Source organism: Phallusia mammillata, chromosome 6 (assembly GCF_965637545.1).
Source record: "Phallusia mammillata chromosome 6, kaPhaMamm4.hap1.1, whole genome shotgun sequence".
Classification (NCBI taxonomy): domain Eukaryota; kingdom Metazoa; phylum Chordata; class Ascidiacea; order Phlebobranchia; family Ascidiidae; genus Phallusia; species Phallusia mammillata.
The window spans coordinates 19,684,417-20,230,457 of NC_137257.1; the positions used below are offsets into that span (position 1 = coordinate 19,684,417).

The window sequence follows — 546,041 nt, forward strand, 5'->3', positions numbered from 1 at the left end:
GCCTTTAAACCCGTTCGCGAAGTATTTTTTTTCCTATGTAAGTTTTGTCTAATATATTTTTTTAGGCTATATTGTTGATATATTTTGTCTTTTTATTACTGTATACCATTGATATTGTAAATCTATACATCTACGCTTTGCTGTTACAATCAATTAATTATCAAAACCAAACCATCGGCTGGTGATCATACCTGACTGACGAACTGATAGCTATAGTTGTCTGCCAATTTTCTCCGGCGTTTAACGAATAGATTTGATTGTGAATTGGCGAAGGACTGACGAAGCTTGGTTTTTCATAGCAATAAAGGTAGTTGACTAAAACATGTAGAATATAACAAAGTTGGATCAAAAATAATTTTAAACAGACTGAAACTGTTGTTACAATTGTTATTTTTATCACTATTGTAACTTTTTTTCAAATTAGCATCTTGTTATGGACATACATTATAACTAAAGTTACTTTACTTTTACCGCTTCTACGATGGAAAAAAATATACGTCATATAATCATGTTTATACGTTTCTGTGCGAAACATAGCTTTGAATAATACTTTCTGCTATTCATAAAAATCAATACGTCATCATTTCATGTTTTCGTTTATGCGACACGAAATTGATAACCTGGACTCATGCTTAGATTTTAAAGAAACCGACCTCTAATAGTAAACTGTAGGGAACTATAGCTGAGAACTTCATTTGATGTTGAACTTGGATGATCTTCGATAATTAGAGCAAGTTCAACTTGCGTTGAACCTCCCCCACCGTTGTATGAAATTCGACATTCACCCTTGCAAATTGTAGATTAAAACGTGTTAATTCTGTAGCGAATTGGCTTAATTTTAATTCCTTCACTGCACAGACTTCCTGAGAAGTAATTAGGAATTTAATGCAGCCGATTCCGTTACGCAAAAACGTAGAACACGGCCTAGTGACAAGGCTAAAAATGTGGACAACGTTTTGGGAAGTGGCGAGTGCCATGTCACAAACTAAAAAAGCTTTGTGCAGCTTTGAATTTAGCTGGAGATGTTGCGGAAACAAAACTTATATTTTACCTCCAACGGATAAGAAATCAGACTGAAGTATGGGTACGTGGTGATTACATCACCTCCTTCGTCATAATTGCTTGCATAGCGACACGTCACATAGTCGCCGTCTTTGTCCACCATTGGAATTACGATAGTATCAGGGCAACCCACAAAAAACCTGATGGGTTGAGGTAAAGTTATTTCGCTTGGTGAAAAAACACATACCACAATTTTACTGAACAACCACCATGCCAAAAAAAGCTGTGGAAATTTCATGAGGCGATAAATGGTGAAGGGCACAAATTAGTGGATCATGACTGAATGTACTGCAGCTATGCCGTTTTATAGCAGTGTTGAAATTAGTTACACATAAAAAAAATAACCACACCTGTAATTTACTTGGAAAAAATGCAACCAACTACCTGGTAACTGGCGGTTGGAGGGCGATGGGAGATGAGTTAATTTTGCCATTTCGTCGTTCCAAATTAATGTAGACAGGTAGACTCCAGCCGCCGGCACCATTCCAGGCCGATCCGGTAAAGCTTAAATATATATTAAGTTCGAAAACACACAATATACCCTCAGCTATTTGTTCTAATTCATAACTTTTTCTAATCTTATTACGTTGACTATAGGCAAACCATTTTCAGTTGTGTCTGTTCTGGTTTAAGGGGAATACACTACACATCTTCAGCCAATCAGCATTTTCAGCTTCTTGTTCAAATAGAATCATACTATCTTTGTATCAGTTTTACTTTAAATTAGAAAAATAAAAACAAACTGCAGAACATATTTTCCCTTCAATGAAGAAATTACCTGGTCTTTTGAGAAATTGTAGATTACTGTTTTAAAAATAAAGACGCAAATTAAACCTCAGCTTGCACCAAGCGCCTTCTGCAGCATTGATGATGGCGGATCCTTGCAAAACGGACCAGTTATCATCATAATCGTTGACCTGATTAATTGGATTAGTATAAAAGTATCCAATCTCGTCTGTGGGGTCCACGGGGCCATCAAAACAGTAGAAACCCGAGGTATAACCGTTGTATCCGGAATAATAATTTACTTGGCTCGTGACTTTTACCTTAAAAACAAAAATATCAAAATGCATTAAGATGTTCGCCAAATTACGTCAATATACTTACAGTGATTAATCCGCCGTCGTCTTCAAATACTTTCCAATAAATAGCACCTCCATACATATGATTGCCTTCGGTCAAAGAAAACACGCCCAAAAGCAATAACCAGCCGGTTAGAACGTGCATCTTTCTTAGTTTAGAAAAACAGGTATAGAAAGAAATGACTATCACGCAGCAACAAAAACAGAAATAAGGGCCAAGGTACGATTATTTTTTTCCCTGTCACTGAAGTTTATGCTTGGCAAACAGTATGGCGTAATGGTGTCTATAGCGTGACAATATGATTAACATCAAAATAAACCTATGTTTTCAGCAAAATTATTTTCAAACAAAATTAATTATCAGTCAAAAAACAATATAAAAAGATGGAGAAAAATCACAGTAATTTGTAATACAAAAAACATACGCATAATATTAACCCAATGAAATAACTGACTACGTGATAACAGCAAGAGGTTTTCTTGAGTAAACCTTGATTATCTGAGCAACTTACCACCGTTTGGTTACAAAATTTTGGGGATCACGTTCGCACTGTTGAATTTACTCTTAAATCTCCGATAAGGGTCGCTGTTCAAGTAAACCTTAAGTATTTTCTTTACGCCGACTCTGTAGGCACAAATTTTCAGCAAATTCTGAAAATTACCTTCTGCAAGTTAGGCTTTCTCACAACTAAGTTTACTTCGTCAACAAAAATGTTTTTTTTTGAGTGAATTGTTATCTTTTGACACAAACCGGTTGTGTATTGTTTTTTTTTTATAAATGTTAAACTACAAGACAAGGCGGCAATTGTAATGTTGGTCTTTGCCACATAATACAAGATAATTGAGCAAAGCGATTAAAGATACCAATATTGGTTACCAGTATAAAATGGTTATATTCCGGTATGTAAGTTAGGTGTAATGTATATTGTGGTCATAGTTACTTAAGGTGTACCATATGCAAAAATCATGCCATCAACTAACGTAATTTTCCAGATTTGAAAGGCCCTGACCGATGCGCTCTACGTTGACTAGAAAATTCTATTCTCGGAAGTATTTTGTACAAAAGTGAATTTGTGATTTTTTTTTTAAAAACTGTAACCGATATGTCTGTTTTTTGTGCCTATATTTGACTTCTGTTTCAAGTATGCCCATACCTAGACATCTATTTTTGATTACAAGCGACCCCACTACTCTTGCAGACAGACTTTCAAAACCAGCATTTGAAGGTTGATTAAAAACTTTATTTCATTCGTATATACGTGATATTTAAGACAATATATCAACACTTTAGACCAGGGGTACGTGTACCCAGTGTTTTTTTAAGGTGTTTTGGGGGACCGAAACGGTCAGGTGGGTTCAGTCTTTGGTGGGTTGGTTGGTTCAGTATCTTAACAAGTAAATTTGATTCACTTAAATATCGGATTGCTTCGTGAGAAAGTTTTACGCCAGGATCAATTTAAACGGTAATAACCTTAATGAGGAAAATAACGGCCCAAATAGACGTAAAAGGGGACAAAAAGTGTAAATCGACACTAAAGATAAAGCTATGATTTGTGTTACAAATACTAGATATCTAATTTAGTCCCCAATTCTGGTTTTGGCTTTAAAAGTCGCAGTATTTTTAAAATCGGTTTTAGTATCAAACCTGCATAATTTCCCGTTACTTTCAGTCGACCAGATTGAAGTAAAGGTATTATGTTTGTTTGAGCGTGTTCTGTGTCACGATCTGGAGTTGTGACATCATCGTGATCTCCGCCAATAGCCATCGATTGCTTCTTACTAATTCTGAACAAAACAAGAAGCAACAAATCAAGTGTGTATTTGCGATTTTTTTTGCGATAAAAGCAAATACAATAAACTGAATTGCTGCCGAATTAAAATAATTTCATTTGAAGATAAGATGTACATAAATTTATAACTGGGATCAGCCCTGAAGCGTCTATGCAGACTGTGATTTATTTCATGCTATCACAGGAGGGTATAAATTGCATTGGGTAATATTATCAAAATGGAGTTCTAGCATTTACATCCGTATTTAGTTATTTAGTCAAGCTTGTCATGGTAAACCAATGGACGATTTTTTGCTGCATTCTGTTCCTGCCATTAGAGGAATGAAAAAGTTAATTGTATTACCGATAGATAATGTTGTTTCTTGCAACTCGAGCAGCACTGACCAGACATCCCTGAGAACAACGTGTCCCACCAAATAGCGATAAACAAACAACCACATCACACTGAAACAAAACATAAGTTATAAGTAACTTGTAAATGGTATGAGTGCGAGTTCTAAAACATGTTTTTAGCACGTGTGGTAAAATTAAAATTACTTGATGTTTTTTTTTTATGTTGTGTAATTAATTAAAAAAAAAATTGATAAACATATATATTAGAGATGTACCGAATATTCGGTTTGCCGAATTTATTCGGCCGAATCGGCCACTTTTGCAAAGATTCGGTTTCGGCCGAATAATTTGTTGCGATTCGGCCGAAACCGAATCTTTTACGAACACACATTTAAAGCGTTAAGCGTGTCTCTTCTCCTTTGCACCAACGAAAATCCCGTAAATAATTGTATTTTTTGACACATTATCGTTTTTCCCACTGCAGACAACTAATCAGTAATTCATTGTCGGGCTGCAAATTATGCTTAAGGCTATGTTAAACCCCACAGAACCAAAATGAGGACGAAACACAACCATTCTGCACTAATTGCCTGATAGATAAACTTATGTTTTTATGTCAAAAGCGTGGCCTACTACTTCGCGTGACGTCATAAATGATTCGGTTGATTCGGCCGAATTTATTCGGCAAAACCGCCGAATATTCGGTTTCGGCCGAATCGAAATTTAGCCGATTCGGTACATTACTAATATATATAAGCTATTGCTGCCAGGCATAATATCAAGTTTATAGAGCTCTCCTGGTAAATGTAATTTTATTCCGACGTTTCGACGTCCTATACAGCAGGGGTCGGCAACCTTGTTTGCACTGCGGACGGTTTTTTGAAAGTGCAATTTTTTCGCGGACCGGCCTTCAAAAAACTACAAATATTTAGCTATGAAAATGCTTAAATTGGTTTATCTTCCCCGGGATACATAGGCAAAATGTTTTATAGCATTTAACCTGAAAATTTATACGGACCGGTAACGAAATCCTCTCGGACTGGCTGTTGCCGACCACTGCTATACAGGTCGCCTTCATCAGGGTAATAAACACCGAATGCGACTAGTACAGTGCACGACAAACAAAGGAAAAAAGAATGAAACGCAAGCACGTCACAACGCAACGCAAAAATACTGCGCGATAACGCAGTTTGTTTATTTTCCTTTGTTTATCGTGCACTGTCCTCACGGGCGCAAATCCCGGGGGGAACGGGGGGGGACGGGGGGGACATGTCCCCCCAAAAAATTTGGTTGGGGGGGACTTACATTCATCTGTCCCCCCCAATATTTTTAATACCCTTGAGCTAAAAATAAGATATAAGTCTATTGCTCAATATCACACAAATCTGACGACATAATACTACTTCATAATTCATATTGTTGTCAACAATGGAACTCAATCGAATTGTTTCATGTCTGTGCAAAAAGCTTGACGGTGCATTCAGTTGATGGAATATTTGCGGCCCTACAAAAATAATGTCTCAAAACGTTAAACGGCTTAAAGTTAGTAAGATAGAACAGTATTTCGTTTCCAACGCAGCGAGTGGAAAACATACTTGAGGAAAGTAGATGAAGTCAATTCTGCAGTGCCTGAAAGTGCTTTACTAGAGAAGGAAATAGAAATACCCAAAGGCAAAACCAGTTCCACAACAACAGATGGGGGAAGCAACTCCTGTGAACAGAAATAAATTCTGCGGATCTTTTGTCACAATCCTGCCCGAACCAACCAGAAGATGTAAGTCATTTGCCAGCAAAGAACTGCGGCGGTAGATTTTTAAAATTTCAAACCAAGTGGTATGTTTTATTCCCGTGGATCCATTGCGTACCAGGTGTTAATGGGGTGGTCTGTTTTATTTGTTCAAAAGCAGACAAACTGGGTTTGTTGCACGCAGTTCAAAAAAAAGAACCTGCGTTTATATCAGACGGTTTTCGAAACTGGAAAAAGGGAAAGAGTTCATTTAATTTGCACCAACTAACAGAAACACATACCTTTGCCACCATGCAACTAGATGTCATAAAACGGAAGCCTGTTGCACTTCAAATAAACACAGACTTTAACGAACAACAAGCTGCCGCCAGGCGATCGCTGATAAAATTGTTCACGTCTTTACGATATTTATTGCAACAAGGCCTTGCTATCCGAGGCCATGACGAGGGAGAAGGAAATTACCACCAACTCCTAAAACTTCGTGCTGAAGATAGTGCCGAGTTTAAGTTCCTCCAGCGAAAAACCAACTTCACCTCATTTCGTGGTCAGCAAGAAATTACACAAATGTTCAGTCACTTTATTTTACGAATTTTAGCGTCAAAAATTAAAGCCAATGGAATGTTCGGAGTGATGGTCGACGGCACACAAGATATTTGTGGAAGTGAGCAAATGTAAATGGAAGTAATGGGTGTCAAGCCGTTATTAGCAGTCAGTATCCACTCGCTACATATTTCCATTGCCAGTCACACTTGGCAAACTTGGTTATGCACGAATCAATTGCAAGTTGTCAGTTTTTCAGGGACGCCGTCCAATAGGTCCATGACCTCGAATGCAGGTTCAATAGAGGCTGTAGCGACAACAGCGAAGCAGGTACAAGTATTTCGTGACCCTATAATGTACACGAACCTTTTTGACGAAGCAACAAAGATATCAGCGAATTTGGGGCTTGATGAAATTTCAGTGCCACGCCGTCGGCAGCCGACACCGCGTTTCGCTGGATCCTCACCGCACTTCCACGCCGAATGTGCCAAATATCATTACAGATTGTTGTACATGGAGTTAATCATGGAGTTAATTATTGATTGTTTTCTTGGGTGTTTGTGTTTGCAGAAACGGTATGGTGTCCGCAACTCAAGCACCCAAACATATTTGGAAATCGAAAATATGTTAATGAAGGGCACCGCAACAAATTTAGATATAATTTCAAACAATCCCGAATTGAAAGTAACTCAACTATCTGTAGGCTACAGTTACCGATGTTTTAGCAGCACACGGGGACAAGTTCTGTAAATGAAGCCAAGTTAGCTTATCGCGCTATGAGTTCCGAACTACGCCAGTTATTCACGCAGGTGTTTATTTTGCTCAAACTGCTTTTGGTTTATGTGCCCTGTCAGCTCTTGTGAATGCGAGCGAAGTTTTTCAACACTTCGGCGTCTAAAAACATGGCTGAGAAGCACGACTACCCAGGTTCGCTTTGTTGTTTGTTTACAATACACAAAAAATGCTAAAACTTAAAATCTGTTTTCTTTTTTACTCCTTGAGTTTGCTGCAAAGGTTTCGAGGCAACGTATTATCTGTTGTCAAATAAAATCTGTTTGGTGACGTCATGGCTTCCCCAATCGAGGTGACGTCATCTACTCAGATCAGTCATAGGTCCCCCCCAATAATTTTAATGGATTTTCGCCCCTGACTGTACTAGTCGCATTCGGTGTTTTTTTTAGCCTGATGAAGGCGACCTGTATAGGACAGGGCTACTCAAATGGCGGACTGCGGTCCATATCCGGACCTTTGAGGCGTTGGATGTGGACCTCGACAGTTTTTTGATGGCGGCAACATATTATAGACCATCATTTGTGCGTTAATTACATAAACATTGCTATGTAGAGGCAGTTTTTAACTGGGGTCCGCATAGCGATTGATCTGCAAGACTCGAGTCTTGCCAAAATCCTATGTGATTTCAGATTGTCCAACTGTTCGGGTATTTGTGAGAAAACGGGCTTAAACGGGCCTGACTTTCTTGCCAAAATCTTATGTGATTTCAGATTGTCCAACTGTTACGAAAAAAATGGTCGATTATTCAACTTTACAATTAAAAGTGTCCGGACCTTTGGTAATTTTTACCTTTTCTATCTGGACCAGAGTTGCAAGTCGGGCCGGGCTTTTCGGGCCGGGTTCGGGTTCGGGTTCGGGTTCGGGTTCGGGTTCGGGTTCGGGTTCGGGTTCGGGTTCGGGTTCGGGTTCGGGTTCGGGTTCGGGTTCGGGTTCGGGTTCGGGTTCGGGTTCGGGTTCGGGTTCGGGTTCGGGTTCGGGTTCGGGTTCGGGTTCGGGTTCGGGTTCGGGTTCGGGTTCGGGTTCGGGTTCGGGTTCGGGTTCGGGTTCGGGTTCGGGTTCGGGTTCGGGTTCGGGTTCGGGTTCGGGTTCGGGTATTTGTGAGAAAACGGGCTTAAACGGGCCTGACTTTGCGTTACGTGTCCGCCATTTTCAAAAAAAAATCAGCTAAGTAATAAGTCTCTGGCTTTGACCTAAAGCCCACCCTACTTTAAAACGTATTGTTTACGCCATTGTCTACTATTGTTCATTTGCCAGAAGAGCTCTATAAACTTGAAGATTGATAAACGTTTGTTAGTTTGTAAACGTTTTACTCAAGACATATTGTTGGATAATAAGTAATTTATATTAATATACCTGTATCACCACATTTGTATTCTCATCTATACCAGGTCGATCGTACGCGAATCGAAACGCCTCGGTACTAAACAGGTTTATCAACGAATTGTTGGATGAATGTTGCTTTGTTTTTGTGTCAATGATGCAACTAAAAATAAGTTTTACACAATTAGGTGTTACCAAAAATCGGCATAAATCGTTCGAAAACTCGTTTGCTTTTAATAAACACTCACAGGAAAATAGTTTGCATTGACAAACGCATTTATAGTCGCTCTTATCACGACTGGGAACAGTTTTGCAAAAGTCATAAAAAGAAACAAAGAGAAAATAAAATTCGAATAAACAAAATAAAACGTGTAAAACTAAGTGCCCGTTTCTTGCTACGAGAAATTCCTGACCCATCATTAATCAATGTGTGTGTGCCGATGTTATAGGGATCTGGGTCAGGTTTTGCAACACAACTAGTTGTAAACAACTCCAAGTCAGTGTCAGTCGTTTCAGCGCGAATTTCAAAATACAGGTCATCGCTGACGTTAACTTGCAGCGGGTACTCGTATGGAGAATATGTTTGCTGTAATAAAAGAGAATCCCTTAAAATAGTATCTAGTTGTCGCTGTGCCAATGCTCGGAAGGTACAAAATCAACAAAAATGAACATCTATCCAGTTCATAATTTGCAACATATATAATGACAATAATGCTTGTGATCGGACATTTGCTTATACCTCAGTAGGCCAGTCTCAGTAGGCCCCAGTACAGGATTTTAAAACGCCGCTAATATGCCTGTAGTGCGAAGATTAAAGCAATCGAATAATGTTTAACATAATGAACAATACAGAAATACATCACATACTACACATATTCAATCATAAACAACTGAATTTCATTCTTACCAAACATGAGGAGTCGGTGTAAAAATCAAAAGTGATTTCAATTTTAGCGAATCCCACTTCGTCAGCCACTATCGTCGTGTGCGTATCTTGTGGATCAAAACTTCCAGAAACGTTGAAGTATTTCTCCGTTGCGCAAGTTATTTTAACTAAATACCAACCACCGCGTGAAATTATTGAGCTCGGGTCAGGATCAACGTACATTTTGATTATGTTCTTGTGTGTAAGTTGATTCATGTTGGTCTAAGGAAGAAAAAAAAGAACATAGATTTATTTTTTACATCGTACGTGCCGTGACTTTTCATCAGCAAATTTATTAGTCTATTCAAAGCAAGTCGGGATGAGTTTTAAATTCTGGTCGGCTGGTTGCTGGACTGTAACTAATCGCCAAAGCCCTAAAATTTCTTGTTTAGGCCATTGTTTATTATCGTTAACTATATTACTTTTTTGTACCTTGCTAGAGTTTGGTTAGGCCTGTCAATCAAACTTTCGAAACTTAACGGGCTTCTAAAAAACAGTTTATGTCCAAAACGGACTTAGACCCTTTGCTTTTGGGCTTTAATTTTGTGCCCGCTTACAACTCTGGGGTAAACCATAGCAAAGTAATAAAGAGAAAAAAATGCTTTTGACAATACTTACAAAGGTGACTGTTTCACACTCTTTCAAACCAAAGTCAAACTCGACATACTAAAAGTATTGATTCCCCCTGCACTCAACGGGATTTGTTTCTGGGTGATAGTCCGGGTAATTTCCCAAACCGATTTATCGATCGTAAGCACAATTTTCCACCTGAATGTTCATTCGCGAACCGGAACACGAAATTGCCATTTTTGCTTTGAGAAACAATAAATAAAAATTAATAGGGCAGTTAACTTTTCGTGTCTTTGGTATTCTTTAGGTGTTAAGATAAGAAGGATAGCAATGCAAACACCACTATTATCTTACGCAAGCATCTTTTTCCGTCCAAAGCCAGCTCCCAACACGCGTAAGTACACGAACATGTGACCACACCTCCCGAAGATGAGCAAATATCGCTGCAATCTCCGTTATTTACTTTACAAGGATCGTCGTCTTCTGTACCGGAAGTAAAATTTAAACGTGTCAAAAAAGAGGGAAATGGAAATATACGATAAATGCATTGGCAAAGTTAAGCCCTGGAAACCACATTTAACAAATTTACCCATTAGTATCCTTAGCATTGTAGCACAAGTAGTTAAATCCTTCGTCGTGTGCCGAGGGTGTCCAAGAAAGTGATACTTCATACAGATTCGATCCAACATAAGTTGGACTTTCTGTCTGGGTTCCATTTACTCCAAAAACGTAAAAATCGGTGACTCTAAAGTAGATATAAAGCATTAAAAAATATTTAGCGAATATTTAGCTGAAAAAAATGAAACTGAAAACAAATACAAATTTGAATGAAGCAAGGCTAATTAACTTTTGGCGTTTTCATTATAAATTGTGTTTTGGAAATGTTGCAATCGTTTTACGTCATATTTTGGTGAAAAACACCCGCTCTATAGGTTGTTTAAATCTTTTTTTCTCCGGATTTTAAAGAATAGATTTGATTGTGGACTGGAGTTGGAAAGACGAAGCTCGGTTTGTCGGAGCAAGAATGGAAGAACAAGTAATCAACTAAAAAATGCAACAAATCATTAAAAATATAAAAACAAGTGCATGTTTCCTAAAAAATTTAAAATCCGACCCAGCGTGTTTGCAACACTGAACTCGATAACCTAATTGTCATTGATACCGATTGTCATTGTTGCTGTCATTGGTAATGTCATTGTCATTGTTATTGCCATTGCTATTGTTATTGTTTTGTTATTGTTGTCCGACCCGGTTTGCAACTCTGATCTCGATAACCTAATTGTTATTTTGGAATGTTACCTACATTCAATAACAAACTGCAATGAACTGTAGCTGAGAACTTCAGTGGAAGTTGAACTTGGATGATCTTCAATAATAAGAGCAATTCCCACACGATGCGTACTTCATCCACCGTTGTACGAAATTCGACATTCACCCTAGCAAATTATATTTATTTTGTTGCGTAATTTTGTGTTTAAACATTATGTTCATTTTATGAAACTTTGAGAAAATTACTGATGTTGTACTAAATCTTTCTGCCGAAGGCAAATCTTCACAAAAATTATTAATTTGGCTGAGTGAATTTGGCATACAGAGGCTTCGTTACAATTAACACAAGCGTTTAAAATGACATTGTAGCGACCCCAATACCCTGTTCGCTTATGTGCATCGAAGCCTGCTTTTTTCTTTTTTCTTTTAATCCCCATCGCTTCTTTATAAACGCTGGTTTCGCGTAGCTCTATACGTTACTAACGTGACTCGGACATTGCGCGGCTGCTCAGTAAAGCTTCGACCGCTTCAACATGTTTATTACGTATGTGCACCGCAGCTGCTAAAATGCAATTGTTCTGTACAAATTTGTCTACCTAGACATTACATAGGTTCTTTTTTTTTCAGATAACCTATATACTTTATCGAACCTCAAACTTCATATTTACCTGCACAGAATATGGATCCACACTGAAGTAGGGATAGGTCGCATACATGTCACCACCTTCGTCAAAATTGTTGGCAAAGCGGCAGGTTACATAATCGCCGTCTTTATCCAAAATTGGACTAACAATGGCATCAGGGCACCCGGCTACAAACCTGTTAAAAGTAACAGTGTAGGCTAAATTAGAACATGCCTTCCAAAAGTCTTTGAAAAAATGTTGGAAAAACATGTATTGTGTTCTAGCTGACCGTCATTGCTATATATTTTACTACTTTTTACGTATTTCCTAATGTTTAGGTTCTTGTAAAAATTGCTCCGTTTTAAGAGTTTTAAATCTGACCTTTAACTCCTACGCTGCATATTTGCATTGTTTGGCAAGATTTTTTAGCAAGTTTGCAACAAACGACAAAACGTTTTCATGAAACTTCGGAATACTGACGAGTTGTCTGTAATTCCTTTTTCCAGTGGCAATCTGTGTTAACATTTTAAAAAGTTGGACTATTACCTTCATACTGATTACTATATAAGCGTATAGACACGGGCAGCTTTAAGGCTCAATCTCCAATCCCAACTCCCGTTGAAAATATATTTGCGAGTAAGGAAACCCTGTTTCGGCGTTATCTTGTGCAACGCTGTGTTGTCTAAGTCAGTGTGAATTTTTACTATCCTTTGTGTTTCTTAGGGGTTCAGCGATTTATTTATCCTATGTTAATCACTTTTCTGATCATCGATAAGACCATATTTACCAACGATTAGTCCAATTTGTGTAATGAAACTATTCGAGTATGCAAGTTGTTCGAATGTGATATTCTATATGCAACTTCTGCTAACTAATTCGCACGAAATTGTAATCTTTGAGATAATTTTGTTTTCCTCAAAATGTCTCACAGAGATCCAAATTCTTTTTTTTCTTTTTCAATTACCCCAATACATACAAAACAAGATCCTGAAGGTTTTATTTCAAAGTTCAATTGATTTGTTTTTTATAGACATTTCAAATATGACTTTTTTTCTATGTAGCGAATGCCAAAACAGCCTTATTTTTTACCAAACCAAGCTTGTTGCATCAATTCTAAAATAAACAAAAACCATACATCAAACAAAAAACATGGAGTTTATTGTTCCGTAAATGATAATACAAACGTAAATGATAATATTGCATATAAAAGTTACAGTTTGTAATATTAAAGCGTATGGTACCGCTCAAAACAATACCAAGATTGCTGTTGGCCTGTTGCATAGAAATCAGCAACATTTACCCCTTTGCAACGCTTGAGTTGCTCCGTTGCTCCGTTGCTCCGTTGCTCCGTTGCTCCGTTGCTCCGTTGCTCCGTTGCTCCGTTGCTCTGTTGCTCCGCTCCTCGCCGTTGCTGCTCTCCGTTGCTCCGCTATAGCAACGCTACCGCAAACCGAGGAAACAGAGTACTTGGATCTTACTTATTGCAAAACATTTGGACCTCCCAGGAAGGTCCTTGGGCTTGTAAGTTAAAGACAACCTAATAAACCAGTGTTTTGGGTGTTTAGGTTTTTTGTATGTAATTACTCTCTATTGTTAGCTGTTTCATTTATGCTTTTCTTAAAATATTTGAATTTGATTTTTAGAAAACCAAGGTATATTTAAAGCAGCCACTAATTGATAAAATACTCTGCAGACAGACTGCCAAAACCAGTCATATTAATTAAAATCTTTATTTCGTTAATACATAGATTTCAAATCAACAAATACATATCAAGAACAAATCAACACTTCGTTTGTCATTAACAATCCTCTGTATCAGTTATATAGGGATTTACTTATTTTATTTAATACAACAATTATTAAGATAAAGGATTATAAACTCAACTAAATAGACGAATTATGTGACTACAATATTGAAGCAAATAATTTGGGGATTAGACTTGCACTATACTACGGTTGACTAAGGAACTGTTCGTAGCATTTCAGAAAACTCCAGCTGCCAACTTGAAAAATGCCATCCACCAGCTCACAACCCACAACAGGTTGGGAGACTTCCCTGGGGCGTTACTAGTTGTGGAAATCACATTAGGCGGGTTGGTGGATTCGGTCACTTAAAAAATAAAATGTTGAATAGATTCACCCAAACACGGGACTGCTTTATGGCAAAAAAACACTAATTTGTGCAAAGATATCTTGTTGCAAACAGTCGCAGTATTATTCAGAACAATGTTTATCAACAAACCTGCAATATTTTTAATTTGCAGGGGTCCAGATTGAACAAGAGGTATAATGTTTGTTTGAGCGTGTTCTGTGTCACGGTCTGGAGTTATGACGTCATCGTCATCTCCGTCATCAGCCATCACTTGCCTCTTTCCGATTACAGGAAGTCTAACAAAGAGATAAAAGCAATAAACAATGGTTTATTTGTGAGACTCTTCTTCATTGATCTCATTCAAAATGTTGATATAAAGCAGGTTATTGTGCAATGAATTGACGAAATTGAGTTGCAGCACCACACTTAAGCATCCATTACTGCCTGTTGACACAAACATACGGTTTACAAAACTGTTCTTTTTATGTAGCAATGCCCTACACTGGTGTTTTCTAACCATTTCCCGTAACAGTACTAGAAATTTAAGTTGCAGTTGTAATAGGATGGGATAGATTGCTTTCGGTTACAAATAATGTGAAAATGGAGTTTCAGCTTTTGTTATTTCGTCATCTGGATAAAGCAAGAGATGGAACAACAAGTCGGGGGAATAAAAGGGGTTAATTATATTAGAAAATACTGCATATCAAACAAATTAACTCTTTTACCGATAGATAATGTTGTGTCTTGCAACCCGAGCAGCACTGGACTGACATCCCTGAGAACAACGTGTCCCACCAAATAGCGATGAACAAACAACCACTTCACACTGAAACATAGCGTATGTAACTCATAAAATGTATTAGTGCGAGTTCTAAAACATGTTTTTAGCAGTCAAGCTAGGCAAAGGGAATAAAAATTCCTTTTCAAATGTGCAAATAATTTCAAGCAAGATTTGTAAATTTTTGTAAGTTTTTAACATTATTTACCTAAAACATGTTACAAGCAAATAGTTAATTAAGAAGCAAATGCTTCTGACTCAAAATCAGTAGACACTATAGGTTGGTATATTCGAGATTATATTTCACCTATTCAGACATCGTCAGTCTCTAAAAACTGCAAACAACGAAGGTAAATTAAAAGAGAACAGATGTAAAAGCATACAAAATAAAACAGTAAAAAACTTAAATTTATGTATAAGCAAATAGCTAATTAAAATCGTTATACCTGTATGGCCACATTAGTGTTTTCATTTATACCAGGAAGACCGTACTGGAATCGAAACGCTTTGACACTGAACTGGTTTATTAATGGATTGGTGGATTGATATTTAACCATGGTTTCGTCGTTGAGACAACTGAAATCAATTACAACACTCATCAGATAAAACCGCATCAGCTGTTCGTAAACTTAAACACGCATCGGAAATAACCGCATCAGATGTTTGATTAGTTTGCATTGGAAAACACATTTAGACAAAACTTCCTAAAGTTGGGAACAGTTTTGCTGAAGTTATTTCTTACCCATCATTAATCAATGTATATGTTCCTATGTTAAACGGATCAGGGTCAGGTTTTGCAACACAACTAATCGTAAACAACTCCAAATCAGTGTCGGTCGTCTGAGCGAGAATTCCAAAATACAAGTCATCGTTGATGTCAACTTCAAGCGGGTAGTTGTATGGAGAATAGGCGCTCTGTAAAAGGAAAATGCCTTTAACGAGTAACTACTCAAACAGAAGGCACAAAATTAGCATCGGTACAAAATGGCAATCTGTTGAATTGATATTTTGGAGCATTCCACGCGAGCAACGGTATTGGTGATTCGACTTTCGGCAGCCGATCTATCACTGTGCCTGTGTAGCTCAGTCGGTAATGCATCTGACCTGATAGGCATGTTTAGTTTAGCTTATGTTTTGTCGCTTGCCAGTGCTTAGGGGGGCGGTTTTTCCACGAACTTCGCCTCTAATAGACGTGGCGTGCGGTGATAGATGGTGCCGTTTAACGTTTGACATAATAAACAATATTATCAGAAAACCACACATATGCAAACAACTTAAACCATCCTGGTCCATTGCTCTTACCGAAAATGTGGAGTCGGTGTAAAAATCAAAAGTAATTTCAATTTCAGCGAATCCCACTTCGTCAGCCACTATCGTCGTGTGCGTATCTTGTGGATCGAAGCTTCCAGAAACATTGAAGTATTTCTCCGTTGCGCAAGTTATTTCAACTAAATACCAGCTACCGCGTGATATTATTAAACCCGGATCAGTTAAATCAACATACATTTTAACTGTATTCTTGTGTGTAAGTTGATTCATGTTGATCTAAGAAAAAAATAAAATGCATTGATTAATTTTTTGCATCGTTTCTTCGCCGTAGCCACTCACTAATAAAGAATGTGCCGAGCTTTTTGAGCTGATTCAGTTATGCGTCTAATGTTGCACATAATGCATATAACAGGGCCAACCTCCTGGTAAATTTAAGCAAAGAGTAAAGGTGCATATCTTCTGCCAGTTCTATGCATCGAATACAAGCGTCAATTCATTTCCCGAGGATGCTTATAGCTATCAAATTAGCACACTAATACAAACGTGAACTATTGTATAATGACAGATAACAGTGGACGGTAAGTAAATTAATAGCACTGAACAAGTAACAAAAACGTAAGGTAAAATAGGATTAACGATATCATATGTTACAATTTTATATGTTAACAATTAGAGTACACTTAGGCCTTTTAGAACATTTATCTTTTGGGAAGACTTAATCTTGCAATACTTACGACAGAAAATGTTCCACACTCTGTTAAGTCAAAGTCAAACTCATAATACGAAGAAAACCGATTTCCCCGACATTCAATGGGGTTTGTCTCTGGGCGGTAGTCCGGGTAATCCCCCAAACCGATATATTCATCGTAAGCACAATTGTCCACCTGAATGTTCATCCGCGAACCGGAACACGAAATTGCCATTTGCGCTTAATTAAAAAACAAAGAATAATTAGTAATAACAATGACGGTTAATTCTGTGTCTTTGGAGTTTAGATATAAACAGGATAGCAACCAAACAGTACTATTATCTTACGTAAACATCTTTTTCCGTCCGATGCCAGCTCCCAACACGAGTATGTGCATGAACACGTGACCACACCTCCCAAAGATGAGCAAATGTCGCTGCAACCTCCATTGTTCACATCACAACGATCGACGTTTTCTGTACCGGAAGTAAATGGAGAGTAAAAAAGGGTAATGGAAGTACGAAAAATGTGTAGGTAAAGTTTATTTCTGGAAGAAACCGGGTGGTCTATTACAAAGATTAAAAGTATAAACGCTTGGCCGGCAACCAGGATTGGTTGCACAGGTCTTGGAGCATATGTGCGGTTTTGCTTTATGTCGAGATTTTGGAATAACAAAATTTGTTGTTGTCACATTTTAAAATACTGTCGGTTAACCCGGACACGATTGGGCCACAAAATTTGTCCGGGTTAGGAGAAGACACGGTTAATCTGATGAAATCCGGATTGGGCAAATTGCAGATAAAATAATTCGGATAAACCGAAGCGTTAAAAAATGACATTACAAATCATTTGCACTTTAAGTTTGATCCGAATTAGGCGAAGATCAGAGTCGGGTTGTAGCGATTTACTTTAGTCCGAAAAAAACTTTATCGAGATGAAACTAAGATCAAGTGTAATCAAATGTAAAGTTATGAAAACAAGCAAAGTTATTAAAAAACAGTCAAGCCCGTCCTAATACATGGTTCGGCGTCAAACCTGACACCAGACATAGTTTTTGAAATTAGATTTTTCTTACCATCGACATAAATTTGGAGACATCGTTGTTCTGTGGACAATCTGAAACAACGTACGTCACATAAAAAAAAATGTTTTTTTTGTTGTTTTTTATTCCTGTATAAGTTTGAGATACCTTTTTATTACAGCACACTTTCTGAGACCAAAAAAAATGCAAATACATGTAACAACCTTACCCATTTTCGTCCTTAGCACTGTAGCATAAGTAGTTAAATCCTGCGTTGCTTGCTAAGGGTGACCAAGTTAGAATTACGAGATACTGATTGTTCCCAATATTTGAGGGTTCTTGAGACAAAGTTCCATTTACACCAGCCACGTAGAATTCGGAAACGCTGAAATGGAAATATTATATTTTTTAAATCTAGATATTGTATTACGTTTCACAAAGAGGTACAACGGGAAAATCTTGATCAGTTATTTTGAGTTGGTTACACACGGGTGAACATATATTTCAATGTATGATCTTCCAGTTATAGCACAAGCTTAACTCCGCTTAACCCAACCAAAACAAACCAAACAAGCACTAAAAAAGTTAATGTTCCTTTCTTGCAAATTCTGATTTTACAACCAATGTAATTCGGCACTATATATTGTATACCTGTGTGCGGACAATATAGTTATCTGCATTTGCAAAGGTTCTCCGGATTTCAACGAATGTATTTGGTTGTGAATTGGAGTTGGGTCGACGAAGTGTGGTTTGTCGGAGCAAGAGTAGGAAAACAAGTAATCCACTAAAAATGGAAAAAAATTATGAATTAAATATAAATGTGCTTCAAGTTTCTAGAGCTGAATACATTTGCCAGAAGAGCTCTATAAACTTGATAAATTCACTGGCAGCACTAGCTTATATATAAATGTGTTTATTAAAATGAATTGTGGTTGCAGTGGTTGGGATATTCGCGTTACCGACCTTCTATAACAAATTGCAATGAACTGTAGCTGAGAACTTCAGTGGAAGTTGAACTTGGATGATCTTCAATAATAAGAGCAATTCCTACACGATGCGTACTTCCTCCACCGTTGTACGAAATTCGACATTCTCCCTAGCAAATTAAGGTATACCGAAAACGCTACTTCGCTGCATAAATCAATAACCCTTATGTTTAAACCCGACCTTTTTGAACAAGATACGTGTTCTAAGTTTTCTGTTTTTTTTCCAAGAATTTAATTCGATTACAGCATGTAAAATAGATATGGGCCGTAGCCGTCAGGTCTTTTTGTAAAAAAAACATTACTCAAGTTGTTTTAAATATATGCTAAAGGCACATTGCATAAAAATATCAAATGTAATTTTTTCAAATTGTTACCTGCACTGAATAAGGATCCACACTGAAGTAGGGATAAGTCATGATCAAACCACCCCCTTCATTTGAATCGTTGGCATAGCGACATGTAATATAATCTCCGTCTTTGTCCACCATTGGAATCACAATAGCATCAGGGCAGCCTGCTATAAACCTGTTGAAAATAATAGTGTAAAAATACGATGCAAATAGTTTTTCGAAATATTTTTCTTGATAACTACGTACATCTGCAAAGGCGTTTGCTCAACAAATAAAATCACCGTTAAATAGATTAATAGATTAACACTTATGTTAGTCCCAATTTATAACAGTTGAGGGGGGAGGTACAATTTTTTTGCAATCTATATGTACTTCAGAAGGGTTCTAAATGGTCACACAAAATGATTACTGGTACTAACAACACACAATGAACATTCGATTTCGCATCGAACTTTGTTATGTTGTTTCGGTTTACCACTGGTATCAAATACCTTGCCAATGGGGGCTGAAGAGCGATAGGAGATGAGTTGATTTTGCCATTACGCTTGTTGAGATTAATGTAGACGGGGAGACTCCAGGAACTGCTGCTCTGAAACAGACTATCGACCCAGCAACATGACGAATATCTAAAATACTTGATTTTTTAAATCCCCCAAAAACTAAAAATACTGCATGGTGGTAACATTTTAACTCAAAATATGTAATTTAATATTTATTTATTTTTTAATTTTTTTTACTTTTGGTTATGTTAGATCTGTAAGTTAGGTTTAAATCAGCACGTGGTTTAGGTTTACGTAGTCAATTTCAAACCCAAAAGGGTCAAATTCAGAACTGATTTTAAAACTAACTATGACATGTAGGAGTTGTATACTTTTTAAACGGGCCTTTGCTTGGGTTTGAGTGCATGGGGGTTCGGTTTCGGAATGTACTTTATGGTTTTGTTCGCCCACTCTCTGGTTGTTACAATCGTGGTTTCAAACCTTAATTTGCACCAAGATCCTTCTGTTGCTGTCAAGTAGGTGGATCCTTGTACCATAGACCAATCATCATTGGAATCGCTATCCACAGAGGTAGCATCAACACTAAAAGATCCAATTTGTGTTGTCGGACTTGAAAGAGCTTCGAAGCAAATAAAGGATGCAGAGCCAAGCGTAGTGGAGCTTGGATAATTGAGTTGGCCTGTCACTTTAATCTTGGAAACAAAGATTTGAATACTACAAAGATCAATAAAAACACAACAGCATACTAACATTGACGTTGCCGTTGCTTTCTTCAATTACTTCATAGTAAACCGCACCTCCTTGCATATGACTGCAATTGGTCAAAGCAAAAACTTTTAAAAGCACAAACAGCAAAGTTAGAACGTGCATGATCAAACCACCACCTCTAGGCTAAAACCTTAAATGCCATCAGAGAAACGATTTCAAGACTTTTGACGAACCATCACCATGGAAACTGCTCAGTGTTGGAAACAACAGCCTAGTGTATGTTGCAACGACCCATTATAAAAGTATATGACTCTCAAAAAAGTTTGAACGCCTTTGATACTTTATAATTTGGCATGTTACGACTGGTTATCTTTCAAAGTTTATTGTGTTTAACGTGTCCAAAGAATTATATGCTGTAAGCAAACATTAATTTGGGCATTGACTTAACCGAATTTTTATGACCAATTGTGTAAGGTGGGGATTGTGAATTCCCCAGCTAGACTTAATTGATAATCTTTCACCTACAATCTTCAATGTTTGTGATCTCGCAAAATCTTGCTTTGCCGACTCCGGCATCAGATAATGGCATTTAAAGTTTGAACTTTCCTTTACAGCGCGTCAGCTTTGTATGCCATACGTTTAACAAGTTTGTAATACAACTTCCAAAAATTTAAAATAGTATCGTTTAAATGTTTAAATGTTTCAAAATGCTTTACTAAGACTATTACTTTTAAGATCCTAATGATTTTAGCATTAAGATAATGTCCACCCACATTTACTCCTTTAATGTATTTTTTTCTAGACTTTCCTACTGCTTAAAGTCATACGTAGGACATTTAGCTGTTCGCTAAATTCGCTAAATCCTGAATACATGTTTCGAAAAATGCATTTGAACTTTCGGACAAATTGCCGGGCACACCGTTAATGACCCCTTTCCGTTTTGTTGTAAACACAAAGTTTACAGCATAGAACTACGTGGGTTGAAATTATTCTAATTTGGGCAGAAAAAATAGGCATTTTTGAAAAAAACTAGTTGCACTGATTTCGGTCGTTTGATCAACAGCAATGCAAAGTTATTAGACATGATTTTTTTGTTGGATGCATCAGTCTTATGAGCGGGGGCTTTAAAAACACGTCCTAATTTTATCACTTAAAAACCCGACCTACCCTTTTCGTGACATAATACCTTGCCCCTAACACTCACCATTGCATAGGCCGTTTTTAAATTACATTAGTGCGTACAGAGCTTTACTTTGTCTTTCAGTACGGTCATGACCAATGACAACTGTGAAACTCCGCCAGTGCCGGTGACAATCAAAATCTTTAAGTTTTTTAGCAAACATACACAAGTACATACCAGTAGCAAAATATTTGTATGGCGTTGTGAATCTCTTTTTATATCTAAAGGAAACCTTAACCGTCATGCGTTACGTATATGTGTGTGTAATGTGATTATGTCATGTTAAAACTTAGAATTAAATAAATTGTGTAACTAAGGCACAAAATTAATGACTCTCGTATAAAAGTTAACAATAGAATTCTTTGAGCACACGTCAGTTTCTTACCATTTTTTATGATTAATTAAGAAAGTTATTTAGAATTTAGTTCCTTTTTATGTGTGATCGTAATAAAACTTGCCGGCACTTGCCTTACAGTAGATAAATTACAGTAAACCTTAAAACTTTATATTTACAACTGATGGCTTTGTATCCAGACATTTTGAGATGACTTATGTGACCTCTAGGTATTTTACGAGCACGTCCATGCTTTTGTTAAAACGCCTAAAGGCTAATTAAATTTGTCTGTAATGTCACTTCTCTTCGGCCAACCAAAGTGTATTTGCTATTTCAGCGGTTCTCAACCGGGGTCGATGCCCCCAAGGGGAGAGGGCACGAGCTGTATTCTGGGGAGCCACGGGTGTAGGCTAACTGCAAACATACGCAAAACACATCAGGTGATTTTTCCGTTGTGGCGTAATACTTTTTATTTGTAATGGAAAGAATTAGGGGCGTGTTGCAAACATCTTTGAAATTTAGACTGATCACTAGTAATGTGCATTCGTATTCTTGATTTATTAGACTATATTCCACTCTATATTTGTGTTCACATTGAGGCCAACGCGAGTGCTTTAACTTTCGTTTAAAAAGTTTAATTCGTTACCAAACTTTCTTGAACTATAGTTGATTGCCGTTACTTGTTCTCGTGCTTCGACATTCCACTTAAATTTCCTAATCATAACGTATCGTTTGAAGTGAGCGTTATCCGTGTTGGGGAACTCGTGGTCCATTTCAATGCTCGAAAATGTATATCGTTCGTCTGTTTTGTAGAAAAATTAATTTGCCTCTATTATAAGCGTTGTTTAATAAGTTTAAATTTCGGTCAAAGAATTTACTTAAGGCATCCAGAAAAAAACTATTTCTGACATATTGACATTGTACAAGAGAAAAAGTGATATTTTGCCCCATAGGAAAACTTTTTTGCGAATACGAACAGGACAAAGATAGCCCATCAACCTCTCATAAACATCCTTTTTGCGGAACAGTCTGGAAGTCCTGCTATGAGCCACAAATGGATTGTTTTGCTAGATCATGCCTAAGATTTTTCCATTTTATCCTCACAGTAAAAAAATAAAAAAACGCTTTGACAGCGAATTTGAGGAACTTTTGGACAAATTGACACGTTCTGACCTTTACGCGGTAAACAGTAAACATGCTAAATATTTTAAAGTCCACTTTTCGTTTCCCCATAAACACCAAGAACAACGTTGTCTTGTTAGGCCTACAAAAGTTTTCAATAAAAATGTACTTTACAATTTAGGCGAGAAAATACTTTGCACTGATTTTGGTCATTTATTTAACAGGAAATTGATGCAGTTATTATAGGTAAAAATTGACAAAATGCTCTGTCGGACTTTGTGTATGTTGATTGCTGCAACAGTGTATTTGTCGGAATGTAGTCACATGCATGGTGGCTTTGCCACCTGGAAAGTTTTGGAAAACAACGTCAACGGCACTGTGACGGTATTTTATGTCTATTTGTAACGTTTTCAGACGTTTGTTTCTTTTTAAATGACATCGGATAATCCGTTCTGATGACTGTTTTCTGATTTAATTATTGATAATTATCTATGATCTTTATGTGTCTACACAAATTTGATATAAAGCTTGGAGCCATTACATGATAAATAAGCCGCGGACAGTCCACAATATTTCGACCCATAAGGTCTTATCAGTGAAGTTAGTCACAAGACGTTGATCGTAAGCTAGTGCAGCCACATTACAGCATTCCAGTTTGTTAGGAATAAATGGTAAACGGTCACGTCTCACTCTCACCAAATGTGTTTGATGCATGTGGTTAAATACATTACTTGCGTAATTACATTTATTTGTCAAACATTTCAACATATATATGATCTTTCTTATAATGCGAAGAGTTGGGACTAAATGCCAAAACTTAGTACATGATAAAACTGCCAAGCCGTAACCTATAATAATACTTCAAGCCGTAACCTACTATAACAATACATAATATGATACAGATCAAAGTGAGCTTAGCAATGAACGTGTATGGAGAATTTTCTGAACTTCGTGCTGCATTTTATTGCTTTGAAACCCCATCTTACCCCACACCGTCTATTGGGCCAATTTCGATAGATATCGCATCAACACAAAAAGACAAATCTAACAACTTGACGACCCTACAGGGAAGCCGAATTCTTGTCAGCTCTGAGGGTGCATCTTGCAAACTGAGGTAGTCTACTTTACTTTTTTCATTTGAATAAGTTTTGAACGCTCAAAAACATGGATACTATAAATCTTACTACTTGTAGTAAAATGATGAGGATAGCAGAAAAGTTATGATGCGATTATGTACACATAAGTAAAAGATGTTTATGGTTTGGTGGTTTCGAAAAGTGGTACAGCCATGATTCGTCGGTTGGTGATTGCTATGACAATGCAAAAGAAACGTCAACCTTACAGTTGAAGATATCGTGAAATAAAAAAGATAATCCAGAGCAATTTCGCTAAAGTTATTTTGGTTGCTTTTGTTACCGAATTATTTCAGCAGGCCTGAAAAATCGGTCTTGTACGGCGCCCAGAGAAAAAGCCATATCGTCGACTAGCGACGCCCTATTTAAGGCATGCGGAAAAGGAAGGCACATTCCGGTGCAATCAACGCTTTACAAACCAATCACTCCTCAGGGGAAGCAGTGAGGGTGGCATAACACAAACGTAATTAAGGTGCTTCAACGAAAAAGAACAAAAATAAATAAAGTGACGGTGACAGAAACCAACAAGTTACCAAACTGTCGCTACACTTTCAAGAACAGACAGTTTATAGTTGTCGTGTTGTAAGCATTGCCTATCTATATTTGATGTTTTAGTTTCTCGAACTGTTGCTGGGTAGAAGGTCTTTTCAGCGCCGTAGAATGGAGTTTACCTGTTTACATTAACCTACAACGACGCGACGGAAAGATCAACACTTCGCCTGTTGCGCTGCAACAACCAGTGATCAAGTAAGACTATGTTCCATGCATTATTTACTTTTCTGATTCTTATCTAATTTTTGTCGGGTTTCGCAAGCTAGATTTGTGCGAAACTAAGTCAAATTAGACCTTCATGAAATCATTTGAATCGAGTGAAATTAAAAAGAAACTGGCTGCAATTTAGTTGCGTTATATTTAATCATTTTTTGTAGATTCGTTGAGATTTATTTTTCGTTTGACAATCCTAAATAAACCCAATGTGGTAAAGCCATTATGAAAATTAGAAACCCACGTCAAAATCAATTTTATATACCTACCCTAAAGCGTTCCATTTCTTATTCTAACACGATGTTTATTGACAAAGGCAACTCACGAACAGCCTAAGAGATTTGTTCATTCGTTTGTGAATCAGGCGACGGTTTTGGTTATCATTCCGCGGTAATCTGTCGCCTTGTCGTCCTCTTTTTTTTCTTTGGTCAGTTTATGTCATGCGCGTTGTGAAGGCTTCTTACAATTTAATTTGCTGACGACGTAATAAGAATGTGTTCTACAGTTTCTGTTGATCGATACTTTGTTTGTTCTTTGTAAGCGTAACAGTTAACGCAAGAAAGCACTTATAGATCAGCCTAATGGTTAGATCAGGGGTGGGCAAACTTTTCAGTGCAAGGGCCGCATTCTAAGGTTCACAATCTTATGGGGCCGCATAGTATTTCATCAACGGCCGCCAATTGCTTGCTTGTTTTTGTTTTAAAATAACTGGTGAAAAGCATTTGGTTTATGTCATACGTATAGCATTTAAAGCCACCTAAAATGGTCAGATTAACAATTTCTGACTTGGTGCATAAGTTTAGCTAAACGAAGCGAACTGTATATGACGTCATAATCTGTATTGTGATGATTGCGGTACCTTTTTTTCGCATTGTTTGCACACAATAAGCGGGTAAAAAGCCTGACGCATATAGTTACTAGGCTTGTAATCTATTTCCCAGTCTAACGAAATCTGTTTTTAGCAGTTTAAGAGTATAAATATTTGTCAAAATAGTGGCCATACGGCCGCAGGTTGTGCACGCCTGATCTAGCCCAAAATATTAACATAGTATATTTTCAGCTATGTGCAAATACGTTTGTTGTCACTTGATTGGACAAACATTGGTTGAAACGCTACAAATGTAATAGTTTCAAAATAAACAAGCACGTAGTTTTGTTAATAAATTCCTTGCGCCAACATTAAACAATGCGAGCCCCTTTAGTATCCATCTTTACGTGTTGTGCGGGTCTATATTAACGATTCTGAAGCAGTTTTTTTGTCCGTTTGCAAAGTACTACAACGACCTAAACTTGATCCAAAGTGACAAAAGTTTTGGCGTCAACAGTGCAAAGTGGGCTGTATTTGAAAACGTGAATCGCTTTTACTTTTATCGATCGAAGAAATTGTGTCAAGTGACGATTTGCATAATAACGTGACAGAAACAACAGGCTAAAGCACGTAAAAAGTATCTGTGTTTAGTTCCTAAGTATGGTACGGGTACAGATACTGCACTTTTTTATTGTTTTTTAAATACTTTTTTATTGTTTTTTAAAACTGTACATGATTGTATTTAGCGTTGCTCGGTAAGTTTCTCATAAAGATTGACTAGCATTTGGCGGGCCGCACAAACTCCTTTGGCGGGCCGCATGCGGCCCGCGGGCCGTAGTTTGCCCACCCCTGGGTTAGATGATAAGGGAACATAATTGCTGTGGGTAGGTGTGCGTTGGTCAAGGCACTAGTGGCCGATGGCAATACGCCAGTGGTTGCATCAGTCTTTCCTGAGGCACACAGCGTGTGTGCATCCAGGTGTCAAGTCGCCTTGTTTTATGGTGTAGCTTTATTTCATTCTGGAGATGGTACTGCGCACGAATGTAGTTCTAGTTCATATCTCGTTTAGCAAAAACACTTGTTTCGAAAATCTCCACTGAAAAAGGCCAAGATGTTTATCGTGAAACTACTGTGTAGGATATTACAATAAGCGATAATGGTAAATTGAGTCCAATGCGGCAAGTTATCAAAGGTTCAATGCAGGTTTGTGGCGGGCTGCCCGGATTCAATTATAATTCCAATGGTTGACCCAGACGGCGATAACGTGACTTGTCGCTACGGAAACAGTTTAAAAGAGAAAGGAGGCGTTTCCCACACCTACCCTTACTTCAGTTCGGATCCATATTTTGCTGCAACCGTAATTTGTTTGTTTGTTTTTTTCTTAATGTTTCAATAGTTTAATTATGCTTAGTTTGGGACTTGAATGCTTTATGTTTATTAGGCAATTTGTGTTGGAACCGAAATGCTTTTTAATGCAAACTTGTTTTCCATGTACAACACTTGACGATTCCTATAGTCACCGGGAAATTTAGTGTCAAGGAATTAGCCGGTATTGCTAAAGGTACCAGTGCAATAGGAAACGTGTGTTTAGTCCAAACACAAAAACTAGCGCCCGATTGTATCTGGAAAATATTCGACCCTCTGCATACAAAATACCGCACAAATTGTGGAAATCTTTATTATCTGTTTGGACTATGCGATAAGCACTAAAAACAGGTTTGTCAGTAAACAGGGTTCTAAAATATAGACACTTTCTGCATAGCCGTCATTGTCACCACTACTTAATTTTAACGGTTGTATCTTCAAACACTTTAGAATTTTTCTTGAGCCGATAAAAGAGAGAGCTAATATAGGTATAGGCAATACCCGGCAGTGTTTCGCTTATTTTGTCCAATTCACTATGTTATCAATTTGTAGAGCGAGTGTAAAATATCTTACAACGGCGGAGGTTACAAATCGAAAGTTGCTATTGCTCTTATTATCGAAGACCATCCTAGCCGTGATTCCCAGTATGTCCTCAGCTACAGTTCACTACAGTTTGTTATAGAAGGTAAGCGGCTTAAACCAAGCTGTGTAAGTGGTCCGAGTTTGAGACTTGAACCCGTTTTAAAGGCAAGTCTCGAATTAGGTTCGAATGTTAGTTCAAACTATACGTAAAATTGTTACACAATTGGATAGGCAAGCCCAAATCAAGCACATTTCATTTAATCTGAAGCCCAAACCAGGACCGACGTAAAACTATGGGGAAAACCATAATATCAGTTGCAGATTTTTTAAGCTCACGGTAACATTAAAATACATTAGAACCAGTTAGCCTATCTATATAATTTAAGGCCAGTCATGGATGAACGTGTAGCCTATGTAACGTAACAATTACAGGCGTTCCCGCATGGAAAAGTTATTCGCTCCTTTAGCGGATATTTTGCGAAACCCGGGAACACATACATTTTACTAACAGCCGTCTCGTCCAAAACTTTACATAAAAATAAATATTACATTTTAAAATAGTTGTACTAAGTTAAATCTTCTTTATATGTTAAGTGTCAATCACAAGAGTGGTGTACTTGCTTATATAGTTTAATATATATTGGATAATTGACACGGTGACCGAAAGGGCTTTTCGTTACCCCGCTTGTTTTTATTTTCTGAATTTTCGTTAATGAAATAAATAAATATGCAAATAAACTTAGACGGCTTATTTGAATGTCTGTTCGCTTGCCAAAGTTTGTATCCACTGTTTTTACACAATACTTATAACCTGAAAATATTAACAACACTATATTAAGTGGTCTATGGTGTCCTTTATACGCTGTTCGTAAACAGCAGCGGGTGACAGCTTCGCTGAAATTGAAGCCAAAACCGTCACTCGATTTAAAAAAAAATTGTATTTTTTTACAGTTATAGCTTTACCGAATTACTTTTGTTCCGACAAACCGCGATTTGTCATTCCAACTCCAATCCACAATCAGATATATTCATTGCGTGTCGGAATCCAATGGAAGTCCACAATCACAATCAGTTCTAGATTCAGGTAACAAACCATTTAACAACACGGTAACTCCCGTTTTAACATTTTATTTCAATAACATCACTTTCATGCAAGACCGTTTGGTCAATACATAAGTCAGAAAAAAACACAGACTTAAAACTAAACGTTGCGATGTACTTTTATTGAAAAAAGTAAATTACAGGAGGAGAATGTACGCCTAATTGTCAAGGTTTTGAAAGATTTTCCCTTGTGTTGTTTTTCTAATCATATTTAAATGTCGGGGTAAACTTGGGGTTTGATTGTGGAAAATGCTGTTTGTTAAAACACTATATGAAACTGGCTTATATGTCAGTCACTAACAACAATACCTCAGGTTGTATATAGACGTTTCGAGTTTGAAATAAATGTTTAAATATACTATTTTTGAAGTGTATTCATGAAGAAACTTTTACAACAGACAATTTCTTATTTATTTAGAATTGTTGAGTTTGGCGTTGTTGGTGTGAGTAACGTTCGATGGAAGACCCCAACTTATAGAGGAAACAATCAATACCAAGTTGTTGTTAATTGGACACCGTTTCAGAACAACACAGGATTCAACTATATGTGTTACTCTGCAGCGGATTCAAGAGGGTCAGTGCTTGCTGTTTTGTTTGAGCAAAAAGTAGTAACGTCTAATTTTGTATCCCTTTAGGTTGTTCGCAGCACAGAGATGTTTAGCATTCTACGTTGATGGTGAGAAAGATTCGTTCTACTTTTCACCTAAATTAGGTTCAAACACATACACAAACATAGCTATTTCTGATTTTCTTGACAAATTACCCAAAATTTATTTAATAATCTAATTTTCCAACTAGTACGAATACTAAGCTTACACAATTTTAAAAATACTTTAGGAACGAAGGTCAGCATTTCAAATGCTGTGTTTTGTAAAATATTTTGCTTCTGAAGGTTAATATTGGGCCGCTGCAATACTTTTAGTTATTCTTTGTTACCAAACGTTTTACACTTCACAAACTAATTTTTTTTAACAAAAACTCATTTTTGAAAAATATTTTTCTTGAACTTATTCTTTGTCAATCCAACTCTGTCAATAAACTTGTGGCATAAACAAAAACATATTAAAGTCCACAAATACTTCTAGGAATTGATCCTTGCGAAGTAAACAATGGAGGTTGTAGCGATATTTGTTCATCGTCAGGAGGTTTAGTCACGTGTTCATGTTTCTACTCTTGCTGGGAATTGGCATCGGACGGACTGAGATGTTTACGTAAGATAAATTATTTAATGTTGAGTGCCCGCGATACGACACTAGTTTACCGTGAATTGCTGTATGTTGCAAAGAAATTCGTTGAAAAATTTTTCATTTGGAATCTAAAAAAAAGAAAAACGTTTTTAACTTTATCTGTTTTATGTATGCTATCGATTTGCTTTTACTTGTAAACGATATAAAGACGTTTGTTTCACATAAATCTTTGTCAAAATTTGGAAGGTTTATATAAACATGCGTATTTGCAACAAACCACATGACAAACCAATACTCTATATTAGTGGTGACATTAGATCGCTAAACAATACCACCTCAGTTATCTACAACGCACTTATATACACATTATAAATATTTAAGCACCTTATTTTTAACCGCTCGAACTATGTAGTTCGTTCCTGTTCCTATAAGCATAGAAAGATGTAAGATTGCGACAAAATACAAGGATATAAAATTGCGATAAAATGACATTGCGATAATAAAATAAAAAAAAGTCATGAAGTTACGTGATAAAAAATTATACTTCGATGTAAATACAGTAAAATAACATTGCAATGAAGTTATAATGCGATGTAATTATTTTGCGTAAAAGTTAATCGTGACGAAATTAAATTGCAAAGAAAATGTAAGAAACAATTTGGAAACTTTGGAGAACTACTGTAGATTAAAGCTTGTCATAGTGAACTTATACATGTAACTTTATTTATTCGACCTCTTAATCCGTCTTTTCAATTGTTTCCTTAACAGCCAAGATGGAAACTCTCTGTGTTGGTTCACGGAAGACAATTCGAGTTGACAATTGTGCTTTCGATTATTTTGTCGGTTTGGGCGATTATCCGAAAGCAAATTCGGTTGAATGTTGGGGAAAAAAGTTGTCGCAGTATTACGAGTTCGAAATTTCATTGGACCAGTGCGGAATGGTTACATACGTAAGTTGTCTAGCAAAACTAATGAACTGTTAGACATTTGCACTGGTTTTGACCACTTTTTTTCAGACAATACTATACGCCAACAAGAAGCTTTTATCCGAATAAAATATGTTTGATATTTTTTTATTACTTGTTTTCTCTACAGAAACTGGTCGTATTGATTTTCATACTTCTCCCCACAATTTTTAGAATCAGTTAACCGAAAGGTTGTAGAATCAGTTAACCGAAAGGTGACTTTTCAGTCAGTTGCTCCCAGCAAACCAGACTTCCGTTAGATGGCTTCACTACGGCCTATACCTTATTGGTCGAAACCATGTGCACTTTCTATAGCTTCTGTACAAACTAATTTTTTAGTCTCAAAACCAAGCTTGATGCAACATAAGACAACGATCTGCTCAGTGTGCTTTCCACACCTTGAGAAAAGTCAGCTTCCGTTTTGTTTATAGGTTTCATGCAGACAACTCTTGGTTTATCTAATTAATATCAAAATTCCCAAACCAGTGACATAAACGTCGGTTTCCTCTATTACAGAACGACATGAACGAAAGAAAACACAAGACCAGAGTTACAATGTGGGTGAAATCTGAAAATGCCGAATCTCAGACTCCTAATGGTCAATGGTATACAGTTGAAACGATTTGCACAACAGAAAAATATTTCAACACCTCCGCAAGTTTTGTTCCAGAAGATACACGAACCACTATCATCGCCGACCAACAAGGTTTTGCCGACATAGAAATCACATTCGACTTTTATACCGACAAAACCTATCAGGCAAGTTGTTGACATGTGAAAGTAATAGCTACTCTTCGTTAAAAATGTAGCAATTAGAATTAATTTCAGGTTCTAATTACTTGTAACACAAAACATCTAACATTGTGTATATAATTAAGGCCATGGCCGTGCACATACTACAAAGCTGCAGCTGTAAATATACCTTGACTATTTTACAAAATACAAAATTCACTTTACACAGTTGAACTTCTAACCGCTTTTCTGGCAAATGCATTTCGCTTACCAACATTCCAACATCATATACTCACCGCTTTGAAATAAATAAAACATTGTGTGTTACTTAGAATAATAGCAACCTGATTAACAATGTTTCACATCGGAACAAAATGGCATTATACCGGAACGAAATAAATAACATTTGGTGTGAAACACTTCTGAATATAAACGTCAAAAGAGCCACTTTGGCGGTTTATAAAATAGCAGTCACTGTTTGCATATAGCAGTAATTCTCAACTCAACTTGAAGCGTTTTTCCTGCTGAATTTTCAAAGAATAATATGTCAGGTACATTTTCAATTTATCACCAAATATACACTTTTTGTAGACCTCTCACAAAGTCATCATGGACCACAAGTTGAGAAGTACTGGCTTATAGCTTAAACAACTGATTTCATTCTATACCTAATGGTAACTTATTAATAATCTCCACATAATGATTGCCAGTTTTTGTTGACAGAACACTTACTCTCCGTACGACTACCCGCTTGTCGTTGACGTCAACGATGACGTATATTTCGGAATACTTGCCCAGACGACCGACAATGACGTGGAGTTGTTCACAACTAGTTGTGTTGCAAAACCTGAGAAGAAAAATGTTGAAACATACTCAATTGTGGACGACGGGTAAAAGTTAAATATGACTGTAGAACTCAAGCCTTCTTACTAATTCTGCTTTACAGTCTCTTGCCTGGCAGAATAAGAGCGTTCGGTTTCTGATGCACTTTATTGAAATAAAAAGTGAAAACTGATTTTCGATCACATAAACCAAATAGAACAAAGAACGTTAGGGTCTAGACCCGAACGTTATAACTACAAAACAGTCCGAACAATCTTACTTACAGCCCATAAAATTATGCACCATTATACAACTTAATACACTCACAACTAACTCAGATAATGCTGTAACACTAACTAGACTGCACGTGCAGTAACACAAAGGAAACCGTGAAAGTGAGACGCATACAAGGTTGGCAGTTGTGTCGTAACAATGCATGTATGGCGCAATAGTGGCAACGGCGGAAAAAGTTTTTGTTATTGGGGAGCGTTACCGTCCGTTACAACCATACAACAGCATGTTTGACTTGTTTAAAATCGTTTTAAGTGCAGTCTAAAATTACGTGAACTGATTTTTGACACTAAAATGAACTGATAATGAAGTGGTAACTTAAATCCAATAGCAAATAAATTATTGTGATATAGAGAGAAAAGATTACTACCCAAAATCCATTGAAAAAAGTTTTTGCATTCTTACTGCTAAACTTTAGTTTTTACTATTGTCCTAAAATACTTCAAACTTTATACAGTTGCCTAAGAGATAAAACCACTAAACGGTATCAAACGACCAATCCACTTCTAAACCATTTCAGCGTAAAAGCTTCTCAATTTCAGAGCGGCCTCTCTGGTATAACTGACAACACAAATGTGGTGATACAGGTAATTTATATTTTAATTCAAAGTATAACAAAAAGCATATAAACCAAGTTGTCGTTTTACAGTGTGAGGCTATAATTTGTTCTTCCCTTTTCGGTGGAACTCGTTGTTCACAAGGCTGCACATCCGGGACTGTACAAAGAAGGACCCATATGAATGTAATTTTTAGGTACCGTATAATCGTTTTAATTTTGTATTCTAAACAGTAAAACACACAATACATCCTATTAGTGTTAAAAGCGGGCCCTATAATTTAGGCAAATTCAAAGTCTCGAAACCCGGTCCTATAACGTTTTTCAAAAAGTTTGGATCTGAAGGTAAAGCTGAATTTGATTCTAAAGGTTTTTTAACAACAAAAAACATATGACAGATAGATCAATAAAGATGTGTGAAATGTCCGACTGTATAGGCAACCAATCAATACACGCCATGTTAGCATACACATTTGTCATGGAAATTCCCATGAAAATTTCACTTAAGTGAAATCACAGCACAGTTTGAACTTAGACTCATTCCTGACCTAATGTTTTCCTTTCAAAACCAAAACCCGCTACGAAATAAGAGTCCACCCAACTTATACAACTCATATAACCCTCTTTGACAGTACTACAATTTGTTTGTTTAGACTTCCATCGATTTCTGCAAAACTAGTTGCCAATGATGACAATGGTAACGATGTTAGTAGAAACAACCGCAACGAGGAAACGGCAGAAACAAACCCAATATTTTTGCTTGAATCTGGTCCATTTCGTATTGCAGGTATAGGTAAACAAAAAATACTAGAAAAGCAAATTCTGCAATGCTTATTTTTGTAAATTTATTTGGGCAACTATATCCTTGTGTGTTAGAACAGGGGTCGGAAACCTTTTTTGCACTGCGGACCGTTTTTGAAAGGGAAATTTGATCTCGGACCGGCCTTCTAAAAACAACAAATATTTAGCAATAAAAACGCTTTTATTAGTTTATCATCCCTGGGATGCACAATAATTTTTTTAGCATTTAACCTGAAAATCATACGGCCCGGTAACGATTTGCCGACCACTGTGTTAGAAGACAAGTTTCCATTCACGACTGGAAATTTGAAAGCGGCTTTCTTATAAGAAAGATATATCTTATTAATTTGTCTTCCTTTGTGTAATGCCTTTCGACAGCCACTTCCTCATATCGCGACTTCCTGATACCATAACGTGGCAAAATCAAAAGAGTTCGATTAAGTAAAAACGCCCCCTTAGCAAAAAATCAGAACCAGTATTTATGTATAGAACATGACTACATTTCGACAATTACACAAAAACTGGCTCTGATTTTTTTACACACATTTTTCAACACCGTGCAAAGTGTACCTAACGCCCCCTTACTTTTAAATACTAGTTTGTATTTAACTATTTCCACGGTAGTAACACATACCTGACTAAACCGCTTTAATTTCGTTACAGCTTTCGATCTTTACAAACAAGGGTTTCCCAACCTTAATCCATCGGCTTTCACGCCATGTTTAAAAACAAAACAAGATCCTTTTAGAATCGGTTTAGAATCGAATTCTGAGGCATTGTAAGACTAAGTTTGTAGATCGTACCGCTTACACAATTTCACAAAAGGCCAGAAGTAGGGAAATACCCCCTAGATTAAGTCGACATGCCTAAATAGTAATATATTGTAGCCATAACGTGTGTGTTTTTAAGCTGCCGAACCTACAATGTCACCAGAACTTCATCCTAATGCTCCGACAACCAGCAATGGCTCATCAAGAGTTTTATCAATTTTACTGCTGTTACGTTTTGAAGGCGTTATTTATCTGTGGTTAAGTATTGGAAAATAGAACGGGAATTTAACCTGGTTTATCATATCATGCATATGAAACACAAACAAGTCTCTGTAAGCTTTAGCAAACATGATTTTTTGTTTTGATTATACTAAAAAGTTGCTGTAGTTAGTAGTGCACCGAACATGCTTTAAAATGTTTGCAGCCGTTACCAAACATCTGATTTTACTTGACCGAATACGATATAATTGGGTAAACTCAATATTTTTTGGGAAAACCACGTCAGGTAAAGTAAGCCATGACCATCCAACACCCCTTTAAATGTCACCAAACATGCTGTATTGTTCCAAAATGTCTAACCTTGGGTGCAGGACAAGTAATATTTGTTCTAACCATATGGGGGAAAACAAACCTTTGGTGGCATTTGTCTACTGCAGAGTAATTGTTTAGTAATATGCATTTTGTAAAGAAACTGATGTTCAATTTGGAAAATTGTAAAAGCTTTAATGCGCACTTTTCACTAACCTCATATATTTTGTTAGCGTTTTGTCTCTTTGGATATAAGATTTTTGCAACAAATAGAGACTTCATAAAGTGTAATGACAGAATTAAATGCACTTATTTGCAGTGGTCCAATTATTTGCATGAGGCTCTTTTTTTGACCCATACTTTCAGACCAGAACTGAATTTAATATGAACGACTTGCAAGTAGGGCTCGAAAACACAAAGGTACATATGTCCGTATATTTGTATTTTTTTGTCGTTTGTAAAAAAAGCGTTTGAAAGCATTAAATGACACACAACAAAGGTATAAACATAAAAACACTTAAAACAAAGCTATATCCTTTACCAAATGCAATTTGAACAAAATAATTTACAAGCTTTACACATGTGTTCAATGTTACAGATCAAAGCAACAGTGTTACACTATATATTTTCGTGTTTTCCTATTTTCAGTTCTAATTATAATCATGACGCTTTTAAAAAGTCAATTTATCAGGATCTTTAAAACTAACGGGAAAGCTGGAGTGCTTGAACAAAAATGTTAGAAGACCATAATCGTTTTGAAATTGTGTTGCCATGTAGTAGCAGACGGAACAGCAGATTAGTAAGAATGTGCCAAAGGCACAATTTGTCAAACAAATTATGTAGGTTACAAAGTATTGAGTACAAAAGCATACGTAATCGCATTGTTCATCAATTGTACAAAAATGATTTGCCTTGGCAAGCAAAATGGAAAAAAGGCAAAATGTTATCACGATGAAGCTTGCACCAGTGGAAATATAGAAGTGAAAACGAAACGATTTTAGAAAAACTCGGCTGGATTTTAGAGACTCAAATATTTGGTTGGAGATTTCGTTCGGTCCTTCGGCACATTGCATTTCACAGGCTCGGCGAAACTTTGTCAAAACAATTGTAACCCTTGGTAACAATGGCCAATACATGTAAGAAGCAACCAAAACAGAGAGAGTTAAACCTAAGTTAACTGGCAGTAAGGCGATTATTTCCAACACAAGGTCGTTTTCGGTGCATTTCATGACAACCTGCTGCTGAGCAATTAAACAAACGGTCGAATTTGTGACGTTTGCAAGTCCACAGGTCATGTATTCCTGGTCGTACGTGTTCAATAAAACCAGTACTGAACCGACCATAAGTGAAATCCCCCGTGACAAAATCTGTTCCCATTCTGTGTCGACATCGTATTTCTGCAGCAAGGTGTTGGAGAAGAGCATGATGTTGTTTATGGATTAGTACAGATCAATCCAAATCCAAAAACCTTTGTATTACCTAAAATAGGGTAATACATTGGTTTATTTTGCGTGAAATTACGTGTGTAAACAAAAAATAATTTAATAAAACCACTGCCTGTTCTCATTCAACACATTGCTATATTTTTTTTTCGAAAGTTTATGGGGTATTTTTTCAAGAATTATTACTTCACCATCTTTTCTAATTAAATAAACTTTTTGGTTACCAACCTGGTGTAGCGGAGCCTAAAATCAATAAAAGAAAACTCAAACTTAATTGTGGTTTCCTCAAGCCTTATACAAATGCTTCCAACAATCTAGCGTTCGTCTATATAGTTCTCACCTGAATGAATAAGGTTACCGAAAACTAATTAAAGAAGTTGACTGATGCTAAAAAACGACATTGTGTTATAGTTTATTAATTGCTTTTATGGCCATCGATAAAAGCCCCAGGTTCCTGGACCGTTTTTCGTGTAGAACTTAGGCTAAACAGTCAACAGGAAACGAAAGTTCAAGCATTACAAAACTGATTTCATATACACAATTTTTGGCACAAACCTACCATACCTGTAACAATTCAAGTGCGTCTTACTGCCTTGATTCGCATTTCGGTTTATTTGCTTTTGGCTAAAAATCACGAATACAATTTTACAGTTCACAAAATGGTAATAATTGTTTCTGATACACTTAATTAACTTGTTTGATAAAGGACTTAAAAAGAAAGACTGGTACGACCGAAACCCCTGTTTTAGGATTGCTTTTTTTAGGATTTAAATTTGCGACGTCAATTTCGAATTGTGCTTCTTTTTTGCCATGATAACCAAAAGCCCCATTAATAGCAAACATATTGTCATTTCATAGGTAAAGGTTGGTTATACCAGATTTGACAAAGAAACAGCAGAAAAAAACACATTAAGGTCTAGGCTTTTTCCAATTTAGCTTTAGCCTATTTCGTGTCACAAGATTTGTAATAATTACCGTTGTGTAAAAATGCCGTCAATACTGCAATAAAAATTTTGGGATTTTTTTTGTAATCTGTGTGTTTTTAGTTTCCATCTATAGTTTGTATAGTGCTTTTTGGTACCAACTTCCAAGTGTTTTCCCAGACCTCCTAGCTTTCTTTGGTGAAACTGATTACTAACTTATAACCTTTCAATGCCTTTTTTACCGTTTGCAAGCAACGCTCGGGTCGTTTGTCAAAAGGTGAGAATGCCCATGCGAAAGTTCATTGTTTACAATTCTGGATACCAGAAACTATGTGCCTTAAGGTTTGACCCTACCAGGCCCAACAAAACAGTTTAACTGTGATAACCTACACATAACCTGATCTAAACTATTTTATGTTTGTTGATAAAAAATACAGACAAAAGCAAAAGTTTATGGCAAAGAGCCAAAAACTAACCCAAGATACGCCCAAATCTAAGACGAAGCCAACTTGTACATGTTTTGCTAAAGGTAGGACTGATTATGGAATTACCAATAAGGGTTGCATTGTAATCGTTTCTTTTTGTTTTCTGCCACTTGAGCAAAATGGACACTTTGCCCTTTTTTGCATAATGTCCGCTTGTTTAGTCTTTCAACTTTAAAATATTGTTTTTTAATAATTTTTGCAACAGAATTCGTTTCGTTTACAGTTCAAATTTGAAGCCGATTGAGATTGCTTATGAGTAGGGCGATTATATTTTGACTTGTCAAAAAAAGTCAAAAATTTGTTAAAATTTATAGCATAGGTCAAAAAATGACAAAATTGTTTACAAACTGCATTGGCGTGGTGCCGTAGAGCAGTGCTCTTCAACCTTTTTCCCCGTTGTATACCTTTCACAATTTTTGAGCAACTTTGTATACCCTACACATAGCAATTTATAAATGTGCACAGAGAGTAACAGTCTACCAATAGGTACTTGCATGGTCGCGTGAAATATTGTTAGGCTATACAAGGCCAGGAGTACAAAACCTGTGGCCGTGAACATGTAAACTAAAATTTTTGGATTTGCAAAACTAGTTTGAGGGGCTGGAAAAAATATTAACAGCCCAGAAGCCGCATGTTTGAGACTTTTTGTAAGCCTATTATGGGTAAACAATGCGAAAACAGGCATCATTAGCGTCACAATTTAGATGGTGACGTTATAAACAGTAAAGTCTGATCCCTAGACTGTTCTACGTAACAAGCTAGAAATTAAATTGGCTATCAGGCACTGTTAATAAAGATTTACGATGCGGCCGTCACAGCGGAAAGGTCGTGCACCCCCTGTGCTACGTCCAGGAAATTTAGTATACAAAAGTGTGTAAACGTAAGAAGTTGATTTAATGGCTGGCTTGTTGCTGCATTCTTTCAGCGATTTGGACATGTGGTGTGGTGTTGACTTGTTCTCATGTGGTGTGGTGTTGACGTGTTCTCAATTTTTTGTATTCGCAATCCTTTACTTCAGGAATATTAAAAGTAAAATTTCAGAAAGTACATTGTTCAACCTTAACAGATACTCCAGGTATGTGCTTATTTGCTTCACAATTCACATTATTGACGCAACAATCCCAACCTGACGCAATAATATTTACAACAAGCAGGTCAGTCTCACATAGGTCAACATGCTATGTCTTCCTGCATTTTATAAAAATAGCGACGTTTAGTAACACTGACCTCAGCTGTATTCCCTTCGTATACCTTTCTTCAGTCGTATACCCTAATTTTAATGTGGTATATACTTGGGTATACAGTATACCCGGTTGAAGAGCACTGCCGTAGAGGTTGCTCTGTCAGTAAACTTCTCATTTTACACCTTGTAGATAAGTACGGGGAAATCAAGGCATGTTTGGTAAAAACATTTTGTCTTTCGCGCCCACAGAGGGACATGCGGTTACTTCACATGCCTCCTTTGGGCGATAGAATACCATCAGCTTTAATGGATGACATGCTTGCATTACTTGGCGATACAACGAAATTTTTGTTTTCCAACAACTGTTTTTGGAGCGATTGCCAGAGTATATCCGCGCACGCCTGAGCGGAGAGGAAATTAGCGATCCGCGGCTCTTGGCCCGCAAAGCTGATGCGATATGGTCAGGGAATCCTACGGAACTCGCACTTTCCAACGTACGGTGTCACACGCTTTCTTCCAACCAGCATAAAAAAACGAGGTAGAAAGTCTCGATCAGCTTCACCACGGGCAGTGCCTGACTCAAAGTCCCTTTGCTTTTATTATCGTCGTTTCGACAACGATGCGATAAAGTGTCAACCTTGTGCACTGGCACAGCAGGAAAACGAGGAAGCCGGACTGCTACGATCGCCGGCGCAATTCGTAACCTTTTCTGTGTCTGGGATTGCTCAGTAGGTCGAAATTTCTTGTTGATACTGGCGCCGAGATAAGCGTCATACCTCCCACGGAATTAGAACGCCGCACAAATCCTCCCGGAAAAACCCTCGTTGCTGCGAGTGGCACCGAAATCCGGACGTACAGTTCACGTCTGGTAACCATGCATTCACCTTCCGGGAAATTTTAATGGCAATTGGTCCTTGCCGAGGTTGCTCGACCGTTGCTCGGCGCCGATTTTCTGAGGGCACATTCCCTTTTAGTTGACCTCAAGCACCACCAACGGGGACAAGGTGCCATGCCCCCCCCCCCCTCAAGAAATTTTGACCGACTGTTTTAGTATTAAATCTTGTAATTTCAGACAAAACTGTGAATAGCAATGTGCGCTATTTTGTTTGATGTGCGTAACGCATTGATGCTCGTCACACATCTCAATAAACAATGAATGCCAATCCAGGCCACTTGGCGTCCAACTGCGCCTATGACGTTACAATGGATTTTATAATAACTTTGTTACGTCACACTCATACAAGTGAAGATAATTCACAATATGATTAACAGGCAACCACTGTTAGAAACAACTGTGCCGAGTGTTAAAAAGTGTTACATCAACACGATCGAATCGTGACTATAACGTTCGTTACTTACAGCAAGAGTAAGGGCTTCACAGGGCCTTAGGCTAACCAGCATTTAGTTGATATTGCGAGTTTAATAGGCACAACAGGTGCTAACAGAGAGGTCTACACAGTCTACCGCAAGGTGGCGCACTTGTCATCGCAAGGTGGCACAATATATTTTATGCTGTTGCCCCTTTTTGCTGATATTCTACTAGTACTCGTGCGATGACAAAGTGGGCAAAGTACGGTAAAATATACAATGCAAAGTGGGAAGAAGACGAGGATTTAAAAAATTGGATACGGCCTGCTGTTGGAGACAAGACAAGGGCGTTCTGCCGATTCTGCAAATGTGAAATTCGTGCACACCGAAGTGATTTGAACAGCCATGCTGCAACAAGTAAACATAAAAGAAACTCTGATCGCCATTCCTCTTGCCAAACCATAGCACTAAATGATGTGGGTGCAAAACGCACGAGAAAAAGCAAAGACAATGTAATGGAGACAGAGCTACAAGAACCTGGTGAATATGCTGTACAAATTGATTGTAATTCAAGTGCACTTACAGTGGACCAACTGCAAGAACTGCAGTTGGAGATGTTTCATGATTTGCGCGATGCTCTGCCACCTCAAGCAGTCAGCAATTTGGTAAAATTATGGTTAAATGAAGATATTCCCAGTTTTGACTTTGGAGGAATGGTCGTTGGCAATGAAACAAAGTGTGCTCATCTTTTTATGAAATCCACCGGCTTTTTGTCAGGCGTGCCATTTTTTGAAGCTGTATTTAAGGAGCTAGGTTGTAAGGTTTCATGGTGCATTGATGAAGGGGATTATATCAATCTTAATCGTAAAAGTAAAATCAAAATTGGAGCAGTTGAAGGTCCATGTCGGCGAATTTTGCTTGGAGAACGAACGGCGTTGAACTGTTTGGCACGAACAAGTGGAATCACAACTCTTGCCCAAACATACCAAGAAATTGTTAAAGGAAAAGGTAGTTTTAAAAGTTGCTTGATTTTCAACATAAATTTTATGGTTCCATGTTTAGTTGTGAACACTATGCCTTTAAATTTTTGACAGAATGGAAAGGTTGTGTAGCAGGCACCAGAAAAACTACACCTGGTTTTCGTTTGGTTGAAAAATATGCACTACTTGTTGCTGGAATTGATACTCACAGATACAACTTATCCACTATGGTCATGCTCAAAGATAATCATATAAATGCTGCTGGAAGCATACAACAGGTAGATTTTACAGTAAGAAACTCATTTTTTTACTTGTGTGTTGTGAACATGGATACCTAATTAACATTAGCTAAGGTAAACCCGATTTTAAAAATTACAGGATCGCTTGGTGCACCTTATTAACTGATAAGTTAATATCACTGTCATATTGCTTGGTGTACCTTTATATCACTTTAATATCGCTTGGTTCACCCTTAAATCACTTAGTGTACCTTTATTACGCTGGATGCATATTTAAATCATTGAATGCAAGTTTATATTGCTTGGTGCACCTTTACCTTGCAAAATAAGGGTGTACCAAGTGATATAAAGTTGTGATACAAACAATAATGCACCAAACGAGCAAAGTGATCCCAAACATTTCTTTATATTTTAGATGCAAGGTGAACATGTAACTAACATTAGGTGTATAGTGACTTTTTACCCCTGATTTGTTTTTGACCATACTATGGTGCCTCTTTTATTGCACACTACCTTAAAAATAGCTAACTTGATCCACCCTGGACAATTATCATTGTCCTTTATTTACAAACTTTTACTCTTAAAGTACCCCCCCCCCCCCCCCCCCCAATTTTAATGGTTTAGCTAAAGACATATAGATATTTGATCATTTTAAAATATGCATACATTACAATCATAATCAATATATTTTCTTAATTTGTTTTTAGGCAGTGCAAAAAGCAAAGGCTGCAGCAGGCTTCAGTGTAAAAATCGAAGTTGAATGCTCATCCTTATTTGATGGTTTAGAGGCAGCAAGGGCTGGAGCTGACATTGTAATGTTCGATAACTTTACTAGTCAGGTAAGCTCAATTATCTCAAATCTCTCTTGCAAACAGAGATTCTGGAGTCAAACTCTAAACAATTTAAGTGTTTTATCCTACCTTTGAAAGTGCAAATGTTTTAAGGACATAAATTTTTGGTTGCTTGTAGCTAGTTTAACTATTTCTGGACCTTGTTTCTGCTGACTCTGCAACCATGCCTAAAAGTTAATCTTGCAAAAATGGGTAATTGAACTACCTTTGCACTTTTTGTCAGCACATAGTTTTGGCGCTAAGCACATTAAAAATAATTTTTAGGTCACTGAACGCACACTGACTGCATAATACTGGCTAAAGTTAATACATACAACCACGTGTATCTGTCAGTAAAGATAATAAGTATATCCATTTATTGGTAGCTGCATAAATATGCTTGGAATGTTCTTTGTGAAGTACTACAATTCATGTCAGTTTTTTTTAAATGTGGGCATAAGCTGCAGACAGTGCACACTGTTTCGACCTATAAGGTCTCATCAGTGCAGCTGGTGATGAGAGATCGGCCATATTGGCTAGTGTAGCCATTCCAAGACATTCCAGTTTGTTAGAAGTAACAGGGTAAAAACCCATGTCTTACCTAGTTGGCTCAAAGCTTTTACATGGTGCATTGTATTTTGTTTCCCATGGTAAAAAAATAATCAAAAAACAGTTACTGGTAAAGATAAAACTTAAGAATTTTTTTTAAGTATTAGCCAAGCCTTTTCTGGTAATGGACCAAAGAAATTTCTTAAATATATTTTTGGTTTGACTATGCAATAATGCAAAATTTTTAATGAAGTGGTGTTGTCTGTAAAATTATAATGCAATAAATAATTGGACTAATTTGCAATGTGCAAACTAATAGATGATTGTAAAATCTGTCAATATTTTAAACTGCAAAAAATGTTGATTTTACAGTTTAAGAAATTATGAAACAATTTCTTTTTTTGTGTTATTTTCTTCAATCATTGCAAAATGTTTTTGAATAAATGCGAGATAACAGTTTAATTTGTAAACAAGATTTAATAAGGCATAGAAATAAAATATCACACACATGTGCAATCAGTCACAGGTTTCAAAATGTACAAAAAATAGTCACAGTTGCACAATAAAATAGGACAGTAGAAAATTGCTGCGCTGTACAGATGGCAGAATCTAGGTCAAAAGGAATAGAGGCAGAATTGCTTACAAACAGAAGTTACTGCTCAGAAAAACAAACAAACTTAAGCACATGTCCCACGCACAAATTTGCCTGTACAATACCACAACAGTTTTACTGTAAAGTGAAATAACTTTCTTTTATTTTCTGGCCTTGGAAGCAAATTTTAAAAGTAACCATCTGGATGAATGAAGATTTAATTTAAACCATGCCTTAAGTTTACAGTACAAGGCTTGGCACTTATATAATTTAACTACATTTGTTACAAAAGTGTGGATATTAATGAAAGCACTATAGTACTTACTTTAGTAAAAGAATCCTATTTAAAATCTGTCATCACAATTGAAAGCCGTTTATTCCATTTGGGCCATTATATTTGTCATTAAACTTATCAACAGATCCATGTATAGTGTTCCAAAGTTTGAAAATGTGAAATATGAAATTTTTCAAAAATGTAAAATAGGAAAATGTAGTTCTGTTGGAAGATGTGCGTGAGAACATGGGATCTACCGTTTTCCTTTACATGAGCGCTGATGGACAATCAAGCGATCAGGCAAAAACGTTCTTTGACATAAAGTACAAGGGACAAGTTGTTGTTGTGATGCTTGCCATGCTGCTTCGTTGGCTGCCTCAAAGTCATAACTTCCGCTTGCTACAGAAAAAAAAAAGATTTGGAAAAAATACCAGTAAAAAAAGTTACTGTTGAAGTTGGCATGTGACCTTCGAAAACTGAAACAGAACCCAACATATACACATGTATACAATGATATATATACTATTGTGTTGAAGCTTAATAGTCAGCGTATAATGCCACCAATCAGATCTTATCGACTGTTGCTCACATAAAATTTTCAAATTTTAAACTCAAAGGATGTACGGGTGCTGTTACCTGATATAGGTTGTATTTCAGGCTTTTTTGGTTCAGGGCGACGCAGCCGTTTCGGCAACTGCCTGTTTTCTGATTTCCATTTTTCAAGGCACTGGGGCTCATGAATTGAAATTGATTGCGTTCCATATTTTCTTCCACAAATATAACAAATCACAAATGGAGGAGGTTTTGGTTGACCTTTTGGTTCCGGAGGATGAGGCTAAAATATTGTACAGGATATTTAAAGGGACAATTTGAAAGAATGGGTTTAATTGGCATTAATTTGCAAAACCTAAAATTACAATTTTGTCTACCATAATGTTGACATAGACATCTTTCTTAACTAATGTTATAACCAGCATGAAATTAACATAATTAGTGATTAACTGAAATCACACGTAATAGATCATTGATATGGGACTACCATTTATGAATTTCAGTTAAAGGTATGTAGTTAATTATGCAATTAGGCCAGTCACTTTAGACTGAGCATAAGTGTTCATTTAACATTTGTTTTGTACAATTAAATGTTGTCTACATGTGCAACTAACAATCTTATACCAATGTTCAAAATTACTGTGGCGACAAATATATTTGGGGCATAGAGACACAGACCTTTGGCTGTTTTCTTTCAAACATTTTCATGCTTGGAGTAACCGATTTCATTGGAAGTTTTTCTCTCATGATTGGTTTAGCCGTTAGTCTAGTTTTGCTCATTTGCATACTGGATCGTATTTTGGGGGTGTGTGTCTAAAATACAAAGCATATCTTAAACATTAATGACATGTGATTAAGAAAACTATTACTATGTAGAAAATTAAACTATCAATTTTAGCAAAAATATTAATAACTGTTTCACTATTGTTCCATCCCACATGTTTTTATTGACAAATCTATTTTACCTACACCATACATTTTTTGCCTTATATTAACCTACTATCTAGCATGTCTTTTTATTTCATAAAAACACATTATTACATAAAAATTATATGCAAACAAAATCTATTGTATTTTGCATATGCTTATACCTACCATGGACCGCAAAGACATGCTACTTCTAGTTCCATCTACTGTATTTTGAGATTCTGAATCACTGTAAATTGGCTGCAATGAACTTTCCATTTCCTCAACACTGGACATAAAAAGTGTCTAGTTAAACCAATGCTGCATTCACAAAACAAAATTAAAATCACAAAATTAAAACCTTAATCTCTAAAAAGAAATCAAAGTAACCAGTTTGTTTTATCATGGTCTAATCTAAGTCAAGGTGGTCCAAAAAATGTCTAAATTTGTTTAATTTTTTTAAAACGTGAATTACAAAATTATTATGTTTATATTGTAACAAAGTGCAAAAAGTCTTGTCACCTCAAAATAGGCCCAAATTGACCTGCAATTTGATGATTAACACCTTGTTTGGAGTTACACCTACTGCAATACACTCTATGACTGTATGTAGAAAGTGTTCATGAGCGACGCAAAAGCTACTGGCGGGCCACTAAATTTATTTTCACTATAGCCACGTTTGGAATACTGGTTTAATTTCACTGAGTGGTCAAACTGGCGATTCCTACTACGAAGCTGACATGTGCAGCATACAAGACAGGCAACAGTACTTGCGATTCAACTTTTGGCGGATTCTCCACTGAGCCTGCGTAGCTCAGTTGGTAGAGCATCCCAGAGTCCCAGAAAGACTCCTGTCATAATTTCGAATCCCACCTCAGGCTAGATTTTTCTAGCATCTGCCTTCCCATATGGGAATGCTTGGGAGACCGGCTAATTCGGTATGGTGCCTTCAGTGGGCCAGGCATACTGTGGTTTAACTTAAGGTGATTTTTAAAGCAGTTCTTAGGCTGACCAGAATGTTTCTAGTTTGCAACAAATTATTCAAGTTTGGAGTAAATAACTTTGGTTTGAGAACAAAAAAAACAAACATGCTCACTTGTATGTTCCCCTTCTTCTCAATGTCATTCTAGAACATTCTAAAGGGGATGATGTTCTACTTTCTGACGCTGTGTCCTGAGGTGTTGAAGGAACAGTTTGATTGGTTCCTCTTTCTTGGGAATTTGTTCTTGGGTAATTTTCTTTGCTCCGACTAAGTGAAGATGTAACTGTAAATAGATGAAGTTAGGTTACTAGGTAGTAAACCTAAACAATATCTTTAAGCATTCATTTTACAAGTTCTGTTCTTTAGACAAAATCCATGTAATGAAGTTCTTCAGCAAAACCATGTTAATTATTGCATATAGTGCTTTCTTGATTATCCTGTCTAGTAGGAAACCAAATTCAAGCAAACATAGATAAGGACAAACTGAATATCAGATTTGGAAAAACTGAATAAATGAATTTACAATACATTTGGCACAGAATAGATACAGAAAAAGAATATGCATAGACTTTAAAGTTACAGTGCTAACTGCTACACTAAACAATTTTGTAGAGTCACTTTTGTCTTTAAACAGAAAGGTTGTACCATATATCAATAGACAGCTCTAAAAAGTATTATAATACATGTTATTTTCCTTATTCAATGCATGTTCTTTGTGGCCATTGTGAGTACTTTCAACCCGAAATGTTAAAATCTTTTCAAATCATCACAAACCTGTATTGCTTGGTAAAGTATTTCTACTGGAACTGCGAAAAGGTAATGATTGTCTTTTTTTGTCTGGAGGATGTGGAGTCAATCTTCTTCCTGGCAGAGACTGTGCTGCAGCTTGTGTTCGTCTTGCTTGAGCTATAGAAGGTTCAAATTTGGAAGTCTGTGGAGCCATAACTTGTGATCCAACTTTCATCTGCGCAAATTTTGAACTCCCAGGAACTCGATTTACAGATGTCTTGTTAATTTCTTTGAGAGGAGCTAGATAGAAATAAAATTGTGTTGGTTTAACCATGGTTATTTTTATGTGGGAAATGGGTTGCAGAATTTAAACAAGTTATCTTAAGTTTTTGGAACTGTCTATCAGATTTTTAGTAGTCTTTAAATGATCAGTAAAATTGCACTACAATGATTTCAAAAACTAAGCAAGATTTCTTATTTAAAATCATTAGTTTTAAACCTGATATTTATGAACTTCAAATGTGTCCATACATGCAAAAAAATGCTCTAAAATAAATGTTATTGTACATCCCAAGATTTTAACATATAAAAATGGTCATTTACTACAAAAGTCTTTGATAACTACCTATTAACACAAAAGCACATATTCGACCCATTTTCATTTGTATTTTTGTAGACAAATAAAACAATCAAGAAGTATTTTTTTGCATAATTACCACTTTCGCGCTTCATGGATCTACTAGACAAAGGTCTCAAAGTGGGAATTTGATTGGCTTTTCTTTTATAAGTCCCTGGTTCTCTTGTTGACTTAACTCCAACTGTACCACTCCGAAATGCATCCATGGAAGCAAAGGTGTTTTCTGTGGTTATCACAGGATGCAACTGAACCAAAAAAACTTTTTTTCAAGACATTTCTATACAGATATACAACAAGTTGGCTGAGTGATCAGCCACTGTGTATCTTTGAGCAAAAAAATTGAACAGAAAAAACAAAAAATTATTCAACAGACTTGCAATGAAGAAAAAAAAACAGCTTGGTGGTGGACTCATCGCGAGCATAACACATTCATGCATTACTTGCTTAATGCAAAAAATATATAACGAACTAACATAAAACAGTAACAGTATGCCTCATTCAATCATTTGGACTCTTCTTTACAGCAAAGTTGTTGTTTAAACAACACACATAAAACAGTGAAATAATGTAATAGCATATGGTAACGGATTTGTCTGAGTTAGCTGGTAATCAAAGTGACTGGAATTGAGCTAACCTGATCTGCCACTTGGGGTGGTCTCTTTCGCAAAGTAACAGTTCTTGGTCGTTTTACACCTTTGCAACTTCGCAGATGAACTTCCAAGCGGTCGGGCAAAAATGTTCTTCCACACCTTAAATTGAAATGTAAAGTAAAATGTTGGACTGGTTAATTGGAGAAAAGGAACAAGATGACTTAAAACCTTTTGAAGGTCCATAAATTATAGAAGTGTTGCTACAAAGAGAAACTACCAACACTTTACATTTAAAATAATCAAACCATTACTTGCAAACTCTAACTGTAAAAAACATGAATGATCATTATACTATTTGCCAGGCTGTTCTAAAACAGGCCTCAATGACCAATTGTTGTTGGCATTAATAGCACTTCTGTCTGCAATTCCAGACATATTCTTGGTCAGCATACAAGTTTAATAGGTAATTCCTTTGTTACAAATTCTCTGCGATGTCATTTTTCGACTACAGTTGATTGTATATTCTTAAGTAATGGAATAGTGACTGTCTTAGTACTTTGATGATTAACAGCCATATATAACATCACCATACCTGGAGCAGGGCAGAAGCTGGGCCTGGGCTGCCTTCCATGCATTTTCATTGTATGCATTAACAAACTGCGCATCTGATTGGTATTTATTATTTCCCACCAGAGTTGGCAAAATTTGAGGTTTCTGGTAAAACGCAACAAAGGCTTTAAAAACCTGTTTTTTCACAATAAAAGTTGTAAAAGGTTTTTGTGCAAAAAAAAACAAGTTTTGCTAGTAAATAAGTTGCATAATCATTTACATTTTGGCTGACCTTTTGTTGCGGCTTTCAACGTTGTACTTTATAAACCAAAAACAAGCACAAAACGAAACACAGTAAACCTTGGTTAAACCAGATTCGGTTAATCCAGATCTTGCCTAATTTAGACAAAACTTGAGGTACAAATGATTTGTAATGTGGTAAGGCTTTAACTAATCAATATCGGTTAATCTGGATCTGCGCCCAATCAGGACAAAGTTTTGGGTCAAATTGGGACCAGGTAAACCAAGATTCGCTGTATTGACACCCTTCACCAAAACATATTGGCGTTAAATCTATTTTAATCCAAAACCTCAGTTTTTCAATTTTACCTTTGTACTAGACTAGAGACACCAAATCTCTGATTAGTTTTGGCACATTTTATAAATTACACACACAATCGTAGACAATTAACCTCAGGGATAGGCCGGCGCATTTTTCTGGGTAGTTTCTGATTTTCTAACTTCCATTTTTCAAGACATTTTGGCTCATGGATGTCAATTGATTTGGAGCCGAATTCACGGCCACATATGTAGCATACTCGAAACCCTGGAGGAGCCATTACTTTTCCATCATATGAGGTTTCAGCAACACATCTGCAGAAACATGTCAGTTAACCATTATCAAACCTTAAACGTATATGAACATATATGTATTAAACATACATTTAATTTTTTGTTGTTGTTTTAGGCAAAGAGAAAATTTGCATAAAATTTAAAGTGCTTAACGGTTCCCTTATATGGTAAACAGCCCCCTTTTGAACTGCTTAACAGTCCCATTTTAAAGTTAATTTAAAGGGCTGTGTAATGTGTTAATGCAAAAGAGCCTTATGTAATCTTTTTAATTTTAAGAAACCACAAAAGCGGGTGACACTAAAACGCTGAATGGGCGGGACGTCGCGGAACCGCTAAATATCGGGTAAATTGCTGACGGTTAGTGCTATTAAGGTTGGGTTGGGGTTTTATAATAGTACATAAATCAAAAAATGTCCCTGCCTAAAACTTATTCAGCTGTTTCTTGACAATCAGCAAAAATGCTTGGGCGGAAAGTCTCCCTCGGCCGCTGAATGTTTCCCTCGATCGCGGAAGGTATCCGGGGGAATTATTTTTAATGATTTTATATTATAAAACCTTATCCCAACCCTAATAGCACTAACCGTCAATTTAACCAGATATTCAGCGGTTTTCACGTCGCCCCGCCATCTCCCGCCCGTCCCGTCCATTCAGCGTTTTAGTGTCACCCACAAAAGCTTAATTAAATTTTAATGGAAGGTAAATAAACATTACCTTTTATGCAATTATAAAAACATAACTTCACACGGTATGCATTTTCTGTGTCTTGGCCAGCTGCTGGTAGGACGGCGTTTTTACACAATACACAAATTGTTAAAAGAGATTGCACAGGAACAGCGTTTATAGCAACCAGGCACATAATATTAACTACCTTAACGCCTCAATGATTTTCTTTTTTAGTTTTTTCTTGCGGAATAAATGCACTTCGCAGGCTTATGTGCACGTTATAGTTAGTATAACAAATAGAAATATTTTTAATAAGGCGGTTATTACAATTAATTGGTTTTATAATTGTAAGTTTTTCCACAAGTAAAAATAGTAAAATTTAAATAACTTAACAGCTACAAATAACTTTATTTTCTCCACTAGGTGTCTCAACATGCTGTTGCACTTCAAAATGCTGTGTGTGTTACGAATTACATATTACATTACTGTTCACTGAAATATTTGCTTAGGTTTCTTACTGTCTGAATTAACATCAATAGAATAGCTGCAGTGTGCTTTATCAATTAGCGCAGTTTTACTTTATTATTAGGCAGGTAAAAGTTAAACTGTACCATATCTGAGTGCTGAGTTTATTGTTCTCTGATTTGAGAATGTGAGATGATATGCACACTTTTGTTGGATAATTAAAGTAAATTGTTAGCCTTTGAGTTGTTGTTTGAACTGCTTATTTTGCAAGAGTTTAGTCAGATTTTTGGTAAATACTAATTTTGGATGAAACTGTTGAAATTTTGGTGTCATACTATAGTCTTTAGAGTTCCTTCTCGAGAAATTTTTGTCGAGAAATCTCGAAAAAATCGAGTCTCAATTCTCGAGAAATACATAAAAATTTCTCGAGAAAAATTAAGCCCTGTATTTTAATCAAAAAGTAAATGCGACACCTCTTATTATGTGTATTTTTCATTTCAACTCGCCTCTAGAGCGGACTGGGCACATAACTTTCTTATTTTGCTTCCGAAACAGCGATTTTTAATGTGCGTTGCTGCTAAACTTTCACCTTTCCCTGGCTGTAGTCACGCCTAGTTGTGTAAGATCTATAACAGTCGCTTCGTTTTTTGCTGGTTTGCTAGCGAAAAAACGTACAAGTTTGCTTTTGTTACAAAATCGGCTTAAATAAAAATTTCGAGACTCTCAAGATTCTCAAGAAATGGATTTTTAATTTCTCGTTTCTCGAGAAACGAAAAAGTTGAGAAATAGAGGAACCCTATGTCATACTAACATATGTTATGATTTGATTTTAAAGTTCTTTCTAGAACCATTATGTCTGAAACTCAGGAGAACTGTGATGAACGAGAATTACTCGTGGCCAGACATCGTAAAGAAAAGAAAGCCCTACAAGCTGAAATTCAATCCATCAAAAAAAGTGTCCCAAAAGGTGATAAAAAACAAGCAAAACAATCCAAGATAAAGATTGCAGAATTGGAGCAAGACCTGGAACTACGACATGAAAAAGAAATTGAATCTTTTGAGCAACAAAATTCTAACACAAGCTCAAGTAAAGTAGCAGAGAATCTGGACAATTTGGTGATTACTGAAGCAGTGGAAAGCGATAAGAAAACACCAAAAGTTAGTAAAGCTCAAAGAAAGAGAGAGAAAAAAGCTGCCAAAGCTAAAGATCATGCTGAGATGTGTGCAGAAGCTGAATTGGATTATAAAAACTCGGCCAGATACAAAGAAGAAGAGGAAATTAAAAACATTTTAAACAGCATGAGTTACAAAATAAAGCCCATCAGATCTGACGGCGATTGTTTGTACTCAGCTGTAACAGATCAATTAGATTCAAATTTGAGTGTGTTGGAGTTACGTCATAAGGTGGCTGACTACATGATGGATAACAAAGACGATTTTATGCCATTTTTAACCAATGATGATGGAAATCAATTTTCGCATGAAGAATTTTCCAAATATTGTGATGATATAAAAACACCTGGTATTTGGGGTGGCCAATTAGAACTACGAGCTTTGTCACACATTTTAAAAACGCCAATACATGTTATTCAGTCCACAGGCCCTGTAATAATTTTGGGTGAGGAATTTAAGGAAAAATCAATTATTCTTACGTACCACCGCCATGAACTAGGTCTTGGTGAGCATTACAACTCAGTGAAACTTTTTGATCAAAATCAAGATTTAAGCTGATGTTTGTAAAACAAGAAAGTTCAAAATATGTCAGTGTGATATTTATGTACTATCTGTTTCAAACTGCTTATTCTAATAATTTGAAAGTCTGTATTGTTAGAGCCTTACAAAATATGTTTGTCGAATTGTGAACTATAGAATCTTATCTGAAAATGTGTAAATGTATTTGAGACAAAAAAGTGAATGTTAAAAACATTGTGCCAAAGTTATTTTCTTTAATCTTTGCAACAATGCTACAAAACAATCTAACAATAACTAAATTTGGCTCCTGTACCTAAAAAATATATATTATATGTGTCTTGTGGACTCAGTGAACTGTCGTAAAAAATGATTTTACTGTATTTATATATAAACTACACATAGATAAAAAATATGTCTAGGTTAGATAAATTAGTAGTAATTTTAGTCTAAAGCCAAATTATTGTACACCATTCTATTCTCTATTCCTATAAAGTACTTAGGCAGGGGTCAGCAACTCCTGGCCCGCATGCCAAGGTTGACAAGGTGGTTTTTCATAGCACACCAACCAATTTGCATGTTTATACTGAAGTCTGAATTTAACCTGTTACACTGCTTGTTTATACTTTTTATCATGTCATTGTCTTTAAATTCAGCCTTACATTCACAAAACACTTTGCTTTCTCTTTGTTATTGATATCTGCTGGCACAAACCACTATTATTTAGAAAAAGCTTTGACACGCGAGGTCATTAACACATGGAAACAACAAGTGAATTGGCATGTGTCGCCTAAAAGGTTGCCGACCCCTGTACTAAAGTATTACAACCTATACTGACTTGTTTTAAGGTTCTAGTAGTACAGTAGTTCTATCGCATTATTTCCTGTAAAAAATTCACTTGTTTGATTTTAAACTGAAGACGTTCATGTGCAATTTAAAAAAATTCAGTCATAAACTTTTCAGAGGTAAAATTAGGTTGGGTCCAAAATGGCTGAACCCCTGTTAAAGGAAAAGCTCCGGGCCCGTCGAAGGGCTATGAACATTACTGCCCAATCAGACATAAACAATGAAACAGTCTCGCCAGTGGACGACACCCTCACACAAAATCTCGCCGAGCATTTGGAGGAAGTTGAAAGTGAAGAAGATGGGAATAGACTCCGCTCTCTCATGGAGTCAAGACGAGAAGCTTCGAAGAGAAAATTGGATGCTGAGGAACAGGAAGAATCTCAAGCCAATGTTGGTGATTCTGAGGTAAATTAATGATTCATTTAACAACATAACGGTTAAAAAATGAACTTGACATCTTCTACAATAAATGGTCATTGTCAGCTTACCACTTAAGGTCAACTTGTAGGTATTGCAAACACAGTTAAGAACATTTTTTTGTCACAACGTAAAAAAATAAGTGATAAGTGACTGAGATGTGGAACAGTAAAACATTACTTTCCTCTGGTAAAAGATTTTTAAGTGAAACACAAACTTTTCAGTTCTGTATGATTAAATTAACCAAACAATTTACTCAACCAGTAGCTATAGTCAGGGTTGCCATCGACTTGAAAGCAAAAATAAGGACAACCGAAAAATTAAATTTTTATGCAAGACGAAACAAACGTTTTTAAACAAATCTTTCCATTTATACGAGCCATGACATAATATTTGCAATATTTTGGCCAGAAACAATCTGTTCCAGCAACTCGTTGTTCGTAGAAAATACTTCGTGCATCTCACAACAGGCCGGGTCTAGGTTTACTTCTACTTGTAGCATGGATTTGACTGTAGTAATTGTTGAAAATAAGACAAAAGAAGGACTACAGTCAAAAATAAGGACATTTCTTAGAAATAAGGTCAATGAACTTTTTTTAAGACATAGCCTTTCAAAATAAAGACAAATCTTAGAAATAAGGACGGTATGGCAACCCTGGCTATAGTAGAGATTTATGACACAGGTTCAATTAAGAGGCCAAATTGATTTCCATATTTTCAATGTAATTTAAAATATTTTTAAATTGAATTAGGAATATGTTGATGATATCCTGTCTACGCCACGAACTCCGCTTCCGTCTAGAGGACCCTCTCGTGGACCAGCCAGGTATGTATTAGCATGAATTGCTAGATCTTAAATATATATGCACAGGTTATGTTAGCAAACCCATGGTGGATCTAACTGCCAAAGCCATTTTTGAAGCCTTTTACTTAACAAATCTCCCCTCAAAAATAAAAAATGTATTTGGATTAACACGTTGACTGCCAAGGGATATTCCTATGTTTTGCTCAAACTTGCCAAATATGTTTTAGTGGCGTTCTGAAATCAGGTCGAAATATTTTGTGTGCCATGCTACGAGTGAACTCGTAGGTAACATGCCGGTGTAGGGTGTCTCGGTGTTGCCACAACGCATCCACGACGTTAGTTCGAGACGCCAGCTCATTTTAAGCGCGTTACAATCAAATAAGTCTACTACGAGTATACTCATATCTGGCAAGCCTGGCTAGATCGGCAACTATGAGATAACTCGTAGTTGGCAGTCAACGTGTTAAATATAAAAATGTATAAAATAAAAATATATATATATTTATTTGAATTGGGCAACTATTTGAATTAATAAAAATCATTTTGTAGCAATAAACTTGAAATTATGTAATATAAGACCATAACATGTCCTAGACCTCCAAAATATACACTTGTGTTTGGACATTTTGGAGGATTTTTATTTCTCTTTCACACTGTTTAGCTGTTGTTCACATATCTTAAAAAAGGGTTGCAACAAACCTACACTGTTTTACAATGTAAAGCATGCGTAATCACCCAATTTTCGTAGCCCGAGAACAGACACTGAAAGTCGGAGTAGCACTCCGTTTGGCAAAGCAACACCAAGATCAACATTACGGAGTCGTCTGCAGGCTAAAATACAGAAAAACAAGATGACAGGAACCTCAACGAGTGAAGAATTTAAGCCACGGACGAGAAGACTTCGTGACAGAATGCAGTTGTCCACTAGGTTAACTTTTTTGTTTTTTAATATTCTCAGTAGGAAGCAGTACTGGTGAGGGGATTATATATGCTCACAATAAAAGTAGTTTCAACTGCAAATTGCCTTATGCTTAAACCAGAATTTGAATTAAATTTTATGCCCAAATGATCCAATTACTTGCCAATATCACACTGGTAAAATTGTTAACAATACATTTTTCAGTCAAAAGAGTCCAATAATATATATTTTACGTTTTGGAAAAAAAGAAAATTTGTTTTTGGAGCAGTCATTTATTGTTGAATTGTTTGTCCTTTTGGACATTTATATATTTGTTTGCTTTTTTGTTTGTGTAGAAGTATACACATGTGTCCTGTTTTTCACATGCAGTTTGGATGTCTTTTCAACCAACTGTGTAAAGTAGTGCATGTAAACACAAAAAGTTTAAATACCCATATGTGGTAGTTTCAATTGTGCGTTGGTTCAAAAATTGGCCATTACTTTGTAAATTAGATTTGATGAAACAGTCAAGACTGAGAGCTTGATCAAAGAAACACAACTTCTTGAGCGGATTGAGTCCAAACTAAAATGGAAACAAGCTGCTGAAAAAGCAAGGTGAAAAATCAGTTTTTTTTGTGGCCCCATAGGCCTTGTAAGCAGCTTGTTGATTAGTTTCACATGTGTGAACACGTTATACTCACAACAAGTCCACCGTTTGGTTCTTGTTTTATTTGAATTCAATTAAATCATACATTTATTGGGTTTTTTACTTGGACTGAAAATGGCTGTAGTTTAGTTCAACCCAATTAATTCATTTCAAGTTTGAGCAATGTCGCTAAAGTGGATGATAGGCTGTTGGGACCTACACTCTTGAACAGACAGATTTTGGGCTAACTGTTTTGTCCTTCAGTTTAAACCATTGCTTTAGTTATGTTTTAATTGTACAACTAAATCTGTTTAATTGCATAGGGATTGTGAAACCATTGTCTATTTATAAGAAAAGAAAACCATCTGTCTTTTCACATAGTCTGGGTTATTGCATTAAAAGGCAGATTGATTGTGATTACCCATATTTTACTGTACATTAGTAACTTTCCTACCATATATATGCACCTTGAAGCGAGCTGTTATCTTGCGTGTGTCAGACATGGTGCCACTCGAAAACAAGCTTTGACTGCTTCAGTCTATTAATTGTTCTGTTTGTTAATTGCACAATTCGAACTTAACTTTTTGTAGGCAAGAAACAGGGCAACCTACAGAAACTGACTGTTTTGATTTCTTCACGAAACAATATGAAGATGTGGAAATAGTTGAACCAAAACCAGCAGAACCAGTTGAACCACCACAACCACCAGAAGAACCAGATGCAGTTGCGGAGGAACCACAAGAACCATCCTCTGATACTGAGCAACCAGATACCATAGAACAACAGGGTAAGGGCTTGTTACCTGAATCATATTAATTGACATAGATAGCCAAAAAATGGTCGATTTTTTTGAAAATATGTCGTTTGTAAAGATAGGGTGTGTGTTGATTTTTTTTGAAAAACATTTTGTTTCACAACAATTTTTTCAGTATAAAATAACCTGTGCACATTTTTTTTCATTATACATTTAAATTTAGGGTTTGATGTTTTGATTTTATCATACAAAACTAAAATACAAAAGCATCAATCAAAAACTGATTAGCTGCAGATTAGTGCACATTGTTTCAACCTACAATGTCTCATCATTGCAGCTGGTGACGAGAAATAGGCCATATTACCTAGTGTGTCATCCAACAGCACACAGTTTCTTGGGCCAACAAGTAAAAAAGCCATGGCTCACTTATTCTGTTTGATACCACAACTGGGCCACATAGTAAACTGGCTTGCAATGGCCATTTTTAAAACCCAAAACAGATTGAAGGACTAAAATTATACTTTTGAATTTATATTTGGTCTAAATGAGCAACTGATAAACCTAGTTTCAAAGTTAAAAAACGCATGTTTTAAACACGATATAGCTTCAAACAAAACCTTTTTTACCTCATATAATAATTAACAACAGCATGTTTTCATATGTAGCCACTGAGACCCCCCCACCAACTGCTACAGAGGGTGGTCAAGCTGTTCCTGAACAACAAAAACTGTTAATCGAAGATCTTGTGCCAAAAGAGCTGGACTACAGGTTGTATGATGTTTATGCTGCTGAATACGGAGGATATCAAAATCAAGTGGACAAAGAAAATCTCAACTATTTCATACCTAGTATGCTTCCTAGTGATATAAGCAAGAAAGTGGAGGACAGTGCTAGACCAAGGTGGGTTCAAAGATGTTTGTTTGATGAGGACTATGTTTTAGCATGCTTTGTTTGTGAAAACCTGAGTAGTAGTTTTTAAAACCTCAGTTTTAATATGTATTATTTATGTTAAAAATGGTGTAAAGCATGTGAAATTTCGTGATATGTTAAACACTACGCCAGGCCCATTGAAGGCGCTATACCGAATCAGCCGGTCACCAAGCATTCACCACCATATGGCAAGGCGTAGGCTAGAAAAATCTAGCCTGCGGTGGGATTCGAACCCACGACAGGAGTCTTTCCGGGACTCGCGCTCTACCAACTGAGCTACGCAGGCTCAGTGGAGAATCCGCCGAAAGTCGAATCACAAGCACCGTTGCCTGCCTCGTATGCTGCACATGTCAGCTTCGTAGTAGGGGATCGCCAGATTGACCAGTATCAGTTAAGATGAACATAAATTCATAACTGGGATCAGCCCTGAAGCGTCTATGCAGACCAGCGATCACGGCACACTCATATATAAATCACAGTACGCCAGGCCCATTGAATGCGCTATACCGAATCAGCCGGTCACCAAGCATTCACCACCATATGGCAAGGCGTAGGCTAGAAAAATCTAGCCTGCGGTGGGATTCGAACCCACGACAGGAGTCTTTCCGGGACTCGCGCTCTACCAACTGAGCTACACAGGCCCAGTGGAAATCCGCTCGTCATACGAGGCAGGCAACGGTGCTTGTGATTCGACTTTCGGCGGATTCTCCACTGGGTTTATGTTCATGTTAAACACTAGTCATTAAATCATTGTTTTAATCTGCAAAAAGGAGCAAAAAATGTCTCCTTGTTGTATTTAAGCCCCATTTTTATTTTTAGTCAAAAAGAGAAGTGTAACTTAGCACCTACGTTAACATTGCTTGTTTATGCAGTTATTAGACAGCCAAAAATTGATTAATTGTAAGAAGAAAAAAAATGCGCAAATTTGAGATACCTTCATTTTACATTTTTTCTAAAAAGTTTCATCAAATGTAGTTGGAAAAACGCTTTCTCAGTCTAACAACGTTTGACTTTTTTGTGGTTAATTTGCGTATAAACATAAAAAAAGTATTATATATATGTAAAAATATACATATGTCACATAATATTTTTTGCTAACAGATACCTTGAAGATGAAGGATTTTATGTCGGTCGAAAACCCGAAATCGGTCTTCAGAACAAGAACATTCTGGAAAACCGGTTGCTTCGCCAACCTGACAATGGTCGTGGTTGGTTTGGGGCAGATGGTGAGATAGAAATCTTACCAGACCCGATCAAACAAGTTGCCACTAAACCATGGGTTGAGGCTGTCGAAGAAGTCGATCCCAGTATTGAAACCGTCTACGTGAAGGCTTATGAATATTTAGTCGAGGAAAAATACTTGCAGGTATGTGTTTATAAACAGTTTTAGACCCTTATCAAAGACTTGTTTGACCTACTTAACGTACGAAATCGTATTCCTAGGCTTTTGTAAGTGTAAGCGTTAATTTATGTTTGCAAAGGCTCTGGGAAATTTTGAGATAACCTTTTATGTCGAAATAACCTTTCCAAGGTCAATGTGCGTCTTAAAGAATTACTATTTCTGGATTGCTTTGAGACCAAACAATGCGTTTTGTTTTACAAAATAATCTAACCTCTAACGATATTCAGGAAATATTTTTTGCATAGGTGTAGGTGCAGGTAAATAAACGCCCTGATGTATTGTATTGAGTTTCAAGCATGTATCAAAATCAAATAAAATTGCATTTAAACGGGTTATTTGGGTTTTGTAATATTGCAGGGATTTTACTTATTATCAGGCGTTCCTAAACTTTTTTGTTAGCATTTTCACTTTTGCCCATTTATTTTGGTGAAATTTCTGCGAAACACTACCGTCTGAGGCACTTGACCCTAATGCGGACTTAAAATTGATGTTCAAATTCGTAATCCAGAGCTCTTTGGTTCGAACCCCATCGCTAAACCAGATGCAAATGTGAAAACTACATAAAAATACCTTATTAACAGGGTTCTGAAGAAAATGAGTTACAAGTGGATATCGGCACCGTCATCTACCATCATCACGCTCTGATGAGCAGGGAACACGTGATGGCATCCAACCTGAGCCAATGTTATGACGAGTATATCCAGAAACGTCACAAAAACTACGTCAACTTTTACATTGACAAGCTAGCTGCCTTGCGCCGAGCGGTTGCGACTATTTTAAGCAGCCATGATGAATCGTTGTCAACTGAAGGTTAGTACTTACGTGTTTTGGGTTTGTGTGTTTTATACGGACCACTTATGCTTATAGTGATAATACATGTGTTATTTGATATTTACGTTATTTGTTTGTCCTGATGTATTTCGAGAATCTACTAACGCAAGAACTTACACCAGACTGTTAGGTCGCGCAAAGAACATTACCGAAGATTTCAAATACATTTTGTGTAAAAATGCTAACGGTTAGAACTATTAGGGTTGGAGTGAGATCTCATATTGTAAGCGGGTTCGAAATTGGGACCTGAACCCTAAGCTCGACCTTCTGTAAAACAAAGCACGAATTATCCCCGAAAGTTAACGAAACTGTGGCACAAATGATGCCTAGTGTAAAGTCAGGACCGAATCAAGACCATTTTATTTGAATTTGAAAACTCCGTCCCAATTGCACATACACTTCTGTTATGTATGTAGAAACATTTATTTCGCCACAATAACGAATGAATCCACTGCAGAAGACCAGGATATGTGTTTTTTTCGTCTAAGCGTTTAGTCAAAAAGAGTACTTTACACTTACTCAAATTTACACTCATGTTAGTTGGTTTTTCAAAGTTGATCCTCCCAAAGTTTGACCCCGGTTGACCGAGCAGTTAACCCACAAGCCCCCAAAACGTGAATTTCAATTTATTACACTCCGTACCAAGCAGTACACGAAAAACACTTTTTAACCATCTCTGTAAGTCTTTTATTGTGATTTTTACATTTCCAGTTGCAGCGTCTGTTCGTGAAACGAGAGTTCACGATTTCATGTCAGAAATCCGTCGAACATCTCGTCAGCTTAACGAGGCGGAGAGTTCCGAACGAGATCTTATGCGTCGGATCATCGAAGAATGGAGAGAGATCAAGGCAGTGCGAGATGTCCAGGGTTTCACCAACACAAGTCTAAAACTTACTGTAAAACGGGAAGAGGTATGAATTGTTAAGAACTGAATATTAGACAAAGAAACTTTAATGCTTGTAGTATTGGTCTTTTGAATGCCACAATTCATATATAAATCACATATGCCATTAAACTTCGCCAAGGACGGTCCCAAGCCCGGCTGAAAAAGAAGGAGGGTTGGGCGTCGGGCCAGCAACCCGACCCCGTAAAACAATTTACCGCTACAGAAACAGCAAGAAGAGTTACTACTTTAAGCAGTGGCAGGAATGTGTGTTCGACCCAATCATTCATGACGGGCCAGGGTGAAAGCCCCAGGGAAGCTCTGGTCCCGATGAAGAGCAACATATTCTCTGCTACAACAATTACAAAACTAGCAACCTGGAATGTAAGAACTTTGTTCCAATGTGGAAAATTGGCGCAAGTATTGCGCGAGTTTCACACCTACGGATTAAATATTCTCGGTGTTAGTGAAATGAGATGGATTGGAAGTGGCAAACTGACTAGCGAGGGAAAGACAGTTGTCTTTTCGGGACACAACAAACAGCATATACATGGTGTTGGGTTCGTGCTGGACCATGAAGCAAATCAGGCATTGGTTGGATGGAAACCAATCAGTGATCGAATAATTACTGCACGTTTTCACTCGCGCCATGGGAAAACATCTATTGTTCAGGTGTATGCCCCTACAGAAGAGGCAGAAGAGTCAGAAAAGGATTTGTTTTATGACCAGCTCCAGGATACATTAAATGGTATCCCTAAACATGATCTACAATTATTAATGGGCGATTTTAACGCACAGATTGATGGAAACAGAGCTGGTTGGAGTGACATCTTAGGACCATTCGGTGTAGCAAGCAAAACTAACAACAACGGGCACAGACTTCTTACCATCTGCAGTACAAACGAGTTATGTATAGGGAACACTTTTTTTAATCACAAACGAATACACAAGCAAACCTGGAAATCCCCAAACGGCAAAACAACAAGTGAAATTGACTACATTTGCATATGCAGAAGATGGCGCAGCGCACTGCAGGATGTACGTAGCTGCAGAGGTGCAGACGTAGCCTCCGATCACTACCTCGTCAAAGGGTCACTGAAACTAAAACTGAAAAAAATTATCAAACACAGTGGAACAAAACCATACGACCTTATAAAACTAAAAGATCAAAAAATAGTAAAAATATTTCACAAAAATTTGAGCACAAGATTCCAGGCTGTACAAGTAAAAGATAATATTGAAGAGCAATGGAAACAATTTCAAAAAATAGTGACAACAGCTGCAGATCAAACCCTCGGCAGAAGGCGCGGGACGAGAAGGGAAAGCTGGATTCGACCACAAACATGGGCACTGATTGATCAGAGAAGAAAGATTAAACATGAAAGGGAAAGCGCCAAATCTTCTGATGAATACTGGAAGATAGAAAAACAGTACGAACAAGCACACAAAGTTGTTAAAAAGAGTTGTAGAGACGACAAAAAGTTTTGGACTGAAACGCTATGTGCGGACGCACAGAAAGCAATGAACAGAAATGACACTAGAGCGCTATTTGGAATAATTAGGCATCTGACAAAGACAGGAAAAAGCTCCGGTGTACCAATTAAGGACAAAACTGGAAAAACTCTTCTAACCGAGGAAGAACAAAACATGCGATGGTACGAACACTTTAAGGAAATTCTGAACCAACCAGAACCTTACGAACTGCCTACTTTTGAAGATGAAGATGGACCAACGATGGAAGTAGATATGGGTGACATCACAACAGAAGAAATTTCCAGTGCACTGAAAAAACTCAAAAACAACAAAGCTGCAGGTCTCGACCAAATTTCTGCTGAGATGCTAAAAAATGGAGGGAATGCACTGATTGCACAGTTGACAAAGCTATGCAACTTATGTTGGAAAATGCAGACTGTACCATCTGATTGGAAAAAAGGAGTAATTGTGAAACTTCCAAAAAAGGGAAATCTAGGCATTTGTGGTAATTGGCGAGGAATCACACTGCTATCTGTTCCAGGGAAAGTGTTCTGCTGCGTGCTTCTGCACAGATTAAAGACATCCTTAGATGAGAAGTTGAGAGAAGAACAGGCAGGCTTTCGATACAACAGGTCGTGCTGTGACCAGATCTTTGTTCTCAGAAACATTGTGGAGCAGTGCCTTGCATTTCAGAAACCCCTGTTTGTCAACTTCATTGACTTCAGGAAGGCATTTGATAGTGTGCATCGCAACACTGTATGGCAGGTGTTACAAAAATACGGTGTTCCACTCAGGTTTATAGATACCTTCAAAAACATCTACGAAGGATCAAGCTGCTGCGTAAAAGTTCAGTCAGGAAACACAGAGTTCTTTAGAATCAACACAGGTGTGCGCCAAGGCTGTGTCTTATCACCCCTACTATTCATTACCACTATCGACTATGTGATGAGAAAGGCAATGAATTATCCAAAGTTCGGCATCTCATGGACAAACCACAAGCGTCTTACGGATCTCGACTTTGCAGATGACATCGCCTTGCTCGCAGAGTCGATGACAGATCTTCAAGAAATGACCAACTCATTGGCCAAAAATGCAGCAACAGCCGGTCTGACGATCAACAGCGACAAGACTAAGTTACTTCGAGTTGGAGGGGAAACTCAGTCCAACGTACATTTAACCATCAATGGAATTGAGCCTATTAACAACATCACAAGCTTTACCTATCTTGGCAGTGTGTTCACAACAGATGCTGATGTGGAGGCCGACATAAATGCCCGCATCGGAAAAGCTGCTTCGGCCTTCAGAAGGCTCAAAACAGTTTGGTCAAGCTCGAAGGTTTCGAAACTGGTAAAGATCAAACTGTACCAGTCAATTGTAATGCCCACCGTTCTATATGCCAGTGAAACCTGGAAAATGACAGTCAAGCTGAAAAAGCACATAAACGCTTTCCATCAGCATTGTCTTCGAAGGATCCTAAATATCACATACAAGGACCACATTACAAATGATGAGGTGTACCAAATTAGTGGTACCAAGCCTTTATGCACCATCATGTCGATGCGGAGATTTAGACTTGCAGGGCATGTGTTACGCATGTCAGACGAACGGGCTCCAAAAATCGCTATGAGCTGGACACCGCAAGGGAAAAGAAAAAGAGGTAGACCAAAGCTTACCTGGAGGGAGACTTTCCGCAAAGATCTAGAAATGAGAGGGTTAAACATAAAGGAGATAGAGGAAATTGCAAAAGACAGAAAAAAGTGGAACAATCTTGCTGCCCAATGCGCCCAAGAGCGTGGGAAACTATAATAAAAATAAATGCCATTAAAGTCGTTTTACCCAATCAGCCGGTCACCAAGCATTCACCACCAAATGGCAAGGCGTGGGTTAGGAAAATCCAGCTTGCGGTGGGATTCGAACCCACGAAAGGAGTCTTTTCGGGACTGAGCTACGCAGACCGTTGGGTGCCTCGTATGCTGCACATGTCAGCTTCAATGGACCTGTTGGCGTACTGTGATTTATATATGAGTGTGCGGTGATCGCTGGTCTGCGTGAATGCTTCAGTGCTGATCCCAGTTATGAATTTATGTTCATATTAATTAATATGTTAAGTGCATGAAGGCATTAAGGCCCACCTACATACCGTTTCTAAAAAAATATTTTACCGCTTCGCCAACTTTGTAATCCGTTGTGCGTTTGTAACAATTGAAAGTCGGATGAGACCAGAGTTAGTTTACTTTTCATACATTAAAAAATAGTTTGTTCTGGGGCTAAATTCCCCCCTTACATCACTTAATTTATAACGTTATTACAATGAATCATGTAAGACAAAGTTTCTAAGCTTAGTGGTCAGCAGGACTTTAATTATATTTGGTAATAAACTGCAAGTAGTTGCATGTAATTTATTAAATATTCAGTACGAAAAAAAACTTATCCAAGTTTATTGGCCATTTATTATTAACTGTCAGTTGTTTGATATCACTCCTCGAAATTCTGTGTTGAAGGAACATATTTAAAGCTAATATATGTGTTGTGAATGCTTTCTTTATTCTTAGTTAACAATAAACTGGTCCACAATATTCATTTAACTGAACTGGTGGTCCATGGTCTAAAACGAGCTGAGAACCAGAGACATCTTACTCCAGTTAAATTGTGGTCGATTTGACCTTTTTCCAAAATCTTGCTGCAAGTCTGGTCTCATTTTTTTCGTGATAATTCCACTCATCTTTCTTTTTGCTGATTTTAGGTGAACCAGCAGCAAGACATGCAGAGATGGGAGGATGAGGTGGAAAATCAAGTAGAAGAGAAAAGAGATGAATATGAAATTTCTGTGATAAAACCTTATCAGGAATCTCTCAGGAAATACCAATCCCAATTACAGGTTCGTGTATGTTCAAATCATGAGGGCGGGATTCAATTAAATTCTGGGCTTACAATCCCTTCCATATATTTTTAATGCACTATACTTTGTACCTCATCTTTTACTCAGCGATTTGTAATTCAACTTTAGTATTTTGTTGTCTTATTCAGCACTTTTACGTTGTCCATCATTATTCCATATTTTTTATCACTCTTTTTAACAGCGCTATTCGACAAGGCATTGGGTTAAGGCACTGGTTCCCAACCTTTTTTTGTCGCGACCCAAATATTTACCAAAATTTCGTTTTGTGGCTTCTCGCGACCCATGGACTTACTATTTGGGTTGTATTTTTGTTTGTAAATCAGGAAAGCTTTTCGAAAATTACTACGCCAGTTTAAAAAATAAAAAATAGCCAACAAAAATTATTCGTTTTTCCGCCAACTTTAGAGCTGGTTCAACAACGTTCTGCAGTGATCGCACACAAACAGAATAATTCAATATCACGCCAAATAGTCATGAAATTGTTATTGGGAAACAATTCATAGCCTTGGGAAATAACAAAATAATGCTACGAAACGTAGATGCTCTTATTGTCACAAAAACTGGCGACCCAACAGAATTTACAGGCGACCCAACTTTGGGTCGCGACCCATAGGCTGGGAAACACTGGGTTAAGGTATACTGTTAGTTGGTTATCCAAAGTGTGACCCCGGATGACCCAGCGGTTCACCCTCAGGCCCCCAAAACGAAAAATATTAAAATCGGCTGAACTTACTAAAATATATGATCCAGGAGTTTCATACTTTGTTGGTTGCTGCATTGTAAAGTATTTTAAATGTGTTTGTAACTTTTAGTTGGATTTCACCCCTTAACCCCGAAACATCATTTTTAATACGGTTTTGTGTCCTCTGTTCGTAGCAGAATACCCGAAACAAATAATAGCAAACGGATCCAAAATACAACTACTGTAACTAATTGTGATCAAATCGTTGCTATGATTTAAGATTTACATTTTATTTTAGGATTGGAAGAAAAACCGAGCTAAAATCAAGCAGCAACGCAAGAAGTTGCAACGCGGCTCAAAAGAAAATCTTCTCGATTCAACAAATACTGAGGTAAGGTTTGACGCAAGTTTGAGAAATCACTTCTATACCTGTCATTTACAAATACTTTGCATGGGGATTTATAGTTAGTTAAAGATTGTTTATGATTGAAACACAAACACTAAAAAGTAATACGTAAAAATTACTCGCGAAAAAAGGTTTGTTACAACATTGACCATTCCCCTATTTTGCATAAGCTTGCTTTGGATCCCTTTCCCTGCCTTTATTAAATCTGAAAATTGGTAATGTTGCTAATTCGCATAAACATTGTGTTGGGCCCCTTTTGTGCTTGCTTCCAAAAACAATCATGTTAGTAGGTCAATGGGTATGTATAGTAAATCATTAAATAGGATATATATCGTAAATAGGGTATACAATTTGACAATTATTAGAAAAGCAACCTTTTTAGTTACGCCTAAATTTATAAATTTATCAAGACAACGATAGTTTCTTATACCTTCGACTAAAAAAGTTGCAAAAAAACGTCACGAATAAACTGGAAATTGCTTAGATCCACCTAATTTTCAATATTCTCACTTTAAGCTGTTTCTTGCATATTTTTCACACACTTAAATACGGGGTTTAATAATTACTATATTGTCAGTTTGTAAACATGACATAAATACAATCCATGGTGTTTGTTTGGCCCTTGAAAAATTTAATTAAATTGGTTAATGTATGTTCTGTTGCCAGTCCTAAAAATGTTTACATCATATTTGTTACTCCTGAGTCATTATATCACACCTCATGTTTTTTCACACAGACTGATGAAGAAATCACTATTGCCGAAAATGTGGACAAACCACAAAAACCAGAGAAACCCGAGACTTTTGATGTTGAGAGAGTGAGAGTCGAAATTAAGAACACTCTACTGGAACACAGACGTAACCCAGGTTAGCTTTGAAATGATTTTTATATTGTTTTTCTTGGGGTTTCAAGCCGAATTATGCCGTGGGTGTAAATATATGCAAACTTACCTTACGACATTTCTTTACAGATGGAAAAAAATATTCATTGGCAAGGTTTTTTACAAGATATACAAGTCCCAATATTCATGGAATAGCTGCTTTGCAATATAGCTTTAATATTGTTTGACATTTGTTAAACTGTTTTAACTTACTTTTACGACTTTAAAGCATCAAAATTTTTGCTTAAAAATGACGAGTGCCGTAGTAGAAAATCTTCTTTTCTAAAGGTCAAAATCGAGAACATTCAATTATTTATCATAAACCACAAAAAAACACCATATTGTTACATCTTATATATGCGACGTTATAATTGTTGTAATAGCATAAGACGGTACTCAGCCAAATGGGACACTCTTACTTTTGATTTACGATTTTTGTCCTATGTTTTAAAGCAGTGGTTCCCAACCGCCGGTCCGCGTAAATATTTTGCCGTTTCACAAATTATCTTACTTTAAGCCAACCTACTTTTTAAAATGGAATAATAAGGCCTATTGCAAAGTTGTTGGTACCTGCGAAACTCATTTTACGCTTGGCTGTAAAACTGAGGTAAATTGTTTAACAAAGCTTTTGTGACATTTATGATTGTTTTGTCATAAACTGTGTCTAGCATTCAACATTTTTTTGTAAAACAAGGTTATTCTTCGTTTTTGAGATGAGATTTATACTGGCAGCGAAACAACAGCAAACATCCCACTAACATTGATTTTGTATGTAAATGGATTGACGTTTTGTTGTTTGAGTTGAGTTGATTGCCGTTTTTGTATTTTTTCGTCCTAAATGCATAGGCTATGACCAAATCTTGCATTATGTTGCGCAATGACAACTTTGGTGAACAAAAAGCTTACAAATATCTGTTGCATTTACTATGATCTTTTGTTGCCAGTCCGTAGATTTTTTTACATTATTACCGGTCCCACGGTGTAGAAAGGTTGGGAACCACTGTTTTAAAGCCAAACCGGTTTGATCTCGTACTCCATGTAATAACGCGCAACCTTACAACTTTCTTAATAAGAAATAACGAAATGCTATTAAAACATCCCTTCATTCTTTGTGTGTTTTTAGGCGAACCGAAATTATCACTTGAGCTCGCCCACACCGCTTCTGTTTCTACAAACGCTACTGTTCCCGCGACTGAATCCATGCGAAGGAAAGCCATGCAGAAAACATCCATTGTCCTAAAACTGCTTCTCAACGGCAAGGAAGTCTTTCAAACCGAAGCAAAGAATCTAACATCAGATTTTAAACTGCATTTCGGTTCCATATTTAGAATTCGTATCACCCAGTGGCCTGAAAGTTTGAAGGTAATATTTTTTGTATTTGATTTTTGCTTGTTTAAAGCGGCTTGTTACTATAGCCTAGTGTAGTGCTTCTCAACCTTTCACGGACCGTGCCCCCCTAAAAGTGTAGTTTTGGCATTACGACCCTCTTTAAATAATGATGTAGGATGTGTGGCCCTCTGCAAAAAAAATTAAATGGCAAACTCGTGTTGAAATTCGGTATTAACTTCGGATTTAAACAAGTCGAATATAGTAAACAACAGACTTTAATCGTGACAAACCTCAATATGGATAAAGAGTGTTAGGGAATACAGATTTTTGCATCACACACTCAATTCCGCACATTAGAAAAAAATACTCATCGATGTTTAGTGGGTGTTTCTGGTGAGGCTACACCACGTCACCAGCTGCACTGATGAGACTTTATAGGTCAAAACAGTATGTACTGTCTGCAGCTTGTCTTTTAATGACTCGAACCTTTCAAGATTTGATTTTGTTTTGAAAAATCGATTGTTTATCCAATTGATTTGTTATCCACTTGCATAATAAAACAACAATGAAGTGCAGTTACATTACTCTCACCCTATTTGGTATAAAATTCCAAAATTATGTCGGGAGTAAACGATAAAAAGGTTTGGAATATAATTTGCACTCCTTACATCCTGTCATTTTATTCTTTCAGGTCCAATTTCTTGAGGCTGGTCTTGTGATGAAAACCCTCCTTAGCGAGGTATATCTTACTGTGCCGGACACAAACGTCCATTCAGGCAACGTACAACTCACTGCATGTAACTTCACAAGTGAACGTGTGGAAGTTTTTGACCATGAAGCAGTCGGCAGTAACACCCCTTTCAAACTTCACCCTACTGATACGGCCCCCACTTCATGTAACACTCGTGGTCAGCTTATAAGTAGTGTTTCCTGGGGCCTGGATGAAAACGGAAAGGTTTTAGCCCCAAAAGGTCTGACCCAGGTAGGGGCCGACCCCCTTTCTGTTGTTAACCCCATGAAAACTGTGGACCCAGTCAGCGCTATAGGCGCTGATCGAATCCAAGACCCGGAATCTTTGTCAAAATGGGTCCAGGATTCTCGTTTGGACCCCAATGACCCCGAAAATGCAGCTTTTATCCCGTTTATGAGCGGGGACCAAGAGGGTCAAGGTTTCCTTTATGCCCCAGACTACTTCAGACTGGAACAATTACAAGTAAGAATATTTGTATAGCTGCTATATATACTTGCAAAATGCTGTAAGTTTACACGTCTTAACCTCGCGTCCTAAAGGTATTATGTAATGCATATACCTGACTGCATGTTACTGCTTGTTTGGATAAAAACGGTCAGTTTTGGATAAAAACCCACACAAGTTTAAGGCAAGTTATTAAAGTATGATATGGTTTGGTGACTTAATCAAACACTAAACTTTAGTGACTAAAGTGCAGTAACATTAACTTCAACGCATAAACATTTCTCGCGCATATTTCTTCCCACTGGGCTGTTTTTTCTTAACTGATGTAACTGATTAAAGCTTCTCTCCCTTTAGGAGAAATGTTGGCTTTTCGTTTATGATTTCAGTTATAATGACTGTACCTTCGTTCCAGACCTGTTTTTAATGAATAAGTTTTGTTCTATTTTCATTAGAATTCAGATCATAGTAAAACAACTACAATACATCCAACCATTTTGTTTTTCAGGAAGAATTTAACTTTCTTTCCGACGAGGAATTCGAGCGCTTGAACCGTCTTCGACTTCTTGAACTTCGTGACAAGGAAGTAGCAGAGTTTCGCAACATGACCTTGGTTCCTTCACAAGAACACGAAGTTATGGACTCGGCTTTCACTGTGTACGAACGACGACTGAAAGAAAAGAAATCCTTACAGTTGCCAACAGACCAACGTCCTGAAACAGGTACCGGGGTATTCAGAGATTATATAAGGCTTTAAACCATTGCATTTTTTACGTTTTACAGTTTGAGCTCAAATCTGGTTGTTTAGATTCAATAACTTTTGCATTTATTATTGTAGTCAACTTCGTTTTTCCAAGGCTTGTCTTGCGATAAACAGGAACACTTGCTTATCGATACAATGCTTGGGATTACAGATGATACTAAACGGTGTTAACCCAATCGCAATAAATAAAATTTTAATTTTTGTAATTATAATTATTAAAAGTGAGAACAAACACATTTCTTATTCAAATAGAATTACGAACAGAAATTGAAATGCAACAAACATAAAAAATGAACATAAAAACGCAGTTTAAGAAAACTGAAAAACACCAACACAGTAACGGTGGCTAAATGAACAGAGTTACGAAATACAATCTAGCCATTAACACTGAAAAAGTAGTTTTTATTCTAGCTTTGTAAAACATTCGCTATTTTAAAGTGCAAACATTTTCTGGTGTTTTGGGGCTTGATAAAAGTATATTTATGTCTTCATTGTCTTTAAAAGCAACCTGACATACCAAATAAGGTTGCAAATTAACTGTGTTTTAACAAATGTTTGATCTGCAAAGTGTGCCACTAAAAAAAATTTGGTTTGTCAATTGCGCCGCATGCTTGAAAAGTTTGAGAAACACTGATCTAAACTGACGATGCTTACGAGTACTGGCTGGGCTTGTTGAGTCCTTAATTCAAGTAATTTCTAACTCAACTTAAACATTTTTCACAGCTACAATGAGTGCACACCGGTTGGAAGTGTTAAGATACCGACAGCTCGTAAAAGATGCAGTGCTACATCGGTTTTACACAGCAAGACATCATTACACACTGCAGGTAAAAAATACACATCTATAGTTAGTTGTCGAAAGTTATGCACTAGTAGACAATTTTAAAGTAATACAAACGACGTCAGTAAATTTTAAGGCATCATGCAATAATTATCACTAAATGTCCCTTGCGCCTTCTTAATGATGCAATTATTGTAGTAGACAGACTCATAATGTGATTTTACTGAATTTGTGCTTTTGTGGCTGCAAATTTATGCCCTTAGGCTTTTTACTTGTTGTTTTAAAACGCACAGCAAACTTTTGTTGCATAAAACTCCTTTCGGTGATTTAATTTTGGGAATTAAAATTTCCTAAATATATTTTATTCAATAGTCATTTTACTGTTTTACTGGCCATTTACTAGTTAGAAGCACCGTACATTTGTTAATAGAATGTTCAGTATTATTATATGCCATCGCCCTTAATACATTGCATTCAGGACTTTTCAATTTTAATATTGGACTTTACTTAGGGTGTTACCAAACACCGCATGGTACCGTTTGTTCTCTGGGGTCTCATCTTTGATTTACTCGTTTTTTTTAGTTTAGGAGTAGAACCCCATCAGTTACTCCACTAGCCCCCTTATGGGTAATTTTTTAAACGCTGTCCGAATTGGATAAAATTTGGACAACTTGTAGAGTATGCCATTTATAGGTGTCTAATGTGGTGTTTAACCCTGTAGCCCAAACATTTGCCCCACTAGCCCCCTACATTACATGGATTTGTATATCATCACACTTAATATGTCTATTTGTGATTTTAGGACATGGTACATGAACAGCAGGTACCAGATATCAGCACGTTAGGGGCAAGTGTAGCAAAAGCCTTTGAGCCCCGTCGGCCATTGAAACCAGTCAAGAAGGACCGTAAGAAGGCCACAGCTCAAAGCCTAACTCAGGGCTCTGTTAACATATTGGTTAACATTGTACGTGGTTATAATCTGCCTGTTCGTGTGGCAACTCACGCCACTGCTCAGGAACCTACAAACACTGGACGTAGGTTTGGAGGTGGGTCTCTTTTGTTGTTTGAAGCTCTGTATGGTTTGTGGCTTTGTGAACATTTTTGATATTTAATTACGAACTGTTTGGTTAGGACTTGGAACCGGTGGTACTAAATATCGTATGATATCGTATGGTATCACACGGCAGGAAGTTGTAAAGGACTTTAATATGCTTTTATGACGGTTAGAGCTATTCGGGTTGGGTGAGGGTTTGTACTTGGAATACCAATAGAATCGGGTCTCCTTGTTGAGGCTTGTATTCTCACATTTAACACACCATGCAATACCATGCGGTATTTAGTACCTTCCGCTGGAAACAGGTTCATAAAAATTGTTTTTTTACCGTTTGTTAATACGCGTGTATTCAACTTTCCTTGTATTTTCTTTTTTGAAGTGCAGTACACCTTATTTTAACAATGGGTTCGGTTATCTTTGATACCCATTGTTTATATCAGGGCTTCCAACTCCGGTAACAGAACGATACAGCTATAAACATACCATTGACGCTTTTGATCCAACTGAATGTTTTTGTTTCTTTGTTTTTTCGCCAATTTTTATTTCATTATGGTATACAGAGCTAGATTAACAATTTAAAGAATATGTACGTACTTTAAGCATAAATGGAGGCACCACAAAAACTTTTTTTTAAATAGTCAGTGTTGTCTCAGTATTTAAATGTATCGCCTGCTGGAACTTTCAATATTTTTTCTATATCTACGGGTGCTGTTTTAGCGTAAGATTTTCTAACTTTTCGTGCGATTTTTAACCTAGGCGTTGAATCTATGATCCATCTTGGCTCGGCGCCCACTGCTAAAACCTTCGAGGTCAATCCCTTCGTGGCAATATCTTTCCAAGATCAAGTGATAACCACTAGTGTATCTGAGGGTCGAAATCCAAGTTGGAACGAGGAACTGAAAATCCCATTTGCGGCGCCCAACAATGATTTCAGTTCTGGCAGTCTACAAGCAGTGGATGATGTCATATTTGTTCACCTCTTTGACAGGTATTTGATGGTTTGACCTGTTTTATTCAACAACGAAAATTTCTGTTGCTTTAAGCGCGTTTTTTTATTGTTTGTTTTCGTGAAAAAGTGTTTTTCATTGAATTTTACTTAACCATTTCGAAATAATCACATCTACAACCTGTTGACCAGAAGTGTCTAAACTTTTTTCACAGCGGGCCGAAAAAACAATAAAAATGACACGCGAGAGCCACATAGTTTACAAGCCCTATATCGCCTTCCAAACTGTGGTCTGCGATGCGCCTTTGCAAAACTAGCAAGAGCTTTAGGCTATTTACAGCGTTAGCCAATCTTAGGCTATTTGGAGTCAGACAAGCTGCAGTTAAAAAAAACATTATGTGAAATTTATTCCATCACAATTACCAGGCATTTCAAGCTATGAAAGAATTTTGTCGACAACTAGACATCAAATTTGCGTATACCCGATAGTGAGTGCTGGGGTGGATCCATTTAATAAGACCCAAGGATCTAAAGTTTGCCGACGTTTTTAGACAGATTTATACTTATAATGTGATGTTGAACGTAAATAAAATATTTGTCGGTAGAAGGCGAGCTGAATGTGTGGTTATACTCCAAATCAGTTGTGTTTTTTTTATTATGCTGTCAGATTTTAAACAATTGTTTCCCCTCTTCCCCCACACTTTATAAACTTTATATTTCATGCACTTTATATTTCAAATTTCATAAATTTTCCTATTTGCTGGTTGAGCAAACATAAAAGTTTGATAAACTTAAATGCTATGCTGTAGATCAGTGGTTCTTAACTGCTGGTCCAAGGACAACTAGTGGTCCATGATGACTGTTTGGGTGGTCCACAGGACGGTAATTATACTTGGTGATAAACTGGAAATTGTTGCATACAATTGTTGGAATATTTAGTTCGAAAAAAGCTTGCCTAAAGGGCTAGGTTGTTGGCCATTTATTGTAAGTTGTTTGATATTCCTATTTAAAATTCTTTAATGACGGAATGTATATTTCGAGCCAATATTCCTGATGTGGATGTTTTCTTTATCCTTACTTAACAATGGACTGGTCCACAATGTTCATTTAATTGAACCATTCCATGGCCTGAAATGGGTTGAGAACCACTGTTATAGATGCTTGCTAACTTCATGTCCACTCAGTGTTAAAGCCCATGGAAGTATCAGCTTTGCTTTTTACAAAACACCTCATTTGTCTTTTAGAACTATAGAAGAAGCAAGTGCTCAACATGAAGACGATGACCCAACCTTAATCGTACATAGAATACAAGATCACTGGCTTGGAACTTGGAAATTACCTTTTTCGACAGTTTACCACCAGGGAAAGGTGGAAGGAACTTTTAAACTTAAAGTCCCACCGGTCTTGTTAGGTTATAGCAAGGATGTTCAACAGGTAAACATGTTAGGTTATAAAGAGTTTAATTTTTGAAATAGAAACACCATAATTTGCCTTTTATATTTTGTCATAGTTTGGACCCAAAGCAAAACATACGTTGCAATAACGTTTTTTGTAGCCTAAGGAAATTGTTTTGACTCTTCCATCCAACCCAACAAAAAGGCCCCTGTAATTTGGAAAATTTTTCAAATGTGACCTTCCTAATGTTCTGTAAAATTTGTTATTGTGGAGCAAGTGTTTGTGAAATATGTACGCAAAATGAAATGCTATTCCAAATACCAAATTACAATAGCATTTCATTTTGCGTACATATTTCACAAACACTTGCTTCATTTGCGCCTTTCCATTAAGGCAAACTCAACCTAAGTACAAGGTCGTTGTTAGACGTAATTTAAAAGGTTTCTTTCTCAAATATGACCCAAGTCAAGTCAAAATCTGTCCAACAAAGATATAATAAAATTAAAGCAATTACCGCCCGTTATCGTAGTTAACAAATTCCTTGTTTAGAGCACTGATTTTTTTTACATGATCAATTATAAAAAAGTAAAGTTTTGCTGTCAGTGTACAGTTAAAAGTTGAACAGAGATTTTTTTTGGTCTCAAATTTAAATAAAACGGGCTAATATCGGGCCTTGTATTTGGCCACATTTGTATCTTAATTTTAAGTCGGTAAATCCAAATTTGGAGCTAAAAAAATCGCGTTAACGCAGCTCCCAATTTGAGGCCCGCCTAACCCTGTTGATATGCCTCGTTTCTTAAACTTAATTTCTTCTCATCTAACCTTGTATTTGTAGGCAGCTGATCCCAGTGGTCAACTCGACCAACAGTTTGCCCAACAAACCTCTGGAACCTTCCTCAGTCTTTTCATAACCCTTGACCCCATACTGAAACCAGCTGAGGCCCCGCGACCCAAGTTTGAAAGCCAAGAGAATGAAACAACCTTAAAGATGTGCGGCTTATTCATGGAGGAATGTACGAAGAAATTTCCTAACCGCAATGTGAAAGCTACAGTCGTGGATCTGAAAGGAGAGGCTGTTCTTATTACAAGGTTAGATTTTGTTAAGATAACATAAATTCATTACTGGTATCAGCCCTGAAGCGTCTATCTATGCAGACCCACGATCACGACACACTCATATATAAATCACAGTATACGCCTGGTCCAATAGGCCACATACCGAATCTGTCGGTCACCAAGCATCCCCACACGGCAAGGCTTAGGCTACCCTGCGGTGGGATTCGTACCCACACTGGAGTTTTTCCATGACTCGCGCTCTACCAACTGAGCTACACAGACTCAGCGGTTAACCTGTCGAAAGTCGAATCACAAGCACCGTTGCCTGGTGCGTATGATACACATGTCAGATGTATGCATGGGCGCCGCCACGTAGGGGCAAGAGAGGGCACTTGCCCCCCCCCCCCCCCCCTGGATTTTCAGTGTACCTCAATTTAACATATTTTGCAGCAAACCTAATTAAAGTGGCAGCGTGGGGATTTTTGACATCGTTCAATACTTTAACTTTTAGTCAACTCAATTGTGAAGTACACGATTTATGGCTTCATATGTAACAAATTCTTGATGCGGTAAAGTATCAGCCAAAATTTGCCCCCTCTTGCAAAATTTTCTGCCGGCGCCCATGGATGTATGGACTATGTTATTAAAGGGCTTATCCTAAAAATGTATTTTCGATCAAGAACGATTGCGCTGTATTAGTGACCGTAACGCAATTATGTCGAAACAATATATTATTAGGCTTATTTTGTGCTGAAAAAAAAACGTGTATTTAGTCTTTAGATAAATTTGCATAACAACACTCATGGATATAATTTCCATGCATTAACTCTTTGACTAATTCTTTTCAACTATGTTTCGAGTATGTATAAACTACTCAGGTAACCACCGTGTACTCGGCTACTACTCGACTTCTACGGAATCAAAACGAAAAAAATAATGAAACTTCAATTTTTACTCAAACTTACATCTGCAATAGGTTAAGTGCAAAATTGTTTGACTTCAAGCGTAAAGTTAGGCAAGTGTCATAAATATCAAAGCAACGTAATAACAAAAAAATACTTGGAACACTTCAGAACAGAACGTAGTATTTTTGCATCTCTTTAAAATCTATTGCAAAGCTTGGAAAAGTAGTTCGCAGCAAGCAATAACGGAAAATATTTTTCGAGCAGTCGATGAATATCATGGAATGTATTTCGCCTAGCTTACATCTTCAGTTCCTTGTTTAAATAGATTAAGTCCGTTATTCGAAAATTATTTTTCGCTCCTGTTATTTAATCACTAACTTACGAAGTTTATGTTGACCTAATTCCAAAAATACTTTAAAATTCAAAAAAGTTTTCTAATGGTGTATGTTGGTAACCACTTATGGCTTCAGAGACATGGAATTTATTTTTACCCCAGGTACGTTCACCCTATCCAGCCCCCGCCAGAGCTGACAGAAGGTTCAGACCCCCAGTCACTTTCAACAGCCGAAAGAGTGGCTCGTTACGTTTCTCTTATTCCGTTTGAGTCGGACAATGTGGCATATGCCGGAATATGTGATTTATGGAGCACTTGCGACCAGGTGTGGACATTTACTTTTATTTTAGTTTAAAACATTTGGTTTTACTACACACGAACACATCTTGTCAAGCAAATGTAGCACATACATTTGGGGCTTTTATGAGTAAAATTTTTTGAAAACTTTGCACCCTGACTTGAAAAGCAGCATGCAGATATGCATGCCTGCCAGTCAATTGTATTTTGTTTTGTCAATATGTTGGAAAATATACGTTAGATAAACAATTCCTTATTGATATCACCCGTTAGTATTTGCTACATACAATATCTTTGTTAAGTCAGATATTGATTAAATTCAAGTTTTTGATGCTAACATTTTTAAGGTAACTTGTTTATAAATGACATTAACTTTTTTGAAGATTATTCTACAACAGGACTTAAAACAAAATGTCAAAACAGATCTTTGACGAACCTACAGCATTTTGAAACAAACAGGACATTTTGACACCTTTCCTAGAATTTAGAACTATACAAGAATTTGTTCATAAGTTTAATGACGAATATAACGGCCCAAATGGACGCAAAAAGCGGCATGCTTTGAACGTTTGAATAATAAAGCATGTCGCTTTTTATGTCCTTTGTTATATTCGCCATTAAACTTATAATTTCATTTTAACAACTTTTCGATATGTGTGTGTATTTTTCAGGTCGAGTTTGATATACGCGTATATGTACATAGAAATACATTTAGATATTAACACGGTATCTTGTATTTGTGGTAGTTCGTTCACATGTTATCAGGAGACGAAGAGGAACACGCTGTACTGCTACTCAATTTCTTTCTCGCTCTCGGCAAGAAGGCGTATTTGTTACTTGGCAACGCAGTACCTGAAGGAAGCACGGCTTATGTACTGACTGTGAACGAAGCTACAAGGGTATGACGCTGCTGTTCTCCCTTAACCCGTTTTGCTTACTTGCTTTGTTTTCTTTTGAGCACCGCAAACCTTTATACAGTGTTTCCCAACCTTTTTCGACCAATTCCTCCCTTATCAATTCAAACACTTCTATTCCTCCCTAATATACTGTATAGTAGATGCTAAACCCTAAAAAGTTCATTTAAAACTGGGTGTTTTATCAACTTCACTAGTAATTTCCAGAGCTCAAAGGTCTATGTACAAATTGAAGTAAATTTCTCCCCTAAAGTTTCAAAATTCTCTACTTGGGTGAAATTTCTCCCTGATTGGGAACCACTGTTTTACTCATAAATCTAAGACATAACAGCTCACATTAGACAAAGTTTGTTAAAATTCGGATAGGTGGCGTAAAAAGCACAAAAAATATTAGCAGTTGGACAGGAATTGGCATAGGAACGTTGGGACCTGGCCTGATGTAACATTAAAGAATTGTCAGCAGACAAAAATTCCAGTGTTTAAATCATAGTACGCCAGGCCCATTAAAGGCGTTGTACCGAATCAAGCCGGTCTCCGAAGCATTCCCATACGACAAGACACAGACTAGAAAAATCTAGCCTGCTGTGGGATTCGAACCCAAGATTGGAGTCTTTCCGTGACTCGCGCTCTACCAATTGAGCCGTGATTGTTCGTCTGCATGGACGCTTCAGGGTTGATCCCAGTATAAATGTCTTTATCTTAGCAAAACCAATATTTAAAAACCTAAAACCTTGCAAATAAAGCTTTATCGCGGCACAGCAGTGCACAAAAATTGCCTGGTGTCCTTCAATAGCCGTACAATCCCTGCATTTATGCCTGTATTTCAAATTATCTCATTTGAACAACATCGCATTTTGTTATTGCAGGAACGTACGTTTTGGAATGCAAGCACAGGTCGATATTACGATCACAAAGACAATTTCTCTCCCTTGCAGAGCATTGGAGCTCTCGTTAACGATCAAAACATTTGGTTTAATCTTCAAACTCTAGAGAAACCTTCAAGGACACGATTTAACGTAAGTGTTGGGTGATCTGTGACTGAATTAAAAAAGCCTGGTTACCAGAAACGGTCAAAAAGGGGTAAAACGTTGAATATTTAGTTAAATCGGATACGTTTTGCCGCTTTTGACAAAGGTATTTGACAAATTTGACTCCCAACGAAAAAATAACTAAACTTTTTCGAAAAGTCAAGTGAAACACTGAAACATTTGTTTGCTTGCGATGTCAAATTGGAACTTTATTGCTCTATTATTCTGAACTCATGACATCATTTTTTTGAACTTCCAGCTTCTCAACACTTCCGACTGGAAACCGTTCTTCAGTTCCAAATTTCCCAACCCCGGCACGTTGCCGACAGTTCAGCCGGATATTTTGCATTATTCTCCCGCTGATCGAGCTTTTGTTTCTGGATTAACCGACCAAATAGAGCGAACCCTGAAGGTCAGTAAAATCTTACAATTATTATAAATCACAGTCTGGTCTATTAAGGTAGAACTACTAACACAGAAGCTCACAAACAGGTCTGCTTATTTCCAAAAGGTGGCGCAGCGGAGCATAGGCTTTTACCATGGCAATAATTGCTGATTCAGCAAATTGCTGACTTACGGCAATAATTGATGAGCAATTGCCATAGTAAAAGCCTATGCTCCGTTGCGCCACCTTTTGGAAATGAGCAAACCTGTCTGTAATCTCCTGTGTTAGTAGATTTTCTGTCTATTAAAGGCGTTTTACGGATTTTAGTCGGCCTCAAAGCATTCCCTTGCAGCAATACATGAGCTTTACACATCTAGACTTTTGTAGGAATTCTAACAAACGATTTTTGTTTTGTTTTTTGTGATTTAACATGCTTCTGACGTAACAGGAGCGGATTGCGTCATGGCGACCACGTCACGTGACACGCTGGAATCGTTCATCGAACGCAATTCTTGGTCAGATTCTGCGGGTTCTTGAAGCTACGGCTGCTAGACGAACAGCAGGTAAGAAGTTGGCTAAATATTCGTAAAATAGACTGTAAAGACTAAACCACGTCAACTATTGATGTTAAACCATACTTTTTACACTTATAAAGTTGATTTTAGTTAGTAGTGCCTTAAACATGGATCCACCCAATAAAACTCAGTTTATCGTTTAAATTGCGCAAATTTTTTGTTGTGGAAAAATATTGTGTGACTGCTTAGGTTTGTTGTTTGGTTGACTTATCAGCAGATGGTATGTTTCAAATGGGAAGAATAGGGTCGTGTTCTTTTGATTGGGCAGTTTTCTGTAACTGTATCTTAGTTTGATTTTTGTGTCGCAGAAAAACAAAAAAGAATTCAAACATTACTTTAAGCCTTCACAAATTGGGGTTCATGTGATGCTTTTTTTATAAAAAAAAAAAAAAAGACTGCGCTATCTATGCATCTGCTCGGCCTATGTACTTTTTATGCAATAAATGTTGAGCGTTGTTACAGATTAGTCAGTGGTCAGTAGTGTAACGCCAACAGATGTTTTAACGCAACCAAATGCTATTTAATAGACTGTGTTTTTAATTTTCTTAACTTTAGCTTGAATGATTAGTCTTACCACAGTTGTATAGCATTTGTCACATGTATACTTGGCTATCAGGTAAATATTTAATTGGTTTGATGTCACCTACGTACGTAATTCTGGTAATATGCCACACTTACTACCAAAATGTGCTAACACTATGCGATCTTCGCAGCATAGATATGTGCACCTAAACCCAATCAAAATATATTTGTTAAATTTTAACCAGAATATCCTCCTAATATTTTTTAAACATATTTTTGTCCGAGTGAGGTGCCTTGCATAACGTAACGACACATGAACTGATTTTATTGTTGCTGTTTTAGCTAAACCAAAAATCACTATTTGACCCAACCTTTTCTGAATTTTAGTCAGTTCTCCAACGTTTGATAGTCCCGAAGTTTGACCCTGAATGACCCAGGGGCTCACCCACGGGCCCCAAAATATTAAATTCTAAAAAAGGCTATATACTTGTTAAAGTACAAGCTCCACTTATTTATTATTTTATCCGTACTATAGAACAAAGCAGAACATATTTCAAAATCCTAAGTCATTGCTTTTGAATCTAGGTGACAGTAATCAAGAATCTGAACTACTAAACCAGCTTGGCGATGTACGTTTTACCGGTTTTCCGATGGACATGCCTTACATCTCAGTTGAACAGGTGGTATCGGCTGTACGTAGCACAGAAGTACATAAGATTGTCGATCCAAACGTAGAGTTTTCGCTTGCCGTGTATATCCATCCCTACCCTGCTTCAGTTTTGGCTGTGTGGGTGTACGTAGCTGCTATTGTTAACAGGCGCAGACACAATCTGTAAGTCAGTACCAAATTTACTAATATTTTTTGGTGATAAGCAAAATATATAGAATCACCGTCTTTTTGCATGGTAAGTGTTGACTATAATGGTTCTTTTGCTATTTTTGTATTGGACACAAACAGCTTTGAGTCATTTATTTGTAGATGTTGAAAATATATTTTTATACTTTGCTTCGTAAAAAAATACTTTTGTAAAAGATAGCGCGAAAATTCCGTTTAAATTCGAACTATATTAGTACAAATCATTTTTCGCACTGTATTAAATTTTTCTATTGATTTTCCCAAGTTTTGAAAGGGTTGTTTTGTGCAACGCATTATATTTTATCCTACGAGCCGATTATAGTTTTTCCTCTGCAACATACGCATTTTGCGTTTGTGTTGGTAAAGGTAGCCAACGTGCATATGCTTTATTTTGGTGTCACTGTGACAGAATTTTAAATACATTTCGGTTACGCAGCTTTTATAGCCTGGTTATTTTAAGTAAAATTAATTTCACAAGAAACATAATCTTTCGGTATTTCCAAGTCAGGGCTGATCAACTTTGAAACTTGCCAATTCACGCTGTTTTTCAAAAAGGCAAAACAATTTGTCTGAGAACGTTTTCTGATGTATCGTATGTATAACGTACGCACTGTTCATCGTATGCAAAACGTCTTTAGAGATAGGCGCAACCTATCAGGTAGTAAACACTGTGTAAAGGTGTTGTTACTTTCTTGTTGTATTTTGCCAAAATTTTTGTTGGTGAACGTTTTTTTAACAAAAAGGTTAGAGTAGAACAAAACGATAAAAGGTGAACTCTTTGTGTTAAAATTTATATTTAACAAAGATGCCGATAACATGTAGAAAGTATATTGACATGCAAATATAAATATATACCGTATTTTATTTAGTACAAATATGGGGATGGGCCCAAACTGCCAATGTTCTGTTTGGTCGAACACCGAGCATCTCACGTTAATGCTCTGTGCTCGGTCAAGCACGCTCGGTGCATTGTGACGTCACATACATTCGAAATTATATGCTGGTTTTGTAACTTTCCAAGGTGACTTACGTCTATAGCGATGTATTAAACAGTACAGCCCCCCAGAAGTACGTGTTTTTTCGACATCTAACGCATTTTGAAAAAGATATTTTGTGTTCTTGAATACCCTTTAGAACACTGGTTTTGTATGTTAGCAGGGCATGAATATGCAAATTTAATGCCCAGGTCAGTTTGTGCAACTTCTCGGCCAATCAACGTGCATTAAAAATAGCGATGCTCGGGTTCTGGTTAGGCTCGGCCCATCCCTATAGGGACAAAGGTGTTTTTACACTAGGTGTAAGTTTTGTCAATAGACAAAGGTGTAAGTTTTTACCCTATCCCTAGACTCACAAAACCAATCTCTATTCAAACTCTAATCATAATCCCATCAACGTTTTAAAAATGGATGTATTAGGTGAAGTTTTAATAAACCTGAGACGTATTTTTAACATTGCTAGAGGTAACAACTAGTTGCTGAGTTCATGCCAAAAATCATTCGTTGTAAAAAAAACTATGATTTAGTCAGCACAGTTAGATTATTGCATCGAAAACGCATTTTAATCTAAAACTCACTAAAACACTGACAAACAGCCTCACTAAAAAACAACTAGTTCAACAGAATTAGTCATAAATTCGGAAATGTCATCATTAAAATTGTAAACATTTTTAATGAGATATCAAATCGCTTTTTAGGAACACAGTCACTAAAATTTGTATTAGTTTGTGACTCATAGCGACACCGCATGCACATAAAATATTTAGAAGGGACACAGATAAATGCCTTAAATCGTTTGATTTCCAGTCAAATTATTAAACCAGGTCTTTTCAACGGAATGTTGCAAAATAGCTGAAAATGTACAGGAGTACCAAGGGGACATACCGGTTTACCAAAACATGCAAAAATTTGCAGTGTTGTTAATGATACTATATGTGGTCACTACTTCAATATTTTTTGTTCTCTTGAGCATGTCGCTCTGTATTTGTGTTTTTCTGTCTTGTCATTTCCTTCCAAAATACGGCTTGGTAAATTTTACACCAATCACAATGTACGTTGGAACGCTTATTAGTTTAAAATCGTGCACGCTAGGCTAAAAAGCAAAGAGCACTGGTTTCAATCAGTGCCGGATTAACCATTAGGCAAAGTAGGCACGTGCCTACAGGCCAGTCAAAAATCCAAGCCACTTTACAACAACGATCTTTGTGACAATGATTTGGCAACACTGATAATTCTATTTTTTTATTTGGCAACCCTGATTTTTGGGCCACTTATAGAATGTGCCTACGGGCCAGCAGACCCTTAATCCAGCACTGGTTTCAATCATTGTTTTTACCAATTTTAAGTAAAAAAGTTTGCGATACTTACTTTTCCTTGTATTTTTCAGCGCCCAGAAAATCGACTCGATATGTTAAGATCCGCCAAATTGAATTATTCGGTTTTAACTTTTTGTGTGGGATTTTATAAATTTCGGGTTTGGACCGGGATTTAATTTGGAATTGTATTTATAACATAGCAACAGTTTGATTGTGTTTGCTGTTCTATTCAAACGAAAATTAGCAAAACCTGTAGGCTATGGTTGAATACCGGAAATTGTAGCACTTGAAAATGCGTTGTTAAATCAGCTGGGAAATGCTTTTACACAACACATCTTATATTTATTAGACCAAAACACATTAAACTATTAAATGTTCGAAACAAGGTTACTGATTTTCAGTCAAAGAACATAAAAAAAAACACGGAGTAGGCTGTAGCCTACACTGAATAAATGTCGAGTAATCAGTAGTTTTTCTTTTCAATATCGCATAATTTTTAAAAAAGCTGATAATGTACGTCTAAATGTAATCGTGTTGGTTTTAACCTTAGTATAAAGTTGAAAGTGTCTGCAAGCTTATTTCATACAATTAGTCAGTTTTGTTAGTCAATCGAGTTGCGTATATGGGCTTAATCAGCATAAAACGACTAATGTTGACAAACCTGGATTTTCCTGTGCGTTGTTGCACGTAAAGACCGGAAATGTGATTTTTGGCCACATGTGTGTGGTATTAAATCAGTGTAGGCTAAACGTATGCCCGCATAGAATAGGTGCTAGTTCCAGTTGAACGTGCTTCGAAAATGGGAAATCGAATATTTCACAAAGACTCAACAACAAATGATGAGGTAAGTAATTAATTGTAGTCAATTTTTTTTAATGTGGCATATCGGAAACTGCTAACCTGATTACAATTTATAAATTGTTTTTATCGATTTTCCTTTTCCTTGAGTTTTATCAATACCTTCCTTAAGAAGTATCTACCATTTGTACAATGTGCAGGCCAAAATTGGCTTTCTTATCTGTACTCGTCTACACCTACTGTAGTTGTAGAAACACAGAAGTGATTTGAACTATCACGCTTTTTGTCAAAACCCAGTGTATGTTAAGGAAAAATGGCCATATTAATGAAATCGTTTGAAAAAATAACAGTTCGACAAGAATATTTATTTGGTTTGCCTAACGTTACTTCTTGAAAAGCTACATAACTTATTTTCAATGTAGCCTAAGGTTATCAGTTTGATTTAAACACACCACAATAGGCCTGTCATAAGCGTTAAAGCGAATCGTTCTTTTCAAAAAAACGGTCGAAATTTAAGCATATGCAACCCTATAATGACTTTTGGCAGCTGTTTGGTAGTTATAGAGCGCCGGTCCTGATTCGCGTGGTCAATCATGGGCTAAAATTTTAGCGATTGTAATGATTTAAGAAACTTAATTTTCAGGAAGTCGTTCGTCTTGGATCTGGAGCATTTGGCGAAATTCGACTTGTAACCATCCCTGATGAAGGAAGAGTGGCCTCGAAGGCATTAAAAGGCAAAACTAATAATCCATGGTAGGCTATAGAAAAATTACTACCTTTACCATTAGCATCAGATAAACGATTTTATTAACTAAACTGTGCGTTTCAAATTAAATTATGATTTTACAAATTTAAAGGCAGCGCTTGTTAAGTTAGAAGTATAGGGTTCGAAAAATAACCTAAAAAATAAATAAAACTGTCCCCCTAAATCTAACAATCTTCAACATAACTCGTATAAACTCTAGGAAACAGGCCCCAAATTGGGAAGCCTGTATGTAAAAAACATTCAGGCGTGCATGGTTTTGGAGTCCGTTCAGTTGAGCTTATTTCGTTTGTTTAAAGCATATAACAATCACCAAGCCGGAAATAGCTGCGCAACGTTGAAACGTTTTGGGCGCTAAATGGCACAATTGGTAAATGATGACTAAACGCGCTGCAGCTGCACCACACCGTATTATAAAGCGTTATGTGGCGGGAGCTCACCAGGGAGTGAGTTTGGCGCACTGTAAGTAAGTTACGACTAAAGCAGTCATAAGGGCCATATAAGCTAACGTCCATGTAACAAGAATCGATTTAGGCGTGCAACCCAACTGGTGGACAATTTAAAATTTGCCTACTTCTTATATGCTTCTTTCTTGAACGCCTCGGTGATAACAACCAAAACACCTCAAGTTTCACTATACTTACGCGATGTTATTTGATAAAAAGAGCGCAGCATATCAAAGATTTTCTATCGTTGGTTGCCTGTGAAATGTGCAATTAAGTTTAAGTTTCAACATCGTCTAGTTCCTATTGATTTTGTTGCTAACTTAACCTGCAGTATATATTTTGCCTGCAAGATAATTCAACAAGAATTAAAACCGCCGATTTTCTGCAGGATGGAAAGCGAAGCTACAGTTCAGATGGCAGCCAGCCACGAGTGCATAGTAAAAGTGTTCGGTCTGCACAAACCCAGAGGGATGGCAGAAATTGCAATGGAGTATATGTCTGGAGGCAATCTACACAGACTGCTATTGAACAAAAGAAAGACTCTAACATTCATTCAACGTCACAATATGTGCTATGACGTGGCAAGGGGGTTGGAGCACCTGCATAACTTGCCTGACGGAGGCTGCATTATCCACAATGATATAAAACCTGATAACATTTTACTCACCCAAGATTTACGATGCAAAATTGCGGACTTTGGTTGCAGCAAATGGTACGACGAGGATGGAGAATTTGTAGACGGTTGCCCTAAAGATCTATTCTGTATCGCATATGCAGCACCGGAAAAACTACATCACCACTTATTTCCATTTGTTGACGCTGACAATAATGTCCAGCAGTACCACGCTTTGATCATTGAAGCTGTCCCGGCATCAGATTTAGGCCTTAAAGACGCCTACTTACCTCATGAGAGTTCAGATATATACAGCTTTGCCTTGTTGATTTATATGCTGCTGTATAGACGCCGACCATGGAGTGGAAGTGTTGGGAACTTTTTGGCGCAAGTACTTAGAGGTGAACGCCCTGAAACGCCCAAAATCTATGCAAAAAACTCTGAATTGAAAAGTGCAAAAACACTTCTCAGGCTTATGTTGAAATGCTGGAAGGAGAATATTTATAAACGCCCAACTTCTGCTGAAATCTGTTTGGAGCTTCAAGGACTACCAAGTCGTTTATAATACAGCACTGGTTTTGTCTATAGTGCGCACTGTTATCCAGCCTAAGGCATTCCCGCTTTTTGGGCCATCCAGCCAGCACCTGCTGAATACTGCTATTAAATTTACAAAACTTAAACAATTTTTTTTAGTGCCTGACTTCCAACCCTTTAAGCTTCCCTTGAAAAAACTTTTTGGGACTTGCCTTGACTCGAATCGCTAATGACTTGACTTAACTTGAGACTCAAATATCACTTGACGTGAGACTTGAACCCTGTTTTGATTTGACTTGACTAGTTACTCGAACCCCTTTTGATTTGACTTGACTCTGTACTCGAACCCCTATGTCTTGAATTGAGACTCTACTAATAGAACTCGTTACCCAACCCTGCAGTTCTGTTTCATTTTTCTTACTTACTTCGGCATAAGTCAGATAACCGAGACTTGAAACTAATTGACATCGGTAAATCCGGATCTTCGTCTAATCCGGATATTTTTTGGTTTAAACGGGTCCGGACTAACCGAGGTTTCAGCGAAGTCACAACAATTTCGGTCATAAATGCATGTAAAGTCCAGCACTGAAACTGGCATATCAAAAAGGTCACTGCCACATGCGGTTCATGAACGTAATCCCGTTTGAGTCGCTCTTTGCATCGTCCATTGAGGTTATGCGGTCGTCAAACGGATTTAAAACAGGCCTTAGCAGTAAAAAATAATAAAATATTTTTTGTGGAAACAAAATAAACGGGTGTCAATTTTTATTGTTGCTCACAGCAGTGCTCTGCTTATTTGACACACTTTAAGTTTGAAACTAAGCGACACAGCTGAAAACAAGACTACATCATTTTTTTTTACATGAGATTCGAACCAACACAGTCACGTCTGCAAGTCCGTTAGGCACCTTAAACCGTTCGGCCAAGCATTTGCGTGACAGCAATCAGTGACAAGAAGAAATAACACTAGCGTGAGCTTCACTTGATGTGTAACTACAACTGTTACATTTAAGCTTAAAAGTAAGAACTTGCAACAAAAAGTCGGCTTAAAGATCACCATCAGAAATCTGCAAAATAATTGAAGTAAGTGATGTGATCTAAAACTATATACCATATAGGCTACAAAACAAAGCATAAGTGAATTTAAAAACTAGGAAACACATGAGCAGAACAATCCACAAACTAAACTAAAACACGTTTAAACCAGTTTTCGCCGGTTTTAGCCTTCCACCGAACCGCCAGACCAGATTAAACCGGAATTAGGAAAATAAAACTAAATTAAATGACCAAAAGTTATTGTGAATATGTAAGGTGAATTAGCCAACCAAATATTGGCACGGCAAGGACTATAGCCTGAAATAGGCATATGCTTTGCTATGTACTGTCCTACAAATTGTTATGAAAACACACAAGTTGCATGTGCTTTTGTTTACTTCAACTTTTGGTTATTGTTATGTTTTTTTCATAGCACTAATATTACCACAGTTTTTAAATCTAAAATCAACAGTATATTTTGATCTTACAAAACTATATTGTTGAAAGCATTAAAAATCATATTACAACCTGTTTTGCAAGCTCGATTCGATTTTTGTCCACACTTGCTTTCCCAACGGAAAAAAATAATTCAGTGCAAATTGCTACTGGCACAAAAACGCAGTTTTTCTGCTTTCGTTTCTCGTTGATTGCATTGGAATTCGTTGATTACTGCTTGAAGTATATAAACCCGACCACGTGTTTTCAAACCTTCAGTTAATCTTTGTTTCAAGTTGAGTTCATTGGATTTTTGTTCTCATTTGTTTCCTAGTTTTTGAACCTCAGTTATGCTTCAGTTTGTAATGTAAGTAGGTTACACTGTTCTTTTTTAAAGTTACCAACTTTTATTATTTATATCATTTTGCAGACTCCTGATTGCGGTTATCACGCCGACTTGTCAATCAAACGGTAGGTTTACTTGTTTCGGTTTGAACAGTTTGTTACCAGTAACCAGTTCTTACTTTTAAGCGTAAATAGAACAGCTGAAATGTGCCACATATAATAGACCTCCAGCGATGTTTCGCTGATGATAATGATAATGTATTTTGTCATGAATGCTTCTGCGTGGATACTTTGCGGAATGATTTAAGGCGTTTATACGTTTAATTTTTTAATTATAACAAACTCATTTGTCCTAGAGTTATATAGCCTTGAAAAAGACACGTTTTTTGGTAAACACCTTAATGTAATTGTTATACTTTGCCACCTATGCTGTAGGTTTTGTGTTAATTTCGTAGAACTGCCGGATGGTCCAGATGCCAGAATAGTGATTCTACCAACGTTTTGCGATCCTAATCCCTGCCTAAATGGAGGAAAATGTTATTCAGAAGTAGGAAAACTAGAATCCAGGTGCTTTAATTTACTTCCCGATGGTTGATAACGCAAGCGTTAAATTAGATTTGCGCAACAGTTTGAACTAATGAAAAAACATGAAGACAATAAATGATAAGCTGCAGACAGTTCACACTGTTTCGAGCTGTGGTTATAAGACTGTATAGGTCGAAACAGTGCGCACTGTCTGCAGCCTATTATTTGCATTACTAGTGACAAAAGTTTGTATCTCTTTCAGCTGCAACTGTACAGAGGGTTGGTACGGTGTGATCTGCAGCAAACAACTGCAACTCTTGTGCGAACCGAATCCATGCAAGAACGACGGATTGTGTGTGCCTGAAAGCCCTGCAATAGTGAAGTAATGTGCCAGATTTTTATTCTTGCATTTATTGCACATATGGCTCTTTATTATGACTGCCTCATGCTCACAGGCATATATAAACAAATACTTAGTTGATAAATACATATCATGTATTGCAAAGTTTCAATATTACAATAAATCTGGGACTTGTACTTTTATTAAGGTACCTGAAGGTATATAGGCCCGGAAGGTAATAAGGCCCACTGCTCATATTTTTTTATGTGCCAGAAAAAATGCTTCCGTTTTGATGTAATTTTAAAATATATATGTACTTAAAATGATTTACAAAGTTTTGGACCTGCAAGTTATATGTAATTGTTATCATGACCAATCCAAATTGAGAAGTGTTTATTTTCAACTTTTTATTATTTTTTGTTAAAATTGGTAGCAAAAATGAAAAGGTTGTGTTGTCGAAATGAAAACTTATTAAGATATATTAGTAATGGGGTCATTTTAGTTTAATTGGAGCATTATCCGATCTGGAAAAAAGAATTACTTCAAATAAATTTTATTACGGTTTTGTTTGTCAGCCATTGCTTGCAATAAGGCCCAACGATAATTTGTCATTTTCTCAAGTGTCTTTTATACTAAAGGCGACTGATATGCACAAAATTTGCTTTTATGCTTTCTTAGGGAGATAAAAAGTCCGAATAAGATGTTTGTGGAAGTAATCTTTCATTTAGTATTTTTTGATATCAAATGTCAAGGGGTCGTTTATTCTGTTTTTTAGTACCTTCAGATTAACAGTTATATGTCTTAGTTAACAGTATATGTGTAATATGAGTTAATAACGTTGCTTGTTTAAACTTTTATTTGACCGAAGCAAAGTATAAATGAGTTTGATTGGTTTCTAGACTCTTTTTAAAAACATGAAAATATTGGGCTTTATTAACAGCATAGGTTTGTATTAAGGCCCAAGTTTTAATTTTTTTTAAACTGTTATCCTACAAACACAAAACATGCAAACGTCCTCAAAATCTAATGGATGTTTAATATCAACCTCTGCAACAATCATGCCGAATTTGGCCTGGAACGGTTGAATGGTTTTTCAGTTATACGCAATAGTTTTTTAATGGGCCTTGTTAGCTGCAGGTACCTTATTAATTTTTAAGCAAAAAAAGTTATATGGTTCTCACAGTTACACATTTTAAATTATACATTTTATTGCCTTAGACTAGGATGGTCGCAGATTCCTGTCTTAGTGGGCTTTGAGACTAAAGCCTTAAATAAAACGTATACTGTAAAAGCTTGAACTGACTAAATCGTATCACTTTCATAATAGAGGAATAATTCAACCTGCTTTTAATCCTTCAGCTGTATCTGTAACGCCGGATATCAAGGGGAAGCATGTGAGGAACTAGTTCCTCCTGAAAACGATGATAGCGAAGATGCGTGCTTCCCCAACCCGTGTGAAAATGGTTGTCAGTGCAGACCGTCATGCAAGCACGAATTGGGTTACGTATGTGTAAGCGAAAAGGGATTCATTGGCAAAAACTGCGACATTGGTAAGTATACACAACTGAAATATCTTCAACCAAGGGCAGTTGAAAATCTGTACTCTCTTAGTGTACTATAGAGCGGGTAGGCTGACAAATGTCAAAACAAGAACATCTATACCGAGAAATTTGGTAGTTAGCCTATATAATGCAAAAACAGCGGCTGTCCTCAACAAAACAAAAAATATAACTATCTCTTACATAGTGTCATCGCCTAGTATTTTAGGTTCTGTATATCGCAACGCTTTAAACGTAAGGGGTGATAAAAGAAAAAGTGGTTGCAGGGCACTGCTCTGCTCGTTATATAAAATTAATTAAAAAAGCCCTGATTGTTGACCTAAAAAATATTTAATTTGTTTTTACAGTTATACCAAGGGTAGCCTGTCTTGAATCCGAAATCGTGGTGGATATTTCCACAGAATTCTTTAATGAGTTTGACGCGAGAATACGGAACTCTTACATCTATATTGCTCCGTCGCAAGATTCAAAAGAAAAATCAAACGCTCAATGTCAAGGTAAACCAAATTGTGTTGTCAGGTATGCAAGTGTACCTGTAGATGTTACGGCCAATCTGTAAATTTTCCCCACAGCAACTACTATACTATACTAAACGGACAAGGTTGCACGCTTTAAAAGTTGTTGCTAGTACCTAATTTTGAATTTGAAGAGACCAAAGTTCTTTCATACATTAGAGCAGTTGGCCTTTATTCATTCAGGCACAAAATTTGAACATTTCTTGCCCTTGCAGTAGTTTTATTGCAACGACGTTACGTACAAACTCACTATTTACCTTTTTTATAATTTTAGCATTTCAAGTTGGAAACTTTATGCAAGTTTCGGTTCCTTTGCCTTTTAACGGCTGCGGAACCTCAATGGACGATTCTAAGAGCGGCTCAAACGGGATTACGTTCATGAACCGAATGTGGGTGAACCGAGGTGGGAGTGATCTTTTCGATATGCCAGTTCCAGTGCTTGACTTCACCTGCATCTATGACCGAAATTACTCCGTTGTGACTTCGCTTATGCCAAAGTAAGCATAGAGTAAACCTCGGTTAGTCCGCACCCGGATCAAAAAAAATATGTCTGGATTAACCGATGTCGATTAGTTACACTCTTACCACATTACAATTTTTTTGTGCCTTGAGTTTTGTACAAATTGGGCGTAGATCAAATTAACCGTATCGGTTACTATATGAAACAGAACTTTAAGGCATTGTAATAGGGAAGTTGATTAAAAGTGAGGTTTTTGTAGCGTCTATTAATGTTCTGGATATATAACATTACTAAAATAAACTGTTTGAAAGCTGAAAAGCTAAAAGGTAAAAGCGACCACAAGGCCGCTTCAGTCCTACACTAAATGCTTTACATCTTGCAAAGTTAGGTCAGCCAGCGTAATATCGCTACAGCGACTAAACATTGATTTTGATACTTTCTTCAATAATTGTTTTGCTTGCATTCGAACGGTTTACACGCACTTAACAAACAAATCAAAGATCTGGTGGTAGGAATTGAATTCCGTAATTCTTGATTGATCAGTTAAAATTGAAAACCAAAAAGCTGTTATTGATTAGATTTCATAACTTTTATCCTCGTGTTAAAATTGGTAAATTGTAAATCAAGATTGTTTCACAGAATCGACACAGTGGACAGGCAAATCACACGCAGTGGAAATTTCGATGTGCGCTACGGTTTGTGCAAGGTTCCACTTTGCATCGGAAACATGCAAGAATGTCCTGGAATTTACAAGGTCGGCCGAGAAGAACCGGCTGTATATACTGTTGGACAAATGCTTCATTTTCACGTGAAAGTCCTTACCATGCAGGTAAACCAGCAACCATTTGTTTTTTATGGTCACATTTAACTGAAATATTGCAACATATCGCCGTGAGCATTTAACAACTTGTTGGGTTGGCATTGCAGGATATCGTGTTTCAGAAAACACTTGTTAACACTTTGGAGGAATTATTTCTTTCCTGTGATTCTAATCCATTTCAACAAAGGCTGGTGACAATTGCATCTCAGGGGTAAGAAAGAATGAACACTTTATTTTAAAAAAATCCACCGAATAACATGTGTTCAGTGAAAATATGTGTGTTCACCACACTTAATATTAACATAGCAATTGAAACGTTTTCAAGTAAAGTGAATGCAAAGTACAAAAAGATTCGATATAGGAAATTTTAACCTTGATTATAACAAAACAACAAACAAAAGCTACAATGAAGGCTGTTTAGACCAAATATCAGACAAAAATATTGCATGTAGATGTCAAAGAACTGCGAATTAAGAGAAATTTACAATAGACATATGGTAGGCTATATCCGATACTAACGTCTTTTGAGTTGCATTTATTCCTGCATGTATTTACCCTGTGTGCAATTATATCCTAAACATTAAACGTCTGTTTTGCTTCTCCTGGTCCGAAAATTTAGTAAACAAAATTTTGTGTTTTCAGGTGCCCAGTTCCCACAGCTTTTGCAACATCGGTTACAGCAGGTCTGGTCTTGGACCCACAGTCAATCTGCGCCTCGCTGCAAGTCCCCCGAGCGACATCTAGCGGGTGTAAAACTATCTATTTGCACGCTAGAATCCTACTCTGCGACAAGAATGATCTCCGGGTACGATAACATACTGTTTTGATACAAGATTTACATAAAACAACGACACTGATTAATATAGATCATAGTATGGCAGGCCCATTGAAAGCATAATACCAAGTCAAGTCGGTCTCCCAAGCATTTCCATATGGCAAGTGACAGGCTAAAAAAATATAACCTGCGGTGGGATTGTAGTCATTCCGGGACTCGCGCTCTACTCACAAGGTACTCGGTCGTAAACCTGCCGAAAGTCGAATCACGAGTTCCATTGCCTGCCTTGTATGCTGTGTATATCTGCTTCGTAATATACTGTATCGTGATCGCTGGTCTGACGCTTCAAGGCTGATCTCACTATGAATGTATTCATCTGACTAATATAGTTCATTAAATTCATAGAGCTCTTCTGGCAACATTATTTTAAAATGCAATAGATTTAATATTCTGCCTGGCAACAATAGCTTGTATAATATGGTTCATATTGTACCTTTATTTTGGTTTGTATGATCGCAGGTTTGCAACTACGATCCAAATGTTCTGTACTGCGCCTCGGCACGGAAACGTCGCGCCGTAGACAACGAAGAATCGGCGCACTTTGCTATCGGTCCCATCAACGTCGTTCAGGGCTCGAAAGGCAGAGCAATGGAACAGTTGCACATAGGTGACGGCTACGGTGGTGTTATCACAGTTTCGGAACCTCTGGGTGTTGACGTTGATTTGCCGAGTTTTACCACAGAGGAACCGGCTGAAAAAACTTTGGATGCCTGCAGTAAGATGCTATCTTTTTATTATTTGGGTAACAATTAAAATCACACCAGCGTTTCTTAAATTGGGGTTCGCGGTCCCTTTTGGGGTCCGCCAAGCAATTTTTAAATTACGACGAGGGGCTTGAAAAGTGGTTCTGCAATTAGTGAAATGTAGTAAAAGATCCTGTGTTACTTTACGTGACAAAAAGTAGTCTTCTTTCACAATAAAAGTAATTAGCTTTCGCCGCGAGTGCAAGAAAATTGCTGATAGACCGTTATGGACAAAAACTGTAGCCTAAACAGTTTTGAGAACCACTGATCTAAACATTGTCCAATTTCAGGTTTCCACATCTTTTACATCGTTGGTCTTGCTTCTCTGGCGCTCTGTTCGATCTGCGCTCTCCTTTACATCGTTTTCCGGATTCGGAATCGATCTACAAAAAACGATCCGGGTACCCGAAGGAGTTACGCAACGTCGGCTTGATAGGACACATCTATCAAACATCAACTTATGTTTCCCATTTTTTGTCACTCTTCTTTTGCAACATGTATTTTCAGTGGCTCGTTTTGATAATACGCCGTAATAAAGCCTACAACGGGTAGACGACAATCTCTTGTGTTTTGTTGCGAAATTAGGCTTCGGTCTAAAAAGTGACTTGTTATGTGATATACCTCAATAAGACTTTTAAGAGAAGACCACGATTGGCACACAGTCATCAGTAGTATTTTCATTCAAATCATGTAACAATAAAGGAAGGAACAAGAATATGTAGATACAGAAACTATTAAGTTAGGTTTGCAGGTTGTTTTATAGAAAGTCCGAGAATCAAAATAATGGTGTCGTTGTATCAAAACGAACGCCTGCGTTCCCAAACCCAAAAACTGGAAAAAAGTGAAAGGTGTGAGGAAAAGATTCCAAAAGCTGGTCGAAGTTTTATCTCTCTGATTCTAAACCGGTTTGGAGGTTCGGTAGGAGGCAGAAACTGATCGAAACCAGTTTGAAAATGCAATATTCTATCGAAAACCCACCCAAAACCGGATATTTCTTCAATTTCTTTAGCCCTGAAAATCGAAAAAAAACGGAAAGGCTATAGCCTTAGGGTTTTTTCAAAAATCCGGTCAAAATTTTGTCTCTCCGATTCCGGTTTGGAGGTTCGGTAGGAGGCAGAAACTGATCGAAACCAGTTTGAAAATGCAATATTCTATCGAAAATCCACCCAAAACCGGATTTTTCTTCAATTTTTTGAGCCCCGAAAATCAAAAAAAACGGTAAGGACGTAGCCTTAGTTTTTTTTCACAAATCGGGTCAAAATTTTCGATTTTAAAAACCAGTTTGAAACCGGAATATTCCGGCGATAACCCACCCAAAACCGGATATTTCATCATTTATATTTTTTTAACCTCCGAAAATATAATGGCTAATAACCATAGAGATTTTGACAGTCCTAGCAATGAAGCAAAATAGGTCTGGAATCGCAAACTTTAAGCTAATCACGATTGATTGTGATCGCCTAAAGAGTCGGTAACTTTATAACACGATTTATTTAGGTGAATTTCTAAGACAACTTCGAAATATATTGTTTCGTTTAAATCGTCGAAAAAGTATCACAAAATGTGGATGTTTGCTGGTCTGTTGTTTCTTGATGTGACAACCCATTTCTATCATCTCCTGACATTAAGTTGCCTTGCTGGTCGTTGAAGTAAAAAAGCGGTTCTTCATTTGTTTCGTCTAATTCCCAAGGAAATTCGATTAACTCGAACGGATATCTACCACCTTGACCTTGATGTTCTGCAGTCTTCATCATGTCTTTTCTCAACTCTCTCTGTCTGCGCGCTATCTCCTCTATTCGTAACCTGCTTTCCGTAATCCTGTAATACATACACAATGACTGCTTGATAATGACTCTAGCTTTTGGCCTCGTTCTTAATGTAGAACTAGTAAATGATTTTTCAAAACACAGTGTAGATTGTATATTGTTTTTAATTAATGTGATTTCTGCGGAATTATTTCCAATTAACAGGCAATTGAAAAATGATAGCAGTTTGCTAAAGTAACTGTTGTCTAAATATTTGTGGCACTCTATAAGAATCCTAATTAACGCAATAATAACTTAATAAACAACAAATATCTCAAGGGGTTTTGAGTAGGATAACAAATGTTTATCTTTATCTTCTTTTAGCCATTGCGTTTAGCAAAAAAATGTAACACAAATTAGTGGAATTGCCGGAAATATAAATAGGGCATGTAACGTTTCTGAAAATGAGACATAACCAGATGTGTGTTTTTTATCACAGGGGTGTCCTTAAATAATTATTTTGTTGCTTCTACAATTAAGCAACTAAGCTTAGATTTGAAACAAGATTTGATTTTGAAATTTTCCAACACTTTCCACTACGACAGGATAAAATATTACTGATATGCCTTAGCCTAACTCATTCTTGAGGTAAGCTCATTAATGCCAAACTAAATTTGCCATAATTTGGTGCAGTGAAGATTTGTATGCAATCAGGGTAAATCAGAATGTGGGGAAAACGTTGCAAATACTGATCTAAATCATATTGCAAAATTTCTACATAAGTGATAAAGGCGATGCACTTTCAAAGGCATGCCTCAACTGATATTCGCCTAAATTCAATTTTCCTGTACATTCTGTGAAGTATTACAGGAAAATTGGCTGATTTCAGGCAGCTCGCACGTGAAAAGCATACAAAATCTAACTCCGATAAGACAAAAAAAATCTCAAAAATGTTCAAAACACGTCTTCAAAATTTGTAATGTTTACTTTTTGTCCCAGCTACTGTAATGTTTGATGGTATAGACACAGTGTGAGTGTAAACTGTACAGGATGGTTGTGAAACAAATAAACACAAGATACGTAAACGCGCTTTCAGAAAATCAAAACGATGTTTACAAACATGAAGTGGTAATGGCAGCGAACAATTCAACAGCAAAACCAATACAAAAATCGTTTAGGTCGAAAACATTATCAACATAAGAGCTTGGGCATACAATGTGGATAACCGAAAAGTATACAAGGGCATTTTTTACATCTGGCAAGCAAATTTAAAACTCTACAAAAAGTCACCTGCATGGCTATCCCCTTAGAAATAGACATTAGCAAAACCATGTAAACCCAACTTAAACGCGCATGTCAATAGTCTGTTGTTCACTCATAGTTAGGCAAAATATAAACAAAATAAATGCGTGAACAATGCAAAATAACTGTGAGTACTTATGTGTACAAAAAGGGTAAAATAAGGTCAGTTATACGACATAGTCAGTGAATTGTCAAAAAAACATGATCAAGTGACAAAAAAAATCATTTAAAATGTAAGAAATCTTAATCAGAAGTTACAAGTTATAAAAATGGGTACTTCGAACACCGTTTGTGTCTTGTCTTGTTTTTGCGGGGAAGGGTAGCTTCTAATTTATCACATTGATCATTGTGTCAGTTTGGATTTCAAGACAAACATGAAAAAAACATTTAAAGTATACAATTCTCCGATCTTAATGCAAGCTACAAGCATTTAGCACAAATATACCGCAGAGAGTACAGTTATTTTTTCATAACACGCCTAAATTTGTCCAACTTAAAAAATTTTCGGCATCAAAAAGGTCTTTGTGAACGTTCTCCTGGTGAAATACTTGCAGTTTTCGAAATCCTGGTCTATCCTTGGCTTCACAGAGGCCTGTCGTGAGATCTACGGCGACTTGTTCATAGCAAGCGTTGCTGTATCGTCTGCGCCTGCCTTGTAAATTAATCAGCACTGTAACTGCGCCTTTAGTCGGTGGCCAATCGGCCCGGTCAATTCAAACCACAATTGTTGAGTTTAAATAAAAAAATGCAACAGGGAATAGGTTCAAGATGCTATAGGAGGTTCAGAGTTAGTTATAAAATTAAAAAATGAAGTTCACGTTTCAAAGAGGTCAAGTATTTGTAAAGCGAGTTTTAAATTAGTTTGGTCCGAAACTTATGCAAGCAGAATTAGGTACAAAAAATTTTTCAAGCGTGCAGTCGTAATGAAAAAATAGCTTCCATTATCATAACCAATCGAGAGTAAAAAGCATCAGCAAATTACTGAAAAAGGAATTCATTTTGCCACAAAAAAACACACTACTGGGTACAAATAATGTACAGACAAGTACGTCGAATGGTATAAAAATTGGACAGTTTGATGTGCCTATTGTGTATTACTTCCACAAAGTAATTTGTAAATAACACTTATATCTGTTAAAACCTTCTGCAAACGGCCATATAACACAGGATTGTTTACACTTTAAACTACTTCTACCAACGTAAAAACACACAAAAAAGCAACACCTAAAAATGGAAACCCGATTCGGCCACCACAGTTAGCAGAAAAAACAAACAAAGTTAAAGTCGCAAACAAGTTGCGCAATCAAGGGAGTTAGGTTACAAGTTCCATTAAAATTGAGATTCTTCAAATTATAGCTGCATGCAGCAAGCGCTACCCACACAAGAAAAGTCAAATTCATTCAGCTGCCATCAAAACGCTGGCTGTGTCTAGAAGAAAAACAGTGACACGAAATTACGAACACACACACACAAAATTGTTTGTTTTCAAAGGTTTTTGATTTGCAAGACTTTTGAGAAAATTTCCTTTTACACACTTTTTACAATTTAAAGCAGAGGTTCGAATTTTTTCTAATTTTTTCGTCATTTTCAATCTAGGAAATCCTTCCAATAAATTTATCAAAATGCGTATGAAAAAAACTGTTGTAAGCGTAAAGCCATAGTTCACCCAATGCTCACTTGAGAACCACTAGTTTAAACCAGTTGTGCATGGCTAAAACAACTCAGAGAAATACATTTGTTTTGTAAGCCAACAAAATTTGTGCCAAAAGTTTTGTTGGTTTGTCTACTTGAATGTTTACGATGCATTTTGCGTGAAAAAGAGTAATTACTGATACGGTTTAAAATATTTTGTTGCACAAATTAGAAAGTTTTGTGGTATGATCAATGCCAAACGTGCAGTTTTTGTTTCAGCAATGCAAAAACACACAACAACAATGGAATTACCGTGGATTACAACGAGGTATTAAAATTGACACAAAATGCAACATAAATGGCTCTAGTTCTACAAAGACCCTAATTTAACTTTACCTTACATTCTGTTCCCAAGACACTTAAAGCGGGTTTTTAAGCGAGTTTGTCGCGTTCAACCGTGTTACAAGTTACTTTAACACTCTTATTACAGCGATTTTTGCGAGATATGACACGATAAACACACATCTATAGGCTAATTAACAAATATATATGTATGCGATTTCTCATCTACATGTTCTATGGCTTATAGCCAAAGTTATAGCAAAAATGACATCATATGAGCCAAGCTTAAAATGGCGGGTATTTCCGTTCATTCATTACCATGCGACGATGCTAGCGGAGCTATGTTGCATTCTACAAAGCACACGGTTAGGAAACATATGCAAAACACACACGAGAATTGGGCAATGCGTGAATGCCTACCTTTGTAACGCCTAATTACAATTGCATAATACAGTAACGTCTTCATTTACATATAAACTAACCAGTCATTGAATTTATTAAGGTAAGTTTAAAATGTGTATCTATGTAATGAAGTATGTGTAATGAAATGCGTTTATGTGTAACAATAAAACGGCATAAAAAAGAGTTTTTGCAAATTAAAATACTTCATTTTGCAATATGTTGTAAATTCTAAACAAAAAATTAAAATGCTACCATCAAAGATAATAATTTCGTAAACAACAAAACATAAAAATTACGTTTATCAGAAAACTACATGATCACTTGCGCAATGATTTAAAGGGTGGGCATTCTCGCTAATACTACGCAACATATCAGCTATAAGCAAAAAATTTCAACAACAACGACAACATTGTCATGATGCATGCAGGGTTTCGTGACCAGGGTAAAGGGATTAGTGCGTTAACACTAAGCTTATGTAGGGTTAGTGACACACAGCAATGGCCAGCTGCCACTTTGAAGAACACATCTACATTTATAGTAGGAAATTGTTTATAACTACCAGCCCGCTTTGACGGCTTCAATGTCGCTGATCAAGTTTTGAGCGAAGCATATTGGAATGATCTAGAAAAAATTTTTGTTTACTTGGGTAGTCAAAACTGCAAGTGCTAATTTTGGCCGAGTGTCCAATATATGACGTTAAAGCTTAAATAACAATAAATTTGTCGATATGTTTTTATTCTTTACATGTATTTTACATTTTGTCGTATATTAAAACAATATTTCTGTGCGACGAAGGTTGCTAGTTTTGCGAGGGGAACGTTACTTTTGACTTTCATAGTTAAAATAACGCTTAACAATATCAATATTTCGTAAATTGTTGAAGCATGTTAAGCAACACTTTTACATTGCGGGCGACCACACAATATTAAAAGTGATTGCTGGTACCGGGGTGACAACTCGGCCAATCCATAGCGTTTAAAAAGTAGCGTTGGTGTAACTGTAAAACCACGGTGTAGGCGTAAAGTGAGACAAGGTCTAGGTGCATATTATCTTAGGATACCAGTGAAGCAGATTATAAGCAATGCATATAACCAAAGCCAACGCAGCATTAGCAAAAGAGGTTGACAGCAGGTATGGTCTACTTACTTGTATTAAAGCGACGCCTATAAATATCCCAGCGACCATATACAGGTTAGTTTTTAGCCAATCTTCAAAACTTGATATACATCCTGATGTGTGGATAATTTTCACTTGCTCAGCCGCCTGAATCAATCAATGAAAATTGGTTGAATTAAAAGCCGTGTATCTCATTTCGGTCTATGTAGGGCAAAGTAAGCAACTACATTCAACCGAAACAAAACAAAACAATTGTCTTACATTGGTGTTTCGGCCCGCTGCAGAAATGTTCATGTCATTCGCATTCAGTCTTTACCTTACTGTAATTATTTTAAGTTTCACAAAACGGACAACTTCAGAAATCAGAAAAAGAAAGCAGTGCTTAGTATACTGTGAATAGCAACCAACGAAGCCACATTTAGACCGTTGGACCGTGAAATTGGCCTTCGTGGGGGATTAGCATGAACAACGTTACAGAACGTTTTATGTTACTAAGCACTACATTTCAGTTGCAAAGACAGATGGTCGGTTTTCAGGATAGAATGTAGTTGCCAAAAAATATTTGAAATATGGGATTGCAAAAATGTATAAACTTGGATTAAAACGGAACATAGACCTTAAACTTTTCGATTAAAAACGCCTATGTAGAATATAAAAGTCAAATAACACTTTTACGGAGTAATTGGATGTATTTACCATTACATGTGGCTGCAAAAGCGTATGTACTGGAATTAAAACGGCATTTAGACCTTTACCTTTACAATTGTAAACACTAGTGATGGGACCATAACAGATTTTGAAGCGAGTACCGATACCGAGTAACACGTGTACATGCCTTCGATACCGATTACCTAGTACTTAAATATAGTGTTGAAACTAGTCTTAGTTGTATTTCGTAGCTAATTTATCTGCCATGGCCGGGGTCCATACGCGCACACACAAACGCAGAAGCATATAGAAAATTTGATTTCCAGTTTTCCGCACGATAGCGAAAAACATACGTAACCTGGCAGAACTTATAGCAAATATTGGCAAAAAGTTACCCGTATTCTTCTAGTGTAAACCGGCCTTCGGTATTAAATGTTGGTATCGAAAACCGAGGTAAAATATTTCGATACCGAATACGAGTATTGATCCCATCACCAGCAAACAGCAAAACTATAAAGTAAATAGACACTTTTTGAGAGTGAATGGATGTACGTACCGTTACTCCTGGCTTTCTAGCGCCATATCCACATTGAGTATTCACAACATCAGTCATACTTTGCTTAATACAACAGCTGAAGGGCACCCCACAAGACTCGACCGGTTTAAAGGGGATTCCATTGACTTCAATACTCGATGTGCAGTTGAAATAAACGTTGTTGTCCCAATCGCTCACACCAGAATCGCCTCCGCAACACAGCAGCTACGTAAAAGGTAAAGGGTTGTTGAGATTGCTCGAACTACGTCACTGGTAGGTTGTTATAGATGCTGTACTGTTATGTACACAACGAAAATTCCTAAGCAGTATAATTGCTGGTTTACTAGCACCGAGTTTCGTCATTAAAATCACATTAAAGGCACAAAATAAAATAGGCTAAAAGGGACTGAATGTGTCTTGGTAAAATTTGTGTCTGTTATACCGTTATAGCAAATGAAACACATTATTTAATATGCCATAAGCAGTGTTACAATTGGTGTTTATATTAACGCCTCTAAATTTAGAAACAAAATTTTAAAGCCAGCTGTCCACGCAACGATTTAAATGCTAACTAATAAGCATTTTAAGTAATGACAACAGTTTTGTGCATATTTGCAGACTCAACAAACATTTAAACCACCAAAAACACTTGGAATGTCAAAAGCTTCCGGTGTACGTACGTATTCCTGTGAAAAGTCAATGATGTTTTGAAGGTCTGGGTCGTCCCTGTATCCTTTGATGGTTTTGTTGACAAAGGTCGCAAACTGTTGGTGAAACCAGTCTTTGTAAACGAAACCCAGAATACCAGCCACAAGTTCGGCGAAGAAAATTACACCCAGACACACAGAAAACTGCAAAAATATGTCAGAGTTTTACTTTGATGGACTATGAATTGCATCCGATACACGATACTAATTATTATATAAATACAAAAATACATACTTTAAAAAGTTGAGTTTTATTTGGTTAATAGTTAACATTTTGAGCATGACTTGTTCATATTGTACATATTAACATAACAAATCGAAATTGTTATTAAAATTATCACATCGTCGTTAGTAAGTATGCATTCCACGCTCTTGGCCAAGCTGTGTGACTAGTTGCCCGCTAATACGTCTTAGATGTTGTTGCGCAAATTTTTTCTGGACTCGAATAACATTATCCGTTCCAAAGCAGGTTTAATGTAGGTTGTGACGAAAACTTGTTGTGACTCATTTGTTCAACATTTTACTGTTGTTTGGAGATCTCAGTCTTGGTGCGCTAATATATCTGAGTATACATGGCTTTATTCTCACAGACCTACATGTAACATCATAAGAGGACGACTAAGTTATGTTGCAATGGCGAATGCTTTTTAAAAGTCCGTGAAAAATGACTCAAAAGTATTGTAGTAGATACCATAGCATTGTGTACATTATTTTTCCGTTTGTACAAGTGTAGGCTGCTCGGACAAGACGCTTAATACAGTATTGGGTATCGGCGACGATAAAGTATAATCGGGCCATCCTTATGATGAATATATAAAGAGTAAGACCTAATAAGCATCACATGAAATGTCATCGCTATAATGTCTGTGATTTCGTATAATACCGACTTGGCTCAATGAAATTAACTGAAACATTATATTGAATTGGTAGTCAAAAACTACTATGTTAAGAAAGGTGCTTGAACCGTATATGGACAAAGTTACACATTATTAACGAGGTAACATATGCAAACAAAAATTATTTTAAACTAGTATACTTGACTTGATACAAATATACGCGTAACTTTGTCGAAACAGAACAAGTGACTTTAGTGATAACCATCCAAATCCAATTCGTATTTATAACCATCCATTAAAGTGGTATTAAATACCATGAATAACTAGAAGGGTGGCTTAGCACATTTTACTATAGCATATACACTACAACCTATTCTGCAAACTGTAATATATTCTCTATATTTATTTATATTGGGTCCCATATTAGCCAACATTTTTATAATCTTGATTTGTTTCTGCAGGCAGAAACTCATGGGTCCCCAAAACCGCAAAGTTGTAAACAACCATAAGAAATGGTGCTATAAAGTCAAACACAGTGATTGGTAGTGTTACTTAAAAAAACAAGTTATGTAAAGTACAAACTGTCCAAATCTCATGCAATTGAGACATTGTTATAAGTTTGTGTGCCTAAATAGCATAAAACACTGACATCTCAAAATGGCATATTATACAAAATGTCAAAATGTATTGTTGATTAATTCACCCATTTTGGGGGGTTGGTAGGGTAAATATTAGGGCTGCAGGGTGGAACACAATATTTGACAGCTACAAATGCCAAATTCAAAAAACTATCAAAAATTCATCCAAATCGGACGTTTTATAAACAATAGGTGGCTTAAGCAGTAAATATTGGGCTACATGGTGAAACACAATAATCGACGCCCTAAAATGGAACAATGAACAAACTGTCCAAATTTCATCCAAATCGGACATTGTTTAAAAAATCACCCATTTTTGGGGTCTAGTGGGGTAAATATTGGGGCTACAGGGTAAAACACAACAAACGATGCCCTAAAATGGCACAATGAACAAACTGTCCATATTTCATCCAAATCAGACATTGTTTAAAAAATCACCCATTTTAGGGGGCTAGTGGGGTAAATATTGGGGCTACAGGGTAAAACACAACAAACGATGCCCTAAAATGGCACAATGAACAAACTGTCTAAATTTCATCCAATTCGGACATTGTTTAAAAAATCACCCATTTTAGGGGGCTAGTGGGGTAAATATTGGGGCTACAGGGTAAAACACAACAAACGATGCCCTAAAATGGCACAATGAACAAACTGTCCAAATTTCATCCAAATCGGACATTGTTTAAAAAATCACCCATTTTAGGGGGCTAGTGGGGTAAATATTGGGGCTACAGGGTAAAACACAACAAACGATGCCCTAAAATGGCACAATGAACAAACTGTCCAAATTTCATCCGATTCGGACATTGTTCAAAATTTACCCATTTTATGGGGCTAGTGGGGTAACCACTGGGGCTATCGAGTCAAACAAAACAAATGGCACATCTACATAACCATATCTACCATCTGTAAAAATTTCATCCAAATCCATCAAACATTTCTTGGCAAAGTGGGGTGGACAAACTTGAGGGTAGAAAAAAAACAAAGAAAAAAACACAAAAACAAATCGAGTAAAATCAAAATGTGTCCCCTTCAGGGAAGGGGACCCATAATTCCAGGTTGCGAGCGTAAAAAGAGCAAAATGGCACCAAGCTATAAATGTTTAAAGCCTTGCCCTGATACAATAGACGGCTAGGATGGAATGTATTTAAACGGGGTTTAACCAACGGTCATTCGTTCGTCAGTCCAGAATTTGCCAAACTTTACTGCAGTGGTGTCAAACAAAAATGAAACAAAATTAAAGTTGTTTAGAACACAATATACGGATATGTTCGTAAGTTTAATGGTGAAAATAACGGCCCAACTAGACGTAAAAAGCGACATGCAAAGTTGTTTAAATATCTAAATAACTGTAACGAGTCTTGAGGCTGAATGCCATTTCAAGAATCTTGCCTAAATAAGGCTGACAACATAGAACACACGGACAAACTAGAAGGGTGGCTTAGCACATTTTACTATAGCATATACACTACAACCTATTCTGCAAACTGTAATATATTCTCTATATTTATTTATATTGGGTCCCATATTAGCCAACATTTTTATAATCTTGATTTGTTTCTGCAGGCAGAAACTCATGGGTCCCCAAAACCGCAAAGTTGTAAACAGACAACCATAAGAAACGTTGCTATAAAGTCAAACACAGTGATTGGTAGTGTTACTTAAAAAAAGAAGTTGTAAAGTACAAACTGTCCAAATCTCATGCAATTGAGACATTTTTATAAGTTTGTGTGCCTAAATAGCATAAAACACTGACATCTCAAAATGGCATATTAAACAAACTGTCAAAATGTATTGTTAATTAATTCACCCATTTTGGGGGGTTGGTAGGGTAAATATTAGGGCTGCAGGGTGAAACACAATATTCGACAGCTACAAATGCCAAATTCAAAAAACTATCAAAAATTCATCCAAATCGGACGTTTTATAAACAATAGGTGGCTTAAGCACTAAATATTGGGCTACATGGTGAAACACAATAATCGACGCCCTAATATGGAACAATGAACAAACTGTCCAAATTTCATCGAAATCTGACATTGTTTAAAAAATCACCCATTTTTGGAGTCTAGTGGGGTAAATATTGGGGCTACAGGGTAAAACACAACAAACGATGCCCTAAAATGGCACAATGAACAAACTGTTCAAATTTCATCCAAATCAGACATTGTTTAAAAAATCACCCATTTTAGGAGGCTAGTGGGGTAAATATTGGGGCTACAGGGTAAAACACAACAAACGATGCCCTAAAATAGCACAATGAACAAACTGTCCAAATTTCATCCAATTCGGACATTGTTTAAAAAATCACCCATTTTAGGGGGCTAGTGGGGTAAATATTGGGGCTACAGGGTAAAACACAACAAACGAAGGCCTAAAATGGCACAATGAACAAACTGTCCAAATTTCATCCAATTCGGACATTGTTTAAAAAATCACCCATTTTAGGGGGCTAGTGGGGTAAATATTGGGGCTACAGGGTAAAACACAACAAACGATGCCCTAAAATGGCACAATAAACAAACTGTCCAAATTTCATCCAATTCGGACATTGTTCAAAATTTACCCATTTTAGGGGGCTAGTGGGGTAAACACTGGGGTTATCATGACAAACGAAGCAGATGGCACATCTACACAACTATATCTACCATCTGTGAAAGTTTCATCCAAATCCATCAAACATTTCAGGGCAAAATGGGGTGGACAAACTTGGGAAGAAAAAAAAAAAAAAGAAAAAAAAAGAAAAAAAAAAAAAAGAAATCGAGTAAAATCAAGATGTGTCCCCTTCAAGGAAGGGGACCCATAAAAACGGACTTCGACAAACCACTATGCATGTTAAGAATAAAAGACGGATATAATCAATCTACATAGGTTGCAAAAACAGAACTTTTTTAGCTTGTATGGTTTTAAATTAGAATTTGTTGTTTCGCCCACTGCGCTACGTATGCGATTGACGTAAAAGAAGGGCCCTTTCATACAAACTCTGAGTCATAGTCACGTGATAACAACACGAAAAGCTATGACAGAGTACTGGAAGCTTTAGTTTGCGATAGGAAATGTTTCTCCCATTTAATTTTACGTTGAATAGTGTGGGTGTGGCATTAGCTTTAAATAATTCGTCTAGAATGGTAATTCTAAGGTTGTACCCTGTTGCTCACCACAAACTGGAGTGCCGTTTGATGGCTACACTAGCCAATGCGGCCGATCTCTCGTCACCAGCTGCACTGATGAGACCTTATAGGTCGAAACAGTGTGCACTGTCTGCAGCTTATCATTTATGGGCTCATATGCTTTTACATTTATATTTTTAAAAAGCCCAGAAAATGCGATAAACTTGCAGTTAAAAATACGTTTTGCTTTGATAGCTCTGGGATCGACGGATACCAAGTATATCAAAGCGCCACCCACAATCACCAATCACGTGAGTTCTTAAGTAGACAAGGATGGCGCTTAACGCTCGCCCAGCAATGACGACAAGGAAATCACTTGTAGCTTATTACGTGTCGCTAATTTGAGGTCGGTGATGTAATGACTTTTGAATACAAGCTGCTTGATGTGGCCTCTTTATTGTTGAAGACCATGTTTGGCATATTAAGCTTGTTTTTATTTGCAACATCATGAAGAAATTAAATAGACATGTAAACTTATAGTTTTGTTCTATTTTGATTTGTAAATACACTTTGCTTAAAATAAGAACTATATCATTGACATAGGTGACAACCAAATGAATAAAAACGTACCATAATGTTGTACCTGTCGGACGTACAATGTAATACATTTTACTAGCTTATAGTAAACACCTATAGTAGCTTTTAGTAAAAGGTTATAATTCAGCAAAAAGGGTTTTATCTTACCAACAGTTGGTTTATTACTCTTTCAAATGTATTGTATTTGTGAAACTAATGTAAACACTATGCAACATTGTGTCAAAAGTGTCAAAACCTTCTGTACACAGTTGTGTTCAAAAGAATCTTAAATAGTTTATTTTCACCACAATATAACCCAACAATAAAACTGCTAGCCTCTTGACGTAAAAAAAACCTATGTGTATACCATCACTAGCAAGGTTTCTTACAATGATACTGAATTCAAATCAACTAAGAACTACACTGATTTACATAATAGCAATCAAGCAACACCAGATGCATAAAATATTCATGAGCTATGTTCATCATGTGATGTATTTCTTTGTTGTGAAAAGAGACAGCTATAGATATTGAGTCAAAATGCTTGCAAGGTTTAATTACTTTTACGTGATTGCAAAGAACCCAATTCAACTGTTCTGACATTAAAACTAGGTTTCAAAATCGAAATAAATCTAATTGAAGTTTGTATGTCCATTTCTTAACTTTGTAAGCTACCACATATATTTTTGGTAAATCAAGCCATATAATCTACAAAAACATAATATGGTAATTTTTAATTAAACATTTGTATGACTTAGTATTTGAATGCAACTGTAACATATATATTGAATGCAACTAAATATATTGTGCTGTTATACAAATACAATTTTTTGCGTACAAATGCACTAGTATTATGCAATCAAAGCTTATGTACATGACACAATGTATAATTTACAATTGGAAGCTAAAATCTCCTAAACACCAGCCAAAAAATAAAATAAATCACATTAACAGTAACTGTAGATCGCATAAAATTGTTATTGTGAAAATATACTTACAAATTTTAGCAGTACAATGTTTTCCCTCAAAGATCCAATGCATCCAGAAAAACTCAGAATAAACATAACCAGTGCTATGATGATGATAATCAACACAGGATCGATGGGTAATGAACTGATAATCGACAGATTGTCAAAAAATCCCTAAACCAATAGAAAGATTGTTTAATATGCTGTAAGGTTGTTATTATATCTTTCAAATTTCATTTTAAAAGTTATGTTTCTGATAACTTTTAACACCTCAAATCTATTTTGTAATACCTCAACAAAATTGTGTATTGTTTATACTGACACCACACTTTTGAACGTGACTATAGTTAAATAGTTTAAACAACTTAAGCAGTGGTTCCCAACCGAACAGGAATAAAAATTTATGGGGAGGAATTTACTTTATTTTGCACATGTGGTTTGTAAGTAGACTTTAGCTCTGAAAATATAGCATATAAAGTTGATAAAAGATCAAATTTTAAATTATCATTCTGTGGTTTAGCATCTACTATGCATTTATGGTAGAGGAAGAAAAATGTTTTGAATTGTTATGTGAGAAATTCCTTGATAAAGGTTGGGTTGTTTTTTTGTCTCCAACAAAAATACTCTTGATAAAAAACATTTTGTAGCCTTGGCAAAGTTGTTTTTCGCTTTTATAAATTTCAAACATTATAAATGCCAATATTATTATACATTTTTTACCATTTATCTTCTTTTTGTGTTTTTTTGTACAAAACATTCAGTCTTACAAGAACATTCTTTAAATCTTTACCAATTTCATGTAATTAATCGTGTTAAAAACAAGTAGCATTACACAAATACCTTTTCACTCCATGCCCATATTCCAGCTCCAAGTAGGGTTAGTCCAATGATCTAATAAATAGATATTAAAGCATAAACTGGTTTTGATGAACTTTAATCATAACCACATAAATCCATAACTCACCCAAAATAGTACATTGAAAGAAAACAGAAAATATTTAGTACAGCAGCCAACTTCCTGAGGCATGTTGCTGGTTGTTAAATTCAGGTACCAGAAAACCACTAGCAACACTTTGAACAGCAGAACTTTATGACCACCCTTGTCTGAAATAATAAATTGTACGTTGTAACCTTTACCAAATATTTTTTATTGGTACACATGAGACACTAAACTGCTGGCAGGTACGGCCAATTTTAATATTTCTTTTGTTAACTTACCCCAATTTGTTTAAATTTACGGTTTGAAAATAACCTAAAACAATTAAAAAACCTTAAAGACGAAACTGCCGCGCACCAACAAAGACAGAATGACAGATAGCAAATGAGAACAATCGGCTCGAAACATTATCGGCCCCTCAATTAAAGTCAGTCGAGCGTTTCAACAAAGAGTGACGTCACAATCAACCTACAAAAATCTTAGAAATAGGAAACTGGAAGGTTTGTCGTAAGCTTTTGATTTTCACAGTTTGCGGTTGAATTTTTGTTAAGGGCTGTAGCAGGACACATAGCAAGAAATAAAATGGTGTACCTGGCTAATTTAGCAGCGAATTTAAAATCATAGTGTCTGGGCCATTATAGCTGGTTGAATTAAATACTTAATAGCTAGCTACAGACAGCGCCGGCCCTAAGCACTAAAACAATTTGGTGCCCCTTACACCATTTTTAATTCGAAATATAAACGTAAAAACAAAATTCTTCATCGAGATTTCGATTTTAACATAATATACAGCAAGGGTAGACTTTCAGCTTAGCTGATATTAAACTGGCAGATTTGTTTCAGAATGTCAGAAATACTTCAAAACTCAATTAAAAACGCCTAATTTTGCTGCTGCCTTCCCCAGTCTCAGCACTGTTGCCCAATTGTAAAACATACTAGTATTAGCGTCGTGTTTAATTTACGTTTGCCACATACGCGAATAAGTTTTCAAACAGCATGCTATTAACTAAGCATTGCCTTACTGTCTTGACCAGGGGTGCCCAATCTTTTTTGACTCAAGATCGACGTTTGAGGTAGTCCAACTCTCGGGATCTACCATTCTAATACAAACTAACAAGATAATGCAAGACTCTGTGTATTACCAAAGGAAAACTAGCATTTTCCGAGCCCTGTTTTACGTTTATTATCGTGGTTTGGGTGTGACTTTTTAGTTTTACACTGCATTGAACTTAATTTTTTATAATTCATCCGATGCTAATCTTGACAATAGAAAAATTACCAGCACAAAGTAACCATTACTACTGTAACTATTATTTTTGTGACGTAACTATTACTTTTGTGTCTTTTGCGACGTAAAGCGACTGAGTATTTGTGGTGTGAACATATCAACAAATCCTAATGAATAACTTTCACAATAAAGTCATCTATGTAGGGCAATATTCTCTAAAAACGCATTACAAAACAAGTATTTTAAATAATTTTCTGAATCCCTCGCGGTCGACTTGAAATCAGTCCGAGATCGACCAGTCGATCGCGATCGACGGGTTGGGCAGCCATGAGTCTTGACTGTTTCAGGTTTTAACAAACAGAACAACGCAACGTTGTTACGTCATATAGCACGCAATCAATCCCTTTTGTCAGTTATTTTATTTGATTTTCTCGCTTTATAAACATACCTTATTCATTTTCATTACATTTTGAATATAGTTTTTTGTTAGATTGAATAATTTACCTAGAAACCATTTCTGTGGTGCCCCTACTTTACTTGATGCCCTAAGCACGTGCTTACTGCTTATATTACTTATAGGTTAATCCAGCACTGGCTACAGAAAAACAAAAAATAATGTCAGTTGAACAGTTAGCTAGACGTAATAACTATTTGATCAACCTAAATTTCAAACATTCAATTTTATAAAAATATTTGTGAAAATAATTTACACCGGTTGGTTGAATGGCTTGGAAGAGCACTTGTGGGGTGCTGGTGCCCACTTTGAGACACACTATTTTAAGTTTGTTTCAGTTCCTAGTGTATTATAGTCATAAAGTGGAAGGGCAGTAAGTAACAATGTTTGAAACCCACCACTGGTTACACATCAAACTGTGTCAAACAAGTATGCTGTGTATGTAGTATAAGTATTGTGTACATAGTGTATTTTTGCATTCACAATAAAAACAGAAATGATAACAAAATTCATAGAAGAACTAAAGATTTTAAAAACCAAAGGCAATCAACATTTGAAACCTGTTTGATTAATCAACATGGCAGTAATAGCTGCAAATTAACATCCACATATCACTGGAGACTAAAAAAACAAGTCATAACAAACTTCAGGGTGACAGATCAGTGTGTCTGTTTAGCATACTCATCATTCAAAACCTTTAATATGCCAATTTCAGCATTTGAAGTGTCTCTTAATTTTCGCAACTTGGCTGCTACAACTAGTCCGAACATAGCTGCCTCATCTGTGGTATGTGCTTGTGCTAAAATTTGCTTGTCAGCCATTTGGTTTAGCAAACTGCAGTTTTGTGCTAGGGTTTCCCATATGCTGGTTGGTATTTCGGATGATCTTCTGCGCTTTCGAGTTGAGGAGACAGGGACTTCCAAATCCTCCTGCTGTTGTTGAATACAAACTAAGGGGTATTCTTCAGAAGCTATGACCTCTGTCTTGTGAACAATATCTTGTACATTGTCACCTGTTTTAAAGTAAAATATTTTACAATATGGGTCTAGATAACAAATAGTGAACAAATATTATTTATCAAATACTATATATTTAAAATTTCATTCAGTGTATCAAAGTTGTAAATATTAGGCAATTAAGTCTGCATACCTGCAAATAAATCTACCAAATCTTCACCAGTAACAGTGTCCTCATTGGTTTCAGTTTCCTGGATACTTTCGTTGTTTGTTTCGGTTCTGTGAACATACCAGAGCTGCATTTAATTTAAACGGACCATAATCTTTAAATTATTAGTTTATAAAACCTCAATGTACTTACTCGATGGGCCGGAGGTGGTCTTGCAGAAAAGACAAAAGTTCAAAGTATGCCCATTTGCTTGTGGTTATTGCATTGCCATCAATTTTTAGGTATTCCTTTCGGAACCTGGTTCGAAATGTCTTCCATCTTCTTCTGCACACCTCAACTGAAAATTAAATAAAACACCTAAATTTTTAAAAAAAATATTTGTCCAAAAATTTTAAACACATTTAAAATCCTAACATAACATTCCCAGAGGTTAACTTGAAATCCAACTAAGGCCACTGAAAACAGTGTCGGATTTGTACATATCAAAACAAAACTTAAAAAATATAATCATAATAATTTGTTACATTTGTTGTGTAGTTATTTATTTCACTTACTACTTTCACCAATATTCTTGGCAATATTTTGCCAGATCCCGTGCTTTAGTTCATCGTCCTTGTAGGAAACTAAGCCCATGTCATACAACGCTGGGTTTTCACGTACAAGCTCAATCAAACGCAAATTGAATTGCGTCATTGGGCAAGATCTTGGCATTTGGGCCTAAACAATAAAGTTAGACTAGCCACATCGTTCATAAAATAGTCAAACTTGCAAGGTTCAATATGTTCGAAAGATCTAAACTCCCTGGCAGTTTTCGATTAGCCTTCGTTAATTAAGAAATATATTTCAAAACGGTTGCTCAAGATGAAGTTGGAGTCAAAAACGTATTTGTTAATGTAACGGAAAACATACTTCCCAAACTGTTTAATGTTGTACACAAAAACAATTCATTAACCCCCGTTTACTATAGCTCTTACCTTGCTGTACGTTTCTTTGTCGCTTCACTGCCGCGCCAGACGCTTGGTAATAGAATATGGCACCGACATCCTTTATCGGTGCTATCGGCGTGCACGCCCCGCAACGCTTTGGTGCGCAGGCACACACGCACCGACACCGTTTCAAGGAAACAGACAGCCTGGCGACGACGGCGGTTGCTCACTGGAAAGTGGCGGTAGTCTGGCGCAAGCAAAGCGTTTTCCTGTCACGCCATGACCAAAAGCAGTGTACTTTGGAGGCTGTCTTACAACTACACTGCTTAAGCGGATTCTTGACAAGCGACATATAGATAACGCTTACCCAGGACTTGCATAACGCATACACAAATTTAAACCAACATTTCCAACGAACCCGATAAACTCTTATCACTTTACGTTATCCGGCGCATTTAGGGTAGCTTTGACGCTGTTGGATGTCAACCAGCTTTACAAAACGTTATAATTTTAAAGAACATTCACTTGTTGGCGTAGGTAAGGTTGCAAAGGGGGGACGCATTCCCAAATTTCGAAATGCACACTTTGGTCCCATAAGTCCTTGTTTTAAGTTACAATTTTTAGTCCCTCCCAATACTTTATTCCAGCTATGCCGCTGCACGCACGGGTGTAGGCGCGTATGTACAAGAAGGTGCACTCACAACTCCTTTGAATTGCGTGAGTAGGTGAAGAAGAGAAATTCAGTGGATGACTAAATAAGCGACTTTAACGATGCCCGACTTATTTCAGTTTCTGGTGGTATTTCCACAACCACCGCGCGTACACGTGATACATGCGTGTGTACGTGTTTTTTCATCGTATAGTTTTTTTAGGTTTAAGGCAACGCAACTGTACAGCACATCATTTATGCCTGTATGTACACAACTATTTGAAATGGTAAGTGTGTGTCAAAATTTGCCCACCTTTAGCAAAATTTTCTGCCAGCGCCCATGACTGCATGTAATACATTTTGCCAGGACAAGAAAAAAATTCTAACGGCCTTCTTTTGAACATGCCTAATTTTGTACCAAATAAAATATAAAAAAGTAGTAAAACCAGCTACCTAAAATAAATTAGGTACTAATATGATCTCACATTTATACGGATTTAAAAATGTACATCAAACGATCAGGGGCACTACGCAACAACTAAATGTTTAATCTTTTTTTCCAAAATATAACAAGCAATTAAAAAGTGTGGCAAATTATAAAGTTGCAAATACTGGAAGCAAGGATCATAATATCACAAAATTGAAAAAATGTGGCATCATGTACATAATAAAAATACAACAAAGATTGCATTACGCATAGCACATGATAAGGTATGGTAGTTGGCTTAGTCATAACAAAACTGTTTGGCATTTTATACATTTTTATGAAAAAAATAAAATACATTTTAAAATAATGCCAAAAAAAATACAGTTGGCTTAGTAAATTGACGCAAATTAGGTAAGTAAATGTGCAGTGTATAATCAGCAACATGTAAAAAATAGAACTTCTACTTTTGTACAAATTTTACATACAAATTATGATTTTTTATCACATTGAAAAAGTGTAGACTACAAACATAAATTGGCTTTTTCTTCATGTTTCTTTTACCTATTTTCGTAACACCTATTCATATTTGCTTTTATCTTTGATTTGAACAACAGTTGCAAGTTGCAACAGCCATTTGAACAGCCAAGTAGGAACTCTTAGCCAAGATGGAATAAACTTGGTCAACCACAACTGGTCTGCTCCTACAGCCATCATTTTGAAGCTCTTTGGGCTTATGGGAGTGGACCCTAAAACAAATTTTATTGTGTTGTTGTAGGAAAAATGTTTAGAAAAACACATGTCAAAAACATATTGACAAAAAATTGAAAGTTTGCCTCAAAAATATAAAAATTGCAGCAGGTTTAACTTAAACAAACTTGCCACATTACATTTACTTACCATCAACATCCACAAAATTGTATTTTGATGCTAAATCACATGACAACAGGATTTTCCCAGTGTCTTTCATGATGTTTTTGTCTGCAAACAAAAACCATTTAAAACTGTGACTCTTAACCAGGGGGTAAAAACCAATGTAGAGTGCACAAGGATCAAAATAAAGGCTCTTTAGTCCTGTTTATAAACAAACTTTAAGTATGATTTAGAAGTTTATTAAAAATCACATATAAAACACCATAAACAGGAATTTACTTTTATTTACCAATTTAATATATTTTTACAGACATTGTAGACAAGGACTGCAAAACAATTCTTCAAAAGCACAAAGGTATAAACATCCAACAAGGTTACGAATTCTTAATTTAAAACCTCACTATATCTCTGTTATTACAAAAATACTAACCGACAAGAAGATGACTGACACATTTTCCAACATATTCAGGACTTTCACCATGATCAACAATCCATTTAGTTTTCTGTAAAGTATCACATCCAACTTAAGCTATAGAGCAGTGGTTCTTAACCTTTTTGTAGTCACGGACCCCTTTTATGAATTTTGTAAGTCTGCGGACCCCCAACGCAATTTACCATAAGTCTTTTTATGTTTCACATTTCTTGCATTATACCCTGTCATGCTTTAGAAGCATTTAAATCCGCCTTCACAGTCCTTTAAAATCAATGACGTTTCTGTATTTTAGTGGCCAACGCATCAAATTGATAATATTTCTGGTATATATAACTTCACAAATCACTTGTCCTATAAAGTCTATTGTCCATGTGTGTTATGATGTCACAATAGCGAAAACAATTACAAAAGTATATGTTCTTGGCCCAATTAAGGTGCGATGAACAGCGTGCACTCGTATGCAGGATTGTAAAAACGGTTGAAAAACTTAAAAATATTCTTCTGTTGGTTAATGATACTTAACATATTTCCCTCCGTGGACCCCCTGAAACCATCTCACGGACCCCTTGGGGGTCCGCGAACCCCAGGTTAAGAACCACTGCTATAGAGTGACTTACTGTTCAACACTATGGCAGGGGTGGGCAACCTGTAGCCCGCGGACCAAATGTGGCCCTTCATTAAAGGTTGTGCGGCCTGCAGAGACGCTTATTTCAAATGTACTGGCAAACGAGTAAAACTATTATATATTTCAGATTTATGCACCTGATGCTAGTTTTCTGTGACCTGGTAAAATATGGCTAGAATCAAATGCGAATTATACTTATATTTAAGCATAGTTGGTAAGCAACAAAGTAAAATCACCTTGTAATATAAACAGGTGCGGCCCGCGATCTAATTTTGGCAATTGTAATTGGCCCCACAGTAAAAAAGGTTGCCCACCCCTGCACTATGGTATGGTTTGGCATGGTTGGCTTGCTGCAAAAAAGGGACCAGACTAGCAGCTTGCAAATTGTTCACCACAGAATTTTTTAGCATCAATTTAAATCAGTAGCAAATGACCTATTTAAGTATTTTACACAAAAGATTCAAGACTAGGTCAAAGTAAATCTTGGTTATTCTGGATCCGTTTGGGCCACAAAAATTGTCCAGATTCGGTAACGATCTGGTTTATCTGAAGTCTAAAGCCTTACCACATTACATATATTTTTGTCTGAATTAAAGAAAATTTAGATTAACCAAGTTGTTTAAGCGAGTTGTACTGCATTTAAATGACATGTACAACATTTGGCACTGGGTTAAGCTTATTTCATTTTGTAAAGAACACACTGCAACATAATTGATAATAGCCCTGAACAATTTAGAAATAGTTGTGCAAAACTGAAATGTTGTGGAGCACAAAATAGAGAGTAAGGACCAGCTGCAGATACACCTAAAATGGTTTTTAACCAGTGCTTCTGTTATTACATTAATATATGAGTGGCTGATGCAGACACAAGGCTTCGAAACCCATGATTAGCTATAGCTAAACATAAGGATAAGGATTTTATACCTGAAAGTCTGGATGATTTTCAGCTTCCAACTTTTGCATATACTGCATCATTAGTTCTGTTCTGACAGCACTAGGCCACAAAGATAAAAATGCAACGTTCTTGTCTTTTAATTCAACCGAGCAGTCACTGGCCATTCGATCATTCTGACAAAAAAAAACATTATAAGAATTATGTTTGTTGTACAAAATTAAATGCTGCAAACAGTTGGTTGATGTTATTGTTAATCAAATTAATGGCAGAAGTATAATGCAATATTTTTTTAACTACCACGACGACTTAAACAAACTTTAACAAACTTTAACCCTAATGTCTTTAGAGTTAGCTTTAAGAACAACTTGGGAAAAAAATTTACTTTCACAATAATTATAAACTTGCTGAAATAAAGAATTAAAGCAAGGATGTTGAAAAGACCCATATTTTGTCAAAAAAAAACAATTAAAAATTTTGTAACAAACAACAGTTAGGCAATCTTACTCCACATTTTCCAATTCCATAGACAGGGTTAACCAAATATGTGAGACCTCCAAATGAGCCAATGTTAATGATCAAGCCTTTTCGTTTAGGCACCATTAGCCTTGTGGCCAATGTGGCACAAATATAGTTGTTCCTGTGACAATGATAAAAATGTGATTACAAACTTTAAAAAGCACCACGACATTTGGTGTATTACCTCAAACCGACATTATTGATTTCATCCCAAGTTTGAAAAGGGTCAAGATCCCAAAAATACTTCGTTGTGTTTTCTGTTATCAACTGAAAAAATATAGTATTTCATCTTATTATAGCAGAGGTTCAAAGCCTAACATACTGTGATTCACAGTGAGCCATAAAAAAATTCAGTGGGTCACAGTGTTGTGTAAACTTGCAGTATTATCTGATATATTAAGTTGTTTGAATGCCCATACCACCATACATATTTTAATAATATAGCAGCAAATAATTGGCCACAAACCGATTTTGATCAAATATTAGGACCAAAACTACTGACATTTTGCCACAAATGTTTGCAACCTTCCACATGCATATCAACTAGTGCTGCAAACGTGTATAGATGCCAGTGGATTTATACATGCTCTGCTAGATAATTGGATTAAAAACTGGTCTGTGAAGGTCTGATTTTTTTCCAGTGTTTCCGGACAAGTGAACATGTAAGTTCATCTGGTTTTTTTTTAAATATTCAGTGGACAAACTGACAGTTGTTAGTAAAATGTAAACTTGAGGTTTGACTGATGTGGTTAATAGTCGTTGTTTATAGACTGCAGATTTGCAATTTGTGTAAAAATTACTGACGTTAACAGCTTGAAATGCATTGTTGACAAGTAAGTCCAATCTTCCACATTGTTCAGCCTCAACCCTTGCAAAGAGCTGAGTAACTTCTTCATCTTCACCATGATCACATTCTACAGGAATCAGTTTTCCCTCACAGTGTCTTGCTTCACACTAAAATAGTAACAAGTAGAGATGATTCAAATTAATCACATATTCACCAAGGTTTTTGTCAGGTTGTTTAGAATCTATTTTATAGGTTGTATTTCTATTCTGAACTAACTGTACTGACACCTTAAAGCAAGGGCGGGCAACTTCTCCAGTGGGCGGGCCTGATATGGGAAAATGAAGTACTTGACGGGCAGGATTCCTGAATCGATACATTAATCGCGTATTTATCCAGTGATTTAAAATGGATTTTTGACCATCTAAACCAAATACATTCAAGAACATCACAAATACAATACAGTCTAAACAATCTTACTGATATAACATAAAATTATTCACCACAGCAAATTTAATGCATACTCCACAGACCTAGATACTGCTGAAACACTTAACTAGGCTACACGTGTGGAAACAAAGGAAACCGTGAAAGCAGGCCACACACATGGCTGGCAGTTATGTCGTAACAATGGACGTATGGTGCAATGGTAACAACGGCGGGAAAGTTTTTTGCTATTGGAGAGCGTTACTGTCCGTTACAACCATAATTGGATGCAGTAAGCAAGTAGTGTGGGATTGCAGCAGACTGTGGCCGCGGGCCACATTATCATGTAAGACCTGAAACTGTCTGTGGGCCGCTCAAAATCCTGTCGCAGGCCGTATGTTGCCCGCCCTTGCCTTAAAGGAATGTTAGCACATAGCGTCAAATTTTATCTGTACTTTTTTTGTGTGTGAGCAAACTTATTAGTTACAGTGAGATGCACTTTGATGCATTTTTAATTTGCAGATTGCAAAGTAGCAATTTTTTCACAATGTTAGTGTCTTTACCCAGTCTGCAGAATATGGCAGTTCCTTACAAGAATGAGGGGACCACTATGTCCCACATTCTCATGTGCACGCCCTGTAAGTCTGTGTGCAGGACCATTTTTACCGGGTACAATGCAAGTGATAAAGAGTACAATCAGATTTTTGTTAGAAAATCAGCTCAAATAAAAATTTCGAGGCTCTCGAGAACTGAATTTTTATTTTCTCGATTCTCAAGAAACAAAAATGTCAAGAAATAGAGGAATCCTAGTTATTATAGATATTTAATGGACTACCTTAAAGTCTTAGACACATGTGGTGCACCAAATAGCTAGTTTCAATATCTTAGTTCTACAGATTAGTAAAACCTGTTGCAATACAATATGCTTTGATAGCTTGATTTGTACTCTTTGTACAAAAATATTTTTTAAATATCTCAACAAAATATTATTTGCTTAAATTTAGAACCTACTGTGCAAACAAACATTTTAATTCATTACAATTGGTTACCTCCTTCCCAACACTTTGAAGGGTTTCAATGTTACGACCAGTAATGTAGCATGTTGCACCGCATTCAACAAGCTGCAATGCAATTCCCTTGCCAATGCCTCGCGATGCGCCAGTAACAATACACACTTGACCGTGCAACTTTGGCATTTTGCTTATTTTCTGATAAAAAACAACCATATGCAAATTGCACACACATATTTATTACATTTTAGTAATATAAATAAAAACAAACTACAATTACATGAGCAAAACGTGTGCACTGCGCAACTAGTAAAAAGTCCTGCTGCTTTGAATTTAAATGTAAACAAAAAAATTGCCGAGTCATTATGTCAACCATGCGCAAACAGTATTTTCCGCATTCATGCAAAACAAAGATTTTTTCCTTAAAGGGGGTAATGTGCTGGAGTTGAGTTCATTTCGCCAGTTGAAACAAATCGTAGCAGTATAACTGCGCTAAAATATTCACCAAGCTAGAAACTTGAGGTTATTATTAAGTTCTGGTGCTTTTATTGTCATGCTAAAAGGAAAAGTAACATTTAAAAAACTTTACATTTCAATTTTATTCACAGGCGTACTTTACAAATAAACAATAATTTAAGCGAATAAAGATTTATAAGCGGTAAACACGTAAAAACGCTGCATAAAATACTAAACTAAAACAACAAATTGTTACAAGGGGTCTTCGAAAAACGTGCGATCAACGATTTTTAGTTTTCCCGGTTTGCCTTTTAAACTGAATTTCAGCCTTTCCTTCCACTGGTTGACGGTTTCTCCTTCTTGTAACTCATCACACGCAAGGTCTTCAGGAAACTCTATTTCATCCAACTCATTCAGCACGGATGCTGTAAACAGAAGCACAGATTCGCGGGGTCCAGATGAACTTGAGCTTTCACCTGGTTCTTTTGGTGCATCCTCTTGGTCATTATCTCTTTTTTGTGTTGTTTCCACTGATTTTGAGTTCTCAGAGCAATCTGCGGTCTCATTGGATGTTTTTATTTCACTATTAGCAATGTTCTCATAGGTTACTTCATTATTGTCCATGTTCTCTTTACTTTTATTTTGTTCATTGTCATCTTTTTCCGTCTTGGTTTTCTTTGCTTCAGGGCCATCTACACTAAGAACATTTGCCTCTCTATCGGCCATTGTCTTTTTAGTGTCTTTACCTTTTTCTTTTACCAAAGACAAATTGCTGTACTCGACTTCGGGTTTTATTTCTTCCTCATCTAGGACAATGTACTCGACTTCGGGCTTTATTTCTTCCTCATTTAGGATAAGTACATCAGTGTCTTTGTCAGATGTGCCTGATTTTTCTTCTACCTTTTGGTCAGGAGATTTCTTAGTGCTAGTAGAAGTGTTACCACCAGATATATCAACTTCTGCTTCATTAACAACTTGCTCTGAAGATGTCATCTCTTCAGTTGGGCTATCATCACTGTTTGGTTGTGGTTTCTTGTTAACATTGCCATATAGGTGTTCTGAATCAGCTTCAGAGGAAGTTACGATGCTCTGCGAACGATCACTGGACTCTACAGAATGCATTTCCATCTCGCCGCCCTGATCTTCGGGCTGGACGGTGTAAGAGCCGTGTCCCTGAAAAGATGTCCATGTAGAAAGACTTATTTAACAAATTATTTAGTGTTCAGATTTTTTGAAACTGAGAACATTGGGGGGGGGGGGGGGGGGGGGCGTCCGGCTTATGCAAACACGCTTGGAATTGGTATTGCGAGTTTAAATGCCATGATAAAATGTACTAACAAACAAGTTTTTACTTTTTATTTTTTCCGCAAGGCTGTGGAATTTTTAAGGCATTTTTGTCATCATAAGGCTTGAAAATTACAAGCAGTGGTGGGATTCAGCCGGTACGCACCAATTCTATAAAACCGTCTCACCAAATTTTATGAGATTAGCGAACCGGTTAGCATTACTGGATACTGTCAATAGACTTTTGTAACAGAACCAGCTGAAAAATATGACTTTTGTGATAAAATCGGATGACAAAAAAATTGAATCCCACCACTGGATACAAGTATGTTTAAAAACAAGATATCCAAATGGAAAGCGAAACCGCCTTATGCACACAAGGTTGTTGATTCTAATCATGTATTGGCCAAATGCGTTTCCCCAAACTAGCCGCGGTAAACAACTGTGTACAAACTACAGCTTTATCAAGGTTCTACTGATGCATGAAAACAATTACAGTGTGGTTGGGTAAGAGGTGTAACTTACCGATTCCTTGCGCTTGTGACGAGCAGCCATAAACGCAAGAAGTACAAGTAGCATAATGAACATGACTAAGGTGGCTGCAAGAATTGCCCACCAAGGCACTGGTCCACAACATACTTGCTCACTTTGATCTAAAACAAAATAATTACAACATGTAAGTAATTTGTAATTGTTAGAACACAAAACTCCAAATGTATACAGAAATTATCAAAATAAGTTACTTGCTTTTGATTAGTGACTAATGTTATACGATTTAATGCAATCCAAGTCAGTGCCGGATTAACCATTAGACAAAGTAGGCACGTGCCTACAGGCCAGTCAAAAATCCAGGCCACTTTACAACAACAATCTTTGTGACAGTGATTTGGCAACACTGATAATTCTAATTTTTTTAGTTGGAAACCCAGATTTTCGGGCCACTTATAGAATGTACCTACAGGCCAGCAGACCCCTAATCCAGCACTGCAGTGCTCATGATCCAAGTAAGAAGCGGCGTGAGGCTTTTTACAGCATTTAGAGTAAAAATGAGCTGCAATAAACTTTGTTGGTATGTGTTAGAAAATGCCGAAAACCGTTTATGGAACAAGTTACTTTGGTGGAATTTTAGAACGATTAGAATTTGTTTGATGCCTTACCGCCTTCCACATAAACATGGTTGGAAAACGGACTCGCAAACCCGTGAATGTTTAACGCAGCAATGCTCAGAGTGTAAGACAAGGTAGATTCCTTGATGAATGAAATCTTTGTATCTGCAAAACAAAACAGCTCAGTTACTTGCTGAGCACATTATTTTTGAAAGCAGTGCACTGAGATTGTAAATGCATTACTGCAACACTACCATGCAATAACACGACGAGCAGGGCAAGGGTACTTAGTGCTAAATGTCTTCGGAAGAATAGTCTATTGTTACGTCATATACCTATGACACCATGATGCAAAAAGCGTTTATGCTAAAAAACTGGCATGTAACATAACTTACCGTTGGTTGTATAGTTAGTAGACCGTTCGTTTGAACTGTCAGGACTTTTTGTTTCAACAGTCACGTGATAAGACGCGGCGCCTTCTGATTCGCTCCAGGTGACCATCACGTGACTTTCATTACTTGTCGCGACTACGCCGCTAGGTGCTGCTGGCACTGCGACAGCAAATTAGACGTTGCGTCAATATGCAAAACCAACTGTGTTGTGCGTAGATGTTAGGTTTGCGTTATACATTTGCTTATGCAAACCGGAGGGTTTCTTGGTTTAAAATAGAGGATTGTGTAGAAAGCTTCTTATGTCATTTTCATATTAGCTCATTTTGTTTATATATTTTTTTGTACTGTTCGGATTATGAAAAACACTCTTGTCAAATGTGCAAACGTTGTCTAAAATCCAGTTACATTTTATTTGCAGCAAGTTTGTTACGTTACATTTGTCGCGAAAGCAATGATGACACATGGACGAAATATAAATTTCTTTATATGAACCAACTTATTCTGTTAAGGATTTTTATCGTCTATTGGATTTGCTGTTTTATAGTTAAAAAGGCAAACAGTGATCGTCAGTTTAAGCCATGCTGTTGATGGTTTTGATCTGTTACTAAATTTGTCGTTTCAAATGTATCCATCCTGGATAGACAGGTAACATACTTACCGGTGATGACACTGATTTGAGGTGCTCCTTTACTATCGATATAAATTCCACTTTTAGGCTGGCTGACGTAAGTTATGGTCGCTACACGAATGATGTAAGATTGTCCTGGGCTCAAATTGGTAATCACGTGTTTGGTGTTCGGACCCACAGTGACGTTGCTGATTAGCTGACTTTGATGAAACACAGTCAACCTATTGAAGGAAGTAAAACCAAGGAAGTGCAACTGTTTGCTGGCAAAATCAAACGTGAAGGGAAAATTGGAGAACGATATACGGTTTTCGTTGTATTATGTATAAAGGGTGTTTTTACGAAAGTTTTCCAACTTTTTTTCGCAATTTATTTCCACCTGTATTTACACCATAGTACGCCAGGTCCATTAAAGGTGTTGTACCGAATGAAGTCGATCTCCCGAGCATTCCCATAAAGCAAGACACGGGCTAGAAAAATCTAGTCTGCAATGGGATTCGATCAAAGGCAGGAACGCAAGTCCCGGAAAGACTCATGTCGAAGCTTTTTTTTGCTTTATGTTGGAAGATCGGTTTAATTCGGTATAACACCTTTAATGGGCCTGACGTACTATGATTTGTAAATGAGTGTGTCGTGATCGCTGGTGTGCATAAACGCTTCAGGCCTTACCTGTATTTAATGTTTCCTTCAAACAAAGGTGCGTTCCAGGACACAGAAATGCTGTGATCAGTGATGTGCTCATACCGAATGCTAGTGGGGTTACGGGCAGCTACAAGAAGGTTGATGTTAATATTTCACACCCGTTGTAGGTAGCAATTGCCTACTCACCGGCGTCTAGTGAAACAGACTGTAGATCGCTTGGAAACCCATGGACATTTACAGCCGAAACTGATGCTACGAACCACGACGCTGTCGGGTTTAAATTGGGGACAAAAATCGACCGTGCTGAAAAGAGAAATACGTGACTGAAGTTTAAAGTAACGTAATGTTGTATAAATTACATTTCGTCGACCTTATTTTGGGATTGCTGGGCCAATTTTGGGATAGCTAAGCAGAACCACCACTTAGGGATTGGCTGATCAGCGGTTCGCCTTGCCCCAAATTATGACTTTATTGCGGTTAGCGTAATTGTTCAATTTCACATTAAACCCTGATTATAGGACCGAATTAATAGTACTGCTGAGATAAATACTAATCAGTATAGAGCTGTTTCAAAGACACAACAAAATTTAGAAACGTAAGGGGTATAGACTATAAGAAAAGATAATTGCAAAGAACAATTTAACAAGAAGATTGTATATAACTTACTGGTGGAATTAAAGTTTCTGGTGGATAATTGTTTTCCTTGTTGGAACGATGAGACTGCAGTAGCATATGACGTTGCACCAATCGAAGCATCCCACGTCACTGTTACGCTTTTGATGTCATAGCCTCTGACGTGGAGGTTTGTCGGTGGACTGGGCACTAAATGAAAAAATATCGTCGTTTTCTTAAATTGGTTTTGTTTTTAAGTACTAGACCAAACCCATATTGCCCTAAAATAGGCGTTATTATAGGAGGTTTATGCACCATTCCGGAGGGTACAAAGCAAAAAAATGGGTAGTAAAAGATGAAGTGTCAAAATAAAAGTATTTTAAGCTTATTTGAAAAAGTTTTAGAATGACCTTCTCCTTCTCCATTGTTTTTTATCGCCTTTGTCTGGTTTTGCGGCTGTTACTTGCTTAGTATTTTACCGTTTTTAACTTTTACCTGTCTTTTATCGTTCTTTTCTTTTTAGACGGAAACTGACGATGCCCAAATAGGCGAAATTAATATTTATGTTTTTTTAGAATAAAACATTACTCTGACGCTGATCGTCTGGTTTGAGTACATTTTGTATATTTGATAAGTGTAGACAGATCTATCGGTCACCACCTAGTTACACAGGCTGATTCTTGTAGTCTGCTATGACATTACACTTAGTTTTAGGATGGTTTATAAATTTCTTGATTAACATTTTTAAATTTTTCCTTATTTATAAAATCTTCTTGAATAAAAGTAAATAAAAAGTAAATACAAAGGCTTGCGACGACTCAAGTAAATAAAAAGGCTTGCGACAACTCAGGGTTATTAATGACTGCAAGAAATTTGAAAGTGAAAACACTAAATCAGTCGCTGTGTAACCTTTCTAACAATTACGCCATAAATTTTTCTTTAAAAATTTCCTGAATGTCCAAAATAATGGCAGATGCAAAAAAGTGCCACAACATATTGTGCATACCCGTTGTTACATCAATTTTAGGCGCTCCTTCCTCATTTAGAATCTTTTTCTTGTTTTCTAGTGGTGAAAAACTGATGGTTGCCACTTTGATGGTATACTGGGTGCCAGGTTGCAGATTTGCAAAGTTGTAATTGTTTGATGTCAATGTGAAGTTTTTGAGCAGCTGTGATTCCTGATGCAAAGTTAACCTGTGATGTTTATAATTAGTTCAATCGTACCCAATCCGCCAGGCCTATGAAAGGCGTCACAACAAATCCTAGTATTGAATTTATGTTTATCTTATGGTCATCCTAACTGGTTTAATGGATTTAGAATTTGGATTTAAATGGATTTAAACACATTCAAACGAATACTGTCGTGTATATTGCTGTCGGGTGTTTAAATTTGTTTATAACCATTTAAAATAGCTAAAATAGATTGTTTATGGTGTCGTATAGGATACATATTTCGCACTACATTCAACAAGAAAAACCTATCGGAATATTCTTAAAGCCAAATTGGTTTTTTATGTTGCTATTAAACACCTACCAGTATTCGACCAATCCGTTGTATTTTGGTGGTTGCCACGAAACGGTAATTGACGTAGCTGTGATGTCATCAAACTTCAGGTTGCTGGGATTTGCGGGGGCTGTGTCAAATATAAAATATAACTCAAGAAATTTATACTATTTTTTTTCTGCACTATTTTAAGCCCAAGTCAATTTTACACAGCTACCAGTAGTTTTCATCTTGGTATTATGAAAAAACAAACATAGAACTTCAAATTTGCTAAGCAGTAGTTAAACTTTAAACAATCACGATGCTAATGTTAATATTTATAATTAGGTTTGATTTTTAAAATTTAGTTGCCCCAAATTTTTGAAGTTAGATATATTTTACAAAATTTTTAGTTCACTTTGAGTTAATCACGAATGTTTACAGTTAACTGGACAGTTTTCTATGTAATGGTTTTTGCGGAACATTTTGTTATATTTTCCAATAATTGGAGTTTACCTGTTGATATATCAATTACAACAGCTTCACTTATTCCTCCTTTGTTGATCGATTTAACCGATACCGTGTACATGTTGTCAACAGATACGGTGTTCACCATGTAAGTAGGGGTGTACAGTTTTATAGGCAGAATATCAGGCCTTAACGGTGCTAGTCCGAATACCAGTTCGTAACTATCCGCTCCTCTCATCCGGTCCCAGTTGATTGTTATGCTGAGGTCGGATTCGTTGAAGTAGGCTGTTACATTGGTTGGAATAGCAGAAACTGCAAAGAAAAAAGTGCACATAGTGAGAATCTTTTATGTAGAATATTATAATTGAAAAGAGAGTAGTAGTAATTTGGCAAAAAGTCCTTTTTAAAAATCAGTTTGAGTAGGGCCGGGCTAAGGTTTGGCCCTGCTTCGGGCTTGAGTTTCGATGAAACTCGATTTGGGCGTGACTTTACACTCGGCAACACGCTTGCCGTATGTTTGCCTACTTTTGGCACTCATTCAGTTTCGTTGTTTCAAAAAATCAGGATCGGGTCGGGTTTTCGGCTTGTACTTTTTGGTTTAGGTAAGGTAAGGTTTGGACCCCAAATCTACATACGATTTTAAATTAACCAATCACATTTTTTTGTTTCACCGCTAAGACTAAAGTAGACTAACAGAGTATACTTAAACGTATATTAAGCCGTCAAAAGGGTGTAGCTTCGGTCACGATGGTTCCTGGTAGCTCATATTATAAAATCAACATGTAGCCTAGGTATGCAAATGCTTTTGTACACAAAATACACAAAAAGACGATAAAAATCGTTTTTTTTTTGCCTGAATTTATATTATTGGTAATAAATTGCCAAATTTGCAACACCGCATTAACTACACGATAAAGTTGTCATGTCTTATAACAATGCAAAGGCGGAATTGAGTCAGAACTTATATGTTGCCCTTAGACAAGCACTGCTGCTGTTCAATTAAATGTATTTCATCAATTTCTGTGCAGTCAGCCAACGCAAACAAACACTACATCACTTGAATCATCACTTGATTTTTGTACAAAGCTATGTAAATTTCTAGACAACATTTTATCTCACTCACCAGTGTATTGCGTGGTTTGGAATAAAATCTCCGTAGAGGTGTCAGTGCTATTAAAAAGCACAGTGACCTGGTTAAGTGTCCCGGGAAGTAACCCAGAAACAGTGGCAAAATGATTTCGTGTAAAAATTGTGTCCACTGTTGAAAGGTTTGTGGTAACGTGAAAAAAGTCCACCGGTATTTGTTGATTGTCCCAGTTTAAAACAAAACTGCTGTTTCTAACTTCTCTGAAGTTCCAAAAGTCTGATAAGAAAACAGAAAAAAAGGGATGTAGTAAAATACATAACAAAAAGTTTTAGTTTAATACTGTTAATTTTGCGAATAAATTATTTTAAAAACTGAAGACTATCTGGAGAAAGATAACCTTGCGACACATAAACTTGTTTTTGCGGAGAATTGATGACTAAAAATTGTTGATAGGATCAAATTTAAGTAACCAAGGCATAAATGGAATGCTGCATTTAAACTAAGCCATTAATATCTTGGTTAACACAACCAGTGGCCGCGAAAAAAATTATGCGGCCGTGAACACGTCTATTAAAATAATGGAATGGTGAATTATAACACTTTTGCTGGATCAAAAGCTTTTTAGTGCAGTAAGCATTTTAGTGCACACGTTATACTTTTTGTAGGCCCATTATGTGCAAACAATGCCTCATTAACAGGCACCACCTGGAGTCATAATTATGGATAAAATTAACTCATCAATTTGGACTTGGGCCCAAGTAGGAGGGATATTGTAAGATAAATGCTAATCCTTCATAGCTCTATGTGTTATAAACAAATAAATCATACAGGAACTGGCGTCTATTGGTGGAATAAGGACCTGTAAGAGACCTTCGTTAGCTGAAGGGTAGTGTACCCCAGCCCATACCAACCTGTTGATTTTTGGTCTGAATACAGACTTGTTCCAAACTCGTTGTGAGCGGCGACGGATGCGTTGTAAGTTTCACCCTGTGTGTTTAGATTAATGAAGGTCAACTTGGTCGATCCAGCGGCGACTGAACGATTCTCATATACGTCACCAGTGCTGTTACGTATTATGATGACGTAATCGGCAGCTCGTCGAATTGGGGACCACATGACCGTGAACTTGCTGACAGTAACCCCTATAACATATGCTGTAGGCTTCGGCAAACCTGGAAAACAATGGAAATGTGCTAAAATATCAAGCACACAGCATCTTTTATGTAGCTTGGAATGAATAGGTCGTTTCTTTACTTACATGAAGTTCAAATACACACCAATGAAAAAGAACCCAACTCTTTTTCTCTATCACGAGTGGATAGTTTATAGAGACCCATCGACTCATCCCACTAAGGTTCCTTCCTGTTGTGTTTTACCCACAATACGCCAACACTTTTTGTGAGTTCCAGTCACATAACGTTTTATAATACGGTGTAGATGCGCCTTCAGCCACTATCCAACAATTGTGCGATTTACATTTTGCTCTATATTAATATAACTTGTATACGTGGTTAAACAAAACAAGTATAATGTACAGAATATAATGTTTATATACAATACAGCCCTGCTACATGGATATTAAGTTAACTCATTAACACTGGATATAAAAGCATCAAGCCAATCAAATATAAGTATGCTGCAGACCCGCGTGTAAACCAGTGGTACCCAAACTTTTTCACATTTTTTTCTAAACGGTCCCCTTGCCATTATTTCGAGGGCTCGCGGTCCTTGAGCCTAAATGTGTATTTCATAAAAACGAAAGTTGATTGCAGGATGTTATAGCCAGTTGTGCAAAATTGCGCATAATATTCATCCAAAGACAGCATGTGACATCACAAACAGGACAAACACATTACGATTGTGCGCGAACAATTGCATTTATTATAGTTGTCATTCAATAAAGGCCATTGTTTAGCAATAGAAACAGTCGATTCTCAATTCTACTTTGATTTAAACTTATTTAGTGGCACAAACTGACGCCAAATAAGATTATAGAATTACTTCAACCGATTCGCGGTCCCCCCAAAATTGACTCACGGACCCCTAAAGGACCGCGGACCCCAGTTTGGGAACCGCTGGTGTAAACTGTTTCGACCGACAGGGTCAAATGTAGTCGAGGCGTGGCTTTTCTGTCTATTGCTTCCAACAAACTGGAGTGCCGTTAAATGGCTACACTAACCATTTAACGTCACCAGCAACACTGTATAGTTTGTAAACACCAGACTTTGAATATATTTGCAATAATTAGATAAAGAAATGACAACTAACCTGCAAAGAACGTTAGACTGCTGATCGGACTTGAAGTTATCGACCCGTTTGCCAATCTGGTGAAAACTTGCAAGGATAGATTGTGCAATAGACCCGGTTGCAGTACGGAGTTCGTTACAACCTTTATTAAAACACAAATTTAAACGGCACGAGACCTGTTAAATAAAGTTACACCGAATTACTTTTTATGAAATAACTATGTTTTGTTTTGCTCTCTGTTTAGTCATTATGTTATTTTTCATTATTGTCATATGTAGGAACTAGGAAGGCCTTTGCAGAAATTCCAACCCTCTTGAGTTTATAAGTTAGTTAACTTACTTGGAGATTTCTAAATGGCGATTTTTGAACCCCACCGCAATTTTAAGATTAATGCAGCTCAAGTCATATTTGTAGATCATGTTTTTTTACAGTGCAAACAGTGTCTTATATACCCAGATGTATAGGTGGCGTCGATAAGATAATAAACATTTGCCATAAAAGCTTCATCAGGGTAAACTAAGCCTATTTAATGCATACAGAAATGGTAAAAAGTTTTCAACAATACCTTGATATGGGACGAGCTATCAATGTCCGATTCAAGCACACTGATACTGTCAACTGTTGTCCCATTGGCCGTCGATATGTTAAAATCATATCGTACTGCTCTTCTAATACTTGGTATCGTAAATTGAACAGCATACCCTGACGGGGTTGTCGCAAAAGGGCTGATTCCTACCGAGGAATCGTTGTTCGGCACTGGTCCAGGACCTAAAGTGTAGAAATTTCTATGTGAGTTAGTAAAGCTTGTTTTGGAAAATCGAATGATGCAAATAAATAATTTTTTTATGTTAACAACTACAAAATTAACATCTCAGTAAACAGCTGTTTATAACTTAAACAAAACTGCATTACTAACATGGCATGTTTTGAGGCAGATTATAATCCAGCTGTTTTAAAGCCAATACAGACAATCCATGATTAAAGGTTTTTTTCTGTTTACAAATAGAATTTCAACTATCCAGAACATTTTTGTTCTAATTATTTGTTACAGTTTGGAGAGTATTCAGTTAAAAGTTACTAGGCCTAATTCAAAACAAACTTGAGCCTATGTAGTCCCTTATAGACTACATTTATATGTGTTTGGGATTTAATATTTAAACTTTTTTTGCACAAAACTAACAATAAAACGAAACATTAAAAAGCACTTCACACCTGTTGAGTACACAATTGTGTATTGATTCTCGATGCTTGCATTAGCTGCAGTGTTAATTCGCCCATATACCGGTGAATTACTTGTTCCAGGTGGACAATATTTAACCAGATAGTTGTGTCCAATTATGTTGACTGTGTTTTCCGGAAACTTCCATACTCGTTTGCCGTTCGCTAAGAGCTCTGAAAAATTGAAAACTTAAATGAAAAACCAAAACGAGAGTCAAAACGAAAACAGAACGGTACGAAACGTCGTTACAAAATTGGAAGAATTATTGCATGAACGGCGTTCCGCAAGGACAGTGATTTCTAACCGGGGAGGCATTTTAAACTTGAAGGAAAGGGCTTACTCAATTTTTGAATGTGCTTTCCAAATAGACACTTTAGGTCTGGAAATTTGATCAGTGAAGTTGATGAAAGATCCATTTTTAAGTTATTTTGTATGGTTTACCGTCTATATAGTGTAGTATAGAAGTAGGAAAAAAAATTATTGTTGCCTAAAATTAGAAAACATTTGTACATTGGAATCCAAATGAAACATTTGTATGTTATGAGATCCAATTCGGTTTAAAATGGAGTTTCAAAGATAACAGTTCCAAACCAGAGCGGTTTAGGTCGCCCTATATAAACCAGTGAGAAACCGATATTTTGACTTTGTTAAAATTTATAACTTTCTTCAAGGGAGTGTTTTTTAGTTTTTGCCCAATGTATTTTTCTGAAAAAAAATCTACAAAAAGATGACCTACGGTACGTTTATATAAAAATGTCTGTGTGATTACACCATCCTTTCATCACAAACAAAGCTTCTGTAAAATTTCTAGATTCCAACTAAATTTTACTGACTACGTACAATATCCATTGTTTTTAAAAATGTTGTAAACACTCTCGCACAACAAATTTCTTTGTTACCTCTTTGCTGAAAGTGGATATTTGTAGTTTCGTTATCTCGTGATCGAGGAAATGTTATATTTGCTGCTTGACCACCTCTAAAGCTCATTATCGTCCAATTCCGTGTATCAGACCATGTGCAGTTGTTCAATATTGGGTATATGGGATAAAGTTCAATTCTACCATCAGGTGCGCCACCGTAAAAGTATCTCGTTCCGTCTGTGCCTTTATTGATATAACAAAAACTTGCAAGATTAATAAACCTATATTTTCTTATGATTTTAAAATATGGATCAAATCATGAAGGTTAGGTTTAAAGTTTGTTTCATTAGAATCAATGCCAAACACCACCTACAAACTGTAACTTATTTACATGATAAAACAACAAATTACAGAGAAATGCCAGTGTGCAAAAGCATAGACAAACAACAGCAACCAGTTGCATCAATTACTTTTGCTACGGTTATGCACAAAAATATTCTAAAAATACCACATACCTAGTAATATCGCCCCCTTAAGTGGATATTTTTTACTTGACGCAAACGCCAAAAAAATATTTTTTTTCATTTTCTTCAGACATTCAACAAAATTAAGTTCAACCAAAAAACCTTAACTTAACTCAACTCAGCCGCGTTCTCAACTCAGCAAATAATGATTTATGATACGATGTAGCTGCAGCGCGTTTAGTCAACAACCACCAATTGTGCCTTTCGCTGTTATGCGCTCCATAACGTTCCGACTTTGCGCAGCTATTTCCGGCTTGATGATCGTTCAGTACAATTACGTCGCTATGTTCTCTTTTACCAACCGAAATAAACTCAACTCAACTACAAATAAATTTGTCCTACAAATGATGAACATGTTTCTTACCATCAAAGTGCAAAATTGGATTTTTGAGCTCAGCATTTTCAGTCAAGCGATAGTTGGCTACAATAACATCACTTGCATTTTGTTCACTAAGAAAAACTTCGTGGTGCACAAGTGCGTTTCCACCTGTACTGTTTTCCACTTCGATAATTTTAACTTTATTTCCAGGATATGCAGCAACAAGTTCAGTAGTAATTTCGTTAAGCCATTCTCTGGAAGGTTGGGTCTCGTATGGAACTTTCGCGAAAACCACGCTTCCGAATAAAGAAAACGGCTCTGCATAAAAAAGTTGATAACACTAAATGCAAAATGTTTTTTTGACGACTTTGTATAAACTACACGTAAAATGTTAATATGTATTTCGTCGTTTTACCAACCGGTGTGGATTGAAATGCGTCAAGCATGTGTAACAATTGTCCTGTGACGCCAGAGACGAAATAACAATTACTGTTCTATTGGGAGACGTCAATTGCTTGCTTCTTGTGTATTACTGTGTTTGTGTAATATGTATCGAGGCCTTCAAGCAAGGAGTTTATTTAAACACTGCTGTTTTGATTTAGCAGCTAGTGGGTTATAAATTGTAGATTTTGACCAAGTTTGTTTGAGATGCCTCCCTTTTACATTGTACTGGTAAGTTTGGCTTTTCCCTATGATGTGTAGTTTTTATTTCTAAACCTGAGAACGTGGGCTAGTTGTTCAGAACTTGTTTGATTTTACAAACAAATTTAATGCCCCCAACTTCCGTTTTTGTGTGTGTTAAGTGCGTTTTAGTGATGCTTTATGTTTCTTTTATATTTCTCTTTGAGAAAAAGCGGGATTGACGGAATTATTAACCTGGTTTATTGGAATGTCCGCGGTTGTCTTTAACTACCGCTTTGTGTCGACAGAAGCACGCAAAGAAATAATTGCAATATGTTTTAGAAAAACGTACCCGTTTTAGGCAAGAATGCAGCACGAAGCTCACTAAAACGTTTTATTTGCCAAAGTAAGTATTACTTAAAACATATATATTTACGAACTTGTAAATGATATGACTTTTTGTAAAGTTGGTACTTTGTAGCCGTGTTTCAGTTACTTACCTGTTATAAAGTGCGAAGGATTTCCAAAGCCGCTTTCACTTCCGTCGTAGTCATAAATATGAGCGATTTGCGAAACCCGAGCTGAACAGCTGTACACGCGATTAGCCAACAAGTTTCGAATCCTGTTAAACAAACTCGCATTAATTCATTATTACTAACAACCACAAGCAAGAATTTTGCAGCTAGTAGCTATAAACATAAAAGTGAATCTATTTGATCTACTCGTGAAAGAAAGAAGACTTGCAGCTACTTTTTCATCATTTTTATCAAGAACATTGTCACTTAAAAAATTCGTACGCAAACTAATTTCAAATTCGTAATAATACTATCGGTTTTTGAATACAGTAAACCTCGGTTAAACCGGTTGATTGGGATCTTCGCCTAATCCGGATAATTTTTTGGTCCAAACGGGTTCGGATAAACCGAGGTTTGCTATATATATATATAAACATATATTTTGTCCTAGTTTCTGTTTCTGATAATAGGATAACAAAAAAAAAACTGAGTTTTGGGGGCAGAGAAAGGGCGTTGCGTGCTAGCTTAGGCCAGTGTGCCGCTGACCACTGGCCAGTAAAACGGTAATTGCACAAAATGGTTTAAACTTAAAGTAAGTAAGCACATAATCAAAAATCAAACAAACTATATATATTCGACAACACCGCAGAATTACAAAACGCCAAGTGTTAAAAACGTTTGCTGCACAGCATTTGTATTTAAAAAGACCTTTGTCGAACCATAATTTGTCGTTGGCGAACCCCTGGGCTTCGATGGAACCGATGGCAAAGAACCACTGTTATAGATACAACTTACACCACAACGTAGTAGCTGCTGGTAATATCGATGTTTGGTGACGTCACAAGTCGTAGATCGTTTTTAAGCGCCGAATAACGAACCTCCCATTGTGTGGCTCCCGGGATTTGCTCCAGGAGTAATATCACGAAAGTTTGTCGTGAGATATATGAAAAAGCCGCTTCACCCGGAGCTGCAGAACGAAATATTTTCATGTACAACATAATAAGTACACAACTTGAAGAAAATACTGTTAGATTAGCTGCCGGACTGCACTGTCGATAATGAGTGGTAAAAGTTTGCATACCAATAAATAGCGCAAACGACATTTGCAAATACAGATGAATCCGGATTACCGCATAACCGGTTTAATTGCATCACAATTAAAAATCCCAAACCGTCGCCATAGTTCGGTAAGAAAATCGTCAGGTTAATCGCATACTGGTTTATCGCATAAACCGGATAATCGCATCGATTTTAAACGAAATATACGATTAACCGGATCGATGATCACAATGAAAAACTCGCACAGACCGAGTTTTTCGAATTGAATCAACTGATCTGTGCGACTGTATTTGAAATCAAAATGCGTGTAGTTGGGGCTATTAGGGTTGGGGTGAGGTTTCATAATGACAATAATAATTACAATAAAACCATCTTAAAATTAGTTCCTAACCCTATCCTAGACTCGTTAATTTAAATAACCGTGCTCTTTAAGCATCTTTTTGGATTTAGCAGGCTTTGTGCGTTTCTGTGTTAATAGCTGTACGTATCATGACAAATTGGTTTATTAATTTTTAAAGAAAGTTTATGTAGCTTACTGGTATATCGTGACACACACGCATCAAGACACATCAGTAAAAGACATTGATTACAAGAATACCTGTTCGTGTAAGTACCCAATCCGAATAATCTGAGAAGTTGCCTGAATCAAGCTGATACCTGGCTCGTATCTTGTAAAGAGTGTTAGGCTTCAAATTTTTGATCTGCGATTGAAGCATTACAGTACAACTTGTAAATTAAAACATTAACATTTAAAATGTCAACCCAAGCTAAATATGGCACACCACAACAATTAGGTGTCTGTTTTAATGCGCACGCATGCGTTTAAAGTGGTGGTTTTTAAATAGTATAAAAAACATATTCTTTAAAAACAATGACAACACAAATTGAAGTTTACTGCATTATCGTTGATGTGGCGTTTGTTGTGTAGTCGAGTTGGCTGTTTTTAGTAAATTAGAACTAAAGCACGCTTGCGTTGTGCCTAAGCACTAAAAACAGTTGACACTTCAGATATTAAAACTCCGCCTAAGCCGAGATTTTCTAAAATGCTTGCAAAACGTTTTATTCAAGAGATTATTCTATTTGGGCCATTCCAGTCAATATTGCACAAAGGCTTATCCCAACAATATAAACATACGCTCAAATAATTTAAAATAATAAGACATTGGGATCAAATAAAATGTACCCACATCAAAGTATTGGGTGGATTGACTTAAATCACCACGAATATCTTCATTGTATTTTTCCACGTATTCACATTGCGAATTCTTGAACGGATCCAAGCGGATACGAAGCTGATTCGTTTGAGTGAATACTACTTCAACACTTTGCTCTGCAAACAAAATATATTACTTCGTTTAAGTTACGATGTTGGTGGATTATATATAAACTATGCTGTCCCAAACTTTTTGATGCAGTCTTATGACCGTCCTGTGACATTTTTTCTAGTCTAGCCCCCCAAACACTGGTGGGATTCAGTCGGTTCGCACCGATTCTATAGAACCGTCTCACGAAATTTTATGAGATTAGCGAACCGGTTAGCATTACTGGTTACTGTCAATTCATTTTGCATTTTATTTGATACATCGATTTTTGAGATCCGGCTGAAAAATATGACTTTTGTTATAGAACCGACTGACAAAAGAACTGAATCCCATCACTGTCTTCAAATGTAATATAATGTTGCTTGAGATAAGGTGGATACTATTAACGTTGGAATTCAAATAATAAACGTTTGCTAAAATCCAATATAGGGCGTAAGGCGCACAAGTGGTTATTTGCAATTGTGATGAAATAGTTGAATAGAGTAGTGATAGCTGATTTACTGGAAATTTTTGTAAACACATTTCATTCATCAGACGCACGATTAGATAGTCTTCAAACTTTGCGGTCCTCTGTGGAACTGGGGACCATACTAGAAACCGCGTAGTTTTATTTTGTTAGACTAATACAAAACAATGTCAAGCTATGCCTAAAAACTCTCAAATTTTAGCCCAACTTACTTTGTCCAGATATTCCGAAAACGAACGCTAACAACAGACAAACAAAAACTGGCAACCAGCAGTGCATTTGAAAGGTTTTCGTTTAATCTCTACTAAAAGTCCGTGGCTGCTATGTTACTGACTGATACCTTGAAGTTTTAGAATCCAAAAAGAACCATTTTTCTTTAAAATTTCCGTCGCTACACTGAAACATTAATAATAATAACAGGTTACAAAAGCCCAAACGTCTGTTTGTCTTCTCGAAGTGTTCAAACTGTTTTCGTTGCAACCAAATTTGTTGTATGTAGGAACAGGTTGTGGGAAGTAGGATCTATAATATACGCCTTCGCTCACGTTACGTCATATGTGGGGAATAATGTAAACCATAATCAGGCCCCATGAGAAGGGGGTGCAGCCCGTGCGCCGTACTAGCACATACATTATAATATTAATTAGACTCATAAATGTGAAAGTTTGAAACAATGTAGATCAGTTGTAAATCGTTGCTTTAAACCTGAAAAATGTCACTGGTGATTTCCGAGTATGCTATAACTTAGGATTTTGTGATACTGCTTTTGATAGAAATGAAGTTCGAACTTGATTTTTATACAGACTAGCCTACAATGAAGGGGGAAATATCTGGCATTAACACTATTTTTTCTTTCAAGGGCCCTGAATATTGTGTTGTCAAAGTAATAAAAGAACATAAAAATCCCGGAAATGGACAAACGAACGGGCATTGTGGTACGTATCAACTATGGGGATTAATATCAATTAAATCAGTGGTACCTCAGAATTGGATCTACAGCAATCTATTCTAAACTATATGGAAAAAAATGTTATCTGAAAACGTGTTGTACATACAAATTGCATTATAGTTTACCACCTAAACCAGACACTTGGGCTATACATAGCCTACCTAGATGACAGCTTTGTTTTCTTCTGGCGCTTGTGACGTAAGCGAAGCTTATGAAAACAACAAATATATTGTAAGAACATACATTAGGCTATCTACATGCAGCACTGAAATAGCTCTGTATCCCACACAAATGACCAACTACCTACACTACATAAACAGTTTAGAGATAGGCTATAGGCCTATGCGTCAATCAAAGGGCAACACAGCAAGAGAATATCTAAGTTTTTATTAACTTACATATCTTTCTTGAAAAAAAAAATCTTTAATTGCTCCCAAATGCCCCACATAACTTGTGGAAGGATTATCAAAACGTTACGTTTTTTTACAAATACACTGGCTTTTCTGTTCCCTTGTCAGAATTAAGTTTCTTTTGTATTAACGACATAAAAGGTTTCTTTTGTACACCAGCTGCACTGATGAGACCTTATATGTCGAAACAGTGTGCACTGTCTGCAGCTTGACATAAAAGTGATGCACCAAGCCCGTCTCAAAAGTTTCGGGCCGAAACAGAATATTTGTCCACAAATTTCCAAAAATGTTTGGGCCGAAACCGATACATCAGCAAAACTACATATTTGTCCGACATGGTTCGGCTAACGCAGGGGTGGGCAAACTTTTCAGTGCAAGGGCCGCATTCAAAAGTTATAAAGTTCACGGGGCCGCATAACCCAAAATATTAACGTAGTATGTTTCCAGCAAAATACAAATGCCACTCCATTGATCGTGCAACCAATGTTTGAAACGCATCATATGTATTTTTTTTAAACGAAGAGCATTTATTGCAACATAGGCTGCACTACGTGTTTTTGTTAATAAGTTACTTTAGTATCCATCTTTAGTTGTTGCGCGGGTAACGATTTTATAGCCGTGTTTAATGTCCGTTCTAAGGCCTAAACTTGATCCAAGGTGACTAAAGTTTTGGTGTCAACAGTGTAAAGTAGGCTGCATTTGAAACCGTAAATTGTTTTTACTTTTATTTCACGCCGTAACGAATTACCCAAAAACTAAATCGTTGTTGAAATTGCTCATTCTGCAAATCGTCTATTCAGCACGTATATGTGTACTAAAGACCTGAACCAAACGTCCGAAACTGAACTAGGCTTGACACAAGTCAAGTGACTATTTGCAAAATAACGTGGCAGAAACAACAGGCTGTAGCACGTAAAAAGTATCTGCGTTTAGTCCCAAAGTATGGTACAGGAACAGATACTGCATCTGGTATAGGTATCGGCAAGTCGCACTCGGATATATTATAAAACTCTACGTCTATGCTCATGATACTATTTAGTGGTGCTCGGTAAGTTTCTCTTTCCAATTTACTAACGTTTGGCGGGCCGCATGAAATCCTTTGCCGGGCCGCATGCGACCCGCGGCCCGTAGTTTGCCCACCCCTGGGCTAACGCAACATAACCTTGTGTGTTTTTCAGGTCTCGAGACTATTTTTGCCTCCGCATAACTACTCGTGAACTTGGATAGTAGGCTGTAAGGTGGTCATGACTCAAAATATTTCACTAACTTACACGAGTCTGTAAATTCGGGGTTGGGAACACTGACCCAGCCACTATAAACTATGTGTCGGTTATAAATCTAATAGGGATGGGACGAGCCGAGCCAGAACCCAAGTACTCGGTACCGAGCATCGCTGTTTCGATCGGTGCTCGGCCGAGCAGTTGCCTTAAACTTGCATATTCATGGCATGCTAAAGTACGAAACTAGTTACCGAAAACGTATCTAAGGAATTTTTTTTCAAATATGCGTTAGATGGTGGAATACGTTAACTTCTGGGGCCGGTACAGCTCAGTACCCCGCAGGTGACGTAAGGGGCCTTGGAGAGTTACAAAACTAGCGTGGAATTAGGAATGTTTGTGACGTCACAATGCACAGAACATTTCACGTTAAAGTTTAGAACAGAACACTTGCAGATTTGGCCCATCCCTAAAATCTAACTTACATCAAATAATTCCTTAATATGATCCTCAATCTTACATCAATATGCGCAGTTGCCATTTTTTTGATTGTCTTGTAAAAATTACACCGCCAAAAAATATGTTGCGATTTCTTGCCATATTGTGGACATTCACAATTCTACTTTTTTCACATTAAAAACAATTATTTTGTGGTGAATCCGGTTACAGAATCGACAGTAACTTGTAAGAATTGTTTATCACAGGTACCCGTTAGTTTTACTTTCACTTAATCACGAAAGTAATCATGATCACGCTTGTTTCACAAAAAATGTGCGTCTTGGACTTTAAGAACTCATTAGGTCTCACGAAATATCACGAATTCGTGAAACAGATATTAAGTACTCATTAGGTCTTACGAAATATCACGAATTCGTGAAATTTCACAAGCTTAATAAAACTTATCAAATGACACATTCGTGAGCAAGGTCACGATGATCACGTAAGCCGAAACCGTTTTTCCTCCATTTCGATCTCCTGTCTACGCCTTATGATCGCTTCATTTTGTTCACGAATTCGCTTCATTCGGGCATCTAATTCCTTTTCACGATCAGGGGCAGTCTGCTTGCTCGGTGAAAGTCGTTTGCGTTTCCGATCCGGTGAAGTATGGGAAACTTTTTTGACATTGGAACCACCAAGTCTCTCCCTTATTGTCCTCGAGTTCGGTTTCTCTATAGTTATTCGTGCTTTTTTCTCATTAACAACCAAACCGACTCTCCGTCTTTTTTTCCTATGAACCGTTTCATCATTTGTCACAGAAAAGTCGTGATTTGAGTAAGGTGATTTTTTTACGGTTACTGTTGAGATGACTGATGATGGAAATTTGGGTTTGTCGACGGAACGAAAAAAGTCATTTGCCTCATCTTCCGAAATTGAGGCTCCACGAAGATCTTCTTTTACAGGATCTTTTGTCCTCCTCTTTCTTCTCACCTCTTCTTTACTCCTCCTCCGTGTTAACTTAGTCCTTGCGTCCAATCGCCTCTCTGGAACAGATCGTTCTTTCTTTTCAGAGAATGATTTAACTTGCACACCAAGTCTGTCTCTTATAGGTCTTTTAGGTTTGGGATGTGGTTTTTCCTGCTCTTCTTCACCTGAGGAAGCAGCGGATGGTGACGAAGGAGGAGAATCAGAGAGCTCTCCAGAAGATGATGATAAAGATGTTTTATCAGACACTGGAGATCCCGCAGTGATGAAGACACGAGTATCAGATGGAAGAACGTTCGACTGTGAAGACTTCCTTCTTCGTTTAAGCGGTTCAGGTTCTGTAGAAATATTCACCATAGGTTGGATGGTTGTTTTACCTCACTAGAGTGCCTTTAAACCTTTTTTGAATCGAAATATTAAGCGTAAACTGCAGACAGTGCACACTGTTTCGACTTAAGGTCTCATCAGTGCAGCTGGTGACGAGAGATCGGTCGTATTGGTTAGTGTGGTCACCATCTTATCATTTATTGGCTTGATGTTTTTACATTAAGCGTTAACCTTTGGCAAAGTTGTGGCCACCCAATGTTTTTCACAAAACTTTTTTCAAAACAAGAATTTTTTCAATCTTATACACATTAGTCCTTTGTATAACAGGGCAATAAAAAATCTAGTTCTCAGGTCGTGATTTGGTACACGTGTATAAATATAAACGAACTTTAGCTGTGTAAAAGTAGAACTACCGAAAGCCATGTCAGGACATAAAAGCTTTTGATGCCGATTTGCCTTAATACCGATCAGCGGCTCAAGGGAGAGACAGAGCTGCGCTAAGTAAAAATATCGCCCGTCCTGATAACTAAAATGCCTAAATCCTGTATTACATCGGCGCCGATATAATCGGTATAACCGTAACTTTTTTTACTCTGATACCAAATAAACTTCTCAAAAGATATCAGGAGATAATGCGCCTTTCAGATTCGGCACTGCGGTCTCAAATTGATTCTATTTTTCTGAGACTGGTCAAAATGTCGGTTTTAGTTTTTACATCTCAGTAAACCTCTGTTAATCCGGACCCGTTTTGACCAAACAATTTGTCCGTATTAGGCGAAGATTCGTATTAACCGAATCCGGTTTAACCGAGGTTACTGTAATATACATATTTAGACATATTGTAAAGTATGAACTCTCAAAATGTATGGATCATAACTGTCGCCCAACATTTACATTTGGAAGATTTACAAAACTTCAAACCTTTAGATGTCTCAGACACTTCTGTGTCGAAGTCGTCAGCAATTTCAAAAGCGTCAAAATTTTGTTCACTCATATCAGAAAGAGACTTTTCATCATCGCTTTGATTTTTCTGCGCCGCCTTGTTCAGTTTCGGAGCATTTTTCATCAAACTTGCAATTTTTTCGCGTTTTTCTTTATCAGGAGTATAGGGGGAAAACTGGATTACGCTGCGTTTGCTATTCTTCTTTCTGTAAACAAAAATGGAATTTGTCAGAAAAAAAGATTTTGTCTCAAATTATTGCAAACTATTGAGAATAAATATCATATAGAGCAGTGCATTTTAACCGGTGTAATTTGTCTGCCAAAAGATTGGTTTAACATGCTTGGTTGGGTAAATGTAAGTGAGTAAATTATTACATAAGTATGGTTCAAACGGCCCAAAAAAACGGGTAACATACTTTTTTTCTTCGCTGTTTTGTTTTAATATTGGTTTCAACAACGACTTTTTTTCTTCTGGATTTTGGACACCTGGAGCAATTTTCACAGACTTCTCCACATACCGCTCGTTTGTAACTTTTCTGGAGAAAAAACTTTTACATATATTCAGGGTCGCCACACCGTCCTTATTTTTAATACTTGTCCTTATTTTAAAGGGCAATGTCTTAGAAAAATTAATATTCCTTATTTCTAAGAAATGTCCTTGTTTTTGACTTGAGTGCTTATTTTGTATTATTTTTAACTATTACAGGTCAAATCCCTGCTGCAAGTAAACGTAAACCCATAGACTGAGCTGTCGTAAGATACACAAGTGTTTTCTATGAACAAGGATTTGCTGGAACAGATTGTTTCTGGCAAAAACTTGGCCATGTGATATGTCATGGCTCTTATAAATGCAAAGATTTGTTCAAAAAAGTTGTTTGGTTTTGTATGAAAATTAAAATGTTTGCTTATCCTTATTTTAAGGTTTATGTCAATGGCAACCCTGCTTATAGTCATGGTGGCCACTAATCCAATGGCAAACATAAAGATGACTGTTAACAAAAAAAAGATGCAATTATGCCTTATGTGAAGAAAGTTGCCAAATCTTCTAAGTAGAATTAGCCCACCCACTGACATAGCGACTTCAGAGTGCTGATATTGCTTATCAAAGTCTTGATTCATGTTTTAAGTATTATTTTTTTGCTGATCTAAATAGTTTGTAGCAATGTTATTTGTATCAACTTTAAAGAGCTCTTCTGGCAAGTATTTTTATTCGGACGTTTCGACGTCCTATATAGGTCGTCTTCATCAGGGTAAATAACACTGAATGCGCGTAGTACAGTGCACGATAAACAAAAGAAACTTCTTTAAAAATAATAATAATAAAATACTTGCCAGAAGAGCTCTATAAAATTAATATTATGTCTGGCAGCAATAGCTTATATAATGAATTTATATCGTAACAGTTAAAACAAAACAAGCAATCTAGGTTGTTTATGAAATAAGAACAACAAAAAAAACCTGTATGTAGTTTATTTCAACAATGTTAAAAAAACACTTCAAGCAATGACTAACCTTGTAATTACAATATTGTCTTCTGATTGCCTCTTTAGGATATCTTTCTTTTCATTTGATTGTGCTTTGCCAACCAAACTAGGCTTGACATAAATTTTTGAACTTTTCTTGGTAATACCGTCTTCTTTTTCTGCCACTGAAGGCACTAGGGAGTCATTTTTCTTCTGTTCCTCATGATTTCTCGGCAAACCCCTGCCCTTTAACTTAGTCCGTAAATCAGGAGTTTTTGTATCAAACTTGCTTCTTTGCCTTGAAGACGACTTGAGTGAAATTATTTTACTTCCAGAGCCATTGCTTTTTCCCTTGAAGTCACTGCAACATTTGTGGAATCAATCATATAGATATACTTCATACACGTAGAAAAAATATCAACAAAAGCGTTGAAAGTAAAGAGCTTCTTTTAAGCAATGCATGCAAAGTTAACAGAAAAGTATACAAAACTTCCACCAAAAAATGCTTTGTTTTACTAAAGAGTATGTATGTCAAAATTTCTTCATCATAGGCGCCCACTTGCTAAAATCGGCGGGGAGGCAGAATTATTATAACTCGGTAAAGACGAAAAAAAAAAAAAGGTAAAGACGGAAATATTTTCAGCCCGGACGTCACTATTTACGCAGCAAATTGCATGTAACGCATTTAAGTTTATTTTATTTTAAATCAGGAATTACCAAAGTAAAGCCCGCGAAGGTATTTGTTCTAAATATATATCTTGGAAAACAACGAGTTAACCGTTGAAAGTTAATTTGCCACCAAAGAGTTCCCACAACAACATGTGGTCTTAAGTTTACCTAGTTTTGCACTTCACTGGACGCATAAAAATGATCCAAAAACAGTTTGTTACATCACAGACAAGGCTTAAAGTACCCATGCTTTCGTTACTGTGCGTATACAGGTGCCTTTCTTTGTTAGTTGTGATGACATCAATGAGAAGTTAGTAATTTATGCCAGATAATTTTATTGTTCGACAGTAGCGCTATCTCTTAATAATATTGTAGCTCCTGCTGGTCCCACAAAAGTGCTTTGTAGACCACAATTGCGGAACGGCGCTGCGTTTGTGCTTGTAAGCTATGTGGCCGTCTAATGTCATTTTCATGCTATGCGGCTCACCCTGAAAAAAACTGGCTACCCCCTTTTTAAACGATGTCAATTTGTGTCGATGTTGCTGACCGAGTTTTAGCAAACACTTCTTGCATGTTTTTATCCAATGGCTCATTGCATATAACCAGGGTTGCCATCGACATGGAACTCGAAATACGGACACACGAACAATTGGACTTTCATGTCAAACGAAACAAACGTTTTTGAACAAATCTTTGCATTTATACGAGCCTTGACATATCACATGTCATATTTCTTTTTGCCAGGAACATTCTGTTCCAACTCCTTGTTTGTAGAAAACACTTAGTGCATCTCACGACAGCCCAGGTCTAGGTTTACTTTTAGCAGGGATTTGACTTGTAATTGTTTAAAATAAGACAAAATAAGGACTCAAGTCAAAAACAAGGACAGTTGTTAGAAATAAGCACAAAAACTTTTTCGAAGACATTGTCCTTCAAAATAAGGACGGTATGGCAACCCTGCATATAACACTTCAAGTATACGTTTATGACGTAACAATATGCGTTGTTTGATTTTTCAGAAAGGTTGGTCTGTTCAAACTAAGCAGTCGTTGACTGTGCAGTAGTACAGAGTTACTACAAAACTGTATGTGCATAAATTAACGCAAAACTTGTTTATGACGAAGTCAGCGACGCAGATACCCGGGGAGGCGGCGCCTCCCCGCCTCCCCATAAGTGGGCGCCAGTGTTCTTCATACATTATTATGCTTTGCCAAATAGTATATTTTACAGACCGAAACGGTCCCCCAAATTTCTCCAGCGGTTTCCCAAAATTTCCCAAAAAAAATTTGTTCTATGATTATGCACTGCCAGTAGCCTAATAAATAATTCGTTTAAGCAAATATGGCTATTTTTTGGTATTTAAATGAAACACTTGCGGTCTCTTAAAACTACAAAGCGGTTACCCAAACCAAACCTTAAAAAAACCCTGACTATGTGTAATACAAAAGTCACAAGTGAAAACAACAATAAGGCAAAATAACATTAGTTGTGAAATGCAGGGTTCCTGCGCAATTTCTGTTTATAAATTCCATGACATTTCCAAAACTTTTCAATGACAAAAAAAACAAATTTCCATAACCTTATTTGAAAAAAATCGAGCAATTTCAATAGTGAAGCTGGTAAAGAGGCTTTGGTAGATGCAGCCAATTTACCATACTTGCTTTACCATCTCTATTTGGCATTTTCAGTTGCCAAATTTCATACTTTTTCAAAAGTTGAGTTTTTTCAAAACTTTTCCAGGCCTTAAAAATACAAATTTGAATTCCATAACTTTTTCAGGTTTTCCATACCCGCGGGAACCCTGGAAATGGTTACTAGGTTGCAACAGCTAACCTTTTATATTGATGATCTGTTGAATCTGACATAAGTTTCACAGAAGGTTGACTTGTTTTGCGACTTCCACTCTGTAAACAGAAACCAGGGTTTGTAAAAGAGAAAATAATTAAGTAACCAATTGAATTAGTAACTCTCAAATGAGCATAAAAGAATAACAAAATCAGGGAGACAATAAGGGCACAGATACTATTTTTAAACTTAAAAAAATTATATACCTATTTTCAAAACATATTTTCTTGTCAATAGTTTTAGATCAGGAGTCGGCAACCCCTGGCATGCATGCCAAGGTTGGCATGCGAGGTGGTTTTTCATGGCAAGCCAACCCATTTGCGTGTTATATTAAAGTAACAATTTAACCTGTTACACTGCTTGTTTATAGTTTTTATCATGCAATTGTCTTAAAATTCAGCCTTACATGCACAAAACTCTCCGCTTTCTCTTTATTATTAATATTTGTTGGTACGAACCGGTATTATTTGGAAAAACGTTGGCACACGAGGTCATTAACACATGGAAATAACAAGTAAATTGGCATGCGTCTCCTAAAAGGTTGCCGACCCCTGTTTTAGATGTTGTTAATTTTATGCAAGATTTTAACAGATTAATGTATTTCAGTAAGATTGATTTAAGTATTAAATACAATTAAGACATTTAATCATAAACATAACTGCCAAAGATTTTGTTATAGAATACATTATGCAGAATATTGTTGAAACGTCTGCATAATGTATTATATATACACAAGTTCTTTGGCAGTTATGTTTATGATTAAATTACTTATTAAGTGTTTCCATTTAAGACATAAAACTGAAATAAAAAACAAAAAACTTACATGGTCTTGGCCATCATCACTCGAATCAGATAGAAAACTTAAATCTGATGAATGAACGCTGTCATTGTCTTCTATTCCTGCACATCACAACAAATCTTATGCTTACATCAAATTAGTCTAATCCTATTTAATTTTAAAGCATAGTCTGCCAGGTCCATTGAAGGTGTCATACCGAATCAAGCTGGCAATCCCTTACTACAAAACTGACATGTGCAGCACACAAGGCAGATAATGGTGCTTGCACCTTTCAACGGGTCCCTAAAAGACTCCTTTTGTAGTTTTGTAGCCCACTACACGCTAGATTTTTCAAGTCTGTGCCTTGCCATGTTAAAATGCTCAGAAGACCGATTCGAAATAACACCTTCAATGGACCTCATGTCGCAATAAAAAAAAATTGAGAACCACAGGCCTAAACAGTTGAGATACATATCACATACCCTTTTTCCTACTTTCTTTTTCAACAAAGTCTTTACTTTTTTCCATCTTTTGAGAACGATGATTTTTGTCTGTTGATGATGTTTTTTCTTTTCTGTACAAAAGGGATAAGTTAGCAAAAATTTAATAGTAATAGGAATGGGCTGAGCCACCGCAGTGCCTGAGTACTTAGTACTGAGCATTGCAGTTTATGACGCTTGGTGCTCGGCCAAGCACTTGCATAAACTGACTTAAGCACATAAATTTGCAAACTCATAACCGCTGGTGACGTAAGGGACCTTAGAAAGCTTCAAAACTAATGTGGAATTGAAACTGTTTGTGATGACACAATGCACCGAGTATTACCATGCTCTAAGTCTAGTGTTTGATCAAATAAAATATTTCACAAACAAAACAGAAAAACAGAAAAGGTGCGGCTTGTGTTTCATTTTTAATGTTATCCGGCCTGTTTTGAAAAAAAGGTTGGTGACCCTGTTTTTTGTCCCACTGCTTTAAACTGTTGCATTATAATAAATTATAATGCGACCGAGCCCATGCTCCGAGCATTACCGTGAGATGCTCGGTGCTCGACCAAATAGAACATTTGCAGTTTTGTGCCATCCCTAATAATAAAGCCTTGCTTTTGATGGGTTCACGACAGATATGAAATTCCATGGAATTTCCCCCAAAAAGTAATGGTAATGTTTGGGGGAAAGAACAATATATTTTGGTCAAAACATGTCATTTAATTTCCACAGAAACCATATTTCCAAAAAGTCTATCTCGTTTTACAAAAATCAACGCAATCACAATAGCTTACTTATAAGGTCTATGGAAATGTTTGGGTCGCGTAAAAAGTTGGGAACCACTGCACAAAGGTGCATCAAACCAGTCATTGGGGTGCATAGGTACAAAGGGGTTCACCAAAAATTTTTAGTAGTGTATCGGTATGGTGTGTGACTACAGATGTACCAGCAATGCAATACAATTGAATTACCTTGAATAATTTTTTTCGCTTTTCTGACTTGACATTTTTGCTTTACATATGAAAATTACCCAAAAAATCAATTGTTGTATTACAAGGAAAGGTTTTTAATATTGCCAGTTGCCGTACAAACCTAGTTGGTTCAATATCTTCTGCTTTGGTTTTGACATGTGGATTTTCTTCCGTTTTTTTGTCTGTTTCCAATGGAACTTTGTTTTCTTTTGAATCATCTGCATTAATGTTTGACCGACCTTTTTCCTACAAACATTTTAAAGATATATGGTTACTTTACAAATTTTACTCCCAAATCATTCTTATTAGTATTTGTACAATTTAGTGATGGGACGAGTACCGGCACTTGGTATCGAATGATTTCAGTGGTATCAATACTCATACGCGGCATCAAAATATTTGGCCTCTGTTTTCGATACCACTGTTCGATTATAAGGGCCGGTTTACACTATAAGAATATCGGCAACTTTTTGCCAATATTTGCTTTAGACAGCACAAATCGGGAAAAAGTTGAGCCAGGTTATGTATATTTTATAGCTATCGTGTGGAAATCACGTTTTTGTACAGGCTTCTGCATGAGTGTGTGTGCACGCTTGTACCACAGCCATGGCAGATAAATTAGCTAGTGATATACAAATTAGGAAACACACTATATTTATGAACTTGGTACCTGCTTCAAAATCTGGTATCGTCCCATCACTAGTTTTTTCACAAACTTTACTACCAATTGTTTTTAGTAGTATTTGCGCAAAAGTGTTTTTTTTTTGTTTCTAACCAGAATTTATTCTTCACTAATGATAGGACCATTATAAGCACCTTTTAGAGTTCAGAATGCAATTAAAAGAAATATTGCATTACACAGAATTGTCTATCTACCTATTCACAACAAATTAGCTGGTATATATATATTATAAGGTGCCAGGTTGACCATTAGGGAGTACAGCATGCTAGCGCTATCAACAATTCGGAATTTCTTCCAAACCATGATTAATATTTAACCACCTTGTTTTTTTCTTTCTTTTTTAATTTCTTCTTGACTTTAGGTTTTGATTTAGGTTCTTTTGGCTCTTTTTTTGGTTCATCGGATTTTTTCTCCCCAACATCAAAATCTCCTCCCAAAAATTGATCGATAGCATTTAATATGTCATCATCCTCTGGTTTAGAAGTGACAGGAACTTCAGGAATTCTAAAGAAACAATAATGAAATAAGCTTGCTTTAGTTTTGCTGACCTAAAGGTAATTTCAGTGCCAACAATATCACTACACTACACAAGTCTATAAAATGTGACCTGGTTCAGATATGGGGAAAATTTGTTAATAAGTCATATAAAAGCATATATAAGCATCAACCAATACATGATAAGTTGCAGACAGTGCATGCCCAGTTGTGGCACCGAACAGGCTGGTAACACATGGCTTTTCAGCTTGCTGCTCCCAACAAACCGTAAAGAGAGTGCCGTAAAGAGATAAATGAGCTCAAATGACCGATCTCTCGTCACCAGCTGCACTGATGAAACTTTCGAAACAGTGTGCACTGTCTGCAGCTTACCAAATGAAAATGAAGCAAATGTGGGCAACATATGTATGGAACATGGAATCAATGTACTATTTTAAGTGGGAGCACGTGGTTGCAGCAAAATAGTCCTTAAAATAGCACCATAATGACTGATGAGCTGTAAAACTATTGCATGTGCGTTTAGTACTCATTTTTAGCCTAGTGGGTCTTAACTTGTCGGAATTGCTAACGTTGCTGGCGACAGAAATATCTTAACCCAGTCAAGAAGAACAGGCCTAACCCTTGGTCTACATTAGAGTTAGACCGATATGGTTTTTTAGGGTCGACACCGATAACCAATTATCGGTAGTCAAGAAGGCCGATAACCGATATTTTGTTTACATTTTAGGGAAAAATTTTAGTCCCAGGAACAATCAAATATCTCACTTGACCTTGGCTGTATGCCTTCAAGCATATGTTTATTGGACAATAACTAAAATGTTTTTTCAATGAAAACAAAAACGAAATGAATATGGTAACAGGTAACCCAAAATCAGCAACAAAGTGTCATTAATTAGTATTCCCAATTAAGCAAGGGTAAATTATGGTGCAAGACACAATTGCTCAGCGTGCTGTCCTGTGAGACAGTATAAAACTGGACCAAGTTCAAAATTAGGCTACCAAGTTGTCATGTATCCCGCATATAGCAAGCGTCAAAACGCTTTCGACCATAGGTGAAAGAATAGCTAGTGCTGTCCTAGCCCGCACCAGTAATTTAACCAAAGGACAACATGAGCTTATATACACCGCTTCTAGCAATGTTTCTCAACGGCGGTTCTTTTCGGTTTTTAGTTTGTTTTACATCGAGATTGCAACATTCCAAGGCAATGCCGGAAATGGCACCATCTCAACACAACAACTAACTTTCAGTTTGTTTCAAATAACTCTCGCAACATTCCTATGCAATACCGAGATTGCACCGTCTCGAGCATCATCTAGTTTTAAGGCATTGCGTCATGCAAATGTTCTGTTTACACAATATTTGGCCGCTACAGGCCACACAATTTTGGTTTACATCCTTGGACCAAGCTCTGCTAATGAACTGTGTTCGCTTGAGCATGAACTTGACAATACTGCAGGACAGAGTAAGTAAAAAATAATGGTGTCACATGTAATGATTGTGCGACAAAATGTTCGACAACTGCAAAGAAAGTTAGTCTTGTATGTTTTAATACATGCTGTACATAAAACAGAAGAATCAGCTTTAATGTTAGGGGTCATTGTTAATGAGCACTAGGTCGCTTGCCGTCGCGCATTACGCAAACGTAAGTTTGTACAAAACAGACATGTGCTTCACTTTTGCGGTGAAACCAATTGGCGGCCAGACTGAGACGATCAGACGAAGGAACACGGCTGAGTCTACTAAACCCCCAACAATTATCGGCCAACTGATTAAAAAAAGGCCGATACCGATAATCTGCGAAACCCCGAATATTGGCGCCGATAATCGGTCTATCTCTAGTCTACATTACTAAAAAGTTGGAACCACAGCTTTAGCACCAAGCACAAAAAAATGCAAATCCAAGCTTCAGAGGATTATACATAACAATATGTAAGACTGGAAAGAGTAAAAATTACACCAACTTGGTTTCGTGCTTTTCCGGATCCTCATTTTCGCTTTGGTTGCTACTCTCCTCATCCTGGCTAGAGTCACCACTCTCACTATCAGCTATTGAACTGTACACAAGTTGTCATGTTATTCAGGTATGTTTTAGCTTCGATTGGCAAAAGTATTCAACCAAATCAGCATTTTTTGTGAAGATTTTATTAAGGTAGAATTACTTTCAGATAACAAATATTTAGAACACAATTTTCATACAAAAGCGGTTCAAAATTTTGGTACAAGTTTTCCACGTAATTGCAACTTGAATAATTTTCAAACCATTAACATTTTGTTCACTGCAAATGAAAAATCAGCATATACTTTTGCAGGCTGGCACAATAGCAGAGGTAGCGTTAAAACCAGGGTGTCAAACTGTTAGATATATGAGTTTGTTCTAGTGATGGGACGATACCAGGTTTTGAAGCGAGTACGAATACCGAGTATATACCATATGTATATGCCTTCGATACCAAGTACGATTACCGAGTACTTAAGTGGAGTGTTGTACTTAGTTGTATATCACTGGCTAATTTATCTGCCATGGTCGGGGTACAGGCGTGCACACACACATGCCGAAAAATGTTATCATCACGTGATAGCGAAAAAAATATACGTAACCTGGCGGAACTTTTTCCCCATTTTGTACTGTCCGAAGCAAATATTGGCATAAAGTTGCCCGTATTCTTATGGTGTAAATCGACCTTCGGTACTTGCACGTTGGTATCGAAAACCAAGGTAAAATATTTCGATACCGAGTACGAGTATCAATACCACTGAAATCGTTCGATACCATCGATACCGAGTACTGTGAACCGAGTACTCGTCCCATCACTAGTTTGTTCAGGTTTTAACACAAACTATTTTTGGGTTTAATTTCATGCACATTATCATTATTTTTGAAGCGCCTTGTAGCTATTATCACAAATATTCTTCAGTAACTTGTTTGAAATCAATAAAATTTGTGATGGCGATTAAAGTTTAACACAGGTTGGGGTTTTGGAGAAATCGAATTTTCTGTTTTTAATGAATTTAACTGCTCAAATCGGTTCCCAGGTTTAGTTTTAGTTCTGGTTTGACTCCCTTCTTAAAACCCATAGCACCAGGGAGTCGAACCGGAACTGAACACGAACCCGCGAACCGGTTTGAGCGGTTAATTTCATTAAACCCGAACCGCTAATTACGATTTTCTAAAAACCCGAACCGGAGTTGAACCCCATATTTTGTTTGGCGTTGGACCCGAACCGGACTTGAACCAGTAAAAAATGCAGTCTGTTTGATATTTTGTGATTTTTTTTCTCAAAACAGCGCACTCAAGAATACGCGAAATAACACTTATAGGGCGTGTCAAAAATAACAGTGCAGGGGCAAAATTCTTTTGGAGTTTGGTAAGGCCAGGTAGATGATGGGTAGAATTAAAATTTGAACCGGTTTAAAAACCGCAAGACGGTTCGGACCGGATAATTTGCCCAAACCGGAACAAAACCCGAACCCGAAAATATACATTTTTAAAAACCTGAACCGAACCCGAACCCTTAAAAACAAAACCAAGTGAACCCGAACCGAACCTGAACCCATATGACAAGCGGTTCGACTCCCTGCATAGCACTAAGAATATATACTAAAATATTATATCATAAATTTATTTTGCAAATCTGCTTAGTATTTGGTTTTGGTCCAAACATAACTTTGCTGATACGATATATATATATACATTACTAATATATAAACATATAAACATATATATATAGCAGTTGGTATATTTTCTTGTACAGAATTTTTTTTACATTTTTTTAACGATGTATAAATCTGCCTCCAAAACAGAATGCAGCATTTAGGCTCGGCCAGACATTTAAACACAAACATATTTTCTCAAAGCATTTAAACCATTCAAAACTAGAAGGGTGGCTTAGCACATATTGCCCTTGCATATACACTATAACCTATTTTAAAACATAAATATATTTCCTTTGCTTATTTTGTATTGGGTCCCATATTAGCCATCATCATTTATAACTTTATTAGTTTCTGCAGGCAAAAACTCATGGGTCCCCACACATGCAAAGTTGAAAATAATGCAATTCAAGAGATAACCATGAGGAAGTCGGGTGTTGTAAGGTAAAACACAGCGATCGGCACTGGGCTTAAATAATAATACTATGTAGAATACAAACTATAAAATTAGATTCACCCCAGATATTGTTTGAAGTATGTCCTATTTAACGTTTCAAAAAACTGACCCATATTAGGGGGCTAGTAGGGCAACTAATTGTGTTCGACACACAAACTAAAAAATATATAAAAACCATAATGACTCAATCAATAGTACTGCAAAATTTCAGCCCAATCCAAGAATGTTTAAAATTTTGACCACTAGAGGTATTTTGAGCATAGTACACTTTGGGGACTTGTGGGGTAAATGTTAGGACTACAGGGTTGAACACAACAATCAACACCTATAAATGGCATACTATACAAGAAATCCAAATTTCAGCCAATTCTGACACTGTTTAAAAACTCACCCATTTTATTTTAGGAGGCTAGCGGGGTAAATACTGGGGTTATCGACAAAAACAAAGTGGGATGCACATCCACATGAATATATCTACTATCTGTGTAAATTTTAGCCAAATCCATCAAACATTTGATGGAAAAACGAGTCGGACAAACTTTGGGTAAAAACACCCATTTTAGGGGCCTAGCGGGGTAAATACTGGAGTTATCAACAAAAACAAAGTGAGATGCACATCTACATGAATATATCTACCATCTGTGTAAACTTCAGCCAAATCCATCAAACATTTGATGGAAAAACGAGTCGGACAAACTTCGGGGGAAAAATACCAGTTTTAGGGGGCTAGCGGGGTAAATACTGGGGTTATCAACAAAAACAAAGTAGGATGCACATCTACATAACTATATCTACCATCTGTGCAAATTTCAGCCAAATCCATCAAACATTTGATGGAAAAACGAGTCGGACAAACTTCAGGGGTAAAATACCCATTTTAGGGGGCTAGCGGGGTAAATACTGGGGTTATCAACAAAAACAAAGTGGGATGCACATCTACATAACTATATCTACCATCTGTGTAAACTTCAGCCAAATCCATCAAACATTTGATGGAAAAACGAGTCGGACAAACTTCAGGGGTAAAATACCCATTTTAGGGGGCTAGCGGGGTAAATACTGGGGTTATCAACAAAAACAAAGTGGGATGCACATCTACATAACTATATCTACAATCTGTGCAAATTTCAGCCAAATCCATCAAACATTTGATGGAAAAACGAGTCGGACAAACTTTGGGAAGAAAAAAAAGGAAGAAAACAAATGAAAAAAAAACAAAAAACATTTCGAGTAAAATCAATATGTGTCCCCTTCAGGGAAGGGGACCCATAACTACCTGGAAACACTTGATCGTCTGCTACTTTGACTCGATACTGATTCACTGTCAGATTCATCGGAACTTTCAGAACTACACCGATTAAACTTGTCTTTAGGTTTTGGTGAGGGAGGCAGTGCTAAAAACACAGTTTCATTACATGTTTTGTTGGGAAAATAGGTTTAAAGGTTCTGTACATCCTTGTTTTGAGTAGTATGTGGCAAACAGTAAGGCTAGTCAAAATTGTAAACCATACCTAGCTTCTAACATTACACTGCTTTTGTAATTATCCAGTAAATTTGAAACATTTTTTAAGAAACTTTAATGAATAAATAAAAGAGCAGATCTTTGAATGGGTTTAGTTATGTCATAAAAATCGAAACAACTTTAAAAAATGAAGTTTAAGATATGTATGTATATTTTTAAGCATTTTTTTATTTCCAACCTTGTGTTCTAACAATGTAGGTAGAGCTATTTACACCATACCTCATGCCACACTCACATTTAGCTAATTTTCGATAGATGGCACAAAACGCTGAACTATTTATTTAGCAGCCGAAGAGGGGGTCGAAAGTTAGCTAAATGTGGGTCTGCCGTCAGGTTTGGTTTGATGATTTTCCAACAATATAAAAGATTTGAAAGTGAAACGGTTGCCTGTGTTAGACAAGCAAAATTAAACATTTTTGTGTATTTACTTTGTACATCTTATAATGCAATACATCAAATATCAGATGATCCAATTCAAATTAGCTGAATTTCAAGTAACAAAGAACTGAGAAGGATCAAACAGTTAAAAACTACCTGCATTCGGATCAGGTGTCAAGTTAATAAGGTTGCTGCTTTTCGGAGGTTGCAATTTATGAAAGATATTGTCTTCATCATCCTGTGAATTTTAACAAACATGAAATAGAAATTTAAACACGAACAACATGAAATGTTAGTTTATTCTTAACACTGTCAAGCAATGTTGTATATGCAGAGTGCAAAATCTATTGATCAGATTCTAGAAATGCATTTACTTGCAAAATTAAAGCTGCTAAAAATTGCAGTATGGGAACATAGTAATGGGCTTTAAATGCTTTGTTTAATTTTTTTCTATTTATCAAGTTGTACTTTTTATTCTCACTGTGGTAAGTGTAATTCCAAGTTGAAATTCAGTTAAACTTTCTGTGTGCTAGGGTTTAACAGTTTTATGCCAGACATGGCTTTTCCAGTTTAAAAAAATAATGTGTATATATTTAATCAAAGCATAAGCCAGTGGTTCCCAACCAGGGGGGAATTCCCCACAAGGGGGGAATTTTGTAATTTGTAGGGGAAATTCGTGTCACAATATCAATCTCTTACTGGTTGTCTGTGCTATGTATTTTGCTGCATTTGCCATATATGAGCTGAGAAAAAAACCCTCATATAATCGATAATCAGAGTTTAAATTCTGTTTTAAGAATTACATTAAAATGTTAATGTAAACAACATTTTAGCAAACTAAATTTGTAGGGGGGAATTAGATTTGAATATCGACAAAAAGGGGTGCACAGGACAAAAAAGGTTGGGAACCATTGGCATAAGCCAAATCCCATTTTATTCTTATTGATTCATTGAAACAAACTGAAATGTTTAGTAATAATAAAAGTGTTTTATTATTTTTGAGCTAACTTAATAATACTTGCAGTAACAGCACAAAATATTTTTGTGTTTTATGTATCACACCTCACTAAGCTTCCTGCTTTTTAGAGCAGCTTGCCGTAAAGCATCGAGATCCTCAGCTTCCTTTTGTGGCTTCCTTGGCTTGTTAATTGATGCCAAAGCAGCAGACCGCAAAGCAAGCAACTCATCATCCTAAATTTAAGAAAGCAAAATGTATGTCACAAATGCAATTAACTAATATTTTATTGACACACAAAACAGCCAGTGTGTTTAATGAGAGATCTTGATAAGATCTCAGGCATATACGACCCAGTCTGCAGAATATGGATGCTCCCAACGAGATATCCTGCATATATGACCACTATGTCCAATAGACAGGTGCTTAACCTCTACATGCAAGAGAAATTATACCAGGTACAATGAAAGTGATAAACAGGGCCAGGCAATACTTCATGCTAAATTTCCACATGCAATTAAAAAAATTGGCATATAACTTTGGGACCAAGGTGCAGGACCAGCATGTGCTACATGCAAGACCAATTTCCGTGGGTGCAAAGCAATAGAGGTCAAGGCAGAACAATTAAACACATTGCCCGTCCAAAAACATTTTGATAAAACAACTCATGTGTGTGCAGGTGCCATATTTTGCAGACTGGCTCTACAGTAACAAAAATTTATCACAATGATTTTATATTGGTTGTAGACTTTTTGAACATCACAAGAAAAGTGGCATTTTTGTTGTTTTGCTTAAAAAGTTTTCTTTGGTGCTTTTTTAACTAAAGCAAAGGCAACCAAAGTTTTTTAAAGAAAAACAAACAGCAGTTTCATACAGGCACAGATTGTTTTTTTTTGTCCTTATTTACAAATAAAACATACAGAAACACATTTAATTGATCAAAACACATGCAACATTGTCGGTAATTACCTCTTCAATCATTTAGCAGAAAGTATCAAGCTCTCTACTGCAGCAACCAGCGGAAGACAATAAACATGAAAAATCCTGTAAACAACAGACTTCTCAGATCTCAGAAAACATAAAATTTATGCACCTGATTGTGTTGTGCGTGTAGAATTGCAGAGCACAATTGCGTAAAACGTTTTTCGCAACTTAAGGTAAAACAACCAAAGTGTTTTGTTGTTTCAAAGACATTTGAAGTAAATGTAAATAAGTCAGATAATCTGTGCGTTGTCAATCTTTATGAAATCTTCATTGTAAAAAGAAGCTTGATTAGGAACTTAAGTTTCATGTAATATTTCCCCAAAGACGGATTTCAATTTCCCGAAAGTAAAAGCTTGTGTGTGTTGTACCTGTAAATTTGTGATAAGAACGATTCTGTAGTTTGTGGCTTTTTCTGCTTCAAGTTCGTCCAAGAAGATTGCTGCAGTCAACTTTCATTTTTAACAAACCCAAGTTACTAATAGTTGCCCACGACAGAAGATCACTTTTAAAATCATCGACAAGACTACTCTGGTATGAAACTTTTACTACTATCACTTCTATTAAATTTGTTTTGGATACTTCATTGTCGAAACGTGGGCAATATGCTCTACCAATAATGCTTTATGTTAGTAAAAGTTGGATTCTGTAATGACTGTGTTTACTAATATCTGTCTCTTATTCCTTTTTGGAACTGGGCTTTTTGAAGTCACAATTTATTTTTATGTAGGATACAAAGACATTTTGTACACACAAATCAAATGAAATCACAATCTGTGTATGAAAAGCGCAGAAATCAACTGTAATCAAATGTTGTACAATATATATTTAACGCCAACAAAAGTGAATCTAGTTATCACATTGAACTTTCATCATAGAAGACTTGAGGCCACCACATCTCTTGTTCCAATAATATTGGTCATTGAATTATGATCCGAAGACGTGCTTGACCAGGGTCCGTTTAAACGGGCATAGCCACATACATTGCATTGTGCCACCAAGGCCCGCCGTAGTCAGCGCCACAGTTTTGTGAATACCTGAAAAGTCAAACTCTTACTTAAAACCAGTGGAGGGATTCAAATTTTTTGTCGGTTCTGTCACAAGTCATGTTTTTCAGCCGGTTCTTACAAAAGCACATTGACAGTAACCAGTAATGCTGACCGGTTCGCTGATCTCATAAAATTTCATGATACGGCTCTATAGAACCGTTGAAAACCGACTAAATCCCACCACTGCTTAACACTATAATATCTGCAGTCAAGAAAACATTTTTTGTTTTAATTGAGATTGCTTACAAGTCATTATCGCTGTCTGCTGTTGAAAATCGCATTCCATTTTGATTTAAAGTGGATTCAAGCATGCTATCTCCTGCTGATCCGCTATATCTTAAAAGTGTCAGTTGGTACAAGCTGTGTTCATTTCCTACAAAGTCGCTGCAAAAACGTCAGTTCATTACTGCTACTATCTGGGATCGAGCCGCCTGTTAAATGGGTTCGGGTTTAGGCTTGCCTACTATTTATTGTTTTTAGGATTTTGGATTCGGTTTAGGTTTTCAAAAAAAAAAGAACTTCAGAAGAATTTTTGCTGTGCGCTTCACTCCACATAAATGGTTCTTCACTCATAAAACGCACTCGTAGCTGTTCTCTCAAGTTTTTAATCTTCTTTGTTTGAAGTCAATGAAACTTATGGTGGCGATTACAAAAAGAATTACAGGCTGCATTTTTACCGGTTCGGTTTGCCTACCTATATTCAGCAAATGCATGACCAGCACCAAAATCTCAAATATCAACTCGAAGACGACATTTTCTCTCAGAACTTGTAATCTGATGAAGTTTTACCAAACCTTGTAACAGTGGTATAAAAAATATAGGCCTATATAGCTTATAGCCAGGGTTGCCATCGACTTGAAATCAAAAACAAGGACAACCGAAAAATTACATTTTCCTACGAAACAAAAAAAACGTTTTTGAACAAATCTTTGATTTCTACGAGCCGTGACATGTCATATGCAATATTTTGAGAAGAAACAATCTGTTCCAGCAACTCGTTGTTTGTAGAAAATACTTCGTGCATCTCACAACAGGCCGGGTCTAAGTTTACTTTTACTTGTAGCAGGGATTTGACTAGTAATTGTTGAAAATAAGACAAAAGAAGGACCCAAGTCAAAAATAAGGACATTTGTTAGAAAGAAGGACAAAGAACTTTTCTAAGACATTGCTCTTCAAAATAAGGACAAATCTTAGAAATAAGGACGGTATGGCAACCCTGCTTATAGCCTAGGCTATATAGGCCTACCGTCAAATTTTGGTTTGTTTTCTTTCAGGTTGTTCCGTGCTGTCTATTTAAGTCAGGTAGGCTACTAGCCTATTGATTGTTGTAAAGTTACCGAAATAAAAAAAAATATGTAGGCCTACATAATATAGGCCTAGGCTAGATACGGAGATTATTAGAAAAACGTTTCTGCAATAGGCCTAGGCTACGATCATGCATTTTTTAAACTCAAGCTCTCCTTTTATAGACACATTTGATGTTTTGCAGATGAAAATATGAGAAAACATATATGTTTTATGATATAAAAACGGTCTATCTACCTGTACTGACCTTCAAGGTAGACAATTAAAAACACTGCCGTTTATCTGACTCTAAAAAACAACAACTAGGCTATCGCTGGCTAAACAAACCTCAAAAGACGCAAGGTTAATTTAACGTTCCCACATTATATTTCAATAAGGCATATGTCACGCAAGCGCCACTGGCGACTAAACACGCAACACAATTTTCACCGCGCCACGAGTCAACTGTGATATATCAACGCTAAAGCAAAAACTAGTAACTCTAGGTAACTGATTTTAAGTCTAAATTGATGCGGTTTATATAGCGGTCAGGTCAAATGTTATTACAAGTTGTAAAACTGGTATGGTTGTAAAACACATACGGCCGAGAATATTAACTGAGTTCTAAACCGCAATTATTCATTGAAATGCTTGTAGAAGCGTCACATGCAACATGGCTGAGAGCTAATTTAGACTAGGTTCTTGTTAACACGTAAGCGGGGCGATAAAACAATAGCCTTCAGCCATTTTATGACCGGTGGGGTAATAAGAAAAACAGGTTTAATAGCCGGTCAAGTTTCTGTGTAGAAAAAGGAGAGGTTTGACCGAGGCAAATATACGTCACGACAAATGCATGCAAGTGAATGTTTTGAATTAAAAGTCCAAAGTCCGATATGTTTTGAATGAAAAGTCCAAGGTCCGATACATAGCCTACCTAACCAAATTTCCGACGGATTTCCGAATCCGATTTTGTAATCGTTCCACAATCTATTAGTATTGAAACTCACTGAACCGTCGTATCGATGCTGGAAAACCTGAAAACGTTACATCGTATTTTTTGGCATTAACAGAAGATCTGTATGCTAAAGAATATATTCCTAGCCTACCTGCCATCCATCAATACAATAAACTTCCTCTCCTGATTTTAGAGTCTGACGGCCTCGCAAAGCATTTTTGCAAGATTCAGGTATTATGTATTGCTGAATATTTTCCAGTTCTATATGAGAAACGCAGGGTGTTAGTACGTGTTAGAGTTAAGATTTTAGTACGTGCTATAGCCTATAATGGTAACTCAAGTTGGTAACTATTAAGTAGCCTAACCATAGCTACTTGTCTTGGGACGTAAATTCTTGCAAAAGTTCCTAAATATGTATGAAGACTATATACCGTCTCGGCCTAATTAAAATTTGACATGCGATTGGCCTAATCCAGGGCTACTCAAACTTCTTGCTCTGCGACCCCATTTTAAAACAGAAATTTCTACGCGACCCCTTGGTGGGTAGATAGCCCAGGGGTGCACAATCTTTTCACTATGACGGCCGCATCGAAGATCTTTATTTCACCAATGCTTGCTTGTGTTTTAAAATTACTGAAGTAAAGAAATACTTATGTACATATACCATCTAATGGCCCCTAAAAAGCATAAATAAAATTTTGAACTTGATACACAGATTGTAAGTCTTAGCTTTTTTGGCGTCATAATCTATATTGTGTGGCTTGGGTATCTGCTTTTTCGCATTGTTTGCACACAATAGGCATACAAAAGTCTGGCCCATATGGCTACTAGGCCGGTAATAAAGTTTTTATTTACGTCACGGCCGCCGCATAACTTATGTTCTAATAAACATGTTCGCGGTCGCACAAGCTCTTCTCTGTGGCCGCATGCAGGCTGGGCACCATTGGTTTAGCCTATACACGGGAATGATGTTTAAACAATAAATGTACGCACGTATGCTATTTATTGTGAATGACATAACTACGCATAATGTTTCGCGACCCCAAAATTATATTTCGCGACACACAGTTTGAGAAGCCCTGGCCTAATCAGCAACGAAGAAAATTTTTACAGAGTACGAGTTAGTTTCTGGCAAAATAATTTTTTTTTTAATTTTTGTAGGTTTTGACGTAATTATGTGCTAAGGGCTCATGCCCAACAGAATAAACAACAGATAGTAAGCACTATGTTTTAATTACTCTTGGTTGTTTGGTAAAGCACAATCCCTTGTGTTTCCACTTTTTTCAATAAACCTGTAAAAAAACAATAAATTCAATAATGTTGAATCATTTGCCAACTTTCAATCCCTATTAAAAATTTCTTTCACTAATAATTATCGGTTTCATTATAATGTTTTAGTCATAAACGGCAGTCTTTATCTTCTATTGCAACACTCACTTGCAACCATGTCGACCAAAGCAGTTGTATTTGCTACAGGTCCAGGGGTTATGAATTTATTTTCATCTTTACTGATACTGTTCAATCTGGCGATCCCCTACTACGGAGCTGACATGTGCAGCATACGAGGCAGGCAACGGTGCTTGTGATTCGACTTTCGGCGGATTCTCCACTGAGCCTGCGTAGCTCAGTAGGTAGAGCGCGAGTCCTGAAAAGACTCCTGTCGTGGGTTCGAATCCCACCGCAGGCTAGATTTTTCTAGCCTACGCCTTGCCATATGGTGGTAAATGCTTGGTGACCGGCTGATTCGGTATTACGCCTTTAATGGGCCTGGCGTACTGTGACTACTAAAACATTAGTAACAAATCCTGCTCTAATGACCGCCATTGGTTAAAATTACTGACCACAATCCTGGTTGGTTATCACAGTTTTATTAACAACTCTTTCACTGTAAAAGTTTTGACACAGAAGTATGTACATGTTTAGAAACACTTTATACCTTATAAGTCGACGACCTGACATTGAAATCACTGCCGATATATACAGCAATGTTTATCTATATACGCCACTGATGTTGCCCACGGCAATTGTTAGTTTTGGATAAAGCTTTTAATCGGATTTTGTCAAAGGTTCAGTGCAGCTATAGCCTACTATATCTTAAGTTACCAGGCGAATAAAAGTACAACATGCCAGGTGGTCCAACAGTTGGAAAGTTTTGACCAAGTTCTAGGCTTTTCACGGCGAAATAGACAGTAAATGACAAAGAGACATATTTGAATTGAAACCAAACGACATGAAAGGGAAAATAATTTAAGTATCCCAAACCCATTAGTAGTGGCTTTCTATTCACAAAAGGCCATAAATTTAAGCAAATGTTGTCTAACTCATTAGTTGTGCTTTAAGGGTTATAAAATTCAACCACAAAATAAGCAAACAAAACATGTTGTTTTCTGATCGAGTTGTTCTAATAATCACACTGCACTTTCATCATTGATGACTTGAGTCCACCCCATTTGTTTTTCCAATGATACCAACTCATGGAATTGCCGTTTGTGGATGAACTTGACCAGTGATTATTTAAACGGGCGTAACCACAACCATGATACTACCATGGTCCTCGATTCAATACACAGTTGCCCCCACTCCTTCAAAATATATTTTTAAAAGAAATCCCAGACCAGTGCTTCCACAACGAGGATGAAAATTTTAAATATTGAAGTAAATAAAACTTAAGCTCTTGGGATATGACGTGAAGTTGATAAAAGGTCCAATCTTTAATGATCTTTTTACGGTTTAGCATCTATTATGTAGTATATTAGGGAGGAAATAGGAGACCTATAGGAACAAATCAGAATAACTTTAAACAAGCTTTATTTTGTTGCAAAATAAGGTCCGAATTTATTAGAGCTGCTGAACATTTAACGCTCAGAGCAGCGAAAATTTTAAATCTATTGTATAGGGTGTGGTGTAAATCGAAATGCTATGCTACATTTTCGTCAGTTTTTATGCACAAAAAAACAACAGTTTAAAGTTTAACCACTGGTTTACTTACCACAAGTCATTGTCGCGGTCTGAAGTGGAAAATCTCATTCCATTTTGTACATGTCGCGAGTCAAGCATGCTATCACCAGCCGAACCACTAAGTCGACATCTTCTGGCTGAAGTGGTAATTTGGTGAAGTTTTTCCAAACCGAGTCAAAATTCGGACGATAAGTTTCCGAATCCATGTTTATAATCTTCCCAAAGTCTTTGAAAGTTTTCTGAACCGTCGTACCGATGCTGGAACACCTTAAAGTGTGCAACAACCATTTAGGGCCTATTTAAACCTGCGGGTCTTCAAAACAGAGATTAAATCCGGATAATGCATGATGGCTTATAACAGCGGTTCTCAAACTGGGGTCCGCGGTCCTTTTGGGGTCCGTGAGGCAATTTTAGGTGGACCGCGAAAAGGTTGAAGTAATTCTATAATCTTAATTGGTATCAGTTTGTGCCACTAAATACGTTTAAATCAAAGTAGAATTGAGAATCGACTACCTCCATTGCTAAACAATAGCCTTTATTGAATGACAACTATCAAAAATACAATTGTTTGCGCACAATTGTAATGTTTTTGTCTTTCTGTAATGTCACAAGCTGTCTTATGAGCATTGCTATGTGCTATTTTGCATAAGTAGCTGAAATGTTCTTATGAAATACACATTCAGCGTTCAGGACCGTGAGCCCTCAAAATAATGGCAAAGGGACCGTTTTGAAAAAATACTGAAAAGTTTGAGAACCACTGGCCTAAAGGATCAGCAAGCTTTAGACCCTTTCTCTTTGCCCAAAGTGAGAGTTTATTCTTGTTATAAAAAAACATTATGAAAATGTTTGAAAGAGTGTTACAAGTTACATTTGATTGCTAAAATGGGTCACGGAATGAAAAAGTTTGAAACAGGTATTGCATATTCGTACATCTTCTCCAGTTCTGTTAAAAAATCGAATTAGTGTTGTTATGTAACGAAACAAATAAAAGTCACGAAAATTATCTTCTTTTTTACTTTGCATCGTTTCGTTGAGTAAAGTCGACTGTCGTTCCACTTTTTCCATCAAATCTGGAAACATGTTTCGTAAAATTTTCTACTGTTAAAGTAAATTTAACATACAGTAAACATCGGTTAATCCGGATCTTCGCCTAATTCGGATAAAACTTAAGGAACAAATGATTTGTAATATTTTTTTTAATATAAAGCTTCGGGAAAAATAGATCTTCGCCTGAACCAGAGCAAGAAAAAATTTGCAAAATGTTTTTAATAGCTCGATAGCTCTAAAATGCATTGTGAAAAAAACGTTTTTTCTGCTATACCTGCAAGATTGTACATACTAGGGCTTTGCAAACGTAAACAAATGCTATTTGATTTAGCTTTGGTTCATAAAAGTTTAAAAGCTATGTAAAATATTTAAAAAATTAAAAAAGCAACTGCAGGTCAGATACTCACTTGTCATTAGATTCAATAAAGCTGTTCCATCCCCTATGGGGCCCTTCTCCCCTTTTATGCCTTGGGGCCCATGGGGTCCAGCTTTACCTGGACTACCTACTTCACCCTTGTCACCCTTCATAAAACCACCATCTGGTCTTTGGTTTTCGTCGCAAACTGGAACAAATCTACATTGCTGTTGTAGTGATGAAACATTTGTTCCAAATAGCAACAGAAAAATCAAAATACACACTTTCATTCCCTTATATTGTTCCTGTTTTAACCTAATCTTATTTTTGGACAACCATATACAATTAGTTTTTGGCTAGATTTAATTTTAATCAGAGTTTTTCAGCATGCTTTACTGAATCTCAGATAAATTGAAGTTTGTTTGCAACTGATTTGGTGCAAACAACAAACCGTTAAAAAAGAACTTTTTCCTCTTTCAGGAAAATTTCAAAACCTTTATAATGCCCTACTTTAAAGTTTGATTATGTTTTTATAAAGCGCAGTTCATTGTAGACTCAATATACACCCGAATATCAGATAATAAAATGCAGTGTAACTTACAAGCAAACGTTTATTTGCAAAGTTAGAATCCGTAACACTTAAGCGTTAGCAAAACAACACAATAGCTGAAATTTTGCCTGAAGCTGATTCACTTTTATAAAGTTTACAATTACCACGATATCACAAAACCAATCTTATCTTTTCGGACCATCATGCTGTATTAGCCTCACCATATGGCATTAGGTTTTTAAATAGTATTTCTGCAATTTTTCTCATACAGAATACAATGGCATTTTGTACACAACAATGAAAAGTTCATAGTTAGTATGGCTATTGACCATATTTACATAAGCATGTCGTACAAAGCAATTTTTGCCCGGACGAACTTGAATCTAATCATCACACTGAACTTTCATCATAGAAGACTTGATGCCTCCCCATCTGTTATGCCAATGATGCCAACTCATAGAATCATGGCGAGTGGATGAACGAGACCAGGGACCATTCAAACGGGCCCACCCACAAGCTCTGTGCCACCATGGACCTTTGGTATTCGAAGCGCAATTAACTCCACTCCTGCAAAACAATACAAATTCTACAGCACAGAGGCGTTGTTGTTTTTCGAAGAAAGTAGGATTCAGGTTTGGGCCTCAAATTCAGGCCCACTCATGACTCTGTCAGCACAGCAACACATTGAAAAGCCCAGAAACTACAGAAAAAGAGATCAGAAAAATCGTGAAAACTTACAAGTCATTGTCGCGGTCTGAAGTAGTAAATCTCATTCCATTTTGAATACGTGGCGATTGGAGCATGCTGTCACCAGCCGATCCGCTAAATCCTGCAAGTGTCAGTTGATACGAACTTGTCTCACTTCCAATGTTGAAGTTGCTGAAATTAAAAATAAACCAAGACTTATAGTTTTATTTGTTATACTATTGGTTATATAAGTTATATTATGTTTTGTTTAGAGTAGAAAATGCGTCAACTTCTTCGTAATGTTTTGTCGTATTTATAGGGCAGGGCGGCCCATAAGCCTTGGCACGCGGACCGCATGCGGTTGGCCGATCACTTGTGAGTCCAGTAGCCACAGCCTTAAATCGAAATTTATTGATTTACTGGTTAATAGGTAAGGGAAGGGTTGTCCAACCTAGTTTTAATTGTGGAAATTTTTTCTCGGGCAATGCTTTTTGCAAAGCGCACTTTTGACACCCTGCAGTTAAGGTTACAAAAAAGGCTTTTTGTGCTTCGTGACGACGTTAACGCGAGTCTTCATTGTTTGTCGTTAATATCAGCATTCAGGGACATATTTAAACCAAGTTACTCAGTCTTAGTGAATGTGCAAAACATAAAGTCGATTTGAACAGCAAATTTGGTCCTTTCATACAAAGAAGTGCACGTATCTCTTTTTGCGGTTTACCAAGTTTGAATTAAACCCTAATGTGACACTTTGTACTCTCAGCCCTGAACCACTCTGACCTTAGGCATATGCCTAGATTTGTGTGTTGTACTTTCGGGTTTGACCCAAACGATACTGTTTCCTACTTATGAATATTAACCTGTATTCTGCATATGCATGTTGATCTGTAAAGTTCCAAATGTCTACTCGAAGGCGACATCTTCCGGCAGAAGTAGTGATTTGGTGAAGTTTCTCCAAACCGAGCCAAAATTCCGACGACAAGTTTCCGAATCCATGTTTGTAATCCTCCCAGAGTCGGTTGAAATTTGTTGAACCGTCGTACCGATGCTGGAATACCTATACATATTCGCTTTAGATTATGGCCTATCTAACTGCCTAACCCCTTAACCTAAGAGTGCTTACATTTATTTCATCAATATAACTGCTGGTCAAATTTCCGAATCAACCCACTACTAAAATGCGAAACATGCATTTACTCATGTACTTTGCATTACCGCTTTTAGCTTTAACAACGCAGAAAAAAATGCCACGGAATTATGGAATAAGAGTCAGTTTAAATCGCCCCTAATTGTGTTGGGATTATATAAACACCTGCCATCCGTCAAAACAGTAAACTTCATCTCCTGATTTCAGAGTTTGACGCCCATCCCGCACTAAAGCAGTTTTGCACGACACAGGTTTTATGTATTCGTTTAACGCTTCAAGTTCTGTGACAAAGAATGTTGGTTTGTTGAAATTTCATCATTGTTAAATCTATCGAATTCGCTTATTTTATTCTTTTTTCAAAATTTTAAGTTTCAGTATGTTTAGTTTTTTTAATTTGGTATGAAAAAAAGCAAAAAATGCAAAATTCTGTTTTACTTCTGGAAGTTTCATTGAGTAATTTTGATTGTTGCTCCACTTTCTTCATCAAATCTACAAATCAAATAATTTTGTAAAGTTTTCGTTTCCAACACAAAACTTATTTAGGAAGTGCTTATAACGCAACAAAACAAACACCAACGAACATCATTGGGAAAATCACATTCTTTCGCAAAACTCAAAGACTTTCTCCAAAAAAGTACATTAGGCTACTTTTTAGAGATTTTTTAATCAAAAATGTTTTTACAGATAGTTAAATACATAAATAAATTCCGGTTTTTGGTTTTCGTCGCAAACTGGAACAAATCTACATTGTTGTTGTTCCGATGAAACATTTGTTCCCAGTAGTACGGACGCCAACAAAATGAACTTATTCATTTTATGTAGCTTTATATAAGCTCGTTTACTAAAATATAATCAATGTTTATGTATAAGCATGCAATAATACACTTCCAGGCGTATTTCACAATTTCGTAAATGTAAAACAACACAGTCAGCAGTCAATTAGGGTCCGAAAATTCAAAACAATTTCCCACAACAAATTTGAAGTGCTCCAATTGCAAGACTGTTTGCAAACTAATTTACTTTACATTTGTGACACAAATTTTGATTACCATGCACTGATTTTGCAACTCTGTTTTTTTTGTGAAGCAGTTGCTTTCAAAGCACATGCACATTTTTTCCTAAACCGAAGTACAGATACAGTGTCATACAACTGCCATGCTCAGTTAAGGACCTGAAGAAAAACATGTTTTTTGGCATACTTTTCTCGCACATAGGACTGGGTAAACACGGAAGGCATTCCATGTTGTCTGCTTGCGCGCCATTTTTACCAGATTGGCGTGTTGTAACGAGTTCGTTGCAACCAAAAACATGAGTTTTACATTTTAAATTTGACCGAATATTGCGGAAATGCTTGTTCATTACTGATACGATGGTTCATGTTTTGGTCTAATAGCAGTGCCGGATTAACCATTAGGCAAAGTAGGCACGTGCCTACAGGCCAGTCAAAAATCCAGGCCACTTTAAAATCAGTAGACTTTGTGGCAATGATTTGGCAACACTGATAATTCTAATTTTTTTAGCTGGCAACCCTGATTTTCGGGTCACTTGTAACATGTGACTACAGGCCAGCAGACCCTTAATCCAGCACGGTCTAATGGGCCTTTTACACTATGGCGCCTAACCTATAACCTTGCCTTGCAATCCCTTCATTTTACACTGCGATTTTAGGTTCGTATTTAAGTTTACTGAATAATACTCGACGTATTTTTTGCCTCACAGCAACTGTCGATGACCATGTATCACCACATGAATTTATTATTACCTATTTTAGATTTGAAAAAGCATTATATGAATCTAAATTAAATGATTTTTTGTTAGTAAACATGATTTTGCATCTTGGTAATCACACAGGATTGTTTAGGATGTTGTTGTATAAATTGGTGCCATGTGTATCCGACTTTCATGTTTTTATAGCATGTAGTGCGCGGTTCTGGGTAGAATGTACATTTTAAAATCACTTAATTACAATATTTAAGCACAAACAATTAAAACCAGAACATGCAATCATAACTATGTAATAAATAATTAAATTTGAGGCAAATAGAGTACCATCATTTATTTTTGGCAAAGGAACCAACTTTTTCAAATCAGAAGCTGCACACAGCGATAACACAAACCGTTTGCGCAGGTTCAAGCAGCTTGATTGCGCAGGTTCAAGCAGCTTGAAAAACGCTCTGCAGGCGATCGATCGCTCATTTCTACGAGACATGAGCGCCTATAGAATCAGTCAATCGCGAAACCAGACAAAAAAAATATGAAACAAACAAACTCACGCAGGTGTGAGCGAAAAACTGAAACCAGAAATGTGACTTACAAGTTGAAACTTCTTGCTCTAACGTACATCTGTGCCAATTTACATAAAAATATTAGGCTCGGAATGTATTTTTATTTGTTTCGTAATAGTGGACTATATACTGTGTATGCATTTATAACTTATATAAGCGACCTATGTAAACATGTATCGGTTAAGTCATTTAGTTGGCAAATACGGTTTGAAACCAGAAATGTGACTTTGTAAGTTGAAACATCTTGCTCTAACGTACCTTTGTGCCAATTTGTAGAAAATAGTGGTGTATTATGTGAATATTTATCGGTTAATAGGACTTAACTGGACCACGTTACGAGGTTTTAAAATAAAATAAAAACATAAAAAAAATTAGAAACGGCACGCAGTGGTGCGTAACGTTTATTTACAACTTACGTACTTTCCATTTCAACGAAATGGTAATGGTGACTCAACTGTACGACTTTTTTTTTACTTTTTACAAACCCAGGCTACTAATAGTCGCTCACGACAGAAGGGATTTCACGACAGAAGGGATTAAACTGTGGGATTTTGTTGCGTCAGCACCATGTATACTTCTTTTTTTTCGGTAAGTAAAGTTCCATGGAAAGCTTTTGCGTGAAGTCGCGACAACTAAAAAACGCATTCTAAACTATGGCGGGCCACACAAAACACAATTTGAAACAACAACTGTGGGTCTCGTGAAATGCCGCGCGGGGGCGCATTTGGCCCGCGGGCCGCACTTTGGACACCCTGCAGTTAAGGTTACAAAAAAAGACATTTTACGCTTTGTGACGACGTTAAGGCCCGGCTTCATTGTGCTTTGCTGCTGACATCAGCATTCAGGGACTTATTTAAACCAAGTAACTGAGTCTTAGTAGATGTGCAAAACGTAAAGTCGATTTAAACAGCAAACTCGGTCCGTTCATACAAAGAAGTGCACGTATCTCTTTTTGCGGTTTGCCAAGTTAGTCGCTCAAGACAGAAGATCACTTTTAAAATCATCGACAAGACATTTTGCTATTCTGGTATGAAACTTCTTTGATTCTGCTATAACTACTACAATCACTTCTCATAAATTTGTTTTGGATATTTCATTGTCGAAACGTAGGAAATATGCTCTACCTCAATGAAGTGTCAAGCTTTATGTTAGTAATGAGCGTGTTTACTATTATATGTTTCTTACTTCTTTCTGGAACTGGGCTTATTGAAGTCACAATTTATTTTTATGCAGGGTACAAAGAGATTTTGTACATACAAATCAAATGAACGAATCATAACTGTCAACACAAACAAATGTTGTACAAAGCAACTTTAATCTCCGCGAAAGGGGATTTAATTATCACATTGAACTTTCATCATAGAAGACTTGAGACCACCCCATCTCTTGTTCCAATAATACCAACTCATTGAATTATGATCCGAAGAGGTGCTTGACCAGGGTCCGTTTAAACGAGCATAGCCACAGGCGTTGTGCCACCAAGGACCGCCGTAATTATCGCCACAGTTTTGTGCATAGCTGCAAAGATAGAATCTTGCTTAGCACTATTAGGCTGTATTAGCAACAAAAACATTTTGTCCCTATTATAACAAATTAAAGGTTGCTTACAGGTCATTATCGCGGTCTGATGTTGAAAATCTCATTCCATTTTGATTATGGGAGGACGTAAGCATGCTATCTTTTGCCGATCCGCTGTGTCCTGAAAGTGTCAGTTGGTACGAGCTGCGTTCATTCCCTACACGGAAGACGCTGCAAAAACGTTAGTTTATTGATTCTACTATCAGGAATTTGAGCCGCTTGCTATATGGGTTCAGGTTCGGTTCCGGATCACTATTTATTGTTTTTAGGGGTTCGGGTTGGGTTTAGGTTTTTAACACAGATTAATAACTCCAGAAGAATTTTCGCTGTGCTTTCAAAACGCCCTAGTAGGCTACAGGGCTACTCAAATAGTTTTCTCACAGCTCTAATACAAACGTTAAAAATTAACGAAGTCCGGGCACGTCCGTCAGTAATGCCAATGCAACATGTCGTAGTCAATTTTGATTATAGCCAGGGTTGCCATCGAGTTGAAACCAAAAATAAGGACAGCCGAAAAATTAAATTTTTATGCGAAACGAAACAAACGTTTTTGAACAAATCTTTGCATTTATACGAGCCATGACATAATATTTGCAATATTTTGAGAAGAAACAATCTGTTCCAGGAACAACTGGTTGTTCGTAGAAAATACTAAGTGCATCTCACAACAGGCCGGGTCTAGGTTCACTTTTACTTGTAGCAGGGATTTGACTATGTAATTGTTGAAAATAAGACAGAATAAGGACTAGCCTACAATAAAAAAGAAGGACATTTCTAGGAAATAAAGGCAATGAAATTTTCTAAGACACAGCCCTTCAAAATAAGGACAAAATCTTATAGAAATAAGGACGGTATGGCAACCCTGATTATAGCTAATGGGGAGAATCGCCCCCATTTGAGTTGCCCTATTAGCTGTTATCTCACGTCTTCTTAATCTACATTCGTTGATATCAAAACAATTGTGGTGTCGATTACAAAAGTAGGTTTATTAGGCTTACACCATGCTGCATTTTTACCGGTTTGGTCCAGGTGCGTTTAGCCTACCTATATTCAGCAAATGCATGACCAGCACTAAAATCCCAAATATCAACTCGAAGACGACATTTTCTCGCTAAACTTGTAATCTGATGAAGTTTTTCCAAACCTATAAACGGCGGTATAAAAAAATATAAATTATAGGCTACCGTTAAATTTATTTTGTATGTTTGTTTTTTTCAGGTTGTTCCGTGCTGTCTATTTAAGTCCGGTATTGATTGTTGTAAAAGGTAATTAACCGAAATAACGTTTCGTTGTTTACACTCAAGGTCTCCTTTTAGAGACATAATTTGCAGCTTATTATAAGAGAGCATATTGTCCCATGATAATAAAAACGGTCGGTTAATCTACCTAACCAAAATTCAGACGAAAAATTTCCGAATCCCATTTTGTAATCGTCCCACAATCTATTAAAGCTTACTGAACCGTCGTATCGATGCTGGAAAACCTGAAACCAGTTAGCAGTGTATGTTTCTGGCACCAGACATGCAAAAGATCTATCTGTTATAGCCGACCTGCCATCCATCAATACAATAAACTTCCTCTCCAGATCTCAGAATCTGATGGCCTCGCATCAAAGCATTTTTGCAAGATACAGGTATCATGTATTGTTCAATCTTCTCCAGTTCTATGACAAACGCATTTTTTTGTTTATTTTTCTTTGAAATGCGTTTAAATGCATTTCAAGAAACGATATTACAAGTCTAAACTAATTGTCTAACTTTAAACCGCCTGAAATGTTTATTTATTTCATGGTGAGAAATTTATAGCTTCACCGTTTCCCAATACAGCCTGTTTGGCTATTAAATTCTACACGTTATAAGCAGGATGTTAGTAGGCCTACGCATTATAGGTTATGTTAAATAGGTTAATGTTATAACTCAAGTTCGATACTGGTAAGTATAGCGTACGTGTTTTCCGTGGAAAGATTTAGTAGGTTATATTGCCTATACATATAAGTTATCTAATAGCCTTGGGCTGGACTTAAAAGTCGGTTAACTTAATCAGTAACAGGGGGAAAAAAACTATGGAGTAGCCTACGAATGCAGTTAATATCAGGCGGAATGCAAAAAACTTTTTTTTTTCTTGGTTTTGACACAATTATTAGGCCTACGTGTTAACTAGGGCTCGTGCCCTACAAAACAAGGGAATATGGGGCACTGTATAACTAATTATTCATAATTAGCCTACTCTTGGTTGCTTGTTGAAGCGCAACTCCTCGTTCTTCCATTATGTTCAATAAACCTGTAAAAACAATAAATTCAATTCATGTTGAATCTTTTGCCGGCTTACAATCCCTATTTGTGAAGGGAATCTTTTACTAATAATTTTTTAGTCATATGCTATTCTTGTATCTCTTATTGCAACACTCACTTGCAACCATGTCGACCAAAGCAGTTGTATTTGCAACAGGTGGGGCACCGACCTCGCCCTGGGGTCCACGAGGTCCCATCTTACCAGGTCTACCCACATCACCCCTATCACCCTTCATAACACTGTCATTCGGTGATTGGTTTTCGTCGCAAACTGGAACAAATCTACACTGCTGCTGTTGCGAAGGAACAATTGTCCCGAGAAGTAACAACCCAGTCAAAATTATTTGATGCATTTTAACAAGCTTTTATATGCAAGTTATTGATAGGTCCTGCATATAAAAATTTAGTTTGTGGGTTTGACGAGATCAAGTTTAACAACCGGGATTAAATTTATTCCAAGTTATTCAAGTTTTTTATTCTAGATGTCTTGATGGAAATAATACCACATTGGTTTTGTCATCTTAGGAGATAAAAAATATTCGCCTAAATGGGTCCATATTGTTTTTGCAATGCCACATAAAAGATTAAGAACCTATGCTGCAGACAATTATTTCTATAACTTATCAAACAACAAAAACAACCAAATCAACATGACAAAAAAATTACTTAAAGTTCGCTATACAAAAAATATAGACCTGTAGATAGTACAATCCGTGCCATGTATTACACAAGATATTAAAATCGATGGTAAACAACCTTTGAAACCTAAGTTATGCCCTACTACAACATTATGGCAATACTATTAGCGAATCCTGCTCTATTGGTTAATTAACAGACCACGATTCCGATTGGTTACCACAGTTTTATTTACAACCATTTTTACATTAGAAGTGTTGAGCGCAGAAACATGTACACGTCCCGAAACATTTAAAACCTACAAGTCGACCTGACACTGAAATTACTACCGATTAAACAGCAATGTTCGTCTATATACGCCACTGAAGTTGCCCACGGCAATTGTTAGTTTTGGATAAAGCTTTTAATCGGATTTTGTCAAAGGTCCTGCGCAGCTATGGCCTACTAGTTTTGACCAAGTTCTAGGCTTTTCACGGCGAAATAATCAGTAAATGACAAAGAGACAGATTTGAATTAAAACGAAACGACATGAAAGGGAAAATAGTTTAAGTATCCCAAACCCATTAGTAGTGGCTTTCTATTCACAAAAGGCCATAAATTTAAGCAAATGTTGTCTAACTCATTAGTTGTGCTTTAAGGGTTATAAAATTCAACCACAAAATAAGCAAACAAAACACGTTGTTTTCTGATCGAGCTGTTCTAATAATCACACTGCACTTTCATCATTGATGACTTGAGTCCACCCCATTTGTTTTTCCAATGATACCAACTCATGGAATTGCCGTTTGTGGATGAACTTGACCAGTGATTATTTAAACGGGCGTAACCACAATCATGATGCCACCACGGTCCTCGATTCAATACACAGTTGCCCCCACTCCTGCAAAATATATTTTTAAAAGAAATCCCAGACCAGTGCTTCCCAAACGAGGATGAAAATGTTAAATATTGAAGTAAATAAAACTTAAGCTCTTGAAATATGACGTGAAGTTGATTAAAGGACCAAAATGATCTTTTTACGGTTTAGCATCTACTCTGTAGTATATATGAGGGAGGAATGAAAAGGTTTTTCATTGATGAGGGAAGAATTCCTCGAAAACGGTTGAGAACCATTGTCCTAGACCAGGGGTGGCCAAACTTTTTTACCAGAGGACCAAATTTGCAACTGTCTTGCCACTGGAGGGCCGGATTAAATAAGATTTACAGCGACGTAGAAAAGATTTACAGCGACGTATCAAATTTACAGCGACGTAGAAAAGATTTACAGCGACGTATCTTTAGCAACGTAGAAATAATGCCACGGAATTATGGTATTCGAAGGCAAACCAGGTTAATTGGCAGCGGAATGAATGACACTGACCTTGTTAATGTGTTTTTAGGTTAAAGTCTTTACTGCACTTGCTGCAATTTTTAACCTACAATATCGCGTCTTCTACTAACAAATGAAAAGAAACAATATCTAGGTTGTTGTATTCGGTTTTGCATTAAATCTGATGTAAAAGTCGTAAAAAGGTGGCAATAAGGACATTTTACACAGATAACTACCTTGTAAGTGTTATAGGTCATATCAGCAATTTATCGTTAAACGGCCAAAACTTCTCGGTGACTATATAGTGCCAGTTTAAATCGCCCCCAATTGTGTTGGGATCGTATAAACACCTGCCATCTGTCAAAACAGTAAACTTATCTCCTGATTTGAGAGTTTGACGCCCATCCCGCACTAAAGCAGTTTTGCATGTGGCTGGTTTAACGTATTCGTTCAACTCTTCGAGTTCTGTGACAAAGAATATTTGATGGTGAAAATAACGGCCCAAATAGACGTAAAAAGCGACATGCTTTATTGTTCAAACGTTTCGGCAAATGCTCATGCCATTATCAGTGAAACGTTTGAACAATAAAGTATGTCGCTTTTTACGTCTATTTGGGCCGTTATTTACACCATTAAACTTATGAACAGATCCGTACATAGTGTTCCAAAGATTATTTGTTTGTTGAAATTTCATCATTCTTAAATCTATCAAATTTGCTTATTTCATTTTTTTCAAAATTTCAAGTTTCAGCATGTTTAGTTTTTTTAATTTGTTTTCAAAGAAAGCAAAAAATGCAAAATTCTGTTTTACTTCTGGAAGTTTCATTCAGTAACTTTGATTGTTGCTCCACTTTCTTCATCAAATCTGCAAATCAAATAATTTTATGAAGTTTTCGTTTCCAACACAAAACTTATTTAGGAAGGGCTTATAACGCAACAAAACAAACACCAAAGAACATCATTGGGAAAATCACATTTTTACGCAAAACTGAAAGACTTTTTTTTAAAAACTACATTTTTTTTTAATCAAAATGTTTTCAGATATAGTTGAATAAATAGCAAAAAAATTCAAACTCCTGCAATTCTTGAAAAATACTTACTGGTGACCATATTTCTTAATGCAGTTCCATCCTCTATGGGGCCCTGCTCCCCTTTTATGCCTTGGGGCCCATGGGGTCCAGCTTTACCTGGACTACCTACTTCACCCTTGCCCCCCTTCATAAAACCACCATCTGGTCTTTGGTTTTGACCACAAACCGGAATAAATGTAGGCCTACATTGCTGCTGCTCTTGGGATAAACCTAGTATCCCTTTCAGCAATAACAGCGCCACCAGAGTGAATTTTTTCATGTCCTTTTTGTTCTCTACATCAACAAAAAACGCCTTAGGTAACATCACTAATAGACAAGGTATTCTTAAAGCACACTAATTAGTTTATAGCTATGCCTACATGCAAATCTCAGCAACTTATAAATTCGTATAATAGCCTACAACAATGATCTGTTTGCAACCAGTCTTGAAGTCCTAATGCGCCAACCTTACCCCCTAATGTGAGTCCCTTCCACATAACGCTTATAGTAACGGCGAGCCCAAACCCGAAAGTACAAGCCCGAAACCCGGCCCGAACCCGAATCGTCTTCGAGAAGAAAGTTTGACTGACAGGCCTATACATTGAAGTCTTAGAAAAGACCAGAACCACAAACACCATAGACAATTGATCTTGAACAAGGCATTTTAGGGCTGTTTGACATTAGGTCAGGTCCAGCAAGTGACTACATCAGGGGCGGGCAACTTCTCCAGTCGACGGGCCTGATATAGGAAAATGAAGTTCTTGGCGGGCCGGATTTCTGAATCGACACATTAATCGCGTATTTATCCAGTGATTTACAACGGATTTTCGACCACCTAAACCATATACATTCAAGAACATCACAAATACAATTCAGTCCAAACAGTCTAAATGATATAACATAAAATTATTCACCACAGCAAATTTAATGCATACTCCACAGACCCAGATAGTGCTGAAACACTTAACTAGGCTACACGTGTGGAAACAAAAGAAACCGTGAAAGTAGGCCACACACATGGTTGGCAGTTATGTCGTAACAATGTACGTATGGTGCAATGGTAACAACGGCGGGAAAGTTTTTGCTATTAGGGAGCGATACTGTCCGTTACAAATATAATTTGACGCAGTTAGGCAAGTAGTGGGGGATTGTGGCAGACTGTGGCCGCGGGCCACATTATCATGTAAGACCTGAAACTGTCTGCGGGCCGCTCAAAATCCCGTCGCGGGCCGGATCCGGCCCGCGGGCCGTATGTTGCCCGCCCCTGGACTACATAATACTGACAAAGAGTGTAAAGTCAAACCCGTTTTTTTTAAGAAACCTATAAGCTCGAAAAGCCCGGCTCGACTTACAGCTCTGCGTTGCGCAGCTATTTTCGGCTTGGTCAATATTTTAGCGCAATTATGCCGCTTTGGTTTGTATCATCCGGCGAAAAAAATTCAGCAACAGCCAATCCGATGTATAAAACTTAGCATGCTGACAGCTAGCCTTCTTGTGTACAAATTCCACCTAACAGCAGTATGGACAAAAATGTAAAATAACAAGATCATGAAAAGGTTCTTAATTGGCTGAACTGCGGGCTCTTGGTGACATAGGTTTGCCACAAATACAGCTGTCTGTGGCAATGTAATGCGAAAGCTAATAATTACAGGAAGGCTAGAATGTGTTGGAAGTTTCGGTGTGTAATTATAAGCCACCAAATATTTGCTGCAGTATCGCATCTCTTCAAATAATGTTGCAACCATTGTGCCTTTCAAAAAACATAATGTTTTTTCCTGTCTCGTGTTAGCAATATCAGCAAGCAATTAAAAAAATTGAAAAGGATTTCAACTTTGCCAAAGTAAGTCGCAAATTTAGCACACCTGTTATTATACACCCGATTTATAATGGGTCACAATATAAGCAAACGCAAATCGAACAAGGACACAGGCTGGGTGTATGAAATCACATACTATTTTATACGTGTACATATTTAAGGCGCGTGGTTTTTGAAAGGCATGTTAGCAAAGTAATGGCCTTAAGAAAACGAATTACTGAAGGTCATAAGCAGCCTGCCCCTCTCAAAACGGCAAAGCAATTAAGCCACAGATATAATAATTATCAATCGTCAAGTGTTCGCGCACAATTTGTCATTGTTGTTCAAAGTGGCTGCTTCTTTATGGCTATGCTATGACAATCGTTTTCATACCGTTCCATTTTACAGCAAAACAAATAATTCAAGTACGTTGAACGTTTTGACAATTGGACATTTTCCATTGCCGTACTCAATTATAAAATGTTTTTCAAAAATGCATGGATGTTACTTTTTTTAAAGATAAAAGCAAGAACACAAAGGAACCTGCAAACACCTTATAGAACCCCTGTAAAAGATTAAGTTGCGTTTCTTCAGACGCACAGATATACCAGCGCAAGACCGTTGCAACACACGTTGAATTACAGAAAATGTTGTAGGGATATTTAAGGGGGACGAAATAAACATCTGTAAATTTGGCACTTGTTAAACGCTATAGTTGGTTTTAAGTCTGGTAACTGTGAAAAGTCATTCAACAAAAACAGGACATTTATTGGGTTAATTTTGTAAATCTTCTCAAGAAAAAGGTTACGAATATTTTTGTTTAGGTTACAAACAATTTTGTACAAAACAATTAAAATGCCAATTGGTTTATGTACACGCCTGTATCTGCTAACTTTTAACAGAAACATATTGTATAAACCTGAAACAAACTCCAAAAGGTATAACCTAATTATCATACTCAACTTTCATCATTGATGACTTGACTCCACCCCATTTGTTTTTCCAATGATACATCGGGTTGGTAGAACTTGACCATTGGCCATTTAAACGGGCGTAACCACACGAATAATTAATGCCACCACGGACCACCGTGATTTAAAGCGCAGTTATCTCCACTCCTAAAAATGCAAGTTTTGTAAATCAAGATATATTGACATTAAATGAAAGGTATAATTATTTTGAAACTTAAGATAGATTGGTATAAACTGAAAGGTATAATTACAAGTCATTGTCGCGATCTGAAGTGGAAAACCTCATTCCATTTTGTACATGTCGCGAGTCAAGCATGCTGTCACCAGCTGAACCACTAAATCCTGCAAGTTTCAGTTGATAAGAACTTGATTCGCTTCCTATGCTAAAGTTGCTGCAATTAAAAGGAACTAATTAAAAACGTATATATTTGTTTGTAGACTATAATATATTTGTTTGTAGACTATCTATTCATATCTAGACCAGTAAAGACCACTGAAAAAATGATCGGATAAGCGGTAAAACGACTGAATTATTTGTACATGTCAAAAAACACAAACAACAGTAAAAGCAATATTTAATTGTTTACAGGTATAGGCTCGCTTCTTTGCTGCCAATTTGTGAAATCCAACGAACTAAAAAGTGTGCAAAACTGTTACTAAAGTATAAAAAGGGAAACAGCTTAGTAATCTCAAACATAGGTTTACCTAATTATTCTTCGTTAAAATGCAGTTGGCCTTGAAAAGTATTTTTAAATATTTAATTACCTGTATTCTGCATATACACGGCTGCCTTCAAAGTCCCAAATGTCTACTCTAAGGCGACATCTTCTGGCTGAAGTGGTAATTAGGTGGAGTTTTTCCAAACCGAACCAAAATTCCGACGATAAGTTTCCGAATCCATGTTTGTAATCTTCCCAAAGTTGATTAAAATTTACTGAACCGTCATACCGATGCTGGAACACCTTAACATGCACAAAATTTGTACAGTAGGCTATTAACTTCGCCTAAACCGGTTATGGTTATTTGAGATCTTCGCCTAATTCAGACAAAACTTACGGCACAAATGATCTGTAATGTGGTAAGACTTGAACTAATCGACATCGGTTAATGTAGATCATTGCCTAATCCTGGCAATTTTTTTGGTCCAAACTAGTCCGGACTAACTGAGGTTTACTGCATTTAACAATTATTTCTAATCTTGTTTTCTTTTTAAGAGCACAAACTAACCGATAGCCCCGAATTTATAAATGTTTTTTACTAACCTGCCATCCATCATCACAATAAACTTCATCTCCTGATTTGAGCTTCTGATGTCCTCGCAATAAAGCATTTTTGCATGTGACTGGTACAATGTATTCGTATATCTTTTCGATTTCTGTGACAAAATTAGTTTGTTTTGTTATTGTTTGTTGGTACTCAATAACTTAAGTATTCTTTGGTATTTGGCACGATATCAATTTCATTTGGTAAAGTTCAGGTTTTACCAGTTTAAGAATAAGATAGTGCTACCATCTATTTGGTAAAACAAATAATTCTTACTTTTAAATGTTTCATCAAACAAAATCGATTAATAGAAATTAAAATGTAGTAAAACTGATTCTTAGACAAAGTTAACCGAGTAGTTTTTTTGACAATTAATGTCAGAAGCAGTCGTATAGCCTGTTCACCAAACATAGTTGAAATGCAAATTTTTACTACTTACTTGTCACTAGACTCCTTAAAGCTGTTTCATCCGCTATTGGGCCTGGCTCTCCTTTCAAACCCTGGGGCCCAGCTTTTCCTGGACTACCTACTTCACCCTTGTCACCTTTCATGAAACTGTCATTTGGTCTTTGGTTTTCGTCGCAAACTGGAACAAATCTACATTGTTGCTGCTGTGATAGAACAGTTGTTCCCAGCAGCAGAACCACCAACGAAACAAGTTTGTTCATTTTTAAATTTGCAAGTTTCGGTTTAAATACGACAGTGATGCTATATTTCTGGAAAAGCTGTGATAGACAAAAACTCATTTCTTGAAATCAATTTATTTATTTTAAAGTCGTTGAATTAATGAAACTTTTTTCCGCCTCAGGTTGTCTTGAAGTGCCTGCTGCGGTTGGTAAAAGGTTATTTCCAAACTGCTTCTTTCTAATTGAGCTATGGCTTTGTAAATGTCATACAACATGGCGTTGTAATTGTAAATGATTTCGGCAAACGACTTAGTAATTTAAAAATGAGTCAGATTTAGTGGGTATCGTGCTATGTAAACATTGACTTATATTTTGGAAATTATTTAGAAGCAATACAATACTTGAACGCGGATACGAATAATCTGTTTACACTTTAAAATCATACGCTAGTGCAAATATATAGTTGAAATAACATCTATTCTTGCTTAAACTAGTGGATCTCAGAACGTTTTATGGTTTACCTTGCAGCCGCTTGCTGTGATAAAATCTACCCCCTATGTTTTTGAACTTGGCCGAATGGTCTGGCGCGCCTGGCCCACATACAGACATGAAAATATCTTGATCGGGATTCGTCCCCGGGAGTGTCATGGGTTCGAACCCCGTGAAAAAAAACCCAAAAAACAAACAGTGGTTGCCAAACTTTATTTTGTACCCTAAAAGGGTTTGTGACTGGTAACATTCTGTTTGAAAGTCATTTCATTGTAGGGTGCCACACTAATATGAAAGTTTATTTCATAATATAAAGTTACAAGTTTAACTTTGAGGCCTAAAACCTGGCGTTGACCCAGCACTAATGTGTTACCAGTTCAAATTTCTTACAAACCGCCTAGAAGGTAACCTACAACCAGTGAAAGCAACCCGCAACACGATGTCAGAAATCAGCCCAATTAGGCAGAAAAACCGCCCCCTGGTAAAACTGCCCAGCAAACATTTGGGAACCACTGTAGTAAACTAATTGCGAAAACAAACGTAAGAGAAGTACCTTTGTTACTGATCTTGCAAACAGTATATTTGCTATATCGTGCGTGTCAGTATTAAAAGTAAAACAATATGCAGCGACTGAGGCCAATTACTTTCCATTTTTCTAGAATGAAAAACTTATGCTTTTCATCATTTACTTTTAATTTGTGACAAATTCATGCCCAGTTGACGACTGGCAAAAACAATATTTATTGAACTAAGTTATGTGTTGGGTCTGTTTTCTCTGAGATGTTCCTATACGGTAGAGAGGTAATGTATAAACATCTGCTTGCCATACATACTTTATCTCTAACGAGAAATGGTTTAACATGTAATACATTTTAATATTTTTCCTCGGCATGTTTAACATGTGAATGACAAATCATTGACGTTAGTCAAACCGCAATAAACATCCTATTTATCAAGCGATTTAAGTAAACAACTTAAACAAAGTCACAAAACAAACAACCTTTCCAGCAAGTATAATTTTGCAAAGTCCCTCAAAGGCAAAACATGTAATTTTATACTTTGCGTGTGAAAAATTGCTTACTCATCCTCATGCATATAGTTACTAAACAGAAGCAAAAAGTAAATCGGGTCTAGTCACTCTAGTGTACAATCGCCTGAACATAGGTTAATGACGTCACAAAAACATGAAATTACGTCACAACATAGCTGAGGTCATATGATGACGTGAGGCAAAATTTTACGTCTCTGTGACGTCATTTAACCCTGTTTTTAACAACAACGATTGTACACTAGACCCAGTAAATTCAGTTGGCTTTGGTTTTAATTCCAGTTTTTTCCAGTAAATCCAGATCTTTACATATGTTAATCTAGTAATCACACTGGACTTTCATCATTGATGATTTGAGTCCACCCCATCTGTTTTTCCAATGATACCAACTCATCGAAGTGACGCTTGTAGATGATCTTGACCATTGGCCATTTAAACGGGCGTAACCACACGAATGATGCCACCACGGACCACCGTGATTTAAAGCGCAGTTATGTATACTCCTAAAAATGCAAGTTTTGTAAATCAAGATATATTGACATTAAATGAAAGGTATAATTATTTTGAAACTTAAGATAGATTGGTATAAACTGAAAGGTATAATTACAAGTCATTGTCGCGATCTGAAGTGGAAAACCTCTTTCCATTTTGTACATGTCGCGAGTCAAGCATGCTGTCACCAGCTGAACCACTAAATCCTGCAAGTTCCAATTGATAAGAACTTGATTCGCTTCCTATGCTAAAGTTGCTGCAATTAAAAGGAACTGAATTAAAAACGAAGCAATAATATATTTGTTTGTAGACTATCTATTCATATCTAGACCAGTAAAGACCACTGAAAAATGAACGGATAAGCGAAAAAACGACTGAATTATTTGTACAAGTCAAAAAACACAAACAACAGTAAAAAACAATATTTGATTGTTTACAGCAGGGGTCGGCAACCTTTTAGGCGACGCGTGCCAATTTACTTTTTATTTCCTCGTGGTAATGGCTTCGCGTGCCAACGTTTTTCTAAATAATAGTGGTTCGTGCCAGCAGATAACAATAATAAAAAAAGTGTTTTGTACGTGTAGGGCTGAATTTTACGACAATGGCATGATAAAAACTATGAACAAGCAGTGTAACAGGTTACAATGTTACTCCAATATAAACAGGCAAATCAGTTGGCGTGCCATGAGAAACCACCTCGCGTGCCAACCTTAATTGGCACGCGTGCCAGGGGTTGCCGACCCCTGGTTTACAGGTATAGGCTCGCTTCTTTGCTGCCAATTTGCGAAATCCAACGAACTAAAAAGTGTGCAAAACTGTTACTAAAGTATAAAAAGGAAAACAGCTTAGTAATCTCAAACATAGGTTTACCTAATTATTCTCCGTTTATATGCAGTTAACCTTGAAAAGTATTTTTAAATATTTAATTACCTGTATTCCGCATATACACGGCTGCCTTCAAAGTCCCAAATGTCTACTCTAAGGCGACATCTTCTGGCTGAAGTGGTAATTAGGTGGAGTTTTTCCAAACCGAACCAAAATTCCGACGATAAGTTTCCGAATCCATGTTTGTAATCTTCCCAAAGTTGATTAAAATTTACTGAACCGTCATACCGATGCTGGAACACCTTAACATGCACAAAATTTGTACAGTAGGCTATAAACCTCGCCTAAACCGGTTATGGTTAATCGAGATCTTCGCCTAATTCAGACAAAACTTACGGCACAAATGATCTGTAATGTGGTAAGACTTGAACTAATCGACATCGGTTAATGTAGATCATTGCCTAATCCTGGCAATTGTTTTGGTCCAAACTAGTCCGGACTAACTGAGGTTTACTGCATTTAACAATTATTTCCAATCTTGTTTTCTTTTTAAGAGCACAAACTAACCGATAACCCCGAATTTATAAATGTTTTTTACTAACCTGCCATCCATCATCACAATAAACTTCATCTCCTGATCTAAGCTTCTGATGTCCGCGCAATAAAGCATTTTTGCATGTGACTGGTACAATGTATTCGTATATCTTTTCGATTTCTGTGACAAAATTAGTTTGTTTTGTTATTGTTTGTTGGTACTCAATAACTTTAAGTATTCTTTGGTATTTGGCACGATATCAATTTCATTTGGTAAAGTTCAGGTTTTACCAGTTTAAGAATAAGATAGTGCTACCATCTATTTGGTAAAACAAATAAGTCTTACTTTTAAATGTTTCATGAAACAAAATCGATTAATAGAAATTAAAATGTAGTAAAACTGATTCTTAGACAAAGTTAACCGAGTAGTTTTTTTGACAATTAATGTCAGAAGCAGTCGTATAGCTTGTTCACCAAACATAGTTGAAATGCAAATTTTTCCTACTTACTTGTCACTAGACTCCTTAAAGCTGTTTCATCCGCTATTGGGCCTGGCTCTCCTTTCAAACCCTGGGGCCCAATGGGACCTGCTTTTCCAGGACTGCCTACTTCACCCTTCATGAAACTGTCATTTGGTCTTTGGTTTTCGTCGCAAACTGGAACAAATCTACATTGTTGCTGCTGTGATAGTACAGTTGTTCCCAGCAGCAGAACCACCAACGAAACAAGTTTGTTCATTTTTAAATTTGCAAGTTTCAGTTTAAATACGACAGTGATGCTATATTTCTGGAAAAGCTGTGATAGACAAAAACTCATTTCTTGAAATCAATTTATTTTAAAGTCGTTGAATTAATGAAACTTTTTTCCTCCTCAGGTTGTCTTGAAGTGCCTGCTGCGGTTGGTAAAAGGTTATTTCCAAACTGCTTCTTTCTAATTGAGCTATGGCTTTGTAAATGTCATACAACATGGCGTTGTAATTGTAAATGATTTCGGCAAACGACTTAGTAATTTAAAAATGAGTCAGATTTAGTGGGTATCGTGCTATGTAAACATTGACTTATATTTTGGAAATTATTTAGAAGCAATACAATACTTGAACGCGGATACGAATAATCTGTTTACACTTTAAAATCATACGCTAGTGCAAATATATAGTTGAAATAACATCTATTCTTGCTTAAACTAGTGGATCTCAGAACGTTTTATGGTTTACCTTGCAGCCGCTTGCTGTGATAAAATCTACCCCCTATGTTTTTGAACTTGGCCGAATGGTCTGGCGCGCCTGGCCCACATACAGACATGAAAATATCTTGATCGGGATTCGTCCCCGGGAGTGTCATGGGTTCGAACCCAGTGAAAAAAAACCAAAAAACAAACAGTGGTTGCCAAACTTTATTTTGTACCCTAAAAGGGTTTGTGACTGGTAACATTCTGTTTGAAAGTCATTTCATTGTAGGGTGCCACACTAATATGAAAGTTTATTTCATAATATAAAGTTACAAGTTTAACTTTGAGGCCTAAAACCTGGCGTTGACCCAGCACTAATGTGTTACCAGTTCAAATTCTTACAAACCGCCACTCTGCCAGTTAAAAACCAGCTCAAAATCCGCAACCGCCTAGAAGGTAACCTACAACCAATGAAAGCAACCCGCAACACGGTGTCAGAAATCAGCCCAATTAGGCAAAAAAAACGCCCCCTGGTAAAACTGCCCAGCAAACATTTGGGAACCACTGTAGTAAACTAATTGCGAAAACAAACATAAGAGAAGTACCTTTGTTACTGATCTTGCAAACAGTATATTTGCTATATCGTGCGTGTCAGTATTAAAAGTAAAACAATATGCAGCGACTGAGGCCAATTACTTTCCATTTTTCTAGAATGAAAAACTTATGCTTTTCATCATTTACTTTTAATTTGTGACAAATTCATGCCCAGTTGACGACTGGCAAAAACAATATTTATTGAACTGTGTGTTGGGTCTGTTTTCTCTGAGATGTTCCTATACGGTAGAGAGGTAATGTATAAACATCTGCTTGGCATACATACTTTATCTCTAACGAGAAATGGTTTAACATGCAATACATTTTAATCTTTTTCCTCGGCATGTTTAACATGTGAATGACAAATCATTGACGTTAGTCAAACCGCAATAAACATCCTAAGTTATTTATCAAGCGATTTAAGTAAACAACTTAAACAAAGTCACAAAACAAGCAACCCCAGCAAGTATAATTTTGCAAAGTCCCTCAAAGGCAAAACATGTAATTTTATACTTTGCGTGTGAAAAATTGCTTACTCATCCTCATGCATATAGTTACTAAACAGAAGCAAAAAGTAAATCGGGTCTAGTCACTCTAGTGTACAATCGCCCGAACATAGGTTAATGACGTCACAAAAACATGAAATTACGTCACAACATAGCTGAGGTCATATGATGACGTGAGGCAAAATTTTACGTCTCTGTGACGTCATTTAACCCTGTTTTAAACAACAACGATTGTACACTAGACCCAGTAAATTCAGTTGGCTTTGGTTTTAATTCCAGTTTTTCCCAGTTCAGATCTTTACATATGTTAATCTAGTAATCACACTGGACTTTCATCATTGATGATTTGAGTCCACCCCATCTGTTTTTCCAATGATACCAACTCATCGAAGTGTCGCTTGTAGATGATCTTGACCACAGTCCATTTAAGCGTGCATAACCACAATTTTTATGCCACCAAGGGCCTCCGTCTTGAAAAGCGCAATTGCGTCCATCTCTATAACATAAAACTTGTAAAATAACATTGGAAATGTTTACATATTTTACATATTAAGGTACAGTTCTAATTAATTAAGGTATAGTTCAATAAAAAACTAACAAGTCATTGTCGCGGTCCACAGTCGAAAACCTCATTCCATTTTGAATTATTGACGATACGAGCATGCTGTCACCAGCCGAACCGCTAAACCCTGCAAGTGTCAGTTGATAAGAACTCGATTCGCTCCCAATACTGAAGTTTCTGCAAAGAAAAAGATACAACAGCATGAGCAACACGAACCTAATATGTTGTTTTCTAGGGCAGTGGTTCTCAACTGGTGGTCTGGGTAAACTTTTTCGGTGGCCCACAGAAAGTTAACTTTATTTGGTGATATACTGGAAATAATAGCATTTAATAAATATTCAAAATCAAAAAGCATATTCAAGTTATTTGCCATTTACTGTTAGCTGACAGTTGATTGGTATAACTTCCCAAAATTTGCTGTATGTTTTAAGCCAATATGCCGGTTTTAAATGTGCTTTTTTTATCTATCCTTGGTTAACAATGAAGTGGTCCACGATATTCATTTAATTGAACTGGTGGTCCATGCTCCATGGCTTGAAACGTGTTAAGAGAAACTGCTCTAGGGTATAAACAGGTAGCCTATGCAAACGAAACTATTATCAATCAGATTGAGATATTTTGTGAATATTTAGGCTACCTGTATTCTGCATATGAATGGCTGCCTTTGAAATCTCGAAAGTTTATGCGAAGGCGACATCTTCTGGCTGAAGTGGTAATTTGGTGAAGTTTTTCCAAACCGAGCCAAAATTCCGACGACAAGTTTCCGAATCCATGTTTGTAATCTTCCCACGGTTTATTGAAATTTTCTGAACCGTCGTACCGATGCTGGAATACCTAAAAAGATTTGCATTATGTCATAGCTTCTTTACTTCTGAGACAATTACCTTCCCATTGTAGTTATAAGTAGTAGCCTATACTTGACTGCACAACAAGTTAATAACTGCAATTTTACGCACTTTTGTGACACAGTAAAACCGCTGAAGAGACCATAAAACGAAATAATTAATACAAATGACCTGGGTTGGTAAAGTGTACTACAGCGTCCCACAAAAATCTCGTCAACAAATGTAAATTAATGTAGTTCTTATTAGCCTGCTTCGGTCATCAGATTTAACGTTATATCAACTAAATAATGTTCTTCTAATAATTTATTTGCCAGAAAATTATTATTTAGTTTATATATTATGCCTGGCAGCAACAGTTTATATATTTAACGTTACATCGGGCCGCATAAATTAAGTTTATTACGTTGTGGTACATCAGCGGTTCCCAACCTTTCTGGTGCCGCGACCCCTTGAAACAGTTCCCAAGTTGCGGTGACCCCACGCTTAGGCACCGAGTTTTACAAAAATGCAAGGTGACGGACGTAAATTATGACGTCACTTTTATGACGTCACTAATGCGTGTAACCAAACGAGCTCCAACTCAAAGCCCAATATACTTTGAATAAAAAGCAAGTTTTTTCAAAGTTCATCAAATTTAAAAAAATAAAATAATATTGATTTGGAACACTTCGCTATAACATTTTATTGGTTTGCAACGTTTAGAAAATGTTTCGTCAAGCTTTTGTATCACCCAAAGTGACCATTTATTACAGAACAATCGCATTGTACACCATAATGGCCAATCATTCACTGCCAACGTCATACAAGTAATGCATCAACCAAACTGGTTGCTTTTTCGTCAGCACGCTTGTTCAAAAGCAAAACTGTTCCCAAATTTGTTCGAATTTAACGATGTTTCGTAAGATACCGATGCAAACAAACCCAAATATCCACGGTGGGTAACACAAGCGAGATAGGATTGGAAACCATGACCTTGTGATCATAAGGCGGTTGCCATAACCACTAGGCCAACTTCATTTTTTTTTGGGGGGGCTCATTAGAAAAGTTGACAGTAAAACTGTTTTCGTTGTGTCTTAGATGGTTAATCAAACTGAAGTGTCAAATGTAATATGTTTGATTTTAAATATTTCGACAAAGCATGTTTTTTAAGATAACTAAAAAATGCGTCTGGTCAAGCTCTACATAAGTAAATACCTGCCACCCATTATCACAGTATACTTCATCTCCTGTCCTGAGCTTCTGACGTCCTTTCACTAATGCACTTTTGCATGAGACAGGTGTTACGTATTCGTAAATCTTTTCTAGCTCTGTAACAAAACATTATTTGTTGAAAATTTGTTAATTTTTGGTAATATTAATAAGTGGTAAAACTATCAGAGTCGCTCATTTGCATTTTTACAAACAAGTTTAAGTTCACGTTAGTTTTGATTAAAACAAACTGTTAAATCCTGTTTAATTACTTCTTGATGTTTCATTGAGTAAATTTGATTGCTGCTCCAATTTCTCCATCAAATCTGCATGCAAAGTAATATTGGAAAAGTTGTATCTTAATTCATAATGTCAGGGTTTCGCCAGCCCGTTTGCACATCATATAACAAATACAAGTAAAATATGTCAAAAAAAACCTATTGACCAAATGAAATTCTTACGCAAAATAGAAATTGTTGATACTGAGTTAAGACATTGGTCAAAAATGCTAGTTTTGGTGAAAATGAAATAAACCGCAAAATGTCACTAAATTAATTATACTCACTGGTGACCAAATGTATCAAAACTGTTGCATCCCCCATGAGGCCTTGCTCCCCTTTTATGCCTTGGGGCCCATGAGGTCCAGCTTTACCTGGACTACCTACTTCACCCTTGTCACCCTTTATAGAACCACCATCTGGTCTTTGGTTTTCGTCGCAAACTGGAACAAATCTACATTGCTGCTGCTGTGATAGAACAGTTGTTCCCAGTAGTACGGACGCTAAGAAAATGAACTTGTTCATTTTATGTGGGTTTTACATGAGTTTATTTACCATCGTTTGGGTTATGTAGAAAAGTTACAAACCTTTAGACAAAAGCTCACATATTAAATCAATGTATTTTATATATAAGTAGCCTACATAGATATAGTTTAATATCTTCCAGGCATATTTGACAATTTTGTAAATGTAACGATCCTAATATTGCAAACCCACGTGCAGCTCCTCCCTGCCTAAAACCGTTTTATCGCACAACACAAAGTCAATTTTCCACAGCAAATTAGAACAGCAAAAAAAAACTGTTTGCAAATGATTAGTTACTTTTGTCACACATTTTCCACTGATTTTGCGACTCTGTTTTATTTGTGAAACAGCTGTTTTCAACACACCTGCACATTTTTTTCTTAAAACTACGCCTTAGGCAACCGAGGTTCAGATACAGTGTCACACAACTGCCATGCTCCGTTGAGGACCTGGAAAAAACATGTTTTTTTGCATACTTTTCTCGCCCATAGGACTGGGTAAACACGCAAGGCCTTCTATGCTATCAGCTTCCGTGTCATTTTTACCAGATCGACATGTTGTAACGATTACCAAAAACATAGGCCTTAACTTTCAAATTACGTAAAACTAAGGCCGAATATCAAGAATTGCTGGTTCATTACTGATAGGATGTTTTTGGTAAATCCCAATAGACAAAGAATTTTATTTTATATTTTGCATTTGAAACATTACGCTCTCATGCGTAAAAAAATTAAATGTGATAAAAATGTTTGCCGCAAGGCGACCAAGTGTAAACTTTGAATTAATTATTCTTTTGAATCATGAAATGGTAAAATTTGAATAGCGAAGGATATGTATTAAAACACAGTTCACAATGGTGCCACGTGTCTAAGCAACGTTTGTGTGTAGATATAATTTTTGCAACACACAAATTAGCTAAAACTTTTTGCATTTGAAACACTACGCTTTAAAGTCAATCAGATTTTCCGATTGTTGGTTCAAGATGGTTGCGCCAAAACGAAAACTTGTGGCCAATTTAATCTTTAATTTTAAAATACAAAGCACGCGTTATGATACTAGCGTTATCGCGGAAGAGAGAGTGGCAAAGCGAAAAGAGGGAGAGTAAAAAAAACTGTAGCGTAAAACATATTGCAAATTGGCTGAACACTGAAGTCTGAGTTGAGACTTTGCATTTCATTCAGCATGTTTTTGTTGAGCTACAAAAATACACAATCTTTCTGTACATGCAATCCACGTTTATAGAATCTTTATGCACTGTCAGTGCAATGCTCTGGCATTGGATGCAATTAATTCCAGTATCCTATTAAAAGTCCAAACCAAACCACTGTATCTTTTCTTCTCTCAAATTCCTGGGGTGATACTAAATACTGCCTGGTACCACATGTAAGATTATGAAGCCTATAAGAGGGGTATCTAAAATTAAAATAAAAAGTTGTGTAATTACAAAAAAGTACAAACCCTAATAGCCCCATCATTAGCATTTAGCTCATAACTCTTTTGACTGTAGCATCATTAAAATGTATGGTAGCTGCCCCAGTCTGCAAAACACGGCAGTTCTCGATAAGATCTCGGGCATGCAGGACCAACGTATCCCGCTTGCATGCATATCTGGCCCTTAAGTCTGCGTGCAAGATCACTTTAGGCAGGTGCAAAGCAAGCAATAAAGATCAAGGCAGGACAATTAAATGCCTTTTTTGCATGTATTAAAAAAATATTCGACATGCAACCTAAAAAAAACATTGCATGCTTTTTTTATTGCACATCGGAATTTAGCATAAATCATTTTTTTATGAAGAGACTTGGAGGTGGGTGTGGTCCAAGTCTGGTCCAGCTTGACCTGAGATCTCATTGGGAACTGCCATTTTCTGCAGACTGGGTAATACGGTCTATCATCCTCGTAAACAGGCAAAACCTGCAGGCAGCCACTTACTGGTTGATTTGGCACCGTGGAATTGTTACATACAGTATTTCAGTCAAGACTTGAGTACTCTTACATAACATTTGTTTTGTTTATGAAACTGTAGAAGCATCATAATGGCTTCCAGTAAACCCACTATGGAGCAAACTGTACTGATGTTTTCTAAAGTTTGTGAAAACATTCGGAATAACATGTCACAAGTGGTGACACAAAAAAATGCAGATGGACAAACCAAAGCTGAAAATATTACTGAACTAAGAATGCAGGTGAGCTACTTTTGTCTTTTTCCTAAATATTTTTGACAGGAGTCTGTTGTAACTTGTAACACTTGGTTTAGAGTTCCTCTATTTCCTGACTTTTTGGTTTCTTAAGGTCCAAAAAAATCAAGTCCAAAATTTTTGAGGAATCAAGAAGGACCCAAGTTATTAACTACTGTTAGGCTTCCTTTTACCCATAAAATACAGAAATATAAGCTTCTAACAGTGCACATTGTTTCAACCTATAAGGTTTCAGCAGTGCAGCTGGTGACTAGAGGTCGGCTTGCTGCTCCCAACAAACTGGAGTGCCATTCAATGGCTACGTAAGCTCATGACCAATCTGTACTGATTAGATCTTATAGGTCAAAATAGTATTCACTGTCTGCAGCTTATTGTATATTGGCTCCATGCTTTTATTCAGAAATATATTTATTGAGTTGTGGTTGTTTGTTTGCAACAAAACATAATACTGCGGTTGTTTGTACAATGCCTGAAATACCTGTTTATCTAAATTGCTACAGTTTTTTGTATTTGTTTATAATGTTCCTGTAAAAAAAAAAAAAAAAATTTGGTTTTATGGAACCAAAAATATGTTTGTTTAAGATATGTGCCGAATGAAATTCAAATTATTTGATATAATCTGATTTTTAATTGCAGGGTTCTTTCAATTTTCTCACGTTAAAACAGCTGAATCGCTCTGCTCAGATTCAATGCAAAAGTGTGAAAGACAAAACGTTGGAGGTAAATTCCCTTCATTCATTTTTTTTTTCATTCACAGTTAAAAAAATGCATGTTATTTCTTATGATCTATTATTGCCCTCTAAAACTAGAAATATTGTCTTGTTAGTTGGTAATGAATAATTGTCTGTAGATTGGTTTCAGCTTTTTCATGGCCTAATAATGTACTCATTTTTTAGTCAAATATATGATAAAAAAAGCTAAAATTTAAAAATACCATTTAGTCACTTTTTCGAATACCTGTTGTTTCTTATATTTTTTACAAAACTCATGAACAAGCGTCACTTTAAAAACTGAAATACAAATATTATTCAAGCCTGGTATATATCTTATATATAAATCACTGTTCATAACATTCTGTAATCCAAACATATTTTCAAGACATATTGGGCCTTGCAGATTGGTTTTGTTTTGCACAAAAACCCAGTTTTATTTTAGAACATACTTTTTTTCCATGTACTTCACAAGACAAAACAGAAGCTAGATGGGTACAACCTCCAATTAGAAAACTTGCAGTATGAAATCAGTCATTTACACAAGGAAATTACTAAATGCATGGAATTCAGGTTAGACCAAGAGAAATATTTTCAAATAGATTTATTTCCGGTATTAAACATATTCTACATTTAAAGTCACATTATGGGTTGGTGTTATAACAGGAAAAAACTTATAATATACATGTGTATGTTCAGTACATATATATATGTCTTTCTTTTTGGCTGTGACAAAAGTATCATATATATACATTGCCCTAATATTTAGGCATTTCAATGAATACAACCAGCATATACATGCATTCATAACAAATATATACATTTGCGTATGCACTACACAGTAACATATATTATTGCTTCAAATGCTTAAAACTGTAGTATACCAACATTTACAACACTTTTTTGCACTTTGTGATATGTTTAGTGTGAACAATCTTTTATCAAAACAAAACAACAAAATTCACTGTATCATAATGGCTTTTCCTTCACAGTTAACAATGTGCAATAAGCACCTAAGTTGTTTATTTTGTTTTAGTTTCAAATTTTCCTTTTTGACCATCTTTTAACATCTTTTTTTGTTCTTTTTTCATTGCCTTCTTTCTTTTCTCTACCTCCTTTTGCACTTTTTTCTTTTGTTTCTCGATTTCTTCAGGTGTTCCGGATAATGTGGCGCTGTAATTGTAACTCGATTTGACGTTGGTCGTTTTTACTGTGGTGTCTCCTTCTGTATTGGTCTAACAAAAAGAGCGCATTTTATCAAACCTTTTGTCGTTTTTAAAATTCAAATTACCTAAACTAGTTTGTCTATGGTGTTTATACATACAGTAAACTTTAGTTAAACCAGATCTTCTACTAATTCAGACATAACTTAAGGCACAAATGATTTGTAATGTGGTTGAGCTTTAACTAATTGACATTGGTTAATCCAAATCTTTGCCTAATCCTGACATATATACTTTTTAGTCTAAACAAAGCCGGATTATTTAAGCATTTCTGTATTTAAAGTTGAATAATATATTTTCTTTTCAATACTGTATTTTTTAGAGCCAAATTTGAGTCATTTAAATTAATTTTTGCATGTCAATGTCCGGCTTTTACAAAAAATTATTTCATATGACAAACAAAGTTCCAAAATCTGTTTAAAAAAGTATTAAACTATATCTCTGTCCAGTCAAAGGCTATGGCTTGATAGCTGAATTATAAGCATCCAGTAAAATTTTAAAAAATCTTATGTTTTGGCCATTTACTGAAACTGTGCTTACTTCAGTTATAGCGGTAATGGCAGACATGTCATTTTTCTTCAGTTGTTCTGTAGTCTTTGCTGTTGCTTTAGTTTTTGTCTTCCCACTTGTTCCCTGCCCATCATCAAATACTGTCTTCATTTTTTGAACATCTGCATGTTATAACAAAAATAATTCTAAAATTTCTATTCATTAAAATAGTTCAGGGGACCTAATACATATTAAAAGTTTGTTTGGAAGATTGTATATGGATCTGTTTATAGGTTTAATGATGAAAATAACAGCTCAAGTAGAAAAAAAGCAGCATGCTTTATCATTCAAACGTTTTAGCAAATGTTCAAGCCACCATCAGTGTCACATCGTTAATATACACCTCTTTACAAACACTTGAGACACATATAAAATATGTTGGTTTGTATGTCTGCTTGGGCTGTTTTATTTGTCATTAAACTAACAAACATTTGTTTTTTGATTGAAATAATTAGTTGGGGCAATTAGCAAACCACACATAATTTACTTTGCGTTCCCAAAACTACATGTCCTTTTTAAGTTTTGTTATGTATTCTCAGAAACATCAAAAAACATTAAAAAACAACAAAAAGGAATGAACTGAATCAATTTGATAAAGTGTTTTCACAATAACATACATTATTACATGTTTAAATAAGCAAAAAAAGTCTGCCCACAAATTTGTAACTTGAGAAGGATGTAAACCATCATAAACTATGGTTAACGGCAGCTGTAACATTTTTGACAATTTAAAATTAAACACAATTCTTAAAGCAATTTTCAGCCTACCTTTGTTCCCCTTTTTGTACTCTTCTGTCTTTTGATATCCAGATGCATTGCCTGATTTGACAACCATAGAGTTTTCATCCACCTTGCGGTTTTCTTTTTTATTGAAAAATGGCATTTCCGTGTGTTTTGAGCAACAGGTGACTTCCTTTACAGGTTACCTCAACAGGCCGACCTACTGCACTGACCTGGTATTTTTTCTTCTTCCCATTGTTTGACTTTTACTTCACGTTCCACTGACTTTTAACTATTTGTTTGGTCTGCAAACTCTTAGCCAGACAATTTTTGGCAGAACGAAATAGTGATAACAACCAAGTACAAATGAAATTCAAGTACTGTTGTGTTAAGTATATATACTTTTGTGTAAGAATGATAAATGTCAATGTCTCTCTGAAGCTTGCTCTGTGGTTGACCATTTCTGATTTACGACTTTTTGTGTTTACTTTGTGGGTGGGCAGCATGTTTTTGGCTATCAGTACGTAAGGGGTGATGTAATTGCCTCATAACTGACACTGGCCACATGACTTAGAATTTTTGTAACAACCATATATATATACAAATATGCATATGTATGCATAAAAAACAAACACACTCAAAAACGCGCACAAAATAATAGAAATCCAATATTTAGATAAACTGAGAACAGAAAGTCTCATGAAAGTTTTATTAATCGCAATAATTTTGTTATTTAGACATTAAGATAGATATTTTTATGATTATAAGTAAAACAATGTCCTTGACTCCTTGTTTAATTACTTGAATTACTATGAATTTTATAGTTTCCTTGTGTCCACATTTAAACTATATTTATACATTGCTTTTCACAGATCAAGACATGAAGACATCGAGTTAGTTTCGGAGAATAACTTTTACAAAGATGCACCTGCAGACATTTCCCGACCTGTAAGATTATTAAGTCAAGTATATATCTTAGAAGTTTACTTATTTATCTTTTTTGCTTGTTCTTTAGGATGTTACAAAACATGATGAGCATATCAGGACACTGGCTAGACTAGATTGGGAATTGGAACAAAGAAAAAGGTGGATTGTTTTAAAAATTACCCACTGTTTTGTCCCTTTCCAAGCCATTGAACTCAAAAATGTATACCGTCTTCTAAGTGGTTATATGTAGATGGTGCAATGTAAAACTCTGACTAAGAAAATGGAGAGACGGTAAACTTCGGTTAATCCACACCCGTTTGGGCCAAAACATTTCTCCCAATTAGTTACAGATTCAAATTAACTGTTGTCGATTACATCAAGCTTTACCACAGTATATATATATACATTATTTGTAGCTTATGTTTTGCCAGAATTAGGCGAAAATCCAGATTAAACGCATCCAGTTTAACTGGGGTTTACTGTACCTTTGTCAAAGCAATCTTGCTAAGAAAATATAATATCCATGCACATATTGACAAAAAAGATAAACCTGTTATTTTTTCTAAACAACAACTTTTTGGTCATGCTTGGTAAATCTCTTGAAATGTCACTTAACCCCAATTTTAGGGGTCTGCTCCATGTAGGGAACCCATTTTCTGGTCTCTGTACTTATGCATATGGATTTGTAAACAAACTATCCGGTACATTGGCTGCAAATTCTAATAGCTTCAAATTTTGTTTTTTTTGGCATAATGTTTTAGTCAGAGAACATAAGTTTGATTTGTACAACACAAAATACTTTTTAGGTTGTCCAATCATCTTGAAGAGGTCAAACAAATCAAGGATGGAGTCGTTGAGCAAACCAGTGTGAAAAAACAGAAGCTACAGGTACATATGTTTGTTGAAGCAGAACCACATTTACATCTGCCATGCATTGGTGTATCTTCAAAAACTGTTCCTGCCAGTCTATAGTGGCCTGAAAATTTTAGTATTTTATATTAAGTAGCCAACATTTAATGTAAGTTCCATTGTTATGAAAACAATTTCCTGACAAATATAGCTTCCATGTGATATATTTAGAAGCAGAATAATGCAACCAACTGTTAACACCGGTCATTATGTGACGAAATTCAGGCATAATTTGTCTTTTCTTACTAAGGACTTGGTTTTTGCACCATCTTGAGTATAAACTGATTTTTTAGACCTGAAAGACTCACTTGCTTGCATGTTACAGGATCCTGGTTCAATTATTATGTTGTACAGACAATTGTAACAGCAAAACTATCAAACATTTTTTGTTGTTTTTAGACTCTGGCTCCAAGTTTGGATAATTTGTTGAAAAGCTCTCTGCCTCTACAAGATGCATTCGATTTGCCAATTGACAAGCTGCGAAAACAACATGAACTTGCCCGACTTTTGCCACGGCCCCTATTTGTTCTGTTTCTGCAAGCCAAAGCATACCAGGAAGCATGTGGTAATATTTTTTAGCCAATTAGCATTTTAATGTAGCCCTCAAAGTTGCAATGGTAAAAGTTTGCAGTGCAAAAAATGTGCAGTTACTTCTTAGTGTTTTTAAAAATTTTCAGTTTTATTAGCTGCGTAGTATTTTCGTTAAAAACTCTCTGAAAGCCTGTAAATCTTAGTATGTTGGGCCTATTCAATCAAAATTTTTCTTGCCTGTGCCGTGTCATATGCCTATGGGAATGCTTCGGAGCCTGTCTTGATTTGGTATAACGTCTTCAATAAGCCTGGCATATCATGATTTATGAATAAGTATGCCAAGATGGCTGGTCTGCATGGGCACCTTTGGGGTGATCCCAGTGCAGCATTTTTCTAGTCTGTGCCTTGCCATATGGTGAATGCTTGGAAGACCGCTGTTGGTTAAATTGCAGTAATTGACTACATAAACGTAATAATGTTTATAAGTTTTAACCAACAGAGATCGACACTATAAGTCCTGTAATGTAAAATAGAAGTTAACACAAAATGTCAAGTAAACGCGAAAACTACAACTGAGGAAAGCAACACGAAAACGAGAGACTTTAAGCGGAACTAAGGAATGTAATTAAACTGCGCAGGAATACAAATAACCCTTTAGGCAAAGAGTGAATAAAATACAGAGCGGAGCCCACGAGCGTAAATTGCTCCGTAGCTCGCTGCAACCGGCTTGACTCAGCATGACACCTTCAGCAGGCTTGGCATACTATGATTTGTCGCTGGTCAGCATGGAAGCTTCAGGGCTGATCCCAGCGTGAATGTATTCAGCTTATTTGACAATCTGTGTAGGATAGCATGTAAGAATTGTTTCCTTCTTTTTAGATAAACTGATGTCGGTTGAAATAGACGGAGATGAGTCAGCAGCTAGACAGCTTCTTCAGATGCAGATTGAAACGGAGCGCAGAGCCACAGCATCCAACAACCACAATGAGGATTTAAAAGCAGATGAATCAGACTCTGATCAAGAGGAAAAAGACGACCAAGGTTTGTCTTCATCTTTTAGTTTTGATTCTGGTCCTACGTGTATATAATTTGCTAATTTTGTTTTAAATAAACTCCAACCATGAGTGCCGACAATGGCAAGAGAGCTTGGAATTTCTATGTATCTCAAATTTAGCATACAAAAAGCCTGATGAATGAAAAAGTTTCATGGTCTAAGTCAGTGGTTCCCAGCCTTTTTTGACAAATACCTCCCTTGACAATTCACAAAATTTTCATTCCTCCCTTTTATGCTACGAAGAAGGTCATTCAAAATTGGGTCTTTTATCAACTTCACAGGTCACACTACTAGAGCTAAAGTGCCTATTAACAAACCACATGTACAAATTAAAGTAAATTTCACCCCTCAAGTTAAAAAATTCCTCCCCGGTTGGGAACCACTGCACCAAGTAAAGAAGGGAAAGTCAGTGAATACCTATTGGTATATCTAGTGTTATTATAATAACTGCTGCCATTTTACTGTATTTCTTACACAAAATGCTACACAGGATTTTTTTACATCATAGAGTGTTTCGGATTTGCAATGTACAATACATAATTTTTGCCTATTTGTACATACTTATTTCATATCATATGTATGCACTAAAATTTGCCCCTCTCTTGCAAAAATTTAGCTGGCACCCATGACTACAATATCCATTGGATATGAATTGGTATGCAGTTAACAGCAAATTATTGTGCCAAGTTGCTTGAGATGGTTGCAGCAATCAGATGGTTGCTTACTATGCCATAGAATTCTTTCAAAATTGAGTTGTGTTACCGGTGGTCAAGGAGTTACAGTGCAAATAAACATACAAGTTTTCTACCTTGTCTGTTGGTAAAAAAGTTTACACTATAAACACATGGGAAGTGATAAAATGTCGTTGTTGTTAAAACGTTGTTAAAATGTGATGGGTAAGGACGTTGTTAAAACGTGATGGGTATAATAACTATTAGGGATGGGACAAAACTCCAAAAGCTTCGTGCTTGGTTGAGCATGCTCAGTGTATTGTGATGTCAAAAACATTCCAATTTATTTTTTCACTTTTCATTGCCTCTTATCTAGTCTCCAGTTCTGTAGTAAAGCTTTAGATGTTCCTTCCACAGAACATAATAAACCTAACCTAATTATGATATTATATTGTGCACTGCCCTTAAAGAATATCTTCAAATTGAAGACAGATTTGGGTTTTATGTTTGAAGTACATAAGATAAGTTGTATTTCTGCAGACTCTGGACGAGGACACAAGTCTAGAAGGGACTCAACGAGAATGGAATACGAAAATTCTGTCAATTCAAACAGTCTCTTCACTTGCCACCCACTCCAAATTAATATCGAGTTGAAAACCAAGAAATCAGGTAACCGGTTTGCGATAAAGGGTCAGTCTGTACAGTATACAATGAGTAACCCATAAAAAATTCTTCTCTTTATGTTGTAACACTGTTTTTCCTTCTAACGACGGCTTAAAAGCTAATGTTTGGCATATAAAAGTACGCTTTTTTGCCTTTTAATGATAGCACTTAAATTAATTTTGAAGAAAAAATCTGAGTAAACACAATAAAAACTGTTCAGACGTTTTTGTTTTTAACAGCTACCGCTTTGTCTCTGCAATTTCACTATGTTACAAATCATAAGTTTGTTACTGTAAGAAGTTCTCTTCACCACAGAACCAAACACAGTGATGCGTCGGACAGGTAAAATCCTGTATGATACAAGTTTGGAAAACTAACTAACCAACTATCTCTTTTTTATCTGGGTTTTTGAATGCTTAGGTCTTGCAGTACATTTTTTTCATACAATGTATAATACTAAAGTTGGGTTGAAAAATTTGTATAAAAGCCACTATTTCTCAAATGAAATCAAATTAAACAAACAGTAGTAAACAGAAAATGCAAAGGTGCTGCATTTATTTAATATTTACCAATAATAAAAGTAAAACGAAGAGCTATTATTCTACAGATTAGGGCGGAAAAACATAACATGAAAGTATATTTTGAACAGTGTTTTCAGCCGTTTAGTATTGTTCCAGCATTCTATTAGACAAATATTCAAACAACTGTAACTAACTGCATAATTATCGCAATACATTTGCAGTTTTCTGAAAGCATCAAATCTTCTGACTTGTCTGACACCAAATGATTTTGGTCTACAATGTCCCAACGCCACAACCAACTTCAGCATGGACAAAGTTTCTGCATCTGAGCTTAGTGCTGCTTTTCAGTCTGTGGGCCATCCATACATGTGGGCCCAACAAGTGTGTGGATTGGAGTTTCTGTCGGTCGAAAATTCACGCCAGCCTGTAAGTTATTGTTAATAATTATCCGACCTAAGTTTTTTCTCTTGTTGCTGACAGTTGTCACTTAATTGTAGAGCTGCTAAGGTAAGAACTTAAATCACAAAAAGTTTGCTAATTACTGGTAGGTGGCAGAAAGAGCACAGTTATTTGAAATTACAGTAAGACTAGGATAGGGTTGAGAACTAAATTTAACGTTTGGAACTAAGTTTATAAGTTGGGTTTATTGTTATTATTGGTATTAAACCTCACCCCAACCCTAATAGCTTTAACCTTTAGCATTTTCACACAATTTGTTTCAAATATTCGCAAATGCTCTTAACGCCATGGTATTTAGCAAACTTTGTGTGATGTGAGTTCCTCTGTTAGTCAAATTTTGTTAAAATAAAGGTTTTAACTCCTTGCATTAAGTCCTGATGTTGGATAAAGGCATATTGAAACATTTTTTGTATTGGCTGTTGGCTGATGAAATAGGAAAAGTACAGTAAGCCTGAATTTTTATTATTGTGAACAGGTTCTTTACAATTTTTGTCTGGTTTGGCCTTCAGCAAAGTAAATCCCCCTTCCAAGTTTGGTAAAAATCCTTTGCATGCTGAAAAAATGTGCTCAATTTTACCCCCAAAGCATATCAAATTACCGATTGGGGTGAACTTCTAAGAACACCAACTACTAAAGATTCTTAACTGAAAATCCGCTGTACATTAGCCATAACACATGGCCAATAAATACAACAGGAGTCTGTCCTTAATTTTTTTGACTTGAACATAGCCTCTATGCTGCCTCTTACACAATTTATTGCTCCACGATCTTGGTGTTTAACTGTTAAATGCACAAAAATCTGTAAACAGAAATAAATGTTAAAAAGCTTTCTTGTCAACAGGGTGAAGATATGCAAATAAGCTTTTCACACATGAAAGGTACAGTGGAAAAACTGAGAAAAAGAGTTGAATCCAGAATCAAGCTTACGAAACAACTGGAACAGTTTGCAAAAAATGTCATCCGTTGTGACAAGGATGTTACCTCCATGTTACCAACACAGGTATGTTACATATTAGTCAATGCAGTAGACATTTTTTGATATGTTTTGGTATTTGTTTGTTCACAACTTGTAATTACAATGAAATAAGCTATTGCTGCTAGGCATAATGTATGACCAAGTATTGCTCATCCAGCAGTTTTATTGTAAACAATCGACGTTTGTAATTACAATCTTTAGCGTTAAATTAATATACTGTATTTACTTAATTGAAAGTTACATATTGAGATGTTAAAAAAATCTGAGCCACTCTCGATTGTAAGCCACATGTAATGATATTAGTTACTATTGTTTTATAATTCTTTTTCCAGTTGTAATGTAGCAAAACTATTTCCCATCTTTGTTGGCCTAGCAAATAACTGTACCCAGTAGAACTTACTGTGATGTATAAAATCTAGATGCAAACGATTTTTAAACCTAAAATGAATCAAAAAGCAAGGTTGTAGAAATAATATCAGTATGAGATTAAATTGTAGACCACAAAAACAATAGGGTAAAAAACTTTATAAGTTGAGGGTTACAATCGAATTAGTATGTTGGGTTAATTAGTTTCAAGGTAAAAGCCCAATTAAACAGCTAAAATTTACTTTTGAAATGCGATCATACACAAATATACTTTATTCATGTTGCACAATGGTTATTCACCTGTCTTAACAGATATACACCAGCCTGTCATCGTGGTCCCAAATTACTTTTGACGAGTACTCAAAGCTTCCCCAATCTGCTGCTGTGCTGGACGTTGGGCTGCTGCAAGGTGATGGCAAGAGCGAACAGCATGCTTTTTACCTTGCTACATTAAAACGTGGTAACACGGTCACTGTGAAGGCATCTGTGGTGGTCTTTGCCAGTTACCCTGTCGATGCACCTTTGATTATGTTGCTTCTCGACTGGCGCGGAGAAAAGACTTCAGAAAACGATTTTAATTTACGGGTATGTACACAAACAATGCATGGCAGATTTTAGTTGTAGAGCTTGAAAAATTTATGTTTCTGCCAAAATGCTCTTACCTGCTGTCAAACAAGTCCTTAACCAGTGCATAGCCAGCACCCAATTTCCACTTGCTGTACCTAATCTTTTGTATTTGTCAATTGAAATCCGAATATTCCTGTGTCTGTTGCAGGAAATGGAAGCAGAACTGAACATTCACTGGCCCAAAACTCTGACTCACAAAATGGACAGTATTTTGTCTGCACAGTTATTAAGGTGAGTTTCTACTTTTCTATGGTACTATTGGAAATAAACGATTTTTGTACTTGTAGGCTGCAAAGCATGGTTGACGTGTATGTGGAAACTGAATGCCAAAACAACGAAGTGGGGCAACCTGTGGAATTTCCATTAAATAGGATATGTCCGTTAATTGCCAAAGGCCCAGCCAGACTAAAACCGTTTATGTATAATAGTGAAACAAAGACACATTACCATAGATAAGGGTTAGTTCTGAAGTGTTTTCTTGTTAACCAAAGCAATGGGAACCAAAAAGTGCTGCTACATATGCCAAACTTTGAGTTCAATCATATCAATTTTAAATTTCGTGGCTTGGTATCTCAAAATAAATTGTTTCTAAAAAATCTTGCGATTGTTTCTTCATTACGTAACGTTCATCCTAAAAACAGTAACGATGGAGTTAAGATCGCATTGCTTGCAGCACAGTTGCTAGGCAAAACAATACACTACAACAAAAGTGTTTTACGAATGAGTTAATGGTAAATATGTGCAATGTAAAGACTCAAAATGCGAATTACAAAAAAAACGCAGTCTACGAATAAAACTTTGGAAAATGTTTACCGGTAGAGGGTTGAGGTGAGGGTCTGTATTAACAACAAAGTTATAATTCAATTTCAGATACCCCTTTTAGCCTAAAATTTTAAATGCATTGAGGGTGGTCCTTCCCCAAAACTGTTTGGTACCGTATGTTCGTTCACATTTGTAAGAATACTAGCCTCCAAAAGGAAATTTGAGAATGAATTTTAATATTATTACTAACCCTCACCCTGAGTTCTAACATTTGAAGTTTTATTAGTAGATACCGTAGCTTGTGTATTTTATTACAGCCCGCCATTGGATAAAAAACATGTGCGTCGGGGTATGAAGGAAAGTGGTAAAATTTGCATCAATTTTGTAGATCATCCCGACTCCCAATTTCAGTGTACAACTGTAATAAGGTCAAACATATATTCGTGTGACAGAAACAGTAATTAAATAGACCAGTAATTAATAGATTCTATAAAAACTCGTAATATCTATGGTAGAACAGTTAGATTTTAATTTCTAATGAAGTTTTTTTGCTGGAGCAGAACAAGGGAAAGTCCCTAAAGCGAGTGCCCATGATGAACAAGCAATTTTGCATTCGCGGCAATAGCTGGGAAAAAATAATTTGGTATATGCTTACTCATTGCCCATTGGTGTTCAGTGTTTTCAATTGTCATTAACAGTTTTATGGCATGTGAAAGAGCCTTTTTATTATGCTGATGTCAACTTTGGTTATATTTTTAATTGTAATTAAATCTAAACCTTTAAGAGGTCACTAACTTCAGTTAATATGCAGTATACACTGTTAAAGAACAGTTAAAACTGCAAAGTTTTACTTTAGAATAGTGCAGTAACGGTTTAGGGCGATTGTTGCATCTTGGAGGCTTGACCTAATTCAAACTAATTTATTCAATGTCATGTTTAAGCAGTTATAATACTAAATTTAATTTATCAAGCAGAATTTATTATGTTTACTTTTATACCCAGAATATTTTTCAAAACAAATTTGTTCTGTACTGGTTTGTTTTAGGCCGTTGCATATTCACTGATTCAATGGCAGAGTATCTGAAAGGCCTCATAAAGCAGAAAGATGACATTGAAATTGAGATTCAAGCCTGGTTTGATATTTTGAAATCTCAAGGTGATGTGGGAATGGATGCTGCCTTGGTTGATGCAGAAGGTTTTCCAAGAAATGACATTGATATTGTGCAAGTAAGAACTGCAAGAAACAAAATCATATGTCTACAAAATGACCACAAAAGCCTTATGAAACAAATTGAAAATGGGCTTGTTGAGTTTCATTCTCAGAATGCTGGAAAAAAGGCTGCACCGACTCCAATCGCATCACAACAAACTTCAACTGATGCCCAAATGCAGCCATTTGCTGCTATTGATTTAATCTCAAGAGAGTCCCCAGCTGAAAAGGCTGGCCTCAAGATTGGAGATGTACTTGTTCAGTTTGGATCAGTGAGCAAACGAAACTTTACAGGGATGGCTACCATTGCAAATGTTGTTCAACATAGCAAGGACAAGACTGTAAATGTTACAGTTATAAGAGATGAACAAAGAGTTTCAATATCACTTGTACCCAGGCAGTGGGAGGGCCGTGGACTGCTTGGCTGTAATATAGTGCCGTTATGAAATGCTTTTTAAGTTGATTTAATAAAGTTTTCTCCTCAAAATGAAAAATTGTTTTCGAGCAGTTGTATCAGTGTATCTCAAATGTATTATATTTTATAAGTTGCTTGTGCGTTAGATTGACAGGCACTTAAATAGTCCAGGACTTGTCTTTTTTGCACCATTAATTAATGCATTCTAGATATATATTAATTGATCAGTTATTTTTTTACCCCGAAAACTATTAAAAAGAAACGTGATGGTAAAAAGGCATCGATTAACCTTTCAATTTTAGAATCAAGCTGCCCCCCTTTCTGTTCCAATAAGTTTTAGTGGTCAGTAGAAATATTTCAGGTTATAGGAAAAATAGACCTGCAATAGTTATATTTCTAAAAGAAAATTTATTTTTAAGATTTATGAAAATTGGGTAGCAAACCTGTTTATCTATTTTCTAAAGCAATAAAATGCAAAACTTTTTGGAAAGTTTTTCGCATATGTTATAGAAAATTAAAGTATTTTTTACACACATTTTTTAATATTTTGATAGTACCATGTTTCATGAAAATAAACTTGCCGCCATTTATGATTTCTGTGGAAATGGTCACGCATCACTTATAACGGATGAGTTGACTTTATATATTCGAGTTCGATAAATGTTGGGTGGAGAATGGAGATTGAGATAATAAAATACAAAATTACAACGAACTAAATGTTGTAATACTTCAAATGAATTGTTTATCGAATATTCAAACTTACAAGATGAATATTCTTTACCACTCTGAGTTCTAGCGCAGAACTTCTACTTTTACTTGCCCGCATTTATTGATTAGTTGAGTAATGAGTTAGCTAAAGTGTTAATTACTTACTGGAAAACGACTAAACTCTTGTGGCAGGCCCTGTGGTGGTTGTAGCGGTCGGTAATTGACATTCAGTGGAATAACGAAACAACGCATTATCTGATGCATTGTCGAATTAGATACAGTTTGTGTAAAGCAAAATTTTAGAAATCTTACATTTTGTCTTTGACTGTGTTTATTACCAAACTTAACACGAAAATAAAAAGTTTGTTCGTTTTATTTGTGAAATATCTTGAAAACATTTTTGTTAAGTGCAGGCCAGGAACTGCAGATAATAAAGTTATTAGAGAAAAAGATAATGATTGATAACATCTACCCTTATTAACAAATCTTCCAAACAAACAGTCACAAATTTGTTGTTGCCATATACAACTGTGTTATTGACGTATCTTTTTACTGTTTCAAAAAAAACTTTAGTAGGTGTACCATGGCATCTGAAACTGTTGGGGGAAGTTTTTTAAGGAACTAATGTTTGTCAAATTTTAGCGATGTCCAATGTCACCACCAATAATGCACCAAGTGGTACTAAGAGTCAACCAAAACCAGCTACCCTTTTAGCTGGAACCAATTTATTGTTGGTGCTGATCTATGGCTTGATTGTAAGTATACTTAGTATTTATTTTAAAATGTATACATGAAATGTTTATACCAACAATACATATTGCAAAAAAATGAATACTTTTTTGTTTCAAATCCATAGTTTTATAGCAAAACAGACTTTACCACAAGCAACACTGGGTAAAAGCACAAATTACAACTAAATGATGATACAAATCAGTTTGGCCGTTTGAAATCATGTTCTGCATTTTGCTTCATATTATTGTTTCTTATATTTCAGTTTGTATTGATGATTGTGATTTTTGTGAAGCGGGCCATTTTGAGAGTAACATTTCTTTCACAGCAGAAAGCAACACCTGGAAATGGATCATCAAAGGTATCATTTTCATCATATATATATTTATATATATATACACTTTCACACACATATATATATATGTATAGAAATATATATGTGTATATATTAGTGATGGGACGATACCAGGTTTTGAAGCGAGTACCGATACCGAGTACGAGTACCACATGTATATACCTTCGATACCGAGTACGATTACCGAGTACTTAAGTACAGTGTTGTACTTAGTTGTATATCACTGACTAATTTATCTGTCATGGCCGGGGTACAGGCGTGCACACACACATGCAGAAAAATGTAATCTCCATACGATAGTGAAAAAAAAATATACGTAACCTGGCGGAACTTTTTTCCAATTTTATGCTGTCTGAAGCAAATATTGGCATAAAGTTGCCCGTATTCTTATGGTGTAAATGGACCTTCGGTACTCGCACGTTGGTATCGAAAACTGAGACAAAAAATTTCGATACCGAGTACGAGTATCGATACCACTGAAATCGTTCGATACCATCGATACCGAGTACCGAGTACCGGGTACCCGTCCCATCACTAGTATATATATACCCTAAATCTAAATTCTTGACGGTCAAGTTGCACATTTAAGTCATTACTGCAATATATATTTTGTCTACACTTGGTATAAGTATGGGTGCCCTCCCCTGAAGTTTTTTCGGGTATCCTTCCCTGAACTGCATGTGCAAGGACCCATGAGTTTCTGCCTGAAACAAACTAAGGTCTTAAAAAATGCTGGCTAATGTAAGACTCTAACATAAGTATAGGGAATATATCAACATTTCAAAATAGGTGTATTTTCAATGGCAAAACATTAGTGATGGGACGATACCAGGTTTTGAAGCGAGTACCGAGTACGAGTACCACATGTATATACCTTCGATACCGAGTACTTAAGTGTAGTGTTGTACTTAGTTGTATATCACTGGCTAATTTATCTGCCATGGTCAGGGTCATAGGTGTAGAGTTTTAAAAAAATACCGGGGGTGCGACTTTCGATCACCGACGCCGATACCTATATCATGTGCAGTATCTGTACCCGTATGGGACTAAACACTGATACCTTCGGGCTTTAGCCTATCCCTATATAGTTTTTATCACCTTGTTTTGCAAATAGTCACTGGGCTTGGCAATCAACTTATTAACTATTTTTATATTTGTTTTGTTTTTTGCAAACGTTAGTCTATATGTCATGTTTGTGTTGCATTAAAATGCCCGCTTATTGCGAAACACCGACGTCTGTTCGATCAATGGCATGAGTTCAACCGCATTTGTTTAGTTGGAAACCCGTTTTAAAACCGACGTGACTTGAACAAAGATGCGATTTTGGCGTTATACAAAGCTCAAGGGTGGTATCGAAAACTGTGACAAAATATTTCGATACCAAGTACGAGTATCGATACCACTGAAATCGTTCGATACCATCGATACCGAGTACCGGGTACTCGTCCCATCACTACAAAACATGTTAAACCACCCTTCCAGTAATATATATATATAAATATATATCAGCATATATTAAAATATTTAGATGTTAAAACTGAATGACTGATTGTAGCTTGTTTATATGGATAGACACTTAGGTTGTCAGGTTTTCAAATGTAGATTAAAGTTTGGTTACATGTAATTGAGTGGACCACTCACACCACATACCAATAAAGCAACATATTTGTTTACATACAAACTATTTTCAGAAAACAAAGGCCATTATTAACCAGAGACTGGATGAGGCTATCCACTTTGCATATGAGCCACAATTGGTACCTGAAGATAGCCAAATTGATGATGCACCAAACTTCATATACCGCATGCAAGCAGTCGATGCATTTAACCACATTGGTAAGAGTGACACATATAATCAATGTTTTTGACTACCAAGCTTACATATTATATCATAAAACCTGGAGTAATTTGGAGTATTCATTACTAATGTCACATAGGTGTGCTTCATTGCAATGATAGCTTATAGATGAAAACTAACCTGTACTATGTGGTACTTCCTGTGTATCAGCTTGTCAACAGTGTATTTGCTTGAAGTTTCCTTGCTCTATGTGGCATTTGTTTATTGATGATTTGGTACTTTGTTTGCACACATGATATGCATATGTACGTATTGCATCGCTGTAAATCATTTTTACATGTACCAAAAATATGCTTTTAAGCAATATAGATTTACTGTACATAACAAACTACTGTATATACCAAGTTTTATTTTTTCTGGTTGCTGTGGTTTAAACTTTTTTTGTCTTTACCACCTCTTTTCCAATCCCTTTTAATTTAACATTTCATGGATTTGGATAAAACTTTTACAGTTGGTAGATATAGTCTACTTGATATGCCACCTGTTTCATATGGTTCAGTAGCTTCAGTTCCTGCCCAACCAGTCCCATAAAAGTAAAATATTTCAAACTTGCATGTTATTTCTTAGACAAAGCTCTTGCAGAAGCAAATGATGAACTGCAAAGACCGTTGGGCAAAAGCATTCGGCAACATCTTCTAGATGCAAAGTCCCACAGTAGTGGTTGTTTGAAATCAATTCGAACCAATCAATTGCACTTGTTTTCTGACATGTATACTCATGCACGGAGCAGTCCAGAGGTTAGTGTTTAACTTCAAACATAAAGTTTTTGTTACAGCTGTGTTTCTACTTTGTTTTTAGACATTTGGTGAAGCGGAGTACAGAAGATATATGGATTTAAGCACTGATATTATTAATACGTAAGTAAATGAGTCACAATGTTAGTCAAGGGGTTGTTGCATACAAATATTAGTAAACATCTTTAAGGTACCTGTAAGTCATAGTGGCCATCATACAAGTGTTGGTAGTAACAGTGTATTTTGGTTTGCAGGTTAAGACATAGAACAAACCGTAAGAAATTAAAAGAACGGCGTTTGTTGCGACAAAATGCTGCCTCAGTGTCCGAAACAAACCAAAGTGCTTCAACTTCATATGAGACAACTCAATTAATTGAAATGCCAACTGTCTCACTTAAAGACACTAATAGCACACCTCATGTGCCATCCCCTGTCTCCATTGAAGGCGAAAAATCAGACTCCCATCCTTTACTAAATGAGACAAGAACGTAGCGAAAATTTGGTCCTATTTTCTCATGTTGCTGATTTTACACATATGGTTTACTTTTATCTGTTTTCGCTTCTGTGAAATGTGTTGGAATATCTAAGTGCTGATACGGACATTATTCATTCTTGACCACTAAAAAACAAAGCAGACATAAATATGAAAGGATGTTTTTTGGGTGAAATTTATCCAACTATTACATTTTATCCATTCATTTTGGACTACATAATATTTGTATGCTTTAACTTTATGTAAGACTTACCGAATCAGCATTTGTTTTGTTACTAATTCTCTATATCACAAGAAACTCCATTGAGTGCTTTTTTGTGTATTGCATGTTGTCACTGTGAAAGAATAATTGCAATTAAGTTCGAGCGCAATAAAATGACCTTCTTTCTTCTTTTTTGTTGTTTTCAAACTAAAACATACCACTAACCACATGGAAATGTGCATTTTTTATAGTGACGTACTGAATATTCGGCCATTTTTACAAACATTCGGTTTCGACCGAATCGCAACAAATTATTCGGCCGTAACCGAATCTTTTACCAACACCAATTCAAAGCCTAAAACGTGCCTTTTCTACTTAACAATATACCAACCTTTCAAACTACGCTATAACCAAAGCCTCGATCGTCTACCATTGTGCTTTTTAAAACATTAGCGTTTTTCCCACTCTAGACAAAAGTCAGTAACTGAATGGTAGGTTGGCAACTATGACCTAGGCAACCTTAAAAACTACAGAATGATAACGAAAGGTCAATTCGCTATTTCTCTAGTTTTTATGCTCAAACTGGCTACTGTTGATTTTTTTTGGAGTTGTTATCAGTCAAGATTTCTAGAAAAGCTTTATTACAGTGTGTGTAAAAAGGATTTTTCGCGACAATCGGAAGAAAAATGTGCAATCATTGTTTTAAAATATTTTGTGCTGATAAGGCTATTCTCAATAGAGAGATTCAACCATAGTCTTTACATATATTAAAAGACTGAAATTTTATTTGGACACAGAAAATGGCCTACACTCCATATCAGTCATTTATTTCGTAAAAGATGCAAAACCTAGACCAACTGTGTGCAGGTTTCGTAGCAAACAATCTAATTTTTAACGATGACGTCGTTTAACATATCGTTGTGATTTTTATTTTTAACCCCAACCATGGTAGAGCTACTAACACCATGACGCAAATGACAACCAAAGTGGATTTGGTTATATCTCCAAAAATGCTCACGGTTAGGGCTATTAGGGTCAGGGTAAGGTATTAGCACTTAAAATTCAATAAAACTAACCCAAAAAATTAGTTACTAATGTAAAAATTAAAAAAACTGATTTCCCAACCCAACCCATTTATAGCCGCTAAATAAAAAATTCAGCTCTTTACGCCCCCTAATCGACTTTGGTTGTCATTTGCGTTATGGTGTTAGTAGCTCTACCACCAACCATATGTGACGTCACAGTTGACATTCCATTTTAAAACCGGTTGTTTTGTGCGGCAGTGGCGCAATCAGTTTGGCGGTGTAGTCACACAACACACGCCGTATATACTTGTAAGCTGTTGCTATTGCCTTGCGATATGCAGGCAATGATTAAGAGTGTACTAACTGCTTAATCCATTGGAAAAAATATCTGGTGACTGCGAAATGCCACACTATTGTTGACGACATGCTGGTTTAGGACTGTCTTTTCAAATTTCTGGTAAGTCAACCATAGATTTGTGCCGTTACTATTCTATACTGTGTGGTTTCATGTGGTTTATGTACAAGTTGAATTTGTGAGAATTCACTTCAGCTTTCGTTTTTTTCCATAAAAAGAGGTTGACGAGACAAACTAAACTAGCCCACTAAACCTGGTTGTCATCTAAAACCAGTGGTGGGATTCAACCTGTTCGCACCGGTTCTATAGAACCGTCTTACGAATTTTTTTGAGATCAGCGAACCGGTTAGCATTACTGGTTACTGTCAATGTAACAGAGCCGGCTGAAAAAATATGACTTTGGTGATAGAATCAGAAGATAGAGAAATTGAATCCCACCACTGCGTAGGGGGTTAGTGGGTTAGAAAGGGACTAAGCGTGCGTACAGTTTTAGATGTTACCGCTGGACATATAGTAAGCAGGTGAATGCTTAACGGTACATAGCGTGATTTCGGATTACATTCTTTTACTGGGTATGTGTCATCAACCAAATGTTGCATAAAGATTCGTCGTTCATATTTCTTTCAGCGACCTTCAGTGTTTGCAAAGTCAAGGCCCGCTTTGAACAAGCAATTAATAAACTACACACAGAGGGCAAAATTCGTTTTCCGGCCTCTGTTTCGAATGTCGAAACCCCAGTTTTTGCCCGGAAAACGAGGCCCCACTATGCATACTCTTTGGCTATATATATACCTACAGGAAAAGTTTTAATTTTGTAAAATTTGGAAAATGACTGTACAACGTCAATGACACTCAAAGTGGTTTTTGAGTCACCGATAGTGTTTTTTTCTCAAATTTAAAAAAGTGTCGTTTTGTCGTTTTTTGAGTGTACAAACTGGTAACATTAAAATATAAAAAACCCATCACATTGGAGACCATGTGTAGATTAAAGTCTGTAGATTAACGTTGGTTCCTAGAAAGACGTTTCTTCGGGTTGTAAAAATTCTGCAATAAAAATCGTCGTACGTGACACATAAGCTTATAAAAGTCTAACCAAGTAGTTCAACGTCGTAATTACCGTCTTGAGCCCATAAACTTGTTTGCGAAACTCTCAAGGTCACATTGTAAGCACGGAATCAACTGTTCGCTGTAACTTTCCGTAACCGCAAACATGGCAACTCTTCAAAATAGTTGCAAACATGTTAAATTGTTACAGAAGCTATAAGTTAGCTGTTTGTACCTTGAAACAATTCACTTTATCACGTAGTAGTATGTATTGCGTTTTTACCAATCTGCAGAACAAATTTACAAATAGGTGCCACTTCATGCTTTAATTTCACTTAATACTTAACTATTAACTACTACCATACTAAACAAGTGTTGTAAGAGTAGAATCACTTCTCTCATTTAAAAACGTGCTTGTCAAGTGACTTTTTGTTTCAATGTGCGCGGCAATCTGTACAATATTTTTAAGGCAGGGGTCGGTTTTTTAAACTGAAATTTTATCGCGGACCGGGCTTTAGAAATCTACAAATATTTAGCTATGAAAACGCCTAATTAGTTTATCATCCCCGGGATATATGGGCAAAAGTATTTAACCTGAAAAATTATATACGGCCCGGTAACGAACTCGCCCGGCGGTTGCCAACCAACGTTTACTGTGTTCCAACGCATTCCATATTAAAGTGTACAGATGTTTATAAGGTTACCGATTTTGTTCGCACGCGAGGTTTAGGGTTTAATTGCTGACCCTGTTTGCCTAATACCAGGTCGTTTGGTAACTGACTGCTTTGTTGTTCGAGTAGTTTCACTTTTTTGTTTGTTGTCAAATTTTACTGGTTAAGGGAACAATGCCACTCAAGTTTATTGCTCAAGGAAACACAAGTCGCCCGGACAGGATTCAATCCCCCAAACTGGCAAACTCAAGGCGGTGGCACTAACCTTTCGATCACCTTGCAGACCTAAAAAAAAACCTTGATCGGGATTCGTCCCCGGGAGCGTCCTGGGTCAGACCCGTGAAAAAATTGTAAATATCGAGTGCATGTTGATATATGTACATCATTCTGTATCTTACTGTATGTAATGAAACAATTTTAGTGATAAATAGGAGTGGTGATACTTTGCACCAGGTTTGAAATGGAGTCAAGTTGGGGAACCCTTTGCTACAATTCAAGAGAGTATTCAATTACTGTCACTGCAACACGTAAAGCAAAACATTAATTAAAAGTCAAAAATTCAAAAGTGTACATCAAACAAGAGTAGCAGAAAACCGTTAGCTACCCACCACATATTATATAAGTTGTTAGACCAATCGACATAAAGAGCAGACACTAATAAATGCAAGCCTTGCACCACAATCGATTTGCACACATTCCATAGACCATACCGTACGTACATAAAATTTGACATTGTAAGTTAACAGTTTTATTTTCCTTCTATTAATATTTCTTCAATAAAAACGGGAAATATTTCTTTACAGATAGCGTACTTTCATTTTAGGTATAATTATGACGGTAATACGTCTATCAATTACTTTTTAACAGGTTTTAGGTCGTGTGTGCTGCCGGTAAATTCGGTTAAAAGCCCGAAATGTCCGGAGAAAGAACTCCACGGGCTGGTCCAAGCGGCTATCGCATTGCGCGAGTTGATAACTATGAGGTAATTTTAAGTGTGCCATACCAACGTAATTTCTTATCTTTATTTTTAAACATTGTGCATGCAAATGGTATCATCTAATTTGCAGTTGCTGCATTTTGTAGTTTTATGCTAAAAAAAAGTCTGTATTTCCTACTACTGAATATAAATTAATGTCACTGCGGTTTGGGTATTACTATAAGATGGACAACCAGACGTAAACCGCAAAATCATAGTGCGTAGAACAATTTACTGCACTTTTCAGAGACAGTTTGAGAAATTAGCTAATAAATCCTGAAATAGCTGAATTAGTCCAGAGTTGTAAGTCGGGTTCGGGCTTGGATTTCTTAAAAATACGGGCTTCACTCGGGCCTTTACACTCTGTGTCAGTATTTTTATTAAAATAAATTTAAGTATATCCAGTTGCTGGACCTGACCTAATGTCAAACAGCCTTAAAACGCATTGTTTAAGACCAATCGTCTATTGTGTTTGTTGTCTTGGTCTTTCCTGAGACTTCAATGTATACCCAATCAAACTTTCGGGTCTAAACGGGCTTAGACAGTGGTTACCTCGACACAAAGCAAACATAATTTTATTAACGATGTTTCTGTCAACCAAGTTTCTCGCCAAATTAAACATAACAAAACGTTTGTTATTATTTTTTTGAACAAACCAATTACATGACTTGTTTAATTGATTTCAAGAATCTGCGTATTGGCGACGTTCATGAGCATCATTACCGTTATGGCCAACGACCTACCAATGTTCAAGTTGGCAGTTCATTGCCTTCGCCACCCACTTATCAATCAGGTAAAAAATGTTCACAAAACATGCGAAACGATTTGCAGCTGTTTCTCGAAACCTTTAACTGTGGGCACACTGACTAAATACTAAAATACATTAGTTACAGTACACAATACACACAGTAATTCAGTTAACCTCAGTTAATCCGGACCCGATTTGACAAAAAAAAATCGATGTCGTTTCTTACGTTGTCAAGACGACAGTGCTGGTTGGGTACAGATCAGTTTAGATGGGACCCAATAATAATAAGAGTACATTTAAAAAAAAACTATTGATACATTACAACATACATTAATGGTGAGTACCTAAAAAGCATCAGGTGACAATTTTGATTGCGTCTTCCGGTAATGCCCTCAGCTAACCGAGTCAGGGTTCTTCAACGGCGGCGATTTTGCCCCCTGGGCGCGATGGTGACACTTTTTGGAGCTTGGCTGCGATTTCAACATTACTGATTGTATAAGTATATGCAAGAACTGTGAGAGTAATTTTACTTACATGCAGATTTTATTAATCTTGCAAAAAAATACGAAATACCAGGGACAAGGGGCGCATCAGCGATATCGAAAGGGCACCTGTTCTCCGGTTTAGGACCGAAGCGTTTAATTGGGAAAACACAGTACAAACCATTTGCATATCAATATACTAAATATAGAATGCTATCTTACCCGAAAGATGAGCTCTGCAAATAACTAAACTGAGTTTTATTTGGTACTCAGAAAAAATCTTAAAAAAAGCTGCGGATGCAATCCAAAAATGTCAGTCGGAAAAACTTAAATCAGACATGGCTATTCAGTCAGAGCTTCCTGAAGTTTATCAGAACTTGGCTAAAAGCGACATCTTTGAAACAAAGGAACTACCGAAAGAGGAGCCTTTCTATCCCTATTCATCTGCACAGGAAAGAAATGTTGAAAAGTGTGATACCAAAAAAATCCACTTTGGTAAATTACTATCCACCATGATGGGTATTGGGTTTTTAGCACTAATTGGTCCCCCAGGGTGTGGAAAAACCACTTTGGCCAAGAGATTATCCACATTTTCCAAATTCTTTGTGATTTTTCTGAGATTTATGGACTTGGGTTATGATATGGTTCTCACTCCTCAGCAGCTTCTCATTGATTTTCCGTTCAAAGATGTAGACCAAGCAACTCGAGACAATGCATTTGCATGGATGTTGAAAAATCAAGAGAAATGTGTTTTTGTTTTTGATGGTTATGACCAATCACCCTGGTCTTTGGGCAATCAAACTCGCGCAATTGTGTCATATGATTCCAGGATACCGACTCAGCAGATTGTAGCAAATCTTTGCTGCAAAAACTTCTTTGAGAAGTCTCTGCTAATTTTTACTTCACGGCCACATGCGATTCTTTCCATTCCTCGCATCTTGCATCCAAAACTCACAGTTGCTGTTGGCGATCTTCCAAAAGATGGCATGAAAGAGCTGTTTTTTACATATGCCGGTGACAAAGCAAATAATTTGTGGAAAACATTAAACACCCATTCGCCGCAGTTAATTCAACTCTGTCATAGCCCAATGTTGTTACAGTTCGTTGTTTACGCTGGCTTGCATGGGAGCGTAAATCAATTTAACACAACCACAAAAGTGTTTCAAATAGTTTTGCTTCAGTTAGAAACCTCTGTTCACAAACGAGGTTCAATATTTGGCGACCTTGTGCAACCACTTGGTAAAATGGCTTTCATTGGAATGGTTTACCAAACGGTTGTGTTTACAATCGCCGACCTAGAACAAGTCGGCTTAAGGGACGTAAATGTTCAGGATTTTGTCATAAAGGTTGCTTTATGCCCAACGCTTTTTGAGGGTGACAGGGCCTCCTTCCACTTTACGCATCAAGCTTTACAGGAGATTTTTGCAGCATTGTACATCTGCAAGGCAATGCCCATTTCAGAGTTTAACAGCATCATCTACAAGGTTGTCTATGAAAGCCACTGGTCCATGGTCCGACGCTTTGTGTGTGGGATTTTGCTCGGAGATGACCACCAAGTAGGTCAGTATAAACATAACATCATAAGAAACTTGAAATATGTTTTTTGTGTGTGCATGGCAAGAATATTCTTACTCACTTTTCTAGGTTTTCCGCCCTTAGCGTTTTGGAACTTATACGTACAAAGGCTCTAAATCTGCAGTTCTTTAATCGGGGACCACGGGATAGGATCACTAGAAACATGCGCCAAAAGAGATTTTTATATTTTGGCGTAAACCCTTTTCTTTCCTAACGCACAAATTAAGTGTTGCAAATCTGTTTTAAATTTAAACTTATCACGAAGAGATGAGCATTCGAATTCTTGATTTAATCGACTATTATACCCATTCGATTTCATCGTTTCTTATATACTTCATTTGACTTGAGCCTGAATTAATTACTATTCTACTAATAACCTTCAACGATTTTGGGACTAAAGCTGATTGCTGCTACCTATTTTTGTGATTCGACATTTCACTTAATTTCCTTACCACAACGTATCGTTTAACAATGTCCGTCCGTGAGCACCGCCTGTGTTGAGGTACGCCTTTTCAATGTCCGAAAATTGATAGCGTTCGTCTGTTTATCGAAATTTTACAAAAAAACAAACAGTCCCAAGGGGTTACTTAAGTGGAGGCCACGGGTCGAGATGGTTATGTAAAAGGGGACACGCTTTCTGAAAGGTTGGGAACCACTGCTCTAAATCATTGTTGTTTTTCAGGCAAGTCTGGAATCTTGCGCGACCATCTCATTGAGTTCATGAAAAACAACCTACTGAAATATCAATTGATGGGTAGGAGTGTGTTCTTTTCATTTCTTTCTTACTTCATTGAACATGTTCGGATGTTCGATGAATCAGTACATTTCTCACTAAAAAACTATTTCCTTGGATACACTTTTTCCTACTGCGACATTCTTTTTGGTGCGTTGTTTACATTTTACCCTATTTTTTGTAAGACCTGCTGATTGACATACAAGAATGCTCTGATGATGAAAAAGACTTCTTCGTAAAGTTTCTCCCTGTGGAGTTCAATTTCAGCTACACCATCATCACATCGAGTACAGCTCACGCCTTGGCTCAAATCCTCCCGAGATTTAACCGACCTCTTGTAAAGCTAAATCTTGAAGATTGCAACATTAGCTTTGACTCGCTGAAGTTGATCTGTGAAGGCATCTCGAAACTAAAACACAAGGCTTGTCGTGAATTTTATCTTTTGTTCACAAACATTACTGCCATAGAACTTGTGTACATAGAAAACACCATGTCGACGTTTCAAAAATCACTGTTGTCATCATCAGTGCAGTTGTATTTTTTACAAGTTCTCTGGCAGTTATGTGTTTTATTAAATTACTTTTTAAGTCCGTGTATATTGTTTCTAAGTATATTTTTTGTTTTATAACACTTTTTCAAATTCATTTTTTTAACCTTGTGTTTCGCTAGATCAACATATTAAGTTTAGATCATATATGATACTGTATTAGTTTTGCATGATTGTAGTTTTAAGTTTGCACTTGCTTTTATATCTTGCACAGATGGGAACCCTTGATCTAAGTTTGAACAAGTTCGGAAATGATGGAGTCGTACTTATTTCTGGCTGTGTACAAAAAGTAAGGAGATTAAGACTTGAAAGCTGCTCTTTTTCCGCAACTGGTTTGGAAGTTTTGTGCAAAGAAATACAAAACCTGGAAATCCCGGTAAAACTTTTGGATTTTTCGAAAAATCTAAATAATCGCAGGAGATAATAACCACTACTTTTACTATAGTTCATTAGTATATTACAATAACTAATCATCAAATCTTGCACAGATGGAATTTCTTGACCTGAGTGGCAACATGCTCGGAGATAGTGGGGTAGCATTTATTTCCGGTTGTATAGACAAAGTGTGGGAGCTAAGACTAGAACATTGCAGGATTTCTGATGTTGGGGAGCAGTATTTGCGCAGGGAACTTGAAGAACTTGGGCTTCCGGTAATATCCTTGACAATGAATGACTTTTGTATCAACATTTTGAACAATGACTTTTATGAGTTAACCTGTTTTTCCGGCAATTTTTGGCTGTTTGTTTTTCAGCTTATAACTATTTTTGGATTGTGGTGAATCCGACAGAAGCGATGGGGAAATTTTCTGGTTGAAAGATTCTGGTTAAAAACTTTTGTCTCAAAATGATTTCTTTAAACTTAAAGTGATGTGTACAGGTTTAACTTTTCTCTTTATCGTGTGGTTTAGAATATTTGTGATTGGTTGAGTGCCATTACCCGCATAAAAAATGTTCTTTTGTCGCGAATAGCCTTGTAAAAATGCCCAGATAACCAATATCAGTGATGCATATATGCATAGGCGCCGAGTTTAACAAAAATGCAAGGTGGCGGACATAAAATATGACGTCACTAATGCGAGCAACTACAAGAACTCAAATTCAAAGCCAAACAAACTTTCCATAGAATGCAACGTTCGTCACAATCGATGTATTAAATAATGTTAAGTTGGCATTTTCAACACGTTGCTGTAACGTTTATCATTGGCTTAGCAATTTTAAGAAAATGTTTTGTCACGGTTAACCATTTATTACAACACATTTACACACAACAATGGTTCACTGGCAAACAATTGTTCGTTTGACGTCATAAACAATTAGGCACTAACAAAAATTGTTTGCAGTTTGGAGGCACGCTTTGTTGCTGTATCGCTAGCACGTTTGTTGAAAGCAAAATTGTCCTAAATTTTTTTCCGATTTGACGATATTTCAGACGTTACAGCAACAAACTAACCAAAATATCCACGGTGGCCGCCACCGTGCTTTAAAAACCCAAGGTGGCGGCGCCACCCCGCCACCGCATACTCGGCGTCTATGCATATATGTATTGGCGTACCGAGAGTGGTCAATAGGGCCGTGTCCTACAAAAATATTTTTAACTGTGTATTTTAGGTAACATAAACATTTTGAACCAACTAGTCGATTAGCTATCGCTGTATTTGCCCCTATCATTCTGTATCCGCCACTGGCATTTATATGTATTTTAGTCCTTGGCAGGAGATATAGGCTAATACAGTGGTTCTCAAAGTTTTTTTCATATCCCTCCCAAACTTCGCCAATTCCTCCAACAAAAATCACAAAAGGCACCAGTCACTGCATCTAACAACATTATTTCCTTGTGTATTGCAAACATTTCCAGTTGCACAGTTTTTTTTGTGTTCAACCTGTGGTTCTCAAACTTTTTCATTATTTTTTCAAAACGGTCCCTTTGCCATTGTGTCGACGACTCGCGGCCCTTAAGCCTGAATGTGTATTTCGGAAAAACGAAAGTTGATTGTAGGATTTTTAAAATTGCGCATAATAATCATCTAGTTAATGCAAAATTTAGCTAGTAAATGCAAAATTGCGGTTAATTAATAATGATCCAAAGACAGCATGTGACATCACAGACAAACAAAAGGCGTTATGATTGTGCGCGAACAATTGCACTATAGTTGTCATTCAATAAAGGCTATTTTTTAGCAATGGAGACAGTCGATTTTCAATACTAATTTGATTTAAACTTACTCAGTGGCTCAAATTGACGCTAAAAAAGATTATAGAATTACTTTAACCGCTTCGCGGTCCCCCCAAAATTGCCTCGCGGACCCCTAATGGACCACGGACCCCAGTTTGAGAACCGCTGATCCAAAAGCATCCACAGATTTTCCTCCCAAATTCCCCTCTGTCACAAGTGTCTATAGATATACCCAGGAATTAAAAAATCCCCGCTAAGTGAGCAAAGTGGCCCACGTTTGAGAACCACTGGGCTAATACATACAAGAACGACACATTTGTTTATAGCTATTATTGTCTTTTGTTGGCATTTTATGCATTTTGTAGGGAGAATTAAGTTAAAATTTAAAATTTATAGCGCAATGTACCAAAGAAAATATTGTCCAATGTCGTCTTATTTTAACCGTCTTGTAATATACAAGTTGTCTTAAAGATGTCTATATTGTTGATAACTGTATTGTCGGTGCCAGCATTAAATCAAATTATGATTTTTTTTGTATTTTCAATTCTCAGTCATGACTGAATTATTGTATCATAGGCATTTTATGTGGCTTTATCTTAGTAACCTTGGAGTATTGCAGCATAAGTAAGTGGTTTTCTGAGAGTTTTGATAGCACCGTAGCCAAATACAGCCTCACTCGACAACGCTATACAGCAAAATGAACCAATCATTATAACATACAGACAACAGCCTTCCAATTTTCTATTACGCACACGGCGATTGTAACACGTTAGCACGGGAAATGATAGGAGGTTAATCATACGAAACTGAAATTGGAAAGTAACAGTTAGCGTTTAAGGATGATAACTATTCATACAAAAATAAAAAATACATATTTGTTGTTTGAGGCTTGGGTCGCAATATGTTCATAAAGCTCAGATTTGGGTCGCGGTCAAAAAAGTTTGAGAACCACTGCTGTAAGTAAATATTGGGATAAAATTTGGGATATCTAATATAGAAAATTAAATTTTGATGCAAGTTTTGGTTGGCCGAAGCAATTTTATCACGGGGTTCGAACCCAGGACACTCCCGGGGCCGAAAAAAGTAAAATTTAGTGTTTTTGTTGCTTCCAACGGCTATCAAAATTTTGCCAAACGCGAACTGTATTTAAGTAGAAACTATGCCGACTAAATATAACGCGTTTATTCAAAAACTTAGAACTAGACACGGCTTTCACTTAGCTGCCACAGGTTTTACATCATATGAAAGGTTTTGAAGTGCGGTGCGCAAGTATTACTTTCTTCAACAAACAGTAAATAACAACATACTAATATGCCGCCGTGGTACATTAGCGATGGAATAGCGCTGCTGGGCCCTTTTCCGGCCTCGAGCAAGGTTTGCCAGGTTAGTTTTCTTTAAATAAAACACGACCAAATAAGGGCCAGGAAAGGTACCGACTGCCTTGACATATACCTTCTGGCCGCTAACAGATTTAATTATTTTTCATCATATCCCGCTGCGCTTGTGCATTTTCGCTTGTGTGCTCGCAATATATCATTCATTGCTCTGAAGAACCCCTACAGCTACAGTTCTGGTGGGCGAAACGTCAGCAAAAATACAAGTTCTTGAAAAAGCAACTAGTATTTTGTTTAGCACTACACCAGTTGAACGACAAATTTGTTAAATATGCAACTTGGTAGACGAAACGTTTGTTAGGTTTCTTTTCTGTTAAACCCCCTCTTTCCCTAACAAGGGTGGTTAGATTTAGGAGGCCCTTGACTAATCCCACCCCCAGTCGTAATTACTAACAATGTGCCAATCTCGCTTTCTTGTGAGCCCCAGTTACATAACGCTACAAAGGTTTAGCTGCAGTGCGTTTAGACATTATCCACCGTTTGTGCCCTCACTGTTTTGTGCTCCATAACGTTTTAACTTTGCGCAGCCTATTCCTGCTTGCTGAATAGTTTCAGTGCTATTAAGTATAGGGTTAGCATATCTCCGAGGCAGAGTTGCAAGTCGGGCCTAGCTTTTCGGGCCGGGTTCGGGCTTAGGTATTTGTGAGAAAACGGGCTTAAAACGGGCCTGACTTTCGTGTCCGCCATATTTTTTAAATATAATCACTCAGCTAAGTAATAAGTCTCTGACTATGACCCAATGCCCACCCCACTCAAAAACGTATTGTTTACCCCAATGTCTACTATTGTTCATTGTGTTTGTTGTCTTTCTCATCCTTTGTTGCAAGGCTTTCGTGGATAGGCCTGTCAATCAAAATTTCGGGCCTAAACGGGCTTTGCAAAAACGTTTCGGGCCGGGTTCGGGCCCGCTTGCAACTCTGCTCCGAGGGGAAATTCAGGGCGGTTTTATTAACCATCTTTGGCGACATCAAAGTTTCGTTACAATGGATTATACAGTATAGCATGTTGTTACATATTACCAACCCCAAAAGTGCCATTTTTCATAAACTATCACTATAATCACATAGATAAAAAGCGCCGTTTTGTTTCTAAATAAGTTACAAACAGAAAGTTTTACAACACCCGACCCTTTTAACAGAATATTTTAGCTTTTCAAGACGCGTAGTCGCATGGATGTACGTGGCAGCGTACATCGTACATCAAAAAAATAACAGAGACAACCCTTTAAATTTACACCTTTTCGTTCTCTTTAAGCTACTTGGTGTTACAATTACGGACATTAAAGAGTATTTTAAAAATTTACTTCCAGACCCAGAATTTGCACCTAAATCCGGACGTTTGGTAACCCTAATTAAATGTATGTGTTCTTTCACCAAGCGAAATAAACTCAATTCAACTAACACCAAAACTATCGACTTCCCATGCAAAAGAAAACACAGAGAATGGTGTAAACAAATCATGTACTTGGAAAACCACCAACAGCACATGCTTTGCTAAAAAAACGATAACAAATGTGTTCACAACATAATGTGAGAAAATGTTTTACACTGAGTTGAGTTGTGTATTCATATTGCGTTGGGACAAATTTTAATTCCATTAGTACTTAAATACAACCATACCCAAATAAACTTTAAAGTGAGATGCATAATAACTCACAACTACTTTTTAGTTAATACATTAATTGTAAAAAAAAAACAGTTTAGAAATTGCAAAGAAATGATTTCAGCAAATTTAACACAATACAATTTTGAAACAAACAAATTTGTAACCAAAACGGCCTAAATAAAATTCTCCATATATTTCATTTTGGCATTAAATTCATGAAAGTAGTACAATGGTAGCACCAATTTTGGGTTGAAAAACACATACCAGATACTGCCATTTTAAAATTGCATTGTTTGAAATTTCTGCGTCATGATCCTAACACAGCCTTTCATGTGGACACCAAAGTTGCATGAGTATCAAAGGCAACAACAGGCCGGAGACTGATATGGTCAGAACTCAGATGTGTTAAAAACAGATGTAAAAACAGGAACTGTTCAAACACAGTGGTTGTCCACAAAAACAAGCAGGTCATTCAGGCTTATGGAAGACTTGAATTGGCCTTTTGAAGCCTAAGAAAAATAATAATTATTTAAAAATAGTTTTTCAATTTTTTGTGCATCAGCAAACGGTCTTGTAAAGTGACTGTAGTGAACAACAACTTAACATATTGGGTAGTGGGTCCCTTATCTTATGAAGTTTTAGACAGTTTTAAGCATTTTAATTTAAAGCAGGGGTGTCCAACACGTGGCACGCAGTGCATTTGAAAATGTCACACAAGCTGTTGCACATTTTGATGGTAAAGATTAGGATTTGGCAATTAATTTGTGTCTATTAATTTTTCTTGGTCTTTATCCGAACTTCAGCAAAGAATATCAGTAGTAAAGTTACACAACCCACTAACTAAATTGTTCGTTTCTTTACAAAACATAATCCCTGTTGCAAACTATTTGTATCTTGTGTCGCATAAACGGAGTAAAATGTTTCTGGAGTATTATAAACAAGTTTACTCGCATTTGACGACATTTTTTTTTCTAAACATTTAATAGGGTTCTATATATTGGCCAAATATTTGGATAGAGCCCGTACCGTTAAGACAGTTAAGATATGGTTTGGAAAAAGTACCAAACGTTGGCACGAGAGTTTATTTTAAAACCAAAATTGGCACGACGGTGTGTACGAGTTGGACACCCCTGATTTAAAGTCACATTTTTCATATCATACAATAGTCACCCATATTTTTAGATGATTTATAAACTTAGTTTACCCAACTAGGCAATTTTATTCCACTATTTATCACCATCTGCCAAACGTATGCATATGATGCTCTTAGGGATATTTGTATTTATATTATTTTCCATTTAAAAAAAAAATCCCACAATTTCATCTATTTTTTTCTTGTCTAGTTATTATAAGATATTACCTTTTGCGTCTTTAGAAGTGTTCTGTAAGTATTCCACTTTCTCAAATCCAATACTTTTTGTCAAAAAATTGGGAAAGGCGGCAGGCATCAGCTTGATTTGGTAGAAGTTTTGATAAATGGTCTCCTGCCAATAAATAAAAATAAAAACTTTGGAAGCACAAAAAAGCCTATTCAAAGGCGAAAAAATAAGGCCTGAAAAAATGTAAAACAATACTGTACTACCATACAGAAAAGGGTATAACAGGTCACTACCAGATACAATATTTTTAGGAAAAACAAACACATACAGTGAGTTTCTTTTTCTTCTTGTATGAAATCCAGTCCTGTGGCTCCAGGATCAGCTTTCCGCCAGGTCTTAGTTGTTTAAAGAAACGACGGAAGGTATTAGTTAATCCCTCATCACCCCAGTTCAAGTGTATCCACTTGGTAACACTCATGCACATTATAACATCGTATTCTGGCTCCTGAAAGTTTAGCACTTCCTCTTTCAGTGGAACATAGTTGCCCTGCAATTTGTCAGGCAACAAAAAAGGTTAAGACCACTGCTTTAAAACAATTTCTTTTCTTTATTCCTGTCTTTCATTGTTAAAAAAAACAATGCCTGTTTTGATTTTATTGCTTTTTAGCACAATTTATTATATAATGCAAATGTATAAATGGCCACATCTTTGACGAACCTTGAAAAACTTGACATTATTTGGAAATGTTGGGGAGTCGTTTTTTCCTGTTTCTACTGGGGGACCATGGATTGGGCCATACTGCACCGACATACACTCTGGATATTTTCCATTGTGAACATTTGATCTAAAGATTAAGTAACAGCATTGTGAAATGTAGTAAGGAATGTAGTAAAAATCTTAAAAATATTTTAAACTTAAAGTAAAAACCAACTGGCATAAATGATCCGTGTATACCTTGATATTCAAGTGGAAATATTTCCTTTTGGAACCATTTAAAAAGGTTACATAAAACCTATTTTAACATTGGCTATGAATACTTCTAACCGTACCATTTAGTATGCACTTACATGTAGGCAACTTCCTCTTATGTTTTACAATTTCCATATCAAGCACTATTCAAGGCGTGTGTTATTTTAAGTCCTCTTAAAGCTATATATACAAATGTGTATGTATAAGATACGATTATTTACCTGACTTCAGCAGTGGAATAATGTCTAATATTAGTTCGAGCAACTTTTATAAGGTTGTCATCAATATCCACACCCACAATTTTCCTTGGTTCAAAATCTCGGGCAATAAGCAGTGTTAGGTGTCCAACATTACAGCCTACATCCAAGACATCTTTTTCTGTAAAATGTAAACAGAGGACTAGTTATAAGATGTAAAAAGGGGTTATAAATGTTGTGTATTTTCTACTTTTGTTAAAAAAACATTTAAGTTTAATTGTGAAAATAATGGTCCAAATAGACGTAAATAGCGACATGCTTTATATTTCAAACGTTTCGGCAAACGCTCATGCCATCATGAGTAATATCACTCTATTTGGGCCGTTATTTTCACCATAAAACTTATGAATAGATCCATATATAGTGTTACCATTTAAGCTTTCCTTAAAGTAACTAAAGATTCAGTCAAATCTATACAGCTGTCTTAATATTTTACCTTTAAACCACTCCTTTTTAAATAACTCCATGCGGTCGTCTTTAAATTTTTGTGGGTTCCTGTAGCCATAATACTGGTTGTAATTTCCAAACTGGAAGCGTGTGTTATTGGCTCTAAACTTTGGATGACCTTTGTGTTGTTGTGAAGATTTATTGTGTGTGTTGGATTTCTGAGCTACAGCATGGTTTGTGTTATCTTTTGCAGTGCATTCGAAAATTGCTGTAGCCTCAGGTTGAGTCTTGTCATTGACCAGTTTATGTTGTGTATCAATGTCTGTAGCAAGCAGCAAGTTATTGTCATGTGAGCTAATCTTTGAGGGACCCATATCACCACCAATGTTAAATGCCAGCTGCTTTCCACAAGCAACAGAATTGCGCTTTTTCTTTTGCTTTGATGCTGAGAGACTTGAGCTGCTTTTGACATCTTGTGGAATGACGGGGGACACAATTGGATCAACAGAAGTTATCTGAACATATTAACATATTTTACAAATCATAGTATGTCAGGCCTTTTAAAGGTGTAATACGGAATCAGACCAGTCTCCAAAACATTTGCATATGGCAAAGCACAGGCTAGAAATATGTAGCCTGCGGTTAGATTTGAACCAAAGACAAAAGAATATTTTACAAGGCATTTGTTTGTATGTTTTGCATGATTAAAGCGTGCCTATTATTTATTATCAAGTTAAATTGAGCCTATTGAAAAAAGGTACAGCAGTAGACAGTTTTACCAATCGCTGTTGCCACTCTGCATGTAATATATACCAGCTTTCGGTTTAATATACACAAGATACTGTAATGAAAATGATGCATATTGCAGATACACACCTGTGAAACTGTAACAGTCAAAGCATTAGGATTAGCACCATGACCTTGTAGATTCAAGTCATGGGGTGGCGCCTTCTTTTGTTTCGAATTTTTTACTGTTGCCACTGTAGTCCCATTGCTATCCACAACAGTTCCATTTGTTGTTTCCATTGTGTCTCCAGATTCAGGCAACAGAGCCTTGCCATGTTGACTTTTGCGGCGCTTCCTCTTTTTCTTACCACTTTCCCTTGTCGCATCACCACCTGTTGAAAGATCAGCACTTTCTGAGTCATTTCTTTGTTTTTTAGCCTCATTTTGTTTAGTTTGAGGTGATCCAACACTAGAGTTTAACCCAAGAGGGTCTGTCATGTCTGGAGGTATCACAATATTAACTGTCGAACTTCGTGGAGGCAGTGGGCTTGAAGTTGGCGTAACAGCATTGAGAGCCTTGTTTACATTTTCATCAAGCAAAGAATTCAAGTTAAGAGGATCACTTATATTTCCACCAAGCAGAAATTTAGTTGGAAGAATAATGTCTCCTGCTGAGCCCTTTTTGTGATGTCCAGATGGCTGTCTTCTGTGCTTTTTGCCTCCAGTTGCGGTGAAATCTTCACTTGTGCTGTGGCGTCTTTTTCTATGGACTCGGCGAGCTTTCATCTGTGCAACCTGGAAAAGCTCCTTTGCCTGCATTGTATCTTTTACTGCCTGGGGTGGTTTCATCTCATTTTTTTCTGTTCCATTATCAGTACCACCAGGGTCTTGAATACCATTGTCACACTTCGGAGATGTCATAATAGCAAATGCTAACCAAAAGATGGTTCGACACTTTGCTGAAAATGTTTGCTCAGACAAGGTTGTGTTCACAGTTCACACAGTACCACGCCAGTTAAATCTTACCAAGTTTGATTTGCTTCTGTTTAAACCTGTGATTCAATAGTTATACACAGTATCATGACACAGTCACAGTATACGTTGCAAGTCATTTAACTCTGTTTTGTTATGTTATTTTTAACTTGTGCATATATATATATATAAATATATATTTTCTATATTTGTCGAAATGGATATTGATTGCGAAGCTGTGGCATAAAATTTGGCCATTGTAAACACAAAAATCACCAATTGGTGGGCAAACGTGTGCATAACGTTTACTTGCCACAACACGCGGCATCTGGACACGCTCTGTCGCGTTTACAATGTTTACATCACGTGACAAAATGGCTGTCTGCGTCACGTGACTACATAACCATTGTACCGTGACAACGCGATGCCTTCTTAGCGCAACAATTCTTCTCCAACAAATAAAGCGGTTTAAAGCTCCTTCTAAGCAACCTGAGCATAAATGCACCTAAAATTAGAAACTTCTCGGCAAAAATACGACAACACATATTAAAAAATAAATCTAAATTTAACAAAATCATCGCTGACTTGACGTTCGCTAATGCCGACTTTCGCCAGGCTGAGTTGGTTTTGTCGGAAAGTCACGTGAGTCTTTGCATAATCGGATGAGAGCTAGATTTTTTATTCACGTAGGGTTCAGCACTTGATTGAAAACCAAAAGCTCCTCCCTGTGTTTAATTATATGTTTATTAAATCAACAAATGTTTTGTCTTGTCTTTTTTATTTCAATTACTTACTTGGACTAAAACTAAGTTGATGAACCAATTATTTTTGCTAGAATCTTCTGATCAAAATGGCGGGAATTTTGTTTGCTTTTGTTGCCTGTTGAGTTCCGGTTAAAGTCAGTTATTAGTTGAGCATATTTTGATCGTTTCTTTTAAACAAAAGTTGTTGCAATGAAGCCGTCATTTCAATCCAAATTTAACCCACAATCTCAAAGTCATGGTGAGTTGCTCATAATAAAGATTTAACAAACTAGTAAAGATTTGATTTTTTTCAGAAACCAAATCGACAAAGAAAACTGACATGGAGGTAAGTTTCTCACCCTTTTTCTTAACTTCGGAAAATTTGTGCTAATGAAGCGAAAATGCACTTCTGATTGTTGAGTCGGATTAAAAAAACCTATCGTTTTGTACAATGTATTGCTGCATTTAAACTCTACGTTGTAGACTCTAATGTAGAGGCACAACAAGACTATTAGTTTGCTGTTGAACAGATAATATGGGTAAATAGTTCATTGCAAAACTCTTTGGCAAAATTCTATGTTTGTGTTGACGGTGACGGCTAGCGATGTCAGCGCCGGCGGTCGTTGGCGGATTTGCCGCGTAACGTTTGGCGCGACGTTGACCCTTCACACCGGCAATGCGGTTGGCGTCAACGACTTTCGTTGCTAAGAAAACTGGGTCAATGTGCTCGAAATATTGAGTGTTTCTACGTCTTAAGAAAGTTGATACGAAATTCTGTTTAGTTTATTTTGTGACAAAATATGATGTTGATCGTCATCCCACTGTAAAATGTTTCCAAAAACAATTGCAACAGCAATATTGGATTTAGTTTACTTCTGTCATTGCTGTTGAAACACACTTTCCTGTTTTACAGACACTTTATGTTTCAAAGTTGGCAATATAGAAGCAATAACATAAATGAACACAATTTAGAAAACACAAGATTGCATAAATGCAAAGAAAACAATCATATAACAACACATAAAAAAGCTTAAATGTAAGAAGATGCATGTGCATAAACTTGCACATTGTTGCACAATCACAATGCTGCCAGATGGTGTCAAATGTGAGGAAAAAAGTGTATTCGTTGGCTTGTGGCATCTCTTTCTCTTAAGTTTGTAACTTCACCATTTTGCAATGTGATGTTTGATGAGGTTTTCATAGGGAAATTCCTTTCTATGGTCAGACAAACATGTCACAAAATCATGTCTTAAACTCTGGAAACATATGAAACAGTTGATCAGCAGAAACTACATTTTTATTCAAGTATGCCAACCTGGAAATCCATACACAACATTTTCTTTTCTTGCCATGAAGTTTATTGAACAGGTGCACTGGAGTTGCAGAATCAGTCATAGACATGTAGATTAGGAAAAGTTCTGCAACAAATCATAGTTGTTAAAGAAGCAATACATTTAGAATTTATACCAAAATTCACCTACACATAGGGCCATAGGCTCATATGAATAGTGTTTCCATCCTGGTAAGATTTCAACAGCAGCACCTCTCTTGTACTTTTCTTTTTGCAAAGTTGTGGTTACATAATTACAAAATTAATTCATAAAAAATGACCAGTTGACTACCCAAGAATCATCAAAAAGCTGTAAATAAAAGTTCTTGAAACCACTGGTAAAAAGTTAAAAAACAATTAAAACAAGATAATTTGTACCAATACTATCACATTATTATTTTTCTGGTAGAGAACAATAAAACAATCCACCTACAAACAAAAAGACCCAAATCACGCAGAAATGTATCGTAAACAAGTCGAACATCCGCCGAATATCAAGTTTTTCATCCAGCAGTCAGCCGCTTCAACCGAGAAAATCACGCCGTCACGGCAAGTCGCTGTCTGGTGTGAATACCCCGTCGCTTGCCGTCGAACGCAAAAACGCGTCGCTATCCGCCAACCGCGTCTGGTGTGAATCTTGCTTAACTCTTTGCTAAACCACATGATTTTCAGAAAAATGTTGGGTTGAGTGATGAGCAATATGATGATCTTTTTGCAAGTGTTCTTTCCCGTGCTGCAGCTGGCAACATAACAAGTACACTGAACTGATTGTTTTTTTGTTGATTTCAGCAAGTAAATATATATATTCGGACAATAATCGTTTTTTTGCAGATAAAGAACATTGCCCAACAGAGACTTTGGAAGGGTATGCAGAGAGAATACAGAATTTGTCACCCCTGACGTATGTCTTTTTTTGCTATTTTTTTACTTAGTTTATTGTCAGCACATTCATTAATATGATCTAAAATATACTACAATACAGATGGGCACACCATTTAAAACATATTTTAAGAACAACTTTTGTGCAATCGTATATTTTGGACAATTGCTTCAAAAAGATTGAAGAATTATATGCATTTTTGAAACTTGTTTACAAGAACTATAAAACATGTTTTACTTTATCCCCATTTGCAAGAAATTTATTACATTTTGGTTTACAAATTTGATTAAGTGTACAAGCGGTGAATGAAGTAACCCCAAACACCAGTCCCCCTGAGGAAAACAACAAGCCACCCAAACAACACTTGTTAAAACCAACTAAAGAAAAGAAAACAAAGACAGACAATTCCTTTCACAAAAGAAAAGCTCTGGAATATAAATCATCTCGAAATAAAGGTGGCTTATGCTATTTAGTTCTTCTATATATCTTACTGACAATGTATTTTAGGTCAACTCTCTGAAAATAGAAAACACAAATCCAGCCCAGACTGCCCGAAAAAGAAGTATCTAATGATGGGTAAACTGTACTAACTGCTAAACTGTGAGGTGTATGGTTAACGTTTATTTGTAATACATGAATTAGATTTTTTATGTTTGTTAGACCACAACATTTTTGGTGTTATTTTAAACACTTCATTTCTACTTTCTTATTGTAAAATCTTATTGTCAAAAACACATGTAATTTAAATGAAGGTATTTTGAGCCAGCCAGTGTTAATGTTATACCACCTTTAGCTGTTATACCAAAGAAACTTTTAATTTAAAATCAAATACTCAATGTAAAGTTATTTTCAAAACTGATTTAATAATGTAACATTAGTATTTCAGCTAAATTTGACAAAATATAGTGCAGAATTGTATTTTTTAGAAAGAATACATAACGTTTTAAATACAACATGTAAATCCTTGAATCTACTGTAATAGGTGTTTGGGTCCAATGTGGAGCCAAAGACTGTCTAAAGTGGAGATTTCTACCAAACTGTGTGGACCCAAGTTCATTACCAGAATACTGGACATGCGCGCTTAATACTGACACTGAGCAGAACAGGTACAATTTAATTGAAAACAAGTATATATTTATATTACTTCTTTGTTGTCAATGCCAGTTTTGCAATTTTTTAGTTGCTCTGCCCCAGAAATTGACTGGACTTCGTGTATGAGCCACTCAGACGACCACTTCATCTATAGTGAATACAATGCTGGCTCAATTGTCTGGGCAAAAATGCCTGGCTATCCTCCGTAAGTATTCTTGAATCCAGTATACCTTCTTATCAAGTTTTGAATATTGGAGTGGTAAAGTAAAAAAAAATGATTTAACAAGATATTGGTAATAGAGAATAACAAGTACATATAATTCTGGTTAGACCTGGCAGGTTTTTTACTGTTGAGCCCAGGTGGTTAATTTGTAGGTTCCCTTATTTGGTTCCACTAATGTCCCAACCCCAGGTGTGTTTGCCCACAATGTGCCAACCTAATTTTCTTGTGAGCCCAAGTCACACAATGCAGAGTAGTTGCAGCGCTCTCATCCACCAATTGTGCCCGTCACTTTTTCAACTGAGTGCAGCTATTTTTATCTTTGTGACTATTTTAGTGCAATTGTATTGCTATGTTTTCTTTTTCAACAAGCAAAATCAACTCAACTCAATGTGTGTGTAGTTCACTAAGCTCCGTAATGCAATTAACCTGGACATTGTTTTTTTCTAATAATAGCATACAGTTTGAGATTCAATATGCAACAAAATGAAACAGGAGGCTTTGTATTGTACTTTGTACATAAGTCATAAACATTATTTTGCCAGAAATGCCAATATTGGTATTTACTATATGCATGTGAAAACTAATTTTAACATTAGCCTTTTGTCCGGATTTAGCTCAGACCATTAGCTAACAGTATTTTTGGTTCAGTCAGAGTTATGTCAGTACAGTATAAATTTGATAACTGTTTTGTATTTGCAAGGTGGCCAGCTATGGTAGACAGTGATCCTGATTACAATATGTTCTATGAGTATGATGGACAAGGCAATGTGGTAGGTTAAGTATATATAAGAATATGTTTTGTAGAGAGTAGAACTAAACCTTGCAGTGATCGTACAAGATTTGATTTAAGGTACATGTAAATTAAAAAGCCTGTTAGTGTTAGTTATAGTAAGGAAGAAAAATTTTAGTTTACCCTTTGCAGACTGACAGTTATGCAAATTTATAGTTATGTTTTTATAATGCTTACTCAGTTATGTTTAATTGATAAATTTGTATGAGCCAATGCAAGTTTGATTTTTCTGTGTGAAGATTTGGAAATTCAAGTTTCCAGTACCAAAATAAAAATATCTTGTATTTTTTTGTAGCTTCGGTATCATGTTGTGTTCTTGGATGACAACGTCAGCAGGGCATGGATCCCCTCTCGTTTTGTAGAGTCATACATAAAAAATCCGTTCAAGCTTGTACGTTGTTATAAATTTGCAGAGCATTTCTTTTAAATATTGATTGCATGTGTTTGTACAATTTTGTTAAGTGTCTAAGTTTAAAGTGTGACATAATTGGCAATTAATGTCCATGTTCTTATTTCTGTAATGTCTTGAATGGTATACATCTTAAATATGTGTATATGATGTTCTTGTAGCTCAGATGGAATTAAGTCGCTGTTATTCATCCTAGTAGATCGAAGTATATTAGGGGGTCGAATGTTTAAATTTAATTATATATAGTAATGGCTCTACTATATCTGAGCTTCAAGAAAATCAAAAATCACAGTCTGAAATTATCAACACCAAATAAGTTAATTGAAAAAGTTACAAAGAAATTAATTGCTCTTGCTTACAAAATTTGATTATCTTTTTCAGAAAGACCAAACCAAGGAATACCGAGAAGAACTGAAGGTGGCGGTATCAGTTGCAGATGCAGCTATCCAGATGTCCATTGAAGAAAGACTGCAAAAGTATGGGTTTGAGAAAAGATTTGACTGGAAAAGTGGCAAGAATGATTGGACCTCAAGAAGATTTAGTATGTCAAATAGATTTGCTGTTACACATAAAAATCTGACTAGATTAACTGTTTTGTGGTTGAGCATCAATGCATATTTTTTATTTCGTAAGGTGAATTGTAAACTAAGGAGGAATTTGTGACTCTGTAGTCCATTTTTTAAATGTGACAACTTAAATTGGAGAAACCACAAAATAGGGCATGCACACCAAGCTTTACATATGCAGTGTATGCTTGATAAAGTGTTATAATACTCAAAATGTCATTTTTTGTCCCGTAAACAAAGTTTTCTTGACATGACTGTATTGTGAAAGAATTTGGTCATTATTTTTTTACTGCCAGTTTGAAAGTTATCAAAAATCAAATCATAGCTACGCAACACATACAATAACTTTTGCCCAATTTAATGTCTCAATGTTACTTGCAGAGAAAAGTAAAAACCACCATCGAAAGTCTTCAAAGAGCATCAAAAGATGCCCAAGTCCAGAAAAAGATCATGTTGTGCCGCAAGTTTCCCCTGACCAATGCAAGTCAGATGACAACTGTCAGGCAGATGAAGTCCCTAATAAAGGCACAAATGATTATTGGGACAGTACAAATGATGAATTTAACCCTTCCAAGTCGACCCATAAGACCACTAAACACTTTGGCAACAAAGAGTTCAAGTCAAGTGATTTAATGACTTCTAAAGGTGAGGTTAGTCTAAATTTGTAGTCAAGTAGACAGCCGACTCCTAAACATGGACTCTGAATTGTGTAGTCAAGTAGTCAGTTAACATTTTTTTATCTTTATGGACCTGTTTCAATTGACGAATATTGAGCAGAGTGGCCAATATATTGTTGTCAGTATAATAACTTTGGTTAATCTGGAGCTTCGCCGTATTCAGACACAACTTGCAGTACGAATGATTTGTAATTTGGTAAGATTTAACTAATCGACATCGGTTAACCAAGGGAACTTTTTTAGTCCATTAGGGCCGGTATTAACTGAGAGGTTTACTGTATTTTTTGGGTGTGACCTTCTAACAAATCCCTTACACACCATGAAAAAGTCCATCTTTCACTGACCCTTCATATATTTGAACTACTTTGTTTTTTCACCAGATAAAAAGGGAAATGATATGTCAATTGATATAAAGCCCAACAAAAGTACTTCAGTTCCTGTGCCACAACCAAGAAAGAAGCCATGTTTTGTTGCACCATCACGCATGGCAACTCAACAGTCCCAGAAGTGTGTTACAAATAAAGATGACAAACCACTAAAAGGGTCTCAGGATAAGCACCTCGCTTGTTTAATTGTGGAAGAAAAACTAAAGCTGAACTCAGAAATTTTTACAATGGAATTGGAGTATGTTGATTGGTGATTTATTTTTGTCAATTAAAAAACATACTTTACATTTTTTTGTTTTTCAGTACTCCCACTAAAAATGAAGAACATCTGATTTCAATTGAAAATCCTCCTAGTCCGATTTTGTGTGGAAGTGATAAAGGTAAGAAAATAAGCAATTTTGATAAAAGCTGCAGACAAGGATACCAAAAAGACATCTGTGCATATGCAAGGGCATGAATATTTATGGCTGTTTGTATAGATTCTGTCTCGGGAATTTGCTTAATAACGCCTTTTTTGTAAATGGTAACAAAGAATTGAGTATTACTTGTTTAAACCTTATCCAGTCACAGAAAACAGACAAAGATTTTTTTTTTTAATATCATTTGCCATTCACTTAGTTTTAAAGGACAAGAAAACGATTTTTTAGACAAGCGAATTGAAATAATTGTATCGAAACCATGAATTTCGCTAAATGTTGACACGTTAGATCAGAAAGTAAAATCAATGTAGCTGTGTACAGAATTACGTTTGTGTAAGGTCATTTTTCGGAAAGCTTTACTATAGTAGGTGTAGCGCATGGATTTCACTATTGCGCAGGCTATTTGCTGGCATTTAGCCAACAATTTTTCCCAGTAAAAATATAACTAAAAATCGCATGTAGACCCATCAGGAGTCGAATCAGATGGAGATGAACCGATTGATTTGAGTTTAAAATGTGGCAGTCAGAATAGTCTGTCTGCAAACGAGAAAAGCTCAAAAAGTTCCAACATTTCTGGCAAAGACTTTTGGGTTGAACAATCGCCTGAGAAAATAAAAGGTAAATTTGTTTTGTAAATTATGTTCCACAACAATTTACACTTTTTGGCCTAGGAAAAAAGATAGATGACCCGTTTTTAGGCGGGAACTTGGACGAGCTTAATAGCAACGAGGAGGATGAGCGATCTGGTTTAATGGATGAGTGGGAGGATTGTAAATTGCAACAACTTGATGAATGGATGCCAGCCATAACTGACTGATAACACAGAAATTTTAGCATTTTTTGATTTATTTCGTTTTTTTGCAGAGGTTCTTATTTTTTTTAAGATTATGCATTTTTATTTGTGTTTTTCGATTTATTGCCAAATAAAAGGCACTGCATTCGCTTGTCGCACATATGGAAACTTTTTTGCATAGGCGCAGCACGAATAATAAATTGTGCAACGGTATTTGGGTTGACACCAAGGTTGTACGAAGACGTCAATCGCTAGAAGTATATTTCAGAATTTTAAACCGTCATTCCACTTCAAGACACTTAAGTTACTAATATTTATTAAATGGGAAAAATAATTGCCATAACAGTTAAAACTTTTGGAAAATAACCTAAAAAGCAAATAAACAATGGCGTTTCAAGCAAAAGGGGTTCTTTAACGCAATTAAATTTCTGGAATAGGTTATGTTAAAAAAGTTTTTTTTTTAGTAGTCCTACTTGCAAATACACCAAGGGTCTTCAAATAGATCAGTCATTCTCAAACGTGGCCATCAGGGCCGCATGCGGCTCGCACCAAACTTTTAGAAAACCACAAAAAATTGCTATTTTAGCTTGACTGGTAATAATCTTTAGTGATTTTCTGAGATCCCGTTTTTTGCGGCTCCTTGCACAATTTAAAAAACTACCATTTGACCCCGGCAATAAAAAAGTTTGAGAACCACTGATATAGATGCTAGATAAGAATTATTTTCATGTTCCAGTTTTTCAAGTGATTGATATTAATTCCAATTCAATCCTTGAAAAAGCGATTAAACTTTCTGCGGAACAGTGTTCACCACTAAACATCTCAATCACAGCTGTTCCAGGCAATTGTTACGTCATTTAAACAACGCTATTACGTAGTTAACCTGCTCGTCTTGGACAAGAAAATGTGAATTTGTTGTTAAAATAGCCCCGGGCATTGTGACGTTTACTGTTCACGAACGCTACACTTTACTTCGAGTAGGGAGACTGAATATAGAACCAACCTCAAATCTATTCTGGGAATAGGTGTTTTACAGTTTTGCTGGCTACAACCTACAGTGAACTGCTGCTATAACAGAGCTGAAATGAACGGTGGACTCGTGTCGCCAAGAATTTCATCAAGCGATGCAAATTTTAAACATAACGTTGTCGTTTTTTGTCAACTATTGAGGTAGGAAAGATAGCTGGACAAAATTTGTTAGTAAAAATAACGTTTTCTGCTGACTATAAAAAAGGGTTTATGCAAGGAAGAGTAGGGGAGATGCGGGGCCATTGGGCATGAAGGACCTTTGGGCCATCATGCGTTTCTCTGAAACTGGCCGCTGTAGCGAGTTCTCAGTCATACGTTGAAGTACTTATGTTGCAATAGTTTTAAAGCTGTAACAACAAGAAGGTCAATCACTTACAGAAGAAACTGTGAGCATAACTAAGTTTTCGCAGCTTGAAAGTAAATATTTTGCTCCTTTACATTTTTGTAATTTCTTTATAAGAGAAAGCAAGTTAAAACACGAAGTTTGCAGGATATTAGTTAGGTAATTGTAGCGTTAGATGAGCATTAGTATTTCTTAAGTTAATCTGTGTAACGTAGTTCAGTTAGATAAGTTCGTAATGGCGGCAATGCAGGACCATTGAGCCAGTTGTTCATAGGACCATTGGGCATGGCCATTTGACTTTACACCATTGGGCATGGCCCAAAGGTCCTCGGCCTATGAAGCTATTGATGCTGGTTGAATTTATTTCTTTTTATTAATATTAGATTTTTTTCAATAAAATTGTTCTACTTTCAAAACAACACTTAATAAGCTCCCTCATGCGTGGTTTAATGGTCCAGAATATCACATGAAAATACTGGCCCAAAGGTCCTTTATGCGAGGCTCAATGGTCCCCAAGGGTAAGGACCTTTGAGCCATATTTTTTGCAATTTTTAAAACGGAATATCTTGCCAACTCCTTTCCAAATCAGAAAGTTATGCCCTTGTGTAAGTGTGTTAAAACGTGTAGTATTAGTACAGGTGTTCAATGGCAATTTTTCTTTCGAACTCAAAGAAATAGTCTTGAAAAACTGAATTTTGGCCCAATGGTCCCGCATCTCCCCTACTGTTTTTATTTTTACGGTTAAAGGAGTAATTAACATCAAGTTTTTTGTACGCTTTCGGTGGTTGTATGTCGCTTCTGGAGGTAGAAAAAGTAACTGGATATTTGCTGCTTGGTTGACAACTGCTGGATCAGACCACTAAAAGTACTGGGCCTGATTAATGGAGTAATGTTCTTAAAGTTAGAAAAGTTATAAGCTTATAATTCGCCAATAATGCAACTATCGACTAGCCAGGAAAAATGGCGGGCTTGTCTACCTTGAGTTTCAATTTGAATGTTGTTTGGTAAAATGTTTCATTATGATTTAAAAAAATCAGCTTTAGGCTAGCTATTTGAACTTGTTGCGAAAGATGTCTTCGCGGTATTCCTCCAATCCTTACATGACGATTGAAAGTGCCAACAATGGTCGGAAAAATATAATGCTTAGCTCAACCTCGCATGGTAGGTATAGGCCTAGCCTGTTTAGTATTCATTGGCAATTTCGTTTTACAACTAGTGAATAGCTTCAAATGTTCACGATAATATGCGTTTCGATAAAAGGGTGTGGTTGCATATAATCTTGTTTCAATAGACTAGAACTAAAGTTTGCAAACGTATCCTATAGATCAGTGGTTCTTAACCTGTGGTTCGGGGACCCCCAAGGGGTCCATGAGATGGTTTCAGGGGGTCCACGGAGGGAAATATGTTGAGTAGCATTAACCAACAGAAGAGTATTTTTAGGTTTCTCAACCGTTTTTACAATCCTGCAAACGAGTGCACGCTGTTCAGAACATATACTTTTTGTAATTGTTTTCGCTATTGTGACACTATAACACACATGGACAAAAATAGACTTTATAGGACAAGTGATTTGTGAAGTTATATATACCAGAAATATTATCAATTCGATGCGTTGGCCAATAAAATACAGAAACCTCATTGATTTTAAAGGACTGTGAAGGCGGATTTAAATGCTTCTAAAGCATGACAGGGTATAATGCAAGAAACGTGAATGGTAAATTGCGTTGGGGGTCCGCAGACTTACAAAATTCATAAAAGGGGTCCGTGACTACCAAACATGGGGTCGAATACACGCGTCCTGTATTCGAATACTTTACGAATACCTGCATGACTGTATTCGAATTCATGAATACTTTGGTAATTTTTGAGTGACAGCAATTCGAATGGTATTCGAATAAAACGAGTCAAGTATTTGTATTCATGAATTGTTGATCAAACTACAACGACAAGTAATTCGAATAAACCAAGACATGTATTCGTATTCATGACTTCTACGCACTTTTTAAAGTTCGACAATTCGAATAATGCGAGTCAAGTATTCGTATTCACGAATTGTTTCGTAATGTTAAGGTGGCAGCAATTCGAATTGTATTCGAATAAAACGTGTCAAGTATTAGTATTCATGAATAGTTGACCAAAAAACAACAACGTGTAATTCGAATACTATTCGAATAAACCCCAAGCGTGTATTTGTATTCATGAATACTTCGTACTTTTTGAGAAGTAGCAATTCGAATTAATAGTTCTAGTTATTTGTATTCCAAAATTGTTCAGTTGTAGTAAGAAGCAAACAATTCGAATGCACCGATTCGGATATTTGCAGTTGCGGAAAATAAAAGAAATAAACGAGCCCCGAAACTTAAAAGGTATTCGATCAAAAAGTAACATGGGTAATGGGTTTATGAATTGCAAATTTATTGGTAAAAATGTAAACCAACGAGCTTTGTTTGCCACCTCAGCTTGACTGATTTAAGTCTCCGTTATATAAATTTCACCAAATTTACATAAGATGATTGCTTCATGAACACGCTACACCTGTCATGTGTGAGAACAACCTAATGCTGCAAGCTTTGTAACACAATTCCATTTATGTAACGGTACAATTAAACTTCTATGTGTCATTGTTTCGTAACATAAACAAAAACTTGTCAAATCAGGTCACATTCACTGCCAATTTGAATTGTATTCGAATCTATTTGGCAACAATATATAGCAAAATATTCTCGACTACTCCTAGTCTGGAGGTAATCAACAATTCGAATTGTATTCGTAAAAATGTAGTCATGCGTTCGATTTTACGTATCTTACGTTGCCAAAGGCTGACAACAATTCGAATTGTATTCGTAAAAATGTAGTCATGTATTCGATTTTACGAATTGTTACCTTGCCAAAGGCCGACAACAATTCGAATTGTATTCGTAAAAAATATCGTGTATTCGAATTTGCAAATTCTTGGGTTGGCAAAAACCTAGAACAATTCGAATTGTATTCGAATAACTTTACTCAAGCTTTTGTATTCATGAATTGTTGGTTCAAAAGATAACATCAACTATTCGAATTGTATTCATGCACTATCGAACGAAAGCCAAAATCATTCGAACACAGCACGAAGGTGGCAGAACCTGTATTCGAATGCATTCGAATACGAATTGCCCCATGTCTGGTGACTACAAAAAGGTTAAGAATCACTGCTATAGATGTTGTCCTGCTTTACAAATAGCCAACATTTCTACATAAACTGTTGTTGCCAACAACTTGTTGGACAGGTTATAGTACAGCAACGGAGACCACACAGTCTTCTTCGATATTTTTGGACCCTCCCACGGTGCCGGTGGAGTTACAATGTCCAGCTTGTCGCCAACTGTTCGACACGCCTGTATTTTTTCCCTGCTCTCATACATTTTGTCGGTTTTGTGCAGCCCACTTGATCGAGGCTGCTGACCCTGTACTACAGGTAACTACAAATCAGTAGTAAAAGCAGAGCCAAGTGCACCAAAAGACCTCTAACGCGTTTTTTCAAAGATCAAATTAACCTTAAATCGAGGTAATAAAATGAAATTACTACATAAATGTGGACGAGCGTAATAGTCTGAAACACCTCGCTTTTTAACTTTAAAGCCCGAACCAGACCCGAAGAAATGTGTTGTCTGATTCTTATTTGTAAGTTAGTAACATTTGTAATGTCAACCATGGTTGCATGGCAGCTTTTGCCAAAGGAACAATCTAATTATGATACCTAATTGCAGGCTATGCCCACTAGGTGATAGAGCTCCATAAATTGTCAAAAAATTCTTTGCGTAAAATACAAATAAGGCAAATAAACACTTTGTGTTTAAGGAAAAATAGCTTTGATCTAATTTTTCTTTAAAAATCATTAATGTTAAATAATAATGTTAATAATGAAAACACAGGACTGCATTTTTTTAATTTTGGTGTAACGACTACGTCGGCCCTACGGCAACTGATTTATTCAGCTGACAAAGTAACTGTTAAGTCAGTGAAGTGCCGTCTGGGTATTATTGTTACTTATGGCAGTGCAAGGCAGTAATTGACACACGAGTCAAACAGGTGATTTGTCCCGCTGGTTTGTGCTGAGGTGTGTATAATTATACCTCGGGTTTGCCTGACACCATCTACTTATTGCTTTTTGCCGGTGCAACTATAGGCACTACATAAAACAGAAATACAATATATTTGTTCAAAATCTTGCTATTCTGTATTCGAGTTCACTATTGTATGCAACTAACTTTCATCTAAACGTCTGAAATGGGTTCTTTTACTAAACCTTATTGTTTTGCAGCAACGGAACAGGTTTCTGTGTCCAACATGTCGAAATATCATCAAGTATGGTCCAGAAGGTGTCAGCAGTCTGCCAAGGAACATTAACATTGAACAGGTAAAAAACAATTTTCTAAGAACATTATAATCACCCGGGTGTAGGCTACCTCGTGGAAATAATGTGACAGAAAATGTTATGCAAAATGGCGTTGCCGATTTTGACAAAGGTATAAAAGCACAGAATTGTAAACGGTCTGGAATTGAGGCCAGAACCTAAAAGTACAAGCCCGAACCCGAAATGTGTTCGAGAAGCCCGTTTATGCCCCAAAGGTTTGATTAACAGCATATACATTGAAGCCTCAGAAAATACCAAGACAGCAAACACAATAGACAATAATAGATAATCGTCTTGAACAAGGCGTTTAAGGCTGTTTGACATTATGCCATTCCAGCAACGGGCTACTTAGCCAGCTAAATTTATTCAAAAATATACTGACACAGTGTGTAAATAATGTGAGAGAAAATAACATTCAAAACACAGTTACCGATTTTGTTAAAGATAGGCGCATAACTTAATGATAAAATCTGCATTATTTCTGCAGGCAGTAAAGCGTTTCAAGCAGGAGAGCAAGATACGATATCCGGCATGCGAGAGACATAGAGAGTTCCACATGGAGAAACTCATGTGGTGTGAAACATGCGACACCAATCTCTGCCCGCTTTGCGCATTGGACGACAAACACAAGGATCATAAGGTGATTTAACGTTCAAAACCTCATATTTTAGAAACGAAAACCGTACTGTATCGCTAAGAATCTTAGCCTAAGACAGTGTTTCTCAACCTGGGGGTCGCGACCCCCCAAGGGGTCGCCAAGCACTTTTGAGGGGGTCGCGGAGACGCAATCGAACACGGAATTATTTTATCTGTATCAAAAAAACTTTCCCTGTGACTTTTGTTTAGCATAAAGTAACTCACACGACCGTTTGATTTAGAACGGGCGCAACAATATTTGCGATTGTATACTTCTATAATTGCGGGTTTTGGTTTTTCTTAACATAAAAAAAACACGAAATAGTGAAATAGTTAGTGAAAAATAGGCGTTTTCCGGAATACAGCAAAACGCCGAACTATTGCAGCCACGTTAGATTGGAAATGTGTGATGAACACAATCAACACATGCTGGTAGTTAAACTTCCTGTGTGTGTGTGTGTGTAAAGGGGTCGCGTGGTGTTAGAAAATCTCTAAAGGGGGTCGCATAGTAAAAAAGGTTGAGAACCACTGGCCTAAGATGAATGTATTCGTACTGGGATCTGCCCTTAAGCGTCGATGCAGACCAGCGATTACGGCATACTTATCGATAAACCATAGTACGCCAGGCCTATTAAAGGCGTATACCGAATCAGCCGGTCTTCCAAGCATTCCCATATGGCAAGGCACAGGCTAGAATGGCCTGCTGTGGGATTTGAACTCACGACAAGAGTCTTTCCGGAACTCGCGCTCTACCAACTGAGCTACACAGGCTCAGTGGAGAAACCGCCGAAAGTCGAATCACAAGCACCGTTGCCTGCCTTGTATGCTGCACATGTCAGCTTCGTGGTAGGGGATCGCCAGTTCGACCAGAGATGCAGATGCACCTGTCGTGGGTTCGAATCCCACAGCATTCTAGCCTGTGCCTTGCCATATGGGAATACTTGGAAGACCGGCTGATTCGGTATAACGCCTTTAATAGGCCTGACGTATACTATGATTTTTCCGTACTGTATTGTTTATAATTTTCGTTGGTTGCAGCTTGCAGAGGATCACTGTTAAAAAGTAAAAAACAACAACTATGTGCAGTAAACCTATGTTATATAACAGAATCTTACATACGTTTATGTTGGGTGTCTTAGATAGCTCCTATCGCAGTTTTGAAGAAGTTTAAGGCAGTAAGGCGACGACTGCAAGGAACAACCGACGTGTTATCCGGAAAAATAGAGAAAATTGGCAGCAATATTTTGCAAACAGAGGGAGTTGTTACTGAAATGGAAGACCAAGGAGTAAAGCTAAAAGAAAAGGTATTATACTTACGAGTAAATCATTGGGTTGTTTGCCTTAATTTTATCACCGGTGGATGGGCAACGCCTTAATGCGTTATGCTCACAATGACCATTGTCGAGTTGCCTATATTAATGGAGGGCCGTTGCTTTAGGAAGTTAGTGACTTTAATTAGGTTCAACCTATCGGATTCTACTGGGTATGAGCAATGTAGCTTGGGTTTCTTAATTGTACACAGGTGGCAGTGTGGGATTAGAACCAACAACCTTGTGAACACAACAAGACTGCTCTAACCATTTGGCCATCTTTTCGATGGGCTGAGTACCATGGTTAACAGAAATCTGGACAAAGTTTAAAAAACAGCCTTTCTTTAAAAATTATTAAAATTAAACAGGCTCTGTAATTTAACTTATATTATTAACATCAACACAAAAGTTTTAGCAATGTTAATTACCACGCTCAGTAGCAAACTATACTGGCAAATCACAGTACGTCAGGTCCATTAAAGGGGTTATACCGAACCAGCCTGTCACCATAGTATGGCATGTGAAAATCGTGTATGAAAATGCTTGGTGGCCGGCTAATTCGGTATGACGCCTTTAATGGGCCTGACGTACTGTGATTTATACATAAGTAAGTCGTGATGGTCTGCATGAATGCTTCAGGGCTGATCCCAGTTATGAATAATTGGTCAATTTTCACACTGAATTAAACGCTGATATATGTCAACAAGCGACTAGCAGAAATAAGTGACAAAATTAAAACTTACTTTGGTGACAAAATAAGTGACAAAATTGAAACTACTTCGTTTTTATGCAGTTAATCTGAGGTGAATCGTTATTTCAATTTTTGAAAAAAAAAAACGAAAAACCATAAACCGGTGCTTTTAGGTTGATAAGGAGTGCGATGCCATGATTGGTCAAATCGAGAAGAGGCGACAGGCCATGTATGCTGATATCGACGGCATTGTTGAACGGAAAAAGGGAAAACGACAAAAGGAAATCAAGGGTTTGAGAGTAGAGTTTAATGAGGTAATCTTTTTGAACACTTCAAGAACGACTAATGTAGATAAACTTGATTAACAGGACTGTTTCTTGTATGGATTTGACTTTTTGTCTTTAGTGTTAAGTTTAATGCTTGCTTTTTTTTAAAGGGGGTTATACGGTTACACACACACTAAATATACGGTTACACACACACTTTTTTCAACTTTCGAACAAACTAAAAACCCATAAAAACAGAGCATATGCGCAATATGTTTCAAACAACAAATAAAACCCAGTTTCCCGACTTGTACATCGCTGTCAATGGATTTTAAAGCCAGGCCTAGTGGATGCGTTGTACCGAAGCTGTCGGTCACCGAGCATTTACCACCATATAGCAAGGCGTAGGATGGAAAAAATCTACCCTGTGTTGGGATTCGAAACCACGACAGGAGTCTTTCCGGAACTCGCGCTCTACCAACTGAGCTACACAGGCTAATTGGGGAACCAGCCGAAAGTCGAATCACAAGCACTGTTTGCCTGTCTCGTATGCTGCACATGCAGTTAAGGCATAGTAGCAGGGATCAGCCCTGAAGCGTCGATGCAGACCAGTGATCACGGCACACTCATATAGAAATTATAGTACGCCGGGCCCATTGAAGGCGTTATACTGAATCTATGCTGTAACTGTTCTATAAGGTTTGATTATTTATTTCGCAGGCCCGTCAACTTTTGCACCAAATTCAAGATGTATTGGACACCGACGGACCAACTGATTTCTTAAAAAAGCTCGATGACGTTGGTTTGTCAACCAAAGTTGAAGACCTTAATCGACTTTTATCGAAAACCTCAACCACCTAGTAGTGAAATGGCTTTAATTTGCGTCGGTTTAGTAATTTATAAAAGATAACAGTCATGATAGTATTCATTTTCTGCAAACGTCCATGTAGAAAAATCCTATTTTTATGACATCTAGCGCAAAAAACAAATGTTTTGTGGGGAATGCAAGTATGGAGTGTCATTCAACAACAATGTTCATTTTTGTGGCCATAGGCGCCCACTTGCTAAAATCGGCGGGGAGGCAGAATTTTATAACTCGGTAAAGACGGAAATATTCAGCCCGGACGTCACTTAACGTCGCAAGTTACACCCTTTGCAGTGTTTCGGTACTAGTATACATCACATTAGCAGCCGATGCCGACCCAACTATACAGTAATACATTTTTTCATCCCCGCAACAATTATTACAAAGCATGTTTTATTTTTACGCAACAAGGCGCACATGCGTCTAAAAAGCCATTATAATAATCGTTTCTAGGTCGTTTGGTTGGTTTCAACCATGTTTTCTATTTACACAGGAAATTGCATGTAACGCATTTAAGTTTAGTTTATTTTAAATCAGGAATTACCAAAGTAAAGCCCGCGAAGGTTTTTGTTCTAAATATATATCTTCGAAAATAACGAGTCAACCGTTGAAAGTTAATTTGCCACCAAAGAGTTCCCACAACAACATGTGGTCTTAAGTTTACCTAGTTTTACACTTCACAGGACCCATAAAAATGATCCAAAAACAGTTTGTTACATCACAGACAAGACTTAAAGTATCAATGCTTTCGTTACTGTGCGTATACAGGTGCCTTTCTTTGTTAATTGTGATGACATAAATGAGAAGTTAGTAATTTATGTCACATAATTTTATAGTTCGACACTAGCGCTATCTCTTAATAATATTGTATAGCTCCTGCTGGTCCCACAAAAGCGCTTTGTAGACCACAATTGCGGAACGGCGCTGCGTTTGTGCTTGTAAGCGATGTGGCCGTCTAATGTCATTTTCATGTTATGCGGCTCACCCTGAAAAAAAATTGGCTACCCCCGTTGTAAACGATGTCAATTTGTGTCGATGTTGCTGACCGAGTTTTAGCAAACACTTCTTGCATGTTTTTATCCAATGGTTCATTGCATATAACCAGGGTTGCCATCGACATGGAACTCGAAATAAGGACACACGAACAATTGGACTTTCATGTCAAAGGACACACGAACAAATTGGACTTTCGTGTCGAAACAAACGTTTTTGAATCTTTGCATTTATACGAGCCTTGACATATCACATGTCATATTTCTTTTTGCCAGGAACAATCTGTTCCAACTCCTTGTAGAAAACACGTAGTGCATCTCACGACACCCCAGGTCTAGGTTTAATTTTAGCAGGGTTTTGACTTGTAATTGTTAAAAATAAGACAAAATAAGGACTCAAGTCAAAATAAGGATAAATCCTAGAAATAAGGACAGTATGGCAACCCTGCATATAACACTTCAAGTATACGTTTGTGACGTAACAATATGCGTTGTTTGATTTTTCAGAAAGGTTTGTCTGTTCAAACTAGGCAGTTGTTGACTGTGCAGTAGTACAGAGTTACTACAAAACTGTGTGTGCATAAATTAGCGCAAAACTTGTTTATGACGTAGTCAGCGACGCAGATACCCGGGGAGGCGGCGCCTCCCCGCCTCCCCATAAGTGGGCGCCAGTGTTTGTGGCAGATTGTATAATCCTGCAAGCGTAATTTTGTACAACATGAATCAGTTAGTCATTGTTTGAGAACAATTTTAAAGTTCTCAATCTCAATCAACTTTAATAAGTCTGTAAAAGGTATGTGTAAATGGGCAACCATCTCACGAAATACAAAATACATGAACTCTGGACTCGAAACTGTGTTTATTGTCACACATTTTCATTACGTCTGCAAGCGGTTGACCAAAATATCACTTGGTCCAAAATGTTTGAAAATCACTAGGTTTAAGAGATAACTCAGAAAATACTGTTGCATGTTACCGTAGAAACAAATACAATTCACTTAACCAATGTCCAGTTGTGAAACGAATGGTAACTGAGAAAGTCACTAAGGTCAAATGGTAGATATAAACTACCAGTAACCAGTAAAAAATATTACCAAAGTGGGACAGTTGAATGATACCACAAGGTGCGGTTGTCAGTATGTCATCTGTGAATGAAGTAATAATCTATAGCTGTTGAGAACACAGCAAAACCAATTCCACCGAAAATTCCAGCCTTCAAGCCAGCTCGAAGTCCAATAATGCCTCCAGTGACAAAACCTGCAGCACCACTGTTTTTCATGTCCGCCACTCCTCGATACTATACCAAATACAAACAGTTGTAAACACTAAGGTATTTAAAGTATAGAAAATTAAGCTCAATAAAAAAGTACAACAAATTTGAATCATTTTTTTCACTAACAAAATATTGTTTTTTATTGACATGATAATACCAACAAAATTTTAAAATTGGTTACTTCATGTAAATTTTGATCCAACTTTGCCATTTTTTTATTTAAGTTTATAAACTGGTATTACACTAAGTTTTGTGCTACATCCAAAATTATCACATAGCCTTTTATGTTTAAAATTAGTTTTTTGTTTGCTTTTCCAAAAAAATTTTCTACTCTACTTCTAAGTAACACATCTTTCACAAAATACATTGAACTCAGGTACCCTACAAAGTAGAATTCACCTTGATAAATACAACATTTTGTTTGTATAAAGAGTATCTAATAAAACAAGGTATATCGTACAGTTTCAATAGCGCATTCATTTGCAGAATACAAGGCTCCAATAGCTGCAAAGTTTTTAGCATAAGATCCCATCCGCGTTTTCATTTCCTTAGCAGTCTCACGAACTGTTGGAACTTTTGCTGGATCTGCATATGATGGGGATTCCACTCCGAATGTGAACAAACCAAACACAATCCCAAATCCAGCACCTAAAATGTTTGCAAAAATTGTACACAGGACATTCAAAACAAAAACAAGTTTCCTTCACTTCCATAGTTACCAAGAAATTAACCATTTAAAAGCACATAATTAACAACCAGTCTGCAGAACATGGCAGTTCCCCCACGAGATCTTAGGCGTGCAGGACTAACACGGCCGACGTAAGCGTGTGCACGACCCTTAAGTGTGCAAGACCAAGTTCAGCAGGCGCAAAGCAAGCAATATACGCAAAGAGTGCAAACATATTTTAAAAAACGAGCATGTAGCTGCCATTTTTCTTGACATAGTACAAAGAGTGTGGGTTAAATCAGTTGGATAGTAATGTTAGTTTTGCATTGCTGCACATGCAAGTTTTTGAAAAAAGAAATTCGTACACCATTTTGGTGGGGGATTGCACACAGAAATTTAGCATGAAGTACTGACAGTGACAGACTTTAAGGTTAGGTACATAGTGGTCAGATGGAATATAGTGGCTCTGCACGCCAGAGATCCCATAAAGAGCTGCTATAATCTGTAAACTGGTAATCAAACAGTCTTCTAACTGCATGATGTTTGTGTTTCTGACTCCTGTTTTTAAAAGTCAAACTAGAAAATAGTGGTGTTATTTTTCATTGATACCAATGTTTTCCCACTTGGAGTTTCCATTTACATTAAAAGCAGCATGACACATGATAAATGGGAAAAGCATACCATGTTTTATCATATTATGTTGAACATTTTACCACCTTACCTGCAACGCAAGCTATTGCTGATTTAAACAAGCAGCTGTTCATTACTTTCTCCACTCGTTGTTCGTTAATACTGGGAAGAGGTGTCGGTATTCCGCCAAAACTAGGGTAAGGTTCATCGCGAGTAATTTTGTCAGGTCCAACCAGGCATTTTAACACAGTACTGTACTTAAGCGTTTCAAAATTGTAATTTTTGGCATGCTTGCCATTCGTTTCGGACATGTTAGAAGCCCAAAACCTTTGATAAACAGAAATATGGATGGGTAAGAGCTTGAAAGATGAAAAGACAGACACCACACCAGTCAAAAACATTCACCATGCGAATTCTTCAAGGGATTTTCCCTGCAAACGACTTACATCGGATGATGGCACAGTTCTACATCGGATGATAGCACAGTTTTTTAACGTTATTTTTCCTACATTTTTAAGCCAAATTAAACGGATTTAAGTATAAGAGTTTTTTTGTGGTAAAACGTTTTATATTTGTAAATGTCGGACATGTTTGTGCGACAAGTTGCGCCCAATCGAGGTTCTGACTGAAACCGAATACTCAGTTTTGTTGAATAAATTTGACTGAATCAACCGAATCGTTTGTGTCGTCACGTGAGTTTTAGTGCCTATAAATAGCTGTGTTATTGCAACAGAACTATTTTGTTGTATTAATATTTTCAACAAGTAAATTTCAAGGTTGCCTTGGCCGCAGGGAGTCGAACCGCTTGTCATATGGGTTCAGGTTCGGTTCGGGTTCACTTGGTTTTGTTTTTAAGGGTTCGGGTTCGGTTCAGGTTTTTAAAAAATGTATATTTTCGGGTTCGGGTTTTGTTCCGATTTGGGCAAATTATCCGGTCTGAACCGGTTTGCGGTTTTTAAACCGGTTTGCGGTTTTTAAACCGGTTCAAATTTTTATTCGTTTCAATTTAATTCTACCCAACATCTACCTGGCCTTGTCAAACTCCAAAATAATTTTGCCCGTGCACTGTTATTTTTGACACGCCCTATAAGTTATCTCGCGTATTCTTAAGTGCGCTGTTTTGAAAAAAAAATCACAAAATATAAAACAGACCACATCTTTTACTGGTTCGGTTCCGGTTCGGGTCCAACGCCAAACAAAATATGGGCTTCAACTCCGGTTCGGGTTTTTAGAAAATCGTAATTAGCGGTTCGGGTTCGGTTCGGGTTTAATGAAATTAACCGCTCAAACCGGTTCGCGGGTTCGGGTTCAGTTCCGGTTCGACTACCTGCTTGGCCGTCCTTTTTTAGTTTGTTTGCGAATGAATTACTGATCTTATGTCGGGAGTAGCCTAGGCAAAACAATATGCCAAAAGCGATAAACCCTAAAAATAATACTGACTAGTGCAATGTTAGTTATTGTGCAGTTTAAAAGATTATGCGTGAAACATCAGGCGGAATACAAATTTGTGCTTTAGTTGTGTTTGAAAGATGTCTGCCTATTTTCGACGAAATCAATCTGAAATGTTATGCCGAAACCAAAGGCACCACTTTAGGCATTTTACCCAAAGCCTGATATGTCGCTTTTTTGTTATTTTTCGAAATTTTCTAAATCAAATTTAGAAATTGATGACACCAATCGAAGATGGCTAAATTGAAGGGAGTACCGATGTTTTTCCTATTATCTCATATTCTTCTGAGAATTGTTTGTGTAGATGAAGCGTTGTTTTTTTTGCGTTATTCCCTTTGCGTCACCAAAATCAACAGGTTGTGAAAATACTTTATTGCGTTAGTTGACATAGTAATTGCGCGTTTTCCATAAGTGTGCGAATAAAAGCAAACAAATTGTAACAGAAATACACCTGTGGGAAAACGTACAGATGGCATCATAATGACATCGACACACACCCAGCTATTGTGTCCTACAAAACTATAGGCAACGGTCGTACGAAAAACTAAGACAATTTTGCATCACGACTGCTGAGCGCTTTTAGCACACTGGTAGGATTTATTTACCTTGTAACATTTTGTTCATATTTTTGTAGTAAATTTAAGAGAACAATGAAGTTGTTAGTGTTGTTGGTCTGCGTTGGTGTCGCCGTGGCAGTGGACGAGCTTGCAACCGGTAAGATGCCTCTTTATTAAATAGAAAAACTATTTTGCTACTCTGTAATTGGTAACAGTGATCACCAAACTGATTATTCGTTTGTTGTATTTTGTATACTTATAATAACTTATAATACCTGCCACATAACGCCTTATAACATGGTGTAACTGCAGCGCCATTAATAATGATCCACCAATTGTGCCATCCACTATGTTGCGCTCCATAACGTTTTAACGTTACGCAGCTATTTCAGGCATGGTGATTGTTCAGTGCAATTGTGTCGCTATATGTCTTTCACCAAACGAAATGAACTTAACTCAATTCATGAGTTCAAACCTTGCGAAATGAAATTAACTATAATACTTTCACGAAAGTTGTCTGAAGTGTTTAAAATTGGTTTAATAAATTCGACAACAATACTGAAGCTGTAATTTTATGTTTTTTATTTGTTGTTATATGGGTTTCGAACAAAAAAAGACTTAGTATACCTCATATCAGTTCTATGGGTCGACAAATGATCTTTTGTTATGTCAGGTGACGGCTTGTGCAGTGTTTGCCAGCAGGTAAACGGAGTTGGCACATGTTGCAGTGGTAACGTACAATGCGTGGCAGTTGTACCCAGTCCATTGTCATGTGACGAAACTGGACCAACCAGAGAAGACGAAACTCCCGCATTTGTTGAGTTTTCAAGTAAGTCTACGGCTCCAAAGCTCAAAATCATAGAATCCCTATAGTTAATTACCACTACAATGGTGGGATTCAGCCGGTTCGCACCGGTTTTATAGAACCGTCTAACGAAATTTTATGGGATCAGCGAACTAGTTAGCATTTCTGGTTACTGTCAGTGGACTTCTTCTAACAGAACCGACTGAAAAATACAACTTTTGTGATAGAAACTGCCGACCAAAATTTGATTCCCACTACTGCCTACAATGATACGGTTATGATAACAATTTGATGTTATTCAAACGCTTCTTTTTTTAACAAAAATTTATGTTTCACATCAGTAAACGTTGTAAATTGGCATGAACTTTTTTTAGATGCTCTTTATGAGAGAGGCACTTCCGATTTGTGTTCCATCTGCTGTGGCCTAAACTCGGATGCAACAAGCTGCTGCTCTGGCGCTAAATATTGCAGTTGTACCAAGAGCTATGCTCCATCCTGTGTTTAAACAAACGCCTCAATGATTTTGTCTAATAATTATTTGTAAAAATAATTAGCAGTCCATTACTCTCCTGAATTTAATAATTGGTTTTGGGTTTCGTAAGTGAATACCAATAGTTCTCGGAAATAATTGTTTTTTTTAAATATTCCTGTTTAATTGGAGTTTTAATTTCGCTAAAAATAAAATTTTAAAGCACATTTCTGAGTTGTTATAAAACGGAAAAGTGCAAATAAGTGTTTTATTTTATCAACTTGAAAGCAACAAAAAAGCTTAAAAACGAATAGATGAAAACAGTGCCTAAAAGCGTGGGAAAATTGACAGCTTTTTAGATATTACGTCACGAAAGCACGTGATAATACGTCATACATTTTTGTTTGACTTGACGTACAATGGGTACACAAAGTTCAAGAGGCATGAAATGAGTGCAACAAAGGCTCCAGCTGCATTCGTTTAAAAGACGTCGTCAATAATATTGTGTTTTTTGTTACAATTTCAAACAAAGGGATAATTTGCAACACTTTAAAAGTAAATGTTTCAAAATATTGTAGGTCGATTACGTGGCAGTAAAAACAATCATCTGTTAACAAGATGTATTATAGAACTCATAAAAAATGAAAGCATTTTAAAGTTGGCTAGGACATCTCCTATTTGCAAATGGCATAGGTACTGTTGACTAAACTATACAAACAGTGTGTTCAACATTACAAATCGGTTACTTTCTCGTGAGGTTGTATCGTCAGTGCCACATAATTTGCACGAATCTTCGCGCGCCAGTGGGACTGTACTGTCTGTGCCCTCTCTGTCAAAAACTTAGCGTTAGGAGGACAGGCTGCTTGGGAATTTCGGAACAACCGAAAGAGTGTCGTTTATACAATCGGGTACTGCGCGTTCGATAAGCAGAGATTGGTTATCGTGAAGGAACACTACCACGTCTGTGTTTTCCGTTTCTACCGCAAGTCTGACCTTAGACTGCGAGAAAGCTTCATTTGCGCTTGAGGCTGTAGCGGGTATACACAGGTAATGCCGGGCTAGTTGGGCTAAAATTGGGAACGCGGCCTCTTTGGTTCTCCACCACTCTAGTGGGTCAGTGCACTTATCAGAGGTGATGCCAGATTTGAAATATCTCGCAACTTCTTCGTTGATTTCAGTGCCTTCATCGTCAGAAGAGTCTGACCAAATACAGCTATCGCTTGATTCTAGACCAAGAAGATTTCCAAGCATACTGCCATCTGCCGGCGATGTGTGATGATTTTGAGTAGATGAGGACGAATATGGAGCGCATAGATCAGATACCGTTTCATGTACGGCATTTTTTTCATCGCGTTTTAGATGTTTAAGTTTGTAGAAACGTGGATCAAGGGCCGCGGCAATATTTATCCAATCACACCCGTCAAAACTGCTCAGCTCCAATAGGCGTTCATGAAGAGAAGCACGTACATTTTCTACACACTTGAAATTGAGCGTGGATTCTGTATTTTCGTTGCTGCTTAGGCTTGGTTGGTTTTGGGGACGTGTTAACCGTTCAAGTCCAGAAACCAGCAAAGGACATGCAGCTATTGGGGGATGACGCTCTTTGCTTAGAAATTCAGTCATAGCCCAAAAAGGCCTCAGTAATTCTAGAAGTTCACCTAGAATGGACCAACAGTGGTCTGGAAGATCATAGTCCACTGTAGATGAAAAACTGAGCGCTTCTAGCGATGTCGAGTAGTTGTCAATAATAGATGTTAGTTCGTCTTTGTGACTAATCAAGCACTCCAACAGAGCATAAACTCCAGGCCATCTGTCGCAAGACGTCGGTGCTTGCTTATCGCTTTGTTGCATCACCTTCAATATCCGGGTAAAATCATCTTTGGTTTTAATGAAACTAAGCATCTTTTTGGCGGATTTTAAGGATGCAGCCACTTCTTGATTGTTCATTAACGCCCCGCTAACTAGCTGTTCCAGTTTATGTGCAATACAGGTAAGAGGTTTTGGGCATAAACCGTCCAAGGTTTCTAAGCTTAGTTGTTTGCAATCGTCCACGTAAGCGATCACTGACGATTTGGGGATGTTATAATGCGAGAGGGCGGCGGTTATTAAAGCACTAATGTCTGCACTATCTGGGGTCACGCAATGAGTTTCCAAGGTAAAATACATCCTTTCCCATGATCCTGAGATATAGTGAATACCAATGGTTACAAACCACTCGCCGTAAACACTTTGACGGAACCGACAAGCGACTGCAAACCGGGTATCCTTCTCCACAGCGTCGCTGGTCTTGTATAACAGCTTACTTTTGGCGCCAAAGTACTTTAACTTGAGGAATTCCCGCATTTCCTGTTCACCCGGGAATTCATTGACAGGATTGAGGGAAAGTACCAAATCCCGCAAGCCAGGATCCGAAATGAAACTAACTGGCCTTTGGTCTGCGATAATTGGTCGCGAAAGTTTCTCAAATAGGCTATTGTCTAGTTTGAACACGAAAGTCGACGAGTCAGCAGTAACTAATGCACTGGATGTAGCAGTCGTTGAGGGCAAACAGTCCTGAGCGACTGGAAATTGAAAATCGCTTGTGACTGTGATGCTGTTGTCGTGTGGTGGATCTTGTTCCAGCTTCATTCTTTTGTACGGTGGCATTGCCGATACAGAGAAGAGAGTGGCTTCTCTATGGGAAAAAAGGCGCAGTTAGTGGGATATCCTGTTTGCCTAATAATAATGCCTAGCGGGTCTCGTCCAGGGAAATTTACAAGCGCACTAAAATAAACCCATTTAACCGCCGCCTTTTAACCTTATTGGATTTTTACTGGAAATTTTCTTCAAACACAATATAATTTTGACTTTGATTTCTTTCCCAGAATAAAAAAAAACTCATTTTTCTTAAAAGTTAGTGCAATTATAAAAAACAGTGGCACATAAACAGGACCCATTTGAGCACGCCTTAATTATTATCTTGTTACTAAGTAAATATATTAGGCATGGCATGTTCTGGAAAGGGTTATATAAACGGAATAAATCAATGGCAGTGTTTAAATACTTTAACCATAGGTCGTACCACAAGCAGGATACCATATTGGCCACGAGAATAAAGCTTTCAAAGAGACACATCGGCTTATACATACGCTTGTTAACAACCGGTTCGCGGCGGTTAATAAATTTCCAAGAACGAGCTTGAGTGAACCGGCGCGAACAAACTGAATTTTACAACTGGCTAAAGGTTTGACACAAGTATTTCAGATTACTGGCATTGGTTGTGGTTCAACTATTCCGAAACATACATTTTGTGTACAGATACAATTGTTTTTGGTATCATAGTATACTTATACGCCTGTGCCATATAATATTTTTAAAATATATAAGCTTCAGCGGAAAAAATACTTTAAATGACCCTTATATTAAGAAACAAAACAAAATTAAACCCCGTTAAATACCCAGTAGGCCAGTACCACTAACAAGCTGTTCGGACACAGCGGATGGTGTAATGACGCGTTAACGAAGCGAAGCTAGTCACAAAGCGCACCAGCACGCTGCCAAAAGATGTTTCATTTTGCCTGCCAGGCAAATACAATGGGTTTCAGAACAAATGCGGCAATTTTTTATTATACTCGCAAAAGCTGTTTACAATGGAGGCAAAAATACAGCAGCTTAATTACCTTGGTACTCCATGTGCAGCCACCATTCCTGGCCATAAATGGGAGTGCTTATACTTGAGGTGTTTGATGAGGCTGCCAGTACTGCTGCAGTAGGTAAGCTTCGTTTGACAAACCTGACAAACTACCTGATTTTCGCCATCCGGTTGAGAAAAATGATCCCATACAATCGAAGTTTTACCACGCGGCATGATTCTAGACCCGTGACTGACTTTCAGCAGTTACAAAACCGGTTACGCAAGGTCAATACAGTAGACTAGCTACCAGCACAGCACTAAAATGTCTATGCGGCGCTTTCGAAGCAACCGAATCGAATGTTCTGTCTGGCTGGCCTATTTACCGCCTGACGTCATGCGGAAACGGGTGTGTGCGTGCACTCAAGTGCCAACGGCCAGTTAAAAATCCGATTACTATTCCACTGGTAACTGAGTTTGTAAAGCTATTATCCGAATCTCAATGAGCACAGTATTTTACTGGAACTATGCTGGTATAGTTTTCGCACTAACATATATCAAAATGTTTGTGTTTTATTGACTTTCATGCCATTCTGTCAGTCATTGTGTGTCATAAGGAAACACAAAACCCATTGTACTAGAACAAACGTATAGTCAGAAAATGCATTATTCATCACACACAGGGCCTATAAAAACGTACCACAATTATAAAGTCCAATTTTAGTGTTATCTGCAATACGTGTTTCAATTTTTGCGATGGATGTCCAGATTTGAATAGTTCTAATTAGTAATCAAACTTGCCTTAAATCAAAAACTGTAGTGTTAAGAATATATGTTTCAAGAGTGCAATTACATGGTCTACTTGCTTGGGCAATATGCGCCAACCGCCATGTTCTTATTTTCGTAGGTGACTAGAATCGAAAACATTGCCGTTTTGTTTGAAGTAAATAAATCTTTATTTTGTGGTAATGTGTTTAGGTGCTGGTAGCAGTTTGTTCGATTATCGATTTATTATTGTAAAAACAAACTCAGGTTTTTAATTTGTGTAAAACCGGTATCGTTTCTCCACTGTTTTTTTGTTACTTTAGTCTGATTTAATTACGTTTGTTGGACTTCACCGTGCTGTGTTTCGTTCCGTACGTTCGGAGCTAGTTTTGCGATGTGCAGTCAGATTCAATAGTAAGAAATCTACGTATTCACGATTAAATTAAGTTCGATTTTTTGCCTGGTGAGGTGACATAAAAAAAGCTTTTTGGTACTGTTACGAAAATTAACGTCCGTTTTGTGATAGTTCTTTAAACCGCTGATAGTGCAAATTACATCAAAACCATATGAAAGCCCAAATTGTTTACAGTTCGTCGTTCCAGCTACTTTAGAAGGATTTTGCATTTGAATTTTTAACCGCGGGTAGTTAAAGGCATGCTTATTATAATGCTGTTTAAAACGAACCATTTTTAACTCCAAATTTATTTTATTTTTTAAAATTTCCAATGTTTTTTAAACACACTTGGCCATCAACGTCCAGTGTTTACGAGCTGTGGTCAATAGTCCGTGACGATAAGCTGTAACTAGTGACTCGTGACGAACCGAAGCGATTGTCAATCAGGAAACTGTGTTGTTGAAAACGATAGGATTCCTCGAATCTGTTTCACTATTCTGCCAACTATCCGAAACATTAATGCACTCTTCTCATTGATAAAGATATATTCTGTGTTTGCCCGCCAGAATGACGCAAATTGATGCCCGTGAACTAATGGAGAGGCTTACTCTTGGGTTGCCTACGACTTTAGGTATTGTATATTTTGTATTTATTTCGGTAATAATATCCTAGAAGTACTGTTTTTCCCTGTAATCCATTGACATCAGCCAACTTGGCAACGGTTAAGTTTCCAAAAAATTTACATATATGTTTAAAATGTAATAATATTGTGTGGTTACGTACTTAAAAATAAATGCATTCCGGAAAAAAAGAAAATCTATAAAAAAGTGTTTCTGTTTGTCTTCTATACAATTTGTGTGTTCAAGCTTAACTTGTTTAAACTTATATTTTTATATCTAAGAGTTTTGTCTAGTGTATTGCAATATTGTTCAATGTTGTAACTTTAAACCCTGTTTTAGAATTTGATGACCTGTATTAGTTGTTGTTTGTTAAGGAGTGACACTTAAGTACATGTTTGTCAATAAAATGTACATAACTTAGTTGGTAATGTATCATTTGATTTTATGTTATGTTTAGAAAAGCGACCAGGCATCTGTGATGTGAGATTTTCTGATTATTCTCCTACTCCAAGACATACACTAGTGTCATGGGAACAGAGAAATACTTGTATGCTGCCAGATGATCTCAAAAACTTTTACCTCACCACAGATGGAATGTTACTGACATGGAAAGTCAAAATTGGAGGTACAACATAAGTATGTAACACATAAGTTTATGTGCAATGTGTAAGAAGTTTCTAGCTAACCCCAGCAAAATTGTTGTAACCTGCTGCATTACCTTTTGAACATTGTGTGTCAATTTACTTTGTGTCAAAATAATAATGGTATAATGTGTAAACATTTTTTTGTGTAATAACTTAGCTGATCGGAATCGTAACCAGAAGGCAGATGTACAGGTTGAGTTTGACAATGACATTATCACAAATGCAAAACAAGCGTTGCAATAGCTAAAATTTTATCAAATATTTCTTGAATACAATCTTCTGAATCACTTGGCCTGCCATACATTTATTATCACTTCGAAATCCAACCTTATAGAATTATTAAGTCCTTTATGGAGATTTAGTATGATATTAATCTACCCTATGTTTTGTACAAAACCAGCTTTATGATTTTCTTTTTTTTGGAGTGCCTCGTTTTATAGAGCTATCATACATAGCATTTTTTGTTATGGGGCTATTGCTGGGATAAGCCCTTAAAAATGTACTTCATCATTTTATTGTGACATGATAAAACAGTCTGAGTACTTTATTTTGCAGACAATGAATTTCCACTTGGAAGATTGGAAATCAATCCAATAGCTGATCTAGCAAAGTTAAGTACAACTGGATCAACTTCTTCAGCATCAAGTAGCATTTCATTAGCAGATGTCGACTATAACAGTGACTCAGAGGACGAAAGCAATGGTAGATTTTTTAAGACATTCTTGTTTGTGAAAAAATTACATATTCCATTGCAAAACTTAAGATCAATCACATGGACATCCCCACTTTGATGGAAGAAGTCGCATATTTGAACTTGATTCTTGTAATGGGTTTGGAAAAGTGTGCCTGGTATATATCAAGGCAACTCCAGGTATTTAACTGAGGCAAACTATATGTTAGAGTCCAAAATATATATATATATACATTTTACTAAAGTAATATTTCTTCAGTCGGCAGTCTTTTAGGTTTGGAAATGTGTACATAGTTTCATTTGACAAATTATTTTTGTGTATCGTTAAGTGTAGCAATGTAACTCTTTGTTAAAGCACAAAATTAATACAACACCTTACCAAAAAAAGTTCAAATTTATTGTGCAAGATTTGTATGAAAAAGATGTAAAACTTCTCCAAAATTAATTTTTAGGCATGCCTGCACAAAACACTGAAATATGGTTCTTGGACAGAGCTCTTAACTGGTCTTTTTTGGCAAAAGACTTCACTACTTATTACAGATTAATGTTGGTGCATATTGGTTTGCCACAGTGGCAGTATGCTTTTACCCCAATTGGTTTGAGTCCCAAAGTAAAGGTATAAAATCAGCATTATTAACAAGTGTTTGTGTCGTGTTTGCTGTATTTTTCATGTTTTGGCATTGCAGCAATGGTTTAGCATGTATGCTCCTATTCGTTTAAAAATTAATGAAGATCTTATGGAATCAAGTGATTCTACAAACACTTTAGGTTAGTAGTTATTTATGCATATAATTCAGCTAATTTTTATTCACTATCTTTAAAAGTCATAACCAACTTTGCAGATGTGCCAATTGTCAAAGTTGATTGGCAGCGAGTTTTTAAAGGAAAACTTCCTGAAAAACTGACCAAGGGAAAGGGTCAGGGTGCTGGTGGCCAAGGAACATCAAAGAAAAAGCAACCAGTTAACCCGAGTATCATGGCTTCAAAGTAGGTTACCATACCAATAGTGTGACATTAAGCCTTATGATAGAAATTAACCAGTTACTACCAACTAGGCTTAATTTGTAATTTTGTGATACACCGAAATTTAATAATTTATGTATTTGAAACCAGTGGTGGGATTCAAATTTTTTCAGCCGGTTCTATCACAAAAGTCATATTTTTCAGCCGGTTGTGTTACAAAAAGTCCATTGACAGTAATCAGTGATTCTAACCCAGTGGTTCTTAACCAGGGAGGCACGCCCCCCTAGGGGGGCGCCAGACATTTCCAAGGGGGGCGTGAGCCAAAAGTTGAACAAACAAATTTATTTAACTTTGGACTCACCTCCCCCTAAAATTAACTTGGCAAGTGTGTATTGTTTGCGAGCACAAACGTTTTTAAAAAGAAAAAAATGATGATGCAATAGCTTATAGCAGGGGTGGCCAACCCGCGGCTCGCGAGCCGCATGCGGCTCTTTGCCTAGTTATATGCGGCTCTTACGTTGTTGTGGAAGTTTGGGGTCACTGCAGATTTTTTGGTTAGTTTGTGGCTATGACATTTTGCTTTTAAACAAACTTACTATCGGTATGGCCACAAACCTTGCCTTGAAACTGCAACCTTATTAGGTAAATGGCTTGATTGTGATGGCACATATTCAATTGTTGAACAATGAATGATTCCTCATTGTTTCGTACAATGCAAACAAGGCACAAAGCAACAGCAATATTTACAACAACGTGTTCCAAAATTAATAATGTTTCAATCCGTTGTTTTTCGGGTTATGGCCAACGTTATTTTATGGGCAGTCTGTCTCTTGGTTGTGGGTTTGAGTTGAGCGATTGTTGGTGTTGAATGCATTAGTGACGTCGCAATGAATTTAGTTTCACCACCTTGCATTTTTGTAAAACTCGACGCCTACTTTGGGGCTCGTGCGCGTTAGATGAAAGTACCGCTAAGTTCAAAGCAGGGAAAATCTTTTAAGTACCGGTAAGCAATTTTTGTCAAGTTTGCCTTCAAAATGGCAGAGAAAAAAAGATTTCAGTACCTCACCAGACATGAATCTCACCGTCCGTTACTGATAGTAAGAGAAAAAAAGAAAATTTTAATTTTTTTGTTTGTTTGTGGGATTCGTTAAAATTAAAGAGATTGTGTGTAAGACAGTGCAAATCATTCATTGTTAAAAATGACTGGCCCGTGGTCTGTACAAGTCAAATTGTGTCATTATTATGTTTGTGTGCGACATTTAGAATAAATCTGGCCAGTGGCGTATCCAAGGGGGGGGTTTTGGGGGTCCGGACCCCCCTTTTCAAAAAGTTGTGCGTAAATTAAATAGGCCAAAATCGTTCCGTTTACCATTTTGTGATAACAGGGAGTCGTTATCTCAAAGACGCATGCCTTCAATCTCTTGTATTCGCTTGTTATCTAATCGCTAATTGTGACGTAACAAGGGTTTAATAAGGAGGATTATGCGCTAACAATCGGAAAGTTACGTTCCGGCTAGGACGCTGGTAGCAGTTTCTTGCTAAGTGGTAACTGCACTAAGTGCAACATATCAAACTGTTTTTGCATTTGAACAATGTAAAAGTGTTAAAAACGTGTAATGTTGTGTTGCTTTGATCCGCCAAACACGTAATAGTTTGCAAAAACATTAGATCGATGTAAATCGAGTTATGTTATTAGGGTAATTTGTTACTTGTCAGGCACAATTTATGCCTTCTGCAGTTACCACCTTTAGTGCATTCGTGACTTTGCGCAACTTAACAGTAGGATTACCGCTTCAGAAAGAGATTTAGTTCTTTAGAAATTGGAGCCTGTTTTTTAGCAACGATTTTGATTACCTGACAGTCACGCTTATTTTGCAGCTGCAGTTTGGCTGAGTAAGCTAGGTAGCAGCGGCTAAATCAGAAAACTACAAAGCTTTCGCTAAATTTACCTGTTCTTCCTGTCAATTAGATGGGTAGAGAAACCGCCAATTTTGGAAAAAGTGCTTTGCCGCATAACGCGTCGTTTTGAACGACATGTGACGTCATAGTGACGTAATTAGGGATTTCCCCCAAAAAAATTGTTGGACCCCCCCCTTTAAAAATTTCTGGATACGCCCCTGAATCTGGCTAATACAGGTCGCTCATGTTGGCCAATGTTTATAATGTGGCTCTTTGTGGTAACACAATAACAAATGTGGCTCTTAGGCATTGGCCGGTTGGCCACCCCTGGCTTATAGCGTAACACAAATTTTGAATAATAACATACGTGGTAAAGTTTTTAGTTGATCAGTATAGAACAGGGGTCACCAAACTTTTTCACAGCGGGCCGGATAATTTTAATATTCACGCGCGAGAGCCGCATGGGTTACAAGCCCTGGCGCAGCCTTTCCCAAACTGGCACTCGTGAGGCGATTTTGACAAGACCGCAAAGGGTTCATGACCTCCCACGATCTTATTTGTATTCAGATTGTGCCGCTGTTTTTGTAAATGAAAAATATAAAAGTGTCACATACCAACTAATGCACGTTTATTCTACCACAAACAACTGAAAAGGCAATTGTTTGCACACAATTACTCTTCTTTGCTTTTGTCTGTGGTGTAACAAACTGCTTTTGGATGATACTTATGCCTTGTAATCTTGTTAGACTCGGTAAAATTATTACTAAACTGTTTTGAATGTTTGCACAATCTTTAACGCCCCCGGGCCATAATTAGGTGATCCCTGGTTTACAACAAACTTCTGTTAGTTCCATTGCTGCATGTGTTCGAACAAACTCTCGTTTTTTGCCTGTTTTAGGGGGGCGTGAAGTGCCCGACAAACACCTTAGGGGGGCGTGGACAAAAAAAGGTTAAGAACCGCTGTTCTAACCGGTGCACTGATCTCATAAAATTTCGTGACACGGTTACAGAGAACCGGCTGAATCCCGCCACTGTTTGAAACCGTTAAAAGCCTTAATATTGTCAGAAAACATGCTTTTAGCTGCATGTGTGTGCTTGACATCTTGCTTTGCTTCATACCCTGTTTATACATAAACTAAGCATAAGTAACCTTAATTTTTTTTAATAGATCCATGACTGGAATGAGACATGGCAGATCAACGAAACCATGGACGTAGTTTATTTTCCTACATCACAATTTTGGTTTCAGTTCCAACACCCAAAAATGTGAAGATGTTGAGATGCTAGAAGCATTCACAGTCATTTTGGTTGTCTATGTTGGTGTAATATGCGTCTTTTATTCAAAGTGATATATTTTAGATATTCTTTATATTGCAAGTGGTCACTGTGAAACGGAGAAGTTTAGTGGAATATAATTAACCGTTTTTTTCTTGTTACTTTTAATACTGGACTTGACTGGCGTTGGCCACAATTACCAATGCTTGAACCCAGAGTTGTAAGTTGAACCGGGTTTGAGTTTGGGTTTTATCAAAAAACAGGCTTGATTTGGGCTGACTTTACACTCTTTTTTGTTTTTTTGAACAAATTTAACTAGCTCAGTAGCCAGTTACTGGACCTGACCTAATGTCAAACAGTCCTAAAACGCCTGCTTCAAGACCAATTGTCTATTATGTTTGTTGTCTTGATCTTTCCTGAGGCTTCAATGTATAGGCCAGTCAATCAAACTTTTGAGCCTAAACACGCTTCTCAAAAGAGATTCGGGTTTAGGCTTGTACTTTCGGGTTCCAGTTTCAGGCCCGTTTACAACCCTGCTTTGACCAGTTTTCGGTGTGCTGGATAAACGTCTTGATCAATACTATGCCTTGTGTAGCCAGACTTGTTGATAACGATGCCAATTCTTTTGTTATGCCGGCCGAGAAAAGTGTTATCCCCACACACAAGTTACAGAAAATCCCTTTAGTCCTACCGTTGAGTTGATGTAAAAACGCGTCTCGCCTTAACCAACAGATATACATATTTTTGTATGCTTGTGTGGTTCTTGCTCTAGCATTGCATCAACTTATCGGACCAAGTAAATTCAAGATTAGTTTTTTTAGTGGAAAGTGTGGAAGTTTTCACATAAATACAGTTTCCCTGCCTAAAAGCGCGAAATATGTAAACAAATCCAACCTAACATAACAGAAATACCGTAGTAAAACACGTGGAAAATGCCTAGTCAGCAACCTGTTGTTTGCAAGACAAGCGTTCCATTCGGTCATTTTTTCAGTTTTACGTAAGTGATGCGAAAACACAAAACATTCTTCCTTTAACAAAAAATATATATGGGCCCTATTATGTTTCGTAATTAAGTTATTGGTTTGTAACTTTTGCAAGTGGTTTATTGTCACAACGTTCGTAACGTAGCCACGCAAAATTCAAGAATATTTTTTCAGCCAAAATTTTAAAGCTTTTGCAGTTGTCAGTTGTCACTTAAAAACGGTTTCCCTACACAAAAACCGCGAAACTTGAATACGAATACTCAACGAAAATAGTTTAACATGCGGAAAACTCAGCAGTTTTGTTTACAGATCGCGAAGTATTGCGGATGTGCTCAATCTGTCATTTTCCAGTTTGCGGTAAGTGATGCGAAAGCCCAAACATATTGCACCGGGTAACATAGGCCTCCGATACCTTCACATGGCTGTTGCCTGGTGGCACACGAAAATTTTATTACTATGTGCATAGCCAACCATGTGGGCTAATTTGCCGTGCAGAGAACACGCATGGTAAAGCTATCAAAACTGGGTTTAACTGCTGCACAAACATATGTTATTATTTCAACTACACTCTTCTAGTCCAATTACATGATGGGTATGATAGCTTGTTGACATTTAAATTTTCTACCCTATATGCCCCTTTCAGCTTCCTTGTGGCTGTGTTATAATTTAATCACCCATACATTTTTTTAGAAACAGGCCAATACCTGAAAATCATGTTTTGACTAATTATAATACAAACACCTATTCTCAACTCCTGTTAAGTGACACTAAAAACATAATGCACCAGTTAGGAATCAATTTTATTTTTTTGCAAGAACGCAGCCTCACAAAATCAACACAACATGGCAACGAAAAAGGAACTTGTATTTATCATTGTAACACAAAACTGAAAGAGTCACTGTATATAACTATATCACAAAATAATCAGTGGGTTATAAATTATACATTCTACCTAGGACTGTATATATACACACTTTAATTCAATAAGGCCATGCATAAAACAGTTTTGAACTATAAGCTACTGAACAATAAGAAACGAATTTAAAACTTTACCCAAATGACAACCAAATAAATACAGTATACTGGACATTGCTGCCATGATCAAGAGAATCATGCAATAACCATGTTTTCTACTTTGAAACAAGTGCTTTCAGTCCTTTGGTACTCATAGATTTTGGTCGCTCCAGTGGAAGACCTAGTGCACGACTCCAAATCATCTGTGAGAGGCAGCCTAGCGCTCTTGAAACACCAAACAACACAGTGTAGTATTGCATCTCGGTCATTTTGTAATGTTGCAGAAGAACACCACTGTGAGCATCTACATTGGGCCATGGGTTCTTTGCCTTTCCTTGTTCAAGTAGGATGTCAGGAACAAGTTTGTACAGCTGGCCGACAAGCTTGAACATAGGGTCATCTGGAAGATGTTTAAGAGCAAATTCACGCTGGCATGTGTACCTTGGATCAGTTTTGCGCAACACAGCATGACCATAGCCGGGAACCACTCTACCACTTTTCAATGTATCCCAGATGTATTGGTGAAGGACCTTGTCTGTAACTTCTTTGCCACCAAGTTCTTCATACACTCCAGTGAGCCAAACAAGAACCTCCTGATTAGCAAGTCCATGAAGGGGGCCAGCAAGGCCATTCATTGCAGCAGCAACTGAAAGGTAGGGATCGCTCAAAGCACTACCAACCAAGTGAGATGTATGTGCACTAACATTGCCACCTTCATGATCGGAATGGATGACCAAATACAGCCTCATAAGCTCAATGAACTCTGGCTGGTTGTAACCCAACATGCTACAGAAATTCAGTGACCAATCAGCATTTGGATCAATTGTGCCATTGAAGGATCCATCTCTGTACAAATTGCAATAAATTTTTGCAGCAATAATTGGAATTTTAGCAATCAGATTCATGGAATCTTCATAGATGAGTTCCCAGTACTCTGCTTTGTTAACTCCTTTGGCATAAGCTTTAGCAAAAAGCGACTCAGTGTTAAGCGTGGTTAGAGCAGCGCTTAGCTGGGACATGGGGTGAACATTGCTTGGTAGTTGATCCAATAAATTAACAATGTGAGGTGGCAGGTCAGCCCGTTGTGCCCATTCTCGACTTAGAGCACTTACTTGCTCTTGTGTTGGAATTTCTCCTGTGCAAAGCAACCAAAATAAGCCCTCTGGAAGTGGCTCAGAACCATTGGGAGCTTTAGGTAAGAGCTTTTGGCATTCTGGAATACTGTAGCCCTGAAACCTAATTCCTTCTTCAGGGTCAAGAACAGATGTTTCCCAAACCATACCCTTGATGCCTCTCATTCCGCCATACATCATGTCAACACTTACATCACCAACCTTTGTACTGCCAAATTCTTTTCTGAAGTTCTTGATTTCATTTTGTTTCTCAGGAATTTGACGTGCAAGCACTTCTTTCAAATCAGTTGAGTTAGAAACATATCCCCTTGTTGCACTTACAACCGGCAAAGTACGCGATCCAACTGCTTTACTAACACTTGGTAGCAAATTGAAAATATATTTCTTCATGGTTCTTGCTGAAAATTATTTGTTTTAAGCAAACTACAACACAAAAACGCAAGCAGGGTGACAAACTGCAACAAACAGCTCCAATCCGAAAGACCAAAGGTTAACCTCGCTATTTCGAAAACGTAATGAAGGTGAACAATATCGATTCGATTTTTATCCATTACTTTGCAGTCCCCGAACTATTTTTTTGGTAAATTTTAAATTTTTGGGTTTAAAATAATTGTAAAAAGACACTGGCCATAATATTAAATTTGGAAGTGTGTGCTTTAAAAGTTTGTAATCCGGATAATTGTTTTTGCTCCATCACCTATCATCAATTAGTTATTTTACTTGAAATGAAAAATAAGAATACGAATATTTTGTTACAAGTGTGATGTTTACATTGCAAAGCAATCTGTATACTGACAAAAAATCAAACTTATGGCCAGCAATTTTTTGGTTAAAAAAGTTGTTTCCCTGGAAATGATACTTTTATCCTGTTTTAGTCGTTGTTTGGATAATGTTGGGTGATAAAGCCACATTGTACAATTAAGGATACGGTATTAATAATGTATGAGCATTTAAAAGCGATGTTAAAGCATTGGTCTCCTTCCAAAACTAGTGTTGATGTAATTCTGTGACATTTGACGAAAGGAAGTCTACCAACAGCTTCCTTTTCATAGGCACCTGCTGGATTGTCACGAATGGTGTTTAATGGTAATCTCTTTCAAAATGTGTCACGGTGATTTTGCAGTTGAGTGGTATGGATTAAAGAGTGTAGGTAGTAATGCAGGTTGACAAGATATTTGATTTGAAATTTTAACATGCATAGTTTTGTGGAGAATAAAATGTTTTAACTCCAGAAAACGGTTTACGTTAGAATTTACAAAAGGTGTCAATTGACATGGCGAAGCTTATCAACAGGGTACGTGATCGTCTTCTTATCAATCCTGAGGAAAATTTGTGAGTACTTCATATAGTTAACTTTTTTAGTTTTAATTCTGTTTTTACGTGTTTTTTTGTCTTCTAAATGTTTCCAAATGATTTGGCTTGACTTGGTTATCAAAACCTAACCTGGGTACATTCAGTGTTGCTGAAAATTCCATGCTGTGCTGATGACACGCCCAGATTTTTAGTCGATTTGGAAGGTTTTAACTTTCTCCCATGTGGGGTCTATGGAAGGACCAACTTTAATCAATTCAATGAAACTTGATATCACAAAAATTGATATCACTCACAAATCAACTTAAGTGGAGTTACTAATAATTACTGCAGAATAAAGTTTAGTCAAACAATTGATTCACCATTAGAAAACGATCGTCTGAACATCAACTAAAATCTATGTAGTCCAAATAGAAGACTGCTTTCCCCAATTTAGTAATGTCTCGTATTAAAAAATGAGGGACGTAACCAAAATTTATAATTTTTATTAATCACCAAATTTTATTAATCACGCTCAAAAGCCGCATGGGTTACAAGCCCTGACGCAGACTTTCCCAAACTGGAACTCGCGAGGCGACTTTGACGAGACCGCAAAGAGTTCATGTCTTCCCACGATCTAATTTGTATTCAGATTGTGCCGCTGTTTAATTGTAAAATTATGAAAAAACCTCTAGTAGTTCCATTGCTGCAAGTGTTCGAAAAAACTGTCGTTTTTTGCCTGTTTCAGGGAGGCGAAAAGTGCCCGACAAACACCTTAGGGGGGCGTGGACAAAAAAAGGTTAAGAACCGCTGTTCTAAAACAAATTTTCAAAATGGCACACCTCAGACACAGAGTGTGTTGCTACAAGTCAACGTCGCTAAAACCGTTGAAATTGGACAATTATTATCCTAATAATCACAACATGTTAGATCATTCAAACATTTTGCCAATGAATTAACCGTACCACTACACACCTAGTCTATACACTGTAAACCACTTACCAGAGAGTTCCCTTATTTTCAGCATTACGTATAACATTTGTTAGGGTAAGTTATCATAAATGGTTATTGTTTTGTTTTTATTATGTAGGATTTTATGCAATATTGTACATTTCCCCAAATATAACGTATATCAACACTCAACAGTGTAAATTTCATGAAACATTTAAAACCCTTGAAACAAACGTAACACAATAGAAACACAAATACTGTTCTAAATCTCAAGATGAAACGAAGAAGATTGTTACGTCACTGCAAGGGCAATTAATGATGATTTACTGTTGACATGACTGCTTACAGAATATTACACTATTAGTATTTGATTGACATGCAGTAGGTAATTAACAGTGCTAATGTTCATTATGTTTGTGGCAGATAGCATATTGACCATCGCCAGCAAGCAATTACTTTACAATAAATAAGATTTTCGATCGGTACTACTATCGATTCAACTAGATATTGGCTTTGATGATGGCCTTCTTCTTATATCATGCGGGAAAACTGAGCAATTCGGTTATTTATGAGGCAGCATATATCAGCTTTTGAGAGTGCATTTTGCGAGCAGTGTGTAGGGGAATTGGTGTTTGATGTACTTGAATTATTTATCTTGAGTTTTGTTGTCAAATTAATTTGCTGTGTTGGCCGTGACAGGGAACCCGCATAAAAGCCCTTTTTATGTCTGGACGATAACAGGAATAAATATGAAAGAAGCAACCAGCGGCACAACTATCAGTGCCTAGTGAAGTATAGCCTACAAATACACATTGGTGACAGTACATTTGAAGGTTTTTTTAATCTATAATAGTCCAAAATATGGAAGGCAGTCGTACCCGACATGGCGCAAATCAAGACACCAACAGCATTCATGTGATCGACTTCATGGGCTGGATTACTGGGTATGTCTTAGTGGAAACTGTGTTTCATTTTGCTATCCCTTTTGACGATTAAAAACTGTCATTTTTTAAAATCTGTTGTATTAAGTGAAAGCACGGCAAAAACAGAATGACAATTATCGTTGTGTAAAGAGTAGTGGTCAAGAAGAGAAAATTGTCATTATTGAACACGCAACACAAAAACTGATTGATTTTTTACATCAATGATCGGATAACACCAACAATTGATGTTCGCGTAATTAAGATCAATTTCCTAATTCCTATCGTTTAGCTGTTAACAATTTATCCTTGAAAACTCAGACACACCTAAACGCTTAAGGCTTAAGCAAACAGGGTTATGCTCAGTTTCTTCTTTGTACTTAAAACGTTTGTTTTATTTTGAAATAAAGAGGGTATATAGTTCTACGTGACTCGTCGGTTTTCTTGCGTTTTAGACATTCTTAGCCATACCTATGCATGCTTTGCATTATTAAAGGACTCGTTTTGATGACCAACAAAGATAAGAATTGATTTTGTGAATATCGTAACATTGAATACGAAATTCCACATTAAAAAGGCTATTTCTGTTAAATACAGTTGAAACTTCGTTGTTAACGTTAATTCTCTCAAATCAAAGAGCGTAGACGTTTTGAAGAGTTTTTTTTTTTTTTTCACAAGGTTGTGGTCATTGCTGTATTTCAAACATGTTTTTTCAGTCTGTTGAGCGTGATGTGTTTGCTGGCAAACAATTTTGCATAAAGGCACAGTTCGAAACGTTTGTTTGTTAACCATCAGTTAGCTCTTATGGATTTGTTTAGGTGGGCATACTATTATCCCGATAAATTTAAGCAGGACATAACTTGTATACTACTTATAGTTTGATATATTGAGAATCTGCGCAGCACAGAAAAAAATAACACGCAATTTCCATTAAAACTTGCATTCTTCTGAATTATTAATACGCGTTAAAGTTTCGAAAAACACACAATAAAACAAGTATTTTCAGTTTTAAGCCTGTCATAACGATCTCCTATCTGCATGAGACAAAAAGTCACACCCCATTAATACTTAAAAAAATCAATCTTTAGCGACGCCAAGCGACCGGGTCGACCGAGGACAATATTTGGGGACGGTGGAAAGAGACCTCCGGGACGCAAGACATTAATTGGACGCCGGCGACTTCAAGAGCAGTACGAAACCCGAAGAGTAACAGGTTTTAACTCCGACGAGATTGCTGACATTCGACAGATATTCGAATACTACGATCTGGACAACAACAAAACTATGGACCTCAGGTTACTTTTGAATACAGAATTGATTAACATGCTTGGGAGCTTACTAAATTGCCTTGAAAAGCCGGGGCTGCTGGTGGTTTTTGACAAAAGACAATGTAAGCAGTAGGCATTAACATACTAACTTAGTATGATTAAATACAACTGTTAGAAATGCGTATGCGTGAGTTGTTTTATAGCTAATCCAACGACTGTTTATACGTCCGCGAAACTAATGCATTTTCGTTTACACAAACTCGTTGGAAGCTTTACTATATGTCTTGTTTTAAACAATCTCTTCTTTGCAATGGATTTGTCGTTATTTTTTGGCCATTAATTTTCTCATTTAGTTTGCAAATATACGCAACAACAAATTATATGTTGACAGTGAACTTGATGTCGCCCTTCGAGCTCTCGGTTACAACCCATCAGTAGATGACGTAGAAGAGATGACATCATTGATGGACGTTGACGGCGACAAGACGTTGGATTTTTCGGAGTTTTGTATGATCTTGGAACACATGCGAGAGATAAAAGGCGAATTCGGCGAGCTAAGGTAATATCCGAAGACTAATATATTTTGGTTTGAAACAATGTTTTTATGTATCTCTGGTGGGCGTTCCATACTGTTACAAAACAAATAGTGTTTACAGATTAACTACAATTCTGCAACGCTGACTATAGTCGTATTGCAGAAACCGTATCTCGGATAACGTGCAATGCCCGCATTTGCATTAGTTCTGAGTATAAAAGCATCGAGCCAATACATGATAAGCTGCAGACAGTGCACACTGTTTTGACCTGTAAAATCTCATCGGTGCAGCAGGTCATGAGAAATCGGCCGTATCGGCTAATGTAGCCCCTTACGACTCTCGAGCTTTTTTGTTGAGTTAACTTGTTGCAAGGTGGCTTTATGGTGCCGAGTCATGGTTGCTGCAGAATACATGTTAAACATGAGTTTATTAAAACAGGGACGCATTCCGATGTTTGGATCACAATGAAGACGGCCACATTGCCACTGAAGATTTGACAAGGTTGCTCACAACACACGGCGAAAGTGTTTCACTCAAGGAAGCTCACAATATTATAAAGTAAGCAAGTATATGTATATCCCTAGCATTTTTTCGTACTTATTGCCACATCAAACAGAATAATACAAACTCGTTCTATAGTAATGGCTGGTGAAGCCTTTAAACAATGTCTGTTTTAAAAGAGAGAAAGAGATATTTTAACGTTTTTGTGACCTCATTCTTCTGTGACGTCTCAATTGGTGGTTTTAGTTTTTAATGTAATTCATCTGGTTGTTTACATAGGTAACGGTAATAAAAATGTTACGAACTACCAGTTTGGGGTAAATTTGTACGCTGTGTCACAAAAATACGCTCGTATAGGTTGAAACTCCGCGCTAAATTACAGCCGCTTAAACAAACTGTTAACGTTTTTTTAAAATTAATTGCTTTTTAACGATTTTATTTGCAAGGCTAGCCGACCCTCAAGAAACAGGCCACATCAATTACGACCGGTTTATCGATATTCTGCGGGCTGGTAAAACACTCCCCTCCCCGGAAGAGGGTCCATCGACCTCACAATCGTTTGACGTTTCGTCGACGGCGGGTTGGACGCCTTCAACCTCAACGCAAAGTTCTCTAACCTCGCTAAGATCAAACAAAACCAAGAAAAAGAAGAAAATTCAGCTGGATATCATCGGTGGTGGGTATTACCCCTTTTCGTATGGTATTTTATGCTTTCTATGGGCAATTTTTGAGCTTACTATGGATATATACAAAAACGAACGACCATAAAACTGCAAACTTTTAAATTAGTTTTCATTGCTGAGATATGTGCCTTGCGCAATGCAAGCACAGTTAAAAGGCCTCTGCAAGCTGATGTGAGATTTTTAATGCGAGATTACTTTAGAACCGTAAGTTTGTACTCGCAAACACAGTAAACCTCGGTTAAAACGGATTCGGTTAATCCGGATCTTCGTCTAATTCAGACAGAACTTGAGGTACACATGATTTGTAATGTGTTAAGCAGTTAAGGCTTTAACTAATCGACATCGGTTAATACGGATCTTCGCCAATCCTGCTAATTTTTTAGGTCCAAACAGGTCCGGATTAACCGAGGTTTACCGTACATACTTTTTTGTTATTTAATTGGGCCGCTTACGCAAAGGTCTAAGCACTAACACGTTTAGACATAAAATTGGGGCACAGAAATAACTTGGATATCTGTTAGGTGACAAAATACATGGACCATGTTGGCTGATTTGCCAATCTAACAGAATTGGTTTGACACGTCAGCCTGTTATTCCCAACAAACTGGAGGGCCGTTGGATGGCTACACTAGACAATACGGCCTATCTCTCGCCTCCAGCTGCACTAATGAGACTTTATAGATCGAAACAGTTTGCACTCTCTGCAGCTTACTTATCATTTATTGACTTAAAGTTTTATTAAGTTTGTTTAGTGATTGTTTACTGTGTGTAACTTTAGGCGAAATGAGACGAATTGAGCCAATTGACAGTATCACCAAAGCGCTGGGCGGACCAATTCTTCTCACTAGTGCAATCATCATCACTGCTCAGCCCGGATCAAGACCCCAGTCAACTCGCAAGAGACGTAGGTGGCCCTCACTGCACCGGATTCTCAACTATAAGACGTAAGCGTTTCTTTCTTATTGCAATTTTAATCACTATGATTTATATTCTATGCGATGTTGAAAATATTTGGTGAACTTGTGTGTGTGTGCCAAAAAAGATACAGATGTTTGTGGATTAAATAAAGGGTTTGATTTGGGTATAATTGCAACATAACTGCACTAAAAACATTTTTAAACGGAAAATGGTTCCACAACCTTGTAACGCATTTAAGTTAAATCTATTAGGACCACAGTATGTGGGTAGGTTTGAACGCTCTATAGCAGGGCTGGGGAACCTGCGGCCCAAAAGAGCCCAAGGTTCTACAATCTTAATTGTGTTGCAAAAGAACAATTGTTTGCGCATAATCGAATGTCTTAAACTCGTCTGTGATGTCACAAGCTGCTCTTAGATCGTTGATATTTGTAAACAAGCGAGTTTCTAGGTTAAATAAATCCTGAATGTTGTAATTAATATGAAAATGTAACATGGAATTTTATTTAGCTTGGACTGTAAAACCTACAACTCTACGAGGAAATAGCAAAACGACCATTCTGTAAAGTCAAAAAGTTTGAACACCGCCGTCTTTGGCCTGGGAAATAGTCTATGCGGCCTAAACGAGTGTCGATAAACCGTTTGGTGGCCTTTGTAAACAAAAAGGTTCCCTACCCCTGCTCTGGGGCAACACCATCGTAACAAGGCGTTTTGTGCAAATCATACGCGGAAGTAAGTTTGGAGTTTTGGGGTAAGCGCGGCTGGGGATTCTGGTCCTTGAAAAAACTGTAACGGTAAAAACTGTTCTTAGTGCACGTTGAGAGGGAAATAAATTTGTTAGGGCCTGTGTTGCAATGTAGCACGAAAAATACAGGACCTAACGGCTAAAAATACGCTAAAATAATACAATGGGAGGAAGATCAATGATATAAAACGCTGCAGCTGTACCTGGTAAAAAGAAATGGGTCTGAGAGACTGGATTCTCTCTGGAAAAACGAGTGGTGCTAAAAGCAACGCAACTGCGTCTGACAACGTGGGTGGATTCCAACCGGTTGAACATGAAATTACAGCTTCAAGCGAAATATAACTTGCCTAAATACAACGGCTGTTTTACTTTAAAGGCGCATGGCAAAGCAGGAAATTATCGAGGAAACGTCGCTGGAAAATATATCAGAAGATGAAAATGAGAACAGCGACCTTATCAGTCAATCCTCTGACTGCCATGTCATTGATGAAACGGCTACGTGATTCAGTTTCCAGACGTGGTTATTTTCTTTGCTCAGTGGTAAATTTTAAATAGGGTAGCAGTTCGAAGTGGTTGTGCAGCATAATTACACTTATTTTGATTGTTCCAAAATCACTTTGGAAACCACTGGTGGAAACTGATAGATTGTCATGATTGAAAACTTACGACACAAATGTGATAAAATGTACCTGGGCGTTTTATGCGCAATCCGAAACAGATTTTAATAACCTCGTTATTTAGTGGTCATGTTTAACCTGTATTTGCGTATTGTGACGTCATCACGTTTTCGTCATCAAATTTTACAAGTAAACCCCGCGAACAGTAAAAACACGAATCGAAAATCTTTGTCCTACGAAATGAAGTCGTTTTCATTTGTAATAGAAAATGCCAAAAATAGCCAGAAAACGGACTGGCTTACGCGTGGTGATTAAACAGATTTATTTCGCTTTCGTTTTGCCACATATGAATGTTATTTCCTTGCTTGATGAAACAATTTTATCGTTTCTAAATCCAAAAATATTTTGCTTGTATACGTTTTTTTTGTGTATAATCACATGCACCTAGTAGGTTTCTTTCTACTTGTCAATGTCAAATTGCTTTATGATCCACCACATTTGCAAAACTTTGTGGAAAACGTTTCACTTTCAAATTATATGGTTAACATATGGCCTCAATCCTACTAAACTCTGACTTAAAATGTGAGCTGTCATCTGTTTCCTGTGGAAAGTTGACAATTTTCTAAGTAACTTTCATTATTCTTATTTTTTTTAATGTTGTATTAAATAAAAATTGATACTCTGGTCTTTAGAGCGCTTTCAAAATAATTATTGTGTCAGTTCTAACAAAAACAAAATAAATAACAAAAAATCATGTTTGAAGAAATGGAGCATGTGTATTGAAATAAGACACATTTATAACGACAAAATTAAGCAAGAAACAATTTCCTGTGTACCCACAATAACCTGAAATACAGATTTAAATTTAACCAAAACATAAACCATACAGTTATAGTGCAAAGGGTTAAACTGCTTTAAACTAGAATATTTTTACTGCTGCATTAAGTGCCAATATAGATGCATGTGAATTCTTTAACACCTTTCAAATATGTAACAGATAAACTTCCACGGCAGTGCAACATTATCTTTTTAAGCATATCAAATAATTGAAGAAAATAAAACAAACATGGCATTTTTAAACATTTTACTGCATTCATTCACTTTTTAGCGTAGTATCTTAGGTGGAACAGAGATATGCGTTCAATAAGTTTGGCATTTTTAATCTACTTAAACGATATAACCCTTATGTACCTAGCTTGCTACTCACAGTAAAATAAGTCAAGCGATTATAATTGTTAATGCATATTCGGATTGTCAAAGTGATATTTACAAAAGGCAAGAATAAACAGTACAAAAGTGGTGGTATGTGAGCCAGTTAAAGCCAGTTATGTAACTCGGTTGTGTAAAGAAATGTTATCAGAAATACTCTGTGTTATTCTTAAATTTACCTTTAAAATAGGTCAATCAAGTAAGAAACTTAAAAAAATGTGCCTTACTTAATACACTCTTTACAACTTTCAATGTAGACATAATAAAATAATCTTAGAAAACTCAACGAGTGTACAGACATTTTGCATTAGCTGCCTTTTTGCAACACTTAATTTACCAAAATCAGCGAATGAACAGTGTTTTTAGTACTCTCAATCTATGCAAGTTTGGGTGTACAAACTGTAAAATTCATGCACATCTTATGAAAGTTTGCTGTATGCTTTCCATAAAACCCATGGCAGTAGGACAAATTATGAAATGATGCATGAGTTGTAAAGTCCACAGCACTCACAGTGGTTTGGCCTGCGAAAATCGCTTGGTGGTATTAAGTCCAAATCTTCATCATCTGGGACCTCGTCCAATTGGTAACCGTCTTTGGCAAGCTGTTGAGACATCTCTTTGTTGACTTGCCGTGCAGATGAGGAACGATTATAGGAAAGAAAGATTTCATCTTCACTGCAAAGTTTAAGTACAGATAAGTGAGGGTACAGAAACTATAATAAGCCATGCCTTTGTCTTTAAAGACACCAGATATTGTGGTGGAACAAAATGCCATTTGATACAGCAAATTACCAAATGATATGGCATGGAAAGCAGTTTTATTGAACTTTTAAAAGAGCTGGCAATAACAATAACACTACAATTAGCTCTCACTTTACCTTGTTTGGGCTTATATTCCTAATTCCCCAAACCATGTGGTATATAGTACCCCCTCAAAACATTTTTGTAACAAAACACAAATTCAACTAGTATATGTATAACCAATTTATTGCTTTGAATAAGACCATAAATTAGGTTGATGTACGTGGTTAAATTATGTTAATGTACATGCATATTTTTTGACAATGGTTGCCTATTATTGCACCAGAAACTTCATTATTGGTAACATTTGTATGTAGAAACCTTTTTACCAACTTAAGAGTATGGAGAGTATTGGTCAGACAGTTCAACTACGGGTAATAGCTAAATTATTGTAACATGAGATTAGGAAAGAATTTTACTACTACTTTAGTGAACCTTCCAATATGACAACTTTTCCTTCTTTATTACATTTTTTTAAACTCTACGACTGCAAATGTATATAATACAGATGAGTCGGTTTATCACATATTTACACATTCTGTTTATTTGCATATCCTACTGGAGTCTGGTTAATTGAATAATTCAGGTATTGGCAAAAAAGCTTGGTAAATTGGTACAACAAATCACATTTTCCACGTACCTGTCAGACTCTAAAGTTACCAATGGTGAATTATCCAGTCTCTGGTAACCACCAGAACTGCGTGGAATTTGCATTCTAAAAATAAATGTAAATGAAACTATCTGCTAACCAAATTTTCCTACAATTTATCAAAAAATGGAGATAAAAGCTTTACCTTGCAGCAGACATAAGGGATGACTTTTTAGGACCATTTGTGATTGGTGAGTTTCGATGCTGTGAGTTTCTTACACGATCTCTTTGTTTCTGTAACTTAACTTGTAGACCAGACGGCTCATACCTGATAAAAAATGATATTTTACCTATTTGTCAAACGCAAACACTGAACAACACCGAGATTCTGTTTGTACAGTTTTAAACTCATTTTAAGTTGAGTTTATTTCACCGACAAATTTGCACTAAAACAATCACCAAATCGGAAACTTACTTTGTTTTGAGTGGTTGTTTTTCAGTCACAGAAATCTAAACAAAACAAACAACATTTGTTTTTAGAAAGTGTGGCAAAAGTAAATATATATGTAAAAAGTGTATGGCTTTAACTTTTTAAATAGCCCAAAAGTCATGGCTATAGACAAATATGCCTACAGTTTGGGTTATTGATGTTAAGATTATAGTGTTCAAATTGAAATATTGTTAAACCTGACCTCACAACAGGTTTGTAACTGTGCAAAGACAATTGTGATGTTTAAGCCTCGAATGGTACTTGTCATTTAGGGATTTTGAAGTTTAATTTAATGTCAAATATCATGTAGTTCAGTGGTATAGTTATAGTATCTCCCTCAAATCAACAGTTATCACAGCACAAGTATAATTACCTGTGGATCTTCCATAATGATTGTTCCACTCATTGTTACAAAACTACATCACTTGCAACACTTCATGCAAACAAACATATATAACTTTCCATGCAAGTTTAATTATCATCTACAAAAGTAAAAAAAATAAGACGATTTTAAACATATGTAACATACTGACCACTGAAAGTATACAATGCAGTAACTGATTTTTGTACTCTCTCATCAAAACTGAATGTAATTCGTCTTGACGGTACCGCTTTTGCCCACCAATATACAATTGAATCCCATTTTTTATTTTACAATCACAAGAATCACAAGTCTGAGATGGCGACAACACAAAAATGACACACAAGACACGTGACGTAACAATGACCATCGTGAGTTTGCTGCTAAAGTTTGTTTATGTGCATGACGACGAAATAAACGTATTAAAACATTTTGATAGGATTGTCCAATTTGCACAGGGCACTGGGACCCCTTTAAAACATAAAGTATCGCATGTATCGCATGTATCGCATGTATAGCATGTATAGCATGTATAGCATGTATAGCATGTATAGCATGTATAGCATGTATAGCATGTATAGCATGTATAGCATGTACACAGCCTATATACTAAATCTAATCGCATGTACCCGGGACTTTCCCCAACTTGTATTGTAAGTAACCGCATGTACTTTACTACGCAGTTGCAATGCTATAACTACATGAGGTACGAGTTTTTTGTCTTTTGTCTTGGTCTGCACTGCAGTTGACTGATTTATTGAGTATGGTTTAGGCTGAATGTAACAGTCTTCATGTGCTCTACTGCTGCAATTGCAACTAATATCTAAAGACTTTTGTCTTACAGGATGTCTATTACATGTGTTAGGCAAGCAAGGGTATAGAAAACTAAAGCAAGCAGTGTTTTATTTCAACATCCTTTATTGAAGAATCAGTTCACAGTTGCCGATGCAAAAACAAGCAAACAACAAAATGAATGAAATTCAAATCTCAGAACTCTAAAACATTTATTTGTGTTTTCCTGGCTTTTTATCAGCTTGTTTTGGTGGCAATTTTATGGTCATGGGTCCTTCAGAGAATGTGGAAACAAACTTGGCAAAGTTTGGTCCATTAAAGTTGGATTATACAAAGAAGTGTGATGATGACTTGCATTGGAATTTGGCTTTAAAGTTTGTTGCTTATCAGTCTCAACTTTTATCTTACTTTCTAATTGATTGTCAGCTGGCAAAGATTAGTGCATTAGAATGGAGAAGACGCAGAAGTCTAGTCATCATTGATGATAGGTTCTGGAAGTTGGTCAGTGTGATAAAATATGATTTTTTCTATCCTTGCTGGTCCACAAGCAAGAAATGGTTTGGAATGCATATGCTTTAAGCAGTACCTAGTATTGTCTATAATTACAACAAAATAGGTGCTGCTTTGTTGTGCATTTGATAAAGTCCTTTTTGATTCAGTAGTTCTGCGGCATATATATCAACCTCTATCTGCTGTGTTTCACCTTTTTCTGGTACTAATGGTTTATGATTGTCAAAAAGTATTCTTTCCTTTATCCCCACTTGTTTTACCACATTATTTTCCACGTCTGCTAACTAAATTTAGTATGTTTTTGATGTGTATTTGGTATTTTTTACTGCACCTTCTGACTAAAAATTGAATAAATTATATTATTACCTATCTGCACGTCGTTTATGATTTTAATGCACTGACATACTAGTGGACATTTTTTGGAATTTTCTCCTGTAAACTATTCTGCATTGTTATATAGTTCAAAACCCGTTCAGCATCTGTACAATACTTTCCACTTATGGACAACTGATACATTATGCAGTCATTAGCTGATGTTCTGAAATTAAATTTACCCTAGCCATCTGTGCAGTACTTGCAAACCTAATTCAAGTTTCCAACAAGTATTTTAGGTTTTTAATTTATTTTAATTACAATTTAGTCTTTGGGGTTACAATAAAAAAATACAAAGAAGCACCATAAAAAACACAAAATATTATTGATAATGTCAGCAAATGAGTAAACAGTACAATCATAATTAACAGCTGGAATCTTTGTACTGCTACTAGGACAACACTGTCAATAAACTAAAACATGATAACCAAATATGTTTTCAGAAAAACTGTTGGACTTGTCTAGCAGTAACTTTTTAAACATTTATCTTGAAAGTTAAGCTGAAAAATGGAATCATGAATTAGTTCAAAAACATATAAATCCTGCACCAGAAAGCATAGTAAAGTGTACACACTATAATTAATACAATTAAAATTAACACCACTCTGTTACGAATCTGCTGCATGAAAAACAATGAGACTAAAATACCAGACTTTTAAAATGAAGTTAATAAAATGACTGTCTGAACTTGTGCAACAAAAACAGCAACAATGAATGATTTACTATTGATCGCAAAAACTTTACCAATCTGCAATACAAAAATATAACACAGAAAGTAGTACATTTTATAAAGTAAAATTGTGCCTGCAGTGGAGCATTGATCAGTTTCGTAAAGCAAGAGGTTGCACAAAGTACTGACTTTAAACCAATTACAACCACTTCACCAGTCAAACTCCTATCAATTTTTATCTTAATTTTGTTGTTACACACCAATTAAACTAGTGACTAGTGAGCCTAGGTCTTTTAACTGCAGGCACATTTTAACAACATTACTTTGTACAGTCTACTTCTACTCACATTTAATTTTCTTACAACACAAGTTAGGGAAAGTCCCGGGTACATGCGGTAAACGATTATACATGCTATACATGCTATACATGCTATACATGCTATACATGCTATACATGCTATACATGCTATACATGCTATACATGCTATACATGCTATACATGCTATACATGCTATACATGCTATACATGCTATACATGCTATACATGCTATACATGCGATACATGCTGTACATGCGATACTTTATGTTTTAAAGGGGTCCCTCACTGCTGTAAAATCTCATCGCCGCTTGGAAAATAAGCGGTTGTAAATAAGTTAAAAAAATTTGAAGTGCGCAGGTGATCAAAAGTGTTTTTGCAAACATAAAGAGCCTATGACTATTTAAAGGTTAAAGTTTTAGTTTCCCTTGGCCTCATTTACTTCCTGGCTACGCTAATGTTGGGATTTTGAACTTAAAATGTTCGTTACGGCGGTCGCTTGATGGAGCAACAGCAAAGCATTTCGTGGGGAAATCCCCTTTTCGCCATTCTAGTTTATTCCACGTTTTTATAACAAACAAACTGTTCAGCAAGTTATTTATATTTCTCGATGCAGATACAGTGTTTCGATCTCGCTGATAAACGAAAATTGTGCGCAGTTCCCTAGTTTGCCTCTTGACATGTGCAATAGGTGACGAATTTGGTTTTCTTGACTTTGCAAGTGTAAAAGATAGAGTCAAGATCTTTGTTAAACCTAGTTGGTTTTGCAAAGCAAACGACAGAACAACATGGATACAAATAAACTGAACAATGAGGTATTTAATCAAAATGTTGACATTGCATGTGATAGCATAACTATTTGTGCTTGCAAAAATTAGCATCAACACATTCTCGAACAAAATAAAAATTTGAAACACTATATATTGATTTGTTCATAAGTTTAATGATGAGAATAATAATATTATACATTGATATTAACACAGTCTTCAATCTCGTTTTTCTTTTATGCAGATGATTTTGATGAGGAAAAGTTTTAAGAAAGCCAAAGTGCATGTTATTTCAAAACTCGTGAGACAAATTCGACAGCTCAGAAATAAAAAGTAAGTTAATTACAAAGGTCCATCTCTGCTGTGTTACATGTTTGTTTTGATTTGTTATAGAGGTTCAGACTTGCAGATTCAAAAACACAAAAACAGAGCCGACCGGTTAGTGGAGGAAATTGACACAATAAAAGTAAGTATAAAACAATAAAAGTGAGAACGCACTTGAAAACATTCTCTTTGCCTATTTGTTCTACAATCGCCTTTACTAGGTTGTATATTAGTATGTTTGCTAACAGTGCTCTTTTTTCAGGATCTTAAACCCGACAAAATTTTTAAACATTTGCTGTCTCTGGATCAAGGTCCAAAGCACATTGGTCAATTACAAGATGTGACGATACAAGATCGAGCTTTAGCAAGAATTGGACTTGTTCCATTTGTTAAGCAAAGGTAATCCAGGGTGAAGTTGTTTCTTAGAATAGAAACAAAGCCCTGTTGTGGAAATGTAATATTTTGTTGACAATTATGGTTAAGATCAGGGTTCCAAAGTTGAAATCAAAGTTAATAGTTATAGCCAGAGTATTCTTTTTTATCCAATTTTGACTTTTACAGTCCCATGTCCGGCGTCCTTATAAACACAGTAAATTGTTATCCTTTACTTGTGACAGACCAATAAATGGACCCCCAAGACTCGCATTTATATAAATGGCAAAATTTAGAGCAAGTTTTGTACATCTGGGATATGTTGGAAAGTAGTTGTTTGATTTTTTTCATCCCATAAACTGAATTGGCAACCTTAAGGGGTCAATGTCTTCAAACTAGGTATTGAAGTCAGAAAAATAATGACAGTCCAAGTAAACTTTCAAGTATTACTTATAGTCGGAGTCGTTCCTTATATCAACTTTGCAACCTTGGTAAAAATGTTTATTTGTCATCCTAAAAATATGTTATCCTAATTTGTGTGTGCATGTGTAGTGTGTTCTTACAACAAGCTTGAAGTTGGGGCTGTTGCAAATATGTATTCCACTAACAATTGTAAATAAATGTGAGTTGCACTAACATGCCTGACTTTGTACTATTTAGAATGGATGAAATTAGAGAACAAGTGGCCTCCTTTGATTTTGTAAGAAGCAAAAAAGGATCTGTTACTGCTATTAGAGTTTCTTCAAAGTTAGCAAAACTGGAAACTTTATCAAAGGGTAATTTGTTTTTTTTACAAAATCTTTAGAGTAATAAACTGAAATATTGCAATTTACCAAACTTGATTAAATAAAAACTTGTCCATGTTTTACACCCCCCAAAAAATGTAAGGTGCAAATGAACAGTACTAAGTACTCTTCCATTATGTAAACCATTTTATCAAGATATTAAATGTTGTGCAGGCAGTGCACACTGTTTCACCTATGATGTCTCATCAGTGCAGCTGGTGACAAGAAATCGGCTGTATAGGATAGTGTAGCCACCTAACCAGTTGTGGCATTCCACAAAATAGGTGAGGCATGGGTTTTATACCCTGTTACTCCCAATAAACTGGAGTGCCTTCGGATGGCTACACTAGCTAACACGGCTGATCTCTCATTTATTGGCTTTATGCTTTTACATTACATGCCATATTTACAGAAAATGATTCAGATGATACACCAAAAGAAACAAAGCATAATCCTGATGTAACATCAACAGAAAGACACCTGCCACCAACTTTAAATCCAACCACACCTTCCAGTGATATAAAACAGCTTAACAACGACAGAATGCAGTCTCACCAATCAGACGAAACTTTACCCTCAACAACAACTAACACAACATTGCAAACATATGAAAACCTTACTCCTCCCATGGAATCACCTACTTTTCAACCAATAGAAACAATATGTGACATTTCAGATGGTGTTGATTTTTCAGATAGCGATTCAGCAAGTAGTGACAATGACCAGTTTGATGATCAAACAGTTTCTGTTTCTGAGACAAGCAAAATTCAAAGCAAGTGAGTATTATTATCGTTCTACCGTCAAACTGACTGGTGGTTGGGTTTTACTAAATACTACATTCTACCACATGTTATTACATAATAAACCTGACATTATATCGCATAGTATTGCAAATAATTTGATAAATGTAACAATATAGGCCCCAACAAAGATAAATGGGACCTGATTATAGCGTTACTTAAGTTACCAACCCTCACCCTAATGTGAATAGCTCTAACCGTCAGTGCATTCAAAAGTCTGCAAAATTATAATTTTATATAATGTCCAATAAAACTGCTCACCACAGGGTGTCTGTACACACAGTATTTACAGGTTGGCCACAGTATGTGGAAAATGTGTACAGGCTGACCACAGCGGTATTTATATACACCCTTTACCACATGGTAACATGGGGTATACCATGCAGTATTTAGTACCACTGCTGAGGGTTTGGTTTGCGATCACCCATTATTAGATATTATTACATAAAGTTATGTTTGTATTTTTGGCGTAGGCCATTGGACATTGCAGCAATTTCACACACTGACAACATCACTGAAGTACTGGAAAACATTGGGAAAGGATTTTGTGACAGTGAAAATGAATTAGACACTGAAGACCATTCTAATAATGAAGATTTAATGTTAAATGATGACGAAAGTGAAGAACAAGGCGGCTCCTTTTTTATGGATTCTTTGGGTAAGTCAAACCTAATATTGTCGATTTCAGACAACGCATTGTTAAAAATAGATGAATCAACAAACTTCTTGCCCTGTGCCAGCTAATAATTTTTGAAGAATTTTTGTTTGTAAATTTAGTTTCACAAAATAGATAAGTATTTTAAGACTTTTCACATGAGGTTTTCACAATCCATTTTTACCAGTTTCTGTGCTGCGAAATAGTAAGCCCGGTGGAGCTTTTTGCATCTAGGTCACAGTTTGAATAAAAGAAACTTGATTTGTGGGTGACTACACACTAGGACACATATGTGCCAATATTTTACTTTATCAACTCCAAGTTTTAGGCCTAAATTAGGCTTTGTTCAAAAAATGGTTTTAAATTTGGCTGGTACTTTATTTTGGTGTTACTTGGCACTTTTTTTACCAAAGTAATTCCTGACCACTAATCAACATACTCCTTTAGACTCAAAGCCACGAAAACCTGTTGGCATGCATAAAGTGGACAGCAAGAGTTTGACCACTAAATCAAACCATATGAAATCCTCATTTGTGTCAAGTTTATCACACAGCAAACCATTGAAATCTAAGTCTTCTCGAGCTGCACCACAAGATTCTTCGGATGGTAACTGCTTAACTATTATTTTATCCCTTTTTCTTGATAGTGCTTTGGTTTTTGGATTTTTACAAATGTTAGGTAGTAGTAAATAATGCTGAGGTGTAGGAATTAGCAAAGGTTGCACTAAAACTTATTTAATGGACTTAGTGCCAAGGAAAAAGAAGAATCGGCTTGGTCAAAGGGCAAGACAAAAACTGTATGGAAGCACTGGTGATATGAAACCAAGGTCCAAAGGTAAGAACAAACCTTTTTTGATTTGTTGAGCTAAACCTGTTGTTTGTTAGGGAAAATCTACTAACACCATACCTCATGGCAGACCCACATTTTCCTAGTTTTTGATGCAGCAAAGAGCACTTTTCCCCTTTAAAATGATATATCTCTAAAAATGCTTTCTGCTAGGGCTATTAGGGTCGGGGTAAGGTATTAGCATTCAAAATTCGTTAAATCTAGTAATAGAACTTAGTTCCTAATGTAATTTTTGAAAAAACTTACTTCCCAACCCTACTCCTTTTTAGCCACTAAATAATAATTCAGCTCTTTGCGCCACCTATCGAAAATTAGCTAAATGTGGGTCTGCCGTGAGGTATAGTGTTAATAGCTCTACTGTTTGTTAGCACATAGTGACAAATTGTTACTTCTGTTTGTGGTCCCCTAAATTAAACTTGCTACAACAAACAGTTGACAGCAGCTGAAGTTAAGTGAACATTTCAAGTTTATGTTTTTTTTTTTACACTTGCTGGATTGTGTCACCTAATATAACGTAAACAAACCTAATATGAACATGTTTGCAGATATTCGTGGCAAGAATTCAACTTTGAAAAACCAAAAAGTTGGAAAAAATCTGCCAAAAGTTCAGGATTCGTCGAATTCGCGAAAAGAGGAATTTACGGAAAAAGAAAATCCCGCACAAATCCATCCTTCGTGGCAAGCTAGTCAAGCCAGGAAACAACAATTGCAGATTCAAAGCTTTCAGGGAAAACGAATTAAATTTGACGACAGTGATTAGTTTCTAAATAAACGTCTTTCACAGCATGTCGAGTTTTCTTGTCCTCAATTAAGTTACCGTTCTGTCTGGTTACTAAAAACAAACTACTTAGCACTAGAGATGTACCGAATATTCGGTTTTGCGAATTTATTCGGCCGAATCGGCCACTTTTGCAAAGATTCGGTTTCGGCCGAATAATTTGTTGCGATTCGGCCGAAACCGAATCTTTTACGAACACACATTTAAAGTGTTAAACGTGTCTTTTCTGCTTATTTCCAACCAAAATCGTGTCAATCATTATATTTTTTAACACATTGACGCTTTTCCCACTGCAGACAAAAAAACAGTTTATCGATGTCGGGTTGGCAATCATACTTGAGGCAATGTTAAACCCCACAGAACTAAAATAAGGACGAAACACAACCATTCTGCACTAATTGCCTGAGAGATAAACTTATGTTTTCATGTCAAACGCGAAGGGTACGACTTCGCGTGACGTCATAAATGATTCGGTTGATCCGGCCGAATTTATTCGGCAAAACCGCCGAATATTCGGTTTCGGCCGAATCGAAATTTAGCCGATTCGGTACATCACTACTTAGCACATCTCTTCGTGAGAACATTTACTTCCATACAAGCTATCTCTGCAGCTTTGACCTCTTAATAGTCCCTCAAACTTGCTTCTTTTTCACGGGCTTCAAACCTAGCAGTGTTCCGATCTTGGCGGTTTTCCCGCCCAATTGGGCTGGTTTCTGATATCGAGTTGCGGGTTGATATCGCTGGTTGCGGTTTGGGTGGATTGTTAGCAAAAGACCAATTTTTTGTTATTTTACATGCATGCGTTTTTGCAAGCAGTTTAATGACTTTATGGTTGGGCTTGTGTTTTAATTACCTTTCCTTTTTTGGCTTGTTTTGTCAAGAAGAGTGGCGTTTTTTTAGATTCTGTCCTGGCGTAACTGGAACCTAGGTCACTTACGAAAATATGTTTTAATGTCCGCTTGTCGCATATTAGACCATTCAGCCAGCTGTTTGCTCATCCAGTTCTCAGATTGTTTGTGTTTGCACAAAGATCATTACAGGACTGTATAATCATGATGTCACAACATTTGTGTGCTGCATTTTTCTTGAACTTGCTCTGTGCAGCTAAAATATTTTAATTTGGTAACGAATGCCCTAAAAAGCACTTGGGCGAGTGGTGGGAGATGCTCAACCCAAAGCGGACATCAAAAGGCTGATAAGAATCATTTGGGACGTTCAACCGCTGTTAAAAAAAGTAAAATTCCACTTTTGGTAAGCACAGCATTTTTTACCGTGAAATAAGTTAGCCTTTTGTTTCGTCTGTAGTGAAAGTAAATGTGCAACCCCAACAGCCAACCAACACAAAAATGCGCTGCACATTTTATTACAAGTTCGAAGTGTTGACAAAAATTGTTGACTATATACATATTGTAAAAATTCTAGACACCATTAACAATCTTCGAAAGTAAGCAATTCCGGCAAAATTTCCCTCGTTTGCAAAGCAATAATCCGGAACTTGAAATCTTTTTACAGAATTAACATTGCAGGAAACATACAATGAACGCAAAAAACGTTCACACCGACTTGTACAGACATCTCCATATGTCAGCAGTGAATGCCTTGATTGTGACACGACACTCGAGGGCATTGTTCCTGTAGCTGGATTCTTTTACAAGTCTGTCAGGATTTACCGCCACCTAGTGATGCAATATGATTTCTATTATATAGTAAACTTTTGGTTTATTGATTTACTGTTGTAACTTATATTGAAGAAAAAATGAGGGCCATAAGATTTATCCATCATTGAGTGGGTGTGTGAGTACATATTAGTCAAAAATTTTTTGGCGCCCAAAAATCAGATTTAAATTCAAACTTTATCCATACAATCAACTCAACGATTTGCTGATATAGCTCTTTAACGTCTAATCTGCTTGTAAAATATCTTTACAGCTTTAAAAGGCTTTACCATAACAGTTTTAAAGGCAAATGTAAAGCAAGAGTTTTAATCATTGCAATACTTAAAAAAAAAATTTCGAAACATTTGCTCGGCCGCATAAATCTGTAACCGAGGCTGCAGATTGTGCACCCCTGACCTTCTGTAAAGTTCGTTTTGTTGAAACTAAACTCAAAACCGACCCGAAAAACATTTGACCTTTAATGACTTACAAATCTGGCCAAACTAAATTAGGTGAATGAAGACTATTATTGAACCTTATGCTTACTGATTCAAGTTTATGAAAAACATTAGCTCATTCATCTTAAGAGTTTAATACATATACAAATCGCGTTTACAGCATCATCGGTTTTTTATTCAAATAGAACTATTTATGTTTTTTATAAATTTGAATCAATTTAAAAGTGTTTTACAATTTTACGCTTTTTCTCAAAAAATATTTTGCCATGAAACATAAAAAGGTGAAACAGCTTTTCAAACCAGGGTTTCAGAATTGTTGTGTTTCTCACGTTTATTCTGTTTCTAATTTTGCTTTCCATTACCATTTTACTCAAACTTTAACATTACCCGCAATATATATTCATCGAGAGGAACTCCTGTGACATCAATCCACTGACAATCTATTCCCGCTTTGTACGTGTCTCTACAACCAGGGGAGATGCCTTGCGTACCTGTGGTGCAGTTGTACCTGAATCGAATACGTTATTGTAAGTTGTTATGTTATCAGTGATAAAAGTATACAAATTTTTATGTTGGAAGATTCGTTAGTTGCCTATATATTGTCTTATAATTTAACCCCTTTTTGTGGCTATGTAACATAATAACAGCATTAAGACAAAATATTGTAGAGATTATCAAAAGAATACCAACAATATCCAGGATTTATACTAGATTGATAATATAGGCGCTATTTGTAACACCTTTAGTTATTTTACCGCAGCGGCGTACTTTTACCACAAAAATACAAAACACAAGGACTCAGATAAGACAAAATTTGCTATCAACCTATAGGTGGCGCAAAGAGCAATCGCGCGCATTTAAAATGAAAACTTGGGTAAAAAGGGCAGGAACTTGGCCGCACGGTCTGGCGCGCCTGACCCATATACAGACATAAAAAAACTGATCGGGATTCGCCCCCGGGAGAGTCCTGGGTTCGAACCCCGTGAAAAAATAAAAAATAAAAAAAATTGTGTAAAAATGCTCGTAAATAGGATATCAGGACTTAAAAATATGTTTCGCTTACACTTGTCTGGCTCCACCGGTGCATTTGCTGTCTTCAAGACAAAAGCTCGCTTTGTGACCTTCAGCTACGCTTATACGACTTCGGTTGAGTAGATCGTAATGAGTAAATACCTTCATGCTGTGGGAATGACTGCAACGCAAATTGTGTTGTTACATCGGTTAATCCGGATATCCGCAAAATCGGGACAAACTTTTTGGTCCAAATGGACCCTGATTAAACGAGGTTTACTGAATATAGATTTTCTCTTACTTATGACACATGTGCCATTCCCAATCTTCTTTTGCCTGTACGGGTAGGAACGGTGCTTCCCCGGTGTTGTGAACGGTAGTTTCAAAACGCAGAAGTCTCCTGTGATACAAAATCCTTGTATGGGACATCGATTATTAATAATAAAACTGCTGGATCAGCAATACTCGTTGATACATTACGCCTGGTAGCAATAGCTTATTGATGCAAAATCCTGGTTGCCAATTTCTTAGGTTTAATTGTTCCATTAACGAAAACCTTTTGTCCATTAAATACCACTTTTGTTAACCTTTCTGTTGACCTTTTTTAACAACAAAGTTTATTTCCGGTCACTGGCGCTTTCTTCTATATCAGTTGTTCTCAACTCGTTTCAGGCATGGACCCACTGTCCAAAACATGTCATGGTCCTTTTTTGCGCGTTGTATGTGCGCATACGCAACAACCATTTTACTCAAAATATATTTCTTCAAAGTGATATTTAGATTTTCAGTGACATAAATTATTGACAGCAAACATTTTGACCACTTTTCAATGTGTAATATAAAGCTATCTCCAGTTCATCAACAACAATAGTGGGCCATCCAAAAATTCACCATAAACCACCAGTTGAGAACCACTGTCCTATAGAGTCACTGGTTTGACCACATAGTACTGACTGTTTTTAAAAAAGTCCAAATTTGGCACAAAAGTCGGTAGATTTGCGACACAAATGTAGACCCCATCAAACCCATTTTCTTCAAACTTATGCGCGAACCCGGCCCGAAAAGCTCAGCTCGACTTACAACTCTTACCGATTGTGCCTCCACTCATTCACGTTGATTACGTTTTAAGGGAATGTATCGCTGCGTTTCAGTGACAACGAAACTAAATCTGGAACACTATGCACGGACCTGTTCATAAGTTTATTGAGGCAAATAACGTCCCAAATAGACTTAAAAAGCGACATGGTTTATTTATCAAACGTTTAGGCTAATGCCATTATCAGTGATATAAGGGGCCAACGAAACGTTTGATTAATAAAGCATGTTACTTTTTCAATCTTTTGGAGTCGTTATTTTCCTTATAAAACTAAACCCAACTCAAAAAGTAATGCAAAAACACCATTTACCTGACAGAGCTACGTGGTGCATAGTTAGCAGTGCTTGACAAACAACCCTCTTCTTTGGCGCAAAGAAGTCTTCTCATCGGCTTTGTGTCCAGAAACAGATGTGTGAGTAGCATGCGCTTGTCGAGGTGAATGTCAGGAAGAAGCTCTGGAAATACTTAAAGTTTAAAATCGAATAAAGTCAAGTAGGTTTGCATAAAAAGATGTCATAGTTGCTAAAGAAGATACTAAAGGGAAAATGTTTTCTTTAGTTTTTGTTGACTGGAGGGACTGGACCTATAAGGAGTTTGTGAATGTAATTCAAAGAGAAGGAAAAACAAATAAAGTGGTTCAAAATAATTAACTTATTTTTTATAACTAATGTATATGGTTATATGCCGGTTTTGTTTGTCTGAACAAAGTCTTTAGGCTTGATCAAAGTAATGTACTCACATTAAACATCTCTGCATTTTTTCCTTAACCATATCACGCCATAAGTGTAAGCCCAAAGTAGAACCTGTCGTTTTAGATCAACCAATTGCAAACAACCCTAGTAATAGTGCGCATGTACTACAGCTATAATGTATAGGTTTCGAACTTTTTAATTAAAAAAACAAACAAACACCCAAACAGAAAAAAGTAAAACCTTGATAAGGTAAGGCATACATTTGTGACAATTTCTAGCTAAAGGTTGCACTTAGAAATCGTATTTGCTTTACCTTTAGTATTAGGGACAATTTCTACATTATCCTCGGTCGATAATTGGTCGGTGATGTCACGAGGTATGACAGGTTCTGGCAAGGATGTGTTGGCTCTTCCAATAATTTGGACTCCGTTGTCGTTGCCCGCATATACCGGATAATGTTGAATTTCTTGACGGTCGGCGTCACCTTGGGTTTCTTCAACAGAAGGTTGTTGCACTGGCAGTTGATTTGCCTCTTGTACTGAAAAAACATAATTTTGTTTGAAATGTGTTGGTTGCAAGAGCCAGTTACGGATCCGTGTACACAATTGTTTTTATTTAATAAAGTCACCTAAACGTAAAACACATATTGGTTTGCGTTAGTCCCAGAGAAACGTTTTGGGTAAATACACAGAAAACAATTAACGATTGTAATTCAATTTATGCCTTTAAAGGTAACAAAACTTCAGAGTTAATATAGACCAGTGGTTCCCAACCAGGGCCCTTGGCCCCCCAAGGGGGCCACGAGCTGTGGTCCGGGGGGCCACGGGTGTAGATTCACCAGAAACACCCACTAAAAACCATTTTCTTTTCAACATTATTCCCCAATTTAATCGACTATTTCACATACTATTTGTCTATAGTGAGGTTTTTTACAAGTTCAGATTCTTATTTACGCTACTGGACCTGTTTAAAGCCGAAATTAGTACCAAATTTCAACACGAGATTGCCATTTACATTTTTAGGGGGGCCACAGGTCCTGTAGGGTTACTTGAGGGGGGCCATGAAGCCCAAAAGTTACTTTTAGGGGGCCACGGTCCACGAAAGGTTGGGAACCACTGATATAGACGAACAACAAGGGGAACATTTTGGAAACTTTCGCGGTTTTATACCAGAGTTGCAAGTCGGGCCGGGTTCAGGTCGGTTTAAGTAAAACGGACTTGATTTAGGCCAGATTTAACACTCGACCACATTTGCACTGTAATTTCACTTTACGTTTAATGTAACCGTTTCAGTTCACCTATAACATTTCTAAACGCAATCATGAGCGCCGGCACGTAGGGGGCAAGAGGGGGCACTTGCTCACCCCTGGATTTTTAATGTACCTTAAAATGAACATATTTCGCGTGGCTGCATGAGGTTTTTACATCGTGGACGCAATTTTACTGCATATATTTTATGCATATTTGTACATAATTACCTAATATGGCAATCTATCCAGGTAAGTACGTTTTTAAAAAAAATTATTTGTCAAAATTTGCCCCTTCCCCTTGAAAATTTTCTCCTGGCGCCCATGAATACTAAATTTTCCGATAGCGTTATTGCGACAGTTGGTACTTCTTCATGACCACTTGAAACATTTCAACAGAAAAGCATACCTCCCTGATTCGAGAATGTTCCTCCGCTGTTTTGGGTCCAAGATGCATCATACACTCCTGAGAAAAGAGCATAACTATCGGGTTCATATAATCGGGTGCATAAAAGTGGCTTTTTTTGAAAATAACTGCTGGATGATTAGCAGGTACGTGATGAAAAAACTGGTGGTCTATTATATCAAAAGCTTCAGAATAGTGACCCATAATTTAGGTCGCAATAATGTCAACTTTGGTTTGCGAAAAATCGGAATGAGTTGAGAATGTATATAGCGACACACTTTCAGTGATACTTTTAGTGAAGTTCGCGGTATTTTTACTGCCAAGTACTTTTGGTGGCGAGACGTTGACACGACTTTGGCATCAAAATGTGTTTGTCCATTTACGAAGCTCAAATAATCACCTTGTGTGTTGTCTTGTCCATTCTGATTTGGAGAAGAGTTGGTGTCGGGAGGTATTGAAGTTACTGGATTAGCTTGATCACCATCATATGAGTCGTATGGGTCGTCGTAAGGATCCTCACCAAATTGGGACGGTGCTAGAACGGACATACTGATTACCTCAGAAACTAGATTTGTGATTTGTTAGTGAAGAGCTGGAATTGGACTGAGTCACTTGTGACAAAAGGCCGGGCTTGTCTTACGTTTTTTCTTATAAAAACAGGTCTGATAGGACGGCTTTACAGAAACTTTTCTTAAAACCAATTTCCAGGGGTGTTTAGGTGCTTGAATGCACCGCCCGCAAGGTCTACCATTTTTCAGTTACTAATGTCGTCTTTTTACGAATGTAAATATGATCACAATACGTAAATGACTTTAAATTCCTTCCACTTAACTGTATGTACCCAAGTCATAAATACTTAGGGACTTTAATAAATGTGCCTGATCCTGCACTTAAAACGACTTGATTGACTCAAACCACTAATCACAAAGTTTTGCTCACCTTGGTGGGTTTTATTGGTTTTCTTAGCTTTTGAGAGTTTTAGTTAAGGCTAGCTGTTTAAGTCAAATCTAGTACTATGCAATCTTACCGTTATTGTAGTAGTTTGAAATATCACCGGGGCTGCTTGGGCTTGATGAAACTTGCGAAGCATCACCTGAAACAAGCAGATTAGTGTTAAACAGTACAGACTAATATTTATAGTAGAAACAATGCATTCTATTTGAGTTAGTTGGTGCTCCAATCAAACAAATGTGAACTATACACGTAACAATCACAGGTTCTTTTACTTGTTTCATCACATACGTGAAAAATATCGCCATGTTGGAAAGTTTGCCTGTGTGTCTGGGCATACATGTTTAAAGGCTAAGACACGCATGAAGTAGCAGCGCATGCATGCATGAAGGCAGATTGTCTCGGTGGTTGGGCCTGAGGTATGGTGGTGCTAGTCGCTAGCAAAGTTGTTTTGTTAATCTACCGAGCTTTACTCAAAATGATCTATTTATTTCACAGTTTTACAGTACGATAGTTTACAATACAATTTATCAAGCGGAATTTGTTGTTTAATGTAATTTAGTTTCGAAATTAAATACTTACCTCCAACTGGTTGTGGCGACACTTCTTGCGAAATCTGCAACAATATTCTCGTGTAATCAAAAACAGTTCATAACCAACAACTAAAATTTTTTAACAGTTGCAACGTTGTTATTTTGCTGTTGAAAGCAATCGGTTTAAAAACTTTAAGCAGTCATAAGGTTTACAATCGAAATGGATATTAATCGTCCTTTTGATAGCACATAACGGTAAAATAAAGCAGACTTTATACTGAACAATTGTGCACATAAAAAGTTTTAAATTCCACTCCAAAGGAAACTATAACAGGGGGACGGAAAATAATTAAAAATATCCACTTACATCAGGTCGACGCCCTCTTGATCTCGATGGAATGTTGTACATCGAGTTGGAGCTGAAAAGAATTAAAATAAAGCATTATTAAAACGCACTTAATCTAAACATTTTGAACATCGTTGTTGCTCTTATTTCAACAATCGCTGTGGTCACTGCAAAAAGTTTAACAACCTTACCAGGCGACATGTATTGATTCTAACAACATTTTGACACAGTGAGAACCCAAACACTTAAAAACATACAAAAAACTTACCTTCCATCAGCGCTTGGGCCACTTCCTAGACCTCCCAACGGTACGGATTGCGTAGTTGAAACTACACCTTCGTCATTTCCAGTCAAATGAGGATAAACTTGACCAAAGTTGTTAAAGAGACCGGTTCCTGATTGGCTATCCGATGATGACGTAATTTCACCTGTAGGGTAATCAGCATAACCTGACTCTGGGTACTGGGACTGCCCCCCACCCAAAGGTGACCCACTTTCAGACCCACCGACTTGTGAAAACCCTGACTGGGCTCCAGCACCACCAGGGCTTTGTGATGCAGAAGGATTAGATCCGTAACTAGGATAAGCTCCCGATGAAAAATGCTGGGATGAGGAGCTTGATCCTGAATAAGAAGATCCTGAGCTTCCAGAGACGCCTTCTCCATTTGGGGATAAACTTCCTTGTTGATTTTGTCCTTGCAAAACCGGTTGATAACTGCCTGTTTCTGATCCGGACAAGGAACTTCCTCTATTAGTGGATGAGTACGAACTTCCTTGGTATGTTCCAGATTGAGAAGAGGAGCTTCCATCTTGTGAATAAGTCTGCAAGGATCCCTGATAACCTAAACCTGCTCCACTAGATGGCTGATGCGAACTCCCGCCTTGGTTTCCTCCAGATGGAAAAGAAGATCCTTGGCTGTACGTCTGTGATTCGTCTTGGTAACCTCCTGTTCCGCTTGCCCCCTGAGAACTGCTTCCTGAAACTGATGAACCGGTTCCATAAAGGTTACGTGTCGGATAGCTATCATAGGGACTTCCTCTGTCTGAGATCCCAGTTGCTCCCGAGAATCCAGCAGCAGCTTTTTCGATTTCCTCGCTGGTCATCTGAGATGTGTCCTGTCCTCTTCCAGTGCCCTGACTCCCATAAGGATAATTTGATCCTTGGGAATTGGAAGAAGAGGAAGAACTCCCGTAACTTGTTCCTGGTGTTTGAGAGGGGGAAGAACTTCCGTATCTGCTTCCTGATCCTTGAGAGGAAGAGGAACTTCCGTATGTACCTCCTGATCCCTGAGACGAAGAGGAACTTCCATATCTGCCACCTGACGTTTGGGAGGGATAAGAGCTTCCATACCTTGCTCCTGATCCTTGTGACGAAGAAGAGCTTCCGTATCTGCCTCCTGATGTTTGAGAGGGGGAGGAACTTCCATATCTTGCTCCTGATGCTTGAGACGAAGAAGAACTTCCGTATCTGCCTCCTGATGTTTGTGAATACGACGATGATAAAGGGTTGTACTGTGATGAGCCCCTAGAACCGCCAGAGGTTCCATAACGAGATGATGAACTTCCAGCAGAAGACGATGCCGTTTGAGGATTATACCTTGATGAGCCAGACGAACCATACTGATTTTGATATGAGCCTGCTCTATATCTTGTTCCGCCACTGCTAGGGTAGGAAGACTGAGAGTAGGAACCGCCTCTTTGCGAAGAAGATAAATGAGGATTTGATCCGTAACTACCAGATGACCCTGTTTGAGAGTGTGAGGACGCATAGGGATACTGTGATGAACTTCCATAGCGCGATGAACCTGACCCAGTGTAAGCTCCTCCATATGTAGGCTGTCTGGGATTGCTCGCAGTGCCTACTCCCGTTGATGTGTGTCCGTATCTGGAGGACACGGTGTCCCCATCCTCGTTGTATGAAAGCGGGAGTTGATAAGTTCCACCAGAAGTCCTACCCGAAGTTGATCCGTAATGTTGTTGGTCTTGCCCGTAGCTTCCACCTTGACTCTGGTAATACCTATTACTGCCGCTGCTGCTGCTGCTGTCGTAGCCTCTACCAGAGCTACTACTAGAGCTACCTTGTGATGCATATGGATTTCTTGGTTGGTTTTGTAAGTGTCCTCGGTAGATTCGGTCCGTCTGCACCGAGCCGAGCGTGTAGCGGCTTTCAGGTGGGTTGTTTCCATAGTAACGAGTTGAAGAGCTACCAATTCTGATGTCAGGACCTTCGCCAGAAACAGGTCGACCCCCGGAGTATCTGCTGCCCGTATTGCTGGGTTGAAGAGAAACTGAATATTCGTTTGGCCTGTAAGACAACCGTTGTGGTTGCTGTGGTTGCTGTGGCTGCTGTGGCTGCTGTGGCTGCTGCTGTGGGTACTGCCCTAAAACAAAACGGTTTACAATGTAACTGTAAAATTTTAGCACCTGGGTTTAATTATGGTTTTACGCAGGTCAATATTTTTTTCGTACATTTTCACCTACATTATGTATTTAGACTTGCTTTTATATACTGATCGTGCCATAACTCTTTCCACCCCGGGCCATTTTTGCAAAATTGGCCCTAGAATCCGGAATTTTTCCCTCAAAATCATGAACTTTGACCTCTCCCCATTTCGTCAATATTAAAGTTTGAGCGGTTACCAGCATCGCAACTGAAAGGGGAATACCCTGGGTGCAGTGGAAATGTGTTTGTTTGCCATATGCTGACAGTACCTTTTGTAACTTTTGGCAAACCATGTTAAATTGACTGTTTTGAGGTATGGTTGTAAATGAAATACTCACGGCCTTACTGTTACATGTATGTTTTTGATTTTTGGTATGTAACACCCCTATGTAATATAGGACTAGGGAAAAATTTCATTTTGTGTCTATTGACAGTAGTTTTTTTTGCAGCAACCTAACAAAATAGTACTTTATATCATTTATGGTAGAAATTTCAATAAATATTTTTGTGATTTTTTTGTTGTAGTAAACTTTCTTGTCAGAAATTGTTCATACAGAAGCTCTTTTAGTCTTGTAGGATGCTTACTGTTTACATCTAACCACAATAATGAATCTAAACCAGTTTTACACTTTGACTTTTTGACAAAATTTGCGACTATACCATGCGCTTGTGTGTTTATTTGCCAGCTCAACATTTGAAATACTCACAAGCTTGTTTTTTATTCAAAGCAGCTGAAATTTTCACCAAATGAAGTGCTAGAAATGTGTTTTCAGGGAAAATTTTAACTTTGAAGATAGCATATGTAGTTTTTCCACAAAGGGTCATTGAACATATGCATTTTTTTGAAATTTTCAAAAAACGAATAAATGAAGAAAGACATACAAGGCATACAGGACCAGACTTGATCACAATAATCAACCATGGTGTGGAACTTTTCGAAGCAATTGTTCACACACAATGTTACTTTGCATGTTGGACACCAGCATGAACTGCATTTTGGAATGCTGTGGCTGTTGACTCGTCTCTTCTGCTCACATCATATCTACATGCTCTCTGTACAATACTGGATTTCCCTGTTGGTGAAATCTTCTGTATAAAGTGGCACCCTGTCAGCCTATTTTCTAATGGTGGTGTCACAACTGGGGTGTCATACCTTGATGTACTATTTTCCTCACACAGCTTGAGACTTCCATGACATACTGTAGCAGGGTCATGGCCTTTTCTCCTTTCTGTTTCATGTATTACTGATTTGTTTTTGGTGAAGTGTAGAACCTGTCCATATACACAATGTGACCTTTGTCAAGATAATTTTTTAGCAAGTTCATAACTAAATTATCGATTTTTGACCCTTTACTCTCACTTTGTTGGGAGTCACAAGCCATTCGAAAAGAAAAACAGTATCCAGATCCTGTCACAAAGCTCATATGTTTTGATTCCCCATTTGTGTGGTTTATTTGGATTATATTTGCAGAATCTAAATCTTCCTTTGAAAGGACACGTTGCCTCATCCAAGGAAATTGATTGAGTCTGTTTGACTGCTAAATTAAATGTACCTTGCAGCATGTCAACAACTGGACGGATTTTGTGCAATGGGTCATGGCCATCTTACTCCAGCTTGATAAATTACACTGGGCAACAAAAAAATATTTTTTTACTGGTGTCTGTAATGTTTTAAGTGATTTTGACTAATTCTAGTGCCCTGATTTCAAAAATGCAATCGGTTTATCTGTATCACGTCTAGTTTTTCTGTTATGGTACATCCACGTTTGAAAAACAATCTATATGTATATATATATATACACTATAGTGATACTGGTTTTGAGTATTTTATTTGGAATTAACATTAATTCAAGAACAAAATTTCGAAATTAATTTTAAATGTAACAGGTGGACACTCCTAACAAACAAAATTCAACACAAAAAAACAAAAAAATGTTTCAAGTTTGTAAGTTATTAGGTATAGGCCTGCACATGTACTTTGGTAACTTTCGAAACTGAGTGGCAGCAATATCGTCCCGTTTAATTGACCAACAGCAGTTAGCTAGGACCACATTATTCCATCTTCCCTGACACATTTCATTTTACTGATATCCTGTTGGAATCTTTCAGCTTAATTCTCATCATTTATATCCCCTACGTTTTAAGGGAAGTGTAGCTTTATACTTATTTTCGTACTCAATTTTTCAGACCGCTTAACAACTTAGTTATGTACTCTTTCTATTAATTTCAGTCCCTTTCTACTGTTTTTGTCCATTACTGCAATATTCCAATCAACATTAGGTAAGTGGAGCCCATTGCTTGTCCTAAACCCCTAAAGCCACATCGAAGTGTGCAAGATAAGCACATTTGATACGGATCTTTTTTTTTTCTTTTTAGTTGTGTTGTATGGGTATTCACCAGTAATGTAGCATAAACCATCTTGGTAATTCATGCAACACCTTTAGATGACCTAGCCACTATTAATTTTAGTTTTACCACCTTGCTTTACTAGTCTGAAAATCACTCCATAAAACACGTATAGTTTAAAGTCACCGCTAGCCTGCACCAACCATTTTTAGACAGAGCATAAGCATAGAACGCATATTCATGCTATGAAACTGACTGCACTGTAGGAAATTAATGTGTTTAATGTAACAAAACTTTAACAAGCACATAAAAGCATGATTTTAAAGTCATTAAATCAATATGGTCATAAATTTAGATTTTGTAAATAACTTAAAAAGTTGGCCTGATTAAAGAAAACCGTAATGATTTTCGAAATCAGCACCCCAAAATTAGTCAATATCAATTTAAACATTAAAGACACCAAAAATTGTGTTGGCCAGTGTTATTATTAGCATGCAAAACATGCAGGATGGTTAAAAATCTATTCCGACCCATGTATTGTGGACAAAACACTTCAACAAGAGATGGCATTGTTGCCCAATAACTTTGCAATGATGGCGTTGTCACTATACCCATATGCATCGTGGTTTCTCTGTATTTTCGACGCATTATCTATGACGTCATAATTGTGGTTTCTGGAATTGGAAACGTTCGAGTTTACTACGCGGACGACTCCAACGATAGCACATGCCGTAACGACTTTATTTAAAATACAACGGCGCGTTATTGTTCGTATTCCAACCGAAATATATAAAAACAGGTCAAAAAATGGGCAAAATTTTTCTTAAATTTAGGTTTTTGTTTTATGACAAAAATATATTAAAACTTCACTGTAGATTTTTTTCAAACAAGAAATAGTTCTTCCATCCAAGTACATCACATTGAAGGTATTTCCACGCAACCGCCGCTAATTATCACGACGTAATTACGATTTCATTTACCGTCTATATATAGACGATCGGATTCTACGGTAGTCGCATAATCGTCTATATATAGACGGTCGGGGTGGAAAGAGATAAAGGCGAAATGTATATATATTTTAAAATCTGAAGGATGAATGACTTAATGTTTCTTATAAACTTGAACTAATAAACGTACGGTTCATTAAAGTCTTCATCTACCAAGCAACGAGCTGGGTGATCCTAGTTTCAAGTATAAGTATTGTAACCGCTTTAAACGTTGTTACAGATAAAGAGAATTGTCAAAAATATTCTTCACACAATTTATAACGACATCATGCAAATTGTATGAACGTGCAAATGCGTTATGTTGTATAAGACCATCACAATGACCAGTAGGAATGATTGTGTCATTATTGTTTGCGCCAATTGTTGTATGGAGAGGTTCTTGTATTGCCATATTAGGGCATGCAAACACCGAAGCACGCTTTGATAGCTAAGGTGGGAACAAGATCATATCCACAGAACATGTAGGCCTACCTTGATAACCGTAATATCCACTCTGAGCGCCATAGGCAGGGTACATACTTGGTTGCTGTTGTGATCCATAGTAACCTCCAGCGGCTTGGTAGCCTCCACCACCGCCACCATAGTAAGTGCCGCTGACCGGGACATAAGCAGGGTTGGGGTTTGCTCCATAATTTTGCTGCTGGTAGGGCGAGCCGTACGGAGGCTGTCTAATGCCACCACCATAACCCCCACCATACCCTGATTGTGAATAACCCCCGTATCCCCCACTTGAACTCATTTGAGGTTGTTGGTAACCTTGATAACTTGATGAATCCATGTAACCCCCTCCGCCGGTAGAACCATACGAACTCGAAGTTCCATACCGGCTACCGCTTACTGGATACCGACTGCTACTGCTGCTGCTTCCGCGTCCCCCAGAATAACTGCTGGATCCCCTGCCTCCGGTACGACTGCTTGAAGGCGATGATGATGAAGAAGAAGAAGAGCTCACTCTCCTTGAAGACCCGGGATCAGCAAGCTGGGAGTAACGGAGCCGAGTTGGGAAGTTGTAATCCTCATTACTAGAGGAGTCGGACGATGTGTCAGAACTCGAACTAGACATGCTTCCCGTTGACGATTGCGAACGACCAATTGCATAATCACTCTGCGAATACGCGAATGGGTTGCTCTGGGAAAAGTGCTCTTGACTTGGCGATCCTTGAGGTTCATCGTCTCCTCCGATTTGCCTCTTTTTCCTCAAGAGCCTCTGTGCTAGACATCGATGACAAAGTCCATCACTGCAGTTGACGAGGAACGCAACGGTTGCTAAAGTAAGGATCAACTGCCAGTACATGTTACGGGCTCGGTGCTGATCTTTCCTAGAGATGTTGAAAATTTTTCAGTATCCAACGTAATTTTAGTCGCTTTATTTGTGTTAAATTTGATACGTTTTTTTTTCTAGCCATAATTACAAACCTTTCTTTGGTACCATTATCCGTGTACAACTGGTGCTTTGAATTTTACCACGTATAAAATGTTCCTATGTACTACCAATTTTAGACGCTTTGTTTCAATTTAACCGTTTTTATAAACACTAAACAGTCGGTAGATTTTTTTCACCTGGCTTATATCTAACCCAAACTTTTCTGAACTTATATCTAACCCAAACCTGACTAATTCTTATTGCTAAAAGCTGGCCCAGGCGCTTGACAACAATAGAAGGTGTTATGTTCTCAGCCGTGCTAAACTGCTTGTTTTCATGACCTCATTCTGACGTAACATGATGCAAGTGGCTTTAAGTTGGTTTTACGGAACAGTGCGTGCTTATCAGACTGAGTCCTAACTGACGCAGGCACGCAGCTCATGTCTGGTTCTGACCCTTGCAACACGGAATCGGTCCAAACAATGTTTTAGTATGGGTCCAGTGACGGAAAAAATGCGCCGGCACACAAAGCATTTGCTGGGCCTCTTTCGAACACTATATTCATGTTGATGTGTGCTGTTATTTATGTACAAAGAGTATAAAAATGCTACACTAGGTAATCAGCAACATTTGTTTCTACAAAGAAACAATCAAATTTCTGCGTAATTGTGCGTTTCAACATTGACCTTGTATATTCATTGGACCCTTAGATTCTTATAGGGTCCTAATTTGCGCATCGGCTTCATAACCTCTTGGTTTGAACCATTTAAAATTTGCACGACAGAAATCAAATGCGTATTAATTATGGAGCTGGCGAAAGTGCAATTTAACATTGAATGAATGTTCCTAGCTTCAAACGCACAAAAACATATAAACGGCCATTTAGAAACTTTGGCTTTACCACTAACGTAACTGTAAAAACTTTTTTCAAAAATATTTGTCCAGGTACACAACTCACGATTCCGAAAACTGACAAAAACATAAATGCCTATTTGCGTAAAATATTACGTTCTGACCCTTCATTTCGTCGTTTTTAAACCTGAAAACAATATGACGTTGCCTTGTACGCTTTACTTTGGCAAAAATAGGTCTATTTCAAGCGTGACTATTCGGCAAACTCTTTTGGGACTCTCTTGCAACCGGTGTTAACGCTTGATCGTATACTGCTGTTAGTTTTACGCATAGCCGCGTCTGCCTAATGAGGAAACCCAGTTCAATTCTCCTGACAGTCCAACCACTGCTGTATGGTTATCATGCACGCGCAATTGCTGATACTGTAAACCAATTTGGGTTAAAAAAACAAACTTCTTTGGTATCTTGGTGGGCACACCCAATTTTTTGGGTAGTTTAAACCCAAACATGGTTGAGTTAAATTCGGTTTTACCCTGCTGATTTACCCAACAAATTTTAGGTATGTTTCCAACTTAGCTTCGATATATTTTAAGACTGATTGTCTTGTTTAACTTTAACTAACGCTTTATTATTACCACATTATAATAAATGTTAGGGTATAACTTATGCACTTTATTGCAAGAGATCGCCACAAAAAGTTGGCGGATCTTCTGACTGCATTCCGGCATGAGAAACTACATATGGCTTTTCAATTCAGACCGCCCAGTTTTGTTTTGTTTTTTGTTTTTACGTTTTACCTCATTGGTCGGCAAAAAAACCTTTTCAAGAGAATTTCTTGGAAATGGTAATTCATAAAATGCGTTGGTCATCGGTCGTTTACAGGAAGCACAAAAACAATTTTATTGGCACTTCATCGATCAATAAGTGATGGCTGATTGATGAGCACCATATTAGTTTGTTGTTTGTGACAGGTCGGTTTGACTGATTGCACATTGCTTCCGCCAGGTGAAAGTTTTACAGAATCCAGTTTATCTGAGGAAACCACCAGAAAGAATTTTGAAATTTGAGTATAGCCTATCAACCTTCGAAATGGCTGTTTGTACAAATTTGTCAGAAATCGAGGGCTAAAATTGACATGTCGCAACAGAACTGTATGGTAAAATTGGTTGTTTATGTCTGCTATATAACATCACTAACCAGCAATCCAGCACATCTGTTTAAAACTTATCACACCAACTGTGCCTGTTTAACATACCAAATGAACTGTGACAGAGTTGTAAGTCGGGGAAAACGATTTCGGGTTCGTTCGGACCGGGTTTGAGTATCGTACTTTCGGGTTCGGGCCGGATTCGGGTTTCGATTTCAGGCCCGTTTGCATCTCTGAACTGTGGACTGTTTGTAAAGTCAGGTTTTTTGATTAGCATTAACAACCAGGGCACTTAGCCAAAATATGTTTGTGCATAGGAACACTATACACCGACTTGAACAGTAATTTAATCATGAACATTACTGCCAAATAACTGGTGTATAAAGAATATAAATTTACATACTTGATTCACCAAACGTTTCGGCAACTGTCCAATTATATGCCATCATCAGTGATACGTAGCTTTTCTTGACTACATTGGCCACGATAACAAGCATGATAATTTCAACCCAACATATATGACAAATAATGGTTGTCGAACTAGACAGCAGCAATTTGAGGTGAATTGCGGTCAGAAGTTTTCATCAAACGAAGTATTTACTTGATTCATCAAATGTTTCGGCAGTCGTCCAACTACTGATGCCATACAACAATACGTAGCTTGCCATGACTAGATTGTCCAGTACAGACTTAATGTGAAAACTTTTAGCTAACCTGTTTGTTTAGTGTGGTAGCTATCAAATAAAAAAATCAGGATTGTTTCTATGTTTTAAGCCTATAGTCATGATGAATAAAGGACAAGGCTACATAGCGATTTGAGTTAAATCACGAACTATCGGGCAACGTTTAAACGTAAACACATGCGATGAATTAGGCGTTAGCGGATAAACATGACAAAGTTAGTAAGAAGTAATTTTTGTGTATTCCCTGAGGCGTTACAACGCTTGCAAACACTGAATTTGGTCTATGTTTAAGGCGTTTTGGAGCAGCCAATAGGATGCCCTGGTTTAGATTGAAGGTCACATTAAAATACTGGCATCGGCGTTCAGGCAGCAAAACGTTTGTTATTATATTACTGCATCCCTAACAAAGGTCGAAATACCACAGGCTATGGTAATATTCAGTTTCGCTGGTGGAAAACAAAAAACTTTGCAGTAACTGGCAACAGGTTTATTTTGTCGTTTGTTGGCAGCTTGTGATTTTCTGGTGGTCTCTGCCGAAAAAACAACAAATAGTTTGGATCATTTAACTTTTCAGATTAAATATTATACAAGCACACTCAATAATAATGTTGCGTCAGTTCTTGCTAGTAGCTATCATCGTTTCATTTCTCATGAGTTCAAGCGAAGGGGCATGTTGTTCTCAACCTATTCCTGGATTTAAAGGCATGAAGGAGAAGCTTTTGGGCCGATTTAGACGCCAACATGACGGTTTCATAGGAGGTCCAAAACGGCTTCATGTACGTTTGATCGAGGAATACATCAAGAAATAACAGCATAAAACAATTTTTGTTAAACAAAGTACAATAACATTTCCAGTACTAAATATTTCAATTAAAAAACAATTTGTGACAGATTTGTGATTTAAAATTGGTTCTTTAATTCGTCAATACTTGCTAATGACTTTAGATGTTTAGTTTCTTATCTGTATACGTTAAGGGACATATGTTGCCATCCACCAGTTGGTTTTAATGACATGAAAATCATTTGTGACGTATTTTTTCTTTGTTAAATTGCTCAATATTATTCTCCAGTTTAAATAAAAACCGCACAAATGTTTACTGAGAAATAGAGAGTTTGTTAACTTAAGCTAAAGCTCATTTGAAATCCCACCAGATTCAGACAATTCAAATATTTTACATGTTCCCAGGCGAATGAAATATCACTCGTTTTGTATAAAGATTTATTTTAAGAGAGAAGTTATAAGGAAGAAAGCGTTTAGATAAAAACAAACAAAACTTTGCTCAAATCTCTTCAAATAGCACAGTTGACTTATGCAAGTAGTTATGTTGTTACGTTTATGTTTTTGCCACGTTTTCGAAATTCACATTACAAAACGACTGACAAACCAGGGAATAAAAAACACCCGAGTTGTATTGCATTGCTAATAAGTTCCAGACCCAAGATTAGGGTACTTCGTTGGTGAATAGATTGCGGTTGTAGAAGTTGACTTAATTCATCAAACGTTTTAAGAATTGTCTTATTACTAATGCTACCTTTATGATACAACTGTACGTAGCTTTTCATGATTATATTGGCTAATATAGACTTAATGTAAAGATTATAAGCAAACCTGTTTGTTTAGTGGGTAGCGATTCAATAAAAAACGAAAATCCAGGATTATTTCCACAGAAATATAGAATGTCTATGGAATTTTTAAGATATAGCTACATTTTAAGCCTAAAAGACATGATAAATAAAGGCCAATGCTGCAGCGATTTGAGTTAAATCACGAATTATTATCGCGCCAAGTTTAAACGTAAACACATGCGATGAATTAGGCGTTAGCGGATAAACATGACAAAGTTAGTCAGAATTAGTTTTTGTGTATTCCCTGAGGCGTTGCAACGGTTGCAAACACTGAATTTGATCTGTAAGGCGTTTTGGGACAGCCAATAGGATCCCATGGTATAGGTTTAAGGTCCTATTGAAATACTTGTAACAGCGTTCAGGCAGAGAAACGTTTGTTATTATAATACTGCATCCCTAACAAAGGTCGAAATACCATAGGCTATGGCAGGGATGGCGAATCTTTTTAGTTGAATGGGTCAAACATGATATAAAAATTCGGAAAGAAAACAAAGTGGGTCACATATTTTATTACATGTCAATGAGAAGCTTGTTGCTGCATCTTTTCTGGAAGTCTTGTAATCCTAGGTAGTTTTCAGTTTAATATAGGCAGCAGTCATATCTGAGCTGAGACGATTCCTGGCACTTGATTTTATGAAATTCATGTGAAAACATGGATTCGCATGAATATGTGGAACCGAACAGCGTCCACAAAGTTGCAACAAATCGTTTCAAGTTGTACGTTCAAATAAACATATCAGTTGCCACACAACTGACTCAACGATCTTTTTAAGACAATAGGCAATCTGGAAAAGGCCTTAAAGTTAACTGTTGTGTTGCTTTTTAATCTTGGAAATCTGGTAACCCTACCTATAGTAATCAGTATAAATTTTTAAAACTACAAGTGGGTCACTGGAATTCACGTGGTGGGTCACTTTGTGACCCGATGGCAATATTCGGTTTCGCAGGTAAAAAAAAAACTATTGCAGTAACTGCCAGAAAGTTTTGTTTTCTAAGTTAGTATGTTGACAACTTGTGCTTATCTGGTGATCGCTGACGAATTAGCAACAAATAGTTTGGATCATTTTACTTTTCAGATTAAATATTATACAAGCACACTCAATTATAATGTTACGTCGATTGTTGCTGGTGACTATCCTTGTTTCGTTTCTCATCTGTTCAAGCGAAGGAACTTGCTGTGCTCCGAAGGGACCTCGCGGTTTGAGAGACACAAGGGAGAAGCTTTACAATCGGGTTAAACGACAAGAAGATGAAGTAAAAAAGTTTGTGGAAGGTCCAAAACGTTTTCACGCTCGTTCAGTTGATAAACAAAAGGAAATAAAAGCATAACAAATTGTACAAAACAGTTATTGTATAAAACGCTTTTCACTATTGCACAAAATTTAACTAAAGTTATTGTACAAAACAATGTACAATAACAGTACTAAATTTTTCAATAAAGACGATGTGACATATTTGCTTTTTAATGACTTTCCATGTGTACATCTATGTGTCAAGTCGAAATAAAAACTACATAAATATGTATCGAAAAAGTTTGTTAAGTTTGGTCGAAGGTTCTTTAAAATCCCAGCAGATTTAGTCGACGTTTCACGTGTTTCACATGTTCCCAAGCGAGAAACAACTCTTCAGCTAAAATTTTAAGAGGGAAGGTAATTGCATTTGTACAAAGTATTCAAAATTCACTAAATAGCAGCATTTCAAGTAAGTAACCTAATTTTGTTTTTGTCACGTGTTGTCAAATTTGAATAACAACACCGAATTGCAGAACTGAGACCTAAGGAACACTTAGGTTTGCAAACTCCTGATTATAGGTTACTCTTTTGGTAAACAAATCGCAGCCGTAAATATTGACTTGCTTGATTCATCAAACGTTTGGGCAATTGTCCAATTAGAAATGACATTATTAGTGATACAGCAGAACGTAGCTTTCCATGACAAAATTGGCTAGCACGTTTAATGCGAATAATATTTATATGCAAACCAGTTTTTTTAGTTTTCATATTTAGGGTAGGTTTTAAACAAAATCCATGATTATTTCTATATTTTCAGCGAAAACGACATGATGATTAATGATGACTTACATGACCGCGGTGCTTTGAGTTACAACACGAATTATAAATCTAAAAGGTTAAAAGCACGTAGACACATGCCATAAAGCTTTGGCGGGTAAACAAGACGCAGCAATTCAGATGTATTTTGTGTGTAATCCCAAAGGCGTAACAACTTTGGCAAAACAGAATTCGTCAATCTATTCAACAGGCGTCTTTCAGTAGCATGTAAGATGAGCAGGTTTTTGTCAAAGTGATATTGGATTGCGTGTAACAGTGTTAAAAAAGCAAAACTTTTTAACCGCATCAACAGCATTCAACGATTTTTAAACTTTGTTCGTCCAAAAGTCAACGTATGCACTCGTGTGGCCGTAAGTTGGGAAATGTTTATGTGCAGATTAAAATCAGTTGACAATCTTGTAAAGTACAAACACATTTCGCTAAAAACATCTTCAGTGTCTGTAAAGTGCAATAAAAAGGATTAAAATTAGAAAAGGTTAACAGTTCTTTCATTTATGGTCGTGCAGTTATAAATTTCTTTTTTCAAAGCAGTTAATATGGGAGAGTATAGTTTGTTTAGTAATGGATGAAAAACAATTTATTTTCATATAGTGTCGCATATCACCAATTTAAGCGTGATTGAAAGTTGCTGGCCCAAATGCAGCAAATAAATTGGGATCATTTCACTTTTCAGAGCATAAATTTAACAAGCAAACCAAATTATAATGTTGCGTCAACTCTTGCTAGTGGCTATCATCGTTTCGTTTCTCATCTGTTCCAGCAACGGGACTTGCTGTGCCCCACCTGGTGGATTCATAGGTATGAAGGAGAAGCTATACAAAAGAGTTAAGCGGCAAGAAGATGGTGATAAAGGCTTCGTGGAAAGTTCCAAACGTCTTTACGCTCGTTCCGTCGATAGATCACCAAACGGGAAATAAAAGCATGAAGATAATGTATGTGTTCCAACAGTGTTGGCCTATAGCAGGGGTGTCCAACCTTTTTGGCCAAAGGCAACATGTGGTTTACGAATGATTTCGCGGGCCACTTGAGTGTTACTGCTAATTTGGAATCTTATAAAAAGCTGTCTTATAATTTCTAACTAAAATCCTCACACCGAAATTCTAATCTTAGAAATGTGTATTATCCTCGTTTGCAGTTATAAGAACAATAAACACACCAAGATACAGCTAAGTCAACAAAGTTTTTTCCACACGTCGACATTACAATGTAAAGTTTGGCCCTGCTTTTCTCTAAGAAGTTTGGCAATATTCGGTAAATTGTACGATGGGGCAATGCGAAGCGATTTTTCCATATGGCTGTCAGAAATTACTGATCTTATACTGATCTCACAGGGGATTTAAAGTCATATGTCAAACTTTCTTGGAAAGTTCTGTTGGTGCCACTTGCTTTTTGTTTCCTGTTTGGCATAATCTATATCACTGCAGAGTGCGGAAGAAGTTTTACTGCTAAATGCGTTTTGCGCGAGTCTCTGATACCAGATGTATCTCAATGAACCAAGAAACATTACAGATGGACTCTTGAAGCAAGAGTCAGTTTGTGACGTAACAATGTAGAAAATGTGATGCGTAACAATGTGCATTGTGGCGCAACAAAAGTAACTTCAACAGTTGTGTATTACTGCTCTGTTAACAAAGAAATAAAGCAAACAATAAATGCCAATTTTTCGGAATGAAAGTTTGCAATAAATTACTAAGTTGCTAATATGAGTCATTTAAAAAAATACCACGCCGGCCACTCAGAACCTTCCTGCGGGCCACGGGTTGGACATCCCCGGTGTACAGTAACAGTAGTAACACTTTCAATGAAACTTTTTGTGACAAATTTTGTGCTTTTAAACTTGTTTTGTATATATCTCAAATGTCAACCGGAAATAAAAGCTTCAAAAGCTTTCATTAAAAAAAGGGAGAGAGCTTGTAAATTTAAAGTCAAAGGTTGTATGAAACCTTACGGGATTTGGACAACAATTCAAGCGTTTGCAATGGTCCCAAGCGTTTTAAAAAACTAACAACGCTTTGCACAAATCTGTATTTAACAGCCGATTTGACCTAACAAGTAATTATGTTGTTGTTTGTGTTATGGACACGTTTTGTCAAATTTGCATAACCAACACGACTGGCTGGCCTGGGGTTGAAGACCACATTATGTTTTTGGATGTCGAACCTTAGTAAGGTAGTACAATTGTCAAATAGATTGCAGTCGTGAAAAGTGGCATACTTATTCATCAAACGTTTCGGCAGTTTTCCAATTGCTATTACCATCACCAAGGACACTAGGCCTACATCAAGTAGATTTTACCAACTGTATTGACTAGCACTTGCGGATACATTTTGAAGATAATAGGCACACCTGTGGGTTTAGCGTTACTTATTAAAGTTAGTTAATGTAAGATAATTTGAAAAAAATTGGAAATGTTAATATATTGTAAGCCAAAACGAAATGATAAATAGTTATAGAACTAGACAGGAGTGGTTTGAGTTAAATCATAAATTATAAATAGGATGGGGTTTAACGGACGTAGACACATAAAGATAAAGCTTAGCGGATAAACAAGGCAAGTTGTAACCCTGGGGCGTACAACGCTTGCCAAAACAAAAATCGGCAGGCTATGTTACAGACAACTTGTTTTATATTCAACTTAAGTGTCTCAAATATTTTTTCACGAAGAGTCACTGATGAAACAAAAATTTCAGAACAGAAGTCTTTCGGAATTCTTTTGGCATGTGGAATTTCGGGGCAAAATTTGCGTCTGGAAGTTCATACTCCTTAGCATCCATAGTATAGACTACAAGTTCTTATATAGTGGCAGAATTACCTCCATGGTTTTTTTTTGCCTCCGATTGCTTGGCGATTTCTTCCTTATTCACGGGTGTTTGGGAACACAGGTGTTTAAAGCGGTTTTCTTATAATATTTACACTAAATGTTCTTGTCGAAATAGTCACAAAATGCTTCGTATTGCGTTGTATATTCAGGGTTCTGCAAACTTCTTCACCATGCAGGAGAACTGGGGGAATCTTGCGCCCCTTGTCATCCGGTCGTGTTCCTATGCGCTGTATACGCTTAAAGCTGTACGTGTATTAGTAAATTTGGAATGCTTTGTAAACAGGGACGCTTCAATCGTCGTCTAAATCTAGTGGACCTTTAAAAACCTTCCTATGTTATAACGGCGAAAGCTTCTTCGCATGTGTCTACGTGCTTAAAAACATGTTTGCTCATAATCTTTACATTAAATGCTCTAGCCCATTATAGTTATAAAATGTACTGTTATACCACTGATGATGTATTAGCACTTATATTAGACAGTTGCCGAAACTTTTGATAAATGAATATGACAATTTTCACGGACGCAGTTTATTTACCTCAGGAGTGCCATAATCAGACGTATGCAAACATTTTTTCGATTCAAAACTGAAGTGTTTTTTTGCTATAGGTCTCTTCACCGCTTTTGTTGTATGGCTTTGGCAAACATGTCAAAAATACAAACGCAAGTGGCTAATTCTTTAGGATGAGGGAAGTCAGCAATTAAAGGCTACTTGCAATGGTAAAAAAAACTAATCTTCTTAATATAAAGCTTTTAGCAGGGAACTGGCGAGATTATTTCTCTCTTGGGATCATATGAAACGTTTAAATTGTCATATAAATCTAGTGGGATTTCAAAAAACTTCTGGTCTAAGTTTTAGAAAACTTTCCATTCTTAGTGAACCTGTGTGTTCAGTTTTTATTTACAATGGAGAAACATATCGAACAACTTGTAAAGCAACAATATCTTACAAATCATTGCGTGTAATCAAGTGTTCAAAACTTCCATAGAGACAACATGGGTCCCTTTACTTAAGCAGATGAGAAACGAAACGCGAAAATTTAGCCAGAATTGACGCACTAGCTAGAGAACTAATCGTGAATAACAGATGTTGCACAAATTGTTTTCAAAATATTTAGTTACGTCATATTGTACAATGTTAATAACAAATATTATCCTTATGCTGTTTTTTCTTGACATATGAACGTAAGGTTTCACGACTGTAATCTGTTTACCACAAGAGTCCCCTGATGGGGCCTGCAAACTTTTTCGTCACGCGACAAACAGAAAATAAAGTCCTAAACGCCTTCATGCACGCTTGATGGAAGAATTAGTCACTAAATAAAACCACGAATATAATGTTTGTTACAACATTAAAGAATTAAATCTGATTAAATAACATTTAGAAATTGCATTATTGTCATATTGTGACAATTTTATTATAAAATTTACATCGACAACACTTTAAAGGGATTAAAAAAACAATAAATGTTCAGCAATAAAAAAATAATTACTGTTCATATCCGTCACCTATTTAGACTTGTCTACGTGCCAAATAACTGTACTGCATAAAACATTACAAAATTAAATCTGAGAAAGTCTACGGCCCCGTAATGACTTCGTCACGAATCGGTGGGTGCTGATGACTTATTTCGATATAAAAGCGATTGCTGCCGGGCATAATATCAAGTTTGCAGAGCTCTTCTGGCACATGTAATTTTATTCCGACGTTTCGACGTCCTATAAAGGTCGTCTTCATCAACGTCGGAATAAAATTCCATTTGCCAGAAGAGCTACACACTTATTTAGACGTCACAGCGAAACTTTAGTTGAGTTCCAATGAGTCTAATGCCGTGTTTGTAAGTATACCAGTGAACATGACAAGGAAATGGCTGTGGTTTTGGGCATCCGGGATATAGGCCCCGTTAGGAACAGCAAAGGTGCAACCATGAAACCACCAACCACCTTCTCGCCGCGAGAAATCAGCACAATGCGTTCTGAAAAACATAATGATAAATTTTATGGTTGTCGTCATATGAGTTTTATTTAAGTCTTTTAGGTGTAAATCAGTATTTACAACATAATTATACACACATAAATGGCCTATATATGCGAGTTTTTGGTCCGTTGTCTGACGTGGTCAAAAATTGATTTAATTTTGTAAATTATCGAAACGGTATGTGTGCTAGACTTTCTTGATTAAAGACTGACATGATTAGCTTCAGTTTCAATAAAAGGCAGAAAGTCTTGCAAAACAAAGATAAAAGTGTTTGTAGTCTCCAATTGGTGAAATACATACAATAACTTGTGACAACTTTTAGGAAAGAAATAAAGTAAGAAAAAAAAATAATAAACCTGGTTCCGTCCGAATTGTGCCATGAATCACCGGTAATCATGCTGTCACCCGCAGTTCCTGTGTATTGTCCTCCTACACACAGTTGATAGTCGCTGCTCCCCGGACCCACTCGAAATTTACTAAGTAATTGGGTTGTTTGGTTTTTACCATTGTTTATTGGTCAGTTTTTGTAAAGTTGTTTATTGCTTTTTTACCTATATTCGACGTAACTGGTTTCATTATCGATGTCTTTGAGTTCAACACGAAGTCGACATTGATTGCATTCAAATGGGTTTGTTGCGATATGCAATTTTTCAAGTCCTAAGTTGTAACAAAACGCAAACTTTAGACATGTATCATAGTACTTTTAAGTGAAAACCTGGCGCTAAAAATCAATACTACTTAGACTTACAGTTTTGTTAAGGTTTCATTTTAAATAACGTAATCAATTAATATTAATATATGATGTAATAGTAATACAGCACTAAGCTATGTGCTTCACACCATAAGTAGTTTTTTCTGTTTCGTGCTTACCCCACCCAAACTCGCCAGTCAAACTACCAAACCCGTTTCTGTAGTCTGACCAGTAAACTTGAAAATCCACACTTCCGTCAAACCGACGTTGGAACACCTGCAAAACATGCAATATGCAGGTTCGATTTCAACTTTTTAAACGTATGACAAGTTTCAGTAAAGAACCTAAGAAAGTTTATCTTAGTTGATTCTATGTTGACAATTGACACCCCACTTTTAACCACAGTTATACAGGAATTAAACAAGAAATTTGCGTTTCTACGTGCTAAACAATTTTATGCAATTATTTCTCTCTTCGCAGTGCTTTTTTTATTTTGGTTTGGTGATTTTTCTGTCTTCGCAGTGTGTTTTTTACGTTGTAAAACTAAATTATTCAGGTATAAGAAGTTATTTGTGGCTGGACTTAACCTACTACTCAACAACCCTAAAACGTCGTGTTTAAGTCATCGTCTATTATTGTTTATTGTGAATGTTACAAAACTACTGCATTCAGTCCAATACTTACTACTAACCTATATATTAAAACAGTTCAAGATTTTCTTGCCAACCACCCTTCGTTACAAACAACTTCATCTCCAGATTTCATCACAAACTTTCCAGTCAAGTTTCCATTCCAACAATAAGTAAACTCTGAACAACAGAATATGTGTGTTTTGTGGCACAGACGAGAAGCTTAATCGCTGTAAGTACATGTTTTATATATCTTTGAACATTCGCCATTATTTTTAGGCTGTGGCTGATAAAGGATAATTGGATTAAAATGTGAATCATTTCTACGGTAACAATCCAGCTTTGACTGCATATATCGTTCGCAAATCCTAACCATAAATATGACGCAGCAATCAAGTATAATAACAATAACAAACTTTTTGTACAAAGATAATAACAAAGAAATAACAGCAAAAACTTTGGTGATTACCCATGATTAGGTAAATATCTCATCAAACGTTTCGGCAATTGTCCAATTACTAATGTCATCATCAGTGGTATAACAGCACGTAGGTTTCCATAACTAGTTTTCCTTAATAAGGGTTGCTATAAAATGAATGAAAAATGTAGAATGTTCTATTTTAGGAACATAAACAACACGTTGAATAATGGTAACTCGCAAGACATCAGCGATTTGAGTTAAATTACGAATTATAAATCAGATGAGGTTGACAGCACGTGGACAAAAGTAAATAAAGCTTAGCGAGTAAACAAGGCAAAATCAGAAGTTATTTTTGTGGATTCCCTAAGGCAGTGGTTCTCAAACTGTGCGTCGTTTCAATTTTCCAAGGGCGTCGCAGAATATTTCTGTTTCGTGACTGAACTCAGTTTATCTCATAAAAATGAGGTTTCAGTGCGGTTAACGTATATCTACGTCCAAATACTTTTTGTGTAGAGTGCGGATTGACGTAAATTTACCTCAAAAGTTATTGATCAAAAACGCGGCTGTCCGTTAATGTACGTCGAGACCAAACAGTACAAGCAGCAAGTGCGTGATAGGCGCGTGTCTGGGGCGACGCTTGGCGGGCATTAAACTTGATTATGTGAAGTAACAAAGGCGACTTTTCTAACAAATGCTTGAGGTAGTTATAACGTATAATTGTTAGCTAAAGTTTTAAGTGATTGTTGTGCATGAGTTGCAGCAGTAAATTTTGTGCATCAGTTTGTATTGTGCGTAAGTTGAAACATTACTTTCATTGTAATTCGTTATTGATGCTGTTGAGACCTTGCAGCAGACAAGACAATGTAATTGTGCGCAATAGTTGAAACAATTAACAAAAGCCCGCAAGTGATTGCCGGGTGCACTAAAAGTGTTGAGTGCAGTTTTATAACTTTGTCGAAAAACAGTTAGGCTAAAATTGTTCTCCAAGTGCTGTTTAATAGATTTAAATTAACTGTTTATTGATAAGTTTCCTCATTACCTTTTATTTGCTGGTGCGTCGCAAGTCCAGAAAACTTTTCCAGAGGCGTCACAACAAAAAAAAGTTTAAGAACCACTGCCCTAAGGCATTACAACGCTAGCCGAAACTGATCCGTCAGTCGTTGTTACAGATGTTTTCGAAGCAGTCAATAAGATGCCCCGGTTTAGGCTAAGGTGCTTTTGGGAATACCTGCAACAGCGTTAAGATGGCAAAACATATTTTTATCACAGAAAGCCCCTGTTAGGCACCGAATTATTTTGAGATATATAGGCTTTGTTTATTAGTCAGTTTCAAATGTCTAAACTTCAAAAGCTAAGTTTATGGTACATTTAGTTGCATATAAAAAAACTAAAACAAAAATCTTGCAGTTACTGGAACACAGCAACTGCAGTAACTGGAAAGTTTTGTTGTACACTGTAACCAATTTGTCCGTTTGGGACACTTCACTTTTCAGATCATATATTTTGCAAACAAACTTCATAATAATGCTGCGTCAATTCTTGCTAGTGACAATCATTGCTTCGTTCCTTATCTGTTCAAGCGAAGGAGCATGTTGTGAAGCACCTGTTGGCTTTAAAGACTTGAAGGAGAACCTTTTGGACAGGCTGAGACGCGAAAGAGGTTTTATCGAAGGTCCAAAAAGCCTCCACACTTTGGTAGAAGAATATGTCAAGAAATAAAGAACGAGAAAAATATTTTGTTGTTCCAAATAATGTAAAATAACAGTAAAAATATTTCAATGAAAACACCTTGTGCCATATTCATTTTCGTGTTTAAGTTGTGCCTCAATACGAATTGGGTTCACGCAAAGTAATGTTTTGTCCCATATGTAACTCCAGTGTCAATGGCAAATAAAAACGGTTTACTTTAAGTTGAGTTTATTTTGCTTCGTCAACGGAAATATAGAGACACAATTGTGCTTAAACAAATTAGGGCCGGTAGTTTGGTGACCCCTGATTTTAGGAATTCACCTGCGTCACAAAATTCGGAATGTCTTAAGCAATGTGATGGGTATAACCTAACAGCACTTTTATTTAATTTTAAAGGTAAATTGTTAGGTTAGCTCGCAACGGTTTAATGCTTTGCTGCTGTTGCGTGACCGTTCTTTTCCTGTTGTTGCATTTACTGTCGTCGGTCCGGTTTTTGAAACACGGTTATAAAACGCTATGTGGCACCAGTTTGGTTCGGCAAAAGGTATTTATTTGAAGTGTCAGAAGTTCGGTCCACTTTTGGTAAACTGAATTAATCAAACTATTCGGCAATTTGCCAATTACTAATGCCATATTAGTGATAGAACGCAGTACGAAGCATTTTATGACTACAGCGACTGAATCATTTATCATAAAGATTATAAGCTACCTGGTTGTTTATTTCACAAGACAGCATTTTTTTATTTGAATCACGAATTATAAGCGTGATAAGGCACCCAAAGTCATGCAATGAAGCGTTGGACGTTAGGGAATAAACAAGACAATTCGATTTAGGGGCATTTTTTTTGTATTCCCTGAGGAGTTGCAGTGCTTGCCAAAGAAAAATTTGACAGTATTTGAGCAGACGTTAAAATTTAGAGTGTAGCCAATAGCATGCTATGGTTTAGGGTTCACCCGTCTTCTTCGGAATAGGGAAAATATCAAGCAGTCGATTTTCAGTATTATCCTGGTGGGGCATTCGGTCCCCTTGCATAAATCAACCCATAAAGGATTTTCCAAAAACCATAAGAACCATATAAGAGCATGCTAAAATTTCGGATATTAGAAGTGTTTATTTTAGGAAACAGATTTTATGCCAAAATTCCGGTTATACCATGGTAATTCCGGGAGACTCGGTTCCGATATTCTTATTTTATCATTGAACTTCATACAAATTTTATTTGAGAGAATGAGGTCACATATAGAACAAATTGTGGAGAATTTTATTTGCATGAACAAACACCACACTTTGGTACTTAAGGCACAACTTAATATCAAATATGGCACAAATCGTTTTCTGTACAGTTTTCGTTTGTTGTACATTGTTTGCAACAAATATTATATTCGTGCTTTTATTTCTTGACACGTTCTTCTATCAAACGTACATTAAGGCGTTTTGGACTCTCTTTGAGATATTTTTGGCGTCTGAATCTGCCCAAGAGCTTCTCCTTCATGCCTTTAAATCCAGGAAGAGGTGGACGACAACATGCTCCTTAATTCGCTTGAACAGATAAGAAACGAAACGATGATAGCCAACAGCAAGAATTGACGCAACATTGCTATTGAGTTTGCTTGTAAAATATATAATCTGAAAAGTAAAATAATCCAAACTATTTGTTGTTGTTTTCGGCAGAGACCACCAGATAAGCATTAATTGCCAACACACGACAAAATTAACCTGTTACAAGCGTTGCAAAGCATAAGGGAATACACAAAAGCTACTTCTGACTAACTTTGTCATGTTTATCCGCAAACGCCTAATTCATAGCATGTGTTTACGTTTAAACTTTACTCGATTATAGTTCGTGATTTAACTCAAATCACTGCAGCCTTGGCCGTTATTCATCATGTATTTTAGGCTTAACCTATAGCTTAGAAATAATCCTAGATTTTTTTATATTTTATTGAATAGCTACCCGACTAAATAAAACAGGTTTGGTTATAATCTTCATATTAAGTCTATACTAGCCAATACAATTGTGGAAAGCTACGTACAATTGTATCATAAAGGTGGAATTACTAATTTGACAATTTCTGAATCGTTTGATAAATCAAGACAAATTTCATGACTGCCATTTATTTACCATTAAAGTACCCTAATCTAGGATCTGAAACTTATTCGCCATGCAACAAAACTGAGGTGTTCGTGAATTAGGAAAACCGTAGCAAAAACACAAACGCAACGAATTACCTGGACAAGTCATTTTTACAAAGTTTTATTTCTTTGTTTTTTTTTCTAAACGCTTTATCTTTTAAATCCCACCGCCGGCTAGATTTTTCTAGCCTACGCCTTTCCACATGGTAAATGCTTGGTGTCGAAGACCGACTGATTCGGTGTTACGCCTTTAATATGCCAGGTGTACTGCGATTAGACAGAACTAGTGAGTTTCATTTCACTTGGGAACATGTAAAATATTTGAATTGTCTCTGGTGGGATTTCAAATGAGCTTTAGCTTAAGTTAACAAACTCCCCCTCCCTCAATAAAACTCACAACCTCCCTCAATCTCCATTTGTGCTGTTTTTTTAATTCCACTGGAAAACTTATTGAACGATTTAACAAAAAAAAAATGTAAACAAACGTTTTTATGTCTTTGATACTATACCTGGTGGATGGCAACATATGTCCTTTACTTAAACAGATAAAACCTAAACAACTATAGCCATTCGCAAGAATTGACGCAGTAAAGAAGCATTTGTAAATGACAAATATGTAACAAATTGTTTCCTTGAATTATTTAGTACTGGAAATGTTTTTCTACATTCTTTAACAAAAATGTTCTTATGCTGTTATTTCTTGAAGTATTCCTCGATCAAACGTGCATGAAGCCGTTTTGGACTTCTATGAAGCCGTCATGTTGCCGTCTGAATCTGCCCAAAAGCTTCTCCTTCATGCCTTTAAGTCCAGGAAGAGGTGGAGAACAACATGCTCCTTCGCTTGAACACGTAAGAAATGAAACGATGATAGCAACCAGCAAGAACTGTCGTAACATTATTATTGAGTTTGTTTGTAATATATGTGATCTGAAAAGTAAAGTGCTCCAAACTATTTGCTCTTTTTTGGGCCAGACTCCTTCAGTTATGCACAATTTGGTTACGCGTTACAGTGTAACAACCGCCTTATCTTAACGCTGTTGCAGGTATTCCAATAGCACCTCAACCCCAATAATAGCATCTAAAATAACTTCTAGGCATCTTATTGACTAAACCTCGAAAACTTCTGGAACAACGCTACCGAATTCAGTTTTGGAAAGCGTTGTAACGCCTTATAGGGAATACATACAAGCAGTGTTTTTTTAAGGTGTTACCGAAACGGTCCCCCAAATTTCTCCAGCGGTTTCCCAAAATTTGCCAGTAGCCTAATAAATAAATCGTTTAGGCAAATATGGCTATTTTTTGGTATTTAAATGAAACACTTGCGGTCTCTTAAAACTACTTAGCGGTCACCCAAACCAAACCTTAACCCTGCATACAAGTACTATTGAACCACTTCGTCATGTTTATTCGCTAAGCTTCATCTGCGTGTGTCTGCATGATTTCAAGTTTATCCGATTTATAATTCGTAAAATAACTTAAATCACTGATGTCTTGTAAGATACCATTATTCATCGTTTTGTTTGGGTTCCAAATATAGACAAGTTCTAGACTGTTTTCATTCATTTAATAGCCACCTTAAAATAAGGATAACTAATCGAACAGGTTTGCTCATAATCTGCACATTATGTCTGGTAGCCAACACGGTCATGAAAAGCTACGTACTGTTGTTTCGCTGATGATGGCATTAGTAGTTGGACACATGAATCAAACATGTCAATATTAATGAAGGCAGTCTATTAAATATTTACCTAACCAGGGGTGTGCAAACCGTGATGTATTTTAGTCCCTACTCAGACATCCCTACACTGTTTACCATGTGAATTTGGCAAACGTGGCAAAACGCAAACACAACAGCGTATTAACCCGGTCAAATAAAGTCAGCTGTTTGTGTGCAAAGTTATGTTAGGTTCATAAAATTCTGTTAATTCTCTTCGGTAAATTTTAATGCTATGTACAACAAACAAAATAGTCTTCTCTACTTAAAACTCAAAAGCAAGCTCACAACAGATATGGGAATTGCCTTTCTCGCTTTAGACCAGTGGTTCTCAAACGTTTTCATTATTTTTTCAAAACGGTCCCTTTGCCATTATTTCGAGGGCTCGCGGTCCTTAAGCCTGAATGTGTATTTCTGAAAAACGCGCATAATAATGATCCAAAGACGGCTTGTGACATCACAAACACGACTAAAAGCATTACGATAGTGCGCGAATAATTGCATTTTTGATAGTTTTCATTCAATAAAGGCTCTTGTTTAGCAATGGAGACAGTCGATTCTCAATTCTATATAGATTTAAACTTATTCAATGGCACAAACTGACGCTAAATAAGATCATAGAATTACTTCAACCGCTTCGCGGTCCCCCCAAAATTGCCTCACGGACCCCTAAAAGACCGCGGACCCCAGTTTGAGAACCACTGCTTTAGACGCTGTTAAACATTTTATAGGAGCTTTTTTTTAAATTAACGAAATCTCCATTCTTCCATGAACGTTAGTGTAGTTTTTATTTGCGTTGAAACTTCAAGGTACGTTTCGAACAATTTACAAACAAGTAAAATGTTACATATCGGCTTCAAATTATATGTCACACAAAGTGTAATAATTAGTACTGTTATTGTACATTGGTTAGAGCCAATATTTTCCTCATGCTTTTATCCTCTGGTGTGTTTTTCGACCAAACGAGAGTAAAGGCGTTTTGGACTTTCCACAAGGCCGTTGCTTGGAGCTTGGCGGCGAACTCTGTTTGAAATATTCTCCTTTACAAAGCAATAAGGTGATTCACACTTTCCTTCGCTTGAACAGATGTGAAATGAAACAATAAGAGCCACTAGCAAGAATTGACGGAACATTGTATTTGAGTTTGCTTGTAAAAAAATGATCTGAAAAGTCAAACGATTTATAAACATTTAATTGCGCTGAAGTTGGTAACATGCGATTTAATAAACTTTCTGCAACATACCACAAAAGTTGTATTGTAAATTATCATATTTGACAAAACAGATTATAACCTTAGCCTAGGAAGTTTGTTGTATCCAACACTAATAAAAGTATCCATGTAAATAGTATAGTTTGTTAAATAATGCGATGTCTTCAAAACAACAAAAGTCTAACAGTCGCTATCTGCTAAAGTAGTAGAACAACGCGTTGACTTGTTTTTGCATAGCCTAACTAACTTTCTCCCCTAAAATTAACCCTTAGACAGAGAGCTGGACAGTTTTTTTTTATTCGTTTCGGACCATGTGAAACACTTTATTCTTGGTCTAAATTAAATTTAAATCTAGAAGGCTTATAAAAAACCTTTAGCCTAAGTTAACAGACACCGAACGTATTGCTATCTTAATTCTGTTGCAAGTGATCCTAGAAGCACCTTAAACCTAAACCATGACGTGCTATTGGCTACACCAAAACTTTTCAAAGACTGTCGGATTTAGTTTTGGCAAGCTTTGTACGCCTTGGGCAATGCATTACAACTTTGTCTTACTTAATTTTGTCTTGTTTATGCAAACAAGCTTTATCACACGAATCTAGGTGATTGATACTTTGCCCGATTTATAATTCGTGTTTTAACTCTGCCGTCTTGTAAGGGACCATTATTTAACATATAGTTTTGGCTAAAAATACAGAAATAATCCTAGATTTTCTTATCTTATCCTACAGATGTATTGAATAGGGAAAAAACTAAACAAAACGTATTGCTTGTAAATGTCAACGCAAAATTACCGGTCAATTTTATTCACGAAAAGCAAACTGCTGTTGCATAACTGACGTTAGCATTCTTAATTGGAAAATTGCCGAATTTGGAATCAGTTACAAAAACAAGCATATCACAAATTGTTAGATTAAGTGATTTAGTACTGTTATTGTACATTATTTGAAACAAATATTATCCTCTGGTGTGTTGTTTGACCAAACGATGATGAAAGCTTTTTGGACTTTCCACAATGCCGTTGTCTTTTTTGTGATGTCGATTGTCGCCGAACTCTGCTAAAACGCTTTCCAGTTTTGCCTTCAAACCCACGACGAGTTTCACGAGTTAGACAACATGTTCCTTCACTTGAACAGATAAGAACCGAAACGACGATAGTTACCAGTAAGAATTGACGCAACATTATTATTGAATTTGCTTGTAAAGTAAGTGATCTGGAAAATATATTTTCTTCTTTTCGTACCAGACACCTTAGTTATATTTTTCGCTTTTTCGATGCGACTAACCGGACAATAACCTTAGCTACTTTTGTTAAGGGTACATATATTCAAAGCCTGTCTCAAAATTATGTTAACGCTGCAGATATTTCCAATAGCACCTTAACATACGTCGTGGCAATCTACAGTACTGGCTACTCCAAAACTTCTGTAACGAAGTTCTGTAACGCCTTAGGCTAGATCCACACAGGATTTCTCGCGAGCTTAGCGTACGCCCACGAGCTGCCCCGCTGGCGCAGTGACGTCCATACAGACACAAAACTCGAGCTCGCGCGCTGGCGCTCCGGCTCACACAGCCGCACTTTCACTGGGATCTCTTTTACATGTGCTTTTCACATGGTCAATGTTTGGCTGTACCATATCGGTTAATATAGATAAAGGTTATTCTTTCTATCCTTGTTATTTTTTATAATTTGAATTTAGTTCTGTCTGGTATACTTATAACAGTGATTAAGGAAGTTTCCTTTGGCAAAATCAACATGTGTTTTGCTACCAATAAACATAGTTCAAAAATACTCCAATTTGTTTTATTTGCAAGAGTTATAAACCATGACATCGTAAAATAAGCAAACTTGGTAGTTCCAAATAAATGTGTTGCAAAAAGGTTAAATGCAGTTTTAACAAACCAAACTTGCTAAAAAGTTAATTCACCTAAACATAAACCACACAAACATGTTTAACTAAAAACAATTGTATAATCAGTCTTCTTCTGCTTCATAAACCATTTACAATATTTCTTTCCATCAAATCCTTCTAGGGAAAAGGCCAGTGTGGCACAAACTGATCAGTTGTATCTGAAAACAAACAGATGAGTAAACATTTGTCTATCTGTTTGTAAATGTGTATATTGGCAGAAATTATACTTTTACAATTAAAAAATACCTTCATTTGCAGTGTTTCCAAGATAGGTAGCATAATGTTTTACAGCATCAGCCAGTTTTTAGAGTGATGACCTAGCCTGAACCTCTTTTTTACTGGTGTTTCATGCTTTCCTGTTAAAAGTATTTTGTAAAGTTTTTAGAAATAAAAGGAAACCCAAAAAAAAAACAATTTTTTAAACTCCTAAATACAACCTTGGCTGTGTTTACAATTACATTTTCACCTGCACATATGCAAGGCAATGTCAGTTTTATAATTATATTCCTACAAGTTTCCAAAATGCATAGCCAAACTTGCCACATATATTACCTTTCAAAATTATTTTCTTCCAGGCATTTTTAACCATGTCTTGCGGGTAGGCTTGAACACATACAATATAATTTAACAATTCCTGATTGCTGTAAATTGACAAAACCATGCTGAATAGTGGATAAGTCTTATTTTGCTGAACTGTAGGGCTACTTCAGAACAATGAAATGGTTTCGTGGGAGCACCAAAACGAATACGAACTAGAGCAGCGGGATACGAAAAACTCATTAAACACGAACAAAGGCTATCAGGAAAGTTAATGGGTGCGTGTCCCCACAAGCAACAGTGCACAATTGATGTGCGATGGTTGATGTTCAAGTGCCTGCCATCATTGCAATAGAGGACATTTAAATTGGTATTTCGGTTTTCTTGACTTAAAAAAAATAGAACTACATATATATTTCCTGCCCTAAAATCACTATACATTACACACATGATATACATTTCGCCCAGCAAGTAAAGTTCCTGAACATCAGAAGTTCACAATTCAAAACTGCGCTGGCTTGCCGGCGTGAGCTAAATCAAATTTATTTAGCCAGCGCTCGCGCGCTCAGCAAAACGCGAGCGTGGTTTCAAGCTCCGCGCCACCTTGTGGGCGAAATCTCACGCTTTGCAGCCGAGTCGAAAGCGTACGCTCGCGCGCCGGCGTTTTACGCTGGCTATAAAAGAACAAACCAACTATGCGCCGGCGCGCGAGCGTGTGTGTGGATCTAGCCTTAGGGAGTACGCAAAATACACGCCTGGTTTATTTCGCTTTGTTTACACTCTAAAGCAGTGGTTCTTAACCTGTGGGTAATTACCCCCAAAGGGGTAATTTGGCATTTTATAAGGGGTAACATAGATTTTCTGTTATAGTTATCTTTAGATTCTTGATAATCATGATAATCAGATTTGCATGCTTAGTAGCTAAAAAGCAGTATCACCCTTCCCATTAACTGCTTTTGTAATGAACCTTTAAATGTACAATAAATAATGACTTTTCTGTGGGTTTATTTTGGATTGCAAGCTATATTAGGTAATGTTTTTCTAAAAAGGGGTAATTGATATCCATCAAAACATTTTGTGGGTAACAACAGAAAAAAGGTTAAGAACCACTGCTCTAAAGGTTTATCACAAGTGTCTACGTGCCTTAAACCTTATCCGATTTTGTGATTTTGTGAGCAAAACTCGTATTTTTGCTATCTTGCCAGATAAATATTATTCATCATGCCGTTTTGGCTTTGGAAAACTAAAGCACCGGTTTTCCTTACCAAAAAAACGGTCTTGATTCGGGCATGACTTTACACTCTGTGCCAGTATTTTTTTCAAATAAATTTAACTAGCTAAGCAGCCAGTTGCAGGACCTGACCTTATATGTCAAACAGCCCTAAAATGCCTTGTTAAAGACCAATTGTCTATTGTGTTTGTGGTCTGGGTCTTTCCTGAGGCTTCAATGTATATAGGCATGTCAATCAAAATTTCGGACCTAAGTGGGCTTCTCAAAAACGATTCGGGTTTAAGCCGGGTTTCGGACTTGTACTTTCGGTTGAGGCAAAAGCAGTAAACCGTACAGCTGCTTTTTAATACAACTTACCCAGCAAAAGCGGTGCAAAGAAGCGATTGTAAACCACATAAGTATACTGTCAGTTTACAATCTCGCTTTTTGGTGATGTTATTGCATGTACGAGTCTAGAAGTGTCCGTTAGCGTTGAAGGTTTCTCATCTAATTACCAAATTTATTCTTTATGTCTACAAACCCTGGGTCGTATGTGGTGAGTTTGTTGTAACTGTTGTCGCTTGTTCCTGCTAAATCATTTTTAACTTGCTTGTAAAGCCATGTGGTGGACACGACGAACCTTGACACAATCCTTCGCTAGTTTGCAACAAACAAAGCACGATCATAATCACGAAAATTTGTCGCAGCATTTCGATGTCGGCTAACTTTACTTTTCAAAATTAAAGTAGCCAAGTTCCGTTTAAGAATAAACTAAAAATTGTGATGGTTAAATACGTTTACCTTAAATATTGCTGCTCATATGTTGGCTGTTTTGCAGTAATAATACTTATCATGAGGTTTTAAGTTACACGCCACTTTTTCTTTGCACAATGAACAACTGGCTTAAGTTTGGGAGAATTTGTTTCTTTGTGCTGGTCCTGAAAAATATTATAATTGGTACGGCTCTTTAATAATAAACTCCAACAGTTTGTATCAACCGGTGAATTAAAGAGTTCATTTTGCTTTGTGAAACCTTTATTTCAACCTAGGCCCTACATCTGTTACTGTTACACATAATATAGTTGATTTGCACACAAGATAAATCACAGTACGCCAGGCCCATTGAAGGCGCTATACCGAATCAGCCGGTCACCAAGCATTCACACAAGATATAGATTTCCTCACATTTAACATCTTAATTGCACTTTTCCAAAACAAATATGTTCAGCAAAAAATGTTGTGGTAATTGTTGTCGGTATAAGGTTACAAAATGTTTTTTATGTCTAAAGTTTCTCCTTTAAACTGGTAAAAAATGAGATAACACACTTGTTGCGCCATTGAGGATGTAAACCGTATTGGCGCGTGGCGAGACAGGCGTTACGGGTCACTGCACATGTACAAACCTTCTCTTTCTGTGAAGACTGAATAGCACTGGAAGTTTTGTGCTTTGTGGCCTATAAACGTGCAACAGACCACCGTGGTGTGTTAAGTCGTGTACGTGGGTGGAAACATAAGGTTTAACTGTGCAAAAGCAGTAATACTTAAACTTGTTTAGCAGTATAATCGCGGCACTTAGGCAAAATTCATGTGGACTTTATACTTAGGACTTCGAACTGTAGACATAATAGCCTCGAAAACCGCAAACTGAATGACTAACTGGTAAAGCTTTAAGTTAAGAATGAAGAGTAGATGCAGCAGGTTGCTCAAACAGTTGGTTGCTTTGTTTAAAAAGTACAGCATTGAACAGCACTGGTGCTCATGCTATAATGTCATTATGGAATTGGTTTACCTAGTTTTGCTGTCAGTTTTAATGTTATGTGTGTCATCAAGACAAGGTTACATATTAAAAAAGCACGCTTGAAGCCTTGAACACTAGCAATTAGTCCACAATATTGTATTGTATGATGCACATGAAAGCAAGCAGGTACATGGAATTTGTATTAGCAGGCCCCTAATTAATACCATGTAGAAACATGTGCACAGGGTCAAGGCCCCATGCCATCAGTTGTTGCCAGTTACTAGATGGATATTATGATTTGTGAATGCATTTAAAAAAAAATAAGCAATTAACTTTGGGTATATGTCAAAAATGACATTGACAGTTTTTTAACACTTTTCTGTTGCAAAGGTAGAAATAGAGATTTGGTTATGTGGTTATATTACATTTACAAAAAGCACCGTCTATTGAAATACATCAGATGGTCATTGACCTTTGCATATCGGAAGCCATGTTCCACTAAACTGTCACAGTGCGAAATTGTCATGTCAAAACACGCTCTCACGAAAGATTATTATCAATGCCACCATCGTGCATTGCAGCGCCTGCGGCGAGTTTTAACACTGCAGCTGAACAGTTGCGTGCTGTTTTTTTCTGGTCTCACGGCATAGTATGGTGAATGACGACGGTTTTGCCCTGTCAGAATGCTTGTCGGTTTTGATTGAGACCTAGTTCTACAAAGACTAGTGTTATGTCTTTTGCAGTGCAACTTTTGACTTTGGTTTTAGTAAAACTAATATGATAGCCTTGTGAGTCGTTCTAAATAGCCAGTAAGATTACATGGGAACGGATATAAGTATAATTTAACAGTGTGTTATTGTACAATGTAGCGGATACAGTTGCTGTGTCTTGAAAGTCTTCACCGTGTTTGCTTAAGACAGCGGAAACGAGTTTCATTGATCCCTTAGCAAACAATAGCTTAAGGTGGAGCCGAAATGTATTGTAGTTTCCTCAGCTAAGTCGAGAATAAAGGCCCACTGTGCCCATGACCTTCGCTGACAGGGTGCTTGTTATCACAGACGACCTCTGTGACGCATTTAGGTTCGATTTTGTCTTTTTACTGGCGAAATCCGGTGTTGTTGTTAGTCATTGTTAAGCCAGACGTGTTTTTCAGTTCATTTGTTTTCGAAAGCCAGGCGACGCAAACGTTTTGCGTATTTTTATGCCTGCAACAAAGGGTAATGTTTACTACGCGTAGGCAGTGATGAAAGTACTGTAGTTGGGTTCAATTTATTTCTCTCGGAAAAACAATCGTCGCAACACAATTGCACTAAAACATTCACATTGCCGGAAATAGCTGCGCAACGTTGAGACTTTATAGTTAGTGGATAGATTGTGCGTGCTGCAGCTACCCCGTTGGTGCAAAGTTAAAGTTGCTATGCAAGTAATAGTATTAGGGGAAAAGACCAGAGTGAAACTGGCCAACAACGCTATTGCGCTAAAAGATACGATACTGAAATTTTGACACAAAAGCAAGGTTAGAAGAGGTATTGTTGTCGTTCATAGTCAAACCTGGAAAAGTTGGTCGTTTGTTTAAATCAGTGTTTCTCAATCTTATTCGGACCGCGTACCACCTGACGACTATTTCTATCGCTGCGTACCATCTATCATAAACCGTGTTTACATGGGTAGACCAATAAATAGGCCAATTTTCTTCCTGACTAGCATATTTAGCAATTTCAAAAGACTGTACAAGACACGAGTTTCGCCCAAACCAGTGCTGATCAGTTGGGTCAGTTGAGTTGCAATTTTAGATTGGACTAATTTAGGTATCGCAGAAAGCTACTCGCGTACCACCTGAAAGGTTCCGGCGTACCACTAGTGGTACGCGTACCACAGTTTGAGAACCACTGGTTTAAATGATACCACTGCTAATTTCAAAATATCGAACTGTTGTAAGAATAAGAAATGGTTGCCCGGTTTTAAGTTCTACTATGTCTCCCCGCGACGCAACATACAAACACGATGAAGTGTGGTAAAACTTCATTTATAATTTATTGTATATTATACCTTTAGGGGTCTATGACGAATATAACGAAACACGTCGATATGGGACCTCCTGTCAATGCGGTTGTTTACGTGAACAAGACGCACAGTGAAAAATATTGATTGATTTTGCTTGCGTCATGTCATGCCGGATTTGTTTTGATGGCTTTGTAGCTGATTTTAGCGCCTAATCTTAAACCTCGCCCAAAAGTGATTAAAGCTTTTAATCATTTTTGAATTGAAAACTAAAGGTAGACACCTTTTTCGTGTATGCGTCTTTGTGGTATTAATACTTGAAAAAAATTGATGTTATTGTGATCGTCTTTGCTTAATATATCTTTTACATTGGTCTGCAATAGCCAAAGAAAATGTTTTCCTGAAAAGATTTCCAATAAAGTCCGATGCAAAATTGTTACGTGTATATTAACGATGTCCCATCCAAAAATCCAACTCTTGATATTGCATAGTTGCTAGTTTTTGTACATACAGTTTTCAACGAGTGATTAATGTAGCGACCAGTGATACCTTTGCAATAAAACAATCGATCAAGCGCATTGCGTCTTTGATGAGCGGTTGATCGCAGGTTCTTTGTAGTTCCCAACCCGGCATTCGATGGCCGGTTTATCCGCTTGATCGCCGTTCGCAATTGCTTGCAATGTGTCGCTTGTGTATCCAGAAATTGCCTTTGTTTTTCCCGCCAAAGGCAAAGACCTGCCTGCCTAGTATAAAGCGTGTTTATAATGGATACTGCGGTTATTTCACAACGTAACACACGATGTAATTTGGATCCGTTGTTTCGCTTTTATTTTATTTTGTACAGTTTTTTGTTTAGAAAGTACATGCTGGTTGTCTTAGTTTGTGGCAATCGTTTTGAGTACGTTTTAGACGTGGTTTAAGACATATACGTTTGAATCAAACCATATAGGCCTTTTTCGTAATAACTGACTTCGCATATGTTTGCATACCTATATTAATTAAACCACAGTTGCGAACCTCTGTTTAAAAGTATACCCCTTTGGCATTTTAGTCTCATGAAACTTTAAATAGAGAAATATTAGTCCAAGCATATATCATGCAAAACTATGCAAAGTAATATTAGTTATATTTTCTTTAAAAAAAACTTGTGTACACTTTTTATTGACACACGCTGCGAAACTATATATAACACGCCATTTCCGAAACTCATAGAGTAAGCAATGGGTTACCTTCAACCGAAAAGTCAGGTCACCTAAAATAACTAATTGGTCATTAGAAAGCCTGCCTTTTAAGGTTACCCATAGTATACGGTCAACTTCCTGATCAACGAAGATACCTAGGTCATTTTTGTCACATAGAATAATCCATCCTCGGTCGCTTTGCGTCACAGCATAGTGCGTGCAGGCATGGCGATGATGCTTTGTTTTCCCAGTAATGCATTATTTATTGTGCTGTCCGGTGCGTTATACTTCTACTATCAAGTGGTTAGTGCTTTTTTCGAGCCCTGTGTATATAAAGGCTCATGTGGGCCAGGCATGCTTTGGTATTTGCAAGTAATGCGCAAGGTGTTGCATTCGTTTTGTGTACAAAAGTACTGATCTAGCCACCTTTATTGAATGTTTTCATTTTTTAGTTTATGTTTTCGACTATTGGTTTTCAGTAAGCTTCGTTTTGTAAGTGTAATTTTGACAGTTTTGCTTGAATTTAAGGTGAAACAGTACTGAAACGTTTAAAGTGGCTTGTTTGAAGACTCGTACTAAAATCGTTTTTTAGTGCGACTTCTTAGGGTTACTGAATTTGTAAAATAAATCTACCATTTACATACACAGAGGTACAAACGTTCTGTTATTCTCACATGCATAACTTTATTTCAAACTAACAATAGTAAAGCTATTACTTTGTGGAGAAGACCCTTTCGAACATCAGCAATTTCATGCATATTTCCTGTGGTTGTTTCGTTAACGCTGACTCATCTATATTTTGTTTTTCAGCTATCAGCCATGCTGACTTGACTAATTGAGCATTGTTAAACTTTCTGTGCAATTTGATTTTTCTTTACATTCCTGATTATTATATCACGACCAACATTGTATTGCTGCTTTGGACATCGTTTTAAAGACTGTCATCTACATCTTTTCGCATTTATTACGGTAAGTTCCATAGTTCTTATGCGCCGTTAATAATAGGTATATAGTTTTGCATAGAGTTTAGTTAAGTTGTAAAAAGTCAGCACCACATACACAAAATTTTAAAGTCGTAAATAGCTGCGCAACATTGAAACAGAACGCAATGCATGAAAGTCGGGAGTGTATTATACAGTTTCTATTTCCACTATTGTAACAATGTTTGTTCTACATTAGGACTAACAAGTTCAACAAGTCAGAGACTCAATTAAAGTTTCTTGTCTAATTCAACGCATAAACCATAAAATGCTTACTTGAACTTAAGTTTCCCTAAAACCCCTAAAAAGTTGATTATTAACAGTCACTTCACGGTTCAAATAGTGTACCAATTGTGCATTGTATTGCCGCCAAAAAGCAACGACAATCGCTTTTATGACCTCACAAATCAACGTCCCATGGTAAACACCTGCTACTATAGCATAGTGTAGACCAGTGTTTCCCAACCTATGGGTCGCGACCCAAAGTTGGGTCGCCTGTAAATTCTGTTGGGTCGCCAGTTTTTGTGACAATTAGAGCATCTACGTTTCGTAGCGTTATTTTGTTATTTCCCAAGGATATGAATTGTTTCCCAATAACAATTTCATGACTATTTGGCGTGATAGTGAATTATTCTGTTTGTGACGTCATAATGGTTGTGTGAGATCACTGTTTAAGTTGGCGGAAAAACGAATAATTTTTGTTTGATGTTTTTATTTTTCAAACTAGCGTAGTAATTTTCGAAAAACTTTCCTGATTTACAAACAAAAATACAACCCAAATAGTAAGAATGCATATCCATGGGTCGCGAGAAGCTACAAAACAAAATTTTGGTAATTATTTGGGTCGCGACAAAAAAAGGTTGGGAACCACTGGTGTAGACTGTAGAGTAGACAGTGCATGCTTTGCTGACTGGGGTCGATTTCAAGGTGTTATGATATTGTCTCGCCGACCAATCGCGCCCGTTCCCGCCTATTTTGAAAATTAAACAACGCTCGGAGGTGATATAGGTTCACAATTTCGCTATAACACCATGGTGATTATTGGCAGCCCTACATCGATCAAGCCTTGCTAAATGGGGTTCAGCAAGGGACATGGTTAGGGTATTATTCGACATGCTCTTACTTGGTGCTATGTATTAACCAATAAGTATCGAAATTATTAGTTATTACCGAAGACACAATGTACTAAATTAATGTTGGTGCTACGAACTTTAGGCAAGTCTTACCCCTTCCAAAATAATGTATTCAGCACTATTTAAATTGCATAAAGTTACCCCTTATTAAGCAATGGTGGCAAATATGTTACATCAAGCGTTAAACGCATCTGTTTTTGTAATGTTTGCGAGTTAAAAAAGTGCACTTTGTATACTAGCAGAGAATATCTGAGCTTTCCTTCAACGAATAACTAGGCCCAACGCATAAAGATAGCGAAATACAAAGGTAAAATACGCATACAGGGTGCTAAGCTAAGCTAAGCTATACGCGTGTGCAGTTCAGGCGGCGAATAATATTTTTACTATGCTGGTCTGGGAAGTGCTCATGGCTTAAGCTTTGTGGTAGTAATAGGGCGTCTTATTATGAGGAAGTCTTTGAATCTGAGGAGGCGATATAGAGGTGCGAAATCTGCAGCCTTGTACCCCGCCGCACTTTTGATCATGTACTATCGGCTGTTGAAGTCTGCCTTTTTCTTTGCGACCTTCCGAAATAAGAGCCGCTTTAAAAAAAACAGCGTGAGGTACAGACAGGCACTCTGTCGCGCAGCGTGAAGGCCTTGTGTCGGCAGGTTGATCACAGACTGGAGGCTCGAGCGAAATGAAAAAAGGGAGCAATTATCCGCGCACTGTACGACGCGTTCCAAAAGCAACTCATTGTTTGGCTCATTGACGAGCGGGAGGCATCTATTCAGCCAATGTTTTTCAGTTTTCACCTATAGTCTTACATGTGAAAGGAGGGGTTTTAATTAAGGGAAAGGGACGCAATACTTAGTACCGTATCAGTCAGACTAACAGGTTTAGCGAATAGTTACCAGGAAACTTAACTACTGACAGCAGTGTATGAATTCTGTCTGCTTAAAGGTCCTTGTCCGTTCGTTCGTTGATTTACACAGGGTAAACAAACGGGCAGTGCTAATAATTGTTTGCTTTTGGAAGGCGCCTACGCTATAAGCCTTCCCAGTCACTGTTGTTCTATGACACATCTGCTATGATGTGGCAGAGTTTAAGCGGTACTACTTTTGAATCATACGTTAGCTTAGCGGTTACACACTTTTTAGCTGTATTTTTGTGTTATACGTTCAATTTTCTAGCATAACTAGTATACCCAATGAGAGAGTTTCGTTGACCAGTCAATATATTGTTGCTTGTTTTCAGTGCTATAGTATTCGTTTTGCCGCTGGCACCAGCAAAAAAGTAAAGGCTGGATTATGAAGGCGCTCTGTTGTTTATTCGGATTATCCACTCTGCTGTTATTACTACTGCTTACTGACCATGCAACTTGCAACGACCGGCCCTTCGTCGACGTTCCCATATCAAGTAAGTTACATTTTGTACATTGTACAAGTGTATAGGCCTATGTTTATATGACCGCCAACGCTTTGTGAGCACAAAAACGGGAACAAAATGCATTATTGTGGCATTGAAATTAATTGTTATAACGTATCTTTTTGGTTAACACTTTAGAGTTTGTGCTAGGAGTTGTATATGTGGTTTCAAAGTGTGTACAAAAGAGCATGAATATCAGGCGAAATAGGGAGTTAAGCTTCACTTCAAAACTTAAAATTGTAAACAAATCCAATCAGTACAGCTGTACTAAACATAGCAGCAAGCAGCTAATCTTTTGTGCATTCTAATATACTTCTTTTTAGACTATTTTAACACAAGCGCAATGCATATGTAAGTTTCTTTGTTAACAAAAAGTGATGACGGTTGATTACACATCCCCGGTCAAATCCACACCCACTCAATGTTTACCATTGGCGGTGAACTTAATAACAGTCTGCGAGTACAACTCATTTCAATGATGATAGCCTTAAGGCGCTTAACACGCCATTCAATACTACTCATTATCACACGTAGGGAAAACCAATTTCGGCAGAGTCTAATCCAATAAAGCAAGACACCTTCTGGGGCTTTTTCCCACCAGTTAGTTTCATCAGCCTATCCCCATGTGGCCCCGTTCATTGCACGCAGATTTTCCTTGTCAGTATTATAATTGTTGTGTAGTGGGATTCCCTGTGGACGTGCTATGCCTCGTGGGAGCGATAGCTGTCATTTGTTTCTCTGTTTGTTAGCGGATTTCCGGGCTCTCGTCAAAACGTGTGGGAACTGCTTTTTTGATCACGAACTAACATGGTGTTAAATTGAATGGCTTGTTTTTAGTGATTACAATGTATTGCGGTTTTTGTACTGCTAAGGAAATTCACCGATTTCTGTTACAAACCCCACCAAAACAGCAAATCATCCGATTTTTGTACATATACCCGTAAAAAGTGTGTGAAAACAAATTTTAGCGCCAATATGCTAGGCACAACGAGTCCCATTTTACAAATGTGGTTAATAATCGTTGGTTGTCGCATACATAAGCCTCAGTCCCTAGCGAATCTTTGCACCAACTAACAATAGAAATGTCCCCATAAGCGATCATTAAACGAACAATTGCGAACGATTATCCATTTCCTGTGTGTGTTTTTTAATTCAACGCGCTTGTTTTGTTATTTTCAAATGAGCCCCCGCCCTGAACACTAATCGCTATTGTGAAAAATAATACGTCCATCGCCCTTTTTGCGGCATTTACACGAAAGCAGTTGCTTTTCTAAACCCCATGGCCAGGCACAAACCTTACGTATATTGTGTGACAAAAACAACCCTGACCTTAATTGGCGTTGAATATTGTGATAAAGTCACTGTTATTTTATAAGGTTGTCATAATAGGCATATTTGCAACAACACAATATAAGAGAACAAACAGGAAAACGGAAATGGTGTAATATCACAGGCCAATGCATCGTGACGTATTGAGTCACGTGTTTTTGCACAAACAATTATGAGGTAACGGTTTGTCAGTAAAGTAGAGGCGTTAGTAATGTTTTGTCGGATGAACATTAGGCGAAACCTGGTGACTTTTCTTGACAATTTGAATCCTTACTAGATTCATGACATGTTTTTTTATCCCGGTTATTATATCATGAACAACTTTTGATATTACGACGGTTTTTGGTCACTTTTGTCCCAAAGTACACTGCAAAAGTTTCTTGAAATTTTCATACATGATAGTTATATAGAGCCAAGAAGTCCTCCTAAAATTCGCAATGTGTTTTTCCATTTCAAAAAAGGCAAAAATGGCGCCTAAAATTGACAAAGAGTAGTAAGTGTAGCACGATCTGCACCTGTTGGTCCGACCGCAACTGACGTCTTAGTGGTATTTTTTCTCATCAACACATCAAGGTACCTTCAGATGCGGTCGTCAGTGGTCAGACCAACGAATCATTGAGATCGATTTTATAGCTGAACATATGTCTTTCGGTGAGAAGATTGCCTCTGACAGTGTGTTAAATTGACGTATGTGTACTGTAACTAGCAATTGTTCCTCGATTTAAGTCATCCGTGATTATTTCGTTAAACCCCAGGAGCTCAATGTATTAATTTTTGATTTCTATTAGTTTCTGAATGGCTTACCAAGTTTTTAATAAATTTATAAACCTCTATTTGTACTATACAGTGCAAAATATACCATACAAAGTATGCAACAATAGTTTTGTCGGTTTAAAAAATGTTTTGTGGTCCGAGTTAGGAAATTCTAGTGTGACAAAAGATGTAACCTATGGTTAAACACAGACAAGTAGGGTAATTTGCACCCCATAATTTTCCAAAACCTCGACAAAACACAGATTCAAACCGATTTCCAACTCCACCGATGCGTAACGACCATACCACAGTGCCCATTGGACCGTTAACAGACATCCTACTGAAAAAAAATCGATTTTGTTTTTGTCAGTTGCTATTGTCACGAATAAAATTTTGACTCGGAAAAACGTCACAAACGGTTATTTACGTGAGATGACTGTGCGCTGATCCGGTGAAACTGATTCTCTTTCGATTACAAATCTCTCGTTGGTGCTTTTTTGGATGCTCGCTTGGTTGGCAAAGCAAATGTTTTGTTTCCTGTTTCGATAAAATTGCTTTTTAGGTTTTTTTCCAAGCAGTATTTTCACTTTGTCTGTTTACCTAGAAAGCGAATTTTTTTACAAAACGAACAGGTTTTTGCCCTCGTACTATACCCCGTGTTAAATAACAGTTTAATAACGCCAAGACCCAAATTGACCTTTTCAAGACGACACGGTACGGTTGATGTGTAACAAATATCAACTACAAGTTCATTACTCAATTTAAAGCCCACTGCCTTTCACAAAGACACAATGTTATATGTTAGGTCGTTTGCTGACTTAAAAGCTCACTGCTTCCAAGTGGTGTGTCGCTTTTAGTTATCAATCTCCGGAGTCATAGGCACGAACAACAAACTTATTGGTGCAGAAAATGATGTGATTGTCTCAAGCGAACGTCCTTCAATTCGCTACGCCGCTCCATCAATCGTTGTGTCGCTGTCATTGCGGTCTCTTGGTGCCATTGTTTGTGTATTGCACAAGATTACTGCACGCAGAGGGCAGAGTACGATTTAAAGACGGTTTAATCTCAATCAATATCATGCTTATGCCCAGAGTTGTCATCGACACGTACCCCAAAATGAGGAAAACCAAAAAAATAAATTTTCATACGAAACGAAACAAACGTTTTTAAACAAGTCTTTACATTTATAAGAGCTATGGCATTGAAGATAGAAGTTTTGTAATGGTTGAAAATACGACAAAATAAGGACCCAAGTAAAAAAGGAAATTTCTTAGGAATAAAGAAAATAAGGACAAATCTTAGAAATGAGGACGGTATGACAACCCTGCTTATACCTCATTATACGTGAAGGCTCTGTTAAAAAAATATCAATAAAAAAAAATAAAAAAAATCTGTGTATGTGGTTAAATAAAACAGCATTGGGGTTGAAAGTTTCTCAAACGTATGGTATAGCTAGCGTGTGCAACTGTTAATGCAACAACAAAAAATGGGAGTGTACGCTTCGTTAAGCTGGCCAACCAAGCCAATTTCGTCGAATTTCCTCCCATAAGTTTTTCAGAAATTTGAACCCAATCTATTGTGCCTCCTTTTTACTTGGAAAAGTCACAAACCATGCAGTCAAAGTTTAGATTTTTCACCCTTCGTCTCGCTTCGTAACAACTATTGATCTCACGGCCCGTTGCATGTTAATAAACCCGTGCTATTAGCAAACCACTCATCACTACCTCCCCCCATCCATGTTTTGTAAACTGTGGAAGAGGTCTTCGGCTCTTGACTGTGGCTAAATTGGTTGCTAGTAGTGGCAATTTTTCCAACGTCCCAACCTATCTAGGCCTATTTTGAACTGGGACGTAAGCCAATCAACATTCCGTTAGGTTTCGGTGTTGCCAATTTGAGCAATTTTACTTTTTTTTGTTAAAATATTCCCAAAATATTTAACGCCAAAAACGTATTTAGCACAAACAATACAACTTTAAGCAAAAATGTAAATTTTTTTTTCAACGAATCATATATGGCCCTTAGAATGATAATTTTTTGCGTACTGCCCCCAAAAGTAAGTTAAATCATAGTTCTCACCCCTTAAATCCGGTCTATTCACCACCAAAAGATTTACAGATAAATTTCGGAAGCATTTTAAATCCGCCTACTACATGCTAAAGACTAACCTATAAGGAACGCTGATTACGTAATACCTACACCCCCGTCCTTGCATGCGATCTTTAGAATCACGTGAATGTTTAAATGCAACTTATCTGTGTGAAACGACCCAAGTCGGTTCAGGGTCTAGTGACTTTAACGTCCCATGTCGCGGTACGGGTTCACGAAACTTTGATGTTTTTCCCTTGTTATTTGGCAATGTCTGAGCAACCTGAAATTTGATTCGTTTGATACCGTCCATATGGGATTTATCAATTTTCCTATTTTATCAACGCTTTTTTAGTCGAAACTTTAATTTTACGCATCAATATGTAGCCACAAATAAAGTTCTAACTGAATGTGTTGCGTTTTGTTGGTAAAAGTAACTCTTACTAGTTTATAAGTAGAGCGCATTGGTAATGCATGCAGGTGCTAGGACAAACCCACATTTGTTACATTAAAAATTCCTGGAGGTATTGTCACCACAAAAATTCTTGCCACATACCTTGCGTAGTGACCTGTAACCTTCTTGCAACCCGATAGCAAACCTTGTGACGTCACCGCACGTCTAACCGTCACAATGACGTCATCCGTCATCCGACCATTCATCAAGATTTAGGTGATCAGGGTCCAAAAACTCATAAAGACTTCAGAGTGTTGGTTTTAATCTACGTGGTCAGTCGCGGTGTGCTTTATGACTAAGTCAATTCAAATCATGGATTTTGGGGAATGAATTGGCGTTATGTGCGTTTAAGTGGTTCCGATTCAATCGCGGAAGCGTATTGAAGTGGCTATGGGTTGAAATGAGGTCAAAAAAGCTGCTGAATTAATGATTTTCTTTTCTCCTAAGTTCATGTAAGGCTGTTTTCTTACTTTTTCATTCCTTGTTACCATGGCAGTTGCCAAAACAGTAGGTTTTCGTAAAAAACCTTAAAACCGATAGACAAGCAAAATCCTTGTTGTCATAATTTTTGTCGGGCATTTTTCTTTAAACTTTAGCATCGTGGTGTTAATTATTTTGTTTTTCTGGAACTTTCCAGTTTCAACAAGAAAAAAACACAATGACTAAACATAAATCGACGTACAAGATTAAATGCTGTAAATTAGTGGTTTTCGTGACCATAAATAGATTTCCACCTGTACGGAAGCCATGACTCATCATAACACACTTTCACAGATCACGAGGTTTATGAAATAACACTCTTATGTCATGGCGCTTTCTCCTACAGTTGAAAATTTCTAATTTTGTGCAACTGATTTCTGAAACCTCACTTCGAGCTAAATTTATGTATTCAACGCTCTATTGAATAGCCGTGCGAATTTCCTTTGAAAACGCACTGAAGCGCGACGGCCCCTCGGGGTATTTGTTATAGCGACCCAACCTGTGTTACCATAACAACGGTTTCCTTGCCCTGTGACGTTAATGCGCAATTGCCAAAATACGAACTACCCCAGAAACCGGGGGTCGAAATACAATCCCAACTTAACTAACTAACTATCCAAGAGCAGTACCTATACATTGGGAAAGCCCCGGTGTGCACTTCTCCTAACGTGTAGCTAGCGATAGCTTTGTTTTGTGCGTCATATCGTTTCTGGTGCCTGTACTTTGACGTTGGCGCCAGCGTCTCTATCACTGTGGGCACAAAACAGACTACAGACTTTGTGTTAACGGCTAAGAGGTGTTGTTCGAAGTACTTTGACAAAAGTAATCCATTAACAACAGATGGATTTTAACTATCGACGTGATGTATGTTTTGTGATTTCTGTGTATTGTAAGACACTGACAATAACTGTATTAACAGAGCTTGAACCGAAATAGCTTCTATTGAAAGAATACGTTTTTTTACCGGCGTTTTGATATTGTGAAACCAAACATTTCTTACCTTTTAAACCTGGGTTACAACATCAAGGTACTGAATAGCTTTAAAAAATTGCATTGAAAGCGTAACACGCCTGTATACAATACGTGTATGTGCTTTATAGGCCTTGTAAATCTTCTTTTCACACGCGTAAGGCTTTTACCAACAACGCCTAACGCTGTAAAGCAAGTAATCTTTGTTTACAAACCGTTATAATGCGTCAAGTGGGTAAACTACATTATCGCCTTCCGTGACAACCGAACACAATTCCGTCGCTGCAGAGAGCTGTAAATCACCTTCATGATTCGACACACTTACTGTGCTCCAATTCACTTGTTGTAAAAAATACAGGACAAGTACTACCGGTTTTAGTGGTTGTTTACGCCTGTAATTCTCATGCTTTGTGCAAAAAGAGATTTCCAAGTGTGCCACAAAACTTTGTAATTTTTGTGTAGTTGTAACCCATTTCAGGCAAAATGCCTGTACCCATGACTACATTAAGAGTGCATTGTGATCTTATTCGTTGCCAAAAGCGTTCTAGCATAAAACATTACAGTTGTTTGCAAAACTTGTTTACCACGTATTGCAATGTTATGTGTACAAAAATAGTAACTTAGCGACATAGTCAAGTTCGAGACCCGCCAGTTGGCTTCTAACGGTAAATCTGACAGGTCTGCCGTATCTTGGTTTTTCGACCCTGATATCGTTTATCTTCAGTAGCTCTGGGGAGAAAAACAAAAACAGTCCATTGTAGCACCCATCAAGGCACAATCGTTCCGTTATTGACATTTCCTATACACATGGGACACTTATTTTACCACATAACAGACACTGTGTGATTTTACATTTATCCCAAATCGATTTCGATTACCACTGGCTATGTATGTCCCAAGTGACTTTTACCACAAGTCCAAATAGACTGGCGTTAGATATGTTCAATCATTTTCACTGTCCAGTTATTATAATGGCACTTGACCAGTCCAGTCGAGTATTCCGGAAGCAATTGACCCTTCACGCTGCGTACGCTGGCTACTTGATAAAACACACTTGGCACTTGTTTGTTTATCCCCGTAAAGTCGCTATACATACAACTCGACACGCTAGGGGATTTATTTGCACTCCCTGCATGTTACATCCGCACAAAGGCATGCCATGTTATCAGTTTTACATTCTACAAATTTGTTGAAATATAAAAACACATACAGCCCCTATTTCAGGGGTGCACAATCTTTTTGCGATGACGGCCGCATTACAGGTTCTTATTTTACCAATGGCCGCCAAGTGTCCCCATGTTTTTCGTTATTATTGATGTAAAGATGAAAAAGTTCAGATAGATTTTTACTTTATCTATTGATTTAGCTGAACGCTTTAGTAATCAATCTTAACTCTATCTATATTGCTACTTTGTGTGTTTGCTTGTTTTTGGTTGCACATAATAAGTGTACGCGACATGGCTAGTGGGCCAGTATTGTGTAATTTTTCATCCCAGTAAAATCAATTTAAACCAGTTTTTTCAAAGCTAAATGTCTAGCAAAACAGTTTTTGATTGTAACGTGCCGTTTTAAATGTACTGTGTATCAGAAGCTATAAGGATACACCTAGTGTAAGTAAGTTCAATGCATAATAATAGGTAGCGTCAATTCATCTATTGTTCGTTCGCTCTGGGCCCCAATATTTACTTGTGTTCGGGTCGGGTTACCCCGGTGCGGTTATTACACGCGCTCGGCTTATTAAATTATCCGATTAAATTCCATGGCTACACCCGAACGCTACGTGGTAATACGATTGTCCGCCTCTACGTGCACTGTATGGTGAACCCAAGGTCCATTTTCGGGTGTATGTGACCTTCTAAACTGGCCGCTGTTTATATAGTTGAATTTGAAACGTTACGAAGGGCCTATATATGATATTATATGTCATGTTATTCATACATGTTCGTGTTTTTGCTTATGTTTGTCAGTCTTGTGTTAGGAGAGTCAGAAAACATCATATTGGCCTGTTTTGTTAGTTTTTGTGGGGATATACCATTTCATAATGTACAAAAATGTAATAATTTGTGCTAATGTGTTCGCACCATTGGTAAAAAGGCTTTGATATTTGTTAAAAACTACATCTAGGACCAAAAAGCATTAAGAGGGGGGTAGTATGGAAATATAAGCACATATCTCTTCTTTGAAGCAGCCGCTTTACGTGGGGCCAGGAATTCGGCCTTTGGTTCGCAGGACACACTTTTAGTTGTGTAACCGCCGTTTGGGACCTTGTTTTTCGCCGCACTTACATGTATAGCGTTTGACTCGACACGTTTTGATACAAGCACTTAACGCAAGGTGAAAGAAACCCTTGTGTCCTCGCAGGTCAGGTTACTTGGGCGTGATTTGTGCCTTGTTCCATCTTAAGAGCTTCGGCTGTTTACTGACAAGTTAACGATTTTCCGTGCTACATATTTGTCCACTTTTTTGTATGAGCTACTTTCACGACATAATAAATGCATTTTTTAAATCGCTATGTGTTTAAAAAAAAACAAGGCGGTATTTTTGGTTTAAAATGGCAACGAGAGCGATTGCTAAAACATTTACAAAAAAGTGTTCACTACTTTTACATACAACTTTTCTGATACTGGTAAATTAATTTTTGATCAAACTTAAAAGCGTTTAGGGATTTCTCTCTTTGTTACAGAAGTTTAAACAGGAGCCCATTATTGAGCCTGTTTAAATGTTTACAGTGGACCATAGCCTACATTACATCGCCTTTGAATCTTTTAGCACCCATCGCACACACTTAGTCACGTATATATCTTCTTTTAGCTTTACCCAACCCCAAACCAACATTGCAGGATTTAACCAAACCCCAAATCCCAAGCTAATATTGCAGGGTTTAGCGCAACCCAGCAAATCAAGCGATTTTCTCAATTCTTCCCCAATTCAAATCCCCTTTCAAGCCCAGTCGTTTGGATAGGCTGTCACCACTTCGGAGACCTATTCAAGTGCACATATTCGCAGCCTTTTGAACAACGACACCTTCTAATTCAGGCGCTATTGTAGATGTTGAATGATATAGGGTGTGGTTAGTGATGATTGTTGTCAATCTGTCTAGCATTGGTTCAATTGAGGAGAAGTTTTTTGTCGCCTTCGTAGATCCCGCCCTAATCTTGAAAATTAAACAAATCATGGCTCCTGATATGATCTCACTTTGTGACGTCACAATTGCGTTGACGGGATGTTGTCATGCATGACTGCACCCGCTCCCTGATTACAAGTTATTTACGAGAGATAAATTAATTTTAATTTCAAAAAACGATTCTATTTGAATAAGGCAATGATGATGCTAATTTAAGGTGAATCAAATTTCCTTGGTTTTCTATCAGATGATTTTATTTCTTGGTTGCTTTTTATAAATACTTTAATAAAAAGAAGGGATATTTCGTATTTAATAATCATATTGTCTATTTCAGTGACAGAGACAGATAATGCTTAGTTTGACCGCTCTCAAAATTGCATTAGAGTTCAGTTCAATTACCAACGAGCATTCAAATACACAGCAGTGAATGGAAAATGTTCGCTCTTTTTAACCTTCTTATGATAACTGAACCCATTTATGTATTCCTCGCGGTTTCATCTGTCCAAATTCTGGTCAGGCGAAAGCGAACTTGTTTATTCGTCTCTTGATTCGGCCGGGTCCAATTTAGCCCGAGTCTAAGGGTCCTCTAAATGCCAACGCATTCACTATTGGCATAGTAACCCACTTCAGACTCTACTAACCCCAGCTAAGGCCTTGGAGTGCTTTGGCGTGACTAAGCGTCCGTTGTCATCACACAGAAAACTAAGTGCAACCTCTTGATTACGTCATCAGGGCTGTGAAGTTTTAATCTTTTTTCGTCATTAATGAAATTGAAAGTTAGAAGTTGGTTAAACTACCAAGAAATGAGTTTAAATCACAAGTCCGGTTAATGCTACAGCGTGATTTGTCTTAATCGTCTGTTTACACTGTTTTATGTGATTTAAACCGTTTAACACGTGTCCATTAAACACAACAGACTTGGTTGAAAAACATAGACTAGGCTGTTTTTATTGCGTGGCTTTTTTATTGATTGTAGAGGTGCTTGTTGTAGAAAGCTTAATACCACAGTAATTGCAATAGTCAAACAAACACTTTTCAAGAAGTCGTGTTATCAACAACACTATCAGCGAAAGACGTGTTTTTTGGAAACCGAATTTCAGTTGATATAAATCTTCAGTTGCCGGTTCGATTATGTTTGGCCATTCACTCCTGGTTTTACGAGATATAAAAGATAAAACTTGATGCCAGACAACAATTAAATCATAAGAAGACTCCCTTGTCTTGTACACTATAGTGCAGAAAGGAGGGGTTGTTTTAAGCCGTGTTTTTCGTTTAATCGCTAGTCATATTAGGCTTTAAATTGTGTTTGAAAAAGTATTTTTTTACCGAAGGTTAGCGTAACTAATTTAAACTTAATGCAATATTGTATTTTTTCAAAATCACTGTTTAGCGTTGGTAGTTAGAAAACACTTATTTTGACTGCCACAGTTTAAAAAAACGACCTTTACCCATTTCTTACTTCACGTTGACAATTTCGTAACCGTATTGCGCCATACCCCGTTTCAAAGTGCAAAACACCCGTGACCGAACGCCCTATGTGACTGCCATGCCATACTCCTATATAATTAATGATCTTGACAAACGTATACTTCCTCTACCTAACCCATATGCGTGTGAATGTGTATTGGGGTGTAGAGCCTTAAACGACCACTCAGGAAACGATCGTTTGTCGTGTAATAAACATGGCTTTAAATGAAACGTCCAGCTGTCTCATAAGTTTGAGAACTCCTCAACGGCGTGTGTTTGTGAAAGGAGTTGATTGTGACCACCTGTCAGACCTGTTACGTCACAAACGGACGACGTTGCGTCATCGGACAGCGGGAGTTCGGCGGATTTGCGTGTTTACTTTTAAGACATCAAATAAATACGATCGTCTGGTTTGTGAGTTAAGAGAGTGACGCAAAATCAGTTGATCAATCGCAAAAAAAACTTGTTTTATGCGCATGCGCAGGGACCGCCGATTATCGAATTATTGAAATAACGCAATGTTTTTACAATTTTGGCTGGAGATGTATCTTAGGCCGGGCTTTTCGGGTCAAATTCGGTCTTTAGTTTCAATAAAACGTTGGGCCTGACTTAAATATGTGCACCATTTTCACTAATCTAATTTGATCTTCGGGTTCGGGTTCGGGTCGGCTTTAGGCTTCAATTTAAGCCCATCTACAACTCTGTGCTATTTACCAAATGCTAATTTGCAAAGTTTGTTAACACATCTGTTAGTTGAAGCTTTAGCGAAAAGGCAAACCCTCAACACATTACTTCATAAAAAATAGATTTTCTGTATAGGTCTTTGCGAAACGACTTTATTTATCTACTTACAGATCTAAAAACTGAAGCTTTTTCTTCACCCAACGCTACCAAGTACAAGTCGATGAGGATTTACGATGGAAAACTGTACGTGGGAGGCAAAGAAAACCTTTACATCCAGAATGCAGGTAATTTAAATGTTAACCATTAACCAACTAGTACAAGTTAAATGTACATACACTTCCTGAAACTTGATTAGGGATTTTCCTTTCTGGCAGTTTAACATGGGTAGTTTTGTTGTGTGGGTGGGTTTATGGACTTGTAGAAAAATCTGTTTATAAGACTCTGTTCATACATTACACCATGAAGGTCTCATGCTACCTAAACTTGCCGCTGTTTATATACAAGCCTTTCCAACACAAAATATGCTTTGTTTTGTTTTAAAATGTTATACGCCTAAGATTTAGAGTCTAGGATTTAAAAAAATAAAGGGAATAAACGCATTTTTTCATTCCAAAAAAAACTGTTGTTTATTATTCGATACGTAATATAGATGCAGTGAACTTCAAATAATCCAGGTCCGTATGCACCCCAAAAAAAATTCCGGATAAGGCAAAGATCCGGATTAACCGATGTCATATAGAGTCTTACCACATTACAAATCATTTGCACCTCAAGTTTTTTTCCGAATTAGGCGAAGATCCGGATTAACCCCAATCCGGTTACAAAGTTTACTCTAAATACGTAGATTCTTCCAAGGAAAAACGTACCTAGCCTCGTGCCTAGACCATTTTTGAGGCATATTCCATGTAAAAAATGCACTTTCATTTTAGATAACATATCTATAAGAAGTGGAGAACCTGTCCTTTGGCAAGTTAAAACAACCGACAAGGAACAATGCCGTAGTCTGCCCGACTCTGTAGCAGGAGCTAATGGTGAAAATTGCTTCAATTTCGTACGAAATGTTCTGCCTTACAACTCCACACATATGGTTCTCTGTGGCACAATGACCATCAACCCGAAAAACGCTTTTCTTAGGCTACAGGTGATTACAAAAATATCTTTGTGTAGTAAATCTCGGTTAATCCGGACCCGTTTAGATTAACTAATGTCGAATAGTTCAAGCCTTACCTTATTACAAATCGTTTGTTCCACATAGTTTAACCGAATAAAGCGAAGATCCGGATTAACCGAATCCAGTTTTACCAAGGTGTACTGTAATTTCTAATGATTGTACTAGCGCAGTGGTTTTCAACCTTCCATGGACCGTGGCCCCATAAAAGTGTCATTTTTGGCTCGTGGCCCCCTTCATGTAACCTTGTAAGTCCTGTGGCCCCCTTAAAATGTAAATGACAAACTCGTGTGGAAATTGGATACTCATATCGGCTTTAAACGCAGATCGAATAGAGTAAATAAGGGTCCGCATTCGTAAAAAGCATCAATATAGACAAATAGTATGCAAAATAGTTGATTAAATTAGGGAATTTTTAGTGGGTGTTTCTGATAAATCTACACCTGTGGCCCCCCTGAACACAGTTCATACATGTTGTTGTTTAAGGAGTTCAATCGTGTTGGAATTTGTAACAACATTTTCTGTTGTTGCTTCAAATTGGAAAACAATTTTTGTTGGCCTTTTTTTGTTGGTTATGGCGATGAATTTGTTTTTCGAGAGTTTAACTCGTGGATTTAGTTTGACTGGGGTTAAACCATGTTTACACCTAAATCCAAGACTAAAGTGGACGAAAATAGTGTACAAATAGATAGAAAAAAAATTAAAATTTATTGCACATTTTTACTTGGTTCATTTTTTTTCTATGTACCGCGTTGTTTCCATGTCTAGGTCGACAAAACTGCACAGTAAACCTCGGTTAATCCGGACACGTTTGGACCAAAAAAATTGTCCGAACTATGCGAAGATCCGAATTGAGCGAATCCTATTTAACCGAGGATTTTAATTTATCCACAAAAACTATGATATGTTTTAAAACTGTTTACTACAGTGGTTAACCTACACTTCTACTTTTTCCCTAAAAACACGAATACTCAAATCTTATTTTCTTTAGGATAACACCATTCACGAGGATGACGTCATCTTGCAGCCTCTTTGCAGCAAAGAACCGAGCGAAGCACTGACGTCACAGAGGGTGCAGAGCGACGGAGCGTTCTCAAGCTTCATCTCAACTTCACGACCTGGCAAAGCGATGAAAATTATCAAAAATCTTCCAAACTCCCCACCTCTACATTCAACTCAGGGCCGAGGAAAAATGATCGATGGTAAGTCTTACCTTGAGTTAAAGGAGTAAAATAAGAATCAACTGTTTGAAAATTCTACTAACGTAAGAACTCACATCAGACAAACTTTGCCAAATACCAATGAATGGCAAATATTTGAAGCAAATTGTGGGAAAATGCTGACAATAAGGGCTATCAGTGTTGGGGGGAGGTTTTCTGATAATGATTGCAGTAACACTGACTTAATAACGTAGTCCCTAAGATTAAGTTTAGTTCCTAACCCTATCCCAGCAAACTTTGTGTGTTGTTCTTATGTTTATAGCTCTACCAAGTGTTTTAAGACAATAACTGTTTAGGGAGTTTTATTATGGAATATAACTCTGTTAGCGTATAACATCTGTGTAACTGGTTGTTTAACAGTTTTGATTCGACAAAAGTTTAAAATTTAGATATTTTAAGGAAGTAATTTAGACATTTAGCAAACAATTTACAAGTAGAAAGTCTAACTGAATAACTGTTAGGAAATCACTTCGTTTAACTACAAAACTTGTTAACGGGCAAAAAAAGACACTGAAAAAACACACACTTTGTATTTGTCGAATTTTAAGAACCTTATGAAGGTCAAAAAAGCACATACACGACCAAGCAACCGCACTTGCAATTTTATTGACACTATCTTGCATGTGCAAACTTATGCTAATGTGTTTCGTGGAATTGTTTGCATACGACAATATTGATTATCAACGGTAAACAACATGATATAGGAGCTCCTCCTTGAAACTGATGTTCTGTTAGGAAGGCGTCCTCTGTCTGACATAGTTGGTAACGTTCAATGTGCAACAAATTGTAGAAAGTGGAAACTGATGTAAAATACGTAGGTTGTTGAATGTCACTGTAAGGGCTAAAACTTCCTTTAGAGTTTCTGTAACTTATTGGACAAACAAACAGCTATGCAACGTTGTAATTTACGCGTTGCCTAAGTGTAGGCGATAATTTAGGTTAGTTACTTTGAATTCACAATGTTCAACTAATATAAACATATCACCAATAAGATAAGGCCCGCCATTGTGAGTATGTTATCGAGAATTTACTAAACGTTAAAACGATCATTATAGTGTCATTAAAACAATGTATTGTAGGTACACATCGCTTTCTCCTTCATTTACAAACATAAAATCTAGTTTTCCACCTAGCTTCAAAAAGCGCTTGTTTAAGTCAATACATGAAAAACGACTTGGCTTTAAAGCATTTGCGCACTTTGGTACCTCCCAAGTATACCAAGTACTTGAATTCAAACATAGTTTAAACTCATTGTCGCTCAGTCAACACGTGTTATCAGACCACAGACGGCAATTAGGCGAAAAAACTTTACCCTATTCCAATTCTGCTCGGCTGTTTTGCGCTGTACAAGCACACTTGAGATTTGTAGCACTTTGGCAGTGTTTAAGTACGCAGTTATAACTCTGATCCAAGTCCTGCCTGTCTGAGTGAGTGAGCCTAATCCATTGTGATTGGTTACACGGTTTTTGGCTTTATCTAACTACCGCCTTTGGTGAAACTTGCTTAATAATGTTGTCTGTATTCACTTACTTATAGGTATACAAATTAATGAATTACACGCAATTAAGTCGAATCTCGTGTTTGTGCAACCTAAAAATCAACATATGCTTTTACCAATACGTGTTTTCTGTTTTTCCAGTTTCCAAATCCCGTTAAAGGCCATTAAGAATTTAATTTTATTATATCTTGACCTAATTTTATAGTTTGAAAGGCATCTGCGTACTTCCATTGCGAAAGCGTTTTGCGCTGCTATTGAATCTAATCCTAAGGGTCGCATATTCCATAATTCGGTGGAGTAAAACGCTCTATATCTATAACATACTTACTTCGTATGCGGGAGGTGCATAGAGGTAAACAATTAATATTTCATAGGACTGACGCATACAAAACCGACATGAACTCACTTGTACCAACTTTTCTTGCAGACAATTCTCAGTTTATTGCATCATTTCTTGCTGATGACGTCATGATGGGACATACCATGAAGAAAGCTTATTTCGTGTTTAACGAAAACACTCCAGACCTGATAGGCAACCAATACGGGACTCGTATTGCACAGGTAGGGGATTTTTTTGTTTTTGTCTATGCCACAAAATTACCATTTTAAGGGTTCTAAAAGTGTTTGGTCAAAAAAGTGCGGGGTTGTTTACGAGTATTTTAAGTTGGGTCATTTACAAAGCGAGTTACATTTACGAAGTGAGGGTGCTAAAAAGAGTTGGGTCAAAGAAGTGAGGAGTTGTACATGAGTATTTTAAGTCGAGTCATTTACAAAGCGAGTACAATTAGAGTCAAAACATTTCAAGAGTCATAAAAAGAGTTTGGTCAAAATAGTGAGGAGTTGTACACGAGTATTTTGAGTCTAGTCATATGCAAAACGAGTATTATTCGAATCAGAATATCACATGTGTCCTAAAAACAGTTTGGTCAAAAAAGTGAGGAGTTGTACACGTGTCTTTTGAGTCTGGTCATTTACAAAACGAGTGCAATTCGAGTCAGACCACTTTAAGGGTGCTAATAAAGAGTTGGGTCCAAAATGTAAGATGTTGTTTACGAGTATTTTGAATCGGGTCATTTACAAAGCGAGTACAATTAGAGTCCGAGTCTTGGTATTCAATGACGTAAGTCAGTTCTAGAACAAGAACTGAAAATCCTATTTTAAAACTTGTTCCTCAAGTTGGGTCTAGAGAGCAATTGAGTTGGGGTTAGAAGTCCCCTTGTTCTTAAGTGCTGTATCGTGGTTACAATACTGACGTCTGTTGCTGTTATAAAATCACTTGTTCCCCATAAAAAACAGTGGATCGCTTCCCTTAAATCTTAACTTACCACAATAGGATAGAAACTGCCTGGTTACCACACTTCCAATGGACAAAGCGTGGGTTTTTCTACAAAACTAATTTCTCGTGCGATAGTTGGCGAAATTACGACACAAATGTCAAGCCCGAATCAAGACTGTTTTATTTAAACTTTAGCCATAATTCGAACCTAAACCGCCCCGAAAATACTAACTTTCAGTCTTTAGATGTCTTATATTTAGGGAAGCAGAACTGTCGAGTCTTTGGACGCTCATGTATTAACAAAACAGTCCACCAGGCTGTTTTACAACCTCAATTCCTGGCTTAGGCCATTGGAATAAGTTGCAGTATAATCTGCAGCCGGAAAAGTGTCAAAAAATAGGGGTTGTGATTTGTTTACTATACAGCAACATATGTACTGTAGAGCTCTTTATACAATTGCCAGAAGAGCTCTATAAAGATGATATTATGTCTGGAAAAACGGCTAAAATGTTTGCACTTTACTTTCTTGCTTAAAAACGTTAAGAAAGATACGAAACGGCGCAGTTGCGTTTGTTCATAACAGTTTTCGGTCCTTTTCATGTTAAGCAGCGACAAAGAACTCGAGTATCAAGTTTCATACTGATAACAATACAACGAAATTCCCGAGGTGAAGACCTCAATTTTGACGGAACTTGAATTCACATACAATGACAGCGAAATCAAGACTCTATTTTTACCCCTATTTAGAAAAGGCACCTTTCGGTTTCGTCAAAAAATCCCACTTCCCAAAAATTGCTGTTCTGTGTTTTTTTAACATAGAGAAGTAACAACGAAATGTTATGTAAAGCTATGCACTTGTACCCAAATGGACCCTTCTTTTTACCCACAGGCCCCCAAAACGTGAACATTTATAAGAAACAACTATTTTGTTGAAATTAGTAACCCCTTAGAATTAATAAAGATGTTTTCTTTCTTGTTTAGTGCAAATCAACACATACACTTTGATTTTGCTTTATTTATCGATTTGCCAACGATTTTCATCCAAAATTATTGAGATCATTAAACAATATCACGAGATATGTTTGTTTAAACTATTATTTTGCTTAACAGTTGTGTGCCAACGATCTTGGAGGAAGCTGGCAATCATCTGAGTTTACGTCGTTCCTGAAGGTTCCGCTGGTTTGTCAGTCACAGGGAACACAACCTTTTCAATTTAGCGAAGCCACTGACATTACAATATCCTCGGACGGTATCATATACGGAACTTTTACCCGCAAGGTAAAAATTACAGTTTTTGTAACCCTTAAGGTAGGTAACAAAAATAGTTTTTTACCCTTAGGTACAACAACGAAAAATATTTTTTTCTTAAGGTACAATAACGAAAATGAAATAATTTTATTATTTTGAAATATGCGCAAACCTCAAGTGGTTCATTAAGAACATGGTTCATTAAGAACAAGATTGGTAAAAATACACAACTAGTAATCTAAATCCACCGGTCTTTGATGGCTCTTTACAATGCAATTTTTACAATGCATTGGTTTACCCATTGGTTTCACCCTTTGAAACAAATATTAAAAGCGTTAATTAAGATAAACATAAATTCATACCTGGGATCAGTCCTGAAGCATCTATGTTGTCCAGCGATCACGACACACTCATATATAAGCATAATACGACTTCCCATTTACCGGTCACCAAGCAATCCAAAATAGCAAGGCGTAGCTAGTAAATTGTAATGCGTATAGTTTTGGTTAGAACTAAAAACAACGCAGTGTGGAATGTATGAGGAAAAAAAATAACAAATCAGATTCCCACTTTCTGCCAAGTCACAAAATACTACGCAATAGTAGTTCTAATGCATACCTTGTCGTTGCAACGTCATAGTTAATATCACGCATGACTGGTGTTACGCCAATGACGTCAACGACAAGCTAAAGTTACTGAAAAACGGTCTGCAAACCGGTTTTCTATTTAAATCGCCTCGTACCTGTGGTTTACCGCTGAAAATGATATGTAACCCTTTTTTATCACGGCTTGGTGAGAGAGGACATTTCTGATTCGGGAAATTTTTTATCTTAATGAAAGTAAATTACAGACTCGGTTTTACTAGCAACCAGAATTGATTTAAAACAAACTTTTATTTTTTCAAAATTTGTGGCCGCCGTTGATATACTTTAATGAAATTGAACATAATGTACCTAGCCGCTTACAAATTTAATGATATTGCTTTATTAGACCTAACAAATATGCTGAAAAATACCTCATTTTATATTTTAATAAGCTGAAAAAAAACTGGCACAGACAGCACAAATGAATATGTAACGTTTTTTTCCAGAACCAGGATTTTCAAATGTCTGCACTTTGTGCTTTCAAGCTAAAAGATGTACAAGAAGCTTTCCACAGTTCTCAGTTTTACAGCGCCGATTCTGAAAGTCTACAAAAAGTTTCAAATGCGGTAAAAAATATTTGCAGTCGTTATTCGGTAAAAAAGTTCAAATGTTAAGAACCAGTGTAACTTATTATTGGTCCTAGCAGAGTTGTAAACGGACATGAAATTGGAACCCGATCCTGGCCCGAACCCGTATCGTTTTTGAGAAGCCCGTTTAGGTTTTTAAGTTTGATTTACAGACCTTTACATTGAAGCCTTAGGAAAGACCAAGACAACTAACACAATCGACGATAGGTCTTTAACAAGGCGTTTTAGGACTGTTTGACATTAGGTCAGGTCCAGCAACTGGCTACTTAGCTTGATAAGAAAAATAGTTACACAGAGTGTAAAGTCGGGCCATTTTAAAGAAACCTAAGCCCGAACCCGGCCCGACTTGGAACTCTGGGGCCCAGCATATATTTTGTAACGCTTTGCTGCATATATATCTTCAACCGTTTGTTTTTGCGTAGGAGGTGCAATCTCTGGGTTTACAGCCTGGTATATGTGCTTACCCGGGAATGCAAGGTGTGGAAAATGCGACCAGTAAAGACCTACCCCTTGAGTTTTGCAAGTTTATCTCCAATCATCCACTTGTGGCTCAAACAGTGCGCTCATCCACGCTCGACGGGTCGCCTAGCAACGGCGGAACGGTGCTCTCCAAATTGCAAGAGACCTTTGTCAAGGTGGGTTCCGTAAAAGTATTAATTTGTGGTCGCTTGAGTAAAAATGAATGCAGCTGTAGAGGAACCAAATGTGTGTTGAATTTTTTTATACTTTTTGTTGTTTTTAGGAACGTTGCAAGAATGACTTTTATCAATACCCGTTTTGGGTGACATATTTTTAGTCGTTTTAGAAAAAAAACAGCAAAAAGTTCTTTGTACGTGCAGAAAAATTAAAAAAAGTAATAATTTTAACGTAAGAAAAACTGTAAAAAAAATTATGTGCATTGTAACACTATACACGGATCTGTTCATAAGTTAAAAGACTAATATAACAGCTCTAATAGACGTAAAAATGTTTGCATACAGTTAGCTTTGCACGCCTAAAATCCAAAACCTAAACTGGTCTAGTAGACATTCGGTATTATATATAACATTATGTAGTATGGAGTCCATTTATAACATGACGTTTTTACAGATTGCTGTTCACAAAATAACGGCTCTCGATGGTACATCTTATGACGTCATATTCGTGGGAACGGCATCTGGGAAAATTCTTAAATACGTCAAAATTCAGGTACGACTTATGCGTTTCACACACAACGCAGGTTTACCATTGCAGACCATTTTGCATACCACCTGGTTTGCATAGTTATAAATACACTGGCCTCTGCTAAATAAACTTTAAGCACTGCATTGTATTGTAGCTTTATGTAAACTTTCTCATTTTGACCTATTTCTGGCCAACTGTATGCTAATTAGTTTCGTAAATAACAAGTTAATTTTCGATTGTTTGTGCTATCAAAGTTCAATTACTCTACAACAATACGTTATTTTTATATCGTGGGTTCACAATAGCGCAATTTCCTGCTTTAAACTATTTTTAAAGTCGCTTCGTTTCGATAGTCTTTTTATTGTTGGTACTAAAGCGTTCTCAACCTTATATTGTGTTTCTCAACCTTATACAGTGGTTCACGTACCACCTGACAACTTTTTCGATAGCTGCGTACCACCTAAACCCTGTTTGAATAGGTAGACTAAGAAATATGCGTGTGTTTTGACCAGGCTAGCATATTTCTAAAACCACCAAGGTTGGCAATTTCAAAAAAATGTCAAACACACGAGTTCTGCCCCAAACCAGGGCTGATCAGTTGGGCCAGTTGATTTACAATTCTTGTTTTGACTATAATTAAGTGTCACGGAAGCTACTCGCGTACCACCTAAAATCTGCGGCGTACTGTTAGTGGTTCGCACAACACAGGTTGAAAACCACTGTACTAAAGTATAAAAAACATCTCATTTTTCGACATATCTTTAATTATAATTTAAATCACGGAAAACAAGTACTACAGTTTGAGTGTAAGCAAGTTTGGCTCATGTACATTGGTGGACCACAGATTTTAATATCCGAACTTTTCTTTACTTCTTAACTTGCTCAATACACAGCCAAAAAAGAGAAAAAATAGTCCCCTTTTTAATGAAAACACACCTTTTAAGTTTTGTCTATTACGTAACAATCGATTTATTATTACTTTTCAGGGGTCAAAGGGCGATTCACGTCAACTAGCCCAGTACGACGTTTCCAACACGGGGATTTCCAACCTCGTCATCTCGCCTGTGACGTCACAATTATACGTCGATACTACGGACAAAATCATCCAGGTAGCAATTAACGTCGAGTCACTTGAATTGAAGTTGAGCCGATTTCGCGAATTTTACTATCAATTGTTGTTGTTTTTGGCACGTGACTTTGACGTAGAAGACCTAGCTAAAGTTTTTCTTTATTTGGAGATTTTTTTATACTGCTTTAAATTGTTTTTAGTTGTAGTTTTATTTAGTGCTTAAAAAAGAACACAAACACCTATCTGATGGATCAGTGATTCTTAAACGTACTTAAAACCTTATTTTAATTTACGCGAAGTGTCACAACAATAAGAAAAAAACGACTTGAGGCTTTTAGAAGTCCAAGGTAACTTATATTATATTTCCTTAGTCCAAGGTAACTGATTAGATTATTAACAAACATAAATATGAAACCTACATAAAGTATTTCACACGAGAACTTCTCAAGTCAACCTAACAACATCTGAACTACACGAACACTCATGCGTAAATACATCTTATTGGGGAACAAAGTTACCAGTCCCTTTGTATTTCATGTAAAGCCGTTTTGAAGATGTACTGAAAAATAGATTGCGTATTATGTAAATAACTTTTCTTCATATTTTCTGTTACCTAGCACATATATACAACAAAAACATTAACAACAGTAACTTGATTTTGTTTTACGTTTTTTGAAAACTTCAGATTCCGCTGAGCAACTGTGACGTATACACCAGCTCTTGTCCCGATTGCGACCCCTGCCGGATGTGCGTGCTGTCACGTGACCCAATGTGTGGATGGGATGCCTCCAGTAAAGTAAGTGAATGATTATTTTATTGCTCCACAGTATAAGCTTAGATTGGCTCTGTACTAGTACTGATTATAACTATGAGTTTTATAAATATATTTAAAAAAATGCCCGAGATAATTACAAAAAAAAATCATTATAGAAACTCAAAGTAAATTGTTGTACAGAATGAAGTTTACAGGTGATAATATATATGTCATTTTCTTCAACCTAACAAACTTGGTTCAGAAAAAACAACAACAACATTTTGTCGTATTGTGGCTTCAAATGGTATTTTTTGGTCAAAATAAAAAAATCGGTAAATCCGGACCCGTTTGGACCACAAATTGTCCAGGGTTGGGCGAAGATCCAGATTAACCGATGTCTATTCGTTAAATCCGTAACAAATCATTTGTCCATGAAGTTTTTGTCCAAATTTGGCCAAGATCCGGATTATCCGAATCCGGTTTATCCGGTTTGCGCTTACTGCACACAAACATGAAAAACCTATTTGCATGATCCCAATATCACTAAACCGTTGCGAAAATAATGATTGGTCATGTAGTAACCACTTTTTTTATCTTTTGGCAGAAATGCGTCGATGTAACTAATTCTCAACCGGGTTCTGCTCTCCAATCGGTTGCTAATGGCGATCCAGGAATATGTGGAAAACTGAACTCTTCAGTCGTTGAAAAAATCGGTAAGAGGGAGTGTTGCATGTTACTAATACTGAAACGAAATACTGACTAAACCAGTTTTCAACCTTTATTGAAAAATTCCTCCCATTCAACACATTTCCATTCCCCCTAATAAACTATGTAGTAGATGCAAACCATACAAACATTACATTACATAAAATTGGGTCAACTTTACAGGTTATATTCCCAGAGCTAAAGTGTAAATTTACAAGCCACATGTACAAATTAAAGTAAATTACCCCCTCAAGTTTCAAAATTCTTCCCTGATTGGTAACACTGACCGAAACATTGCATTTATTATTACCGATTAGGTAATAGATGCCAAAAAACAAATGCTTAAAAAAATTTCTGCGAACATTTTTTAAGTGTTTGTTATTTTGGCATCTATTGTTTTTTTGGCATCTATTTCTGTGGGTAGCTAAAGTAAGTTTTTTTGCAATTAAAAAAAAATTGGTGTGCAAAGTTTATCAAACTCCCCATTTGAGTATTTTTTCACAAGCATAAGTAATTCTACTTCACTCTTTGTAACGCCCACACATCAGCAGGTCGAGTGTTAAACACTGTATTTTTGATTATTTTTTGTAGTGAAAGTTGGCGAAACGTTAATCCTTGGCGACCCGATTGAATCTCCGTCTGTGACTGTTCAGTGGTACCTGAATGGGTCAGATCATGACCAAATTACCCAAGGTAAAAATACACTCATTTTTGTGGTCTTGCTGTTAGTGTAGATTTATACAAACTGTTGTCGTTATCTGGAGTTTTTGCAAAGAACATATCTTTTAAGTCCTATTTTAAGGGTTTGGCATAAGCTCGGTATATTCTACGAGTAATGTTTTGTCACAAATTGTATTAAATACGTGTAATATACTTTGAAACTAATTGCTACTCTGTTAATAGGCCTTTAATATATCCTTGAATATCACGCAAGCTGTAATCGCATACATCAGCATAGTGAGCATTACCAATATTACGTTCACCTACGCATTTCACATTTGCATTCACATTACGCATTGCATTAAATCATAGCATGCCAGGCCTATTGAAGGTGTTATACCAAATCAAGGCGGTCTCCCAAGAATTCCCAGGTGTCAAGGCACAGACTAGAAAAATCTGGCCTGCGGTGGGGTTCGCACCCACGACCGACTTGATTCGGTATCACGACTTCAATGGGCCTGACGTACTATGATTTATATATGAGTGTGCCGTGATTGCTGGTCTGCATGGACGCTTCAGGGCTGATCCTAGTATGGATGATCAGCTTTAAATCACTTACTGACTTTGCTGCACAATCTCTTTAAAACCAAACTGTTAGACTAAAATGTGAACCATATACGATTTCGTAGGGCCCAACTACAGACAAAGCAAGGATGGTCGATTGGAGTTCACCCCATTTATGAAGGACAACTATGGTTCATATGTGTGTAAGCATATGGCTGATGGATCTGTGGTGTCCAGAACCGAAATTATTTGCAAGGATGGCACAACAAAAGTAACCGTTGGCACCGGTTCAACAGTCACAACCTGTAAGTTATTCTTTCAAAGCAAACTAAAATATATCTGTGTTGGTAGTTTGTTCAAGTACTGATGTAAAAATAAAAGTGCCTGAAAGTGTCTTATTTAGTGCATTTGTGAAAAAATTCTCAGATTTGCTTTAATTGTTTAATTGAAGACTGAACATAAATCACAACTGGCCTATAATAATGTGACAACTGGCCTATAGGTCGTTTAAAAAGTGACACTACATTTATTGAACTATTTCGGCAATTACTTGCGGTTTAGAAAGATACCAATGTATTTATTATGAAGCAGTGCATTTTTGATAACCAATCACAGCCAATAAAGCACATACACTCGTTTTAAGAAATTTGATGCAGAACTTTTTTTTTTTAATTCGGTTTTGTTTGAATTTAGCCAACACTTCGCCGAAAGGATCAAGTCCTAAAGATGAAGAGACCAACCCTGTTGAAAACACGACATTATCTTCTTTTCCAACTAACCAACCAGCCGCTGGGGCCGGGCCAAGCATTGTGATTGTCATAAGTAAGTTACTGTTTATTGCTTTTGTCAAAATATATTTGAAAACTCACTGGGGTTCAGATAAAGGTTAAAAATTTGGTCCGACTCGGATTAAAAGATAAGCATACAATTTATGCCTGTATGTTTAATACAAATTCAGAGTCGCCCAAAAACGTTCGTAGCTTTGACTCGTTTAGATCCTTCCGGGTACAAAAGTATTTTAAATGAACCAGAGAATATCAATTTTAGCACATAATTTCCCAACCCCGAATCTAAATTTTTTGATTTTTTTTCTCGTTTTTCAAGGTCGCTAATGTTATTTCGAGCAAAAGAAAAAAAATAAGATACACTAAAAATTGTAAAACTCTTACATGACTTTCTGTTCCTTGTCTGCATTACTACGAATTGTTTATTCCTAAACACAATAAATACTGGAATTTACCAGCTATAAAATAAATTGTACACTTTACTTGAAATTAAGGGTCGATTAGGAGGAAAGGCCATTACCGTAACTGCTGCAAAGAATTTTCGAAATTGTAACCAATTTTTCCCATTTTTCAGGTGTTTTTAGTGTTGCTCTCGTTTTGCTGGTGCTTGTTCTTGTTGGCTACCACTACAGAAAGCGATGGTTTAATAAAGGCGGGAAAAGATACAGTCCTGAGAATAAACCACCACAAAATAAGTAAGTAAAAAAATCACCTCTGAAAATTAAATAACTTACTCCGTCTAATGCTGTTTTGATTTCCTATGCTACTTCATTCCTGTGTATTTTAGCCGATTTTCAGTCATTTTTAAAGCTTGACCGCTTTTCCAAACGGAAGTACATTGAAGTATTGGTACATGTGTATTCATACGGAACTTTGAACCAACAATTTTTTTAGTGCACCCCTATATATCCTATGTTGTGCCTTGAGCTGTTGTATAGTTACGCCTAAGCACTCTAGTTTACACTGTGATACCCTAATTAAAAGCGCTGGTGTTGAAAGCTTACACCAAAGTTTTATGTAATATAAATATGTAATATTTAATGTAAATAGCAAATGGTTTATAGTGAGAGGTTTTCATTATTAGGTATTAAGTATAATACCTAATAATATACCTAATAGCATTGCTGGTGTTTCCTAACATTTGCTTTTGTTTGTGCAGCCATCAGGACATACAACCTCTAGAAGCACAGGAAAATAACAGCAACAACACCTACTCGAATCGGAACACCATATCCTATGATCGGTCCGCCTCAACTAAACCGCTCCTACAAAAATCATTTGACATCGCAGGTAAAAATTGCAAATTACGAAAATCTCCTCAATAATAAAGTTAGGAACGTAAATGTGACTGTTGTTTTTGTGTTTTATTACAGATGGATTAGATTCTACTCCGAACACCAAGAAAGTGGCTAAAGTGAACCCAATGAAACAGCAGTTTGGTAAGTACACTTGACTTGAAGTTAAATGATTGATTTGTTTATATTTGACACCATATAGAAAATAGAAGTAAAACTATTGGAAATTTCTAGATTGTTCTGATTACTATTTAATAATAATAGATGTATTTCATATTCCTGTTTAAATCAAATTGCATTATTTCTCTGATTTTTAACGATGCATTTGTCTAAACATATAAATTATCAAATTATTGCGTCTTATCTACCCTCAATGGCTGTTTGTTTTGTAAATTTGTTGCAAATGTGTAAAAATTCGTGTTTCTATTATATCTTATGCACATACATAGACTTATGCATTACTATTTTCACAGAAGAAGACGGAATAGCTTTCATCGACGAAACAGACGGTGGTCCTTCATCTCCCGGTTTGCAGCCTGAAACAAAATCTAGAAAGCTTCCGCAACGCACCAAGTCGATCCCCGCTAACAAGATAATGGTGTCGTTCGGCGACGACTTTTCGGTGAAATGCAGCTCTATCCGTCGCCATCCAAAGCGCGGAACGCTTGTCATGGAACTCGAGTGTCCTGATGATGTTGAAATCGAAGAAGACGAAGTGACCCCATTGGACTTTACTTTTGCGGGAAAGAACGAGGATGCCCCTTCGACCCAAAACACCCCCGAAAGTGGTAGATCCGACGGTTTACCCGCCACACGCGCCCATGGGGCCAGCTTTGACACCGACAGTGATTCAACTTTGAAAGCGGCGTCAGTGTCCGGGTCACGTGCCAGTGACGTCACATCGAGCGCGGCGAGCACCCCCCGACAGAGGGACTTCCCCGCACCGGTTTCCCAGCCCCTCCTGGCGAGTTCCTACAACAATCGCTTGCACAACCAAACTTCACCCCGCCGGGATGTCCCGATTTCACCCCGTTGGAACGGCCGAACCCCTTCACCCACTTTGCGCCCCTACTCAGCGCGCAGCGAAAAATCACCCACCAGTACTGCGTCATCATCATCGACGTCATCAGCGGATAAATACGTCACTCCGCCGCCGAGTCCAGTTAAAAGTTGAAATTTCGAAAATATCATCAACGTGTTTATACGTCACGATGGAAGATGTCATACGCGTCACGCGAAAGGTGGTGAAGTCAGAGAGCTAGGCGGGAAATTCCCCCCAGATGACGCAGAGTGGAAATGTTTTTACAAACACTTACAAGAGAATTGTGAACGTTTAAAAAACGATATTTGTTTTCCTTCAATTTGTTTGTTCTTTATTTTGCGGCGTTTTATTGTTTCGTTTTTATGATCACGTTCTTATTTATTTAGCTTCTCTACTAAGCAGAATAAAATCAGTTCATGCATATTTGGGAGTAATTTGACTTGTTTAGATATGTGAGTCTAGATTTGAAATAAAATTGCTTGGATTAAAACAGTTAAAAAAGCAAAAAAAATCGCTAAAATAAATCTGAAGTTGTCTTCAAAAGCATGGAAAGTTGAAGTGAAATAATAAGATATCAGTAACAAATTCAATATTTCAAACAAAAAGTAATGTTTTGTCTAAAGGGAGATAAATCGCATAAATGCCAGCAAGAATACAAATAAATAGACTTAAAGAATTAATAGACGAGTCTGGTTTATTTACACAGACAAAACGAACAAAACATACATTATTATTGGAATCAGTCAATGGGCTTGCATTTAGTTGTGTTTTGGGGTAAAGATCAAACAATTGAATTGGTAACGCCTGCTTTATAATTAGCAAGCTTTCTCCGACCGAGGGTTAAAGAAACATTGCTTCATGGAAAAGCGAAAAACTTAAACCACTCCATCTAAAAGCCCGACATTCAGTTCTTTGAACCTCAATAATCGAAAAAAACGGAAAGGCTATAGCCTAAGGTTTTTTTCAAAAATCGGGTCAAACCTTTCTGTTTTTTCGATTATCGGGCCTCAAAAAATTGAAGAAAAATCCGGTTTTCAGGGAGTTTTCGCCGGAATATTTCAGATTTAAACTGGTTTTAGCCGGTTTCTGCCTCCTACCGGACCTCTAAACCGGTTCAATCCGGAATCTGAGAAACACAACTTTGACCCGATTAGACCTTACCGTTTTTTCGAATATCAAGGCTCAAAGAATTGAAAGACATACGTTTTTCAGGGTGTTTTCGCGGAGTATTCCAGTTTCGAACTGGTTTTTGTCTCCTACCGGACCTCCAAACCGGTTTAAACCGGAATTTGAGAGACAAAATTTTGACCCGATTTTTGAAAAAACCTAAGGCTTTTCCGTTTTTTCGAATATCGGGGCTCAAAGAATTGAAAAAAAAACTTTTTTCAGGGGGTATTCGCCGGAATATTGCAGTTTCAAATTGTTTTTAGCCGGTTTCTGCCTCCTACCGGGCCATAAGGCTATAGCCATACCGTTTTTCGAATATCGGGGCTCAAAGAATTGATGAAAAATCCGGTTTTCAGCGGGTTTTCGCCGGAAAATTTCAGTTTTAAACTGGTTTTAGCCGGTTTCTGCCTCCTACCGGACCTCCAAACCGGTTTAATCCGGAATCGGAGAGACACATTTTTGACCCGATTTTTGAAACAACCCTAAGGCTATACCCCCTGAAAAACGTATATTTTTATTAATTCTTTGAGCCCCGATATTCGAAAAAACGGTAAGGTCTTAGGTTTTTTTCAAAAATCGGGTCAAAATATTGTTTCTCAGATTCCGGATTGAACCGGTTTGGAGGTCCGGTAGGAGGCAGTAACCGGCTAAAACCAGTTTGAAACTGGAATATTTCGGTCAAATACCCCTGGAAACTGGCTTCGATTGGAAACATATTTGTTGCAGTTGCGTTTTCCCTGGGATTCAAATTTTTTGTCAGCCAGTTCTATCCCAAAAGTAATATTTTTCAGCCGATTCTGTTACAAAAAGTCCATTGACGGTAACCATTAATGCTAACCGGTTCGCTGATCTCATAAAATTTCGTGAGACGGTTCTAACGAACCGGTGCGAACCGGCTGAATCCCACCACTGACTGCAGGTTGACATAAAGGTCTGCTTTGCTTTCCAACGTGTCTTAACTTGCTCGCAATACCAACACATACACAAAACCAAATACGGGTAGAAGTTAAAACCCACGAACCAAAAAGCAAACACAGAAAAAAAAAACGTATAAATAGCTCAGCTGGAACCATCAACAGCTATAGCAGCTAGCAAACATGCTTTACAAAGAGATATTCCGGTAAGTTATATCAGGCTAATATCTTTGTTGTTGTTGTTTGTTGTAGATATTATAAATTTCTTTGGTGGATGTAGCTTTTGCTTTTGAAATCTACATTTTTTTTATCAAATTAGAATTTTGTTTTGTTTCCAACGCAACCAACGTATTGAACATCCCCAAAACGATGTAAATCAACCACCAAATACGAGTTGACCAAATTCGGACAGGAGACATAAGGAACGAAATTCAGCTGCTACTTATCAAATTACGTTTTATACCAGGTACAATTTATTCGTACAGAAGTCCTACCTTGACATATTCTTTTGCTTTGCATGTACTTTATCGCCTGCAAAACGCAACAATAAGTATGGTTTTGCTTTAAGTCAGAAGGCGAAAACTTTTGAAGGCAGCGGGCCTAATCCAAGATCGACTCAGTATCAGCGGGGTTTAGTAATAATTAACTTTAAATTCCATTTGCTCTTAACTTCTGATATTTACGTAGCTATTTGGTTGTTTAGCTATGGCTTCCCATCAGTTCAAAAGAAAGGATTTGGGTTTAGTTTTTCCCATCAAAAGTGGCCACTTTTCTAAAAAAGGGGTTCCCCGGTTATTTTTGCTTGGCGAGTCGGATCCGACTTGCAAGTTGCTGACCCCCGCTTTAAGTAAATGAACAAAAGATTTTCCTTTGCTGAAGACTGACAGACCAAAAAAAAATGTATAAACTGTGTTTCAATAATGGCGTCTTCCTAAAAACGGCACTGCATATTTAACATTAAAATACTATCCAGGCGACTTTCAAAGTTCCGTTTTAAGTAGAAGGATTGATTTACCACGAGAAACGCAAGATTTATCAGACATTGCTCCTTCTGGAGATATTGCTACAGGAACTGTAACGGTTTCATATATTCCAGTATCAGGCATTGCTCCTTCTGGAGATAATGCTACAGATACTGAAACGGTTTCAAATATTCCAGTATCAGGCATTGCTCCTTCTGGAGATGTTGCTACAGATACTGAAACGGTTTCAAATATTCCAGTATCAGGCATTGCTCCTTCTGGAGATAATGCTACAGATACTGAAACGGTTTCATATATTCCAGTATCAGGCATTGCTCCTTCTGGAGATGTTGCTACAGATACTGAAACGGTTTCATATATTCCAGTATCAGGCATTGCTCCTTCTGGAGATATTGCTACAGATACTGAAACGGTTTCATATATTCCAGTATCAGGCATTGCTCCTTCTGGAGATGTTGCTACAGATACTGAAACGGTTTCATATATTCCAGTATCAGGCATTGCTCCTTCTGGAGATATTGCTACAGATACTGAAACGGTTTCATATATTCCAGAATCAGGCATTGCTCCTTTTGGAGATATTGCTACAGATACTGAAACGGTTTTAGTTACTCCACAATTAGGCACCGCTCCTTCTGGAGATACCGCAGACGATGTTCAACGTGAATTCGTTGCAGGACATACGTTACTCTAGCACAGTGGTTCCCAACCTTTCGTGGACCGTGGCCCCCTAAAAGTAACTTTTGGGCTTCATGGCCCCCCTCAAGTAACCCTACAGGACCTGTGGCCCCCCTAAAAATGTAAATGGCAATCTCGTGTTGAAATTTGGTACTAATTTCGGCTTTAAACAGGTCCAGTAGCGTAAATAAGAATCTGAACTTGTAAAAAACCTCACTATAGACAAATAGTATGTGAAATAGTCGATTAAATTGGTGAATAATGTTAAAAAGAAAATGGTTTTTAGTGGGTGTTTCTGGTGAATCTACACCCGTGGCCCCCTTGGGGGGCCAAGGGCCCTGGTTGGGAACCACTGCTCTAGCATTAGTTGGAAATGCAATACTTACACGCAATACACAACAGAAAAGCAGACTGTTTCGGAGTATCCAAAGCGTAACTTGTTAACCGACATTCGGTTATTACTTCGTGTTTTATGTCATATATATTTTATTTCTGCAAAACTATTTTGTGTCCGTTCTGGCATGTTTTTCGTATCTTTTGTATGTATATACAACAAACATTGATTTTTGTTTTCCATCGATGGTAGTTTAATAGTGTTTAGTGTTATTTGTATCAAATTCTACCTCTTTCCTAAACCCCTCTTTTGGGGCATTAGTTGGTTTAACACTATCATTACTATTCTTTCGAGAGTGTTGTTGCTTGGCATGTTAAAAGAATATGATCGACAACGCCTATTTACCGACTTAATGTTTGCATAGCATCATTGCACCACCTTAATGTATTGGCTCTGTTTATGGCCTTCGCCTGGCAACGGGAACTGCTGTGTTGTCAGGTAAATCATTCACCATTAAGAATACTGACTCTAAATCAAAACTGTTGACCTACCGTGCCAAATTAAAGGATTTGTAATGTTGCGCAACCTTTACAAGTAAGGCCAAAGGGCACAACCTTTACAAGTTTGCGGCTCACCAAATGTACAAAATGTTGTTTCCCATTGGCACACGCAGGAGCATTTAAAGTGGTACGCAAGTAGCATTTTGCTGTACACAAGCCAGATTATAAAATGCAACCAATTTGACCCAACTGATCAGTCATGGTTTTCGGCAAACTCATGTCTTGAATGTTTTTTGGATTTGACACAGACTCATTGGTACAAGCCTTCGAAAGGCAAACCATACACAAGCACCATTGCCCGCACATGCCAGCTTTGTATAAGAATTCGCCAGTTTGGCCACGATTAGGTAAAATAAACAAACGTCCATTTTTAGAAATGGTCCCAAACCTACAAAGATGCATTGCTCCTTCTGGAGATATTGCAATATTGACTCAAACTGAAATAGTTATTCCACAAACAGGCATTGCTCCTACGGGAGATACAACAGATTACACATTAAGGATATTTTAAATAATCTATATTTCGAAAAAACCCTATAGTCCTGATTCGCAGTATGTGAATCGAAATTTGTTGACCGGTATTCGGTTATATTTGCATTTTTATTTTACGGTTTTGCGTATACATTCATTATTTATATATTTTTGTATATGTTATTAAATACACATTCATTTCGCATTTTATTTGTTGGTTTACTGACAGTAATAAAAAACACCAAAATAGTCGATGGACATCTGTTGTTGCAACCTAGTTTTATTTCGAAAGCTATTTGAAAAGGGGTTTGAATCCAGTAATATTTACCCTTGTGTTTCTCAAAACGTTGAATCAAGAAAGTAGTGAGCATTTGTCTCTTGTCAGGCAAATGAGCAAAACAAAAAGCATTGAAATTTTAAAATCTTAACAAAATCATGTAACGTTGTGATTCACTCTGTCCATCAAAACGGGTTCCTCTTACTACGTTGTTCAATTTCAACAATAGCCAGGGCCCTGGACCTCAAAAGAAATCGTAATTAGAGTCAAGAAAAACGCCCGGGAAACTCTTTGATTCGGAGAAAGACGAAAATCAGGTTTTGGCCAATACCTCTGACTTCAACAAAAAATAAAAGCATGAAAACAAACAAGACTTTTATTGCAGCTCATTAGTCGTTTTTGTAAGCAGCGCAATTAGTACTTGGCTCAAAAACTTTAAACTAAACAAAGCAATTTTACCAACCAGTTCACCAATTTATCACTTCTAACAAGCATGTTTGCGCATCAGGGAACGAGTAGTTTTTTTTAACAAGGATTGTTTACACGGTGACACGGCAATTTGAACACAATAAGACGAATATACAGTATAATTCTACCACAGGCAGTAACAAGTGACAATAGTTGGTTTACAAAACCTAACAAAATATCAACCTAATACAGGTAAAATGGATCTCGTTTCGACAACTTCGAAACTTTCTTGGTTCCAATCAAGTTAAGTACGAATTGCTCGTCAAAACTGATAACTGTGCAAAACCCGCGTACAAAAATAAATTCTAAAGGTTTACATGTAGAGGAAGTACATCCAAACCTGTAGAAATACTTTTTACGCAGCCTATGCACAGTTGTCTTTTTTGACGAGCAATTTGTACTTAACTTGATTGGAAATAAAAGGTTGTGAATCATCACATTTCCTCATCAGATACGTCTCCCGATGGTGGTATTCTCGAGAGACATTCTAAAAACAAAGAAACAGTTCGATAACATACAACCGCTATTGTCACATAATGTGATGTAACAATCAGAGCAGCTTCAGTTAGGTGAGAGAATGCGATCAACTGTCATATGCGTACGCAACAAAAGCGTCCTAAAGGTATTTGCCAATGAGTCAACTTATTGACAGTTCTTTGTTTAAAATTTCGTGTGAACAAGTTAGTTTTTGTCAATTGCAGAAGACCATTGCAAATGCAAAATAAAATTCGAAACATCATGCCTATTTTAAAACATTCTGCATGTCACCAAAATACACTTGAATAAATGAAACACTATTTCGACAACGTATCGAAATGTTTATGAGTATGCTAGTTGTTAAATATTTTGAAAAGTTTGGCAGTTTACTTTCAAAACACACCGGTTAGTGGGAATATAACATCAAACAATGTAAATACTTTAACAAACAAAATGTTTGCTATATGTATCTGACAAGGAACTACAAAAACTGTATTTTAGGTTTAAGTGCACCAACAGCTACAACATAGCAACAGCAAGCCATTGCAGACCAGCAAAAAGCAGTCGTCACAGTTGAGTTGCTAGAGTCACGAGGTATTGCGCCGCATACTATCCGATTACGTCATCCTGTCAGACACACGAAAAAAAAACTTTTCCATTACAGCCGCTTCTGACGTTTGTGCGTGGGTGTGAAAGTTTATCATTAACTGTTGCCTAGCAGGAATCGCTTGTCTCTATATCATACTTGTAAACAATACAACTTGTGAGAGTTTACGTACTAAAATTTTGTATTGATCGTAAATTCACCTTTTATAGGAATGTTTCCACTTTCTTGTCCATTAAAGAATCGGCACGAATTGCTGTGAAGTAGGCGATCCCGTGTCAAGTCTGTAGTTACGTTGCAACTAAAACAAATTAGCAAACACGAAAAAAAACAAGTTACTACGTTGTACACTACATTTACAATACGCCAATTTTTACAATAGGTTGCATACAATATAAAACACGCCGGCCTTTTCAACATATTTTTAGCAGCTAACATGACTGTCTACCCCAGGGGTGGGCAACCTGCGGCCCTTCATTAAAGGTTGTGCGGCCCGCAGAGACGTTAGGATTTCAAAAGTACTGACAAACAAGTCCAATTATTACATATTTTGGAGCTGATTAATGCGCCTGATGCTAGCTTTCTGCGATCTGGCAAAATGTGGCTAGAATCTAATACGAATTATACTTGTAGTTAAGCATATTTGGTAAGAAACAATACAAAATCACTTTGTTTCGTGCACATGTGCGGCCCGCGTTCCAATTTTGACATTTATAATTGGCCCTCCAGTAACAAAGGTTGCCCACCCCTGGTCTAGCCCCAAACATGCCGTTGGCATTGCTTTTCTGCACAGTAGGCTTTTTTAAACATGTTTTGACAACAAAGAACATCTTGCATTGCAATGTTAAAATATACATGTTGTTAACTTTGCAATGTCAAAAAAATTTTAAATCCCACCTGAAACAGCGCAAGTTACTTCCAGATCTTGTGTACAGATACCAACCAGCAGCAGCTAATTCAATGGCGTCCACTCTTATGGTGCAAGGCAGTGTGAGAAAAGTACTCAACCGTGTTATTTCGCTTTTCGGATTTCGAATCCCTCTGAAACAATGCAATAATAAAAAGTATTAAATATGGAAAAATCACATATAACACATTTGCAAAATTATTTTTGGTGCATTGTTTTGGACCCACAAACATTAGTTCTTCAAACTGAGCTTTTGACAGTGATTTGTGATTACAATTGTTTTATATAGAATATGCTGAAACTATTATTCCCAAACATTATGCAATGCACAGCATCTAAAAGAACTTTACAATACACCTTTTACAGTAATTGTGTACTTAATAAACTTCTACAAACTTGTAATTCACAAAAACGAGAACAAAGCAATTCACTAAAGTAAAAACAACCAATGCAAACTAATATATTTAAACATTTACCTGTTATTTTCCTGACAAGACATCGCTGCTACCTGGCGGTATACACGATGCTATAAACTCAAAAAGAGCAAGCCTCAGAGGTGTTGGCTCTCTTTTGTGCAGTTGCCGTAAGTTTTTCTCTTGAACCATGAACCGTGTCACCCAAATATGGGCACAGAACCGGTTACCTATAGGGTGTTACAAAAATAACGTATTACAAATGTGAAATATTAGGCTGATGAGCAGTAGCACTCGTACTGTAGCGAGGTGCTACCGCATTTGCAACATTGCATGTTAAAATATCTCTTGCAAGTTGCAACAATGTCACGCACAGGAAGGTAAAACGAGGTTTTGTCCAAGTTTTCGAACCCGTTTGCGGTTTTTAAATTGGTTCAAGGACCAGTTTTTTAACTTTATTTCTACGCATTTTTATCTGGTCTGATCAAACTCCAACAAAGTTTGGCTGTTCACCGCGCAATAGTACATTACTTGTCATTTTGACACGCCCTATAGCTTAAAAACCGATAATCTGTACATATCTTTGGACTTGACCTGTTTGAAATTGAAACCCTGTAAGTCGGTACAAAAATCACGATACTAAATATTCTCTGCAAGAAGATATAAGCCAATACGTGTCGAAACGTTGCAATGTTTTGTACTCAGATATTAGCTTGTATCTTCTTGCTGACAACCCTGTATTATTTTACAAGGGTTAAGAGGTGCCATTAACTAAGTCTGCTTGGGGACACCACTGTAAGTAAGTGTAGTTTTAAAAAATAAGGTTTACCACTTGGCAACCTGGTTAAACATAATGTTCAGGAACTATTGCTGGAATTGTTTGCTAGTATTGACTTGCTGTAAAATATACATATATATATATCATGCCGCTTGTAGTCAAGCAGATAAAACAAAATAATAATTTCAGTGTTCTAAACCAGCAGTCTGCAGAGTATGCCAGCTGCACGCGCGATTTTTTTTAAACAAAGTTTTTGGGGTTTGCACGCGTGAATTTTGCACCAAAGGCGTCTAATTGGGCTTTTATGACCTCTTTTACTTGATTTGCGCCTGCTGAAATTGGTCTTGCACGCGCGCACGCGCGCACGCGGGACATATAGGTCCTGCACGCGCGAGATCTCGTCGGGAACTGCCGTGTTCTGCAGACTGGCCACTTCTAAATACCTCTTACGTGTTGATGGGTGTTAGCTGCTGTGATGCATGCGTTAGGCGTTTTTAAGAGTCCATTACGTTCAATAGGTCATTACAAATACCATTTTCTTTTATGTACAAAGCAGTTTGAATGGCCCCATTCAATTTTAAATATTTTTGCCTTTGCTTTCCAAAATCGGTTGAAATGCACGAATCTTGCATACTGGTTGTGTCGTAAATGTTTTTTTCATTTACGACATAACCATTACGCGCTACGACCCAGTGACCAATCAATAACACAAAAACATTAAAACTTGTATACCTGTATTTAGGCGACACGCTTCCCGAACACAAGGAAAAAAGTCTTTACAAATGAACAAGTAGCGTCTACACCCTTTGGGTCTGCTCTTTTGAGTTTTCGACGTCGTATATACCACCAGGTAGCAGCGATGTCTGGTCAAGAAATGAACAGGTAAATTAAGAATAAAACTCGTTTAAATAGGCTTTTGAACTTTTATGAATATTGTAGAGTAACGAGGGTGGTGCTTTTTCCAACAAGGGTGTGTATAGTACGCAAATACAAAGTTGTATTCAAATAAGTTGCTTTAAACATCGAGTTAAACCATTCGACTTTAAATAAAAAAATTAACGCAAACCAATTAAAAAATCGCAATATGTTTGTGATCGCATTGTATATTAATTACCTTAGGCTAAGTAAGCAAGTGCCAACGGTAGAGGGGTTATGACAGAAATCTTTCAACGTCGAACGTTTAGTGATAATTTAACTGAGTGTTGTAAATGTACCCTTAATCGGAATCTTTTAGTTGGTACCATGTCCTCTATTAATGCAAATATCGCAACAATTATATGCGCATCAGCATTTCGCAACAAAAAGCCTAGATTTTAGCAGCAAATGTAATTTACTAAAGTTCTGACCTTTAGCTTTAGTGTTTAATACTAAAAATTACATTTTCTCTTCGTTTAGGGTGACAGAAGGTCACAACAATGGAGTTGGAAATCCGAAAAGTGAAGTTTACAGGCTTAGTACTTTTCTCACGTTGCCTAAAAGCTTGGGTGCAAATCCCATGAAATTAGCTGCTGCTGGTTGGTATCTGTACACAAGATCAGGAAGTAACTTGCGCTGTTTCAGGTGGGCATAAAAAGCACTTAAAGCAAGTAATATTTAAATAAAAAGAAAGATTCTTTGTCGCAAAACGACTTATGGAGGTTCTATAGAACAGTGTACTGTTAGCGAAAAATTATGATAGCTGGTAAACCTGTAATAAAAAAGTGTAGCCAATACACATACATCTACATTAAGCAAGCATATTGTTTACTGTATATCAAGTAAAGTGTTTTACTACTTTACGTTGCTGTACATTATTTTCTTCAATTTTTTCATGTTGTCAATTTTTCAGTTGCAATGTAACAACCGACTTGGCACTGAGTCGACAACTTCACAGCAATTCGTGTCAATTTGCAAACGGACAACAAAGTGGAAATATACCCATAACAGGTCGGCTTTACACCGTACCCTTGTAGGCTTAGAAAATGCGGAACTAAACGGCGACGCGAATACTTCACACATGCAAGCTGATACTGCTTCATTGTGTTGGAAAATTTTACAGCGATGGCGCAATATCACGTGATGTTATTCGATCCGTACCGGCCGTATACTTTTTCGGAAAAAATGTTTTAATATATTTTGCTTATGCATCCGGGGATAATATACTAATGTTTGCGTTTTTGTTTCTGAATATTAGTAGTTTTAAAAGAACGTTCCGTGATTAAATTTTAAGTTCAAAAACGGTCCACAGTGCAAAAGAGGTTGCCGACCTGTGCCGTAAAAAATATTGGTTATTATGGAAATTTATTCACGATACAGTCGAAATAATTCCTGTCTTTACTTCATGTTGTGTTGTAGGGTTTTGTATCCGTCACAAACATATTATTTACACGACTTAATGCCGAAATCTTTTTTGTTGATAGATTTTCTCTCCATGGTACCACCGTCGGGAGATTTGTCTGACGAGGAAATGTGAGACCTCATTCGTCGTGAATGAGATGGTTTGGTTTAGGCTCTGCAACCAGGCATTCCCATCAGAAAGTACCCTTGGTAAATGTTGTGCATCCAGGCAATCTCAACCTAGAGAGCCCATTGGGTGTGTTGCACAACCAGGCAAGCTCATCTCAAAGAGCAACGTGTTGTGCAACCAGGCATGCTCGTCAAAGAGAGCCCATGGTACGTGTTGTGCCACCAGATATGCTCGTCAAAGAGTACCCGTGCTACGTGTTGTGCAACCAGGCAATCTTATCAAAGAGAGCCCATGGTACGTGTTGTGCATCCAGGCCTGCTCATCAAAGAGAGCCCATGGTACGTGTTGTGCAACCAGGCAATCTCATCAAAGAGAGCCCATGGTACGTGTTGTGCAACCAGGCAATCTCATCATATAGAGCGCATGGTACGTGTTGCGCAACCACGCAATCTCATCAAAGAGAGCCCATGGTACGTGTTGTGCAACCACGCAATCTCATCAATGAGAGCCCATGGTACGTGTTGTTCAACCAGGCAATCTCATCAAAGAGAGCCCATGGTACGTGTTGTGCAACCACGCAATCTCATCAATGAGAGCCCATGGTACGTGTTGTTCAACCAGGCCTGCTCATTAAAGAGAGCCCATGGTATGTGTTGTGCAACCACGCAATCTTATCAATGAGAGCCCATAGTACGTGTTATTTATCCAGGCAATCTCATTAAAGAGAGCCCATGGTACTTGTTGTGCATCCATGCATTCTCATCATATAGAGCGCATGGTACGTGTTGCGCAACCAGGCAACCTCATCTTATTGAGCGCATGGCACGTGTTGCACAAACAAGCAATCTCATCAAAGAGAGCCCATGGTACGTGTTGTGCAGCCAGGCAATCTCATCAAAGAGAGCCCATGGTACGTGTTGCGCAGCCAGGCATTCTCATCAAAGAAAGCCCATGGTACTTGTTGTGCATCCAGGCAATCTCATCAAAGAGAGCCCATGGTACGTGTTGTGCAACCACGCAATCTCATCAAAGAGAGCCCATGGTACGTGTTGTGCATCCAGGCAATCTCATCAAAGAGAACCCATGGTACGTGTTGTGCAACCACGCAATCTCATCAAAGAAAGCCCATGGTACGTGTTGTGCATCCAGGCAATCTCATCAAAGAGAGCCCCTGGTACGTGTTGTGCAACCACGCAATCTCATCAAAGAGAGCGCATGGTACGTGTTGTGCAACCACGCAATCTCATCAAAGAGAGCCCATGGTACGTGTTGTGCAACCACGCAATCTTATCAAAGAAAGCCCATGGTACGTGTTGTGCATCCAGGCATTCTCATCAAAGAAAGCCCATGGTACGTGTTGTGCATCCAGGCAATCTCATCAAAGAGAGCCCATGGTACGTGTTGTGCAACCACGCAATCTCATCTTAAAGAGCCCATGGTACGTGTTGTGCATCCAGGCAATCTCATCAAAGAGAGCCCATGGTACGTGTTGTGCAACCAGGAAATCTCATCAAAGAGAGCCCATGGTACGTGTTGTGCAGCCAGGAAATCTCATCAAAGAGCTCCCATGGTACGTGTTGTGCATCCAGGCAATCTCATCAAAGAGAGCCCATGGTACGTGTTGTGCAACCACGCAATCTCATCTTAAAGAGCCCATGGTACGTGTTGTGCATCCAGGCAATCTCATCAAAGAGAGCCCATGGTACGTGTTGTGCAACCAGGAAATCTCATCAAAGAGAGCCCATGGTACGTGTTGTGCAGCCAGGAAATCTCATCAAAGAGATCCCATGGTACGTGTTATTTATCCAGGCAATCTCATCAAAGAGAGCCCATGGTACGTGTTGTGCAACCACGCAATCTCATCTGAAAGAGTCGATGATACGTGTTGTGCAACCACGCAATCTCATCAAAGAGAGCCCCTGGTACGTGTTGTGCAACCACGCAATCTCATCAAAGAGAGCCATTGGTACGTGTTGTGCATCCAGGCAATCTCATCAAAGAGAGCCCGTGGTACGTGTTGTGGAACCAGGCCATCTCATCAAAGAGAGCCCGTGGTACCTGTTGTGCAACCAGGCAATCTCATCTGAAAGAGGTCATGATACATGTTATGCAACCCGGCCTTCTCATCAAAGAGAGCCCATGGTACGTGTTGTGCAACCAGACAATCTCACTAAAGGGAGCCCATGGTACTTGTTGTGCAACCAGGCAATCTCATCTGAAAGAGGTCATGATACATGTTATGCAACCCGGCCTTCCCATCAAAGAGAGCCCATGGTACGTGTTGTGCAAACAGGCAATCTCACCAAAGAGAGCCCTTGGTACGTGTTGTGCAACCAGGCCTTCTCATCAAGGAGAGCCCATGGTACGTGTTGCGCAACCAGGCATTCTCATCAAAGAGGGCCAATGGTACGTAGTTTGCAACCAGGCAATCTCATCAAAGAGGGCCCATGGTGGGATGTGCAACCAGGCATTCTCATCATAGAAGGCTCATGGTGTGTTGTGCATCCAGGCATGCTCTTTAATAAGAGCCCATCGTACATGTCGTGCAACCAGGCATTCTCGTTATAGAGTGTAATCTACGTGTAATGCAAAATCTAGTTATAAAAAAAACTAGACGTGATTCGCAGTATGTGAATCGATCCTTGTTGACCCATATTTGGTCACTACTTTGTATTTGTATTTTTTGTATGTTAGTTTTCTGTTTATGTATGTTTTGTAAAACGTAGCTATGTTTATCACATTTTACTTATCTGTTGGTCGCAATATAATCAGCAAAGCATTTTTGCAAATGTTATTTGGATATGTCTAGCAATTTGAGCGCAAATCCCATTAAAGAGGCTTTAAAGAGAGATGTTAACGTTACATCACATGGATTATACAGTGAACAAGGTAATCGTGACGTTACTGTACAATTGTGCAGAAGGTGTTACATCGCGACAAATGACAATCGAGTTCGAGTTTGGTTACTGACGAAGTAATATGTTTAAATCAATCGTTGCACCCTATAAAACCCGCAAACATGACGTTTTTTATTTGACTTTGTTCAAGTTGCCCTTAATCTCATTACTTACACATCACCAAGTATGGACAGGAGTTGCATAACACCAGCTTAAACGCTTTTTTGCGTCAACGATGAAAAATCCCCGCAAAGCCACGCAAATATGAACCATTTTGTCCGTTTAAAAACACAAAAACGGCCGAGGCAAAAAACAATACACCAGATATGTAAACAATGCAGACATCGTTAAAGTAGGTTGTTTAGACATTTGCTTTGACTATGTCAACTTTCCTTCTTAGAAAGACATCACGTTTTTTTTTTTTTGGGGGGGGGGTCAAGTGCCCCCTCGTGCCCCTACGTGCCGGCGCCCATGCTGATGTATGGGTCTTTTGTGTATTTGGCTTCTAATGCTCTTGGTTGTTTATTATTACTAACTCCGTTGATATAGTTGATATAAGTTATATCACCTAAACCTTTGAAATGTTACTCGTTCCAAACAAAACACAGACACTTTGCTGTATTTTGCCCCATAAATCGGCTTTGTAACTGTAGTGAGTATGTTAAGATTTAAAAGGGTATTTTCGTTTCGTTCCAAACCCACGTTCGTTAAATCAATACACAAATACTACGTTTTATTATGCTTGGTTTGTTGTTAAGAGCGCGTTAAAGCTTTTAAGATAAATTTGGTGTTTAAAAATGCAGACATCGTTAAAAATGTTTAAAATGTTTAGAAGTCTACCTTTCTTCTAAGCTTTTTGGGGGCAATAGTTGGTTTAACTCCGTCGTTATTCTTCCAATGAGAGTGTTGTTGCTTGCCATGTTGAATAAATTAAAGTTGCTAAAATAAAAAAAACGTTTCGAGTCTAATGTTATAATCAGAAAGGACCTTTGCTGGTCGCTTACAGCCTCCTAAAATAGAAATCACAAGAAAGTTTACACCAGTTTGAAAGTTCGATACGACGTAGAAACCGGTCAAAACCAGTTTGAACCTGAAATATTCCGATGAGCCCCCCCAAGCCGCTTTTGATTCCAAAAATCGGGTCAAAACGTGGTATTTCCGATTCTGGTTGAAACCGGTATATACGGGGGTAGAAGCTAGAACTCACACAAAGCCGGATTTTTTTTCCATTTTTTGCAGCCTTTGGTTTGTTTCAAGTCTATGCCCCACTGTATTTGCACTGTTTATGACCTTCGCCTGACAACGGGAACTGCTGTCTCTGGGTACATGTTTTCGCTGTGTTGGCATGTAAATCCTTTATCATTAAAAATATTGAATATAAATTAAAAGTGTTGATCTAAATTACTTTTGTCAAATTGAAGTATTTGTTATGTGATAAGGTCAGTGGGTCAACCTTTACAAGCTAACTGTGGCTCACAACATTTGCACGAAATTTTGTTTGGGGCGCACTTTAAACAATAAAAATTTACCAGAAAATTTGTTTCGAATTCATGAGCGACACTGTTTTTGTACCAAACAAAATTAAACCGGATATTAACCGTTGTCATGCTTACACGTATTTTGTGGCCAAGCTCCACAACAATGGTTTTGAAACTTAGTTCTTTGACATGCTTTGTTAAACCATCGCAGCTTGAAAAATCAGTAAACATGACGTTTTCTACGCGACTTGTATCATGTCCCAACTTGCCCTTAACGTTATCACGTACACACCACCAAATATGGACAGGAGTTGCACCCACCAGATTAAACACAAACAATGGAAGTGAACGCCTCTGCATAAAACAGGATGTTCGGCAACCACAGAGTTCAGAGTAGCAGCAATGCCCGAACAGGAAGCAATTCGGTAAGTTTGAAAGACTATAGTGCATGACTCTTTTTTGCTTGGTTTGTAACGTTTTTGTTGGTGTATTACTAACTTCATTCAATTACAATTTAGATGATATAACTTGTATAACCTAAACCTTTGTTTCATATTTGTTGTTTTAAGCATTTAAAATAGGTTGGATTCTGATCAAGTTTTACACTGATGAATAACTTTTTGTTTTATCGTTACTTCTATAACAAATTACATAAATTATTTATTTTGTCACAGATTTACCTCTGGTTCCCAAAACAACCAAATGGCTGAAAATCCCCGAAACGAAGATAACCAAATGATGAATATTCAAATTATTAATCCCAATTCAAACATAAGAAACAATGAAAGAAATTTAGCTGCTACTAGTCGATTTATTTGCTGTGTCAGGTATGTTGGCTCTAGTTTTCTACGTTGACAGGCAAAAGTATTGTGTAAATTGAGATTGCAACTTTTACTTGCACATTAGCCACCACTTATATGTAAAATTCAACAAAACCTTCGGCAATTTTGTCCAGTGGTTAAGATAAAAAAAGTTTTGTACAGTCAGAGTGTTTTAGATATATATCAGCAGGAACTCAAAGTGTTTGTCTTTTCATATGTACGTTTGTTCAAACACCGGCCCATCAATATCCATTTTGTGGCCCCATCTGAGTCATGTGACGTTGTCACGTGGTCAGTATACCCTTGGTTGCGACAACCTATGTTTGCTGTAACATTTAGGTTAATCATCAATCCTAATGACAATGCACAAAATAATAGGCTTGACAACAGGGTTGATCAAACATAACCGTGCCTTACAACAACACAAAAATATATCTCCTTTACTACTTTCTTTTTGCTGCCTAAAACAGTCGAGATTAATAAAACTGCAAACAAATTGAGAAGATATTGTCTGCTAAAAAGGTGTGTTCTTTTAGGCACCAGTTACCATCAGACTATCCTCAGTGAATTAGACTAAGAAAACAAAAAGGCTTTAGCAGTTTAGCATTGTTTCCCATTTATAAACTCTATAAATTATTTTTCCAGACACCCGATGTCGAGACAGTACAGTTGGGCCTCTGGCTCGCTGACAAATATGCATCCGTCAGATGACATTCCAGACCAGTTAGCAAGTTTGGAATTGTTGATTCGTCCTCTCGTAAATGTACCCGTAGCCATGGTTCGAATGCTGCAACCAGGCACTACTCCTTCGGGAGATGGTTCAGAGGACCAAGATATGGTCCCAAACCTACAAAGATGCATTGCTCCTTCTGGGGATATTGCGATATTGACTGAAACGGAAATAGTTATTCCACAAACAGGTATTGCTCCTACAGGAGATACAACAGATGACACACTAAGGACATTGTAAATAACCAATATTTTGGAAAACCCCATAGCCCTGATTCGCAGTATGTGAATTGCAATTTGTTGACCGATATTCGGTTATATTTGCATTTTTATTTAAGTTTTTGAGTATGAAATTATTATGAGGTTTTTGTGTCCATTGTTACATATGTCTAGGCTATTTTTGTATATGTTGTTAAACGCACATTTATTTCACATTTTATTTGTTGGTTTAGTGACAGTAATAAATACCTCGATGGACATCTGTTTTGCCACGTTGTTTTAGTCGGTTTTGGAAACTGTTTTTATCGTGATTCGAATCACGAAATTTATCTGATTACCTGATGAGAAAATGCATTTTTTCCCTATTTAACACTGCTCCTTTTTACATGACTGAAAATAAAATACTAGAGTCTAGTAACTAGACTGTTTCGAAAAATCCGAATCGTAACTTGCTAACCGAAATTCGGTTACTACTTCGTGTTTAACGCAAAATGTATTTTATTTGAGCAAAAATGTTTTGTGTCCGTTTTGATGTTATCTTTTTGTCTGTATTGTACAGCAAACTTAGTTTTTTGTTTGTCATTCATGGTAATTTTGAGCTGTTTAGTGTTGGTTGTGTCCAATTCTACCTCTTTTCTAAACCCCTTTTTGGTGGCAATAGTTGGCTTAACACTGCCATTATTCTTCCAATGAGAGTGTTGTTGTTTGGCATGTTAAATGAACTAAAGTTGTTAAAATAAAAAAGGGTTTCGACTCTAATTTTGTAATCAGAAACGACCGTTGCTGGTCGCTTGCATCCTACCGAAATAGAAATCACAAGAAAGTTTACACCAGTTTGAAAGTTCGATAGGACGTAGAAACCGGCCAAAACCAGTTTGAACCTGAAATATTCCGATGAACCCCCCAAAACCCCCTTTTTATTTTAAAAATCAGGTCAAAGCGTGGTGTTTCCGATTCCGGTAGAAACCGGTTTAAACGGGGTTAAAAGCCAGAACCCACACAAAGCCGGATTTTTTTTCAATGTTTTGCAGCCTTTGGTTTGTTTCAAGTCTATGCCTGGTAATAAGATGTCCTTTCGACACACAAAAGTCAAGATGTCCTTTTATGCAACGATGATATGCTTAAAGCTTATCCCCGAGGCCTGGCACCAGCCTACGTGACTTTCGGGGACCGACAACTACTATTTACCGACTCCATTTGTTTGCACGGTATTACTGCACCATCTCACTTTATTTGCACTGTTTATGAAAGTTGAAAGTTACCTAGCAACGAAACCTATTGTGTCTGGGTACAAGTTTTCGCTGTGTTGTCATGTAAATCCGTTATCATTAAAAATACTGACTGTGTTGATCTAAACTACTTTTGCTAAGTTGAAGTGTTTGTTGAATGTTAAGGTCTGTGGGTTCAACATTTACAAGCTAACAGTGGCTCACAAAAGTGTGTAATCTTGTTCAGGGTGCACTTTAAACAATAAAAATTTACCACCAAATTTTCGAATTTCATGTGATGAGTGTTTTTGTAACCAACAAAATTAAACCAAATTTGTACCGCTGTCATGCTTACATGTATTTTGTGGCGAAGCTATACAAAAATGGCTCTGAAAATTAGTTGAGTGGAGTTGAGTTTATTTCGTTGGTGAAAGAGCACACAGCGACACAATTGGACTAAAACAATCACCAAGCCGAAAATAGCTGCGCAACGTTAAAATGTTATGGAGGGCCAAACAAGTATCGGGCACATTTGGTGGATGGTGGTACAACGTGCTGCAGCTACACCGTATTATCAGGCGTCATGTTGCGGGAGCTCATGAGGAAGTGAATGTGACGCACCGTGAGTTTCTTTAACATGCTTTTCGAAACCATCGCAGCCTATAAAAGTAGCAAACATGACGTTTTCTACGTGACTTGTATCATGTTCCAACTTGCCCTTAACGTTATCACGTACACACTACCAAATATATGGACAGGAGTTGCCTCCCACGAGATTAAACACAAACAAGGAAGTTCGGCATAAAACGCTATGTTCGGCTACCACAGAGCTCGCAGTAGCGGCAATGCCTCAACAGGAAGCAATTCGGTAAGTTTAAAACACTGGCGTATGACTCTTTTCTTTAATTTGTTTGTAATGCTCATGGTTCTTTATTACTAATTTATTTGATATGAATGATATAACTTGTATAACCTAAATCTTTGTTTCATGCTTGTTGTTTAAAACATTTAAAATAGGTTGCGTTCTGATTGAGTTTTACTCTGATTAATAACTTTTTTTTACTTTTATGACAAGTTACATGAATTTATTTTTGTCACAGATTTGACCCCGGTTCTCAAAACAACCAAATGGTTGAAAATCACCGAAACGAAAATAACCAAACGATGAATATTCAAATTAATAATCCAAATTCAAACATAAGAAACAATAATAGTAATTTAGCTGGTACTAGTCGGGTTATTTGCTGTATCAGGTATGTTTTCTCTAGTTTTATACGTTGGCATGCAAATGTATTGTTTTAAATTTAGATTGAAACTATTATTTGCACCTTATAGGGTAAAAATAAACCATCGAATTGAATTGAATTGAATTGAATTATAGCCACCCATTAAATGTAAAACTAAACAAAATCTTTGGCAATTTGTCCAGTCGTTTTGTCAAGGTAACAAAATGTTTGTACAGTGAGTTTCCATGTGTTTTCAAAATTATATCAGCAGGACATCAAAATGTTTGTCGTTGTCATATGTTCGTTTGTTTAAATACAGGTTCACCAACATCCATTTAGTGGCTCCACCTTTGGGTCATGTGACGCTGTCACGTAATCAATATACCTTTGGATGCCACAAAATCAGACTGACAACCTACGTTTGCTGTAACATTTAGGTTAATCATTAATCCTAAACACAGTGCGCAAAATATTAGGCTTAACAATAGGGTTGATCAAACACAACCGTGCCTCAAAACAATACAAAAATACATTTCGATTCCTGGAACAGCCAAGATTAAAAAAAAACGCAAACAAATTAGGAAGATAATGGCTGCTAAAAAGATGTGTTCGTTTAGGCACCAGTAACCATCAAATTATCGTCAGTGAAGAAGACTTAGAAAGCAAAAATGCCTTCAAAGGCCTTTTTATGGTGACTTTTAGTCTATTGTTTTTTTTTTATAAAGACTAATTATTTTTCCAGGCACCCGGTGTCGAGACAGCACAGATGGGCCTCGAGCTCGCTTATTAGTGTTTAGTCGTCAAATGATGTTCCAGACCAGTTAGTTGTTTTGGAATTATGTAATATACCTTACGTGTATGCTCCCGTAGCCATGGTTCGACTGGTGCAACCAAGCACTACACCTTCGGGAGATCATTCAGATGACCAAAATATGGTCCCAAACCAACTAAGATGCATTGCTCCTTCTGGAGATATTGCGATATTGACTCAAACTGAAATAGTTATTCCACAAACAAGCATTGCTCCTACAGGAGATAGATTAACAAATTAATGATAATATAAATAATCTATATTTGGAAAAAAACAAACCTATGCCTGATTCGCAGTATGTGAATCTAAAATAGTTGACCGATATTCGGTTATTTTTTTGTTTGTTTGTGCTAAGGTTTTGTGTATAAAATTATTATAAATTAAGGTTTTGTGTCCATTGTTACATGTGTCCATGCCATCTTTTTGTATGTGCTATTAAACACACATTACTTTTCGCATTTTATTTTTTGGTTTACTGACAGTAATAAAAAACACTAGAAGACTGGATGGACATCTTTTGTTTCAACCTAGTTTTATTCGGTTGCGGAAGCTGTTTGAAACGCGATTCGAATCTACAAATATTTACCCAATAAGAAACGTTTCTAGTATTTAAGCTCCATTTAATCCAAATTTTTTTTCATTTTGTTTGAAAAATCATAGAACGCCAGGCCAATTGAAGCCACCATACCGATTAAAGCCGGTCTCCCAAGCATTGCTATGTAACGGGAAAAAGACCTAAGAAATCTAGCCTGTGGTTGGATTTGAACCTACAACAGAAGCTATTTCGGAACTTGCGCTCTGCCAACTGAGCTACACAGACTCGGTGGTGTACGTGTAAGCACCTCGAAAGGCAAGTCATACAGAAGCACCGTTGCCTGCCTATGCCAGCTACGCAACATGAGTTCGTCAGTTTGATGACGAACAAGATTTTAAAGATCTGCCCGAACGATTCATGCAGACCAGCGACAATGGCGCACTCACATATATTGACTATTAGTATGCCGTGATCGCTGGTTTGTACAACCTTTTCATGGCGGATCCCATTAACTAATAATTGTTTATCGTGTAATAGTTTGTTTGAAAAAATACTGCTTGTGTTTAACAAAGCGTTCAATCAAGTAATGAGCAGTTTGTGACATCAACGTAAAGTCTCTTGTGAGGTAAATAAACAAAACAACATAAAACATTGATATTTTTAAAATCATAATAAAATCATGTTACGTTGTGACTCCATCTGTCCATCAAAGCGCTTTCCTCTTGTAACATTGTTCAATTTCAACAAAAGCCTGCACCTCGAAGGGAAATCGTAAGTAATTAGAATCAAGTACAGGGCGCCCGACAAACCCTTACGTTTTGGAGAAATCCGAAAATCAGGTTTTGGCTAGTGTGTCTGACGTCACACAATTTCATAAAGCATACAAAACAAAGACTTTTATTGGAGATCTTTAGTCGTTTTTTGTTGTTGTAAGCAGTGCAATTATTAATTGGCTCAAAAACTTTAAACTAAACAAAGCAAGTGATTTTACCAACCAGTTCATCAACTTAACACTTCCAACAAGCATTTTTGTGCATCAGGGAACAAGTAGTTTATACAGAAAATTAATCAGTTTTTTTCAACATGGATTGTTTATACGGTAACATGGCACTTTGACACAATAAGACGAACATACAGTATAACTCTACCATAGGTAGTAACAAGTGACAATGGTTTACAAAACCTAACAGAATATCAACCTAACACAGGTTAAATGGACCCCGTTTCGACAACTTCGAAACTTGACATGGTTCCAATCAAGTTAAGCACAAGTTGCTGGTCAAAAAAGACAACTGTACAAAACATGCGTTCAAAACGAAATTCTACAGGTTTGAATATAGAGGAAGTACATCCAAAACTGTAGAAGTTCATCTCACGCAGTCTGTGCAGTTAACTTTTTTGATGAGCAATTTGTACTTAACTTGATTGGAAATAAAAGGTTGTGAATCATCACATTTCCTCATCAGATACGTCTCCCGATGGTGGTATTCTCGAGAGACATTCTACAAACAAAGAAACAGTTCGATAACACACAACCGCTATTGTCATAAAATACGACGTAACAATCATGTGAAAGAATGTCATCAACTGCCATACGACTACGCAACAAAAGCGGCCTAAACCTAAACGCCTTTGCCATGGACCACAACTGACAGTTCTTTGTTTCAAATTTTGTGTGTTTAAGAACAAGTTAGTTTTTATCAATTGCATAAGACCATTGCAAATGCATAATAAAATTCGAAACATCATGCCTATCTGGAAACAAGTCTTTTAAAAAAACAAAACATTCTACATATTAGCAAATTGCACTGGATTAAATAAAACATTATTTCGACAACGTTACTAAATGTTTATGAGTATGCTAGTTCTAAAACGTTTTGTAGTGTACTTTTAAAACACACCACTTGGTTGGAAATTTGGAATATATCGTCAAACGTTTAAAAATCTTGTACAAATGAAACTGTTTGCTTTTTGTATCTGACAAGGAACTGTAAAAACTGTACTTAGGTACTAAGTGCACCAACACTTACAACATTGCAACTGCAAGCCATTGCAGACCAGCAAAAAGCAGCCGTCACAGTTGAGTTGTTAGAGTCACGAGGTATTGCGCCACAGATCATCCGATTACGCCATCCTGCCAGACATGCGCACAAAATTTTTCCATTACAAAACGCCTACAGCCGCTTCTGACGTTTGTGCGTGGGCGTTAGTTTATCATTAACTGTTGCCTAGCAGGAACGCATGCCTTTATACCTTACTAAAACTTGTAAACAGTACAACGTTTGAGATTTTAACTTTTCCAAAACCCTCATCTAACATATTGTTTTGATGTACTAAATTTTGTATTGTATTGTAAATTAACCTTTTATAGGAATGTTTCCACTTTCTTGACCATTAAAGAATCGGCACGAATTGCTGTGAAGTAGGCGATCCTGTGTCAAGTCTGTAGTTACGTTGCAACTAAAACAAATTAGCAAATAAAAAGTTACTATGTTGTACACTACATTTGCAATACGCCCATTTTACATTATGTACGGTTCTTAAGTTAGGTGGCATACAATATATAAAACACGCCAGCCATTTCAAAATAATTTCAGCAGCTGGTATGGCTGTCTAGTCTCAAACATTCCGTTGGCTTTGCCTTTTTGAACAGTAGGCTTTTATAAACATGTTTGACAACAAGAACACCTTGCATTGCAATGTTAAAATACATGTTGTTAACTTTGCAATGTTAAAAAATTGTAAATCCCACCTAAAACAGCGCAAGTTACTTCCAGATCTTGTGTACAGATACCAACCAGCAGCAGCTAATTCAATGGCGTCCACTTTTATGTTGCAAGGCAGTGTGAGAAAAGTACTCAACCTTGTAATTTCGCTTTTCGGATTTCGAATCGCATTGGTAAAATGACATGTTGTCCCTCTGAAACAATACAATAATGAACACCATTGAGATTGGAAAAAAACACATTTGCAATTTTTCGATGCTTTACATTGTTAGGGTCGTTAAGGAGTATAATGACCCACAAAACTTAGGCCAAACTGAGCCGTTGACAGTGATTTGTGGTTACAACAGTTATATACAATACGCTAATGCTGAAACTATTATTCCCAAACATTATGCAATGCACAGCATCTAAAAAAACTTTACAAAACACCTTTTACAGTAATTGTGTAATCAATAAACTTCTGCAAACTTGCAATGCAAATCAAACAAAAAGTAGCAATTCACCTAAGTAAAAACAATCACTGCAAACTAATACATTTTGCATTTACCTGTTATTTTCCTGACAAGACATCGCTGCTACCTGGCGGTATACACGATGCTATAAACTCAAAAAGAGCAAACCTCAAGAGGTGTTGGCTCTCTTTTGTGCAGTTGCCGTAAGTTTTTTTCTCTTAAACCATGAACCGTGTCACCCAAATATGGGCACAGAACCGGTTACCTATAGGGTGTTACAAAACTAACGTATTACAAATATAAAATATTAGGCTAATGAGCAGTAGCACTTGTACTGTAGCGGTGTGCTACCGCATTTACAAAATTGCATATTAAATGATCTCTTGCAACATTGTCACACACAGGGAGGTAAAATGAGGTTTTGTCCAAGTTCGAGCAAACTACCCCTGGTTTAAGGACCAGTTTCGTTAAACTTTATTTCTACGTATTTTTGATCTGGTCTGATCAAACTCGAATAAAGTTTGGCTGTGCACCGCGCAATAGTACATTAATTGTCCTTTTTGACACGCCCTACATTTTAAAAACTATCATCCTGTACATATTTTGGGTAGAGCTACTAACACTGGACTTTGGCTTGCGCCCGGTCTGGGAAGTTCTGGTAGGTGGCGCAATGGAGCATAGGCTTTTATGGTGCTGATTTAGCAATTTGGGTTTGCTGAGTAAGCACCATAAACGCCTATGCTCCGTTGCGCCACCTACCAAACCGGACGCAGACCAAATTCCAGTGTTAGTAGTTCTTCCCTCATTTTGGGATTCGCACGGTTTGAAATTGAAACCCTGTAAGTCGGTACAAAAATCACGATACTAAATATTCTCAGCAAGGAGATAGCCAATAATTGTCAAAACGTTGCAATGTTTTATACTCAGATATTAGCTTTTATCTTCTTGCTGAAAAACCTGTATGATTTTGCAGGGGTTAAGATGTGCCATTAATTAAGCCTATTTGGGGGCACCACTGTCAGTAAAGGTAGTTCAAAAAATAAGGTTTGACCCTTGGAAATCAGATTAAACTTAATGTTAAGGAACTTATGTAGGAATTGTTTAAGTATTGAGTTGCTGTAAAATATGTGTATATACCGCCGCGTAAATTTAAATATTTTTGCTTTCGGTATCCTAAAAAATCGGTTGAAATGCACGAATCTTTCATTTACCACACGACCAGTATGCGCTATGACGCAGTGAGCAATCAATCGGGACAGGCCGAACACAAAAACTTGTATACCTGTATTTAGGCGACACGGTTTCTGAACACAAGGAAAAAAGTCTTTACAAATGTACAAGTAGCGTCAACACCCTTTGGGTCTGCTCTTTTGAGTTCCTCACGTCGTGTATACCACCAGGTAGCAGCGATGTCTGGTCAAGAAATGAACAGGTAAATTAAGAATAAAGTAGTTAAAAGCCTTTTTAAACTGTCATGAATATTGTAGACTTACGAAGGTGCTACTTTTTTCTAAGCAGGGCGTGTACAGTATACAAATACTAAGTTGTATCAATTAAAAACATAAATTCATAACTGGGATCAGCCCTGAAGCGTCTATGCATTCGGTATAGCGCCTTCAATGGCCCTGACGTACTGTGATTTGTATCAATTAAAGTTGCTTTCAATATCGCGGTAAACCGTTCGACTGATAATAATTTTTTCAACGCAACCCAATTAAAAAAACGCACTAATATCTTTTTGATCGCATTTAATGTTAACTACAGCATAACGGTAAACGGGGTATGACAGAAATGTTTCAAAGCCGAACGCTCAGTGATAATTAGGTGCTTAAATGTAGCCCTAAATTGGAATTTTTTAGTTGATACTACGTCGTTCTCTATAAATGTAAATATTGCAACAGTACAATATTCGCTTCAGAATTTCGCAACAAAGGTGGCTGGATTTTAGCAGAAAAAGTAACTAAAGAGTTTTATTGGGACGCCTAATAAGTTTATCTTCAGTGTTCAATACTAAAATTTAACATGTTTTGTTTGTTCAGGGTGACAGGAGGTCACAACAATGGAGTTGGAAATCCGAAAAGTGAAATTTACAGGCTTAGTACTTTCCGCACTTTGCCTGAATGCTTGAGAGCAAATTCCATTGAATTAGCTGCTGCTGGTTGGTATCTGTGCACAAGATCAGGAAGCCACGTGCGCTGTTTCAGGTGGGAATAAAAAGCACTTGAAGCAAGTAATATTGAAATAAGAAGACAGATTCTTTGTCGTAAAACGACTTATGGAGGTTCTATAGAACAGTGTACAATTAGCGAAAAATTATGATAGCTGGTAAAATCTGTAATAAAAAAGTGTAGCCAATACACATACATCTACATGAAGCAAGCGTATTGTTTACGGTATATCAAGTTATGTGTTTCACTACTTTGAGTTGCTGTACATTATTTGTTTCAATTTTTTCATGTTGCCATTTTTCAGCTGCAACGTTACAACAGACTTGGAATTGGATCGACCGCGTCACAGCAATTCGTGTCCATTTGCAAACGGACAACGAAATGGAAATATGCCCATTTCAGGTCGGCTCTACACCGTACACTAAAAGGATTAGAAAATGCGGAACCAAACGCCCAAGTGGAAAATTTTTGTTCCACATGACTTCACAGCGATAGCGAAATATTATATGGTATAATTCGACCGTAGCGACCAGCTATGTTCATGGCTGGAATGTGTTGGGTTTAGGGGTTGGTGCCGTACAACACAAGGATTAGTAATTTCTTTATGATACAGGGCAAATAATGCCTGTCTAAACTCCAATTTTTGCTGTAGGACTTATCTATTACAGACGTAATATTTACTTTACTTTATGCCGGAACCTTTTTTGATTTTAGATTTTGCCTTGACGGTATCACCGTCGGGAGATTTGTCTGACGATGAAATGTGAGATATTCGTCAGGTATAAGAAGATGTCTTGGTTTAGTACGTCTCGTGCAACCAGGTATTCTCATCTAAACGAGCCTCCTATGGCGCACTTGTCGTGCAAGCAGGTACTCTTTGTCTAAAAGAGCTTCCTGTGGCACCTGTCTTGTACTAGGTACTCTTTATCCGAAAGAGCTTCCTGTGGTACTTGTCCTGCAACCAGGTATTCTCATCTAAAAGAGCCTCCTGTGGCACTTTTTGTGCAACAGGTACTCTTTATCTAAAAAAGCCCCATGTGGCACTTGTTGTGCAACCAGGTACTCTTCATCTAAAAGAGCCTCCTGTGGCACTTGTCCTGCAACCAGGTATTCTCATCTAAAAGAGCCTCCTGTGGCACTTTTTGTGCAACAGGTACTCTTTATCTAAAAAAGCCCCATGTGGCACTTGTTGTGCAACCAGGTACTCTTCATCTAAAAGAGCCTCCTGTGGCACTTGTCCTGCAACCAGGTATTCTTCATCTAAAAGAGCCTCCTGTGGCACTTGTTCTGCAACCAGGTGCTCTATATCTAAAAGAGCCTCCTGTGGCACTTATCCTGCAAACGGGTATTCTCATCAAGGAGTGTACCCTATTTGCAATGCAAAATCTAGTTCTAAAAAAACACTAGACCCGATTCACAGTATGTGAATCGCTACTTGTTGACCGATGTTTGGTCATTATTTTGTGTTTTATATTTTTGATATGTTACTTTTCTGTTGATGTATGTTTTGTAAAATATACGTTTTGTTTGCAAAGTTTTTCACATTCTGCCTATCTGTGGTCGCATTATAACCATCAAAGCATTTTTGAAAATGTTATTTGGATATGTCTGGTAATTTAAGAGCAAACCCCATTGGATTAACTGCTGCTAATGGTTGATATCTGTGTATGGGTTGGTCTAGTCTAGTTGACGTCGTAATTTTTATTACAAACGTATCTTTTGCTAAAAATATTTTACACTTTAAGCTTTTGACTGTCTGAGATACTGGTTGTCTGAGCTTAGTCCTTAGTCGGACTTTAACTTAGTTTATTAACTACAATATTTGTAACTGCAATACGCGATGTTCGTTGTTTTTTTTAACATTATTGTGAACAGAGGTATAACTGTAACGTTAAACGGTGTTCACTTAGTTTGGTTATGTACTTGTTTTTCACAGTAACTTTATTTATCTAAGATTCTAAGTTATTATTATATGTTTTTTGTGTTAGATAATGTTTGTTTGTTTTGCTTAGCCAGATTTATTTTCACGTTCTTCTTTTACTTCTTGTTTTCCGCTTTTGTTTTCTTGTGTTCTATTTTTCTTTTTTTGTGGAGTTATATGGAAATATGGAAATATACCCATAACAGGTCGGTTTAACGTCGTACACTAATAGGCTTAGAAAATGCGGAACCAAACGCCCAAGTGGAAAATGTTGGTTCCACATGACTTCACAACAATAGCAAAACATCATGTAATATACTTCGACCGTAGCGAGCAGCTATTTTCATGGCTGGAATGTGTTGGGTTTAGGGTTCGGTGCCGTGGAGCGTAAGGATTGGCATGGGAATTTCTTCACGGTACATGGCAAATAATCCCTGCCTTAAAGAGCCCCGGCACCGGAAAAATATTTTTTAATATGTTGTTTGTCGTATTTTTATAAACACGATTTCAGGTTTAAAACCACAAAAATCGAAGTTACTAGTCAAATGTTTTAAATCTAAAAACACTGACACCTTGCGGATATTTTGTCACTTAGCTCAAACGTCATGTGACGTCACCTCGTACCAACTTGGTTTGGAGCTTGTTAGCGTTCTGCGACGCCATTTATGTTAGTCAGTTTAGGTATTTTGATGTTTAAATGTTTTCATTTTTATACTCAAGTGTGCAAAAATGCCTGCAGTGTGTTCTTTGTATGGTTGCAATTCAAGAGGAAATCAAAAGGCCAGCAATATCACACTTTTTCGCTTTCCAAAGCGATTGCGGTCTGCTTGGCTTAAATTTGTTAACGTGAAAAAAATGGAAGAGACCAACGAAATACATTGTTCTTTGTAGCCTACATTTCACAGATGAATGTTTCACAAATAAAATGCAGTATGACAGGGGTATGGCAAAAGTTCTGGTGTTAAAGCCAAATGCCATTCCATGTATTCATTAGAACAGTCTTCTTCAGCAAGAAATGGCATTGAGAGCAGCTGCAAGAAAAGTAGCATATGGTATGCTTTAGTTAATTGTTTTCTGACATAATCTCATTTAACATTATAGTCTTTAATATTACCAATATGTTATACTAATTTAGTTTGTTGTCATGCCATTTACTTGAAAATAACAAAAAAGTGTGGTTATGAAAAAAAGGTGTGATAATATCAATACATTTTCATGTAGGGAACCACCCAATCTAAGCTATGAACCAAAATACATTGTGTGTAAAGGAAAACTTATTTACCTCTTAAATGGTGTACCAGAAGTAATTTAACTGCAGATTTCCCAGGACACACAGCTAAATTTGGTACATACACAATGATGGATGATGGATCTTTGAAACAATAAAATTGTTGCTATTAACCTTGTTCAGGTATTCAGATGGTAATTTCATAATATTTTCTAGAGCAAATAAGAGGCAAACAGCAATGATATGGAAAAAGAAGGATTCTTGGGATGCATTGAAAACATCACAAGCAAATGATTGTTTATTAAAGCCTTTGTGACTGAGGCATCCACAAATCATTAAATACATTTGTGAAGAATCGTCACAAACAAAACATGTTTGGCATGTAGCTACAAGTATGATAGAAATAAAAGATGAGCATACACCAGAATATTTGTGTTTATGGTTTCGAATTTAGAAATCCAAAAGAAACTGACAGCACTTTCTACCAAAGCATGTTGCAAAGAGTTGGGACCTTAGGTGAAAAGCTTATGCAGCCACATGTATTGTTGTGCAGCAACGTCACAAGGGAATTCACAACTTATAGTTGACAAGTGGCTGTCAGTCTGGCAACGTAACTCTGAAGTCTTCCCCAGCACCATTCAACAAATTTTCTGTAGGCAGTATATCTGAAATGCATAGAGGTTGCTGGTGGCATATTGCATGTTAGTAGTTAGTATAGTAAAACTTACTCGTGACAGGTGTTACCCTCATCATGATTTCCCAATTGACGTTTAAATCGATAACATGCTGCTTCTAATACATACACGTTGAGACATATAGATTCAAATTCAAGATGTGCTTTTATACAAAGCAGATTCGACTCAGAATATTCGTTGAACTTGGCTAACTGCTGTTGCACTTACTAATTTCATGGCAGCAAACGCATGATTTTCTCTCCTCCATTATCACATAGTTAGTACATAAACACCTACAATAATTCTGTTACGTGGAAAATACCTTTTGTCAACAACAAAACACCTACCTTTTAATGCAAACATTTGTTATTTATTGCTTAACTGTCAACTATCTACGTTAATTTTATCAGTTGTAAACAATAGAAAAATGTACGAATCAAAGCTAAAACAAGCAATAAAGACAACAGCTGATCAACGCCATTGTTAGAAGTTGGTACGAGGTGACGTAACAATCGCTGCCACATATCAAACCAAGGTGTCGCTCGAGAGCTCATTGTTTGATTGAATATCTCGAAAACGACAAATCATAGGACAAAAAAAATTAGTGATTCGGAATCCCTGAATTTTGGCAATTCTAAATATCTAAAATGTAGAAAAAGTCACATCGCCGCTGCCGGGGCCCTTTAAGTCCTAATGTTGCTGTAGGATTTTATATCCATCACAAAGATAATATTTACATCACTTTTTGTCAAAACGTCTCTGTTAATAGAGAATCTCTCCATATTACCACCGTCGGGAGACTTGTCTGACGAGGAAATGTAACAAAAAGCGACAAAACTAACTTTTTGCCACAAAGTTTCGAAGTTATCGAAACGAGTACCATTTAACCTGTACAGGGTTGCTTATATGTAAGGTTTTGTAAACCAATAACCTGTTTCTGCCTGTGGTAGAATTTTACTCTATTCTCATCGCATTGTGTATAAAGTGCCGTGTTTTTGGTAAGCCATATTCGTTCAATAAACTTGCTATATCTGTTTCGGGTTGTTGAAACTTCTGCACCAAGATGTATTCTTTACAGGCTACACAAGTTCCCTGTTAGGTATTTTCTTGAATAAATTGTTTTCCATTGGCGAACGAGAATAAAACTGATTAGTTTCACACGTTTAGCATTTGTCTCATGGAATTAGTTAAATAATAAAATGTTTATGCTTGTAATTGCCCCCACTTGGGGTGTGCCACCTTTAGTTTAGAACCCCTGTCTCCATTTAAAGTGAGGAACCTCGGGGGTAAAATGATTACCAATCTTGTATGTTTGGATTTACGACCAGTAAGCAATGAAGTGCAACAGGCAAAACACTATGCTCGTATTTGGACGAAACGGTTCCTGAACATAAGAGACAAAATAATTACAAAGGTACAAAGAAGTGCTAACAAGAACGGGTATTTCTGTATTTGAGTTCCTATAGACCGCGAATTGCTGTGATCCGCCTGTAAACTCTGTAAAGTAGGACAAGTAAAGAAAACAGCAACTGGTGTGGTTACTGGTAGGTCAAAAACAAAGTAGTTTTTCCTCAATTTTACCAGATAAAAAAACATGAAAACGAAATGTGTTGCACTCGTTTTAAAGTGCTGTGTTTTAAGAAGCCTTTGTTATTGCAAAATATAAATTTCAAAAGACAGTTGGTTCTGCATCAGTATTTTTAATGACAAATTATATGTTAATGGCAACGAACAACCTAAAATTGAAACCTGTCAAAAAATACTAAAAGCAATTTTTGCCGAAAAGATTAAAACAGATGTCATTTGGGCTTTCTTTGCCCAACAACACTGAATTTGACGTTTGGAACCACTAATCACATTTAAAGTGGGCTCCCTCAAGGGTAAAATAACCCGTATTTTGAATCCAGGATTTTTTATTCACAATCAGCATGCGATGTGGGCTCAGTGACCAGTCAAGGGAAACGGACACAGTTCTTGAACACAAGCGAAAAACTCTTTACAAATGTATGAAACATTGGCAACCATAGGCGCCGACTTTAAATTTTTCCCGGGTATGCCATATTATATGACGTCACAAAATGACGTCATGAAATACCAAAGTCATTTCCTGTCGCTACGTAGCGTAAGACTACGTTAAAGCTTGCTGTATATGAGTTTACACAACGCAATTCCACCGCCAGACCCTTCTGCTACAGTTGCAAATCAACGCATGTTTGTGCCCGGTAACACACCGCGTCGTACATTAAGAAAATGGGATCCACTTCTTGAAATTACGGGAAAGCGGAACAATAAAGATAAAATAGTTTTAGCTCGTACCTTACGTCGCAAATTACTACAATGTTAAAAGATTTATTTTCTTCTCTGTAACAGCATTCTAAAAATGCTTTGTTTTCACGCAACAAAGCGCAAACACTTCTGGCCAAAAAGTCGTTTGATACGTTTTAAAGTCGTTTGTTATGTTCACAGCACGTAGCCTATTTAACGCAGTGAATTGTATGTGAGGCATTATTATTTTTAAAGTTTAGTGTACTTCAAACGACGTCCTAAACTGCCAGAAACTTTTAACAAGCTAACAATTATGTAACAACCTTACGTTTGTGGCGTAACAATAAGCGTTGTTGTTTTTTCGATTGAACTAGACAGTCGTTGTCCTTGTGGTAGAGGCAGTTAGAAGTTAAACCCGTATTCTCATAATTTAGTTCACAAACGCTAAACTTTTTTATCGCGTGGTTGTTGACGTAATAGCCGGGGTAGCGTCAGTGCCAACACCTTTGTTGTGCTTTTTACCACCCCTTAATGTTTAAATTCTAATGCTGCTTGAAGACGTCACAATTGTAATAAATGCGAATAATTCATGGGCTGTGAAATAATAACCGCAATTGAAATTAATTGTGTAAGTTATGTATTGGTTCGTATCAGAATAATTTCCATGAAGCAATAACGCATAACTAACGTTGGTCCGATTCTCGGGTATGCGGCATACCCGAGGTTTTCGTCCGGGTATGCGTGGCATACCCGGCATACCCGTGTTCGGCGCCTATGTTGGCAACACACCCAAGGCTCATTTTTTGAGATTATTTAGCATTGCACATACCGCCGGATAGCAGCGATGCCTCGTCGAGAACGTAACAGGTAAATTTAAAATACATTTTAGTTTAAATCGGCTTTGTAACTGTTAAACATGAGAGTAAAAGGGTTGTTTTGTTTTGTTTCAAATCAAGGTTCGTTAAAGTAACACAGAGATACTGGACTTTATTATGCTTGGTTTGCTATTAAAACTACGTTAAATCGCTTAGGATAAATATGTTGTTTAAAACTGGCGTAGGCAAAAACTGAATTTAACGGGTGGACCATTAACAACAACTGTTAATTTAGATTGCAAGTCGATTCTGGCAGCTTGCATTTCCAGTTCTAAAGACTTACTATTAGTTTGGTTTGTTTTAAAAGGACGCCTGATGACCAGGCTGGCAGTGTGATTGAAAATCCCAGAAGTGGAATTTATCGCCTAAGCACATTTGTCACACTGCCAAGTAAGCTAAACGTTTGACTCCATTGAGTTAGCTGCTGCTGGTTGGTATCTGTACACGAGATCCGGAACATACGTTCGCTGTTTCAGGTGTGAATTACAAATATATCAACGTTCTGATAATAAGTTTCTTTGTTGAAATTTTTGATACACTCTTGTGAACAAATGTATAACCACGTTTGATAGTCATGTAATGTGTCAAACCTGAAAAAATCCATTCGTGTTTTACATATAACCAATCACTACCTCATCTATATAATATAAAAAAACACATATGGTCCTATATTTTCTTGTGCTTCGCATTAATTTGACTGTAACCATATATCTTTTAGCTGCAAAGTCACGATGGACCTGACATTGGGTCACCCACGTCACAATAATTCTTGCCCGTTCGCCAATGGTCAAGAAACTGGAACAAATATAAACGGTATGATTTATATAAACTGCTTGTGAAAGACTATATTTAACGCTAAACCAAACACACTTTCCCTACATTATCTACAAATCCAAGATTGCGTTTGGGCATTGTGCTTTTGGAACATCTGGGTTTCATGTTACCTGCGTTTTTGTGTGGCGCAAACAGGGCCCTAAAGAAAAAAATGTGCTCTTTGGGGCATTTATCTGGGACCCTACTCGAACATTAGTCATAACCAGATTGGCCTCATCAAAACAGGAACAAGAACGACAGATCATGTGCAGTTAAAATCGTGAAAAAGTGCGGTACGTCGGCACGGTAGACAAAAAGCGCCCGTACCAAACGGTGCTACGATCACCAGAGCGTATCACCGTAACAAAGCAAAATAAATATTAATTATATGGCCTTTTTTGATCGTGTCTGTTTGCAAAAGATACTGAAATTGACCGAAACCTGCATTTAAAGTTGTTTACACATAATTTGAGTGCCAATTTTCTAAACCAGGAATAAAAAATGTTAATGACGTCACTGCTTCAAATTTTGTTCTTACGTGGATAATCGCTCTGTATTTGCAGGCTTTCGCGTGCTCTTTGGCTGTAGTTACACTGCCTTAACGATATAACAAATCCGCCTTTTAACCTGGCTTATTCCTTATATTTCGAATGGGTGAGTTTTGGAGTGGAGCAACTTGTTTACACAATACTTACTTAAGTGCAAGTCACCATCGTCAAATTGATTCAAATCTTACTCTGATTGGTTTATTTAAATGTATGGTACGGTAGGTTATAGGCTTTAACACTTTGTCGAATGCATTTCAGTTTTGATACTTATGGGACCCTTTAGATTTCTATAGCCTCTGGTGCGGCCTGCCCAATCAGCATATCGATGGCGCAAGACCTCGTGGTACAAAACAACTGTAGCCAGTGCCCTTCGGGGTGTTGGAATAACTTGTATTTGTTTGGTTAAACTGGATGTGCTGTGTACTGCTTCAGAATCAACTGTCATTTGATATATATATTGTGCAATGACAATCGGTTCTTAAAACACAGCACTTTAAAAAGAATGCAACAAGTTTTGTATTCAATGCTGTTTTGTTATTTGGTAAAGATGTGAAAAACAACATCAGCCAAAATAACTAATGCAAAGATTGCCGCACAAACCGTCCCATGAAAAGGCACCACCAACGCTTTTGACTAACATAATCCTATCTTATTGTTACGTCAGTTTTGTAACAACCATATCGAATGTGTCTTTGTTTACAGATGGTCTCTCGAGTTTACCACCTTCGGGAGACATAGACGTACGTGATTAGTTTTATAGCACCAGAAAAGAGAAAAAGGAAATGTTTCGAAGTGTTCGAAACGAGTAACATTTCACCGAAATATGGTTGATTTTATGTAAGGTTTTGTTAACCAATCTTATGTGTTCCTGCCTATGGTAGAGACTTATTCTTATCTTTATTGCATTGTGTTGAAAGTACTGTGTTTTAGTAAGCGTTATTCGTGCAATAAACTTACTATGATTTATTATGTATTGTGGTACAAGAATGATTAGCAGAGGTGCATTTGAGGATATATGTTGAACTAAAAACGTACATGTGGAACTAAAAATGATGAGACAAAACTTTGTGATGGACCGAAGTTTCGGATCTCCGAATATGCCCTTTCGCAAATGTTTTGGTTTGGACCCCACTGTGGTTTGGACCCCATTAGTGCCTAAACTTTAATGTCGCTAATTTAAATCGTAAGGAGTTGTAGCCTATCTAGAAAACACGAGCCATGGGCGTGCGCAGCGGGGGGCAAGAGGGGAACGTGCCCTTTAACATGTTTCGTTTGTTTAGGGTGACAGGAGGTCGCAACAATGGAGTTAACAAATGGAGAAATTCGAAAAGTGAAGTTTACAGGCTTAGTACTTTCCTCACGTTGCGTAAAAGCTTGGGAGCAAATCCCATTAAATTAGCTGCTGCTGATTGGTATCTGTACACAAGATCTGGAAGCCACTTGCGCTGTTTCAGGTGGGAATAAAAAGCACTTGAAGCAAGTAATAATTAAATAAAAAGAAAGATTCTTTGTCTTAAAACGACTTATTGAGGTTCTATAGAACAGTGTACTGTTGGCGAAAAATTATGATAGCTGGTAAACCTGTAATAGAAAAATGTGTAGCCCACACATACATCTACATCAAGCAAGCGCATTGTTTACTGTATAGCAAGTATTGTGTTTTACTACTTTACGTGGCTGTACATTATTTTCTTCAATTTTTCCATGTTGCCATTTTTCAGCTGCACGTTACAACGGAGGTGGCATTGAATCGAGTGCTTCACAGCAATCGGTGTCAGTTTGCAAACGGACTGCAAAGTGGAAACATACCCTTAACAGGTCGGCTTTACACCGTACACTGGCAGGCTTACAAAATGCGGAACTAAACGGCGACCCCGCAAATACTTATACTTCCAAGCTAACGTGTGGATACTTGGTTCCGCATAACTTCACAGCGATGGCGCAATATCATAAGATTTTATTCGACCGTAGCGACCAGCTATTTTCATGGTTGGAATGTGTTAAGTTTGAGAGTTGATGCCGTAGAACATTGGCATGTAATTTTTTATGGTACACAACAAAAAATGCCTGTCTTAACTCCACGTTACTTTAGCCCAATAATTCGTAAACTGTGTGCCGCGGCACACTCGTGAGAGATTTCCAATTGTGCCACGAAATATTTCCTATTTTAAAGTTTTACTTTTTTGTTATTGGTAATATAAAGCATTCTTACCCGCCACATTAAAGAAAAAAATTAACATTCTTTGAACAACTTTTTTATGTTTACCTGTGAAGTGGGCCGCGGAAGGAAATTTCAGTTCTTTAATATGCCGCATGCTTAAAAAGTTTGAGAAACACTGCTTTATACCCAAGTTTTTCTGTTTAGAGCAGGGGTGTCCAACTCGAAAACACCGCCGTGCCAATTTAGGTTTTGAAATTTACTCGCGTGCCAACGTTTGCTACTTTTTCCAAACCATGTCTTAAACGTCTTAACGGTAGAAAAAAATCTGTCGTCAAATGCGAGTAAACTTGTTTATGATACATACTCCAGAAACCTTTCATAGCATACCATGTCGTTTAAAGCGCAGAATCCATAACATGGAAAATAATACGACAGCATAAAAGTCCGGGATTATCCCGAATTCGACAGTTTCAAGCGCCTAAAAGTAGACGGATCGGATGCAAAAACGACCAATTTATTTAGTGGATTTGTGTAACCTTGATACTGATCATCTTTACTGAAGTTAGAATAAATGCCAAAAAGAATCAATACAAAAAATTGCTGGACAAATCCTAATGATTACCATCTAAATGTGCAAAAGCTTGCGTGCCATTTTCAAATGCTCTGCGTGCCACTTTTGGCACGCGTGCCACGTGTTGGACACCCCTGGTTTAGAGAATCTCTTAGTACCACCGTCGGGAGATTTATCTGACGAGGAAATGTAAAACTACCTTCGGGAAAAAACGTATCTTTTTTTTCAAAACACGAATTTGTTTCACAGCATCTGGAACAAAATAAGCAATTTAACGTGGTGCAAAAACCGCAATGTTTCGAAGTTTTCGCAACGGGTAACATTTAACCGACATAAGGTTGATTTTATGTAAGTTTTGTAAACCAATCTTATGTGTTCCTGCCTACGGTAGAGACTGATTCTTATCCTTATTGTATCATGTCATGAGAAGTTTGACGTAGTAAGCGATATTCGTGCAATAAAGTTTCTATGATTTGTCATGTATTGTTGTACGAGAATGCTTAGCATGAGGATATTTGAGGATCACAACGTTTGCAGAGACATTTTTAACTGAAATTTAAAACCGGTTGATAAATATAATACCTGAACGAAGCTTTTACCACAGCAGACAGGTTATACCTTCCGTTTGGGTTTATAACAGTTTTTGTTAGGTTCATTTTTTAACTAATAACTGTGAGGAGAAAACACAAATAATATCCCTTGTTTCAAGTTGGACACAGGATTTATGGAAGTGACTCTAAAACTTTTTCTATTCTAGCACAAACAATACAACCTGAAAAACTGTTTGCGTAGCAGTCACATTGGGAAATAGATCAGTTCCTTTTAAATATTGGATAACAATAGTTAAAAGTAACTGCACAGGCGAATGCGACTGCTTTGTAATTAAAAAGAACAGTTGGAATCAACTCAGCCATACAGCACTATTACAGCAATGATTGTGCATTTTCGCAGTGGTGATATTCAGCCGGTTCGCACCGGTTGATTTTATGTAAGGTTTTGTAAATTAATCCTATGTGTTCCTGCCAATGGTAGAGACTTATTCTTATCCTGATTGCATTGTGTTAAAAGTACTGTGTTTTAGTAAGTGGTATTTGTGCAAAAAAGTTTCTATGATTTGTCATATATTGTTGTACTTGTACGAGAATGCTTAGCCGAGGTGCATTTGAGCATCACATTTGTGTTTTTATTTTTTTTAACTTGCAATTTTGAACCGTTTGATAAATATAATACCTGCTGAACAAAGTGTTTACCACAGTAGACAGGTTGTGGTGGCGTTTCCGTTTGGGGTAATATTAATACTAGTTTGTTGTTAGTTCCATTTTTTAACTCTTAATTTTGGGAGGAAACACAAATACTATGCAACAGGATTTGTGGCAGTGATTCTAAAGCTTTTTCTACTCTAACACAACCTCACTTCTTTTTTAAAGGTTGGATAACAATAGTTAGTAACTGCACAGACGGATAGCAATTTTTTGTCGTTATGAGAAAAGTCGGGATCAACTTAGCAATACAACATAAGAAGCAGGTGTAATCTCAAACGAGACTTTTTAGGCAGATATTGTTTAAAAAAATCAACTAGCACCAATAGTATCTGTTTAAACTGTTTTATTTTACACATCGTCACATGATAAAGAAAGAAGAATTTGGATACACTATAGCCAAAACAAACATCCATTAGCAGCAGTACAACGATGTATTAGTGTCAAAAATCTACAAATATTTCTGCCCTGTATAGTTTGGTAATTGACAGCAATAGGATTTATAGAATCGTAATGCTTTTGATACGCATGCCATCGATAGAGAGGCCAATGCTTTCTTTGACTGGAAAGCGATGTTTGAACGTGCACACTTCAACGCCGTCCCACACACACGAGTAGAACTCTTCTGCCACGTAGATGTTGAACTAAATTCGTTGGGATAAAAACAAGTGGTCAAAATGTCATATTGATTTGTTAGGCATGTGTACCTCGTACAACTGGTTGCGCTTCCATATAAAAGGCACGGACAAGTCCGTTTCCTCCTCTTGCAACTTTCCGTCGATCATACTGTTTCGAAAAATCACCTGTTTCTCAAATTGCGGGCAAAAACGGAACGCAAGGTTGTTGTCACAGTCGCTCGCCAAGAAATCGATTGGTGTTCTGGCAAATGAAGCAGAAACAACTTTAATGCCTGTACATGTTGCTTTACAAGTTACAAATGTGTGGATATACACTGCTCATACGGAGGTTAATCATTAGTGGTCAGCCGGTTCTATCACAAAAGTCATATGTTTCAGTCGGTTCTGTTCCAAAGGTCCATTGACAGTAATGCTAACTGGTTCGCTGATCTTATCAAATTTCGTGAGACGGTTCTAAAATACACCGTTCATAAAGGAGCTTAATTTTGCTTTTTTGTTGCACAAATGTTGTATTGAAAGTATTAGAGAGGTGTCATTCTTTATCGTGGTCCACATCAAGTGGTCTTGAGGCAAAAGAGTTTGGGAAATATTAGTAAAACAGATTGTGTTTGTTGATCACAGTCCTGCAATCTAACGGATTTGTCAAAATGGCAAAAATGTCCTACCAATACGGCAACTAAACACGCACTCTATGTAAATTACCAACCTCTCATTCATAGGAGCTGCCACAAGTTTAAGATTTTTCCCAAGAAAAGGCTTGCTTTTCAATTGTAGCGGTGTTGGCTGCAACAACAAATGGCAATTTGTGTCAAGTTTAATAAGAGAGTTAATTGTTTACTTGCTGGTTTTTGCAACCCATATAGGCGTTGTCTTAATTACAGGAGGCTTTGTAATAAGGTGTGTTAACAGATTTTATATTAAACGAATGCAAATTCAGTCGCTCCATTTTATATGCGGCTAACTGATTTTGTTGCACAGGCGTGTGTTGCATTTCATTGCATTTTTTGAACATCTGACCCGCGTGAAAAAGGTTACATTATTGTTGAACAGGACGCTGCGAGTGGGATACAGTACTTCCACGATCATCCGCACTTTGTTTAAAGTTTAAACGGAATTCAATCATCCGGTGCATTGATAAATGACATAAAGATATTACAATGGTGATAAACAGCCTAACTGCAAAGTTCTAAAGGAAATTCGATTATCTGGTGCATTGATAAACAAAGAGATGTATAACTTATTTGACGTTACCTGCACTGACTCATTACATTAAAATTTTCAGTTGCATTTCTAATTCATTTGCTTTCTTTCTTCAGAGCACTCTTAAGCTTTTGCATTTATCAACCAATTGCGCCCTTTCCTATTTCTCCCTATGTTGCGTAGCTTTATACGTCTGGGTGAATATTTTAACGCAATTTCTGAGTTGTAAGCCGGCCCGAAAATACGTCCGACTGGATTCGGCCATAAAGTACTCCCGAAACCCTTTTCGATCACAATTTTTAAAACAGAGTCCGAATTAAGACAAAATTGGTGGAATATCAAGTTTAAAGAGCTCTTCTGGCAAATGTGATTTTATTCCGACGTTTCGACGTCCTATACAGGTCGTCTTCATCAGGGTAAATAACACTGAATGCGACTAGTACAGTGCACGATAAACAAAGGAAAAAAAATAGAACGCAAGCACGTAACAACGCAACGAAAACACCGCGCGATAACAAATGATTGGCCCTCTAATCTTTAAGCAGGTGCCTGTAGCACGCTGGCAGCATCACGTCTGTTTTGATGTTCATTGTGTTGACCCGTTCACCAACGGGTTTCTTTTTTCATTCTTTTTTCCTTTGTTTATCGTGCACTGTACTAGTCGCATTCAGTGTTATTTACCCTGATGAAGACGACCTGTATAGGACGTCGAAACGTCGGAATAAAATCACATTTGCCAGAAGAGCTCTTTAAACTTGATACTATGCCTGGCAGCAATAGCTTATATATTGGTGGAATATGTTGTGCGAAATAACATATAAAGGAAGTAAAATTAATTGACCTTAAATCCTGGAAATTCGTTTTGGTCTTGTATATCTAATTCGACAACATTGAGTCCCTTCAGTTGCAAACCAACGTAGGTTTGCGGATTAACTCTGTGTTTAAATGTACACTCATCCAGGTCGAGGCCATTCCATGAACATTTGATCTCAGCTGTTCCAACATCTATTTTGAACTGAAACAAAATATTGTTTGGAAAATATGATCTTTTGGTGACAACAAGAAAATTAAGTGCAATTATTCTGTGGTGTTGAAAGTTATGATCTCCAAAGGTACACGGCGCTTTTTCGTCCATTTGGGCCGCTGTTTTCATCATTAAACAAAGGTATTGCCCCCAAAAGTAATCGGATAGACTTGTAACACACATACAAATGTAATTTAGTACAGTTTGTTGCATATAGCGCATAGTTTAAACTTAAGCCGTCTGGATCTTTAGGCAAATCTGTCTGCTGGCAAATGCAAAATTTTAAGACTGTTTGAATCAGTACAGCCATTCATAAAAACAACTCAGGAATTGAACGAATATAGACACTGGTCGGTCGTGAAGTGCGTTAATCTGCCCAGAAACCAAATAAATAAAAATGGACCAGAATAACTACAGTATATATGCAGCAATGTTCAAATTCGCCTATTTCCGGAGTGCAGCAACATTATTTCAAAAGCTTGGTTCGTGGTGCCGCATAACATATATTTTCCCTAAAACCAGCAAAAACTCACATCAGTATTTTATAAAAAATATGGAATAAACCAAGTAAACGGGCAACAATGACGTTGACAGTAACAGAACATAGAAATATTTTTGGACAAATAACACAATTCAGAAAACTTACCATAGCTAAAGAGCTTTGCGACCACACAAAGGAGCCCTTCATTGCCTCTTGTCGTGTTTGCCAATCCCCATTGACACAACTGTTCAGTGCAATCATCTTTTCACCAAAACGAGGGCTAAATTGGAAACCGATATTTTGACGATCGACGTCATCATTGACCAACAGACTGATTATAACCCTGCAAAAGAAACATGTAATGAAAAGCATTTATTGCAAAACGCAGAAAACAAATTTTGAAGAGACCCTCTAGATATAAAGCTCAAGTGCTTTGTTCTAATTACATCAGGTGAATGAAACGTGTTAGTCAAAAACGTACTTAACTTGACATGAGTCAATATGGTGTAGAACAGTGGTTCTCAACCAGGGGCCATGGCCCCCCAGGGGGGGCACGGGTGTAAATTCACCAAACACTCACTAAAATCCATTTTCTTTTTAACTTTATTCCCTAATTTAATCTACTATTTCACATACTATTTGTCTATTTGAGGTTTTTTACGATTACGGATTCTTGTTTACTCTAGTCGAGCTGTTTCAAGCCGAACTTAGTACTGAATTCCAACATGAGATTGTCATTTACTTTTTTTAAGGTACCACAGGTCCTACAGGGTTACTTGAAGGGGGCCACGGTCCACGAACGGTTGAAACCACTGGTGTACAATATAGTAAAGTCATAATCCGGGTCTGATTTTTTGGGCTGGGTTTAAATTGACAAAAAACGGGTAAAATAAATTGACACTCGGCCGTATTCGTCTTGTAATTTCATCATGCCGAACCTTACTTTTCGGATCGACTTTTTTCAGATTTTGGTTTAAGTGAGTTTCAGATGTTGCAAAGTGCCTTTTTGTGTTCTTTTGTTGTAGTTTTAGTACCTTGAATTGGCTGGCACACCTGTGACGGTTATTGTACGACCAAGAGTCGGAACGGCATTAACAATGCACTCTGTTTCAATCTGTTGAGAATAAATACTTATTTATCAACACATAACACAACATAATACATAACTAAATAAAACTCACAGGTGCAGACATTTTGTTGACAACAATCGACGTAAATGTTTAATAGGTTACTATGTAAATCTGAAAATGTTACAAGTTAACATGAAAATGCTACAAATTAACAAATTGTTACAGATTTATTTTAAGCGCTTTGTGGGTTTTGAAGAAAAACGACTTACCCACACAATGTTCTATCTTGCAAGCTTTTATGTTTTAATTGTTTATAGTTGTAGTCTACTATCCCGAATTCAACCTATGATTACTAGTATTCGCGTTTTAAAGACTTTGCTACCCTTATTTCCCTGGAGTTTATAGTTTCCCAACATTTTAAAAGTTAGCTTTCTTCAGTTTATTAGTGTATGTCTATTGAATAGTAAAGAGGGATTTTTCTATTTAATACTGCGCCGTCTTCAAGTATATGTAGAAATGACAACAATTGAACAATAATTTAAGCATTTGGGCTATTTGCGACCCGCCGGCTATTCAACTACAAGCCACGTTTGTGTGGGACACCAGGCACCGCATTTTTGCTTAAATCATCTGAAGGGCTTAATCTAGCTAACCACAAAGCAGTCACTACAATCTGAGCCCAAACGAAATTGATCAAATATAGCCAACCTGACAAAAAGCCTAAAACTGTAAAAGTCCACTGGTATTTTAGCTTTTTCTTCTGAATGTTACTCTAAATGCCATTCTTATTTCGCATAACAACGCCCTTTTTCTGTTGAATGTTTCAGAGTTTATTTGAACATTTTTATTCATTTTATTTTGCAATGTAAAGGTGTCCTCTAACAGAGTACCTTTCTCCAAAGGGAACACGGGTTCCCCATTTTAAGCATCCACCCAAAACAGGAATTTTGTTATTTCCACTTGAATGATGACCGATTTGCCGATTGCGAAAGGTATCTTTTTCACTTTGGGATAATACCTCATGCCGACTGCGAAAGTTCTTTTTAGTCAACTTGACCGTGGCAATGAAATATTTATATCATTTTATACTTTTATTAACTGACATATACATGTGTGTGGTGATAAATTGGTTTTTAGTTGGATAAACAACTGTAACGCGCCTTTTTCTGTTCGGTGCAGACCTGCAGTTTTCAGTTGTTGCAAAGTTTGTTCACAGTATCAAATCGGGCATATAAAAGTCGGCGGGTAAAACATCTCTGTCCGTCATCACCACCAACCACGACTACCACGTGCATTCACTGCCACGTCAAGTGGTACAGCTACTGACGGAGTGCCTCCTGTAGGAGATCCAAAAGTGCCTAATTTTTAAAACGGTATATCTCAAAAAAAGCTAACGGTTAGGGCTATTAGGGTCGGGGTAAGGTATTAGCACTTAAAATTCAATAAAACTAACCCAAAAAATTAGTTATTAATGTAAAAAATTTATGTAAATATTTCCCAACCCAACATATTTATAGCCGCTAAATAAATAATTCAGCTCTTTACGCCACCTATCGAAAAGTAGGCACTTTTGGATCTCCTAGGAAGCACTCCGTCAGTAGCTCTACCACGTCAAGTATCGCCACTTACAGTATGAACACTGGGGGCGCCACAGAGCAGGTGTGACGTCATAATTATGTAACACACTCCCCCCTCCACAAAAAATAGAATGTCCACATTCGAAATTACATATACGTACATAGGCGAAGTTCGCAAACACAACTACATTAGGCCACTGTTTTACATCTGTCAACACAATATTATAAAAAGTGATTTGAAAAACTTTAACACAGAATAAATAATGAGTTGACACAGAATGAATAAAGTATTCGCGTTTTTTGAAGACTTTGTTACCCTTATTTCCCTGGAGTTTATAGTTTCCCAACATTTTAAAAGTTAGCTTTCTTCAGTTTATTAGTGTATGTCTATTAAATAGTAAAGAGGGATTTTTCTATTTAATACTGCGCCGTCTTCAAGTATATGTAGAAATGTCAACAATTGAACAATAATTTAAGCTTTTAGGCTTTTTGTGACCTGCCGGCTATTCAACTACAAGCCACGTTTGTGTGGGACACCAGGCACCGCATTTTTGCTTAAATCATCTGAAGGGCTTAATCTAGCTAACCACAAAGCAGTCACTACAATCTGAACCCAAACGAAATTGATCAAATATAGCCAACCTGACAAAAAGCCTAAAACTGTAAAAGTCCACTGGTATTTTAGCCTTTTCTTCTAAATGTTACTCTAAATGCCATTCTTATTTCGCATAACAACGCCCTTTTCCTGTTGAATGTTTCAGAGTTTATTTGAACATTTTTATTCATTTTATTTTGTAATGTAAAGGTGTCCTCTAACAGAGTACCTTTCTCCAAAGGGAACACGGGTTCCCCATTTTAAGCATCCACCCAAAACAGGAATTTTGTTATTTCCACTTGAATGATGACCGATTTGCCGATTGCGAAAGGTATCTTTTTCACTTTGGGATAATACCTCATGCCGACTGCGAAAGTTCTTTTTAGTCAACTTGACCGTGGCAATGAAATATTTATATCATTTTATACTTTTATTAACTGACATATACATGTGTGTGGTGATAAATTGGTTTTTAGTTGGATAAACAACTGTAACGCGCCTTTTTCTGTTCGGTGCAGACCTGCAGTTTTCAGTTGTTGCAAAGTTTATTCACAGTATCAAATCCGGCATATAAAAGTCGGCGGGTAAAACATCTCTGTCCGTCATCACCACCAACCACGACTACCACGTGCATTCACTGCCACGTCAAGTATCGCCACTTACAGTATGAACACTGGGGGCGCCACAGAGCACGTGTGACGTCATAATTATGTAACACACTCCCCCCTCCACAAAACCCCGGTACCGGGGCAACATCGGACACTTGAAAGCCTTAGGAATTTGACCTTTTACATGCATTTCGAGTTTGCTTTGGCAAGCGACACTCCTACCCATTTTCGGCAAAGGATCACCCTTTACAATAAACTAACATTTAAATTCATCTGACGCACATAAAAAAAAATTATTAGCAACATTGAAAAAACCGTCCGAACCATCCCATGTCTCCCCTACTATCGCTTACTTGTTTGGTACGCTTGTATTTGCCTCCAAGTGATAAATATCTCGCCGGATAAAGATCTTAAGCATATGTTGTGAATTGGCAAATAAAAAGCAGGTTACATTAAACTTTGACGAAGATAGTTGAAATCTATTCCGCGAAAAAAAATCATGTTTGAAACATGATTTTCGAGCCACTTAAAAAATGTGCCTACAGGCCAGCAGACCCTTAATCCAGCACTGGATGTACTACAGTAATAAAAAAAAGTGGTTACTGTAAAAGTTGTATATCGATTTCAAAACTGTTACGTTTTTTGTTTTAGTTGTGTTTTTCTTATAACTGCAGGTTGAACATAAAGTTGCGTATTTGCTTTCCAACATGTCTTTACTAGCTCGTGATACCATTACATATACCACACCAAATATGGGTAGAAGTCAAAGCCCATGAGCCAAAACGCAAACAAAGAAAAATGAATTTCGTTTAAATAGCTCCGCTGCAAATATCAGCATCTGTAGCAGCCAGCAAACATATGCCTTACAAAAAGTTTCGGTAGGTTGCACCAGGCTAACACTATTTGTTGTTAAAGTCAACGTATTTCATTGTTGTTTACTGTAGATATTATAAGTTGAGTTCTTTAGTATAGCATGTGTACTTAGCCTAATTTAAATTATTTTTGAACTTATATTTTTAAGTAACTAGGTTTTTGTCTTTTTTCCAACGAAACCAGCATATTGAACATCCCCAAAACGATGTAAATCAACCGTCAAATACGAGTTGCCCAAATTCGGACATGAGACATGAAGAAAGAAATTCAGCTGCTACTATTCAACTCTCTATTCATACCAGGTACATTTTTTTGGTAAATTTGTTCGAACAGAAAATGCTACATAGGCATATTTTTTCGGTTTGCCTACACTTTTTCGCCTGCAAAAAGCAACAATAGTCCAGTTTTGCTTAAAGTCAAAGGTCGGCAACCTTTAAAGGCAGTAATGATTAACTTTAAATTCCGTTTGCTCGTTAGCTCGGAAATTTCGCGGAGCTATTTGGTTATTCAGCTATGGTTTCCCATCGTTTCAAAACAATGGACAAAAATTCAGAAAATGTCATAAGTTTCTTGAAAGTTTTAACTCCTGCATACGTAAGAGTGCCATCTACCTTAATGCAAATCTTTGTGATACTTTGTGCACTTAAAATACTATTGGAACGAAGCTACTTGCATTTATGAGTATTGAGTTATTTGGGACCCGGAAACTAACACTTATGATTAAATATTTAGGCTTAGTTTTCCCCCATCAAAAGTAGCCACTTTTCTACAAACGGCGCTGGCCGGATACTTTTGGTTGACGGGTCGGATGCGGCCCGCGGGCTGTAGGTTGCCGAACCCCTGCTTTGAGTAAATGAGCAAAAGCTTTTCAAAAACCAGCCATATTCGTTTGCTGAAGACTGACAGACATACTTATTTGTTCAGTAGCCCTATCTTTGTTTGCAAATCATTCATATAAAAACAACAAAGAGTTTCATGTCAAATCATATACTAGATATTCAATCTTCCGAAAAATGAATAGACTATGCGCTGTCGTATTGTTGTATGCATCAAGGCAACAAAACCCTATCAAAATAGCATATTTGCTGTGAAACTAGGGCTAATTGTTATTCCAAGTGAAAGTGCAATAAAAACTAAAAGGATAGACAGTGTTCCTTGGATTGTGATATAATTTTAGACTGATTAATAATGCAACATAAACTTTTTTATTTTATCTTTTCTATTATAAATAGTTACATATTTATTTTTGTCACAGAGTTGACCCAAGTTCCCAAATCAACAAGTGTTGAAAATCTTCGAAATGAAGAAATGATGAATATATTATCAATCTCAATGTAGTCACAATGAATAGTGAAAGAAATTTAGCTGCTACTGGTCCAGTTATTTGCTGTATCGGGTATGTTTTGAGAGATTTGCATGTTTAAACGGGGTTTATAAATAATTATAATCATCTTTTATGTGAACAGTTTCAATATACCAATTCATCTGGCGTCACATTTATCTTTTATTTAGAAAGATTGCTTTCTCTTTTCGCTTACAACGGTTAAAATGCACAAATTGCATATTCCCGGCATATGAGTAAATTAAGTGGTAACAAGCATGGGCGTCCGCAGCGGGAGGGCAAGAGGGGGCGCATGCCCCCCCCCCTCCTCCTGGAAAAAAGAAAAACGCAAAACGGTCGCAAAATCCGCATCTTAAAACAAAACACAATAAACATTCACACAGTGTGATACAAAAACTATTTCTGGAACGTAAACTAAATACGTCGTAAGTCTCCAACCCGTTAAACGCACCCAATACAAGCTGTAACAGTAACAGAACAGGAGGAGGTTTTACAACAGATTAAATAAATCGAACATTATGACTTAACAATAGTTCGGTAACAAGCATATTATTACGTCATTGATGGATGTGTCAAAAAGTCATTATGTAATACCTTCATTGTGTCTATTGTTACATCTGATAAGGTTCGTGTATGTAAATCCTACTTCCGTTAAAAATCGTTTGCTTACCTTTCACATATTACTGTGATAGTTGATATTGTGTTTATTGCACTACTTTGCTACATTGGGATCGGCAAGAATGAGTATTTTTTTTCTTCTGAAATACCGTTTATTGAACGGCGATGTGGCGATAGTTTGCCCTCCCCTGTATTTTTTTCCTGCGGACGCCCATGGTAACAAGAAAGTCCTTCGCGAAGCACAAAATTAAAACATTAAAAATCTATCGTCGAAGCCACGCATCAACCAGTTTTTGTTTTTTTCAACAACGATTGTTTACACAGTGACACGGCACTTTGAACACAATAAGACGAAAACACAGTATAATTCTACCATAGGCAGTAACATGTAACAATAGTTGGTTTACAAAACCTAACAAAATATCAACCTACTACACGGTGAAATTGATCTCGTTTCGACAACTTCGAAACTTTACAAGGATATGTGATGAGTCACAACCTTTCGCTTCCAATCAAGTTAAGTACAAGTTGCTCGGCAAGAAAGATAACTGTGCAAAACCTGCGTTCAAAAAGAAATTCTAAAGGTTTGCATATAGACGAAGTACATCCAAACCTGTAGAATTTATTTTTACGTAGCTTATGCGCAGTTGTCTTTTTTGACGAGCAATTTGTACTTAACTTGATTGGAAACGAAAGGTTGTGGTATTCTCGAGAGACATTCTGCAAACAAAGAAACAGTTCGATAACACACAACCTCTATTGTCACAAAATGCGAAGTAACAATCATGTGAGAGAATGTCATCAATTGCCATACGACTAAGCAACATAAGCGGCCTAAGGCATTTGCCATGGACCACAACAGTCAGTTCTTCGTTTTAAAATTTGTGTGTATAAGAACAAGCTTTTGTCAATTGCAGAAGACCATTGCAAATGCACAATAAAATTATAAACAAAAAAACACTCCCTACATGTCACAAAAATGCACTAGATTAAATGAAACTTTATTTTGACAAGTTGCGAAATGTTTACGAGTATGCTGGATATAAAGCTTTTTGAAAAGTTTTTCAGTTTTCTTTTGAAACACACCGATTGGTTGGAATATATCGTCAATTGTGTTTTTAAATCTTTTACAAATCAAACAGATTGCTCTCTGTATCTGACAACGAAGCATAAAATCTGTATTAACGGTTGAAGTGCACCAACAGCTACAACAAGCAACTGCAAGCCATTGCAGACCAGCAAAATGCATTTGTCACAGTTCAGTAGTTAGAGTCACGAGATATTGCGCCATAGACTTTCCGATTACGCCATCCTGCTAGACATACGAAAAAAAACTTTTCCATTACAGCCGCTTCTGTTCTGACGCTTTGTGCGTAGGCGTATCATGAACTGTTGCCCAGCAGGAATCGCTTGTCTCTGCACCCTTAGTTGTAAACAATACAACGAATGAGATTATATTGTTACCAAAAACCTCATCTAACCTATTGATGTACTGAAATTTTGTAGTGTATTATAAACTAACCTTTTATAGGAATAGTTCCACTTTCTTGTCCATTATAGAATCGGCACGAATTGCTGTGAAGTAGGCGATCCCGTGTCAAGTCTCTGTCTTACGTTGCAACTGAAACAAGTTAGCAAACACAAAGTTACTACAACTACATGCACACTGTCTTTGCAATACGCCCTTTTTTCATTGTGTACGGTTCTAAGTTAGGTTACATACAATATAAAACGCGCCAGCCTTTCCAAGATAACTTAAGCAGCTGACATGGCTGTCTAGTCTCAAACGTGCCGTTGGCATTGCTTTTCTGCACAGTAGGGTTTTATAAACATGTTTAACAACAAAGAACACCTTGCATTGCAATGTTTAACTTTAAATACATGTTGTTAATTTTGCAACGTTAAAAAATATAAATCCCACCTGAAACAGCGCAAGTTACTTCCAGATCATGTGTACAGATACCAACCAGCAGCAGCTAATTCAATGGCGTCCACTCTTATGTTGCAAGGCAGTGTGAGAAAAGTACTCAACCTTGTTATTTCGCTTTTCGGATTTCGAATCCCTCTGAAACAATGCAATAATAAAAAGTATTAAATTTGGAAAAATCACATTTAACACATTTGCAAAGTTATTTTTGGTGCATTGTTTTGGACCCACAAACATTAGTTCTTCAAACTGAGCTTTTGACAGTGATTTGTGATTACAACTGTTTTATAGAATATGCTGAAACTATTATTCCCAAACATTATGCAATGTACAGCATCTAAAAGAACTTTACAATACACCTTTTACAGTAATTGTGTACTTAATAAACTTCTACAAACTTGTAATTTACATAAACGAGAACATAGCAGTTCGCTTACGTAAAAACAACCAATGCAAAGTAATACATTAATCATTTACCTCTTATTTTCCTGACAAGACATCGCTGCTACCTGGCGGTATACACGATGCTTTAAACTCAAAAAGAGCAAGGCTGACGTGGGTTGACACTCTTTTGTGCATTGGCGTTGAGTTTTTCTCTTGTGTTCAAGAACCGTGTCACCCAAACCCACAAGGTGTTTCAAAAATAACGTATTACAAATTACATTTGGAAAATTAAATGAAATAATAGGTTAATTGATAGAAGCACTCTTTCTGTAGCGAGGCGCTAACGCATTTGCAACATTGACCATTAAAATATCTCTTGCAAGTTGCAAGGAGTTAAAACGAGGTTTTGTTCCAGTTCGAACAAACTACCCTGTTCGAACCATTTGGCGGTTTTTTAATTGGTTTGAGGACCAGTTTTGTTAAACTTTATTTCTACGTTTTTTATTTGGCCTTATCAAACTCCAATAACGTTTGGCTGTGCACCGCGCAATAGTACATTATTTGTCATTTTTGACACGCCCTATACCTTTGTTTATAAATATTCTCAGCAAGAAGATAGCCGATACTTGAGGAAACGTTGTAATGTTTTATACTCAGATATTAGCTTGTATCTGCTTGCTGAGAAACCTGTATAATTTTACAGGGGTGCCTGCTTGGGGACACCACTGTCAGTAAGTGTAGTTAAAAAAGGGTTACTACTTGGCAACCTGGTTAAACGTAATGATTAGGAACTTTTGCAGGAATTGTTTACAAGTATTGACTTGCTGTAAAATTTGTGTATACACCGCCGCTTGTGGTCAAGTAGATATAACAAAATGACAATTTCAGTGTTCTAAATCCACCTTACGTGTTGATTGGAGCAAGACTGTTAGTTGCTGTGATGCATAAGACGTTTTTAAGAGTCCGTTACGTTCAATAGGTCACTATAAATACAAGTTTATTTTGTGTACATAGCGGCTTGAATGACCCAATTCCTTATGCGTTAAATTTGAATTTTTTAAAAAGAAGATTGCTTTTTGGTTTCCTTAAAATCGATAGAAATGCACGAATATTGCATACTGGTTGTGACGTAAACGAATCTATTATTTACCCCACAACCGTATGCTCTGTGAGTCAGTTAGCAATCAAGCTGAACAAGCATAACATAGGCCTACCATATACGTCCTCTTTTTGGAGGACATGTCCTCCTTTTTAACGAAAAGCAAGTTGTCCTCCAAAGACAATAAAAAATAGCCAAATGTGCGCCTTTTTGAATTTTTGCCTTTAAAACCGGCCAAACAGTGCGAGTTGTGGTCATTCTTAATTGAAATTCACAATTTATAGTAAGTTATACTCCATCCCAATTGGACTACAATAATTGACTGCGTGAAATTCGTCAAATATCTTGTGCCCTCATTTTCTTGTGCACAAAAGTAACTGTTAATAATTAATATTCTTTGTCGGGAATGTGTCCTCCTTTTTGGTGATGAAAATATGGTAGACCTTGCATAACACAAAAACTTGTATACCTATATTTAGGCGACACGGTTCCTGAACACAAGGAAAAAAGTCTTTACAAATGTACAAGTAGCGTCAACACCATGTTGGTGCTCTTTTAAGTCCCCAACGTCGTATATACCACCAGGTAGCAGCGATGTCTGGTCAAGGAATTAACAGGTAAATTAAAAAATAAAGTATCAGTTGAAATTGTATCCATTTATGTTTCTTTGCGCGTTAAACCGTTCGACTTTAAATAGTTTTTAACGCAGCCTAATTAAAAAATCGCACTAATATATTTTTTGAATGTCTTTTGAGCGCATTTCCTATCATTTTGTTGGAATTTTCTATTAATGACCATAGGGTGAGTAGTCCCAACGGCAGAACGGTAAAGGGTATGACAGAAATGTTGCAATGCCAAACGTTCAGTTATAATTTGTTAAAATGTACCCCTTAATCGGAATGTTTTAGTATTGGTTGATACCATGTCGTTCTCTATAAATGTAAATATTGTAACAATACAATATTCGTATCAGAATTTAGCAACAAAAATGCATAGATTTTAGCAGCAAAAGTAGCTAAAACGATTACTAAAATTTTAACGTTTAGATTCATTGTCATATACTAAAACTTAACATGTTTCGTTTGTTTAGGGCAGTGGTGGCCAAACTACGGCCCGCGGGCCGCATCCGGCCCCCAGTCCTGTTTCATCCGGCCCGCCAAACATCAAAATTGTGGACAGTTGCTGCTGGTTGGTATCTGTACACAAGATCTGGAAGCCACGTGCGCTGTTTCAGGTGAGAATAAAAAGCACTTGAAGCAAGTAATATTTAAATAAAAAGAAAGATTCTTGGTCGTAAAACGACTTATTGAGGTTCTATAGAACAGTGTACTGTTAGCGAAAAATTATGATAGCTGGTAAACCTGTAATAGAAAAATGTGTAGCCCACACATACATCTACATCAAGCAAGCGCATTGTTTACTGTATACCAAGTTATGTGTTTTACTACTTTACGTCGCTGTACATTATTTTATTCAATTTTTTTCATCTTTAAAACATTTTTTTCAGCTGCAACGTAACAACGGACTTGGAATTGGATCGACCGCTTCACAGCAATTCGTGTCAGTTTGCAAACGGACTTCAAAATGGAAATATACCCATAACAGGCCGGGTTAACGTCGTGCTATGGCATGCTTTCGAAAATGCGGAACCAACGCCCAAGGGAATACTTTACACTTCCAAGCTGACATTGAAAAAATGTGTTGGAAATATTGGTGCCACATGACTTTACAGCAATGGCGCAATATCATTTGATGTTATTCGACCATAGCGACCAGCTATTTTCATGGCTTTTAAGTGTTGGGTTTGGAATTTCCATTAAATAAGCACAAATTAATAAAACACAATATTAATACGTTACAGGTTTGAGAGATGGTGACGTAGAACATAGAGGGATTGGTACGGGAATTTCTTTAATACAGGGCAAATAATGACTGCCTAAGCTTCTTTTATATCCATCACAAACGTAATATTGACATTACTTGATGACAAAACGTTTTTGTTTTGTAGATAATCTTTCCATAGTACCACTGTCGGGAGATTTATCTGACGAGGAAATGTAAGACATTTTTACGCAGCTAGCAGAAGATGAACACTGCGTAGAAATCTACATTTGACTTTTGTACATATGGACATTGTGATGCGAAGGCTCACTTTTTCTGCCATGTTTCGAAGTTATCGAAACGAGTACCATTTCACCTGTACAGGGTTGCTTATATGTAAGGTTTTGTAAACCAATGTAACCTTTTCTGCTCGTGGTAGAATGTTACTCTATTCCAGTAGTTCCCAACGGGGGCGCCAGCGCCCCCCTGGGGGCGTTTGCTCTCACTAAGGGGGCGCTGGAGAATAATTGGGCGATTGGGGGGCGCTGGGAAAAGATAGAGCAGGTAAAACGAAACAAAACGTTGAAGTCATTTTTGTCATGTCTCTTCCATCAGCGACCAGTAAAAGTAGATTTGACTATTCACTGTATTGTGTACTTTGTTTGCTGCGTGTTTTTGATGGTGGTGTCAAAATGCATTTTATACAAATCACAATGCGTCATTTGCTTGTCTGAAAGCAAAATTTGCAGGTAGCAATTGACTTGTGCTTGGCCGAACCGAGATAGAACCCGAGTACTTGGTACCGAGCATCGTAATGTTTGATGCTCGGCGTTAGCATTAACTAAGCCAGGGGTTCCCAAACTTTTTTGGTCTGTGGCCCAAATGTCTATTTAATAGCGATTCGTGGCCCACCACGTGCTGTAAATTTGGGCACAAACAAAAAAACAACTCAAAAACAGGCGAAATTATCCGGCAATTTATTTTTAATGAGATACATGCTCCTGAAATTTGGCTACAAGATTCAAAATTCTTTGCAAAAATTACGTTTTTCAAAACAAAGTGCATAACATCTACAGCATGACAAAACAGTAGAATCTATTCAAATGGCTCTGTGGCCCATTAAAAATGTCTTGGTGACCCACTGCTGGGCCATGGCCCACAGTTTGGGAACCACTGAAGTAAGCCGTTAGACCAGGGGTCACCAAACTACAGCAAACTACGACGTCATTTCATCCGGCCTGCGCGAGTGTTTGGTACTAATATATATCTTGGAAAAAAACTAAAGCTTGAGTTAAACGTTAAAAGGTAATTTATTGTAAAAGTATTTGAGCAACAACGTATAGGACTAAGTTCACCTAATTTTTGCAGAACGCATACAATGATCCAAAAGTTGTTTGTTTCATTATTGTGCGCGAACAAACGGCTTTCTATTATTAATTGTGATGGATTAAATGAGTTTTTCCTGTAGAAGAGATTCTATAATTTTCAAAATAATTTTACTATTTGACAGTAACACGATCTGAATTAAATAAAGATTACATTTTTGTTGGTCCCGGAAAGATGCGCGTTAGGGCTTGCAACCTAGCCATGTGGCCGTCGCAAGATTTTTTTGTTATCCGGGTTTTTGTGCAACTCAATTGAACGTGTGATTTGTTTACTGCTGACGTACAGAAGTAGGGTCCCCAGGAACAAAAGTGACTGTTTTCAAAAACATCAAATAGTGTTAACAATCTTAGCTGCAATGTGTTACATAAAAAACGTTGGTGTTTCACTTGACGTTGGCTCTCTTTACGTGTTATGCAGAAAGAACCTATACATCCTAAGTACGGCCCTGCGGGCTAGAAGGGGGACCTTAAAAAAGTAAAAACATGTAAATGAAAATGTTTCTGACGTCACAATACACCGAGCGTTAACTTGAGATGTTTGGTGCTCGACCAAACAAAACAATTGCAGTTTTGGCCCGTCACGTGAACCAAGCTAAAAGCAATGAGCACTGTCTGTAGTTAGTGGTATCATGTTGAATTAACCATTAAAATATTTATGATTAAGTGCTAAAACATAGCTTGTTAAACCTTCGGCTCTTAATTATCGCATTGATATTATTCTTGAAATAAAATCGTTTTTATTTTTGTCAGTTTTGAGGTGGGGGGGCGTTTATAAATTACGAACACGTAAAAGGGGCGGTACAAGAAAAAAGGTTGAGAAACACTGCTCTATTCTCATAGCATTGTGTTGAAAGTGCCGTGTTTTTGGTAAGCGATATTCGTTCAACAAACTTGCTATAATCTGTTTTGGATAGTTAAAACTTCTGCACCAAGATGTATTCCATACAGGCTACGTTCTCTGATAGGCATTGTTTGAATAAATTGTTTTCCATTGTCGAACGAGAATAAAATGGATCTGTTAGTGTTTCTTTCATCAAATTAGTTGAATATCAAAATGTTTATGCTTGTAATTGCCCCCACTTGAGGTGTGCCACCTTTAGTTTGGAACCTTTTCTTTTAAAGCGGGGAACCTCGGGGGTAAAATAACGGTTATTACCAATCTTGTATGTTTGGAATCGCAACCAGTACGCAATGAAGTGCAACAAGCAAAACACTATGCCCATATTTGGACGACACGGTTTTCTGAACACATGAGACAAAATCAAATATATATTACAAATATACAAAGGAGTGCTCACAAGAAAGCGTATTGTTGTATTTACGTTCCTATAGACCGCGAATTGCGGTGATCCGTCAATAAACTCTGTACAGTAGGACAAGTAAAGAAAACAGCAACTGTGTATATTATATGTCAGTTTAGAATTTGTCATTTTTGACTATAGCTTTTGATGGAAAACGACCACCCTGTAGAAATCTTAGGACCATTTAAAGTTGGAACCATGTATGTAACGAAACCACGATTCTAAATAATCTCAGCACGAAGATATAAGCCAATAATTGGTTTTTAGCCAATAGGTTGTCGAAACGATATTAACTTGTATTTTCTTGCTTAGCAACCTGTATTATTTTACAGTGGTAAAGAGGTGCCATAAACTAAGCCTGCTATAGGGGGCACCACTGTCAGTAAGTGCATTTAAAAAAATAAGGGTTACCCCTTGGAACCCTGGTTAAACTTAATGTTAAGGAATTTTAGCAGGAATTGTTTACTCGTATTGACTTGGTGTAAAATATGTGTATATACCGCCGCTTGTGATCAAGTGAATACAAAAAGACAATGATGTTATTTCAGTGTTCTAAATACCTCCAAAGTGTTGATTGGAGCAAGACTGTTAGCTGCTGTGGTGTATGAGACGTTTTTTGAAGAGTCCATTACGTTTAATAGGTCAATGCAAATTCAGTTTTCTTTTATGTACACAGCAGCTTAAATGCCCCCCAATTCCTCTTGCGATAAATTTATATATTTTCAAAAGAAGATTGCTTTTTGTTTCGTAAAATTTGGCTGAAATTCACGAATATTGCATACTGGTTGTGTCGTAAATGTTTTTTTTTCATTTACGACACAACCAGTATGGACTGTGAGACAGTGAGTAATAAAGCTGGACAGGCAGAACACAAAAACTTGTATCCCTGCATTTAGAGGTAAAACTACTAACGTAAGAACTAACAGTAGCCAGATTTGGTAATTCCCGCTTGGTGGCGCAACGTAGTATGGGCGTTTACGGCGACAATAATTGCCGAGTCAGCATTTAAAAATTGCTGTATTATTGTCACCAAAAACGCCTATGCTTTGTTGCGCCACCCAACAGAAATTCCCAAACCTGGCTACTGTCAGTTCTTACGTTAGTACCTCTACCGTTTGAGCGCATTTCCTATCATTTTGTTTGCATTTTCTATTAATTACCTTAGTCTAAGTAAGCAAGTGCCAACGGCATAACGGTAAAGGGGGTATGACAGAAATCTTTCAACGTCGAACGTTTAGTGATAACTGATTGTTGTAAATGCACCCTTAATCGGAATCTTTCAGTTGTCCTCTATTAATGCAAATATCGCAACATTAATATGTTCGCATCAGCATTTAGCAACAAAAGTAACCAGATTTTAGCAGCAAAAAGAACTAACCATTTTTATTAGATTGCCAAACGATTACTAAAATTATGACGTTTAGATTCAGTGTTTAATACTAAAAAATTACATGTTTTCTTTGTTTAGAATGACAGGAAGTCACAACAATGGAGTTGGAAATCCGAAAAGTGAAGTTTACAGGCTTAGTACTTTTCTCACGTTGCCTAAAAGCTTGGGAGCAAATCCCATTGAATTAGCTGCTGCTGGTTGGTATCTGTACACAAGATCCGGAAGTAACTTGCGCTGTTTCAGGTGGGCATAAAAAGCACTTGAACAAAGTTATATTTAAAAAAAGACTTTTTTTTTGTTTTCAAACAAGTTATGAGGGTTTTACTGTTTACGAAGACCACGCTATTTACGAAAATCATGTTAGCTGGTAAACCTGAAATAATAAAACATGTAGCCAATGCCAAAGATATCTACTTTAAGGACATGTTTTTTTGTAAAATTTAGAACTTTTAGAATAAGTTGTGTGCTTAATACTTTACGTTGCTGTACATTATTTTCTTCAATTTTTTCATGTTGTCAATTTTTCAGTTGCAATGTAACAATGGACTTGGCATTGGATCGACCGCTTCACAGCAATTCGTGTCAATTTGCAAACGGACAACGAAATGGAAATATACCCATAACAGGTCGGTTTAACGTCGTACACTAGTAGGCTTAGAAAATGCGGAACCAAACGTCCAAGTGGAAAATTTTGGTTTCACATGACTTCACAGCTATAGCAAAACATCATGTAATATAATTCGACCGTAGCGAGCAGCTATTTTCATGGCTGAAATGTGTTGGGTTTAGGGGTCGGTGCCGTGGAACGTAAGGATTGGCTTGGGAAATTCTTCACGGTACATGGCAAATAATGCCTGCCTTAAGTCCTAATGTTGATGTAGGATTTTATGTCCATCACAAACATAATATTTACATCCCTTTATGTCAAAACGTCTTTGTTAATAGAGAATCTCTCCATGGTACCACCGTCGGGAGACTTGTCTGACGAGGAAATGTAACAAAAACCGACAAAACTTCTTGCCTCAAAGTTTCGAAGTTATCGAAACGAGTACCATTTAACCTGTACAGGGTTGCTTTTATGTAAGGTTTTGTAAACCAATGTAACCTTTTCTGCCTGTGGTAGAATTTAATCTATTCTCATCGCATTGAGTATAAAGTGCCGTGTTTTAGTAAGCGATATTCGTTCAATAAACTTTCTATAACTTGTTTTTGTTCTGCAGCAAGATGTATTCCATACAGGCTACGTTCTCTGATAGGTATTGTTTGAATAAATTATTTTCCATTGTCGAACGAGGATGAAGTTGATCTGTTAGTGTTTCTTTCATCGAATTAGTTGAACATCAAAATGTTTATGCTTGTAATTGCCCCCACTTGGGGTGTGCCACTTCTAGTTTGGAACCTTTCCTTCTATAGTGGGGAACCTCTGGGGTAAAATAACCGTTACCAATCTTGTATGTTTGGGTACACATCCAGTAAGCAATGAATTGGAACAGGCAAAATATTATGTCCATATTTGGACGACACGGTTTCTGAACACATGAGACAAATTGATTACAAAGGTACAAAGGAGTGCTAACAAGAACGCGAATTGCTGTATTTGAGTTCCTATAGACCGCGAATTGCTGTGATCCGCCAGTAAAATCTGTACAGCAGGACAAGTAAAAAACAGCAAGTCAGCAACTGTGTATATAATATGTCAGTTTAGAATTTGTCATTTTTGACACGCGCTACAGCTTTTGATGGAAAACGACCACCCTGTAGAAATCTTAGGACCATTTAAAGTTGGAACCATGTATGTAACGAAACCACGATTCTAAATAATCTCAGCACGAAGATATAAGCCAATAATTGGTTTTTAGCCAATAGGTTGTCGAAACGATATTAACTTGTATTTTCTTGCTTAGCAACCTGTATTATTTTACAGTGGTAAAGAGGTGCCATAAACTAAGCCTGCTATAGGGGGCACCACTGTCAGTAAGTGCATTTAAAAAAATAAGGGTTACCCCTTGGAACCCTGGTTAAACTTAATGTTAAGGAATTTTAGCAGGAATTGTTTACTAGTATTGACTTGGTGTAAAATATGTGTATATACCGCCGCTTGTGGTCAAGTGAATACAAAGAGACAATGGTGTTATTTCAGTGTTCTAAATACCTCCAAAGTGTTGATTGGAGCAAGACTGTTAGCTGCTGTGGTGTATGAGACGTTTTTTGAAGAGTCCATTACGTTTAATAGGTCAATGCAAATTCAGTTTTCTTTTATGTACACAGCAGCTTAAATGGCCCCCAATTCCTCTTGCGATAAATTTAAATATTTTCAAAAGAAGATTGCTTTTTGTTTCGTTAAATTTGGCTGAAATTCACGAATATTGCATACTGGTTGTGTCGTAAATGTTTTTTCATTTACGACACAACCAGTATGGACTGTGAGACAGTGAGTAATAAAGCTGGACAGGCAGAACACAAAAACTTGTATCCCTGCATTTAGAGGTAAAACTACTAACGTAAGAACTAACAGTAGCCAGATTTGGTAATTCCCGCTTGGTGGCGCAACGTAGTATGGGCGTTTACGGCGACAATAATTGCCGAGTCAGCATTTAAAAATTGCTGTATTATTGTCACCAAAAACGCCTATGCTTTGTTGCGCCACCCAGCAGAAATTCCCAAACCTGGCTACTGTCAGTTCTTACGTTAGTACCTCTACCGTATTTAAGGCGACACGGTTTCTGAACACAAGGAAAAAAGTCTTTGCAAATGTGCAAGTAGCGTAACCACCCTTTGCGTCTGCTCATTTGAGTTCACAACGTCGTATATACCACCAGGTAGCAGCGATGTCTGGTCAAGGAATTAACAGGTAAATTAAAAAATAAAGTATCAGTTGAAATTGTATCCATTTATGTTGATTAGCGAGTTAAACCGTTCTACTTTAAATATTTTTTTAACGCAGCCAAATTTAAAAATCGCACTAATATATATTTTGAATGTCTTTTGAGCGCATTTCCTATCATTTTGTTTGCATTTTCTATTAATTACCTTAGTCTAAGTAAGCAAGTGCCAACGGCATAACGGTAAAGGGGGTATGACAGAAATCATTCAACGTCGAACGTTTAGTGATAACTGATTGTTGTAAATGTACCCTTAATCGCAATCTTTCAGTTGTCCTCTATTAATGCAAATATCGCAACATTAATATGTTCGCATCAGCATTTAGCAACAAAAGTAACCAGATTTTAGCAGCAAAAAGAACTAACCATTTTTATTTGATTGCCTAACGATTACTAAAATTTTGACGTTTAGATTCAGTGTTTAATACTAAAAAATTACATGTTTTCTTTGTTTAGAATGACAGGAAGTCACAACAATGGAGTTGGAAATCCGAAAAGTGAAGTTTGCAGGCTTAGTACTTTTCTCACGTTGCCTAAAAGCTTGGGAGCAAATCCCATTGAATTAGCTGCTGCTGGTTGGTATCTGTACACAAGATCTGGAAGTAACTTGCGCTGTTTCAGGTGGGCATAAAAAGCACTTAAAGCAAGTAATATTTAAATAAAAAGAAAGATTCTTTGTCGTAAAACGATGGAGGTTCTATAGAACAGTGTACTGTTAGCGAAAAATTATGATAGCTGGTAAACCTGTAATAAAAAAGTGTAGCCAACACACATACATCTACATTCAGCAAGCATATTGTTTATTGTATATCAATTTATGTGTTTTACTACTTTACGTTGCTGTACATTATTTTCTTCAATTTTTTCATGTTGTCAATTTTTCAGTTGCAATGTAACAACCGACTTGGCACTGAGTCGACAACTTCACAGCAATCGGTGTCAGTTTGCAAACGGACAACGAAATGGAAACATACCCTTAACAGGTCGACTTTACACCGTACCCTTGTAGGCTTAGAAAATGTGGAACTAAACGGCGACGCGAATACTTTACACTTGCAAGCTGATACTGCTTCATTGTGTTGGAAAATGTTACAGCAATGGCGCAATATCACGTGATGTTATTCGATCGTAGCGACTAGCTATTTTTGTTGCTGTGATGTTTTGGGTTTAGGGGTTGGTGCCGTAGAACAGTGGGCGGCAACCGCCGGGCCGCGGCCCAGTGCCGGTCCGCGAGGAGTCCGTACCGGCCGTATACTTTTTCAGATTAATTGCTTTAAAATATTTTGCTTTTGCAACTGGGGATAATATACTAATTTTTGCGTTTTTGTTTCTGAATATTTGTAGTTTTCAAAGACCGGTCCGTGATTAAATTTCAGGTTCAAAAACGGGCCGCAGAGCAAAGAAGGTTGCCTACCCCTGCCGTAGAAAATATTGGCTAGCATGCAAATTTCTTCACGATACAGGGGAAATAATGCCTGCCTTTACTCCATGTTTTGGTGTAGGATTTCACATCCATTACAAACATATTATTTACGTTACTTTATTCCGAAAACTTGGTTTATAGATTTTCTCTCTATTGTACCACCGTCGGGAGATTTATCTGACGAGGAAATGTAAGGTGGCAGTCTCATCAAAGAGAGCCAATGGAGTGTGTCGCGCAACGAGTCAATCTCACAAAGCGGGCACACATTAGATATCGCGCAACGAGTCATTTTCTTTAAAGCGGGCACACCGTAGATGACGCGCCAAGATTCATACTCCACAAAGCGGGCACCCGGTAGATGTGGCGCAACGAGTTATACTCCACAAAGCCGGCACACGGTAGATGCCGCGCAAGAGGGTTATTTTCTTTAAAGCCGGCACACGGTAGATGCCGCGCAACGAGTCATTTTCTTTAATGCGGGCACACCGTAGATGACGCGCCAAGATTCATACTCCACAAAGCGGGCACCCGGTAGATGTGGCGCAACGAGTCATTTTCTTTAAAGCGGGCACACGGTAGATGTCGCGCAACGAGTTATACTCCACAAAGCCGGCACACGGTAGATGCCGCGCAAGAGGGTTATTTTCTTTAAAGCCGACACACGGTAGATGCTGCGCAACGAGACATTTTCTTTAAAGCGGGCACACCGTAGATGACGCGCCAAGATTCATACTCCACAAAGCGGGCACCCGGTAGATGTGGCGCAACGAGTCATTTTCTTTAAAGCGGGCACACGGTAGATGTCGCGCAACGAGTTATACTCCACAAAGCCGGCACACGGTAGATGCCGCGCAAGAGGGTTATTTTCTTTAAAGCCGGCACACGGTAGATGCCGCGCAACGAGTTATTTTCTTTAAAGCGGGCACAGGGTAGATGTCGCGCAACGAGTCGTTTTCTTTAAAGCGGGCACAGGGTAGATGTCGCGCAACGACTCAATTTCATAAAGCGGACACACGTTAGATGTCGCGCAACGAGTCATTTTCTTTAAAGCGGGCACAGGGTAGATGTCGCGCAACGACTCAATTTCATAAAGCGGACACACGTTAGATGTCGCGCAACGAGTCATTTTCTTTAAAGCGGGCACAGGGTAGGTGTCGCGCAACGACTCAATCTCATAAAGCGGGCACACGGTAGATGCCGCGCAACGACTCATTTTCTTTAAAGCCGGCACAGGGTAGATGTCGTGCAACGAGTCATTTTCTTTAAAGCCGACACAGGTTAGATGTCGCGCAACAACTCGATCTCATAAAGCGGGCACAGGGTAGATGTCGCGCAACGACTCAATTTCATAAAGCGGACACACGGTAGATGTCGCGCAACGAGTCATTTTCTTTAAAATGGGCACAGGGTAGATGTCGCGCAACGACTCAATCTCACAAAGCGGGCACAGGGTAGGTGTCGCGCAACGACTCAATCTCATAAAGCCGACACAGGTTAGATGTCGCGCAACAACTCGATCTCATAAAGCGGGCACATGGTAGATGTCGCGCAACGAGTCATTTTCTTTAAAGCGGGCACATGGTAGATGTCGCGCAACGAGTCATTTTCTTTAAAGCGGGCACAGGGTAGATGCCGCGCAAGAGGGTTATTTTCTTTAAAGCCGGCACACGGTAGATGCCGCGCAACGAGTTATTTTCTTTAAAGCGGGCACATGGTAGATGTCGCGCAACGAGTTATTTTCTTTAAAGCGGGCACATGGTAGATGTCGCGCAACGAGTCATTTTCTTTAAAGCGGGCACAGGGTAGATGTCGCGCAACGACTCAATTTCATAAAGCGGACACACGGTAGATGTCGCGCAACGAGTCATTTTCTTTAAAGCGGGCACAGGGTAGGTGTCGCGCAACGACTCAATCTCATAAAGCGGGCACACGGTAGATGCCGCGCAACGACTCGATCGCATAAAGCGGGCACAGGGTAGGTGTCGCGCAACGACTCAATTTCATAAAGCGGGCACAGGGTAGATGTCGCACAACGAGTCATTTTCTTTAAAGCGGACACACGGTAGATGTCGTGCAACGAGTCATTTTCTTTAAAGCGGGCACAGGGTAGATGTCGCGCAACGACTCGATCTCATAAAGCGGGCACACGGTAGATGTCGCGCAACGAGTCATTTTCTTTAAAGCGGGCACAGGGTAGATGTCGCGCAACGACTCAATTTCATAAAGCGGGCACAGGGTAGATGTCGCGCAACGACTCGATCGCATAAAGCGGGCACACGGTAGATGTCGCGCAACGAGTCATTTTCTTTAAAGCGGGCACACGGTAGATGCCGCGCAACGTGTCATTTTCTTTACTAAACACTAATTTTGTTTCACCGCACCAGGAAACAAAATAGCTAGTCCAATATGGTGCAAAAATAGCAATGTTTCGATGTTTTCGGAACGAGTAATATTTCACCGAAAGAAGGTGGTTTTGTGTACGGTTTTGTAAACCCATCTTATGCGTTCCTGCCTATGGTAGAGACGTATTCTTATTTTTATTTCATTGTTTTGAAAGTATAATGTGTTTTACTAATCGATGTTTGTGCAATAAACTTTATATGATTTGTCATGTATTGTTGTACTTGCACGAGAATGCGCCGAGGTGCATTTGAGCATCACAATTGTGTTTTTATTTTTTTCAATTGAAATTTAGAACCGGTTGATAAATATAATACCTAACAAAATGATCACCACAGTAGACAGGTTGTGGTTGCGCTGCCGTTTGGGTTAACACTAGTTTGTTGTTAGTTCTATTTTTTAACTCTTAATTTTTGGAGGAAACACAAATACTATTCCTTGTTTTACTTTGGCAACAGGATTTATGGCAGTGATTCTAAAGCTTTTTCTACTCTAACACAACCTATCAGTTTTTTTAACATTGGATAACAATAGTTATAAGTAACTGCAGTGACGGATGGCATTTTTTGTCGTTCATAAGAAAAGTCGGAATCAAAAGCAATACAATGTAGGAAACGGGTGTAATCTTAAATGAGACTCTTTAGGCAAATTTTGTTTACATGAATAAACTAGCAACACAATGGTTATCTGTTTAAACTGTTTCATTTTACATATCGTCACGTGACATATCGAAATAGCAAGTTTGATACATTTCAGCCAAAACAAACATCCATTAACAACAGTACAGCGATGTATTATTGTCAAATATCTACATATTGCACAGGTTGACAACAACTTTCATTGCGATTGTTGATTCGTTTTCCATTTTAGGAAAATTCTGTATAACATTGATTATAAGCTGCAGACAGTGCACACAGTTTGGTAGTTGATAGCAATACGATTTATTGGACCTGAATGCTTTTAATACACATGCCCCAGACATTGAGGCCGATGCTTTCTCCGATTGGAAAGCGATGTTTGAAAGTGCACACCTCAACGCCGTCCCACACACACGAGTAGAACTCTTCTGCCACGTAGATGTTGAACTGAAAACAATGGGACAAAAATTAGTGATGTACTGATGTTTCGATTTTGACCCCTTCTCTTTTAATATTCGACAGAAACTGAACTTTACGCTTGCATAAAATTGATGTTTAAACTTTTAATATCGCCAATTTAAATCATGATTAGTTGCAGTCTATCTAAAAAACACGAGCCACGTTATCTGCAAGGTAGTAAGTGTTTTGTTAGTGTTAAGTATTTAGTAGTTGTATTGAAGTATCATTAATGAGTTCACTTGCATGAACAAAACATTAAAGATATCCGTCATAAAGGATAGTTTAGGTTCGGCCTGATTCTATCGAAATTTTCCGGCCGAATATTTGGTTTTGGCCCGAACCTTCAGTCGGCTTTGGCGAATCACTGGTTTAAAATGTAATGCCCAGTTTAAATTTAACTAATTAAAGTCAGATCGTAGTGGTTACCTCGTACTGCTTGTTAAGTTCCCATGTAAATGGCACCGACATGCTTCTTTCTGCCTTTTGCCACTTTCCGTCGACCAAACTGTTACGCTCAATCACCTTTTCGTCGTACCTTGGGTTAAAATGGAAAGCGATGTTGTTGTCGCTGTCGTTAGCCCTGAAGTCGATAGCGGTCCTAATAAGATAAGCAAAGCGGTTGTAGAAAATAAAAAAAAATGGTGCTCTTAATTGTCATAGTCGTTTTTCACATACAGATTAGTTTTGTTAAAGTTTGAACAAACAAACTGGTGAAGAATACGTCACAATGCAGAGGTTTCAACAATAGCTGCTGTCACAGCGGCATCAGTATTTAGGGGGACAAGCCGGGACAGGCAAACCGACCAGCGTTATAAACATTTCTAACATGTTACTGTATGCAAAACTGGCCACACTTTTGCAATGAATTACTGTTGGTCAAATCTTGGGGAAATGTGGAGCCCAAGGTTGTCGCTTTCATTAGTTTACGACAGGTCTGGCAAAAAAACAACAACACCTTATTTGCTGGGAAATGATACGAAAAAGAAAACAATTGGACTTTGTTTCAGCTTGGCAAAAAGAAATCGTCAATGATAAAACCAAGTAATTCTTGAAATTAAAATTGTATTAAAGTGTAAAACCAAACGCTGTCCCTAAAAACATATTGAAAGACACGATTCGAGTATGCGATTGCAAGTTGTAAGATGCACCAACATCTCGAGCATTGGAGTTGCCACAAGTCGAAGGTTTTTTCCACGGAAGGGCATGCTTTTCAATAGCAGTAGAGTCGGCTGCAACAACAAACGAGAATTTGTGGAAATAACAATCGAGCTAAACAGTCAACTGAGAATCCCAAACGGAATTCGGTTATCCGGTTTCTTGATAAATAACATCATGAGATAACAATAGAGCTAAACAGTCAATTAGACTCACAAACGGAATTCGATTATCCGGTTTATTGATAAACAATATAAAGAGATAACAATAGAGCTAAACAGTCAAATGGGATTTCCAAACGCAATGCGTTTATCCGGTTTCTTGATAAATAACATAAAGAGATAACAATCGAGCTAAATAGTCAACTTAGAATCCTAAACGGAATTCAAATGTCCGATTTCTTGATAAACAATATAAATTGGGAAGATTTATTTATTTTACACGTAAATCGCAAATAAACGATCAATTTTCTCTAGGAACCAAATTTCAACTAGGCTGTACCTTTTGATTTGCTATCTTGCGCTAGACACCCTTAAAATAAAGTAAAATTAAACTACCTGAAGTCCTGGAAATTCGGTGTCGTCTTGTATATCTAGTTGGACAACATTGAGTCCGGTCAGTTGCAGACCAATGTAGGTTTGCTGATCAACTCTGTGTTGAAATGTACACTCTTTCAGATTGAGGCCATTCCATGAACATTTGATCTCCGCTGTTTGCACATCAATTTTGAACTGCAACAAAATATTGTTTATAAACAAAAACCTTTTAGTAGCAATACAAAAATAAACTGCAATTATTCTGCGGCGTTGGAAATTTAAGATCTACAATTGTATTGCCCCTGAAAGATATAAGTAATCGGGCAGAATTTATAATAAACTAGACCAGTGGTCGGTAACCGCCGGTCCGCGGCCCGGTACCGGTCCGCGAGGTCTTCGTTACCGGGCCGTATATTATTTTAGGTTAAACGCTTTAAACATTGTGTCCATGTATTTAGGTGTTTTCAATGCTAAATATTTGTAGTTTTTTGAAGGCCGGTCCGCGATCAAATTTCAGTTTTAAAAACGGTCCGCAGTGCAAAAAAGGTTGCCGACCCCTGCATTAGACCAGTGGACCGTTTTTGTGTGGGTTTCCATTAAAGTCAACCATCAACTTCGAATTTCCCCTCTGTTATTTTTATAATGATGTTTTGTTTTTTGCCCTATGTTAACAAAAAATTTATTATTGAAATGAAATAAGTTTGTGGAGCGATTTGGTCTGGACCCCAAAGGTATACTGCAATCTTATTTAGTTTAAATAGTGCTTCTATGAAAGATTAAACTCTTTGGAGTATTGAAGAGTCTCCTTTGCTCGCATTAGTCATTTACCGCAAAGTCATTGATAGTTTTAGTCTTGTCTGTTATATAACAAACGGCCTTTGGATTTATATGTGTCTTGTAAACCTTGGTGAAATCAATCTTTTACATGTTGTTGCAGGAAAAAATTAGTAAAGTAACTTTCAACGGTTAATTCAAAGCCGGATTCGACCCTCGGGCCCGATTTTGGTTAACTGACTTACATAATTTCCCTCTAAAAACATTAAATTTCCCACTACTAGTGGAAAGTCACTAGTGCATGGGTTCTTAACCTGAAATTTCCCACAGGTTAAGAACCCATGCACTAGTGACTAGACCAGGGGCGAGCAACATACGGCCCGCCGGCCGGATCCGGCCCGCGACGGGATTTTGAGCGGACCACAGACAGTTTCTGGTCTTACATGATAATGTGGCCCGCGGCCACAGTCTGCCGCATTCCCCCACTACTTGCTTACTACGTCAAATTATAGTTGTAACGGACAGTAACGCTCCCCAATAGCAAAAAAAACTTTCCCGCCGTTGTTACCATTGCACGATACATCCATTGTTACGATATAACTGCCAACCTTGTGTGTGGCCTGCTTTCACGGTTTCCTTTGTTTCCACACGCCTAGTTAGTGTTTCAGCAGTATCTAAGTCTGTGGTGTATGCATTAAATTTGCTGTGGTGAATAATTGTATGTTATAGTTAGATTGTTTGGACTGTATTGTAATTGTGACGTTCTTGATTGTATTTGGTTTAGGTGTTCAAAAATCCGTCTTAAATCATTGGATAAATACGCGATTAATGTATCGATTCAGGAATCCGGCCCGCCAAGTGCTTCATTTTCCCATATCAGGCCTGCCGACTGGAGAAGTTGCCCGCCCCTGGACTAGACAGTGGTGCACAACCCGATGCCGTACAGCCGCAGGCGACGAGTTTATGCAGCCGTAAACATGTGTACTAAAACATATGTGCCGTCGCCTAAAGCGTTAATACAACTCTTTTGCCAGTAACTAGGATTTAAAACTAATCCAGATGGATTCTTGAGGTGCTGGAAAGACTGTTTCCAACCTAAAAGCGATATGGGTGAAACTTTTTGTTAAAACTGATCGTTAGACTGTAGAGCTCAATCTGTGGATCACACTAAAAAGTCATTAAATGGCAAATATATTCAGTTTAGTATCTGCGATGCGGCCGTCATAGCGACAATTTGTTCCGTGTGAACGAACAATATTGTTTTGAAAATTACACACCACAAAAAATTCAGAAAACTCACCACAGCAAAAGAGCTTTGCGACCACATAAAAGAGCCCTTCATTGCCACTTGTTCTTCTTGCCAAACACCATTTACACAATTGTTTAGTACAATCACTTTTTCATCAAAACGAGGGTTGAAATGAAACCCGATATTCTGTGCTTCATCATTTACCAACAAATCGATTGCAACGCTGCAAGAAAGAATTGAAGTCAGGGTTATATCGTAAATAATTTTATCGAAACAATACTTCCAAATGGCGCTACCAATAGGAATAACTTAAGTGTTTTCCACTAACATACATCACTAAGATTGAAATTGGAGTTAGTACAATATATCAGAAAATGTGTTGATCGGTTATGTTTATATAAACGGTTGGCCCTGTGGGGGTCGGCCGTTAATTTGTTGATATCTTGGCCCGTCGGGACTGTGGTGGACTGAGGCCAGTGTGTTCCCATTTCTGACTCCAGAGCGTAGACTCTACTCTACGCCGTAGAGTGTGCACAGAAGAGTCGTGACTCCAGAACGAAGAGTGTCTAGAGCAGTGGTTCCCAACCTTTTTGTAGTCACGGACCCCTTTTATAAACTTTATCGGTCCGCGGACCCCCAACGTAATTTAGTCTATTTTCGTTTCCTACATTTTACATTATTATACGTTGTTTGGGGGCAGAATTTTATTCAACCTTCAAAGTCCTTTAATCTCAATAAAGTTACTGTAGTGTAACAGTCAATGCACTAAAAGGGATAAATTTTCTAGTGTACAATACTTAAAACAAAGCACTAAGAATTCTATTGTTAATGTGTGTTGTGATGTCACAATGGAGGTAACAATCACAAGTTTTCCTAATCCAAGGGTTTGATAAACAGTTTGCATTATATACAGGATTGTAAAAACGGTTTGGGAACTTAAAAATATTGCACTGTTGTTAATGCTACTACAAATGTTTGCCTCCACGGACCCCTTGAAACCATCTCACGGACCCCTTGGGGGTCCGCGAACCCCAGGTTGGGAACCACTGGTCTAGAGTGTTTTATTGAACGAAACGCAAAACCTTATATAGCACAAAACAAGTGGTACGAAATTCAGCAGGGAACACTAAATCGCATTTGCAGGCACACGGATGGAAACACAAGCTTCCTGACTCCGCAACACAGGGAAATTGCGACGGCCTAATCCCCAACGCACAAACACGAAATTTAGGACACACAGAAATACGCTATACGTTTAAATAATATATGGCTTTGGGCAATTATAAAAGTTCATAATGTTAAATCCAATGCTTTTGCATGTCAACCACAACAGCCCCTTCTTTACACTCGGTCGGGTTCGTGTCGAAATTTCAACATCCCAAATCTTATTTTGGAGCGTTATTAGGACTTTATGCTTTAACCTTTGGGTTTTATGTGCGGTTTTGTGTTCTTTTGTTTCGATTTCAGTACCTTGAGTTAGCTGGCACAGCTGTGACAGTGATTGTACGACCAAGAGTTGGAATGGCATTAACAATACACCCAGTTTCAATCTGTTGAGAATAAACACTTAAAAATTAACACAGAAAAGAACATAATCATCTAAACAACTAAACAAAACTCACCGGTGTGGACATTTTGTTGACAACAATCGACTTTTATGATCACAGGTTACTATGTAAATCTAAAATGTAAGTTTAAAACTTCAACATGTGTACAGATTTTTTGAAAGAGAAATTAAGATTTTTTTTTCAGAAAAGCGACGTATCAATACAATTATTAGCCACGTTTATCTCTTGCAAGCTTTTAAGTAATAATTTTTTTAGGTACTGCCATTATTCTTCGCGTTTTAACAACTCTGTTACCCTAATTTCCTTACACTTTAATCACTTAATAATTGCCTGCCCTTTAAATAGCCAGGATGGATTTTTCTAGAATTCTGCGCCGTCTTCATATCAATGTAGAAATGTCAACAATACAACATTCATTAATAATTGTAAGTAACATTCGCATGCCACCTGCCGGCTCTCCAACTACGTGTCACCTTTATGTGGAGCACCAGGTACCAAATTCTTGCTTATAGCATCTGCAGGGCTTTATCTAGCCCTTGGTGGAATAAAGGACTTGGTTGAAAAACAACACAAGGATATAACAATAGAGTCAAACAGTCATGACTGTTAAGCTTGAAACGGATTTCATATATCCTGTTGCTTCAACAACAAATAGCTTTGTGCTTGCAGCTGTTGTTGTAATGCAAACTGCTTTGCTTATGCTATATTCCTTGTCACAGCATTGCTTCACAATATGCGTTAATATTTTCTGTTTAAACGCTTTTATTTTACATTTTTACTTACTCAGTACAGTCATACCAATGCGATTCTCATTTATATTTTACTTTGCCTGCAGTATACTGCGAAAAACTGTCTACTTTTTCTGATTGATTTTAGTTCGAAATAGGCAGGAGGTAAGACCAAGCAAAATAACAAATTACAGTTTTTTTTGTGTAATAGCGTTCATGACAGATTTACTGCGGACACAAAGAGCGGGCGTTTAGCAGCAATTCAATGTTTGTTCACAATACCTGCAAAATCAGACAACTAACATCCTACAATGTAGGATGTAGGACCTACATGTTAACAGTTAACCCAGTTGTTCTCAAACGGGGGCACATGACTCACAAGGGGGGAATTTTTAATTCCTATGGAGAAAATTTGTGGTGAACCTCGTTTCTAATGGTTGTTTATTTAACACATAAAACTATATCGCTATGAACGTCTACAATGCACAATACTTGTGTTTTTTTGTTGTTGGGGAGAAATTGGAAGTATTTTGGTTTGTAATAGAGTAGTGGAAGATAACTTTTCACTGATTTAACCCCTTTTCTTGGCCCTACCGATTCCAAAACATGCATTCTTAGACTACTTGCATTAATTGAAAAACCTCATAGCAACACTAACACAGAAAAGCAGCACCATACCTCAATTCCAACTCAATGCCATTTGCATGCTTCTTTAGCTCTAAGGCGACATCTCGTTAAAATAGATGCAGCCACAAATATGGAAATCGTAGCATGACATCATAACGGCATACGCAGCGTTCTCAGAAGATGGAGTGTGGTACCAATTTGGGCATCTGGTTAAGGGGTGAATCTTTCGGTAAATGATACATAGGTCAATTGACGATGTGGATTTCTCGGCATAGCTCAACAGGAAAAGCTTCATGTGTCCTAGTTGAAGCCGAGTGTTCTACAAAAAAGGGAGTCATTACTTCTAAAAAAATGGTAAAATTGTTTTCAGAAAACTTGCACAACAAAACCAATGTTTGAAAAAAAATCATAGGAGGCATTATCAACTAAACATACACTCGGTTACCCTAATTCCTTAAATCGTTTAGTTCCATAACATTTTGAATGTTAACTATAATCACTTCATAATTGCCCGCCCTTTACATTGCCAAAATGCCGTCCCCTATGAATGTAGAAATGTCAACAATACAACAATAATTTAAGATTTTAGGTAACATTGGCCGGCTCTCCAACTGCGAGTGTGGGGCACCAACAGGCACCCAATTATTGCTTATAGCATCTGTAGGGCTTAAAATATTGGTACGTTTAAACTGCATTCGACTATAAGCTTGCTTAATAATCAACATTAAGAGATAACAATAGAGTTACGGGAGGCTTGAAACGGATTTAATGTATCCTGTTGCATGATTAACAACAAAGAGCTTTGTACCCGCCGCTGTAGCTGTAAAGCAAACTGCCTTGCGTATGCTCTATTCATGCCAACAGCATTGCTTCACAACGCGTTAATCTGCTTAATTTAATTGATTCTTTGGCATTTAATTACTGGATTGATATTGCTCTCCAGTTTAACCACTGCGATTTTCATTTTTTTATGCTTTGCCTGCAGTAAAGAACTATCTATGTTTTGAAATATAGTGTTTTGGGTTGAAAATAGCTTATAAGGGGGCATGGCTTATAAGGGAGAATTTTTTAAGGAAATTTCTCCAAAGGCTTTGTTTTTTATACTAATTTTTTTACACTTTAAAAGCTGTACCACTAGAAATGTATAACTTACAATACACAAGAAAATGCTGTAGTGACTGCAGTGACTGGTACCTTTTTGTGAGTTTTGTTCGAGAAGTGCTGGAGCTATTTTTTTGGTTTGTAGTGGGTAATACGAAAATACCTTTCCTTTGAGACCATTTTCTTGGATTTAGCAATAACGAAACTTTTATTCATGGTCTAGTTATTTTTAACTGTAAAACGCTGTTAGCAACATCAATATAGAAAAGCAGCATCATACCTCAATTCCAGTTTAACACCTATTGCATGCTTTCGTAACTCGAGGGCGACATCTCGTCGAAATGTTGCCGCGTCAAATGTGAAATCGTAGTATGACATCATATTGACATAGGTATTGCCCAATGAAGTGGCACCATGGGCGTCTGGTCAAGGAGATAAAGGTTTAAGTGAAGAAATGCATTGATCGATGGCCGATGTGGATTTCTCGGCGTAATTTAACTGGAAATTCTACCAAAAAAAGTTTTAAAAACCTGAAAACAGAAAAGGCATTAAAACTGTCAGGCATTGATTCTATTTCGGCTCAAGCTATTCTTTCCAAACTAAAAAGTTAAAATATAACTATTTGGAAATGCTTAGGGGGTAATCAATCATTTTCAAAACATGTACAAAAGTAAACAATTTATCTCCAGTGAAGAAAAATCTGTTGGTGACACAAACGTTGTCTTTTATGCTATAGATCCCGCCTTTACCGTAGAACAACCGTAGTTTTCTGTACAAACGCAAAGTCATTAAGCAAAGCGTCACACCTAGCTAGGGTCTTGGCTAAACTGCTTGCTGGCACATTAATGCTAAACGTACCCAACTATATGTTACCTGACATAACCCTTACAGAAATAGTTGATCTTGGTTGAAGCCCGAGCACCAACGTGCACTACATTAGCACGCTTTACGACTCGGGCGTACTGAACTAAGTTGCTAAGTTTACAGCCTACAAGTACAAAATGAAATTAAGGAACACTGACGATGAAATACAGATGACTACAATAAAAAAACAACTTAAGAGTGCTGCTAAAATAGTAATTGCCATTGCGATGCCGACTCTGAAGTTAGGAAATGCAACTACAGGCAAAACGAGGGAATCAGTTTCCACAATCAGTGCCGTTCGAAAAAAATGCGCTCGCGTGTGACGTCACAAAGCGGACATGTATTAAACAGGGGGGTCGACTGAAAGCCTGACTGCCTGACTGGGCTGACCGGCCTGACTTAGGCGGAAGTGTTTCACAAAATATATTTCCGATTTTCGACGACTGGGAAAGGCCTGACTGCAACACAGAAGTCCTGACTTGGGTGAGTGAGAATTGGTTTGCGTTTAGGGTTGGGGTTAGGGTCGGGTTAGGGTTAGGTTGGGGTCAGGGTTAGAGTCAGTCCGAAAATATATTGTGAACCACTGCCGCAAAAGTCAGGCCAGTCACCACAGTCATGCAGTCAGGCTTTTAGTCAAACCCCTAAACAGGTTTCTAGTTTTAAAGTTTTTAATACTTTCGCTAAGGCAATGCTATAAATCAAGACTGTTGAAAATGACAACTATTCTAAGCTTGTAGCAACATTGTTCATTTAGTGTGAATATGCAGCCCAAGTTATACATTTACAATTCTACTTTAATGACGAATATAGCTGCCTAAATAAACGTAAATCACTGATGATGGCATGAGTCTTTGCCGAAACATTTGAATAATAAAGCATGTTTACGTTCATTTAGGCTGTTCAGGCGTATCAAATAGTTTAGTGGGGAGGGAGGAATTTATTCGGAAAAGTATTTTATTTTGGTGATAAAAATGTAAATTAAAAATCTTTTTCTATTATTTTATATGAGGCCTTGTTTCTTGAATAGGTAAATATTAAAATTGCAAAATTTAACATTAACAGTTTAAAATTTGAGTTATTTTTATCCTATGGGCTTACGGTTTATAGCTGAAAAAGTTTGTGTTGACAAAAAAAGTTTCCAAAAAATCTAAATGTTGTCCAATCTAACCGTTTTTACAACTGAAAATTGCGTACACTTTAAAGTCTTGCACGTTTTTGTTCAAATTAGAAAAGAATTAGCTGTAATACGATTTTCGTCATAGGGATGTAAAATAGTTTTAAAATTCTGTACTACAGCTGCTTGAAGAACACTAAAATTGACATTTTGAAATATTTGTTTTTTAATAACTGAATATGCGCTGAAGCAACAAATCTGAGTACACGATTGCCGGAATTGTTTGTAATTCATGAAACCGAAATAGAATGGTAATGTAACGTTTTTAACCAATCACAAAGCAACCAAATCAAAGCAAATTGTTGAAATAAATTATGTTGAATATAGGCACGCAAAACCGGTTATTTTTCCAATTATGGATATTGTTGTTCTGTGAAGCAACAACTTTAGAGACTGCTTATGCTTTTAACGCACATTCCCCAGATGACAAGGCCAACGTCTTGTGCTACAGCTGAGCGATGAACGAATCTGCAAACCTCCACGCCGTTCCATACACATGAGAAGTAAGCTTCTGCCACGTAGATGTCGTACTGAAAGTTAGACACAAAAACACTTTAGAAATACTTCCTTTAGAAATTAAGATAGCAGAAGGTATTAAAGCTCACTGCGTGCAGGCACTTTATATCAAAAAGCATACCGTATATTCCTGGTTAAGCGACCAAGAGAACGGCACAGTCATGGTCCTTTCCTCTGTCTGCCACGTTCCGTTCACCATATTGTTGCGCACTATCACCTTTTCGTCGTACCTTGGGTTGAAATGGAAAGCAATGTTGTTGGCGCTGTCGTTAGCTCTGAAGTTGATAGCGGTCCTGATAGAAAAGAAAGAGGTTGGAAAACAGCATAAAAAATGGCTAAACATCGTTCTGTAAATTGTCATTTCTTTTATATGCAGATTAGTTCGTTGCCAAGTTTGGATAAAAGTCGCAGTGCAGACGTACTAACAGTACTGAGTAGCTGCAGAGTGTTTAATTATTATCTACCAAATTGTGCCATTCACGATTTTTGCGTTGCGCAGCTATTTCGGGCTTGGTGATTGTTCGGTGCAATTGTGTCGCTATGTTTTCTTTTACCGAGCGGAATAAACTTAACGATAGAAGTTTATCGGGGGACAAGCCCAGGCATGCAAACAGACCAGCATTTGAAAACATTCCTAACGTATTACAACATGAAAAAATGACCACACTCGTGCACTGAAATACCAACCTGTTAGCCATTGGGGTTGCCACCACTCTGAGGGTTTTACCTGAGAACTTATCTCCCTTGATCTCAACAGGTGTAATCTGCATCAAGAAGTATATTTAACGTGGCGAACTTTTTACTTTATTTTTTTTGGAGATAACTCCTCTGCTTTTGGTGTTGGCCCAAACATTGGATTTTAATTTCAAGTTGTGCACGGCAGCGCAACATTTTGGTGGAAAACTTTCTAAATCGAAAAATCACAACCAATTATAATATGTTTTGGGTCAGAGGTTTAAGCCGGCGTGACACGGGACACAAACCTGTCAAACCCAGTAAGTTGGTAAATTTGCGGCACAAATGCGGCTGAGTAGGCCCGAATCAGGCCCGTTTTGTTAAAACTCAAGCTCAAACCTGGGCCCAATTGCAATTCTGAAAGTAAATATAACCATAACAACAACTTACTACTGAAGCTGCAGTGGTGTTGTTTACGATGTCAACACTGGACACATCCATTCCACCCACAGTGAAGCCGGCGAGGGTGCTAGCAGAAACTCGATGCTTGAAAGTGCAACCGTCGAGCTTGAGTCCATTCCAGTAGCAGGTGATATCAGCGGTTCCAACAACAAGTTTGTACTGCGACGTATAGTCGTTTAGTGAAGTGAAAATGCGGCTTGCAAAATGAGAAAAAATATTTTTAGATTTTTACTTTTTTAGACCGCATTTTTTAGATTTTTATTTTTTTAGACCGCATTTTATAGATTTTTATTTTAGATTGCAACGAATGTGGTAACAAGTAAAGAAAATAGTTTGTAAAAAGCGTATATTTATTAACAAAATAAAAAACAACGCAGAAAATAACTAATGTTGACAGATACGGACATATAGAAGCATAGCATTATTGCCAATTTTCTTTACATTGCACTGACAAAATCATTTACAAAAACTGTTTTGTTTAAATAGTGTAATGTGTAACAAAAATAACAAGTTTTAATCAATTATTTCATACTGTAAGACGCAATATACAGTATATTCCTAAGGTTTCTTCATACCTTTTTCTTACTATTTTAAAATGATGAAGCTTAAAACAAACAATTTACCTCGGCATGAGAACTTTGAGCCCACATAAAGTTACCCTTCCTTGCTCGTTGTTCAGTCTTCCATGTTCCGTTTACTTTATTGTTCAACACAATTTCCTTATCGTCGAAACGGGGATTGAAATGACATCCAATGTTGTTGGAGTCATCGTTCACTAACAAGTTGATTGCGACCCTGCCACATAAACTGATAACATTAGGCAGGATAGCAAAACACACATACTCTCGTTAATGTTTCTGAAAACAAACAGATAAACATATTCGTGGATTGCTGTGAATGATGTGGCCCTTTTTAAAATCAAAATACGACGATTATAGAAATAAATACACAGAGATACCCAATAGTTAGGGTGCTGAAAACAAAATTCAAAGTCCGTCAATACAATGCAATTTATTTTAGCTTTCAAAGTAAATAAAGAGGTCGTGAAAAATTGGCTACATTAGGACCATACATTTTCATCCAGTCGGCTGTTTTTGTAACTTTAATAATGTATAAAGCGACTGTGTTTGCAGTAGTTACTGCGTTTGCACCTGGTGCTGGTTGGTTTTCCACAAACTGTAATTGTGTGACCAAGAGTCTTTACGGCCTTGACGATGTATTCAGTGGTGGTCTGATAAACGTAAAAACAAGTTTAAACCGGATTGAACCAATAGTTCACACAGAAAAATTAAACTGTATCTTACCATTTTGTTGGATGATATGAGCAGGTTTAGGAATCTAAAATGCTTAAATCTAAAACAGAAAAAAATAAGATAGCAACAAAACGGATTAAAAATCGTATTTAAAAACAACGTCCTTGAGCACGCAAAGTATTTCTTTTGTAGGTTAATAAACAAAAAACACGCCGTTCAATCTTTTACCATTACCATATAAAACACAAATTCTAAACACTAACGAAACGACCAGATTCAGTCTAGCCGATCAAAACAAAACATTTAAAATCTACGAACAATATTTACAACACACCCAAGGTTCTATTGCGTTTATCAACTAAACACAAGTTTTTGCAATCTTTTGATCTTTTTCTTTCTGGTTTTAGACCAATCAACGTGGTCTGCTTAAATGGACTTGACATGCGTTCATTTATACAGCATTTGCCGGAATAGCGGGATGTTTCACGTTTCTAGCGTCCCGGGAGTGCAAAAACTTTGACGGGAAGTAGGATGTTGAAAATGCAATTCGTCGTGTTAACAGTAAACAATAAACAAACAAAGTTTTGATGTTGGTGTCTGATGAAATGGTGCTTAAAACTTAACTTATGCAAACACAAACTTATGCAACAATGTAAGCTAATTTACATTTGATTTAATCAGTTTGTCTCTTGCGATAAGACAAATAATATGATGTCAGTCGCTTTTTAATTTACACTGTAACTGATATATTTATTTCCCAAGAAAATTAAAGAAAAAAACAAAACATTTAATTTAAGTCCAAAACTGGAGATTCTGCCAACGGTGTTTGACAATCCCTTAAAACCTGTTAACCACCCCTAAAAACCTGTTTAACCTGTTTCTTGTTTCGAATTTTCAGTTATTTTTTTACAACGGGTTTGGGACACCATGCGTTAGCATTAGATCGCAAAAATACATAAAAACAATCAATTTTTCGTATGTGTGGATCTTTTTTTGCTGTTTATCTTATTTTTTTATACTATTCTGACATTATTAAAAATGTATAACATTAAGTTAAATTTCCATGCGTTCTGTTTACACAACAAACTCTGTCAGGAAGTAGAATGCCTTAAATTTGTTAAATTCAAAAAGAAGCTTGTAAAGCATTTATTGTTGGGTTGGTGTTAGCTCATTATAACGTTGAGAGGGGCCATTTTAGGAAGGATACATTCGTAATTATTCCTAATATTATTTTGGATATACAATTTTATAAGCGATTTTAAAAATCTGCAACTATGAAGAGAAATAAGTTTCAATATTGAACACAAATAGCAAATAAAACGCAGTTAGGTTCTATATGTAAAAAATATATAACCGGTAGGGTTAGATAATTTGTCCTGTTCTGCGTCCTGTCCGCGATAACTTGTTCTGCGTATGTCCACATTAACTTATGTTGCAATAATCTAATCAACGTCCAAATCACTTAATTGTGTGTCCTTGTGTATACACAACTAACTTTGGCAGGAAAATGTGTTTAGGAAATGCAGTATACCGGCGCCGTATCAAACAAATCGCAGTAAATGAAGGGAAGTGCGCAACGTTATAGAGTTGACGCCGGTACATGCTTGTTTGAACATGTGTTTTGAGTTGCGAAAAAGTTTAGGCAATAGTGAAAGGGTATGTAAGAACTACGAAGCAACATGAAACGTCATTTACAACTAAAAGGTGAAAAACAATATTTTCCATCTTATTGAATGTTAGACTAAGCACATAAATTAAACGAACATTTGTACAACTCTTTTAAATTTGCTACAAATCAAAACTAGAAACATCGCATTTTACCAATTGGACAATGCCATATTCGCCAGTCTGAAAAACAAAATCATTTTCGAATAGATTGTTAATTTAAATGAGCTGCGCTAGTTTACTTGAGTTAAGAAAACAAAGCGAAAAGTTTTTCTACAAACTGACCGCATAGTCAAAAAGGATTGATATTTTATTGGTTAAGGATGATTTAATTGATTTGCCAAACATGGTAGATCCTTTTTAACCAAATTTAAGTATCGTCGGTATTTGGTGGCCCTATAGCGAGGTGTTTATCACTGGTACAACAGAGTAGAATGACACAATGTAAGAAAACACCACATAAAAGTGAGTAAAAGAAAGAAGGCAATTTGTCCGGATCGCTGTAGCGCTAAACACAGTGAGAGAGGCCCCTACAATACCTTCCATAAAGCAACATACACAACAGAATAAAACACTAACTCGTAAATATATAGTTTTAGGTGTACAATATACAATATACAGAGAGATAATACATGATGTTTTTGCTGGCAAACTGAATGTCTTTGTGTCAATCAAAATTGCAAACATTTTTGTATTCAATATCAAAGCCGAACAGATTGCTGTTTGTGTTCCTTTGTGTTTGCTTTATTAAACTGTGTTGTTAATTTTGTATCGTTCACTTATACTATGTCTTCATGTCGTTATAACTTACTTTTCTCTTCAAAATACGTCACATGGCAAAAACACGTGGTCCAAACTTGCGACATGGAAACATAGTAATAATGTGTCAGGAGAGTGGTTACCAACATTTTACGAAAAATTCCTCACTTAAAAATTCAAAACATTTTCACTTCTCCCTAATATACTGCATTGTAGATGCTAAACAATACAAAGATCATTTGAAATTAGATCTTTTATCAACTTCACAGGTTTTATTACCAGAGTTTAAGTGACTGTTAAAAACCACATGTAAAAATTAAAATAAATTCCTCCCCAGGTGAGAACTACTGTGTTAAGATTTTAAAAGTGCAAACGTTGCAAATTTTTTTAAAGCTTATTGCCTAAATACATGGAAAACATTGCCACAAATTGTGAACAATTCAGCATCAATTTGCAAAACAACTTGTCCCCCTTTTTTGCATGCTGCAAGTTCTCAGGGAAGTCAAACCGTGTTACAACTTTAGGTTCCCACTGTCAATGCTATACATAAACCAAATTCGTGTACAACCAAAAACATTTTTTCATGAATGTTTTCGATATAGATAACACAACGCAGCGCCGAATTCATTTGACGTTTGCCGAAGTTTACATAAGAAAGCGATCTGGCATTTCAAGAAAGAAAGCGATCTGGCATTTGGCAAAATCAAGAAAGTAATAAACAAATGACACTAAATGGAAGGTACCTGTGTAAAAATGATACTAGGACTTGACCCTTATCTGAAAAAAAACTTGCAATTAAAACAGGCGTCTTAACTTACTTGGATCAGAAATGCATTCAGCTCCTGCATGCACACCGAGGAAAAAAAATTAAACAAACGAGCTTGTTTGTTAATAAACTTTCAAGGACAGGAGTAATGGTTAACACAGGGGTGGGCAAACTTTTCAGTGCAAGGGCCGCATTCAAAGGTTTTTAATCTTATCGGGCCGCATAGTATTTCACCAACGGACGCCAATTGCTTACTTGTTTTTTTGTTTTAAAATAACTTGTGTAAAGAATTTGGTTTATATCACATATATATATCATTTTAAGTCGCCTAAAATGCCCAGATTAATAATTTCTAACTTGGTGCATTAGTTTAGCTGAACGGAGCTAACTGTTTATGACGTCATAAACTGTATTGTGACGATTGCGGTGCCTGTTCTTTCGCATTGTTTGAACACAATAAGCGGATTAAAAGCCTGGCGTATATGGTCACTAGGCTGGTAGTCTTTTTTTCCAGTCTCACGAAAGCTGTTTTTAGCTGTTTGAAAATCAAAATATTAGGCAAAATAGTTTTAGTTACGTCACGGCCGCCAGTACATGTATTTTAACATACATGGCCACGACCGCACAAACTTGTCTCCGCGGCCGCATGTCGCCTTACGGCCGCACGTTGTGTACCCCTGATTTAGCCCAAAATATTAACATAGTATATTTTCAGCTATGTGCAAATACGTTTGTTGTCACTTTAATGATTGTACAAACATTGGTTGAAACGCTACAATTGTAATTGTTTTAAAAATAAACAAGCATTTGTTTCAACATAGGCTACACCACGTTTTTTTGTTAATAAATTCCTTGCGCTAACATTAAACAATGCGAGCCGCTTGTAATAGCCGTGTTTAATGTTCGTTTGCAAAGAACTGCAACGACCTAAACTTGATCCAAAGTGACCAAAGTTTTGGCGTCAACATTGCAAAGTGGGCTGTATTTGAAAACGTAAACCGTTTTTGCTTTATCGAACAAAGAAATTGTGTCAAGTGACGATTTGCATAATAACGTGGCAGAAACAACCGGCTAAAGCACGTAAAAAGTATCTGCGTTTAGGCAAGTCGCATCCCCGGTATTTTTAAAACTCTACGCCTGTGCTTATAATTCTATTCAGCGTTGCTTGGTCACTTTCTCTTCAAAGTTTGCGAACATTTGGCGGGCCGCACAAACTCCTTTGCCGGGCCGCATGCGGCCCGCGGGCCGTAGTTTGCCCACCCCTGGGTTAACACGTGTCGACCATAACATAATTAAGACCCATAAGCGAAGTTAAATTTTAAATTATGTAGGAAGTAAATCATAATGCGTCAGGCGGTCATCAAGCATTCCCACATGACAAGGCGTAGGCTAGAAAATGTTTGAGTTTGCCGTGATCGCTGGTCTACATAGACCCTTCAAGGCCGATCCCAGTTATTTAGGTTCAGCTTAACTGATTTATATGAGGTATTGATCCTTACCAGGTAAAACGCACAAAAGTCTTATTTTGAAAAACGGCCTCAAGGTTTTAGATCTTTATTTAGAACCTATGAAGGGCATATTTACACCAAATGATATGTATTGTTTGAAGAATCATTGTTAGTGAGATCCTGATCACATTTCTTGAGTTTGTTTCCAACTCGCAAAGTCAATTAAATAAAACGTCGTTTAATTTTGATTTTTAATTTTAGTATATTAGGTCGCTGATCTTAACTTTGAATTTGTGAAATCGCTACAACGAAATGGCCAAAGCGGTGAAATTTTGCATTAGGCTCTTTCGTGCCTCTTGTGTTCTCTCAATTATTTTCTTTTTGTTTTGTATTTAGCAAGAAAAGTTCTATCTACATTCCCTTCGGACTCTTGGTCATACCATAACCGTGGTTGGAAAGCCGGTAGGAAAAAGGTGACATTTTGAGTTTTCAGATGAAAATTTTGCCTTTTTATGCTTTTTGTAACTATTTGTAAAAGGACGTATTTTCATTTTTTTAGTTATTCAACTTCAAATCAAATTGTTTTGTTTATTTTTATTTCAATGTTGTCAGTTGGCCTCAGTTTGGAAACCTAAACCCGATTTATTTTTTAAAAATCCGAAGAGTGATGAAAATGTGTGCCAAGTATACATTCAGGTCCGAATCAAGCCCGTTAATATGCTTAAATTTAAGCATAAACCTAGGCCGAACTAAACGCGAAGAACCAGACCCAAATTACAGCTCTAGTTTGTTTTGCATTAGACAAAGCCTATTAAAAAAAAAATATTCCTCTCTAATATACAACATAGAATAGAATAACTTCAATGACTACAGCAACGTAGCGAGTGCGGTTTATATATAATCTGGATAAAGGCGTTAAACTGTTCACGTGTGCTCTTGCGATTGGCTTTTGCACGATCTCTGCATAAATACAGCGTACAATCACAGCAAAAGACAAACCACCTAGCTAGAGCAGGCAAACACCAGATCACAAAGTCACATCTTCCGATAATTAACTGCGACAGCAAATATTTCAACGTTTAATCGTGATTTGGTAATCCTGTTGAATCAAACCATTGTTTTATTCAACTTCCTTGCGAATTTTTAGTTGGCAAGTTGAAACGAGTCAATTTCGTAAACAACTGTTACACAATTTGCACAAATTAATGTCGTAATCGCTCCTATTTTCTGCCATTTTATTTTCTGTCATTCTTATTTTCTGCTGGGGAAACATACAAAACAATGCTCGAAACACCTCACTACAGTTCGCTTTAATGTCAATTATCTTTTGTAATTACGGAAACTTTACTTAACCTAAACGACCGTGTTTCGTGCTTAACAGCCAAATATTTTTATTTTATTTCTAAGCTGCATACAGTGCGCATTGTTTTGACCCGTAAGGTCTCATCAGCTTGGTCAATGCATATAAACTAGTTCTTCTGTGGATTATGTCCTATAGTAGGCATCGAACAGAATAGATGAGGCATGACTTCCAAACCTGTTACTCCCTACAAACTGGATTGCCGTGCTACATTAACTTATATGGCCATTCTCTTGTCACCAGCTGCAATGATGAGACCTGATAGGTCCAAACAGTGTGCACTATCTGCAGATTACCATGTATTGGCTTGATGCTTTTAAATTTTATTCCTGTTTCAAAATGATACTATGAACGTGTTTTGTTGCAGTACAAAATTGAAGTTGGAATCGGCGAGACCACCTGTTCGTGGAATGGACAAAAGCTTCCTGGTTGTACATTTAAACATAGGGCTGATCCGAAGACTTACGCAGGTCTAAAAGTGGGCGGACTCGAAACAATGGAACCGACTCGACACTAGAGGTGAAATTTTTATCATACATAGTTGAAACTCGGTGATTTTTGTTTCTTTTTTCCCCCTTTTTTATGTAGAGGCCCCACCTCGCCTCAATAAGTGACGACCAACCGATCGTATTGTGTTTATGTCGTCTCCTTCCTATGAGAGATTATAGCGAGAGAAAAAAAACAGTATCATAATACTACTAATCAAGTAAAAAATAGTATAAAAGGACAAAAGTAATTATTAAAGCTAAAGCTAATAAACAGGACAGGGTTGAAAATGTTCGACCAATTTGCGGTAATTCTCATAAATTTTTTGTTTGTGGTGAACGTTTGAAGAACGTTATTTGTACATATACGTATACGCTTTTATGTAAAGAAAAAAATAACAGTTACATTGCTGTGTAGCGGTCACGTGTTTTTAAACCATCGTTTTAGCACTTTGGTTGGCCTAAGCATTAAGCGATGGAAAATTTTAAGTTTGGATAATGTGGCAAACGCTGCAAATGCTGCAATTCTTGCAAATATGTTTCTCACTATTGAAATGTGTTCGTCTGCAATGAAATTGTCAACTTTGCAAGATTAACTTTGGAGAACTGTGAAATCCAAATGCCTGCTGGCGACATCGGACATCGAGTTGTGTTATTTACTTGCTCGTGTCTTCTTGTGATTCAGTAATGGTTGGAATTTTATGTTCAGTGTCGCTAGTCCCACGCTAGTTCATGTACCCGTTTTCCTGTTGTGCCAGAGCCGCCTGGCCATATGCTGGGCAGTTGCGCAAGCTGGTTATTGCGAAATAGTTGCGCAATTTATTGCAGCCGATATTTCGTGCTTTGCATTTTTGCAAGTTGTTAAGTTAAAACAAACTAAAACTAATGTGATTTAAAAAAGGGGCTTCTTGGTAATAATCGTAGAAAAAGGGAAAATCTAACTATAAAAACTGGTGTTTTATTGCATTTCGGCCTTCTCTTTTACCTTGAGAAAATGAGACTTGGTGCGTAAATAAAAATTACAGAGAAGGATTAAACATTTTGTGGACAATGTTATGCAGCACAGTTACGAGTTGCAATAATGTCTGCTGTTGAGAATAACTTGATTGACCGAGAAGAAATCGACGAAGGCATTTTAGAAGGCGAACTTAGTGATTCTTCGAACTACGATCTACCGGAGGCTGTGCCAGGCACATACGGGCAGCTAGCAGAAAGGCAAGACGATCTGTCAGATTTTGAAGATCCTTTAAATACGGCCCTAGAATTCTCTGATTCCGAGAGACGTTATCTAGGCAACGCCGCGGTGTCGCATCCCTTGTTTCCTTTATACAAGTGGTGGGTGCCTACTCAAACCTGGCTGTGGTGTCTCAAGACCTGTGAGCTCAAAAACGTTCCCAAATATTCGGAATTCTACGACGCCACTATCTTTGGTCCTGGTTATCACCTGCTGAGATACCTCCAGCAGTTCCGTTCTGTCCTGTATCAAAATGAGATTGCAAGTGTTGATTTCTCCCAGGTGGTTCAAAGAGACGGACGGTGTGTCAATAAGAAGGCGGTGTGGTTCTATCAACGAGCGCATAGGCAGAACGTTGATTGGTTGGCGTTTGATTTGGCTGCCCCTGAATTACCTTTCGGGGCTCGACGCTCAGCGGAACGACATTCGGTTACTGGACTTTCGGTTCCTGTGGTACGCGATACTCTCGTCGGGAGACGAGGACCACGCTCTACAGATTGGTGCCTTGATTGGGGTTATCTACGACCCCGATTGCGAGCGAACTTGCCGACGTTTTTGGATATCGTTCTGATCTACAACGCACGGGAAAACATCCTGTCGGACGGAGCCATAAACTTGGAGATCTACAGCATCGACGTCACTGTCTTCAACCCGTCGAATACTTTCATCGCCTTGTAAAGTAAGCGTGCTTGATATATTTCTATACTTGGCAAATTTCTCCTGTGTGCATGCTATATGTGTTTAAAATGTTAAAGTGTTAACTAAGTTTTGATTGATTTTGTTTCATTGAAAACACAAGCAAGTTGACGAGATAAGCTGTGCATGCTAAATAATTTTTAGTAATTTTAAGAGGTTACTGTTGTTGGTAATTGGTGTGTTGCATGTGCATGCATTGATACTCTGAGCGAGCAAGCTATTTTTGATAAGGGATAATTTTTGCCCACACATTCACATACACAAACAACAGGATCAGTTTATTAAGTCAACAACTTTTGGATCATCTCAGAAGGCCAAAACTGCTTTGCAAAAAGAAACCCTTAGTGGGCCTGCAGCAAATACCCGTAGCAAAGACAGGAAGGATACTATGGCAAATAAAGAACATGCAAAGACATCAAAGGTTTCAGATCCTATTGTAATTTCCACTGACGAATCAAATCCAGACGATTTTCATTTAACTGCACCTAGCAGCTCAAATCAGGAATTGAATGAGGAAACTAATGAGGGAAACCAACATATGTCAACCTCGCCGACACATTCTCAGCACGGTGATTCCCGGAAGACGATGATTGATGCCATGCGGCATTCGTTTCTCAAACTCCCTCTTTTGTGGTCAGAGGACAATGAAATTTCAAGTTACTTCAAGTTGTTGAACCAATTCTTTCATGCAAACAAGATTTATGATGAAACAACCCGTCATTCTTTGTTTGTGTCTAATCTTAACCAAGCACAGACTAGCAAGTTCAGATTGGCATTATCTCAGTCTTCAGAGTCTGCCACACCGTGCACCACGCTCAAACATGCTATGTCGCAGCAAATACAAGGTCAAAATAAGTTGTCTTGGATCAAAATTTTTAACAGCACAACTTTCTTGGATTCCAAAGAGCCGCCTAGTAGTTTAATGATGCGACTTCTTGCTCTATGTCCTAGGAATCCGAACAGTGATCCTCTTTTCAAAGATATTTTTGAAGACAAATTTATATCTTTGATGCCTTCACATGTTCAGTCTATTGTTAAGGCCATGTCCTTTAAAATTTTACAGGAATTGGGAAAATTCTGTGACCGTTATCATGACCCAGATCGCAATCAAGGCCCATCAAATCAAGGTCAGGATTCAAAAAATTGGTCAGTTATCAGCAAAGTTTGATGAGGTTCTCACTAACATGTCGAGGGGTGAACGGACAAAGAATTACAACAACTTTTCCAAAAATCAACGTGGTGATCACAAACACCAACAGAGAGATAGGTATCACCGTCAAGGATCGGATTTCCATCAACAAAATCACCAGAGGTCATATGCAAATAAACGATCGAGATCGTGGAGTCGATCGAGGCGCAATGATTATTCTCAGAGAAAAGAGTTTCCTGACAACCGACCTGCATACGACAGGCAGCCGCAGTTCACTGACACTTCAGGAAGTCATAGCGACGATAGAAAAGGCTATTCAGACAACCAGTGGCCGTGTTATTATCATCGTCGATATAGAGAGAACGCTTTTAAATGTGCAGGTCCAAAGTGTTAACAATTCAATGCTTTTATGGCTTCTAAACGATCCAAGCAATCTGTTAATGCAATTCATGATGCAAATAGATCTTTACCTCATGTTTTTGACTCCATTTCTGGTTGTCAATTTTTACTGGATAGTGGATCGCCTGCAAGTTTCATTCCAGTTAGAGGCAATTTGGAGCCACAGCAAAGTAACTATTCCAGTGCTTCTGGAGATCCCATTCAATGTTTTGGCAAGTGTAAACAACTAGTGGACGTGGGATTTGGACCAGTTACTTTTGAATTTGAACAGTGTAAAATTCCCTATGGCATTCTTGGTTATGATTTTCTGCAAGCACAAGATTTAATTCTTCATTCTACAGCCAGTTTGTTGAAGTGTAGTTCTACTGGTGAAAAAGTGAGCATTAAAACACGGAATGGTAATACCATTGTACGCAATCCAGCGCTAAACAATCAAAAATATTTGGATTTGATTGCTCAGTTTCCGGAAATAACAGCTTCACCTGATTATACAAAAAAGTCAAGCATCCGATCAGGGCTCACATTCCTTTGTATAAAATGCCGGTGGTACAAAGAACAAGACGCGTTCGTCCGGATTGGTTCCCTCAAATGCGGAAGCAACTTCTTGACATGGAAAAATCTGGTCTTATTGAACGATGTCATTCTCAGTTCGGCGCACCTTTGCAACTAGTCAAGAAGAAAGATATTACAGAATTGCGTTGCTGTGCTGACTATCGAAATATTAATGCTTGTATGGAAAAAACAACTTACCCTCTACCCAATTTAAGGTCGGCTTATGACTTATTGCATGGCTGCAATATCTTCAGTACTCTTGATTTGAAAAGTGCTTTTTATCACATCCTAATACTTCCGGAACATCAGGAGAGAACGACGGTTAAGACACCAATTGGATCTTTCAAATTTAAACGCCTTGCAATGGGTTTGTCAGTGTCTCCGCCAAAAGTATGGACTTCATCTCAATACCAAGAAGTGCTGTTTTGGTAGAAGTCAAACGGTTTTCCTTTGCCATTTAATAACACCAGAAGGAGTTTCTCCAGACCCTTTACGAATAACAGCTATTCAAGGGTTTCCGGTTCCGAAAACTACCAAGCAATTGCGTTAATTTTGTGACATGATACATTTCTATGGACAACATATTGCAAATTTATCAGGGACATTAGTACCTATTTATGATCTTTTAAAAGGAATAGGAAGAAAAAACCGCAAGGTTGTATGGAATGAGAAGGCTGAAGCTGCTTTTAGGAAAGCTAAAGAGATCATTGCAGTGCAAACTCAACTGACATATCCCAATCCAAAGGCAGAATTGTTATTGTCTACTGATGCCAGTGAAGTCGCGGTAGGGGCAGTACTTCATCAAAAATTGGATGGTAAGGTACAACCTTTGGGATTTTTCAGTAAATCTCTTTCTGAAACCCAACGAAGATACGCTGCTTTCGATCGGGAGCTCACGGCGATTGTATTAGCAATCAAGTATTTTCGATATCAGTTGGAAGGACGACAGTTTGCAGTGTTTACCGATCATAAGCCTCTGTGTGCAGCTATTATCTCGGGACATGACTGTCCAAATGCAAGACAATCAAGAGCTTTGGCGTATATTTCTGTGTTTACCACTGATATCCGTTATCTGCCTGGAGCAAAGAATACTGTAGCAGATTGTTTGTCTCGGGTAAATGTAAATGCAATTTACCATTATGCATGTCGACTTGATTATGAGAAGATAGCTGAAGCACAAGCAAAGGATCAGCAATTACAGGAGTTTTGTAACAGTACAGATCATTCGCTACAGCTCAGCTACCAGGACATTCCAAACTCTGAATTGAAATTGCTGTGTGACAATTCCCTTGAGGGGATTTCCCGCCCGTTGTTACCAGCTGGTTACAGGAAATTGGCCTTTGAATCTGTACACAATTTGTCCGACCCTGGAGTCAAGCCAACGCTTAGGCTTGTGTCTAGACATTTTGTTTGGCCAAAACTAAGACGAGACGTGCGGCTTTGGTCAACGACATGTCAGCAATGTCAGAAATCGAAAGTGCACCGTCACATAAAGACTCGGTTGCAACGATACCCTCCAGTAAGTGAAAAAGGCGTTCATTTAAATGTGGATCTTATAGGGAAGCTAAATCCCTCTAATGGACATTCCTACATTCTTGTGATTGTGGATCGTTACACCAGGTATACTATTGCAGTGCCATTGCAGGATGCAAAGACCGCAACAATTGTTGATGCATTCTTGTACCATTATGTCGCAAATCATGGCACGCCAAAGTATATTTCATCAAAAAGAGGAACGAACCTGGACAATCATGAATGGAAAGTGGTTATGACATTTCTAAACATCAAGCATTTCACAACATGTGCTTACCGAGCCCAAGCAAATGGCCAATGCGAACGAGCTAACAAAAATATCAAACGGGCTTTGAAGACACTGACCAACAAAGACGACTGGTATTACTATCTGCCATTGGTATTGCTGTCCTTAAAGGCTATTCACAATCCAGATTTGGGTGCTTCCTGTGCAGAATTGATGTATGGTCAAACACCCCGTTTGCCGGGTTCATTTTTGACCCCAACATGCCAGGGGATACTGTGAAACACTCCCAATTCTTGAAGGTTCAAAGAAAGTTCTTTGATCAGTTTACCTACACAAAAACCCGACACCCTGAAAATCAGAGTACGCACATGGATCCGCGTATTCACAAGTGTACCCATGTGTTCATACGTACTGATGCTGTAAAAAAGCCTTTAGAGGGTGCATACCGCGGACCATTTGAGGTGATTAATCGTCGCCCTAAATACTATACGGTCTTGCGAAATGGCAAGCCTTATGTGGTGTCCATTGATAGATTAAAGCCAGTGGAAAGACTTGTTGATTTATTGAATGAAGATGATGCATTGGAAACTAACCTTCAATCGTCTTCTCTTCCAGATAAGCTTCCAGACAATGAAGTTATGCAAGACTATGGTCTCCCATTTACTCCTCCCAGACGTAATCCACAGAGAAAACGACAGAAACCACGTCGCTTTGAAGATTACCAAATGGAAGATGTGTAAATCTTTGCCATTTTCCAATTTGTACATACTTCTGTATATACTGTTGTTTCTGACACCTGTGGTGAATATGTCTTTGATCTATGACATGAAGTTATGCTCTAATACTCAAACGATAGCAAACTACGATATTGCTGAACCAAAACCATGTGTAAAACACCAACCTAAGTATGTCAAGAAATGCAGTGTTCAAGTTTTTCGACCAGATGAACATTTAATGAAGATACCTGCAATAACTTGTGAAAAGTTGGAAACCAAAGGAGAGGCAACGTTTTTTTTTTGAAGTAAAGTGCATGAACAATCAGTTCAGTTTGAAGATCCACCGAGTGCACATGACTGCCTCTATTGGAATAAGACACTGAGAGCTGGAACAATTGGTCCTTTACGAAGTTATGAAGGTGGTGTTTACAAAACTGCCAATTCGTATCAACCAAGATATGTTTGGCCCGTTACCACATCTGACATCATTTATAATGCAGTTCTTACTCGCATTATTTTGTTGTATGATCACATACACAATCGTATAACAACTCCATTTCAATCAATGTCCCACTGTGACATTAGACAAGGAGATTGTCAAATAGCAACTCGACGATTTGCATGGTCACCGCCCAAGAATTTAAACTGTCCAACAGTTAAATATTTACTTAATACAAAAATGGCCATTCATTATTCTGACGTTCACATTCCCATCCGACTACAAATCTCATCTTTAGCTTTGTCAATTCACTCGTGGTTGGATTGCCCGAAAAGCACACGATGTACAGCCCCAGGATCGATTTGCATCTTAGATGGTTTCGTCATTGAAACACAGTAGTGCCAATTTCTGAGCACTTCACCTGTGAAGAAGAAGAAAAGGAATTCCGTTTCATACCAACCTGTTATTCTGTCTTACATGGACAATATCATTGACACTCTTAATCTTGAACTACGTAAGCAGCTCTCAGATATTCTTTACTTAGAATGCAAAAGTCAACAAACGATGGCTGTACTTTCAAGTGCCACAAAACGTTTGGCTCCGAGCGAAACTTTATCCTTTCTTAAAGGAGAACGTCGTTCAGCAATTGCAACCGCTGATATCTTATCTGAAACAGCGTGTACTTCTCATAAAATGCAATTGCAAAGATCGTTGGCTATAACAGGCAAGATTTTTGCCACGAAACCTCTGTTTGCAAAGGTTAACCACGGCCGGGTTGCCGGTGAGCAGATGTATCAAGCTTATGGTCCTTATGCGGTCTATCCAGACATAATTTACAAAGAAGCTTACAAACCTAACAGAGTCATGACTTTCAAAGTACATCAGACTTATTACTTATTCATAAATTACTCTCTTGCAAGAGTGGAAAACAATATCAGGAAATTGCTTCCTGTTCTGCAGTCCGTAAACGAATCATTCAAATCGTATGATTCGTGAAAGCTGCGCAAATTCTTCAGTATGACCCAACGACAAGGTCATTAGAGGCAGTTCTCGCCTCATTTTCCACTGCATATCTTACAAACGAACGATTAACAACGTTCTTAGATTCTCAATCAAATATAACACATTACGGCGGCATCAATGAAGAGAAAATTCTTCCGACCAATTTATTAAAGAACACATTTCTAATCCTCCTCAGCTCTATAACAGATCCTGTTCTGAGTGGAGTGATTTCTATAATCGTCATAATTACATTGGCTTGGGGTGTGATTCTCACAGTACTGACGATAAGGCATGCATTCAACCGATTCAGTCCAAGAATCACACCAACAGTAAATCGCTTGTACAACGCAGCACAGCGTCGTTGGCATCTGCGCCAGTCAATGCCAGAACCAAGTCCAGAAAATACATTCGAGTTGACGTCACAGCAAGATGTCCAAAACGAAGGTCAATCACAAGCTCCAGATACTGAACAAGTGGTTGAACCTATTTACCCAGTGTTACCAGATCGTGACACATAGTTGTGAATGAACCACAAATCCACTCCATACAATGCACAACATTTAATATAATACATGTAGGGAGATTCGCACAATTTTTAGCGACACAATTCAACACACAGCAACATTTTTTCCCTCATGTCCAATAAATTTATATTCCAAAAATTAATAAGGGAATATCAATGCATGTTCTTTTGTTTTCTTGCATGCTGTATTTTTTTGTTTGTGCCTGGGTGTACGTGTTTATTGTATGTTATTATTATTTTTGAGTGCGCTTATTGCGGTTACTGTATGCTATCATCATTTTTGTGTGAGCATGATCTGTTTTTGTATCGTCATTGTTACATGTTGCCAAGTATAGAGATACTGCCGCAAAGAAATCAAAAATTACCTTTGTAAATAAATTGGGAAATTTATTAATTACGGCAGAGCACCAATGACTCTTAATGTATTACACTTCTTTTAAGTATTGTGTGTTTGACAATATGTTTTAATTATACATGCAAAATTACTTTGCCATGTATGTGTTTCTTTTTCCAGAGTCCATGGAGGACAAGAAACAATTTTATTGTATTACGTTATATTTCGACATGACATTTTGTGTCATGCTTGTGTGCGCATTTTTCGCTTAGTCCATGGAGGACAGGAAACAATTTTGTTGTATCATGCTGCATGTAATTTTCTGTCATGCTTATGTTTATGCTGTTTGTCACAGAGCTCATGGAGAAGCAAGAAATGTATTTCAATTATCAATGTAATCATGTGTTTATGCTGTATTTTTTGTGATATTGTGGTGTTGTTCTCCTGTGTTCGTATATTGAACCTAGTAATACGTTTTGCGTGGGAATATTTGTAGCGGTCACGTGTTTTTAAACCATCGATTTAGCACTTTGGTTGGAAAATTTTAAGTTTGGATAATGTGGCAAACGCTGCAAATGCTGCAATTCTTGCAAATATGTTTCTCACTATTGAAATGTGTTCGTCTGCAATGAAATTGTCAACTTTGCAAGATTAACTTTGCAGAACTGTGAAATCCATATGCCTGCTGGCGACATCGGACATCGAGTTGTGTTATTTACTTGCTCGTGTCTTCTTGTGATTCAGTAATGGTTGGAATTTTATGAAATAAGCTATTGCTGCCAGGCATAATGTATGACCAAGTATTGCTCATCCAGCAGTTTTATTGTAAACAATCGACGTTTCGACGTCCTATACAAGACGCCTTCATCAGGATAATGACATAACTTGCAAGACAAAATTCTTTTAAAGCGACAAAAGTTATGTTCAGTGTCGCTAGTCACACGCTAGTGCATGTACCCGTTTTCCTGTTGTGCCAGAGCTGCCTGGCCATATGCTGGGCAGTTGCGCAATCTGGTTATTACGAAATAGTTGCGCAATTTATTGCAGCCGATATTTCGTGCTTTGCATTTTTGCAAGTTGTTAAGTTAAAACAAACTAAAACTAATGTGATTTAAAAAAGGGGCTTCTTGGTAATAATCGTAGAAAAAGGGAAAATCCAACTATAAAAACTGGTGTTTTATTGCATTTCGGCCTTCTATTTTACCCTGAGAAAATGAGACTTGGTGCGTAAATAAAAATTACAGAGAAGGATTAAACACTTTGTGGACAATGTTATGCAGCACAGTTACGAGTTGCAATAATGTCTACTGTTGAGAATAACTTGATTGACCGAGAAGAAATCGACGAAGGCATTTTAGAAGGCGAACTTAGTGATTCTTCGAACTACGATCTTCCGGAAGCTGTGCCAGGCACATACGGGCAGCTAGCAGAAAGGCAAGACGATCTGTCAGATTTTGAAGATCCTTCAAATACGGCCCTAGAATTCTCTGATTCCGAGATACGTTATCTAGGCAACGCCGCGGTGTCTCATCCCTTGTTTCCTATATACAAGTGGTGGGTGCCTACTCAAACCTGGCTGTGGTGTCTCAAGACCTGTGAGCTCAAAAACGTTCCCAAATATTCGGAATTCTACGACGCCACTATCTTTGGTCCTGGTTATCACCTGCTGAGATACCTCCAGCAGTTCCGTTCTGTCCTGTATCAAAATGAGATTGCGAGTGTTGATTTCTCCCAGGTGGTTCAAAGAGACGGACGGTGTGTCAATAAGAAGGCGGTGTGGTTCTATCAACGAGCGCATAGGCAGAACGTTGATTGGTTAGCGTTTGATTTGGCTGCCCCTGAATTACCTTTCGGGGCTCGACGCTCAGCGGAACGACATTCGGTTACTGGACTTTCGGTTCCTGTGGTACGCGATACTCTCGTCGGGAGACGAGGACCACGCTCTACAGTTCAAAAAATCTGTTTGCGTAGCAGTGACATTTGGCAAATAGCTTTGTTCTTTTTTTTTACATGGGAGAACTATATTTAAGAGTAACGACACAGCCGTATGGTAGTCTCATAGTATGACATGTAAAAGATGGAGTCAACTTTGCAATACAGCACTATTACAGCAATGATTGTTCATTTTCAGTATTTCAGTATATTAAATAGGAAATGGGACTTTTTAGGCAGATTTTTTTGACAAAAATAAACTAGTCACACCACAGATGTTATCTGTTGAAACTCTTTTATTTTACACATCGTTACGTATAATATATTTATACAGCAAATTAGGATACACTTCTGCCAAAACAAACATTCATTAACAATTCTACAACGGTGTATTATTGTCAAATATATAATAGTTGTTATGTCATTGTTGAATTGTTTTCAATTTAAAGATTATTCTGTATGATAGTGATTTTCTGTCCTCTATATATATATAACGTGTCATCCGCTTAGCGGTTAGACGTTGTCACTTAGTTCTTTCCAGCTCTGTCGGTTTGAGCAGCATCGAGTGAGGTCCACAAGTGATGTGGCATTCACTGCATGTTTAATTCCCTCTATATATTACAGTCTTTGCCTTTCCCTTGATCTCTTGCCGTGGGGTCGTCCATGTAGGCACAAATATTCCAACGTTTCAGGGTGTCGATTAATGTGTCCATAATATTTTAGAGATTGTTTTTGCATGAATCTAATGAATTGACGTTGTACTTTTAGTTCTTTTAATATGGAGTTGTTGGTCCTATGCTCTTTCCATGAAATCCTTAGCAAGCGACGATAGCAGTACATTTCAAAACTTTGTAGCTTTGCGCTATCGGTCGCTCGTAAGTGCCACGATTCGCAAGCATAGGTAGCAACAGGCCAAACCAAAGATTTAATTAGATAAACCTTTAGGGTGTTGCTGATAGTGATATCTTTCCAGATAGAGCGGAGATTCTGTGTGGCTGCTCTTGCCATAGCCAGTCTCCGGCTGATTTCAGGCGAGTCACTTCCTGAATCACTTATGCTTGCTCCCAAGTAGGTGTAACTGTTGACTTGTTCTAAAACACTTCCAGAGGATGTTACAATAGCACTTGTTGTGGGATGTTTTGCTACCACCATAACTTTTGTTTTCTTTGTGTTTATAAGCAGGCCCATTTTTTTACTTTGTATTTCCAATAGCTGAAAAGATCGCTGAAGTGATTGCTTTGATCCCGCAAGCAGGACTGCATCATCTGCATATCTCAGATTGTGCAGCTTTTCTCCGCCATAGTCAAGGCCACCATATCCACCCTTCGACTGACCTATGACTCTTTTGCTGTACAAATTGAAAAGAAGTGGGGAAAGCACACAACCCTGTCGAACACCTTTTTGTATGAGAAAGTCACGGGAAAGTCCTGCTGCAGTTTGAACTGTCGCTGTTTGACCTTCATACAGGGATTTTATTAGCCAAATGAAGTGGTGTGGGAAACCCCACCCCCTTCGGAAAAATACCAGTATCCCATATTTTTTGACACAAGAGGTGCAGCAGTTTTTCAAGTGTTGCTCCACCAAGTTTTAGAAATTCTGCTGGAATTCCATCCACACCTGGCGATTTATTTGCTTTTAGACGTTGGATCGCCTCACCAACCTCAGAGAGTAGTATGGGAGGTTCGAGTAAACTTGCCTTATCCGGCGTGTCTGATAAAACATCTGGCACACCATCAGCCTTGTACAGATTTTCACAATAGGCAGCCCACGCTTCTTTGATTCCCTCACTGTCTGTTTGCAATTGGCCTTCTTTGTCCCTGATGTTAGTCTTTTGGGTGCAAGGTTTTGAAGAGATTAACTTCATTGTTTTAAAGAAGTCATGCGTTTTACCCTTGTGATATGAAGTTACTGCTTTTTTGCTCAAACTTTTAAGAAATTTTATTTTGCTTTCCCTTATTTCTCTGCTAATCATATCGCTCAATTTTCTGTATCTTTTCTGCTTTTGTGGATCGTTCCTTTTTTGTCCTTTTAAAATTCTTCTTTGGTTGGCCAATTTTACAACTTTTCTGAGATCCATGGCCTTTTTGGTTTCTTAAAGGTTTTTGTGCCTACAGATTTCCCCGCAGCTTCCCCTATGGTATTCTTGATTAACTCCCAAAGATTGTTTGATGATAAAGTACTGACGTCTTGCTGGCGACGAATACTTTCAAACAGTTCTTCAGAAATTGAGGAGTAGTTTAGTTTTTGTGTGTCTGATGAAAGAAGATCAGCATGTAGACGGTTGCATACCTCATTCTTTTGAAGTCTTTTTAGTTTTGGCCTAAATATGCCTAGTAGCAGGTTGTGGTCGGAGCCATTGTCAGCTCCAGGCAGAGTTTTGCATTTTTCTAAACTGGATCTAAATCTTTTTTTAACCAAAATGTAGTCGATTTGATTTCTTTGGCCATTTTGTCCAGGTGATGTCCAAGTGTATAGCCGTCTTGGGTGATTCTTAAACCAAGTGTTCATGATTGTCAAATTATTTGCTTCGCAGAATGACAGGAGATGTTCACCTCTTTCATTTCTTTCACCTAACCCGAAACTTCCCATGCATGAACTAATCTTTTCATCTCCAACTTTGGCATTGAAGTCTCCCATAACAATGACGATGTCCTGTGAATGTGCCATTTTGATGGTATTCTCCAAACAAGTGTAGAAATATTCCAACTCTACATCATCATGTGATGTTGTCGGGGCATATACTTGAATGATGGTCAGGTGAAATGGTTTTCCGCACATTCTCAAAGATATAATGCGATCATTTATCGGATTATAACCAAGAATAGATTGAGAAGCAGTTTTGCTAAGTATGAAAGCAACTCCATTTTCATGCTTCTGACCTCCCGCAAAAACAATGAGTTGCCCTGATGATGCTTTAAAATGACCAGAGCCGGTCCATCTGCTTTCTGCTATACCACAAATCGCAATGTTATTGCGTGTTAACTCACGCAGCGTTAGTTCATAATTTTCTTGTTTCCAAAGTGTACGTGCGTTCCATGTTCCCAGTCTAAGGCGAGGGGTTGATGGTCCTCTTCTCTTACTTTTCACTGCCGCTAGAGGTGGAACGGCAAGCGCGGTACTTGTTGATCCGGGCGACGACCGAGCCGGCATGAAATTTTTGGATCGAATTCTCATGACAATTTCTTGGGAGAAAAATACTGTAGTGGGCTCCCGCATCCTTCTACAGTGCCTAGCGGAGGGAAGGGTCGGCAAAGTCCCATTGATAGGTAGCTAATTAAGTACCTATCCCGCTGCCCTGTCCTCTGTAGTTCGATAATTGACAGCAAGGATTTATTGGACCTGAATGCTTTTGATACACATGCCCACAACATTGAAGCCGATGCTTTCTCCGACTGGAAAGCGATGGTCGAACTTGCACACCTCAACGCCGTCCCATACACACGAGTAGAACTCTTCTGCCACGTAGATGTTGAACTGAATATAATGGGGAAAAAATTAGTGATGAACTGAAGTTTCGGTTTGGGCCCCATATTTTTTTTAAATTCGGCCGCAACTGAATTTTTCGCGTGCATGAAATTAAGGTCTAAACTTTTGTAGCGAAATTTTATTTGCTTGTTGGTTTTTATCACCGTCACTTGTTGTTTTTGTTCTTTTTCGTTGTGGCACCGTAATTACGTTTTTGTGTTATGGCACCCTCGCTGCTTCCCCTTTGGGGTGATTGGTTTGGGAAGCGTTGATTGCGCCGGAATGTGCCTTCCTGTTCCGCATGCCTTAAATAGCGCATCGCTAGTCGATGATATGGCTTTTTCTCTGGGCGCCGTGAAACGTGGTGGTGGTGGTGTTGGTGTTGGTACTGGTGGTGGGTTTCCATGTGCCCGTCGTAGCGTACGTCGTTTTTACATTGTTTTAAATATAAGTCTGCGCCCATGAGCTAAACCAGTGTGCGGGAGTAATTGGCTTTAGTGGTAAGTCGCTATTGCAGGGTTCTGAACCGGTTGTGAATTAAGCAAGCAGGCTTGGTGCATAAGATCAATTTATCAGGCCTGCCGAAATAATTCGGTAAGACTTTCAATATCGCCAGTTTAAATCATCTTAGTTGTAGCCAAACTAGAAAACACGAGTCACGTTATCTGCAAAGTAGTAGATGTTTTGTTTATGTTAAGTATTTAATAGTTGCATTGGAGTATCTTTTCTAGGTTGACCGGCATGAACAACACACAGTTAAGCAAAAAATATCAGTCATAATATTAGGGAGATTTTAGTTCGGCCTTTCAAAATATAATGCTAAGTTTACATTTAACTAAGCAAAGTCAGATCGTAGCGGTTAGCTAACCTCATATTGCTGGTTAAGTTCCCATGTAAACGGCACCACCATGCTTCTGTCTTCCTTTTGCCACTCTCCGCCCTTCATGCTGTTACGCACAATCACCTTTTGATCGAACCTTGGGTTGAACTGGAAAGCGATGATTTTGTCGCTGTCGTTAATCCAGAAGTTGACAGCGGGCCTAAGAAGATCAAAAAAGCGGTTGTAAAACATCATAAAAATGGACAGACAAACCAATCAGCATTTCATACGTTTTTGACATTTTAAAAAATGGCCACACTTTTGCACTGAAACACCTTTGGTCAAAGCTTGGTGAAAGCGGAGCGCAAGGTTGTTGTTGCCTTAAATTTACGGCAGATCTGGCAAATAAAACAGCACCTTTTAATGTTGAGAAAAAAAGGAAAACAAAAAGCAATTGGGCTTGGCTTTAAATGCCACTGACTGGTTATACTAGCCAATACGTCTATTTCTCGTCACCAAATGCACTGATGAGACTTTGTAGGTCAAAACAGTGTGCAACGTCTATAGATTAATAAAAGCAATTGCTGAATTTAATATTGTACTAAGGTGTAAATACAAATGCTGCACATAAAAACATACTAAAAATTCGACTATCCGACTGCAGGTATAGAAAGTAATACCAACCCTTCCTCCAAAGGTATTGCCACAAGTCGAACATTTTTCCCAAGCATGATTTTGCTTTTCAATTGCAGTGGACTTTGCTGCAACAATAAAGAAACAAAGACTTTGTGTCAAGTTTAGGTAGGACGGTACAAATAGTTTTCTCCCTAATTTTTTATTCTTACATTATTGTAGATAGTGTGCAACATTTTGAAACGTTGTCTTTTCGGCAAATAGTTTGTACAATGTTTGCAATTAGTGAAAACAAGTTTGATTTATACGACCGGGCATTAAAGCTTCCCCTTTTGTTACAAAGGTGTAATGCAGTTTATGGATTTCTTTCCAATAAGCTGTCCGTCCAGCTCTTTAAAACGGGTATTATAAAAACCATAAATATATTACAATGGAGGCAAACAATGTAACTGTAAACCTTTGAACGGCATTCAACTATCGGGTCGCATGACACACAACATAATGTGCGTACAGCTTCGCTTACGGTATACTTTACACTATACCGGCACTTTATCACTTTATCACGTTAAAATAGGTGTCCGTAACCTTTTTTGCACTACGGGCAATTTTAGAAACTGAAGTTATATCGCGTACCGGCATTCAAAAAACTACAAATACTTTGCAATAAAAACGCTTAAATTAGTTTATTATCCCCGGGATGCACGAGGAAATTGTTTCAAAGTATTTAACCAGAAAACTGCATGGTCCGGTAACAAACTTATCACGGACCGGTACTGGGCAGCGGACCGGTGGTTGCCGACCACTCCGTTAAATTATTAAGTTCGCCAACTAATTCATTTACTTTTATTCTTTAGTCAAAAATTTGGTACAGCGGTAGCGCCGTACCATTTATCCATCTATTGCGCACTATTTCGCGCTATGTTGCGCAGCTTTTTATGTCTGCAAATATTTTAATGCAAAACCTGGCCAGAAAGTACAAGCCGGAATACAAACCCAAATTTTATAACAGTCTGACATAGGACCGAAATTTGGTGTAATATGTTGAGGGTAAAAACGAAGTAAAATTAAACTACCTGAAGTCCTTGAAAGTCGGTGTTGTCTTGTATATCTACTTGGACAAAATTGAGTCCCTCCACTAGCAGACCAATGTAGGTTTGGGGATCAACTCTGTGTTGAAATGTACACTCTTTCAGGTTGAGGCCATTCCATGAACATTTAATCTCCGTTGTTCCAACATCTATTTTGAACTGCAACAAAATATTTTTAGAGACGAAAATCATTTTGTGGCAATAGAGAAATAAAATACAATTATTTTATGCCAAAAAATGTATTGCCCCTGAAAGGTAACTGAAATGAAAAATGTCCATTGTGAACAAGCAATACAAAAACGGCACTTTATGCACAAAGGTAGCAACTGTTCAGCTCAATGTGTATGTCAAGTTAGAAAGGCATACTATATATATACATATATATATCAGATAAACCTATTCTTTTACATCAGTAATCTATAAACAAATAAGTAACGCTTGATGGTCGTTTGTGAAATAAGGATCTGCAATGCGGCTTATTTGTTGCATAAATAACCGTCTGAATTGTGGAAAACTCCAATGCAAGAAGTTAAATTTAAGGCCTTGGTTCGCGGGATCACATACACATGCCGCAGCCAAAGTTCATTTAATTTGTGCGTTTTAAAGCAGTGATTGTACTAAACAAAATAAATAAACGAACAACTGTATTGGAAATTAGCAACACAGAAAATATAAAAAAAACTCACCACAGCTAAAGAGCTTTGTGATCACATGAATGCGGCGTTCATGGCCCATTGTTCTTTTTGCCAAACCCCATTTACACGATTGTTTAGTACAATCTTTTTTTCATCAAAACGAGGATTAAAGTAAAAACCGATATTTTGATCTGTTTCGACGTCGTCATTCACAAACAACATGATTGCAAGGCTGCAAGAGAGAATTAAACTCAGGGTTATATTGCAAATAAATTTATAGAAAAAATACTCCTAAATGGCGCTGCTGCCAATAGGAATAACTAAAGTGTTTTCTACTCATAAATCACGTGATTGAAAATGGAGATTTGTGAAATAGCTCAGAAAATGTGGTGCTCGGTTATGTTTATTTAAAACAGGTATATCGGCCCTAACTTTACACTTGATCGGATTTGTGTCGAAATTTCACGACGCTAACTCTTACTTTTCTACCTTTTTACAACTTTTGTAACTTTTAGGTTTAGACAGAGTGTAGTAAGTTTCAGACGATGCAAAAAGCGTTTGTGTGTCCTTTGTTTCAGTTTTAGTACCTTGATTTGGCTGGCACACCTGTGACAGTGATTGTACGACCAAGTGATGGAACTGATCTTACAATGCACTCTGTTGCATTCTGTTCATAATAAACACAGAAAATTAATACCGAAAATTAACACAGAAAATTAATTAAGGAATAAAACTCACCGGCGACCACATTGTGTTTGAAACCAGTCGACGTAAATGTTCAATAATTTAAACTACTTAAATCTAAACAATAGCACAGCTCCGTAACTGAAAACTCTATTGCCCTGAGTAAAAGTTTTAATCGTTTAACTATTGCCGTTAATTGCCTGAACACCGACGCAGCTGTTGTTTGAAAATATGGTTTGGTGCACACAACGCTACAACTGATATACCGTGTCTGCGAAGGGGGTTTTATACGTTACGTTTGAATGGAATTCTTTTTTCAAGTTTAGGAAGGTTTTAAATGACACAGAGTGACTTAGGCCAATTCAAGCAAGATTGTGACGGCTATCTTTTCACTAAAAACGACAGTCTACTGGCTGGTTTGTAGAAACGAAGCCCTTGTGAATTACATCATTGTGCCAACATCAGCGTTTAATATAAAGTTTTGGTAAAATTCGTCTCTAGTCTGACGCAGACTAAACTGTGGCATGTGGATTCGTTTTATTGACGGGTACTGCGTTCTACACTCTTGTCGGGCGATTTATTTTGCGCTTATCTTTCTCGAATAATTTTAGCTCGGGAGAGGGCGCGGCTTGGTCTTTTTATTGGTATTTTTTAATATTTTGGGTGAAAAAAAGTATAGTGGGCAAGAACGTGGCCGAATGGTCATACGCGCTTGGCCCATATACAGGGATATAAAAAAAACTCATCGGTATTCGTTCCCCTGCTGGAGCGTCCTGGGTCGAACCCCGTAAAGACAAAAAAAAATTATAGAACTGAACTGCGCGTTTTTCTGAATTATACCTTAAACGTCTGATTATTGCATTTTGATACTGTATAGTAGGTCTAAGATGCTACTTAGCGTATAGCATCCATTTCTCGTCTAAATATGAATTTAAAACGGAATAAAATAGAACGAATTTTGAAGCTTACAGTATTTATAACGAAACGAAATTCTTTGCTCGCTTTATGAAAACAATTTAATTTTGTGATGCAATGGCGCGCTATAACAACTTATGCTAGAGAGCGCTGTAGCATTGTGGTTGTGGAAAAATTTAACCGTAGCAACTGATGTTAAACAGCGCTAGAACATTGTTGTTATGGAAGGTTTTAGGTCTGCACGGTTCACTTAACTGTTTGGGCAATCAACATACCATTTGCGAAAAACATCCTTGCAGCAACCTAATTATGGCAACTGATGTTAAACAGCGCTAGAGCATTGAGGTTGTGGAAAGTTTTGGATCTACACGGTTCACTTAACTGTTTGGGCAATCAACAAACCATTTGCAAAAAAACCTTGCACCAATTGCAGCAGCTTGACCGTGATAATGGAATCTAAAAATATTACTTTCATATAAATACTGTTACTAACTTGCATCTCCACACGTGTATGTATTAGAAAAAGGTTTTTTAGTATTATCAAGGGAACCAGTTTATTCCTACTCAAATCGGTTCAAACAAGTTTGTGACCTGTTCGTTCTGTATATATTGGTTTTTTAATTGTAGAACAAAGTTATAGGAGGACCCCAGCAGGTACTTAATATACAACAAGAGCTCCCGTGCGTTGAAACAGTAGCTTACCACATACTCTCAATTAATTGTCCATGAAAATGTGTCTATACCCTGCTTTTTTCGTTCATCAAATTTTTCACCTTCTAGTCGTAGCTTGGGTTAATATGGAAAGCGAAGTTGGTGTCGTTGTCGTTTACCTCGAAGTTAATAGCAATCCTGATAAACAAAGAAAGAAGTTGGGAATCAGGTTTAATAATGGTCAAACTTCGCTTGGTTATTTAGCATAATCTTTTTGTACACACAGATTAGTTGCAAAGTTTGGACACCCAGTTAACCTATTTTCTAGGTTCTGTCTTTCATTCCTATTTGACTTGCATTAAATAAAATACCCTCATAGCAATAACATAGAAAAGCAGCATCATACCTCAATTTCACCTTAACATCAATTGCATACTTCCTTAACTCGAGGGCGACATCGTTAAATAACGCTAGTGCAAAGATTGCCGCACCAACCGTCCTTGCAATTGTCAGGGACAGGGCAGCACCAACGCATTTTAATTCATTAAACTATAGATAATATAACGTGTATAACCTAAACCTTTGTTTTGTACTTGTTGTTTCAAACATTCAAATTAAGTGGGATTTTGTTTGAGTTTTACACTGATAAATAATGCAATTTAAGCTGTTTTAAGCGCATACTTTTGTTACAGATAAGCCAAAACCGAGAGAGAAAACTAGACATCCTACCCTTAACGAGACAAAATAACAAAGAACGTAATAGAAAGGAAAAACGGAAACAGGAAAACCGGAACACAACACAGAAAAAACCTTCACTACTTTTTTCAAAACAAAAAGGAGCACAAATGAAACAAATGTTCATGTTTAATACATTGCAGTAGTCGATTCCTCAAATGACAAATCTATCAGGGGGCCGGCGGTCTCGGGCTTAATTTCAATATTTTTTGCGGCACACCTAATGACATCTCGCGGCACACCAGTGTGCCGCGGCGCATAGTTTGGGAACCACTGGGCTAGTTTATTGTTTGTCTCGTTTAAGATTCCTGCTTCTGCCTATGTAATGAGGATATACTGCAGAGTTAATTTATGTCTTTCTTATGAACGACAGAGAAGTCGCGATACGGCTGCAGTTGTTCTTAAATATAGTTACATGGCAGTGTTATTTATTCCTAAAGTTTTAACACCAAACGCAACCATAATCTGTCTGTTGTGGCAAACATTTTGGTTAGGTATTATATCCAGCAACCGGTATCAAATTTCCAGTGTACAAAATCTCAACAATCGCTGCGTGACTCAATGCTCCCCTGTTTAAAAGCAGTCTCGTACAACAATGCAGAACAAATTAAAAGTAAAGTTTATCGGATAAATATCGCTTAGTAACACACATTATACTTCTAACACAATGCAACAAAGATAAGAGTAAGTCTCTACCATAAGTAGAAGCACATAAGATTGTTTTACAAATTGCAGTTTTTTGCACCAAATTGGACTGGATGTTTTGTCTCCGTTGCGCAAACCAACATATTTATTTACAGTTACCTTTAACTAAAATAGAAACGTTTTCGTCTCTGGGTGCTTTCAGACAAAACTGATCACCTACGTCAATATCTGCTAAAGGTGTAAACTAAAGAGACAAAACTGTAAACAAAGACACACTCGATAATGTTGTTCCAAACGAAACGTAACAATAAAGTAGGGTTAAGTAATTCAAGACCCGTTGGTGTTGCCCTCTTCCTTACTACTGCGAGGACGGTTGGTATGGCAATCTTACACCGTTATTTTGGCTGATGTAGATTTCATAACTTTGCCAGACAAAAAAATAACATTGAAAACGAAATGTGTTGCATCATTTTAAAGTGTTGTGTTTTAAGAAACTACTGCTATTGCAAAATGTATATTCAAAAGACAGTTGATCCTGAAACAATATATCTAATGACAAATTATATGCTAATGGTAACGAACGACATAGAAATACTGGAACACAAAGTTTTGAAAATTGAAACCTGCCAAAAAATTACCAAAAGCAGTTTTTGTCAAAAAGATAAACACAGATGACATTTGGGGTTACTTTGCGCCAACAACACTAAAATTGACGTTTGGAACCGCTGGTCACATTTCAAGTGGGCTCCCTCAAGGCTAAAATAACCCGTTATTTCGAATCCAGGATTTTTTATTCACAACCAGCATGTGATGTGGGCTCAGTGACTAGTCAAGGGGAACGGACACGGTTCTTGAAGTGAAAAACGCTTTACAGATGTATAAAAGAGTGGCAGCACACCCAAGGGTTGCTCTTTTTGAGTTCTTTAGCATTGCACATACCGCCAGGTAGCAGCGATGCCTCGTCGAGAATGTAACAGGTAAATTTGAACTTAAGTTTTAGTTGAGAGTGAATATGTTACAAGTTAAAAACGTGTTTTCGTTTTGTTTCAAACCCAGGTTTTCTAAAGTTAATACACAAATGCTACTTTTGTTTTGCTTGGGTTTTTGCTAATAGCGGGTTAAATCCTTCAAGATAAATTTGTTGTTTAATTCTTGCGTATGGAAGAACTGATTTTGACAATTTTTGGGCCTAGATTTACAAGTCGACAGCTTGAATTTTCAATTCTAAACACTTTCACACTTTTATGTTGTTTCAAAAGGACGCATGATCACCGATCTGACAATATGTTTGGAAATCCGAAAAGTGGAATTTACCGTCTAAGCACGTTTATCACACTGCCGCTTAACTTGAAAGTTAACGCCATTCAATTAGCTGCTGCCGGCTGGTATCTGTACTTAAGATCCGGCAGTCACGTTTGCTGTTCCAGGTGAGAATTACTTTTTTTTCAATGTTCTGATAACGAGTTTTTTGTTATCAAACACGTTTCTGATATACTATTGTGAACGGAAATATAACCACGTTTGATAGTCAATCCCTGGCTTGTTTTTTTTCACATACGTAACAAAATTACATGCCTATATATAATAAAAAAGCAGCTATGCTGTTATTGCATCAAAACGACATTAACTATCTTTTAATTTTAGCTGCAATTTATTGATGGACCTGACTTTGGGATACCCACGTCACCATCCTTCTTGCCGATTCGCCAATGGCCAGGAATTTGGCACTATCCATAACGGTATGTACACATTACACCGAAAATATATGGGGTTACTGCTTCTGCAAGGCTATACTCAGCAATAAATCTATAAACCAAGGGTGCACAACGTGCGGCCGCAAAGACGAGTTTTTGCTGCCGTGAACATGTGCATAAACTATATTGACTGCAGCCGTGATGTAAATTATATTCTTTTGCAAAATATTTTGATTTCAAAACTGCTCTAAATAGATTTTGTGCTGCTTCAAAGATTATAATCACCGTGAAATAGGGATTTGCGAAGCGGCGGTCATAGCGAAAAGACTGTGCACTCCTACATTAAGCCAAACATCGCCTCGGCATTGTGGTTTTGCAGAAATAATGGTGTCATATTACTCCTTTTGTGCGTGGCGCAATCAGGACATCTATGGCGCAAGACCAGTGACACAAAACAACCGTTGCCAGGGCCCTTTAGCTGCCGGAATGACTTGTGTTTGTTTGGTTAAAATATTACTTTTCCTGTTAAAGTTGCCATTGTGGTTTTGAAAAACCTTGGTTTCACGTTACTTTCTATTGTGTGTGCGCAAGCAGTACATCGATGACGCAAGATCCGTGATACAAAAGCAACCGCAGCCAGTGCCTATTGTCTGTTTGTAAACGATGTGTTTGTTTTCCTAAAATATTACATTTCCTGTCAATTAAAGGCGTGATACCAACTAAACTACGTAGGCTCAGTAGTAAAGCCGCCGAAAGTCGAATCACAATCACCGTTCCAGGCCTTGTATGCTGCACACGTCAGCTTCGTAGTTGGGGATCGCCATAGCGATCGGTCTACCAAGCATACACAGACTAGAAAAATCTAGCCTGCGGTGGGATTTAAACCCACGACACAAGTCTTTTCGGGACTCGCACTCTACCAACTGAGCTCGATGGTCTCCATCGACACTTCAGGGCTGATCCCAGTATGAATGTTTTGATTTTTAAGTTAAAGTTGGCACTGTGGTTTTTAAAAAAACTTAGTTTCACGTTACTTCCTAATCACAAGACCCGATAAAATACCACTGTAGCAACGGCCCTATGGCTGTCGGCATTTTTGTTTTGGTAAAGTATCAGTTTTTTAGTTAACTTGACTGATTTTGCATTAAATAAAGCCTAGCTTCAGCAGTAACCACATTTGTTTGCCGCGAGGGAACAGGTTTTAACGAGTATTTGTATTTACCGCACGTAACTTTACTGTTGGCTGTGGCGTATACTGCTGCCGAATCAACTGTCTTTGGAAGTACAGATTGTGCAATGACAATAGGTTCGTAAAACACAGCACTTAAACAAAGATGCAACACATTTTGATGTTGTTTTTATATGGTAAAGTTTTGTTAAAACTAATTTGGCCAAAAAATAGTAGAAAGTTGCCTGACCGACCGTCATTTTAATTGTGCTGTACAATGCAGTATCAACACATCTCGAATAACATAACCCGATATTGTATATTATCTATTGTTGCACGAGAGTGCTTTCAAGCATTGAGTTTCGCAACAATTTTATATTTTTTTACTTGAAATGTGATACCAGTTGCTGAATATAAAACCTAATCTAAATGTTTAGCTCAGCTGACAGGTTAGGCTTGCGTATGGTGTTAAAACTTTAAGGATAACTAACACTGCATTACTGCTGTTTACAAAAGTTGATACAATGAAAATTCCTTCCAGATACAACAGCGCGAATTTTGGGGTTCTTACTTTTTGCAGGAAACACAAGTAATATTTCCTGTTTTTTTATTTTGGCAACATGATTTATGGCAGTGATTCATCAACTCTTTCTACTCTCGTAGTTGTAAGTAGGGTCGGGCTTTTAGGGTCGAGTTCGGACCGGGTTCGGTTTTACGTTTTGTTAAACAAACGGGATTGATTCCGGCCCGACTTTAAATTCTGTGTTCGTTTTTACACATACAAATTTGTAGCTACCCAATTAAGTAGCTAGTCATTGATCTTCCCCAAATTCTTACCGCCCTATAACGCCTTTTGGAATTATATTCTGTACAGTAGTACGTTATGTAGGCTCTTATGGAGAGGCATGTCAATCAAACTTTCGGGCCAAAACGGACTTTCCGAAAACGATTCCGGTTTGGGCCGGGTTTCGGGCTCCAATTTTGGGTCCTCGCACAACTCTGCTCGTACCACCTATAGATCTAGGAAACCTGTTTGCGTAGCAGTCACAATTAAAAAAATAGATCAGTTTTTTTACACTGGATAACTATATTTGAGAGCAACTGTATAACCGTATAGGGTGACTTCGTTTTCGTTCATAAGGAAGACAATAATCAACCCTGCAAAACAAAGCTCTACAACAATAATTGTCCATTTTCGGCATATCCTTATTACCTAGACGGCACCAGTCATCTTTAATAAGGCTTTTAAGGCAGATTTTGTTAACAAAAATAAACTAGCCACACCACAGATGTTATCTGTTTACTGTTTTATTTAGCACATCGTCACACGATACATTAATACAGAAAATTTTGTTCCACTTTAGCCAAAACAAACATCCATTAACAATTGTACAACGATGTATTATTGTCAAATAAGCAACACATCGCACACAGGTTCACAACCATTATCATTACTACTTTTAACTCGTTCTCTAGTTAAAGAACTTTCTGTATAACACCGAGTAACTTTCCTCTATAGTTTGGTAACTCATAGCAAAAGAATTTATAAGACCTGTATGCCTTTGATACACATGCCCCAAACATTGAGGCCAATGCTTTCTCCGACTGGAAAGCGATGTTTGAAAGTACACACTTCAACACCGTCCCACACACACGAGTAGAACTCTTCTGCCACGTATATGTTGAACTGAAAACAATGGGACAACAATTAGTGATGTACTGATGTTTCGATTTGGACCCCTTCTATTTTAATATTCGACAGAAACTGAACTTTACGCTTGCATAAAATTAGTGTTTAAACTTTTAATATCGCCAATTTAAATCATGATTAGTTGCTGTCTATCTAAAAAACACGAGCCACGTTATCTGCACGGTAGTAAATGTTTTGTTTGTGTTAAGTATTTAGTAGTTGTATTGAAGTATCATTAATGAGTTCATTTGCATGAACAAAACACGGTTAAGTTAAAGATGTCCGTCATAAAGGATAGTTTAGGTTCGGCCTGATTCTGTCGAAATTTTCCGGCCGAATATTTGGTGTTGGCCCGAACCTTCAGTCGGCTTTGGCGAATCACTGGTTTAAAATGTAATGCCCAGTTTAAATTTAACTAATTAAAGTCAGATCGTAGTGGTTACCTCGTACTGCTTGTTAAGTTCCCATGTAAATGGCACCGACATGCTTCTTTCTTCCTTTTGCCACTTTCCGTCGACCAAACTGTTACGCACAATCACCTTTTCGTCGTACCTTGGGTTAAAATGGAAAGCGATGTTGTTGTCGCTTTCGTTAGCCCTGAAGTCGATAGCGGTCCTAATAAGATAAGCAAAGCGGTTGTAGAAAATAATAAAAAAATGGTGCTCTTAATTGTCATAGTCGTTTTTTACATACAGATTAGTTTTCTTGCTAAGTTTGAACAAACAAACTGGTAAAGAATACATCACAATGCAGAGGTTTCAACAATAGCTGCTGTCACAGCTGCATCAGTATTTAGGGGGACAAGCTGGGACAGGCAAACCGACCAGCGTTATAAACATTTCTAACATGTTACTGTATGCAAAACTGGCCACACTTTTGCAATGAATTACTGTTGGTCAAATCTTGGGGAAATGTGGAGCCCAAGGTTGTCGCTTTCATAAGTTTACGAGAGGTCTGGCAAAAAACAACAACACCTTATTTGCTGGGAAATGATACGAAAAAGAAAACAATTGGACTTTGTTTCAACTTGGCAAAAAGAAATCGTCAATGTTAAAACCAAGTAATTCTTGAAATTAAAATTGTATTAAAGTGTAAAACCAAACGCTGTCCCTAAAAACATATTGAAAGATACGATTCGAGTATGCGATTGCAAGTTGGATAAGATGTACCAACCTCTCGAGCATTGGAGTTGCCACAAGTCGAAGGTTTTTTCCAAGGAAGGGCATGCTTTTCAATAGCAGTGGAGTCGGCTGCAACAACAAACGAGAATTTGTGGAAATAACAATCGAGCTAAACAGTCAACTGAGACTCATAAACGGAATTCGATTATCCGGTTTGTTGATAAACAATATAAAGAGATAACAATAGAGCTAAACAGTCAACTGAGATTTCCAAACGCAATGTGTTTATCCGGTTTCTTGATCAATAACATAAAGAGATAACAATCGAGCTAAACAGTTAACTTAGAATCCTAAACGGAATTCAAATGTCCGGTTTCTTGACAAACAATATAAATAGGGAAGATTTATTCATTTTACACTTATAATCGCAAATAAACGATCAATTTTCTCTAGGAACCAAATTTCAACTTGGCTGTACCTTTTGATTTGCTATCTTGCGCTAGACACCCTTAAAATAAATTAAAATTAAACTACCTGAAGTCCTGGAAATTCGGTGTCGTCTTGTATATCTAGTTGGACAACATTAAGTCCGGTCAGTTGCAGACCAATGTAGGTTTGCTGATCAACTCTGTGTTGAAATGTACACTCTTTCAGATTGAGGCCATTCCATGAACATTTGATCTCCGCTGTTTGCACATCAATTTTGAACTGCAACAAAATATTGTTTATAAACGAAAACCTTTTAGTAGCAATACAAAAATAAACTGCAATTATTCTATGGCGTTGGAAATTTGAGATCAACAATTGTACTGCCCCTAAAAGATGTAAATTATCGGACAGAATTGATAATACACTAGACCAGTGGTTCTTAACCGTTTTTGTGTGGTTTTCCACTGAAGTCAACCATCAAATTTCCCCTCTGTTATTTTTATAATGATGTTTTGTTTTGTGCCTTATGTTAACAAAAAAAATATTCTTTAAATGAAATAAGTTTATGGAGCGAATTCGTCTGAACCCTAAAGGTATACTGCAATCTTATTTAGTTTAAATAGTGCTTCTATGAAAGATTAAACTCTTTGGAATATTGAAGAGTCTCCTTTGCTCGCATTAGTCATTTACCGCAACGTTATTGATGGTTTTAGTCTTGTCTGTGATATAACAAACGGCCTTTGGATTTATATGTGTCTTGTAAACCTTGGTGAAATCAATCTCTTACATGTTGTTGCAGGAAAAAATTAGTAAAGTAACTTTCAACGGTTAGTTCAAAGCCGGATTCGACCCTCGGGCCCGATTTTGGTTAACTGACTTACATAATTTCCCTCTAAAACCATTAAATTTCCCACTACTAGTGGAAAGTCACTAGTGCATGGGTTCTTAACCTGAAATTTCCCACAGGTTAAGAACCCATGCACTATTGACTAGACAGTGGTGCACAACCCGATGCCGTACAGCCGCAGGCGACGATTTTATGCAGCCGTAAACATGTGTACTAAAACATATGTGCCGTCGCCTAAAGCGTTAATACAACTCTTTTGCTAGTAACTAGGATTTAAAACTAATCCAGATGGATTCTTGAGGTGCTGGAAAGACTGTTTCCAACCTAAAAGCGGTATGGGTGAAACTTTTTGTTAAACTGATCGCTAGACTGTATACAGTCCTCTATAAAGCTCAATCTGTGGATCACACTAAAAAGTCATTAGATGGCAAATATATTCAGTTTAGTATCTGCGATGCGGCCGTCATAGCGACAATTTGTTCCATGTGAACGAACAATATTGTTTCGAAAATTACACACCACAAAAAATTCAGAAAACTCACCACAGCGAAAGAGCTTTGCGACCACATAAAAGAGCCCTTCATTGCCACTTGTTCTTCTTGCCAAACCCCATTTACACAGTTGTTTAGTACAATCACTTTTTTATCAAAACGAGGGTTGAAATGAAACCCGATATTCTGTGTATCATCATTCACCAACAAATTGATTGCAACCCTGCAAGAAAGAATTGAAGTCAGGGTTATATCGTAAATAATTTTATCGAAAAAATACTTCCAAATGGCGCTGCCAATAGGAATGACTTGTTTTCCACTAACATACATCACTAAGATTGAAATTGGAGTTAGTACAATAGATCAGAAAATGTGTTGATCGGTTATGTTTATATAAACGGTTGGCCCTGTGGGGGTCGGCCGTTAATTTGTTGATATCATGGCCCGTCGCGACTGTGGTGGACTGAGGCCAGTGTGTTCCCATTTCTGACTCCAGAGCGTAGACTCTACTCTACGCCGTAGAGTGTGCAGAGTGTGCACATAAGAGTCGTGACTCCAGAACGAAGAGTGTCTAGAGTGTTTTATTGAACGAAACGCAAAACCTTATATAGCACAAAACAAGGTGTACGAAATTCAGCAGGGAACACTAAATCGCATTTGCAGGCACACGGATGGAAACACAAGCTTCCTGACTCCGCAACACAGGGAAATTGCGACGGCCTAATCCCCAACGCACAAACACGAAATTTAGGACACACAGAAATACGCTATACGTTTAAATAATATATGGCTTTGGGCAATTATAAAAGTTCATAATGTTAAATCCAATGCTTTTGCATGTCAACCACTACAGCCCCTTCTTTACACTCGGTCGGGTTCGTGTCGAAATTTCAACATCCCAAATCTTATTTTGGAGCGTTATTAGGACTTTATGCTTTAACCTTTGGGTTTTATGTGCGTTTTTGTGTTCTTTTGTTTCGATTTCAGTACCTTGAGTTAGCTGGCACAGCTGTGACAGTGATTGTACGACCAAGAGTTGGAATGGCATTAACAATACACCCAGTTTCAATCTGTTGAGAATAAACACTTAAAAATTAACACAGAAAAGAACATAATCATCTAAACAACTAAACAAAACTCACCGGTGTGGACATTTTGTTGACAACAATCGACTTTAATGATTAACAGGTTACTATGTAAATCTAAAATGTAAGTTTAAAACTTCAACATGTGTACAGATTTTTTGAAAGAGAAATTAAGATTTTTTTTTTCAGAAAAGCGACGTATCAATACAATTATTAGCCACGTTTACCTCTTGCAAGCTTTCAAGTAATAATTTTTTTAGGTACTGCCATTATTCTTCGCGTTTTAACAACTCTGTTACCCTAATTTCCTTACACTTTAATCACTTAATAATTGCCTGCCCTTTAAATAGCCAGGATGGATTTTTCTAGAATTCTGCGCCGTCTTCATATCAATGTAGAAATGTCAACAATACAACATTCATTAATAATTGTAAGTAACATTCGCATGCCACCTGCCGGCTCTCCAACTACGTGCCACCTTTATGTGGAGCACCAGGTACCAAATTCTTGCTTATAGCATCTGCAGGGCTTTATCTAGCCCTTGGTGGAATAAAGGACTTGGTTGAAAAACAACACAAGGATATAACAATAGAGTCAAACAGTCATGATTGTTAAGCTTGAAACGGAATTCATATATCCTGTTGCTTGATCAACAACAAATAGCTTTGTGCTTGCAGCTGTTGTTGTAATGCAAACTGCTTTGCTGATGCTATATTCCTTGTGACAGCATTGCTTCACAATATGCGTTAATATTTTCTGTTTAAACGCTTTTATTTTACATTTTTACTTACTCAGTACAGTCATACCAATGCGATTCTCATTTATCTTTTACCTTGCCTGCAGTATGCTGCGAAAAACTGTCTACTTTTTCTAATTGATTTTAGTTCGAAATAGGCAGGAGGTAAGACCAAGCAAAATAACAAATTACAGTTTTTTTTGTATAATAGCGTTCATGACAGATTTACTGTGGACACAAAGAGCGGGCGTTTAACAGCAATTCAATGTTTGTTCACAATACCTGCAAAATCAGACAACTAACATCCTACATCAGGGGGTGGGCAACCTGCGGCCCTTCATTAAAGGTTGTTCGGCCCGCAGAGACGCTTGGATTTCAAAAGTACTGGCAAACGAGTCCAATTATTACATATCTTTCAGCTGATACTAGTTTTCTGCGATCTGGCTAAATGTGGCTAGAATCAAATACGAATTATACTTGTAGTTAAGCATATTTGGTAAGAAACAAAGCAAAATCAATTTGTGTTATGCACATGTGCGGCCCGCGATCTATATTTGACATTGATGATTGGCCCTACAGTAACAAAGGTTGCCCACCCCTGTCCTACATGTTAACAGTTAACCCAGTGGTTCTCAAACGGGGGCACATGACTCACAAGGGGGGAATTTTTAATTCCTATGGAGAAAATTTGTGGTGAACCTCGTTTCTAATGGTTGTTTATTTAACACATAAAACTATATCGCTATGAACGTCTACAATGCACAAGACTTGTGTTTGTTTTTTTATTGGGGAGAAATTGGCAGTATTTTGGTTTGTAATAGAGTAGTGGAAGATAACTTTTCACTGATTTAACCCCTTTTCTTGGCTCTACCGATTCCAAAACATGCATTCTTAGACTACTTGCATTAATTGAAAAACCTCATAGCAACACTAACACAGAAAAGCAGCACCATACCTCAATTTCAACTCAATGCCATTTGCATGCTTCTTTAACTCTAAGGCGACATCTCGTTAAAATAGATGCAGCCACAAATATGGAAATCGTAGCATGACATCTTAATGGCATACGCAGCGTTCTCAGAAGATGGAGTGTGGTACCAATATGGGCATCTGGGGGTGAATCTTTCGGTAAAGGATACATAAGTCATTTGACGATGTGGATTTCTCGGCATAGCTCAACAGGAAAAGCTTCATGTGTCCTAGTTGAAGCCGAGTGTTCTACAAAAAAGGGAGGCATTACTTCTAAAAGACTGGTAAAATTGTTTTCAGAAAACTTGCACAATAAAACCAATGTTTGAAAAAAAATAATAGGAGGCATTATCAACTAAACATACACTCGGTTACCCTAATTCCTTAAATCGTTTAGTTCCATAACATTTTTAATGTTAACTATAATCACTTAATAATTGCCCGCCCTTTACATTGCCAAAATGCCGTCCCCTATGAATGTAGAAATGTCAACAATACAACAATAATTTAAGATTTTAGGTAACATTGGCCGGCTCTCCAACTGCGAGTGTGGGACACCAACAGGCACCCAATTATTGCTTACAGCATCTGTAGGGCTTAAAATATTGGTACGTTTAAACTGCATTCGACTCTCCGCTTGCTTAATAATCAACATTAAGAGATAACAATATATTTACGGGAGGCTTGAAACGGATTTAATGTATCCTGTTGCATGATTAACAACAAAGAGCTTTGTACCCGCCGCTGTAGCTGTAATGCAAACTGCCTTGCGTATGCTCTATTCGTGCCAACAGCATGGCTTCACAACGCGTTAATCTGCTTAATTTAATTGATTCTTTGGCATTTAATTACTGGATTGATATTGCTCTCCAGTTTAACCACTGCGATTTTCATTTTTTATGCTTTGCCTGCAGTAAAAAAACTATCTATATTTTGAAATATATTGTTTTGCGTTGAAAATGGCCTATAAGGGGACATGGCTGATAAGGAAGACGTTTTTTAAATCCTGGGAGGAAATTTGTGGTCCCAAAGCTTTGTTTCTTACAGTAACTTAATTTACACAAAAAAGCTGTACCACTAGAAATGTGTACAATACAAAAGGAAATGCTGCTGCAGTGACTGGTGCCTTTATTGTGATTTTTGTTAAAGAGGAATTGGTGGTAGTTTGATTTGTCAGGGGTAATATGAAAACAACTTTCCACTGAGACTCCTTTTTCTTGGATTTAGCAATAAACTTTTATTCATGGTCTACTACTCTACTTATATTAATCTGTAAAAAGCTACTAACAACAGTAATATAATATATATATGTCGTAAAACAACTTATGGAGGTTCTATAGAACAGTGTACTGTTAGCGAAAATAGCTGGTAAACCTGCAATAGAAAAATGTGTAGCCCACACATACATCTACAACAAGCAAGCGCGTTGTTTACTGTATATCAAGTTATGTGTTTTACTACTTTGCGTTGCTGTACATTATTTGTTTCAATTTTTTCATGTTGCCAATTTTTTAGCTGCAATGTTACAACGGACTTGAAATTGGATCGACCGCTTCACAGCAATTCGTGTGTATTTGCAAACGGACAACGAAATGGAAATATACCCATAACAGGTCGGCTCTACACCGTACACTTGTAGGGTTAGAAAATGCGGAACCAAAAAGTGGAAAATTTTGGTTCCACATGACTTCACAGCGATAGCAAAAGATCATGTAATATAGTTCGACCGTAGCAAGCAGCTATTTTCATGGCTGGAATGTGTTGGGTTTAGGGGTTGGTGCTGTTCAACACAAGGATTAGTAATTTCTTCATGATACAGGGCAAATAATGCCTACCTTTAACTCCTAATCTTGATGTAGGATTTTATAACCAATACAAACATAATATTTACATCACTTTATGTCAAAACGTCTTTGTTAATAGAGAATCTCTCCATGGTACCACCGTCGGGAGATTTGTCTGACGAGGAAATGTAAGACCTTAACTTCTGCAACAAAAAGCGACAAAACTAACTTCTTTGCCTCAAAGTTTCGAAGTTATCGAAACGAGTATCACTTAACCTGTGCAGGGTTGCTTTTGTAAACCAAAATAACCTGTTTCTGCCTGTGGTAGAATTTTACTCTATTCTCATCGCATTTTGATTTTTCCGGTAAAAAGTATCTGATGCTGGTAGAACAAGTCCTTATTATATACTTGTGCGCAATACAGTTAAAGAAATCTAATTGGGACAAACACAACATTTAAGCTATTGTACTAACCGTCCGTGTGGTAGGGACTCAAAGTTGTTTACACCCTCATATTTTCTTTCAACACTCTAACTATAAGATGAACGTGTCAAGATAGGTTGTTTTTATTGATCACAGTAGTTATTTTTTGTTAAATTTATAACATTGTCATGTATTTTTTATTTTTTTAAATACTTGTCCGTTTTGTAATGTGTCTCAAATCTCTGCCTGCAAACACTGCCATTGAGGAACCTCCACAATAAATTTAATGATCTGCATGACAATATTGCCAGATACTGAAGTGATTCCATTTTAATAACATGATTATTCAAACAGCATGCACTTGTGTTTATTAGAAACAAAAAGTGACAGTGTAGCATTACATGAATAAAATTGAAATGAAAGAATCAAAAATAAAACATAAAAACTTTGAACAAATTGACAATTGAGTCATTCTAAATTAGCATGTGGGGTGGGTAATATAGACAGAAACACTAATGCACATAATACAAAAACCATGTACAGTATTAACACTTATCAAAAATGCAATTATTAAGTGCCGAAGGCTGATTGTACTTTTTTCAGCTTTACAGCAGTCAAATTTGACCTGTAATTTTGGTCACAATGCTCCAATTTGGACTTATTTTGTGTGTGTCCAGCAAGCCTCTTTCTGCATCATGGTTTTGGTCTGTCTTTTTGTAATGAGGACACTGGTTCTTATTTTGTTTTAAATCTGTAATTGAAAAATGAATATGTAATATTGGGATGGTTAATTGAAGATGCAAACTATAAAACCTTATAAAATGAGTTGTACAATACATGTGTTTAGGTATAATAAAGTTGTCATTGTTTCAAACATAAATGAAAATCACCCTAATGTCACCAGTTAGAAATTGTAAATCATTTTATAAAGTGCAAACTTACGTTAATCACAGATCTTACCGTATTGTTATGAAGCTCCAACGTATTCTTTTGATAAAAATTATACCAAAATATGTTTTGCACCTTTTCTAAGATATGAAACTTCCATTTCAACTGTTGTCCACGTTTCAATACATTCTTGCAATGTTTTTTGACGTTCTTATGCCGCTTTATCAAATAAACAAATTCCAAACTGTCCGTAAATTAGAAAATCCAAACATTTTGAGGTTATATTGCAAATTTACATTAAAAACAGCATAAATGACAGGCGAAAATTGTTTGTTGCAAGGTGTCGCATAGCGCGGCGTGACGATTTCGCTGAGTCAGGGCAGGAACTTGGCCGAACGGTCTGGCGCGCCTGACCCATATACAGACATAAAAACCTGATCGGGATTCGTCCCCGGGAGAGTCCTGGGTTCGAACCCCGTGAAAAAAAAGACGTCCTTTTTCTTACGATTTTGACGCATTCTTTCGTATTTGCGTCAGGCTTTAGCGAGGCGTTTGCGAGGACACTTCGTAATACCAAATACTTTACCGAGTTCCTCGCTCGTTAACTCCTCGCTAAAAATTTTTTTACCGAGCTCGGTAAGTTAGCGAGCGAGGAAGTGTTCATAATGCCGCCCCTGAACCCGAACCCGCGAACCAGTTTGAGCGGTTAATTTCATTAAACCCGAACCGAACCGGAACCGCTATTTACGATTTTCTGAAAACCCTAACCGGAGTTGAACCCCATGATTTGTTTGGCGTTGAACCCGAACCGGAACCGAACCAGTAAAAAATTCAGTCTGTTTTATGTTTAGTGATTTTTTTAACAGCGCACTGAAAAATACGCGAGACAACACTTATAGGGCGTTTGAAAACAACAGTGCACCGACATCTTTTTTTAGTTTGATAAGGCCAGGTGGATGATGGATAGAATTAAATTTTAAAAAAATTGAACCGGTTTAAAAACTGCAAACCGGTTCGGACCGGATAATTTGCCCAAACCGGAACAAAACCCGAACCCGAAAATATACATTTTGAAAAACCTGAACCGAACCCGAACCCTTAAAAATAAAACCAAGTGAACCCGAACCGAACCTGAACCCATATGACAAGCGGTTCGACTCCCTGGTTAAAACTTCTGCACCAAGATGTATTCTTTACAGGCTACACAAGTTAACTGGCAGATATTTTCTTGATCAAATTGTTTTCCATTGGCAAACGAGAATAAAACTGATTAGTTTCACACGTTTAGCATTTGTCTCATGGAATTAGTTAAATAATAAAATGTTTAGGAACACTATGCACGGACTTGAAAAGTAGTTTAATCATAAACATTACTGCCAAGGTAGTGGTGTATATAGAATACATCGTGTAGACGTTTCGACAATCTCTGTTGTCATCATCAGTACATGTTTTCAATCAAGCTGTGGAACACGGTATATAAAGCACTAAGGAAAAAAAAAGAAAGAAAAGAAAGGGAAGAATAAAAAGCGATAGACTGTTGTTTCTCGAATCGCTTTTTATTCAAAGGCATGAACCCGAGCTCAACATCGACACAGTTTCCATGCCCTTGCGTCTGTTCAACACCTGACCCATATCTCCGGTTTTTATCTTTTCGTCTACGCCACCGTTCTAAACGTCGTTCCCTGTTATCGTCTGTGACGTCACTTCACACATCTGGCTTCCCTTTCTTTTCTTTCTTTTTTTTCCTTAGTGCTTTATATACCGTGTTCCACAGCTTGATTGAAAACATGTACTGATGATGACAACAGAGATTGTCGAAACGTCTACACGATGTATTCTATATACACCACTACCTTGGCAGTAATGTTTATGATAAAATGTTTATGCTTGTAATTGCCTCCACTTGGGGTGTGCCACCTTTAGTTTAGAACCCCTGTCTCCATTTAAAAGGGGGAACCTCGGGGGTAAAATGACCATTATTACCAATCTTGTATGTTTGGATTCAGTAAGCAATGAAGTGCAACAGGCAAAACACTATGCTCATATTTGGACGACATGGTTCCTGAACACATGAGACAAAATAATTGCAAAGGTACAAAGGAGTGCTAACAAGAACGCGTATTGCTGTATTGCTGTATTTGAGTTCCTATAGACCGCGAATTGCTGTGATCCGTCTGTAACATCTGTACAGTCTATAGTGAAGAAATCAGCAACTGGTGTACTGGTAGGTTAAAAACAAAGTAGTTTTTCCTCAAGTTTACCAGATAAAAAAACATGAAAACGAAATGTGTTGCACTCGTTTTAAAGTGCTGTAATTTAAGAAGCTATTGTTATTGCAAAATGTATATTTCAAAAGACAGTTGGTTCTGCATCAGTATTTTTAATGACAAATTATATGTTAATGGTAACGAACAACCTAAAATTGAAACCTGCCAAAAAATACTAAAAGCAATTTTTGCCGAAAAGATTAAAACAGATGTCATTTGGGCTTTCTTTGCCCAACAACACTGAAATTGACGTTTGGACCCACTAATCACATTTAAAGTGGGCTCCCTCAAGAGTAAAATAACCCGTTATTATGAATCCAGGATTTTTTATTCACAACCAGCATGCGATATGGGCTCAGTGACCAGTCAAGGGGAACGGACACAGTTCTTGAACACAAGCGAAAACCTCTTTACAAATGTATAAAACATTGGCAACACACCCAAGGCTCATTCTTTTGAGGTTATTTAGCATTGCACATACCGCCGAGTAGCAGCGATGCCTCGTCGAGAACGTAGCAGGTAAATTTATACATACATTTTAGTTTAAATCGGCTTTGTAACTGTTAATCATGAGAGTGAAAGGGTTGTTTTGTTTTGTTTCAAATCAAGGTTCGTTAAAGTAACACAGAGATACTGGACTTTATTATGCTTGGTTTGCTATTAAAACCACGTTAAATCGCTTAGGATAAATATGTTGTTTAAAACCAGCAAGAACTGAATTTAACGGGTGGACCATTAACAACAACTGTAAATTTAGGTTGCAAGTCGATTCTGGCAGCTTGCATTTCCAGTTCTAAACACTTACTTACTATTAGTTTGGTTTGTTTTAAAAGGACACCTGATGACCAGGCTGGCAGTGTGGTTGAAAATCCCAGAAGTGGAATTTACCGTCTATGCACATTTGTCACACTGCCAAGTAACTTAAACGTTAACGCCATTGCATTAGCTGCTGCTGGTGGGTATCTGTACACGAGATCCGGATCATACGTTCGCTGTTTCAGGTGTGAATTACAAATATATCAACGTTCTGATAATAAGTTTCTTTGTTGTTAAAATTTTTGATAAACTCTTGTGAACTTGTGAAAGAATGACAGATCATGTGCAGTTAAAATCGGGAAAAAGTGCGGTACGTCGGCACGGTAGACAAAGAGCGCCCGTACCAAACGGTGCTACGCTCCATCACCAGAACGTATCACCGTAACAAAGCAAAATAAATATTAATTATATTGTAGCGACTCTGCCGACCCGCATTTATCAAAGCGTGTTAAATGTGCCTTTTTCTCGCGTTCTCTTTCTTCGCTTGTATGACGCGTTGTATTTAGTCATTCTATTTTGGACGTCGCGAAATAAACAGTGAACGCTCGCCACATTTGGTGACCCCGAAGCTTACAAACGGGATTTGTAAGAATACTATGTCTAATCCAGAAGAAGCCCAACAGCAACATGCAGTCACATTGAAATTGTCAACTTTTTGGACCTCCAATCCACGCGTATGGTTTCAACAGGCTGAAGCACAATTTGCCCTGAGAAACATCACATCGGAAAGCACCAGGTATTTCTACGTGGTTGCAGCGCTTGATAACGAAGCTGCAAAACACATTATTGATGTGTTGGAAAACGAAGAACACAACTACAAGGAGCTTAAAAAGCGTTTGCTGCACACCTACGCCATATCTGACCAAGAAAGGGCAGCAAAGCTAATTAACTTGCCCGATCTCGGTGATAGAAAGCCATCTGCTCTCATGGATGAAATGTTAAGCTTGCTTGGAAACCACAAGGCCTGTTTTCTTTTTGAATATATATTTCTTGAGAAGATGCCAGACGATATACGCGTCGTTCTCGCAAATGAAGATTTTAGCGATCCTCGACGCCTGGCGCAACGAGCAGATGCGCTGTGGCTTGCACGAATCCCATTGCCACAATTAGTCTCGGAAGTTAGAAAACCGTCTTACTGGCAAACCAGACGACGAAGTGACAAGGAAAATGAAAAAATGTGTTTCTACCACAGTCGTTTTGGCAACAAAGCTCGACAGTGTTGTCCCCCTTGCAGCTATCAGGGAAACGATCTGGCCGGTCGTCACAAGTAACTTCGGCGACCGGCAAGCAACCAAACCTCTTTTATGTTTTCGATAAGGCATCAGGTGGCAAATATTTGGTAGATACAGGGGCTGAAGTAAGTGTACTCCCAGCAACGGCAAAAGATCGCCGAAGGCAGCAAACTGGACCAAATTTGTCAGCAGCAAATGGAAGCACCATTCGTACGTATGGTACGCGCTTTGTTTCCCTTCACCTTGCTACAGGTAAATTCCACTGGAAATTCGTGCTGGCAAACGTCGCTCACCCGTTATTAGGTGCTGATTTTTTAAGGGCGCATTCCTTACTAGTTGACCTCCGGCACAAAGGGCTTGTTGATGCCAAGTCGTTTACAAGCATTGCTCTACACGCGGCACCAAATATGCCTACGGGTCTGCAAACAATCACAACCTCTGCAAACACCTATCAGCGAATCCTGAACGATTATCCGCAAATTCTTAAACCTAGCTTTTCTCAAGTTGTACCAAAGCTCGGCGTTGAGCACCACATAATTACTGATGGCCTGCCGGTTCACTCCAGGGCTCGAAGGCTGCCACCAGAAAAGTTACAATTGGCAAAAGAAGAGTTTAATAAAATGCTGGATATGGGTATTATCCAAAGATCGTCGAGTCCATGGTCATCTCCTCTGCATATGGTGCCAAAGTCGTCAGGTGGTTGGCGCCCCTGTGGAGATTACCGCCGGCTCAATACTGCTACAGAACCTGACCGATACTCAATACCTCACATACAGGATTTTTCTGCATACTTCTCGGTCTTTTTCGATCGTGTCTGTTTGCAAAAGATACTGAAATTGACCGAAACCTGCATTTAAAGCTGTTTACACATAATTTAAGTGCCAATTTTCTAAACCAGGAATAAAAAATGTTAATGACGTCACTGCAAATTTTGTTCTTACGTGGGTAATCGCTCTGTATTTGCAGGCTTACACGAGCTCTTTGGCTGTAGTTACACTGCCCTTAACGATATAACAAATCCGGCGTTAAACTTGGCTCAAAAATTATGATACTTAGGCCTACTCGTAAATCAGTGTGCGTGCCAAGGCCCAAGGCTTATTAACTGTAAAGGTCGCTTAGGGGTGGGAATCATTCTATTAATGTTATAGATAGTCGATATTCGTAGCATGTGATTTTAACCCATTAATTTTTTCCACAGTTAAAATTGCAATTTTATTTTCACCTAGAATTTGACAGTAAAAAAATATGCTGTAAAATTTACAGTTACAGTGTAAATAATAACACCAGTAAGGTCGCTGCGCAGGAGCCCAATGCAAAACAAATAACAACCTTATATTTCGAATGGGCGAGTTTTGGAGTGGAGCAACTTATTTACACAATACTTACTTAAGTGCAAGTCACCATCGTAAAATTGATTCAAATCTTACTCTGATTGGTTTATTTAAAGGTGTAGTACGGTAGGTTATAGGCTTTAACACTTGGTCGAATGCATTTCAGTTTTGATACTTATGGGACCCCTTAGATTTCTATAGCCTCTGGTGCGGCCTGCCCAATCAGCATATCGATGGCGCAAGACCTCGTGGTACAAAACACTTGTAGCCAGTGCCAGTGCCATTCGGGCTGTTGGAATAACTTGTATTTGTTTGGTTAAAATGGATGTGCTGTGTACTGCTTCAGAATCAACTGTCATTTGATATGTATGTTGTGCAATGACAATAGGTTCTTAAAACACAGCACTTTAAAAAGAATGCAACAAGTTTTGTATTCAATGCTGTTTTGTCATTTGGTAAAGATGTGAAAAACAACATCAGCCAAAATAACTAATGCAAAGATTGCCGCACAAACCGTCCTATGAAAAGGCACCACCAACGCTTTTGACTAACATAATCCTATCTTATTGTTACGTCAGTTTTGTAACAACCATTTCGAATGTGTATTTGTTTACAGACTGTCTATCGAGTTTACCACCTTCGGGAGACATAGACGTACGTGATTAGTTTCACAGCACCAGAAAAAGGGAAAAGGAAATGTTTCGAAGTGTTCGAAACGAGTAACATTTCAGCGAAATATGGTTGATTTTATGTAAGGTTTTGTAAACCAATCTTATGTGTTCCTGCCTATGGAAGAGATTTATTCTTATCTTTATTGCATTGTGTTGAAAGTACTGTGTTTTAGTAACCGTTATTCGTGCAATAAACTTACTATGATTTATTATGTATTGTGGTACAAGAATTGAGGATCACAACGTTCGTAGAGATTTTTTTCAATTGAAATTGGATATCGGTTGATAAATATAATACCTGGACGAAGCTTTTACCACAGCAGACAGGTTATGCCTGCGTTTCCGTTTGGGTTGATAACAGTTTTTGTTGAGTTCATTTTGTTAGCTCCGAATTTATGGGAGAAAACACAAATAATATCCCTTGTTATAATTTGGACACAGAATTTATGGAAGTGACTCTAAAACTTTTTCTGCTCTAGCACAACCAATAGATCCAGAAAATCTGTTTGCGTAGCAGTCACATTGGGAAAAATAGAACAGTTACTTTTTGATATTGGATAACAATAGTAAAAAGTAACTGCACAGGCGGATGCGACTACTTTGTCATTTAACAGAACAGTTGGAATCAACTCAGCCATACAGCACTATTACAGCAATGATTGTGCATTTTCGCAGTGGTGGAATTCAGCCGGTTCGCACCGGTTCTATAGAACCGTCTCATAAAATTTTATAAGATCAGCGAACCGGTTAGCATTACTAGTTACTGTCAATTGACTTTTTGTAACAGAACCGGCTGAAAATATGACTTTTGTGATAGAACCGGCTGAAAAAAAATAGAATCCCACCACTGCATTTTTGTTATATCCTCATTATACATAGAAAGCAGAAGTCATTTTAAATGACGCATTTTGGGCAGATTTTGTTGACAAAAAATAAAATGTTATCTGTTTAAACTGTTTTATTTTACACATCGTCACTTGATAAATTGAAACAGCAAATTTCGGTACACTTCAGCCAAAACAAACATCCATTAACAACTGTACAACGATGTAATAGTGTCAAATGTCTACACATCGCACACAGGCTGATAGCAACTATCATTGGTGTTGTTGATTCGTTTTCAACTTGAAGAATATTCTGCATAACAAATTTCTATAGTTTGATAATTAATAGCAATATGATTTATGCTTTTGAACCTGAATGCTTTTAAAACACATGCCACCAATTGAGAGGCCAATGCTTTCTCCGACTGAAAAGCGATGTTTGAAAGTGCACACCTCAACGCCGCCCCATACACACGAGTAGAACTCTTCAACATATATATATATATATATATATATATATATATATATATTGAACTAAAAATGATGAGACAAAACTTAGCGATGCACCGAAGTTTCGGATTTCCGAATATGCCCTTTCGCAAATGTTTTGGTTTGGACCCCACCTTTTTTCAAAAAGTCGACCGAAACCGAACTTTGCGAGCACAAAATTGGTGCCTAAACTGTAATGTCGCTAATTTAAATCGTAAGGAGTTGTAGCCTATCTAGAAAACACGAGCCATGGGCGTGCGCAGCGGGGGACAAGAGGGGGCACGCCCCCCCCCCCCCCTCCCTGGAAAAAAGAAAAACGCAAACGGTCGGAAAATCCGCATCTTAAAACAAAACACCATAAACATTCACACAGTGTGAAACAAAAACTTTTCCTGGAACGTAAACTGAAGACGTAGTGGGTCTCCACTCTGTTAAACGCACCCAATACAAGCTGTAACTGTAACAGAACAGGAGGTTTTACAACAGATTAAATTAATCTGACATTATCACTGAACAATAGCTCGGTAACAAGCATATTATTACGTCATTGGATGTGTCAAAAAGCCATTATGTGATACCTTCACGGTGTCATGTTGTTACATCTGATAAGGTTCGTGTATGTAAATCCTACTTCCGTCAAAAAAGGATTTGCCACCCTATACTGCATACTTCAGTGTTAGTTAATATTGTGTTTATTGTACTACTACATTGGGAGTGGCAAGAATGAGTATCACTGTCAAATGATTTTTTTTTCTGAAATGCCGTTTATCGAACGGCGATTTGACGATAGTTTTACCCTCCCCTGTATTTTTCCTGCGGACACCTATGACACAAGCCACGTTATCTACAGAGTAGTAAATGTTTTGATTATGTTAAGTATTTACTAGTTCATTGGAGTATCATTAATGATTTCAACTGCAAGAACAACACACGGTTAAATTAAAAATATCAACCACACAAAAGAGATTTTAGATTCAGCCCCCGAATATTCGGTTTGGCCCGAACTTTCGGTCGGCTTCGGCGAATCACTGGTCAAAATGTAATGCTCAGTTTAAATTTAATTAAGTCAGATCGTAGTGGTTACCTCATTTTGCTGGCCAAGTTCCCATGAAAATGGCACCAACATGTTTCTTTCTTTCTTTTGCCACTCTTCGTCCTTCATACTGTTACGCACTACCACTTTTTCGTCATACCTTGGATTAAAATGGAAAGCAATGTTGTTGTCGGTGTTGTTAGCTCTGAAGTTGATAGCGGTCCTAATAAAATAAACAAAACGTTTGTGGAAAATATAAAAAATGGTTCTTTTTTAAATTGTCATGGTAATTGTTTTACATGCAGATAAGTTTTAAGCTGCAGACAGTGCACACTGTAAGGTTTTTTATTGTTTCGACCTATAAGGTCTCATCAGTGCAGCTGGTGACGAGAGATCGGCCGCATTGGCTAGTGTAGCCATCAAACGGCACTCCAGTTTGTGGTGAGCAACAGGGTACAACCCCATACATCACCTAGTCTGTGCGATGCCACAACTGGGCATACAGCACAAATGAAACTGGCTCACAGTGGCCAAGCAACTGCTTGGGAACCACAGTGAAGTCGACTCAGTGTCACAGTATCAATGTAAAAGCATATGAGCCAATAAATGATAAGCTGCAGACAGTGCACACTGTTTCGACCTATAAGGTCTCATCAGTGCAGCTGGTGACGAGAGATCGGCCGCATTGGCTAGTGTAGCCATCAAACGGCACTCCAGTTTGTGGTGAGCAACAGGGTACAACCCCATACATCACCCAGTCTGTGCGATGCCACAACTGGGCATACAGCACAAATGAAACTGGCTCACAGTGGCCAAGCAACTGCTTGGGAACCACAGTGAAGTCGGCTCAGTGTCACAGTATCAATGTAAAAGCATATGAGCCAATAAATGATAAGCTGCAGACAGTGCACACTGTTTCGACCTATAAGGTCTCATCAGTGCAGCTGGTGACGAGAGATCGGCCGCATTGGCAAGTGTAGCCATCAAACGGCACTCCAGTTTGTGGTGAGCAACAGGGTACAACCCCATACATCACCCCATACATCACGAAGCGCATCTCTCGTCACCAGCTGTACTGATGTAAACTTATAGGTCAAATCAGTGTGCCCTTTTTGCAGATGAAACCGTAATTCCTGAATTTAAGGTTGTACTAAAGTGTACATCCAAATGCTGCATCCAAAAACATATAAAAGACACAACTCGGGCATCCGATTGCAAATTGTAAGTAAAACCAACCTGTTCTCCAAAGGAGTTGCCACAAGTCGTAGGTTCTTCCCAAGGAAAGGCTTGCTTTTCAATAGAAGTGGAGTCGGCTGCAACAACAAACGACAATTGTGTCAACTTCAGGTAAGACGGTGGAAATTGCGCCACCTACCGGAAATTCCCAAAGCTGACTACTGTGAGTTCTTACGTTAGTAGCTCTACCGTTTATTGTCTTATTCAATCAAAACACATTGCACATATTGCACTGAAACACCGTAAAACCTGCGCCACATTGAAACAGACTGTAGAGATCGGTCGGTCACTAAAAACGGCCTGTAATACAGTTTAGTTGATGTGCGTTTTATTATAAAACGGGTCCGAGAAAGCACGATTTAGTGGACTTGAAAAGCCTTTTTTGACTATTTCTTGTTTTTTTTTACGTATTATACCTTTACGTATACGTACGGTGGTGCTGTGTCCTTTGAGGTCCAAGTACCACCCTGGGAGGTCCTTATGTTTTATGTTATAAGGTCCAAGTACCTCCCTGGGAGGTCCTCGGTTTGCGACGGCGTTTACAAGTCCAAATGCCTCCCTTGGAGGTATAAGTTGCGCCAGCGCAGCTACCGCGGAGCAACGGCGCGGCGCGGAGCAACGAAGCAACTCAAGCGTTGCAAAAGGGAAAATGTGGCTGAATTGTATGCAACAAAAACCTGGGTATTGCTTTGAGCTGTACCATACGCTTCAAAGTTACAAACTGTGCCTTTTTATAAGCAATATTATTATTTACGTTTGTTGACTGAACAATAAACTTCATGTTTTTTGTTTGGCGTATGGTTTTTGTTTATTTTAGAATTGATTGGTTTGGTAAAAAATAAGGCTGTTTTAGCATTGGCTACATAGAAAAAGCCATATTTGAAATGTCCATCAAAAAAAATCATTGGAACTTAGGAATAAAACCTTTTAGATCGTGTTTTGTATGTATTGGGGTATTTGAAAAAGCAAAAAAAAAAGAATTTGGACCTCTGTGAGATTTTTTTAGAAAAAGCTTGGACCTCAAAGGGTGAGGCACTGCCTTTTCGGCAAATGTCTGTAAAAGCTTTGCAAATTAGCAGGACATCGGGAATTTAAGTTTCAACTTTTAATGACTACAACCGTTTTTGTTACTATGGTGTCATGCAGTTGATAGCATTTATTTTAATAATGTTCGTTTGAACGGAATTCAAATCTCCTAGCTAGCGCTTGAAAAACAATAAAACTAGATAAATGGGCTCATAGGGCAAACCGTCAACTATGAACACCAAACGGAATTCGAATTTGCGGTTCTTGATAACAACATAGTGAAAAGCTTTACTTATAATTGCATCTTTAACGATATTATAGCTCTATTCCTATTCCTACAGGAACAAAATTTTAACTTGGCTGCAACTTTTAAGTTTGCTACCTTGCGCTAAGCACCGACCATAAAAATAAAAATAAGTCCTGGAAATTCGGTGTTGTCTTGTATATCTAGTTGGGCGGAATTGAGTCCCGACAGTTGCAGACCAATGTAGGTTTGCGGATTAACTCTGTGTTGAAATGTACACTCTTTCAAATTGAGGCCATTCCTTGAACATTTGATCTCCGTTGTACCGACATCTATTTTGAACTGAAACAAAATATGTTTACAAAAGAAGATCTCTCTGTGGCAATAAAAAATTAAACTGCAATTATTCTTTAAATTTAAGATCAAGAATTGTATTGCTCCTGAATAGTGTAAAGTATCGAGGAAACTTGATAATACACTAGACCAGGGGTACACAACCTGCGGCTGTACATCCGCATGCGACGAGATTATGCTGCCGTTCGCTGCATTGGTGCACTGTTCTTGTATCTTTATCGCCTCACACTAAAACCCAAAGTTGGTGTAGTCTAGAGCAGTGTTTCCCAACCTATGGGTCGCGACCCAAAGTTGGGTCGCCTGTAAATTCTGTTGGGTCGCCAGTTTTTGTGACAATTAGAGCATCTACGTTTCGTAGCGTTATTTTGTTATTTGCCAAGGCTATGAATTGTTTCCCAATAACAATGTCATGGCTATTTGGCGTGATAGTGAATTATTCTGGTTGTGACGTCATAATGTTTGTGTGAGATCACTGTTATAACCGTTGTCTGGCTTATAATGCTTTGAACCAGCTCTAAAGTTGGCGGAAAAACGAATAATTTATGTTTGATGTTTTCTATTTTTAAACTAGCGTAGTAATTTTAGAAAAACTTTCCTGATTTACAAACAAAAATACAACCCAAATAGCAAGAAAGCATGTCCATGGGTCGCGAGAATCCGCAAAACAAAATTTTGGTAAGTATTTGGGTCGCGACAAAAAAAGGTTGGGAACCACTGGTCTAGAGCAGTGGTTCCCAACCTTTGGGTCGCGACCCAAAGTTGGGTCGCCTGAACATTCTGTTGGGTCGCTTGTTATAGTGACCATTACATCATCTACTTTTTGACGCCTCGTAGCGTTACTTTTATATTACCTAGGCCCTAGGGCTTTAAATTAAATTGTTGCCCAATAATAAACTTCATCACAACTTGTCGGGATAATGCTTAAAACTGTTTGTGACGTCATAAAGTGGTGTGTTAGCTCACAGTAGAGCGTTTTCTGGCTAATAATGCTTCGATTCAGCTCCGAGTTCGGGCTAAATGGAAATGTTTGGTCGAAAAAACAACAGCGTTTATTCGTTATAAGGTTATTAATTTGCTAGACGGTCGTAGTAATTTTTAAAAAGCTTTCCGAATTTACAGACACAAATACAACTAAAAAGCATGTCCATGGGTCGCGAGAAACCACAAAACGAAATTTTGGTAAGTATTTGGGTCGCGTTAAAAAAAGGTTGGGAACCACTGGTCTAGAGGACAGTTGTGAATTGCTGCCCCATGGTAGCTGATGATGGTACCAACGAAGGCATTAGCCTAGGTTTGCTTAGTATGAGCTTATGCCGTGACTAGTGCTAAAATTTTCGATGTTACACTAGTTACTAGGATTTTAAAACTGCTCTAAATGTTTTTTGTGGGACTGGAAAAAGTGTTTCGAACCTAAAAGCCATTTGCGTGAAACTTTTTGTTAAACTGATCGCAGACTGTTGAGCTCAATCTATGGATCAAATTGATTAGATGATATATACGATAAAGGATCTACGGTGCGGCCGTTATAGCGACAAGTTGTTTCATGCAAACGAACAACATTGTTTTGAAAATTACAGAACAGGGAAAATTTAGAAAACTCACGACAGCAAAAGAGCTTTGCGACCACATAAAAGAGCCCTTCATTGCCACTTGTTCTTCTTGCCAAACCCCATTTACACAATCGTTTAGTACAATCACTTTTTAATCAAACCGAGGGTTGAAATGAAAACCGATATTCTGTGTTTCATCATTTACCAACAAATTGATTGCAACCCTACAAGAAAGAATTCAAATTAGGGTCAGAGATTTTGGTTTAAAGTTTAAATATATACTATATTGCATAAATCACGAGAACTGAAATTGAACATAGTACAATAGCTCAGAAAATGTAATGGTCGTTTATGTTTATAAAAACGGTCAACCTCTTTTTTAGACTAAGTCGAATTTGTGTAGAAAGTTTAACATGCCAAATCTTATTTTAAGTCTAATTATGACTTTATGCTTTAACTTGTTGGTTTTAAGTGCGTTTTTGTGGTTTTTGGTTTCAGTTTTAGTCAGTGGTGGGATCCAAGTTTTTTGTCAGCCGGTTCTATCACAAAAGTCATATCTTAAGCCGGTTCTGTTACAAAAAGTCCATTTACAGTAACCAGTAATTTTAGTACCTTGAGTTAGCTGGAACACCTGTGACAGTGATTGAACGACCAAGAGTTGGAACGACATTAACAATACACCCTGTTTCAATCTGTTGAGAATAAGCACTTAAAAACAAACCCAGAACAAAACATAACAATAACCAAACGAAACTCACCGGTGCAGACATTTTGTTGACAATAATCGACTAAAATGTTAAAAAATCTATTGCGTAAATCTAAAACAGTTACAAGTTTAAAACTTCAACATTTGTAAAGATTTTTTTGAAGAAAAATTATGATTTTTTTACAGAAAAACGACGAACCAATACAATTATTAGCCACGTTGCAAGCTTTTAAGTTCTAATATTTTGGGTTACTGCCTTACCGAATGCAACCTATGGTTACCAGTATTCTTCGCGTTTTAACAACTCTGTTACCCTATTTGTCTTTAAATTTTTGACGGTAGAAATGTCAACAATACAACAATAATTAAGGATTTTGGGTTACATTGGCTGGCTATCCAACTACGAGCAACCTTTTTTGTGAGGCACTAACGGGCACAATATATTGGTACGTTTAAACTGCATTCGATTATTCGCTTTCTTAATAAACAACATTAAGAGATAACAATAGAGTTACGGCACAAACCCGAAACCCGACCTGAACCCGATTCGTTTTTGAGAAGCCCGTTTTGGCCCGAAAGTTTGATTGACAGGCCTATGCATTGAGAACCAGTAAAGACCAAGAAAACAAACAAAGTAGAAAATTGGCCTCGAACAAGGCGTTTTAGGGCTGTTTGACATTAGGCCAGGTCCAGCAATTAGTTACTTAGCTGGGTAACTTTATGCAAAAAATACACAGAGTGTAAAGTCAGGCCTGTTGTTTGGAAGAAACCCAGGCCCGAAACCGGCCCGAAAAGCCAGGTCCGACTTAAAACTCTGGACCGGCGGTTGCTGACCATTATAGTTTTCGTCTACTTGATTTAATTACTTTTCTGTACTACCAAGAAAAAGAAAAAAGCGATTGTAACTGCAGTGACTGGTACCTTTTTTGTGATTTTTGTTCGAGAGGAATTGGTGGTATTTCGGTTTGTAAAGAGTAATATGAAAACAATGTTCCACTGACACCCCTTCCTCTGGGATTTAGCTCTACTGATTCTAAACTGTAAAACTCTAGTAGCAACAATAATAATATATAAAAGCAGCATCATACCTCAATTCCAGTTTAACACGCACTGCATGCTTCTTTAACTCGAGGGCGACATCTCGCGGAATACCTGCCCCGTCAACTATGGAAATCGAAGCAGGACGTCATATTGACATATGTATTGCCCTCAGAAGTGGTACCATGGGCGTCTGGTCATTGAGATAAGGTTTAAGTAAAGAAATACATTGATCGATCGCCGTTGTAGATTTCTCGGCGTGATTTAACAGGAAATGCTTCTGCCCCCAAAAAAAGTTTTAAAAACCTGAAAACAGAAAAGGCATTAAAATTGCCAGGCACCGATTCTACACAGCGGCCCAAGCTATTCTATCGAAACTAATAACTGTTTTGAAAAACGTCGATCATTTTCAAATCCTGTACAAAAGTAAACAATTTATTACCAGTGAAGAAAACTCAGTTGGTGACAGAAACGAATTGCAGCTAGTACAATGCCTAGACCATGCTTCTATGTAACTTAGTCACTTGACAAAGCGCCACATCTAGCTAGAGTCTTAATTAGCTAATCTCTCTGATGGCACACGAATTCCAAACGTACCCAACCTATATGTTACCTGACCTAGCCGTTACAGAAAGAGTTTATCCTTGGTGAAGCCCGAGCACCAACTTGCACTACATTAGCACACTTTACGACTCGGGCGTACTAAACAAAGTTGTTAAGTTTACATACAAGCACAAAATGAAATTAAGAAACACTGACGATGAAATTTTGCGATGCACACTCTGGAGTTAGGAAATGCATCTACAGGCAAAACGAGGGAATCAGTTGCACAATCAGTGCCGTTCGAAAAAAATGATGGCGCTCGCGTGTGACGTCACAAAGCCCAAAACAAGTTGAAACGCAGACATGTACTAAACAGGTTTCTAGTTTTAAAGTTTTTTAATACTTTCGCTAATGCAATGTTATGACTGTTGAAAATGACAAGTATTCCAAGCTTGTACCAACATGGTTTATATAGTGTGAATATACAGCCCAAGACCAAGTTATACATTTACAATTACATTTAATTGCGAATATAGCTGCCTAAATAAACTTAAATCACTGATGATGGCATGAGCATTGGCCGAAACGTTTTAATAATATAGCATGTCACTTTTTATGTCGATTTGGGTCGCTGTATTCGTCATTAAACTTATGAACATAACCATGTACAGTGTCACATTTACAATGTTATGAAACGTTTTGATAAGTTATGATTGATGTAAAACAAATAACAATACCTGCATTAAATACTTATTGGCCTTATAACCACAGTTGAACTAGAAATACTGAAAACAGAAACAAAAGTTTAAAAGTTTGTCATTTCTACCTGAAACCGTCTCCCCAAGCTAAATGACTTTGCGTGAAGCGACTTTGATTGCCTTGAAATTTCAAACGGCGCTGATTGGTTGCGCCGATGTAAAACTTGTTCAAGCGTATCAAATAGTTTAGTGGCGCGGAAAGAATTTATTCGGAAAAGTATTTTATTTTGGTAATAAGAATGTATATTACAAATCTTTTTTATATCTTTTATATGAGGCTTTTTTTCTTAAATAGGTAAATATTAAAATAGCAAACTTTAACATCAACTGTTTGCAATCCAGCTTGTTTTTGCCAATGGGCTTACGGTTTATAGTCTGTGTTCACAATAAATATTTCCGAAAAATTTAAATGATCTCCAATCTAACCGTTTCAAAACTGAAAATTGCGTACATACTTCATAGTCTTGTCCGTTTTTTGTTCAAATTAGAAACGTATTAGCTGAAGGATAGTTTTCGTCATAGGGATGTAAAATAGTTTCAAAAAATTCTGTACTACAGCTGCTTGAAGAACACTTAAATTGACATTTTAAAATATTTTGTTTTTTAATAACTGAATATGCGCTGAAGCAACAAATCTGAGTACACGATTGCCGGAATTGTTTGTAATTCATGAAACCGAAATAGAATGGTAATGTAACGTTTTTAACCAATCATAAAGCAACCAAATCAAACCAAATTGTTACAACAGATTCTGTTGGATATAGGCACACAAAACCGGTATTTTTTCCTATTTTTGATGTTGTTGTTTTGGTGAACCAACAAATTTAGAGGCTGCTTATGCTTTTAACGCACATTCCCACGATGGCAAGGCCAACGTCTTGTGCTACAGCTGAGCGATGAACGAATCTGCAAACCTCTACGCCGTTCCATACACATGAGAAGTAAGCTTCTGCCACGTAGATGTCGTACTGAAAAAAGTTAGACACAAAAAGACGTTAGAAATATTTACTTTAGAAGATAAGATACCTGAAGGAATAAAGGCCTATTGCTTATAACTTTTGATAAATGAGAAAGTTTTCTGGTTTTATCTGATTTTAAAACTCATGCGGACCTGTTTATTCTGTATTCTAGTTTTTTAATTATAAATAATAAGTTATAGGTGGACCTCCTGTAGGTACTTTATAAGAAAAAGCTATTATGTGTCGAAATAGTAGCTTACCGTATATTCCTGGTTAAGTGACCAGGAGAAGGGCACAGTCATGGTCCTTTCTTCTGTCTGCCACTTTCCGTTCACCATATTGTTGCGCACTATCACCTTTTGGTCGTACCTTGGGTTGAAATGGAAAGCAATGTTGGTGTCGCTGTCGTTAGCCTTGAAGTTGATAGCGGTCCTGGTAAAAACACAAAAAGGTTGAGGTCTTTTTTTACATGCAAATTGGTTTTGTTGCCAAGTTTGGATAAAAAACTGCTTTGTAAAGAAAACATCACAACGCAGAGGTTTCAACAATACGGTGTAGCTGCAGCGCGTTTAGTTATGATCCACCAATTGTGCCATCCACATTTTTCCGCTCCTAATCGTTTAAACGTCACAGCTACTTCCGGCTTGGTGATTTTTCAGTGCATTTATGTCTTAACAATTGTAAGCATCAATTAAGTTTTGGGGGACAAGTCAAGGCAAACCGAAAGGGTTTTAAACTATTCCTAATGAAAAAAATTGCCACACTCCAGTTTTAATATACCAACCTGTTGGCCATTGGGGTTGCCACCACTCTTAGCGTTTTGCCTGAGAATTTGTCACCCTTGATCTCAACAGGTGTAATCTGCAACAAGCAACATATTTAATGTGGCGAATATTTTGAATTCAATAAATCTGAGTGAGATAGTGTCGGAAAAAACAGATGACCAAATGGCCAAAATAAAATGACGTCAAAAAACAAATTAATAACCAATGCGGCCGGGTAGGCCCAAACCAGCTCAGTTTTATTACAACTTAAAACCCAGCCATCATTACAATTCTGGATGAAAAAAGATAATAGGATCAACTTACGACTGGAGCTGGAGTGGTGTTGTTGTCCACTATGTCAACACTAGACACATCCATTCCACCCACAGTGAAGCCGGCGAGGGTGCTAGCAGAAACTCGGTGCTTGAAAGTGCAACCGTCGAGCTTGAGTCCATTCCAGTAGCAGGTGATATCAGCGGTTCCAACAACAAGTTTGTACTGCGACGTATAGTCGTTTAGTGAAGTGAAAATGAGGTTTGCAAAATGAGAAAAAAAATATTTATAGATTTTTACTTTTTTAAACCGCATTTTTTAGATTTTTATTTTAGATTGCAACAAATGTGGTAACAAGTAAAGAGAATAGTTTGTAAAAAAGCGTATATTTATTAACAAAATAAAAAACAACGCAAAAAAATAACTTACGAAATGACAGATACGGACTAATAGAAGCATATAGTATTATTGCCAATTTTCTTTACATTGCACTGACAAAATCATCTACAAAAACTGTTTTGTTTGAACAGTGTAATGTGTATTAAAAATAACAAGTTTTAATCAATTATTTCATACTGTAAGACGCAATATATATTCCTAAGGTTTCTACATACTTTTTTCTTACTATTTTAAAATGATGAAGCTTAAAACAAGCAATTTACCTCGGCATGTGAACTTTGAGCCCACATAAAGTTACCCTTCCTTGCTCGTTGTTCAGTCTTCCATGTTCCATTTACTTTATTGTTCAACACAATTTCCTTTTGGTCGAAACGGGGATTGAAATGACATCCAATGTTGTTGGAGTCATCGTTCACTAACAAGTTGATTGCGACCCTGCCACATAAACTAATAACATTAGGCAGGATAGCAAAACACACATGTTCTCGTTAATGTTTCTGAAAACAAACAGATAAACATATTCGTGGATTGCTGTGAATGATGTGGCCCTTTTTAAAATCAAAATACGACGATTATAAAAATAAATACACAGAGATACCCAATAGTTAGGGTGCTGAAAACAAAATTCAAAGTTCGTAAATAGAATGCAATTTTTTTTAGCTTCAACGGTAAATAAAGGGCTCATGAAAAATTGGCTACATTAAGACCATACATTTTTATCCAGTCGGCGGATTTTGTAACTTAAATAAAAGCGACCATATTTACAGTAGTTACTGCGTTTGCACCTGGTACTGGTTGGTTTTCCACATACTGTAATTGTGTGACCAAGAGTCTTTACGGCCTTGACGGTGTATCCAGTGGTGGTCTGATAAACGTAAAAACAAGTTTAAACCGGCGTGAACCAAAAGTTCACATTGAAAAATTAAACTGTATCTTACCATTTTGTTGGATGATATGAGCAGGTTTAGGAATCTAAAATGCTTAAATCTAAAACAAACAAAAATAAGATAGCAAAAAAACGTATTTAAAAACAAAGTCCTTGAGCACGCAAAGTATTTCTTTTGTAGGTTAATAAACAAAAAACACGCCGTTCAATCTTTTACCATTACCATAAAAAACACAAATTCTAAACACTAACGAAACGACCAGATTCAGCCTAGCCGATCAAAAGCAAAACATTTAAAATCTACGAACAAAATTTACAACACACCCACGGTTCTATTGCGTTTATCAACTAAACACAAGTTTTTGCAATCTTTTGATCTTTTTCTTTCTGGTTTTGGACCAATCAACATGGTCTGCTCAAATGGACTAGACACACAGTAATTTATACAGCATTTGCCGGAATAGCGGGATGTTTTACATTTCTAGCGTCCCGGGAGTGCAAAAACTTTGACGGGAAGTAGGATGTAGAAAATGCAATTCGTCGTGTTAACAGTAAACAATAAACAAACAAAGTTTTGATGTTGGTGTCTGATGAAATGGTGCTTAAAACTTATGCAACAATGTAAGTTAATTTACATTTGATTTAATCAGTTTGTCTCTTGCGATAAGACAAATAATATGATGTCAGTCGCTTTTTAATTTACACTGTAACTGATATATTTATTTCCCAAGAAAATTAAAGAAAAAAACAAAACATTTAATTTAAGTCAAAAACTGGAGATTCTGCCAACGGTGTTTGACAATCCCTTAAAACCTGTTAACCACCCCGCTAAAAACCTGTTTAACCTGTTTCTTGTTTCGAATTTTCAGTTATTTTTTTACAACGGGTTTGGGACACCATGCGTTAGCATTAGACCGCAAAAATACATAAAAACAATCAATTTTTCGTATGTGTGGCTCTTTTTTTGCTGTTTATCTTATTTTTTTATCCAATTCTGGTATTATTAAAAATGTATAACATTAAGTTAAATTTCCATGCGTTCTTTTTACACAACAAACTCTGTCAGGAAGTAGAATGCCAAGTTAAATTCAAAAAGAAGCTTGTAAAGCATTTATTGTTGGGTTGGTGTTAGCTCATTATAACGTTGAGAGGGGTTCATTTTAGGAAGGATACTTTCGTTATTATTCCTAATATTATTTTGGATATAAAATTTATTAGCAGTTTTAAAAATCTGCAACTATGAAGAGAAATAAGTTTTGTAACCTAATCATTGATGAAAATTACCACAATAGTATACCACAATGGCAGCCAATATTGAACACAAATAGCAAATAAAACGCAGTTAGGTTCTGTATGTAAAAAATATATAACCGGTAGGGTTAGATAACTTGTCCTGTTCTGCGTCCTGTCCGCGATAACTTGTTCTGCGTATGTCCACATTAACTTATGTTGCAATAATCTAATCAACGTCCAAATCACTTAATTGTGTGTCCTTGTGTATACACAACTAACTTTGGCAGTAAAATGTGTTTAGGGAATGCAGTATACCGGCGCCGTATCAAACAAATCCCAGTAAATGAAGGGAAGTGCGCAAAGTTATACAGTTGACGCCGGTACATGCTTGTTTGAACATGTGTTTTGAGTTGCGAAATAATTTAGGCAATAGTGAAAGGGTATGTAAGAACTACGAAGCCACATGATACGTCATTTACAACAAATAGGTGAACAAGAATATTTTCCATCGTATTGAATGTTAGACTAAGCACATGAATTAAATTTTATTTTACCAATTGGACAATGCCATATTTGCCAGTCTGAAAAACAAAATCATTTTCGAATAGATTGTTAATTTATATGAGCTGCGCTTGTTTACTTGAGTTAAGAAAACAAAGCGAAAAGTTTCTCTACAAACTGACCACATAGTCAAAAAGGAATGATATTTTATTGGTTAAGGATGATTTAATTGATTTGCCAAACATGGTAGATCCTTTTTAACCAAATTTAAGTATCGTCGGTATTTGGTGGCCCTATAGCGAGGTGTTTATCACTGGTACAACAAAGTAGAATGACACAATGTAAGAAAACACCACATAAAAGTGAGTAAAAGAAAGAAGGCAATTTGTCCGGATCGCTGTAGCGCTAAACATAGTGAAAGAGGCCCCTACAATACCTTCCATAAAGCAACATACACAACAGAATAAAACACTAACTCGTAAATACATAGTTTTAGGTGTACAATATACAATATACAGAGAGGTAATACATGGTGTTTTTGCTGGCAAACTGAACGCCTTTGCATCAAGCAAATGTGCAAACATTTTTTTTTATTCGATATCGAAGTCGATCAAATTGCTTTTTGTGTGTCTTTGTGTTTGCCTTATTAAAGTGTGTTGTTAATTTTATATCGTTCACTTATACTATGTCTTCATGTCGTTATAACTTACTTTTCTCTTCAAAATACGTCACATGGCAAAAACACGTGGTCCAAACTTGCGACATGGAAACATAGTAATAATGTGTCATGAGGGTGGTTACCAACATTTTACGAAAAATTCCTCACTTAACAATTAAAAACATTTTCACTTCTCCCTAATATACTGCATTGTAGATGCTTAACCATACAAAGATCATTTGAAATTAGATCTTTTATCAACTTCACAGGTTTTATTGCCTGAGTTTAAGTGACCGTTTAAAAACCACATGTAAAAATTAAAATAAATTCCTCCCCAGTTGGGAACCACTGTGTTAAGATTTTAAAAGTGCAAACGTTGCAAAAACTTTTAAAGCTTATTGGCTAAAAACGTGGGACACATTGCCACAAATTGTGTACAATTCAGCATCAATTTGCAAAACAACTTGTCCCCCTTTTTTGCATGCTGCAAGTTCTCAGGGAAGTCAAACCGTGTTACAACTTTAGGTTCCCACTGTCAATGCTATACATAAACCAAATTCGTGTACAACCAAAAACATTTTTTCATGAATGTTTTCGATATAGATAACACAGCGCAGCGCCGAATTCATTTGACCATTTGGTTGTGTGCTAATTTATGTTCTGTTGCGATAAAATTTCGAGAATCAATCGTACGAAGGTATTTTTATGCCAAGTTTGCCGAAGTTTACATAAGAAAGCGATCTGGCATTTCAAGAAAGAAAGCGATCTGCCATTTGGCAAAATCAAGAAAGTAATAAACAAATGACACTAAATGGAAGGTACCTGTGTAAAAATGATACTAGGACTTGACCCTTATATGAAAAAAAACTTGCAATTAAAACAGGCGTCTTAACTTACTTGGATCAAAAATGCATTCAGCTCCTGCATGCACACCGAGGAAAAAAAATTAAACAAACGAGCTTGTTTGTTAATAAACTTAAGGACAGGAGTAATGGTTAACACGTGTTGACCATAACATAATTAAGACCCATAAGCGAAGTTAAATTTTAAATTATGTAGGAAGTAAATCATAGTGCGCCAGGCGGTCACCAAGCATTCCCATATGACAAGGCGTAGGCTAGAAAATGTTTGAGTTTGCCTTGATCTCTGGTCTACATAGACCCTTCAAGGCCGATCCCAGTTACTTAGGTTCAGATTAACTGATTTATATGAGGCATTGATCCTTAGCAGGTAAAACGCACAAAAGTCTTATTTTAAAAAACGGCCTGAAGGTTTTAGATCTTTATTTAGAACCTATGAAGGGCATATTTACACCAAATGATATGTATTGTTTGTAGAATCATTGTTAGTGAGATCCTGCCCACAATTCTTGAGTTTGTTTCCAACTCGCAAAGTCAATTAAATAAAACGTCGTTTAATTTTGATTTTTAATTTTAGTATATTAGGTCGCTGATCTTAACTTTGAATTTGTGAAATCGCTACAACGAAATGGCCAAAGCGGTGAGATTTTGCATTAGCTTTTTCGTGCCTCTTGCGTTCTCTCAATTATTTTCTTTTTGTTTTGTATTTAGCAAGAAAAGTTCTATCTTCATTCCCTTCGGACTCTTGGTCATACTATAACCGTGGTTGGAAAGCCGGTAGGAAAAAGGTGAAATTTCGAGTTTTCAGTTGAAAATTTTTGCTTTTTTACCCTTTTTGTAACTGGCTGGACGTATTTTTATGTTTTTAGTTATTCAACTTTAAATCAAATTGTTTTGTTTATTTTTATTTCAATGTTGTCAGTTGGCCTCAATTTGGAACCCGAATCTGACCTAAACCCGATTTATTTAAAAAAAATCTGAAGAGTGATGAAAATGTGTGCCAAGTATACATTCAGGTCCGAATCAAGCCCGTTAATATAGTTTAAGCATTAACCTAGGCCGAACTCAACGCGAAGAACCAGACCCAAATGACAACTCTATTTTGTTTGTTTTGCACTAGAGTAGACAAAGCCTATTTAAAAAAATATATTCCTCTCTAATATACTACATGGAAGGTGCTTAACCACACACACATGTTAATTAAAATTTGTTTTTATCAACTTTACAAGTCATATTCTCAGAGCTTAAATCAGAGTTGTCGGTCCAGTATATAGGCCTGTCAATGAAACTTTCGGGCCCAAACAGGCTTCTCAAAAACGGTTCGGGTTTGGGACTCGGGCTCCAATATCAGGCCGTTTACAACTCTGGCTTAAGTGTATATTTACATACCACGCAGATATATTAAATTAAATTTCTTTCCTCAAGTATTAAAATGTTTCCCTTTGGAAAATTTCCACTCCGGTTGTAAACCAAGCAATTGCCTCAGGAGATATCGCTTTCTATCCATTTTGATTATTCGTATTTCTGTATTTCTACACAAAACTGTTGCAAATCATCAAATGCCTTTGTTGCAGGGCCATAATCAAGTTGTTTGTCGGAGATAAACGTAAAACGATCGCTTTTCGTTTTCAAGCCCGTTTTGATGAAAAGGTAATTTTAATAAATAGTCACTTGGATGGAAAATGGCAGACCGAACAAAGAGCTAGAGAGAACGACTTCGAATGGTTGCAAACATCATATGCTGAGGTAAATTTGTACGAGCTTGATTTAGTTATTCACACTATGTGCTTATCACCATACCATAATTATTTCTTATGTCCGTTGTCTGTTTTGTCTGATTTAAACCTTAGCTTACTTTATCACCTTATGCGTCGTCCAAAGTTTTTGCAAAACACCGACGATTTTGTACTAAGCGCGAGGTTTGAGGATATGTTAATGCTTATGAATCTCAAGGTTAACAGCGTCACCACACATTAAGCAGATACCTCTGTCCTTAACCTCCAAGCTCCCTAGCGTCAGTAAAAAGTCAGTACAGAGTTCTGGTATCTTCACGCAGGTGTATTGCACTTTAGTTCGTTTGTTTATAACTTCTGGACAAAAGATTGCGACAAGCTAACATAAGCGGGCACAAGTCAAATAGAACGACTAGCTAGAATAGAATAACTTCAATGACTAGCAACGTAGCGAGTGCGGTTTATATATAATCTGGATAAAGGCGTTAAACTGTTCACGTGTGCTCTTGCGATTGGGCTTTTGCACAATTTCTGCATAAATACAGCGTCCAATCACAGCAAAAGACAAACCACACAGCTAGAGCAGGCAAACACCAGATCACAAAGTCACATCTTCCGATAATTAACTGCGACAGGAAATATTTCAACGTTCAATCGTGATTTGGTAATCCTGTTGAATCAAACCATTGTTTTATTCAACTTCCTTGCGAATTTTTAGTTAGCAAGTTGAAACGAGTCCATTTCGTAAACAAGTGTTACACAATTTGCACAAATTAATGTCGTAATCGCTCCTATTTTCTGCCATTTTATTTTCTGTCATTCTTATTTTCTGCTGGGGAAACATACAAAACAATGCTCGAAACACCTCACTACAGTTCGCTTTAATATCAATTATCTTTTGTAATTACGGAAACATTACTTAACCTAAACGACCGTGCTTCGTGCTTAACAACCAAATATTTTTATTTTATTTCTAAACTGCATACAGTGCACATTGTTTCTACCCGTAAGGTCTCATCAGCTTGGTCAATGCATATAAAATAGTTCTTATGTGGATTATGTCCACTTGTGGCATCGAACAGAATAGAAGAGGCATAGCTTTTACCCGGAGTGCCGTCAGTTGGCTATATTAGCTCATACGGCTAATTTCCTGTCACCAGCTGCACTAATGAGACCCTCCAGGTCCAAACAGTGTGCACCGCCTGCAGCTTATCGTGTATTGACTCGGTGCTTTTACCTTTAGTTAGTTTTGGACATTTTTGCATTTTTTGGCATTGAATACTTTTTTATTTTGTTTCTGTTTTAAAATAAATTTATGAAGGTGTTTTGTTGCAGTACAAAATTGAAGTTGGTGCCGACGAGATCACCTGTTCGTGGAATGGACAAAAGCTTCCTGGTTGCACATTTAAACACAGGGCTGATCCGCAGACTTACGCAGGTCTAAAAGTGGGCGGACTCGACGTTGATCGAGTTGACATTCAAAACAATGGAACCGACTCTGCACTAGAGGTGAAATTTTTGTCATACATAGTTGGAACTCGGTGATTTTTTTCTTCTTCTTTTCCTTTTTTATGTAGAGGCCCCACCTCGCCTCAACAAGTGACGACCAACGGATCGTATTGGGTTTATGTCGTCTCCTTCCTATGAGAGATTATAGCGAGAAAAAACAGTATTATAATACTAATAATCAAGTAAAAAAATAGCATAAAAAGACAAAAGTAATTATTAAAGCTAAAGCTAATAAAGAGGAGAGGGTTGAAAATGTTCGACCAATTTGCGGTAATTCTCATAATTTTTTTGTTTGTGGTGAACGTTTGAAGAACGTTATTTGTACATTTACGTATACGTTTTTATATAAAGAAAAAAAGAAAAAAATAACAGTTACATTGCTGTGACCGAAGGCAAAAATCTCTGGTTTGTTTTGGCCTAAAGTCACATTCATTTCATGTGCATCATATAGTACGCCAGGCCTACTGAATGCGTACTAATTAAAATGAAGTTTTAGACAACTGGAAGCAGGTCAGGTACAAAAACAGTTTAATCCGCCGAAACTGGTCGAATCGGTTTTAACTTTATATTTCTGTATACATGTCTTGTCGTAAAAGATGACAAGCAACAAAGGCTTACTTTAAAAAACAAATTATCGCATAAGCAAAACTTATTTTAATCGCTATTTATCGTTGCAGGAAACTCCATTGAACTTAAAGTGCAAACCGGTTGCAGGAAGAAACATTCGGCTTATTGCAACACCAGTAAAGGCGAGGTCGGTACAAAGGCAAATCACAAAAGCTCAAAAATCATTGTTTGACATACACAAAGCAAAGACTTTAAAAGAAACTTAGCTAAAAACTGAATAACCAGTGATATAACATAAAACGCAGACAGAGAGTTGGAAAAAAACAATTGCCACCATTAGTGAGATAATGCACAAGTAAAATCAGAAAGAAAGAGAAGCCACTACGTTCCACACAACAATAAAAAGATCTGTGTATAATGCTGCCAATTCCGGTTTCGTAAATGCTCATTGTTTTATGTCGCTTTGTTTTCTTTTACCAAGTGAAATGTAATAACATTAAGTGTGTGCTGTTTTTGCAACAGGTCCATTTTCAACTTTAACATAGACGACGCTGATGAAAAAATTGCCTTCCATTTTAATCCAAGATTTGACCAAAAGGTGATTGTGCGCAACAGCAAGATTAACGCGGGTTGGCAGAATGAAGAAAGAAGCATGGTAGTCCCATTTACATGGCAACTTAATCAAGAGTATGAGGTAAGTCGCTGTTTCGAGCACGACTTGCGTAAATTTTTGACTTTTTTTCGTGTTTTTATTATTTGATATAGCATTTTTCAACCGGTTTTCAGAGGGCCATAAATGTAAAACCTCACTAGTGACTCTCATCAATAAACAATTGCAAAACACAGGTGCTAACTTTAAAACCTTCAAATAGTAAAAATTACTACTTTTGACATCCTGTGGTACTGAGTCATTGTCCTTTGTGATACTCTTTTCTCTTACACATAACTCCACATTTTATTGGTAAAAGGCGACCAGTGGATTTGAGGGCTTCTTTAATATGATTCACGAATAAATAAAGGTTAAGAACTGGTGATTTAGTGCACCTTTGGTTTATTTTTGTCTAATAGATATTGATTTTCTTTACCATTTCAATATCTTTTTAGTATAACATCTATGTGGGTCAAGATTATTTCTCGTGTGTGTGGGAGGGCGTTGAAGTTTGCAGATTCAATCACCGTTCCCCAGTTGAACAAGACATCGGCATTGCAATCAATGGCATGTGCATCAAGAGCATAAGAGGCATATAAAATTTGCTTAAAATTAGGAAAACATTAAACAACAAATTAGCCACTTTTGTGTATTTACTTCCATTTAAAGAACGTATTACAATATTTTGTTTCGTTAAACCAAAAGATTTCGACATGGATCAGAGTTAACATGCTTTAGGGTTAATCTTTATTAAGCAATTCATTTGAAACATTTTTATCTAGATTTCTCACATGTGTTAGTTATATCATAGGAGCACCTGTCTGGTTTGGATTTATAGGTTGAAATTGATTTTGCAAAAAATGTACTCAGACTTTCAAACATATCCATTTGTTCAAAATAAAATGTTAACAAAAATTGTGTTTGATCTGACCGACAATAATATTTTGAGATCTTTCAATTAGTACAAGTACGAGCAAAACACATTATGGATTTGATGGATTTTTTACCAACCATAACTTTTGCAAAACTGAAACCAACTAGTCATATGTTAAAGTGTGACCGTAGTTGAGTTATTGGCACTTGCAGTTTTTAATGTAAAAATATGCAAAAAAATACTTTGTGCTTTTAGCTAATGCAACGTAAGGTAGGGTTTTAATTGGGCAGTATTCTACAAACTTACTTATAATTTGTCTGCTGATCCTTTTTTACAATAAAAAGATTAATAACTTATAACTAGCGACTTTTGCTACAAATCGTAAATCGGCTCTAAAACAAAAGAGAAAGGTAAATAAAACTAAAACGCGACAAAAACGCGGTTGATTTTCGACAATAACTGCATAAAGAACACACGAGTAGTTTCTTTCTAAAACAATTTGTATTTTAAAATAAACTGAATATGTGGTAGGCAACAAATCTGAATACATGTTGGAAAACTGGTTACATAATTTATCAAACTAAAACAATAGTACGGGGTTTTTAACTAGTAAAGCATCAAAACTAAGGATTTATGTAAATGAAATCGTTAAATACTGTCTTTTTCGTATAAATGCACACTAAACAGATAAATAGCTATGTAAGGAATAAGTTTCGGGTAAGTTTAAATGCTCCGAATGCTTTTAATGCACATGCCCTTGATAGCAAGGCCGACGTCTTGTTCAACTGGCGAACGATGGTTAAATCTGCAAACCTCAACGCCGTCCCAAACACAAGAGAAGTAAGATGCAGTCACGTAAATGTTGTACTGAAAAAGTTGAACACAGAATGGCATTAGAAATACTTTTTTGGAAAATAAGGTGCCTGATGGTATTAAGGCCTTAAGCTTAGATTTTTTGATGTATGAGAAAAGGGTTTCCGGTTTCATATGACTTTCGAACTAATACGTACTTTCAACAGTTCACTAACATCCGTATACCATGTTTGGTGTTATAAGAACTGCCTCACGACAGACCCATATTTAGCCAATTTCCGATAGATGATACAAACAGCTGAATTATATATTTATTAGCTGAATAGGGGTAGGGTTAGGATGTAAGTTTACAAAAACTTCACATCAGAAACAAGTAGGCCTGCATGTGAGCATGTTCAGAGACATATGGGTAAAAGTGCTCTTTCCGCCACCTATCGAAAATTAGCTAAATTTGGGTCTGCCGTGAAATATAACGTTTTATGATTTCCTTCTGAAATGTGCCTGGCAACAACACTATATATTCATGTAACGTCAGTATTGTTTCATAAAAATAAGATCTACTACCAAAAACCATAACTTTACCTCATACTCCTGGTTGAGTTGCCATGAAAACGGCACAACCATGCTTCTTTCTTCGTTTTGCCAGGCTCCGTTAACCCTATTGTTGCGCACAATTACTTTTTGGTCAAATCTTGGATTGAAGTGGAATGCAATATTGTTGTCGTCGTCGTTTGCCTTGAAGTTAAAAATGGACCTTACAAACATAAAATAGAATGTGAGAAATGTTTCGAAAATAAATTGACTTTTGCTGATTTTAACAGCAAAATTATCTATCGGGTCAAGTTGTTGTAGCAGAATTGCTAGCGGGTTCGAAATTCGAGCCGACTGAACCCTGGCCGAACCCAGGCCGAACCCAGGCCAAACCTAGGCCGAACCCGGATCGAATCCGAATCGTTTTTAGACTCCCGTTTAGACCCCGACATGACACTTTCAAGCTGTTGGGCATTAGGTTAATTCCAGCAACTAGCTACTTTTCTACCTAAGGCATATTTATAAAAAAAATCACATAATGTCTCGATAATGTCAGGAAATTTGGACATATTTTTAAAAATTTCTTGTGCGGGTTTTGGACTTGCCCTTTCGGTATCAAAGCCAATTCCTAAGCTCACTTAGAACTGTTTAACATACATAATTGTTGGCAAAATTGAAGCTTTATTTATAAGGAACCATTGCATGCATACCGACTGTCATGGCAAGTCAGTACGAGTATCTTTTCTTTAAGCAACATTTAAGAGCAACAGAATTTTTTTAGCTGTATAACAAGGTACCAACCTTACGCTCACTGGGTTTGCTATCACCTTAAAGGTCTTGCCCAAAGCTACTATGCCCTTAATGTCCATTTGTGTTTCCTGCAACAAAACATAACATGTATGTAGACAGTTCCTGCAACATATAACAAACAGTCAAGAAAATTTGTTGATTGTCACATTAAGAGCTAGTCACACCATGGAAAGGATCTTGCAGATTGTAAGCAAACACCCAAGCAATATTTTCATTAACCCAGAAATAACTTACCACTGGTGCAGAACTGGCTTCATTGTCTTCAAAGTCAACTTTTGTTACCTCAAGACCACGAATTTCAAGCCCTTTGTAAGTACTGGCATCAACTCTATGCGCAAATGTACAGCCTTCAAGTTTTAGGCCATTCCAATAACAGCTGATTTCATTGGTACCAACTTCAAGTTTGTACTGCAACAGGACATCGTTAAACACAGAGTATATCAAAAAAATGAGTAAGTTTGGTGGTAGACCTACAATTAAAGAAACATGAGATACAAGATTTGTAGTACACCTATATTTTAGACTTTGAAAAGTGCGGACAACGACTATGTAGAAAATCAAGGTAAAAAGTAAAGATTTGCTGCACTTAACCAATGATCCAAAGTTTAAATGCATGATAAGAAAAGTAGACTATTCTTACTTTATGCTTTCATTTACTTGAATTATGATGGGCTTCCAAACTATTTAACAAAACTTGGGTTTTGATAACATTACGAGCCAGTCCAGAATACGTTCCATCCAAACTGCGATCGTTTTGTGCTAACGTTTGAAAGTTGACACCGCGGTTTTACACAGGGAGTCGAACCGAAACTGAACCCGGGCGCGCAAACCGGTTTAAGCGGGTTATTTTATTAAACACGAACCGAACCTGAATTTGTTGTTTGGCGTTTTTCCGAAAGGAACTGAACCAGCAAAAAGTGCAGTCTGTATTATACTTTTGTGATTCATTTTACAACAATGCGCTGAAGAATATGCGCGAGATACAGCTATAGGACGTGTCAAAAATGACCTTAATGAAGGTGGCCTGCAGTGCACGGGCAAAATTATTTGCCAACGCTTTGCAGATGATGGGTAAAATTAATATAAAACGAAAGGGAATTTGATCCGGTTCAAGATACCGGTTTGGACCGGGTAATTTGCCAGAACCGAAGCAACACCGGAACACGCAAAATCACATTTTTAAAAACCTGAACCGAATCCCTCAAAACAAAACAAAATGAATAGAACCGAACCAATATGACAAGCGGTTCGTTTCCCTGGTTTTAAGGTAGGACAACTTACTTCAGCATCATCATTTTGCGACCACAGGAAGTCGCCCTTCCTTGCTTGTTGTTCTGTCTGCCATTTTCCGTTTACGCGACTGTTTAACACAATCTTTGTTTGGTCAAAACGGGGACTGAAACACAATCCCATATTTAGTGGATCATTGTTTACCAGTAAATTGATGACCACCCTGTAACAAACACGATCAGTGTCATTGGTATTTCAATTTCGAGGAAAATGAATAAACTGTACAAGTATAATTTGTTATACCTTGTGCCAGTGGGCTTTCCAACAACGATGATCGTTTTGCCAAGAGTCTTGAGATCCTTGACTGTATACTCAGTGGTCTGTTTTATGAAAAAACGGTTTAAATGATAAAAGTGAAACAAATATGTGTAAAAAATGACCGAAAATACATAGTATCTGAAAAATAATCTTACCGACATTTTGTTGTAATGAAACGGAATGGTTTCACAAAGAAAACTTTCTAAAATGAGTCTAAAAAACGTAAGGTAATGATTTAAACAAATCTTATACATTTGCACATAATCAATTAGGATAAACATAAATTCATAACTGCTATCAGCCGTGCAATCAAATGTTTACGACTAAAACAGTAGAAGATTTCACAAACAAACACACAAAGTATGTTTTTACGACTATTCTTCAAAACGTGACAATTAAGTAAAATAAACGCTCTCAGTGTTCCGACATCTTTCTTTCTGTTAGCAGCAATTGTCATTGACTGCTGAAATGCATTTAATAACCAGTGAATATATATTGTAAACGCTGTGTTGTTATTTCGCGCCGCAAACCAATAAAGGAAATGAACAAGCAATAACGGGTTGCTAAAAATAAAATTTTCGGTGAAAAAAACGTCGGGAGCATGAAATTGAACGGAAGTTATTTAATAACGCTATCAATTATTAAACACGACACCCCAAAACATTGATATAATGTCAGCATTCTTTACAAGGCATATGTTGGAAATATGTTTTTGCGTTTGCAGCTATCATTTTTGTATGGGGCAGTGTTCGATTAATACATATAGTGACAAAGTTGGGGTAAAGAATGTAAGCTTAGTTTCAAATGAACATATTAGGCTAAATCCTGTTTTCTGTTTCATAAAAGACAATTTGTATGCTATAGTTATGCACCTGTTTTTATGTGCGCAGAAATGTGCAGGTCAAAATGTGCGCATGTTTTTCGAAAATATCACCTATTTATTCAAACTGTTCAATTTAAGTAAAGTTTTAGCGGGAATAGCACAACTCATTTTAAACCGTATTTCTTTAAAATCGCGTACTATTGGGGCTACTTGGTTGGGGGGTAAAGTATTATTATTAAACATTCAATAAAACTATTTGACCTGTAGAGTTAAGTCAGGGCCGAATTATACAACCCTGGTCGGTGTGGTATGAAATCTCATTTACAAGCCAAAAAGATTACCTAAAATTAATAATGTCGTGAGTTAAAACATTTTTGTACATTTTTATGATTTTGGTACGGTTATTAATTAATATCTTTTAATGACTTGATAATCATCACAACATTGGCAACATTTTTATTTTCTATGTGTCGTTTTTTTTTTTTTTTTTAATTCTGTGAACAGTTAATTTTCCTGTTTTTGTGTTTCTCGTTTTAACGGTTTTTACTGCGAAATTCGTTTCCTATACCCCTGCACTATTGCAAGCTCACATCCATGTGGTTTCAAAAAAGAAAAAAAAACATTATTGTGTTCTGGTGACTCCACCACTGTTCAGGAAGGGCGTGTCATTCATTATCTCGCCAAAATTTTTATCGCAAAAAAGGAGATAGTTTGGTGGAGACAAAACAACAACGAAAACATAATTCATAACCAGTAAAATAAAACGTTATAGCACACAATCCTCGGTAGATTAAAACTTTTTGAAAACTCTTTTCGCATTTGATTTTGCGCCATGACCAGAGTTTAAAACTGGCCCGAAACTACAAACCTGAAACGTGGCCCGAACCCGAATCGTTTTGAAAAGCCCGTTTAAGCCCGAAAGTTTGATTGACAAGCGTATTTATACATGGGACCTTCACGAAAGATCAAAACAACAAACACAATAATATACAATTGGTCCCGAACAAGGCGTTTAAAGGCTGTTTGACATTAGGTCAGGCCCAGCAACTGGCTGCTTAACTAGTTAATATACTGACACAGAGTGAAAAGTCAGGCCCAAAACAAGACCGTTTTTTATAAAATCCAAGCCCGAACCCGAACCCAAACCCGAACCCGGCCCAACTTACAACTCTGGTTATGCCCCCTTCCTAGAAAAATTACGAATTCAAAAATAGAAATGTTTTATAGGCACCAAGAAAAACTGATGGCACTTTTGTGGCTTTAACACGAGCGTGCAGTACTGCCTTGCAGAGTAGAAAAAGAATTTCGCAATGAAAACTAAAAATGCGGAAAACACAAAAACACAAAAATGAAATATTTACAGAATTAATTAAAACGACACAAAGAGCTGGGATAAGATAAAAAAATGACAATGTTGTGATTTGGCTATTGCCATGTCATGAAATTATATTATTTAGTAAGGATCTTAAAACTACCGTCATTCGGCTACTAGTTTGGAAAATATGCTTACACCATAACTCACGTCAGCCGCACATTTAGCAAATTTTCGATAGGTAGCGCAAAAAACACAAATCCCTATTGAAAACGGTATATCTCAAAATCTGTTTACGGTAAAGGCTATTAGGGTTGGGGTTAGGTATTATCATTAAAAATTCAATGAAACTAACCCAAAAATTAAGTTCTTAATGAAAAATTTTCAAAAACTTACTTCCCAACCCTACCCCTGAAATATATATTTCAGCTCCTGCGCCACCTAACGAAGATGAGCTGACTGTGCGGCTGACGTAAGTAATGGTAAGAAGATCTACCTACTAGTTATCGGTGATTTTCTTGCTTGTAAATGCACTTTATACCGCCATACGGACCAGAGTTGTAATTGGGCCTCAGTCATATTTGTGTTGTAATTTCGCCAGCTAGTTTATTTCTTTAAAAAATTGTCAGCTCAGCGAGTCAGTTACGCCCACATGCATAACGATATATAAGCTATTGCTGCCAGGCATAGTATCAAGTTTAAAGAGCTCTTCTGGCAAATGTGATTTTTATTCCGACGTTTCGACGTCCTATACAGGTCGTTCAGTGTTATTTACCCTGATGAAGACGACCTGTATAGGACGTCGAAACGTCGGAATAAAAATCACATTTGCCAGAAGAGCTCTTTAAACTTGATGCATAACGATGTTTGACATCAGTAAAATCAGAGGGACATAAAATATGATGCTGTTGTATTAAATCAATACAACAGTGGGAACATATACTGTTGTTGTCCATTGATTTGAAAGTTATGCAATGTTAACCTCCAGCAGCTTTGTTAATTTAAAACGACGCAACCTTAACTTATCGATAACATTGCTTCTTTACAGTACTGTACTGTGTCTGTGCTATTTTACAAGCCAGGAATCAAATACATCGGTTATTTCCAGCAAACTATTACACAAACGCGTTATAACAACAATACCTGTTACGTGTGATGTTTTTGTAGATATCTTAAGTAGATATGATGTGCTTTTGTTGCCGCTTGCTTGATATTTTGCTTTTCGGTTCCAACAAAATGTTTCTTGCCGTAGTTTATGTGAATATCCACACAAAGGCGCTAGAGTCGCTACGATTCAACCCACACATATTTAACCCTGATCGAAATTTATACAACGCTGAGTTTTTAAAACAAGAAAAAGATGGTGAAATGTTTTTGGCGACTTTGGCACAAATAACAGTTAATTTTTGACTTTGAGGCATGGTAAAACGGGTGGGGTACACTTTTAGGCCGACATTTATTTACATACGTATATTGCATATTGAATTTTACTAACCAAATGACAAGGACACCACCACAGTGTCGAACTTAAATAATACCCAATAACCACGCTATCTATTCATTTTTGAATGTTCTATTTATTCATATTAAATCTTTTTAAATGTTGATTTTTATTGACCAAGGGGGCAATCACAGTGTAGTTTACTAGAAATAACCGATGTATTTGATTGCGGGCTTGCAAAATAACACAAACAGGTAGCACAGACACAGCAGTACGGTAAAGAAGCAATTTTATGAACAAGTTTAAGTTGCGTTGTTTTAAAATTAACAAAGCCGCTAATTGCATAACTTTCACATCAATGGACAACAACAATATAGATTCCCACTGTTGCATTGATTTAATACAACAGTGTAGCGGGCCTCTCTCACTATGATTATCGCGTTCTTGTATACTACAGCGAACCGTACAGATTGTCTTCTTTCTGTGACTCTCGTCTCATGCGGCGTATTCGCACATTGTTTTATTTTATTAAGATATTCCTCGAATAACACCCCGCTACATTGGTGACCCCGACGTGATGTGTTGGTCAGAACGTAAGGTTTCATCTGGTGGCCTGGTGCCTCCGCCAGAGCTAGGACGGGTTCGGGTGGAACCAGATCGGTTGGGTTTCAATTAGCGATCAGCGGCTATTGGCCTGAAAAGCTTATGCTGCGATATCGTTAGGAAATCAGACGCCTACGGAACTCGCACTATACAACGTTCGGCGCAATGCGTCTTCTTTCAGCCTGCATAAAAAAATCGGGATAGGAAGTCTCTATCAGCTTCACCATGGGCAATGCCTAACTTAAAGTCCCTTTGCTTTCATCATTGGCAACCTTTTCTTTGTCTGGGATTGCAGGTCGGAAATTTCTTGTTGATACTGGCCGAGATAAGCGTCATACCTTCCATGGGATTAGAGCGCCGCACCAATCCTTCAGGAAAAACTCTCGTTGCTGCGAATGGCAACCATAACCGGACGTACGGTCCATGTCTGGTAACCATGTATTTACGTTCCGGTAAATCTTAATAGCAATTTGTCTTTGCCGAGGTTACTCGACCGTTGCTCGGCGCCAATTTTCTGAGGGCACATTCCCATTTACTTGACCTCAAGAAACCGACGCCTCATCAATGCTGAAACCTTCTCCATCAGCGCCAAACGTTAATTCTGTGTCCGCGGGCACGTCTGTCTATGCTTGACTATTGGCCGAGTTTCCAGGAATAACGATCCCCACTTTTCACAGTCGCTTCCTAACCATGGAGAGCATTTCATTCCCACTAACGGCCCACCCGTGCACTCTCGCGCTCGTCGTCTCCTTCCCGAAAAACTCAGCCTCGCTAAAAACGAATTTCACAACATGCTGCAACTCGGCATTATTCGACGTTATTCCAGTCCATGGGCCTCGCCACTGCACATGGTTCCACAGTCGTCCGGTGGGTGGATCAAGATTCGGAAATAGATTGTGATCTATAGATTCGTTCCGAGTTGACACTAACACTGACTAATGAACCAAGGAAAGAACGTCGCTAACCTTATGGATTCACTGCTTGTTGCCACTCTGCTTTATTGGCGCCGATGACACCGAATCCATGTTGACTGACCACCAAAATATATTTCGCCTAAAACGTGTTCAGGTATTGTTGGAGACAATAAATTTGAAGTATGAAGCATTTGTGGTATGTGAAGAGATAGAATGACACACAGACTAGACTCGGATTAAGTGCTTAGGACAGAGAATCATTTAGTCCATGTCACAAAATTAAGGTACTACTGAATTTAATTTCCAACTTACAGCGGTTAGCACATCGTGGTACCTGCCCAACGAAACACCGTTTGAACTTACACAGTTACTAATCCGCAGTTTAAGCAACACTAAACATTATCGGTTAAGATTAACATAAATTCATAACTGGGATCAGCCCTGAAGCGTCTATGCAGACCAGAGATCACGGCAATGGGCCTGGCGTACTGTGATCTAAACATTATCGGGGTTTTATTATTGCAAGTTTACCCGTTCTTTTATCAGCGAGGTCAACAGATTTAAACAAAATAATTTTTCACATTTAAACATTATTTCGGCTATGATACTTTACGCTGCTTTTTACGTCTAACACTAGGTATTAATTTATCGCCGCTCTTCTCTGTATTAATTTAACAAGAACAAAAGCAAGGAATTTAAATATAGGACTTGTTCAGGTTAGTTTATATGATTTCTTGTAAAATGGATAGCAGACTACCCAATCGGTTGTTTTTAATTGGCACAACTATGTTAAACGTATACAAATAGCTTTGAAAAAATTGTCTAGGGAAACAAGACGCCGAAAAGATGCTGCCAAACGTTCAGCGAAGTGACACGTGATGCAAAAACTGATACACAGTTATAAACTTTATTTTGCTGTGCGTTCGAAATCACATGAAGGAATAACAAACTGGGAAGATAGAAAAAACAAACGAAAAATATTGCTTGCTTTGCAAAAACGTACAACCAAAAGTGCTTCACAATGGCCTTAAAAATCTCGAAATATAAAATTACACTAGGTGTGGTTTGAAAACAGTGCATCACGAGTTTATCAAACAGAAGGCGAGTCGAGTTGTTAATCAGATTTGGGGCTTGCTATCACAAACACGAAATCTGATTAAACCTCGCGTTCTGCCTTCGGGCAGCCCCGAGAACTACGCGCCATCGCAGCAAACGAGTTAAATGGCGCGCGCAGTGACATAACTTCAGTATGTGGGAAAAGATCGATGTACAATACATTATAAGATTGATAAAAGATAAAGTAGTTGAGATCAGTTTAAACTATTTAAACATAATAGAAAAAAAACAAGCTCAGGGAAGAAAAAAGGTGGTGCCATAAGAGAAATGATTTGTATATGCAATGTCTTTGTATGGGCTCATGTATTACAAGCGCAGAGAAATTACAAACCGCTTCAGACCTAGCTTATGTAGAAAATCAACATTTTGTCAAGAGTACGTGGTACATATGGATGCCCGACGCTAACGCATATACCAACTGTTTTAAAATCAATTACATTGTATGTTCTTTAGAAGTCGCCATATTAGCATTGGTAAAATGAATTGCTTGTTAGGTGTTTTGACATTGGCAAGTTTCATCTTGCTGACAAAAGCACAGTTACAAGGTAAGTATTGTTAGTAATCAGGATTGTAAACAGGAGGGTTGTAACAAATGTATTCAATTCAGCACCAGGAGTAGGCGTGGCGGTTTACTGCCCCGTAAACGCATGTGCAGATAACAGCAGATGTGTGACATATGGGGGAACAAATTATTGCGCCTGCAACGCTGGTTACTTCAGGCACCAGACGGATGGGTGCGTAGGCAAGTATTGGTGAATTAGATGTGTCGTACACAAAACCTTACTTTGAAAGTCATGCAAGTTAACTTTAGTGGACAATATGATGTCACATTCTGGCGGTGGGATCGCAGTAAATCCGCAAATTCAGTGCTTTACATCTCATATTATAATATAAAAAATCTATAATTTATAAGATTTAAAAGGAATATATCTCAAGTACAACATCGTAAGACCAACAGCACCGATAGATAAACGAGATTTAAAATGTTTCTCTTTCTTTGGTATTTGTTCCATTTAAAATGCAATAACGTTAAACAGTATGCTTTTCGTTTTAGCCCGAAGCCTGCTTACAGATGCAACTCCGGCTCAGTGCGCTACACAGCAGCCGTGTCCTGCAAACTCTGCGTGTGCAGTTTACAAACTACCAGCCTGTATTTGCAATCCCGGATATTTTGTGTCCTTTTCGTTACGGCGATGTATTGGTAAGTACAAAGAAACACAAGAGACGCATTACAATAAAACATACCCGCGCAGAACTTTGTTTTTCCATAAGAAAAGAAACACGAATGTATGGTGGTAACATGATAACTTAAAATTACGGGGTGTTATGATTTCGCAGAACGGAAGCGCATTGGTTAACATGTTGCACATTACCCGTCAGTTTTGCACAATTTAATATCATAGAAGCAAAGCACATAATTATAATTGAGAAAGGTTCGTTTAAGTCAGTGGTTCTTAACCTTTTTATAACGGCCGAACCCCAGCGATATTCTTCAGCCTTTGGTCGAACCCCAAAGTTACATCCTAGGTATTTAACCCATTTTGTTTGGTGGGTCATAGTTAGTTTTTGTTCAAACGTAGTGGCAACAGTTACTGTTTGTAATTTTGTTCAATTCTGACATAATAATACAAGCAACTTGTTTCATGATTGCTTTAATTCCGGCAATTTTTAGTTTTTACCAAAACAAAGCATTGTATTTTTAGCATCTGTACACAAACATGAAAAAGATGAAGTAATAAGTTTTTGCTGCCAACAAATTTTCGTTGTTTTTCTGCTTACGAACCACGCGAACAATGCTCTTTGTTACGTCAAAAAAGGAAATAAAACCTTAGTGCAGGGGTGCACAAACATTTTGCTAGGACGGCAGCATCGCAGATTCTTATTTCACCAACAGCCGCCATTTACCTGCTTATTTTTGTTTTAAAATACTTGGTTTATATCATGTATTTACTATCTAATAGCGCCCAAACCCCCAGATTAATTTCTAGCTCGGTGCACAGAATCAGCTACACAGCGTGGAGATCAGGCTTAAGTGTTTATGATGTCATAGTCTATGTTGTGATGCTTTCGGTACCTGTTTTGTTCGCATTGTTTGCACACAATAGGCGTACAAAAAGATTGACACAAACGGTTATTAGGCTGGTAATACTCTTTTCAGTACCACAAAAACTGTTTAGTGCAGCAGTTTCAAACACCCCTGCCTAAGTTTAACCTTCCAGTGTTTTGATATTGAGCAAATGCAAATTGCCGTTTTTAGCATCTATACACGCTAAGTTTGACAAAAACGAGTATTATTGTACTTCAAAAAGACCTTCGTCGAACCCCTGATTAGGCGTTGCCGAACCCCGGTTAAGAACCACTGGTTTAAGTGCAGGGACGCGGGTGTGTGCGGCATGTCCTGCGAAAAAGCATAACCTGGCCAGCGGCAATGTTAAGTGCACGAAGGCGACGTAGGTTACATGAAGGGGACATCGTTTCTGCAAACCTTATAAATTGCGCCCTAGGACGAGGCTCCGTCAAACTTTTGTTTATATTAAAAACAACTTTTTTGACAAGTTAATGGCGCTTTCTGGCGACATAAACGCTGAAACGTTAAAGAACTTTTGACAATGTATATAATATAACACGATTTACAAACAGTGAACGGATAGAAAAACATTACAATTCTGTGAGAACTTTTGCTTTCAAACATTTGTGTAACCCTGACGAGGCCGACAACATTATCGATCGATAGGTGATCGCCACAAGATAAGTGGTTTTGGTGCGGAAGCGGCTTATATAAATCTCAAAACGGAGGCGGCTTATAAGTTTATAAGTTTTAAAAGTCAAATAATATTTTACAAGGTTCAAAATTTGTAAATTCAACATTCAACACAATGAACTGTTTTATTTGAAGTTTTTTAGGACATTTTCTAACTCTCAGGTTTGGGTGAAAACATCTTTAAACCTGAGCAACCATCCCGAAATCTTCGAAAGTCTTTGCTGAAAATGCTTTTGAACAACCTTCTCCAAATTTTGTTAAGTCAAAACCAATTTCACTTTTGCAGCCATGCCAACGTTCATACCATCAATACCTGTGGAAACCACAGTTTGTCAGCGTCCAACTGGAGACAATCTGATTACGTTGCCTGTTGGCAAAGCGGTCTGGGCAGTGGGAGAATCCATCGCATTTGGATGTCCCGGAGATTACTCATTGGATGGGCAGATTCTTTCAGAATGCGCATCAAATGGACAATTTTCCTCCGCTATTCCAATTTGTCGACGTGAGTCATGAATAAAAATTTACTTTTTTAGCTAATTCATTCGAGTAATATTCCGCAACCAGCACAAACGAATTCTAGCTTTTTCAACAATAGGAACAGTCACGCTTATAACAAACACAAAAAACTTTGCCAATAAACAATGACAAAGTGATAAGGCTTGCTCAATTGAAACAGTTCACAACTTGCATTACATAGATCTATACTTTATTGTTGACCAAAAAACTTCAAAAATTTACTGAATAAAATAATTAAAAGAAACAAACTTGAAAGAACTTAAAAGGTGTATATCTATCTTCATTTATCAAAGATCCCAGTAAAAAGCATAGAGAGGGTTTGGGTGGTACACACTCATCACAGAACGAAAAACCCACAAGCACTATATTAAATTGCGTATTATACCAAATTGAATAATTTGCTAAGAAAACAACAGCAATTTCTGTTTGTTTGTTTTTTTGTCAAAACTGTGGAGCAGCAAAACGCAAAGAAATTGAAATTCAAGCACACGAATTGGTGAGCAAAATGTTGGGTTGTATAAACAGCTAAAAAATTTAAACTGCGTTCATTCAGTTTAACCCCGGGGCATTCGTGAGTAAAATTCGAAGATCGGCAAACAGCCAAAAGCAGCAGCATGCCGAATATGGTAACCATAAAACAACGAATTAAACAAACGTGACCTAGAATTTTTTGCCTTGTCACGCACACTGAATAGTCCTTACTGTTTTATCTCTACAACTGTAGATGGAACAAAAGGCAATGAACAGTGAAACTCGAAAAGAGAGTCCACAAAATGTTGTTTGTTGTTTATAAACGCGTATCACAACATTAAAATGTTGGTTGTTGTGAGGAAGTGTAATTTTCTAACCGTTTTTCAACTCCGCAGAAGTGCTGTGCACCAGTGCCTTTAGCTGGAGGGATTGCCGCTCCGCACACTGAATAGTCCAACTTATGTTATGTAACTTCGTTTGCCACTTTTCAAACACGGTGCCATTTAGAATTTAAACTATTCATAAACCTAATTTAAGAAAACCGCAAAAAAAATTATAATGGGGTCTCACATTTGGTAACAATTTACTGGAATAGTTCGTGCCAATTACATTGCATGTATAAAATAAAAGGAGGGTTTCTCGGCGATCTTGACAAAAAACGCACAGGTGTGAGAGTACTTAATGAACATAAATTATCAATATTATTTATTTGTTTGAAAAACTCTCAATTTTATTTTGATCATACCAGCACACAAAATACTTTATATATGGCCACAGTTTGGTATATCCGTCCAACTCCCAAATCTTTTTCACGTTCAAACAGGAGGACATACAAACCGATCATTCTAGAACTACAACGCTTTGTGACGTTTCCTCTGGGTCGCCCCGCCCAATTGTCCCAACATCATGGCGAAAAGTTCGCAACGTTTTTGACATTTAACATGGTTTTTCGCACCTATCCATACGGTCAACGCGCAAACTTGTCGCTTCATAGTTTGTTTGGCATGGCTTAAAACGCCAGGTTGACCTTTTGTCCAGAAGGCAAAAGTCCACCACGTCCGTGCGCCTTAGCAAGCTACCCGCCCTGCCATGCACGCTTTCAACTCCTTAACGTCGACATTGTTGGACCGCACCCGTTACCCTGCACCTTTGCAGGGTAACAGATACCTTGTTACACTGGTCGAATATCACTCGTTGGCCAGAAGCAATTCCTATGACTGATGTTACCGCCATAACGTGCACACGGGCATTTGCATTCCATTGGGTATCCCGTTTCGGGGTTCCAATTGACACATTATCAGATCGCGGCCCCCAGTTTACCTTCGATCTATGGACGGTTTTCACCCAGCTTCTTAGAATTTAACTGCACCGTACAACCTCGTTCAATTCTCAAGCTAGTGGCCTAGGGGAGCGCTTTCATCGCCACAAGAAAAGTGCGCTCATGGCACGTCTAGCGGGCCCCATTTGGGTCGACGAGCTACCATGGGTTATGCTTGGAATGTCCACAGCTCCTAAGGAAGAGCTGCAGGTTTCATCGAGCATGTTTACAGCTCTGCCATCACCGTTCCAGGCGTTTTTTTGCCCAGAACGTCACGAGCCTTCAAACGGTTCTCCCATCGTTAAAGGCTACGGTGCGTCAACTTGTGTCGACTCCAATGTCACATCAGGTCCTGTCCGCGCAACAGTTCCCGCAGCATTGGCCTCAACTACGTACGTTTTTTTACGGGGCTCGAACTCAGGACACTCCCGGGGACGAATCCCGATCAAGGTTTTTTTACGTCTGTATATGAATCAGGCGCGCAAGACCATTCAGCCAAGTTCCTGCCCAACTCCGTGTGTTTCTTTTTTTGTGCGAAAAGAAGGTCACCCACTCCCGCTTACGCCACCTTACGATGGCCCTTTCCGCGTCATTGATCGAGGCAGCAAGGGTTTTTCGCTTGCCATCGGCGAAGGCAATCAGCTCATTTTCATCGACCGTCTTAAGCCAGCCGGTACAAGTGGCCCAACACCCACGACGTGGCCGATAGGGTGTTAAATATTTGCCGTTTCAATACAGCGTTATGCATGTGGTCGCAACTGATTTGCTGAGCTGACAATCGATATATTTTAAAGAAATCAACTAGCTGGCGAAATGGCAACACAAATGTGACTGAGGCCCAATTACAACTCTGGTCCGTATGGTATGAAGTCTCTTTCGAAGCAAAAAGATCACCAAAAACTACTCTTAATAGTTTTGGTGATCATAGTTTTGGTGATCTAATTTAAAGTCCGTTTATTCGGGTGTATATATTTTGTTTAAATCATTACCTTAATTTTTGTTTCAGATTCAAACAGTTTAAATTCTCAAACCCTTCCGTTTCAAAACAACGAAATGTCTTCACCGGTAAGATCATGTTTCAGTTGTTATGTATTTTTTGTCATTTTGTCAACATATTTGTTTCAGTTTTGTCGTTTAAACCGTTTTTGCATTAAACAGACTACAACTGAATACACAGTCAAGGATCTCAAGACTCTTGGTAAAACGATTACCGTTGTTGGAAAACCCACCGGCCCAAGGTATAACAAATTATACTTGTACAGTCTATTCATTTTCCTTGAAATTGAAATACCAATGACACTGATCGCGTTTGTTACAGGGTGGTCATCAACTTACTGGTAAACAATGATCCACTAAATATCGGATATCATTTTAGTCCCCGTTATGACCAACAAGTAATTGTGTTGAACAATCGCGTAAATGGAAGATGGCGGAGAGAACAACGAGCAAGGAAGGGCGACTTCATGTGGTCGCAAAATGATGATGCTGAAGTAAGTTGTCCTACTTTAAAACCAGAGAGTCAAACCGCTTGACAGATGGGTTCGGTTCATTTTTTTGTTTAAAATTGTGATTTTTCGTGTTTTGTTCCGCTTCTGATAATTACCCGGTCCAAACCGGTTCGCTGTTTTTGAACCGATTCAAATCCCCTTTCAATAAATATTGATTTTACTCATCATCTGCAAAGCGTTTTCAAATAAGTTTGCCCGTGCACTGCAGGACACTTTCAAATATGTCATTTTTGACATGTCCTATTGCTGCATCTCGCTCATGTTCTTCAGTGCGCTGTTTTAAAATGAACCTCAAAAATATAATACAGGCTGCAATTTTTACTGGTTCGGTTCCGTTCGGTCCAACGGCAAACAAAACATAGGATTTAACTCCGGTTCGGGTTTTTAGAAAATTGTAATTTGCGGGCTCAGGTTCAGTTCCTGTTCGACTCCTTGTGCAAAACTGAAGTGCAAACTTTTGAAATTTAGCAAAAACGAGCGCAGTTTTGGACTGGCTGGGAACGTTATGAAAACCCAAGTTTTGTTAAATACGTTGGAAACTCATCATAATTAAAGTAAATACAAGCATGAAGTATGCACAGTCTATTTTTTGCAATGCAAATAACTTTTGGATCGTTGGGTAATCTTTGCTGTTTCTATTTTCTACATAGCATATGATTCGTTGTTCGTATGTTCCAAAGACTGCAAAAAAAAAGACGATTGTAAAAACTTTAGTGTGTTCAATAGGTGTACTAGTAATCTTGTCTGTCATGTTTCTTTAATTATAGCTTTACCAGCAAAATCTTTTTGACATACTATGTTTAAACGATGTCCTGTTGCAGTACAAACTTGAAGTTGGGACCAATGACGTCAGCTGTTATTGGAATGGGCTAAAACTTGAAGGCTGCACATTTGCACATAGAGTTGATGCCAGTACTTACAAAGGGCTTGAAATTCGTGGTCTTGATGTAAAAAGAGTTGACTTCGAAGACAATGGAGCCAGTTCTGCACCAGTGGTGAGTTGTTTCTTAGTTCTTCTTAGTGTTTTCTTACTGAGGTTTTGTCATTCCTTCAACAAACAAGCGTTAAAAAATGAAACCTCCTTTAAAAGTGCCTTGTAATCGTTAATGTTAATTTGTAAGTGGAGTTTGTAATTGAAACCGTGTACATCGTTTAAGCTAACAATTCTTAGGTGTTTGTTTACAATCTACCGAATTCTTAGCATGGTGTGACTAGCTCTAAACGGGTCAATCAACAAGTTTTTATGACTGGTTTTATGAATGCATGTTTTATTGCAGGAAACAGAAATGGGCATTAAGGGCGTAGCAGCTTTGGGCAAGACCTTTAAGGTGATAGCAATCCCTGTGAACGCAAGGTTGGTGCTTTGTTACATGCCAGTCGGTTTACATGCAATGGTTCGTTATAAATAAAGCCTAAATAATGGGAAAACGATGTAATGTATGTCAAACAGAGTTGTAAGTGGACTTCGAAATTGGCTTCGATAGCAAAAAAACTAATACCCGCATCCGAAATTTGGTAAAATGTTATTTAACAAGTAAGTACAAGACATAAATGAAGCCGAGTGAAACAGGCCGTTAATTGAAATTTTAGTCTGATCCCGACTACAAAACAAGTTATAAATCAGGGCCAGGATTTTCAGGCCGGGTTCGGGCTTTGTTTTTTCAACAAACAGGCTTGATTCGAGCCTGACTCCACATTCTGTGTCAGTAAGTTTTTTAACATAAATTAAGTAGCAAAGTAGCTGCTTCTTAACCTAATGCCCAACAACCTTAAAACGTCTTGTTTAGGACATTGCCGATTTTTGGCAATTGTATAGGTCTTCTTTATAATAGGCCCGTAAATCAAACGTTGGGATCTAAATGCGGTGTTTCTAAAAACGATCCGGGTTTGGTCTGGGCTCGGCCTGGGTTCGATCTGGGTTCGTCCTGGGTTCGTCCTGGGTTCGATCTGGGTTCGACCTAGGTTGGGCCTAAGCTAGGCCTGGGTTTGGCATGGGTTTGGCCTGGGTTCGGTCCGGGTTCGGTCCGTTTTTGGCTCCAATATTGGACCGCTTACAACTCTGACACAATCGCCTGGCCCGACATATAACGCTGTTCTTAAAGTCAGCTAACCAAGTCATACATTTCCGAAAGTCTTGTTTAGGACATTGCCGATTTTTGGCAATTGTATAGGTCTTCTTTATTATAGGCCTTTCAATCAAACGTTAGGACCTAAATGCGGTGTCTAAAAATGATTCGGGTTCGGCCTTGGTTCGGTCCGGGTTCGTCTGGGTTCGTCCTGGATTCGTCCTGGGTTCTATCCGGGTTCGATCCGGGTTCGGCCTGGGTTTAATCCTGGTCCTATCCGGTTGAGGTTCGGTCAGGGTTCAGTCGGCTCGAAAACTCTGCCACAATAGTCTGGTCCGACATATAACACTGTTCTTTAAGTCAGCAATTTCTTTACGAAGCTTTTCTCACATTCTATTTTATGTTTGTAAGGTCCATTTTTAACTTCAAGGCAAACGACGACGACAACAATATTGCATTCCAGTTCAATCCAAGATTTGACCAAAAAGTGATTGTGCGCAACAATAGGGTTAACGGAGTCTGGCAAAACGAAGAAAAAAGCATGGTTGTGCCGTTTTCATGGCAGCGCAACCAAGAGTATGAGGTGAAGTTACGGTTTTCAGTAGTAGATATTATTTTTATGAAATTATACTGATGTTAAATGAATACAGTGTTGTTGCCAGGCACATTTCATATTAAATCATAAAAAACTATAGCTCACTTCAGACCCACGTTTAGTTAATGTTCGATACGTGGCGGAAAGAGCTATTTTACCTATTTTAAACGATATATCTCTAAAAATACTCACGGTTAGAGCTATTAGGATCGGGGTAAGATATTAGCTTTCAAAATTCAATAAAACTAGCAATAGAACTTGTTCCTAATGTGAAGTGTTTGAAAACTTACACCCTACCCCTATTCAGCTGCTAAATATATAATTCAGCTCTTTATGCCACCGATCGAAAAGTAGCTAAATATGGGTTTGTCGTGATGTAGTTCTTGTAACACCAAACATGGTAAACACGAAAAGAGACTGGCGCAAAAACAGTGATAAAAAAGCGACCGATAGCTGTCCGGCGGTAGAACATCAATTTTTGTATTCGTTGTATTGGCGCGCGAGTGGGCAGGAACTTGACCGAACGGTCTGGCGCGCCTGACCCATATACAGACATAAAAAACCTGATCGGGATTCGTCCCCGGGAGAGTCCTGGGTTCGAACCCCGTGAAAAAAAAAACATATAAGTTATATTGGCGCGCGAGTGAATTTACCATGACTCTATAAACCATTTTTTTCTATGATTCGTTTAATACTGATATTAGTGAAATGTTTGAGTACGTATCAGTTCGAAAATCATAGGAAACCAGAAACATTTTTCTCACAAAGAAAAAAATATAAGTAGTGAGCCATAATAGCTCAGGTTCCTTAAATTCTACAAGAAGTATTTCTAATTTTGTGTTAAACTTTTCCAGTACAACATTTACGTGACTGAAGCTTACTTCTCTTGTGTTTGGAACGGCGTTGAGGTTTGCAGATTTAACCATCGTTCACCAGTTGAACAAGCCATCGGCCTTACTATCAGGGGAATGTACATTAAAGGCATTCGCACCATTTAAGTTTGTCTCTTTCGAGTGGACAGTTGGCCGTCAAACCGCCTACATGCAAGTAAGTACAGATTTCTATTGGTCCTAGCTAGAAATGATAATGTTCTCTGCGCAAACGATTATGACGATAACATCTGCCACATTTTAGGTCACCAAGCACGCCGTAGTACAAAATATGCGCTAAAATGTAGATTAAAGGGCACTAAAGACTACCAAAAAATAGCGTTTTGTTTTCTGAAAAAGTCTCACAAGCGTATAGCAAATTTTTGAAAATCTAATTTCGTATGCCATCAATTCACTTCAAAACGTATTTAGCGTTTCCATGTTTCAAAATATTTAAATATACCAGCAAAATTGTTTTGTATATTTGCAGGCTCAAAACACAAAACAAACAAGAATAAAAGATGTATCGACTTGCTGTCATCAGTAATAAGTAGCAAAACTACATTAGACAGTGCTTGTTCCATGTTAACCAATTAACGCAAGTATTTATCCTGTGTTTCTATAAATACATAACAATAAAGCAACAAAGTTGAGTTTTTTTCCACCGACAGTTTGCGATGCAGGAATACTTTCAACAACAAGTGCAGAGTGTTTACACACTGGGCAACCTCTTAGGCGACGCGTGCCAATTTACTTGTTATTTCAATGTGTTAATGACTTCGCGTACCAGCGTTTTTCTAAATTGTAGTGGTTTTTGACAGCAGACATCAAAAATATAAAGAAAACAGAGTGTTTTGTGCATGTAAGGCTGAATTTTAAAACAATGACATAATAAAAACTGAAAACAAGCAGTGTAACAGGTCAAACTGTTACTTTAATATAAACATGCAAATCGGTTGGTGTGCCAGGGTTTGCCGACCCCTGCTTTAGAATAATATATCTGAAGCGTTTTTTTTTTGTTATTCTTGTTGAGCTAAAACAACCAACCCCGAAAAAACAAACAACGCTGTTCCAATTTGTGCAAAACAAGAGTTATAGGATAACAAGAAACAATTTATGCTAAGGGATTGGGCATATTAACAATGTGAAGTTCTTACAAAAGGCAATTAAAACACTTAATTAGAAGGAGCGAAAATTTACAGCAAAAACATATTAGAATTTATTTCAAAAAAATTACAAAATGACATGTTTACTTGGTTTTTGTCGACAAACACGTAGCAATGCAAAGTCGAGCTTCGACTGCGGAGAACCTGCGGAGTGACCAAAAAATTTTTGTCAGAAAAGTGATTGTGAGTGGGGCTTGCTATCACAAACACGAAATCTATTTTAACCTCGCGTTCTGCCTTCGGGCAGGCTTGGCCGCCCCGAGAACTACGCGCCATCGCAGCAAACGAGTTAAATGGCGCAGATTGCGCGCAGTGACATAACTTCAGTATGTGGGAAAAGACTGCGTTCATTCAGTTTAACCCCGGGGCATTCGTGAGTGAAAATCGAAGATCGGCAAAAAGCCAAAAGCAGCGGCATGCCGAGTATGGTAACCATAAAACAACGAATTAAACAAACGTGACCTAGAATTTTTTGCCTTGTCACGCACACTGAATAGTCCTTACAGTTTTATCTTTACAACTGTAGATGGAACAAAAGGCAATGAACAGTGAAATTTGAAAAGAGTGTCCACAAAATGTTGTTTGTTGTTTATAAACGCGTATCACAACATTAAAATGTTGGTTGTTGTGAGGAAGTGTAATTTTCTAACCGTTTTTTAACTCCGCAGAAGTGCTGTGCATCAGTGCCTCTAGCTGGAGGGATTGCCGCTCCGCACACTGAATAGTCCAACTTATGTTATGTAACTTCGTTTGCCACTTTTTAAACACGGTGCCATTTAGAATTTAAACTATTCATAAACCTAATTTAAGAAAACCGCAAAAAAATTGTAATGGGGTCTCACATTTGGTAGCAATTTACTGGAAGTTAGAAGGTAACATTTTCCCATAGTTCGTGCCAATTACATTGCATGTATAAAATGAAACGAGGGTTTCTCGGAGATCTTGACAAAAAACGCACAGGTGTGAGAGTACTTAATGAACATAAATTATCATTATTATTTATTTGTTTAAAAAACTCTCAATTTTATTTTGATCATACCAGCACACAAAATACTTTATATATGGCCACAGTTTGGTATATCCGTCCAACTCCCAAATCTTTTTCACGTTCAAACAGGAGGACATACAAACCGGTCATTCGAGAACTACAATGTTTTGTGACGTTTCCTCTGGGTCGCCCCGCCCAATTGTCCCAACATCATGGCGAAAAGTTCGCAAAGTTTTTGACATTTAACATGGTTTTTCGCACCTATCCATACGGTCAACGCGCAAACTTGTCGCTTCATAGTTTGTTTGGCATGGCTTAAAACGCCAGGTTGACCTTTGGGCAAAACATTGTGTCCAGAAGGCAAAAGTCCAACGCCACGTCCGTGCGCCTTAAGCAAGCTACCCGCCCTGCCATGCACGCTTTCAACATCTTAACGTCGACATTGTTGGACCGCACTCGTTACCCTGCACCTTTGCAGGGTAACAGATACCTTGTTACACTGGTCGAATATCACTCGTTGGCCAGAAGCAATTCCTATGACTGATGTTACCACCATAACGTGTACACGGGCATTTGCATTCCATTGGGTATCCCGTTTCGGGGTTCCATTTGACATATTATCAGATCGCGGCCCCCAGTTTACCTTCGATCTATGGACGGTTTTCACCCAGCTTCTTAGAATTTAACTGCACCGCACAACCTCGTTCAATTCTCAATCTAGTGGCCTAGGGGAGCGCTTTCATCGCCACAAGAAAAGTGCGCTCATGGCACGTCTAGCGGGCCACATTTGGGTCGACGAGCTACCATGGGTTATGCTTGGAATGTGCACAGCTCCTAAGGAAGAGCTGCAGGTTTCATCGAGCATGTTTACAGCTCTGCCATCACCGTTCCAGGCGTTTTTTTTGCCCAGAACGTCACGAGCCTTCAAACGGTTCTCACATCGTTAAAGGCTACGGTGCGTCAACTTGCGTCGACTCCAATGTCACATCAGGTCCTGTCCGCGTAACGGTTCCCGCAGCATTGGCCTCAACTACGTACGTTTTTTTACGGGGCTCGAACCCAGGACACTCCCGGGGACGAATCCCGATCAAGGTTTTTTTATGTCTGTATATTTTACGTCTGAAAGTTCCTGCCCAACTCCGTACGTTTCTTTTTTTTTTTTTTTTTTTCTTCACGGGGTTCGAACCCAGGACTCTCCCGGGGACGAATCCAGATCAGTTTTTTTTATGTCTGTATATGGGTCAGGCGCGCCGGACCATTCGGTTTTGTGCGAAAAGAAGGTCACCGACTCCCGCTTACGCCACCTTACGATGGCCCTTTCCGCGTCATTGATCGAGGCAGCAAGGGTTTTTCACTTGCCATCGGCGAAGGCAATCAGCTCATTTTCATCGACCGTTTTAAGCCAGCCGGTACAAGTGGCCCAACACCCACGACGTGGTCGATAGGGTGTTAAATATTTGCCGTTTCAATACAGCGTTATGCATGTGGCCGCAACTGATTTGCTTAGCTGACAATCGATATATTTTAAAGAAATAAACTAGCTGGCGAAATGGCAACACAAATGTGACTGAGGCCCAATTACAACTCTGGTCCGTATGGTATGAAGTCTCTTTCGAAGCAAAAAGATCACCAAAAACTACTCTTAATAGTTTTGGTGATCATAGTTTTGGTGATCTAATTTAAAGTCCGTTTATTCGGGTGTATATATTTTGTTTAAATCACTACCTTAATTTTTGTTTCAGATTCAAACAGTTTAAATTCTCAAACCCTTCCGTTTCAAAACAACGAAATGTCTTCACCGGTAAGATCATGTTTCAGTTGTTATGTATTTTTTGTCATTTTGTCAACATATTTGTTTCAGTTTTGTCGTTTAAACCGTTTTTGCATTAAACAGACTACAACTGAATACACAGTCAAGGATCTCAAGACTCTTGGTAAAACGATTACCGTTGTTGGAAAACCCACCGGCCCAAGGTATAACAAATTATACTTGTACAGTCTATTCATTTTCCTTGAAATTGAAATACCAATGACACTGATCGCGTTTGTTACAGGGTGGTCATCAACTTACTGGTAAACAATGATCCACTAAATATCGGATATCATTTCAGTCCCCGTTATGACCAACAAGTAATTGTGTTGAACAGTCGCGTAAATGGAAGATGGCGGAGAGAACAACGAGCAAGGAAGGGCGACTTCATGTGGTCGCAAAATGATGATGCTGAAGTAAGTTGTCCTACTTTAAAACCAGAGAGTCAAACCGCTTGACAGATGGGTTCGGTTCATTTTTTTTTTTGAAGGGTTCGGTTCAAGTTTTTAAAAATTGTGATTTTTCGTGTTTGTTCCGCTTCTGATAATTACCCGGTCCAAACCGGTTCGCTGTTTTTGAACCGATTCAAATCCCCTTTCAATAAATATTGATTTTACTCATCATCTGCAAAGCGTTTTCAAATAAGTTTACCCGTGCACTGCAGGACACTTTCAAATATGTCATTTTTGACATGTCCTATTGCTGCATCTCGCTCATGTTCTTCAGTGCGCTGTTTAAAAATGAACCTCAAAGCATATAATACAGGCTGCAATTTTTACTGGTTCGGTTCCGTTCGGTCCAACGGCAAACAAAACATAGGATTTAACTCCGGTTCGGGTTTTTAGAAAATCGTAATTTGCGGGCTCAGGTTCAGTTCCTGTTCGACTCCTTGTGCAAAACTGAAGTGCAAACTTTTGAAATTTAGCAAAAAACGAGCGCAGTTTTGGACTGGCTGGGAACGTTATGAAAACCCAAGTTTTGTTAAATACGTTGGAAACTCATCATAATTAAAGTAAATACAAGCATGAAGTATGCACAGTCTATTTTTTGCAATGCAAATAACTTTTGGATCGTTGGGTAATCTTTGCTGTTTCTTTTTTCTACATAGCATATGATTCGTTGTTCGTATGTTCCAAAGACTGTAAAAAAAGACGATTGTAAAAACTTTAGTGTGTTCAATAGGTGTACTAGTAATCTTGTATGTCATGTTTCTTTAATTATAGCTTTACCAGCAAAATCTTTTTGACATACTATGCTTAAACGATGTCATGTTGCAGTACAAACTTGAAGTTGGTACCAATAACGTCAGCTGTTATTGGAATGTAAAAAGAGTTGACTTCGAAGACAATGGAGCCAGTTCTGCACCAGTGGTGAGTTGTTTCTTAGTTCTTCTTAGTGTTTTCTTACTGAGGTTTTGTCATTCCTTCAACAAACAAGGGTTAAAAAATGAAACCTCTTTTAAAAGTGCCTTGTAATCGTTAATGCTAATTTGTAAGTGGAGTTTGTAATTGAAACCGTGTACATCGTTTAAGCTAACAATTCTTAGGTGTTTGTTTACAATCTACCGAATTCTTAGCATGGTGTGACTAGCTCTAAACGGGTCAATCAACAAGTTTTTATGACTGGTTTATATGCATGTTTTATTGCAGGAAACAGAAATGGGCATTAAGGGCGTAGCAGCTTTGGGCAAGAGCTTTAAGGTGATAGCAATCCCTGTGAACGCAAGGTTGGTGCTTTGTTACATGCCAGTCGGTTTACATGCAATGGTTCGTTATAAATAAAGCCTAAATAATGGGAAAACGATGTAATGTATGTTAAACAGAGTTGTAATAGGACTTCGAAATTGGCTTCGATACCAAAAAAGCTAATACCCGCATCCGAAATTTGGTAAAATGTTATTTAACAAGTAAGTACAAGACATAAATGAAGCCGAGTGAAACAGGCCGTTAATTGAAATTTTAGTCTGATCCCGACTACAAAACAAGTTATAAATCAGGGCCAGGATTTTCAGGCCGGGTTCGGGCTTTGTTTTTTCAACAAACAGGCTTGATTCGAGCCTGACTCCACATTCTGTGTCAGTAAGTTTTTTAACATAAATTAAGTAGCAAAGTAGCTGCTTCTTAACCTAATGCCCAACAACCTTAAAACGTTTTGTTTAAGACATTGCCGATTTTTGGCACGTGTATAGGTTTTTTGGCACTTCTTTATTATAGGCCCGTAAATCAAACGTTGGGATCTAAATGCGGTGTTTCTAAAAACGATCCGGGTTTGGTCTTCTAAAAACGTCGCCCCAAGGCATTTATTAACCAAAAAATTTACAATTGTTTTTATTTAGAAAGTTATTGCGTCAAATAATACTAAAACGTTAGTGTAGGTGTCATGTTTATGTTGCAATAAAATGCCCGTTTGTTTTGAAACAATTATAATTGTTGCGTTTCAATCGATGTCTGCTCAATTAATTACGTGAATACAAACGCATTTGTGTTTAGTTGGAAATACACGTTTTGAAACCGACGTAACGACGTAACAAAGATGCGATTTCGACGTTACGCAAAGTACTCTACGTCAGTGCCCATTGCAGACTATTTGCATCGCATGAACAGAATAAAAGGTTTCTGGGGTATCATATACAAGTTTACTCGCATTTGACGACATGATTTTTTTTCAAATCATTCATAGCAGGGATGCCGTTTAGTGTGGCCCTCAACAACACTCTGATTCAGAGCAAAGAAAAATGCTCATTTTGACAAAAAATCCGCACTAGTTTTCGGAATTTCCTAAGTTGCTCGACCGTAACAAGAATAAGCTAAACCAGCGAATGGAACTTAATTCACCCAGACCAGTGGTTCCCAAACTTTTTTCTTTTAAGGCGCATTTTAGAAAAAACAAAAATTATTTGGCGCACTTCGAACATTTGAATATTTTTTTTAGCTGACAAAGTCACTAACTATGAGGTCATAAAGCCGCTATACAGGTCACTTTCATAGTTAAATAGCCTAGTTGAACATTTTAGAGACGTGGAGCAGGTTGGCCTAGTGGTCTAAGCACCTGGTACTACTACTCTACTTGATTGATTTTAATTTCAATATTTTTTGCGGCACACCTAATGACATCTGGCGACACACCAGGGTGCCGCGGCGCATAGTTTGGGAACCACTGACCCAGACCTATGGTCTTCTATTCGCACTGGGTGCTTGTTGCGTATCTGTACCGAATGTGACGTAATATACCTCTTTGTCTAGTAAACAATTACTTTGTTGTGAAAGTCAGTGTTGCGACGAAACTTACTTGCACCTAACATTTTAAAGTTCATTTTAAACTCCAAATAAAACAAAACGCAGGTGTGTGGAAATAATATCGACATGATATTATAATGCAAGCCGCACCAACAGGAGGGTAAAAAACGTGTAAATACGGTACATGAAAAAAATTGTGTGGCCCTCGCTTGATGCCCGAAATTGGTTATATGGCCCACCGACGAAAAGGTTGCACACCTCTGATTTATAGGGTTCATATTGGCCACATATTTGGATTCAGCGCGTGCCGTAAAGACGTTTACGACATGGTTTGGAAAAAGTAACAAACGTTGGCACGCGAGTATATTTTAAACCAAAATTGGCACGGCGGTGTGTTCGAGTTGGACACCCCTGCCCTACACTTTCGCAGGGTAACATATACCTTGTTACACTGGTCGAATATCACTCGTTGGCCAGAAGCAATTCCTATGACTGATGTTACCACCATAACGTGTACACGGGCATTTGCATTCCATTGGGTATCCCGTTTCGGGGTTCCTTTTGACACATTATCAGATCGCGGCACCCAGTTTACCTTCGATCTATGGACGGTTTTCACCCAGCTTCTTGGAATTTAACTGCACCGCACAACCTCGTTCCATTCTCAAGCTAATGGCCTAGGGGAGCGCTTTCATCGCCACAAGAAAAGTGCGCTCATGGCACGTCTAGCGGGCCCCATTTGGGTCGACGAGCTACCATAGGTTATGCTTGGAATGTGCACAGCTACTAAGGAAGAGCTGCAGGTTTCATCGAGCATGTTTACAGCTCTGCCATCACCGTTCCAGGCGTTTTTTTGCCCAGAACGTCACGAGCCTTCAAACGGTCCTCCCATCGTTAAAGGCTACGGTGCGTCAAATGTCACATCACGGTCCTGTCCGCGCAACGGTTCCCGCAGCATTGGCCTCAACTCCGTACGTTTTTTTTTACGGGGTTCGAACCCAGGACACTCCCGGGGACGAATCCCGATCAAGGTTTTTTTACGTCTGTATGTGGATCAGGCGTGCAAGACCATTCGGCCAAGTTCCTGCCCAACTCCGTACGGTTTTTTTGTGCGAAAAAAGGTCACCGACTCCCGCTTACGCCACCTTACGATGGCCCTTTCCGCGTCATTGATCGAGGCAGCAAGGGTTTTACGCTTGCCATCGGCAAAAGCAACCAGCTCATTTTCATCGACCGTCTGAAGCCAGCCGGTACAAGTGGCCCAACTCCCACGACGTGGTCGATAGGGTGTTAAATATTTACCGTTTCATTACAGCGTTATGCATGTGGCCGCAACTGATTTGCTAAGCTGACAATCGATATATTTTAAAGAAATCAACTAGCTGGCGAAATTGCAACACAAATATGACTGAGGCCCAATCACAACTCTGGTCCGTATGGTATGAAGTCTCTTTCGAAGCAAAAAGATAACCAAAAACTACTAATAATATACGTTTTCAGTATCGTTACTAAATAATATAATTTTGTTACATGGCAATAGTTCAATCACAGCATCGCCAATTTTTTACCTATTCCAGCGCCTTGTGTCGTTTTAATTAAATCTGTAAATATTTCATTTCTGTGTTTTTACCCCGGCAGTACTGCACGCTCATGTTAAAGCCACAAAACTGTCATCAGTTTTTCTTGGTGCCTACATGCAAAACAATCTTTTTTTTTGAATTCGTAATTTTCCTAGAAGTTGGCCAGCACCAACTTTTGAAGCTTCAAGTTAGAGTCATAGCTAGAGTTATAAGTCGGGCCGGGTTCGGGTTGGGTTTCGGGCTTAGGTTTTGTGTAAAAGAGACTTGATTCGGGCCTGACTTTACACTCGGTGTCAGTATTTTTAGGACAAATTTCACTAGCCATGTAGTTAGTTGCTGGAGTTGACCTAAAGTCAAACAGCTTTTAAACGCCTTGTTCAGGACCAACTGTATATTATTGTGTTTGTTGTCTTGATCTTTCCTGAGGCTGTTGTCTTGATCTTACCTGAGGCTGTTGTCTTGATCTTTCCTAAGAATGTATCCGCCTGCCAATCAAACTTTGTGGCACAAACGGGCTTTTCAAAAACGATTAGGATTCGGGCCAGGTTTTGGGCTTGGACTTTCGGGCCCGTTTTAAACTCTGGTCATAGCGCTAAAATCAAAGGCGAGAAGCGGTTTAAAAAAGTTTTGATCTACTGTAGATTGTGTGCCATCACGTTTTATTTTACTGGTTATGAATTCTGTTCTTGTTATTGTTTTGTCTCAAACCACTAAAATATCTCCTTTTTATGAAAAGTTTGACAAGATACTATATGACACGCCCTTCCAGAGCAGTGGTGGAGTCACGAGATAAAACATTAATGTTTTTTTTTTCTTTTTTTGAAAAGACAGGGATATGAGCTTGCAATAATACCGGCGTAAAGGAAATGAATTTTGCAGTGAAAATTGATACGGGAAATGCAAACACAGGAAAATTAAATATTTGAATAATTAAAACGACACAAAGCGCTTGTATAGGATAATAAAAACATTGCCAATGTTGTGATGATTAATATTAATCACGAAAACATATTAATTAATACCCGTAGCAAAATCATAACAATTTACAAAAATGTTTTTACCAATGTCATACTATACTATAGTTTTGGTGATCGTTTTTGCTTGTAAAAGAGATTTCAAGCCACTAGAGTTGTATTATTCGGGCCCTGACTTAACAGTGCAGATCAACATATGCGCAAATTTTTCGAAATTGTGCAAAGTGTGAAAATGTGCAGGTCAAATTTTGAAGTAGTTTCACTGAATTTTTAACAATAACACCTTACCCCAACACAAGTAGCCCTAACAGTCCGCATTTTTAGAGATATACCGTTTTTAATGGGTATATTTGCTTACGCCAAAACTTAACTCAAAGTAAACAATTTGAATAAAAAGGTGGTATTTTTAGAAAATGTTCGCATATTTCGACCTTTACATTTTGGCCTCTGCACATTTTCGAAAAATGTGCGCACATTTTGACCTGCACATTTCTGTACACAAAGAAGGTGCATAACTATAGCATACAAAACAGGTATTTTATGAAACAGGCCGCATTTAGCCTAATATGTTCATTGGTAACAAAGCCTACTGCACACATTTTTACCCCAACTTCGATATAGCTAAATACCATTTTTACTGCCACAGACGAACATGATAGCTGCAAACGCAAAAAGATATTTCCAACAAAGGCCTTGCAAAAAATGTTGACATTTTATCAGAGTGTTGTTATTTGATGTTTATTAATTAATACTTTAGTCAAATTACTTCCGACTAATTTTATGCTCCCGACGTTTTTCAAAGAAAATTCAATTTTTATCAGTCCGTTATAGCTTGTTCATTTCCTTTATTGTTTTGCGGCGCGAAAAACCAACACCGCTTTTGCAGTATATATTTACTGGTTGGTAAATACATTTCAGCAGTCAATATTATTGTCTGTAATGAGAAAACAGAAAGAAAGAAATTGGAACACAGAGAGCGGATAGTAGATTGTCACGATTTAAGTCGTCATGAGAAAAATGTTGCTTTTCTTTGTTTGTGAAACTTTATTTTGCTGTTTCTAATCATGAATAGGCCTATTTTGATTTAATTGTGTTGTGGCTAATTTTAAGTCCGTTTATTCGAGTGTATATAATTTGTTTAAATCATTTCCTTACGCTTTGTTTTAGATTTAAACAATTTGAATTCTAAAACCCTTCCGTCTCATTACAACGAAATGACGGTAAGATTATGTTTTAGTTATTAAGTATTTTCGGTCATTTGTTATACATTTTTACTTTAGTTTGGTTTTGGTCATTTAAACCGTTTTTGCATTAAACAGACCACAACTGAGTATAAAGTCAAGGATCTCAAGACTCTTGGCAAAACGATCACCGTTGTTGGAAAGCCCACTGGCACAAGGTATTTCAAGTTACATCACATCTTTTAGTCAAACACTCTTATGTACTTGTACAGTCTATTCATTTTTCTCTAAATTGAAATATCAATTGCACTGATCGCTTTTGTTACAGGGTGGCCATCAACTTACTGATAAACAATGATTATCTAAATATCGGATGCCATTTCAATCCCCGTTTTGACCAAAAAGAGATTGTGTTGAACAATCGCGTAAACGGAGGATGGCAGACAGAACAACGAGCAAGGAAGGGCGACTTCATGTGGCTGCAAACTTCTAATGCTGAAGTAAGTTGTCCTACTTTAAAACGAGAGAGTCGAATCGCTTGACATAATTATGGGTTCGGTTCATTTTGATCTGTTTTGAGGGGTTCGGTTCAAGTTCATAAAATGTGATTTTTCGTGTTTTGTACCGCTTCTGAAAATTACCAGGTTCGCGGTTTTTGAACCGGTTCAAATCCCCTTTCGTTTAATATTAATTTTACCCATCATCTGCAAGGCGTTTACAAATAAGTTTGCCCGTGCACTTCAGGACACTTTCAAGTATGCTATTTTTGACACGTCGTATAGCTTTATCTCGCTCATATTCTTCAGTGCGCTGTTTCAAAAAAGGAATCACAAAAATATGATACAGGCTGCAATTTTTGCTGGTTCTGTTCCGTTCGGTCCAAAGGCAAACAAAACATAGGATTCAACTCCGGTTCGCGTTTTTAGAAAATCGCAATTTGCGGGCTCGGGTTCAGTTCCGGTTCGACTCTCTGTGTAAAACTGCAGTGCAAACTTTTGAAATTTAGCAAAAAAATAGCGCAGTTTTGATGGAACGCGTTCTAGACTGGCTGGTAATGTTATAACAACCCAAGTTTTGTTAAATAGATTGGAAGCCCATCATAATTAAAGTAAATGCAAGCATGAAGTATGCATAGTCTACTTACTTTGCAATGCAAATAAATTTTACATCGTTGGGTATTCTTTACTATTTATTGTTTCTTTTCTACATAGCATGTGAGTTGTTGTCCGTATGTTCCAAAGACTTGAAAAAACACGTTTTTAATAACTTTGGTGTGCTTCGTAGGTGTACTACAAATCTTGTATGTCATGTTTCTTTAATTGTACCAAAATATTTGTTTGCCATACTCTGTTTTAAACTATGTCCTGTTGCAGTTCAAACTTGAAGTTGGTACCAATGAGATCAGCTGTTATTGGAATGGGCTAAAACTTGAAGGCTGCACATTTGCGCATAGAGTTGATGCCAGTACTTACAAAGGGCTTGAAATTATTGGTCTTGATGTAAAAAAAGTTGCCTTTGAAGACAATGGAGCCAGTTCTGCACCAGTGGTGAGTTGTTTCCAGTTTAATGAGATTTTGTCATCCTTTCACCGAGCAAGCGTTGAAAAATGAAACCTCCTTTAAAAATGCCTTGTAATCGTTAATGTTAATTTGTAAGTGGAGCTTGTAATTGAAACCGTGTACATCGTTTAAGGCTTAAACTTTAAGCTAACAATACTTTGGTGTTTGTTTACAATCTACAAGATCTTTACCATCATGTGACTAGCTTTAAACGTGACAATCAACAAGTCTTATGACTGTTTATTATACATATTTTATTGCAGGAAACACAAATGGACATTAATGGCATAGCAGCTTTGGGCAAGACCTTTAGCGTGACAGCTGTCCCTGTGAACGTAAGGTTCGTGCCTTGTTATACAGCTAAAATTTTTATGTTGCTGTTAAATCTTGCTTAAAGAGCAGATATTTGTAATGACTTGGCATGCCAGTCGGTTTGCATGTAATGTTTCTTTGTAAACAAAGCTTAAAAATATTGGCAAAAATAATGTATGTGAAACAGAGTTGTAACCGGGCTTGAAAATTGTCTCTAAACCGACAGGACAAGTCCAATACCAGCACCAAAAAATTTCGAATTTTATTTTTGGGTTCGATCCGGGTTCGATCCGGGTACGATCCGGGTTCGATCCGGGTTCTGCCTGGATTCGGCCAGGGTTCGATCCGGGATAGGCCTGGGTCCGATCCGGATTCAGCCAGGGTTCGATCCGGCTTCGATCCGGCTTCGGCCCAGGTTCGGCCAGGGTTCGGTCGGCACGAATTTTGGCCAGCTTATAACTCTGCCACAATAGCCTGACCCGACGTATAACGCCGTTCTTGAAGTTAGCTAACAAAGTCAATTTATTTCCGAAACGTTTTCTCACATTTTATTTTACGTTTGTAAGGACCGCTTTCAACTTCAAGGCAAACGACGACGACAACAATATTGCATTCCACTTCAATCCAAGATTTGACCAACAAGTGATTGTGCGCAACAATATGGTTAACGGAGCCTGGCAAAACGAAGAAAGAAGCATGGTTGTGCCGTTTTCATGGCAGCTCAACCAAGAGTATGAGGTGAAGTTATGGTCTCCATTAGTAGATCCTGTTTTTATAAAATTAAAATGATGGTAAATAAATATAGTGTTGTTGTCAGGCACATTTCATAGTAAAATCATAAAACGCTATAGCCTACCTCACGGCAGACTCACATTTAGCTAATTTTCGATAGGTGGCGGAAAGAGTCTTTCAGCCTATTTAAAACGATATTTCTCTACAAATATTCACGGTTAGGGCTATTAGAGTCGGGGTAACGCATTAGCATTCAAAATTCAATAAAACTAGCAATGGGACTTGTTCCTAATGAACTTACATCATAACCCTATTCAGCTGCTAAATACATAATTCAGCTGTTTATGCCACCTACCGAAAATTAGCTAAATATGGGTTCGTCGTAAAGTAGTTTTTATAACACTAAACATGGTAAACACGAAAGGAGACTGGTGCAAACACAGCGATAAAACGTTTATAAAACTGTAGTTCAGTGGTGTAAAATCGACCGATTGCTAATCGGCATTGGAACATCAATTTTTAAGTTAATTGTATTGGCGCGCGAGCATTTGTTGCACTACTCTATAAACCCTCTCATCTATGAATCATTTAATACTGATGCTAGTAAACTGTTGTGAGTACGTATCAGTTTGAAAAACATAAGAAGCCATAAACCTTTTTCTCATGCTGAAAAAAATCTAAGCATAATGCCCTAATACCTTCAGGTACCTTGATTTCTAAAGTAAGTATGTCTAATGTTATTTTGTGATCAACATTTTCAGTACGACATTTACGTGGCTGAAGCATACTTCTCTTGTGTTTGGGACGGCGTAGAGGTTTGCAGATTTAACCATCGTTCACCAGTTGAACAAGACGTTGGCCTTACTATCAAAGGCCTGTGCATAAAAAGCATTCGAAGCATTTAAGACTGTCCGAAACTTGTTTCTTATACAGAGCTATTTTTCCGTTTTTGTGTGCATTTATACCGAAAATACAATATTTAACGATTTCGTTTGCAAAATTCCTTAGTTTTGATGCTTATTAATTAAAAAACCTCCCATTGTTGTTTTAGTTTGATAAATTATACAACCTGTTTTCCAAAATGTATTCAGATTTGTTGCTTATCATATATTCGGTTTATTTTGAAATACAAGTTGTTTGAAAAGTAACTATTCGTGTGTTCTTTATGCAGTGGTGGTCGAACATCAACCGGGTTTTAATTCTTTGTCACGTGTTAGGTAATTTATCTTCATTTTGTGTTTTTTAAGCGAGTTGTATATTGTTAGTATGAAAAAATGCAATGCCCGATTTGATGTCATCATGGAATCAGTCGCATAATAAAAGTAATCTTTTTCTTGCACAAACGGATGAGGAGACAATTATTAAGTTGATTCAAAGCATACTGGCCAATTTTAACATAAGCTTTGTAATAACTAAAAACATTAAAAAATCTTTATTAATGGTTTTTATTAATTAATTAAAACAGTTGAAACATAAACTCTGTAAAGCGTATTTTTAAGTACAATGAAACCTTTAATTATTAATACCGATATTACTTTCCTTCTGTATAATTTAAGGACCCAACGGTATTTACTAAAAAAATAATTTCCTCAATCTATTATTCCATATATGTGTATGTATTAGTTGGCCGATGCATTATAACACAAAATAGTTTTTTTTTCAA

General features: G+C 37.3%; 54 protein-coding genes, 7 long non-coding RNA genes, 2 other non-coding genes and 1 pseudogene across 80 annotated transcripts in view; 25 read left to right on the top strand and 39 right to left on the bottom strand.

Moving 5' to 3' along the window:
- LOC145234457 (uncharacterized) overlaps nt 1-2,226 on the bottom strand; it is a 4,512-nt gene extending 2,286 nt beyond the window's left edge. The window contains exons 1-6 of the mRNA XM_080099187.1: nt 2,170-2,226; nt 1,897-2,108; nt 1,447-1,653; nt 1,052-1,202; nt 654-786; nt 192-315 (exon numbers count right to left, since the gene is read on the bottom strand). Coding sequence (XP_079955313.1) covers nt 192-315; nt 654-786; nt 1,052-1,202; nt 1,447-1,653; nt 1,897-2,108; nt 2,170-2,226 — 884 coding nt within the window. The remainder of the gene's footprint in view (nt 1-191; nt 316-653; nt 787-1,051; nt 1,203-1,446; nt 1,654-1,896; nt 2,109-2,169) is intronic.
- A 1,264-nt stretch (nt 2,227-3,490) lies between these two features.
- LOC145234458 (uncharacterized) lies at nt 3,491-6,307 on the bottom strand. The gene is made up of 6 exons (XM_080099188.1): nt 6,296-6,307; nt 5,863-5,978; nt 5,573-5,610; nt 4,278-4,470; nt 3,790-3,929; nt 3,491-3,531 (listed from the first exon to the last, which is right to left on the bottom strand). Exons 1-6 carry the CDS (start codon nt 6,305-6,307, stop codon nt 3,491-3,493), a joined length of 540 nt encoding a protein of 179 aa, XP_079955314.1.
- An 8,166-nt stretch (nt 6,308-14,473) lies between these two features.
- Nucleotides 14,474-19,375, bottom strand: LOC145234460 (scavenger receptor cysteine-rich domain-containing protein DMBT1-like). Its single transcript, XM_080099189.1, has 12 exons — nt 19,262-19,375; nt 18,865-18,997; nt 18,553-18,685; nt 18,131-18,286; nt 17,956-17,996; nt 17,207-17,356; nt 16,927-17,120; nt 16,226-16,468; nt 15,666-15,838; nt 15,370-15,499; nt 14,917-14,971; nt 14,474-14,589 (listed from the first exon to the last, which is right to left on the bottom strand). Exons 1-12 carry the CDS (start codon nt 19,373-19,375, stop codon nt 14,474-14,476), a joined length of 1,638 nt encoding a protein of 545 aa, XP_079955315.1.
- Nucleotides 19,376-24,716: 5,341 nt separating this feature from the next.
- On the top strand, nt 24,717-35,253 carry LOC145233768 (scavenger receptor cysteine-rich domain-containing protein DMBT1-like). Of its 4 annotated transcripts, none has more exons than XM_080098548.1 (14): nt 24,717-24,961; nt 26,991-27,144; nt 27,705-27,837; nt 28,686-28,818; nt 29,254-29,409; nt 29,471-29,511; nt 29,921-30,046; nt 30,791-30,972; nt 31,504-31,746; nt 32,443-32,609; nt 33,290-33,419; nt 33,482-33,585; nt 34,042-34,181; nt 35,099-35,253. In XM_080098548.1, the coding sequence occupies exons 2-14, from the start codon at nt 27,028-27,030 to the stop codon at nt 35,233-35,235; spliced, it is 1,809 nt and encodes a 602-aa protein (XP_079954674.1). In that variant the 5' UTR covers nt 24,717-24,961; nt 26,991-27,027; the 3' UTR covers nt 35,236-35,253. The 4 variants fall into 4 exon arrangements, with proteins under 4 accessions (XP_079954674.1, XP_079954676.1, XP_079954677.1 ...); XM_080098550.1 differs by having other exon boundaries at nt 34,042-34,175; XM_080098551.1 differs by having other exon boundaries at nt 33,353-33,419.
- A 5,773-nt stretch (nt 35,254-41,026) lies between these two features.
- On the top strand, nt 41,027-43,390 carry LOC145233313 (nicotinate-nucleotide pyrophosphorylase [carboxylating]-like). Its single transcript, XM_080098023.1, has 3 exons — nt 41,027-41,836; nt 41,923-42,086; nt 42,755-43,390. Exons 1-3 carry the CDS (start codon nt 41,074-41,076, stop codon nt 42,971-42,973), a joined length of 1,146 nt encoding a protein of 381 aa, XP_079954149.1. The 5' UTR covers nt 41,027-41,073; the 3' UTR covers nt 42,974-43,390.
- Nucleotides 43,391-43,993: 603 nt separating this feature from the next.
- LOC145233312 (zinc finger protein 474-like) lies at nt 43,994-50,958 on the bottom strand. The gene is made up of 11 exons (XM_080098022.1): nt 50,801-50,958; nt 49,930-50,110; nt 49,281-49,402; nt 48,733-48,847; nt 48,178-48,343; nt 47,507-47,761; nt 46,847-47,015; nt 45,940-46,039; nt 45,523-45,657; nt 44,929-45,127; nt 43,994-44,691 (listed from the first exon to the last, which is right to left on the bottom strand). Exons 2-11 carry the CDS (start codon nt 50,074-50,076, stop codon nt 44,546-44,548), a joined length of 1,554 nt encoding a protein of 517 aa, XP_079954148.1. The 5' UTR covers nt 50,077-50,110; nt 50,801-50,958; the 3' UTR covers nt 43,994-44,545.
- Nucleotides 50,959-51,971: 1,013 nt separating this feature from the next.
- LOC145232121 (deubiquitinase OTUD6B-like) lies at nt 51,972-53,870 on the top strand. Its single transcript, XM_080096634.1, has one exon. The coding sequence runs from the start codon at nt 52,070-52,072 to the stop codon at nt 52,946-52,948; it is 879 nt and encodes a 292-aa protein (XP_079952760.1). The 5' UTR covers nt 51,972-52,069; the 3' UTR covers nt 52,949-53,870.
- A 14-nt stretch (nt 53,871-53,884) lies between these two features.
- On the top strand, nt 53,885-82,428 carry LOC145232119 (coiled-coil and C2 domain-containing protein 2A-like). The gene is made up of 26 exons (XM_080096632.1): nt 53,885-54,157; nt 54,922-54,995; nt 55,723-55,902; nt 56,386-56,487; nt 57,109-57,305; nt 57,938-58,172; nt 59,304-59,568; nt 60,186-60,414; nt 61,147-61,346; nt 65,535-65,669; nt 66,671-66,763; nt 67,515-67,644; nt 68,782-69,020; nt 69,679-70,200; nt 70,688-70,901; nt 71,666-71,769; nt 72,526-72,769; nt 73,534-73,765; nt 74,968-75,157; nt 75,954-76,207; nt 77,576-77,738; nt 78,457-78,609; nt 79,491-79,640; nt 79,912-80,064; nt 80,486-80,600; nt 81,720-82,428. Exons 1-26 carry the CDS (start codon nt 53,894-53,896, stop codon nt 81,968-81,970), a joined length of 5,088 nt encoding a protein of 1,695 aa, XP_079952758.1. The 5' UTR covers nt 53,885-53,893; the 3' UTR covers nt 81,971-82,428.
- Trnas-gga (transfer RNA serine (anticodon GGA)) lies at nt 58,415-58,488 on the bottom strand. The gene has a single exon. It is a non-coding gene; the product is annotated as a tRNA-Ser (tRNA).
- On the bottom strand, nt 58,770-58,843 carry Trnas-gga (transfer RNA serine (anticodon GGA)). The gene has a single exon. It is a non-coding gene; the product is annotated as a tRNA-Ser (tRNA).
- Nucleotides 82,429-82,494: 66 nt separating the features above from the next.
- LOC145232120 (uncharacterized) lies at nt 82,495-88,235 on the top strand. Its single transcript, XM_080096633.1, has 3 exons — nt 82,495-85,145; nt 85,743-85,852; nt 86,697-88,235. Exons 1-3 carry the CDS (start codon nt 85,101-85,103, stop codon nt 87,484-87,486), a joined length of 945 nt encoding a protein of 314 aa, XP_079952759.1. The 5' UTR covers nt 82,495-85,100; the 3' UTR covers nt 87,487-88,235.
- Nucleotides 88,236-89,215: 980 nt separating this feature from the next.
- LOC145234071 (uncharacterized) lies at nt 89,216-95,626 on the top strand. The gene is made up of 12 exons (XM_080098849.1): nt 89,216-89,292; nt 89,356-89,396; nt 89,726-89,837; nt 90,058-90,177; nt 91,495-91,685; nt 92,042-92,191; nt 92,484-92,706; nt 93,309-93,498; nt 93,597-93,700; nt 94,132-94,294; nt 94,784-95,039; nt 95,358-95,626. The coding sequence occupies exons 1-12, from the start codon at nt 89,276-89,278 to the stop codon at nt 95,498-95,500; spliced, it is 1,710 nt and encodes a 569-aa protein (XP_079954975.1). The 5' UTR covers nt 89,216-89,275; the 3' UTR covers nt 95,501-95,626.
- A 2,139-nt stretch (nt 95,627-97,765) lies between these two features.
- On the bottom strand, nt 97,766-110,950 carry LOC145233243 (tetraspanin-5-like). 2 transcript variants are annotated; one of them, XM_080097934.1, is made up of 9 exons: nt 110,843-110,950; nt 110,589-110,728; nt 110,465-110,515; nt 109,655-109,798; nt 103,470-103,640; nt 102,811-103,014; nt 101,637-101,753; nt 101,050-101,111; nt 97,766-98,766 (listed from the first exon to the last, which is right to left on the bottom strand). In XM_080097934.1, exons 2-9 carry the CDS (start codon nt 110,649-110,651, stop codon nt 98,733-98,735), a joined length of 846 nt encoding a protein of 281 aa, XP_079954060.1. In that variant the 5' UTR covers nt 110,652-110,728; nt 110,843-110,950; the 3' UTR covers nt 97,766-98,732. The 2 variants fall into 2 exon arrangements, with proteins under 2 accessions (XP_079954060.1, XP_079954061.1); XM_080097935.1 differs by having other exon boundaries at nt 97,766-99,542.
- Nucleotides 110,951-112,695: 1,745 nt separating this feature from the next.
- Nucleotides 112,696-114,833, bottom strand: LOC145233244 (transcription factor Adf-1-like). Its single transcript, XM_080097936.1, has 5 exons — nt 114,343-114,833; nt 113,923-114,085; nt 113,561-113,705; nt 113,393-113,478; nt 112,696-113,255 (listed from the first exon to the last, which is right to left on the bottom strand). Exons 2-5 carry the CDS (start codon nt 114,077-114,079, stop codon nt 112,903-112,905), a joined length of 741 nt encoding a protein of 246 aa, XP_079954062.1. The 5' UTR covers nt 114,080-114,085; nt 114,343-114,833; the 3' UTR covers nt 112,696-112,902.
- A 633-nt stretch (nt 114,834-115,466) lies between these two features.
- On the bottom strand, nt 115,467-121,211 carry LOC145233241 (dehydrogenase/reductase SDR family member 1-like). Its single transcript, XM_080097933.1, has 8 exons — nt 120,969-121,211; nt 119,514-119,663; nt 118,894-118,976; nt 118,698-118,830; nt 118,223-118,366; nt 116,671-116,743; nt 116,268-116,348; nt 115,467-116,116 (listed from the first exon to the last, which is right to left on the bottom strand). The coding sequence occupies exons 1-8, from the start codon at nt 121,143-121,145 to the stop codon at nt 115,947-115,949; spliced, it is 1,011 nt and encodes a 336-aa protein (XP_079954059.1). The 5' UTR covers nt 121,146-121,211; the 3' UTR covers nt 115,467-115,946.
- On the bottom strand, nt 121,149-141,282 carry LOC145233239 (uncharacterized). Its single transcript, XM_080097930.1, has 23 exons — nt 138,449-141,282; nt 137,636-137,778; nt 137,047-137,149; nt 136,185-136,356; nt 135,375-135,496; nt 134,299-134,571; nt 133,450-133,653; nt 132,544-132,723; nt 131,897-132,099; nt 131,353-131,473; nt 129,996-130,256; nt 129,121-129,360; nt 128,046-128,309; nt 127,581-127,680; nt 127,053-127,240; nt 126,101-126,256; nt 125,621-125,737; nt 125,462-125,561; nt 124,826-125,016; nt 124,171-124,326; nt 123,827-123,940; nt 123,195-123,322; nt 121,149-122,558 (listed from the first exon to the last, which is right to left on the bottom strand). Exons 1-23 carry the CDS (start codon nt 138,513-138,515, stop codon nt 121,638-121,640), a joined length of 4,524 nt encoding a protein of 1,507 aa, XP_079954056.1. The 5' UTR covers nt 138,516-141,282; the 3' UTR covers nt 121,149-121,637.
- A 64-nt stretch (nt 141,283-141,346) lies between these two features.
- LOC145233240 (uncharacterized) lies at nt 141,347-158,975 on the bottom strand. Of its 2 annotated transcripts, XM_080097931.1 has the most exons (14): nt 158,825-158,975; nt 157,963-158,091; nt 157,057-157,138; nt 156,277-156,394; nt 152,854-152,946; nt 150,717-150,900; nt 149,836-149,960; nt 148,741-148,832; nt 148,304-148,380; nt 147,469-147,539; nt 145,016-145,327; nt 143,920-144,039; nt 143,483-143,709; nt 141,347-142,572 (listed from the first exon to the last, which is right to left on the bottom strand). In XM_080097931.1, exons 1-14 carry the CDS (start codon nt 158,834-158,836, stop codon nt 141,749-141,751), a joined length of 2,466 nt encoding a protein of 821 aa, XP_079954057.1. In that variant the 5' UTR covers nt 158,837-158,975; the 3' UTR covers nt 141,347-141,748. The 2 variants fall into 2 exon arrangements, with proteins under 2 accessions (XP_079954057.1, XP_079954058.1); XM_080097932.1 differs by lacking the exon at nt 145,016-145,327.
- A 290-nt stretch (nt 158,976-159,265) lies between these two features.
- On the top strand, nt 159,266-160,837 carry LOC145233245 (uncharacterized). The gene is made up of 2 exons (XR_013861047.1): nt 159,266-159,370; nt 159,567-160,837. It is a non-coding gene; the product is annotated as an uncharacterized LOC145233245 (long non-coding RNA).
- Nucleotides 160,838-167,288: 6,451 nt separating this feature from the next.
- Nucleotides 167,289-168,922, bottom strand: LOC145234461 (ryncolin-4-like). Its single transcript, XM_080099190.1, has 4 exons — nt 168,893-168,922; nt 168,582-168,778; nt 167,773-167,913; nt 167,289-167,601 (listed from the first exon to the last, which is right to left on the bottom strand). Exons 1-4 carry the CDS (start codon nt 168,920-168,922, stop codon nt 167,418-167,420), a joined length of 552 nt encoding a protein of 183 aa, XP_079955316.1. The 3' UTR covers nt 167,289-167,417.
- Nucleotides 168,923-172,356: 3,434 nt separating this feature from the next.
- LOC145234644 (microfibril-associated glycoprotein 4-like) lies at nt 172,357-175,509 on the bottom strand. Its single transcript, XM_080099358.1, has 7 exons — nt 175,141-175,509; nt 174,958-175,011; nt 174,282-174,394; nt 174,118-174,214; nt 173,776-173,875; nt 172,762-172,902; nt 172,357-172,671 (listed from the first exon to the last, which is right to left on the bottom strand). Exons 1-7 carry the CDS (start codon nt 175,373-175,375, stop codon nt 172,488-172,490), a joined length of 924 nt encoding a protein of 307 aa, XP_079955484.1. The 5' UTR covers nt 175,376-175,509; the 3' UTR covers nt 172,357-172,487.
- A 5,541-nt stretch (nt 175,510-181,050) lies between these two features.
- On the bottom strand, nt 181,051-182,734 carry LOC145234462 (ryncolin-1-like). The gene is made up of 4 exons (XM_080099191.1): nt 182,506-182,734; nt 182,066-182,178; nt 181,569-181,765; nt 181,051-181,195 (listed from the first exon to the last, which is right to left on the bottom strand). The coding sequence occupies exons 1-4, from the start codon at nt 182,732-182,734 to the stop codon at nt 181,051-181,053; spliced, it is 684 nt and encodes a 227-aa protein (XP_079955317.1).
- Nucleotides 182,735-184,548: 1,814 nt separating this feature from the next.
- Nucleotides 184,549-186,818, bottom strand: LOC145234463 (microfibril-associated glycoprotein 4-like). Its single transcript, XM_080099193.1, has 5 exons — nt 186,590-186,818; nt 186,149-186,261; nt 185,652-185,848; nt 184,837-184,977; nt 184,549-184,732 (listed from the first exon to the last, which is right to left on the bottom strand). Exons 1-5 carry the CDS (start codon nt 186,816-186,818, stop codon nt 184,549-184,551), a joined length of 864 nt encoding a protein of 287 aa, XP_079955319.1.
- A 1,485-nt stretch (nt 186,819-188,303) lies between these two features.
- Nucleotides 188,304-191,798, bottom strand: LOC145232208 (microfibril-associated glycoprotein 4-like). Its single transcript, XM_080096751.1, has 6 exons — nt 191,508-191,798; nt 191,215-191,268; nt 190,949-191,061; nt 189,547-189,743; nt 188,946-189,086; nt 188,304-188,843 (listed from the first exon to the last, which is right to left on the bottom strand). Exons 1-6 carry the CDS (start codon nt 191,743-191,745, stop codon nt 188,660-188,662), a joined length of 927 nt encoding a protein of 308 aa, XP_079952877.1. The 5' UTR covers nt 191,746-191,798; the 3' UTR covers nt 188,304-188,659.
- Nucleotides 191,799-193,506: 1,708 nt separating this feature from the next.
- On the top strand, nt 193,507-206,720 carry LOC145232207 (THO complex subunit 5 homolog). 2 transcript variants are annotated; one of them, XM_080096750.1, is made up of 16 exons: nt 193,507-193,929; nt 194,578-194,661; nt 195,127-195,224; nt 198,016-198,091; nt 198,159-198,229; nt 198,877-198,958; nt 199,379-199,544; nt 200,390-200,551; nt 201,776-201,904; nt 202,138-202,240; nt 202,641-202,845; nt 203,720-203,878; nt 204,533-204,805; nt 204,996-205,078; nt 205,135-205,305; nt 206,655-206,720. In XM_080096750.1, the coding sequence occupies exons 1-15, from the start codon at nt 193,780-193,782 to the stop codon at nt 205,301-205,303; spliced, it is 2,010 nt and encodes a 669-aa protein (XP_079952876.1). In that variant the 5' UTR covers nt 193,507-193,779; the 3' UTR covers nt 205,304-205,305; nt 206,655-206,720. The 2 variants fall into 2 exon arrangements, with proteins under 2 accessions (XP_079952876.1, XP_079952875.1); XM_080096749.1 differs by lacking the exon at nt 206,655-206,720 and having other exon boundaries at nt 205,135-205,634.
- On the bottom strand, nt 194,896-197,724 carry LOC145232210 (uncharacterized). Its single transcript, XM_080096753.1, has 3 exons — nt 197,192-197,724; nt 196,415-196,545; nt 194,896-195,886 (listed from the first exon to the last, which is right to left on the bottom strand). Exons 1-3 carry the CDS (start codon nt 197,304-197,306, stop codon nt 195,674-195,676), a joined length of 459 nt encoding a protein of 152 aa, XP_079952879.1. The 5' UTR covers nt 197,307-197,724; the 3' UTR covers nt 194,896-195,673.
- LOC145234464 (26S proteasome non-ATPase regulatory subunit 9-like) lies at nt 206,678-207,265 on the top strand. The gene has a single exon (XM_080099194.1). The coding sequence runs from the start codon at nt 206,678-206,680 to the stop codon at nt 207,263-207,265; it is 588 nt and encodes a 195-aa protein (XP_079955320.1).
- Nucleotides 207,266-208,405: 1,140 nt separating this feature from the next.
- LOC145232209 (lipid transport auxiliary protein 1-like) lies at nt 208,406-212,501 on the top strand. The gene is made up of 6 exons (XM_080096752.1): nt 208,406-208,697; nt 208,937-209,032; nt 210,718-210,862; nt 211,452-211,621; nt 211,683-211,741; nt 211,873-212,501. Exons 1-6 carry the CDS (start codon nt 208,587-208,589, stop codon nt 212,108-212,110), a joined length of 819 nt encoding a protein of 272 aa, XP_079952878.1. The 5' UTR covers nt 208,406-208,586; the 3' UTR covers nt 212,111-212,501.
- A 1,108-nt stretch (nt 212,502-213,609) lies between these two features.
- LOC145234465 (protein NLRC5-like) lies at nt 213,610-220,550 on the top strand. Its single transcript, XM_080099195.1, has 6 exons — nt 213,610-213,795; nt 216,276-216,390; nt 217,072-217,177; nt 217,888-219,174; nt 219,872-219,943; nt 220,108-220,550. The coding sequence occupies exons 2-6, from the start codon at nt 216,322-216,324 to the stop codon at nt 220,548-220,550; spliced, it is 1,977 nt and encodes a 658-aa protein (XP_079955321.1). The 5' UTR covers nt 213,610-213,795; nt 216,276-216,321.
- An 89-nt stretch (nt 220,551-220,639) lies between these two features.
- Nucleotides 220,640-223,172, top strand: LOC145234788 (uncharacterized). The gene is made up of 3 exons (XM_080099524.1): nt 220,640-220,845; nt 220,958-221,119; nt 221,222-223,172. Exons 1-3 carry the CDS (start codon nt 220,684-220,686, stop codon nt 221,246-221,248), a joined length of 351 nt encoding a protein of 116 aa, XP_079955650.1. The 5' UTR covers nt 220,640-220,683; the 3' UTR covers nt 221,249-223,172.
- Nucleotides 223,173-225,479: 2,307 nt separating this feature from the next.
- Nucleotides 225,480-230,373, bottom strand: LOC145234784 (7SK snRNA methylphosphate capping enzyme-like). The gene is made up of 7 exons (XM_080099521.1): nt 229,451-230,373; nt 228,624-229,089; nt 228,152-228,308; nt 227,679-227,805; nt 227,289-227,507; nt 227,002-227,125; nt 225,480-226,150 (listed from the first exon to the last, which is right to left on the bottom strand). The coding sequence occupies exons 1-7, from the start codon at nt 230,219-230,221 to the stop codon at nt 226,110-226,112; spliced, it is 1,905 nt and encodes a 634-aa protein (XP_079955647.1). The 5' UTR covers nt 230,222-230,373; the 3' UTR covers nt 225,480-226,109.
- A 678-nt stretch (nt 230,374-231,051) lies between these two features.
- Nucleotides 231,052-238,738, top strand: LOC145234783 (uncharacterized). Of its 3 annotated transcripts, none has more exons than XM_080099519.1 (16): nt 231,052-231,274; nt 231,330-231,361; nt 233,018-233,099; nt 233,177-233,246; nt 233,517-233,680; nt 233,733-233,801; nt 234,208-234,331; nt 234,406-234,522; nt 235,241-235,310; nt 235,626-235,721; nt 236,121-236,280; nt 236,687-236,950; nt 237,363-237,606; nt 237,672-237,748; nt 238,250-238,405; nt 238,486-238,738. In XM_080099519.1, exons 1-16 carry the CDS (start codon nt 231,226-231,228, stop codon nt 238,602-238,604), a joined length of 1,893 nt encoding a protein of 630 aa, XP_079955645.1. In that variant the 5' UTR covers nt 231,052-231,225; the 3' UTR covers nt 238,605-238,738. The 3 variants fall into 3 exon arrangements, with proteins under 3 accessions (XP_079955645.1, XP_079955646.1, XP_079955644.1); XM_080099518.1 differs by having other exon boundaries at nt 231,054-231,274; nt 238,459-238,738; XM_080099520.1 differs by lacking the exon at nt 238,250-238,405 and having other exon boundaries at nt 231,053-231,274; nt 238,459-238,738.
- LOC145234789 (uncharacterized) lies at nt 231,781-233,022 on the bottom strand. Its single transcript, XR_013861349.1, has 3 exons — nt 232,497-233,022; nt 232,331-232,433; nt 231,781-232,271 (listed from the first exon to the last, which is right to left on the bottom strand). It is a non-coding gene; the product is annotated as an uncharacterized LOC145234789 (long non-coding RNA).
- An 819-nt stretch (nt 238,739-239,557) lies between the features above and the next one.
- On the top strand, nt 239,558-249,958 carry LOC145234785 (tripartite motif-containing 55-like). The gene is made up of 7 exons (XM_080099522.1): nt 239,558-241,113; nt 243,219-243,406; nt 244,253-244,348; nt 244,833-244,985; nt 246,121-246,285; nt 247,156-247,296; nt 247,969-249,958. Exons 1-7 carry the CDS (start codon nt 241,023-241,025, stop codon nt 248,107-248,109), a joined length of 975 nt encoding a protein of 324 aa, XP_079955648.1. The 5' UTR covers nt 239,558-241,022; the 3' UTR covers nt 248,110-249,958.
- LOC145234787 (mitochondrial import inner membrane translocase subunit Tim22-like) lies at nt 249,948-252,107 on the bottom strand. Its single transcript, XM_080099523.1, has 3 exons — nt 251,767-252,107; nt 250,839-251,026; nt 249,948-250,402 (listed from the first exon to the last, which is right to left on the bottom strand). Exons 1-3 carry the CDS (start codon nt 252,074-252,076, stop codon nt 250,247-250,249), a joined length of 654 nt encoding a protein of 217 aa, XP_079955649.1. The 5' UTR covers nt 252,077-252,107; the 3' UTR covers nt 249,948-250,246.
- A 1,651-nt stretch (nt 252,108-253,758) lies between these two features.
- On the top strand, nt 253,759-255,182 carry LOC145233753 (uncharacterized). The gene is made up of 3 exons (XM_080098528.1): nt 253,759-253,838; nt 254,355-254,510; nt 254,861-255,182. The coding sequence occupies exons 1-3, from the start codon at nt 253,775-253,777 to the stop codon at nt 254,989-254,991; spliced, it is 351 nt and encodes a 116-aa protein (XP_079954654.1). The 5' UTR covers nt 253,759-253,774; the 3' UTR covers nt 254,992-255,182.
- Nucleotides 255,183-255,209: 27 nt separating this feature from the next.
- On the bottom strand, nt 255,210-258,978 carry LOC145233752 (E3 SUMO-protein ligase ZBED1-like). The gene is made up of 2 exons (XM_080098527.1): nt 258,615-258,978; nt 255,210-257,629 (listed from the first exon to the last, which is right to left on the bottom strand). The coding sequence occupies exons 1-2, from the start codon at nt 258,800-258,802 to the stop codon at nt 255,802-255,804; spliced, it is 2,016 nt and encodes a 671-aa protein (XP_079954653.1). The 5' UTR covers nt 258,803-258,978; the 3' UTR covers nt 255,210-255,801.
- Nucleotides 258,979-260,100: 1,122 nt separating this feature from the next.
- Nucleotides 260,101-266,100, top strand: LOC145234760 (tubulin polyglutamylase complex subunit 2-like). Its single transcript, XM_080099483.1, has 8 exons — nt 260,101-260,355; nt 260,802-260,969; nt 261,544-261,690; nt 261,752-261,859; nt 262,132-262,295; nt 262,366-262,447; nt 262,522-262,666; nt 265,710-266,100. The coding sequence occupies exons 1-8, from the start codon at nt 260,292-260,294 to the stop codon at nt 265,756-265,758; spliced, it is 927 nt and encodes a 308-aa protein (XP_079955609.1). The 5' UTR covers nt 260,101-260,291; the 3' UTR covers nt 265,759-266,100.
- Nucleotides 266,101-267,575: 1,475 nt separating this feature from the next.
- Nucleotides 267,576-269,464, bottom strand: LOC145234758 (citrate synthase, mitochondrial-like). The gene has a single exon (XM_080099479.1). The coding sequence runs from the start codon at nt 269,334-269,336 to the stop codon at nt 267,930-267,932; it is 1,407 nt and encodes a 468-aa protein (XP_079955605.1). The 5' UTR covers nt 269,337-269,464; the 3' UTR covers nt 267,576-267,929.
- A 1,287-nt stretch (nt 269,465-270,751) lies between these two features.
- LOC145234759 (uncharacterized) lies at nt 270,752-278,093 on the top strand. 3 transcript variants are annotated; one of them, XM_080099481.1, is made up of 8 exons: nt 270,913-271,979; nt 272,041-272,131; nt 273,196-273,402; nt 273,767-273,934; nt 274,350-274,469; nt 274,859-275,088; nt 275,874-276,039; nt 277,132-278,093. In XM_080099481.1, the coding sequence occupies exons 2-8, from the start codon at nt 272,049-272,051 to the stop codon at nt 277,256-277,258; spliced, it is 1,101 nt and encodes a 366-aa protein (XP_079955607.1). In that variant the 5' UTR covers nt 270,913-271,979; nt 272,041-272,048; the 3' UTR covers nt 277,259-278,093. The 3 variants fall into 3 exon arrangements, with proteins under 3 accessions (XP_079955608.1, XP_079955607.1, XP_079955606.1); XM_080099482.1 differs by lacking the exon at nt 277,132-278,093 and adding an exon at nt 276,521-277,125 and having other exon boundaries at nt 270,752-272,131; XM_080099480.1 differs by having other exon boundaries at nt 270,914-272,131.
- Nucleotides 278,094-278,128: 35 nt separating this feature from the next.
- Nucleotides 278,129-280,966, bottom strand: LOC145234761 (protein FAM219A-like). 2 transcript variants are annotated; one of them, XM_080099485.1, is made up of 5 exons: nt 280,835-280,965; nt 280,447-280,481; nt 280,177-280,299; nt 280,023-280,097; nt 278,129-279,256 (listed from the first exon to the last, which is right to left on the bottom strand). In XM_080099485.1, the coding sequence occupies exons 1-5, from the start codon at nt 280,865-280,867 to the stop codon at nt 279,052-279,054; spliced, it is 471 nt and encodes a 156-aa protein (XP_079955611.1). In that variant the 5' UTR covers nt 280,868-280,965; the 3' UTR covers nt 278,129-279,051. The 2 variants fall into 2 exon arrangements, with proteins under 2 accessions (XP_079955611.1, XP_079955612.1); XM_080099486.1 differs by lacking the exon at nt 280,023-280,097 and having other exon boundaries at nt 280,835-280,966.
- Nucleotides 280,967-283,998: 3,032 nt separating this feature from the next.
- Nucleotides 283,999-288,817, top strand: LOC145234757 (uncharacterized). Its single transcript, XM_080099478.1, has 10 exons — nt 283,999-284,297; nt 284,494-284,582; nt 284,643-284,715; nt 284,836-284,972; nt 285,606-285,721; nt 286,143-286,506; nt 287,004-287,188; nt 287,633-287,791; nt 287,933-288,019; nt 288,577-288,817. The coding sequence occupies exons 1-10, from the start codon at nt 284,271-284,273 to the stop codon at nt 288,789-288,791; spliced, it is 1,452 nt and encodes a 483-aa protein (XP_079955604.1). The 5' UTR covers nt 283,999-284,270; the 3' UTR covers nt 288,792-288,817.
- Nucleotides 288,818-290,162: 1,345 nt separating this feature from the next.
- On the bottom strand, nt 290,163-304,314 carry LOC145234756 (uncharacterized). Its single transcript, XM_080099477.1, has 13 exons — nt 303,519-304,314; nt 297,472-299,584; nt 297,225-297,276; nt 296,907-296,940; nt 296,401-296,466; nt 295,774-295,908; nt 295,377-295,433; nt 294,035-294,259; nt 293,340-293,484; nt 292,235-292,333; nt 291,986-292,114; nt 291,310-291,430; nt 290,163-290,485 (listed from the first exon to the last, which is right to left on the bottom strand). Exons 1-13 carry the CDS (start codon nt 304,291-304,293, stop codon nt 290,363-290,365), a joined length of 4,074 nt encoding a protein of 1,357 aa, XP_079955603.1. The 5' UTR covers nt 304,294-304,314; the 3' UTR covers nt 290,163-290,362.
- An 11,048-nt stretch (nt 304,315-315,362) lies between these two features.
- On the bottom strand, nt 315,363-317,126 carry LOC145234466 (fibrinogen C domain-containing protein 1-like; annotated as a pseudogene).
- An 8,686-nt stretch (nt 317,127-325,812) lies between these two features.
- Nucleotides 325,813-326,813, bottom strand: LOC145233061 (uncharacterized). The gene is made up of 3 exons (XR_013861005.1): nt 326,490-326,813; nt 326,184-326,293; nt 325,813-326,095 (listed from the first exon to the last, which is right to left on the bottom strand). It is a non-coding gene; the product is annotated as an uncharacterized LOC145233061 (long non-coding RNA).
- Nucleotides 326,814-333,401: 6,588 nt separating this feature from the next.
- LOC145231988 (semaphorin-3D-like) lies at nt 333,402-363,571 on the top strand. Of its 2 annotated transcripts, none has more exons than XM_080096467.1 (20): nt 333,402-333,573; nt 335,954-336,115; nt 347,640-347,753; nt 348,399-348,610; nt 349,629-349,839; nt 351,783-351,916; nt 353,742-353,909; nt 354,970-355,089; nt 355,533-355,745; nt 356,200-356,298; nt 357,261-357,383; nt 358,029-358,139; nt 358,702-358,810; nt 359,394-359,495; nt 360,152-360,331; nt 360,720-360,848; nt 361,386-361,506; nt 361,971-362,101; nt 362,185-362,250; nt 362,580-363,571. In XM_080096467.1, exons 2-20 carry the CDS (start codon nt 336,007-336,009, stop codon nt 363,278-363,280), a joined length of 3,153 nt encoding a protein of 1,050 aa, XP_079952593.1. In that variant the 5' UTR covers nt 333,402-333,573; nt 335,954-336,006; the 3' UTR covers nt 363,281-363,571. The 2 variants fall into 2 exon arrangements, with proteins under 2 accessions (XP_079952593.1, XP_079952594.1); XM_080096468.1 differs by having other exon boundaries at nt 362,583-363,571.
- A 5,319-nt stretch (nt 363,572-368,890) lies between these two features.
- Nucleotides 368,891-371,645, bottom strand: LOC145234732 (E3 ubiquitin-protein ligase XIAP-like). 2 transcript variants are annotated; one of them, XM_080099456.1, is made up of 4 exons: nt 371,465-371,645; nt 370,979-371,122; nt 370,285-370,382; nt 368,891-369,487 (listed from the first exon to the last, which is right to left on the bottom strand). In XM_080099456.1, the coding sequence occupies exons 1-4, from the start codon at nt 371,485-371,487 to the stop codon at nt 369,435-369,437; spliced, it is 318 nt and encodes a 105-aa protein (XP_079955582.1). In that variant the 5' UTR covers nt 371,488-371,645; the 3' UTR covers nt 368,891-369,434. The 2 variants fall into 2 exon arrangements, with proteins under 2 accessions (XP_079955582.1, XP_079955583.1); XM_080099457.1 differs by lacking the exon at nt 368,891-369,487 and adding an exon at nt 369,716-370,104.
- Nucleotides 371,646-372,525: 880 nt separating this feature from the next.
- On the top strand, nt 372,526-375,237 carry LOC145234763 (uncharacterized). The gene is made up of 4 exons (XM_080099488.1): nt 372,526-373,061; nt 373,575-373,739; nt 374,008-374,105; nt 374,579-375,237. The coding sequence occupies exons 1-4, from the start codon at nt 373,039-373,041 to the stop codon at nt 374,629-374,631; spliced, it is 339 nt and encodes a 112-aa protein (XP_079955614.1). The 5' UTR covers nt 372,526-373,038; the 3' UTR covers nt 374,632-375,237.
- Nucleotides 375,238-385,143: 9,906 nt separating this feature from the next.
- Nucleotides 385,144-387,845, bottom strand: LOC145234467 (uncharacterized). The gene is made up of 5 exons (XM_080099196.1): nt 387,823-387,845; nt 387,302-387,469; nt 386,912-387,009; nt 386,580-386,683; nt 385,144-386,051 (listed from the first exon to the last, which is right to left on the bottom strand). Exons 1-5 carry the CDS (start codon nt 387,843-387,845, stop codon nt 385,917-385,919), a joined length of 528 nt encoding a protein of 175 aa, XP_079955322.1. The 3' UTR covers nt 385,144-385,916.
- Nucleotides 387,846-392,690: 4,845 nt separating this feature from the next.
- On the bottom strand, nt 392,691-394,091 carry LOC145232901 (uncharacterized). Its single transcript, XR_013860947.1, has 4 exons — nt 393,773-394,091; nt 393,556-393,709; nt 393,099-393,188; nt 392,691-392,847 (listed from the first exon to the last, which is right to left on the bottom strand). It is a non-coding gene; the product is annotated as an uncharacterized LOC145232901 (long non-coding RNA).
- Nucleotides 394,092-402,536: 8,445 nt separating this feature from the next.
- Nucleotides 402,537-404,646, bottom strand: LOC145233128 (galectin-4-like). Of its 2 annotated transcripts, none has more exons than XM_080097787.1 (4): nt 403,884-404,646; nt 403,555-403,631; nt 402,925-403,089; nt 402,537-402,854 (listed from the first exon to the last, which is right to left on the bottom strand). In XM_080097787.1, the coding sequence occupies exons 1-4, from the start codon at nt 403,932-403,934 to the stop codon at nt 402,662-402,664; spliced, it is 486 nt and encodes a 161-aa protein (XP_079953913.1). In that variant the 5' UTR covers nt 403,935-404,646; the 3' UTR covers nt 402,537-402,661. The 2 variants fall into 2 exon arrangements, with proteins under 2 accessions (XP_079953913.1, XP_079953914.1); XM_080097788.1 differs by having other exon boundaries at nt 402,918-403,089.
- Nucleotides 404,647-412,962: 8,316 nt separating this feature from the next.
- On the bottom strand, nt 412,963-414,808 carry LOC145233015 (uncharacterized). The gene is made up of 4 exons (XR_013860994.1): nt 414,641-414,808; nt 414,158-414,301; nt 413,759-413,857; nt 412,963-413,659 (listed from the first exon to the last, which is right to left on the bottom strand). It is a non-coding gene; the product is annotated as an uncharacterized LOC145233015 (long non-coding RNA).
- Nucleotides 414,809-429,165: 14,357 nt separating this feature from the next.
- On the bottom strand, nt 429,166-437,608 carry LOC145233884 (32 kDa beta-galactoside-binding lectin-like). 2 transcript variants are annotated; one of them, XM_080098651.1, is made up of 9 exons: nt 437,364-437,608; nt 436,034-436,301; nt 434,682-434,740; nt 434,530-434,609; nt 433,111-433,282; nt 431,058-431,231; nt 430,498-430,574; nt 429,772-429,943; nt 429,166-429,333 (listed from the first exon to the last, which is right to left on the bottom strand). In XM_080098651.1, the coding sequence occupies exons 3-9, from the start codon at nt 434,691-434,693 to the stop codon at nt 429,190-429,192; spliced, it is 831 nt and encodes a 276-aa protein (XP_079954777.1). In that variant the 5' UTR covers nt 434,694-434,740; nt 436,034-436,301; nt 437,364-437,608; the 3' UTR covers nt 429,166-429,189. The 2 variants fall into 2 exon arrangements, with proteins under 2 accessions (XP_079954777.1, XP_079954778.1); XM_080098652.1 differs by lacking the exons at nt 436,034-436,301; nt 437,364-437,608 and adding an exon at nt 434,936-435,975.
- A 1,669-nt stretch (nt 437,609-439,277) lies between these two features.
- Nucleotides 439,278-442,148, bottom strand: LOC145233165 (32 kDa beta-galactoside-binding lectin lec-3-like). Its single transcript, XM_080097835.1, has 7 exons — nt 442,079-442,148; nt 441,926-442,005; nt 441,398-441,569; nt 440,763-440,933; nt 440,325-440,401; nt 439,759-439,930; nt 439,278-439,651 (listed from the first exon to the last, which is right to left on the bottom strand). The coding sequence occupies exons 1-7, from the start codon at nt 442,079-442,081 to the stop codon at nt 439,508-439,510; spliced, it is 819 nt and encodes a 272-aa protein (XP_079953961.1). The 5' UTR covers nt 442,082-442,148; the 3' UTR covers nt 439,278-439,507.
- Nucleotides 442,149-461,301: 19,153 nt separating this feature from the next.
- LOC145234469 (protein CFDP2-like) lies at nt 461,302-462,462 on the bottom strand. The gene has a single exon (XM_080099197.1). It carries the CDS (start codon nt 462,460-462,462, stop codon nt 461,302-461,304), a length of 1,161 nt encoding a protein of 386 aa, XP_079955323.1.
- A 105-nt stretch (nt 462,463-462,567) lies between these two features.
- LOC145234470 (32 kDa beta-galactoside-binding lectin-like) lies at nt 462,568-466,637 on the bottom strand. The gene is made up of 7 exons (XM_080099198.1): nt 466,626-466,637; nt 466,475-466,554; nt 466,005-466,119; nt 465,238-465,411; nt 464,216-464,292; nt 463,580-463,751; nt 462,568-462,720 (listed from the first exon to the last, which is right to left on the bottom strand). The coding sequence occupies exons 1-7, from the start codon at nt 466,635-466,637 to the stop codon at nt 462,577-462,579; spliced, it is 774 nt and encodes a 257-aa protein (XP_079955324.1). The 3' UTR covers nt 462,568-462,576.
- Nucleotides 466,638-473,671: 7,034 nt separating this feature from the next.
- Nucleotides 473,672-478,174, bottom strand: LOC145234092 (32 kDa beta-galactoside-binding lectin-like). 2 transcript variants are annotated; one of them, XM_080098870.1, is made up of 7 exons: nt 478,100-478,174; nt 477,948-478,027; nt 477,009-477,180; nt 475,725-475,898; nt 475,243-475,319; nt 474,513-474,684; nt 473,672-474,066 (listed from the first exon to the last, which is right to left on the bottom strand). In XM_080098870.1, exons 1-7 carry the CDS (start codon nt 478,109-478,111, stop codon nt 473,923-473,925), a joined length of 831 nt encoding a protein of 276 aa, XP_079954996.1. In that variant the 5' UTR covers nt 478,112-478,174; the 3' UTR covers nt 473,672-473,922. The 2 variants fall into 2 exon arrangements, with proteins under 2 accessions (XP_079954996.1, XP_079954997.1); XM_080098871.1 differs by lacking the exons at nt 477,948-478,027; nt 478,100-478,174 and adding an exon at nt 477,238-477,538.
- An 8,072-nt stretch (nt 478,175-486,246) lies between these two features.
- Nucleotides 486,247-487,949, top strand: LOC145233078 (uncharacterized). The gene has a single exon (XM_080097736.1). It carries the CDS (start codon nt 486,522-486,524, stop codon nt 487,194-487,196), a length of 675 nt encoding a protein of 224 aa, XP_079953862.1. The 5' UTR covers nt 486,247-486,521; the 3' UTR covers nt 487,197-487,949.
- Nucleotides 487,950-490,147: 2,198 nt separating this feature from the next.
- On the bottom strand, nt 490,148-499,056 carry LOC145233802 (uncharacterized). 2 transcript variants are annotated; one of them, XR_013861180.1, is made up of 6 exons: nt 498,940-499,056; nt 497,710-497,965; nt 492,881-494,353; nt 492,742-492,818; nt 491,557-491,728; nt 490,148-490,296 (listed from the first exon to the last, which is right to left on the bottom strand). It is a non-coding gene; the product is annotated as an uncharacterized LOC145233802 (long non-coding RNA). The 2 variants fall into 2 exon arrangements; XR_013861179.1 differs by having other exon boundaries at nt 497,710-499,056.
- Nucleotides 499,057-499,538: 482 nt separating this feature from the next.
- On the bottom strand, nt 499,539-502,642 carry LOC145233326 (32 kDa beta-galactoside-binding lectin lec-3-like). The gene is made up of 8 exons (XM_080098037.1): nt 502,566-502,642; nt 502,294-502,342; nt 502,141-502,220; nt 501,619-501,790; nt 501,008-501,181; nt 500,704-500,780; nt 500,180-500,351; nt 499,539-499,928 (listed from the first exon to the last, which is right to left on the bottom strand). Exons 2-8 carry the CDS (start codon nt 502,294-502,296, stop codon nt 499,785-499,787), a joined length of 822 nt encoding a protein of 273 aa, XP_079954163.1. The 5' UTR covers nt 502,297-502,342; nt 502,566-502,642; the 3' UTR covers nt 499,539-499,784.
- A 3,479-nt stretch (nt 502,643-506,121) lies between these two features.
- Nucleotides 506,122-510,550, top strand: LOC145234471 (32 kDa beta-galactoside-binding lectin-like). The gene is made up of 8 exons (XM_080099199.1): nt 506,122-506,133; nt 506,205-506,281; nt 507,068-507,239; nt 508,562-508,735; nt 508,804-508,917; nt 509,413-509,489; nt 509,825-509,996; nt 510,407-510,550. The coding sequence occupies exons 1-8, from the start codon at nt 506,122-506,124 to the stop codon at nt 510,548-510,550; spliced, it is 942 nt and encodes a 313-aa protein (XP_079955325.1).
- Nucleotides 510,551-511,355: 805 nt separating this feature from the next.
- Nucleotides 511,356-514,735, bottom strand: LOC145234629 (32 kDa beta-galactoside-binding lectin lec-3-like). Its single transcript, XM_080099341.1, has 7 exons — nt 514,683-514,735; nt 514,513-514,589; nt 514,261-514,432; nt 513,214-513,387; nt 512,971-513,047; nt 512,221-512,392; nt 511,356-511,692 (listed from the first exon to the last, which is right to left on the bottom strand). Exons 1-7 carry the CDS (start codon nt 514,686-514,688, stop codon nt 511,549-511,551), a joined length of 822 nt encoding a protein of 273 aa, XP_079955467.1. The 5' UTR covers nt 514,689-514,735; the 3' UTR covers nt 511,356-511,548.
- Nucleotides 514,736-521,793: 7,058 nt separating this feature from the next.
- On the top strand, nt 521,794-531,482 carry LOC145234628 (32 kDa beta-galactoside-binding lectin lec-3-like). The gene is made up of 10 exons (XM_080099340.1): nt 521,794-521,937; nt 523,784-523,999; nt 526,809-526,867; nt 526,961-527,040; nt 527,121-527,292; nt 528,132-528,305; nt 528,588-528,664; nt 529,788-529,959; nt 530,826-531,018; nt 531,331-531,482. Exons 2-9 carry the CDS (start codon nt 523,786-523,788, stop codon nt 530,967-530,969), a joined length of 1,092 nt encoding a protein of 363 aa, XP_079955466.1. The 5' UTR covers nt 521,794-521,937; nt 523,784-523,785; the 3' UTR covers nt 530,970-531,018; nt 531,331-531,482.
- Nucleotides 531,483-534,733: 3,251 nt separating this feature from the next.
- On the top strand, nt 534,734-535,111 carry LOC145234631 (uncharacterized). The gene is made up of 3 exons (XR_013861308.1): nt 534,734-534,795; nt 534,889-534,968; nt 535,049-535,111. It is a non-coding gene; the product is annotated as an uncharacterized LOC145234631 (long non-coding RNA).
- Nucleotides 535,112-542,111: 7,000 nt separating this feature from the next.
- On the top strand, nt 542,112-545,470 carry LOC145234630 (32 kDa beta-galactoside-binding lectin lec-3-like). Its single transcript, XM_080099343.1, has 5 exons — nt 542,112-542,275; nt 543,149-543,322; nt 543,598-543,674; nt 544,213-544,384; nt 545,140-545,470. The coding sequence occupies exons 1-5, from the start codon at nt 542,249-542,251 to the stop codon at nt 545,281-545,283; spliced, it is 594 nt and encodes a 197-aa protein (XP_079955469.1). The 5' UTR covers nt 542,112-542,248; the 3' UTR covers nt 545,284-545,470.
- Nucleotides 545,471-546,041: the final 571 nt, after the last annotated feature.

Coding starts and splice junctions, on each gene's coding strand:
- LOC145234757 (XM_080099478.1), top strand. CDS start 284,271: ATGGATACAAATAAACTGAACAATGAG. Junction 284,716..284,835: donor AGGAAATTGACACAATAAAA/GTAAGTATAAAA, acceptor CTCTTTTTTCAG/GATCTTAAACCCGACAAAAT. Junction 287,189..287,632: donor CTTTTTTATGGATTCTTTGG/GTAAGTCAAACC, acceptor ATACTCCTTTAG/ACTCAAAGCCACGAAAACCT.
- LOC145232210 (XM_080096753.1), bottom strand. CDS start 197,306: ATGCCATTTTTCAATAAAAAAGAAAACCGCAAGGTGGATGAAAACTCT. Junction 196,546..197,191: donor GTACAAAAAGGGGAACAAAG/GTAGGCTGAAAA, acceptor TATAACATGCAG/ATGTTCAAAAAATGAAGACA. Junction 195,887..196,414: donor CCATTACCGCTATAACTGAA/GTAAGCACAGTT, acceptor TCTTTTTGTTAG/ACCAATACAGAAGGAGACAC.
- LOC145232120 (XM_080096633.1), top strand. CDS start 85,101: ATGGGAAATCGAATATTTCACAAAGACTCAACAACAAATGATGAG. Junction 85,146..85,742: donor ACTCAACAACAAATGATGAG/GTAAGTAATTAA, acceptor CTTAATTTTCAG/GAAGTCGTTCGTCTTGGATC. Junction 85,853..86,696: donor GGCAAAACTAATAATCCATG/GTAGGCTATAGA, acceptor GATTTTCTGCAG/GATGGAAAGCGAAGCTACAG.
- LOC145232208 (XM_080096751.1), bottom strand. CDS start 191,745: ATGAACAAGTTCATTTTCTTAGCGTCCGTACTACTGGGAACAACTGTT. Junction 189,744..190,948: donor ACTGTGATAATGGGTGGCAG/GTATTTACTTAT, acceptor AAATCTTTTTAG/GTATTCCAGCATCGGTACGA. Junction 189,087..189,546: donor CATTCATATGCAGAATACAG/GTAGCCTAAATA, acceptor TTTTCTTTGCAG/AAACTTCAGTATTGGGAGCG.
- LOC145234761 (XM_080099485.1), bottom strand. CDS start 280,867: ATGAGTGGAACAATCATTATGGAAGATCCACAG. Junction 280,482..280,834: donor TCATTATGGAAGATCCACAG/GTAATTATACTT, acceptor TGTTTTGTTTAG/ATTTCTGTGACTGAAAAACA. Junction 280,300..280,446: donor AAACAACCACTCAAAACAAA/GTAAGTTTCCGA, acceptor ATTTTTTATCAG/GTATGAGCCGTCTGGTCTAC.
- LOC145233239 (XM_080097930.1), bottom strand. CDS start 138,515: ATGCACTGCTGGTTGCCAGTTTTTGTTTGTCTGTTGTTAGCGTTCGTT. Junction 132,724..133,449: donor TATCCACTTTCAGCAAAGAG/GTAACAAAGAAA, acceptor TCAATTTTTCAG/AGCTCTTAGCGAACGGCAAA. Junction 127,681..128,045: donor TGTAATTGATATATCAACAG/GTAAACTCCAAT, acceptor TATTTGACACAG/CCCCCGCAAATCCCAGCAAC.
- LOC145234629 (XM_080099341.1), bottom strand. Junction 513,388..514,260: donor CGCAAAATGATGATGCTGAA/GTAAGTTGTCCT, acceptor GTCCTGTTGCAG/TACAAACTTGAAGTTGGTAC. Junction 512,393..512,970: donor GCAAACCCAGTGAGCGTAAG/GTTGGTACCTTG, acceptor TATGTTTGTAAG/GTCCATTTTTAACTTCAAGG.
- LOC145234788 (XM_080099524.1), top strand. CDS start 220,684: ATGGGAACCCTTGATCTAAGTTTGAACAAGTTCGGAAATGATGGAGTC. Junction 220,846..220,957: donor TACAAAACCTGGAAATCCCG/GTAAAACTTTTG, acceptor AATCTTGCACAG/ATGGAATTTCTTGACCTGAG. Junction 221,120..221,221: donor TTGAAGAACTTGGGCTTCCG/GTAATATCCTTG, acceptor TTTGTTTTTCAG/CTTATAACTATTTTTGGATT.
- LOC145234756 (XM_080099477.1), bottom strand. CDS start 304,293: ATGTACTGGCAGTTGATCCTTACTTTAGCAACCGTTGCGTTCCTCGTC. Junction 297,277..297,471: donor GGCCCAAGCGCTGATGGAAG/GTAAGTTTTTTG, acceptor AATTCTTTTCAG/CTCCAACTCGATGTACAACA. Junction 293,485..294,034: donor AATTGTCCCTAATACTAAAG/GTAAAGCAAATA, acceptor AAGTATTTCCAG/AGCTTCTTCCTGACATTCAC.
- LOC145233313 (XM_080098023.1), top strand. CDS start 41,074: ATGACAAAGTGGGCAAAGTACGGTAAAATATACAATGCAAAGTGGGAA. Junction 41,837..41,922: donor AGAAATTGTTAAAGGAAAAG/GTAGTTTTAAAA, acceptor AATTTTTGACAG/AATGGAAAGGTTGTGTAGCA. Junction 42,087..42,754: donor CTGCTGGAAGCATACAACAG/GTAGATTTTACA, acceptor ATTTGTTTTTAG/GCAGTGCAAAAAGCAAAGGC.
- LOC145234469 (XM_080099197.1), bottom strand. CDS start 462,462: ATGCGGGAGCCCACTACAGTATTTTTCTCCCAAGAAATTGTCATGAGA.
- LOC145231988 (XM_080096467.1), top strand. CDS start 336,007: ATGAAGGCGCTCTGTTGTTTATTCGGATTATCCACTCTGCTGTTATTA. Junction 355,746..356,199: donor TGCAAGAGACCTTTGTCAAG/GTGGGTTCCGTA, acceptor ACGTTTTTACAG/ATTGCTGTTCACAAAATAAC. Junction 359,496..360,151: donor TCATGACCAAATTACCCAAG/GTAAAAATACAC, acceptor ACGATTTCGTAG/GGCCCAACTACAGACAAAGC.
- LOC145234760 (XM_080099483.1), top strand. CDS start 260,292: ATGACGCAAATTGATGCCCGTGAACTAATGGAGAGGCTTACTCTTGGG. Junction 262,296..262,365: donor GTTTGAGTCCCAAAGTAAAG/GTATAAAATCAG, acceptor TTGGCATTGCAG/CAATGGTTTAGCATGTATGC. Junction 262,667..265,709: donor CCGAGTATCATGGCTTCAAA/GTAGGTTACCAT, acceptor TTTTTTTAATAG/ATCCATGACTGGAATGAGAC.
- LOC145234465 (XM_080099195.1), top strand. CDS start 216,322: ATGTCCGGAGAAAGAACTCCACGGGCTGGTCCAAGCGGCTATCGCATT. Junction 217,178..217,887: donor GCCACCCACTTATCAATCAG/GTAAAAAATGTT, acceptor TTTGGTACTCAG/AAAAAATCTTAAAAAAAGCT. Junction 219,175..219,871: donor CGGAGATGACCACCAAGTAG/GTCAGTATAAAC, acceptor GTTGTTTTTCAG/GCAAGTCTGGAATCTTGCGC.
- LOC145234787 (XM_080099523.1), bottom strand. CDS start 252,076: ATGTTTTTGACTGGTGTGGTGTCTGTCTTTTCATCTTTCAAGCTCTTA. Junction 251,027..251,766: donor AGCAATAGCTTGCGTTGCAG/GTAAGGTGGTAA, acceptor CAAACATTTTAG/GTGCTGGATTTGGGATTGTG. Junction 250,403..250,838: donor ATGAATGCGCTATTGAAACT/GTACGATATACC, acceptor TATTTGGTATAG/TATCGAGGAGTGGCGGACAT.
- LOC145233240 (XM_080097931.1), bottom strand. Junction 147,540..148,303: donor GTGATGATGGCCAAGACCAT/GTAAGTTTTTTG, acceptor TTCTGTTTACAG/AGTGGAAGTCGCAAAACAAG. Junction 144,040..145,015: donor GACAATATTGTAATTACAAG/GTTAGTCATTGC, acceptor TTTTTTCTCCAG/AAAAGTTACAAACGAGCGGT.
- LOC145234628 (XM_080099340.1), top strand. CDS start 523,786: ATGCCAACGTTCATACCATCAATACCTGTGGAAACCACAGTTTGTCAG. Junction 528,306..528,587: donor GAGCCAGTTCTGCACCAGTG/GTGAGTTGTTTC, acceptor GTTTTATTGCAG/GAAACAGAAATGGGCATTAA. Junction 529,960..530,825: donor AGCGCAACCAAGAGTATGAG/GTGAAGTTACGG, acceptor AAACTTTTCCAG/TACAACATTTACGTGACTGA.
- LOC145234092 (XM_080098870.1), bottom strand. Junction 475,320..475,724: donor CCGAATTTCCAGGACTTCAG/GTAGTTTAATTT, acceptor TTGTTGTTGCAG/CCGACTCCACTGCTATTGAA. Junction 474,685..475,242: donor GCAACTCCAATGCTCGAGAG/GTTGGTACATCT, acceptor TTATCTTATTAG/GACCGCTATCGACTTCAGGG.
- LOC145234463 (XM_080099193.1), bottom strand. CDS start 186,818: ATGAACAAACTTGTTTCGTTGGTGGTTCTGCTGCTGGGAACAACTGTA. Junction 186,262..186,589: donor TTTAAGGAGTCTAGTGACAA/GTAAGTAGGAAA, acceptor ATTTTGTCACAG/AAATCGAAAAGATATACGAA. Junction 184,978..185,651: donor CGTGTATATGCGGAATACAG/GTAATTAAATAT, acceptor TTTTAATTGCAG/CAACTTTAGCATAGGAAGCG.
- LOC145234071 (XM_080098849.1), top strand. Junction 91,686..92,041: donor TGGCAAAAACTGCGACATTG/GTAAGTATACAC, acceptor TTGTTTTTACAG/TTATACCAAGGGTAGCCTGT. Junction 92,192..92,483: donor ATCAAACGCTCAATGTCAAG/GTAAACCAAATT, acceptor TTATAATTTTAG/CATTTCAAGTTGGAAACTTT.
- LOC145234462 (XM_080099191.1), bottom strand. CDS start 182,734: ATGAACAAACTTGTTTCGTTGGTGGTTCTGCTGCTGGGAACAACTGTT. Junction 181,766..182,065: donor ATTGTGATGATGGATGGCAG/GTTAGTAAAAAA, acceptor GTGCATGTTAAG/GTGTTCCAGCATCGGTATGA. Junction 181,196..181,568: donor CGTGTATATGCAGAATACAG/GTAATTAAATAT, acceptor TTTTAATTGCAG/CAACTTTAGCATAGGAAGCG.
- LOC145233165 (XM_080097835.1), bottom strand. Junction 441,570..441,925: donor GGAAAACCAACCAGCACCAG/GTGCAAACGCAG, acceptor TTTATGTGGCAG/GGTCGCAATCAACTTGTTAG. Junction 440,934..441,397: donor CTCAAAGTTCTCATGCCGAG/GTAAATTGTTTG, acceptor TATACGTCGCAG/TACAAACTTGTTGTTGGAAC.
- LOC145232119 (XM_080096632.1), top strand. CDS start 53,894: ATGGCTGAACCCCTGTTAAAGGAAAAGCTCCGGGCCCGTCGAAGGGCT. Junction 66,764..67,514: donor TCGATTCAACAAATACTGAG/GTAAGGTTTGAC, acceptor TTTTTCACACAG/ACTGATGAAGAAATCACTAT. Junction 76,208..77,575: donor GAGGCTGTTCTTATTACAAG/GTTAGATTTTGT, acceptor TTTTTACCCCAG/GTACGTTCACCCTATCCAGC.
- LOC145234763 (XM_080099488.1), top strand. CDS start 373,039: ATGTCTGGTCAAGAAATGAACAG. Junction 373,740..374,007: donor AGTAACTTGCGCTGTTTCAG/GTGGGCATAAAA, acceptor TCAATTTTTCAG/TTGCAATGTAACAACCGACT. Junction 374,106..374,578: donor TGGAAATATACCCATAACAG/GTCGGCTTTACA, acceptor TTTTGTTGATAG/ATTTTCTCTCCATGGTACCA.
- LOC145233884 (XM_080098651.1), bottom strand. Junction 433,283..434,529: donor GCTGTGCCAGCTAACTCAAG/GTACTGAAATCG, acceptor TCTTTCTTGCAG/CGTTGCAATCGATTTGTTGG. Junction 429,334..429,771: donor AACTTAACAAGCAGTACGAG/GTAACCACTACG, acceptor CATTGTTTTCAG/TTCAACATCTACGTGGCAGA.
- LOC145233768 (XM_080098548.1), top strand. CDS start 27,028: ATGGTTGACCCAGACGGCGATAACGTGACTTGTCGCTACGGAAACAGT. Junction 31,747..32,442: donor ATACCGACAAAACCTATCAG/GCAAGTTGTTGA, acceptor TTTTGTTGACAG/AACACTTACTCTCCGTACGA. Junction 33,586..34,041: donor CATATGAATGTAATTTTTAG/GTACCGTATAAT, acceptor TTGTTTGTTTAG/ACTTCCATCGATTTCTGCAA.
- LOC145232209 (XM_080096752.1), top strand. CDS start 208,587: ATGTCCAATGTCACCACCAATAATGCACCAAGTGGTACTAAGAGTCAA. Junction 208,698..208,936: donor TGCTGATCTATGGCTTGATT/GTAAGTATACTT, acceptor CTTATATTTCAG/TTTGTATTGATGATTGTGAT. Junction 209,033..210,717: donor CTGGAAATGGATCATCAAAG/GTATCATTTTCA, acceptor AACTATTTTCAG/AAAACAAAGGCCATTATTAA.
- LOC145233078 (XM_080097736.1), top strand. CDS start 486,522: ATGTCTAATCCAGAAGAAGCCCAACAGCAACATGCAGTCACATTGAAA.
- LOC145233312 (XM_080098022.1), bottom strand. CDS start 50,076: ATGGCTCCTCCAGGGTTTCGAGTATGCTACATATGTGGCCGTGAATTC. Junction 48,848..49,280: donor CAGCTTCTGCCCTGCTCCAG/GTATGGTGATGT, acceptor TTTCAATTTAAG/GTGTGGAAGAACATTTTTGC. Junction 45,658..45,939: donor GCATGTCTTTGCGGTCCATG/GTAGGTATAAGC, acceptor TTTGTATTTTAG/ACACACACCCCCAAAATACG.
- LOC145234785 (XM_080099522.1), top strand. CDS start 241,023: ATGTCTTCGCGGTATTCCTCCAATCCTTACATGACGATTGAAAGTGCC. Junction 244,349..244,832: donor GGAACATTAACATTGAACAG/GTAAAAAACAAT, acceptor TTATTTCTGCAG/GCAGTAAAGCGTTTCAAGCA. Junction 244,986..246,120: donor ACAAACACAAGGATCATAAG/GTGATTTAACGT, acceptor TGGGTGTCTTAG/ATAGCTCCTATCGCAGTTTT.
- LOC145233128 (XM_080097787.1), bottom strand. CDS start 403,934: ATGATCGTGGAAGTACTGTATCCCACTCGCAGCGTCCTGTTCAACAAT. Junction 403,632..403,883: donor GCGTCCTGTTCAACAATAAT/GTAACCTTTTTC, acceptor TTGTTGTTGCAG/CCAACACCGCTACAATTGAA. Junction 403,090..403,554: donor GCAGCTCCTATGAATGAGAG/GTTGGTAATTTA, acceptor TTCATTTGCCAG/AACACCAATCGATTTCTTGG.
- LOC145234461 (XM_080099190.1), bottom strand. CDS start 168,922: ATGAGTAAATGCATGTTTCGCATTTTAGTA. Junction 168,779..168,892: donor GCATGTTTCGCATTTTAGTA/GTGGGTTGATTC, acceptor GAATATGTATAG/GTATTCCAGCATCGGTACGA. Junction 167,602..167,772: donor TCAGACCGCGACAATGACTT/GTAAGTTTTCAC, acceptor ATTGTTTTGCAG/GAGTGGAGTTAATTGCGCTT.
- LOC145234732 (XM_080099456.1), bottom strand. CDS start 371,487: ATGTCTTGTCAGGAAAATAACAG. Junction 371,123..371,464: donor TCTTGTCAGGAAAATAACAG/GTAAATGTTTAA, acceptor GCATTGTTTCAG/AGGGATTCGAAATCCGAAAA. Junction 370,383..370,978: donor AGTAACTTGCGCTGTTTCAG/GTGGGATTTAAA, acceptor AATTTGTTTTAG/TTGCAACGTAACTACAGACT.
- LOC145233326 (XM_080098037.1), bottom strand. Junction 501,791..502,140: donor GGAAAACCAACCAGTACCAG/GTGCAAACGCAG, acceptor TTTATGTGGCAG/GGTCGCAATCAACTTGTTAG. Junction 501,182..501,618: donor CTCAAAGTTCACATGCCGAG/GTAAATTGCTTG, acceptor TATACGTCGCAG/TACAAACTTGTTGTTGGAAC.
- LOC145234460 (XM_080099189.1), bottom strand. CDS start 19,375: ATGGTGGACAAAGACGGAGATTATATTACATGTCGCTATGCCAACGAT. Junction 16,469..16,926: donor AGTGTGGAACATTTTCTGTC/GTAAGTATTGCA, acceptor TTTTTTTCTTAG/ATCAACATGAATCAACTTAC. Junction 15,500..15,665: donor TATACATTGATTAATGATGG/GTAAGAAATAAC, acceptor AATTGATTTCAG/TTGTCTCAACGACGAAACCA.
- LOC145234784 (XM_080099521.1), bottom strand. CDS start 230,221: ATGACATCTCCGAAGTGTGACAATGGTATTCAAGACCCTGGTGGTACT. Junction 229,090..229,450: donor TGACTGTTACAGTTTCACAG/GTGTGTATCTGC, acceptor TAATATGTTCAG/ATAACTTCTGTTGATCCAAT. Junction 227,126..227,288: donor AGAAGAAAAAGAAACTCACT/GTATGTGTTTGT, acceptor ATTTATTGGCAG/GAGACCATTTATCAAAACTT.
- LOC145233243 (XM_080097934.1), bottom strand. CDS start 110,651: ATGCCTCAGGAAGTTGGCTGCTGTACTAAATATTTTCTGTTTTCTTTC. Junction 109,799..110,464: donor TATGGGCATGGAGTGAAAAG/GTATTTGTGTAA, acceptor CTATTGGTTTAG/GGATTTTTTGACAATCTGTC. Junction 103,641..109,654: donor ACATTGTACTGCTAAAATTT/GTAAGTATATTT, acceptor ATATTTTTGCAG/TTTTCTGTGTGTCTGGGTGT.
- LOC145233244 (XM_080097936.1), bottom strand. CDS start 114,079: ATGCCAAGATCTTGCCCAATGACGCAATTCAATTTGCGTTTGATTGAG. Junction 113,706..113,922: donor CAAGAATATTGGTGAAAGTA/GTAAGTGAAATA, acceptor TTTAATTTTCAG/TTGAGGTGTGCAGAAGAAGA. Junction 113,479..113,560: donor GACCACCTCCGGCCCATCGA/GTAAGTACATTG, acceptor GTATGTTCACAG/AACCGAAACAAACAACGAAA.
- LOC145234758 (XM_080099479.1), bottom strand. CDS start 269,336: ATGAAGAAATATATTTTCAATTTGCTACCAAGTGTTAGTAAAGCAGTT.
- LOC145234458 (XM_080099188.1), bottom strand. Junction 5,611..5,862: donor ACTTCATCTACTTTCCTCAA/GTATGTTTTCCA, acceptor TCTTATTTTTAG/CTCAAGGGTATTAAAAATAT. Junction 3,930..4,277: donor AGAAACAACATTATCTATCG/GTAATACAATTA, acceptor TGTTTTGTTCAG/AATTAGTAAGAAGCAATCGA.
- LOC145234467 (XM_080099196.1), bottom strand. CDS start 387,845: ATGTCTTGTCAGGAAAATAACAG. Junction 387,470..387,822: donor TCTTGTCAGGAAAATAACAG/GTAAATGCAAAA, acceptor GTATTGTTTCAG/AGGGACAACATGTCATTTTA. Junction 387,010..387,301: donor AGTAACTTGCGCTGTTTTAG/GTGGGATTTACA, acceptor AATTTGTTTTAG/TTGCAACGTAACTACAGACT.
- LOC145234759 (XM_080099481.1), top strand. CDS start 272,049: ATGGAAGGCAGTCGTACCCGACATGGCGCAAATCAAGACACCAACAGC. Junction 272,132..273,195: donor TTCATGGGCTGGATTACTGG/GTATGTCTTAGT, acceptor ATCAATCTTTAG/CGACGCCAAGCGACCGGGTC. Junction 274,470..274,858: donor GAAGCTCACAATATTATAAA/GTAAGCAAGTAT, acceptor TTTATTTGCAAG/GCTAGCCGACCCTCAAGAAA.
- LOC145234471 (XM_080099199.1), top strand. Junction 508,918..509,412: donor ATTATAATACTAATAATCAA/GTAAAAAAATAG, acceptor TTATCGTTGCAG/GAAACTCCATTGAACTTAAA. Junction 509,997..510,406: donor AACTTAATCAAGAGTATGAG/GTAAGTCGCTGT, acceptor ATATCTTTTTAG/TATAACATCTATGTGGGTCA.
- LOC145234630 (XM_080099343.1), top strand. CDS start 542,249: ATGTGGCTGCAAACTTCTAATGCTGAA. Junction 542,276..543,148: donor TGCAAACTTCTAATGCTGAA/GTAAGTTGTCCT, acceptor GTCCTGTTGCAG/TTCAAACTTGAAGTTGGTAC. Junction 543,675..544,212: donor GCTGTCCCTGTGAACGTAAG/GTTCGTGCCTTG, acceptor TACGTTTGTAAG/GACCGCTTTCAACTTCAAGG.
- LOC145233752 (XM_080098527.1), bottom strand. CDS start 258,802: ATGCCGCGTGGTAAAACTTCGATTGTATGGGATCATTTTTCTCAACCG. Junction 257,630..258,614: donor GCTGCACATGGAGTACCAAG/GTAATTAAGCTG, acceptor TTTTTCCCATAG/AGAAGCCACTCTCTTCTCTG.
- LOC145234470 (XM_080099198.1), bottom strand. Junction 466,120..466,474: donor GGTGTGCCAGCCAAATCAAG/GTACTAAAACTG, acceptor TCTCTCTTGCAG/CCTTGCAATCATGTTGTTTG. Junction 462,721..463,579: donor AACTTAACCAGCAATATGAG/GTTAGCTAACCG, acceptor CATTATATTCAG/TTCAACATCTACGTGGCAGA.
- LOC145233753 (XM_080098528.1), top strand. CDS start 253,775: ATGAAGTTGTTAGTGTTGTTGGTCTGCGTTGGTGTCGCCGTGGCAGTG. Junction 253,839..254,354: donor AGTGGACGAGCTTGCAACCG/GTAAGATGCCTC, acceptor TTGTTATGTCAG/GTGACGGCTTGTGCAGTGTT. Junction 254,511..254,860: donor CGCATTTGTTGAGTTTTCAA/GTAAGTCTACGG, acceptor AACTTTTTTTAG/ATGCTCTTTATGAGAGAGGC.
- LOC145234644 (XM_080099358.1), bottom strand. CDS start 175,375: ATGCATCAAATAATTTTGACTGGGTTGTTACTTCTCGGGACAATTGTT. Junction 174,215..174,281: donor ATTGTATTGATGGATGGCAG/GTCGGCTATAAC, acceptor AACTGGTTTCAG/GTTTTCCAGCATCGATACGA. Junction 172,903..173,775: donor CATGCATTTGCTGAATATAG/GTAGGCTAAACG, acceptor ACGTTTTTGCAG/CGTCTTCCGTGTAGGGAATG.
- LOC145234783 (XM_080099518.1), top strand. CDS start 231,226: ATGAAGCCGTCATTTCAATCCAAATTTAACCCACAATCTCAAAGTCAT. Junction 234,523..235,240: donor AAAATGCCTGGCTATCCTCC/GTAAGTATTCTT, acceptor TGTATTTGCAAG/GTGGCCAGCTATGGTAGACA. Junction 237,749..238,249: donor TTTGTGTGGAAGTGATAAAG/GTAAGAAAATAA, acceptor AATCGCATGTAG/ACCCATCAGGAGTCGAATCA.
- LOC145234464 (XM_080099194.1), top strand. CDS start 206,678: ATGGCAGAGTATCTGAAAGGCCTCATAAAGCAGAAAGATGACATTGAA.
- LOC145232207 (XM_080096750.1), top strand. CDS start 193,780: ATGGCTTCCAGTAAACCCACTATGGAGCAAACTGTACTGATGTTTTCT. Junction 193,930..194,577: donor TTACTGAACTAAGAATGCAG/GTGAGCTACTTT, acceptor TTTTAATTGCAG/GGTTCTTTCAATTTTCTCAC. Junction 200,552..201,775: donor AGAGGAAAAAGACGACCAAG/GTTTGTCTTCAT, acceptor GTATTTCTGCAG/ACTCTGGACGAGGACACAAG.
- LOC145232121 (XM_080096634.1), top strand. CDS start 52,070: ATGTCTGAAACTCAGGAGAACTGTGATGAACGAGAATTACTCGTGGCC.
- LOC145233241 (XM_080097933.1), bottom strand. CDS start 121,145: ATGGTTGTTTTTTATCAGAAAATAAGCAAAATGCCAAAGTTGCACGGT. Junction 118,831..118,893: donor ATCAATAATGTCGGTTTGAG/GTAATACACCAA, acceptor TCATTGTCACAG/GAACAACTATATTTGTGCCA. Junction 116,744..118,222: donor AAAATCATCCAGACTTTCAG/GTATAAAATCCT, acceptor GATACTTTACAG/AAAACTAAATGGATTGTTGA.